General features: G+C 49.6%; 5 protein-coding genes and 3 long non-coding RNA genes across 18 annotated transcripts; 3 read left to right on the top strand and 5 right to left on the bottom strand.

Annotated features, from left to right (window-relative positions):
- Window positions 1-7500: 7500 nt before the first annotated feature.
- PRRC1 (proline rich coiled-coil 1) lies at window positions 7501-19277 on the bottom strand. Of its 5 annotated transcripts, none has more exons than XM_083417094.1 (9): window positions 18929-19277; window positions 17093-17215; window positions 15297-15701; window positions 13781-13947; window positions 12746-12848; window positions 11427-11590; window positions 10923-11026; window positions 10336-10438; window positions 7501-9086 (listed from the first exon to the last, which is right to left on the bottom strand). In XM_083417094.1, exons 2-9 carry the CDS (start codon window positions 17193-17195, stop codon window positions 8877-8879), a joined length of 1359 nt encoding a protein of 452 aa, XP_083273220.1. In that variant the 5' UTR covers window positions 17196-17215; window positions 18929-19277; the 3' UTR covers window positions 7501-8876. The 5 variants fall into 5 exon arrangements, with proteins under 5 accessions (XP_083273220.1, XP_083273217.1, XP_083273221.1 ...); XM_083417091.1 differs by having other exon boundaries at window positions 10923-11022; window positions 11423-11590; window positions 18929-19210; XM_083417095.1 differs by having other exon boundaries at window positions 18471-19209.
- Window positions 19278-23889: 4612 nt separating this feature from the next.
- On the bottom strand, window positions 23890-34237 carry LOC310666398. Its single transcript, XR_014505897.1, has 2 exons — window positions 34130-34237; window positions 23890-32919 (listed from the first exon to the last, which is right to left on the bottom strand). It is a non-coding gene; the product is annotated as an uncharacterized lncRNA (long non-coding RNA).
- An 11427-nt stretch (window positions 34238-45664) lies between these two features.
- FRMD8 (FERM domain containing 8) lies at window positions 45665-62463 on the bottom strand. Of its 2 annotated transcripts, none has more exons than XM_083417089.1 (11): window positions 62269-62463; window positions 61386-61467; window positions 59757-59924; window positions 57594-57695; window positions 57042-57100; window positions 55749-55915; window positions 53196-53420; window positions 52634-52757; window positions 51486-51629; window positions 50140-50344; window positions 45665-47417 (listed from the first exon to the last, which is right to left on the bottom strand). In XM_083417089.1, the coding sequence occupies exons 2-11, from the start codon at window positions 61465-61467 to the stop codon at window positions 47299-47301; spliced, it is 1395 nt and encodes a 464-aa protein (XP_083273215.1). In that variant the 5' UTR covers window positions 62269-62463; the 3' UTR covers window positions 45665-47298. The 2 variants fall into 2 exon arrangements, with proteins under 2 accessions (XP_083273215.1, XP_083273216.1); XM_083417090.1 differs by having other exon boundaries at window positions 62252-62313.
- Window positions 62464-62523: 60 nt separating this feature from the next.
- Window positions 62524-75853, top strand: SLC25A45 (solute carrier family 25 member 45). 3 transcript variants are annotated; one of them, XM_083417116.1, is made up of 7 exons: window positions 62524-62543; window positions 65127-65220; window positions 66284-66327; window positions 67109-67180; window positions 70196-70381; window positions 72704-72971; window positions 74424-75853. In XM_083417116.1, the coding sequence occupies exons 2-7, from the start codon at window positions 65184-65186 to the stop codon at window positions 74690-74692; spliced, it is 876 nt and encodes a 291-aa protein (XP_083273242.1). In that variant the 5' UTR covers window positions 62524-62543; window positions 65127-65183; the 3' UTR covers window positions 74693-75853. The 3 variants fall into 3 exon arrangements, with proteins under 3 accessions (XP_083273242.1, XP_083273241.1, XP_083273240.1); XM_083417114.1 differs by lacking the exon at window positions 62524-62543 and adding an exon at window positions 62587-63856; XM_083417115.1 differs by lacking the exons at window positions 62524-62543; window positions 66284-66327 and adding an exon at window positions 62586-63856.
- Window positions 75854-103397: 27544 nt separating this feature from the next.
- Window positions 103398-448794, bottom strand: NRXN2 (neurexin 2). 4 transcript variants are annotated; one of them, XM_083417037.1, is made up of 24 exons: window positions 448410-448794; window positions 395848-397038; window positions 379635-379652; window positions 345186-345215; window positions 331535-331603; window positions 301075-301376; window positions 297654-297677; window positions 277581-277742; window positions 275719-276157; window positions 274108-274491; window positions 272560-272763; window positions 266777-266803; window positions 261753-261872; window positions 260643-261024; window positions 258988-259178; window positions 258147-258320; window positions 255415-255534; window positions 188799-188980; window positions 159586-159757; window positions 149577-149666; window positions 140232-140554; window positions 131821-131899; window positions 106002-112040; window positions 103398-105856 (listed from the first exon to the last, which is right to left on the bottom strand). In XM_083417037.1, exons 2-23 carry the CDS (start codon window positions 396557-396559, stop codon window positions 111145-111147), a joined length of 5100 nt encoding a protein of 1699 aa, XP_083273163.1. In that variant the 5' UTR covers window positions 396560-397038; window positions 448410-448794; the 3' UTR covers window positions 103398-105856; window positions 106002-111144. The 4 variants fall into 4 exon arrangements, with proteins under 4 accessions (XP_083273163.1, XP_083273165.1, XP_083273164.1 ...); XM_083417039.1 differs by lacking the exons at window positions 255415-255534; window positions 258147-258320; window positions 258988-259178; ... (12 more) ...; window positions 395848-397038; window positions 448410-448794 and adding an exon at window positions 231647-232442 and having other exon boundaries at window positions 106002-111449; XM_083417038.1 differs by lacking the exons at window positions 255415-255534; window positions 258147-258320; window positions 258988-259178; ... (12 more) ...; window positions 395848-397038; window positions 448410-448794 and adding an exon at window positions 231647-232421.
- LOC310666400 lies at window positions 147073-150694 on the top strand. Its single transcript, XR_014505899.1, has 3 exons — window positions 147073-147341; window positions 149105-149295; window positions 150398-150694. It is a non-coding gene; the product is annotated as an uncharacterized lncRNA (long non-coding RNA).
- On the top strand, window positions 252541-253781 carry LOC310666397. The gene is made up of 3 exons (XR_014505896.1): window positions 252541-252658; window positions 252983-253064; window positions 253099-253781. It is a non-coding gene; the product is annotated as an uncharacterized lncRNA (long non-coding RNA).
- Window positions 448795-492904: 44110 nt separating the features above from the next.
- Window positions 492905-535577, bottom strand: RASGRP2 (RAS guanyl releasing protein 2). The gene is made up of 17 exons (XM_083417071.1): window positions 535205-535577; window positions 527735-527890; window positions 525427-525529; window positions 524174-524236; window positions 523386-523517; window positions 522745-522895; window positions 521255-521428; window positions 518492-518608; window positions 517360-517641; window positions 514939-515016; window positions 507493-507615; window positions 506429-506544; window positions 502069-502210; window positions 501158-501194; window positions 500271-500432; window positions 494261-494361; window positions 492905-493211 (listed from the first exon to the last, which is right to left on the bottom strand). Exons 2-16 carry the CDS (start codon window positions 527805-527807, stop codon window positions 494303-494305), a joined length of 1812 nt encoding a protein of 603 aa, XP_083273197.1. The 5' UTR covers window positions 527808-527890; window positions 535205-535577; the 3' UTR covers window positions 492905-493211; window positions 494261-494302.
- Window positions 535578-541561: the final 5984 nt, after the last annotated feature.

Genomic DNA, 541561 nt, shown 5'->3' with positions numbered 1-541561 from the left:
TAGAGAGAGGCCTTTCCATCTGAAGAAAGGGTTAGGCTTTTGTTGCTGAAGGTAGAAAAACGAAGACTTGGAAGAGAGGAAGGAAGGAAGGAGCCGTAGAAGATAGAAGGGTAGAAGGCAACTTAGAAGAGGATCCAGGAAGAGAGAAAAGGGAGGGAAGAAAAAGGAGCAAAATCTGTAACAACTGTGTCTGAAAAGGATAGCAAAGAGGAAGGAGGAGATGAAAAGGACAGAGATTTGTAATTGTTTGCAGCCATTTTGTGGCGGCTTCTCATCAAGGACTTTGTGAAAGATGTTCTTTTTCAAAGGGATGCAGTGGGAAGGATTTCCTTAAAAGATAAGGTGTCAAGGACTAAAATAAGCATCTGATACACCAGCCTTAAAATGGGTTGGCATCTGACACCTAATTCTGAAGTTAGGAAGAGTCGTTCCAGCAGCCAGTGCAAATTGGTGAAGCTAGAAAAGATACCGAAAGCATTGAGAAAAAAAGCAAGAAAACTCCTGAGGGAAGAGCCTTACTTAGCTTTAGATCAAGAAGGAAGGAGCAAATATGCGGTGAAGACAGTGAACTTCTCGGTAGTTGGTAACCTAATGGGAAGGCTCTGTAATCATAGTTTTCCTTGTCAAGGGCTGTTTTGTGGGGTGCGGGGAGCAGGGGTGTTGGTGTTGTAGGTTTCTCTCTTTGCAGGCATAATTGCGCCCGTTGTCTGTTGCCGAGAAGCTATTGCTGAGAAGCTAACAGGCAGTCTGCACGTGCTTCGTTTTCCGTCCCACCGGTTCCTGAGGTTAGCGTTTTTTCCATCCAGCCCAGAGAATGGTTAGCTAGCATCTGCAGCCCTCCCCAGAATGCGCGAGTCGAGAACCTGGTGGACAGACAGAACACTGCAGGTAGCAGCAGCAAAAGCACCCACAGAAAAAGGGGGGAGAGAAACCAGCCTGTTGGACTCCTGTTGCGGGCCTCCCGTCGAGGGAGGAGGGTAGGCACCCCAATCTTGTTTAGTTTTTGTCCCTTCAGGTATGTTTGTGAATGTAGATCTAGAGGATTCCCAATGTTCCAGTCTTGATAATTAACTTAAAGCAAAAAAAGGAAGCCTGTTGAGAATGATTCCAGTGTGGGGGAAAACAGGAGCCTTTTTGAGGAACATCCTGCTGATGGCAGCGCTTAGAAAAAGAGGTGGCCACCTCTTGGCACCTGGGAAGGAGCAGCAGCCACTGGAAAGGAGCTTTTGCTTAGAGCAATGTCCAGTCGAGGATCCTGCCGGGGTCAAATTGCATGTTTTCTCTTTGGAAAGTGCTAAGTATACAACCTTCTTGACAATCAATCATGCTAGCCTTGATGGGGGGAGTGGGGAATGCACTGGGGAGAGGGATAAACACCCGCTTCATTCTAGCCTCTTTGCAGGTACTGTAGCGTCCCCAGGTGGCTTGGTTTAGAACTGTAGTCCTGCAGTATTGTGGCAAGGTCACCACCCCAGAGGCTGGAGCTCTCTTTGCCTAGGAAGAAAGGACAGTGCTTAAAGTTGGCGTTTGTGCTGGAGCCCTGGTCGTTCGGCCACTCCTTTCGGAAGAGCTGGGAACTTGAAAGCTAAGTTTTCCTTAGGGGGCTAAAAAGCAGAGAATTCTCCAGCGTCAGTGTGTCATGTGGAAGGGGCTGTCTGGTTGGGCGGGGCGGGTTTTAGGGAGGGCATGGGGGATGATAACTTGTTCTCGGATTCTTTTCCCAGGATAATCGTAACGTTAGGCCTGGAAAAAAATATGATTATTAAGCTTCTAGACTGGCAAGTACTTCTTGAAATATTCAGAAAAGACTTTCCTTCCAAGTAACGGCCAATACTCATGGAAAGGTCTCTGTGAATCCCTTGGGTCCAAAATGAACAGAGCTGCTTCTCTTGCATTCCCTCTAAAGGGCAGGAGAAGAAAACACTTGCAGATATGGAGGGTCTTTGCGGGGGAGACCTGCTTAGCTAAGAGTTGGCAGGGGTGGGGTTGAACTCTTCATGCCTTTAGTGGTTTGTGGTTTTCTTTTGGCATTTTTTGCAGGTGCTTAATATGTCTTAATGCCACTGTAGAGGCTTCAGGGAGAAAGGAGGAGCTTAATGATCCTGGTGTGGGATTCCTTCTGATGGTAGCTTGTATAATTTTTCCAAGTAAGATTCTGCTTTTGATTGCTTTGTCTTGTGTATGAGTTCCAAGTCTAGGAATTATTTGCATTGATGAACATTCTTGCGTAATGAATTCTGTAACATACTGAAAACAATTCAACGTTAACAATGACAAGACTTAAACAGCTCATGTAAGCAGATTAATGATTAAGTCATACCATTAAAACGGAAAGAAAGATTGTCTGATGCTCATAGTTCGATATGTGTCTTTGTCTTCTACGGGCGGTGGGGGGGGGCTTGGTAGGGAAACATTTCTTGTCTAGCCCTTTTTCAGATCCGTCTTCAGAATACTAGCCTCAAGGAGCCTGAGAAATACAATGCCTCATAAGCAGAGGGAGCAGCTTCTTGGTGGAGGATAAGTAAAGGCAGAACCATCCTATGCTATTACTTCTTTGATTGATGGAAAAAGTCCCAGATGTTAAACAAGTGAAAGTCCAGTGCCAACCAAGGGGGGAAAACCCACAAGGTCATAAGCAATGAAGCAGGCAGATTGGAAGTGTGTGGATTGAGTGTGAAATGCCATGATGATATTCTGTGAAATTCCCAAAATCAATGCAATGAGGAGGAGGAGGAGTTGGCATTAAAGCAGTGAGAGAGATCCCATTTCTTCAGTGTGGGAGCAAAATTGAAAGAGAATCTTCAGGGGAGCGGCAAATAAGCTTTCTACCAAAAAGTGTGATGCCCATTATTTGATACGCAATATTGCTAAATCTTAATGGAATTGGAAGAGAGAATAATGCGATGTTGAAATATTCCTAAATCTAAATGGAAACGAAGAGAGAATAATGCAAAGCCACGCTAGTGTTGGATCAAACGTGTGTTGGAGAGGAGAGGAGGCGCCTTGTGCTGTTGTCCTTCTTTACCTCAGACAGGTGCTCAGCACTCCTAAGGAGAGGAAATGTGCTTCGTTCCATCGGGGAGCTGTATAAGCGAGCAGGCATCTGTAACAGATAAGTTTTACCTATTCTGCCAGAATTGCATGTCAGAAAGGTGGGTGGCTTAATCTTTCCAAGTTGTGGTAGGTGCCGGAGTCATTTGGATCAGCCCTACTGGCTGCTTGCTAACCACGCTTCTTGCTGGGTTGCCTATGGCCCCCAGTTGCCCTCAAAGGGGGAGCTACAGCTCTACTAATCTGATGATCATGCTTTCTGTTATTTCCTGGGTGTCTGGGCCTCGCCTTGCCCACTTGATAGGAGCAGACCACTATAGGTGGCGCATCCCTGCCCTTTAGAGGGTGTATTCAATGCCAGTCCAATCGCAGAAGCATGCAGCAGAGAGCAAAGTAATGGTAGCATTCAAAGCACTTGTGCAAGACCTCCTAGAGGTGGCACATTAATACACTTGCAATAAAATGACCAAAGTACTCCAAGAATAGGAAGTTGTCGTCTTTGTTCTTAAATAAACCATGCTGCTGTTGATGTTGCTGTTGTTTGTGAATCGCTCTCGGGTTTTTTGGTGGGGGTAGGGGGGCATTCTTGTTGTTCTTTCAGACTCTTTCTCCGTGAACACCCCCGTCTTTATTGGACAAGCACAGAAATTGAACGGAAGACTGGTTCTCTAAATCAGGCAGGAAATCTTTGCAGCCTATTTTTCCTCCTTTCCCCATTCCACTGAGGCAGATGGTAGATCCAGGCACTTGGCATACAGAGGTCTTGTAACTAAGGAATATGATCTGACCAAGGGAGGAGTTCTAAAATGCTTAAAACTAGACCAGTGGGGGAAAACACTTAGCGGTTTGGGGTAAGTAAATGCCTAAGTTCACATCTTGCAGCTGAAGAAGCTGTGTTCTTCCCAGAACTTGAGCCTTGGCAATTTTACCAGGCAAAAATCCAGACACAGGAGGAGGACAGAATTAGTACAAGTGTGTACGTCTGTGTACTTTAAACCAAAGATTAACACTTGTTGGTCTTGCCTAGCCTTGCCTATGTAGAAACTTGCATGCCCCTTTGATATGCTTGCCATCCATCTCCTGTAGTGCTAGCGCTCTCATCTCTTTCCAGTTAACAACATGCAGGGCTGGGCTGAGGGGGGTGATATGGGGGCAACTGTTTCAGTGTCTTGTTTCAGAGGCTTCATCTCATAATGCCTAGACCCTAACGCACCATTTGTGAAGCTGCTCAGGATGATGACTCTCTCCTGTTGCCACATTCTCTGTGCGCATGTGAAGGCCTTTGCAGTGAGTTGACTGACGCTCGTACACTTAACAGCTGTTCTGACTTGATCACCTTGGGGGTGGCGGGAGGGGCTCACATTGTCCCAGCTCTTCTTTTTTGCAGACTTCACAGAGAGAAGCGTGTCTGAAGCAGATCTGTTCAGTTGGCAAGTAATAAATGATGGCAGTGTGCTTGATCTGCTTGCATAGAGAATATGAATCTGCCTCCTTTCCCTTGTGTGGAGTAGTGATTGTTGAAGGAGAAATAAATCGCTGAGTGACAAAATGCCTGTGGTTTGAAAGGAGCTCTTGAATCCGATGTCCAGTAAAAACCCTGCCGTGTAAACGCTCGTTGTATGACTGAGAGACACGTGCATTTTGACTGTGCTGCTTTAGGTAACCTGCTGTTTTGTTCTTCTTTGGCTGCTGGGGGAGGGGGCGAGGGTACTGAAGCCTTTAAGTCTCTTCCAGATGCATCTTCACATCTCACAGACACCAGAAATAAAACCCTTCCAACCCAACAAACCATCAAGAAGCGAACATCACATTCCACCAGTTAGTGGTCGTATTTTCTGTGCAATGCTCTTGTGTGGGTCTCTCCTTTTTCAGTTTCCTCACAGTTTTGAGCAACAGCACACAACACCCCAATAAAGCCAGCTCTCCTCGAGGAGCCACAGAAGTCATGGCAGTAAGAAACAGTTGTGGTCAAAGCACTTTTGTATGGGATGAGTGGGAGGGGGCTGGTGACAAACCAGTGTCTCTAGATTGCTTTTCACAGACCAGTAGAAGGAACTGCCAGACACAAGAATTCACACTTCAATGGACAAAAGAACAGGTGAACCCCATTTTCTCTCTTTTCACAGCAGGAATCATGAAGCCAGAATGTTAAGAGACTGGGAAGTTTTTAATGCATCTTCCCGTTCTGCCTCTGTAGGTTCAGCTTCATGCTGAAACCCCAATCACAATGGGAGTAAATACTGTATGTAAATTCCATCCTTAACGGATGCTTGAGGCAATGGTGGGTTGAGGCCCGCTAAGCTTTAACAGCTGAAAGGGATCCCCACTGAAAGAGGAGCTTCATGCTCCAAAGCCTCTCCAGACACCTTGTAATGCATAGTTGGGAGTGGAGGCAGAACTAATGGCAAAGAATTGAAGAACCTCCTGAGAAGACTGGCTTGCCCAGTGTCATTGGCAGGATGGGGCCCTTTGTGACAACTCTGCAATGGGCTGGCAGAATTGCCACCTGACTATAAGGTGTCTGTGGCCATGGTGGTGCTAACACTGAATCATGGCCATCTTTGAGTTTTTTAAGTCACTGACTTGACAAGTGCTTTAAGAGGTTTTGTGGGGGGGTGGGATTATGCCGCAACCCGCTTTTCTGCTAAGAATCTTCCAGGAACAGCTATTGCGCACATAACTCAGCCAACACAAAGCGTTGACTCCATACTAAAGCTTGGATCCTCTCCACTACTTCTGTTCTCAAGGTAATCCATTAAAATACCAATTTCAAAACCAGAGCTAGCAATCGGCTTGTTTGGCCAGTAACCTCTCACTACAAAGCTAACATCGCAGTTGAAGGAAGGTAACTACTGAAACCCTTGACGTTATCCGAAAGCAAAATACTGATGATATGACAGGCACAGACTCTGAACAAGTAAACATCTAAATGCCGTATGATAAAAGCAGTAACCAGCGGTTGTACGTGTTGTGATTGTGGGACATAATGGGTGGGTACCATGTGCTTGGCTAGGCAGCAGATTTCCAGTTGTGATCCACAGAGTGGCATTGGGGAGGGTGTTGCAACTCTTGTGCTAAGACTCTTTCAGGTCGCAATAAGGGAGTAGTCAGAAGCGGAAGCTTTATGAAGCAGATTCCTTCAAATCTCCAAATCTCTCTTAAGGTTTTTCTTTTCCTGAGAGAACAATCTTGTGTTTTCTCAGGTTTTGCTTTTCACCTTGCTGCATTACAAAAAAAAAAGCAAAAGACACTGGTGGTTGGCACTCCTGGTTTCCAGGATGGGGTTCAAGTCCCTGCGGTGTCCTTGCTTGCTGCCAATGCAACTCCTATATGTTTCATCTCTTTCTGTCCTTTCTGTGCTTTTGTGATTTAGCAAAGGTTATAGGATTGGCTTTTACTGATAGCTTTCCTATAAGAACATTGCATATGATTTAAACACAATAAGAATTATATTAGGCAATTGCTCCCATTTCATTAACTCACTATTTGTGTGTGTGGTGCTGGCAAAATGTCATGCTCACTTCTGTAGGTTTTTGATAATAGGTAGGATGTTTTGATAATAGGTATATGCATGGTAGGAGATGCTGCCTGCTTGAGTTGTGATTCTGCGGTCTGAAACATGTATAATAAACCAAGCTTTCTTTCTTAACGTGTCTTCAAGAGTCTCCACCCCCATCATTCTGGCCGGACGCTGGGGTCGAGTGCCGAGAGCCTTCTGGAGGTTCCCACCCTGCGAGAAGCAAACTTACAGGGAACCAGGCAGAGGTCCTTCTCGGTAGTGGTGCCTGCCCTGTGGAACACCCTCCCATCAGATGTCAAGGAAATAAACAACTATCTGACTTTTAGAAGACATCTGAAGGCAGTCCTTTTAGGGAAGCTTTTAATATTTGATGAATTATTGTATTTTACTATTTTGCTGGAAGCCGCCCAGAGTGGCGGGATATAAATAATAAATTGTTGTTGTTGTTAATTTGTTCGCCTCTAAACACTACTGGCTTGCCTGCCTGGCATTTAAAAGGTCTTTAGGATCGCCAGCCCCGAATAAAATAAAGTATCGGGTGTCAGGAGTTTTATTTAGGCAAGAATAGGGGCAAACACATTCATGAACTTACACATATTATAACCCTAGCAAAAGACCCCAAACCCTCTGTTGGTGTGTGCATATGTATGAATACACATTGGACACGTATGTGGGTTTAGACACATACTGTTACAGTTCCATTTCAAGTCCAGAGAAGAGCCATCCAATGGTGTTATTTTCCTTTATTGAGCTTTTATTAATGCCCTTGAATTTTCTGATGTATGGGAAGCCAGGCTATAAAGTCTGTAAACATTAAAAATGTGGGGAGGATCAAGATGATGATGGATAGGAAAGAGAAAACAAATTCAAGTGCCAGTTTGGCCAATGGACAGAGATAATGTAAACCTAAAGAAAAATCTCAGACTTGATTGAACATGAAACATTTAATGCTTTTATACATCCCTCATAAGATTTTCCAAGAGGGTACATAAGGAATGGAACTTTTGGTGCTTGTGAAGAAAAAGATGTACTCATTCTCTCTCTAGTTGAGTTTTCCCTGTTGCATTGATAACACAAAATAAATATAGCAAGATTTTCTCTCCCTATATACCCACGTAACTCACCAAAAACACTTTGTTCTGTCAGAATCAAACCATGGCCATACTCGTGCTTTTGGAAAGGACCAGTGATGAATGAAGTATTAAAACCTTTTGAAGAAGAATAATTAAAATCCTACGGGAGCAACATCTAATTCTGATTTTACATGGCAAGCCAAAATATATTAACTAGAAAAACTACAGATTTTTCACTGGATAAAAATATAATAAACTAGCTAACTAGTCTATATAAAACTGTCTTTTGAAAGCATCTACAAAAGATAAAGACTAAGTAGAAATTGAGAAACTTTTATTTTAAGGCAGAAAGAGGTTTTTTTTAAAAAAAAAGTTATCAAAATACTCTGTGCAGTATATAAATATGCACAATTTTGAGCATACAACCTGGGGCAGCATTTGCGATGGAGGTAAACAAATTGCTCAGTAATGGCCCATAGCTTAAGATGCATTGTAAAAGTTAACCGATTGCAGCCTTGTACCTATTTATGCAGCAAAAGGCACTTAGCTAGGTGATTTCTGATATTTTTCTTTGCTGTGAAATATAACCAAGAAAATAGGTTTCATTTGTCTGCTTCTTGACCCCCTGGTGTTAAGGAGGATGACTGCAAAGAGGAACTTTACAAACAGCTTCCTCTTTGAAACCCTAACCAAACCTGACCACACCTGCAACACATATGCCAGTGACTCTGGCCTTGGATTCCAAACCTATCCTAGGTGCTGTGAATGACTAACATGCCTCTTAAATAAAATCCAAAATGTCTGTCAAACACCCATTTGGTTCAAGGGTGGGGGACATGTTGGAGAGGGGCCTCCGGTTGTTTCTGGACTGCAACTCCCATCATCCCTGACTACTGGCCATGCTGTCTGCCGGGGCTGATGGGAGTTTGGAGTCCAACAGCATCAGGATTCCCATCCCTGATTTAGTGTTTGAAATGAAATACATTTTAATGCTTTCTGACCTTGCTCTATAAATATGCCTACTAGTTTTGGGAGCCATTTTATTAGGTGACTAAATTAAGAATTGCTCATTTCCATTATCCAAAGAGTACCTTCACTTTTAAAACAAAATTACATTTTATATGTAGATTACAAAACCGAGGGGCGTCAACAGAGGGCCATGGAACAGATGCAACCATTTCTTTTCAACACCAGTTTTTAAGGAATGTGTCGCGTTCAGAGTCCGTTTCCTCTCAAATGCTCCTGGGTGGTAAACGCTGCTTGTACATCCCTGCAATAGCTTTGGCTGTGCTGTAGATCATCTGTCGGCGGGACATGCCGGTGAACGCAGAGTGCCAATCCGTTCTGCTGACGTGCAGTAATTGCTTCTCTATCACCTCCCCCACTGTCACCAACAAACCTGACCATCTTAGGTTATAATCCTGAGGAGTTAGACTTTGAGCCTGTGAAATAATTTAAATCGGGAGTGAGTACGGGGAAAAGGGGAAGCACCCAAGCAAGTTCAACCTCCTCCAGAGCTATATCGCCATAGTTCAAAGTTCATTCAAAAGCATAAATAATACTGCTGTTAGCATTTGACTTAACAAGTGTAACAAAGTTTTATAGCAGCTATAAGTTCTATAGAAATTCTATAGAATTTAAAGTGCTGCTAGTGAAATTTGTTGTGAAAAGAACCTCTGGTTTAACAGGCTAAGGGATGACAGGAACACTTATTTTCTCCTTTTCAGGAATAAATCAGCCAAACTTTCACTCAGTTGCAGCAGATTATAGGCATTTTTTCACAGCACCATCAGTGCCCATGACTAGGTTCTCTGAGATGAGGTTGAAAGAGCTGGGTACGTTTAGCATGGGGCATAGACGGCTAGAAGGCTCTCGCATTTGCTTTCTGTTGCTCCAGAGGGTGGAAGTGGAACCAATGGGCCCAAATCAGAAGGGGAATCTCACTAAATATGAGCCTGCGATAGCTCGGTTGGTAGAGAATGAGACTCTTAATCTCAGAGCTGCGAGTTTGAGCCCCCCATTGGGCAGAAAGATTGCTGCATTGCAGGGGGCTGGACTAGATGGTCCTTGGGGTCCCTTCCAACTCTACAATTCTGTGATTCTGAGCCTCCTGGCAGTGCAGGATGTTCAAAGGTGCCTCAGAATGAATGAGGCTGACTCGCTGTGGTTTTTAAGCCCTCCAGCCTACAGACCATCTTAAGGAACATCCCCCAATGCTTACTGCCAGCTCACTCACAAATGTTCAATATATTAAGAGGTATAGATATCAATCAATCAAATGTAATCCACATTATTTTTTAAAATATATGCAATGAAAGAGACACTAAAGGTAATAGAATTTAATGGCAATCATTTTTAGAAGTGTGTCAAGGTGCAAGTAGATAAATAGGTAGATAAATACCTCCGGCGAGAAGGTAAACGGCGTTTCCGTGCCGTGCGCTGCACTGGTTTGTCAGAAACAGCTTAGTCATGCTCGCCACATGACCCGGAAGCTGTACGCTGGCTCCCTCAGCCAATAAAGCAACCCCAGAGTCGTCCGCAACTGGACCTAATGGTCAGGGGTCCCTTTACCTTTACCCTTTTCTACTCCTAGAGTGATCTTCGGGGGTTCTTGGCTACCATCCCTTAGAAGAGGCTTTACCAACCTGCTGCGTTGGAAAAGGATTCAGCCCCTTAGAGATTAAAGCTTACCTGTTGTACATATTCCAAAGGCACTGGCGTTGCTTGTGTAAATGTTTCAAGGTGAATGCCATGGATGGGATCCTCAACAATTAGGCAGCCAATATCAAACCACCTGTTACAGTGACAAAAATGTTATTATCAAATCATATTAAATTGGAATTCCATGTATCAACTGTCTGGAGAGCTTAGTAGTTTTGAAAGGCAGGCAGCCAAGGCACCTCCACTAACACTTTCCCTTTGGAAACAATTTTTAGTTTTCCCAGCCCAAAGCTAACAATCAAGGAAGAACGTTGTTCCAGAATTTATAGTCATGTTCCAAACTCTAAGGAAGTTAATTACAAAATGTCAGAGGTCTGTTCCGGCAGGGTTTTGCTTGCTACATTTCAGGATCTGGCCACGCTTGAAAGTGAATTATTTAATTATGGGTTATGCAAACTATGCCCAGTTTTAAGCACTAGGGACAAGAGGGTGAATTATACCAAGCAACTGCAACAGGCAGACAACTCTTATTTCAGCTCCGGTTTAGAGTATCAACAAGTCCTGTGGATATGATACTAATTGACTTTTATCTTGAGCAACATGTTAAATGGCCTTACTTGTCAGGAAGCAATTCCGCAATGAAATTTTCCACAGACACGGCAGGCTGCTTCTCATGAATGACTCCTGTCCTGCGCAAGCTGTCAATCCTTTCCTGAGCTCCCTAAAGGACAAGGAAAAGAAGCAGTCAATACAGTCAATACAGCTCTCATTCAGCACTTACTGCTTGCGATGAACCTTAGCCAAAAGCAAAATCAAGGATCTGAAGTAAACCAACTACAAATATTCAAATTTACAGAAGGGAAATGGGACACTCAACTGCAATCTCAGTGTGTCTTTGGTTCCTTAGTGACCAGGTCCTTATTTTGTGCTTTTATAAAAATGGATTATGCTTTGTTTCATTTTTGTAGGTTATAAAATGTAGTCGTGTGAAAAAGAAAACATTGCCAAAGAGTTATTAGGTGCTACATTGTTGTGTATGAAACAAGTGAAGACACATTTTAAATGATTTTTAAAAATATCACAAAAGTGATACAAATCTCCAGGAAACGACGGCAACTCGCCTTCAATCCAGCTGCGTAGCCAACTGGCTGTGGCGCAATGTTGGACTGCCCAGCTTCTCCTGTAACTGTGGCCATCCCAAAAACTTCCTGAAAAGCTTCTCTTACAGCAGCAACCTTGACTTCTTTAGTAGAAGTGACAACAATGTCCAGTTCTCCCCCAGATTCTATAATAAAAAAACATTAAAACATAAACCTATACAGGCAGATACATTCAGACCGTGGGGTGGGGTGGGGTGGGAGAGAACTTGTGTTTGCCAGTCAGGATCCCTCCCTTTCCTTGGCAAAGCAATTATCTGGAGATGGACCAGGGTGCATATTTATTGTCACCTTTCACACACGTGTCTCAAGGCAAAGCACTATATATATTTAAAATGGCACAGAAAACAGCAGAAACTAGCTTTTAAAAAACTATACAATGCAGACACTCATGGCAGACACACACACACACACCAGTCTAGGTGTTGACCGAACAAAAATGTCTTCAATTCTTTTCTGGAAGGTGCAGATAGCAGGCACATATCAGGACAGCTGCAGCCATGCTAAAAGCCCTGCATGATGCTCTGCTATGGTTTAGTGAGATGTGAATGAGTGGCTTCCATATGGGGTTACCCACTCCCCCACCTCCTGCATGGCCAAGAGTCTGGAAGCTTCCACAATGCTGTTTGTCAGGTCATCTAGACCAATTGTTAATCCTCGTTATAGTTACCTCCAAACAAAGCAACTTCAAAGCATGGCTTCAGGAAGCCAACTTGTTTAAACTAACCATAGTTAAGACTGATGACTGTTCGAAGTCTGAATGACATGCCAAGCTGTGGTTAACTGAAAGTGGAAGCAAAATATCCCCGCCCCCCTTCTTCTCCCGACCATGTGTGAGAAAGATGGGGGAGTGGGGAACACATAAGGCTGGGAGGAGGCCAGCTAGACTCTTTCACTTCTCACAGAACCAAATGCAGCCATTGGCTGCTACAACTACTTGTCCCGCCACTAGATACCCAATACTATCAAATTAGCAGCCGTTGTAACTTCCTTTATGAGTTCACTCTTCGAAACACACCGGTAGCAACATCAGTGAAGCTTGTATTGCTATGAAGATGCACTTGGGAAATCTGCAAAATGCCTCCACTGGCTGTGTGGCCTGATGTTTGCAGGAGGAGCCGAGTTTGTGATCCATCAATTAGAAACAGAAAGAGACAATGTCTCATCAACCAACAACCCCAAAAGAGAGGCTTTGCTGCAGCCTGGGTCTGTGAGGGCCCTGAGTAGGCCGAGTTGCATGCTCCCCCCCCCCCCCCAAGGCCCATCAGGCTTTCTTCACTTACTGATATAGGGAGCCATGCCAGGATCCAGAGTCGTGATCATTGTCTCCATTGAGTGCTTGGTTTTATCCAACACGGACTTCACCACAGGATTCCCTGCCACACCCTGCAGGGAAAAGGCACAACTCATTCAGCTCATTTTGCTCTCAAAGCTATACCCAATTCAGCCATTTGCTTCAGGCAGATGTTGTATTTCAGACCCTCCAAGTGTCCCTAATTTCCAGGGACAGTCCCAGATTTACAGAAGCTGTCCCAGTTTCTGATTTGATCCAGAAATGTCCTGCTTTTCCTTAGGACACCCCTACTTTCATCGGAGAAATGTTAAGAGGGGACATCTCTAATTTCATCAGAGAAATGTTGGAGAGTGCAGCATTTTTTACTTTGAGGGTGGCCCTGGGATTGCTACTGAGGTGAAGAGCGGCTTGTCAATATCTTATACAAGTAAATATACTACACCAGCTCAGGGAATGCAAAACACAAGCAGAGAGAGTGAGGGCACGCATGCTGGCCCCACTCTCAATATCTCTGTGTGCCCCGACCCCATGTGCTCAAACTCAGAGCAGTCTAAAAACTACAGTGGTACCTTGGTTTGCATATGTCTTGGTTTGCATATGTTTTGGATTACAAACCCGGCAAACCCGGAAGTGCATGTCCTGGTTTGCAAGCTTTTTTTGGATTACAACCCATTTTTTTTTTGGATTACAAATAAATTTTTTGGGGGAGGCCCCATTGGCGAAAGCGCGTCTTGGGTTACAACCTGTTTTGATTTACAAACGGACCTCTGGAACGGATTATGGTTGTAAACCAAGGTACCACTCTATTCTCATGGCTACAACACCAGCCTAATTTTTTTTTCCACTCCCCGCTCCCCTCCTGATCTGTGTAGCATCTTCCCTGATAAAAGGATCTGGAGAACTCAAAAACCTGCCTCACTTCTGTAATATATGCTTGGTCACAAAGAAACTATTGTCTGACTGTGTGGTTTGGAGGCTTTTCTTATGGACCAGCAGCACAGCTACCTTTGCTTTTCAGCCTTACTTTGATAAAGCCCCACAGTCCTCCTCCAGCAGATGCATCACTCTGCACGACAGCTCCCCGGGGGTCTTCGTGTTCCTCTGGGAAAGTAATTGAAGAGCCTGCTCCAAAGCCAGGTGCCAGTGGGGGTGGCCCACAGGGCTGCTGTGATGCCGGGCCAGTGAAGACACCTGAAAACCAACAGCAAGGAAACATTTTGCGTAACCCACCATGGTTCGCAACTGCTGTAGCCTGCCATTTCTTATTCAACAATTAAAACAATACTGAACATCTTCAGTTTTCCAGAAAAAAACCTGTTTATGTCAAAAGACCTTTACCAGTTTAAAGACACAATTTGAGTTTGGAGGTAACTGTACAATGGAAGAGACTGCCACATTCTGACCACGTAAAACTAGTGGCGGTTTCAACCCTCACACAGGCCTCTTTCCAACCTCCATCTTGGCAAGCAAGAGGCATTATCACAGTTCAATAACACCTTCCTTTTTTATTATAATATTTATTAAGTTTTCCAATTTAATAATCCAATAAAAACCACATTAAAACATTCCAAATTACAATACAATAAAAAAGCAAAATATAAATGCCGAATTTTATATCTTTGGGTGACTTCCCATGCTGTGAATTTCACAAAGTGCTGATCATCTAATATCACACTGCTTTTCTTAATTAATCAACAAGCCATTCCGATGTTATCAATAACACCTTCCAGCCTGGCTAAAGTACCTGAGGAGAGCTGGTGTGAGAGGAGGGAGAGGGAAATGTGGGCTGGGGAACGTCCTAAGGGCTGTATATATCCCACAGCCTAGAAGTCAACCTCACACTTGCAATACAGTGTTTGTGGGTTTAAAAAGTGGCTAAAAACAGCTTGGGACCAGGTTAGATCTGTAAGACCAGGTAAGACACTGGTCTTACAGATGGGGCCATTCTGACCATACCATGACCCACATAGCTCCATCTGATGTGCGTGCGGAGAGGGAGTGTTCTCTGTTGTGGAACCTGTAATGTGGAACACTCTGCCCAATGAGAACAGATGAGCAACAACTGTTGGGTGTTTTCACAGTCAAGTAAAGACACAGGCTTGCTTTGACCCTTACTACTGGTCTCTGGTGTTTTATTGTGTTTTAAATATTCTGTTGGGTATAAATTATTATTATTATTATTATTATTAAATATAAATCAGTGATGATTTTACTCATGTAAATTGTTTTTCTTGGACTTTATTAAGTTTTATCATTTTAGTTTTCCATAATTGAAAAGCAGCGTAGAGAACATTTAATAAGTAGCATTTAAAAATAAAAGGGAGGAGGGAAGGCAACCCACGTGAGCATGGCCTACATAGATATGCATTTCCTGGTCAAGGTCCACGCATGGTGGGGCAAGGGTGCAGGAGCCAGCCCCAAGCCATTTGGAACCAGCCAGCATTTCCTGGGAGAGAATCAGTACTGGTTTCCTTGGTAACACAACAACCAATATAGATAAACTCTTGTTTTAAAAAGCCAAGCAAAAACACTATGGTTACCGGTGACTGAAGGTGCAGAAAACGAGGGCATCAGGGGCGTCTGTGGTGCTCGTCCCGCATGGCCTTTGGTGATGTCGTGGGTCGATGCCATAGAAAACCCTGATATGGGAGGACCAGTGGGAGGGGCAGAAAGCACAGGGCCAGGAGTTGAACTCAGGGGTGGAGGGGATGAGAACTGGGGGCGGGGGCTGCTGAAAGGGGACGAGGCGACTGGCGGTGTCATCATGGGAGGCCTCGAGGTCCCAAGGGAGGCACCCGCTGAAAGGGCCATGGGAGGCACCAAAGGCAAAGGCACCGGGGATGTCGTCATGGATGGAAGAGAGGAGCCTGCAGATGGCAAAGGTGAGGAAAATGGTGCTTGGGAAGGAGGAAAAGAGGAGGGAGGAGGGAGGGAAGGAGTTAAGGCTGAGGGCGAGAGAGAGGAAAAGGAGAAGGCAAGTTTTAGTTGAGGGGCTTTTTAAAACTTTTAGAATGATACAAACAAAAGAACTGCAGCAGAATAATAGAGCTAAAACATCTTATATTTGTAGCAGATTAGCAAATAACTTACAGTAAGGAAACAGTCCAACAGGTAAGAAGTCAAAGATTAACCATGTGACACAATGCATAGCCAGCTCTTCCTGTGCAAGCAAAGGTTTATTACTGAGCTGCAAATATTAAGCATTTTCAACCAATGAAGTTATAATTTAGAGATCAAACGGCATATGTTTTAAAATGCAACTGAAGCAGGTCATTGGATTGAAATGTTAACATGAATTTAAGTGACACTTTAAGCTCAAATGAAAACCCTCCCCAATTAATTAGTGTGGCTGGCAGCAAGCAAAGGCTCCAGACCCTTGAAGTTAGAAGAGCTCCTCCTTTCCTTCTGAAATACCTTTTCTAAGCTCAATCCACTTTTTGAACTAAACTACCACTCTGACTTTGATCTGGCAAGACATGGCATGTAAGATAGCACTCGGCTGAGAGCAGCATCTCATGCGTGCACTTTCCCAAATGCAGATGTATCTTGAATTCTGCTTTCTAGCCATGGGTGGGTGTGTATCAGTGGTTCCATTCCTGTCAATGGTGTATGCTGGGTTCATATGCACATGTGGGCATGCATGTGGGTTCAGATATGCACCTCATAACGCAAGGTGCTTTGATGTCCCAACATCGGCCCATAAACCAGCTATTCCCCCCGTATCCTAAAACGAATGTCTGATACCCCAGCACAATTTCATAAGCAAGAAATGTAATTCTTAGCATCTGCTCAAACTCTTTGTGTCAGCTAAGGAGCTGTTGGGAGGGGCAAATAATAAAGTATAAAGCTGTCTGCCACCTACACATGTATTTATATAGTCACAGCTTTCTTGACTTCTTATCGTATTCCTCCCTGGGACCAGCTAGCGAAAGGTGAGTTAGAAATAAGCAACAAATTAAATACTTAAAAAATAGTGTGGAAAGGTTTATTGGGCTGGGTCCAGATTTCTCCTGAGCAGAGTTCCCCTCATGGGATGCTCACCTGGAAGTGGAAGGACAGATTACTTCTGCCAGTCTCTTCTTCTCTTGCAGCCCCCTAAAATGCTGCTCTGAATGTTTGCAAGATGCTCCAGAAAAGACTGAAAGGTAGGACTACAAAAGGGGCTAGCAAAAAAACCCTCCACCCCCACGTCCAGCAGGACCCTCCACTGAATCCACTTCTTTCGTCAAACAGAAGGAACTGCAACCTTTCCTTTTACTGACTCAGAACTACTAAATTTAAAAGGAAAAACCCCCATGTGAACAAACAAGACTAGTCACTGATGAAACACTTATACCTAATGAGACTGGGGCAGTAGTGGTGGGTACAGGCCCTGCCCCCGCTGTGCTCAGTGGGGGCGTTCCAGGTGGAGTCGTCTCTATCCCGCTCTCTTCCATCATTTTCCTTCAGCAACACAGAGCTGGAAAGAAAGAGAAAATGGATTGAAATGAAACAAACAGCTGCTGCATTGTGTACATCTAGTACTGGCTGCTTAAAACTGCCAATTTGCAGGACCAGCAATAGGCCAAACCTCTGTCAGTACTTAAAATATGTCAGTACTCAAAGTCTGACTCAGAGGTGTCTGAACTTCCAGTGTGTTCAGACACACAGAAGAACAACAGCTGGTGCAATTTTTCCAACCTGGTGCCTGATAATTAGGATTTAAAGTGTGGGTGCATGGACAACAATAAAAGTTATAATACACATAGTCAAGAAGCTTCTCAGCAAAATTCTGAAGGGGTTATTCTGAAGATAAGTTTGTGTGACCCTCGAGCCAAGGAGATAAGTAATTATACAACCTTTAGAAGACATCTGAAGGCAGTCCCGTATAAGGACATTGTTTAATGTTTTATTATGTTTTTATGTATGTTGGAAGCCGCCCAGAGTGACTGGGGCAACCCAGTCAGAGGGGTAGACCATTATTATTATTATTATTATTATTATTATTATTATTATTATTATTATTATTATTTAAAGGTAAAGGGACCCCTGACCATTAGGTCCAGTCGTGGCTGACTCTGGGGTTGCAGCGCTCATCTCGCTTTATTGGCCGAGGAAGCCGGCGTACAGCTTCCAGGTCATGTGGCCAGCATGACGAAGCCGCTTCTGGCGAACCAGAGCAGCACACGGAAACGCTGTTTACCTTCCCACCGGAGCGGTACCTATTTATCTACTTCAACTTTGACATGCTTTCGAACTGCTAGGTTGGCAGGAGCAGGGACCGAGCAACGGGAACTCACCCCATAGCGGGGATTCGAACCGCCGACCTTCTGATCGGCAAGCCCTAGGCTCTGTGGTTTAACCCACAGCGCCACCCGTGTCCCAATTATTATTATTTAGGATGTCCCTATTTTCATCAGAGAAATGTTGGAGGGTATGGTGTTTGGGGGAAGGAGAGAGGAATATTTAGTCCAAGCATCCTTCATCAGCCTAGTTATCACAGAGCTGTTGTGATAACCTGGGGCAAAATTCACCTTCTCTTAGCCTAATTTACCTCACAGGGCTGTTGTGAGGATGGAATTGGGAGGATGGGGTGCCCACCTTGAGCACCCAACCACCCATTTGGGTCAGGTATGAATTCTGGGCCTTCTGCTGTCTAGCAACCAACCAACACAGCTGGCGGGGTGGGGTGAGCCAGCAAGGAAGTGAGAAGCAATCTCCCCCACCCTTCCCACCTTGGCTCCCTTTGTACAAGGGCGGGGAAGTGGAGGCTCCTGGCGTTGAGACTACCAACTCCCATCATCCTCATCATCAGCGACAACTGTCCAAGCTGGAGACGATGGGAGTTGCAATTCAACAGCAGGGTCCGTCTGTCCCCCACCCCACCACCCTTGGTCCTTTGTATACTGCTGAAGGAGGCCGGGGGGGGGGAGAGTTAAGATCGCGTTTAAAGAACTACACTTCCCGCCATGCACCGGGGACCGCTTGCCTTGCGCACGCGCGCACCGGCATCTGTTCTGCCACGTCTTTGCGCCCCGCTCCCTAACTGAGAAGCTCTTCTTCTCCGTTCTACAACCCCCATCTCTTCCCTCGTCCCGTCGCCCTTGCTCGCGTGGCCGTTACGGGCAACGGCCGCAGCAGCCGTGTCACTAATAGTAGTAGTAACAGAAGCAAAAACAAAAACAAAACCCACCTAAGAGTAAAAGCACCTCAGTCCCTCACGCGTACGCTTCCGCCCGCCAGCCCCTTTTTCCTCGCCTCACTGAAGCGGTGGCGGGTAGGGAGGAAAGGGGTCGCCGCCGCGGCCTCCCACAGCCCGCCCGAGGGGGAAGCTCTTCTTCGCTCTCCCGGCTCCGGAGACTCAAAATGGCGGGAGGCGGGACCGGGGAGGCGGCGGCTTCAGCGGCAGCCGCAACAGCAACCACCTCCCCTCTCCTCCTCCTCTTCCTCCTGGGGACCTGCCACGTTCGCTGCGGCAGCGGGGAGGAGCAGCCGCGGGGCGGGAAAGGCTCGCGCCGCCTCCGCTTCTCTCCGCCGCGGCGAACCTTGCTGGAGGCTTGGTTCCCTTCATCGCACCTGCTGGTTTCACGGGCTTTTTTTTTTTCAATTAGTTGGTATTATTATTATTAGCCAATTTTCCAAATTCAATTATCTCCTTTAATAATTCTAATATACCGAATCTATAGGGTTTTTCCAGGGTTAAGACAGTATCATCCAACAAAAGCTTTTGTTTTATAATTTCGTTTGCCCACTTTTCTTCCCCTATTTTTGTCATTTAGTGGTTTAGGGGGGAATGTCATGAGACAGAGACCCAAACTTTGTACCCTGCTCAGTTATAAGAAATATTAAAATCATTGCTTTTGAGTTTGTGGAAGGGGGGGGGCAGTAAGCCTTATGGTGAGATAGTTTTTAATTACTGGCCTAGCCAGTCTTGCTTAGGGTTGCCCTATTTCAAAAAGTAAAATATTCCTAGTGCGCACAAATTTCTTGACCTTTTTTTTTTTTTTTTTTTTTTTTGAAACCACCAAAATTGTTTTGGGGAAGCCTAACCCAAAAACAGTGCTTTAAAGCTTTTAGAGCTGTTTCCCCTGTTTTTTCCATCGTGTTGCCATACATCTGGGTTTCCCCCAGACTTTTCATAGAATCATAGAATCATAGAGTTGGAAGAGACCACAAGGGTCATCGAGTCCAACCCCCTGCCAAGCAGGAAACACCATCAGAGCACTCCTGACATATGGTTGTCAAGCCTCTGCTTAAAGACCTCCAAAGAAGGAGACTCCACCACACTCCCTGGCAGCAAATTCCACTGTCGAACAGCTCTTACTGTCAGGAAGTTCTTCCTAATGTTTAGGTGGAATCTTCTTTCTTGTAGTTTGGATCCATTGCTCCGTGTCCGCTTCTCTGGAGCAGCAGAAAACAACCTTTCTCCCTCCTCTATGTGACATCCTTTTATATATTTGAACATGGCTATCATATCACCCCTTAACCTCCTCTTCTCCAGGCTAAACATGCCCAGCTCCCTTAGCCGTTCCTCATAAGGCATCGTTTCCAGGCCTTTGACCATTTTGGTTGCCCTCCGCTGGACACGTTCTAGTTTGTCAGTGTCCTTCTTGAACTGTGGTGCCCAGAACTGGACACAATACTCCAGGTGAGGTCTGACCAGAGCAGAATACAGTGGCACTATAACTTCCCTTGATCTAGATGCTATACTCCTATTGATGCAGCCCAGAATTGCATTGGCTTTTTTAGCTGCCGCGTCACACTGTTGGCTCATGTCAAGTTTGTGGTCAACCAAGACTCCTAGATCCTTTTCACATGTACTGCTCTCAAGCCAGGTGTCACCCATCTTGTATTTGTGCCTCTCATTTTTTTTTTTGCCCAAGTGCAATACTTTACATTTCTCCCTGTTAAAATTCATCTTGTTTGTTTTGGCCCAGTTCTCTAATCTGTCAAGGTCGTTTTTTAAAGTGATTTCCGCCCAGACACTGTTTCCAACGGCCGATTGCTGGCTATGTCCTGGAAATTCCAGACTTATGGCAACCTTAGACTTGTCTGCAGAATACAGAAGGGTGTTTCTGGCAGATGGCATAAATCCCTGTTTAAAAAGAACACTACACTAAAATGTGGACTAGAATAAATAGCACTTTATGCACTTAACTGGAGACTAAGGCCCATTTAACTCAGTGAACTTGTTTTTAGTTGGTATGTATAGGATGGCACTGTTAAAATCCTTCAAAAGGCCGGCAAAAAGGCTTTAGTGCTGCCTTCTAAATGGGCCTTGAAGCCCCATTTGTTTCGAGTTTGTTTTACTTAACTACAGTGTACTAAAGCTTCCTCCAGCTTGGTGCCTCCAGATCTTTTGGACTACAGCTTGCATCAACATAGCATGCTGGTTGGGGCAGGAGAAAATTGTAGTCTAAATATCTGAAGCACACCAGGTTGGGAAAGGCTGGTATATTCATTCACAAGCTTCTCCCAAAAAATCATAGGAATTGTAGTTTCTTAAGGGTGCTGGGAATTGTAGCTCTGTGAGCAGCAAACAAAAGCTCCTAGGGCACTTTGAAGGAAGTTGTGTGCTTTAAATATACAGTGTGCACACAGCTGCTGTGGTAAGTTCCACCGACTGAGTTCATTGGTGCTTACCCCCCGTAACTGAGTAATGGGATCACATTGTATTTTTTTATTTATGATATTTAATGTATGTTGTTCAATAATGCAAGTTCTGTTACCATTTTACAATAAGTGTTTAAAAGCATTTGCATTGTTCTGCATTATTGAGAGCATAAACATGAAATCTTTTAAAAAAACAAGAATAAAATGAGGAACAGGAGATAACAGCAAGACTCATGGCAACACCAAAACAGTTTCCAGATCTGCAAGAGTCCCCCAAAATCCAATACAGTGGTACCTCGGTTCTTTAATGTAATCTCTGTTCCAGAAGACTTCAAGTTCCAAAATGTTTGAAAACTGAGGCGCAAAGGGCTGTCAGCAAATTCAAATGAGAAAATGGAAAAACACGCAGCAGAAGCCATTCGACTTTTGAGGTGCATTCGAAAATGGAAGCATTTACTTCCGGGTTTTCAGTGTTCGGGTTCCAAAACATTCATCAACAGAGACGTTCAGAAACCAAGGTACCGCTGTATTTTATGTAAATCTGGGGGAGAGGGAGCCTAAAATTCTGCAACAGAGGCACCAGCAGAGCCTTCTCTGGAGATCTGTGTTTAACTTCTCAACCTACCTCACAGGGTTGTTGGGATTAAATGAGGGGGAGAACCATATAAGCCACTTAGAGCTCCATAGAGAAAGTGGGATATAAATTCAATAATCACAATCATGTTAGATTGGAGCCCTTGAAGCTGCTTGAGTAAATAAATAAAAAAGACTGACCCCTCTGGACAGCATGGGGGGGGCAGGAATTGGGGCATGAAGGAAGGGCAGGCCAGCACGCAAGTGGGCAGACAGGTAGCTGGCTGTTCATGCAAGCATTCCCAGCATAATCTTGCTTATTCACATGTGCTCTCTGGGATGCTGCTGACTTGCCTGCGCTGTTCTACTGAGTGTTGTAGCTGTGGGGACTGGCCCAAATATGGTCAGTGGATGGGTTGGCTGGTTGCCAGCAGGACTGCAGATACTGACTCCTTACTCAGATGCTAAGCATGCATGCAGACAGCTGGTATCTAATAACCCAAGCAGGATCCCAGAATGTTGGAAGCAATTGATGCCAGTTAATTGGTTTAGTTTTATTACTCACTTGCTTCATAGGGTCTGAATGACTTATTTTTCAAAAAACCAAAAAGTTAGGCACCAGGTGAAAATGTTTCTCTTCCACCAGGCCTTGGGCTGATCAACATTATATGGCCTTCTAAATATGGCTTCGAGAACAGGGTTATTGGTTTGTTTTGCTTCCATTTTTGTTTTAGTATGCATTTTGTGTTTTCATGTTATATTTTTGTTATGAACCACCCAGTGATCTTCAGATGAATGGCAGTTAACAAATTAAAGAAAAAAAGAAAAAGAAAAAAAATGTATTACTATAAAAACCACACAAAAACCCACAGAATGTGCTTGCACTGCCTGAATATTTTTCAGATGCCCTAAATGTTTCCCACCTCAGAAAAAGACATTTATTGAACTGAGCCAATACATTTAGGACATAATAAATTCTATTTTTGTAGGTTATGACTAAAATGTTGTGATGTTCTTTGGTGGTTACATGGTTATGTTGACCTAAGCATTAATAAAAACATTTAAAATAGAAAAGATTTATGGGATAGATTTAACTTGGTTTAGGACTACTCACAAGCAATAGATAGGGCATGGTTGGCAACCAGCCTATAAAAGGTGTGGGTAGGGGCCAACAGTTGCTCCACCTTCCTCACATCTCACATCTGGTGGGCCTAAATCAGTGCTTCCCAATCTTTTCCCTCACAGACTGCTTGAAAATTGCTGGGGGTCTTGGCCAACCATGTAAATGTTTGCTTGCCTGTTGCAGTTGTGGTGTACCAGATCTGCATGGTTTTAAACTATTTCAATTGTCTCTTTTTATTTCTTCTAAATCTTATTTTATTGCATTACTGTTCAAATGCCATAGAAGCCAAACTCTTGCTACAACTAAGTGAAATAAAAGCTATTTTAAAATTAATGCATTTACTGTGATGGATGTGCTCTCCCCTGCCTCCCCTGCATCTTCAATCTCACAACTTCAAACATGCCACAGAGCACCTGAATGAGCTAGAGTTCAGGAACCCATGGGCCTAAAAGGGTTTATGCTACTTAGCCTACTTCCCATTTTCTATACTTATTAAGAGTTGATTATGGGTTTGATCTCAAGACTTTTTGGTCTGGCTGTTGGACTCTTCCCAGCAAAGGAAGGTAGGGAGGTTTGGGATGGTGATGTGGGAAGAACAATTAGCATTTTTGTTGGCAACGTGCGAATACTCTATCCCACTCCAAAACATGAAATCTAAACAGTACAATTTCTAGAGGGAACCATGCTGGCCAAGGCTCTTCTAAATCATGGGGATATGGAGCTGGAACTATTCAGAGTCCCAAACAGAACATAGGACTGAACAGAACACATGAATCAATTAATTAAAAGGAAAATTTGTTGTATAACACTAGGTGATGCATTTCATCACAAAAATGACAAGACGATTTTAAGAATTTATTCCAATTTTATTTCAAAGCGGTAACACACATTATGTCACAGGCATGTACACACAAGGCACATTTCAAATGTGTGGTGAAAACTAAAGGACAGCCTGAAGCAGATACTTGGACACCAACCCCCAATTTTCATCTGGCCCACTGTAACCAAAGCAACCAAAGACACTAAATTTTCCTCCCACACCAAACAATGCAAAGACATTAACAGGTCTGCATAGCACAGTTGGTTAGAGCATAGTACTAATAATGATAAGGTTGAAAGTTTGATCCCTGTATGGGACAGCTGCATATTCCTGCATGGGGGGTGCGAGTTGGACTAGATGATCCTCAGGGTTGCTTCCAACTCTAGCATTCATTTTGTCTGCTGTAAGGCCACTCATCTTATTTGTCATTTGCAGCTGGAACAGCCATGCTGGCCTGTTAGAATAAATGAGTTAGCAGTTACTCTGGAAGCCTATGTTCATGGCTATTCCTCAATAACCTTATGCCACCTTATCCTCTCTGCAAGCTAAACATCCCCAACTCCCATAAGGTTTGGTTTCAAGATCATCTTGGTCACCCTCCTCTGCACGTTCCAGCTTGCCAATATTGATCTTAAACTGTGGTATCCAGAACTGGACACAAGACTCCAGGTAGGGTCTGACTAAGGTAGAATAGAATCCCTTGATCTAGACACTACGTTTGTTGATGCAGTCAAGAACTGCATTAGCTTTTTGTTGCTACATCACACTGTTGACTCGTGTTAAGCACATGGTCTATTAAGACACAGATCATTTTCATGTGTACTCCCTGTCAAGCCAGTTGTATCCCATACTGTATTCCAGCCTAATTATAGAACCCTAAAATTTTGTAATTACTGAAATTATTTCAGTTGAAATTGTTTATGTTAAGTTTTGGTCCTGTTGCTCAATCTGTTATGAATCAGGATTCAATTTTCTCTTATCTTTTGAGATATTAGCTACCCCTACTTTGGTGTCATCTTCAAATTTGATAGGCATCCCCTATATTGCTTCATCCAAGTCATTTATAAAGATGTTGAACATCAGCTCACAAAAGAACCCTGCAGCACCCTACTTGTCATTTTCTTCCAGGATAACAAGGAACCATTTGGTGAGCACACAAAACCACCTAACAGTAACATTTTCTAGCCCACGTTACCAGTTTCTCCGCAAGAATATTGTGGGGGACTGGTAAACCATTATTCAGGCACTGTTAGAACCAGTGTTTTTTTCTGGGGGTACTCAAGGGTATACTGTACTGGCACCTCCTTTTTCTAGAGAAGTACTGTTTAAAACTGTGGCATATAACAACTTCATGGCGAGTACAGACACTTTTTCTTAAAGAAAAGCACAGGTTAGAACTGCATACCAATCTCTGCATAAATTTCCCATTTAAGGAAACTTTGCTGTTACCTCTACAGAAAAATTGCCACTCCCCCTACCAGATGCTCCCAGTAGCATCTGGAATTCAAATAGACCAAATGCATGTAGAATCTTCTTAAACAGAATCAGTCTTCATCTTACCAGTGGATGGAAAGTTAGGTTGAGAATGGTCCACATGATACAGCCTACCAAGACATTAGGGAAGCAGCTTCACAGCAAAAGCCAAGCTGCATCAGTTGTTAGGTTTCAAATCCTAGTTATCACTGATCAAACCTCAGTAAAATCATACAACATTTAGGCTTTAGAGGATGGAATGCAATTAAGGCAGTGAAGGAAAAGAAAGAGATGAAACATAGGAGTTGCATTGGAAGCAAGCAAGGACACCGCAGGGACTTGAACCCCATCCTGGAAACCAGGAGTGCCAACCACCAGTGTCTTTTGCTTTTTTTTTTTTTGTAATGCAGCAAGGTGAAAAGCAAAACCTGAGAAAACACAAGATTGTTCTCTCAGGAAAAGAAAAACCTTAAGAGAGATTTGGAGATTTGAAGGAATCTGCTTCATAAAGCTTCCGCTTCTGACTACTCCCTTATTGCGACCTGAAAGAGTCTTAGCACAAGAGTTGCAACACCCTCCCCAATGCCACTCTGTGGATCACAACTGGAAATCTGCTGCCTAGCCAAGCACATGGTACCCACCCATTATGTCCCACAATCACAACACGTACAACCACTGGTTACTGCTTTTATCATACGGCATTTAGATGTTTACTTGTTCGGAGTCTGTGCCTGTCATATCATCAGTATTTTGCTCTCGGATAACGTCAAGGGTTTCAAGTAGTTACCTTCCTTCAACTGCGATGTTAGCTTTGTAGTGAGAGGTTACTGGCCAAACAAGCCGATTGCTAGCTCTGGTTTTGAAATTGGTATTTTAATGATTTTAATGGATTACCTTGAGAACAGAAGTACTGGAGAGGATCCAAGCTTTAGTATGGAGTCAACGCTTTGTGTTGGCTGAGTTATGTGCGCAATAGCTGTTCCTGGAAGATTCTTAGCAGAAAAGCGGGTTGCGGCATAATCCCACCCCCCACAAAACCTCTTAAAGCACTTGTCAAGTCAGTGACTTAAAAAACTCAAAGATGGCCATGATTCAGTGTTAGCACCACCATGGCCACAGACACCTTATAGTCTGGTGGCAATTCTGCCAGCCCATTGCAGACTTATCACAAAGGGCCCCATCCTGCCAATGACACTGGGCAAGCCAGTCTTCTCAGGAGGTTCTTCAATTCTTTGCCATTAGTTCTGCCTCCACTCCCAACTATGCATTACAAGGTGTCTGGAGAGGCTTTGGAGCATGAAGCTCCTCTTTCAGTGGGGATCCCTTTCGGCTGTTAAAGCTTATCGGGTCTCAACCCACCATTGCCTCAAGTATCCATTAAGGATGGAATTTACCCACAGTATTTACTCCCATTGTGATTGGGGTTTCAGCATGAAGCTGAACCTACAGAGGCAGAACGGGAAGATGCATTAAAAACTTCCCAGTCTCTTAACATTCTGGCTTCATGATTCCTGCTGTGAAAAGAGAGAAAATGGGGTTCACCTGTTCTTTTGTCCATTGAAGTGTGAATTCTTGTGTCTGGCAGTTCCTTCTACTGGTCTGTGAAAAGCAATCTAGAGACACTGGTTTGTCACCAGCCCCCTCCCACTCATCCCATACAAAAATGCTTTGACCACAACTGTTTCTTACTGCCATGACTTCTGTGGCTCCTCGAGGAGAGCTGGCTTTATTGGGGTGTTGTGTGCTGTTGCTCAAAACTGTGAGGAAACTGAAAAAGGAGAGACCCACACAAAAGCATTGCACAGAAAATACGACCACTAACTGGTGGAATGTGATGTTCGCTTCTTGATGGTTTGTTGGGTTGGAAGGGTTTTATTTCTGTGTCTGTGAGATGTGAAGATGCATCTGGAAGAGACTTAAAGGCTTCAGTACCCTTGCCCCCTCCCCCAGCAGCCAAAGAAGAACAAAACAGCAGGTTACCTAAAGCAGCACAGTCAAAATGCACGTGTCTCTCAGTCATACAACGAGCGTTTACACGGCAGGGTTTTTACTGGACATCGGATTCAAGAGCTCCTTTCAAACCACAGGCATTTTGTCACTCAGCGATTTATTTCTCCTTCAACAATCACTACTCCACACAAGGGAAAGGAGGCAGATTCATATTCTCTATGCAAGCAGATCAAGCACACTGCCATCATTTATTACTTGCCAACTGAACAGATCTGCTTCAGACACGCTTCTCTCTGTGAAGTCTGCAAAAAAGAAGAGCTGGGACAATGTGAGCCCCTCCCGCCACCCCCAAGGTGATCAAGTCAGAACAGCTGTTAAGTGTACGAGCGTCAGTCAACTCACTGCAAAGGCCTTCACATGCGCACAGAGAATGTGGCAACAGGAGAGAGTCATCATCCTGAGCAGCTTCACAAATGGTGCGTTAGGGTCTAGGCATTATGAGATGAAGCCTCTGAAACAAGACACTGAAACAGTTGCCCCCATATCACCCCCCTCAGCCCAGCCCTGCATGTTGTTAACTGGAAAGAGATGAGAGCGCTAGCACTACAGGAGATGGATGGCAAGCATATCAAAGGGGCATGCAAGTTTCTACATAGGCAATGCTAGGCAAGACCAACAAGTGTTAATCTTTGGTTTAAAGTACACAGACGTACACACTTGTACTAATTCTGTCCTCCTCCTGTGTCTGGAATTTTGCCTGGTAAAATTGCCAAGGCTCAAGTTCTGGGAAGAACACAGCTTCTTCAGCTGCAAGATGTGAACTTAGGCATTTACTTACCCCAAACCGCTAAGTGTTTTCCCCCACTGGTCTAGTTTTAAGCATTTTAGAACTCCTCCCTTGGTCAGATCATATTCCTTAGTTACAAGACCTCTGTATGCCAAGTGCCTGGATCTACCATCTGCCTCAGTGGAATGGGGAAAGGAGGAAAAATAGGCTGCAAAGATTTCCTGCCTGATTTAGAGAACCAGTCTTCCGTTCAATTTCTGTGCTTGTCCAATAAAGACGGGGGTGTTCACGGAGAAAGTGTCTGAAAGAACAACAAGAATGCCCCCCTACCCCCACCAAACAACCCGAGAGCGATTCACAAACAACAGCAACATCAACAGCAGCATGGTTTATTTAAGAACAAAGACGACAACTTCCTATTCTTGGAGTACTTTGGTCATTTTATTGCAAGTGTATTAATGTGCCACCTCTAGGAGGTCTTGCACAAGTGCTTTGAATGCTACCATTACTTTGCTCACTGCTGCATGCTTCTGCGATTGGACTGGCATTGATTACACCCTCTAAAGGGCAGGGATGCGCCACCTATAGTGGTCTGCTCCTATCAAGTGGGCAAGGTGAGGCCCAGACACCCAGGAAATAACAGAAAGCATGATCATCAGATTAGTAGAGCTGTAGCTCCCCCTTTGAGGGCAACTGGGGCCATAGGCAACCCAGCAAGAAGCGTGGTTAGCAAGCAGCCAGTAGGGCTGATCCAAATGACTCCGGCACCTACAACAACTTGGAAAGATTAAGCCACCCACCTTTCTGACATGCAATTCTGGCAGAATAGGTAAAACTTATCTGTAACAGATGCCTGCTCGCTTATACAGCTCCCCGATGGAACGAAGCACATTTCCTCTCCTTAGGAGTGCTGAGCACCTGTCTGAGGTAAAGAAGGACAACAGCACAAGGCGCCTCCTCTCCTCTCCAACACACGTTTGATCCAACACTAGCGTGGCTTTGCATTATTCTCTCTTCGTTTCCATTTAGATTTAGGAATATTTCAACATCGCATTATTCTCTCTTCCAATTCCATTAAGATTTAGCAATATTGCGTATCAAATAATGGGCATCACATTTTGGTAGAAAGCTTATTTGCCGCTCCCCTGAAGATTCTTTTTCAATTTTGCTCCCACACTGAAGAAATGGGATCTCTCTCACTGCTTTAATGCCAACTCCTCCTCCTCATTGCATTGATTTTGGGAATTTCACAGAATATCATCATGGCATTTCACACTCAATCCACACACTTCCAATCTGCCTGCTTCATTGCTTATGACCTTGTGGGTTTTCCCCCCTTGGTTGGCACTGGACTTTCACTTGTTTAACATCTGGGACTTTTTCCATCAATCAAAGAAGTAATAGCATAGGATGGTTCTGCCTTTACTTATCCTCCACCAAGAAGCTGCTCCCTCTGCTTATGAGGCATTGTATTTCTCAGGCTCCTTGAGGCTAGTATTCTGAAGACGGATCTGAAAAAGGGCTAGACAAGAAATGTTTCCCTACCAAGCCCCCCCACCGCCCGTAGAAGACAAAGACACATATCGAACTATGAGCATCAGACAATCTTTCTTTCCGTTTTAATGGTATGACTTAATCATTAATCTGCTTACATGAGCTGTTTAAGTCTTGTCATTGTTAACGTTGAATTGTTTTCAGTATGTTACAGAATTCATTACGCAAGAATGTTCATCAATGCAAATAATTCCTAGACTTGGAACTCATACACAAGACAAAGCAATCAAAAGCAGAATCTTACTTGGAAAAATTATACAAGCTACCATCAGAAGGAATCCCACACCAGGATCATTAAGCTCCTCCTTTCTCCCTGAAGCCTCTACAGTGGCATTAAGACATATTAAGCACCTGCAAAAAATGCCAAAAGAAAACCACAAACCACTAAAGGCATGAAGAGTTCAACCCCACCCCTGCCAACTCTTAGCTAAGCAGGTCTCCCCCTGCAAGTTGTTTTCTTCTCCTGCCCTTTAGAGGGAATGCAAGAGAAGCAGCTCTGTTCATTTTGGACCCAAGGGATTCACAGAGACCTTTCCATGAGTATTGGCCGTTACTTGGAAGGAAAGTCTTTTCTGAATATTTCAAGAAGTACTTGCCAGTCTAGAAGCTTAATAATCATTTTATTTTTTTCCAGGCCTAACGTTACGATTATCCTGGGAAAAGAATCCGAGAACAAGTTATCATCCCCCATGCCCTCCCTAAAACCCGCCCCGCCCCCGTCCAACCAGACAGCCCCTTCCACATGACACACTGACGCTGGAGAATTCTCTGCTTTTTAGCCCCCTAAGGAAAACTTAGCTTTCAAGTTCCCAGCTCTTCCGAAAGGAGTGGCTGAACGACCAGGGCTCCAGCACAAACGCCAACTTTAAGCACTGTCCTTTCTTCCTAGGCAAAGAGAGCTCCAGCCTCTGGGGTGGTGACCTTGCCACAATACTGCAGGACTACAGTTCTAAACCAAGCCACCTGGGGACGCTACAGTACCTGCAAAGAGGCTAGAATGAAGCGGGTGTTTATCCCTCTCCCCAGTGCATTCCCCACTCCCCCCATCAAGGCTAGCATGATTGATTGTCAAGAAGGTTGTATACTTAGCACTTTCCAAAGAGAAAACATGCAATTTGACCCCGGCAGGATCCTCGACTGGACATTGCTCTAAGCAAAAGCTCCTCTCCAGTGGCTGCTGCTCCTTCCCAGGTGCCAAGAGGTGGCCACCTCTTTTTCTAAGCGCTGCCATCAGCAGGATGTTCCTCAAAAAGGCTCCTGTTTTCCCCCACACTGGAATCATTTTCAACAGGCTTCCTTCCTTTTTTTGCTTTAAGTTAATTATAAAGACTGGAACATTGGGAATCCTCTAGATCTACATTCACAAACACACCTGAAGGGACAAAAACTAAACAAGATTTGGGTGCCTACCCTCCTCCCTCGACGGGAGGCCCGCAACAGGAGTCCAACAGGCTGGTTTCTCTCACCCCCTTTTCTGTGGGTGCTTTTGCTGCTGCTACCTGCAGTGTTCTGTCTGTCCACCAGGTTCTCGACTCGCTCATTCTGGGGAGGGTTGCAGATGCTAGCTAACCATTCTCAGGGCTGGATGGAAAAAACGCTAACCTCAGGAACCGGTGGGACGGAAACGAAGCACGTGCAGACTGCCTGTTAGCTTCTCAGCAATAGCTTCTCGGCAACAGACAACGGGCGCAATTATGCCTGCAAAGAGAGAAACCTACAACACCAACACCCCTGCTCCCCACACCCCACAAAACAGCCCTTGACAAGGAAAACTAAGATTACAGAGCCTTCCCATTAGGTTACCAACTACCGAGAAGTTCACCGTCTTCACCGCATATTTGCTCCTTCATTCTTGATCTAAAGCTAAGTAAGGCTCTTCCCTCAGGAGTTTTCTTGCTTTTTTTCCTCAATGCTTTCGGTATCTTTTCTAGCTTCACCAATTTCCACTGGCTGCTGGAACGACTCTTCCTAACTTCAGAATTAGGTGTCAGATGCCAACCCATTTTAAGGATGGTGTATCGGATGCTTATTTTAGTCCTTGACACCTTATCTTTTAAGGAAATCCTTCCCACTGCATCCCTTTGAAAAAGAACATCTTTCACAAAGTCCTTGAGGAGAAGCCGCCACAAAATGGCTGCAAACAATTACAAATCTCTGTCCTTTTCATCTCCTCCTTCCTCTTTGCTATCCTTTTCAGACACAGTTGTTACAGATTTTGCTCCTTTTCCTTCCCTCCCTTTTCTCTCTTCCTGGATCCTCTTCTAAGTTGCCTTCTACCCTTCTATCTTCTACGGCTCCTTCCTTCCTTCCTCTCTTCCAAGTCTTCGTTTTTCTACCTTCAGCAACAAAAGCCTAACCCTTTCTTCAGATGGAAAGGCCTCTCTCTAGTTGCCTTTTAAAACAAAAGCCTGCCATCTTCTCTTCATTTTGCACTCTGCTTGAAGCAGACTTCAGAGGCATCTACTTTTACATTCAAAACTAGTCCTCAATTAGTTTGAAATGTAAATATAGCTCCCCCCTCTATCTTCTTTTATTTCTATCTTCAAATATTTTCTTTTTCTTGATTTTCTTTAAAATCTTCATCTTTATATTTTTCTTAGTTTTCAGTTAAGTTTTGTTTACCTGCCTTTTCTTTTGGGACTTTTAAAAGCCCATAATCTGCCAATAATTAACCGTTTCCCCTGTTTTTTAAAGGTTTAGTTCTTCTTCAGTCTTCTGTTTGCTTTCCATTCTCTTTTTAATTAAATTATTGCCTGTCCTAATGATTTTTAGGATCAGATGCCTTATTAACTCCAATCTTTTTAATAAAAAATATAAACTATAGTTAATATTTTAGTAGCATAAAAATCTCATTTTACTATGAAAAATATTAGTTATAGTTTAAAAATCAACTCATCTATGTTATTATTTTCCTTTTTAAACCCATTTTCTCTTCTCCTCCCAATCACCAGAATAAGTCCTATCTGCCTGGCACTCCCTACACCTCTGACAAGAGAGGGGCGGAGACCTCTATTTATAGCCAGGGACAGTCTCACTCACTTGTGTTGGCTGCTCCTTCCGCTGGCCAACAGTCATAATAAGCACAAAACATAGTTCCTGGCACCATTAAACAGAATGGATATAATGTGCTCGTTTTAAATGTGTGTTCTCTGCAAAGCTGTGATGTTAAATTAGCATTTCCTTGCAAAATTAATACTTTCCAGAAATAATTAATTACACTTCTTACTGCTCCTTTCTTCATCCTTTTGTTAAGGTGGCCTTCCTGTCAGTGCCAGCTCAACCCAGGTGATTCTGTAAATTAAGAAACTAGGGTTGCCCAAGTTGGCCTGTTCCCATGTACGTACAGTAATTGTATACTGGAGTGAGAAGCAGTCCCATTGCCTTTCTGCATTCATCCCTAACCTAGCTACAAAATGCCAAATTGACTTCCTCTCTGCAACAAGTTTGCAAGACTATATTAACCTTTTTGAATTAGTTTTCACAACCTAGCTTTGCTGGGTTTTGTCTATCTAGCCTTTGTTTCCTTTGTTTCAAGAGCACAAGTCAGGCTGCAAGGCCACCTCCATGTTTCGAGACCCAAAACAACCCTGTGGAGCTGGGCCAAGCGGCAGTGTTGGTTTTGTGGAGTGGTGATTTGAACCCAGGTCTCCCTGAGTCGTAGACTGGTGATCACAACCACTGCATCACTAAAGTGCCTAACGCAAAGATGTAATGAGATCTTAAAAATATATATAATAAATGAGTATTAGAGATACAGGATCAACAGGAAAGGCAGGATGCCCACATATACAGGCCTCCACCACCAGAGAACTTTCCATTGTATGCACAACATATGGAGGGCAGACTTTAAAAGTCTCCTCCTCTTGGCATTTGACGCCTCATGAATCCTAAGTGTGTTTACTCAGCAGTAAGTGCAACTGCCTTCTATGGGGCAGAGGCCCATGGCAAATAAGGACAACGGAAGAGCCTGTTGGATTGGGCTAAGGGCCGATCTGAACATAAATGTGCATAAAATGGAGAGGCTTTGTTGTACAGTGGTTAGAGTGTCAGGGAGACCTGGTTCAAATCTGCATTTGGCCATGAGAAAGTCCATAATGTCAAGTTTTAATCTACCTCACAGGGTTGCTGTGAGGAAAATGGAGAGGGGGAGAAGCATTTTTCTCTTTTTAATGTAAATTTAAAAGTCAGCGTGGTGTGGTGTGGTTATACAGTGTCATCAGCCAAGTCCTGGGAGACCAGGGTTCATATACATGCTTTGGCCATGAAGCTCCGTGTGTGTGATCCTTGGCGCCAGTCACTCTCAGCCTCACCTACCTCACAGGGTTGTTGTGAGGATAAAATAGGCTTGGAGGTGAGATGATAAAAGTCAAAACAAAGACATAAAAAGGGAAGAACCGCATACACCTTGCTTTGCTCCTAATAAACGTGCTTAATGCGTGTGGCCACACCAGCAGGTTTTATCTCTCAGCTGCTGTTACAGATTTATAGAATGATTTTAAACCTCAGTTCACTAAGAGGAGGGTGTAAAAGGTGGGCTGAGGGCATCAAAGCAGGGAAGAGTCGACATGGTTGTTTCGGCTCCATATTGCTGTAATGAGGATTCAGTATCAGTGTCGACGAGGAGCAAGAAAACAAACGAAAAATAACGACGAGCAACGTTATCACGCCCTCAAAATGGCCGCCGTGTTGACATTCAGCTTCGCTGAGGCGAATTCAGAGGAGTGGGGGCGGGGCAGGGACACACGCAGCGCGGAGGGATACCAAACGTGAGGCAACGAGGCGGTGGAAAAACACCGTCCGGCTGTGTCGCAGCAACCTCCGCTCTTACTGTCGATGGGAGGGGGAGTTTCGCAGGCCGGCTCCATCTGGTTCAAACCGGTTTCAGGCGGTCTACGTGACGTCTGCTGTGTGCCGCAGTGACTCACTGCGCGTGTGCAAAGCTGAGGCGCCCTTCTCCCCCCTCCCCTTTCCGTCTTTTTCCTTTTTCTGGTTTTCCAAACTTGCAGAAATGACAGTGAGATTGGGGGATTTGTTTGTTAAAGAGATTATCATTCAGTCAGGAACACTAGTTAGTGGGGTGCATTTCTTATTCGTTTATATCCCACTTCCTCAGCTTTATCCTTTCTCTGCCTAAACTACCTCAGGGTTGTTTTGAACCTGACGTCTCCCTCTGGTCCTACAAAATCCCACATCAACGGGAAAATATTCCATCACCCATCCTGTACAATATACACATTGACTACCTCAATGAGAAGAACAGAGGCAATGTGAAATAGTGGTTAGAGCGTTGGGCTAGGCTGGGTTCAAAATCTGCACTCAGCTATGAAACTCTGTAGGTGACCAGTCACCTTTCGATCTACAACAACCATGAGAGGTAGTTTTAAGTAAAAAGCAGATGATGGGGATACCACCTAGCTGGCATATTGAACTCCTAAGACAAAAGGGAGTAACCACATTAATATCCAGGTACATGCAATATGCAGTCACCAAAACAAGTTTTAAGATCAACACCCAAACACATAAGGAAGAGGGCAGAACTAGCATTATAAGGCACTGTTGTTGATTCAAAGGGAATCTAGACACACACACCCCAACTGTCCTGGAAAGTAGCATTGGAAGGCTGAGGTGAATTTTGCTGCAGTGTTTCATAAAACTGAGCGGAGATTTGAATCTGGGCCTCTCCTGTTTCAACACACTAACCATTGCCCTATACTGCCTCTCGAGTAAGAAGGATCAAATAAAACATGAGAGCTGCCTTCCACCAGGTCAAGGTATAGCCCATCTAGCTCAGTGCTCCTCTTGACTGGTATCAGTTCTCCAGGGTTTTAGGCAGAGCTGATCCTTTTAACCAGAAAGGGCCAGGGATTGAGCCTGGAGCCCTCTGCCTGCAAAGTGGGCTCTGAGGCCTAACTCTGAGGCTTTTTGTATAAAATACTCAATATCTTTTTACTTGCCTTCATGGAAAGGTTTTCCGTTTTTACTGTAGGCTTGTTGGATCATTTTCACTGCATTGCAGCAGGAAATGAAACAAAAGGGCTGTGTCATCTGCCACCTTAGTAGTTTTTTTTTAACCTTTAGGCTGGAAGTTCTCTGCTAGGTTTAAAAACCAAAACCAAAACAACTAATATATTGTGTTCCGGGTTGTTGTTTTTTAACAACTTCTATTATTTTATAAGGAAGGAAACTACAGTTATGCCTTCTGATACCAAACGCACGATTCAGTTCCTGACAGTTTGGAAACAAAAGAGGCCGACACAAAAATGGGCAATGGTTTCTGCATACTCAGCGGAGTTCCTTAATAATTCAGGAGAGTAGTGGCTTGTAATTTTGAATACAAAGAAATAAGTGTGTGTGAGGGGGTACTCTCAACATGACCCAAAGACTCGTGAACTTCGGACCAGCCTTTGCTTCTGGTAAGGACAGCAAAGATTGATACACTTGGATGTGCATCCACGAAGGGACCCTCTCCAGCCCCCTGGCCCACTGTTGTCCTTCCTGATTCAAGTTGTGCCTTATGCCAGTTTCATACCCCAATTGAGCTATAACAATAACACATCTCAAAAGTAACATGTGGGATCTTTAGCTTGAGTCTTTTGAATACAGAGCTGGAGGGACCTGGATTTCACGTTGCAACTCTTCCTAAGACCCAGGATTTCTAACCTAGCAACAATTGCCCTTTGCTATGGATACTTCTGTAACTGAGTAAACTTTACACAGTTACCTATGATATCAGTTGGAGCAAGTATATAAAAAAGGAACAATTATACTGTATTAAAAAGGAACAATATTTTCCTGAATCAAATGTTTGGAAATGATACTAATAAAATAACATAAAAATATGTTAATAAACCTAACCTTAGTTAAGTAACCTTTTATTGATTTATTTCATGGATTTATGAAATTCCTGCCTGAAACCTGGAGAGCCTTTGCCAGTCAGGGTAGACAGTATGTACTGATTTAGATGGACTAATGGTCTGACTCAGGACAAGGCAACTTTATTTGTTTCTATGTTTCCAAAATGGTGGCAACTGCAAATGTCTGTAGCAACATTTTTTTGTGGAGGGCGGGGAGCATTGCTTCAGGCTGCTCTAACTGAAAACCAAAACCTGACAAGAGTGTTATTGTTGTTTCTGTTCTCTGAGCCAGAATGGGGGTGTTGGTTTTACAAGGCCCAAGCTGAATGGCTGCCTGCCTTCAACAGAGCAGTTGCATCAAGTTATGCAACCTTATTTGGAGCTTCTCTTGGCCCCATCCTGCTTCTTCCTTATTGCAGTCAGCACAAAGCTCCCTTTGGAAGGGCAGGGAGAATGACACCGCCTCCCTCCTCCACCACTTTCTTCCTCCAGAGCTCAGTGGAATTTTCCCAGAGCAGAGCTGGGAGGGGGGCGGATGCCACTCTTTTGTTCTCTTTTCGGTTTGTTTTTTTCCTGACTCATTCCTCTTTGGATTGGATCAGACCCTGTGCATGTTGCCATGCCAACCAGCTGCTGCCAGGATTGGCCAGCACTCTGTTGCAAGGCCAATAAATGTACTTTCCTCCCCTCATTTTATTCTTGGCGATGGTGTGTCATGGTGCTGGCTGCCAGGGGGATCTGCGCATAGCAGGAAGTTATGCAACTTCTTGCCTTTTTTCGCTTCTAGAAAGGCCTCTTCATGCAGAGTTTCCAGGTGGGGAGCCGAGCTCGTCTCTTTCACCAAAGGAGCTTTGTGACGCCTTTATGATGGCACATGGGTAGTCTGCGAAAGCTGATGCCGCAAGCAGTTTGCTCGTCCTGAATTTGCCACATGCTGGCTTTTATAAACATACATGGGTATTGCCTCAATCCAGGGATACCACATGTTTGCAAATGGGAAGAAAACTGTTGTGGGCATGCACACCACAAACACAAACATGCACTCATTGTCCTGTCCCCTGACCAGCAATAAGACTTGAAAAAAAGGTTTTCGCTTATCAAAGCTTTGACCCCGCTGCAAATTGCCCTTTCATTGCAATCTTATTGCTCCACCCCACCTCCACAAAAATTGCCACCTGCACTGCAAGTAAGTCTGGCCATCTTTCAAGGCTAATTTCATCAAGGCTCCAGGACCCTTTGAGTATCAGATAAGACCTTTGTAATCCCATGTGCATCCATGAGCTGCAGAAATAGTCCTCTCCCTTCTGGTTGTATGTGTTGCAAAGGGACTGGAGGCATGTTCAAAATTCTTTGTGGCATGGCAAACCACCATCCTGGTTGGGGGCAATGACAGCCTTGGAAAAGAGAGAAAAACAGCAGCAAGAACCCACTCTCTAGCCCCTCAACTTAATATCCCACTAACAAATGCAAAAAATAATAATAAAAAATTAGAAGAGATTGATAGCAAACAGGCCGAGGAGAAATAACCAAGGACAACATAAAGGAAGAAAATAAAACCCTTTTCTACCACGCAGGCTATGAGGCAGGGCTCAAAATGCAGCCATACTTTTCAGTAATGCTGCCTGCACAGGCTGTTTGCAAAGGGACTAAGGAGGGTGACATCTAGTGGTTGGATTGCATTGCTGTTTCAAGAAGGCAGCATCCCAAGGCTGAGGGACTGTGGTTGTCAACAGGCGTGACAAAGAGGTCAATGCAAGAGGAAGAGGAACAGGACACTTCTCAATCTCATGCCAAAGGAGGAAGAGGAAGGCACTTCCAGCAGTGAAGTGCTTGAAAGATGAGTCACTGTGCCTAAAATGGTTCCTCCTCTTCCTCAGGAGAAAAACTTGCTCTTCCGGCAGTGAGTCAGATGCCTGCCCAGGGACAGGAAGAGAGCCTGTTTTGTTAGATGACTCAGGCAATCCAAGTTTACCAACAGATCTTTACTTTGAGGAGGAAGAATATTCATATTTTCAATCTTGCAGATAGCCATGTTTAAGGCAGTGGTGGCCAGCCTTTTGGGGATTCAAGGCCACACTCCCTTTGGAGAAAGAGGCAGAGGGTGATGATGGGTGGGGGGCAAAGCAAAAAGCGTATGAGACTCCCCTTTTCTCTCTCTCCCGCCCCTTCATTCATCACTCCTTCATCTAGCACCCTTTCATATTATCTCTCTCATGCTGATATGCCCATTCACACAAACACCTATCCTCTCTCCCCTTCAGCTACTATTGATTTATTTCCTCTTTCCCTCTCTGGGCCAAATGAAAGACGGCAGTTGGTCACATGGGGTGCTCCAGGCTGCAGGTTGCCCGTCTGTGGTAGAAGGGGTATTTTTGTTCAGTTCATTACATTTCTAATCCCACCTTCCCTCCATAAAGCTGAAGGCGGCATACATAGCGCTCTCCCCTCACAAAAACCTTGTGAGGTAGGTTAGACTCAGAGACTATGCTTGAGCCAAAGTCACCCAGGGAATTTCATGGCTGAGGAGGGATTGGAACCCTAGTTGCAGGGGTCCTAATACAGCACTCTTAACCGCTACACGACACTGACCGCCTCCAGAGTAGCTGTGAGCCTTGTAATCTCAGCATCAATTTATGCAACAATTATTATCACTATTAATTCCACCTTAATCCCGATCTTGCTCCCAGGGAGTTCAAGGCAGTGTACATGAGGCAGTGTTCTATGAGCAGAGCTACAATTCCCAGAGTTCCCTGGGGAGGAGGATTGAATGTTAAAACGCTCTGGGAATTGTAGATCTGTGAGTGAATTAGGGGCCTCCTAACAACTCTCAGCAAAGGACGCGGGTGGCGCTGTGAGTTAAACCACAGAGCCTAGGGCTTGCCGATCAGAAGGTCGGCGGTTCGAATCCCCGTGACAGGGTGAGCTCCCGTTGCTCGGTCCCTGCTCCTCCTGTTCGAAAGCACATCAAAGTGTAAGTAGATAAATAGGTACCACTCCAGCAGGAAGGTAAACGGCATTTCCGTGTGCCGCTCTGGTTAGCCAGAAGTGGCTTAGTCATGCTGGCCACATGACCCGGAAGCTGGACGCCGGCTCCCTCGGCCAATAAAGTGAGATGAGCGCCGCAACCCCAGTCGGCCACGACTGGACCTAATGGTCAGGGGTCCCTTTACCTTTTAACAACTCTCAGCACCCTGAACAAACTGTACTACCTAGGATTATTTGGGAAAAGTGGTATGACACTGCTTTAAACGTATAGTGTGGACTAGCTTGGCCCACCAAGCCCTACCCTGTTGGCACACCCCATGGTGGGGATATTTTCATCCCAATTTCTGGATCACAAATTGCATTTGTATACTGTATATGCTTATAGAATAGTGGCTTTTACTGTTAAGTTTTATGGAAAGTGATTCATACAAGAAATTAAGAGAAGAGAAAAAGCTCAGAGTAAGTATTGGGAGCAAGAGCCACTGCTGAGTTTTTCTTTCATTAAAATCAAACTAAATGGCCATAAAACTAAATGTGTCTACCTTCATATAAATTAGCCAATGCTTATTTGAGCCATGGGCCTGCGCTTGCAGGAAATGCCTCCTGGGGCGGGTATGGGGGAGAGGAACAGCTTGAGATCTGACATCTGCTTCCTCTCCCCATAAGCCAGGAGGTCACATGTGGAGAGGTGAGGCTGTGGGCCATCATTAGCAGAGAGGCAAAGTGTCCAAATGAGGCACTTCCCACTGAGACATCCTTGTGAGACTGTCGTCAGGGAGGTAATGGAGGGCTGTCTGCTCTTGTCATCCTGATGATTCAGCACAGCAGTGTCTGCAGGAAGACAGAAGGAGAGCATCATCCCTCCCCAAGCAAAGACTATTTGCTGCAGCCAAGTGAGCTAATAGCAGCCAATGACACCAACCTCAGAAGACAAGCAGGAAGAAAACCAAGTTGTGAGGAGATGCACAGCTTACAAAATAAAAGACAATGCAACTTGCGATTTGGCTCTTTCCTCTTGTGTGCTTGTTTTAGCTAGCTAGACAGGAATATAACCGAAACAAAGCATGTACAGTATGTATGTAACAAATGAACATCAGTGTATTTAACAGACAAAAGCGGGTATTTGCATTTTGCCAATTAATATCTCTTCAAGCATTTCAGTGTCTTTAATGAGATGTTGAGTTGGAGGATATCTTTAGGCAAGCAAATCTCTCTATAAGTTCCAATGCGTTTGGGTGGCTTTCTCATCCAGTCTTCACGGCACATGAAGGAAGTGAATAGATGCCAAAAACATATAAAAAAATGGTGGATTATTGTTTCTGGCCACTTTTACTTGGCAGGTTAGTTTTTCAGCTAAGCCACTGACCACACTTCAACATACCAGGAGTTGATTGACAATCTTGTGGCTGTTTACCAGTGCCTGGAATTTTCCATTCGTGTTGCCACTAACAATAACAAAACCAATTACCGGTATTTATGACATATCTGGCTATTCACTCCTCAGTAATGCTAATTAAAGGGATTACTCAATTGTTATATTACATATTTTTCCTATTTCCTTGAAAGGTGTTCTTGTTTCTTAAAGGTATGAAAGCATTGGCTTATGGAGGAAGAAAAGGGACAGGCAGTTTTCCAACCAAAGGGGCTTAACTCTTTGCACCACCAACTCCTTCATGCAAACTGGCAACCTCCTCTTACAAACTTGAGCAGAGGAGACCAGTGCCAGGAGCATGCACAGTGTACCTGCCTCACCAGTGAAGAACCTCTGTATTTGACAAGGTGCTATTTAATAAGGTGTTCTCTGGCCAGTGAAACATGTTTGTGAGTGTGGGCAGCTGCCCACCGAGTCCCTAATCCCTAGAATGGCAGGAATCGAAACCAAGAGGGATGTTCCTACAGTCTTCCCTTTCACCCACTTTCTCTTCCCCCTGAAGGGCTCCTGTGCTTTTAATAGGAAGAAGTTGCACGGGTGCAGCCTTCAACATTCCTTAATCCCCATGCTAGGAAAAGCTTCACCTGCTGACTTTATGGCTGTCACACAGCTGCCAAGAGCAATGATAGATGATGACGTGGTAAATGAGAAATAGTTTCTGCAATGCTAAGAGCTCCCATTGCAGATCAACAGAAGTCTGACAGTAATTTGTAGAAGTGCCCAGTAAGATGTGGAAGGGAATATTTCGGTATTTTTTCCACACAAACGGTGTATATTGTACACCCTGAACCTTCGTAAGGGCAGAGCTATTACACAATTGGCACAATTCTCTCCCACGGCATTTGGGTGAAGTCAGACATAGCATGAAACAATCTGCTATTTTAATAGCTTGCAAGTAGCTCCTGGTCCAGTCATTTTATTATTATCAGAAGCAGAGTTATTGCAAGACCTTTGAAGGTTGACCTTTCAGACACAAGTACTACTTTTGCCAAGGGGAAAGGCTGTGGCTCAGTGGGAGAGCATTGGCTTTGCATGCAGAAGGCCTCAAGTTCAATCCCTGGCATCTGCAGGTGGGACTGGAAAAGAACCCTGTCTGAAATCCTGGAGAGCTGCTGCCGGTCAGTGTAGGTAATACTTAGCTAGATGAACCAATGGTCTAACTTATTGTGATCGTATTGGTGAAAACCACAGCACTGCCCACTCACTCCCAATCCATGGCTTATGCGAAATGATTCTGCCAACTCTTCTTTTCTCACCCGCCTCCTGGGCCATTTCCTTCTCTATAGCTCAATGAATCTCAGACACCCAAATAGAACAAGAAGATTCTGAGACATACAGGGATGTCACAAGTGCATTTATGATTCATGAAGCAGGCCATGGGCTAAATATACCCCACACAGTTTATTTATGTCTTGAAAGCATTTATTAGCCAGCTGTCAGCAAAAGATTTCAAGGTGGTGTACAAAGGTGTTAACAAAATAACTTGCAGCATAAAAATAGAACGTGAAAACCAACAAGCAAGAATATGGTGAATTAAATAGTCAGGCTAGAAACACGTCTGGGCAGATAGGAAGGTGCTTCTTTGGGGTGGGGCAAAGCTGGGGTGCCACCACAGGAAATGCCTATTCATTAAGCATACTTCTGCTAAAGAGGGTATTTGGAGAAGGGACTCTACAGAACATCTAAAAAGACACAGGCAAGCTGATATTGGGAATAGGGCCCCCCTCAGGTATTTGGGTCCCAAGCCTTTCAAAGTAAGCACCAGCATTTTAAGTTGTTTTCGGAAAGCTATCCAAGCCTACTGGAATCGTTAAATATAACAGCAACCCATTTGACACCAGAGCTCTGTTTTTTCAATTGGGAGATTAATTAATTTAATTAAGTAATTAATTAATTAATTACATTAATTAATTTTTTATAATGTTTTTATAATGTTGCACTATTTTAGTGTTGTTAGCCGCCCTGAGCCCGGCTTCGGCTGGGGAGGGCGGGATATAAATAAATTTATTATTATTATTATTATTACAGTATTATTATTATTAGATTCTCACTTGCCACTGCAGCAACTGCCCTTGATTTATTGATAGTGATCTGTGGGGTTACATCTTAGCAGTCTGAAAAATATATTTTATGCTTGATGACACAGTGCTATATGAAATCCCCACACTGCTTTAAGAAGTAGCTCCCATAACCATCTGGATTATAACCAACATTCAAATATACCTTGAGCACCACTATGTTTGATTCACTTTAAAAAGTCCTCTAAAATCAGGAATGAAAAAAACTTATTCAGTCAATGTTCCACTTTTAATTTTATTGTAGAAATAAATAAAGGTTGAGAAAAATGTTCTTTTTAAAAGACAGAATATTTATATACAGTATAAATAACAAGATTAGATAACAAGTAGATTTTTGCTGTGGTAAAGATTTTTACTTGGAATGGTTAACGCCATAAAATATACTCTATGGTGCAGGTGCCACCATTTATTGGCTGATCAGGGCAGTGTACTAGGCTCCTCCCTTTCGTCCTCACAACAATCCTGTGAGGTAGGTTGGGGGGCCAGAGAGAGAGGCTGGTCCAGCACCACCGAAAGAGCTGCAATTGTTGGGGTGTGGGTTTGAGCTCATAGCAACTCTGTGAGGTAGGCTAGGCTGAGAGTGTTTGGGCCAAAGTTCTCATAAGAATGTATGCACATGAGAAAAGCCTGCTGGACCAGACCAATGGCCCACCTAGTCCAACATCCTCTTTTCAGAGTGGCCAACCAGATGCCTCTTCTGGGAAACCCGCAAGCAGAATTCCAGTGCAAGATCCCTCCCCCCTCCTGCAGTTTCCAGCGGCTGGTATTCAGAAGCATCACTGCCACCAACCGTGGAGGCAGAGCTGCAGGGCCGAGTGGAGATTTGAGCCTCTTCCTCCCTCTAAAATCGCTGCATCGCTCATTTCTCCAGAATGTGTCCTGTGCACACCGCGGCCTTGACAAGAATTCTTGCCAAACTTAATGCAGTTGTCATTTGTCCATCACGTCTCTCCTGCTAACCAACACACACACACAGACACACCCTTGCCTCTGTGCAAGGTCAACATCTAAGCTCTGCATTGCATACGCAGTGGGGTGTGGCGAGGGGGCTGAGCAAAGGCCAGCCTGAGATTTTCCATCGCCTCTTCCCAAGCAGCAGACCAGCAGGGCAAACGACACCCAGTAATTAACTCATGCGCTGACTAGGAATTCTTTCAAAGGTGCTGAAGTGTATCTAATAATAACAAAAACAGATTTCTTAGATGGGGTGAACTAATCAGAGCTCTTTCCCCCTAATTTTATGCTCCCCCATCATTTTATACCTAGAATCATAGAGTTGAGACTCCAGGGGGCATCTAATCCTGCAATGCAGGAATCTCAACTAACACATCCATGTCAGGTGGCTATCCAACCTACTTGCAATCTGTTGTATTTGGAAAAAAACCAATAAAATACGTTTAACGTACAGTGGTACCTCAGGTTAAGTACTTAATTCATTCCGGAGGTCCGTTCTTAACCTGAAACTGTTCTTAACCTGAAGCACCACTTTAGCTAATGGGGCCTCCCGCTGCCGCTGTGCCGCCGGAGCACGATTTCTGTTCTCATCCTGAAGCAAAGTTCTTAACCCGAGGCACTATTTCTGGGTGAGCGGAGTCTGTAACCTGAAGTGTATGTAACCAGAGGTACCACTGTAATAATAATTGTAGTTAATAATAATAATGCTGTTGCTGAGGATATTAGTGGTTAGGATGCTAGACTAGGAGCTGGGAGAGACTAAGGTTCAAATCCTCACTCAGCTATGAAGCTCACTTGGGCCAGTCTAACCTACATCGTAGGGTTACGGTTGCGGGAATTAAATGAGGAGGGAGAGCAATGTGTGCCACCTTGAGTTCCTTGGGAGAGGAATGTGGGAGACAACTGTAAGCGTAAGAAACTCTGGTGGAGCAGAAGAGGGGAAAGTCTTCGTTCGAATCCCTTCACCCTCATCAGGGATGCCTGTGCTCAAATGCACACACACAAGACAGACACTTGCACCTCGCCCCCTGTTCAGTTGCCCCCCACTTCCTCTGGCCTCAGTATTAGGAAAATGGTTACGAAAAGGAAATACAAGGAGCTTCCTAGGTTTAAAGTAGGCCTGGCACTAAATGCTTAAATATAAACCTTTGCTCGAATGCCAGGCAGGCGACGTGAGCCCCATGTAGGGCAAGAAAGGAGAAGGCAAGAAAAATGTGGGAACCCTGAGAATAGCCTGGGCTGGAGAGTTATTTTAGAGGGCGTACAACTTCTAGGAAGAACATGGAGGATAGGAATGTGCAGCTGTTGGGAATGCGGAGCAGTGGCGGCCCCTGGCGGGGCTGGAACATGAGCAGTAAATTATAGAAATGGCATTCCTGGCCAAGCGTTTGGGAGCATGCTGAGCACGCCCAGTAGGAGCAACTGAAGCCTCGCTTCTGCCCTCTCTTGGAGTAGTTTTCCTCCCCTCCCTACCCCACCATGTGGACAAGGGAGAAGCAGATTATTTAGGGGATGAGAGGCTTGCAGAATCATGCAAAGTTTGTTGTCACATGTGGATGCTTGAAACGCATAGAGAGAAAAAGGCCAGAGCATCTTTTATTGTGATATGTTTGATGCAAGCACTGCAACACTGCAGTTTTAGCAGGAATAGAGCATGCTCAGCCTATCCCCTGATACTTTGGACATTCTCAGAATAATAAAAAAGTGACGTTTTAAAACAATGCAGCCCATACTCAGATCCACCATCTTTATTGCAACAAACAAATGATCCTTTATACAAAGTTAGTGAGTTAACACACACTGAAAATAAAGATTAGTGTAAAACACGTTGCATAGTATTTCTTTGGAAGTTAAAAAAAGGCACTTTCCCCAAACTTTGTTTGCAAGATGAGGTTTCTCCTACCGTGCTTTCTGTGGCTAGGTCAATGCCCAGGTCCCTACGAGCAAGTTACAAAGAGAAGCGGTGGCCTTAGAGGCACAGCATGGGGAGAGATGCTGGCAGAGGGGGGAGCAATCACTGGACAGAGCTGCAAAGACATCCCTCATGGATGCTCTGCAGGCTTAGGGAGAAGGAAAATGGTGAGGAGCTCCCATCAGCACTGACCACTGGCTCAACATCTGCAGGGCCACAAGTTTCCCAGTCCCTGAACTGGCAAAGCTAGGGCTTTTCTAGATGTAATGACACCTACCCTCTGCCCACCACACACAAAGTTCTTTGGGTTCAGAGTTGCTTGCAGCAGTTCAACATAGTTTTTTTCTCCCAAGTGCAGAAGTGAATGTACAACCTCAAACGGGGTACGTATGTTTAAAGTTAATAGATGCACTAAACACCACTCATTTCTCGCCCAATTCTGGGAGGCTTCCAGACGTGTCGATGGGGTATGTGTACACACATCCCGATCCAGCTGTGCCCTATTTGCAAACGTAATTGTGGTTTTCTAAACACCCAAATATAAAATGGAAATATGGCACATTTCTCCCCTAGAGTTCACATCTCTCAGAGCACACCATTGTTTTGTATATTCCCAGCCTGCTAAGGCAAAATGCTTAATAACATTCCCTGTTGCAATTCTGGAGTGAAATTAAAATTTCTGCAAAACGCAAAAAGAAATAAAATGTGTGGAGCCCTCGTGTTGCATAAATCCTTCCTTCCTGCAGTACCAACATATGGCTATGTTCAGGCTACTTCAAGTGAATTGGAATTAATTTTTTTGTGGGGGGGTGGCATTTACGATGAATGCAGAAGTTGTTCAGATGTGCAGACAAAAATCCCCTTTAGAATGCCAACACTGGGGGCTGTAGCTGGATGTGGGGAGATGCAGCTAGGACAGAGCTCACTCACCAGAGCTGCATCTCAGGCAGACAAACTGTTCTGCAAATAAACATGCTCTGACTTGCATCTGAAACGGTGTCTCCCAGCCCTGCTTCCTTCAAATGTTTTCCCCCTATAGCTCCCCAGTCACCAGGCTCTCTGTAAGGAGCAGGAGAAATGTAGTGGGGCTTGAAATAAATGAATGAAACAAGTATCTTGTCTGCAAAAAAGAGTGTTTCTGAAGATGCAACTGCTGGAATAAGAGGCAGATCAAGGCAAGCAGACATCTGATGCAAGATTAGAGCTCAGCTTTCCCTCTGACAGTGGTCCCCAATGTTCTTCCTCCTTGCCCTGAACCTCATATGCTCAGCAGAACCAAGCTGGACACTGAGAACAAACTCAGAAATGGGGAGAAAGGTTACTTGAGATGTATTGTGGGTGTGGGATTTTGGAGGGGGGAGGGTTTGGCTCCAATCCCAGAAGGTGGTTAGAATGCCGACAGCTCAGCTGCCCCCCAAGTCGATTGGTCCCAATAATGCCACCCTCTGAAGACAGTCAGCCCTGCTCCAGGTTCTCTGCCCCCCGGACAGCCGAGTAGGAGGTGGGGGCGTTGGACAACTGGCGGCCAAAGAATGAGGTAGTCCGGCGGGGTTTCACCCTCTTGATTTCTTTCCCTGGGGAGAGAAGCAAAAACTGTTCAACAGCAGTAAGGCAGTCCAGTCCAGGTCCAGCAGTGCAGAGATAACAATGGTTCCTACCCCAAGAGGAACCTGGGGGTGGGGGAACGATCGTTTAAAATATATACAGTGGTGCCCCGCAAGACGAATGCCTCGCAAGACGGAAAACCCGCTAGACGAAAGGGTTTTCCGTTTTGGAGGTGCTTCGCAGGACGAATTTGCTATGGGCTTGCTTCGCAAGATGAAAATGTCTTGCGATTCCTGGGTTGTTTTTTTGGCTCCCCACCCCCTTTTTCTAAGGCACTAAGCTGCTAATAGCCTTTTAGCAGCTAATCCGCTAATCCCTTAAGCCTTTAATAGCCGCTAATAGCCGCTAAACCGCTAATAGCGCTAATCTGCTAATGGGCTTGCTTCGCTAGACGAAGAGACTCACGGAACGGATTCTTTTCGTCTTGCGAGGCACCACTGTATGTCCCTTCAGTCCAGCATCACGTTTTCCTCAAGCAGAGCAGTGAGGTGACAACCCTCTTCAGTGTTCCTTAACCCAAGGACTCAGCAATCTGAGATAGACTGTCCCTATGCTTGGAGGCTCTGTTTCTCTGGTATGGCCAACAGTCATCAAAACAGGGGCTTAATCTGACAATTGAATAGATCAGGGGTGGGGAACTGGTACACCTAGCCCAGCACCCTGACCCTGGGAAGCCCAAGAAGCAGGACATGAGTCCAACAGGCCCCCTCTCCTGCTCTTTGCAATTCGAAGCCACTGGCACCTGGGGGGGGGGGGCCTTCTGGTCCTGGAGGCTGTCTACAGCTCCATAAATTTGCCTCATCCCCGTTTAAAGCCATCCAAGTTGGTGGGCTGTCGCTGCTTCTTGTGGGAGTGAGTTCCATAGTTTAACAATGCACTTTGGTTTTTATTTTATTTATTTCCATGCCATATTGCTTTACAAACTATGAACTTTGTGTAGAAGTGCTGGGTCCCTGGGTACAGGCAAAGTCTCCTACCCCTCCCTTACTTTTCACAGTACTCTAATAGAATGGGAAAGAAGAAGAAAAACCCTCTCTAGTCGCCTCTTCCATATCATGCATGGTTTTAAACACCTCTTATCATGTTCCCACCTGACTTATTTTCTAAGCTAATGAAAAAAAGTGCCTAGTGGTGTAGTGCCTAGTCTGTCAAACTAGGACCTGGAAGTCCAGAGCTCAGATCTCCACTTGGTCATACAGCTTACAGGGTGTCCCTGCCTCTATCAGTTTAGTCTACCTTACTGGGTTGTGGTGGGGATTAGATGAGGAGCGGAGAACCCTCTGTGCCACCTTGAGCTTCTTGCAGACTAAGGTGGGATATAAATGCAACAAAATAAAATTGCAACAGCAGCTGCTCCAGCTGCTCAATCAATTTTGTCACCCCTTTCCCCCTCAGTTCTTTGTGATGAGACAACCGGAACTCCACACAGAGCTCCAAAAGGGTCACAACAGAGGCTTGTCTGTAAGCATTGTGATACAGTGGTACCTCGGGTTAAGTAATTAATTTGTTCCGGAGGTCCGTTCTTAACCTGAAACTGTTCTTAACCTGAGGTACCACTTTAGCTAATGGGGTCTCCTGCTGCTGGAGCACGATTTCTGCTCTCATCCTGAAGCAAAGTTCTTAACCCGAGGTACTATTTCTGGGTTAGCGGAGTCTGTACCCTGAAGCGTATGTAACCTGAGGTACCACTGTATTTGCCAGTTTCGTTTTTCCGATCCTTTTCGTAACGCTGTTGTCGGGCTTCAACTCCCAGCACCCCCAGTCAGTGGGGCAATCAGTGAGGGATGCGGGAAGCTGTGGTTCTGCAACATCTACCCCCTGAGATATACAGTGGTGCCCCGCAAGACGAATGCCTCGCAAGACGGAAAACCCGCTAGATGAAAGGGTTTTCCGTTTTGGAGGTGCTTCGCAGGACAAATTTCTCTATGAGCTTGCTTCGCAAGACGAAAATGTCTTGCGATTCCTGGGGGGTTTTTTTCGCTCCCCACCCCCTTTTTCTAAGGCACTAAGCTGCTAATAGCCTTTTAGCAGCTAATCTGCTAATCCCTTAAGCCTTTAATAGCTGCTAATAGCCGCTAAACCGCTAATAGCGCTAATCCGCTAATGGGCTTGCTTCGCAAGACGAAAAAAACCGCTAGACGAAGAGACTTACGGAACGGATTCTTTTCGTCTTGCGAGGCACCACTGTGAGACGCCTGGGGAGGGGGCTTTTTCGGGGAGTCAAAAGACGGCAACAAAATAACGTAGTACAGTTGTACTGTGGAAGTCGAAAGGAATCCATTCCAGAAGTCTGTTCGACTTCCAAAACCAAATTATGTCTTCTGATTGGCTGCAGGAAGCTCCTGCAGCCAATCAGAAGCTGCAGAAGCCCCATCGGACATTTGAGTTCCAAAAGAACGTTTGCAAACAGGAACAATCACTTCCAGGTTTGCGGCGTTTGGGAGCTAAAATGTCTGAGTTCCAGGGCGTTCGACAACCAAGGTATGTCTGTACCTGGAAGGCCACAGGCTCTCTCTGCACCTGTTTCCCACAGTGGTCAACCACAATCTACCTCTGGGAAGCCAAAAGACCCCACAAAAAATAACTTAACATCCCCCCACCTCAACATAGGCTGCATTGCCTCCCACCCTCTCCACCACACAACCTTCCGCATCTGGCACCCACCCCGCCTCCCCGCTTTTGCCAACTTACCATCCTCAACATAGTCTATGGTCGAAAGATGCTGGATCCGGCTGCAGAGGACGCTGTTCTGCCGCTGGAGCTTGGGGTGCCGCCTGTCAGTCGGGGGGCTCTGGGACGCAGAGGAGGAGGACGCAGCGCTGGGGTCCAGAGCTCCCCCCTCGGCAGCCGTGTTCAGCTCAATGCAATACTCTATCAGGCCGCTCATAAGTTCAGCCTGGAGGGAAGGAAGGAGCAGCAGCTAACTGCAGTGGTTAAGAGTGCTAGGCTAAGGCCTGGGAGACCTGAGTACAAATCCCCACTTGGTCATTATTGTTAGCATTGAATTATATAGTGCCATCAACGTGCATGGCTCTGCACACAATTAAAACAAGAGGTCCTACCCGCAAAGCTCACATGAAGCTCACTGGATGACTTTGGGCCAGTCACTATTTGAAGTTAATAATATTACATAATTACTTTATATTTCCTCTTGGCTTTATCTTCCTCGCAGGGTTGTTGTGAGGAGGACAAGCTGGGGGCTATGCCACCTTGAACTCCTTGGAGGAAAGGCAGAATAAAAAGTAAAAAAGGTAAAGGTAAAGGGACCCCTGACCATTAGGTCCAGTCGTGACCGATTCTGGGGTTGCGGCGCTCATCTCACTTTATTGGCCGAGGGAGCCGGCGTACAGCTTCCGGGTCATGTGGTCAGCACGACTAAGCCGCTTCTGGCGAACTAGAGCAGCACATGGAAACGCTGTTTACCTTCCCACCAGAGTGGTACCTATTTATCTACTTGCACTTTGATGTGCTTTCGAACTGCTAGGTTGGCAGCAGCAGGGACTGAGCAATGGGAGTTCACGGGGATTCGAACTGCCGACCTTCTGATCGGCAAGTCCTAGGCTCTGTGGTTTAACCCACAGCATCACCCAATACATTTAAAAACACACCTGATTTTCTTATGACAGTCTTGGGGCACCTTATAGTCTTACAAGCTGGCCCCAAGACGAGGCATCTCTTAGCCTGGAAGAGATGGGCTGAGTTCTCCATGCAAAGTGAGAATTGTTTCTGTGGCCAGACATTTTGTGGAGCATCATTGCCGGACAGCCAGCACGTCATTTATTTTGTTTTGTGTTAAATGCTACAAAGATTTTAAAAAGTGTTGCTCTTCCAAATAAGGATTTGGTGCTTGCCAGTTATTCATGCACACATGAGCACAGCAATGCTTCTGAATACCAGCTGCTGGGAAACACAGGAGGGGAGAGGGCTTGTGTTCGAATCCTGATTGCAGGTATCCCAGAAGAGGCATCTGATTGGCCACTGTGAGAAGAGGATGTGAGCCACTGGCCTGGTCCTGCAGGCCCTTCTTAGGTTCTTACCTGCTTGGAGTAGACCTTCAGGAGTTTGTTGACGGGCGTGCCCTCGTTCTCCCCATCAAACTCCAGCCACAGGATGTGCTCTTCCTCGTTGGGGAAAGTGTGGTCCCAGGACAGCTCCTGGAAGGCCAGGCCAAGCAAGATGTGCTGCCGGGAAACAGGGGGTGGGTGAACAGAAAAGACGGTTAGTGTGCAAGGGGTGCAAGAATGTGTGTGTGTGTGTGTGTGTCCCTGTGGAACACCCTCCCTTCAGATGTCAAGCAGATAAAGAATTACACAACTTTTAGAAGACATCTGAAGGCCGCCCCGTATTGGGAGGTTTTTTAATGCATGGTGTTTTCATTATCTTTTTAGACATGCTATAAGGCACCCAGACTGCTTGGGGACACCCAGCCAGATGGGTGGGGTATAAATAATAAAATTAGTATTATTATTCACTCATAAGCACACACTGCTCCAAGACTGGGCCCCTGGACTCTTTCAGAACTGGAAAAGGGCCCCCCAACATACCGCTTATTGAAAAGGTATTTCTTTAAATTGAAAGTATCTAAAGTATTTTATTTTCTTATACAAATATTGAGGCACCTCACATCTGCTCAGTGATACCAGCATATGCAAACATCTGGTACCTTTAAGATTATGCAGAACCCTTTCTTTCAATGATGATGGAACTCACAGGATAGAGAATACTTAAAAAAAAGGAACTTTTGTATGAGTTAATACTATATGATTCCTTTGGGAAGAAGTGCTGGACCTTTGTGCTTTTGACCTTCCAGGCTGTGGTGCTTCATGGTTTAGATCTCCAAATTTTTGCTTTATTTCTTTTCATTCATTGGAAGGGAAGGGCCCCAAGACACCACTTCTTCCTCTGCCGACAAGTCCCTCACCCCATCTCCATATTGCAAATTCTGCAAAACAGCCCAGGCCACGAGGCAGGAAGGGGCTCTGGGGCCTGGAGACCTGCAGAGGGCTTAACCCACAAAGTCAGCCCAGGTCATGAGAGAAAGAGCGCAGGCCCCAGTGAGAGGAGGGCTGGCTCACCCCTAGAATCATAGAGCTAAAGTTCACAGAATCATAGAGCTGGAAGAGACCCCCCCCCTCAAGGGTCATCTAGCCGAACCTACTGCAATGCAGGAATCTTTTGAGTTTACCTTCTCCTTGCTGTCGATGATGGAGACGCCCTCCAGGCTGATGGCAACCACTACCGCCTTGCGCCCTCCCCGATGCAGCAGGCCCTGGGCGGGCTTGTCAATCTCCCCATAGAAAAAGGCACACCTGGAAGGGAGGGAAAGAAAGAAACACAAAGAGAGAATTGCAAGTGGGGAATCTCAAGCGCAGACAGGAGGGCTGATGTGATCAGGTCTTGCTTGCTCAAGAACTTCCCATTGGGTCAGCCACTGTGGGAATGGGATGCTAGACTAGACAGGCCTCCCTTGACCTGACCCAGCAGCCAGGCTCTTCTTACGTCCTCGTGGAACCTCCAGGTCCAAAGGCAGTCTATCTGGATTCATTGGTTCTTAGGGGTATTTGGCTTCTGCAAGAACAGGATGCTGTTCAGCAGGCAGAGAGCGCGCAGACAGCCCATGAACATGGCAGCCAGTGAGGCTAGGGCACCTTGACAGAAACCACCCTGTGGTTTGCCATGCTGGCATCCAGGTTGCCCTTTCTGCATCCCCACTCCCGTTCCCACAACCACCAAGCCACCCAACTCACCCGTAATGAGGCAGTTCGTGGCACTTCTGCAGGTAGGAGTGGTAAAGCTTGCGCAGGGCAGCCCGGTCCTCGCAGGCCTCCTCCTCTTCGGGCAACTCCCGGAAAGCTCGCAGCAGGCCCTGTTCGTCCGCAGGCGAGTGGGCACTGCCTCGCTTCCACAGGGCCGAGAGGAGTCTGTGGCCTCTTCGGCAAAGGTGGGAAGGCAGGAAAGAGTCCAGCCTCTCTCTGAGCGGGGAGGAAAAAGCTCATTCAGCACAGGGTAAGGTACAGCTCCCTCTGCCCCCCACAAAGCTCTGTGGGATGCAGGTTACAGAACCTACAGGGTTTTTCTCATGAGGGGCCACTCTAAACCAGTGGTTCTATAAACTCATTCCCAGTGCCCCCCACCCCATATAATTAATTAATTAAATTAATAAATAATAATAATATTTGTACCCAAGCCACTCTGGGCTGATTCCAACACATATAAAAACATAACAAAACATCAAGCATTAAAACCCTTTTTGATACAGGGCTGCCTATAAAAAGCATTGTTCACAATAGCAGTTTGCATGACCCACTAAGGAAGATAATCACACAATAAATTTCAAAAGAGTTAACCTTTATTCACAATTCCTTTTTAGCCTATTGTTATAACAATCCCCATGTCTATCTGTGGGAAGCACCGCTAATGTACCCTTGCCCTGGGCAACATTGCAGCCACAAATCTGCCCGCCACGATTCAAACGTTAAAGAGGCCTCCAGCTCAGCCCCCCCCCGCCCCCCGCGGGCATACTGAAGACCAGTCTGCAAAGCTCCCCCTTCCTCTACTCATCCCCCAAGACAAACAAACAAACAAACCCCAAAATGGTGTGTGACAGAGTAATTGGTAAATAAGAGTTTATTGCGCTCCAAGGATAGGGAGCTGAGATCATCCATCACTGGCCTCCTCTTAAAACAGTAAGGTGAGAGAATGCACAACAAGGACTTTTGAGTAGGGGAAGAGAGCATGACGCCCTGCAGATGATGCCGGACTATAACTCCCATCAGTCCCAAACAGCATGGCCAGTGATGATGGGAGTTGTAGTCCATGGGGAACGGAGGGCACTTCACCAGCTACCCCTGTTCTAGACTGCCGGGTCAACAAGGATGGTCCGCATAGCTTTGCTATGAAATTACAAGCAAGCAGCTACTTCAAAAGGTGGTGGAGAAAGTCACATTTTCTTCAGACAGACATACATGCTAAGATTTTTGGTCATGTTAGGTGACAGACAAAGAAGGGTTCCTGCCTCCCAAAGGATTTGTGTATGAATCTGCCAACGGGGGACGCAATTCATTAGGCAATGAAAATGTCCCTTAAATGATGGGCCGGAGGCAAAAATTCTTGAGACACGTTTCTTTTGAATTAACAGCCTGTTCTGATCAAGAAATCACCGGCTTCTTAATTAGATTTTTACCCTTTTGGGACCTACAGAACAGAGTGAAAAAACTGGAAAGGATCAGAGCAAGTCAGCAGAGGGGACTTCTAAGCAGACAACAGATCTTTTTAGACAAGTATAATTAGAGATTTTAATTAAAAATGGATTAAATTTTTAATTATGATTATTTTGTTCTCAATTGCAACTTGCGTAATGAAGATTATATAGTGGAATAGTTTCACCTGGAAGTGGTCAAGGCTAGGTCACTAAAGTTGACCTCTTCTTCTCAGAAAAGTGTGACTGCATACACAACATATATTTAAGCCACATGACTCCCCCCAAAGAATCCTGGGAATTGTAGTTTGTTAAGCATGCTGAGAACTGAAGCTCTGAGCGGGGCAAACTACAGTTCCCATTCTTCTCCTCTTTTGGGGGGAGGGGGGAATGTGCATTAAATGTGCTTTCAACATATGGTGTACATGCAGTCTTTTACGTACTCTTGGATCCTTAACTGGCCCCCTTTCACCTACTCCCAGCCCACCGGCTTGATCTCCCTCCACTTGGGGACAGGGTGTGAGCTGTCTTCCTTCAACTTGCATTTGGTTCCATCTAACTCCAGGTTTCCATTGATGTGGTTGGAAAGTCTCCCCACACCTTTCCCCTTCCCTCCACACCAGCTCACTGGTGATTGCCACCTCCTCCCTTTTCTCACCAAACCGTTTTTATTGATTCTCCAAATTCTACCAGATCAGCCACAAATTAAGACAAATTTAATATCCCCTCCCCCCAAAAATTGTTTTACAATTCTTGATGTGCCCAAAGTTTCCTCTAGTTGCTGCTGTGTTTTTTTCTAGCAGTTCACATTCCATTCCTTACAATTAACCTTCTATTACAATAGTTTTGTTGTTGTTGTTTTGAAACTTATTATCCTTAACCATCAGTTATCCACTTGCCAATTCATGCACATACAACATTTTAGCATTTCCAAATATTACCACCTCCTTCTATATCTGGGCCATTTTTGATGCCTCAAGAGCCTTCAGAGACCCTCTTATTTGCCTTTCCCAGCCCCACCTTGCACAGGCACCCAATCCCCCCCCCACCACTAAGGGCTGAGCACCCCACAGATCTCAGCCCCACAGCTGTGTCCACTTACTTCAAGAAACTGGCTGTGTGCTGCTCCGGATCGTAGCGCCCCAAGTTCACCCGGCAAACCAAGGCTCCCAGCACCTCGCAGTCCGCCAGGTCACAGGGGTACCGCCCTTCCAGGATGTTGTACTTGGCTTCTTCGTACAAGAGCCGCAGGACATCTTCATCCTGGATCTTGGGACGAGGAGATGAGAAATGAGGATGGGCACACAGACAGCAAGCAGATTCAAAAGCCAAACAGGGGAAGGGGCAGAGAATGTAAGAAGAGGCTGCCGGATCAGGCCAATGGCCCATCTGGGCCAACATCCTGTTCTCACAGTGGCCAAGCAAATGCCTCAAAGGGGAAATCCTCAAGGAGGACACGAGAACACTGAGCAACACTCTCCCCTCCTGGGGTTTCTAGCAACTGGTATTCACTGTTGAGGATTCCATTCCACCTTTTTGCTGCAGACATGGGATTGTTGCGTGTCGCGTGTCTGTTTACATTCCAGCACAGACTGCCGACGTAAGCGGAACTTCTGCTCTGTGTAGCTGTTGTTTGTTCTCTCTCTCCGAGAAGACGGCAAGGAAAGACAACATGTTTCTTTGTCCTGATTTATGTTTAATAAATGCATAGCTTAGTACAGTGGTGCCTCGCAAGACGAAAAGAATCCATTCCGTGAGTCTCTTCATTTAGCGGTTTTTTCGTCTTGCAAAGCAAGCCCATTAGCGGATTAGCACTATTAGCGGCTATTAGCGGCTATTAAAGGCTTAAGGGATTAGCGGATTAGCTGCTAAAAGGCTATTAGCAGCTTAGTGCCTTAGAAAAAGGGGGTGGGGAGCGGAAAAAAACCCCAGGAATCGCAAGACATTTTCGTCTTGCGAAGCAAGCCCGTAGAGAAATTCGTCCTGCAAAGCACCTCCAAAACGGAAAACCCTTTCGTCTAGCGGGTTTTCCGTCTTGCGAGGCATTCGTCTTGCGGGGCACCACTGTATGTATCTACAGCCTCACACCTCTTCTGTTGCGCAGTATACACTGCTGAGCAAAGTGTGCTCAAGTCTGCAAGCTGATGTATGTCGGAGCAGAGGTTGATGAATCTTCGCAGTGGCAAGGCTGAGAGGGAGACGTTGCAGCTGGGGCCGAGCCAGCTGGCCTTTCAACCCCTAGATGCTAACATTCAGAAGCATTGCTGCTTCCAATTGCAGAGGCCATAACAGAGTCAACAGACCTCTCCTTCGTGAATCTGTCGTACTGTGCAATGGCACTACCTAGAGAGTAAAGAAAACTATGCAATTAGAGGATACCACTGGGAGAACTCACCTGGGCCTCCTTCCTCTTTGGGAAAAAGATGTTCCTTCGGAATTGCAGTGATGGCTCATCTGATGAGGAGAAAGAGAACCTAAGAACTGTCCTGCTGGATGAGGCCAGTGGCAACAGCAGCAACTCTCCCCCTCCCATGGTTTCCAACAACCTGGGATTCAAAAGCACTGCTGCCTCCAGCTGTAGAAGGCAGAGCATAATCCTGCCCTCCACGAATTTGTCTAATAAAAAGAAGCAGGGGACCAGTTGCAGCTCAAGAACTTGGCTATATGGGGCATGTCAAAAGCAAAACAGCCTCTCCTGCAGGCACAACCAGCAGCCCCAGAAAGCTGTGAGTCGCGAGAACCCTGCAGGCAGCCTCAGAAGGGACCCCAACAGCTCCATAACTACTGTGCAGATTGGTGCCGGCTTGCGCACTAGGCATCTCTCCCCCTCTAGAAAGGGAGGCTGCAACCAGCAGGCCCCCAAACTCTCTGCCCGGTTGCAGCAGAAGGGTAAGAGGAGGCCAGTAGCTTGGGGGGCCGGAGGAGGGAACTTAGCTCACATCCACACCTTCGAAGATCTCATCCTTGGAGCAGCTGGTGAAGCGGAAGAGGAGGTCCTGCCACTGGCGGCAGACCTTGTAGGGCTGGTGTTTGGGCTTCAGCTGCAGTTCTGCCAAGATGAGAGAGAGAGAGATGGCAGAGAGTGAGGGCTCTCAGCAGCCTCCTGACTTCTCCAGCCAAATGGAAGGCTAAAGGCTAAAGCATTAATTTCCAAAGCCCTGAACAACTTCGGTTCAGGGTGCCTCAGCGACTGCTTGGAGCCATCAATCTCAGCTCACTGAGATCATTTGCAAGCACAGCACTGGATCGCTCCCAGAGCTGGCAAAGCTCACCCGATAACAAGAGGAAACGCAGTGTCATCAGCCCATTCCACATTCCATTACCCACATTTGGATAAAGTGTTTCATGCGCTTCCTATTTTGTCTCAGTGTGTTGGGCCCAATTCTGTGGAACTCCCTGCCACTAGAAATCAAGCAGGCACCATCCCTGCTAAGTTTAAGACGCCTGGCTAAGAACATTCCAGCAAGCCTTTTGCACCGTATATGCTGCTCAGTTGTTTTCATCTCTTAATTTGAGTTCTAAATTTTGTATATTATGTGTTTTTATTTTGTAAACTATTTTGAGGCACCAATGCAGTTAGCTGTGACTCCTACACTGCAGGGAACTGCAGAAACTCAGCTATATAATCTAATCACCAAATGGTTACACCAATGGAAAGTTTAGACGCCATTTCCACCTTGGTGGAGCTTATGATGATGATGGGTGATTTTCTTTTCATTTCGATACCGCTTTATATTTTAAACAATGAATCTCAAAGCAGTTGCAACACATTAAAACATCAAATAAAACAATCCAAAATAAAACAAATGCAAGCTCCAAGGAAAATATTTTAGATCCTTCTCTAAGTGACATTTGCTTTCCCAGTTGCCAGCCTGGCATCTACAGAGATCCATTTGCTCGCAATTGGACCCGCACCTGTTGCAAGAATGCGCCTGGTGCCTGGCTAATTTCTAACACTGGGGGTTGGATTGGATGACCCTTTGGGGTCCCTTCCAACTCTGCAATTCTATGATTCTAGGAACAGGAGGGCTATATTTTTTTAGAAAAATAATCAAACATGAGAAGAGCCCTTCTGCAGCTAGATCAGGCTGAAGGGGGCCCATCTAGTCCAGCATCCTGTTATCACAGTGGACAACCAGATGCCCCAATAAAGGTAAAGGTACCCCTGCCCATACGGGCCAGTCTTGACAGACTCTAGGGTTGTGCGCTCATCTCACTCTAAAGGCCGGGAGCCAGCGCTGTCCGCAGACACTTCCGGGTCACGTGGCCAGCGTGACAAGCTGCATCTGGCGAGCCAGCGCAGCACACGGAACGCCGTTTACCTTCCCGCTAGTAAGCAGTCCCTATTTATCTACTTGCACCCAGGGGTGCTTTCGAACTGCTAGGTTGGCAGGCGCTGGGACCGAACGACGGGAGCGCACCCCGCCGCAGGGATTCGAACCGCCGACCTTTCGATCGGCAAGTCCTAGGCACTGAGGCTTTTACCCACAGCGCCCCCTGGGCCCTAAGATGCCCCAATAGGGAGCCCCAAAGCAGGACCTGGAATTTGATTTGTATGGTGATCATTACCCTAGCAACACATTTTACACAGCAATGCATCTGAAACAAGGGAAAGGGTGTGTGGGTTTTTGGAGGGAAGTTCCAAAGAAAAATATGCATCAATGGTTGCCACATCGCTGAAGTTAGGTCAGCCAGTTCATCACAAGTCCAGATGTGGGCTTAGGCGGAGAGAATGGTAGATTGCTCAAAGCAACCTCGGGGGCTCCTGCCACAAGCAACTTTCAAACCTGGGACTTGCTTGACTCACACCTTAGTCATCCACTCAGGTTGCTGCATGAGCTCTCAAAAGCAGATTTGCAGCTTGCATCCCACAATCAGTTTGTGAAGTGCCAGAAATCAGCAGATCACCCATGGGAAAGGCACTCTGCACATGCTCAGGTGCACCTTCTTCTGGGGTTAAGGAACATGAGAAGGTGGGTGCGAGAGGAAGGCACTTTGCACATGCTCAGGCACCCCTCGCCTCTAGCTGGCATAACAACAGATTCTCCAGTGGTGCTAGGAGCAGCGACGAAGTTAAGGGCTCATTTAGAAAGGAGCCTCAGAGCCTTACCAAGAAACGGGGAGACCAGCCACAGAGAAAATAGCTCCAGGGCCCCCTCAGGCAACCTCAGGCTTTCCAAGACAATCCGATGGAGCTCGTGGGCCGTGATTGACGGCAGGTTGTCCACTGTTAGCCGGACCACCGTGTCATCGATCAGGTACACCAGGACGTCCAGGTCTGGGACAAGAGAAGGAGGAGGATTGGGACACCAGCACATTTCTTGCAACTGAGCAGAGGTCACGGGAGATCCAGATTCCTGCTAAACTCCCACCCCGTTTTGCGTGCAAATGACGCAGGGGCCCCTAAAACCAACAATCTCCTTCACTTTTCAGATGAAGGAACCAGACGCAGTCAGGTCTCAAAGCATTCTGTGCTGGCATCTAAACCAGACTGCTTTACCACACTTGGTCGCTTTGATTTGTCACGAAATACCTGCTCTGTATTTGTTAACAGATATTTTAGTGTGGCAGCACCTGAACTTTGGAACTCCCTGCCGAATGACATCATTGTATTCTTTTCGGCACCTGCTGAGAACATTTTAAGTAAATGAGGAGAGCCTGCTGGATCAGGCCAAAGGGGGCCCATCTAGTACAACATCCGCTTCTTACAGCGGCAAACCAGGTGCTCCAATGGGAAACCGGCAAGCAGGACTTGAGTGCAGGGGCCCCCTCCCCAGCAACTGCTTTTCAGAAGCATTACTATCTCCATTTTAATTTTTTTTAGGCAAACCTACCCAGGTATGTAGAAGGTTGACATGTAATGTTTTTAGCTTATTGCCAATTTTAATTACGGTATTATTTGAATGTTTCAAATAGCTGTCTTTTAAAATGTCAGGCAATGCTAAATAATAAAAAATAATAAACAATACTGGCAAGTACTTGCCAATCATTTTTAATGATTTCCATGCAATTTTACACACATTGTAACTACCAAGCAAAACTAAATTATATTACTTTAACCAAAATATCTTTTGAATTCCCAAGTCAAAGTGTTGTTGCTGACCTTTAAAGCCCTAAACGGCCTCGGTCCAGTATACCTGAAGGAGCGTCTCCACCCCCATCATTCTGCCCAGACACTGAGGTCCAGTGCTGTGGGCCTTCTGCCGGTTCCCTCGCTGCGAGAAGCCAAGTTACAGGGAACCAGGCAGAGGGCCTTCTTGGTAGTGGCACCTGCCCTGTGGAACGCCCTCCCACCAGATGTCAAAGAGAGAAACAACTACCAGACTTTTAGAAGACATCTGAAGGCAGCCCTGTTTAGGGAAGCTTTTAATGTTTAATAGGTTATTGTATTTTAATCTGTTGGCAGCCGCCCAGAGTGGCTGGGGAAACCCAGCCAGAAGGGTGGGGTATAAATAATAAATTATTATAAGTCATGTTACTACTTTTTAGGTCGCCTCATTTTTGGAATTTGAAAGCTGAAGAATTCAACATGCCCTACTCCCTACCACCCACGGAACAATGTGGCCTGTCAAGCAAAAGGCAGGACATTGAAGATCTCGAGGGCTTATCCCAGAACCACAAACCCCAACTCTGCTCAGGCCTGTTCCCTTCCAGCATCTGGTGTAAGAAGGTCGAGAACCCCGCTGAGGTGCCCCCCCCTTCCAGGCCCTTTCTTCGGCCTCTCCCCCTTCTCACTCACTTCGGGGTCCCGCGGAAGAGATGCTGCTCCGCTGGGAGTGGTCCTCTGTGCTTTGGGGTACGCCGAGCCGGTCCCCCTCCATCTGCAGAGACAAAGCAGGTGCACATGTGAAATGTGAGGAATTGGTTGTGGGTTCAAATCCCAGCTGCAGGATATACTTGAAGAGAGGAAGTTGACTCGTAGTGGGTTGAAGGTGCCTTACACCGTGTCTAGTAAACCACCCAGCAAGTTCGCAGTTGCTATGCTACACTGTCTGGCTTCGGGGGGGGGGGGACGGGGACGGGACATCACCTGTGCCTTATACTGGTCCATCTAGCTCAATGCTGTTTGCACTGACAGGCAGCAGTGGCTCTCCAGCGTTTCAGGCTGGAATTGGCGCAGTTAAAAAGACACGGCCCCTCCCCGATTTTGGATGCAGCGCAGGTTTTGATGCCCTGCGGCCTCTCAGGATGGTCCTGCTACCTGTGCAACGGGGAGGTCAGAAGGCTGCACGTCCCCCCCCCCCCAGTTTTTTCTAGTGCTACTGCTAAACACTTTCCCTCCTCCCCGTCCCCAGCTTCGCGCCCTTTCCCTTTGTTTCCCCACCCCACCCCATCCCGACCAACTTTCTCCCGCCTCCAGCAAGTGAGATTGCACTCCTCTCGGGGCAGGGTCCTAGGAAATTCCCCGCCCTGCTCCGCTGGACCCAGAGGGCGGAGGGGCGTGGCTAGGCGCTGCGCTACCCAGGTGAGACGGGGAGGGGGTGCTGGAGCCTTGCCCAGGTGGGTGGGGGTCAAGTGAGATGGGGAGGGGGCGCACTCAGAACAGAGGGGGGAGAGAAAGTCCCTAGGAAGCGGCAGCCGGGGCGGGGGAAGCGCGCTGCCTACCTGGCCGCCAGTTTCACCTGTGTCCTCCTTTTCCTTCCTGCTTTCGTTGCAAGGAGGAAAGTTCTGCAGTTCTAACAGGGGACCCACCCCCGTTGCGTGTGGCGTCACTCCTTCCGAGCTCGCCTATTGGCTGCTCCTGCCAGCCCAGGAATTTCACGGGGCGGGGAGGAGGAGAGGGAAACTGCGCACGCGCAAGCGCGCGCGGCGGGGTTTCCCCACCCCCATTGTGGGGACGTCACGGCGGGAGGCTGGCTCGGGTGATTTGTACCGCGCTTGTAATCAGGGGATTACGGTAGGTAACTGGGGAACGGGCAGCCGCTTGGGCGCCGCGTGGAGAGAAGAGCTTTCCAAGACGGGGCTCCAGCTGCAGCAGCATTTGCCTTCTCTTTAAGAGTCTCTGCCCATCGAGCTCAACGGATTTTTTTCGTTCCTTGGCTTCCACGCACCCCGCCCGTTTATCATTGAACGTGTGAAGCGAGGAACACTTGCGATTTTGCGCGTGTGTGTATCTCCTGCTTCAGATATTCCATAAGGCTCTTCCCTAGAATGGAGCACGTGGGCAAGCAGGATTCGAACACAATCCCCTCCTGTGATTTCCAGCAGAGCATAGCCACTCCATGAATTTGACCAGTCCTCTTTTAAAGCCATATAAGTTGGTGGCCATCACTGTCTCATGCGGGAGCGAGTTCCACACTTCAACTATGTGCTACATAAATAAGTCATTTCTTTTATCTATCCTGATCTTTCCAACATTCAGCTGCGTTGGATTCCCATGAATTCCAGTGTTATGAGAGAGGCGGCAAAACTTCTCTGTACAGTATCCACTTTCCGCAGCCTATGCATGATATTATAAACTTCTATCTCTTTACTCGCCTTGTCTCTGAACTAAAAATGCCCAAACGCTGCATCCTTTCTTCATGGGGGTTATTCCATCCCCTCGATCACTTTGGTTTCCCTTTCCTGGGCCTTTTCCAACTCTACAAAATCCTTTTTGAGGTGAGGTGACCAGGACTGGACACAGGATTCAAAATTTGGGTCACACCAGAGATTTGTATAATCACATCTTTATGTCTGCAGTTTTATTTTCCGTTCCTATCTATCCTCATGATTGGATTGAACTGACCTTCAAAACACACTGAGTGCACAGTTAATTTTTATTTTTCCTAAAAAAAAGAAATAATTTCAATTCAACTTCTCTTGGCTACCGGCAAAACTTTCAGACGTTTTTACTGCCTGTAAAATTAACACAGCGTAGCCTTTTCTCAAAAGCTCAATTTACTGAATGTAAGTCAAGCGCGCTAGATCAGATCTTTCGTCGATCTCGGGGCAAAGGTGTGTTCCTCGTTATGACAGTGCTTGGAAGATTGGAAGCATCCAGCGAAAAGAGTAGCAGACTTAGCAAGTCGTGTCCGATCCTGGTCTAAAGGTTAACAGCAGTGAATATTTAATCCTGGGAAGGGAGAGAAGCCACAAGGAGACAAGGGATTATTTCTTTGCTGGGGTGGGGGGTGGGTTTTCAGCCTCTGCAAGGGGGATCCGGCCTTTGGAGCTGAAAGCAGCAACTGCGGGGGCGGGGCGGGGCGGGGCCAGGATCCCAGCGCCCAGGTGAGTCAAAGGACAGAAGGTGTAGACGGAAAAGAATAACGATTCCTGGAGAATGCAGGAGGGGGGGGGCTCTTGTACTCAGGTCCTACTTGCAGGTTTCCCCACAAGCATTTATTTGGCCACTGTGAGAACAGGATTGGTGGGTCATTGGCCCTGATCCAGCAGGCTCTTCTTGTGTCCTCGAGCTAAGAGCTAATGAGAAACCTACTGAGTAACATGCCAGAGTTAATAAGGCAACTGGTTTATTTATCAGGATTCTTACTCTTCAGTTTTTATCCTATCCTTCCTCCATAGAGATTCCCCTCCCCAAAAATGATTTAAAAAATAACAATGCAACAACCCTGTAAGGTAGTTAGGCTACAAGACAGGAGTTTCCAGCAACTGGTATCTGGAAGTACAGTGGTACCTCAGGTTAAGTACCACTTAATTCATTCCGGAGGTCCGTTCTTAACCTGAAACTGTTCTTAACCTGAAGCACCACTTTAGCTAATGGAGCCTCCTGCTGCCGCCGCGCCGCCGGAGCACGATTTCTGTTCTCATCCTGAAGTAAAGTTCTTAACCTGAGGTACTATTTCTGGGTTAGCAGAGTCTGTAACCTGAAGCGTCTGTAACCCGAGGTACCACTGTATTTCTGCCTTCAACTGCAGAGGCTGAGCATAGCCATGGTGGCTAGGAGCCCTCTCCTCCTCCATGAATTGTCCCATCTTTGAAGTGGCCATCTTGTGGGAGTGAGTTCCACAGATTAACTACGCTCTGTGTGAAGGAAGGCTCTATTTTATCTGTCCCCGAACCTCCCAACATTCATTGGATGCCCACAAGTTCCAGTGTTATGAGAAAGGGAGAAAACCTTTTCTCTGTCCCCTTTTCTACATGCTGTGAATCATGATCGTGCCATCTCCTGCTTGCCTTTTCCCCAAACAAGAGTCCCAAATGCTGCAGCCTTATCTCATAGGGGAATGGCTCTACCCCCTTGATGGTTTAGGCTGCCTTTTTCTGATCTTCCCCCCCCCCCCAGCTCTACGATATCCTTCTTGGGGTGGGGTGACCGAAAGAGTGTTAAGAGGTTGTCCTCCCCACTTCTGTTGCTGCTGTGGGGCTGCTGCAGGAGCCATGCCTCTGGGTCCCAGCACAGCACCCTGGTCAGTTCAGCCCAGATTGCCTGGTTAATGGTCCATCTCAAGTGGGTGGGTGGGTGGGAGAACGTGTCTCCCTGTGGTGTGCATTTGGTTAAAGATTAAGGCAACTCAACCAGTGCATTCCCTTTGACCAGATTTTGGCCCCCACCCCATCCCTCTGCGATGCGCCCAGACTTCCAGAAGCTTTTCCGATGTCCGGTGCAGAATTTGCTGCAGGATGGATTTCTGGTAAGATCTGAACTCCTTCTTCCCTTTACACACACACACACACACACACACGTGGGGGGCTTTGTTGTAGGGACACATCCCTATTCCAGCATGGAAGACCCTATGATCCAGCAGGGCAGGGTGTGTGTGTGTAGAAGAATAGAATCATAGAGTTAATAGGGTTGGAAGGGTTCCTATGGGTCTAGTCTAACCCGCTGCAATGCCAGAATATGCGGGTGGCCCATATGGGGATCGAACCCGTGACCTTGGCGTTATCAGCTCCACGCTTTAACCTACGGAGCTGTTGCAGAAGTGTCTCGAATATCAGACGAAGGACCCAGGGGAGGCAGCATCGATCCAACCCCACAACGCTCCCCAGCTGGCCTTGATCCAGTCCCCCTCTCAGCCTGAGCCGCCTCACGGGGTTGCTAGGAGGATAAAAAGGAGGGGAACCCTGCCCCTCATATACACATGTTGCCCTAAACTCACTTAGAAAAAGAGTGGGGTAAAAATGCAATGACTTAAGTGAAAGAAATCCTGCCAACCTAGCAGTTCAAAAGCATGTAAAAGTGCAAGTAGATAAATAGGTACCGCTCTGGCAGGAAGGTAAATGGCATTTCCGTGCGCTGCTCTGGTTCGCCAGAAGCGGCTTAGTCATACTGGCCACATGACCTGGCAGCTGTACGCCGGCTTCCTCGGCCAATAAAGCAAGATGAGCGCCACAACCCCAGAGTCGGCCACGACTGGACCTAATGGTCAGGGGTCCCTTTACCTTTAAGTGAAAGAAAATAGGATCGGGTTTGGGGGAGGACAAGATAAGTTGTCTTTTGCTGCTCCCAGCTTCTCACAACTCGGCCCTTGTTTCCTCACAACAACCCTTTGGAGCAGGGCGTTTTTCATTTCTGGTTTACAGACAAGGGAAATGAAACCGAGACCAACTTTGCTTTCCGCGGCTGCTCAGAGATGCTTTTTTTCAGAAGCAACACGTCAACCCTGCCCTCTCTCTCCCCAAGCCAGCCTAGAGCCTCTTCACCCTAACAGCGACCCCACTAATTCCTCCTTTTTAATTTTTCTTTTGCTACAGGGGCAGCAGGGCTGGTTCTGGGGCACCCAGTCGACACGGTGAAGGTGATTTCTTTGGGGGGAGGCGGCTGGAAATGCTTAAGGCAGGGGAGGGGTGGGGAGGACTTCCAGCCCTGGGGGAGGCCTGAAGGAGATGGGTCTCAGGTGGGAGGGAGGGAGATGGTAGCCAGAAGTGTTGGGGAGGTGCATGCCCAAAGAGGTTGGCTGCTTTTGAGGCTCTGTGCTAGCTGCAACTGTGGCATAGCATGCAACGGGCACTGAATCCACACAGAGCAGCATGCTGGGTTGCGGCAGCGAAACTCATCCCCAACAAAGTTCTTTTCTCCCCAGAGGGATTGGTGGCCAGTGGAGTTTTGTGGGGAAGCAGAAACTGGCGTGTTCACTGGGGTTGTGGCACCCTGGCTTAGTTGTCGAGTCCACGTGTCGGATGGACAAGGTCCCAGACTCAGCCTCTCCAGTTACCAGTGGATGGGAAATAGCCTTCCAGGGCTGCCTTATACTGACCCAGACCATTGGTTCCTCTAGTTCAGTATTGGCTACTTTATGGGCTAATTTTAAAATGAGGATGCTTTTTAAAATTGCATTTTAACCTGTATTTTAAATTGGTTCCCCCCACCCATTATTTTTTACTGTAATTTTACTGATGTTAGCCACCCTGAGACCGGCTCTGGCCGGGGAGGGCGAGGTATAAATAAAATTTATTATTATTATTATTGCCTGCACTGACTGGCAGCAGTGGCTGCCTAGGGTTTCAGGTAGTGGACATTCCCAGAGACTCTGGGGCTGCTAATTTGGCCCTGAGTCGGGGGCTTTTCTTCCGTTCCAGGTGCGGTTGCAGACACAGGCCAGATACCAGAACGTTTTGGACTGTGTGGTCAGGACGTACCGTGAGGAAACGGTGAGCCTCTTTCTGTTGTGTGTGCAGTGCAGACTTCACCTCTGAGCTTTCACCTCCTTTTAAAACCCAGCCTAATCTTAAACCGCTAGATTTAGACCAAGGTCTTTTGTAACAGCATAATTTTAGAATGCAAATTTAACCCCCCAAAATCACTTATTACGAAGAAGGAAATATGATTTGCCCAGTTCTGTGGAACTCTCTGCCACTAGAGATTTAGCAGGCGCCTTCCGTGCCAACTTTTAAATGTGTGCTGAAAACATTTCTATTCCTCCAGTCCTACCCAGGCAATTAAGAACACATTATTCTACAATGATTATTTGATGTATCTTTTTAACTTTTTAATGCTTTTTTCTTGCATGGTTTTATGTTTGTATTGCTGTAAACTGCTTTGATATATTTTTATGACACAGAGGCATATGACTATTTTTATAGACAAGTACATATAACTATTTTGCTTTTTAATATTAATATTCAATATTTCCCCCAAATGCCCAATTTGGGAATAATCTCCACTCCCCACCCCAGAAATAAATTCCTAAGCTTGTCTATTTCTTTGCAGTTCTAGTGCTGCCTCTTGACTCTACAGCCCCATTCCTGACCCTTGCCTATCTAATTTCTTGGGAGAGTTGACATCATCACAGGGGCCTGCCCCACAGATCGCTTGGGAGGGGTGACTTTGCCAGAAGAGAGGGTGGAAGGCAAGGCATCACCGGAAGAGAAAGACAAGAGAGGACACAGGCTTTTACAAAATTTGCAGCTGCTAATTGATATGTATAGATGCAGATTGAGAAATAATTGCTATAATTTTGAATACAAGTGCAGCATATCTCACCATAATGGAGGGGAATCTGCTGGCACCAGGAGACCTCCGTGCCTGGAAACTTTGCCCTTGAAACTGGTTTGGACTGGACGACCTTTGCATTACAAGAAAAGGAAAGTAGGGCATAAGTGATTGTACTCAGCTAAATTCCAATGCTAGCAGACCCATGGAAATCACTGCACCTGTGTTAGTGATGCCCATTCATTTATGTAAGTCTAGTCTTGTGTGTGACTAACATTAGGTGCAACCTCTAGGTACCCAAAACATTGCTACTCCCCATGAGTTGCAGGCAGCGGCTGAGGAAGGGGTGTGGTGGGTGCGGGCTGCCCCAGGTGTCACCACTGAGGGTGGTGACAAAATGCTGGGCAGCACTCACCACGGAGCCTGCAGCGCGTCTGAGCCACGCATCTCTCCCAGGAGACACGCGGTGGCTTGGGCGCGTGCAGGCTCCGCATTGCCCAAACGGCCTGCCTGCTGCCTCCCCCCCAGCTGTAGGGCGGCCAAATGGGAAGAGGAAGGCAAACTCCAGAGGCCCTGTGGGTTCGTCCCGCTCCTGGGTGTGCTGCCCCAGGTGCCCCAGCGGCTTCCTCCACCACTGGTTGCAGGCTCCCTTTAGGGTGTTCATACCCTACAAAATGTCCCTGATGAAAATAGGGATGTCCTACCATACCATCCGTAGGGATGCGGGTGGCACTGTGGGTAAAAGCCTCAGTGCCTAGGGCTTGCCGATCGAAAGGTCGGCGGTTCAAATCCCCGCGGCGGGGTGCGCTCCCGTTGCTCGGTCCCAGCGCCTGCCAACCTAGCAGTTCGAAAGCACCCCCGGGGGCAAGTAGATAAATAGGGACCGCTTACTAGGTAAGCGGCGTTCCGTGTGCGGCTCTGGCTCGCCAGAGCAGCGATGTCACGCTGGCCACGTGACCCGGAAGTATCTCCGGACAGCGCTGGCCCCCGGCCTCTTGAGTGAGATGGGCGCACAACCCTAGAGTCTGTCAAGACTGGCCCGTACGGGCAGGGGTACCTTTACCTTTACCATACCATCCAATGTTTCTCTTATGAAAAATGGGGCGTCCATCTCCTAAGGAGAAGCAGGACATTCCGGTATGAAATCAGAAGCTACAAGGGCTTCTGTAAATCCAGGACTGTCACTGGAGGGTCTGGGTGTTGGAGATTTGGAGGAGAACCTGACAGTGTATCCTGACTCACTTTGACCAAAGGCTCAAGCTGGGACTGACTGCTGACCTCCTCCTCCAGTGAGAGCCCCTCCAACCAGGGCTAGTTGGATCCCAGTTACCATAAGCTACTCAGCCCTTGCTGATAAATTCACCCAAAAGGGGAGAGGTTTGATTGGGGAGTGGGGAGTCAGAAGGAACCACTGTGCAGGGCTTTTTACCCCCTGCTCTCTGGCTCTCTGGGGATGCGGGTGGCACTGTGGGTTAAACCACAGAGCCTAGGGCTTGCCGATCAGAAGGTCAGTGGTTCGAATCCCCGCGGCCAGAAGCAGCTTAGTCATGCTGGCCACATGACCTGGAAGCTGTACGCCGGCTCCCTCAGCCAATAAAGCGAGATGAGCGCCGCAACCCCAGAGTCAGTCACGACTGGACCTAATGGTCAGGGGTCCCTTTAAAGGTAAAGGTACCCCTGCCCGTACGGGCCAGTCTTGACAGACTCTAGGGTTGTGTGCCCATCTCACTCAAGAGGCCGGGGGCCAGTGCTGTCCGAAGACACTTCCGGGTCACGTGGCCAGCGTGACATCGCTGCTCTGGCGAGCCAGAGCCGCACACGGAAACACCGTTTACCTTCCCGCTAGTAAGCGGTCCCTATTTATCTACTTGCACCCAGGGGTGCTTTCGAACTGCTAGGTTGGCAGGCGCTGGGACCGAACAATGGGAGCGCACCCCGCCGTGGGGATTCGAACCGCCGACCTTTCGATCGGCAAGCCCTAGGCACTGAGGCTTTAACCCACAGCGCCACCCGCGTCCCTGGGGTCCCTTTACCTCTGGCTAAATCCCCAGTTTATTTATCTGTAGCCCACCTTTTTCTCTTCAAGGTGGCATACATGGTCCCCCGCAGCCAGCCTCTGGAGCCACCCCCAGCTCATAGAAGCATAGGGCTGTGGGGTTGGAAGGGACCCTAAGCATCATCTAGACCCCCCCCCCCCCCCCCGCAGGGCTCACCTGCCCGCTTCTCCCTTGCAGATCCTTGGCTTCTTCAAAGGCATGAGCTTCCCGCTGCTCAGCGTGGCCATGGTGAACTCTGTTGCGTTTGGGGCCTACAGCAACTTCCTGCTCTACCTGTGCGGCACCCACCACCGCGATCGCAGCGCCAACCCCCCCAGCTACACCCATGTCTACGCGGCTGGATGCTTCTCAGGACTGGTGCAGGTAAGGAGCAGGTAGCCCCACCTGACTTGAGCATATGAGCGTGTCTGTGACTCTGCTCAGTTTGCATGGTTTTGGGATCTGCATGACTTCATGCCCAAGTCCCAATCAAGGGAGGTCATAGCACCGCTCTGTTCTGCCTTGGTCAGACCCCACCTGGAGCCCTGTGTCCAGTTCTGGGCACCACAGTTTTAAGAAGGATATTGGCAAGCTGGAAGGTGTGCAGCAAAAATCATCCAGGGTCTGCAAACCAAGCCTTATGAGGAACAGTGGAGGGAGTTGAAGATCTTTAGCCTGGAGAAGAGGAGATTGAGAAGAGATTTTATTTCCATCTTGAAATATCACACAGAAGGTGGGTTCAAATTGCAAGAAAGGAGAACCTGACGAAATATCAGGGAGAGCTTTCAGACAGCAAAAGCCGTTCGAGAGTGGAATGGACTCCATCGGAAGGTGGTATAGATGCAAATTGGGAAATAACTGCTATAATTTTGAATACAAGTGCAACATATCTCACCATAATGGGGTGGGGGGCAGATCTACTGCCACCAGGAGACCTCTGTGCCTGGAAACTTTGCCCATGAAACTGATTTGGACTGGAAAACCTTTGCATTAGAAGGAAAGGAAAGTAGGGCATATCAGCTAAATTCTACTACTAGTAGACCCATGGAAATCACTGGACCTGTGTTAGTGATGCCCATTCATTTAAGTGGGTCTACTCTTGAGTGCTACTAACATCAGGACACTCCTTTATTGGAGGTTTTTAAACAGAGGTTGGATGGTCTTCTGTCAGCTATTCTTTAGCTGGGATTCCTGCTTTTCAGGGGGCTGGACTAAATGCCCCCTTAGGGTTCCAGCTCTACAGGCCTATGATTCTAAAACATCCTCCTTCCATGTTTTTCCCTGTTCAGCTCTTGAAACAGCCGCACAATTTCCCCATTACGATGCTCTTCAGTTGGTTATGAGCTGTATCAATTGCTCAAGCCATTTCCATCTCTGGAGGCTGCCCTTCCTCTCTAGGAATTAATCTTTTTTTCTTTTTTTCATTCTAATTTTACACATTTTATTTGATGCATGTATCAAGCCATATGAAAGCTGAAGCATATGGTCCACATAAAAGCCACCTTTCTGTAAGATAAAATACGTTGTGCGATAGGCAGAATATTAACCTCCTTGTGGGAATTTACTCTTCAAATTGGTCATAACCCAAGACAAAGAGTTCTTTCTCAAAACGACTCCTGGGCTCCATGTCTAACTGACATGCTCAGGTGCATTTAAAGTTTTAGAGAAGGTCATAAATATAAGAGATAAAATAGCACCCCATAATTTCCCCAGACATTCTTGTTCGCTGAGGTATCTGCTTACAGGTCCAGTGACAAGCCCAAACTGGATCCATCTGGCAATCTGGGGCTACAAAACCATATCGGAGACTAAATCTGGAACAGAATTAAAAAGACAAGGGTTCTTGGGGTTTGGAGAACTGTTTCCCAAAATGCTTGAGCTCTGTATCACATCTGCCACCAACTCTCTGCCATTTTTGGCACAGGATCAGCAGTTACTATTTCTGACTTCATAGATCTTATCTAATTTCAGAGGTGTTAAAGAGGCCACTGCAGTGCTGTTTTTATACAATTCTCTTTAAGCACTTCCAAATCCAAAAGAGAAAGGACAAACTTCTGGAGAAACTTGTCTTTGTAGATCCTTGATAATATTTTGCACCTTGCGGTGTCACACAACTATGTGTATTAAGATATTTTTTTTTACACACTCCCACATGCCATTTTTGTCAGTTGGTTAATTTTGCTTCCTTTTCTCATTATACATATTTAATTTTAATACCAATCAAAGAATTTTAACAACACATTCATATAACAATAGGATCTTAGAATGGTAGAGTTGGAAGGGACTCCAAGGGCCATCCAGTCCAAACCCCTGCAATGCTGGAATCTCAACGTGTTGTCCCCCATCCAATTTGAAGTCATACCGGACCCTGCTTAGCTTTGCAAACGTACTAGCAGTTGTATTGCTGCACCATGATAATGAGCCTTTCATAGTTTCCCGTGGGATGTATGGATGGGGGTGGAAGTGTGTGCCTTGGACCAGCCTTGGACTAAATTTTGTGGAAAGTGGCCCCCCCTTCCTGTTCCACTGCAGCCCATTTCCTTTCTCCCTCCTGTTCATTCATTCATAATTTTATTTGTATGCCACCTTTCCGTAGCTCAAGCCATGCCCAAATGTAAAAAATACACATAATTGCAAACATAACAAAAGTAGTGATAGACAGCAAATAAACTGTTCTCTCCCCCTCCATTCCCTGTGTTGACGCAGGCTGTGGTCCTGGCCCCCGTGGATCTCGTCAAAGTCCGGCTGCAGAACCAGACCCACCCGTACGGACGCAGAGACCGGCCAGGGGGTCCCCAGCCACAGTACAGGGGTCCAGTGCACTGCGCTGCCAGCTTACTGCGGGAGGAAGGCCCCCGTGGCCTGTTCCGTGGGGTTACGGCGCTGGTGCTTCGCGACACCCCCACCATGGGCATGTACTTCCTGATTTACGCAATGTTCTGCAGGGCGTTGACTGCAGAAGCACAGGAGCCAGGTGAGATACAAAGAGCGCTGGAGGGACCTGGTGGGTGGGCCACCTCTGCACATCCCCTAAGGCTCTCAGGGAACCTGTTCCTCTGGAATATCGGAGAAAGCTGGAGCTCGGAGGGGAACAAGGAGTGTTTGTGTTTTAGTCTGGCGAAAAGCCAAGTAAAAGGCGCCATGACTGTTGGGATGTGTCCAAGGGAACGGGGGCGATTCACAGGCCCCCAGCTGGCTCTAGCCCACCGGCCGGCGGCCAGGCGAACTACGGTCCTTTGGAACAGCATCAAACAGCGACTCACAGCTTCAGAAGCCTTCAGAAACTTGAGCACACCTTAACCAGCAGAGTGAATAACACGCAACAGAAGTGGCGGACAGAGGCATATGTAAAGCATATTTACAAGCAGTTTATTCAGCATAGTTCAGGACAAAGAAAACATGTCTGCTCTCTTTCATGTCCAAGAGCAGGAAGCTTAAGGCAAAAGCTATACACAAACGGAAGTTCCCAGCAAACTGTGCTGGAACGTAAACAGACATGTGACATACAACAGTCATGTCTGTTCCTTTTAAGGTGGAATGGAACCTCAATATCCTAACAATGATAGAAAAGTATAAACATATGTATGGCATGGAGAAAGCTGGGAGAGAAAACTTTCCCTCCCTCTCTCATAACAACCGGGAACATCCAGCAAAGCTGAATGTTGGACAGTTCAGGACGGGATGAAAGGGACAACGTCTTCACGCAGCGCATAATTGAACTACGGAACTCCCTGCCACAGGAGGCAGTGATGGCTACCAACTTCGGTGGCTTCATAGGAGGATTAGAAAGAAATCATGGAGGAAGGGGAGGCTATCGATGGCTACTAGCTGGGATGGCTATACTCTGCCGCCACAGTCGGAGGCAGAAATGCTTCTGAATACCAGTTGCTGGAAGCCTCAGGGAGGGAGGGAGAGGGCTCTTGTGCCCAGGTCTTGCTTGGGGCATTCCCATTGGGGCATCTGGCTGGCTGCTTTGAGACCAGCACGCTGGACTAGATGGACCCAGCATCCAGGCTTTTCTTATGTTCTTATGGAACCTCCAGGTTCACAGGCAGTTGATCTAGATTCCTAGATTATTATTATAGATTCCTAGATTCTCAGGGGTATTTGGCCCACTGTGGACTAGAGGGGCTAGCAGGTTTGTCTTATGTGTGTGAGGACTGTGAGCTCAGTTCAGCTCCAGGGCTCCACACAAACTGCTGGGCTCTCCAATCCCTTAATTTCAAGTCCGCATCTTGACCGCCTGGCTACACGCAGTGAATCTTGGGATTTTCGTACAAAACAAAATAGTTCCTTCCAGCCTGACATCTGCTGCCCTCCCTGTTTTAGTGAGCATTATCCCTCCCTCCTGCTTCCTCCTCCACAAGAGAGGCCCCCAACCCATGCTGTGCTCTTTGCCTGCCTCCCCCCACCCCACCCCTTGCAGGCTCTGCCACGGTTCTGCTTGCCGGTGGCTGCGCCGGGACGGTTTCCTGGGCTTTGGCGACCCCAATGGATGTGGTGAAGGCTCGTTTGCAAATGGACGGGGTGAAGCGAGTGGCGTATCGAGGCATCCTGGACTGCATCCTCACCAGTGCCCGGCAGGAAGGCCCGCGGGTGTTCCTAAAGGGGCTGGCCCTGAACAGCCTCCGCGCTTTCCCAGTCAACGCCATCACCTTCCTGAGCTACGAGACTCTCCTGAAGGTTCTCGGCTGAACCCCCTTTGCATCCTCAGGAGGGGCTGGCGTTGCCGTCCTTCCTCATCTTATTCAGGGCTTTCGCACCAGCATCTTGCAGCCCAGAAACTCGGGGCAGAGGTGGCGCCTAGCAGGCTGGGTGGGTCCTGGTCCCAAAGAAAGCTCAAAGACATTGACCACCTCTGGGCAAACCAATTAGCAATTTAGACTCTTGGGCACATCTGGCACATTTGAGCAAGTGCTGTGGGCACCGCTGCCTCTGCTCACTGCTATTCCCCCTCCTCTGGAAAAACAGAAAGAGAGGAAGTGGGTGCACTCGGAGTCATAGAATGGTAGAGTTGGAAGGGACCTCCAAGGGGCATCTAGTCCACCCCCCCCGCAATGCACTAATCGCAGCTAAAGAAGGCCATCCAACCTCTGTTTAAAAAACCTCCAGCGAAGGAGAGTCCACCACCTTCTGAGGGAGTCTTTCCCGTTTTCGGGCGGCTCTTCCAGTCAGAAAGTTCTTCCTGATGTTTAGATGGAATCTCCTTTCTTGTCGTTTTGAATCCATTGGTTCGGACCCCACCCTCTGGAGCGACATAAAACAGTCTTGCCCCATCTTCCATGGGACAGCCCTTTAGATAGTCGAGATGGTTCTCATACCATCTCTCAGTCTCCTCCTGGCTTAGCATCCTCAACTCCCTCAACGTAGGAGCCTGTAGCACCACTCTTGAACCTTGAAAAGCACATAGAGCTGAGAGGGGAAGTGGGAAGGAGAGCCACTCTTCCCCACTTCCTCCTTCAACTCTATGTACATTTCAGGGAGAAAAACGCACGAGGGTGGGGGCTCAGTCTCAACCTTGCCAACCCACTGCCCCCTCAAATCTGTTGCACTAGGTTATTAATGGGCGGTCTACCTACCTGGTTTTTTTTTTAAAAGATGGCAGCAATCATGTAGCCAGCAGCCTTATCCAGTATGGTGTAGAGGTTCAGACTAGGCCCTGGGAGACGAGGGTTCAAATCCCCGCTCGGCCACAAAGCTCACTGGGTGCTGACCTTGAGCCAGTCACTGCCTCTTGGCCTAACCTACCTCGCAGGGTGGTTGTTGTCGTTGAGGAGAAGAACCATGTATGCCACCTTGAGCTCCTTGGAGAAACTGGTAGGATATAAATGCAATGAAATAAACAAATAAAATATCCCAGAGTGGCCCGTTCTGCCTTGCTAAAACACAGGAATTCCTTCATCACTGGAAAAGAGGACACAGCTTTGCCATAACATTTGGATAGATGTGAATGAATGAATGAATGAATGTATAAACAAACAAACAAAAATAAATAAGCACTCTAAATTAAGATGGAAAGACAACCCATCTCACCAATAGTGGGCAACAAAACTTGGCGGTCAGGTAGCCTGGGGTTGCCTCTGTTTGGTCTGTTTATATTGACTGGCAGTGGCTTTGTAGGATTTTGGACAGCATTTCATAGGAAACCACAGGCTGGGTAAGGGTTTGAGCTGATGCCACGCCTGCCCCACTTCCCAAACCTGGATGCGGAGTGGGAAGGAGGGTGTGGATGCAGCTAGTGATTATCTGCCGCCTCCAGCTTCCTATTGAAACCGGGAGGAAGCTCAGTGGGAGCGGAAGGACAATGAGGGCTACTGGACTGAGGGCAAAGGTCCGATGCCATAAATTTGAACACAATGCACCTCCTCAAATCGTTCTTAAATCCCACCAGGCACCTCGTTGCTGCATCATCAGAGGTATTTGAAAGCTTAGGAAATGCTGAGCAGAGCAAAAAGCCTGTGGAAAAGAAGCCAATTTTCTTTACAGGGGGAAAAAAAGTTTTTTTAGGCTACATTCAGATGGGCAGCTATAGCTACAAATCATTTCTCTTCTGCTGTCAGCCACAAGTTGAATTGCAATTGATTTCCCACACTATTGGGGTCTACTCTATACTTTTTCCTGGGGTACATCCTTGCCATGTTTCTTCCATCCTTACCAGTGGACATGATAAGGAAGCATGTTGGCTCAGAGGCAGAGCATCTCTGCCTTGCATGCAGAAGCCTCCAGGTTCAAACCCTGCTGGCATCTTCAGATAAGGCTGAGAGAGACCCTGTCTGAAATCCCAGAAAGCAGCTGCCAGTCAGTGCAGACAGTACTGAGCTAGATGGACCAAGGGCCCAATTCTGTCTCAGGCAGCTTAGCAGCTGTGGGCTAGGAAGGAGACAATCCAGTTTACCTGAGCAGCAGCTGTTAAAAACAAAAAACCTCAGCAACCCTTTTTAGAAAATTCAATTATTTAATTAGCAGTAATGCACTTGTTTTAAGTTTGATTGCTCAATTACCACTCCTGAAATGATGTGGGGAGAGGGGGAAAGTGTGAACATTTGCTTTTGTACTGAAAGTGTAGATCAGAAGCATTTAATGAGGCAGTGAAAATCCACAGTGTTAAAATGGCGGTGACTGGAAAGGCAGCAGGGCTGTGTTTTTGCAAAACAACTTTTAAGTAGTGTTACAGTGCTATAACACTCATTTAGGAATTATTTTGCTACTTGAAAACAACAACACATCTCCGAAAATTGTTTCTTAGTACAAATTAAAAGATTGTGGGTTTTTTATGGGCATGATAAAATTGGCCCCCACCAACAAGGTGTGCTGACCCCCCCCACCCCGTCCCTCAGAAACAGTATTTCTGTCTTGTCGAGATTCAACCTCAAACTGTTAGCCAGCCATCCTCCAACCACCTCCAGAAATTCACACAGGACATTCACTGCCTTCACTGGTTCAGATTTAAATGAGAGGTGGAGCTGGGTATCATCTGCAAACTGGTGAGCACCTGTGTTAACAGGTGTGTGTATCCAGAAGTTTCTTTGCTAACCTTGTAGGATCAGTTGCCATCTCCACCACACTGATCAATGAGTTTGAAAGACTCTGGTTCTCAGAAATGACATGCTTAGCAACTGGTTTCTGCTCTCCTTTGGTCAAATTTTCAGGTTTGTGGTTTCTAAAACATGCTTAGGTCAGTTGTAGTTTTAGCTATGTATTGGATACAACTTTTTGGATATAGCTTGCATGGTGAAATGCTGTAGCAGGAGGCTTGCTGACAGCAAATTTGGTTTTTAAGGGTAATTAAAGGTTTTCGTAACATAGATGGACATATGACAAGCTGCTTTTAATGTTCAGAATGTTATTAAAATGTGACACCAGAGGGCTCTGCAAAGCAGCCAGAAACCAGCGGTAGGGAGACAGCCGTTTTAATGGAAAAAAACAGCCAGAAACCAGCAGTAGGGAGACAGCCTACTGGAAAAAAACAGAGGTAAGAAGTGCTTTTTTAAAAAATACAAGTACTGTATGTCCTGTGATGTTTTAGAACGATATATCTAATATTGTTCTAATACAGGGGTCAGCAAACTTACCACGCCTTGGGCTGGCGTCTCCAGCGCCAATCACGCGGCTGGCCGGAGGAGCGCATGCCCATACTTGTGCGCACACGCTATTTCCGGTGCACTTCTGTGTCGGAGGAGCACCGGAAATAGCTTGTGCGCATGGGCCTCCTCCGACCCGGATGTGCACCGGAAATAACGCACATGTGCAAATAATGCATGTGCACAAGCTATTTCTGGTGCTCCTCTGACCCGGAAGTGGGCAGCCGTGCAGGGCCGGTAAGAGCGGGTGGCAGCAGCAGGCGGCGGGGGTTGCCACGGGTCGGATAAACGAGTCCCTCGGGCCTTATCCGGCCTGCGGTCCTTAGTTTGGGGACCCCTGTTCTAATAGCATTAAACAGCTCAGTGTAGAGCCAGCCATGGAGTGTCTTGCTAAAGGTAACAATGGGTCACTTTCTTCGACTGCCCGGTGAAAGTTAGGAGATGCTGGGTGGAAGTCTACCACAAATGGAAAATGCCTGTCCTTTGTTTATTGATGCCTTGATGACGGAGGTTTTATCTAGGTGGGGTGGAAGCCCAGTGGATGTTGCAATCGATGCGATGTGCTGGATGTCCTCTGTGAGGTGCTCTTTAAGTGCAGAGATTTTTCTTTGTTGTTCCAAGTATGATTGATTCTGAGAGCCAAGCTGTAGGAAGCTCGTATTTAAGGTCCCAATTACAGTCTCCGAGGTAATCCCCCACACAGGCTGAGATCTTGAGAGATGGGCTGCTCGGAAATCCCAGGGTGCCTTCGGTGTGCGCAATCAGTGAAAGCAGACAAGACGCACATCAATTCAGCTGCTGGAAGCAAAACAGCCCAGTTGCGCTCAGGTGAGGAGTGCATGGAAACAGGGGTGCAATTATAGGGGACACCTGCTGGAACAGGTGCGCACGTGACAAACTGCCCCCCACTCCAAATGTGCTTCCACATCAAGGGGGACTGTTAATGGATACAGCGGGTTGTTTTTACTTCCTGGACTCCCTGTAGTCAGAGGAAATGCAGACTAAATGTAAACCAAGTACATATGAATCGCCTCACCATGAATGTTGTAGGGTTGGAAAAGGTTCAGAAAAAGGGCACTCAGAATGATCAAGGGGGATGGAGCAATTCTCTTATATGGTTGCAGCGTTTGGAACTTCATCGTGTAGAGAAAAGGCAAGTAAACGATAATAGAAGTTTTATAACATTTTGCATGGCAGGGAAAGGTTTTTCTTGTAATGCTAGAACTCGTGATCCAATGAAGCTGAATGCTGGAAGATTCAGGACAGGTATGTGCTTCTTCACACAGCGCATAGTTAACCTCTTGAACTCACCCCCACAGGAAGCGGCAATGGCCACCAACTCAGATTGCTTTAAAAGAGGATTGGACAAATTCATGGCTACTACTAGGCACGATGGCTCTGTTCTGCCTCTACTGTGGGAGGCAGCAATGCTTCTGAACAACCAGTTTCAGGAACCCGCAGAACCGGAGAGGGCTCTTGGGCTTGATTCCTGCTATCCAGCCTATGCCAAAGTGTTGTACTATTTCACGCCACAAATGTCTCTTGTCCCCTCCCAAGGCAAAGAGTGAAAGTTGCATTAGTTCTGGTGTTTGAGCAATAGTTTGCTCAGTTATGATTTTAATCTCCTGTGTCAGGTGTTTTTGTTTTTTTTTTAACTTTTGAAAGTTGGGAACCCTGTGACATCATTCAGTTTGGCCTTATGGTATCACTGTGCCGCACCTCTTGGGTCTTAGGCACAAGAATGCAGGGGCACAGATGCCTTCACTGTGGGTGTGAAGATTCAAAAAAAGGTTCTGCTTTCATTTCCACTACTGGAGTGTTGCTGCTGATTCCCTCGGGCACTGCCCAGTACTGAAGGAAAGCTTCCCTGCAAGAGAGCAAGGTGTGTGTTTGTGTTTGTGTGTGTGTGTGTGGGTGGGTGGGTGTTTGTTTGGGGTGCCTTTCATTTCCTTGGCTCTTACACACAGGCATTTGCCAATCTCTCAAGATTTCTGCGAGGAGTGTGTCTGGGTGAGAAATTAGTTTTTCTGTTTACACAGGCCCTTGGCGGTGCCCTGGAAAGCACAACGGACAGGCGTTCAAAATGAAATGAGAAAGCATCTCTGTGCTAAACACGTTTTTGTTTTTTTAAATGTCCTTAAACCAGATTAACCTTTACTCCTATTGATGCGGTTCCAAGGCCAGACTTTGAAAAGAAGGAAATAATTTCACCCTCGCCTCTCTGCCTATGCCTACCTGCTTACAACAGAGAAGGATTACCAGAGCCCAGGAGATCCAATTTTGAACAGCACCTCCCCACTACACAAACCTCCCAACAAATTTCTTCTTTGCCAGGAGGCACCAATCATTTGGAGGACAAAAGAAAAACAAACAAAACCCACCCCAAACCCTCCCTGGTGTTCAATTTGCCTTTAGTCTGCCCCTCACCTAGTTTCTCAGGCTGGGAGCAAACTTACACTGCAATTCTCTACTCAGCAGTAAACTCACTGTTACTTGTAGGAGGTGGACCAGTTAACACTTTGGGTTCTTTCCTACTCTACAATCCTATGATTTTAAGTGTGCATAAGATTGCCGCCTTAGAATGGTATTTTTTTTTTTAAGGCTGCAGGTGGCTGCTCTTGTGAAGTGTACCATTGCTATTACTGTATTGGCCTGAACATAAGCCTCACTCCCCCCCCCCCAAATTCTGACCATGAAAAGTTTAAAATGCAGCTTATATTTGTGACTTTACGGTATGCAGCCAGGAGCGTGGAACAACCAGCGCCATGAGCGCGGCAGAGCGGCATGCATGGCTCCCCCTCGCCCAGTATGCAGCCAGGAGCAGCGATGAATGGAGTGGCTTATATTTGGTATTTTCTCTCTCCCCCCCCCCCCCCAGTTGTAAAGGTGCGGCTTATATTCAGGCCAATACAGTATTACCCCAGTACTGCGCAGAGTACTGCCCAGCATTAAGTTCACAAAAAGTATATACTGTAGACAGAACTTCAGGGTAGTTTGCAAAAAATAAAACAGATATAAAAATTCCAATAAAAGCCAGATTTTGAAAGGGGTAGGGAACAAACCCAATAATTAAAATGTGCAATAAAGTAAAACTCCATGTTGACTCCTAGATGTAATGTTTTAAGCAGATCAAAATGAGTACCGTGAAGACACCTGACTGATGTCTTTCTTGAAGGTGTTGAATGAATGTTATGTGGTCAAGTGGGCACATATGGAGTAAGGTCATCCCACAAGTAAACTGGTCCCAAGCTGTTCGGGCCTTTGTATACTAATAGTAGCATTTTGAACTTTGCCCATTAACAGATCAGCAACCGGGGCAGCCGTGCTAACACGAAAGATCACCTAGTTCAAGCCCCCAACAATGTGGGAAAACCACCACTGTCAGCCCAACCTTGGCTTATAAATCTCTCATGGAAGAGGGCCCACTCATTCCATGGTTCAAACTGCTCAGACCCCAATCCCTTTTTTAATAATTTGGACCCCTTGGTAGCATCTGGAGCAGCAGGAAACAAATTTGCTCCATGATCTCTCTGCAACAGCTGTGCAAATCTTTTTTGGATCAGAACATTTTGGAAAGAATCCCACAGTTTAGCTGTATGCTGTGTGAACAAGGCCTTGTTTTATTTCAGATCCAAGATTCGATCAATGTCTCTTTGACTGAGGGAGAAAACCACCCCCCTTTCCACTTTCTCTGTACCAGGCAGAACCACCTCTCGCCTTTACTCTAAGCCACGAAGCAAAGAACTGAAGAAGAGCCCTGCTGGATCCGTCCAAGTCCTGCCTCCTGTTTTTGCAGTGGCCACCCAGAAGCTGATGAGAAGTCCACAAGCAGAACCTGAGCGTGCTCTCTCCCCAATTAAAAATCCCAGCAAAAGGCATTCAAAAGCACCCTTTCTCCAACACTGCAGACAGAACACAGCCACCCTGACCAGCAGCCAGTGATAGCTTTTTCCTCCATGAATTTGTCTAAACCAGGGGTCAGCAACCTTTTCCAAACGTGGGCCAGTCCACCGTCCCTCAGACCATGTGGGGGGCCGGACTATATTTTTGGGGAAAAAAGTGAACAAATTCCTATGCCCCACAAATAACCCAGAGATGCATTTTAAATAAAAGGACACATTCTACTCATATAAAAACATGCTGATTCCCAGACCGTCCAGGGCGGTAGCTCAGTGTCTGCTTTTGCATGCAGAAGGTCCCAGGTTCAATGGCATTTCCAGGTAGGTCTGGGGATCTCCTGAAGAGCTGCTGCCAGCCCATAATACAATAGTGAGCCAGGTGGACTCTTAGTATAAGGCAGCTTCCTGCATCAACACTGAGGTTCATTGGGCAGCTTGTCCGGATGTGCTTCTTGCAGCTCTGACGACGCTGTGGACCCCAAACTACTTGCTGGACATGTCTTGCTTTGAATGGAATAGGCAAAACGCTTTGGGATTTAGTGGCTCCAATGAAGCATCCTGTGGGCTGTTGTGCCTGCATCTTCCCCATCAGATGGCGCTAGAGGACTGCTGCTGGAACTGTTTATGGGCTAAACCCCAGCTTTGCAGGGGCTGCTGGGAGTTGTAGTCCAACAACCTCTGAGGGGAACCAGGTTGGGGAAGCCTGCTCTAGTCTAGGGTCTCTGCCTTTCCCCACATCTGCCACCAGGAGGTGCTTTCAGGTGCAAAGCAGGTGCTCTGCTGCTGAGCACTGGCCCCTCCTCCCAACCGTGTTAGAAGCTGCCTTAGTTCATGCCATTCTCATTGTTCTCCCTAAAGCTTAGTACTGTCTACTCTGACTGGCAGCAGCAACTCTCCAGGGTCTCAGGCCGACTCCTTATCCACCAAATTCCAAAAAGGAGGGCTGCTAAAAAGCTGTAACATGGCTTGGGAATTCAAAATATATTTTGATTAAATTGATATATAGTGGTACCTCTAGTTACGAACTTAATTCGTTCCGGAGGTCTGTTCTGCAATTCAGTTTTGCTTGGTAGGTAAGATGTTTGTAAAAACTGCATGGAAATAATTAAATATGATTGCCAAGTACTTGCAGTTATGTTATAGATTATATATTATTTTTCCTTTTTATTATTTAGCATTAACCAACATTGTCAGAAGTTAAAACTAAAATTATTTGGTTTTCCGAAAGCAGTTTTATGTGCTTATTCATCAAACGTAGACTTACCAAGCTAAACGTTGTTCAGTCACAAAAATAATGGCAGGTTTGAATTCCTCACACCCAAAAGCATATTTCTAAGACTCCTCACTGAATTTTTTTTTCAAAAATTAAGTTTCACCGCCTAAACTGACATGCAAAGTGAGTGCTTAACCCCTCAGCCACCACAAACCTGTGTCCTTATTCCCACATTATTCCCAATTCTGGCAAATGCAGAAGACCCACCTCTTTATCCTGGGTGCTGACACCTGAGGTATATATATTTTTTAGGACTCACCTTATTTTTGTAAGTTGCTTGAAACTGTTTTTTATATTGTGTTTTAATATTGATGTTGTGCTTTAACTATAAGGACCTTGGGCTGAAGGGTGGATAATAAATTGTAATCATCATCATCATCATCTTGGGAGGGACTTCTGAGCCAGCTCCCCATCCCCTAAGGCGCCAAGGCTTCCACATGAGGGGGGCGGTGGCAATTCTACGCTTTTACAAAGAAACAAGACCTGCCTGTGAAATATTATTTCACTTCCATTTTACCCAGCCCTTCATTTCAAGGTGGATCTAAAAGGCTTCAGGCAGTGGTGCAGTGAGGGAATCAGAGTTACAGAGTTGGAAGGGGTCCGAGGGTCATCTAGTCCAACCCCCTGAAGTTCTGGCTCTCGACTTAATGGTCTTACTCTCTGGGTCCAGGGTGGGCGGAGCTCTTTAGAGTGTGACCTGTGTAGTGCTTCAGTGACCTTAAAATGTGGCAAAACCAGCCCTGTGCTGCCCTTGCTGCCTTTGGGGAGGCCTCCTGCTCATTCTTCTGATCTCCAACCTTTGCCTGAAAGTCCTGCCTTGATGGTACCTCTGGCTTCAGAGGCTCCCCTCTTCCAAGTCCAGAATTTGCTGGTAAGAATTGGCAGGTAAGGCGATAATCTTAAGACTTTTTGTCCACTTCAAGGCTTCTCCCCACAGCTGCTTCTGACCTGCCCTCCAACATTTCTCTGATGAAAATAGGGACATCCTATTCAACAACAACAACAATTTTACTATTTATACCCCACCAATCTGAATGGGGTGCCCCAGCCACTCTGGGCAGCTTCCAACATATATAAAAACATAATAAAACGTATACAAGGCTGTCTTCAGATGGCTCAGTGGTCGGATAACTCCACACCCTCTAGCATTTGCCTGATAAAAATAGGGGCATCCTATTTTTCTGGGATCAAATGAGAAACCAGGATGGCTTCTGTAAATCCAGGACTGTCCGTGGAAAATAGGGGCGCTTGGAGGATCTGTTCCGAGAGGCTAAGCCGCTGCCTGACAGTCCTTCAACCCACAAGGCAAGATTATGCAGCGGGTTCAGAGTGCCCTTTATGGAGAGCTCAGGAAGTTCTTCTGAGCTGAAATCTCCCCTATTCAAGGAGAGGGGGGGGGGCTGGGGGGCTTTGCAAGATGAGGGCCATCTTGGGAGACCAGGAGAGAAAGATGCAGTCAAAGCCTCAGTGGCTCCAGGATCCAAGTCAGGGCCTCAACTACTTCCACTTCCGTTCTGACTGAAGGTAAAAATGCATCCAAGTTCCTTCAAGAGAGAAAGTGGGTCAAATGCTGGAGTGCTGCAGTGAGAGAGAAGCCGTTCAGTTCAGCTGAATTCCCCACAACTCTCTCTTGGCTGCGCAAGAAGGAAAACCCGAGAGGCAGCCCCCTCCCCTCACTAATACCCTTCCGATGGAACCATGGAATCGGGGAGTTGCAAGGGACCCCGATATGTGTTTTGACGCTGCTTTAATCTGATCGCTTTTCAACTATAATATTTTAATGTGTTTTTTAGCTGTTTTATCTTCTATTGTGTTTTAATTTTTCTGAGCCACCTGGAGCCCCGGTTCTGTGGGTGGGAATAAATAAACAATACATAAATTAAAATGCCTCGTCTGGCTGCAGTCGGGCTCTCCTGGTGGGCTTCTTGTCTAGTCCGGCCCAAGGCATTTTGCCGCCTGAGGTGGAGCAGCAAATGCCCCCAGTCTAGAAGATCCCAGGCTCAATCTCCAGCAGCATCTCCAGGCAGGCCTGGGAAAGGCCCCTGAGCCTGAAATCCCAGAGAGCTGCTGCCAGTCAGTGTAGACAATACTGAGCTAGAAGGAGCAATGGCTTGACTTGGTATAAGGCAGCCCCATGTGTCCTTAAGCAAGAGGATGGGTCCCAGGGTGGGTCCAATTGTTTTGCACCTGCGGCAGAAAATCCCTCAGCTTGCCCTCACTAACAACCTGTTGTCCATTAAAGATGTGCAGAACCAGCTGCCTAAGGCGGTTTCCCCACTTGGTCCAATGGTAGGGCTGGCTCTGATCGATTGGCAGTGCCTCTGCAGTGGAGAGAAGGGTCATTTCCTGCCACCTGCAACTATCCAACCTTTTAAAGTGGTGATGCCCTCCAGGATGGCACTTGAGGCCTTCCGCACTCAAAGCAGGTGTCCTGTGTCAGAGCTGGTCCCCCTCCCTTTGAGACACAGGTTGTTTGGCAGTGAGCCAAAGCAGAGCTCCCACAAACTGTTGCCACACTGAAAGATTAGCCACTGCTGCAGCTGCTTGTCTGAATAGATCTTGAAGTAGTGAAGCAGGTGTATGCTTTTTGCCCAGCTGCCACGACAGGCACAGGCTGGCAGCTCCAGAGAAAGGCCTTGGATGGGCATGGCTGTGGCATCTCCATGGCGGTGGATTACAAACAGCCCCTCTGCCATGCCTGCCTTCCTCCCCCCACCCCAACTTCATGACGGAGGCTGCCGAGTGCCTGTCAGCCATTTAATTATAAACCTCCCCTCGGATCTGTTGCATGAGGGTGTTGTTTAAACACTGTTGACAGCTTGGCAGATCTTTTACTTCTGAAGCTCAAGAGGGGGAAGGGAGGGAGTGGGGAAGCAGGCATCAAAGGGGAATCTCAAAAACGCCTTGAGACACATTATTGCTCCCCCAGCCAAGAGGATCCCTCTGCAATGGAAACAGAAGAAGATCAAATGGTTCCCTTCCTTCAGATTCAAGCCCCATTCCTGCTGAAGGGGAAACTGAGGCACATGGAAGAAGAAGATGGCGTTTGAGGTGGGGGGGGCACACACCTGACACAGCATGTCACCAGTTAATTTGCTACCAGGTCTCTGAACTCTCCTTTGCAAACAAGCCCCCCAACTCCCACAGATGCCTCTCCCCCCCCCCCCTTGAAGAATCACATTCAATCACTACACGGCAAGAGAAGCAAACAGACATCGCTGCCTGGAGAATTGTTATTTGCAAAGGGGTGGGGTGGGGTGCACTCAAATGCTCTGACAGCTCACGAAAGCTGAGCCTCCAGAAGACACGGCCTACTTGAAAAGCTTCCTGCTCAGTCCTGAGGTCTAGAAACTTACTTGGCTTGGTTCTCAGTGAAAGATGAGGGCCTTTGGAGTCTGCAAAAGGAGAGGGTAAAAAAGCCACCCTGGAGACAGCCTACTTCCTCAGCCATCATCCAGCTGTTTTGGACTGCAACTCCCAACGGCCCTGGCCAGCTGTAGTCCAAAACATCTGGAGAGCACTGGGTTGGGGGGAGAGTGGAGACCATGGGGTTGGACTAGATGATACTCAGGGTCCCTTCCAACTCTACAGTTCTATTATTCCAGACCCTCCAAGTGTCCCTATTTTCCAGGGACGTCCCTGATTTAGAGAAGCTGTCCCGATTTCTGATTTGATCCCGAAATGTCCCACTTTTCCTTAGGTATCGAGTTATCTGGCCCTCAAGCTGTCTGAAGGCAGTTCATAGGGAAGTTTAAACAAAAAAGTTTAATGGTTTATTACGTTTTTTATATATGTTGGAAGCTGCCTAGTGTGAATGGGGCAACCCAGTAAGATGTGTGGGGTATAAATAAATAAAATAATCATTATAGAACGGGATGTCCCTATTTTCATCAGAGAAATGTTGGAGGGTATGTGATTCTACGATTCTGTCCTGGGACAGATGGGCTTTTGGTCTGACTCACCCAGGGGCTCCCCTCTGTAGCACAAAAATGTCATTTCCCTCAGCCTAGAATTATTCCTGCTCTTCCTCAACAGGCCACTTTCCATCTGGATTGATTACAGATCCTGCCACCCACAAGGGTGATCTCATGTGATTTCATGCCAAGATCTTGCCCTGAAAAAACTGCTTCTCCCCTTGAAAAAGAGCTTTTTCGGGGACACAATCTTGCTCGGTGCCCCAAAACACACATCTTTGGGCGCTGTGCGAACACAGCCCTGAAAAAGTGCATTTTTGGGGCCCCATGATCTTGTGCAGGTTATGTGACTCATGCAGGAGCACAGCGAGAAGTTGCTTATCCCGGTTTGGGGACACAAGATGTTGGAGGGCATGAGATGGGCCACTGGCCTGTTCTTAGTCCAACCCAGCTCTCCAACCATGATGCCACGTTGGCACTCTGCTGGGCACTGAGTCTTTCTGTGGGCACTCATTCTTGCAAGCTGCGTGCTAACCGGTCCTACCTTCCTTTGTCTCTCGCCACCACGCCTCAGATCCCGCTCAGCATTGATCCTCAGCCAGGCGCCTCACGAGTCCTGGCGCCCGGCCTTGGCCCCTGCTGCTCAATCGCAGAATGGCACCTCCTCGCGCTCCAAGCGCCTTCATCCCAGAGCCGTCCCCTCTGCCAAGGAGCAGCCGCCAAGACCAGGGAGCTGCATTTCACACTCTTTATTAGGCCAAGTGCTCGTTCAGCCGCATCATTCCACAGGCCTGGCGCAGACGAAGGCATGGACGCCATTTGCCACTCATCCCAGTGCACCAGGGGCCTTGCAGAGCCTTGGCCGTGGGGCTGAGCACCGTCCTTTGCCAAGCTCAGGGTCATGACAGCTGGTGGGAGAGTAAGCGGGAGTCTTGGGGCTCAAGCCCAAGGGTTAGTGCGTTGGACTATGACCTGGGAGAGCAGGGTTTGAATCGCCACTCAGTCATGGGGCTGGGCCAGTCACTGCCTCTCAGCCTAGCCTACCTTGCAGGGTTCTTGTTGTGGCTATTAAATGAGCAGGGGGAAAACTATGTATGCCACCTGGAGGGTCCTTGGAGAAAAAGGTGGGCTTTAAATGTAAGGCGCTGTGGGTTAAACCACAGAGCCTAGGATTTGCCGATCAGAAGGTCGGCTGTTCGAATCCCCGCTATGGGGTGAGCTCCCGTTGCTCGGTCCCTGCTCCTGCCAACCTAGCAGTTCGAAAGCACGTCAAAGTGCAAGTAGATAAATAGGTACCACTCCAGCGGGAAGGTAAACGGTGTTTCCTTGCGCTGCTCTGGTTCACCAGAAGCGGCTTAGTCATGCTGGCCACATGACCCAGAAGCTGTATGCCGGCTCCCTCGGCCAATAAAGTGAGATGAGCGCCGCAACCCCAGAGTCGGCCATGACTGGACCTAATGGTCAGGGGTCCCTTTACCTTTATTATCTGGCTGAAGGCTGAGGGGTGGGTGGGTGACAGATGGCAGACCCCAGCTCCAGCTATGTCCCAGCCCTGCCCTCTCAGGTAGAGACAGTGGCAGCTCTAACTCTGGTCTCTTCCTCCAGGACTAAGGCTGGCACCCAACCTTCGTGGGCCGCTGCCAGGGCCCCACTGCCCCACCAGGCCGCCTCTGGGCCCTCCTGTGAAGGGATGGTGTTTTTTTCTGGCCCATGGCGCTTGGCCACTGCTTTCATTTCCCACAATGCCTCAGGCTGACGCTGCATCGTGAAGTTTTAAATGGCGAGGAAACCTGACTGCTCAGGTCACAAAATTATCCCTGCAGGGAAAGAGGGAAACCACAAAGGGGCACTTTGCCCTGGCAACCCTTCCCGCCCCAGGGGAAAAAATCATTTAATTTAATAAAATTTATATACCATTTGATTGTAGACCTCAAAGAGGTTTGCAAAAAGAAAATGAAATCGGCAGCTCCTTCACTTGCCCCCCACACCGCGTAGAGCCCTGCGCCTTCTCGATGTTTTAATTTTCACAACAACCCTGTGAGGCAGGTCACCATGAGCTTCATGCCCTAGTGGGGATTAGAACTCAGGTCTTCCCTAGGCCAGCACAGACTCCTATCGCAGTGTGGTGTAGTGGTTAAGAGCGGTGGACTCATAATCTGGTGAACCAGGTTCACTTCCCCGCTCCTCCACATGCAGCTGTTGGGTGACCTTGGGCTAGTCACACTTCTCTGAAGTCTCTCAGCCTCACGTATCTCACAGGGAGGAAGGGAAAGGAGATTGTTAGCCGCTTTGAGACTCCTTAGGGTAGTGATAAAGTGGGATATCAAATCCAAACACTTCTTCTTCCCCACAGAAGTGTGTCTGGCACCTTCACTATACATTGAATGCTGAAGCTGTCCTTCACCCCAGCCTTTGACCCCTGAGACGTATGTTTTCAGGACCCACTTCATTCCTGGAGCTGCAGTTGGTTTAAACTGTGTTTAATTCGGAATTTCATATAGTTGTAAGCTGGCTTGGGAGCTCCTGGTGAAGGGCAGGCAATAAATTTAACAATAATAAATAATGCTCCAACCGCTTCACCGTACTGCCCCACATTGGGTGGTGGTGCCACAGTCTAGCATCCATTCAGCTTCATGCTGGAGACAGATCTGAACACCCCCTCACTATGAGTTGATTTGCATGCTAATGGCTTCCTGGTTGTCTGCTTTTAATTCCCCCCTCACCTCAGAGTATTTTTGGGTGGGCTGATGACTGCATTTTCAAGGACCAACCCCCCCCCCCAGCCAGTCCGATAGATTTCTCTAAATGCTGCTGTCTGGTCTCAGATTACCCTCCCCAGCACTGCCCCCCCCTTGCTGCAGTTTCCCCCGTCTCCATGAATACCTAATGCTGGTGGAATTCTATGCAAAGCACCAGAATAAATAGAAAATTAATTTACATAATAAATCCTGCTCCCTTTTTTAATTTTATTTTATTCTCTTCTTTTGGCCTACTCCTGACTGAGAGGCCCCCCCCCCCCGAAGATGGATGCATGTTTATTTTGTTTGGGGAGGAGGCAAATGGGGATGCTTTTTATTTTTGTTTTGCTGAGACATGCAGAAGATCTCCCCCCCCCAAAAAAAAAAATTGCACTGCAGAAAGGAAGCACACATACCATGGCAATGTGCAGAAGGGAAGCAGCCCAGACAACTGGGTTAAAATTGGCTTCCTGAGATCACAGCTGGGGCTGCACAAACATCTCTTACCTGAGGGCAGAAGGGAGGGGGCAGGAGGAGAGAGAGGGAAGAGGCCAAGCCTGGCTCTGAGGACTCCCCCTGCCCCCCCCCCCACCCCAGAAGGATGCTCACCTGACCCTTTTAGGTCTCATGGGAGCCTGCCTTTTCTATCTGGATATTTTCCTCTGCGTGTCTGTAAAAGCAGCTCTGTCTGTGTGTGATTTTCAGCAGAAAAAATACTACAGAATCATAGAAGTGTAGCATTGGAATAGACCCCCCAAGGGTCATCTAGGCCAACCCCCCTGCACTGCAAGAACCACAACTAAAGAATCCCTGACAGATGGCCGTCCAACCTCTGTTTAAGGAGAGTCCTCCACCTTCCCTAAGGGGAAGAATTAAAAAGCCAGTCTTTCTCTTCAAACTGCAGCTACCGTGGCTACATTTTCAAACCTAAGCACCTCGGAAGCTGCCTTATGCTGTGTGAGACTCTTGGTCTCAGCATAAGGCAGTGAAGACAACTCAGTGTTGTCTACACTGACTGGCAGCAGCTCTCTGGGACGTTTCAAGTCAGGGTTTGGGGATTGAATCTGGGACTTTCGGGACACTGTAGCCCTCCTGTTAAAAACAAGAACGGCTTTCTCTGAAAAAGGATCTTGGAACACGTTAATCCTCACCCTGGCCTCAGAATTTGCATTTAGTGTGATTCTGAGTCGCAGGTGTGCTTTTGAGCATGTGAAGAGTGTTCCCCCTCCTGCCTTTAAGGAATCTAATCTCCCCACTCAGAAAGCGAGGTTTCAATGCAGGCTTGAGTGGCCCTGCCATTTCCGCATAGAAGGCACCCAGGAGATTTGCCAACCACCCTCCCACCCCCCCAGTGCCAGGGGAGAGTGTGAGTAAGGAGGAACCCAGGAGTCCGGGCTCCCTCTCCTCCCCCTCCGAGGTCTCAGCCAAGCTGGAGGCAGAATCCCTGGAAATCAGGCAGGATTTACAACTGGCCCCATCAGATGTCAGGAAGATGATGGCATGTTGACAGCTTCCGTCACCATCTTGCCTGATTGACAGCAGATGGCAGCTTCTCAGTCAGCTGTATTTACACATGGAGGTCGCTTTGTGCAACCCGAACATCTGGGCTCCCGACTGCCCCAGCCCCCACTGCTTTGCAGGTCATTAAGGCGCAGAGATGTTTGAGCCCTGTGTTTTCGCAAGGCGCCCCGGTTGCCCCCTCCCTGATGCAACGGGGACAGCTGCCAGTCCCCAATGGCTGATCTGGGGGGCCCTGAACAAACACCCAGCTTGTGGGGCACGTGTGTCTGCCTTCCCTTCATTTGAGGTTTCCAAGGAAAGGCAGGATGTCTGCCACCTGTCAGGGATGCTCTTAAACAGCAGCATGTCTGTGTGGGGTAGATTTATTATTAAGTATTATTATTAAACCCCCTTTTCCCCTCCACCTCTGAGCTCCTATGATTTTACTCCTGTGCAGCAGCTCCAAAGGGTCAGGGGAAAATGCAACCCGCCCTTAACAGCTACTTCCCGGCCCCCGCCAGACTGCTGGGTGCTTTGCCACCTTCCCTCATTCTGCGCACATCTAAATTAATTAATGTTTGCAAATGAGCAGAGGCTGTTTTGTCTCTTTTCAAGGGGGTTGGGGGAAAGCACACCAAGGCCCTGTTAACCCAGCTGGGCAAATGGATTCCAGCTTTTAAGGAAAGAGTTGAGAGGCAGAAGGGGAGGGCTGCTATCATACGGGGGCCAACCCCTGTTTCTCCCCCATTTCAGAGGAGTGACATTTTATTAATGTGCCTTGCTGCAGATGGAAGTGCAGCATTTAGCACCCCCTGCTGGCGGTGCAAGGGAATAATAATAATAATAATAATAATAATAATAATAATAATATCACCATCATATTCATTGTATTTCTAGCCCACCCTTCCCTCCAAGGAGCTCCAGGTGGCATACATGGTTCTCTTTCTTCCCATTTAAACCCCACAACAACCCTGTGAGGTAGGACAGGCTCAAGGTCACCCAGTGAGTTTCATGGCCAAGTGGGGGATTTGAACCCTAGTCTCCCAGGTCCTAGGCTGGCACTTTAACCAAACTACACTACCACTGGCTTTCACAATGCGCCTTAAAACTTGAGCAGCCTCGCTCTTGGTGATGTGTAATTGCCCCCCCACCCCGGCCAGGGGGATTGTGTTTTTTTGTCTCATTAATTGCATGGAACAGACCATTGCATGGAAATGGGTGGAGGTCAATCACACCTTTCTGCCCCAATTTTAAAGGCCCCCTCATTGGCCTAGCAAATTCCTACCCCCTTATGGCCTCTTTGTAATAAAAAGGCTTTTGAGCCCAGCACAACCCTTCTCCGGTGACACAGAGACAGAGGGACCCTCAGACCACCAATCTGTCCAGCTCAGTTGTCACACTCTTAGGTTTCGGACAGCACCTTCCTTAGAGATGCTGAACCTGTGAATGCAAAGCAGTTGCTCTGCCTAGGAACTACAGTCCCTTCTCTCATTCGCAAGAGGTGCTCTTTGCACATGGTCAGTCCCTCCATTGCCATGCCACATCTATGGCTGAAAAAGGCGATGTGGGCCTTGGGGTTGGGTAACTGATTTCCCCCTGCACACTCCTTCCTCGTCTGGTATTTCTTCCCACCACCAGCAACTTGCCCATCTCTCTCTCTAAGCACAAGCCGCCAGGCCCAGAAACCTCTCCTGGGGAAATTAGAATTCCAGGCTGCCGGAGCCCTTGTTAATTCTGGTGTCGCACTTGGATCCAGACAGCTGGTTCCAGGAGAGCTTATTCTTCAGCCGGCCCTGAATTGCCTGCGTGCCGTTATCTGAAGCGCCTTCTGGGGCTTCTGCATGCACCAGCGTCGTTGCTCTCTTCCCGCGGGAGCCCCCAAGAGCTGCAGGGAAAAAACTTGGGGGAGAAACCTGGAGCGGAAGGAGCCCAATGCCCCACCCAAAAGAACTTGCCTGGGGTGGACTCCTCTGTTCTGGTGCAGCCAGGCAGGAGACATGCCCCACTGCTGTGGGTCAGCTCCATCTTAAATCTGCCCAGGTGAGAAGAAGCCATTTTGCATGGAAAGGCAGCAGCGCAGTGGCAGAGCACAGGATTGGCACTCAGAAGGCGTAAGGATCTGTCTCTGGTCCGGGAAAGATCCTACAACTGTTCTCTATTGAGAACTGCCAAGACTGGGATAACATTTAGGGGGAGGGCTCAGCTGAGCAGTAGAGTCCAGGCCAACAGTCCTGAGTTCAATCCCCAACAACATCTCCACACAGGACTGAAAGAGGCTCAGGCGCTGTTTCCAACTTTGTTGGCTCTCCCATACTCTCCAACAGTTCTCCAGTGAAAATAGGAATGTCCTACTCCATAATGATAATTTTACTAGTTATACTCCACACATCATACTGGGTTGCCCCAGCCACTCTGGGCAGCTCCCAAAATATATGAAAACATAATAAAACATTAAAAAACCTTCCCTATACAGGATTGCCTTCTGACGGCTTTGGGGGGGGGGGGTCGAATAACTCCATATCCTCCAACATTTCTCCAATGAAAATAGAAGAGTTTGGATTTGATATCCCGCCTTTCACTCCCCTTCAGGAGTCTCAAAGCGGCTAACATTCTCCTTTCCCTTCCTCCCCCACAACAAACACTCTGTGAGGTGAGTGGGGCTGAGAGACTTCAAAGAAGTGTGACTGGCCCAAGGTCACCCAGCAGCTGCATGTGGAGGAGCGGAGACGCGAACCCGGTTCACCAGATTACGAGTCTACCGCTCTTAACCACTACACCACACTGGCTTCCTTAGCGACATCCTAAGGAAAAGCAGGACATTCCAGGATCAAATCAGAAACCGGGACGGCTTCTCTAAATCAGGGATGTCCCTGGAAAATAGGGAGACTTGGAGGGGATCAAAATAATACTGATTTGATCTTGAAAGAAATTACATAAACATATTAGGAAATAATTTGAGAGGACCCCCTTCCAAGATTTTGACTGCCTAGGGGCCTCCACAGGGCTTAACCCGGCACTGCTGATAGCTTCCAGGACCCCACCTCATTCTGAGCTTGAGAAGCCCCCTGCTAGAAAATCAGGTGCAGCAGCAGCAGGAGTCCAACTGCATGAGCATGTTTCTGTCTCCTGTCCATACCAGCTGGAAGCCCCAGGTGAGCAGGAGGGCCAGGAAGACACCCCCACCCCTGGCCTCCAGTTAAGTTCTGCCAAAGGCTGCCACCCAGGGGTCACCAGCTTCTGGGCTCCCCTTGGTCTAGTGAGACCTCCACCTCCTGGCTGGGAAAGGGCCTCCAGAGAGAGGAAGAAGAGGCCTTTGCGTTCCTTCACTGGAGCTGACTTGGGGGTGCAGGGGGGGGGGATGCAGAGGCCTGGGCGATAGAGGCACCACCACCAGGTGCATAATCACTTCATTACATTGTCAGATGTTTGCAGCTACTCACGTCTTTCTTCTTAGGGAAAAAATTAATGCATTTCAAAACAATCAAATTACTCCCATTAGGAAATTAAAAAGCAGGGAGTGGGGAGAGGAAGGCAGGAGTGTTTTAAAGGTAAAGGAAGAGAACGTAATCAAACGAGACTCAGCAAAGACGGAGCTTAGAGAAGTTTTCCCTCCACAAGTGAGCGGCTTCCAAGCTGCCTTTATCCGCTGCGCCTCTTTGATGTGGGAATTAATGACCATTGTTTCTGCGGTGTGCGGATGTATGCTTGCTCTCTCTCTCTCTTTCTCTGTGTGCACACTGCTGCCTGAGCATTGCATCCTGTTAACTGGAAATGTTTTAACCCTTTCTGGTGGAAAAAATAGTCACGGTGGGAGACCCATTCTTTTTGGAGTGTTACATCCTGCAAAGGTGCCAAAACCAAGAAGCACTTCAGAGCTAAGCCCTGGGACTGTTTCCACCGTCAGATGTCGGCTCCGGGATTTATGATGCAATTGCAGTACCTCTGAGCATCATCATCATGACCAAGGCCACCCAGTGAGTCCCATGGCTGGGTGGGGAATTGAGCCATCTCAGCCTCACAACTCCTGGCACTTAGTCTGTTTCTATGGCACTCCAAGAACCAAGGTTGAAGAGTGGCTCATAAATGTTTATTGAATAAATAAAATGAACCATTAAGTCGAATCCACCCTGAGGTTTGGGCCCCCCTCCCCATGGACCCATTTCTTAAGGCAACATATTTTTCCGCTGACAAGCTCTTTTCCTGGAGGGTCTCTTCATGGCCTCGTTCCACTGGTGGGTCCTTCGTTGACACCTGAAACATAACTGTGGCGTAAGCTGCCTTGCTGGTGCCTCTTCTTCTTCCCCATCCAGTAACATCTCCCCAGCAATGCAGCCTTGAGCCTTGCTTTTTTGCTTGGAGAAGAGTCCTGTGTTAGTCAAAAGCTTGCTTCCTTCTTTTCAAGTGATGAGACGCCAAAGAAAAACAAGGCTGAATGCCAGCAAGTGCTGTTTCCCCCACCTCTGGCAGGACAAGTTGCAGCGCCTGCTTTTGCCTGCACTTGTGCAACATCTGGGCAGATGGAGGCCGCTTGTGTCTTGTTCTGTGGGGTCAGCACAGCTCCTGCAAGGGCCTGGCAATCTTGGGCACAACCCGTTGCTGTTACTGTATTTCTACACAGAAGCACAACTGCACCCGGTGATCCAGATGAGCTGCCCAGCCGTTGCTCTTTCAGGAGGAGCAATTAGCTCTCCGCAATGTTGGGAATATCGAGCGTCTCCTGCGTCTTCCTCCTGGCAGATGCTCTACACAACATCAGGTGTGTTGTAGCTGCTGGGGAGGGGAACCATTTGAAGCTCAAGACAGCTGCACACAGCCCCCCTCGCTCTGGTGGTGTGTGGATCCAGAGGGAAACAACAGGAGCATTTTCTGTGGGGACGGGGCCAGAGGCAGAGAGCTCTCCTGCATGCTCTCCTCCGGCATAATACTGGAGCTTCTTCCAGAGGGGAGGCTCTGAGCACTAAGACATCCTGGTTCTCCCACTGGAAGCTCCAAGCAGAATTGTGGATGCCTTTTCCTGCATGTTCATCCTGCTCTTCCATCCACACCAGTGCAAGACGAAAGGAAGTGTTTTAATTAGTGGGAGAAATCACGTTGCTGAAATGGGGTTGTTGGAAAGGTTTCCCCACCAATCGAAATTTTCAAAATGGCATTATAGCATTGTAGCCTGGCACCAATCTTTCTTTTAAGCAGCAGTATTTTTTTTTAAAAAAAAGCATAGCTGTAAAAGAGTTTTATCATTAATTAAAATATTATTTTTAAAATAATAATAATGAAGGCATCCAAAAAATGCTGCCCACTATAAAGTTAAAGTGATTCTGCGCTGAGGCTGCAATAGGTTTAGTTGCTGGATAGTAGAGATGGGCGAGGAAGTCAATTCAGTTGAAGCTGAATTGATCAAATCTGCACTTTCTGAAGCTATACGAGAACTGGAGAGAGTCAACCCTTGACATTCACACTTAACCAAATTCTGCAATGAAGTTTCTCCAAGTAATTGTTACAAAAATGCCTGTATCAGGTAAACAGTGTGCATTCAAATGAATATATTGGTGAAAATAGCATACAAAAAACCATTGATGGACTCTCTTTCATTGGAGGTTTCTAAACAGAGGTTGGATGGCCACCTGTCAGGGATTCTGTAGCTGTGATTATTGCATTGCAGGGGGGGCTGGACTAGATGGCCCTTGGAGGTCCCTTCCAACTCTACACTTGTCTGATTCTATGACTGTAGTAGGAGAAAGTGCTTGCAAACATGTGTCTATTATTCACTGTATTAATTAGGATAAATTTGCTCTAAAACACTAAAGAATTTAAACAAGAAATTCCCTAAATGGCTGCAGAAATGTGGAGAACTGAATTTAAGACTGGAAAACTGAAACACTGAGGGAAGCAAAATTGCCGGGTCTTCCCACCCTGACTCGCTAGTTCACTGCTCATCTCAAAGCCCCCTCCCCTTTTGAAAGGACACAGAACAGTCATGCGAAGGCCTTCAGCCCCTGTGGAAAACCCATATTTCTGAAAGAAAAAAGCAGGCAGAATAAAAGATGTTCTAGACACCCTGGGGAAACACTGGAAGGTTACAGGTGGGTGACAAAGCTGCAAGAGCACCGCCCCCCCCCCCCCGGGTAAAATATGAGTGAATGAGGCCTGGTGGTTCCACTCTGAACCTCTTTTGTGAAGACAAGGCAGAGGAAACGAAGTTAAACATGGAGCAAAATGAAAGGAAATTAAGCACAGTGCCAAAGTGCAAGGTTGCTTGGGGGTGTGCCTTTAGGCTGGATCAGGCCCACCTCCCTTACTGTGGTCCAATTGGCCTCAAGGCCAAAGTTTGGAATCAACTGTCTCCCATGAAAATCAGCGGGCTCATTTGACTGTCCCTTGTGCTATGTGTTTTAATGGGTGCAGGGGGTCTTTGGGAGGTACCCCTCCCCAGCTAGAGCAGCTCCCTCCTTGCCCATCATTCTCCCGCTTTGTCTTCAGCAATGGCTTATGCTCTGCCGTCACAGTTAGAGGCAGCAATGCTGGAAACCACAGGAGGGGAGAGGACTGCTCTTGTGCTCAAATCCTGCTATCCTGCTTGAATATTGCTTCAGCAGGATGCCGGACTAGAGGGGCCATTGCCTTCATTCAGCAGGCTCTTCTGATCATCCTTTGAATCACCCTCCCTCCCCGATTTCAGAAAGCGGCAGGGATTATGAGGTCTGCTGCCATCTAAAGATGGCCTTCAGCATCAGTGGCCACAGGTGGGCCTGAGAATGGCAGTCCAACCATTGACCCTTTCCTTACATCCCCTTGCCTTGCTGAGGGAACCTGGCAGAGAAGTCCATAGAGCGGGGCAACCTGTAGGGTAAACCTAGATCAGGCATCCCCTACCTGTGGCCCTCCAGATATCTTGCCTACAACTCCCATGATCCCTAGCTAACAGGACCAGTGATCAGGGATTATGGGAATTGTAGTCCAAAACATCTGGAAGGCCAAAGGTTGGGGATGCCTGACCCAGATGTTCTGGCAAGTGGGGATGGGGTGATTGGCAGCTGGAGGGAGGGGGAAGTGTCTCTTTGACTCGCTCTTGTTCATCACAACAACCCCCAAACTGCCCCCCTCTGTCTTCCTTTAGAGAGGCCTGTCCTATTTTAAGGCACCCTCTCTTTGAAGACGAAACACAGGTAAGGCTGGGAGAATGAGCAGCACCTGACAGCCAGCTGACTGAGCAGATGCGCAGAGCCCACCTTTAGAGTGAGATGTCTTGGATTGCTATTTATAGCCCCGCAGTTATTTATACATTTGCATCTATGCATATAAATGAGCAGATATACATTTTTCAATTGCAGCTCTGTGCTCCCTTTGTCCTCCTTTTTCTGGGCGGGGGAGGAAGGAGGGAGCTTTCCTGAATAAGCCCCCCCCCCCAGCTCTGACACTGGAAGAGAGCTGGCTGGCGGGGAGGGTGGGGCAACAGAGGGGGAGCTTCCCTCCCATTCTCCAATTCCTGATAAAAAGGGGCCTTCCCGCTGCTTGCCTTTCTAGCCTAACTCACAGGCCTGTGTGTAATGGGGACCATGACATGGTGACAGCTGAAGAATACACTTCCATCAGCAAATCACAAAGCCCCTGGTTTGAATCTTGCCTCTACCATGAACTCACAAGATGGCCTTTAGGCAAGGCCCTAGCCTCTCGGTCTCAGTCACCCCATCTGCAATTGGGGGATAATATTCCTGACTTTTAGTGATGTATGGAAGTGAGAGCTGGACCATAAAAGAAGGCTGATCGCCGAAGAATTGATGCTTTTGAATTATGGTGCTGGAGGAGACTCTTGAGAGTCCCATGGACTGCAAGAAGATCAAACCTATCCATTCTGAAGGAAATCAGCCCTGAGTGCTCACTGGAAGGACAGATCCTGAAGCTGAGGCTCCAATACTTTGGCCACCTCATGAGAAGAGAAGACTCCCTGGAAAAGACCCTGATGTTGGCACAAGGAGAAGGGGATTACAGAGGACGAGATGGTTGGACAAAGCTAACAGCATGAGTTTGACTAAACTGCGGGAGTCAGTGGAAGACAGGAGTGCCTGGCGTGCTCTGGTCCATGGGATCACGAAGAGTCGGACATGACTAAACGACTAAACAACAACAATTCCTGACTTTACCCTCAGAGCTGTTTATTATTACTATTTATTACATTTGTACTGCACCCTTCTTCCTCCAAAGAGCTCACGGCAGTATTCATAGTTCTCCTCCTCTCCATATTATCCTCACAACAACCCTGAGAGGTAGGTGAGGCTGAGAGTGAGTGACTGGCTCAAGGTCACCCAGTGAGAGCTTCTCTGCCAACAGGGTCCTGATCCAAATTGCTACACTTTTCCTTTTTGTAAAAAACAACCAAAAACCCACCCAGACGGTTGCTAATCGTTCATTTGATCTCCAGGCCACCTTTGGCCAGTAGGGACCCTGTCACTCAAACACCCCTCTCCCACTTCTTCTGCAGCTGCCCTTTAAAATGAAGGACCGGCCACCCATCAGTTGCCCTGCAGGGACTTCTCCTTGTGGATGCTGCCCGTCTGAACGATGGCGAGCGGGCTGGGCTGTTCTAGCTTCCAGCATCATCTGGGATCTCAACTTTGCCCAGGGAAGAAGAGGTGGGGGGGGGGGCTCCTTGGATGCAGGAGGTGCTCATCTGGTGTCCCCCCCCCCCCCCAGTTGCCATCTGGATGGAAGCCGTTCTGATCAGAAACCTGGAAAGGACTGAGGCTGACATCAGATATTTGCGGCTCAAAATAATTCAGGCTGAAAGGCTCAGGAGGAGCTGCTCCAGTTTGATTTAATCAGAAGGACAGCAGGAAGGAGTACAGCCGCAGTAGAGGCCTCTGGCTCCAAGCATCTCTCTCTTTCTCTCTTCTTCCATTTTGATCCCACCCTTGCTCTCGCAGAGATGCATGCAGGGTTCTCCCCATACCTATTTTATCCTCACAATAACCCCGCAAAGACACCTCTGTGCCCTCTGTGTGTGTATGGCGAACAGGGCTAGAAAAATCCAAGGCACCTCTTTGTACAATTCAGGGCCAATGCCAGATTTGAGGTGGCCAAGTGCCCTGGGGGCAGTGCCCTCTGGTGCCCCCTCAGGGGGTTTCCTCCCTCCTCTGTCACAATTGAGGGCGTGGGGCATGTATGCTAATTGCTGCCACCTGGGGCAATTGTCAGTTTGCCACATGGAAGTGCCAGCCCCAAATGCAACCCCATAGACCCCCCTGCACTCTATAGGACACTCTATAGGGGGCCGGTCCACTGTCCCTCAGACCTTGTGGGGGGTCAGACTATATTTTGGGGGGGGGGAATGAACCAATTCCTATGCCCCACAAAACCCCAGAGATGCATTTTAAATAAAAGCACACATTCTACTCATGTAAAAACATGCTGATTCCCAGACTGTCCGCAGGCTGGATTTAAAGGTGATTGGGCCAGATTTGGCCCCCGGGCCTTAGTTTGCCTACCCATACTATAGGACTTCCTTCTAGGGATGGGCAAATCTATCAGTCTTGGCCAATGTTATTTTATTATTTTTCTAATCTGAAATTCAGTTATCCATATTTCCACGTCAGTTTGCGATTAAAAAAAAGAATAGTGAACATTCACCAGAATTTTAGTGTGAATTTATCCCAATATACATTTTTTTGCCTGCAATTCTGCCAAATAATACACATTGTTATTATTATTTTTATTTTGCAAAGCATATGTTCCCTAATATATTTTCCTTGATATAATGCATTTTTGTATGGGATTTTCACTAATATATGCATTTCTTTGCAGGCTTTACACACCCTATTGCGCAAGACTTGGCTGAAGAACTGCATGGCAATTCGGAGAAGAGCCCATTTTGAGGGGGGGCTGCTGCACTTCACTTTACATATGGCTTCAGAAAGTGCAGATTGGGTAGATTCAACTTTCAGTGCTGACTGAATCAAATTCTTCCCCCTGCCTTCAGTTACTTCTGAGTACACACCTGCATCAGGTTGCCATGTGAAGCAGTATTAAGCCCTCCATGAAGGAGGGGTAGGAACGCGGAGCCTGGCAGGGCATCGATGGGCGCTGCCACCCAGTTGACCTCCTCTTTCCACTCACCATCCTCTCCCTGTCTTTTCCCGACAGTAAATAGATAATGGCTAGAACAGTACAATCTCAACAGGTGCCGATGGCCTTCAGGGTTCGCTTCCATTTTCTTAAAGAGGCATAGTGATGACTGGTAGATTGAGCCTTAATGCCAACACATCTCCTTCAGCAGACTCTCAGTGCCATTTCACCAGCAAGATTATTTTTAAATATCAGTTCCATATTCTCATCAATGTTTTATGTCTTTTAATTTTTTTAAAACCATTGCTTTTAATAACCTCTTTGTGCAACAGAGCTAAAAAAGAAAAGGAAGTAATTAAGGACAAATGTAAACATTGAAAAAACGAACCCAACTGTGGTCTTTCCTGGTGGGTGCCATTTTAGCAACTGTCTTTGTTTCCCCTGATCTTTCATAATAACACTTTTAATATCGCGGAGGTAATTGTGCAAGAGGGATGTGGGTGGCGCTGTGGTCTAAACCACTGAGCCTTGGGCTTGCTGATCAAAAGGTCAGCGGTTCGAATCCTCACGATGGGGTAAGCGCCCATTGCTTGGTCCCAGCTCCTGCCAACCTAGCAGTTTGAAAGCATGCCAAAAAATAGTGCAAGTAGATTAATAGGTACCACTCTGGCGGGAAGGTAAATGGCATTTCCGTGCGCTGCTCTGGTTTGCCAGAAGCGGCTTAGTCATGCTCGCCACATGACCCGGAAAAACAGTCTGCGGAGCGGACAACGCCGGCTCCCTCGGCCTGTAAAGCGAGATGAGCGCTGCAACCCTAGAGTCGTTCGTGACTGGACTTAACTGTCAGGGGTTCCTTTACCTTTTAATTGTGCAAGAGCGCTTAGCTTGGATGTGCGCTATAGTGCAAAGTATTTATGCTTCAGTCCTAAGGTGCGGGAGTTCCCAAGGCAGCTGAACTGCGTCATCCAAAGCCTTATTGGGCTCTATCGTTTTTTTGACGGCGTAGATCATGGAGCATTGTGGGAGCCACACGGACACACCAAGCGCCCCATTCCAAGTGTGGAAAGCCCATTGGAATTCTACACATGGCTTTCAACAGGAGAGCAATGACATCTGGATAATGCTATGCATTTAGAAAGACTCATTAGACCCATAAATCTAGAGAGAGATGGGTGTGGTGTCCCAAAGATGCTCATCCGGCTCTTCTGGAGTAAAGAGCTTGCGTGGAAACCCCCTGGCATTTATTCTGCCCCTTCAGTAGTCAAATACAACCAAGTTCTGGAAAAGATGGGGACACTGAATGCAAACAACATTCAAAACATTTTCTCCAGTTAAACATTTACCATAGTACAGTGGTGCCCCGCAAGACGAATGCCTCGCAAGACGAAAAACCCGCAAGACGAAAGGGTTTTCCGTTTGCAGAGGCGCTTCGCAAGACGAATTTCCCTATGGGCTTGCTTCGCAAGACGAAAATTGACGAAAAATTTTGAGTTTTTTTTTTTGCTCCAAAACCCCTTATTCTGAATCGCTAAGCTGCTAAAAGCATTTTAGCAGCAAAACCGCTAATCCCCCAAGCCTTAAAAAGCCGTTTTTAGCCCTTAAAGTGCCAATAGCGCTAATCCGTCAATGGGCTTGCTTTGCAAGACGAAAAAACCGCAAGACGAAAAGACTCTCGGAACGGATTCTTTTCGTCTTGCGAGGCACCGCTGTATAGGGATAGTTACACAGCACGAACAGGAGTCTGTGTGACGTCTATCTGGTGGTGGAACCATTTTGGGAAGTCAGTGCTTGACACAGAGGTAGGAAATAGGCATACACCCAATTATTTTAATGGTTTGTCTCCTGGGAAACTCTGATAAACTTCAATCTGAGGGGAAGTCCAGAGCCCTCTCATGCAACACAGTCCCCAGCCGTACAAAAGAAAGACTAGAACAAAGTATACGAAGTATAGAATCAACTGTATTCCCCTTTGTGCTAAATGTACATGGGTTGGACTTTTTCGTTTGTTTGTTCATAATCATCTTTTATCAGTAACACTTTACAATAACATTGAAGAATACAGGAATTTTACAGGGTAAATATGCAGAATCACAGTTTATCCCCCCCAACCCCACCCCAGAAAAACCAAACAAACAGGAAAGGTAATTTTTTTCCCCTTTGTCGTTTAAAAAAAGTCATCAATTACAAAATAAATCAAGTCAAATTAAAACTGATTTCCACCCCAAATGGAATGCCATTAAAAAAATGGGAAAAAAATGTCAGGAATTTCATTGTCAAAAGGAACTGATCTCCCCCACCCCACCCCAAATTCTTTTTATTATCACCATTATTAGTATTTTTTATTTATTTAAAAAAGAGGGTTTTGGATCTGAGGGTGTTTTTGCCTATGGAGTTTCTGACCTTCTGCATGTTCCCCTCCCCAGATAAAAATAAAATATTAATAATGTACAAATAAATTTACATTTGGTAATAATGCTCATTACACTCTCGTAGAAGTGGGCAGGTGGGCCCCGCCTGAGAAACAGCTGAGGATTGTGGGGAGGGAAAAAATTAAAAATAAAACAAAAACAAATGGCTGATTCTTCCCCCCCCCGACACACAGAACCCCCCCCCCGCCAATCCCCAGATGGGTTCAGTTGGCTTTGGATTGGGGGTGGGGTCCAGAGATGGCCACCTAGAATAACCACAAAAGGAACACAACTCCCCTCCCAATCAGTCGGAAGCAATTCAAATGGACAGATGGAGGCCAGTGTCTCCCCCACAACCTGCAGGAGCCCAAAGGTATATTAGGATCAAGGAGTGGCAAACACCGCTCAAGAACTGTGAGTGGGCACATGTCCGTGTGTGGCTGGGGCGCCCCCAGTTTCTGACTGAGCAGGCAAGCGCTGAACCAAGAGAGCAGCTGGGGAGGGGGCCGTTTTGCTTTGCCTTGCTGGCCCTACAGAGCAACTAAAAAGTTGCCCTATTATCTGGACCCACTAAAAAGACCGGATGCAAGCTTTTTTTTTTTTTTGCGTTACACAGAATTCTTCCTCAGATTCTGGACATACAGGTGGCAGCTTCACCGACTCCACAAATGAAGATAAGATGCTGCATGCAATGCACCCATACACAGTGGCAGATTTATGGTCCACAGGACCCTTTTGGAGGGCCCTACATTTTGCCTTAATCAATGTGACTGTGCCTGAAAATATGACAGAGCTACATGCATAAGAACGAGCTTGCAAACAATGAAATAAACATTAAAGAATCAACAAGGCTGGTCACAGGAAGCTGGGTGTAGAGCTTTGTTACTGTAGTGTAGCCTTTAAGGAAACAGTTCTGAGCATGCTCTGAGCAGAAAGAGCTCTGAGCTCTGGGACAACTAGGCTGGGCTGCTATCAGGACAAGAGGGATGAAGGGGAAACTACACAAGCAGGTCTCAGAGCCAGTAGCGCCACTGACACACATTTAATATCAATTTGTTTTTCTGCCTGGAGACAGATGGGTGGGACTTCTTTGCCACAGTGCTACTTTTGGACTGAGATTGTCTGAGTGGTGCAGAGAACTGTTTGGCCGGAGAAGAAATGATATTTGGGTGAAATATTTTCTGAAAAATGCTTGATATTTCGTGTGGTCAGGCTAAGACCTGGTTGTCCTAATGGACCAGCCAACACTGACATTAATAGGGAGTAGAAACAGCACAACAAACTAAAATACTAGAGTCACTGACGTCACATTTCAAAGGTTTTCCCTCAGTTAACAACATCGACTGATAACTTGGGGAGTCCCCTCAGCCTCGTGGAGCCCTAATTCTGCGCATACCTATAAATCTGCCACTGGTTATACATTTGTCATATTCAAGAGCAGACCCATTGAAATTAATGGACATGATTAACAGAGGTCCATGAATTTAAGCTGGTTGACTCTTGGACTTTAGTGGGATACAGCCCATAAAGAGGTGAGAACTCCAGGTTTTGTCCCAGGAAGCTGTGTTCCCCACCCTCTTCTCACACGAGGAAGAGTTCTGTATAGTTCAAAAGTTTCCATCCTGGGTTATTTGACAAAATTAGAAGTTGCTTTGCATGTGGCACACTCTCTGTAGTCATGGAAACATCCAGCCTAGAAGCGCTGAGCCACCCCTGGAAGCTTTGCAAAGGCCTCCATTTTTTTTAAGGGACCCCCCCCCAGTGCTACCGTCTCTCTCTCTAAGCCTCTCCCACCATTCTCTCTTCCTCACCCTCTCAGCTTCACTGACGGAAAGGCACCTCTAGAGCCTGCATCTTCTAAGCTGGACACATGTATGGCGTTTGTGGTCCCTGGCCCAACAGTTGGCGGTTGTGACTCACCAGCTGAATGTTGGATGGCCATCTGTCAGGGATCCTTTAGCTGCAATTCCTGCATTGCAGGGGGGTTGGACTAGATCAGTGTTCCCCAACCTTGGGCCTCCAGCTGTTTTTGGACTACAATTCCCATCATCCTTGACCACTGGTCTTGCTAGCGAGGGATGATGGGAGTTGTAGTCCAAAAATAGCTGGAGGCCCAAGGTTGGGGAACACTGGACTAGATAACCCTTGGGAACCATTCCAACTCTACAATTATACGGCCAATAGCCTCTCCCCAAATTATCCCTCACTTTCCTTAAACACTCTTCATACCGTCTGCAAAGGGGAGACCTCAGGGCTCTGTCCTAACACACTTGCCTGCCTGAGGATGTCCCCTGCCACCCCAACGTTCGGAACCTGACCAGATCTGACTCCCAGCGTTGGCAATGCGGTCACACTCTCTTCCATGGCGCCAGAGGGCATCAGGCTACCTTAGCAGGTGCAGGCCAGGCCTCATGGTTCACAGGCAGCTCCACCCTCTGGCACAGAACAAGGTTTCTGCTGCCCCCCTGATGTAGCCCAGCAGAAAACTCTGTATGGGGAAGCGGGAAAGGTCCGGCCACTACAGGACTGGGTTCAATTTGGCTAATAAGCTACATTCAAGGATAGGATCGCTGAACAATTTTTATAGCACCAAGAGACCGCCAGGCACTGGACACTCACCCACTCTCTCACAAACACACACACACACACACACACACACCAAGGAGAGGATCTGCTGCCTTAGGAAGTTGTCCCTCCCCCCCCCCCCCACAAGTAAGGGCAGGAGCTGAGAGTTGAAGGGATGTTGCTCCAGCCTGTGGAAGCTCACTAGCCCAGGGCCAGCCCAAGTTGCTCCCTCCCCACCGTTACCTACAGAGGTCAACTGGACCGGCAGCTGAATTTTCCTTCAACACTGGCAATGGGGCAATGCCCTCCATGACACCAGAGTAGTTTTAGGGGTGCCAAACTAGTTGTGTGAGGCGCAGAGAGTTCTGACCTCTGACGGGGTGGGGTGTTGCCCCTTTGCCAGCATCAGCTGCCTGAGTGTCCAGAGCCCCAGTGCCCTGACCTGGGTGGCGCTGAGTGCCTGGCATTGCTGATTGTCCCAAAGGGAAAGGCCTTCGCTTGGTGCCAGTTGTAAGAGGCTGAGGTATCCTTTCCAGCATTAACTAGCCCGGCCAACACTCATAAAGCAGCAGCTCTTCCGGTGCCTTTCCTTTGCAGGTTAAGGGGCCCGCATTTAACGATGCCTGTAAACTCATTGAAAGCAAGTTATGTCATAACTAGGCCTCAAATGAATGCGGAAGGGGTGGGAAATCCTCAGAGTTGAATTTGCTTGCAACGTTTTTAATTAACAGCCTCTGCGTTTATTTCCTCAGCTCCAACCACAGGTGACATGGCATTGAGGGTTTTTAAAGCATCACTGGGAAGAGCAAACTTTTTAACCCACTTGCATTAAAATCCATCGGCAAGATGGAGACGTTTGAAAAGCATCCTACCGAGCTGGACTTGGAAAAGTGACATTTCAAAGTATTTTAAAACGTTAAGATTAATCCGGATCTAAAATGCTGCCAAATTGTTTGAGATTAATGCAGGTTCTCCTTTCGAATCTCAGCATCTCTTTTTATACACACCAGAGGTTAAAGCACAACTATTCCCAGTTACTTACAGTACAAGCCTGCGCATGCCTACTCAGAATTAAGTTCCATTGAGTTCAATGGGCTTACTCCCAGTTAAGTGAGTATAGTATTGCAGCTGTAACAAAACCTCCTGGATACCATACAGGGCAGGTCTCCTTGACCCTCAATGGGAGAGCTGCCTCCAAGCCCCCCCCCCCCGACCTCCTGCTGTTGCAGTGGTGCAAAACTGCATTGCAAAATGGCAAAGATCTGCATTGGTGGAAAATCCTCCCTTCCATCCATCCCAGGCCCCAATTAAGTTCTGCAAAGTCATGCCTAACAGTTGTTTAAAGGCTGTTAAAGCCTCCATCCCAAATACTTTTCACTGAGCTGGGCTGTCACCTAAGCCCGGATGGTGACAAAACAATTGTACAAAGGGAGGGGGCAAACCAATCCATTTTAGTGCTTCTCACTTCCTCATTTTTCCATTATTAAATCCAGTCCTCCACATTTCAACGCCAGTTTGCGATTTCCCCCCAAGTCCTCACAAAAACCCACCATTTCAGTGTGGATTTCCCCTACCTTTTCATCTGCAATTCCCCCTAATAAACATTTTGCGAAGAAATTCCCATATGTGTTTTTGTGTGCTATTTCCACCAATATATCCATTTTCTTCACACATCGCCTGGCTAGAGAACTCAATTGCAAAGTTCGGAGAAGTGAGAATTTCGAAGGAGGGCTGCTGTCTATTGGTTCAGATTCTTTCAGAAAAGTGCAAACTGAGGAAGGGCTCGCCTTTAAATGCAAACTCTGTAGAACTTCTCCCTTATCCCAAATTTCAGGGGGCCGGCTGTGGTGGCAGGCCAGGAAGAGGCGTGAGGAGCAAGCTGATGGTTCTGCTCTGATCAGGCTGCATTGGGGGCCCTGGGTCCAGTTCTGGGTCCATTTTAAGGAGGGCACTGACCAACTGGAGGGGGGCCAGGACCACAAGTGGCCTGGAAACCTGAGCCCTGTGAGATAACAGGTGGACATAACTGACCCCTTCCACAGACCCTTCTCCGACTTGCATTACTCCGGATTCAATTTTGGGAGCAGTTTGAGCTTGGAGCTCCTTTATCAGGGACAGAGAGTCTCAGTTGCTATGTAGGGCAGCAGGGAGGCAAATGTCACAATAAGTCCTGGCTCTTCCTGCAAAGGTAAATCACTGAAGATTCATGCAAAACTTGTTACAAACTTTTAATGCTTTGGGCTGGGGGAGGGACTGCCCTTTCTGGTGTTGAAAGAAAGGCTTGGGAGAAGAGGATGTATTTGAAAGAGGCAATGCTTCCTGCAGCTGGGGCAGCAACAAGGCCACTTATCTGTTTCCATGCCCTGGGCCGCAGCAGAGAGCCCAGTCTGTGAGCTGGGCCACAGACAAGGAGGCGTAGAGTCAACTCAAGTCTAGTTTTGCCCTCCTCTCCCTCTTCCCTGCTATGTCCCTACAAGGGCAACACTGAGACTTAAGAGGAGGAAGCAGCTGACAGCCAGGACCACCCCATACAGACTGGTTGCTGTAATGAAGAAGGCAGGTGGGGAGGCTGCCCCACTCACCCTAATGGACCTTGCCCTGGGCCATCCTCCTGGGAAAGCAGATGGGTGGTGAGGACACTGTTGAGGTGTCCCCTCCACCCCCCTGGAGCTGACCTGGCTTGCCTCTCTGCCCCTTAAACGCCCTCAATGGTCACCCCAAACTCTCCCTCTCAAAGGGCCACTCAGCACCCAACACATCCAGAGGAAAGACCAAGGGGCTATTCTTGCTGTCTTGGATTTGCCATCATTCCTCATCTATACCCTCAAAACTCACCTGGGGAGGAAAGGTCCATCCCCACAACGCCCCTAGGATCTGAACGGTGGAGCTCCCCAGCCCCGACCTTGGGCAAATGTAGGAACTGGCCATTTGCTGCCATCGCAGACCCTTCCATCTGACTCCTGGAGCCAAGAGCCTTTCCCTGACCCTTCCTTCAAACGGCCGCCTTTAAACTCTCCATATATTATGTATACTTTTTATATCTTATATATCTCTATATATATCTTTATATATATATATCTTTGTGTATTTATAGATAGACAGATAGATCGAACTCTGCAAAGAGTTATCTATGGCTTCCTCTTGACTTGTCTCCCTCCCCTTTTTTTTTTTGGAAGAACTGGGAAGGCAGCCGGAGGGCGGGGAGGGAAGAGACACTGGAGCCCCAGCTGCGCCCATGCGCTCTGCACGCGCTCACCACTTGCACCACACACGGACACGTCCTCGCCCTCCTCCCACAGGCCATTGCGCCCTTTGGAGAAACTGCCAGGGTCTGCTTGCGGCTTTGATGCAACGGGATGTCCTTGCTGCTGTTGCTGCTGCATCTGGCTCCACACACAATTTCTTTTCTCGACACCCGGCCCCGACAAACGACATAAAACTAAAAGTCAGCCCAAGTTTCACATGCTTGTAACACAGTTTAAAGAAAGACCACAATATAGTAGCACCTTGATCCAAGGGAGAGTGAAAAGGGGCGGGGAAGGGATGGAAGGTATTGAAGGTTGGTTCATTTGGACCCCTGCAAAACAAAACCCCCGGGAGATACTTGATCCACCCCCCCTCCACACGCAAACACACACACACACAATGCAGCAGCACCCCAAAGCTGCGCTCCACTGCATTGATTTATGGGTGTCAAACACCACCTCAATTTTACTCCCTCTTTTTATTACAAGACAGGCTAGGTGTTGGCTGTTGGGGAAGGAGGGAGTCCTCAGCCCAACAGCGCAAGCAAAATCCACGTCACCTGCTTCTTTTATTATAATTAGTAGTTTTTCTTTTTAAAAATCTTTTTGTTTTATTCCACACATTTCCAAGACTCTGACACATTAACGAAGAGAGAGAGAGAGAGAGAGAGAGAGAAATGATAGAAAGGACAGACCCCTTTGCTTGAGATAATTCCAAGAGAGAGAGGAGGAGGTGGAGTAGGGGTTGTTTTTGGCCGCTGTGGGTCCTCTCTGCCCCCCAGTTCAGTTATAGGGTTCTGTAGAGTTGTGAGCTCCAGCTAGGCATCTCTGTTTCAGAGCGTGGTGCTGGGGTGGGCTGGGGTGAGGAAAGACGGGTGGACCCCAGTTTTTTGTTATCCACACCAAAAGCCCCTCAACAAAGAGAGGGGCAAAGACTCTCTTGCAGACAGATCACAAAGCAGTATTGTGGCTCCAACCTCACCTGGGAAGCTTGAAATCCTCCTCCCCCCCCCTTTAATTTTCCTCCTTCCCAGCGTCCCTCTCTTCAGGCCAACGCTGCCTCCCTTCACCTCGGCCACTGTGGCTTCCCTTCCCCCTCCGTTTGCCTAAGGGGAAAAAACAGCAACCCTGCAGGGTTGGGTGGCCAGGGTGGAAAAGGAGGTGGGGAGGGAGGGAGACCCTGCAACCTTCTTGCTGTGGTTCCTTTGTGTGTTTTGTGTTTTTGTGAGGAGGGAAGGGCTTAAAGTAAACGAGGGATGAGCAAACCCAAGAGGAGCGGGTGGAGGTGGCCACTGGAGGGCGCCATCAGCTGGCCTCTCGGATGCGGAAGAAGGGGAAGGATGCGCTCGGGTGGTCTCCTCTCCAGAAAGTTTGGGTGCGTGTAGGTCTGGGTGGCTCCACCGCGTGCGCCGGCTGGGTGTCGGTCTCTCTGGCGCACGCAGGGGCTGGGGGGGCTGGGAGGGGGGGCTCAGACATAATATTCCTTGTCTTTGTTCTTCTTGCTCTTGCTGGGCGTTTTGGCAGCAGCGGCTGGCTTCTCCTTGACCACCGTGCCGTTGCTCTGGGCCGAGTTACTGATGTAGTTCCGGCTTTGGTCCACCTGGTAGGAGCCTTCGTCCCGGTTGCGGTATTTGTACATGGCGTAGAGGAGGATGAGGATGCAGAGGGCCGCGGCCGCCACGATCCCGACCACCATGCCGGTGGTGCTGCTGGACTCCCGGATGACCTCCACGGCACCGGGGGGCCCCCTCTCCCCGGGGCCGGTGGGGTTAGCTGTGGGCAGATTGTGGAAATTGGGGGAAGAGGTTATACCTGGGTACTTAAGCCTGTTTAGCTTGTCGGGCTCAAAGGAGGTGGAGAGTGGGGGGTACTGTTTTGGCTGGGGGTTGAGGGGCTCCCGGTTGTTCATTTTGCCGGCGGGAATGTTACGGACCAGATTGGGAGAGGTTGTGGAGGTCAGGAGGTCGGGGACGGAGGGCGAAGCCGGCAGTCCTGTCCTAAGGTTGGGGCGGTATCCTTGGGCCTTTTTGGAAGCTCCTTCCGGCCGGCTTATTAGGGTCCTATCCGTGACCAGGGGGAAGGTGGTATAAAAATCTTCGTCGTCAGTAGGGGGCAGGCTGGAGTCGAAAACCTCGCCCGAGGCATAGCCGGAGGCCTCGATCCCTTCTTCGCAGTCGCTGTCGTCTTGGTCGGCCAGACAGGGGGGCCTTGGATGGGATGGCGGGGAAAGGGTGTCTTTGGTGGTCTCGACTACGGTTAGGAAGGGGCCAAAGGTGGGAGGCGGGGGGATGAATGGAGACCGGGTGGCAATTGGAGGGGTGTCTAGGGAGTCTTCTGTTATTATGGGCAATACTAATTCACCTCCTAGAACAGAGAGAAAAGGGGGAGAGACAGAAGAGGGGAGAGCGGGTTAGTGACCTCGCAGGCACCCTGCCCCCTTGACACAAGACAACTCAAGCCACGAGAGTTATAGCTAGCCAAACCCCTCCGTCTCCATCCCTGGCCACTAAACTGTCCTCTTTCTTTCCTCCTCTCTCTCTCCTTTGCAACACATTAGTCTAGAGAAATCATAATCAAAGGAAGAAGGAAAAAAAAAAGAATTAAAAAAGTCATTTAATGCGCAAAAAATTAAACAGATAAAACAGCAGAATTAAGAGCAATAAAACCCTCGGCTGTCTGGCTGGCTTCCCATCCTCTCCTGCTAAAACACTAATATTGCCTTTTCTTGCCTCTTCCTCTTTTCCCTTTCTGTTTGTTTTTAAAAATAAGAGAGCAAACCACGGAATTCAGTCAACTTACATCAACAAATAGGCCGTGTGATATTAGCATGAAGAAAAAAAATTACAAAAAAGAAAACTAGGTAAGAATGTTTTTTGGAGAAAAAACAACTTTTTTTCTTTTCTTTTCTTTAAACATCTTTCTCTGCATCTTGCTTTTTTTTTTTTTTAATGTCTCTTGCTCGCTAGATTCATTTCTGTTCTTTTCTTTCCATGACTGCATCATTTCAAATCTTCCCTTCCCCACCCACATCCCCATCCCGAAACAGTCGCCCCTTTGCCCCTTTCTTGGGGTGTCCCAATTGCCCCCCTCCCCACCAGCAGTACTCAGAACCAATGGTCCATTCTGAATCCACCAGGGAGCCTGAAACTCTAGCTCCTCGGCCCTTTCCAAATTGGGAGTGCAGAGAGGGTACCTATTTAGTCATAAATCAAAATGGCTTGTGGTATCAAGCAGAAGGGAGTTTTCTGCCACTGGGATTGGGTAAGAGACAAATCTCTGAATAGGCATCCTTCAAAGCCCCAGGAATCCTGTCTGCCTGTCCCCCCCAATCACTGTTTTTACTCTGCTCCCCTCTCAGAACTGATCCCCAACCCCCCTCTCCCAGGCCTGACTTGAATGAGGGCACCACCTGTCTGGAATGCTTGGGAGACAAAAGCACCTCTCATCATGTGCAAAATATGTCAGCTGGGGAGGAGGGAGAAAGGGTGACAAAAAGAAGTATCTGAACACCCAGGACCCTGATGCATGGGGAGACGGTTTCTCAGGTGAGCTGGGGGAAAGAGAAGAGTCCAGGGTTGGGGAGCATTGCCCCTGCACAAGTACTGAGTGCCCTAGGCAGGGAAAGGTTGGCAGCATGGATGGAGGGTGTGCAGAAGGAGCTTCTTCAAAGATGCAGGTTAAAAACACAAAAACCACCCCCACACCCCTGAATGAAATTGTGGGAGATACATGCAGTGTCAACTTTGTCTGTGTGTGTGTGTGTGAAAGAGAGAGAGAGAGAGAGAGAGAGAGAGAGAGAGAGAGAGAGAGAGAAAGAGGAGCAACTCAGGCAGACATGACTCTAGCAGGTAGAGATTTGGTCCCCCCACCCCTTTCCATCTGCACACAGGAACACTGCCTTATTGGGGTGCAATAACACTGCATTGGGGTGGTTATATGCAATTCTGCTTTCAATACTGCTCATGTCTGAGAAAGTTTTGGAGTAGGCTCACTGCTTCGTTTCCACGGCCCCTCCAGGATGGGCTGTGTGTGTGTGTGTGTGTGTGTGTTCTGCAACATCGACACGATAATAGTGCATTAGCAGTGGGTTCATACAGGACCATCCACATATTGTTCTGCTTTATTAGTTGTTCTGTGATGTTTCCCCAGTGTTTTCGCTTTATTGCTGTCTGGAGGGGGAACCCTGGTGCTAAAGCTAAACAGCAGCAGCAAAACCCAGAACATTTCGTAGTGTGACTAGTTGCAGGATTTCAGCAGGACAGTTCAAGATGTGCATCCATTGCGAACAAAGCAGGATGACCAAAAACGTTCACATTTTGGGTAGGTACAAAGTGCCGAAACGGTTGTGAGAATATGCTTTGAGAAGGTTGTGAGAATATCCCAGGGGATTTTATGTGTTTTGGGGAGAAGGAGCTTGTGACTGAATCCCAGGTTTGGTCACGACTGACTTTTAATTCCTCGTCTGCAAAATGGGTCTATTAAGGAGTTTCTTCACATGGTTGCTGGAAGAAGACCAAGGTATGGCAGGCCAGAGGTCAACATGAAAGCGTTGAACAGCAGATTGGTTTCAGGAAACCCCTCTTTTTTTCGTGTGCGTGTGCTATCATGATTTTTCAATGCAATATTTTTCTCTCCACCCCCCCAACCTCAAATTACTCATATGGAATTCCAATTACGTGGCCATCCTTTGCATACTTAGCTGAGATTGAGCCCCACCAAACTCAGTGGGGCTTACATGTGAGTAAATGTGCATGAGATTGCACTAACGTAAGGCAGCTTTTCAATACAAAAATGAAATACCCCGCCCTGCTTTGGTAAGGAGGGACCTGCTTGGGCTTGGAAGGGGAGAGCAGGGAAACTCTTTTGGCAAGCAAGTGAGCTATTAATTCTATCCTCTTCCTCCTCCTGGCCTACGGCGGTGCCCCCCTGCGCAGGAGAAATGGGAAACTGAGGAGGTGAGCTGGGGATGCCAGGCAGGTGGGGGGCAGTGGTAATCTGTAGGAAGGGGAGGGTTGCCAAGGACCCCAGAGAGTGAGAGGGGGCAGAGGCTGAGTGAGGAAGAAAGGCAGGCTAAGCTGGGTGGCTGCGTTAATAGCTGCTGGCGATGGAGAAGCATGTCGGGAAGGGCAGGGATGTGCTCCTGGGAGATAAACCTGGCTATCTAAATGCTAATTCCACCAGGAGACAGCAGAGCTGCTCTGGCTGAGGATGGAGGGATGTTCCCAGCCTACCAAAAGGATGCTGTTGCACTATAGGCTGATCAGGCCAGCATGGGCTGGGGAGAAAGAGAGAGGAAAAGGGGCTCCACGCAGTTCTCTTGTGCTCACTCACTGGAGGTTTCTCCATGCAGGAGGCACCCGAGACCCCAAAGGGCACCTGGTTCAAAGCATGGGGGGCTCATCCCATCATGCCGCCTATTGTAGGATCTATGCTGCCAATGCAAACACCCCCACCTTTCTGCACCACTAACAATCCGGGCTGGCACGGGCCGAGGTGAAGGGAGCAGAACTGGAATGAACAAATGAATGGCGGGTATGCAAAATAAAGCAAAGGAAAATACATGGGAGCCCCATTGGGAGGGAGGGGCCAGATGAAAGGTATCTCTGGCCCCACAGCTCCTTCCCTTTGCCCTGCTCCAGTGTAGCCAGAGGCACCTGAGCTGCTCCCTGTCAACAGTATAGCACAATTTCTTGGTGTGATTCTAGATGGAGATGAATAATAAAATTATACAAGTGTGGAGTTGGAAGGGAAGACCCTGAGGATCATCTAGTCCAACCCCCTGCAATGCAGGAACATGCAGCTGTCTCATACAGGGATCGAACCTGCAACCTTGGTTTTATCAGCAACACGCTCTACCAAACTGAGCTATCCAAGATGACACTTTCAACAGAGAAAATGAAGGCCGATGGCTGGCTATGATGGTCTACAGAGGGCATCTTATGGAGGATCTGTTCTGGGTTGACAGTGGTGAGGTGGACTGTGCCCAGTATGGTACATGGCTTCCTTGCTGATGCCACCCCTCTCACAGGACCTTCTGCCTGAGAAGGCTGGCCTGGGGCCAACACAGCTGTCTTTTCAGCCCTTTCAGAGGCCTTTTCAGTTGCTTCTTCTTTTAATAGCACTTCTAATCTTGAAATAAAATTGGTTTTATGCTGCTTTAATGTCCCATTATGAACTGTGCAGTTTGTACCCAACTGGGGTGAGCTGTCCTGTAAAATCTTTTATTTGAAGGGTGGGCATAGACACTGTAGTGTAGCCTTGTCTCTGAGTAGGAGAGGTTCTGTTTAGTGTGCCTGCCTGCCCATTCCATTCCCTTCTCTTCTCCCCATTTTTAAATTTCCAACCAAGTGCCATAAATTCTGTGGCTACTAAGCAAACTCAGTCCTTACTCAGGTGCTTATTGGGTTTTTCCCAGTTTTTATTTATTTTATTTGCACTTTGGCAAATCTCAGGCCTCCCCTGAAAATGCTGATACGCCTCCCTTTTGTCCGGGTGGCCCCAGTTTGGCTCCAATCCTATTGGCACTCACCCACCTGAGTTTGTTACTGGAAGAAGGGATAAATATGCAGAGATGAAGGGATGCCAGGCTGTACATACACGTATTTCTGAGCTCATGCCACCTTTTTCTGGTTACTGGCCTTCCAGAAGGCTAAAGAAACTTCTCTAATTCCACCGACACAGAAGAGGAGTGTTAGGTACAAAGTAGACATTATGTTAATTGTGTGTCTACTATTAATGTGCACATTAAAAATAACAATTAAATAGCCAGCATGGTGAAGGAGGATGGGAGGTGGTGGTATAACCTGCCCTTTTGAAATAAGCCCACAAAGGTTACTAGCCTGCATTCCCCCTAGTAGGCCAGATTTCCATGCTGGCCACAGAGGAGACAAAGCCCCATTACAGAAATAGAGATGACTAGATTCTTCTATGCTCTCGCCTGTGTGGAATTCCTGGTCACCTCTGGCAACCAAGTGAGTTGTTAACTACAGAGCTGATCAACACTCCCAGAGCACAGGGAGGAGGGTTGAAGCTTTTCTACATGGGCACATGCTATGCGCTATGCAACAGCAGCAAAAGCCTCTTGCAGAGATGCCTCCTCCTTAGGCATAGTTGGGAGAGTCAAGCCATGCACTGTTGCTTTTTTGGGATGCTTGGGTGGAAGGATACCTGCAAGGGGCAGAGAAGAAGTTGTTGGACTTCATGCCCTGCTCTTGAGCTTCCAAAAATGGGCTGCTGCACAGATGAGCTCTTGCAAGCTTCCAGACCTCCATGGTTGGGCACAGAGACAAGATGGTTGGTTTCAAGAGGCCTTTATTCTAACCTAGAACATTTTGCGGGCTCTGTAGTGATTTTCTGGAAAGCTTAGCAGCCCAAGCTCAGGAAGGAGGAGTAAATGGGCAATTTTCAACACGTAGCAATACAAAGGGGGAAAGGTGCTGTGGCACTCACAAAATGGGGGCTTTGGTCAGATCCAGCTGCAGCCAGAAGCTTCTGATCTTATCTAGTGGGCCATTGAGGTAAGCTCTGTCTTGCCCACCCTGACTGCCAGGACTTCACCAGGGCTTCAGACATGACCCTTTCCCACCTGGTAGAAGCCAGGGATTGAACCTGGGGCTGTTTGCATTTAAAGCAGACACTCAGCCCCTAAGCTGTGATCATTCCACCCAAAACAAAGTAGAAATTCAGTCTGTGGTTTTGAATAAAGGGCTGATTCAAACAGGAATGTAGGAGTTAAGCCCTGAGGTGGTCAGAACTGATTGGGACAGGAAGGCGACCTTTGGGTTCCCTCTCAGCTCAGCATCCAACAGCTATGATTTTTAAAAGTGTTGGAGGCACTGGGTGGCAGAGGTGGCAGCCCTAGTGGTGGCACCCTGCTGATGGGAGGTGCTCCCGACCCAGGGAGGCCCACCTGGCGCTGGTATCAATGCCCCTTTTGACCTTGCTGTTTCAAAACATAGAGGAATCTGCCTGTGATTACTTCCTCCCAGGAAGCAGTTCTCTAGGGCTTCAGGCAGGAGCCTGCACAAGTCCTACCTGAAGAAGCTGCCAGGACTGAAGCTGGGACTTCTGCATGCCAAGCAGGGGCTCTTCCCCTGAGCTGTAGCCCTTCCCCAAGTCATCTCGTTTTATTGTGTTTTAACATGTTACAAGCCATCCAAGGAGTTTTATGGAACAGGATACAGAGACAGAGCCTTGTTGGCTGAGGCACATAAAATCTGGAGCATTCTCCCAAGGGACTTCTGCCTGCTCCCATTGTGGTTTAGGTTTAGAAAGGCAGCGAGGACCTTGGCAAGTTTTTGTGGAGCCTTAAACCTTCATCTGTTTGTAGGTTTTTGTTGACTTTTAGATATCCAAGTTGCCATGCAGTTCTCTGTGATATTGCTGGTATCATTTGGCTGCGGTTGCTGCTGCTTATGAATAATATTTTATCTTCCTTGAAAGCTGCATTAGATATTTTAAAGAAAGATGGGGCATAAATCTCAATAAACCAACAAGCATTTACAGAGCAGCAGAGAGAATCCCTCTTTTTGCTACCAAATGATTAAAATGGGTCAACAGGGACAAAAGCACTCATGGGCCCAACTGCGCATTTTAGGAAGGCTTTTCTGCCCTGGCACTTGGAGCTCTGAGAGGGCTGCCTGCTTAGCATAAGAACAGAAGAAGAGCCCTGCAGTAGCAGCATGATCAGGATCAGGCCAAAGGGGCCTGTCTAGTCCAGTATCCTGTTCTCACAATGGCCACCCAGTTGCTTGCAGGAAATCTGCAAGCAGGACCTGAGTGCGGCATGTGGTCTTCTCTCAGAGATGGCACCCCCATAGTCAACTGTGGCAGTATTTGGACTTGGCCACCAAAAGTGCTAAAAAGCTGTGGTGTGTGTGTGTGTATGGGGGGGGGGGGCTGCTGGATTTCACACAGAGAGTACTCAACTAGGCAGTCCTAAAGCAGTGGCCTTGTCACTTCAGAAGGCTGCAGGGCTTCACCCAGGCCCCGAGTGGCATTGGCACGAGGGGATGGCATAGCTGGGAAAAAGAAATGTGCCTCTCTGTGGGAAAGTGGGACATGTGGAACAGCACCAGCCTCCCCAATCCTGCAGAAGAGGAGGAAGTGGGAGTGGTCTCTGTCCTCCCTTTCCCCTCCGTTCTACCACTGCATCCTCCTCCTCCATTAATTAAAACCCCATCCAAATATGCTTTTTAATGAGTGGATTCTATCTTGCTTTGCCGGCTCCTTGGGTGGGACCCCCCCTCTCCCCAAGCCTTTAGAAACAGTTGGCACCCGCTCACAAAGGAGCCTGTCTCTGCTTTTGATCATCCAGAAGGGAGGGGAGGAGGCACCAGCAAGGCTCCCATCAAAGAGGAGCCGTTTTTTGGGGGGTGGGGAGACAGGAGGCTGCAGCGGCTGCTCAGCAATTCCCCAGGGAGGGATTGGGGGGGGGGGAGAGGAGGCTGTGGGTGGGGGGGTGGAGGGAGGGCAGCCTAAAAATGATTATGCTCCTTTGGCTCAGGGGAGAGGAAAGTGCAGCAGTATGGGTGCCTTCCTGTTGGCAGAAGCCATGCTTGTGCCAGAGATGGGTTGGCCTGGCCCCTTCTGTGGCTCAGACATGCCTGGGAGTTCCACCGTTCCCCACCCACGCTACTCCTGTAAGCTGAGCAAAGGCACTCTGTATGTGTGCAGAGGCACTCTTGACTTCAACATGGCTTTTGGGGCTTAGAGGCTTGAGGTTAAGGGCCATGGCCTGGGTGACTCCCCAGAGGTGAGTGGAGGTCACCCTGCCCAGGTAAGGAGAGCAGGTGTGCAGGACAAGTGAGGCAACCTTTTTCACTTGAGTCTTTTTTCCTGACTGATTAATTACCTACCCTTTAACCAGACAGAATTTCTTTGTGTCTTGCTAAAATCTCGATATACCTGCTAAGGGTGCTGAACAAAGTGTAAGATAATTTATAGTTCAGTAAAGGAAGGCGACTGGCGCTGCTTGTTGTTCAAAACGAAAGCAAACCCGCCTTGAAAATGGTCTTCATATCTCATTGCAGTGATACATGACATGGACAAAATGGCCTCAGGAAATTAAAACTGTCCGGGACTCCAATCTCATGTCTGCCTCCATGGGCCCAAATCTGCCCCTCCACCAGCCCCAACTGACAAGATGGCTTAGAGGCTGTCATGTGCAGGATACTGGCATGAAGTTCACCACCCACAGATGGCCTGGGGGTGGACAGGCAGCCACCCCAGGAGATAAGCAAGTCCCAGGGCAGCCCCATTTTGCACCCAGGAGTGCAAGCTCCTTGAGGGCTGCCCTTCATGGGGGCCTAAGCCCAGAGGGAGAACATGAAGGCAGGTGGTGGGGGTCATGAGGATGCAGGGCTGGGTTGAACTGGGGCCTGCTGCTCCCCCAGGGCTACTGTAGAGGTCTGTGGAAGAGGTTCAACTTTGCACGGGAAGGTCCCAGGCTCAATCTCTGACTTCTCCAGGCACTGCTGAAAAAGACAGGTTTCAATGGTATCCCTGTTGTTGTTGTTTAGTCGTTTAGTCGTGTCCGACTCTTCGTGACCCCATGGACCAGAGCACGCCAGGCACTCCTGTCTTCCACTGCCTCCCGCAGTTTGGTCAGACTCATGTTTGTAGCTTGGAGAACACTGTCCAACCATCTCGTCCTCTGTTGTCCCCTTCTCCTTGTGCCCTCCATCTTTCCCAGGATCAGGGTCTTTTCCAGGGAGTCTTCTCTTCTCATGAGGTGGCCAAAGTATTGGAGTCTCAGCTTCACGATCTGTCCTTCCGGTGAGCACTCAGGGCTGATTTCCTTCAGAATGGATGCGTTTGATCTTCTTGCAGTCCATGGGACTCTCAAGAGTCTCCTCCATGGTATCCCTAGGAAGTCTCTTTCCCAGGAGTCATAAAAACCTGAACCCTAACCATAACCCTGCCCTCTACAGGAGGCAGTGAGTGGCCTGTGTCTCGCTAGTTGTTATGTTTCCCCAAACTGTGCAAATGTGACTTATCTGAGAAGTTAATTTCTGGTATAGAGAGCTGAGCTGTTTGCCAAATGGACTGCTTCCAATGAAACTGTCAGTTTGGGGGGGGGGGGGGAATGCCCTGCTAATCAATGGCCCTGCTGAGTTATTTTGAATTAAGCTTTTGCTGGTTAATCAACTGACTTTAAGATATGTGACCTAATTATAATGGGTGGTGAACTGATTCCTGGGTAGACAGGAACATCTGTCCATTCATCTTCAGAATATTTTGGGTCTGGTGTGTGTGTGGGAAACCACCCACAGAACTGGCAAGCTTAGGGGTGTGTTTTATTCTCAGAAGCATTCATGCCATATTCTTGTTGATGAGGCTACTCTGAAGCCACCTGTCCTCTCCTCAAGGCTCCAGTGCCATCTTGGGTGGAGGAGTTCCCAATGGGAAGACGGGAGAGCCCTAGTGCCCAGCGTCCGTTAAGCAAGGGCAGGCCTGTATTCTGCATCACGAGATGCCCTTGGAGCGAGTGACTCTGGCTACCTGCCTTTTGTGCTACAAAGCCTGTTCCCCACTCCACTTCCCTTTTAGGTGGGCCAGTCTGTGCTGGGCAGATCCTCTGTCCAGCACATCTATGGTCAGAAGCAGGGAGAAATCTGGACAAAACTTGGCAAGGCAAGCATGGCTAGATCAGCGCTGAGCTCAAGACTACCAGAGAACCATAGGGAGCAGCCACGACAGAAGTAAAGCAATTACTTTTGAGTGGGTCTTTGGCTGTGGAAGGTTATCAAGTAGTCGCATGTGGGAAGGGGCTACCTCCCATTGCATGTGACCCATGGGCTGCCCACATGAACTCTAGAGCTGGTGAGCATGTTGGGTCAACAGGGGTGCTACACTGGGGCTAGGGGTAGCCAGATAAGGGGCCCACAAGTGGGGACAGGGTTGCCCTGTGGGTTAGACCCCAACAGCAAGAGTCACAGGTGTTGCTTGCAAAAGGCGCATGCCACCACTAGTGAAACAAGGCAGCGAAAAAGCTCTGAGTAACACAGGCAGCTGCCCTCCCCCTGAGCCACTGTCTGTTGCTCAAAGCTAACCAGGACAGCGCTGGCTCTGGGATTTTTGTCTGTGTGTGTGTGTGTGTTTGGGGAAAGATACCACAATGCTGCTCTCCAGAGGAACCAGCCTTAAACAGAGCTTTTAAGATTGCAAAATGGGCCAGGGAAGGAACGGAGGGGTCAAGAAGACTTGGAGCCTATAACCTCTGAAGTGAAGGCAGAGTTCAGTTCCTAGCGGGAGAGTTCAGGAGCAGAAAAATCTCAGCTTTCATTTTTAATTGTGGGGGAACGACATTGCAAGTGCCCAACCCTTATGTCTTCAGAGCTATTCTATAAATCAATGTGGCCAAATGCAGGAGGGAATCACAGCTTCAGTGCTCCCCCCTCCCAATTCCCCCCCCCTTCCTGAAAGCCACAACAATTCCCTCCTCTCCTCTCCCTTCCTCTCTCTTTCGTCCTCCATCTAATCACCAGAATGCTTAAATTATTTGAAAACCTTGAAAGGGAGCTAAATTGATGAAATGGTGCAGAAGTCCCTTTTGTTCCTCACAGCCACAGAGCAGCTTGGCCATTTCAACATCCTCCGGTGATGAATTCTGCAGGTTGTCTGGGGAGGAAAATCTTTCTTTTGCTTGGGCCACTCCAGTGACCCTCTCAACAACAGGACAAGGCTCTGTTGCTCAGTGGCATAAGGCAGCTCCTTCTGCCCCAATTTAAATCAGCCCTATGTTCAGAACCGGAAATGAGGACTGGAAACTTGTTTTGGTTTTACAGGAAGGGCCAGAGTTCAGTGGGAGGGCAGCTGATTGCCTAGCTCAATGTCTGGCATTTCTAGGTAGGGCAGAGAGAATTCCCTGTCTGAAACCTTGATGAGCCACTGCTGATCCGTGCAGGTAATACTAGCAAGACAGACCAGCGGTCTGACTTTGTATAAGGCAGCTTCTTATGCCCCTATTTAAAGGCTTCCAGGATCCATATCTGGGATTTCCAGGTACGGCTGAGAAAGAGCTGTATGAGGCCTTGGAAAGCGGCTGTCAGCTGGCTTGGCAATGCTAAGATGGATGGATTTCAGTGTCAGCCAGCCTCCTCCCAGCCTGAGGTCTTTCAGATGAGCATGTGGTCTTCAGCATACAAGGCATGCGGTTCTCCTTAATTGCTCAGGGCTGTTTCGACGGACTAATTCCAGGTTTGAATGCTTGGAAATAATCTCTCTCTCTCTCTGGTTTCATAAGCCTCTCTTGCAGGCAGGCATAGCCCAAAGTTCTCCAGGCAGGCTCAAGGAAAAAGGCCCTGCAGAGGCGGAGGCGGCTGAGCTGCTGCAGAGGCCGGCGTGGAGCAGCAGCGCTGAGCTGTGGATGTGATGCAGGCAGGCAGGCTGCAGGCAGAGGGGGCTCTCGCAACAGAGAGCGAGGCAGACCAACGCACACACATTGCACACAGCCCAGATGAGCCCCTGGTGGGATGGGCAGGCAACGCTGTGCCCCAGAGGCGGGAGAGAGGGCTATTGATGGCTACTAGCCAGGATGGCTCTGCTCTGCTGCCAAAGTTGGAGGCAGCGATGCTTCTGAATACTAGTTGCTGGAAGCCACAGGAGAGAGGACTTTTGTGCTCAAGCCCTGCCTCCGATTTGCCCTGTGAGAACAGGATGCTGGACTAGAAGGGCAACTGGCCTGATCCAGCAGGCTCTTCTGATGTTCTTATGTTATAGGAGAGATATTATCAGGGGTTTTGGCCTCTGTGCCCAGCCTGGATCACAGATCTGGGCTTCTTCCCCTGTTGTGTCTCCACCCTCTCCTTTTGTTGGTGTTTGTGTGGAGTTTACAAAGGCGGCTTGGCAAGCAAATGAGAGGAAGCCCCACTGGGATGGCCACGGGACTCCCCTCTGCAGGAAGGCCAGCACCACCAGCTCCCTCCCTCCTGTCATTCCAAGAGAGGGAGAAATGGGCAGCAGGTCCTTTCCATCAGTTCAGCCAATAAATCACCAACTTCTGGGTCCTTGGATGCTGCCTCTTCCAGAACACTGTAAATAAGAACTAGTGCCTGAGTTTGCTTTCTCCTCTCCTGCTCCTCTTCCATCCCCATTCCTTTTCCTTTTGTGTTGTGTCTTCTTAGTCTGAGGGCATGGACTGCCTTACAGCTGTGACTATCCTGCGAGCCTTTCCTTTTCTGGTTGAAGAGGACAGAAATGCTTCAAATAAACCAAAGAAAGCATCTCCTTGCCTTGTGGATGGCGCGAGGGGTGCCTCTGCAGGTGGCCTTTGGTAGGTCTCCCCACTTAAAGAAAGTTTACAGCTCATGATGGGTGTTTGGAAGGTCTGCTCCATGGGGTAGGAAGTGGGGTGGAAAACAATGCCCCCCTCCAATATATTCTGAGGGGATGGGATGCCTGGGATCCTTGCAAGCTGAGAGGCATCCTGGTAAGGTCAAGGAAGGGGAGGCAGATGCCTGCCAGGGCAGAGGAATTGCCCCTTTGAGTGCAGACCCTGTGGGTGAAATGAGAGTTGGCATGCATTGTGTCAATGCAATTGATGTGCACCTTTTAAAAAAAAATGTAAATAACAGTTGCCAGCAAGGGGGGCAGTAAGAGACGGATGATAGTTTAACCCTTTGCTTCCTGCCATGGTCCTGATGGAAACTAACCCCCAGAAGCTTCTATTTGCCTCTTCCATTGGGGTCACCAAACAGCACCTTCAGTGGTGTGGTTTTTGTCGGGACCATGGCTAGTTGCCCAATTAACACCACTTCTATAGTTTGGTCCTATAGTTTGTTGCAAGACGTTGGGATGTGTGTCAATTCTAATCAGGGATGCTTCTGTCGCTCTAGTTTCATTCAGTGGATAAGAGACATTCTTCACATCCTTAAAGGCAGTTTTCCATAATGCCAAGTTAGGAAGGTTCCATAGAAGAAATATAGTTGGAGCAACAATGCAATCTGTTGAACAGGATCAAGCCATTCTGGAACCTGGTGGCCCCCAGCTTCCATCCTCCTTGGCCAGGGTGATGCCAGCTGGGCTGATTGATGGGAGTTGTAGTCCAAAAGGTCTAGAGGGCATCAGGCTGCAGAAGGCCAATCTACTCTAACTGGCAGACACTCTCTGGGGTTTCAGGGAGAGAATAACCTTTCCCATTGGTGCCAAGGATTGGAACTGTGAGAGGCAAAGCTCGTACTCCATTAGGCAAATCCATGGAGGAAGATGCTAGCCACAATAACTATGCTCTACCTCTATGATTGGAGGCAGCAATGCTCCCGAATACCAGAGGAGAGTGTATTCTTGTGCTTGAATCCTGCTTGTGGGTTTCCCATTACAGCATCTGGTTGGCCACTGCAAGAACAGGATGCGGGACTAGATAGGCCACTGGCCTGATCCTGCAGGCTCTTCTTAGGTTCTCCACCACTGAGCTCTCCTCTTCCTCTGAAAAGCTAAGTACGCTCCCAGCCCTCCTGCTTCTGTACTAAGGGATGATTTAAACACAGACAAGCATTGAGAAGGGCCTTACACAGAAGCAAGCTCGGCATCACCTATGTTAACTGGCAGTGGCTCCCTGGTGTTCCAGAAGCCCAGACATGCCACTGGGGATCAAACTTGCGTCCTTCTGCATGCAGAGCAGGTCCTCTGCCCCAGGCGCGAGCCAGCAACAGATACCAAGGGAGAGATATTCAGGCTTGAGATGCGTTGAAATGCTTCTAGATGTTTCTGTCTTGGCTGTTTAAAGCAGCAGATCAGATAGCAGCCCCCCCCCCCCAACATTTCAGCACTAAACTGGAAATATTGGAAGCCAGAGCTGCAGAACTAAAAGAGGAGCTGAGCCTTGCGCACACGCTGCATTCATTTCTCTGGGCTGCATAAACTGGCTCTTTTGAGGCGCTTGGATCTGCAGGGGGTCCAGCGCATTTGCTGTGTGGCTGGCACGGCCTGTGGAATGCAAGTCCGCACCATGACGTGTCACCAACAGCCACAGCTCTCAACCATGGCGGTACTGCAAGAAGTGGAGGTAAAGGGGCTGGTTTGGTCTGACTTCCCTGCCTCTCTCTCCTACCAGTTTCTCCATGACAGGCCAGCCATTGCCCACAAAGCAGGCCTCAGCATAAAGCCCCTGCGCCTATCAGGCGACATGCTCTCTTTCTCTCTCCTTGCCGTCGCCACCTTCTTCCTCCCTTCCCGCCTTCTGCAAGCTGCCTCCTGTCTCATCCATGACAGGGCAGCCCCTGCTTAGCTGGTGGGAATGGCAGCTTCTGATTCGAGGCGCTTTTTCCTCCTCTCACTAATCCCAGAAGCCACCAAGTGCTAAGATCTGAGGAGATCACAGCCAGAGCTGATATTGCTGCAGGCACAAAACAGATAGCAAGGAGAGAAGCGGAAGGGAGGGAGGCTGTGTCAGGCGTCTTCTGAAGAAAAGGACCTTCTCAGCCGCCGTGATCTTTGGGGCATGGAGGTGCGAGGAAGAGCACTTTGGCCTCCTGAGGAGGGAAACTGGGCAGTGGAACCTGCCTTTGAAGTGAGCCAGGCCCGGCACTGTCTGAGGCACCCCCAGCCCACAAGTGCCTCCACTTCACAAAGCAAGCTGGAACAGGCCCAGTGGTGTGTGTGTGTGTGTGTCCCTGCCTGCGGGTAATTCCTTGGGGGACTGGCTCTTGGCTGTGTCTCCCACTGCTTGGGGAATGCCTGAAGGTGCTAGTCAGGAACCAGGGGGACGAGGAGGCTCATTTCCAAGCACAGAGCTGGGGGTGGGTATGCCCAACCCAGCGATTGAGAAGCACCTGGAAGAGATTGCCTCCAACCTCAGGTAGAACAGAAAGAGAGAGGAGGAGGAAGTGGGGTTTCATTCCAGGCTCCTCTGCTGATGCTGCTAGATGGGTGCACCCATTTCCCATTCTGCTCAGATTTGAGAGTAACCCCCCCCCCCCCATATTTAATGACTATAGAGTGAAAAGGCTCATGCTTTGTGTTGCTGATGGGACCAGATGGCAGAGCGGATCCCCTGGTGGAATGCCAAGAGCTTCTCCCTTGGAATCTGGGGGAAGTCCCCTGGCACAGGGGTGAGTGGGTCCAGGTGGGCCTGTCAGTTAGTAGGTCATCCCCCCATATTCCTACGTGGCGTGTCCTGCACTGCTCATTCCCCTTCCCTATAAACATCAGAAGTGCATTAAGAGCTGTTTGACAGTGGAACAGACTCCCGTGGAAGGTGGCGGACTCTCCTGCACTGGAGGTTTTTAAGCAGAGGTTGGATGGCCATCTGTCACAGATGCTTTAGTTGAGATTCCTGCATTGCAGGGGGTTGGATAAGATGACCACCGGTATCCCTTCTAGCTCTGCAGTTCTATGGTCCTAGGACTGCTGGATCCTTCCTCCTCCATGAAGACAAGGAGAAATTCAGTGACCAGGCATAGAGGATATAGAAGATGCCTCACCTTGCATGCCTCCCCTGCCAATAACAGCCCTGCTGGATCAGGCCCAAGGGGGACAAATAGTCTAGCATCCTGATCTCACAGTGGCGCACCAGATGCTCATTAGGGGAAGTCCACAAGCAGGACCTGAGCGCAAACGCAGCAACTTTCCTCTCCTGCAGTTTCCAGCAACTGGTATTCAGAGGTACTTAATGCTTCTGAGTGTGAAGGTAGAAGAGTCATCCTGGCCAGTAGCCCCCAAACTATCTGCAGCCTATAATAATATCAACAATAATTTTATTATTTATACCCTGCCCAATTGGCTGGGTTTCCCCAGCCATTCTGGGTGGCTATGGAGCCTCCCCCAACCTGTGGGTCAGTGATGCTTTACAGAAAACGGGGTTATGTCCCTCCTAGTTGGTCTCATTGAACAGCTGTTCTCAGCCCTACCTAGAGATGCTGGGGATTTTGTTGGGGCCTTCTGCATGCCAAGCAGCTGCTCTGCCACTGAGTCACGGCTCCTCCCTGATTCACACCCATGGTATTGTAATATTTACCAGACGTGGGCTGTGTGAAGAAGGCAAACTGAAGACGCCCTGGGCTCATGGAGAAAGATGATTCCTTGGGGGGGGGGGGGAAGCACTTTCTCTTGTAAAGCCATGACCCCCATGGTTGGGCTTTCCACTGTGCTGCCTTAGCTCCAGACTATCCTACTCCCTCTCACCACCACCACTGCCTAATTCAAACCCAGGGAATGGGGAGAAGTTTGTCCTTTTGCCAGGAAACAAACTAGTCTAGAAGCCTCACACCCTCTGCCTTGGACCTCTGGGCATCTGGCCTGCCTCTGCCCTGTTCCCAGGTGTCCGGAGCTCCTTCCCAATCTTATCCTCACTACAACCAAGGCAGGCCCGGCTGAGAAAGGGTGACCAATCCAAGGCCACCCAGAGAGCTTCATAGCTGAGTGGGGATTTAAACTTGGGGCCCTCCCAGCCTAACCCTGGCAGGCTCATCTGTCTGGGTGCAGGTGTGGAAGATGTGTGGCAGGACGTTTGTGTTTCTGTGCTGGCCTTTGCAAGGCCAGGGGGCGGGGGGAGGTTGAGGCCCATGTCAGAACCACTTCACTTGAAGAGAGAGAGAGAGCCTGTCATGGGGAGAGGCCGGCATTTGTCCAGGGTGATCTGAGCTGACAGCTGGGGCCAGCAGGACCCTCAACACTGAGGGAACAGGGAGCAAGATCAGCCCAACTGAATCACAGATGTCCACCGAGATCAAGACAGCAGCTGAAGGACTTGGAGAGCAGAGGCCACAGCTACATCTTCAAGTCGCTAAGACTGGACAAGCGTATTCAGAACTGCAACATGCCTTCCACACGGTGGTAGGAAGGTGGCTCTGGCAGCATCAAGGGGAGAGGATATCGCATGGGGGCTTGTCCCCTGATCTGCTGCCAGACTGCTATCATCAGCGAAGGGCTGCAGTGCAGGTGGCTGCCAGGTTCAGCCTTGCTGGCATCTCCAAAAGGGGCTAGGAAAGTCTCTTGCTGGAGACTCAAGAGCCACAGAAACAATGGTCCAGATTAACAGGTGGTGGGATTCAGAGCAAGTAAGCTTCCAGCAACACCTTTCTGCAGACCTTATTTTTTTTGGGGGGTGGAGGGGTGGGGACATGCTGATCAAAGCTGTGGGTTCTCAGGCTGGTCAATGGGTCCACACCACAGCAGCCGCCAGGTGGCTTTCTCTTCCCCTTCAGTTAACACCTGATCTTGTGAAGTCTCCCCACTGACCTTGACCTGCTTCTTCTCCTCTGCCACCAAGCATGTTCACCTCCCAAACCCCAAACTGGACCCCGTCTGGGAGCAGCAGCTCTGAGAGGGGACCCTGAGCTGAAGGGGCCTCTTTCCTCCCTCATTCTCTCTTCCTGCCTCCCCATTGTGGGCAGTGAGCTTGGGGCAATATCACACGAATAGGCAGCCCTTTTGTAACAAGCTCTAGGAGTCTGTTTTCTGGGGCATTGCAGAAAGATCGCTCAAACTTCAGAAGCTTTTAGGGTTTGCGTTTGATGTTGTTCTTATCACTGCTGAGGGTTGCTCTGTTCCTCCCATCCTACCCTGCAGGAGTGGGAAGATTATCTCTTTCCCTTTTACACTGAGAGGTGTGATTTAGCTGCAACCAGAAAAAAATATGCAAACTTGGCTGACCTGCAGAACTCCCTGTTATTTTGCATATATGACTGGGGTTATATTTATGTATTTATTTATGTCACAAAATTTATACACCACTTGATAGTAAAAAATATCTCAAAGCGGTTTACAAGAAGTCTTCCTCCTTGGCATATTTTGTTCTGGTTTCTCAGTAGTCATGGGGAGCTGCATAAGACAGCCCCCTCTCACACACTTCCAAGCACATCTTCACAGCCACAAGGCTAGGAACTTGCTTTGCAAAACAGCAGCTGACAGCAAAGATTCTCACAAAGCTAAGGAAGGCACCAAGAACCGTCCTGATTTGATTCACCAGAATCGTGGCATACCCACGACACTGCTGCTCAGTTCCATCAAGCTCTATGAGCAAGAAAACACCTCTCCCAATGGCTTGATGCTGTAGACAAAGCAGATGCCACAAGGGGAGCTTAAAGGTGCAGATACCCAGAAGCCCTAACCCCAGTGGGGGCATGCTGGAAGAAAGGCCCATTCAGCCACCCCCAACCTGGGGCCCTCCTGGCATTTTAGACTGCAGCCTTCCACCAGCCAACTCCAACCAACTCTGTAGGGCTTGGGGTGGTTGACGTTTTGATACAAAACTTCCAGAAGGCTCCAGGTTGTGGAAGGATGGGCCAGTTCAAATTGCATTAAGTTCTATGACTGTTATATTGTTTTAACATTGTGATGTAAAACCACTTTGGGAGACTGCAAACCTGAAAGCAGTTTTGGAATTCTTACAACAAATACATATATACAAATATGTTCCTGGCCACATTTTTTGGGGGGTGGGGGTGGGGTGGTCCACACAGGGCACATGCAAAGTGCTGGATATGCCTGTCACCTAACTGCTGCTCTGCCCTGCACCCCAATCACATCTGGCCATGGTTTGCAGCAGCAGCAGCAGCAGCAGCAGCCGCAGCAGCAGCGGCTTCATTTGGATAGTATGTGTGTCAAGGATGGCTTTGTCTATCTGTCCACACATGGCGGCGGGGGGACGTGACACACAGGTGCAGTGATGTCATGTGTGTTTGTGTGTGTGTGTGGGGGGTCTGCTTCCGTTGTGGGTTAGTCCAGACAAGGCAATGCATGGAAGGTTCCAAATGAGCACCAAGAACAATCTCCGACCCAAATCCGATGTGCAAAGTAAAGGTGCCTTACCCCAAACCCGCCCATCTGCCCATCTGGTTTGGCACAGTCTCCCACGCCATGAGCTCTCCAGGGCTTCAGGCAGGAATCTTTCCCCAGCCCTCCCTGGGGATGCTGAAGACTTTCCATGGTTAGCTTTTGGAAGTTTTGGCACAGCAGTCCAAAGGAGGCATGCCAGGGGACAAGCCCGATTGCCACTGGTGGGTGGGTGTAAAGCCCATATTTTTAGCACCTGGGCAGGTCTTGGCAACCATGGCTGGGTTTTTACACTGCTCCTGAATGAATGTGTTGCAAGGGTAGAGTTCAGTGGTCCATTTTGAATCTTGCCACTGACGTGAAACTATGTAGTAGCCTTAGGCAAGCTGCTCCCTCTCTGCTCCCTCTCAACCCCGGTCTTTCCCCCCATAACAATATTCTGCTTTCTTGTAAAGGTCATATATGTGAAGCTCCATTCCTTGGCCCTTCTGTCTGCAACCGGAGAATAAGACTGCCCTTTTTCCCCCAGGAAGGTAAAGACAAGGTGTGTAAGGTGCAGCCACCCTATGAGCAAACTCAGTTGGTGCAGAGTGCCAACAGGAAGGGGAGCTAAAGCAAGGCCACAGAGGAAGCAGGAAGCAGGCACTGTTATGCCTTGGGGACTCCCGCTCCCTGCCACAGATTTGCACAAGTACAGAAGGTGTTTTTTTAAAAAAACACACTCAGGGGGCAAATCCCCTCCTCCCAACAAGCTGAATGAGGACTGAGCACTCCTACTTTAATTGGCAGGTACTTGGGGGAGGGGCTCCACAAGTGCAAAATTCTCTCCCTGGGGAAAGTCTCTCAAGCACTCTCCATTTTTAGGTGCCAGTTGAAAAGGCCTTTTATGACTGATAGTTTCCTCTTCTTTTCCTTATTTCGGGGAGTGTTTTTAAACGCTGCTGTGTATTCTCAGTGCTTTGCTTGACTTTTAATTTTGCATTCTGCCGTTTTTAAGCGGCTATGGAAAATCACCTTGGAAATCAGGGTATAAAGACACAAACACTGGTATTTTGAGGATGCCAAGGGCCTCGCTTGCGCAATGCCGTCGCGGAAGCACAGAAGCACCCAGCTCTGAGGAGGCTCCTGTGTGCAGAGCAGAGAATGGAGAAGGCAGCATATGTGTGTGTGTGTGTGTGTGTGTGTGTGAGAGAGAGAGAGAGAGAGAGAGAGAGAGAGAAAGAGAAGAGATTGGATGATGTCTTGCTACTGTGTTGTGTTGGTTTCAGCAAGTCAGTTGCTCAAGGACCCCTGGATCAATCCCCCTGTCACGAGGGCACTACCTGTGCATGATGCACGGAGGTGGGCCCCTGAATGAGAACCTGTGCGCTCCCCTCCCCCTCCTGGCCGTGGGTGTGCCCCGGGGCTGAGAGGATGGAAAAGGACCCACCAGTACTAGGCTCGCACTCCTCCAGGTCTTCGTCGTCGCTGGGGCACTCGGCCGAAGCCACCAAGAGGTCATCTGTGTTCTGCAGAGAGAGGAAGACGAGAGGCAGGGGGTCAGCGGAGGAAAGGCCTTCGCGTCGCAACCACTCCCAGTGGAGTAACCCCCTTCCCCTCATTGCCGCCTCTGGTTCCTGCTTCAGGAATATCTGGGCAGACTTGCCAATTGCAACTGCTGCCACTCCTCTCATCGTTATAGGTTTAGAAATGCCTCCATGTGGTTTTAAGGCAGGCCCCTGCACTCCAGGGACTGAGCTCCTGTTTTGCAGGAAGGTTTAAAACCGCAGCCTGTGAGTGCAAGATGAACTGACACAGCGGAAGGCAGCTTCTGTATGTGGTTTTCTGGGATGAGAGAAGGGGATGTTTGTGGGGTCCATGCCAGCCTGGAGTGGCAGAGGGTGTTTAACTGAAAATCCCAGTTGTGCCACTGGCTGCACTCACCCCAACTTCCCTACCTCCAAGGGCAATGTGGTGGGCCACACAGGAGAGCTCCTTTGAGGAAGGGGAGGATATAAATTTCAGAAGAGGAGGGGCATCCTTGCTCTCCCCCCACCCTCCGCCATCAATATTCCGGAGCCAGCGCCACCATCCCTATCAACCTCCTTGTGTCAGAATTAGCATAACAAAGGCTTGGACAGGAACCTGGGGCACAGAATCAATCAGCAGGACCCTGTTCTTACAGGGGAATATAAATGAGGCGCTTTTGGAGACAAACGATGGCAGGAGAGATGCCCCTGCCTCTTCGCCTCCTCCTGCCGTAGCACCCGCCTGCTCTTGGGAGGCGCATCCTGCTCCTGCCTGGTGCCAAGAGACGAGGGAAAGCAGCAGAAATCTGTTCCCGCTTCTGCACTCCTTCACTGCCACGCAGGCAGCTGGAGGAGGGCTTGGTCTTGCAGGAGGTTTCCTTTGCTACAACCCCCCCCCCAACAACTCGATTCTGCTGCATCCAGGTCTTAAGCTCAGTTGTGGCTCACCTGAACCAAGCCCGTTCTCCACCCTGGATCACACAGAATAACAGGAATAAAGACGTGGCTATAAGCATGTGCAGAGTGCTTTCCTTTCACTACGGTGTCACCAACCCTCACATACCAGGGTTTCCAACCAGAGGATGCTGATGGTATCCAAGCAGCCCTGAGTACCTTGCCCTGGGCTTTTTTCAGAAGGTAGAAGTCTTGGAAGGGTATGCCAGAATCCCAGGGGTGTGGAGCCCAACTGTGGTCAGTGGGGGTGAAAAATGCACTCTGCACATGCTCCATTTTCCCAGGGGGAGCTCTTTTTTTATAATTTCTCTTTTCAAAGTCCTTAGGATCTGGCGCTATCCTTGAGCTCCACGCTCAGGCTTAAGCCCCCCTCAACTCCACATGAGGTGCCCATCTCCAAGCTGAATTCCTCGCTGCCTGAAACTGAGCATTCATTGGGGGTATGGGAGGCCAGGACTGCCCCCTTGGCATGCTACGTTCCCTCTCTTGCGAATGTGTCTGGAAATTGGTGCCTTTAAAAAAAAAAAGAGGACAAATCCTTCTGTTGGGAACCCAGATTCTGTTCCCGGAATAAGTGAAATGCAGCAGGCCAGGAATGGATGGTTTCTCACGGGGGGATAAACCCCTTTATGAGGCAAACTCATGATGAAGACGCTTACTGGAAGCCAGGCAGTTGCACAGCACAGGGAAAGGGGAGAGACAAATGGCCAGGCCCACCAGGGTCCTTGGCCTGCTCCCTCCCTCCACTCACTCATCCGGCTGGCTGTTGTGCCAAGTGGCCAACGGGGATGACAGAGGGTGGCTGGAGTATCATGGAGGGCCCTTGGGAAGCGAAGAAGTGCTCTCACTGGAGAGGCCCTTGAGGTGGATGGCTAGGGGAAAGAGAGAGACAGAGAGAGCAGATCACCAGAGCATTTTGCTGCCCTGTTCTTCCCAGGAGATGCTCTGGAAAAAGAGCAGAGAGACCTGTAAGCAGCAGAGGAAGCTGGTTTTGGAGAAGTGAGCCTTTTTTGGGGGGGTGGGGGGATGGTAGACCTCAGGGAGGCCCCTCCCAGACAACACAGCCTCCTCATGCTATTCAGTCATTGCTATGAGTGGACCTTGTTTCTATGCTCTTAAGAGATAGTGTGCTTTTTCTGCTGACACCCTGCCATGTTCCATCTTCTCAGGTGAGCGCAACATCGCTGCATCAGAGCAGAGGGGACGATTCGCCTGAACAGCCATTTGTAAACAATTTGAAATTGGTCCTTAAAAATAAAAAAATCAATTACGCTAAAGAGCTTATTTATTTAAGTGATTACTTTCAGGATTGTGATAGCACCTACTCATTTAAATTTTGCAGTGCAAATGTTTTAATTTAAAAAAATCCATCCGAAAAGTGTTTTAGTGCTCATCAAAAGCGGGATTAAAAATAAAACAAAATGATAAAATGCTGCTGACCAGGAAGGCAATAGTAAAGGTGTGCTGAGTGGAGGAAAGTTCAAAAGCACTGCTTTTTGGAAAAGGCAGAAAAGGAATGCAAAGGAGATCTAAATTTACAAAAATAGAAACCGTTCCTCCATTCCCCAACACCATCGCCAAAAAAGATCTGCCTTCTTTGTGGTCTGAAAAAAGATGGAAGGAAATGGAAAAAGATAGGAGGAGGATTCTGTGACGGGGTCATGTAGCCCCTCTGGGGTCCCTGAGACATTCTCCCCCTGGGAAAATGGAGGGTGATTTTCTGCCACATTTCTGAGGGATATAAATTTCTCCAAAATTTTCAGGAGGGGATTGCCACTCCCTGTCCTCTGGTACTGTGGCTGGCTAGTGGGAAGCTTTGGAAAGAGCCTCTTGAGGTTTCTTGCTGGCCATGCTCTGGGATGTCATTTGGGGACATTGCTCTCAAGGCATTCTGGGAAGCGCGGCTGGCTGAAAACAAAGGAATGAGCCTTGTGCAGCTGAGTGGTACAGGACTCCCCCTTTTTAGTCTAATAACCAACCCCCACCTACAAAAGCATAGGCTACCTTATAAGGGTCAGCAAGGTGAGCTGCAAACCGATGAAAATACAGTGGTGCCCTGCAAGACGAATGCCTCGCAAGACGGAAAACCCAGAAGACGAAAGGGTTTTCCGTTTGCAGAGGCGCTTCGCAGGACGAATTTCCCTATGGGCTTGCTTCGCAAGACGAAAAATGACAAAAAAAAATTGAATTTTTTTTTTTTGGCTCCAAAACCCCTTATTTTGAATCGCTAAGCTGCTAAAAGCATTTTAGCAGCAAAACCGCTAATCCCCCACCCCTTAAAAAGCCGTTTTTAGCCCTTAAATCGCCAATAGCGCTAATAGCGCTACTCCATCAATGGGCTTGCTTCGCAAGACGAAAAAACCGCAAGACGAAAAGACCCGCGGAACGGATTCTTTTCGTCTTGCGAGGCACCACTGTACCGGGGGCGGGGGGAATTCCCTCCCCACGATCTTTCAAGAGAGCTTTATTTCATTCTCTACCCGCAACACCTGGTTGGAAAAGGAATTTTTGGCAGAGCTCTACTAAAAATGGTGGCAGCTCCACCTTGCATGCCTGTTGTGGAAGGACCCTGGAAATTCTGGGTTTGCTGCTCAACTCGGTCCCCACTAAGGAGGCCATGCTCATCTGTCTCCAAACATCCAAATGCCTTCTGCGTGCTTCTCCCATGGCAGTGTGTGTGTTTTCAGGATCAGGTAACATCCCCACCAACACCTATCCATTGATCTCCCCTCTGCCCCCCACCCACTGAGCTTCTGGAAATAGTAGGGGAAGAGGGTGATGGTGGCTCTGAGCTGAATTGTTCCTTGCAAGGGCTGCGCTGGAGCAGAGGTGGGGATTCCAGATGAATTAACGCACAGTTGCAAGGGGATGATTTCAGCACCAAAACTGCCCCCCTGCTGCTGTCCCCAGTGCAAATTCCTCTGTATCTTCACACCACCTGCCTCTTTCCTGTGTCCCCCCCACCCCACACTTTCAAGGCACGAGAAACCAGGCCAACCTAATTACTGCCACAGTTGCCATAGCAACCGGAAGACTTTGTCAGCGGTTTTTTTTTTTTTAAAGGAACATCATCTGTGCCATCAGAGGCAGAAAGGCCCAAGCGCGGCTGAGGGAGATAGGTGGAGGGGGGAGACATTCATGAGGGCTCCTTTTTTGCATGTATTGCAAAGTGTGGTGGAAGGGGGGAGGAGTATTGATAACCAGCCCTTTCCCACAGCTCTGCGGCTCCCAAAATAAGACTGAGCCCAGGAGGAGGAGGAGGAGAATGACCACCATCCTTGTTCACCCACCCCAGAATAAGTGGCCCTTATGAAAGGGGCACCCATGTGCCTTCCACACAGGTGGTCTTGGGTTCAATCGCCAACTCCCTCCGGGAGCAAAAAGGTGCCTTTCTGAAACCCTCAGGCAATACTGATGCCCCAAATGGTCTGAGGCAGTTGGTGATGCTCTTCTTTAAAGCGGTGCTGGAATACAGTGAGGGGAGGTGTGGGGAAGTCTGGAAAATAAGTAAATGCAAGGAATATTACGAAAATGGAATTGTTTTATATTTGTTTTTTCTGTGTTGTTGTTTTTGTCTTTTTGTCTTTCTCTTTTGTTTTTTCTTTTTATGTAAAAACCTTAACAAAAATATTATTAAAAAAAAAAAGCGGTGCTTTGCTCAACCAAGATTGGCATCACCAGCAGGACGGGGTGCTAAGTTCCATCTCTGGCATCTCCAGTCAGGAAAGGCCCCAGAGGCTCAAATTCCAGAAAGCTGCTGCCGCACAGTGCAGACAGCACTGGGCTGGGTGGATCAACTCTCTGAATCAGAGTAAGAAGGTGGCTCCTGACACTCCTATCAAAGTCACCCTTTAATGGCAACCATGATGACTAAGAAAAGGGTTATAAAGCGGGGGTGGAGCCTGGGGTCAATCTCTGGGAACAACCCCTCTGGGAAGCCCCGGAGAGTTGCTGCCGGTCAGTGCAAACGATACAGAGCTAGATTGACCAAGAGATTGACTTGGCAAAAGGCAGCTTCCTGTGTTTGTAAGATGCTCCTGTGAGACTTCCAAACCAAAATGTGCTCTTTGAAAGTGGGCGCCACAAATCTCTACGTGTAGTTTATTATCACTTGGCAGCAGAGTAGGAAAGCTGTGGTTCTTGCATTGCAGGAGGGGTTGGACATGACCCTTTGGGTCCTTTCCAACTCTACAATTTTATGATTCTATGAAAGATGGGATCCCAGGAGCCAAGCACATCTGTTCTTAGAGGAGGGAGAGTGCCAGCACCAGGGACAAAGGAAAGGCATGCGTTGGGCAGGGGCTGAAGAGCTGGTCTTATGAGAGCACGGGACTGAAGCTGCGGGCAAGCTCCTCTCAGATTAGATAGGACTAAAAGCTGCCAACCTCGCAGGGACGTTATGTGGACAAGTATGCTGCAAGTTTTAAAATGGCTTAATACAGTTGCTCTCTAACAAGAGCTGAGAAAACAGGTGTTGTGGCTTTGAAGTTGCTTCCACCTACAAAGGCCTGAATGCCAAGGTAACTTACAAAGTCCATCTCTGCATGTATCTGGCTGCCTTACCCTAACGTTCTCCTTTGCTGATGGCAAGTGGAGATAAGGAAAGAGGGCAGACAACCAGAAGTAAAGGGATCAAGGCATGGAGGTGTGTGTAAAATTAGGAATAGGCGATACCGTATTTTTCGCTCTATAAGATGCACCAGACCACAAGACGCACCTAGTTTTTGGAGGAGGAAAACAAGAAAAAAAATATTCTGAATCTCAGAAGCCAGAACAGCAAGAGGGATCGCTGCGCAGTGAAAGCAGCAATCTCTCTTGCTGTTCTGGCTTCTGGGATAGCTGTGCAGCCTGCATTCGCTCCATAAGACGCACACACACATTTCCCCTGACTTTTTAGGAGGGAAAAAGTGAGTCTTATAGAGCAAAAAATACGGTACTTCAACACTGGCATGGAGGTCCTCTTCATTCCTGGACCAGCCTGCCATGCTGAAGGGGAGGGCAAGTGTTTGAGTCTCACACAACTCTTCATATGGAGATGCCAGACTCCTGATGAAGAAGCCTGTGTCAGACATGGTTGTCAATAACTGGAAACCAGCAATCTCCTTTATCCACCGGAGGTTTCTGGGTGATCCGCTCCCCGCCTGCCCTTTGCATGTGTGTGGTTTTCTCGTTTGGGCTTTTTATTTCCAACCTTTTAAGGCGTTCTAATATTTTAATGTGATTTCATTACCTTTTATGATATTGCGTTTGTGGCCTGACTGCTAATGGCATTTTTATGTTGCTTTACGATGCTTTGCCCCAATCGGTGCAAGGTGTGTGTGAGGAGAGGGGGTGCTTACATCAATACACCTGGGGTCTGAACCCAAGCTAAGTCCAAAGAGCTGAGCCCTCCTTGTCTCTTCCTCCTCTCCCCCCACTGCTGCCCATCAGGTCTCCTCTAGCAAGAAAAGCAAGGAGCTGAAGCAGGGGTGGAGGGAGTTCAGCACAATTCGGCAGGAACAGAAACAAGCCTCACTCAGGGGCTGACTTCAGGCTTTCCTGCCAAGCCAGCGGCATGTGTTAGGATACAGGATTTTGTTTTGTTAAATGCACCCAGGGTTTGGGCTTCGGCCCCAAACCCTCAGCCGGATTTTGAGCATAGACACACAGAATTGCAGAATTGGAAGAGAGCACATGGGTCATCTAGTCCAACCCCTGCAATGCAGGAATCTTTTGGTGATGTGGGACTCGAACCCACAACCCTGAGATGAAGAATCTCATGCCAGTTGCAGGAAGTTTTGAGGGGAGCCTAAACAGAAGCAGATCTTCCAGCAGGAGCAGACAGTCAAGGCAGGTTGAAGGGAAGGAAAGGGACATGATAGTTGTGATTCCTGCATTGCAGGGGGCTGGACTAGATGACCCTTGGAGTCCCTTCCAGCTCTACAGTTCTATGATTCAATGACGTTGGGCCTTACCAGAGCCTTGCTCATTTCCAGGTGCAGCCTGGTGTGTGTGGGTGTGCATCCAACAGCTAGGCTATTAGTAAGTGGGGACTTGAGATGCAAAATGTGGGATACGTAAGAGTGGCCTGATTATTTTTACAGGCATTTAAAAATAAATTGCTGCTTCTAAGACTGAGGTTTCCATAGGGGGAGAGGGACTTCTCAGCATAAAATTACTCCATCAAGCTCCTTTGATGATTGTGAGAGGCACAATTTTTAGCTGGAAAATGGCATTATGGGAAGGGGTTAAGAAATCTCCTTCCTCCTGCCCCCCCCCCATTACTTTCTTCCTTCAAATTGCAGCCTCAGTGGTTGGATTTTGAAAAATAAAAATCTATCCCTAAAAGGAACTGCAGGACACCATGAATATGGTGTTCCACCTCAAGAACGGCAGGGCTGGAAGGAAGTCAACACCAAACAGACTGGGATGGGAAGTTTCCAGGCTTGCTTTCTTGAAAAGCAAAGGCAGCACAGGGAGAGAGAGGAAAGGAAGCAGGGCTTGTTCTGACTTGCTGACCCTTCCTCCCTTGTCCATCTGCTTCTGCAGACATGCAGAAATGGGTTTCGATGCTGGAATGCTGGAGCCAGTCTCCTCGAGTGCTTGCTTCTAAGCTCTCAAATCAGCTGTCCAACATGCCTAGCTCTGATTTCTCAAAGACAGATGTGCTATAACCAGGGAAGCGCATTGGCTCATTACGTGCCAATATAGACCATTTTTGAAGATGCTCTGATTTTTAAGAGCAGATAAGTCTAGTGCCAAAACCAACCCCTACTCCCCGCTTCTCCCGTTTTGCTTCACCATTCAGGGATGGAGAAATGGGAGGCTGCTAACATTTTGTGGGGGGGGGGGGATTCAAGGCTTGGCAAAACTTAGCTGCTGGTAACCACAGCCCCTTGTAACAGCTGCCATTCAATATCTATCCCTCCCTGCCCCGCTTGAAGGCTCTGAGAATGATGATGTATTGTTGTTCTTGACGAGGGCTTCTGAAGAAAAGAATGATGGTGACAGTGGGGGCACCGCCCCTTTCAAGCCCTTGTCAAAAAGACGCCGGGATCATCAGGCTCTATTGTTTTGGGGCGGGGGGGGGGGATGTTGACCACCAGCTGACAACCGATGAACTCAGGCAGTGGTGGATAATCTCAGGGGCTGCAAACGTCTCTCCTTGGTTAGGTGGTCCCATCCCCCAAGCAAAATATGAGCGAAAACATTTTTCGGGGGGGGGGGGGGACTTTGGCTCAACACAAACCCCCAACCACCCCTGAGGCCCACTCCCAGGTTGCCCTCCTGTAGCCGGGCTCCTCCTCTGCCCATCGCCTCCGCCCAGTTAGCCCCTCCTTGGCTAGACCTCTCCCTCCCTGCCCTCCCTGCCTCTGAGGCCCTCCTCCCTCCCACTGACCTGGGTGATGCTGTCCCGCATGGTGGGAGAGCGGCCACGCCGCGTTGTGGTGGTAGCCATGGTGGTGGTGGTTTCCATGATGGTGGTGGACATGTCTGCCAGCAAGGTGGTGGCTGTGGTCTCCGTGGTCATGACGGAGGGCACCTCGCCCACCAGCCGCAGGTTCCCCTCCACCTTCACATTGGGGTCGCTCTCGGCTGCCAAGGAGAGGACCTTGAGCCCGTTGTAGTACAGCCCCGAAATCTGGCCCTGGAAGGGGCGGCCTTGGTCCCGGCCTCCAATCTTGATGGCGGCCTGGCTGTTAAATATCGTCAGCTGGCGACCTGGCGGGGGAGAGGGAGGGGGGCAGGGAGCCACGGGGGGAGGAGAGGGCAGGCGGAAAGAGAAGGTGGACAATATATGAACTGGGGGTTCGGCAGTTGGGTGGTGGGGCTCAGCAGCACACAGTACACAAGAGCTGTCAAAGCAGGCTGGCTGGAACTTCAGGAAGGGCAGCCCAAGCACTTCTCCCTTCACCCTCTGAGGAGGCCTGCATTTTCCTCTTCTGGTCTTTCAATGGTTCTCTGCACCACCTTGAGACCTTCTGCTCCCACCACCAACCCTGTGGAGCAGCTCTGTCCTCATGCGTCCCTCATCTGCTCATTTATCCATCTGCCTGTTCATCTATCCATCTATCTCTACCCACCCACCTTGCTCTTCCAAGCCTTCTTGAGTTTGATTAGTCTATACCCCTGGGAACCATCCATCTTCGCCTCCTATGTTGGTGAGAGGGGGCCTTTGTGGCTTGTGCTGTCCTGCCTCCCTCCCTGCCCAAGACAGACACTTCTTGGTTGGGCAGGCGGGGAAAGCGGGGGGTCAGGCAGGTGCAGGAGACCAAAGGCTGGAATTTGCCCACCCACTCACTGCCGCTGGGGCTCCCCTGACTGACCCACAAAGTCTGACTCAATCAAATGCAATCGAGCCACTCTACATTCCTCTCTAATCTATTTTCTTCGTCCTTATGGCAGTCGGATAGCAGAGTGTGTGGAATAAGAGACAGATAGGAGAGAGACCTTTCTTATCTCATCTGTCTTTCTTGACTCTTATTCCCTCTTTACGCATCTGCCTCTCCATCCATCCATCATGGAAACGGGTTCATTTTCTAGCTTCTTGCCCTGGCCATCCTTCAGCTCTGTGCTTTGTGTTGCCCCTCCCTGAACCTTCTGTGGGATGTACTCCGATCCCTCCCCTGCCCACCCCTCATAAGCTTTCCAACCAGCTCCCCTGCACCCTGGCTTGCACTTCAGGCCCCCTAAGCAGGACAAAGAGTGAGCGAGAACGGAGGGGGCCCAGTCAGCCGCTGGAACCCCGGTGGAGATTGGGGAAGTGAGGCTGACAAGCAGAAGGACTTGTGGGGGCGCAGGAGGGCAAGTGTGGGCACCTTGGCTTCACCCTCCCGCCTTACCCTTCCTGGATGGGGCGAGTCCTTCAACCTCCCTGGGCCTGGGTCATGGGAAACACCTATTCTATGCTCCAGTCCTTATGTGAGGGGTGGGCATGGCTGCCTCCTGTAAATCAGCCCACTGGCATCACAAGCAGTCTTGCCCCAGCCCAACTCCCCTCAGGCCCCTGGGGGTCTTCTACTTGCTTTGGTGGAGCAGCCTCTACCCGCTTTAGAGGAAGTGGGCCCAGAGGGGAAGGACCCTTCATGGCACCTAACAGATTGAGGTGGGGGGGGGGTAAGCGGAAAAATAGCCACTGACAGTCTTTTGGGGGGAGAGTCTGTGATGGGTGGCATCAGTGTCGGGAACAGGGGAAGCAGGAAAAAATGCCCTCTGGAGCAATTTGCATGGGGGGGGGGCACGGCACACATTGTCAAGTGGGGCAGGGTGTGCATGAATGGAAACTGAAGTTGGGGGCCAGCTTGACGGGGGTCAGAAGGTGAGCGAGATCCAGGCAGGGGTTAGGGAAAGCTTTGGCAGAAGAGGGACCACGTTAGGTGGAATTGATGAAAGGGTCCCAATGGCTCTATGTGTGTGGGGGAAATACAAGGGAAAAATTGGTGCTTGTTCAGTTAAGCCAGCAGAATTGCAGAGTGAGCCGTTTTGTGTAAGGGCCAAAATAGATGCATGTGTATACAGCACGACCACATTTTGTCTGTGTGTGTTGGTAGGGGAGGTGTTTTATGTTTTTTGGGATGGTGCATATATGGAAAAAAATGTGTGTACTCAAACTACCCCCTTGGAACTGCCCCCCATGTGAGCAATCTTACCTTCTGGAACTGGTGCACCAAGCGGGCCCTCCAAGCAAGGTGGGGAACTTGAAAGGTCTTTCTGCACCAGGAAAACCAGGTGCAAAAAAAGCTTTGAAGCTCTCCGCCTTGCGTGCAGTTAATTTGTGCAATTTCAACCAGACATCTTTCAACCGAGCAAGATGAGTGTTGATTGTGAGCAAGGATGTGATCCTGCTGTATAGGCATCTATTATGTAAATGAATAGCAGTCGTGTGGGGGTGAGTGGGGTTGGCCCTTCCCTCCCATTTCCCCCACTGAAAATGGCTCCCTTCAAAGCAGCAGGGGGTGGGTGGGGGGGTGAAACAGGGTGTCTAGGGGCTGATACAGAGGTTTCCACCCAGTCTGTGGCGTCAGTGGCATTCTGCTCCTGGGTACCAGTAATGGGGAGCTCTCAAACTCCTTCCCAGTTGGGCACTGGAGGAAAGAGGAGCCACCCAGCAAGGGTCTTCTCATGTATTGAGGACTCAACAGCAAGGTGGGCAGGACCTCAGGAATGTGGTTCATGGGATTCAGGTCCCTTGGCTTGTTTGGGTGGAGAGATCTGCGCTGATCTCCTTATGGCTGGAATATAGCCTAATGCCTAAAGGTAGGTCACACCCACCTGCTTTTTGCTTTTGCCTGCACCCACCACCGTCAGCCCAGCCCCCAAGGCTGCCCACGAAAGAAGGTCCCTTCCCTCTGCTCTAGGGAATCTCACTACTTTTCGCTACTGCCCAGCTGAGGTGGTGGTGGGTCTCTTCGGTCAAATTGGGGGAAAGGGGCAGTCAGCTTTGGACATGTGGAAGGCCCCCTGACAAGAAAGAAGAGCATTTGAAGAGGGAAACGCATGCACCTGAATGAGCTAGTGCAGAGGGACTTTGGAAAAGCTGCCTGCCAAGGGCTGAGAATACAGAGCAGCTCCCCCTCCCCGTGCCCACCCCCGCCACCCGCTCATTAGCTGATGCCCCTGCCAGCTGCAGAGCTTCAAACTCCAGCCTGGCTGGGAGAGTCCCTCCCCCCTCGCTCACTCTTCGTTCAAACGGTTTTTGTGGGGGTTTTTTTGTGTGCAGGGGGGAAAAAAGATGGGGAAATGTTAAAGGGACCGTCTGTTGCAACCTAAAAAAGCATCTCCAGATGGAGCCGACTGAACTTTCCTAATCTGTTATGGAAAAAAATAATAATTATAAAAAAACCAAAAACCCCAAACAAAACCCTGACTTTAAAATAAACAGCTCTTGCTTTTTGTTCCCCCTGGAGAAGTTTGCAAGTGGATATTTTTAACCCTCTGAGTCCCGTTTTGCCCCCCTTCATTTTAGAAACAAGATTATTGTCAGTATTATTGTTATTTTTAATGTTTGGTTTTTGTTCAGGGTTAGAATCAGGCTCAAAATAAATGGATTCCTGACAATGTTCTCCACCCTACGTACCCCCACCCACCTGCTTATTGGTTTAGTGCCTTAATTAGTTTTGGTTTTCAGGAACCACTCCCCCCATTTAATGCTATTTCCTGTTTATTCCCCACCTGGCTTTTCTTTTTTCTTGTGTGAAAATGCGCCTGCACGTCTGCCCAGAGGCACCTGTGGGCCCTGGTGTGCCTCTTGCGCTGGGCCTGCCCAAACTCCCTGGCCCAGAGGCATTGATGCTATATGGACATAAATGCTTGTGAGCAAAAGCCAGGAAAGCATCAAGCCTGTTTTGCTGAAATCCTGCAGCTCAACAGCAAACAAAAGAGGTGTGTGTGTGTGCGTGAGAGAGAGAGAGAGAGAGAGAGAGAGAGAGAGAGAGAGACGGTGGTGGGGAGGAAACAGGACTAGCGCCAAATGAAACATCTGTGGAAGCCAAGACGGCTTAGCAACCTCCAGGGAGGCATAATTCAGAAGTAAATCCGCCTGAGTAGCCGATATTCCCTGCGTGTACTTCTCTCCCTCCGCCATCATTGCTGAAGCCTGCTAGAGCAGGCAGAAACTCTCATCTCCAGACCCAGGATTCTTCCTGCTCCACGGCCAGTCCTGCAAGGTTGGGCAGTGAGCCACGAGGAAGCAGAATCTGGAGGCAGTGGGGTGCAGGGAAGGTTTCCAGCCCTCCATAGTTCAAGGGGAGGTGCTGAGGGCTAGGGAGGAACTGCATGAGGAAGGAAGGAAGGAAGGAAAAGAAAGAGGCGGGGGAACAGATGAGGGCTTAGAGTGTGTTTTCAAAGTCCAGGGTGCAGCCCCAAGTGTGTGCAATAGAGAGTGCCTCTGGCTACGTACAGAATGCCCAGGTCTGGGTCCCTAATTCTGGCACCCACACCAGGGAGAAAGGGTGCCTCCGCAGGCTCTGCCTTTTCCTTGACTCTGCTCTTATTTTCCAGAAGTGTAAAAGCTGCCAGGAAGCACTTCGAAGCAGAGGAGGCTGCCATGGCTCAGCTGCAGACCTTGCATTCCCTAGCCCTGAAAAGCAGGAGGGAGGGAGGGAGGGAGGAAGGGAGTGGGGGCTCACTTGAGCCTCTTGGCCCCTGCCCAGGACCGGCTTCTCTCAGCACCAGCAAGCTGGCTGGGCAGGTGCCAACAGGCCAGGCTTGCAATCTGGCTTGGGTGCCCATGAAAAACAGCCCCTGCCCATCAAGAGACACAGTGGGCTGTAAACGGAAATAATTAAGGGAGTAAATAATAACACAAGTTCAAATGAGGCTCTGGGCTGTTATCTTAAGCCAAGCTGGGTGACAGGCTTTCCCATTTATTTATTTTGGAGAGGCAAATTTACAACCCAGTAGTTTTGTGTGTGTTTTTTTGGATGGGTGGAAATTGAAAACATTTTTTTCCTGGTGGATTTTGTTTGTTTGTCTAGTATCAAAAGTGAGCTTATATTTTATTTTATTTTAAGTAGAAATGTGTCAGGCACATCTCAGGATGCCCCCCCTCCAGTCATTGCCAGGCTAAGGGGAAATTTGCAAGTCTAATGGTGCCGCTCCTGGAGGCATTCAGAGGCTGCCCCCCCCCAAAATCTGGCCAAGAAGGAACTGCTGGAATCAAAATTTTGCAGCAACTAAAGAGCAGCCCCTTCCTCTGCCATTTCATGTTAAAAACCCGAGATGCCAACTAACCTTAGCAGACAATCCCCCTAATAGAGATTTTATTCTGAAATCAGGCAGTGCAGACGAGTGCGTGAGTGTGTGTGTAACAGACGTATCTGTCCAAATGTTCCCTTTCCTTGAGGGGTGCCAATAAGCTCCACTCTCCCCGGTCTTTTCCTGCTTTAAGAGCTGCTTCCCAAAATGAAGGAGGACTGATGCCAGGGGCTGGCCCTGTGGGGCTATTCAGCAACTACCTTCCACAATTCTGAACCCCAACAAGACACTCAAAGCCATCCTGAGCTCTCGCTCAAAATGGGAGGGTATGGCTTTGGGTTTTCGGGGTTCTCCAGTCACAGGAACTATACATATCAGCTCAAAGTAAAACAAACAAACAGCAGAACTCAACTTTTTGAATTATTTTTTATCCCTTCTGGAATGCCTTTTAAGATTTGGGGGTGGGGAATAATCAACTAATGACAAATCAACTCATCAGATTTTGGGGATTAGTGGGGCCTGTTTCGCTCCTCAGTCCAGAGGGTGTGTGCATCAATGCACAACACAATGGGTGTGTGTGTGTGTTTCTGGAGATGGTCTACTGCAAATTCAGCTCAGCCAGACAGAATCCAGCCACTGCAGTTGCACAAAAGCAGCTTGGTACCCCACCCAATCTCTCCCTTCCCCACCCACTGGGGTTGGAAGGGGTGTCCAGAGAAATGCCTTGGGAGTCCTTTTGACCCACCCCCCAATGCAATTCAAAAACCCCATCCCCAAAATTCTCTAGGAAGTGGTGTGTGAGAAATGACACAAAGCAGTTCAAGTGGTTGAAATGTGGAGGGCAACTGCACTCTGGAGCTTGCTCGCGGCTGTGCCATCATAGATCTTCTGAATGGGGGTTGACAAGTAAGGTAAAGCCCAAACGGAGGGAAGGGAGGGGCTTTAGGGCTGGAAAGCAAAGCCTGCGGAGTCCCTTCTTGGGGCTGCAACGTGGACTCTCCTGCTCCCAACAGAAGAGCTGTGTATATAGCCTAAGAACTTGATACCCACAAAGGAGGGTCCAAAGCTCTAGTTCCTATAGCTAAAAGATGCAGGGCACACCTCAGCCTGGCTTGTGAGAGTATGTGTTCAGGTACGTGTGTGAGAGATGAAAGAGAAGAGGAGAAGGAAGAGAGAAATAGTGTGTGCAGGAAAGTATTGTGGATTTAAAGACACTCCACTGTTACTCACATGGATTTATCCCAATGTCGCATTTCCAGTGCTCTTCATCAAGCCAGTCCTTCAAACTCGCCCTGCACCCAAAGGCTTAAAGTGGGATGGTCTCTCGCCCACGTTTACTGCTTCCCCCCTGCTAACCCTCTGAGTTTCTCCTGTTTTTTTCTTCTTTTAAAAAAACCTCATTAAACGTCCCTTTAACTTCCTTTGTTTGTTTGTTTTGGGTGATTTTGTGGCTGTTTGTTTAAACCATCATGTTATAGACATTAAAAGATACATTTAGATGCTTAATCCCCCTTTAGAAATGCAACGCCAGCGAAGACGGTTATTAAGACATTTGGAATTTATCGGTTAAAAAAACTGTTTAGCACTTGGTTTGAGTTAAAAGCATGTTAGTGTTATTAGCTGGTTAATAAATTAAGATTTAAAGCGACCTCGTCCTTTCCTTTCTTTTTGGTCTTGTTGCTGCTACACTTCTTCCTTCCCCACGGAGTTTAAAGTGTTAAAGGTGCAGCTCTCGGTTTGGCACAGAGCAGGGGTCACTCCTTGCCCAACACACTTCCCGGGACCTTCACAAGCAGAGGCCGTGGCAAAGCTGGTGAGAAGAAGCAGACCTGAAACTGGCGTGTGTGTATGGGGGGGGGGTCCTGATTCCAGCTGTGGAGCAGATCAAATGCACTGACCCCCAAAAGTGGGGATGGGTAGACAGATATGGCATCCACCAGGGGCTTTCAAGCAGGGCTGGCAACAGCTGTGCCAGGGCTAGCGAACAACATACCAAGAGGCCCAAAGAGACAGCAGATGCTGTGGCCCTCCAGATGCTGCCAGACCACAAATCCCATCACCCCTTTAGGGGAAGAGCCACAGTTCAGTGGCAGAATACCCACCCTGCATGCAGAAGGCACCAAGTTCAGTCCCCGCTGGCAGCATCCCCAGGCAAGGATCCTGCAGCTGCCAGTCAGTGTAGGCAGTACTGAACTAGATAGACCAATGATCTGACTCAGTATAAGGCAGCTGCCTATGTACCTGGTCCTCATTAACCCTTCCCTGTAAGGCGTCTGCTCCTCCTCCTCTGCACATGCTTATTGACTTTGCACATTTTAAGGCCACAGGACTTCTCATGCTCCCTTTCAAGGCAGAAAAGGCAGCCCTAGAAACTGCTAGGCACTGGAGCGGCTGCTGCAGAGCATCTAAAAGGATCCTGGGAACCCTCTCCCAGCCCCTTACAAGCACAACCGTGTGAATATAGGGAAAGTTGGCAGGAAGCCCAGATGAGTTTTTGGTCTTAACTCAGGGAGAATGCTTTGTCTCTCAAGCCCAGGAGAGGACTCTCCATTTCCTGTTCTCCCAAGTCAGATCCTTGGTCCATCAAGTAGTGCCCCCTGATGTTGGACTACAATTCCCATCAGCCCCTGCCATCATGGTCAATGATCAGGTATGATGGAGGTTAAGAGTGCATTGACACCGGTCACTGCTGCTATCCCTTTACACGACCTAGGTATTGAATCTGAGGCCTTCTGCAGGCATAGCAGGTGCTCTACCACAGAGTTACGGTCCTGAAGATGGGGAGGGAGGAGATGTAGGGACACCAAAACCTTGGGGCTTAAAGGCAGAACATGACGAGAGGTAGGGCTGCTTGCTGTTGCCCCACCATTTCTCTCTTGCCCCACCCCATTCCCCTGGGACAACGCAGTGACAACATCCTGCCTTGCATCCTCCAGACTCCTCTGGCAGCAACCTCAGGTGGGGCAATGATGTCACAGCACAATGATGTCACAGATTGGACAGTCATACTCAACGGGGTGAGGAAGAGAGGGGCGCCAACGTTGACATCTCATGGAATGTCTCCAATTCATCCCCAAGCTAGGCTCAGACTGAGCCCCAACCCTTTGGCTGGGAGGGTTCAGCCCCTGAACATGCAATGGGAACGAAGACGGTGTCCCTGAGCACGTGCAGAGTGCCATCCAGAAGCACCACTCCTGGCACATTGGGGATTCAAGGGAAAGGGTCCCAAAGCGGGCTACACCTTCTCAGAGGCCTTCTAAGGACAGTTATGCCCCACCCCTCATCTTACTCCCTTCCACCTTTAGAAGATCCATCCTCACCACTCATCACAGCTCTCTGACCTTGTCACATCAGAAGAGCATGGCTGTAACTGGGTCAGGCCAAAGGGGCCTGCTCCTTCTAGCACTCTGTTCTTCTCAGATGGCCCGATGGGAAGTCTTTAAGCAAGCAGGGCACCAGCAAGACTCCTCTGCCTGACTGCACACAGACATGCCCCATCTCCAACAGGGGAGGTAGAACATCATCACATCATGCCCCCCCCCATCTTACTATCCTTCATGTCTTCATTTTGCACAGCTCCCCACCCTCCCTAGTGCTGGAGTATCACCAAGACGATGCATAAGAGCTGTGGCACTTCTCTTGGTGCGTAGCACCACCCAGAAATATATGCAAGAGCTACGTGCAGCTAGAGACAATCTATCTACTGCCCATGGAGTCTCTTTCCGGATGTGGCAATGCGCAACAGGAAGCCTGTGCCTTGGAATAAGGTGTGTGTTTGGGGAGAGGGACGGAGGGGTCCCACCCTGTGCAGTGAGCCCCAATTCCTTCTGAGAAATGCTACCCCGCCCCTATCTTCAGTCACCAGCCTTGAGCCATGGCCCTGCATGAAATATTCTGCTGGGGTGGGGGGCAGGAAGAGGAAGGGAGGAAGGAGAGTGAAGGACGGGTCAAGGGGCTGAAAGGGGAGAGGACTGCACCTTTAAACCTTTATTTTTTGTGTTTTGCTTGCTTGCTTGTTAATTAACCGGAATTAATTATTGTTAATTACCTTTGTCGAGTAGCCACTCATCTACTACTCGACCGAGCCGATACGGAATTCTCTGTCTAGCAATCGCCAGCCGCTCATTATCACTGTTCCCTTCAAAGAGTTTAGAGAGAGATTTGCAGATGGTTAAAAGAAAAAGAAGGAAAAAAAGAGTAGAGAGAGAGACATAACACGCCATCTGGAAGGTCAAAGGTCAGAGGTTAGCACGTTTAGAGAGGTCAGACTAAGCTCAGGCAAACAGCAGGTTAAGCGCTGGCTCGAAATTAGCTGTTAGTTTTCCATTAGTTAGTTTGCTTTTTTGTTTTTGTTTTGAGGGGAAGCGGGGGGTCAGTGGGGGTTTGGTTGGAGGTTTAGCGGTTTTAGCCAGCAACGGAGAAAGCTCTAGTTACACGGTTTAGTCAGGTTTAAGTGTTAGGATGAGTAGATGGAGGTTAGAAGGATTTATGCTGCACCAGGGAGGGAGAAAAGCCTCCCTGGGTGCATTATTTTTGTTTATTAAATTCACTTTATTAGCAGACTTTAATCCCTAGTCACAAAATGGGAAGGGAGGGGAGGAAAGCATCACACAGTCAAACTCTCTTTAAAAAGTCCCTTTCCCAAACTCTCAGCCATCGTTCCCCCACCCCCACCTTATTTCTTCAGCCGCCACCCCCCACCCTGCCATTCCCTTCAAACCACTCCCTCCCTCCCTCCCTCCCCCCAGACCCAACAGCCCACAAATCTGCCCTGCATTTGTATCTGGACAAAGGCAAAGAAGTTCAGCCATCTGCATCGCAGAAGAATTTGGGTCAGGACCAACCCTCTTTTTTCCTTTTCTTTCGCAGGACACTGATCAATGACTAATCAAGCCATATTGGATCCCACGATGTCACCTAGAAGGTGTGACACACCAATGGGACTCTGCTGAGGAGGCACTTGGGCCTGGTCCTTGGAGCGTTTCCTCTGCTCCCGAACACCCTTTGCTGTATTTTTAGCAACACAAGGTTGGAATCACACACAATGCGCCATTGAAATGCAAGTGGGGAACCTCCCTCAGCCGGGCAATATGGACACCCCCTTTTCAAATGCCCGCCCTCCATTTGCTGTCTTCCCATCATGAAATGACACTGGCAAATCTTCCACTTCGGGCCAAAAGGTGCCTGGCAGGTTTAAGCCAATCAAAGATTTAGGGCTGGAGACAGGGATGCCCCTAATACCTGTTGCTGGGAATCACAGGTGCGGAGAGCTCTGTTGCTCTGTCACTCAGGTCCTTTTGTTTAAAGGGGCTTCCCTTTGGGGTACTTGGTTGGCCATTCTGAGAACATGATTCTGAGCTAGATGGACCCCTTTGGCCTGATCCAGCAGGCTCTTCTGAAGTTCTTGTGCAACCTCCAGCCCCAGAGGCAGTCAAGCTTCCTAGCTACTTAGGGTTGTTTGGCCACTGTGAAAACAGAGTGATGGGCTAAATAGGCCCCCTTTGGCCCAGTCCAGCCGCAGGGCTCTTACATGTCACCATTGCTAAACCAAAGGGGATTTGGGAACTAGAGTGTCCAAGTTCTGTGAAAGAGAACACGAAGCCCCAACCTGAATGGCAGAGGCAAGGCTCTTAGCCTGACCTACCTGCCGGGGTGGGAGCCTTTGCACTACTCTGAGTATGAGGAAAGGAATGCTAAAGGAGATGACAGCTTCTGGAAGAACTGGATGCTTGGCATGTGTTCTGGGGCCTGGCAACCGTTAAGTCTGCGGACCAGGGACACCCCAAAAGCTGGAAGCAAACTGCGGCAATTGTGATGGGTGTCACCTGCAACATCATCAGCCAACAGGATTCCTTTCCCAAAGAAGAAAAGTGGAGACAATCTGACTGAGAAAGTCCAAGAAACAAGGTTGGATCCAGGGCCCGGGCCTCACTCAAGCCAGGGCCCAGGAAATTCTTCTCCAGCATTTGGAACCCTAGATGCAATCATAATGCAGGGAACGCCTGAGCATGCACAGAGCGCCTTTCACTCAGCAGCACTGTGATAAACACAGCTGGTCTCCAGATGTCAGGGGCCACAGATGCCCGGGGAGTGAGGCTGGCTCCTTTCCTTAAACTGAGTGTCATCAAGCCAGCCTTTTGTCACTGTGCACAGATGCAGAGGAAAGTGGCTGTTGCAAGGAGGCAGGTGGCATCTCTCAGCGCCAGGTGGGAAATTGATCAACCATCAACTAGCATGGCAAAGGTAGCAGGGTCAAGGCAGCCATGTGGAGGCAGGCAACGTTCAGTGGGAACGGGGAGCAGGACGACTCTCGCAGAGGATCATCTGGCGGGTGCTGGCTCTGCAACTTCTCGGCCTTGGTAAAAAGGGGCCAGCAAGACTGGTTCTCCTCTGTCTCTCAGTTTTCCAGATGGCAGAAAGTGCTCCCCACTGAGGCTACAACAGACTGCGCCCTTTGGGTGGGCCCAGGAGGATGCACAGAGGAAAGGACAAGGTGTACAAGCTCCGGGACGGGGAGGGATCCTTTTGTTTCACTTCAGGGCTTCGGCCAAAATGTTGAAGCGGAACAGTAGGAGAATGGAGGAACTGTTCAAGCAGGTAGCTTTAAGAAGTGGTTTGTTTGTTTTTTAAAGGGAAACAGCGTTTTGGGAAAAAAAGCGGAGGGGAAAAGATCCGCCCCCCAAAACTGTGCCCTCCATTTGGGGAGCTTGACTCAAGCTCCCCCAAACAAAAACTGGCACGCTCAGTTCACCACCTGCAAGCAGGATGTCCCACCCTCAACTTCTTTCGGGGGACTCCCGCTGTTGTGAAATGTGGCAAGGTGAGAGTCCCCCCCCCCATTCAGTACCAGTGGCCGAGCATTTGACCCTGTTCCTCATCTTCATTTTGTAATTCAAAGTGTATACGAACACACTTTGCAGGGGGTTGGAGTAGATGACCCTTGGGGTCCCTTCCAACTCCACAATTCTATGATGTAAAACCACTGAAGAATCTAAATAACTGAAGGGTGTTAGTAAACAAACGAAACTCCTTGGAACCATTTCAGAATGGGGGATTTTTAAGCCTCTGTGAATGCAAGGCTGGTTTTCCAAGGAGTGGGTGGATTTGCAATTGCCGGGTGTGTGTGTGGGGGGGGGGTGCTGCTCCACTGGGGCAGCGGCCCCTCCCCATTTTTGCTCCTCATTCCATTCTGCAATTCAGCCCCTAATTAGAGGCGGTCAGGGACTTTTCATGCTCTCATTAGCTTCTGTATTAACGAGGCGATTAACATCTTTTAATTAAAAATACGCCATCCTCAGAAAGTGACCCGAGTCTCTAATCAGGATCCGGCTTGGGAGGGATTCCTGCTGCACAACCCTCGCTCCGTGAGCTGGACTGTGCGCTAAACACACGTCAAAGCCCCCTTGCCACCTCCCACTGTATACCCATGGGAAGAGCAGAAGGGGGAAAAGCAACAACAAAATGCGCACACACCAAGAGGCTCTGCTGTAAGGAAGGGTGGTGTTGGTGAAAACGAAGCTGCAGACCAGGCAACAAAGACCCTTCAGTGCATTGTGGGTTATTTAAATGCTTGGCATGGCGTAATTCTGCACATTTGCTAGATGGAAGGTAAATGACCAGGCGCCAGCTTGCAACGCAAGGGGCCAGAAGCTAGCCAGTCTTGTCCCCCCCACCCCACATCCGGTATCCCAGCAAAAGCTTTGAACAGGGGCAGATCGCTTCAGCAGCTGGATCTTAGGATGTCAGGAGCAGGAGCTCCACCTCTGTCAAGGTGCTGGGTCTTGAGGAGGGATCTGCGGAAATGGTGAGTTGCAGCACCGGGCATGGAGCAGGGGAGGGGAATAGAGGAACTGGACAATAACACCCCCCCCACCCACACCGGACACTTGGGTGTTTTAAGGGGAGAAGGCACACTGAGACTAAGCACTGCAGCTGGTTTGAAATGGATTCAATTGGCAGGGCCAGACCCTGTGTGTTGGCAGTGCTCTAATCTGGGGGGGTGGGGGGGCAGATCTAAAAGCCAGTGGTGGTGCAGGGGATAGAGTGTCAGGCAAGGACCTGGGAGGGAGCAGGGTTCAAATCCCAACTTGGCCACAAAGCTCAGTGGGTGACCTTGAGCTCACCACTCATTTTCAGCTTGTTGGGGTGAATAAAGGAAAGGAAGAACCATGTGTGCCACACCTTGAGCTCCTTGGGAGAAAAAGGTGGGATAGAAAGGAAATGAAATAAACAAATCTCTGGCTGATGTGCAGTAGAGGCACAAGGGCTCCTGACTGTTTTAACAGAAAAGGCTCCTGCTCTCCCACCACCCACCCCAATTACGCTGCTGAAATGAAAATTTGGAGTGGGGAATGACGGCATCCAGGAGCAGATTTTTGTGAAAAGGGACTGTAAGCTCCGTTCTGATGCTGAAAATAAATTCTTAGGATGAAGACCTGCCCAGTTTCTGAATTTAAAGTAATTGGCTCCCCCTACCCTGGGTTACTACATTGCACCAGGCTCCTGCTGGTAGATCTTTTGGTTCTATTTAAAAAGCAAATCAGATCCCAGAAGACTGACGTCTGCTTTCCTCTGCTCTAATGCCAGATGTGTGAAGACTGGTTGTAGTTACTCAAAAGGTAAATGCACTCTGCAGGTACTCAGAGGCTGACATAAAAATCAGCGTTCAGGATTGAGCCCCGTGGGTCACTCTTCTGCAGCTGTCGAGTGGGGCTGAATTTCACAGAAACGTTAAACCGCAGATCAGAAATTCAGATTTCTGACTAGCATGCAGCATCTTCTGCATGAAAAGGGAGCGCAGAATCAACAGGAATATTTGGTGCCATCGCTTGATTTTGGAGCTCCTGAGCGCCACAGGATTTTCCTCCCAACGCTTTTAAGCGAATTGCCTCGGTGGTATTTTGTCAAGAGGGATTATTAGCTTCGTTTAAAAAGAGTCTCAAAATACCACCTGGATTTTGATAACAGTAATATTTATTTTAATTGGTTAATTAACCAATCAATCGTTTAAGGGCAAGGCAGTTAATCGACTGAGAGCCTTAAAAGCCATCCCCGGCCTTGGATGAGCTGTCTGTCATTAGGAGAGCGCAGGCAAAGTGGGTTTCTTTTATGCACAAGGAAGGAAGGAAAAAGCCAAACCACTGAAGAGGAGGAAAACTCTGGTGGCAGAGGAGAGAGGCAGCCAGGAGGAACAGGCAAAGAAAAAGGAGATACTGCTGCCACCTCCAGCTAATTTGGGGCAATAAAATAAAGAAAGCAAATGGCACACATATGTGCCCTCGCCCTGGGGACTTCTGGAATGTGGCTAGAGGGTTCTGCCCTCCACTTAAGCCTACCTCTGTTTGGTTATGAACTCGTGGGCCTCAGTTTCTGTAAAATGGGGACAATATTTGAGGACAACAGCTTTATATATGTATCTGAGTTCCTTTTGAGGGGAAAGCAGGAATGAATGTAGCTATCCCTTGCCCTCTCCACACTGTCTGGCATGACAATCTCCCTGGTCTCCTTTTGGAGGTTGCGCTGGAGTTTTCAAAGGTCCTGAAAAACCTGGGGAGCCTCTGTGATTGGAGGAGGGCCCCTCACTGAGGACAGCTGCCCCTTAACTCATGGGCCCAAGCGTCCTTGCTCCCTTTTCCTGGATCAAGAAGCACCTGCGGAAGGTTAGGTGTACTCTTCCTAATGAAGATGAGAAGGCCAACTCCCAGGTGGGTGGGTGTATTTTGTTTTTAGGAGACTCTCACAAGAAACAGAAGGTTGAAACCTGATTCATGGAGAGTCCAAGGTACCCTGCTTAAACTTTTGAAATCAAGGTTAATTTAAATAATGGTTTATACGTTACATACACACACCTGGATCAAAACAGACAGAAAGAAAACCTGCAGCTTTTAAAAATGAATTTTCCCACCTGACCCTTTGCTTATTTTCCAAGAAAAGGATTTATCAGACACATGGAAATGCCCACTGAATATGTTGTTTACAGCAAAATAGGGCCTCCATGCCAGATTTAGTACTTTTTTCTCCCTCAGAAGGCTGAACCTCATTCACTGGTTTGATTATTACTTGGTTTTTCACAAAACTGCAAAAGATTCCCCCAAGGAAACCTCAGAGATTGATCCTGATTGTGTCCCTGAGTGGGGATTCTGTAACTCAACTGCTGGTTATTAAAGCCTGGGCTTCCTTTTCCTGTTTGCATCCCAAGACATGGGCCCCAGATCCTCCCTCCTCCTATTGCACCCTACTTGCAACCAGAAATTCAAAGCTTTGGGACCCTCTCTTTTTAGATAATCCAAAGGACCCCACAGCAAACACTCCATATGTAAAGCGCTATTAATTTTTTTAAACGGGTACATTATCTTCAGCTGAGGTTCTTTACTGTTTAAAAAACAGGTTGCCTTTTCAACACTCTTCATTCTGAAGCCATCAAGAAACTAGAATGGTAAAGCATTTGGGACATGGGGAAAAAGTTCCAAAAGGAGAGAGAGCTGTACTTCTATATTTAATTGGGGGAGGGAGAGTCATACAGCCCACCCACTTCAGAGCCCATGGATGCCTAGCAGCTGCCACTCCTTCTTTTCTTTCAGACAATGGCGGCAAAAGAGACCTGTGCCCGCTGCTTGGCACCCTCCAAGGTAACACAAGGCATGCCTGTGGAGAGCAAGTCCTGGGGAGAGAGAGCACAGGGCTTCTCCCCATTTGCAGCATCCCTTCCTTCCTCTGAAGGCAGGGGGTGGGACCCTTCCTCCTCCATAAAGGGCTTCCAAGATGGGGTTTGGGTTGTCTCTCTGGCTGGGTCAGAGTGAGCGGCAGAGATTGCTGTCAGGCTCCTTGGCAGCCTTAAACTGTTGTGTTGGGTTTCTTAATGGCCTAGAGAGCCAAGTTGTCAGTCAGCGTGTCCACTGGCACAGGCAGATGAAGGTGTGCTTCTTGGGAGGACTGGCACCTCTCACTTGGGTCTCACAAGTCTGCAGACTAACCAAAGTGGCCCATGGAAGCTGCAATCCTCTGGCAGAACAAAGAATTCCATCAGGCCCAAAGTTCTGTAAGTTTCACCACCTCCCTTACTACTTCTGAGGGCTGACTTGCATGACGCCTTCTCATGCCCACAGGTTCGGATTCCTGAATGACGATATAAATGTTTTGCAAAGCAAGAGCCTCATGTGTCCTTTCCCCTTCAGAAAAAGCTGGTCTTCTGGGCTTGATTCAAAAACGCAGGATGGCCACTTTGAAATGCAGCCTTGCAGAATCTACACGACAGTGCAAGAGGGCAGCTCCCAGGTTTTCACAGGGGAACAGCGAAGACAGTCCAGTAGCATTGCATGGCCTCCAGGCTGAGTTAGCACCGGGCAAAAGGTGCCCTCCATGCCAGAGAGTGTGACCCTGAGCACCCAAGGGTGGAAAGCCAAAGCAGCTTAATAAGGGGTATTGCAGGAAGTGGCCCCAGATGGAAAGGAGGCCCCTAAAAAGCAGTGAGGCATGATGATCTGCCCAAAGTCCAACTGCAGCTTGTCTCGGGGTCCCTGTGGAGCCCAAGAAAGGTGTGGGTGCCAGCAACGTCTGAGCTGCAGAGCTCCCTGCAATGGGTGCCAAAGCACAGGTGTGGGGGCAGTGCAAAGACGCACAAAGTGTGTGCCTTGCTGCTTTCTCAAGACCTGTAACTGCTTCATGGCTACTTGTGCAGCGGGCAGAGGATCCACAGCACAGTGGGGAGGAAGGGCCAGGGCTCAGCGGTCGAGAATCTGTTTTCCATGCAAAAGATCCAGGGTTCAGTCTCCAGCGGCATCTCCAGGTGTGGTTGGGAAAGCTTTCCCATCTGAAACCCGAGATTCAGCTGCCAGTCAGTGCTAGATGGACCCTTGGCCTGACTCAGTAGAACATAGCTTCCACCTCCGTAAGGCTGGTGTGCGGCCCCTGGTGTGCAGTTTGGTGCATGCCTGAGCTGTGGCAGCAGCTCCTGGCTAGCAGAGGCTGCGCTCCACTCACTGCAGCAGCGCTGGGCATCAAAGAGACTGCACAATCAGGCCAGCGGGACGACAGGCTGGGGAGAGGCTCTTTGTCGAGGGGGGGCAATGGAGGGGAGCTGGATCAAAGTGGCTGGCAAATCCCAGGCGGGCAGGAGCTCTCCCTGCCTTGCCTGCCTGCGGCACTAATGACCTTGATTAGGTTTCGCCCTCCCCTCACTCCCCCCGCCCCGCTGCTCTATGGTTCCTGCTGGCTCCTGGCGGGAAGGGAGAAGCCGCCGCGCTTGTGTGTGATTCAGCCACCAAACGATGGGAGGAAATGGATCCTGAACGAAGGCCCTTCCAGGCTGGTTGCACTGCCAGGCACAAATGCAGCCATGAAAACCCCAGCTTCCCCTGGTCTCCCAGGCACCCCACCCCACACTTTGAGACACCCCCACCCTGGCTCAATGGAGGTCGGAACCCGCCTGCATCTCTGCTCACGCTCCAAGATCCAGTCTGCTCATGCTGCCCCTCCCAGCCTCGGAGGCAGAGCACCGGGCTGCTGTGGCTGTGACAGGCAAGAAAGGAGGCTCATCATGGGAAGGTGGGTGTCTGCTGGGGCTCCCCTTTCTGCCCCTCGCGCTCTCCACAGCTCTCCCCTCTAGTCTTCACCCTGTTGCTGCCCCCCCCCCCGTTATTGACTCCCCCCTCCCTGCTCCGGTGTCCTCTTTCATTTCCTGGCATCTACATTGTGTGCAAAGGACCCGGACCTTTTCTGCAATTGCCAACCTTTTCAAAGAATAAAGGAGATTAGAATGAGATACGCTCAAAGCACTTCTCTCTTGCTGAAAAGGGCTGTAAAAATTATTTGATAGCAGAAAAATGCCAGCGGCTAACAGAATGTCAAGGGCCCAGGGGGTGGGTAGAAGGGTGTTTTTTTTGAAAAAATAAATAAGGGGGGAAATTATAGACTTAGGATCCAGTTTCAAATCCTAGTCCAACTCCGAGACATCGCTCTTTCACCCAACCCCCCTGCCTCAGTTTTCCACCTGCAAAAATACGAGTGAGCGGCCCACCTCCCAGGCTTTAGAACAAAGGAGACAGCACAAATGAAAGAAAATGGCTGCTGTACTGACAGCCAGACAGGGCAGCTGGGCTGGGGCCTAGACTGCTACAAACAGTGAAAGAGAAGATGGAGGAAGAAGCACAAGGGGACTTCCACCCTGGCTCTTGGCTGAAACCCCTTCTTGATTTTCTCAAGCTCTCTCTCCACCCCTCTTCAGTTGTGCCCAGAGGAAGCTGGCTGACTGCCTATGTGGCAGACTGGCAAGGACAGCTGGACCCTGGCAGAGAACTGGGCATCACCAGCCTTTTCTTCCACATGTGGAGAAAGGGCTCCAGAGCTCAACTGATGTTTAGATTTTTCTGCTTGCCTTTTGAAAATAAGCAAACTTGCGACAAATTCCCCTATTTATCCCCTCCTGGCACACACCTCTTCATTCCTGCAGGGACCCACCCGTTTTCCTGGCTACTTTTCCTCACGACCCCCGTGAATGGCTACCCCCACTTGTCCCAAGAGCATCTAGGGCTTGCTAGTCCAGGGGAAAAAGTCTTACTTAAGGTGTGAGGGGCCCTGGGTTCAAATTCTGAACAAGTCCTGGGCAAAGGAAAGCCTGTACCTGAGAGACTTCCCTGTGGGGAGGGACCCCGGCTGAGTGGCAGGGAACCTCCTTTGAAGGCAAAAGTCCCACAGCGGCAGCATATCCAATTAAGCAGAGCAAGCAACAAGTGATGGAAGGGAGTGCGTTCTGCTTCAGCTCCTGGGGAGACACTGCTGGGCCAGATGAACAGACAGCCTGACTTGGCAGTAGCTTTGTAAGAACCCCAGCCCTGACATTCTTTTCTTCTTGGGGACAGAGACTTCTCCTGATCCTGGGTAAGTGCTAATGGAAATGGCCAAAGACCCTGCTGACCAGGGGCTGGCAAAAAGGATCCCGCCCCAAATCCGCCCACCTCACTGCTTGGTGGAAATGCTCAGAGGGCCAGGGTGGTTCCGACCTCCATGGTGTGGGGGAGACAGGATGAGGGGCACGGCAGGCATTGCCTCCCAGTCCCTACCTGCGGGGTATCGCTCATTGATAGGCCAATTGTCCACCTGCAGCGTTGCGTTGCCACCGCTCCGGGTGAAGCGCACCACGTGGTACTTGCCGTCGTTCACCATGGCGTTGCTCTCCTCGATGGTGATGTCGTCCGTGCCCACGTTGAAAATGACCCCAACTGTTCCCTGGTCCTGTGAGGAGGCAACAGAAGGGAGAGAAGGAGAACGGAGTCAGAGCAGGGGTCAGAGGGGCAAATTCCAGCAGAGGCTGGGGAGGCAGGAGCAGGGGTCAAGGGGACTTTGTTGCAGCCAGGCATCTACGGTGAAGAGCAAATCTCTGGCCCACTGGCCCTGGCTCCCACCATTTTTAAAAAGGTAAGACTCCCGAGACACATGAAGCCTGCAAAGTAAGAACTGTGCCTATAGCAGCTGACAGCCACGTCTCCTGTGCCTTATCTCAGTTTTCCCCACAGTTAACAAGGCTGTGCCACTGACAGCAGCTAGACAAGCCCTGCTGAGAAAGAGAAACCCAACTCTTTTCACTCCTGTTGAGTTTGCAATGGACATGTTAATAATCAGTGTTACTAGGAAAGGGGAGCAGTTCCCTGTAGCACAGGTCTCCCCATTTGGCCTGTTGGTGGTGGGAAATAGGAGGTCTGATGTGGTTTACCCAGTTGGGGTGTTTGAGGTTCAAAAAGGAACAAGTTAGGGCATTCTAAAATGCAATCTTGGGTTGTGGGTGCTCTGCCAGCCCAGGAACCCAGTGGTGAACCATCTCTTGAGAGGAGCCTGCCTGCCACTTTATGAATCTGTGGAGGGGCCCCCACCCAACTACAGTGAGGCAGGTGGTGACTGGGAGAGAGACTTCTCGGTGGGGTTCCCAATTTGCAGAATGCACTCCCCAGGGACATTTGCTGTCTCTTTTGCACAATGAAATACTGCTTTATTTCCACAAGATTGAATCTATAATGGAAATTGTTCAAGTTCTGATGTTTTATTATATTTTTTCACTAGTCTTCCTTAAAATTTTTATTTATTTATTTTTGTATTTGTGCCAAATAAAGAAGTTACAAAGATACACGCAACACAGGATGTATTTTTAAAAAGTTAAGAAATAAATTGTCAACTTGTGTAATTTATAAACAATTTAAAAAACACAAAATGATCCGTGAAAAATAATAAACAGGAATGCTTTAGTGACCAAGCGGCCATCATTTGGCCCAAGGAAGGAGAAAAGCAGCAGAAGCGAAGTCACTGCATCACCAATGGGAAGAGGCTTTCATTTTATATTGGAGAAGACGCTGGCTGCTACCTGTCACTGGGAAGCCTGAGAGTGTGTTTTAGTGTATTAGCATGATATAAGTGGACTATAAGAGAATACAGTGTAGGAAAACATAGTATTCCCTGACCATTCTCTTCCTGTGGGATGCTTTTGTCTATCTCATCTCCCTTGCTTTTGTTTTGAAATTTATGCTGTAAGCCACCTTGGAAATATTTTTGCACGCTGAAGGGTAGGGTAGAACCCAATTAGAAACCAACCAACAAATCTTGACCTGGGTTTCTCCTAATCCTGCTTGGCAGCCAAGAGAGAGTAAGAAACCAGGCCTCAGGGCCAAGCGGATGGAGTCCTGTCCTTGCGCTCCTGACTACTTCTTTTTAAAACCATAGAGCTCTTGTAGTGTGGGAGTGGGGAATGCTGGGCCAGGGGGGTCATGGGGCTGGGAGGGTTTTTAAAAAGCATTTGCCCTCCCCCACCAATCTGCCATGGCCACAATTGGAGACATCCCTCCAACACATTCACCCCTATTGACTGCTATTCACAAGGGGAGGAAAAAGCCTACTGGTGTCCCATTGTGACTAACTGGGGAGAGCAGAGTCCTGTTTTGCACAGGGGGTGCCAGATGCTGAACGTTGAACCTTCCGGATATGCTCTCCCACAGAGCTGTGGCCTCTTCCCCAAGCAGAGAGGCGCCATCAGGAACCAAGAACACCCTTGGGCTGAGTGGCTTTTCTCCCGAGAGTCCTCCAGAGGGTGTTTCGAAGTGGCAGAAGCCTTTTCTGAGTCGCAGAGAGCCCCATCCGCTTCCTTCATGGGAAGTGGTCCAACTGGTAGGGCCAAAGCATCCCCTCACTCCTTTGGCACCCACTCCACTCATTTCCTCCCTCTTTATGGAGCTGGGGGGGGGGGCAGTGACTTCAACCCGGCTTTCTGCAGGGGTCAGCCAAGTTGTCTGTGGGTTACCCACGCTGGCTCCCAAACACCCTACAACCAGCTGGCTGTCAGGTGCTTAGGACTAAGCAGGATGTGGCTGGCAAACAGGGCCACCTCTCCATGAGATGGTAGCAGCAGCGGAAAGACTGTCTTTCCCGCACGATCTTCCTGCTAGATTTCTGTTGTCCTGGCTTGGAGGTCTGCTTCCGGGTTTGGTGCAAAATGGGCCAACTCTTGCAGGCGATTCTAGACCAGGGGAGGGGGTGGAAGATGGATGTTGCCCCAGAGGGTCCCGAGAAGGCTCACTCCACTGCCTCCCCCCTCCTCTGTGATGCTTTCAGGTATCCCTGCTTCAGCTTGGGGCCCCCACCTCTCGCCCTCCTTGCTCCGCTCTCACCAGCTCGCTTGCTGCAGCTCTGAGTAATCAGAGCTCCCTTAATCCAGTTCCTGGTGCAGCCCGGATTGACAGCGCGCTGCCTAATCTCGTTTGCCTCATCAATAAGCTAACGATCAGGGCTGCTTAATTTCATTTGCAGCAGAGCGGTAATTAATCCACTTCTGCAGCCGCCTCTCTGGAAAGGAGCAGAAGAGCTGCAGGGCGAGAAGCAACCTGTGTAGGAGTTGGGCTGTGGAGTAGAATTTTTGTGTGTGTGTGGGGTGGGGTGGCGTGGCAGAGGGCTGTGTGTGTGTGTGTGAGAGAGAGAGAGAGAGAGAGAGAGAGAGAGCTACACCTCTCCCTTTCCCACATTCACAGTTGCCAGACACAGCCTAACATGCCAGAGAGTCACAGGAATACAGGAAGCTGCCTTGAGCCAGACATTTGATCCCTCTAGATCAGTACTGCCTGCCCTGATGGACAATGGCTCTCCAGAGTTTCAGGCAGAGGACAATTACCAACCCTACCTGCAGATGCCAACACAGATCAAGCCTGGGACCTTCTTCATGCAAAACAGAAACTCTACCACCGCATTCTCCAGTTTCAGGTACCAAAGGTGCTGTCCTTTGCCTGGCTACAGAGAAGTACAGCCCCATTGACTTTGATGGGCTTTGCTTCGGATTGCAGCCCAAATCCCTTCCCTATTATCTCAAGAGCACTTGTCCCCCACATGCCCCCGCCTCTCAGAGTCTAGTTTAATAACCTGGCAATGCGAGAGCCGAAGAAAGCACACACTTCGTATGCAAGACAAGCTCAGTGGCCTGTTCAGAGAAAAGCCATTCAGCGGAAACCTTGGAACTGGGGTCCACTTTGGTCCAGCTGTATGCATCCCTCCTGCCTATGCATAATATGCACGAGCTTCCTCTTTGGGAGCATTTTTTCATCAGTCCATAACTCATCGTGGGCTGTTCCTTCTGAGCAAGGGTGCTTATGTGGTTATAAAGAGCTCGAGATGAGTTATGGGCGCCCAGAGCACACACGGTCACAATTCAAGCTGGCTGTCACCCTAAGTAACAACCGGCTCCCAGTGGAGCAACTGAGTACTGGCAGAGGTTCTTTCCCTTAGCCAGTCAGGGGAATTCACACCACCCATCCCTGTCCCCACCTTAACTAGCGGCTGTCTACACCAGAAATTTTTAGATTTTTCCAGTTTCCTGCCACAGGGCCCAGGTGGTGCTTCATGTCCAATCATTTCTACACAAAACCTATTTCCCAAAGTCAATCTTCATATTCAGAATACAAACATTACAGTGACACAGAGCATGTGCAGACTGCCTTTCTTGCATCACTTAGTGAATGTCAGCCAGCCTCCACACATGTGGCCTTGGGGAATCTGGCTTCCCAGGAACAGCTTCCAAACAGACCCCAGCACCTCACTCTTTTAACTAAAAGAAATCTTGGCTGATTAATTCTTAGGAATGTTAATTAATGCCGCATTAATCAATTAAATAGGCACAAATCTCTATATGAATATTAATTCTGAAGATAAAGAGTGAATGCTTTGTTTCAAATTAAGTACACCCAACACATCACATGGGTACATCATTCCAAATCTAAGGGAAATGTTATGGCTTTGTAAGAAGAAGCATCTTGGCTGTGGGAGACAACTGGGGGTGGGGGCAGGGGGGAAGCCCTTTGCTAAGGTGTCACAAACCACCTGAATACGGTGTAGGTGTACACAGAGCAGCTGTATTAAAAACAATGTAAAACATTTCAAACCTGTTGCCCAATGAATCAGGGAAACCTTTTAAAACAAATCAGTCTAACCAATTCATCACCTAAGTATGGCTGCCCTGTTTTTATAGAAATTAGCAAGAAATATTCCTGATAGAATCTGGACTTTTCACTCTACATTCTGACAACACACTCCTACCTTCCTCCAAAAGCCAGCTCCTTGCACCTTGCACCGTGCCATGAACAGAGCCAGCCAACCCATAAGGCAGGTGAGGCTTCTGCTTCAGGCGGCAGAAGTGCTCCAGGCGGCACACTGATGGATGCCTTGCTGCCTCTGTCATCAGCAGAAAAGTGTTGCTGCCATCGACATTGATTTTGGGCAGTGTTGCAGCAGTTTAGGGGGTGAAATCATCCAAGATTGGCCCGATCTTACCCAAAATTGGCCCTGATGGCACTGCCGCTTCTCCGCTAGAGGCAGATGGGGCAAGGCTCAACAGTAGCAGTGGCAGGAGTCGCAGCAGCGGCAGGGCATTGGCTGCTCCTGGCCTTGGAGGGCCTCCCAAAGGGATGTGCTGCTCCTTCCTGCCCCCCCTTGGCTGCTCCTTTCCTCTCTTATTCACAACCCAGGATATCTTAGCAGAACATCTGAAAGGATATTTTTATGGGGCCAGTTTTGCCAGTGTAGGAGTGCGCCATGTTTTTTAGTATCACAGAACAGAGTCCCACAGCCAGCAGGATAAAAGATGCTCTTCTATTATGGGCATCCTAACCTTCTAGCATCAGCACAGCACCTACCATTTACTGAAAATCCCAGAAATGCAGTGTATTTCTTTGCAGCTGGGAGGTGGGGAAAAGTGGAAGGGGGGACACACACACAAACATTATTAAGGGCTTATTATGCTAAGCAGTGATTAATACCACGCGGTGGGAGCGGCTGGCTGGCTGGCTGGCTGTGTGTGCTCACGCTGCTTATTAGAGCCATGCATGTAATTATTGCATTAAGCCCAGATTATTAGAGCACTGGGGCATGTGCGTTTTATTAATGCCCACCCTCAACCCCTGTAGTTCAAGGAGGGGAAGGCTGGTGAGCCCTACCTGGAGAGGTGAGCAATATGTAGCAGTCCTCATCACAGAGAGAGCCATGTGCTGGCACTGCTGACTCATCGGGATGGGGGCTCGACAACTTCTACCACCACCTTGGCTGCAGGGCTCCTGGGTGCCGGAAAACCCACAGGCAGCAAATGGCGTCTCAGGCCGTTAAAAATGGCCTGTGAGCCACTGGCAAGACACCCACTTTCATTTCAGATCAAAGCAAAGCTCCTAATCTGCATTTCCCGGCGATGTCATGACACACAGGAGCATCCCACTGAACTGCAGAGGCTTCCCAATGCAAGCAGGAAATGTTGGGGTGGAAGGAGGAAATGAGACAGGATTGAGGTACTTCCAAGATGCTACACTGACTACTTAGACGAGCTGTTGTCTGAAGGCTGGGCGGTGTTGGGATGCAATAGTGCTGTTGAATCATTTTAGACTCTGGCCTTAAAGGTGCCATATGCACACAACCCACACACTCCAGATGGTCACGTCTGTGTACTTTAGCCAAGTAAAAATGTGGTATATGCAAGCCCTGCTGTGTTGGAGAGCCTTCCTGCTCACTCTGATGAGTGGGGCACCTGGATGTCTGCCCCCAAAACTGGGCTGGTTCACACAACTGCGGAGCTCTATGATGATGAGACCAGACCAGGTTCTTGAAAGGTCCAAGTGCAGAATGCTTTCAGGGAAAAAAGTTGAGTAAGGAGCCCATGCCTTGGGGCAGGAGGAGGGGTGCCCAGGGATGGCAGCAACAGCAGCTGCCTTCAAGGGTGGCCTTGGGTCACCAGCCACCACCTTCTGCTCTCTGCTGGGCAACGATTCCAGAGCAATCCATCTCCACCAGGTCACAGCTGCTGAAGGGGCCAGGCCACTTGAGGTGACAAGTTGCTGCAGCTCCTGGCACCTCCTAAAAAAAATAACCATCACCCAGCCCTCTGCCGACCCTTTGTTCAACGACAGATCCTTGCTGCCTTCCAGGGACATGAATTCCAGCAGCCAATTCCACCTCTGTCAGAAAGAAAGAAATATCTTCTGAGGCTGGGTCCTCAGTGCCACCCTACCTCACCTGTTCTGCTTGCCACCAAGGCACTTTCCTGTGGCCACTGTCAGGGGTTGCAGAGGACCACTCCCCTACAGAACCCCAGAGCCTCCTTGCTCTCCTCTTTTCAGTCTCTGCTTGCTTACTTGCCCCCCACTTCCAGACATACAAGCAGGGAAAGAGGAGGGGGAAGGAGAAGGAGCAGCAGCCCCCACAAGCCCCACACTCTCCCCTCTGGCCAACAGAGGTGGGCATACTCAGAGGGGGGCATCCCTGGAGCAGATGCTGTGGGGGTGGCCCTTGCAGTTTTCTGCTCCTATATGGCTTTGTTTGGGGGGTGGGCTCACACACCCCACTGCAGATCAGGCAATTTTGGGGAGGGCGACAAAGAATCCAAGCAAGCATGGCAAGTGACAGGAAGCAGGGGAGCTAGGTGGAACAATTTAGGCGCGACTGACTTCTCCCAGTTTCACAGACACACACTATGGGAAGTGGAAAGAGGAGAGACAAAGCGATGGCAGAAAGCAGTGTCTTAAGATGGGTGGCACAGCATGACATGGAAGGCTGAGACCAGAGGGGGAGAAAGAGAGACTGCCTCCACCCCCTGCTTGACTTGATGCCTTCACTGGCATGAGGTGGCTGCTGCCTTGTAGCTCTCGCTAAGCCCTGTCGAGGCCTGCTGGCACGCCGGAGTTACTTAAGGGAGAGATTTATGTCACTCACAGAGGCTGGAAATTAAAAGAGAAGGGGGGGGGAGGGAGGAGGAGGAAGCGAAGGAGAAATGGATTTACGAGGCTAGAAGTAAGCCCAGGCCCCAGGATACAGGGAGGCAGCGGTGGCAGCAGCCGCAGCAGCAGCACGCGGGCCTTGGCGGCTGGCTGGCACAATAACTCCTGTATGCGAGTGAGCGAGAGAGCAGCCACGGCTGGCTGGCCTGAGGGCCCCCACAGCCAAGTGCTTAATGGACCGTGCAAGGCCAGAGAGAGAGAGAGAGAGAAAGGCAGGCCTCTTGTCTGCTCCAAGATGGCTGCCAAGGCACCAAAATGGCTGCCACCTCCAATGGCTTGCAAGTCCTGCCCTTTGCATCCCAGCACCCTGGAAAATGGTTTCAGGCTGCCCAACTTCCAAACCAGGCCCTGCAGCTGATGCTCTGAACGGGTTTTTTGCAGTGCATCGATCACCAGGTTTAGCTTCACTTGCGATATTTCTCGAATCTCAAAAGCAGAGAAGCAGGTCTGCCTGCAGGTTTTTGTTTTTTTATCTCCTGGGGAAGGGACCAGGACTAGTCACTTGGGAACCCCAAACCCAACAGCAATAAGACTCTGAGCAATTAGCTTGTCTCAAGATGGCTGCCGTCTTCTGTGGGCAGCAGCAAGGCAACAAAATGGCCCCTCACTCGACAAGGTTTTCTTCCGCCCTCCTGTGTGACAATGAAAGGCCAGAGATGGTGAATGCTGTGACAGCCTTTCCTCAGCTAAGTGACTTGTGCCTGTACTGACACCCCAACAGTTGGAGTGCAAGGGTGGGGAGAAGGGATGCTACCTCAGCACAGCGAGGGAACTTTATTTCCTGCCTGCCTTGCCTGTCCTGTGTCAGAAAACTTGTCAAGTCTAATGTCCTCACTTCCTAAGCAGAGAAATGGGAGTGACAACCAGCAGGCCTCAACCTGTGTTAAACAGCCCAACAAAATAGCTGCAGTTTTGTTGAGGGCCAATTCATGCAACTCCTGCTTTTCTGACTCAAGACTACAAGCAATGTGATATCATGATGCCTCCCAGGGATAAGGAGGATTTTCAGCTTGGGGCTAGATTTCTAGCTCCAAGGCAACATTTCCATCCAGAAATCTCCTCAGCCACAGAAAGGCCTCCAGTAGGGTTGGCAGCAGTTTCTTTAGGGTCATTTATGAGGAGAGAGAGGCATCCCTTCAGGCTTCCCAAAAGCATCCCCTGTCAGCCATACCCACAACACTCACAACGTGTTATTTTCACTGTGGAAAGGTGGGATATAAATACTTTTTGCTAAAACAGATGTTACAAAACCACCCCCAGTTTACGTGTGGAAGAAGACAGACATCTTCCCTGCCTGTCAATGGCCAAGCTGGGAATCCAGTCGTGGATCTTCCAGATCTGTTTTTAAATTTTTACATACATTCTGTCATTTCCGAAGAAAGAGCAGTTAGCGTTTATGCCTACTTGAAAACCACAAGCGGCAGAAGTGGAACTCTGAACCTAGATTGTCTGGGACACATTTTAGTTCCTACATAGTAAGGAAAATGCACTCGGCACATGGTCTGATTCCCCCTCCCTCAAATATAGCCTTCTAAGACTGAGCCTGGCAGACCACTGGCTACTCTCTGTCTTCAGTGTTAGATAACAGTCAGAATTAATGGTCATTAATTCTAATAATATGAACACACCAAGAGAAAAGGCAGAACTTTTTAATGGCATTTCTTGGGTTTCCACTCTACAATCCTGTGAGGTGGACTGCTATTACAGGGGCCAACCTAGACAAGATGTTAATTGTGTGAATGCAATTAGCACACACTTTTTTGTTACGTAAGTAGCACCATAGAAAGGTGGGGAGGGAGTTTAACTCTTTATCCCCCTGTCCCACAAAACCCCCTGGTCCACAGCTTTGATTTGCATTTCAAGGGAAAGCCTCATTAGTTCCAAACAGTGCCTTCCCTTGAAATGCAAATTGGCATTTCAGAGAGGGGATTTTCATCAGCCCATGGCTGGGAAGACAAGAGTTAAAAACCCTATGAGGCTGTTCAACCTTCCCCACCAGCTGATATTTACACAGGGGAAAAAAGTAGGTGTTAATTTTATTCACACAATTAATGTCATCACTTCCAAGCTGGCCCTGCAGCTGAGAGTGAGAACCCACAGGAAGAGAACCTGGCCCGCCCCACTCCCACCCAGTGGGAAGGGTGCAGGGGACGGCTTGAGGTGCTCAGGTGAAAAGCCCACATGCAGCTGCCAAACCTCTCCCCATGTGACTCTCTCTCATGCCCATTGCTTGGGGGTTCTCTCCTGAAGCCCCACCACCGCTCAGAGTGACCAGGGCAGCAAACAACCATGAAACCTCAGTCACCCAGTTGACATTTGTTGGCTTTTCTGTTTCACTCACAGCAACCCAAATGAAGTGGATGGTTATTTGTAGCTACCACAGGGATTGGGATGACATCTGCCCCACCCCAGTGACAATGTGCTTGCTTCCAGGGGGTGCTAGCCCAGCCGCCAATACCAGGAGCTCCCCACCACCCACCCATATACACCAGGGACTTGAGAAGGGAAGATCTTGCAGGCTTTAGTGTGTTCCCTGCCCCCATAACCTCAAGATCTACAAAAGACATCTAGTTAAAGAACAGAGATCCTCCCTTGCAAATTATAGGCTGTAGTTAATGACTGCAGGAGGCAAATGCCCTCTGCACATGCTTAGGCACAGCAGCTTCTCTTCTCCCACATTCCAGGCTTGCATCCTGGTGCTGAAAGTCAGCTCTGGTGGGCAGGTGCCACAGGCTGCAGGGCACTGCAGTGTGTCCTGCATAAATCCAAGCAGGCTGGTGGAGCGTCAGGTGAAGCTCTTTGGCACAACAGAATTCACCCTAGGCTGGCAAAACAAAATGCGCACACTGCAGCCAGGTGACCTTAAAAGGGAGAAAAGGCTGATTAAGCCCTTCTTCAAAAGGGAGATGCAACTGATTCCATGGGGTGGGACTCAGAACCTATTCATAATTGGACCAATGCAGTAGCATGGGAAGGATAAGTTTGCTGAAAAACTCTCTCACACACATGCAAGTGTGCGCGGGCGCGCACACACACACACTCTGTTGGGATGTGGATGGCCACAAGCGGGGAGGTCTGCCATCCCAGGGTCTCAGCCTCTGCCAGCCTCTGCAGTCCGCTCCATCTCTCCTGACAACTCTGCCTGCCGCTCTTGGTTACCTGGCAACGGGGCGGGATCAATCTCATGGCGGAGCCCTTCCATCCACCTGTCAGCCTGCATCAACACCTCATCACTCACCCCAGGGCTGCTGAGGATGCTCCGGTAATAGAGATATATGCAACGGGCCATGGAGCGTCATGGGGCAGACCTGCCAGGGGAGAGAATGCACCAGAAAAGCACTCTAGCCCCTCCCCCCCCAAATCCAGAGCTTTGCAGAGCACCTACAGAAACCTCTCTAGTCTCCAGGGGTCCTGCAATGCTTTGAACCAGGAGGGATAAGACCCCTGCACAGGGCCAGTTCGGGAGTGGCAGTGCGTTGCTACAATCGTGTATTCAAGAGATCAAAAGGGAGGGAGGCATTTGCAGAGGCCGATGCAGAATGTGTTCCCCAAATGGAAATAGGTCACCCACAGAGCTTTCTCTGAGCTAGCTGGCCTCAGGCCTGCAACCCTGCCTGAATGCCAGGGGTAGTAGAGACAAGCCAAGGGCAAAACACAGGGACTAGCCCCAGGACTTATTTTTAAGCTGCTGCTGGATTTTGAATTGCGCAGTAAGAAACCAGAAAGCTGCAAAGCATGTTCGGAGTTCATTTTGCTAACCACATCTGTAGCTAGCAAATAGGGCTTACTTCTGAGTAGACACACATAAGACTGCACAGTGAAACAGCAACAGGCTTTCTATAGGTAGAAGGGCCTATGTCCAGTACAGTCCCTTGGCAGTCCTCAGTGACAGTCAGGATCACATGGTCAGTTGCAATCCTCAGGAGAGCCCTATGGCTGCAACTGGATCAGCCCAGAGAAAGCCCCTGAGTCTAGCATTCAAATCTCACGGTGGCCAACCACTATAGGAAGTCCCCAAGCGGGAAAGGAGCCCCCTTTCCACACTCAATCCTGTTCCCCAGATGCCATTAGACTCCAGAGACACCTCGCCAGTCCAGAGGCATCTCCACAAAGCACCGCTGACCACCTTTCCCCTTCCCTTATCCTACCTGAGCCCTTGCTAAGAAGACACACCTTGATGCTCCGAAAACTCATCCAATATGTGCACCAAGTGGGTGTGTGCATGTCTGACAATGTAGGGTTGCCACCCTTTTATGAAGTCTCCAGAGGGTGGGTAAAGGATAAGTGCAACCCTCAACCAAAAATAATAAAAGGTTTGTGCCCCATCCCCAGTAGTTTTCTGATGCTTCAAAGGAAGCTGAGATAAGGGTGTGGGGGAAGAAAAAGGCAAGGGAGGGACCTCTCTAAAACACCATCTCCTCCCACCCCAAATCCTGTTCTATGCAAATATCTTTCCACAGTTCAAAAAACCACTCCTCTCCAGAAACAGAAAATGCTCTTCCAAGAGGCTGAAACTAGTGGTAGAGTCCTGTCTCTTGGCGCTAAGAGACAGATTACAATAAGGAGTTTGTGTGTGTGTGTGTGTAGGACCATTCCTTCCACCATTCCCCCCCCCCTTGCCGCCGTCCCGCTCCATGTCTAAAAATATGAGCCCGTCGGCGTTGGCGAACAGGTCAGTGCCGGAGGAGAAACCAATTACGCGCCTTGCGCAGCCTTTATCTGCCTTTTGGGCGCCGGGGCCTCTCAAAGACGGGGAGAGCCGCAGGTTCGCTTTTAAAGTGGAACATAATTATGACAGTCAGTGTCATCTCCGTTGCTGCCTGTCCTGGGTAACAATTGAATTACATTTGCCACTTGACTAAGCAAGGCGGTTTGTCTTTTTCTGGCGCTAATTCCCTTATTGGGGGGTGGGGGAGAAGGAGAAAAACATTGCAGATGGATATGGAGATGTGCGGGGTAGGAGGAGGAGGAGGAAGGCAGCTTAGGGCATTCTCCCCCCCCCGCCACTCCCCCCTTGCCACTGTGTGTGTGTGTGTGTGTGCGCGCACACACACACACGCGCGCATACACTCACACAGGCAGGCAGATAGGAAAGGTAAAACAGAAGAGGGATAAATAGCGGGGAGAAGGGTGGATGGATGGATGAAGAGTGGACAGGAGGTGGATCTCAGATGGAAAGGATAAAAGATCGATGGAAAACAGATGGAGGCCAGATAAGCTCAACGAAGAACAGGCAGAGATTAGACAGATGAAGAACGATTAGAAAGTGATAGGAAAGCAGGGGCAGAACAAGGAGGGCAGCAAAGATGGCTGGCAGGTGGGACAGTGGGGTGGGGGCACTAAAAGGGTGAATACAAGGTCCTGGCTCCCCTTTCCTAGAGATCCAATCCAGAGGGGAGCTTTTACCAGAGGCTGCAGGTTCCAAGGCTCTCCTAGGTAAAGAGGAATATTTGGGGGGGGGGGGTGGTCAGGAGGAAAATAGGGATTGCGGAACCTGCAGTGAGTCCATGGGAGAGGCTGAGATCTTGACCCCCACTTGGCCATTTGCCCCAGTGTTTGGGCAGAATCACTCAGAGATGCTCCTGTCTGCAGACACTCCTTGGCGCCCAGGAGCAAATCTGGACCAGGGAGGCCAAACTTGATGGGATGCTAAATGCATCTTTGCATTAAATGCACATTGTTTGTTTGTTTTTTTAAACGTCAGGCACTGCTGCTGCTGGTTACTCTCAGGATTGCAGGAGGGAGGAAAGTGTTTCACTCTTTTCTTCTCTGCATTGGTGTTGAATAAAATCCCTTAATGCTACTTTGCCTTGGGAGGAATCCCTCCACGGGGAGCCGCCCTCCATAGATGGAGGCTCCCCCTCCTTACTGGCTGCAAGCTAAGCCTGCTATTTCCCTTTTAAAAACAGGTTCACATTCAAGGCAAAGGCCCATTCAACAGCTGCCCCCTAGTCTGGGTCTTGATTATTCCAGGACATTCTGTCAAAAAAGAGGTTAAAATCCTATATGCAATCAGCTGCCTTCCCAGTCAAGAGCATTTCTCCTGGGTCTGGGTTAAATTTTCAGGTGTTAGTTCACATCCGGTCAGTCCACTTCTCATTTCAAGATTCTGGCTAAGGATGTTTACTGGCTTGAAGATGAGAAGAGCAGGAAGAGCTGTGGGCCACTAACGTCCTGGATGCGCAACCCCTTCTGCATACAGAACACCCTCTGATTTGTTCTCTCTCTCTCTCTCTCTCTCTCTCTCTCTCTCTCTCTCACACACACACACACACACACACACACACTCACACTCTGCAGACCAAAGCAGTCACACTTCAGAAGGGGAGCTGTTGCCATGCCTGCTTCCTCCCTCCCCAGCACGGTCCTGACCTTACAAGGCAGCCACCAGCTTCAAGCCGCCCCCCACTCACGGTTTGACCATGTATCCCCCTTCCCCTCCACTCCACCCTCCCCCTGCATCTGGAACAGGTCGGCCAATGGAAAAGAGGACCTTGGCCGGGGGAGGGAAGAAGTGGGGCTGGTGCACCTAGTCACGTGAGCTGCATCCTACTGAAATTCCACCTTCCACATAACTATTAAAGGCACTGGAGCCACAGACAAAGTCATCTTTTTGTATCTGCTACCCTAGACAGAGATGCGGTAGCATCTGGGAGTGGGGGGCGGGGAGGAACCGGAGTGGGATCACTTTACGCTAGGAGCACCAAATGTGCGGCAGCCGACTTGTGGCAGCAGCAGCTCCACAGTGAGGTCCCTCTGCACATGCTTCCAAAGCACTGCACATGTCTGAAGCACTAAAAACATTGGGGCTGGAGCACTAAAAACAACCTCCTAGAGGAGGGATGGGGCACATATGTCTAGCCCACCAGGTGTTTCTGGTCTAATATTCCCATCATCAACCCTGACCACTGGAACTGCTGGCTGGTGCTGATAGAAGAGTTGGGAATCCAGCCACATCTGGAGGGCCCCGCAGACATGCCCCATCCATGGGAGTAGCCAGGATTTTTTTTGGGGGGGGGGGTCAGGCCTTATGTTGGGGGGCAGAACCAACTTATCTGCAATACAGTTGGTCAGCTAGTTAAGTCTATTTATTTATTTATTTACTTGATTGGGAGGGGACCCCCATGGTCCCATCCCTGATCTAGAGTTCAGGGCTACTGAAGGGTAGCTCAAAACATCGATGTGTCTTCCCTGCCACATCTTTGGTTTTTACTCTCTGTTCTACTGATATTCCAGTGTATTATATTGTGATATTACCCACCTGAAGCAAAAATTTGGCAGGTACTGATCTATGCAAGTAGTGAGGGGCAAATGTTCTGTGCATGCTCAGAGACACAGTGACAGCTCCTCCTCCTGGGATCTGGGGCTACCATTGTGGCTCAATCAGAGACCCTGCTGGGGTGTGTGTGTGTTGCGCTCTCTGGCTGACATGTCCCCCGCCTCCGCAGAGCGCGTCAGCATGCTGCTCACGGCTGCTGCTGCTGCCGCCTAACGTTGTCGAGATCCTCCTCTTCTGGCTGTCTTTGTTGGGGCGCCTGTGGCAGCGCGCCAAGGTGGGTGTTAGCACTGCCGGCGAGTGACATCCAGCTGAGTTCTTGCCTTGATGCAACAGCCCTTTGCAAAGGGGGGGGGGGGGAGAAGGAAGCCTGCAGTGCCAGCCCCACCCCACCCCAGACAGGCAAACAGCAGCTTTGTTTTGCTCCAAGCCTGGGAGGAAAAGGCAAGCCCTAGAAGCTCCTCAGGAATGCCTTAGCAGAGCCCCTGGGATATACAATGCAATGATAAAGAGGGCAGCAACTATCGAGCACGCACAAAATTCAGTTCCTTTGCCCCTCCTTAGCGTCCCAGCAGGCAGCAAAAAAGGAACTGCATGACAACACCCTACGTTAGATATATGAAGATTACCCTTCCTCCAGCAGAGCCTGGGACAACCCAGTCATTGCAGATGACACCGAACCGGGAGGGGGAGCTCACACATCCGGCAGATATCTGACGTGTCAGCACTACATGCGGAACGAACCATGGGACTGTAGCTGATTGCAGGATAAGCATGAGTCAGCCATGTGATGCAGCTGCAAACAAGGCCAATGCAATTCTAAACTGAATTAATAGACCCATGGTTTCTAAGCTATGAGAAGCAATAGTCAGGCCCTCCTGGTGTTGCTGATGTGAGTGCTAGTTCAAAACGCCTGGAGGGCAGCAGGTTGGCAAAGGCCAAGTGATGCTTTATTCAGCTTCATCTGCCGCACTTTTAAGAAGGATGCAGACCAGCAGTTTGGCACCTCCTGCCCTTGAGACTAATCAGTATCGCCAGGCCTTTGCTCTTGGCCTACAAGGCCACCTGGGCCGGGCACGTCTGTCAGATCTTGTCGACAAGCTGTGTCAAGTTTAAAGTGCTGTACATCAGGAGGAATACTGACAAATTAGAAGAGGTTCAGAGGAGGGCAAGGAAGACGAGCGGCAAAATGGAAAAGCCTGTCTGATGAGGACAGGCTGAAGTAGCTGTGCCCTGAGTAAAGGGGATTGCAGAGATGGGGTGGGGGGGAGACCTAACAGCCTTTTTCAAACACCTGAGGGGCTGCCAAGTGGAAGGAGGAAAGGGAGGGCAGGAAGGCAGGAGAAAATTTAATGGGCTTGTTGCAGAAGGAGAGATTGCAACCCATTTCCTCTTTGTCTGCAAACAGCACCTTCCAAGAAGCAGCTTTCATCGGGACCACACTTTGGGGAAAAACAGGTAGCCCCCCTCCCTTCCCACCTGCTGTGATCCTGGTAATTTTCAGTCCTCCCTCCTTCCCTTGCACCTGAAGCTATTTGCATCTAAAAAAACCCACCCCTGGGCACGGAATGCAAATGGCACATTGAATGCCTTGCACAGCCAATCTGGGAATCCTGCACAACAGGTATTTTGAACTACAAATCCCATCAGCTGCGTGGGCTGGTGGGAGATAAAGAGTCCAAAACAGACATGCTGAAAGGCACATTTCAATTTTCCTTCCTCCTTCCAGTTTATTCTAAAGCAGCAGAACTCCAGTACTGAGGAGGTGCATCCATCCCCAACAGACCTAGCAATCTGGGCAGAGTCCAAGCTGAAGGCTGGCCATCCTGCACACCCTCCTTTAGGATCTGGAAGAACGGGAGCTCAGGGTGGCTTTGCACGGAACCCCCACCCTCCACTCAAAGCCAGCAGGCTACAAAGGCCTGACCCCCCAGCATGAATCCTCTGGAAACCCCCGGCTTAGCTTCAGAAGAAGAGCGCCTCTGAGTGCCTGCAGAGTGCCTTTCTCCACGAGATGGCGAAGAAGGGCTCCCTCAGAAGGACCCGCTTCCTGGGCAAGTTTCCAAGGCACCTGTTGGGTGGCTCTCTTTTCGGGGATTAAGCTCTGCCAAGCAGAGGCACTTTAGTCAGCTGCCCACCGCAGCGTGGCCAGGCAAACAGAGGTGTCGGTGGCACGGATGGATTAGCAGGTGAGAGACCGCCAGCCAGCCCTGCATGGCAGCCCACGCTCCCGCCACTGACAGCTGGGGGAGGAGCTTTGCAAGCACTGTTCTCTGCCACCGTCCTTCGCTCCAGGGGCCAAGTAAAGCAGGGAGAGGGGGCTAAGCTGCTTACGCGCCACAGTGAGTGCACGGATTGGGCATGGATGGGCTACCCCTGCCACCTTCTGCAAGGCAGAGGAAGCTCTTCTGTGAGGGGGATGGGACATCTGGGGATACCAGGGCAAATGCCATTTTAGCTCCCTTCCCCTGGAGTTCTGCTTGCAACCGACCTCCCTTCCAGCCCTCAATCTGGAACCTCTGCTTCGGGGAGAGGAAGAAGAGCAAAATTCACAGAGGAAACTGAGGCACAGAGTAGGAGGAGGGCTCCATTTTCAGAGACAAAGGAGTCTCTGAAACACCCACCAGCCCAGCATTCTGATATCGCAGGGGCCGAACAGATGCCTTAAAAGGGAAGCTCAGAAGCAGGGGACGACTTCCAAGGTCTCATTCCTGGTCAGCCACTGTCAGTATAGACCCCATAAGCATACAGTGATACCTCTGGATGCAAACGGGATCCGTTCCGGAGCCCTGTTCGCATCCTGAAGCGAACGCAACCCGTGTCCGCACGTCTGCGGGTCATGATTCGCCGCTTCCGCGCATGTGCGTGACGTCATTTTGAGCGTCTGTGCATGCGGCAAAACCCGGAAGTAACGTGCTCCGAAAATATTCATCCTGAAGCTACTTCAACCCAAGGTATGACTGTATATGTGAAATATTCCCCCCCCCCCGCCCCAACTTTACACTTGTTCACACTGAATTGCTTTTGCCATTTTACCACCCACTCGTTCGGTTTGGAGAGGTCCTTTCAGAGGTCTTCATAATCAATTTTTGTTGTGATGACCCAGAATGTTTTTGTATCATCAGCAAGCTTGGCCATCTCACTGCTCACCCCTAACGCTAGATTGTTTATGAACAAGTTGAGGATCAAAGGCTGCCCCCCCCCCCCCAAATCTGCCTCTGGAGCCAGTGACTCCTTGCAAGGCTGGGGTGGACACTGCAGCACAATTCTTTGGAGCCTCCATAACTGTTGGAACCCCTGGAAGTTTCTCACGAGATGTCACAATCCAGAATCTCTCTAAATAAAACTAAAAACCCACGTTTTGCAGTTATGATTGATAGTGAGCTGGTAAGCACCACTAATGAATCAAAAGCTGCTCCCATTGTTTGTTGGACATAAGAAGGATCCCAAATGCAGGCCCTGAGCAAGATATGTTTTGCAGCAAAATAAAACCACCGTTTGCAAAAGCTGAGGGTTTTTTTTTTGTAAAAAAAGGTACGAGTGAAGTGTTAAGCGCATTCATTCTTAGAACAAAGAGGGGGAAATATTCTAATAGAAATACATGCCCCCCCCTTAACCAACACTCCTCTTCCCGCAACAAAAGAGAGAATGTCACTCAGTTGCCAGTTATTAATTCCTAATGCCACAATTACTTCATTACGTGGCAGCTGCAGGAATGAATAGTTGGAGGTTTGCAAAGGCAAAGAATTATCTGAGTCAAAATTAATTTACTAAGTGGAGCAATTCCACCTCATCTTCCCCCCACCCGCCTCCTGTGGAAGTGTCAATTTGTTCTTTTATGAACTTTCAAGCCTTCTATGACCAGGTTTGTGGTGAGAATCAGGATTAGTGCGTGCCATCACACACACACACACACACGGAATAAACAACACTGAGGAAGACATGCAGGATTTGCCCAGAGCGGAGGACCCACAAAACCCCCTACACTTTAGTCCTACAAGCAGGATTAAAAGGTTTTAATTTGCACCCAGGACAAATTCATACATGCTTACTTGCAAGGAAGTCCCACAGAGTTCTACAGGTTTTCTGCAAGGTAAGTCTGAACAGGCAGCTTCCAGGGCTAGCTGCTCAGATTAAAGTGCTTCTTGTAAGTAATATTTTAGAGGATACAATATGAAGTCCCTGGAGTCTTGCCTAACTTCTTAATCCACCATTTATTTTAAATCAGGGCTCAGTTGACCTGGAACTAGTTTTCATTGTCAGGATGAGGGAGGTTGGGGAATTCTACCAAAAAGAGAAACAAGATGGAAATAGCAGTGTTTGCTTAACCATCCCATGTGCAGAATGGAAATGGATCTTGCGAATATGATCACTGTTGCTTCAGTCCACAAATTATATGTACATGATGCTGATGCTGATTAATTTACCCAGCCTTTACCCTAAGGTGCTAAGGAGGGTTATGACATTAAAAAGCAGTTTAAAATAATTTACAATCACAGAAATCAGGTATGTCCTAAAATACACATCTCCGGTGTTAAAGGCCAGTAGAGTAAAGAGAAGCGTCTTCAGCATTTGTAGAAAGCTGTGTAGTGAAAATGCAAGGCCCACCTCTGTGGGGAAGAAGTTCCGCAATGTAGCCCCACTCTGCAAATTTGCATGCTGTTTCATTTGCATTGCAATGAATGGGGTGGAATAACATAATGATAACGTGAACTATACAACTAGTTCTGTAAGTTACTTAATTTTACCACAGCAGACAGCGAGACAAATATTGTAGTTTTTGGTGGAAGACAAACTGCAGCAGAATAGAAACAGCACTGCATGTGACAAGCGCAGGGTGGAAAATGAGGCCACCTTACCTGCCTAGTCTGGACTAACTGCTCCAATATGAAGGCAAATTAAAGAAAGGGTGGAATCCTTGTCTTTTCCTCACCATGGATGCTACTCTAATTTTCTGCCCCGCCCCCGAAGATCCAGGGACTTGGCAGAGAGAGCTGCAGAACGGACCCCTGACCCCAACACTGGCACTACTTCAATCCATCCCTGAGCCCAGGGCTGGTGGAGAGGAGGTGAGGGTCCTCGACAGGATTCCCTTCTTTGTGACCAAGAAGAGAAAGGAGTTGCCTTTGGGGTGAAGGTGTCGTGGTCCCACATTGCCTCGTCTTCAGCCCACAAACCCTTGTGGTGGTCGGGAGGGAGGCATTGCTAAACCTCACTTGGGGCAAGCTCTGCATTGCAAGGAGGAGGAGACGCCATGATGAGCCCAGAAGCCCAACCACCGGCTGCCCATCAGCGGGCATGATAAACGGTCTGCCTCTGCGCATGACAAGGGTCTGTGGATGTTGTCGCTGCTGCGCTCGCGCGATGGACTGTTCTCCTTCCTCTTGGTGACCCCCATCCATCTCCCTGGCGTGCAAGGCTAGGCTCCGCCGTCCTGGACACGGCTGGGCTCCCTCGCTAGGAATTGACGTAGAGGAAGGAGTGAAAGAAGGCTTGTTGGGAGGTGGGGGCGGCTGAAGAAAGCCAATGCAAGGGGTGGAGGCTTTAATGGACAGCTGCCGGGGGTAAGTTATAGAACTGGGAGGGCTCCAAAGGGTCATTTAGTCCAACCCCCTGCAATGCAGGAATCATAGATAGCAGAAGATCACAAAGGCTCCATCTGCTGCTGCTCTGATTAGGGAAAGGATGCACACATCCCTCCTACCCAGGATCTCAGTTTACACCTGGCTTGATGGAGGCAGGGCATGTGTTTACTGTAATATGAGAAGCAAAAAGGAGTACTCTGAGCATGTGTTAACTGCCAGAGGCTGGAAGGATCCATGCAATAGGACAAGGATGTCCAACCAGTAGATCACAATCTACTGGTAGATCGCCAGCTGATCCTTGTACATCACGGGATCCTTATCGCGTACAAAAAGTTGCGGGGGGGGGGGGAGCTAAAACTCTGTGCAATCCTCCCCCCAAAAAGCTTAACAACTCTGGGCAATCCAACCACCCCACGCACGCTCCCTCCAATGACAATGGGTAGATCACTGCCAGTTGTTTTTTTATACAGGGAGTAGATCGCAGTCTCTTGGGAGTTGGACATGCCTGCAATAGGAGATCCAGAATGTGTGTGTGAGAGAGATGCACTAAACCTCTACAGTAGCTCCCTATTTTCTCGGTCTCTTCTGTCCCTGAATACTTTGACTCCGTCTGGATGGGGCACAGCTACTGAAGAGCTTTATGGGTTAAAAGGGCTCCTAGGAGAGCCTGGCAGCATCCATGCTTCCATCCACATGCTCAAGAGATGGCCTATGAACAGAGCCTCTCTCCACATCCCCCCCCCACTGCACTACAGACCAAGGCGCTCGATGCTCACTTAAGCTGTAATCATTGCCCAGAACTTTATGCTCTGCATGTGGTCAGAGGCTCTACTGTCACTGCTGAGCTTTAGGATCCAAAACAGGTGCTGGGGCTAAGTGTGGGCACAAATGACACCTTCCCCACCCACACTGCCAAAGGGCCTGCTGTGCTGTTGACTGCGCCCAGGGCAGGACAGTGGATCCAGTTAAGCCAGGAGTTCAGGAGCCTGTGGATGGGCTGATAAGCTGAAGCAATTTGCGGCAGAACCTCCCTTGGCGCTTCGGAGTAATGAGATGACAGATATAATCACAATGATCACAGGCACCAAAGGGCTGGTTCCTGACCCCCCGCCCAGCTGGGAACCTACCCCCTGCCGGGCTTCTTGCTGTGCAAGGGGGCGGGCAAGCGGGGTGGGGGCTGCCAATCGCTGCCAGGAGCAAATGAAGCTCTCCTCGCACCTGTCAGGCATGGCAAACTGGTAGGAGCTGTGCTTTTGGCTTTGATGGGTGGGGGGGGGGTCAAAGAGGCTGGCAGTTAAAAAGAGAAGGGTCCAGTCTCCTGTCTGTGGGGCAGGGCAGGCAGCACAGAGGGCAGAAGGTGGGCCTCATAGGGGATGCTCAATGAAGCTCCTGACCCTGAGGGTCTGCAGCACAGGAGTCCTAACATTTTCAACAGGACAATGTTCAGTTTCTGCACAGATGTACAAAAGTGTGTTCGCACCCCCACAGCTGGAGGGAAGAGGCCGGCACACACACAGACACAGCAGCAGCAGCATTAACGCACCACATCCCATTAACACATCACACCTCATGTCCTCCTTATTCGTTAAAATACAGGCAGGATTAGACCCTGAAAAAGCGAGAAAAGCAGAGAAGTTGCAAAGGAGGGCAGATTAGGGGAGGGCCATTCAGCTCAGTGGAAAGAGTGCCTGTCTTGCATGAAGAAGGCCCCAGGCCCAATCCCTCCAGGTAGGGTTGGGGAAAAGACTCCCTGCCCAAAACCCCAGAGAGCTGCTGCCAGCCAGAGTAGACAATACTAAGCTTGATGGTACAGTGGTCTGGCTCAGCAAAAGGCAGCTTCCTGCGTCCCCTGACGCTTGTAATTCCCTCTCCCCCTCCCGAACCGTGTTAAAAGAATTAACTCTGTGCACCATATACAGATAGCGCCACAATGCTCTTCTCTTTGTGTGCAGAACAAAACAGGTGCATGCCAACTCCGGCACGCTGTATGTGTTACCATGCGCTGGAGAGGCAGAAATGCTGCTCTGGTGGCTGATGACACAGATGGACATTCACATGCAGACACACACACAAACACGCACACACCCATGGGCTCAGCGCCCCCTGCCAATCAGCCGCACTGGCTGTCTCCCCTCCAAAGCCGCAGAGGGGTGCCTTGGCAGCCGCCATTGTGCAAGTGTCACGGCTCAAGCGCATCGCCCAGGCTCTGAGGGCTCCTGCAGAGAGGGGCTTTGTCTGCTGTGGCAGCTGCAAGCAGCTCAGAGAGAGGAATGGGGGAGGAAGAGAAGGAGGGACATCCTTGCCTCTCCCTGCCTCCCTGCGAGAATCCCAAATATGCAGGCGGTGACTTGGCACCCGGGCTGAAGTGGCACCTCTGTCTGAAAGTCCCCACCCTTCCCTCCAAGGACCCTAAGAAGTGGGGTTACTTAGCGGTGGGAAGGGAAGCCGAAGGGCGATGTTTGCAGCTCAATATTCTGCCCATCCCAGAGGCAGACCTGGCATGCAGGGACAGATTCCCACCTATAGGGCGCAATCCAGCCCTACAAACCCCCTGCCCAAGAACCCACTGAAATGAACTGGGGCTGTGTGAGAGAAAAAGAGGGCCAGAGGAATTCAGGAAGAAGACTCCTCTCCAGCAGAGTAACCAAATGAAGCCTCCATAGAGGGAGGGAAGGTAGACCTTGGAACACCAGACCCTGGAAACAGAACAAGGCTTGGTGGTCCCCACAAAAGACCCCTCACAGGGAAGGCCGTGCAAGAGAAACGTGGCTGAAGACCCCCCCCCCGCCCAAAGGCATCCCCTTGCTCACACCTGCACCATTCCTCAGATGGACTGCTCTCTGCCTGGCAGAGGGTGTGTGTGTGTGTGTGTGTGTGTAGCTGGAGGACAGGGGAGGGGCAGAGACTAATGCAATGTGAGTTAGGAGGAGGAGTGGGAGGGAAGCCCCAAGGAAGGAAGGAAGGGAGAGAGAGACAGAATGAAATCCTGATCACAGGAGGTGTAACAGGCGATCCTAGGATCATAGAATTGTAGAGATGGAAGGGACCCTGAGGGTCATTTAGCCCAACCCCCTGCAATGCAGTAATGTCAATGCGTGGTCCCCCTCCTAATTTGAAACCATACCGGACCCTGCTTAGCTTTGTAAATGTAATGGCAGTTTTATGGCTACACCTGGGAGGATAGACAGGCCTCTCTCTCTCTCTGTCTGTGTGTGTGTGTGAGAGAGAGAGAGAGAGAGCGTGAAGGGGGGAGAGAACGGGAAAAGGAGAGGGAGAGGAGAGAAGACATGATCGTTCCAATCCAGGTCCATCTTAGAATACTCTGAGCTTGCTTCTCTTTGGACAGATAATACATGGAGATCATCATCCCAAATACGCACATCCAGACCTCTTTGTAGGGGAACAGCAACAGGGAATGACAACTGGCTAATTAACAGGGAACCCAGCTTCCCAGTGCCCCTGGGCTTTGGAACACTCTATAGATTCCAAATTATCTGATCAAGCCTGGGGGAAAACCCCAGGAGTCCTGGCTCCCTTCCTCTAGAACACCAGTAAGTGCCACTTCCCTCTGAGTCCTGCCTCAGAGTACCCACTTTCTCGCTCTCACCCATGGGGGATAAAGCTATCAATGGCTGCTATCCAAAGCGGCTGTGCTCTCCCGCCAGCATGAGAGGCGGCGAACCTCTGAAGACCAGTTGCTGGGTATTACAGGTGGGGAGAGCCTGTAGGCATCTGGTTGGCCGACAAGACTCAATGGGCCCCCCTTTGGCCAGATCCAGCTGCAGGGCTCTTGCTGCCACCCCTTTCCCAGCTGCCTGGCTACCCACTGGGCACCCCCTGGGAGGACCTTAGACCCGAGGAGCCTGGCAGTGTGAGGAACAGACACCAGCATGTCTGCACCAGTAGGTTACGCTGTCAGCCCACGTTAGCTTGGCGAGGCCGTGACGAAGATGAGGATGTGAGGCGAAGGCGCCGGAGTGTAGCGGAGGCCGCCCCAGGGGCCTGCTTGACACGTTGGGCACTCTCTGCGCCAGCCTGCCTGCTCTCCTGCCAGACAGGATTAGTGGCAGCACCCTCGCTTGGCACATGCCACAGGGCAGCTGGGAAGATGTGGGTGCCCTTGCGAGGGCACCAACCTGTAGGCCACCTTGATGCTACATGCCCTGCTTCCCTGACTGGATAAAGGGCCAAAACGCTCGTCCTGGCCACATCTTGGAGGACCCAGGAGTCCTAGTGCCTCTCTCCCTCCCCCTGCAGCTCTCAGTCCTTAGTGCTGCCCAGCAGAGAAAGGGTTGGACCCAAAGCTGGCCCCCAGGCAAGTCCTACTTGACAGCTGCAGCTCAGCAGAGTGGCCTAGTGGTTAGAGCAGTGGACAAAATGGGGGAGGCGCAGGTTCAAATCTCTACCCAGCCATGAAACTCACTTTCTGACTCTGTACCAGCCCCTCTCTCTGTATTTCTGCCTACCAAACATGGGAGGACGAGGAGGGGATAACACCTCAGGAAAGAGGAATACAGTCATACCGTTCTTTCAGGATACGTCCCACGGCGACCCAGAAGTAATGGAATGGGTTACTTCCGGGTTTCACCGCTCGTGCATGTGCAGATGCTCAAAATGATGTCATGTGCATGCGCAGAAGCGGCGAATTGCAACCCGTGCACGCACAGATGTGGGTTGCGTTCTGCTCATGTTGATAACGGGGCTCCGGAATGGATCCCGTTCGCAACCAGAAGTACCACTGTACAATTCAAAAATCACCTGGACAACTTGGAAAGCTGGGGTGAAATTCATAGCATGAAATCCAGCCGGGCCAAATCCAAAGTTCTACATTTAAGCAGAAACAGCTACGAACAAATAAAATGCAAAGAGTCTTATGGCATCTTGAGGACCAACCATATTACTTAGGCAGGTTTCATGAGTTCATAATAAATGTGTTGTGCCAAAAGGCTTTTCACTGCTTTTGCTGAAGGAGACTTAACACCTCCACACCCCCAGAGAAAGGCACAGGATGACAGATCTCAGTGAAAAGCATCTTGGGACTGTAACTGGTCTGAAGCTGAAGACAAGTCAGCCGTGTGACGCAGCCACAAACAAGGCTAATGCAATCTTAGGCTGAACTAACAGAGCTGTAACTTCTAAGTAAGCCATGAGAAGTAACAGGTACAGTTTATTCTGCACAGAGTGCTGGCTCTGCTTCTGGGTGTAACACTAATAATGGGGAATGTCAGGCCCAATTTGGCTTGCTCCTGAATTTGGCCCACAAGGAGTTGCAGACAGTGGGGTGGGGTGGCACTGCTTACTGACCTGTGGCTGGCCACGTCTCTGCCGGGTAGTAGAAGAGGGAGCAGGTGGCAAGACCAGCATGGTGCAAATGCACCAGCAGAGTCAGCATGGAGTTCCTGGCCAATGAGCTTGCACTGCACTGACCAACCAACCAAACAAACAGAGGAGCAGCATCACCCCACCATGCTGCTGCCTGCAAGGCTGTCTGGCCAAGCCATACCCACCTACCTGTCACCTGACACTAGGCAAAGGGCAGGTTTAGTCCTGGCTGCTGAGGCTTGAGAATGTGCTGAGCCTGATTGCTCTCCTGAAGCCATGGCTTCAATTTGGTGCTGCGGGAATATGGTGCCTGTTCCCGTGAAAAGCAGTGTAGCGGGAAAAGGCACTGCATTCCAGCAGTGCCAACTTACAGCCCCAGCTGGAAAGGAACCGTAATGAGCCCACTCTAAGCCTTGGCATCCATAGCTTCACCTGTTCCATGCCTGGTGTCAGGTGACTGACAGGTGGGAAGGGCCAATACAGAAGGGATTCAGCCCAAGCAATTGCCTCTGGCTAAGGCAGGCATGCAAAAGAAATGCAATCAGGGCTTTTTTTTCAGCCAAACTCACCAGAATTCAGTTCCGGCACCTCTCAGGTGGGCGCCATTGCCATTCTAAGAGAACAAGGGAGGCCCCGCCTCACGGCTCTCTTTAAATGTTCCAATAAGCCAGGGTTTCTGGCTTATCGTGGTTTACACTGCTCAGTTGCTCCCATTTCTCTCTTTCTGATGCAGAGAAACAAGCTTGGAAGCTGCCATTCAGCTTGCCCAAACTCACAATGCCCAAACTCTAGCCAGGCTTCAGCTATGACAGATTTGTAACTTGTTGAGGTTGTCGCAAACAACGCCCTGGATTTGGATACCATGGGTAGCTAAGCTTCATGGCAGCTTTGTTCTTCCTGGCTGAGCCAAGGGGGGGGGTGAAGGAGAGCTGATGGGGCAGCCCCCACCCAAATGCTGCTTGTTCCCCCCCCCAAAAAAAACACATACCAGCCCTGGCTCATGGTTACCTGCAGCCAAAGCCTTACATAAAAGGGAAGTGTGTGTTTGTGAGGAGGAGGCCGCCAATTGGCTGCGTCTCAGGCCATCGGCTTGAATTTTCCCAAATCCAGGATCTGTGCAGAATGCCTGTCCTGCTGAAACAAAATGCAGACTTCATCCAGTCTCCTCGAGGGGGGGGGGAATGAACCCCCACTCCACAGGAGAAAAGAGAGGCTGCCACCATATACCTGAAGACATACCCAAACCTCATCAACGAAACGTCGATTTGCATCCATGGCAGCTCAGAGAAGGAGCAAGAGAGATGACTCTGCACTCCGCCATCCAGGGCGCCCGACCACAGCCATGCACACGAGGGAGAAATTAGCCTCCTGCATCCTGCTCCCCCCTCCGGGCAATGAGTATTTCATTAAGTAACGAGCTCTCTTCCTCCTCCTCCTCTCCCAATATCATGCGCAGCCATTAATGCATAAATATTAATAGGAACGACACAGAGATGGACTGGGTGCCTGCGGCCTGTTTTGAGACGCTGCGTTCACACAGGGCAAGGAATTAATCAGTTTGCCCTGCTTGGAGAGATCGGGAGAGGCAGAAGGGAAAAGCGGAAGGGGTCCAGCCTCCATCACCCGGGAGCAGAAGAGGGAGGGAGGCAGGCCACCCCCGCTGCAACGTGCAGGCCCACTCAAATACACCCCATCAACGTCTCCCCATTATTATTGTTAAAGAATAATATATTTTAAACAGCAGCAGCAACACATAACATGGGGGTGGGAATCCTGTCCTAACAGCCCCTCTTTGTTTCTTGCCCAAAGTCAGGGACTTGAAAGGAATGCTCGGTGTCAAAAGCAAAGATGGTATCTGAGTGTATGCAGAGTGATGGTGTGGGGCAGCTCCCTGCAGGGCCTGTTTGTCCAGTGTGCAAATTGGACCGGTCTTGTTTCGAGCCAAGCCCAGGGCTGCAGAAGTGGCAGGAGAGGATGCTGTGTCTGAGCACATGCAGAGTTCCAGGCAGGACCACAGCAAGCGCCCACATCTCTGGGGCAGAAACGAAACAGGGCAGGCTTTGACTCCTCTTTTTAAGAGCCAGGGGTCTGTTGTGCCCCACTCTGGTGATGAGGGAAAGGCACATCGATAGTCAGCACACAACCCCAGAACACAGGAAAAAACTGGGACTGAAGGGGTGAGCTCTGAGGGAGCTCATGCAAAGGCTGGTTTGGATACAGGTCTGGACAGAAACAATCAAGGGCTGAACCTGTGGGGGGGGGGGGTAATGTATGCACAAACACCAGCCATCGTCTGTTGACAGAGAACAACTTGGAAGGGCCCAAATGGTCTCTCCTTGAATTGTTCCATCCCACGGGTGTCCAATGTGCAAGGCAACACATTTCAGCAACTGAAGTTCCAAGTCCGCCACTCGCTGCTGCCAAAGCGAAGGTGGCAAGAGCAACATGGTCCACACTTTCAGATACCATCTAGAACTGCCTATCAAGAAGGTGAAAGTTGAAGATGTATAATGGGGCAGCGGGGGTGGGGTGGGGTAATTTTCACAAACCCCAGAAGTGGCAAGCCACCCTCAGGCCTCGGCCCCTGCCAAATCTCGTCCTGAAATAGGCCCATCTGGGTGAGGAAAGGGGTGTATTTAAACAGCTAGTGGCCTACAAATCAAACCTCTCAACTAGAAGAAGACCTGCTAAATAATCAAAAAGTAATGTCTAAAATGCTATCAGAATGGCAAACAAAGGATGAATCATCAATGATTCTGGGCTATGGATATAGGACATAATATTGAAATGGCAGCATTGGAAAGATTGTGGAATGTGGACTTGAGATTTACAGTGTGCTATGCGATAAAAGAAAATCATATGGAAATGATGTATAAGTGGTATCTGATTTCTAGTAAATTAGCAAAAATTTATAAGTCAGAACCAGATATCTGTTGGAAATGTAAAGAGAAGGAGGGTACATTTTTCCATATGTGATGGTCACATAAGGTAGCAGAATCTTTCTGGGAAATGATTTATAATGAGTTGGGGAAAAAATGTTGTAGATAACTTTTGTAAAAAATCAGAAGCTTTTCTTTTAGGTATAACTGGTGGAGAGGTACCCAAAGAACAGAAAAAAATATATATGTACACTCCTGTGGCTGCCCAAATGATTTATGCCCAGAGATGGAAAGAAGAAATAGTTCCAACCAAGGAGGACTAGCAATTAAAATTGATGGAATATGCAGAAATGGTGAAACTTACCGGAAGAATAAGAAACCAAGAAGAGAGACTTTTTAAAACAGAATGGGGAAAATTTATTGACTATTTGAAGATGTATTGTAAACAACTTAAAACATTAGCAGAATTGACATAAACACGTGCAGAAAGAAATAACAAAAAGGGAAAATTAGAAAATAGGCTTGAATTGGATATGCAGTAACAAGAGACATAAAATAAGTAACCGCAGAAAGGAAGGGAGGAAAGTCGAGGGAAATGCAGATTGATTACGTAAAGATTATGGTTTTTTTGTTAAAGTATTTGTAAAATGAGAAAATTATATATATATTTTGCCAGCAGCCATTCAGGAGCTGGTGGGGTGGGCGTGGTGAGATGTGTTCTGTTTGGTCCCCTGTGAGTGTCTGGGAAAAGGTACGTCTGAAACTGGACACCCCCCCCCACATCACAACCCAGTTCCCCAGGATTTGTGTCATTTGCACCAGTTTTGAACCCAGAGCTTATTTGAAAAATCAGGCCCCCCCCCCACCTGGATCCCCTCCCCATCAACCCCCTCCCTCCCTCCCCCAGCCCAGCCCCTCTGCCATCCTTACTATGTGGAGTTGCAGGTAGTCCCCGAGGCCAGAGGCACTGTCCACCCGCACCAGGATGGCGTTCTTCTGGTGCGTGCTGAAACCCACGGCCAGGCGGTCAGCCCGTGTGCTGGGGCGGTCATTGGGAGGCCACGTGTAGGTGATCAGCGCCCCGCCCTTCCCAAAAATGTATGTTGTCCCAGCTGGAAAGAGGAAGAAAGAGAAAAGTCAGAGAGGAAGGTCCAGTGCAGCCTCTAGGATCCTCCACCTGCCAGTGGAGGACGAAACTTCAGGGATGAAACTTGAGGTCTCTCGGACCGCTCACAAGCTGCTCTGGGCAGGGCTCAACTTGGCTCGCTTTCACCAGAGCACAGCTGCTTAACACGTAGTACAAAAGGAATGGCGATGAGTGTGCTGGAACATGTGCAGAGTGCTTCTGCTATCATCCAGCTCTCTCACACCTGGGAGTGAAGGATCTTTATTGGCTTTTAACCCAGGGGGGCACCTTTGATGGCAGTCTGGAGGGACATAGACATCAATTTGGAATATAGGGAGCCATCCATGCTCAGGAACTCCATCTGTCATATTTTGGGTCTTATCTGCCCTCTCTGTTGAAGTTATTAATATCTGGGGAATGGAAATCTCAGGACCATATGGGGAGAAGCATAGCTCAGACCTTCAGCACCTAACTGCTGGGGATAGACCTTGGAAGCCCCCATTCTGGCACCCTCCTGTAACCTCCACCTCAACCTGCAATGCCCAAGTGCCCTACCAGGATAGCACCTTCATGTCCCCTGCCCGTCTCTGCCGCAAAAACAAGGTTGGGGGTGGGAGGGAGCGGGTTAGGGATGATGGACACAGAGGGATAAGGACTGAGACAGGCCCATTCGTTTCCCGGCCACCCAGCCCTCTCCTCAGCCCTCCTTGAGGCATGGGCTCCAGCAGGGCCATCCATCACCCCTCAAGCCTGGCTCCTCCTCACATACAAATGCTCAGGCTGCCTTTCTGGTTCTCCTGGCCAGGAACCCCCAACGCCTCTCCATCAAGCTGACACCTTTGTCTGTTCTGGAATAACAGCTGCCTTTACCAACATCCCTGAGTGTCTCATGGGGAGGAAGGAGCGAGCCCCCAAAGCAGGCCGTGGGAACCTGGGAAGCCCCCCAGATGCTGGTGGATGAACTCCCAACTCCCAGTAGTCAGTCTGGCCCATGTTCAAGGATGATGGTGGGAGCTGGAAGGCCTCAACAGGCTCCTCAGAGCTGCCTGAAGATGCACCAGGCACACGCCTCTGCCATTCCAGGAATCCTGCCAAGCTAACGAAATGGCTGGCTTCCACTGGCCTCCTCAGCACCTCACATCCTCTGGAACAAGAGGTGACAGAGGTGAATTGTTTGACCAGGCAGGCAGAAGGATTACAACAAGAGAGTTGGGTGGTGGGGTCTGAAGCTAAAAACCTAAACAGATGGTGGGACCCCACTTCAACTAGCCAGCCTCATTTGGTCCTCAGAGCAGCTCAGGAGATGGCCTTGACAGCCATCATGTGGTAACCTCTAGCCTGGCAGACCAGTGTAGACTGGAAGCTTGCCCCACTGCCTCGGCTTCCAACAACCAGCTGGTCAGGCAACAGAAGCAGGAACTGTGTTTATGTGTGGTGTTCCTCCCTAAAGAAGTGGCTCAAGGCTATCATGCTCCCAGGATTGGGGGAGAGAGAGAATGGGGGCTACTTCTCAGGATGCCAAAGATAGGCCTGGGAGGGTAGGCCCTAGGGATCCAAATTTTGGTACCCAGAGATGTGGCAGATGAGGTGGCGGGTGGCAAATGTAAAACCCTCCCCCCCCCCATCATCTGATCATTATCTTAGCATCATGGCTTAGATTGTTTGTAACCAATGTGCTTTAGGTTTTTGCTGGAAATACTGAAAACAAACTGCATGCAGCAGGGCTGCTTCCAGCCCCGTGATTATGCGCATATCAACCGTGCATTCACAATGGCTTCTGAAAGAGGTTTGTGATCAACAGCCACCTACAGCAGCCTTCACCAACACGGTGCCCTCCTGATGTTTCAGACTACAGCGCCTATCAGTCCCGGCCAACCCGTGAGCTAAAGTCACATTCAAGCAATGCAAGTAGAGCAGCAGCAGCTAAAGCATGGGTAGGCAAACTAAGGCCTGGGGGCCGGATCCAGCCCAATTGCCTTCTAAATCCAGCCCGTGGATGGTCCGGGAATCAGTGTGTTTTTACATGAGTAGAATGTGTCCTTTTATTTAAAAATGCATCTCTGGATTATTTGTGGGGCATAGGAATTCATTCATCCCCCCCCCCAAATAATATAGTCCAGCCCCCACAAGATCTGAGGGACAGTGGACCGGCCCCTGCTGAAAAAGTTTGGTGACCCCTGAGCTAAAGCAAACATGCGGACACCTCAGCTTAGAGAGCCAGGTCTTTGGAGGGGAGGGGCTTTCCAGAGGAGCACAGCCGATGGCACATGGGTGAGGTGTAAGGGAAATTCCTCAGGTGGCAGGTGTGTTTTGCTACTGGTGCATATCTAATTGTGTGGAGAGCTCTGGATGCCAAGTTGACAACCTGGGTGGCCCCTCCTGCTTTCTTAAGCAGGCAAGCAGAAGAGCTTATTTATTGCATTTATATCCCAATTTTTCTCCAAGGAATATATGGCTACCCTCCCCCCCCCGTTAATCCCCCTACAACAATCCTGTGAGGTAGATTAAGAGGCTGTGACTAGTCACCCAGCGAGCTTCATGGCTGGACAGGGATTTTAACCCAGGTCCTAGTCCGACACTCTAACCACTACACCACACTATCTTCCTAGATTACTTCTGCTATGGGGCAGTTCTAGAAATTAAGTGGGTAAATAAATATGGGGAAAGCAAATGTCACTTAGAGAAGGATCTGAAATATTTCCTTTGAAGGCTGAATTTGTTTTATTCTGGATTGCTTTATTTGATGTTTTAATTTATTATAAATCACATTGAGGGTTTTTTCTTTAAAATATAAACCAGTATATACCGTATTTTTCGTCCTATAGGGCGCACCGGCCCATAGGACGCACCTCGTTTTTTTGGGGGGGGGAAATGAATAAAAAAAATTTATTCCCCCCCCCAGCTGCGGCTGCCGCCCCAAGCCTCGCGCGCTGGGCGGGACCTCCCGTCGGGCGCGCAAGGCTTGCGGACACTCGCCTGAAGCACGGGGAGTCCTCCGGAGGACTCCCCGTGCTTCGGGCGGGAGGCTGCCGCCCCAAGCCTCGCGCGCTGGGCGGGACCTCCCGTCGGGCGCGCAAGGCTTGCGGACACGCCCCCGAAGCACGGGGAGTCCTCCGGAGGGCTCCCCGTGCTTCGGGCGGGAGGCTGCCGCCCCAAGCCTCGCGCGCTCGGCGGGACCTCCCGTCGGGCGCGCCAGGCTTGGGGACACTCGCCCGAAGCACGGGGAGTCCTCCGGAGGGTTCCCCGTGCTTCGGGCGGCAGGCTGCTGCCCGCAAGCCTTGTGAGCCTGTGGGAACTCCCACAGGGCTTGCAAGGCTTGCGGATAGCTTCCTGAAGCCTGGAGAGCGAGAGGGGTCGGTGTGCACCGATGCCTCTCGCTCTCCCGGCTTCAGCGAAAGCCTGCATTCGCCCCATAGGACGCACACACATTTCCCCTTCATTTTTGGAGGGGAAAAAGTGCGTCCTATGGGGCGAAAAATACGGTAAATGAAATGAAGAAGAAGAATATCGCACCACAAAAAGGTGCCTAGACATTCCATTGTGTTGACCATAACCCAAATTTAAGGTGCCATTTGGCAAGTAGCTTATATATCTGAGTTTCTAACATTGGGCAACACTGTGAAGTCCTCCCCCCATTGCCCTAGTCCAGCTGCCCTTGAAGAAAAGATTCCAGGGAGACCTTGCCCAGTTGGGCCCTGAATAACTTTCTCTTTTCCTGTAAGAGGACCTGGCAGATGCGTGCAATTTCTGGGGAAATTATGAAATTAGTCTTAAATTGCACAGGGCAATCTGCACCAGAAAATTCCCTGGTGCCCTGGAGAGTGATCTAATCTTGCAAGTTTGTTTCACTTGTATTTAGTAAACAAAGCTAAAGAAAACACCTTGAAAATGCCAAGATTTCCTAACATTGTATTTGCGGCTGGCATCCTATTGGAATGGGCTTACAGAGCTGGAAATCTTCCACAGAGGAAAAAAAAGCACCGGAAGAGATTTGGACCTCCATTGCTGCACCTGGGATTGAGTCCAGCCTTGTACTTCCTAACTTGCACAAAGCCACAGGTGACCAGGCCTTCCACCTTGCTTCCTGCTCTCCCTCCTCCTCCAGCCCATACCAGTTGCAGAGCCAAGGAAGTCCCTCCCTCCATGACTAGCCTGGAAACCATGCAGGTCAGTGGAGGCGAGGCAAGTCACTCTGCCTGACCTCTGTCAGTCCATTGTGATCCTCGACCGTGGGGCCTTGGGAGTGGGAATCATCAGTAGCCAATTGGGGGGTTCTAGCTGCCAGGACACAGCCCTGCCACCATCAACGCTCCTGCATTGGCCTCCATATTTCCGCCTCACAGGCATCAAGGACCATAAAGTCTGGCAACGTCCCATCCGCAGTCCATCCAGGTCCTCAGAGGAGACGGCGCCAACCCCATCACAGGCCTGGCCAGTTGGCTCCTGCTGCCTGCAAGAGCGGAATCTTTTTCCTGCCAGCAGGGCTCACGGGAGCTCTCCAAGGTCCTGATTTCCTCTGCACTCTGCATAAGACAGCTTCTATGACCTCAATCCTGAGCTGACTTCCCTTGAAACAACGTGCTTCCTCCAATAGCCTCAAGTGCCCACAGAACAGGAAAGAGAGGAGAGCTTTCAGTTTATTGTTTAACATGCCTGCAAAGAGGCAAGTTTAACATGCCTGCAAAGAGGCAAACAACAAAAAGACTAAAAATGTTCAAAAACCAAAGTCCTGACAGTTCACCCAATTCCCAACTGAAGTGAAATTTCAGAGTCTGCTGCAAGGAGATGGAGGCAGGAAGAGGTGCAAGGCCTTCCCCTTTTCTGGGCCTGCAGGAGGTTAGGAAGAGGCCTGGCAAGGTGGGGGCAACAGAGGGCTGCTTTTGAGCACCACTGAAGTCAACAACAGCTGCAAAACTCTCTCTGTGTATGCCCGAGGTTCATTAAGACTGTTAGGGAAAGGACCCTTCTTGAGAAACCTACTCCACACATACCAGTCACTGTGCCCTCCCATGAGCTGGCAGGAGAAGGGCATTGTGCAGGGGCAATGCCCTGCCAGCCTCTCCACTGAGCTGTTCCTCTCAGCAAGAAAGGCGGCCTTCAAGGCCATCTGTCCCCCTTTGCTTCGCCACCCATCCATCTCTGTCAGCTTCCTTGATTGGCTCAGAAATTGTCAGCAAACAAACCTGGAGGGGAAGAAGGCGGCGCACTGGGAGGGGCAACCGAGATGCCAGCGGGCAGGGAAGGGTGGAGGTGGCGAGGGCTCATCTCCGCATTGCCCTCCCCAAACCAAACAGCACCTATCCCTTTCCATGCTGGGGGGCCTTGGCACCAGCCTCCCCTTTCTAAAGGGCTGGATGAGTTCCTGAGGTCTCAAGGGATGCCAGTCCTGGCACCTTCCCCATCCCTGAGAACCCAGGAACCTGTTAGTTCTCACCCCACCTCTGCCAGCTACCTCCTCTGCTGTTTCCTCTGCTAATGGGCTGACTCATGCAGCAGGTGAGGTGGCAGCATGTGTGAATTGGCTATCTTACAGGGCCAAACACTGCTCCTCTGGCTGTTCACACAGCTGCTTTGGCCCTGCAAAGGCAGCTATACGAGCGACGGAACTCAGTGGGACTGGCCGACCAGTAAACACATGCAGGGGGGCACCATCAACTCATGCCATACAAGGAGAAGGCAGAAGTGGTAGAAGGTACCACTTCAGAGTTTAGATGAGGTATACCCATTTTGAAAGTACCCCTGTCTGGGGGCTTCTAGACAGGGGTGGCTCCTGGCAGCACAATCCAACTTTTGCTACAGGCCATAAGTTGAGCTGCAGGAACACAACTGACAGCACTGCGCTCTCCCTGCCTGCACATCCTGCCATGTTTTGTATGCACAAGTGAGCATTTCCTCTCAGCTAATCTTCTTTTTATAAATCCATTGTTAAATTTCATATGGTGCTTATTTGTGATTCCCTGATTGTGCTCCTGCTTCTTTTATGTTCAAAGAATGGAGATTCGATTTCTGTATAAAAAGGCCAATTTGTTGTCTGCCCCCTCTTACTCTGACCACATTGGTGCAATTGACCACACAAGCTCCGTTCCATATCTTCATGTGCCATTTATCAATCTTGGGTGGGTTTTTAATCTTTCTCCACCTCCAACCAATCCAGCTGCTGTTAATAAATGCATGACCTGGAGTATTTAATTATTTATATTTAAAGCTATTTATATACCGCTTAATTACTATAGTTTTAAAGCAGTGTACATAAAAACTTAAAAGCATGCAATGGAGAAGATCAATTAGGATGAATAATAAAAACAGAATCATAGAATCAGAGTTGGAAGAGACCACAAGGGTCATCGAGTCCAACCCCCTGAAAGCGTCCTTAAAATGCCTGCTGAAATAGGAAAGGTCCTGTGGCCAAGGGCCTTCCAATCACAGGCTGTGGGCTTGTCTCCTCTCAGCCAGGAGTTCCACAGAATCAGGCCTGCAACACTGAGCACCTGGGTCCTCTTGGGTGCGAGACATGCGTCTGAGCTGCAGGGGACCCCATGAACAAAGACTCCCCCTGAAGATCTCAGATATTTTGTCCATTACATATCCATTATATAGAAGGCTGACGAATAGATCTATGGGCAACTTGTAGCCACAGATTTTTTTTCTAATGTCACTTGCTGTAGAGATCCAATAAATTTGTGAGGTCTGGACAAGTCCAAAAGGCATAAGAAAATGCTAGGATGATGACCAGAGCTGCATCTGTAGCACTGCTATACCATTATATGATTATATCCGACTTGCTCTTCAGGAAGTAAAATACCACCCAAGTATTAGTTTATAACGCATCCCTTTAAAATTCAAACATACTGGAAATGAGGAACAGGTAGTCAGTGATGTAAGTTTGGAAATGGATTTCTGCCCTTTGCAAATGAGGATAATTTACACAGGGTAAATTGCATCAGAAAGTTTCTTAGCTTGCTTTGGAAAACTTTCTGCTGCCATAACAGAACAATCTAATGCAGCATTTTCGTTTTACCTGTGTTTAGTAAACAAAGCTAAAAAATTTGAAATTGCCAAGCTTGTATTTGCAACTGAGATCCATTCACAGTGCTGTTTATGAACTTTTGAAACGGAAGATTTTCTGTGAAAAAATGAAGCACTGGGAAATGTTCTGTTTCGGAAGATTTTCTGTGGAAGGTTTCGCACTCGACATCACTGCTGGCGCCCTCCAAACACTGTCAGACTCCTGGCAGCCAGCAGGCCCAACAACCGTGATGATGGTGATGCTGATGGGAGTCTAACAACATCACCGGTCCCCACAGGCTGGCTACGCCCGAGGGAAGCTGCTATTTCCAAGTCCAAATTTATTGTGGAATAGTCTTTCTTCAAAGTCATCAATCCATTTGATCTGAAAGAAATGTTTCCTGGCATCTCGATTGGCTTTAAAAAAAAATGCTAGCTGAAAATTTTATAGATTTGATACATAATTCATTTCGCTAACTTACTTGACACCTCAAGTTCTGCAACGGACTCTGTGAGGTGGACCTTCCTGCTGTTTTATGTTTGACTTGCAGAGACTGGAAGCCTCCTTTTCAGCTTTTGATTAGCTCACATTTTACCTGCCTTTCCCCCCTCAGATCACTTATGTCTTCTGGCTCTCTCTGATAGCAGACGGTTGCAAGAGGTGACTGCGCAGAACAGCTTGCTTTTAAAAATACTTTTTGCCATTTTGAGCAAATATGAAGAGTAACATAACAGAGCTCTGGGTGAATTTTTTAAACAAGAAGTACTTCAATCCGGGGAGGAGGCCAATTGCTAAAATGCTATGTGATCGGAAAAAGGCAAGATTTTTTCTTTAAAAATTCGCATTAGTACCATGCCACCCTTTCATTTTAAGCGTTATTACGTGCATATTTTTTTTTAAATATATAAATGGCTGTTTTAGAAAGCACTTTAGCACAAATTAAAAGATCAATAAAAATAAATGGGGCGATAAAACGCTGCCAACCAGTAAAGGTAACAGAGAAGGGGCTCCAAGGAATTAGCAGTTCCCCTTCCCAACATGGCTCTGAACACTTCTGGGAAAAGGGGGACAGGGAGGCACTTCAGAGCAACCACACCTGGCGAAGAGGGTACGACTGTCCCCTTCTATGCAACAACAGCAACAATTATTTTATTTACAAAAATATTTATATACCGCAATTCAGGAAAAATATCAGATTTGTTTACAACCAAATACAGTGGTACCTAGGGTTACAGATGCTTCAGGTTACAGACTCTGCTAACCCAGAAATAGTACCTCGGGTTAAGAACTTTGCTTCAGGATGAAAACAGAAATCGTGCTCCGGCGGCGCAGCAGCAGCAGGAGGCCCCATTAGCTAAAGTGGTGCCTCAGGTTAAGAACAGTTTCAGGTTAAGAACGGACCTCCTGAACGAATTAAGTTCTTAACCCAAGGTACCACTGTATATAATAAAAACATACAAAATAAAATCAAAATGTCAGGGTGTTTTTTCCAGACAAACAAAAGGTGGAGGGAGCTTGGAAGAAACGTGGGACAATGCCATTCTATAGATGCTCCAAAGAAAGTGTGGCCATCCCAAAATGAACACCTACCATGGAAGTGGAAAGTGAGAGTATCAGGGAGAATTGCCCTGATCCGGCCCTATCCATGCTGTGCTGGATTTCAACTTGTTGAACGTTTTTTTAAATAGGAAGGGGGACAACTCCTCAAATGACTGCCTCCCCCCACAGACCTGAAGAGAGGCATTTTGCAGCTTGGAAAATGGCACAGCCCCTTCCTTGCTGCCACCCCCCCCCAACTCAACAATTTTGCCGTACCATTCAGGCATGAATTCCTGCCTTCTCCGCTCCTAGGGCCAGCTCCTGGGCCTGACCGTTTGCACCCTCAAGGAGTGCCCTCTGTCCCCCCACCCAATTCTGCAGCAGGCACAGAACAGGCCCCAGCTAGGAGAGAAGACAAAACGTGCCATGCACGGAGCAGGCCGCTTGGCTGGGGCGGGGGAGATTCATGCATATTTCATGCCTGTGCAGCTCTGCAGACGGCTCCTGGCAGCTGCCCGCCTAAGCCTGCCCAGCCAATCTCCCCCCCCCCATCACAGCCCACTTGTTCCAAGTATTGATCAGTGGACAGAGCCCTGACCCCTTCCAGAGAAGCCTGGCATGGCTTAGAATTGGAGAGAGCCTCCTTGAAGACCCCTCGCCTCCTCCTGTCATGCTGGGTTCCTCTGTTCTCATAGCTGGAGACAAAAACCCACGAGTCCAGGCTCCCAGAGGCCCTTCCTTCGCCCCAGCTCAGACACAACCTACCTGATGAATCCTAAGCAAAGTTGCATGACATGTAGGCAGGCAGGCCTTAACAGACTACAGGCAATGCACCGTCCTTGCCTCCCTCAGTCAGCAGCCAACCCACAGACATGCTGGCTTCCTCCTTCAGAAACTCTCACTAGCCTCCCCCCTTTATTGCACCTCAAAAGGTACCTGAACATCCCCCCCAATCACCACCCTTCCTCCTCATCTCTCAGACAACCAGCTTCTCCAACTCAGCACCCTCCAATGTTTTTGACTGCGGTCTCAGTTGGCATGGCTGGCCAACGGTCAGGGCTGGTGGATGGGGGTTGCAACCCGAAACACTAGACTGGGGACGGCTGAGATAGGCTGCAAGCCCTATGGAGGCAGAGGCCACCCATTTTGTTCCTGCATTCCACAAAGCACCCACAGCACAGCTAGCACATAATGCCCACCCCCGCTCCATTTAAGGGGACAGGAAGAAACTGGGCTCCCTTTGTTTAACACCCCATCTGTCTTCTTTACCCCCGCATTTTGGCATGGCTGGAGTTGGTCCCTGCCTGGTTTCCAGTTCCTTCCTCCTTGGAAAGCCAGTGTGTTGGTGTGGATAGAGTAGTGCTTCGTGAGCATGGGTGTCCAGCTGTTTTTGGACTACGATTCCCATCATCCCTTACCAGTAGTCTTGCTAGCTAGGGATGATGGGAGTTGTAGTCCAAAAGCAGTTGGCTTCACATCATGGAGGTCCTGCAAGGGAGGCTCTAACCATGTGCCCGGCCCAAATATATGTGCCTCATGATGTGCTCTTAAGCTGTGGGGTATTGAACATCATCCAGTCTCTAGGCCAACTGGAGAAGATGCAGGGGTACCTTGAAGGTGGCAGTGGGGGGGATGGGGACAGGCCCCCAGTGGGAGGTATGAGCTACTGTAGCAGCACCGACATTTCAGGTCTTTGCTCAGGCTCCTTTTTCACTAGGACCTAGGAAGCAAGGGCCAGTGGCAGCCCTGTCCTTCTTCGGAGGCGCAGCCGTTCACCCCCGGGGCCTTCTTCCCCAGCACAATGTTGCACAGGGAGTGGCTGGGTGGGCCTGAAGTGAATTCCCCAATCTCTCCCCCCCCCCCCCCGCCTTGGTTGCTCACCCTCTGTAAAGGGAGAGTTGGAGAGAGATGCAGAAAGAAAATCAAAATGTAGGTCATCGCTGAGATGCGAAGATCCTACCCCCCCCCCTTTCCCAGAGAGACTTTGCGGGAAAAGGGGCAGCAATGAATAATTCATCACCCATTAAGGCCTGGGAAAATGGGGGTGAACTGGAAGCGGGAGGGAACCAGAGCATGGCAAGAACAAGAAGAGGGATTGGTCATCAAGGGACTTGTCACTTCACCATGTGGGACAGGAAGCTGGATGGGGTCCAACTGCCAACAGCAAAATCTTGTCCTCCCAGGACTGCTCAGGGGCATCTGTAAAGTGATCGTCTGAGCATGTGCAGACTGCCAGCCACACCATACTCCTCTGGGATCAAGAGGGGAACTTGTAGGGTGGAAGGTGATTCCCCCCCCCAGACCCCTTTGCAGATAAACCATACAGCCCCACAACCCTGCAGCCACAAAGGGGAGAGGCTGGCAGGCATCTTTGCCGGGGGTTCAAAGGGGAATTCTTAAACTGCCAGGGGAGGGAGTCAGCTCTCAAGGGCACTCAGCTATTAAGGGAGCTCTTAGCTGCAAAGAGGCACTTTGCTTCCTCCGCTGTTTGCAGAGGGGCCTGAAGACCTGCCAGCTGGACCGGAGGCGTCCTCTCCACACCCCTGCGGCATGAGAAACCACAATGAGCATGTGGAGAGTACCTTTGCCTATCAAAGGGTGCAAATGGCAAATGACTAGAGAGGGAACGTAGCTGAGCAGAAGCCCCCCTGTTCAGCAGGCAAGGCCCCAGGATGACTTTGAATCGGGAGTAGAAACGGAGCAGGAGCCAGATAGGTTGTCTCTGAACTGGCTGGTCCAGTCAGTCATATTTTGGGCTCACAGGCATTTCCGAGCGGTATTCAAAAGCAGTCCTGTGATATTGCAGGAGCAGGTTTCATGCACTAGGTGACCTCTGATTCTAACCTAGTCTGGAGGTTAACTGAGAAGTGAGAACCAATGCCAAGCGACCCCTGCTCAGGAGGAGGTCGCCAATGGCACAACAGCTGCCAAGTGGTGAACAGCATGGTCAATGCTACGGGTGCTCTTTGGCACTCCAGTGCCAAAGCTGGATCTACAAACACACCCATGGGAAAGGCAACCCTTTGGGGAGAGAGCAGACCCTCTCACTTGGCACCATCTCTCTGAACAAACAATCCACAACCACCCAGAGTCAGTGTTGAGATGTGGTAAAGAGTGTTGGGCTATGACTTGGGGGATCAGGGTTTGAATCCCCAATAGACCACAAAGCTCGTTGGGTGATCTCGGGCCAGTCACTGCCTCCCAGCCCAACCCTACCTCCCAAGGTTGTTGTGGGGATTAAATGAGGAGGGAGAGAAGGATATAAATCCAATAAGTAAAGTTAAATAAAACCAGTCATTTGGCCCTCTGTCAATGCATGACTGCCTCTAACCACCACCTCAGTGCTTCCTCTGCCTCACCTAAATCTGCTGAATAGGAGAGGCAGAGACCCTAAGTGAAGTGACAGCATTTGACTTCTAATCTTGGTGTGGGTATTTCACGAAGACCAGAGGTGGGGAAACTCTGACCTGCAGGGCAAGGGCAGTCCCCAGGGGCTTCCCCCTCTAGTCCACCAGGTTCTCTGCAGCTGTGTGTAAGAGAGAGATCACAAGGAAGGAAGGTTGAACCATCGCAGACATTGAACCTCCCAAGAGACAAGACTGACCCCAGAAGAGTTCCATAGGATCAGAGCCTCCAGGCCAGGCAATAAATGAGTAGTGTGCAGTGTCCACAACGTCAGAAGTGGGAAACCCGGGTCTAAATCGCCACTTAAATTAGGAAGCTGCACTCTCTTTGCCAAGCCTACCTCATAGGGTTACTACAGAAAAAACTGAAGGTGAGGGAAAACCACGCAAGTACCTTGAGCAGCGGGTAAAAAGGTAATAAATAAACAACAATGATGGTGAAATGCAGCCCCATCCCCTGCAGATGCCTTTGCTGCTGCTCAAAGCCCAGTGGAAAAGCTCAGGAAAAATCCCAAATGGCCAGTTACCCAGGCAACCAAGGTTGGTCGCTGGAAATTAGGGATACCACAAAAGCTGGAGTTTTCTGGATTTTGGTGAGGGGTTTTCAAGTCCTGGGCATGCAGGCATTTTGGGGAGATTCCTGAGAGGAATTTTATTGGACTCCAGTGAACCTCCACCAAATATTTAGAAAGCCCCTCACCCAGTAACACACTGGGCCTGGTTAAGCCTGGCCCCTAAGCACAAGCCTACTGACCTACACTGCAGGCTCTGCAGGAAAGATTCGGCTCAGAAATTATCAGAACTGACTAGGTTGTGTCCAGCGGCCTGGTGGACACCAGGCAAAACCACACAGGAGGCCCAGATCATTTCCAGGTCAGTGGTCTGCCCCTCTCTGACTTGTACAAGGTGGGCTGCTGGACCGACGGCTCCTGCGGTCCACAAGTTTTGAAAAGGGTTTTGTGGCCTGTATGTAGTAAACAGGAAGCTTCCTTGTACTGACAACTGAATCTGCCTAGCCCAGAACTGTCAGCACTGACTGGCAGTGGCTCTCTGGGGTTTCAGAAGGGAAACATTCCCAGCCTTCCCTGGAGATGTTACCAGCAGGGAATGGACCTCGTGGGGCCTTCTGCATGCAATGCAAAGTTTCTAAACACTGGAGCTCCCCATGAAACAACTGAGCCGAAAGACAAAGACAAATAATATAGATTAATATGGCATAGTTCCAATATTTTTTTCTATACTCTTCAAACTAGAAGGAAGGAGAGATGGCTCTGATCCACCAGCTGACAGCTGCTGATAGTGACAGAAAGGGCTGTAGTTCAGTGCTAGAGTTTCTTCTTTGCAGGCACAAGTCCCAGGTTCAATCCCTGATCTCCAGGTAGGCTGGGGAGACCCCGCCCCCTCCGCCAGAAATGCTGGGGAGGTTCTGCCAGTCAGTGTGGACAATACTGAACCAGGTGGACCTGAATAGGTCTGGTGGGGGGGGGAGGAGCCTCCTGTGTTCCTAGAATAAGTGCAGATGAAGGTATCCAAAGGTGACCAAGGCTGCCCCCATCCTCACCCCAAAGCGTCAGGGTGTCACAGGGTGTAGCACATGAAGCTCCAACAAACCTCTGCACAGAACTGGAAACTGATGGGTATTTTAAGAAGATTCAGGTTTTGAAAAGGCCACCAGCTAGCCGTGCAGTGCAATTCTTTGTGTACCTACTCAGAAATAAGCTCCATCAAGTTTGGCGCAGCTTACTCCTAGGTCAGTAAGTGCCTATAGGATTGTAGCCTAAACCTTACATCTTGCTGATAGAAAAATTAAGTGAGGGTTATGCTGACATGCTAACGTGTGGAATCTAGCTAATGTGTGGAATCTACATGCTGCTTTTGCTCAGAAACTTCCAACCAACCTAAATCACGGTGATCATTGTTGAATCCTCATCACACGTTTTGAGTTCTTGGAATTGGAGGGTGCGCTTGACATCCAGCCCTCCCCTCCTCCCCAGTGCATTTCAACAAGCCGCAAGAAAAGAGACGGGCCCAGGATCCTCAGAGCAACGAGTGTGCACCAAGCATGGTGCCACCTAGGCCCACTGCCTTCCACAAGTGCCCATCTCCATGGCAGAAGAGGGTAAGCTGACCTGGCAAGCTGGTAATGGGTGCTGCTTCCCCCAAAAGCTGCCACTTGGGTGGACTAACAGCCCTTAGTCAAGCAGTCAAGGTGTGAAGGCAGACAGGCGTGTTGCTAGGTAGTGGCAGATGGAGAGAGACTGAGCAGGGAGTTGGGCAAGGAACAAGGGGGCTGAGGTGAAAAGGCAGACAGCCTATAGCCTTCCATCTACAAGAACTAAGAAGAGGAGGAGGAGGAGGATGAGAGTCTCCACTAAAGTGGCCATCACCAGAAGAGCACAGGGGTCTGGCTAAATGAAGGGGAGGAATGCAGAAGGGCTGTCCTCCTGCTAGCTCATGCTGGTGTTCCACTGAGGCCAGCGTGGTTTTTTCTAGGATCCTTCCTATCCCCTAGAGATACTGCCAGGTACTTAACCTGAGACCTTCCGCATGCCAAGCACCTGCTCTCTCACAGTGCACCAGCCCCAAGGCAGCGAGAGGGGGAGGAAGTCCTCAACTTGCAGTCCCAGGTACCTGGGATTCCCAAAGGCTGCTTTCAGCTCTAGGAGCTGCCCAGGTAAACACTGGGATTTGACTCCGTGTCGAGGAACCTCCACTCTGGCTGCCCCCGATGCAGAGGCAGGAAACTGGGCAGCTTGTGCCAATCTCCCCAGCCAGCAAGGAGGTTCTGACACCTGACACAGGAGCTCTGTGGATCCCTGGAGGGCTCTCCCCTTTCCACTGCGGCAGCCCAAAAAGCAGCAAGGCAGCTGCCTCCAAGGTTGGATCTGCCAGAGAGAGAGTCGGGCTGTCTCTGTCACTTCTTCTTCTCCCCCTGTCCCCCCCACCCACCCACTTCGCACTCGCCCCCATTCAGGTGTACTAATAACGAATGCCACAACGCCATTCTCATCCCATTAATTCCCTGCTTTTATAAAATAAATATTGATACCGGCACTGGCGCACCATGAATGGCACTGTTATGGCATGAATAATGGGATCTAATGGGGGTTTATTTTTAAACCAAGGAAACTGACAAAGATCATTAGAAACTTAATAGAAATTTCATCATTAGCATAAGTATCCAAGATTAAAGGCAGAGATTTCTCTATTTCTCCTGCAAGCCTTTCCCCACTTCCTTCTGACAGCATCAACAGGGAAGAGGGAAGACAGCGCTGGGGGTGGCGGCTGCTCTGGCTCCCCCCTCCCGTTGCAGCACCTGAGGCACTTCCGCCTTCAAGGCAACAGGGGCTGAGCGTGGGGGCTTCAATCAGCCCCTGGCTTTCAGGGGGGTGCAGAGGGCTACAAGAGGAGACCCCAGGCACTGAGCCCCCACTCCAGCTGCCAGTCACGGGAGGCTGCTCTATTCAAGACTCCCTCCTTAATCTACAATTCCAAGGGGCGGGGAGTCTCTGCGGTGGCAGGCTGCCATTCCCCTCATTGCTCCACCCGCTGCCCTGCCCAAGCCACCAAGGAGAGGAAAAGCCAGAACCGGGTTTGCTTTGTGTGTGAAGCTACTCCAGAGTCTCAGCAAGAGCTGGAATCTTTGACGCTGGGCAGCTGTGGAGGGAGACCCCTTCCCTTCCAAGGCAACTCCAACAGCTTTCTCCAACCCGGTGCCCTGCCAGATGTTTTAACCAGGGATGGAGAGCCCATCCTCACTCAGTAACACTGGTTAGAATGTGGTGCTGATAATTCCGAGGTTGCAGGTTTGATCCCCATAAGGGATGGCTTGCAGGGGGTTGGACTAGATGATTCTCAGGGCCTCATCCAACTCCACAATTCTATGACTACCAACTCCCATTATCATCAGGATCCTGACTACACTGGTAATCCAACATCATTTTTGGCAGCCCGTTTGATGCTTTAAGCACCTGCCTCATCCTTAGGCAGTAGGGTCACAGAGTTATCAGGTCAGACAGAAGTGATGGCTACACAGATGACTGAGCCCCAGCACCTCTTTTTTTTAGAAAAGCAAATCTAGGTTTGGGTTTTTGGTTTTTAAATAGGCTTCTTTAACTATCGCACAGTGAACACTGTAGTAATATTTCATTGTATACAACTAACATAAACATAAGCGGCATTAGACCAGCTGTTTTGACTTTCACTGAAAATCATTCCCCAAAAAGGCAAGATTTTGAAAGGCTTCCTCCCTTCCCGGAATCTGACAAGCAAAGTTGGATCCTGGACAAGGTATTCTGCAAATCGGTCCAGGGTCATTCTCTTGCTTTTCCATCTGTACCACGATTCAGTTCTTGGAAGTTCAACAAGAGGGCTATCCACCTACCTCAACACTTGCTACGGAAGTGATGGCTACGCAGATGACTGAGCCCCAGCACCTCTTTTTTAGAAAAGCAAATCTAGGTTTGACCAGCAGTGGTTCTCCAGAGTCTCAGAGCAGAGACACCCTAGTCCAGGGGTGAGCAACCTTTTTCAGCCATGGGCCGGTCCAGCGTCCCTCAGACCATGTGGTGGGCTGGACTATATTTTGCGGGGGGAAATGAACGAATTCTTATGCCCCACAAATAACCCAGAGATGCATTTTAAATAAAAGGACACATTTTAAATAAAAGGACACATTACTCATGTAAAAACACGCTGATTCCCAAACCATCTGTGGGCTGGACTGAGGCGGCGATTGGGGCGCATCCGGCCCACAGGCCTTAGGTTGCCTACCCCTGCCCTAGTCCTACCTGAAGACACCAGCAGGTATTGAACCTGGGACCTTTGGCATGCAAAGTGGGTGCTCTGTCACTGAGCACATGGCACCTCAAAAACAATACACGCATTTCAGCAACAGAGAGAGATTCCAGCGAAAACCACACCTGGATTTGGCTGTGGACAATCCAGCCCTCCCAGAGAGCAGCTGCATTAAGAGCACTAGAGCAAAGCTCTGTATCCAAAGGAGGGTCTCCTCCAGGAAGGCAGAGCCACGCTGCCCCCTCCTCAAACTGATGGATCTGGGCCTCTTTCCTCTTCCTCCTCCCCCTGCCAGGGAGCAACCCAGCTCACTTCTCAGCCTGTCAGCTGCAATTATCTCTCCACATCATCGCGATGGATGATCTCACTCCGTGCCCCGCGGCGGAGGCAGCGGCGAGCTGCCCGTGGCAGGCCAGGCCAGCGTGCCTGCAAATTAGCGCCACGCGCACGAGGCCGCTGTGGCTGCAGCCATCTGCTTGGCTGCCGCTCTTCACACGCAGGCGGCCCAGAGCTGCAGGCTGGCAAAGGCGGGAGCCGTCACTCTGAGAAGGCACCACGGCTGTGTCAGGTCAAGGGGGCGGGGGCTGAGTAATAGCGCCACCCCTGCTGGGCAGGAGAAGGGATGGGTGGTGTGTGCCTCAGCTCAGAAGAAGAGCTGGCCTAGGGTTAGAGCTCAGGGGGGAGCCCTGTACCGTTCACCCCACACAGTGGAGGCCTGGCTCTGACAGAGCGGGAGTGAGAAAGAGACAGGCAGAGACCTCTGCTCCTGCTGGTTGCTTGGCCTGTGCCAAAACTTTGCTCTGGCACTGAACGTGAGCTCTGGAATTAAAGACAGGCTGGTACAGCGGACCGAGTGTCAGAGACAGACTGAAGAGACCTCCCTGAGCAGTCTGAGATTCAGAGTGCTTGGTCAGCCACTCCCTCTCAAACCAATTTACCTCGCAGGGTTCTTGGGGATAAAACACTCCACATGCCACCTGGAGCTCCTCGGGGAAAGGTGGGGTATATTTGCACTAAATTTATGAAGTCATGGTGGGTTGCCTTCCCTCGATCCTCCAGTTTCAACCATTAGGACCCCTTCCACCTTTGTGGATCTTCGCATGCTGCCCTTGGGCACTAGGGCTGGGGTGGAGGTTGCGGGGGACAACGGAAAAGCATTCCATTTGAATGCGGCAAGAATCATAACCTGCCACACCCAGGGTGGGGAACCTCTGACACATGGGCCAACCCAGAGGCCCACTTCCCCCAAACCACACCCACCTAACCCTAGCCCAGGCTTAATCCCTAATATCTACAGGTAGAGGTTGTGGAGATCCCTGCCTGCAAAACCAGAATGCTACTGCTAGTTAACCTGGGCAACACTGATCCAGATGGACCGAAGTTATGAGGCAGTATTTAGCATGTTCCCAAGTGGTTTTTCAGAAGAGACAGCTTATCCCGTCAAGTTTTGTGGTGACTGGGTGTACGGAAAACAACAGCCCTCTGAAAATCTCCTCTTGTGCATAGAAAGCTGCCTTCCAGAGAGATCAGTACTGCTTACACTGACTGGCAGCCACTCCAGAGTTCTTCCTCAGACCTACCTGGAGATGCCAGAGGAGACTGAACCTGGGGCTTCTGGCATGCAAGGCAGGCTCTACTCTGCCAGTGAGCTACGTGGCCTTTCCTCAGGGCCACCCAAATTCTGTGGCCCACCATCTGCATCAGGAAGGAATTAGCAGGGGCCTTTTCTCTTTACATGCCATCCCCTTCTGACTTAGGGAAGAAGCAAAACCAAACAAAACCGCAAGTGTGGGAAGCCACCACCTGAACTCTTGACTCTAGTCAAGACAGCAGTTGCTGTGCTACTCCAAGGAATATGATAGATAAAAAAAGCTGGGCCTCATTCTGCACAAGTGCAGAAGAGGGAAGGCACTCTGGGGTTGTGGGATCCCATAAATAGTGAAATCCCAGAGATTCACTCACAGGAGACTGCGGGGGGGGGGGGAGGGGATAGTGGCCTAGCAGGCAGTTGGATCCTAACATGTCAGCCGAAGAATTTATTTTCATTACTGAAACCAAGCTCACAGTCCATTCGCACACAAAAAGACCGCTCCTTGTCCCCTGTATTTTCTTCCATTTTAGCATAATGGGGGGAAGAGGAGAGGCTCTTTTGTTATTGCCAAGGTTAAACCAATTGGGAGTCAGAAGCTCTTGTGGATCTACTGCAAAACCACCCAGAGACCTATCTGTAACAGCTGGAGGGAACTCCTGAGAACTCCTGCTATAGAGGGGTCTCAGAGGAGATTCCAGGTTGGCGCAGAGTTTACTTTTCATGTAATACAAAAATGTGTAGAACCCAAAAACAAACAGAAGCAGAAGGGTCACTAACAAATGCTGCCTCATCCCTATCCCCAGGTTCTCTTTCCTCTCCAGCTCTCTGCAGATGGACCCCAGCCAATGACAGCAACTTAATGGCAAGCTAGGAAGGTTCCATTAAACAATTAGCAGGTAAAATAGCTACTGCCATGCCATCATTAATGAATGCTTTTGGGGGAAAGCTTCACGTCACAAAGGCTGGTGCCGTGGCAAGGAGTCCCCCCTGAATGCTTTAGCTGAACTCTGAGATGCATGAAGCCGTGATAAAAAAAAAAGAGTGCCTTTGGGCGTAACCCTTTCAGTCCCAAGAACAATGGGGCCACAGCTTCCAGGTCAGAAGGTGAGCTTCGGCCCCAGCACCTGAAACTAAAAAGCACTGAGGAAATAAATGCCAGGCTGGAAGATCCATTTCTACTCCCAGACCCCCATCCCCAGCTGAAAAATGCATCCATAAAACCCAGGCACAGGGGCTCACACGCCAAAGCAGCTGCCCAATCCTATCCCAGCTCCCCACACCCCTCACCGCCACAGACATGAAGGCACAGAGTCTCTTGGAAGCCAGGCTCCTCTCATATGCCATAGATTTTGTTCCCTTTCCGCGCTGACAGAAAGAGCCCCTGTAAAGTCTAAAGCTGGCATCCTCCTACACCTACCAAATTTAACTCAAGAAGAAAACATTTTTTCAAAAACAACCCTCATGCGCCTTCCCTGTCTATGCCAAGACATGTCTCTCGATGTGATGCACAGAATGCCAGTGGTGGGGGAAAGGGTTCTGGGAACCAGGCGGAAGCCATTGAAAGCTCAGAGCACAACACGCCTCCCCCCTGCCTGACAGGAGCCCCCCCCAGCGGAGCCCCTGCAGAAAGGGGGTGAAGGGAAGAGCCTGAAACAAACAGCCTGCCCTGGATCACGACCACCACCTCTTTCCTTGCCGCCCCCCCCCCCAAATCTCTCCCTATTATTCATTTGTTTATCGCATTGTTACAATGTAGGGACTCAGTATGAACATCACAACGCAAAAACACGATAAATAATAAATAAATCCATTACAGCAATGTCAGCATTAAAAGTGCTCATTCGCATCAATCAATTAAGAAGGGAAAATCTCCTTCCCCACCCGACCACAAGATGAACATCAAATGTCATCATGCCCAGGACAACCAGATCACATCAAACCCCAAATGCCCGAGAGAACAGGAATGCCTTTGCTTGGCGCTGAGCAAATGGCAAACGTGGTACCAGGCAAACCTCCCCACAGAGGGCATTCCATTGGGTGGGGGGAAACCAGGGGAAACAGGCCTTTTCAGTGGTACACCCCCTCTCCACTTGCAGAAAGCTCTCTTCAGGAAAGTTCTCCTGCCTCCAATATTCTCATCTTTTCAGCACCAGGCATTCTTGTTCTCCTGGACAGAGCTCTGGCTACTCCCAGGTCAACGAGGAAGCCCCGATCCTTGGTCTGTTCATGATGAGAGCACTACAGGGCCAGGACAATCACGTGGCACAATCTTTGGCTGATTGGCAGAGCATCTGCCTCATATGCAGCGTTAGCAGCAGAAAACAAAGGCATCTGTCCACACATCTGCTAACCTTGCTAAGGATTAACCCCCAACTTGCAGGGGCCAAATAAATCTTTGAAAAAAAACAATGCAGGCAGCTCAAGTGAGTGAGCCACAATGAGAAAAAAATATGCATGTAGTTCAAAAGGTCCCATCCTTTGGCAGATACACCAAAGGGTTGTATAGTTTGACCCCAAACTCACTAGTAAAATCCTCCCCCAAAGCCACAACACTCTGTTCTGCTTGTTTATAATTGACAGCTCTGGGTGTTCTACTCTGTTCCTGTTACCATTTTTAATCTCTTAGACTACAGACCATTAACACATTCCGGCAGCAGTGAGTCCCAAAGATGGGTTGAATGACTGGGGCATTACCTGTCACACATGTTGATGCGTCCAGAGCTCACATCCTAACATTCCATTGCAGAGAGGGGACAAATGTGTCAGGGAGGCTGTAACCTTCCCTTCCTGTTCTTGTACCACACCTGCTCAGGATGCTTTTGGCTGCTAGGGGGGGCAAGGAGTCAGACTATGCAACCCTTTGGCGTTTCTACCAAAGGATGGGAGCTTTGTAGAAATGCAGGAATCATTGGTGGGCACTGAGACCCATCTGTTGGAATCAGGGCAAGGGGTGAAAATGGCCACAAATCCCACAACACAAGCAAGAGGGAGAGGGAGGAGACTTTGTCCTGGGAATATGGAGGCACAGTCTGTTTTTCTCCCCGCCCCCCTCCTTCAGTATGGCTAGTCCCTCCTGTCTGGGCTTGGCTGAGCTCAGCACTTTCCAGAGAGCTGTCAGGGTGGGTGGGGGCAAATCATTACTGTCTGAGCGAAGAGCAGCAACGCTGCACCCAGCCAGGAGCAGCTGGCTTGGCCTGGAAGTGGGCGAGGGGGCGGAGAGTCCGTGTGACTTCCTGCATTAAGGACTTGGCTGGCCGAAGTGGTTGAGGGGAGAGCAGGAAGACAGGCCACCGTCCCCGCTCCAGAAAGGAAGTAGTTCCCCGAAGTGCTTTCTTCAAACCCATTTGTGGGACACGCCAACCCACAGAAAGAAGATTTGGTGCACAGCATAAGGCGGGGGGCAGGGCTGTGGCCGGAAACACTCCCCCCACTGGACCAGCCTTGGAGCCTCTTCCTGTCACAGCTTCATTAACCATTCCGGAGCAGCTGCCTGTTTACGGGAAGGAGGCCCCGTGCAAAGAGAAAAGTTCTACACTGGCCATGGTGCAAGATGTGGCCCAGAGCAGCTGCCCACTGCAAAATACGAACTGGGACAAGCAGGGGAACTTGATGCCAGTCTCTGGCAGGGACTGGGGCTCCTTTTCTAGATAAGCAGCCCAGCATCATCTGAGTGAGACAGGTCCTGACCCAAGGAAGCCACACCCAAGGTGGGTGCATGGTGCCTCTGCTGGATCAGGCCACAAACAGCCGCCCCATGAACTGCCTGACGCCAGAGTCCCTTTGGAATATGGGGAGCTGCTTCCTACCAGGTGAGGCTACCTGCCCACCTACCTGCAATACTGCCCACTCTGGCAGAGGCTGTGCAGGGGGCAGGTCTACTCTTTGAGATCCTTTTCATTTGAAGCACCTCCAGCAGGGATTGAACCGGGGACCTTCTTGCATGCAAAGCAGGGGCTCTGCCAGACTCCAGATGAGCTATGGTCTCTCCTGAGGGGCATTTGCTTTCTTGCTTTGGTTCAGGAAGAGAAAATGGAAGCAGTCTGTTGCACTGTCAGGCTCAGCAGAGTGGGCTGGGCGGTGGCAGGGGGGCATTTAATGGTCATCAGTGTGTGTGCGTGTGTGTGCATGCGTGTGCAAGCAAGACACACACAGTAGCACATATAGATCTGCCAGATATCACCCACAGCTGGAGTCCAGAAGGCAGGATCTGGTTGGACCAGGGGTCCCTTTTCCCAAGCAAGATGAAAGTTGTGATGAAGCAGAAGCAAGGTCAGCGCATGATGGATTTGCCGGGGGAGCAAGAAAAGGGTGGCAGGACCCATATCATCCCCTCTCCAGGAATTTGAGAGCCACAGATACAGCCACCGCCTGGCATGTCTCTTTAAATCGAAACCAAAAGAAGGGATTAAGGAGGGGAGAATCCGCCAAGGCGGTCCTGCAGATCTCTTAATCTGCTGGATTCTGCTAAGGAGCTTAAATTCCCTTCAGTGTCTGACCCTGAATATCATCCATCTCAGGGGCTGGGCCAAAGGAGCTCCTCCTTGTAGCAGGAGGAAAGCCAGGAAGGGAAAACAAGCCGGAGAGGTTCACGTCCACACACAGAATGGCAGAAGATTCCACTCCAGTTATTATTCTCAAGTTTGTATTTATACATATAAATTAGCGCATGCAAATCTGTACCCTTTCTGTTGGTGATGGATGAGCAGCCACCCTAACAAACATACATCTCTCCACCCGTTAAGAGCTTCCTTCAGGCCAGCCAGCCCAAAGTTTCAAGGCAACATTAGATGGGGAGGGACGGACTTTTGGCTTGAGGGGCGGTGGTGGTGGGGGCCCTGCTTTTTGACAAAACTTTGGCCACAGGATGTTTCAGCCTCAGAACCCATTTTAGGAATATAGGAAGCTGCTTATGGAATCAAGATCACTGGTCCATCCTGGCCAATGCCAAAATGACTGGCATCAACTCTCCAGGATTTCAGACAGGAGACCTAGAGACTGAATCTGGGACCTTCTGCATGCAACTCTGATACTTTTATCACAGCATACTTTGGGAAGGGCGGGGGCGTGGAAGAGGTTGAGTGAAATGAGATGGGATGATGGGATGGGGAGCCAAAGACAGCTGGTGTAGAAAAAACAGGGCGGGGACAACCTTCGTTGTACGCAGTTATGTGGAGCAACTCAAAAATACAAGTTAGCAAACTTTCAAGTCCTCCAGAGCTCTTCATCAGGAAGGATGTTGCACTGCTTTGATTAGAAATGCTGGATAACTCAAATGTTTGCCATGTTTTGCTGAATTTTGGGTTGGTCCTAATAAAGGGATTAATCAGCCACATATGGAAGGTTATACTTGCAAAGTCATATCCATGAACATAAACCAAAAGGCCGATCTCCTCAGCATTGCTTATTCTCAATCCAAGCGTGGATGGCAGGTTTGTCCAATTCTCAGTGCAATTATCAGTTTCCCAGGGACATTTCCTTTTCAACATTGCTAACTTAACAATTTTCAACCTAGTTTACAATCTATATTTGAAGGGTTGGCTGATGTTGCTGCTGTCTCAGTTTGCTGCTTTAATTTGCTGCTTTATAGGGAATTAATTAATTATATTGATTTTGGTTTTGTTTCTTACTACTCTTTCTTTAACAGGAAGAGGAATGCATGCCGAAGTCGTGGAATGTCCATTTGCAAAGCTACCAACATCTACCTGGAGAGGTTTTTCCCAGGCCTATCTGGAGATTCCAGAGACTAAACCAAGCAGGGACGGTCTTCTGCCTGCAAAGCAGAGGCCTCCCCACTCAGTCAGGGCCCAATCAAGCTCAGACCAAAGTTCCTCTTTGTTCTTGCTTCATTATTACAGTCCACCTTAGCACATTGCTAGGTCAGTTCAGGTGCCACAGTTCTGCCCACCCCCTCAGAAATTACCTTTTGGCCCATGCCTGCTCCCGTTTCCATCATGATCTCCAATATTAGCTGAAACAGCTACAGAGACACCTATCACACCACAGCATGGGTCAGCAAACTAAGGTCTGCAGGCCGGATCAGGCCCAATTACCTTCTAAATCCGGCCCGTGGGCAGTCTGGGAATCGCTGCATGGATCATCAGCTCACATGTTCTTTCCCTCTCCCTCCCTCGGCAGTGGCTCCTCCCTCCCTCCCCCTGGCTTCTCCCCGCCCTGCCTAGAGGAGGAAGGGTGCTGGGCTCTTTTGGTGCCAGCCCCTCTCTGGAGCCTTTTGTGCGCCGCTCATCGTCCCTCTGCAGCCGCCAGCCCCTGCTGCTCTCAAGACACAGGAGCCGTGGTTGGCTGAGCGCCCTCTTGAGCAGCCACCATTTAAAGCAGCCCCTCTCCGGAGCCCTCATCATCCCTCGTTCATCCCCCCCCCAAAAAATAGTCCTGCCCCCCACAAATTCTGAGGGACAGTGGACCACAGTTGAACCCTGCTGAAAAAGTTTGTGGACCCCTGCACTACAGACATGGAGGGCGGGGAGCAGGGGAGTGTCCTAAGAGCTGTGGAACACTGCAGGCTATGTGGGTGGGTGCTAAGCATTTTGGGGGGGAAACTGTAAAACCTTTTAATGCAGACACTAAATTTTACGGGAGTCCAGCGTTAGAAAATGAGAGAGAGAGAGAGAAGGGAGAGAGAAGACAGAAAGGGGGGGGGAATGATGGCTCTAGAATCTTATTTTTTAAACTATGGACTGACTGCGATTGATCTGATAACTAATAGAATTCAAGATGTGAAAACAGTCCAGATCCATTGATCCCTAGGCAAGCACCTCCAGATGGTGGAGATGTCAGGCGTCATCCTGGAGCATGCATCTTTCACTTGGTCACAAGTGGCAGACAATCAGGTGGAAAATGTACCAGGCTAATTTTGAACACTGTTAAAGGGACAAGCAAATATTGGTTGGGAGATAATCTTAGAATGAGAAGACTGGTCTGTTTTCACTGGAATTGAGGTTTCAAATATAACTACGTGTGCTGTGCTCTTTGCAGAATGAGGGTAAAGGGAAAGAATACTCATTGAGTATTTTCTAATCCCAAATGTGCAAAGAGGGTTGGTTGGGCCCGTTTGCTGATGAGAAGGATACAGGAGTTCTAGACTTAGGCTGGCACTGGACTGGGATGGGCGTGTGCGAAACTAGGAGAGCCCAAGTGCCAATAATCCTGTCATCTGTCATCTGTACTTTTCATTCGAGATGGGAGACCCCAGAAAAATACACACAAAGAGAAGAACCTTTTTTCAAATCTGCCCAGTAGGAAAAAATGGAAATTTTGGCAAACTTTGAAGAACTTGGGGTCAGAATGGATAGCTCAATGAGATCAACCCAGTATGCAGCAGCTGTGAAAAAGACAAATTCCATGGTACAGATCATTAGGAAAGGAACTGAAAATAAAACTGCTGATATTATACTGTCATTATACAAATCTATGGTGCGACCACATTTGGAATACTGTGTACCCTTCTGGTCGTCTCACCTCAAAAAAAGGATATTCTAGAGCTGGAAAAGGTTCAGTAAAGGGCAACGCAAATGACCAAGAGGATGGAACGACTCTTCTATGAAGAAAGGTTTGGGACTTTTTAGTTTAGAGAAAAGGCAAATAAGAGGGGACATGATGGAAGTTTATAAAATGATGCATGGAGAGCGGAATGCAGGTAAAGAAAAGCTGTTCTCCCTCTTTCATAACACAAAAACTCACTGACATCTAACAAAGCTGATTGTTGGAAGATTCAGGACAGATAATACGAAGTACAGTGGTACCTCGGCTTACATACGCTTCAGGTTGCATACGCTTCAGGTTACAGACTCCGCTAACCCAGAAATAGTGCTTCAGGTTAAGAACTTTGCTTCAGGTTGAGAACAGAAATCGTGCTCCAGCGGCGCGGCGGCAGCGGGAGGCCCCATTAGCTAAAGTGGTGCTTCAGGTTAAGAACAGTTTCAGGTTAAGTACAGACCTCCGGAACGAATTAAGTACTTAACCCGAGGTACCACTGTACTTCTTTATGCAGTGCATAGTTTAACTCTGAAACTCTTTCCCACAGGAAGCAGGGATGGTCAGCCACCTAGAGAGCTTTAAAGAGGACTAGACAAATTCATGGAAGAAAGGGCTATCAACAGCTAGACAGGTCCTGCTTGCAAGCTTCCTTTCAGGGCCCCTGGCTGGCCACTATGAGAACAGGATGTTGGATCGGGGTTCAAAATTCCCCAGGTGCCAGGCGTGTTTTGCTCCTTGAGCAGGTCCAATTGTGACTACGTGGAGATTTCGGGGCGCAGGGTTGGCAACCACAGTTTCAAAAACCTCTGCCTTAGTCCATTGTTAATACCATTCCCATTTCCCCGTGCGTTTTCCCTTCTTGCGTACTGGGACAAGTGAACTGTTGTAAGAGCAAACTACAGTCAAGCAATGCACCTGAAATCACAAGGTCATAGAACTGTAGCCTTGGAAGGGATCCCAGGGATCATCTAGTCCAACCCCCTGGTGAATAGACATTCCGTTGTGGCGACTGTAACCTAGGTTTAAGGTGCCATTGGGCGCCCAGCTTATATATCTTGGCTTCTAACAGTGCTGATGATGTTCTTTAAAAGAAAGAACAGCTTTCCTATTAACCCTTTCTCTCACTTCTTGAATCAGTGAAATGCTTTTTAAGGCAGGGTTCTACACACTCAAAATGTGCAGAAGATTTTTATGCAAGACAATCTACAGCATTAAGAGAATTATAATTCCTGTTTCTACTGGATGAATTTCTGCACCAAGAGGGTGTTGCCACCTACAGGAGAGGAGCAGAGAGAAGTTTAGTGACTTGTGAATTGTTGCTTGTCTTCTCCCGAGGACCTATAGCCCAGCTGGAAGAGTCTAGAAGTCAGTATCCTTCACCACTCTCCTGCTGTCCTTCTAAACTGGTCCACGTTTCCCTTGAAGTCAACCTTTTCCTCTCCCCACCAACAGAGAGTGACACAGACACCCTGCCTCAAAACCAACAGTGCAGCCCTATGAATGTCTGCTCAGATGGTCCTATCAGCTTCAATGAGACACCCAGGTTAAGTGTGATGGGGCTGCACTTTTGAGGCTGCACAACCCTCTGTGTGCTTACCTGGGAGTAAGGCTCCAATCACCAATGTATTTATTTCTGAGCAGATTTGCATTGAGATTGCCCTGTGAATTTTGTAAATATGCCAAACAGTTCAATTTGATATTCTAAACTAATCCAGAAATTATGCATTTTATGTCATTAATGCAGCAACAAAGGCTTAATAAGAAATTAAATATTGCATACATATTTCTATTTCCCCTAAGATTTCTGGTTCTCCACCCCATGAAGCCCTTTCATGGCTTCAAAATCTCCAGAAAATTTAGATCTGATGCCGCTGCAGCAACAATCAGTAAAATGTCACCCAGTCAGTGCTGGTGAAGGAAGCAGCAGTGGCCACAACCTGAGCTGATGCATATGCCAGGCCCTCCAATCAGTTCTCTTGGCGAGCTTTGAAGGGTTTTTTTGTTCTAGAGCAGCACTGGGGGGATGGCACAGGTAGGGGCCCTTCAGACATTGTTGGGTGCCATCTCCCACCATCACCTTAGACCATCAGCCATGCTGGCTAGTTGCTGGAGTTGGCTTCCAACTCTACAACTCTATGATTCTAAGTGACTTCTGGAACACCCCAGATGTCCCCCATCCCCGAGATAAACCAAAACACCCAATCACCACCAAGTGACAAAGACTAAAATGCAGTCCTTAGAGAGGGGTGTGTGAAGCTTGGAGGAGACACATCTACCTATCCCTGAGTTGTTCTGTCAGTTTGGCACCATTGTACAGTCTTGCCTGTACAGTGGTACCTCGGGTTTAGAACTTAGCGTATTTTTTGCTCTATAAGACTCACTTTTTCCCTCCTAAAAAGTAAGGGGAAATGTGTGTGCGTCTTATGGAGCGAATGCAGGCTGCACAGCTATCCCAGAAACCAGAACAGCAAGAGGGATTGCTGTGCAGCGATCCCTCTTGCTGTTCTGGCTTCTGAGATTCAGAATATTTTTTTGTTTGTTTTCCTCCTCCAAAAACTAGGTGTGTCTTATGGTCTGGTGCGTCTTATAGAGCGAAAAATACGTACTTTGTTCCGGAGGTCCCTTCTTAACCTGAACCTGTTCTTAACCTGAGGTACCACTTTAGCTAATGGGGCCTCCCGCTGCCGCCGCACGATTTCTGTTCTCATCCTGAAGCAAAGTTCTTAGCCTGAAGTACTACTTCCGGGTTAGGGGAGTCTGTAACCTGAAGCGTATGTAACCCGAGGTACCACTGTATAGATTTAGGATGGGGTTGGGGCAGATAAGACAGTTACTTTCCCCCTTCTGGGCAAGGCTTTCGTCTGAACCACAGCTCAGGCCCAGAGTTTGCTTTCAGTACAAAGGCTCAACCACAGAAGGTAAGCAAAGGTAAGAGTTCCTCTGAGCACATCCAGAAAGGCCCTCTCACACTGCCAAGTAGCCACCATCAGCTATTGTGTATCACAGACTGGGCTGTGTTTGAAATATACCACATCCTGTAAAATTCTGTTATATTTTATCTTCACAATCAAGAGTGAATTTCAAGAACCAAAATATTTTTTCTGTGCAGTTGGAGCAGGAGCAGTGAACTACCTCACTCACAGTTGTGATGAATATTATTACGTTATGAATGGTCTGTGTCACCATTAAAAAAAAAGAGGTAGGGATTGGCCAATATATATGTGGACTGTCCCTTGATCAAGCGACTTTTCTTCTTTAAGTTCTCAAAGTTCTTAATCTAGCTCAAAGTTGTAATCTGAACTAGAGTCAGATGTTTAACTGATAATCAATCACAGTCAGCCCATCATTTTAAAAATAAGATTCTAGAGCTGTCTTGCCCCCAAAAGGCAACTAGACATATTCCGTTTTGGTTACTGCAACCTTGGTTTAAGGCCATTTATCACTTAGCTTCTATATCTGAATTTCTATCACTGAGACTAGGAAATGGACTTCCAAGGTCCAATGCCTAGAGTCCCAGACCAGCGGTGGGGTACAGCCAGAGTGCTGGCTAAATCTGCCCTCCGCAGCCCCTCAAACTACCCCCACTCTAACCATCTCTGCAGGCCACACCTCTCCTGCCTAGGCCACACCCCTTCTTTATACCAACTATTTTCTCCCCCATAAGACTCCGATGTCTCTGCTGTGTGGGGCCTCTGGGAGATGACGGAGGGTTCAAGCAAGTGTATTTAAACAAAAGTAAGACCATCCATAAAAAGGACCACTTCAGGCTGTGGCCCTGCCCACTTGGAATATGCACCCCAACAGGCTTCTACATCCCTGTCCTATATTATTATTAATATTTATTATACTTTTAGAGTGCCCTTCAACCTAAACTCTCCAGGCAGCATACAGAGAATACCATAAAATGCATTCAGCGTATGTTCACACACATTAGAACCAGCAGTTTGCCCTGACAGCAGCCCAGTGGTCAGCACTGTCTGAACCTTAAGTTTCCAAAGGCCTGTCTGAACAGGAAGGTCTTAGCCTGTTGGGGCCACTGCCTTTGCTAGAAAGCTGGCAGAATCTCTGCATGCTCAGAGGGACACTCCAACAGCCTGTTCTAGAGCAGATCAATAGGACTGCCCTCGCTCTCAGCTTAAGTGGCTCACCCACCATGCCCACCCAGCTGTCAGCCACCAGCACAGGCAAACACTAAGATGGCTCCATGTGGCTCAGAAACATCCATTTGGGCAGGCAAGGGATCTCCAGGGTCTCTGGGAGAAGGCAGTCCTGCTGCCTTTTGAGGGGAGATACCCATGATTCAAATTCTGCATGCAACCAGTGGCCTTGCCTTCAATCCCTACGAAATTGGCTACAGTGGTACCTCGGGTTACAGGCGCTTCAGGTTACAGACTCCTCTAACCCAGAAATAGTACCTCGGGTTAAGAACTTTGCTTCAGGATGAGAACAGAAATCATGTGGTGGCGGTGGCGCGACAGCAGCGGGAGGCCCCATTAGCTAAAGTGGTACCTCAGGTTAAGAACAGTTTCAGGTTAAGAACGGACCTCCAGAATGAATTAAGTTCTTAAGGTACCTGTATTCACCTTATAAATAGTTGCCCTCCGTCAACTTGCGACAAACCGCCTCCTTGCCCCAGCTGGGCAGTTGAGGATAGTTCTAGGCTGAAAGTCTCCGGAGATGGGATTCCCAGGTGTGTAGGGGAGGAGATGATGCCGGCGGCCTCCACAGTTGCACCTGTGAAACTGTGAAGCCAAGCAGGTGCCCCAACTGTGCACTAGAGGAAGTCTGTGCGGGGGGTGGGGGGCTGCACCGAACACAAAGGGAGAGGAAAGGGGGAAGGAGAAGCCATGAGATGGGGAGGAGGGAGATTCTGGTGCTGTGTGCTGCAATGTATAGAAATTGCAGGGACTACTCAGAAACCACACCCTCTCATCTTTTTTCCCTTCTTTAAAATATCTGCTATCGCTAATGTTAGTGTTCCATGACATTAGCCTTTTATTAATTTATTACCTATAGTGCTGTCTGCCACCCTGCAATCTGCTTTGATGAAGGGCAATACAGAAATGTTTTTAAATCGATCCATTTGATTACACTCAGCGTCAGTGTACGTTGGGAGTGGGACAGAAAGGGAGGGTGATCGAAGCCCCCCCCCCATGCATCACAAGTTCTGGGAAACAGCTCTGTCGAAGGAGAGAGTGCATGTAAGTCTGTCAACACCGGCCCAATTTCTGGGAGGCGTCCAAAAATGGGAACCAAAAAGTCTCCAAAGGTCACTGCAAAGCAACTGCTCAAACAGGGAGTCTCCTGGCAAAGCACAATTCCAAATTCCTGCAACAAACTCACTCCTCCCTCCCCACAGGCCCCTTGGCCAGCTGACCTACCACTTTCCGTTTTGCCAGATGCCTCATTGAAGGAAAGAAGGCCCTAGGGTCACTTGGGGATAGATGGGGCAGGTAAAGGAGACTTCCAGCAAAAATAGCAGCAGCAGCAGAGGAAGAACAGCTGGATGAAGAGATCCCACCACCTTCCTCATTTAAGAGCCCCCCTCCACATCCCCCCCCCTTCTGCTCCCCACAATCCACAAGTCCCTACCCACCCCCACCTGACTACCAGTGGACAAGACCCTGATGACTGACACTTTCGGTATTTTTATTGCAGTTTCTACTAAGACATTTCATGCAAAGGTATTTCCACGAATATTCCCTGCACGATGCTTTGGAAGGAGCAGAATCCTGCAAAAGGCAGGCTTTAACTAGCTGGAATAAATAAAGGTCTGGGACACATTGGTCCTTTTGTTGTGGTTTAATGGAAAACTGGAAACGAAATCTGTCACAGGTTGGATTCTGCGCTCAGGGTTCAGCTGCTCCCGCAGGCAAATGTGTGCAGGCACACACACACAAAACACCAACATCCACACCTGGGGAAGGAGCCTCTCCTCCCCCCCCCCCCACCAGGCTTCTGTGACCATCTCCTGCAGGGAGGCTGCCTCTCCCTGCCTTGGAAGCCGGGGTGATGGATAGAGGCAGAAGGGGGGGGCAGGCACAGTAGTTAATGAGCCCCTGAGCTCCCATCTCTGCAGCTCTCCTGAATCTCAGCTGTTTCCACGGCAACGCAGACCTGAAGCCCTCCCTCTTCTCCTTCCCCAGCCAAGCCACTCAGAGACCCAATGGGAGGGAAGGAGAGAAGGGAGGAGAAGACGCTTAACTCCTCCAGTGCCATCCAGAGTGGGGGGGGGGGGGGGGGAGAGAATTCTCCCCAGGGCACAAAAAGTCTTTCATTGACTGATCATGATGTAGGAGGAGAGCAGCCCCCCTGCCTCATTGCCCTCCCCCCACACATACCAAAACATTCAAACAACAAACAATTATGCAAATAGGGCTGCTTGTCCCTCCACCTGGCACCCCAGGAGTGAGGCAGAATCAGTACCTCCCCAGAAAGAAAGGCCTTCTCCAAAATCCCAGGGTTAGGCAAGAGGCCCCACCCTTCCTGTTCACCTGCCGCCCACACCAGACCTTCAAGAAAAGCAAGAGTACCTCTGGGCACATAGGAACATAGAGTTGGAAGGGACCCTGAGGATCATCTAGTCCAACCCCCTGCAATGCAGGAATATACAGCTGTCCCATATGGGGATCAAACCTGCAACCTTGGTGTTATCAGCACCATGCTCTAACCAACTGAGCTATCCATATGCATGCAAACGCATTTTCTATCCTGCACACCTGGATTTAAGAAGTAGTGATTCTAGGGCACAAAGCATGGACCCTTGAATCCTAATTCCTCTGTCTTTTAAAAAGAAATTGGCTACACTTACACGAGGGAAGCTCAAATTCTGGCCCCTGATGCCAGAGCACCATCACCTCCAAAGTAAAGGAGGCCAGGGTGTCTAAACATAGCCTGCCCACCACATCCAGAGTTTCCAGGTGAGACAAACTGGCTGCCATAGAAGCTTCAATGCAGAGAAGCCTCTCTTTAAGAAAGCAAATTAACCACTGTTTATTTCCCTACAGAAATCCCCTCTGTGGGTGGATCCCAGCACAAACAGAAACACACACACACAAATTTCTACTCCTGCAGGAATTCCTTCACCAGAGAAAACATGGCTGTCTCCAGCAAGTAAGCTCTTTACAATGAACCATATTTCCTCCGCAGAAAGCCAGAAACTGCTCCTGAATAAAGGCGTATTATGCATATTCCAGCCAGGCTGGTCACTTCTCGCCCCCACAAAGAAAAGAGGATTGCAACACTCCCTCCTTTCCCCCATGAGGCCAGTCTTGAATTCAAAAGTGCCAGGCGTAGGATATCCCTTCCCTGCACAGCACACAGCCCCCAACCCACTTTTCACTGTTCGGGGCTGCCCTCCCTCCCAAACTTGGGGTTCCAAGTATGTGAGCAAAAGTATTGGAGGCAGTGTTAGAAACTTAGATATATATAAGCTGGGCTCCTTAAACCAGCGTTGCAGTCGCTGAAACAGAATGCCTAGTTGCAATTTTGGGGCCAGATGGCTTGAAAGTCATATTTTTCAACATGAATTTTGCTCCTGAAATTCATTCTGATTGTACAGATTAAATAGAATTCTACAGATGTGTTGCAAATCTGTGAAAACAGTCCAGATCCAAGGATCCCCAAGCATGCACCTCCAGATGGTGGAGCTGTCTGGCACCATCCTGGCGCCCAGGCACTTCACTTGGTCGCAAATAGCCAATAGCTTAGCTGCAAAATGCGCCTGGTGGAAACAATCCTGGGGGGTAATTTAGGCAGAGAGAGAAAGAGAAACTAGCCCAACCTCACTGAGTGTCAAGGACTTCTTGAACCTGGCCTGACATCCCAGTGATAACATCCTAGCACTGGCTCTCTCACCTGGCTAGATGGAGGGAGGGGGCTATCCAACCCTTCAGCCTCCTCCTAAATCATGCCAACCAACTGAGGCTGCTGCAACCTCCCCACCTGCCAAACCCAGGAGGGAATCAAGCGCTCCTGTACCACTCGGCTCAATGGCCAGTTGTGTTCTCTTAGCCTGACCTACTTGACAGGGTTTGTGTGACTATTTTTAAAGCGGGGCAGGGCAGACCCATATATGCTACCTGAAGCTCCTTGGAGAAAAAGCAGGATGCAATTGTCATAAGTCAATGGAGCAATGATGACTCTACCCCTGCCCTCCCGCTTTCTCGTGTTTTTTTGTTTGTTTCTTTTGGTGGGGAATTTTTTTTGGGGGGGGGCTCTAAGGGGACTCTCTGGTTCTTTGGCCACTGAGCATGCTCAGTCCTCATTCAGTTTTTTCCAGTTCTTCCCATCACAATGAAAACCACACAGGCCGCCCGAAATGTTTTTCAGCACACCAGCAAATCTTACCCCGCAACACACCAAATGATCTCTTCCCGTCTTGGCCGTGGGGTGTGTGTGCTAATTTGACCCCGTAAGGATTGGTTGGATAGGAATAAGATGGGGAGAGTGAAATGGGTGGTCAGGGTGACACCCCCCCCCCCACTCCACCCAAGGCACCAACAAAAGCCATCTAGGGCTCAGGCGGCATCTTCAGCTGCAGAATCCATGTATCATGCCACCCTCACACACTTGTAGGCAAGACCCTACGTAACCCCAAAGGGCCACCACAGCATGACACTTTTGTTAACACTCAGTGTCCATTGCTAGGCACTCCTTCTCCAGAAGTTCCCAAGGACGCTGGATGGGAACCATTCAGGAAGGCCTGAGCAGCTGGATTCTGGGAAAGAGGCGTAGCTCCGCAACAGCTTTCATTCTCTGCATGCTAAAGTCCCAGGTTCAGTCCCTGCTGGCAGCATCTCCAGCTGGTCCTGAGAGCATGCCCTGCCTGAGACCATGGAGAGCTGCTGCTGCTGCCAGTCAGTGTTGAACTGCAAGAGAGCTTCCTGTCTTCCCAGAGGGTAGGAATGAGGAGCTGGGCTGGGAGCTTTGTCCAGGCTGTGCGTCGCTCAGCAGTGACTTTTCTGGTGGTGGTGGCAGGCAAGGGGCAGCAGCTTTAGCCCCAGACATTAACCCCTCCCTGCTTGGAGAACGGCTGCTGTGGGGAGCAGTAATTAATTAACAAAGCCATCTGTGTGCGAGACTCATAATTCCCGGGCCTGCAGTAACCCGGAGCAGGACACCCCATAAATAGTGGCAGCGTAATAAACGTGGGGCCCAAACAGGGGTTGCCTCGATTACCATATTAAACTGCAGGCGGGAGTAATAATTAATGGCTGGGTAATGCCATAAATTGAAGGAGGGAGGAACTAATGGAGGGATGAGAGTGAGGAACTCCTCAAATCCAGAGATGCTGTTTTTGAAGAGCCAGATCTCCCAGGCAGGAGGCTCACCCCTAAACTACCCCTCTCCTGACAAGCTGGATGTCCGCCTGACTTCCCAGGTGGGTCAAGATCAGAACTCTGAAGTGTGCACAAACACACACACTTCAAGCCTGCCCTTGTTGTCCTAGCATCTGCAACACACACACACAGGCCTACAGATCCTGCCATTTCAGCACATACCTGCTCACTGCAGGGCGGACGGAGCTACAGGCAGCAAATGACAGATGGTTGGGCAGACCAGGGATGGGGGTGGGCCTTTCTCTGCAGGGGGGCTGGGAGGGGCAGAGAGTGCAATGGAATGGGTGGTGGGTGGTTAAGTTGTGGGGAGGGGAGGGGAGATGGGTGGGCAAAGGCAGTCGGGGAAGCAGAAGGTTGTTGTTAGAGTGGCCTAATTCCTTGTTCTCTCCCCCCCCCTCCGGTTTTTGGGGCATTTGGTGCCTCATGAATAATCAACAGCTCAGGATGAATCATCAGCTCGCAGGGCCACACTTGTGAGCACAGCAAGAAGAACATCGACTCTCTCCTGCTTCCCCCTCTCTATCACACACAGACAGCCACTTCCCACCACAAAAGCTGGCAGGAACTGGAAGGTCTCGGCACAATCTGCCCACTCCCCAAGCACGCGTTAAGCTGAGCAGCCAACTGGTATGAACCAGGAGCAGGGTGGAGCAGGAGAGGCCACCCCCAACCCAAAAAGAAAGCCCACCAACATCTCCTTCCCTGCTCTCTCAAATACACACACACACACACCCTGAATACCTGCAAAGGCTGGAAGACCCAGCTGTAAGGCTCAACCACAGTGAGCCCACAGTGAACCTCAGTTTCTCCCCTTCCCAAAATGCAAGTGTGGACAGCCTGCTGGGTAGGGTGGCTGTGAGGGCGAAGCTTACAGCTCCAGCTCTGACATGGTACTAGAGAAGGGAACAGACAGCACCATGGACAGCACCTGTCTGCAGTGCTGAGAACAGCTCCTCCAGCCTGTTGGGCTGCCTTGCTCAGGTTTCCCTGATGTGTCAGGACCTCTACTTAGCTGGAGGGGCTTTCCTGGCTCAAGACAGAGCTGCAGGCAAGGCCTCTAGCAAGGAAATGAGTCAGGAGATGCTGTCCTCCCCTCTGTAGAAAACCTAGCAGGCACAAAGAGCAGGAAATGTGGTGTCTGGATTAAGAAGCCCCAGCTGGAAGAGGACCCCAAACCTACAGAGCAGCTGCCAAGATGTGCCACCCTGCCAGCCCATTCGTGTGTTTGTGGTTTTGCTTCCACATACTCTCCAAAGAACCCAAGAAAGAAAATACTTCCGGGAATTTTGCAGAATGTTTGGTGCATGTTATGATCTTTATCTTGCCCACCCCATTACACCCATTTTACAGATGGGGGAACTGAGGTTAAGAGACTACACCCTGGCTGATTTCCATTCTGAGCCCACTCTATTGTTCTGAACTGTGAGTGAGTTGGTGGAATCTCAAAGCAGCCCATTAAAGAAACACAGAAAAGATGAAGTTCAAAAAAGAAAAGAAAAAATGCAGCTGCAATATGTAGTGAAATTTTAGGCTGGCAAAAGCTTACGAAAAGAAGCTGCCTTATACCAGGGTCAATCCATGAGTGTCTGTTTGCTCCTGTTTTGTAGATGAAGTTATCTGTACAGTGGACGCGTGGGTTGCGAACGTCTGTGCACTTGCGGGTAGCGATTCAGGGCTTCTGCACATAGCACAATTTTAGCGCTTCTGCGCATGCGAGACCACCAAAACCCGGAAGTATCCCATTCCAGCACTTCTGGCTTTCGGCAGTCCGTAACACACAAAAAAACGCAACCTGAAGTGGCTTTAACCTGAGGTATGACTGTATTTGCTCCCTTTTCTTTGAAACAAATTTTATTTCTAGAGCTCTGTACTGCCCACTCTGTTTGACAGCAGCAGCTCTCCAGGCTTTCGGACAGAGAGTAGGTTTTCCTATCATCAGCTATCCAATTCTTCTAACAGAAGTTGCTCATGGATATTAAACCCAGGGCTGTCTGTGTGCAAAACAATTTCCTAGGATCCCTCCCCAAAACCCAACTGAACAGGTGGCCAAGGGCCAAACTCAGACACTGAGTGTGTGCTTAACTCTCCCATTGAAAGGAAGCAGGCCCCAGGAAGGTTTGACTCTGGCTAGATCATGAACACAGGTACCTGATGGATTCCAAAGTTCATCCCAGCCCACTGTTGATAGGTGCTTGAGGAGGCAAGGCAAAAGAGAGACAGCAGAACTCAACCCTCCCTTGAAGTCAGTGTTAGAAACTTAGGTATATAAGCTAAGTGTCAAATGGCACCCTAAACCTAGGTTATAGTATCCACCTCTACATAGCTCCACCTTTATTTCAGACATCATGATATATCAATATTTCACAATGTTTAGCTGGTGATATACAGTGGTACCTCGGGTTACAAACTTGATTTGTTCTGGAGATCCGTTCTTAACCTGAAACTGTTCTTAACCTGAAGCACCACTTCAGCTAATGGGGCCTCCTGCGGCTGCTGCTGCACCGCCACTGCACAATTTCTGTTCTCATCCTGAAGCAAAGTTCTTAACCTGAGGTACTATTTCTGGGTTAGTGGAGTCTGTAACCTGAAGCGTCTCTGTAACCCGAGGTACCACTGTATTGCAATATTGAAAACCAGTTATCGCCCAGTCCTAGTCGCCACAATGGAATGTCTATTCACTAGATGACCCTAGAGTTCCTTCTGTGATCTCAAGTACACTGCTTGACTGTAGCTTATTCTTACAACAATTCACTTTTTCCAGTATGCAAGAAGGAGAAACACACACGGGGGGAAGGGAAATGGCTTTAACGAGAGACTAAGGCATAAACATTCAAACTGTGGTTGCCAACCTGGCACCCAGAAATCTTCACATAGTCGCAACTGGACCACGTAAAGTAAAACGTGCCTGGCTAGTTTTGACCACTGCTTGGTCAAGTCCCTACTTGGCAGCCAGGCAGAATAATCAATGCAGGGCCCAAAGGTGCTACTACTAGAAACCCTGGTGGGGAAGCAGGTTCTGCTCTCCAGAACCCCAAGCTCCAGGCCGCTGGAGCCTTTGCAGCAACTCTAAAGGAGCACCTTGCCTCAATCCCAGAAGGCAGGGAGCCTGTACAAGGGCTGTTGGTGGGAACCTGCTCCAAGGGCTTCAGCTCCATCAGGATAAGTGACCCTGCCAAGGTTGGTGGCTAGAGTGAAACTGCCACAAGGACTCTCTCTGTAAAAATGTTTTAAAATGGTTCTGTGGGATTAGAACAGAGGCTCATCCAGCCCAGAATCCTGCCTCTGACGGTGGACAGCCTGATGCCTCTGGAAGCTGAGCTGACCGACAGGGAAGAAAAACAAAGGCCTTCCTATGCCTGGCACCTGGGGTTCAGAGGAGACTATGCCCAAACAGGGTGTCTCACCTCTGTCTCAAATGGATCTGCTCCCCCAGAAACTCATGTGGCCCTTCTAAAAGCTGCACCGGCCATCACAACCCCTCAGTTACCTCCTAAACTTTCCCCTCCTGAAATCCACAAGCTAGACAGAAGTGCTAGTTCATGGGAAATATCTTAGACATGGGGAGCAATATACAGCATTGGACACGGGAAGGTGGCCCAATACTAGCCCCCCACAACCCTTAACTCCCATCCACTCTAATCAGTGTGGCCATCTTTGCTGAGGCTGATAGCTGAAGGCCAAGCTGACCTGGAGGGCGCCATGTTGGAGAAGGCTGAGATCCAACTAATAAAAATCTCCACCCTTTCACAGAATTGAATGTAAGACCAAATAAAAGGGTCCCCAAGAGCCCCTAGCCCCATGCTGTCCTCAAGCCTGATTTCTAACACAGTAGGCTCAGATGTGCTGGGGCAATGAAGCCTCTTCCCATGAACTCATGTGTCTGGGCTCCTTGCTGCAGCCTACATGGACCAGTGTTGTGCTTTGCACACTTGACAAGAACACATCAGGGATTAATGCAAGACAAAGGTCAGAGGCAAAACTAATTTTTCTATGCCAGGGCTCAATCCTAGAAGGCGCAAAGAAAAATGAATTATTCACTTTTTTTTTTGCAACAGCAACTCAAAGCGACTTAGACTATTTTAAGGCAAAAAGCAGAGAACCCCCACTAAAGACCCGTCCTCATGTTGCCACCCTCTGGACCTCCCATGGAGGGGGCACAAGAATGAGGATCTCAGATGAGGATCACAGGTCGGTTCATATGGGGAGAGGTGGTCCTTGAGGTGTTTGGGTCCTGAGGTGCATAAGGCTTTATAGATAAAGACCAGCACTTTGAATTGTGTCTGGGAACTAAAACGTGCAAATTCTCCACTCAGTCATGAAGCTGACTTGGTGAACTTAGGCCAGTGATTCTCATAGGATTTGTTGTGAGGATAAAATGCCAAGGTATGGCAGGGCCACTGAAGGATGCCTTCAGTTTCTTGGAGACAGGAAATTGGCCGGATGTAGCAGGCTCCTCTGATGTACTTAAAGGGTAAAGCAATAATAATAATAAATTCACCAGCCAGCTCTTACATATCCAAAATGAAAAGGCACCGGATGTATTTCCAGGAAAATTTGAGCCCTGACCATTCACTTTTCAGAAGTTAAAAAAATTGAAATGTCACTGATAAACTGATGGTCTGCAAGATCTTTTGATCTATCCCACTGCCACCCGCCCTTCCCCTTCATGTCAACTTGGAAGAGAAGCCAACAGTCCACACCAACAAGACCTGGCAACTCTTGATTATACCTTGACCTAACATGAAAGCCAATCCGTAGCCCACCACCCACCTGCCAGCCCAGTCACATCCTGCAACATCAGTGGCACAAAACGGCTCTCAAGCAATGCACAACACAAACACACAGCAATCTGCTTTCCTGCACACACCCAACAAAATACAACACATGTCACGCGCATCATGACAACCTGATGTACCCCAAACTTCGTACATTGTGTCTAGTTACAAACACAAATGTTGGTGCCCAACATCAACCACACACCATCACCCACAAAGCAAAATCCGGGTGGAAATTCACATTAATGAAATTGCAATTTTGACTGGGATATTTCTAAGCAAGAGGCCACATCGTGGCACAATTCCCAGTTATTGACAAGCAGGGCCACAAAATCTCAGCAGCCGTGTGAGGTTTTTATTATTAAGTTCTGCCCCCCCCCCCCAAGAAAGCCATTCTTGGCAGGTTCTGCTATCAGTGACTCTAAAGCAGCAAATGTTCCCAGGAAGAGAACATCCCCATGTTTGGAACAGCTGCCTTTGACTTTTCTGTGCTTTTGGAGTTATTTGTAAAGGATTCCAAAATTCTGATGGGAGCTGAAATAATTTGGGAGGAGCGTGGGTGGCGGGGAGAATACAGAGGTATAAAATCCATAGGGGTAGTGGTCTTAAATCTGCTGCACAAAGAGCAACAGGGAGTTTTATGGCTCAATAAGGCAGGCTGTTGTTTTTGTCAAACTACCATCCAAGCATCATGAAATCAAGAGACAACCCCACTCCATCTCTTCAGCATGATAAATTCAGGGCAAACAGGTCTGCACCACATCCCCAGATTCCACCAGTACCAGGTCTAAAAGTTCAAGACTCTGGGCCAGTGGCTGGTGAGGATGCCTCAAGAGTTGCAAATGTCGCTTGTGGCGCCACAAGGATCCTCAGTTTGGAAAGTTCACCCACATCACAGCCAGTCACTTCCTGCTGCCTGGAATTCCTTTGAAAGGCTGAGGGATGAGACATGGCTTACAGCATGTCAGAAAGTCTGGACCCCGTTTCCCTGGACCCAGGATCACCTTTTACTATTTAGCCTTCTCACACTATTTTATGTGAACAGGAAGCCTCTTGTTCCCAGTGTTTGTGAACAATATGTGAACGCTTATAATACGTGAGCAAAGAACCACACCAAGATGTTTCACATACCTGCACAACACAACCAGCGGCAGAAACCCACTACAGACATGCCCTGCTAAGAACACACACAAAGGCCAGCACCTGAATGAGGCACACAAGTGGCAGGCGACACGCTTAACCTTCTGCTGTGAGCAGGCATGCCAAGTTGGACATGCAACGCCATCCCCCCAGCTGGTGCAGGGATCACAGGACTGGATGCTTTATGCCAACGTACGTGGACAACGTCCTCTTTGTAGACCCTCACATGCCATTAGCATGCCAGGCACAAAGAATGCATCCTGGCAAGCCCCTTGGGTGTCCCACAAGCTGCCCAAGGGGGCATCTGGGTGCCCCCACAGGTGACTGAACCTCTCCCCTCCCATGCATACAGAGAGCACTTAAGGCCAAATACCCACAGAGGACCAACATCCTGTTCACCTACCACCCCATTTGCCTCCCCACAGAAATTCAGCCCCAGGCTTCCTTTGCCACCCTTTAAACACAGAATCCACCCCTGCCCCTACAAGGAGGCCCTTGATGTTCACACCAGAGCTGAGGAGAGATGGGTTATAAACTGGAGAGAAGCTGACCCAGGTGAGTCAACACTAAAGGGGGGGCAACCTTTCCCCCCCCCAATAGTGTCTTTGTGTATTTGTTGTGAGGGGAGCAACTGAGCACCAATCAGGTTGCTGTGGCGGCCTGGCTATTACATAATGCCAGGGAGGGAGGGGAGAGTTACCTACTTCAGCCCAGGTAGGGAGAGAGAGGAAGCCAAGCACAGCTACATCCTCCCCTTCAACATACACATTTTAAAACAGATAAATAAATATATACTGTATATGTATATAGAGAGAGAGAAGTGAGGGAGTTCAAGCTTGCTTGGAAACCTTACTCCAGATCTCAGATGCAAAAAGGGGATGGGGAAGAGTGCAAGCTGGACAAACAGCCCAAGTCAAAGGGAAAAGCACTCAGCACATGCCTCTGAACTACCTCTTCCTGCCAGCCGGCATCTGCCTGGGCTGTCATATTTCACCTGCACTATCTGGGGCTGAGCTTTGAAGGGAGGTTCTGGGTTGTGCCTGGATACAGATCAAGTCCGGCCACCAGGTGAGCAGAGTTGTGCACCCCCTCCCTCCCCCAGCAAGGAGGCAAGAAGGAAGCAGGCGAAGAAACCAAAGCCTTAGCCCGAGAGAGAAGGCTTCTGCTCCAATAATCCCCACGCCCTGTCCCAGCAGAAACGGGCCCCTTCGCAGCCCTTCAACCCACCCAGCCCACTTGGAGCTGGCTGCCAGATTGCTGGGGTCCGGAGGCCTCCTGGGTCCCAATCCTCGGGCTTGAATCGCATTTCCTCGACGGAATGAGAAGCAGAGCCCCGGTGAGAGGGCGAGGCGCTTGGCCACCATCGCGGCGAGGGAGGGATGGAACAAGCCTTTGGCCACTGATCGCCCGCCCCGTCTGGAAAGCAAATGGGCCCAGGATCGCGCGCGCGGAAAGGCCCCCGGGGGCGCCTCCCCGGGTGTCCATCGGCCGCCCCATTTCCCCTGCCTCAACTTGGCTGCACCTAGGCTGCGAGCGAACCTCCCCCCGCTTCCCCGGGGACTTACCGTGCCCGCCGCGGGTGAGGAAGGGCGTGCGGTTGATGGCGATGGGCACGGTGCCGTGCTTGTTGTGGAAGTGGTGCACGTGGTGCGTGGTGCTCAGGCTGGAGGAGACGCGCGCCGCCCCCGCGGGCCCGGCCACGGCCGCCAGCACCAGCAGCAGCGCGGCGCCGGACGCCACCACGTCGGAGCCCCTCCGCGGCCCGGGGGGCGCCATCCGGCCCACCGCCGCCGCCGCCCCGACTAGGGCGCTCCGCTTAAATCCTCGGTGCGGCGGCGGCGGCAGCAGCGGGAGCGGCGTCCATGCCACCCCGCCGACGGTCCCCGCCCGCCCCGACGACAGAGCGGGAGGCAGGGAGGGGTCGGGATCCGGGCGGGGGGCAAACAGCACAAGGAAATTCCGCGGGGCGTGCGGCGGTGGGGGGGGATGAACCCCCCAAGTCGGCGAAGGGAAACTCCGCGCTCCCACAACGGGGGCGAGGGCGGCTCCAGGCAGCTCCGGCTGTCGGCGGCGGCGAGCAATTCCAGAGACGAAGAAGGCCGGGCTGGGCTCCCTCGACGGGGCGGGACGCCCCCTCCTCCCCTGCTCACGGCCGCCCCCCCGGCCCGGCAGCCATCAGGAGGTGCAGCGGCGGCATCCCGGCGGGGGCAGCGAAGGGCCGGGGGCCCCCCCGGGAGGAAAAGGAGGCGGAAGAGGAGGCGCCGCTGGCGGGAAAAGAGGCACCATCCAGGGCGGGGGAGGGGGAGAGAGATTTACCGGGGGGAGGGAAAAGAAAGCGGGTGGGGGGAACAGGCAGGAGGGAAAGCGGGGCTACGGGTCGGGGGCGGGCATCGTGGCGCGGGGGGTGGAAAAGCGAGGAAAAATGAACCCAGGAAGGAGGGGGGGGGCGGCTAGGCAGGCGGCAGCGGCAAAACCCAGCAATCCGGGGCGGGAGGGCTGTAATCCTTGCGGGGGGGTCTCCGAGCGGCGCCTCAACCGAAGCGATGCGATCCGTCCCTTCCCTGGCTCCAAAAAACACCAAGCCCCCCAAGCCCCCGTTCCTCGGCTCCGCGGCGCGTCTCTGCTGCAGAGCGGAGGGAAGGCTGGGAGGGGGGAGGGAGGGAGGGAGGGGCGGAGGAAGCGCCCAATCGCCGGCCAGGGAGCCCCCGCCCCGAAAGGGAAACAAATGCGCGCGCGCGCCCCCTCCCTCCTCTCGGCGTGCATATTTCGGCACCGGCGCCCCCCCCCCTCCCCAGATATAAAGGACGGGGGAGGGGGGAGAGAAAGGAAAAGATCGTCGGCTAGCTGCTCCCTCCCCCTGCAGGCAGGGGCGGCGGCGCCCCCCCCCCCCGCCAAACCCGCACAAAAACAGCAACACGAGTTCTTCCCTCCACTGCTCCCCACCCTGTCGGCGGCCACCTTTGGAGGCGCCCGACCTCCTCGCCCCAGCGAGTCGAAGCGCTCCGGCACAGGATAGCGCGCAGGGCGCGCAGCGAGGATGGATCGGAAGGTTCGCACCGGGAAGCGGCGGCAGTAGCGCTGTTAACCTCTTCCCTGCCGGTGGTCGGAAGAGGCGACCCTTCCGCGAATAATTTAGCCCAGATAGTCTTTTAAATGGTATAAGAGGGTGGAGGGGGACCCCCGAGTGGGGAAAAGCTAAGCTGAGCCACGCACGCGAGACCCCAGCCACCCACCCCGCTACTTTGCAGCCCAGAGCTGTCCCCTACTTTGCAGCCCAGAGCTGTCCCCACACACTCTGTGCGGTGGGGGGAGGCTGCCCTGCTAGAGCCCCCACGCCCCGCCAGGCCATCGCCGGCTTAGAAACTCGCGTGCCCGGCTGCCAAATGTGTCCGGGAATTGTCTCCGTTTCCAAGCCAGCCGGCGGGGAAGCTTGGGAGACCCGGAAGGGAGCGGGAGGCGGTATAATTGGCCCCAGGCGCGGAAGAATGAATGCCCCTCCTGACCAAAACCTGCGTGGAAGCTGGTGGCCGGGTGGAAAAGCCCTGCTTCCTTGGTCTCAGGCGTATATCTCAGGAAGAAGCCACTCTGCACATGCTCATGTAACTCTTGCGTTTGGGAAAGGGCACTTCGCCTATGATTCCAGCGGGGTTGTACCCTAAAGAAAGGGCTGGGCAGGGGTCAGCTGACTGACAGTAACCCTTGCCAACCAGAGCAACTCTTGCATCCCTATGGGTGGCTTAGTCTGTCTACACACTCCACACCTGGCTTTCACTACCTCTGACCTGCCAAGTATGGTCACATAAGGTGGCCTAGCAGGGTCCTTATTAACCTGGTTTTTGTTCCTGCTCAGCACTCGGGGGGACGGGGATGCATGATAGTTGCCAAGACCCTGGCAAACTTCAGCATCTTGTTCTCACAGTAGTGGGACTCAGCCAAGTGCCCATTACTGAAAGCCAGCAAACTGGATAGGTCAGTTGGCTAGAGCATGGTGCTGATAATGCCAAGGTTGCAGGTTTGATGGACTGCTCCATGTTCCTGCATTGCAGAGGGTTGGGCTGGATGATGCTCAGGGTCCCTTCCAACCCTTCTATGTCAGCCTTCTAAGCAGGTCCTGAGTGCCCGTGCAGCACTGACTCTTCCTGGGATTCTGAGCAACATGCATTGAGAGCCCAGGCTCCTTCCTTACAGACCCTCTCAGGTGCAAGATTAGCAAAAGGGGGTTTCTTGAGAACTCCACCACCCTCTGAAGTTTGCCAGGTGGCAGCCTGTGAAAGGACATACTCTGGGCACCAGGTTGTGAAATTCCTTCATTGTGTAGTTTCCGTCATGGACTGAAGATAAACCTCTTAACCCAGGCCCTTGAAATGGATATACCATACTTTTCCGTGTATAATACTAGGTTTTTTTTTATTACTTTAAACTAAGGTTAAAAATCTGGGGGAGTCTTATACACGGATAGTGCATATGCCAACTTTCTAAATTTGGGGTCCCCAAAAGTAGGGGGCATACATGGGGGCGTCTTATACATGGAAAAATACGGTATTGTGGTACTTACTCAGCTTTACTGTTTTAAACTGCTGTATGTGTATGTATGTGATCTGGAGGTAAAGGGTTGGTAAGCAATAAATGACTAACAACAATTGTTGCTAGCAGAGCCCTTGTGCTATATAGGGTTGGAATACACATCTCGGATGAGGCCAGGGAAGAATCCCAGCTCCCACCCACATAAACTGCTGTTCTTAACTTCAACCCTGCCTGCCTGGAAAATTGCTCTCCCTGCTTCTGAACCTGTGGGGTCACTCTGTGATGAAGAAAAGACATTCTGCAAATGCCCAGAGGCATTTTTAAAGCACATTTCAGCCTTACACACAAATTGGGCTATGCCTTAGTTCATATTCAGGCCTGCCCACATTAGGGAGAAAGTTCCAGCAACTCCTGGCATGCAGAGAATAGAAAGTCTACACAGAGGAGAGGAAATCTAGGGTTGGGATGAAAAAGATGGAGCAGGGAAAGAGCAGGGTCAGGGAACAAGAAAAGGGAAGGAAGAAGTGTAATTTCTAGGAATGACACCCCTAGAACAACTTCTAATTGCCTCAACTGTTTCTGGTCAATGAACTTTTGGGAACTGGGGGGGGGGGGAGGATAAATATGGGGAAATAAATTTAAGAGGAAGTAAGAGTACCACTATGGGACGCGGGTGGCGCTGTGGGTAAAAGCCTCAGTGCCTAGGGCTTGCCGATCGAAAGGTCGGCGGTTCGAATCCCCGCGGTGGGGTGCGCTCCCGTTGTTCGGTCCCAGCGCCTGCCAACCTAGCAGTTCGAAAGCACTCCCGGGTGCAAGTAGATAAATAGGGACCGCTTACTAGCGGGAAGGTAAACGGCGTTTCCGTGTGTGGCTCTGGCTTGCCAGAGCAGCGATGTCACGCTGGCCACGTGACCCGGAAGTGTCTCCAGACAGCGCTGGCCCCCGGCCTCTTGAGTGAGATGGGCGCACAACCCTAGAGTCTGTCAAGACTGGCCCGTATGGGCAGGGGTACCTTTACCTTTAAGAGTACCACTATGGGAAGTAATAGAACCATTCTATTCTGCCTTGGTCAGACCATACCTGGAATACTGTGTCCAGTTCTGGGTGCAACCATTTAAGAAAGATATTGACAAGTTGGAATGTGTGCAGAGGAGGGCCAAGATGATCAAGGGTCTGGAAAGCAAGCCTTATGAGGAACAGCTGAGGGAGCTCGGTATGTCTGGCCTGGGGAAAAGGAGACTGAGAGGAGATATGACAGCCATCTTCAAATGTCTAAAGGATTGTCACATGGAAGAGGGAGCAAGTTTCCTTTCTCCTGCTCTGGAGCGTGGGGCTTGATCCAATGGCTTCAAGCTACAAGAAAGGAGATTCTGACTCAACATCAGGATGAACTTTCTGACAGGTAAGAGCTGTTTGACAGTAGAACAGACTCCCTCGGGAGGTGATGGACTCTCCTTCACTTGAAGTTTTTAAGCAGAGGTTGGATGTCCATCTGTCATGGATGGACAAGTTAAGATTCTTGCATTGAAGGGGGTTGGTATTAGATGGCCCTCGGGGTCCCTTCCAACTCTACAATTCTATTACTTCCTTTAGAGATGATTTGGGGTTGGGGTCATGACTGGGGTAATTGAAAACGAGATGAATGGATCTGGAGCAGAATCTCTTTGGAAATTAACAGGAAAGGGGGAGTAAACAAATAAAAGAGGAACTGATTTTGGAGTGATCGGGGGTATGTGCGTGTGTGTGCAAAGTAACTGAAAAATTCATCTGTGGATATTTGGATGGCAAATGAGTTGGTGTGCCTACTGTAACCTTTACATTCTACATTTGCATCTATACATATAAATTAGCATAAGCAATGCATTGGGCCCAATGCATTGAATCTTTTGAATATCTAACAAGGCCTCTGTAGGGAAGGCCTGTCATACAGCACTACCACCACCATTCTGTTCTGGCACCGATTTGATTTTTGCACCAGAAATGATGTACCTGAAGCCACTTTGAGCCGCCACTAAACTGCAAAACCGTTGCATCTCTGAGCTCAGGAGGGGCAATGCTTGTTTTGCTGTGATGTCTCTCATGCACACCTGCCAGGCCTTGCATGAATACAGAGCATTCACCCCACAACCCATGGCTGGCACAACTGGGTGTGGGGAGGCTGGAAGTTGCAACTGGCAGCCTGTATCTGCTGAGACACCTCTGCCCCACCTCAAAGGGCCACCCTCTGAGGACAGTGATGCAGCAGGACTGAATCTGAAAAATTACTGGTGTGCTCTTGCCTCTGTTTGCTTCTGTAGGCAGGGGGAGAGGCTTGGGAAAGCCCCCTGGAGCAGCAGTTACAGCTTGGTGGATCTGCTCAGGTCCTGGGAGCGAAGCCATTGCTGTGACTGGCCATTGTACCAACCCAAACAGATCTGCACAAAAGAGGCAAAGTTCAGATGAAGTGGGTCTTGGATTTCCCAGGGAGTGGCAGGTAGGGGCAGCCATTTCCCCTGCTCACAGCCACCTGTGGAGCCTTCCCTGGAGTAACCCTGGTCTCTTTTCACAGCCTAGCCTTGGGATTTCTGCCCCCTCTTCATTCAGCAAAATCCAGAAGTGGAGGGGGGCTGGGGAAAGGGATGCCTGGCAGTTCTGGGATGGACATTCTCCCTAATGGATCTGCCTCTGAGCTCACTTTCCCTTGGGGCTGTAAATCTCCCTCCATGAGCTCATACAGTATGATGTCATTGGCACAAGTGCGCAGGGAAGGGAGCCAAAGGGAGAGAGGGTCTCCGTATGAGGGTCGTGGCCATAAAGCACCATTTCCCATCCTGCCTTACACACCAGGATGCTGAGCAAGTCCTGTATGTCTCTGAGCGCATGCAAAACCTCTCATCGCTGCTAGCCAGAGCTTGCTCTCCAGAACTTAGGGATCAGAGGTCAAGCTTTTCAGACCTGGCAGAAAAAGCCTTTCAGCTTAAGCACCTCCTTCATTTCTTCCTCCTGAGAACTAAGAGCCCAAGTCAGGATCCCTTGGTTCTTGGCAGTTTGGGGAATGAATCAGGATTTGGAAGGGGGAAGGCGGGGGCGGGGGCTCTTTCCTATCTCTCCCTGATGCCTTCCTCTCTCTCAAGCACACACTCACCCTCCCAATACCATGCAATGTTTGGAAGATGCAGCACCAAAGCCTGGATTGCAACCTGTTTGTGAGCTATAAATACAAGCGGGTGGGAGACGGATGGAATGACAGACTGGGTGGGTGTCTGTGTGGGGGCGAGGAAGGAGCTAAAGTGGAAACCAGCTAAAAGGAGAAAACCACCTCCTAGCAGCAGCCAAAGCTCAGGCGGCAATGGCAAAGAGGACTAATTTTGGCACAGGCCTCTTTTCTGCCAAAGATCTCTGGGCAGGTGTGTGTGTGGGGGGGTGTCCTAACACATCACCTTTTGCGAGCCCTGGCCCACGGGTGGATCTCCTGGGGAGGGTGTTCCTGCCATAATTCTGAGCATAGAATTGCAGTCAGGTTTCAGGTTCAATCCCTGGTACTTCCACCAGTATTTTTTTTAAACCCCCAAAACAGGTGATAGAAAAGACCTTTCTCTGCCTGAGACCCTGCCTGGAGAGCAGATGTCAGCGGCAATGCTGGTCTAGGTAAAGGTAAAGGTACCCCTGACCATTAGGTCCAGTTGTGGCCGACTCTGGGGTTGCAGCGCTCATCTCGCTTTATTGGCCAAGGGAGCCGGCGTACAGCTTCCGGGTCATTTGGCCAGCATGACTAAGCCACTTCTGGTGAACCAGAGCAGCACACGGAAACACTGTTTACCTTCCCGCCAGAGCGGTACCTATTTATCTACTTGCACTTTGATGTGCTTTCGAACTGCTAGGTTGGCAGGAGCAGGGACTGAGAAACGGGAGCTCACCCCGTCGCGGGGATTCAAACCGCCGACCTTCTGATCGGCAAGTCCTTGGCTCTGTGGTTTAACCCACAGCGCCACCTGCGTCCCTTAATGCTGGTCTAGACTGGCACAAAACCTTTTTTAAAAAAAATTCCTGCCACATTTTGTTGGGGGTCACAGGTCAGTGGTGGGCAGTTTGCCCCCTTTTCTTTCCCCACTCCCTCCTTTCCCTCCTAAGCACTCATACAAACTACCCCCGAGCCATTGGATGCCTCTCCTCCTGCACAGATGAATAAAGAGATTGAGCTAGTTGGAAGCAGCTTCTTATATTCCAGGTTACTGATCAGTGTGGAAAGGTTGTGCTCCTGGGCACGTGGAGGAGGACCCATATGAGCTGACCTCCAACCCCTTCATGCAAATCCCTGAGTGCTTCTTGCCCATCTCTCCTTCATTTGAACAGTTTAGGTTGCTTTCCTCCTTTTTCCTCCTCCCTCCCCCAAATCTCTCTTTGTGTTTGAGGGGTTGGGGGTGGATCTCTACTAGTTTAGGAATATGTTACAGCTGCCCTTGATGAGACTCAGCTACCCTTCATGAACAGGTCACTCACTGTCTCCTGGCTTCAGTTCTACTGTCTGCAAAACTGGGTAGGAACACCTTTTCTCTCTTGGTGTAGTTGCCAAACCATCAAAATACTCTGTACATTTGAAAGGTTAAGGCCCCTGTCCTCAAACTACACTTAAAGAGGTATAATACCACTTTGAACAGTCATGGCTTCCCTTAAAGGTTCCTAGGAAATGTAGATTGTTACAGGTGTTGAGAAATGCTAGGAGACCCCTGCTCCCCCTTCCAGAGTGGTTTAACAATGCATTCCTCTTCTCAGGGAATTCTGGGAATTGTAGTCCTGTGAGGGGAATAGGGGTCTCCTAGCAATCTGTTCTGCCTCCATGGACCATGGAGGATATACTCTGCCCCTGTGGTCAGAGGCAGCAATGCTTCTGAATGCCAGTTGCTGGAAACTGCTGGAGGGGAGAATGTGCTTGTGCCCGGGTCCTGCTTGTAGGTTTCCCATAGTGGGCATCTGGTCGGCCACTGCAAGAACAGGATGATGGGCCCCTTTGGCCTGGACCAGCCTCGGGTCACTTCTTCTAATATTCTTCTATTCTAATAGCCCTGTGTGAATTCAGGAGCTGCTGTTTGTAGGAGCACAAAAACACAGGAGTGTGAGTTAAAAGGTAAAAGGCAAAGGGACCCCTGACCATTAGGTCCAGTCGTGGCCGACTCTGGGGTTGCGGTGCTCATCTCGCTTTATTGGCCGAGGGAGTCGGTGTACAGCTTCTGGGTCATGTGGCCAGCATGACTAAGCCGCTTCTGGCGAACCAGAGCAGCGCACAGAAACGCCGTTTACCTTACTGCTGGAGCGGCACCTATTTCTCTACTTGCACTTTGACATGCTTTTGAACTGCTAGGTTGGCAGGAGCAGGGACTGAGCAACGGGAGCTCACCCCGTCAAGGGATTCAAACCGCCGACCTTCTGATCGGCAAGCCCTAGGCTCTGTGGTTTAACCCACAGTGCCACCCGCGTCCCTATGGAGTGTGAGTTACTCCCTGACAAAGTAGCTCCTCCTCCCTGCATTGCCTGCCTGTGACTGGGTTTGTTTTTACCCATGGCTGCTCAAAGAGCTCAGAGTCAGGTCACTTTCAGGCTTGGGCAGGGTGTCTTCTTTGTTTTTTAATAGAACCCCCAGATCCACCAAAAGTAGCCAGGTGTGAAATAATGTCTTGGGAATGGGAATACTTAAAATTCCACATGGTTCGGCTGGGCACAGCTCAACTAAGCATTTCTTCTCAGCACCACAACTGAGTTCACAATGCTTCAACACAAAAACCCATTCCTAACCACTACCACCCAGTTTTGCTTCAGCAGCCTGATTTTTGTGGGGTGTTTTCGTTAAACAATTGAGAGTCAGAAGCTGCCTTATGCAGAGTCTCAGAACGATGGTCCATCTAGCTCAATACTGACTACACTGACGGGCAGCAGCTCTCCAGGGTTTCATATAGGGGATATTCCCAGTCCTACCTGGAGATTCCAATGCAGACTGAACCTGGGTGCTTCACCCATAAGCTATGGCTCTTCTACTCCACCCCCTCCATGCAAAAAAAAAAAAGAAAAAAAGAAGAAAAAAAAGAGATAATTCAGACATCTGCCTTCTCCCATTGTTGATCTAGATCTCTCTGAAATGTGTTCAGCAGTATATGAGGACAAGGTGGAAGAAGTTGTGGCGGGCGATGAAAAAGGTGATGGGAAGTGTATGGGCAGAGTTCTTTGGGGGAAATGGCTGTGCTGGGAGAAGAGGCTACAGTGGTACCTCAGGTTAAGTACTTAATTCGTTCTGGAGGTCCGTACTTAACCTGAAACTGTTCTTAACCTGAAGCACCACTTTAGCTAATGGGGCCTCCTGCTGCTGCCGCGCCGCCAGAGCCCAATTTCTGTTCTCATCCTGAAAGTTCTTAACCTGAATTTCTGGGTTAGCGGAGTCTGTAACCTGAAGCGTATGTAACCTGAAGCGTATGTAACCCGAGGTACCACTGTGCATCTCAGAACCTCTGCTGTGCTGTTGTGGAAGAGGATGAGGAAGGCAACTACAACAGAAGGGGGTGAAAGGGTTTTGGTTTTTTTAATGCTGAGCTGAAATTAGAAGAACAGAGTTGTCAACTAGCAGGGGGGCGGGGCGGGGGGGGGGGGTGAAACGACCAAAACACTCAGCCTCTCCCGTTCCTTGAACAGTTGAACAGCAGAGATCAGCAAGCAAAGCTTCTCACCATATGGAGATCAGCAAGCGATTAGCCACTAACATCTGATGCGTGGCACGGCTGTGGTGGCTTCTAACAGTTAACAACCCCGAGTGAGAACCCACCTGCCCCCAACCCCATCCAGCCTCTTCACAGACCCACTAACTGGGGCACTCAGGGCTCCTGCCCCCGCCCCACCGGCCTTACCCACAGCTAGAGCCCTTCTGCAGAGATAGAGAAGGTTTAGATGCCAGGGGCTGCCCTTTGGATAAAACAAGACAAAGACGTCCAGCCCCTTATTGTGATTCAACACTCACCCCCCACCTCCAGGCTCAGTTTGAACTACAAAAGGATTGTCCTGAATACTAGGACTTGGCCCTGGATCAAGAATAAATAACATAAGAGGCATTCTGAGCATGTGAAGTGTGCATCTACACAGACAACCCTCCCCACAGCACTGAGGAAGGGGCAGAGGGTGGGCCATCCAAGCAGGTCTAAAACAACCTACGGCCCAGTGCAATTAACAAGGTGATGGTGGGGAACCTCCAACTTGCACCCCAGCCTCATGTCTGGAAGGGGCAAAGCAGGCCCACAGCAGAATCCAAGGAGCCCTTTCAGAAGAGACTCTCTCTCACCATCTCACTTTTGCTGTGATCCTCTGAAGGAAGAACCGAAAGGAGAGAGAGGAAGAGAGAAGCAAGAAACAAAAGCCTCACAGGGAAGTTCAAGGGCCCAGGCAAGAGAGTCCCAGAAGGCAGAGGGCCCTGTCTGAGACAGCAGGGGGGGGGGGAGCTCTGGAACAGGGGTTGTGGGAATGGAAAGGACAGGCACCACCCTGGCAATGGAACCAGGGCCAGGAGGTGGGTGTCAGATGTCAGCCCCCCACCCTCACCCCACTGCACTGTTCTGCCAGTAAGAGATGGAAGAGGAGCCTTGGCTAGCAGGCAGGGCATCTGGGTTGCCTCCCTATCAGTGCTGTGTTCAAGATACGAAGTACTGACAGTGCTCTGGAACATGTGCAGAGTTCTTTCCCCTCATCACTGAAATATAACTACAGGGAGAAGAGGGGGGGGGGGATTCTTTGTTCATGTTTAGAACCTAAGTTTTTGGTTTTTTAGTGTCAAGACTTAACATCCAGCACACGCAAATTATCGACACATGCCAGAGTTTTCTTGAGCATATGCAGAGTGCCTTTCCTTTGCTATCACTAAGGTGCGGAACTGCCTCTCAAATCTGGGTTATCTTCTCTCCAGGTCATGGGGGTCACTTGTGCCCTAGAAACTTCATTCCATATATTAAGCCCTGCCCGCCCCCCAGCTTTGAGAGGGGAGTGGGGGCCAACATACCCAGGAGGGCAGGAGGTGGCGATGCCAGGAGTGCCCTTCCCTGGCTAAGGCAAAGCTGCCTTCCGCTAACTCCTTTGCCACTCAAACAAATCTTTCCAGTTTATTAGGCTCGTGAAAGCTTTCTATGGACGTGGCTGCATCCGTTTATTGGGGGGGGGGGGGCACGAAGAAGCAGCTACATGAAGTGACATTTCATTAGAATACAAACCAGGACGAGGAGCCCTCAAGCCAGTGCCCCCCCCTCCCCCAGACGCCCATATCAGCCAAGAAAACCCAGTGCTTAATGAAATTCTAATATCCCCTAATGGGTTCCTAATCTCCAACCCCAGTGCCCCCCCTTCCGTGTCCCATCCCTGCGCCTGACATTTCTCTGGCCTGGCGTGGGAAGATAATAGAGAGACGGAGCTGGCAGGCGGATGGCAGCGGTGATGGGGCGTGTGTGCGTTTGTGAGCATCCAAGTGTGGGCACCACGCTGCTCTTGCCCAGAGTCTGGGGCTGGCTGCGGGGCCCTGCCAAGACTGGGGTTGCCCAGCTGCCAGAATTCTGTCTCCAGGGAAACCTGCACGGAGGCTGGTTCTTGCCATGTCACTCCGCGCATGGGCAGGTGCTCTTTTTTTTCCTTCCCCGCCCCACCCGCATTGTGCAAATCGGCCATTGGCCCGTGTGCCACTCGGGCAGACAAGCATCATGGGTTGGTCCCCAATGAGGACTAGTTTTGGGGACTTGCTCGCTCATGCAGGATTGAAAGCAGGGAGAACGATACTGCTGCTGCTGCTGCTGCTGCTGCCCCCACTCTAGGGGGGTCCCTTCCTACCATGTCTTTGGTCTTGGATGCACCAAGATTGCAAACCATGTCCAGGTGCCATGTGTGCACCCTACTGCTGCCGCCTCCAAAGGCAGCACCCGCAATTTTGTCAGCGGGGACCTGCAAAGCGACTGTCACACCAGCACCTCCGCAGGGAGACTCACTCCACCAGCCGCACTCCTGTGCCACACAGAAGGAGAGTGAGAGCAACACCTCACCCACAGACTGTGCAGAGTGCCAGGCAGATCTGAGAGCAGGCCGCTGTCGAGGGAGGAGGGACACCCGAAGGGTCCAGTGGAGATGGGGGGGAGGGACACACAAGGGAATACAGAAGGAGTCATAACTACTGGGATCTGTCATTGTCTGAAGGAGCTGGTAGGGGGTAAAGCTGCTCTCCCCCCTCCCCACGACAAAATCTGCAGACCCCCTCCCCTCTTCCTTTCTCCCTGCATGTGGCCAGCATATAAAGCGAGCAGCCAAAGCCATTCAGCGGGTACCAGCTGCTTCCTGCCAGATGTTATCACAGCCCCCTCCGGTGCCCATCTTGAGCCCTGCGTTCTGCTGGGGCAAGAGGAGGCAAGGGGCGGACACCCCCCCCCCGCCGTGTGGCTCCATGAATCGAGTACTGAGCTTGGATCTGGGCTTGCTGTGTTACCTTCAAACCTCAGTTCCCCACCTGTAAAACAGGAGCAGTGGCTGTGTCATCCAGAAGGTGAGCACAGTGAAAATGTAAAGAAGATGAGTCACTTTTTTTCTGCAAGTGTACATGGAAATTGCTATCTGTCCTAACTAACTGAGAACTAGAATCAAAGCTCTTTCACCCACAGAACTTGTTGCAGGAGGGAAAATGTAGGCCAGAGGCTTTGACATCCAGAGGGGGCTCCTTCACACTTCTGTTTGCCCCACTGCTTTCCCCCAGAAAAACCCGCGGTTTAATGCTGAATCGTAACAAATGGCAATCGGGTTTTCTGCAGATTGCCATTTGTTCCAATTCAGTCCTAAAAAGTGGGTTTTGCTGGGGGAAAGCAGTGGGGTGAATGGAAGTGTGGACAAGCCCCCTCCTTAGATTCTCCCAGATGTCAAGGCTTGTGGCCTACATTTTCCCTCTTGCAACCAGTTCTGCGGGTGAAAGAACATCAGGGCAAAGGCAAAACGGCTCAGACAATTGCCTAGAAAGTACAGGATAAGCGGCAAACATAAACACCAGGAAGATCCAACAGTGAGGAAATATTGGTTAAAACAGTGGCAATAAAACAGCCGTAAACGCTCTTAGCGCAACTGTGTGCCTTAGACTAAAGCTTCTGGGATTTTTTTTTGTTTTGTTATCTTGCCTCAAAGAGGGCATCACAGAGCAGGAGAAGATCCAAAAACTAGGGCAACTCAGTGGGACCGTCACAGTAGGTGTTTGGGGCAGGAGGTGCCTAAGACTCCCTCAAGAGAACAAGCAGAAGGGGGCCCCAAAGGCAGCAAGGCTGGCTTGGCACGTTTTGAAATAAATGAATCAAAAAAGTCATCATTGCCTAAAAAAAACCCTTCCCACGTAAGATCACTAAGTCCAGAGTCCAAAATGACCTAAGAGCACCACCCCTAAGGTAACTGAGCACAATGGAATGGGAGAGGAATGACACAAGAGGTTTTCTAGAGTATGGGCAGCATATTTCCCCCCTTCCAAACACTAGAACTTGGGGTTAATTGGCTAAGCAGGTTTGGTGGTCAGTTTAGGGGAGAAATAAAGAAGTATTCCATGTGGCACGTGACTTGACTTGGGGACTTGAAACGGGTTTGGACTACTAACTCAAAATGGTTAAAAAAAAGTCCACTGGGGAAGTTCCCAGAGAATGGCTCCCCAAGAAGGAGAAGGGAATGCCCTTGCTGGCACAGCAGCTGCTTGGTTTGCAGAAGCCCTCATTCCTCCCACAATCCCCAGCAGCATCTCTCAGAAGTGCTGGAGGTTTCCTATGTGAAACCCTGGAGAGCCAGGCCCAAGGATTGAGCCGGCTTGCTTGTAACATAAACCACAAGCAAAATGGGTCCCATTTGACTACCGCCTGTCAGTAAGAGAGTGCTGGGGTAGATGGATCTGTGGGACACAGGGACTCTTATGCTCTGTTGAAATGTTTGCCCAGTGACCTCTGCAGACTCCCACATGCCCCCAGCAGAAAGACTAGATGGCGCCTGCAGTAGGCGTTGATCCATTTGGGCGGATGGGGCACTGTCCCACTGACCTCAGCCTGCCTGGTAGAGCATGAGACTCTTAATCTCAGGGTTGTGGGTTCAAGCCCCACATTGGACAAAAAGATTCCTGCATTGCAGGAGGTTGGACATGGTCTCTTCCGACTCTACAATTCTACGAGCCACTTCAGGGGGGTGGCACTGCCTTCCTCCTCCATGCCACCTTTGTAGAGTTCAAAGTGGGGCAGCTAGAAGGAGTTGGCTCCGCCTTTCATTGGCTCTGGCCCCACCACCTGTTTGGGCTCCCTGCCTTTTCCCACATAAGCCTCTGTCACCACTGGGTGCTGGGTTCAAGGAATGTCACGCTTCTTTTGCCATGGCACCCAACACCCACAAGATCTTTGTGTTTCTGCTCATGCGATCAAACTGGGAGCAGCGTCCTCATCCCGGCCGTCCAGCCTTCAAGACGGCTTATTTTGAGAATGTGTCCTTGCAGACGACGGGGTGGTCCTTGTCTGGCTTGTGCAGTGAGGGTGAAGGGGAGGGCAGAGCTGGACTTCCCCTTGTACCCGCATCCTCAACGCAACACACAGAGGAATGCAGGGAAGGTGAGCGTAATTAAGGGTGACACCTTTACTATTTCGCTTTGTTTTCCATCTCCCAGCTCCTGTACACAATTTCATTATGCCAACGTAATTTTAATTTTATGTCAGATTTTAATATTGCCTGCAAAATGTTTTTCCCCTTAACCCCCCCCCCCATTCTCTCTGCTTCCTTGCTTGCTTTCAGACCCCACCCCCTGCCCGCTTTTCTGCTGGAATCTGCCAGGCCAGGCAAAGGCCTTAATAACAGCCTCAAGACACTTTAATTTGCAGCTTTTAAAAGCCATGTCATCTCTCCTTTAATTTTAGCACCAGGGGTTGCAAATCAACTACTCTGTCCTGCCTGATTCCCACCCACAGTCTCAGCCCCCTCCCCCCACCCACATAAGTAGAGGCGCACGCACGCGCGCGCACACACACGCACACGCACACACACACACACACACACTCTCTACCCCAACCCCAGGCCCCTTTGCAGAACGAGCTCCATGTGCACCAAATCTAGAGAACTTTCCATCTTGCAAGTCACACCTTTTTTCAATCTGAGGGCCACATTCTCAAGGGCAACCTTCTGGGGGGCACATGGTGAAGTGGAACCAGAAGCAAAAATGGGCGGAGCAAGAGACTCTTTGCTTTGTCCATTCCAGCCACGCAAAAATCAAGTTTCTTCACACACACACACACCCTCTTTGTCCTTCCTCCACCCAGGGAAGCAAGCTGCATTATCACAGTTCAAGGACACCAGGCAGGCAGGCAAAAGCACTGGAGGATGGGGCAGAGCAGGGTGTCCAGCTTGGAGGAGTCCTGAGAGCCAGACTGAGCGGGCTTCAGCACCTCAATGTAGTTGCTGGACATGAGCAGGTTCCCCACCCTTGAATTATATTCCCACCCCTATAAAATTAAAACTCACTCGTGTTGTCTGGTAACACCGAGGCTCAACCCTGGAACCTGACAAAGGAGAGTTCCTCTGAGCATGTACCGAGTGCCTGTATGAGATAAAAGGGTTCATCTATGGGGCTTCCTCCCTTTAGAAACAAACCACAAACACATTGTTCGTGCAGGTTGCGTTGGCACCCACCTCTCCCTGAATCAGAGAAAAGAAAGCCTGGTTCATTAAGTGGGCTGTGATTGCTATGCAGAGAGCCTTCCAACCTGCCTTGATTATTCAGGCTGAAGGGGTGTCAGAAGGTTTCCCCTGAAGTGAGTCACACCCAGCGCTGCACGGGGGCGGGGAAGGTGAGCCTAGTGGGCTGAGAGGCACGTTCTGGAAGGGGGGGGGGAGCACCCCAAAGAACCCTGAGGTTGCTTGCCTTTGATCCTGCCTTTGGCCCAGCCCTGCTAGGCTGGCTGCTACACACACACACACACACACACACACACACACACACACTTGTCATTCCTCCAGACTGACAAGGACACTGGAGGTCTCCAGTGCAATGTTTCTGTTCAAAAGGGAAAGGACTCCTGCAAAAGCCACCCTTTGCTTTTCACACAAGCGCACCATAGATTCATGAGAAAGGAGCCAGAGAAAAGAGCCCCATTTTCAAATGCCAAGGGCAGGCTGGAAAGGTTGACGGTAAACAAAGAGGAGGGGATGTGCAGTGCATGTTTAGGTAGAAAGGGGGGGGGGCTCAGTTTGTGCATGCGCGTACGCACACGCGCACACCCACCCACACCCCAGGCCTCTTTGGAAAGGAGGGAGACCATCATGCACCCTAGAGATGGGAACCGCCCCCTGCATGCTGCAGCCGCCCTGCTCACAGCAGTCTCTACCCACTCGGACGCCCTGCAGGGACCTGCTCCTGCTCCGGCCCCAGCTAATGGCTCTGAAGCACAAGGCAGGCGCATCACCGATGCTGAAGTTGTGCGCTTCGGGTGCCCCCTTTTACTGAGGGGCCAGAACCCTGCCTGGCCTCTCTAATCAGAAGACCATTAACAATCTGACTAATGGGAGGAAGAAGCCACCCCCCATGTCCTAATTGGCCTGGACACACAACCTCACAAGACCAAACACGCACACACACGTTCTTCCACTTCCTATCAACCTTTTTAATCAGGGCTTTGGAGAACACATTCTCTCATGCTCCTCAGCCAAGTGTTGAATCCCTCCTCCTCCTCCAAATTGGATAGCTCAGTTGGTTAGAGCATGGTGCTGATAACGCCAAGGTTGCAGGTTCGATCCCCACATGGGAGTGCTGCATACTCCTGTGTTGCAGGGATTTGGGCTAGATGAACCTCAGCGTCCCTTCCAACTCTACAATTCTATCATTCTATGACTGGGAGTGGGCTGAGAGTGAGAAAGGAAGTCACATTTGCACTAAGGCAGCCATTTGCACATCATCCCCAAAGAAGGGAGATGCATCATCAGCAGAAATATTTAGCTTGCACCACAGAGGTGCGGGAGGAGAGGCTTTGGTGCCCCCTGTATGCTCAGTTGCTGCTACCCTGGTCTCACAGGCAATTTCAAGCCCCCCCCCCGGGTTGTCTTTCAACCAGACTTGGAATGGACAGTCCTTCAAACAGAAGGCTGCCCTCTGTAAAGCGGGGCGCTTGGCCACCCTGGCAAGTGGGGAAGCTCATCCTGAAATTGCCAGCCACAAAGCATGCTGAAGGGTCTTGGGCCAGTCATTTTCACACACACACTTTCTCTCTGCATCTTACTTACCTCTCAGGACCATGGAGAGGATGACTAAGCCACTCCTTGTCTTTCTGCCTACCCTACCTTACAGGGTCATTGTGAGTATGTAAAAGGGGGAAAAGAGAGCCCTGTATGCTGCCTTGAGCTCCTAGGAGGAAAAGTGGACTAGAGATGTAATACATGGCAATAGAACAAAACTAATACCATGCACTTTAGTATTTACCACAAGGGTGGCCAACTCCCAGCTTGTGGGGCTGATGGTCTGGTCCTCCAAGCCAATTTTTCTCCTCACCCCCCCCAAACCAAAAATCTAGAGCAACACCAAGAGCACAGGGGGTTGATAGAGAGGTCAAAGCCCCCTCCCCCAAACCCAGGGTCCTACGGGAGGGGGGAGGATTGGCCAAAGCTGGGTGCTGCACTCAGGTCAGGTAACAAGAGCCACCCCCAACTGACAGCCATGTTCCTATTTAGAACAAACTTGCCCAACTTTGCTTGGACAGAATCCAGCTTTTTAGCTGGGCTTTGACAGATGGCCAGGAACAAGGGGCTGGGGAAGCAGTTCAGGGACTGGAGAAGGGGATGCTCTTTGAAGCAAATGAGGCATCTAGACTGGGGGGACTCAGAGAGTCCCCCGCCCCCAGACTCAGAGAGGCTGACCAGGGCCGGCTGCAGCCACTGGCATGTTTGGGCCAGAGGCACACCCAGAGGCACATGGCCAGAGGCTCACCCATGTCCTGTTCTAGGCCAGAAAACAGGTTGCAGACACTGGGCACCGCTGCCTCCAGTTAAATCCTCCTTTTCACATTCTGAAGCCTAGTGGGAGAAGCCCAGTTTGGAGACATGAGCCACCTCTGGGGGGCCGTTGGAGAAGGGAAGGACGCTGGGACTATAATGACTGATTCACAGTCAGCCAAGAAAGGAGGAGGAGGAGGAGAGGCTTCTGCTGCAAGCAGGCGGTCTGCAAATAGTCTGCCTTAACTTGTGAACAGGGTTTCTTGCCGCGTTGGGCCATATTTCTCAGCTCGCTGTGTAAATCTACCAGCCCTGGCTATTTATGGCCTCCCTTCTGATTTATAATAAGACTGGCCTTCATGTTGCGACAGCCAGGAGCTTAGCAAACGGAAGAGGGAAGCAGGAAGAGGGAAGAAGTGGGGTGTGTGTGCGCGTGCTGCTGGACACCGGTGCCAGGTTTGGAAAGAAATGGCTCTTCTAATATCAGGGTGCCCAAGGTGCCCTGCTTTAGAAAGGGCAGTCCTCGCTCGGCCCAAGTCTAGTTTAAAGAGAAATAACCTTGTGGGGGGAGCGTGAATGCCTATCAATGCTGATCACCACCTGTACAGAGGGAAAGCACACAGCTCACCTGGCCGTTGTTTGCCCCATTGTGATGAGATGGAGTCATCTTTCCATTTCAAACGCAGCAATCATTCCTGTATTTGCATCCTGGTTCAGTTCCGTGGGGCAGATGTGGCCCTCTGGGCCTCTGCCCCCCCCCCCAAGCACTCCTCAAGTGCCTTTTTCATGGATAGAATGATGTTCTGAAACTGGGACAAGGCCTTTGACCAGAGGGGTGTGTGTATGCCATAGATGGGCAGGGTCAGGGCAGCTTCCTGGCTCTCTAGCTCATCAGTACAGAACTGTCATCCTGCACGTGCTCAGAGACACTTCAGATGACCCCCTGGTGTTGTAACCAGGAAAAAGTATTCTGGACACTTACTATCCAGCCACAGGGCCCTGAACCCATCACAGCAACTTCTTTAAATACAGGGCAACAGTGTTTTGTGGTGGGGGGGGGGGGAGAGGAGAATGACCCTTGTCCCCTTCCTCTCTGGCACGCTTCAGGGGACTGGCTTAATAGAGCCTTGTTAGAGACTCCTTGGACCTCGTTAGCCAGCCCCTTGCCTCATTAAAATGGATTGGGCTGTCAGCCCCAATATGCAAGTGGTTTCATCAACTGCAGGGCGCAGAGGTGGTGGGTGGGGGGAAGGAGGGCTCAGCGGGGAGGGGGAACAGAAACACGCACCCAAGGGACTCCTGAGATAGTAAGGAAAAAACCCCAACCTTGCTTCCTGGGATTTGGAGAGAGTGTCCTCCACACCCATTACCTCTTGATTTATCCCAGTCCATGTTTGCAATGAGACCTCTTCTGGGGCTCAGGCAGGGTCCCCAAAACTGAAATGCAGCCTCCTCTGGGGAAGTGCACATGGAGCAGAACACCCCTGGCCCCCCAGAGAGGAGCATGTAGCGCCTTTCTCTTGACAGGTGCTCTGTGCTTCAGCAGGAAGACATTCAAAAGTTAAAGTGTTGGCTAGCAATGGGGGAACATCGCAACTGGGGGTGTGTTCCTGTTGAACGTCTGGTTGCCAAATTGGGTGTGAGAAATGCAGAACCTCTGCCCATGAGTAGTAACAGAACAGAGCTCATCTCACCCCTTTCCCGCCTCTGACCAGTTTGGAAAACTGAGCAGGCAGCTCAAGTAGGAGCTTCAGAGGTGGGGGAATGAACAGAGAAAGGCTGACCCCAAGATAAGAAGACTCAGTGGGTTGGGGGGCTCTGGACTCTGAGCAACATCAGTACCACCTGCAAACTTTCTCTGGCCTCTTCCTCCCTTCTGAAGTGCAGCAGAGAAGAAAGCCTTTCCTGTGGTGGCTCCTTGCATTCTGGAATGCCTTCCCCTTAGAAGGCCCGCCTGGAGCCCTCCTTACTTTAACATTTAGGCACCAGGCCAAGGCATTTCTACTTTCCCAGTCTTTTTAAAGAACTGCTAATACAGTATGAGTTTGACTTTACCGCCTCTTTAAACTAGCCATTACATCTTTCAATTGGCTGCTTTGATTTGATGTACTGTATTAGTTTGTATGCTTTTAAAAGTACTATTATAGTTTTATATTGTGCTTTTGCTTCTTACCATTGTGTTAGCCAGCCTGGGAAAAGACCACCTATACTAAAGGTGCAAGATGTATATTTCAGATGTGGATAAGGGAAGATAGGTCACTATTCCCACCTCATATTCACAGAATCTAACCAAAAGCAACAAAAAATTCCTTCCATTTCCAATGTTCAGGCTGTCGCGCTGTTCCTTGTGTGTGCACATGTGTGCGTTTGTGTATCACAAGTCTCAAGGGAACCCAAATCTCTCCAGTGAGGACTGAGCATGTTCTCTGCCCACAGAATGCTAAGTAGATGTTGTGGTGTGTGCGCGGCTTTTTGTGGGTAGAGAAGTTGAGGGCCCTGTCAAAAATGCCAAGGTGGGAAGACCTCCTACCTGGGGCCTGGGAGGGAAATGTGTTGCATGGTGCTTAGAGTGATTGGACTAAGACTGAGTAGATTCAACTCCCCACTCAGCCATGAAGCTTACTGGGTGACATTTGGCCAATGACCGGCTCTCAGTTTCTAATGTATTACACCTTGAGCTCCTTGGACAGAAGATGCATATATTCTCCACCCTATTTTCTGGCAGAGGGATTTTGCAGCTTGTTCTCAGAGTTATTGTGGTGGTGAATTTCTCCTAATCATTTCTTGGGAGGGGCTGGCAAGTAGCAGCGGCAACAGCACAACTTTTGTTTTGCGAATCCAGAAGCCATTTTGCATCCCCCACGATGCCCAGGACCAGGGCATCGTGGGAGATGCAAAATCCCAACCACCAGGCCTGCATGCACAAATAAGGTGGGAAATATCCTGGTGAATATTAGACTAAATCACCCTTTTCCTTCAGGCAGGGAGGAGAGGCAGAGGCTTGCCAAAGAATATTCTCAGAGCATTTAACTAAAATGGGTCTCCTGACAAATTGCAGCCCAGCTCTAGCCTGGGAAGTTTCGCGGGTGACCAAGGTGAGGTTGTTTGCCAGGTGGCTTGAATGCATTTAACAAGGACCACAGGATGCCCCCCACATCTACCAGCACATCCTCTCTGGCACCAGTAATAGTGTATGCTAGGCTGGGGGGTGGTGTGGGGAGCTGGGTGCCAGACTCCAGGTGGGCAATGGTATGACCTTGGGGTGCTCAGCCCAGTCTTGGCAGGTGACAAGAGGTTGGCAGCTGATTTTTTATGCTGTTTGCAATGCTACTCTTGTTAGTTCTAGACTTTTAAAAAAATCTCTGATTGTGTGTGACTTCAGCAATGGGACTTAAGATGATGTTCTTGTTTTACTGCAGCCTTCCTCAACCTGGTGCCTTCCAGATGTTTTGGATGACAACTCCCATCAGCCCCAGTCACTACCGAGAAATAGACCAAAATGTCTGGGGCACCAGGCTGTAGCGCTCAGCAGCAGCAGCAGCGAAGGAAAGGCACTCTGCACATACAAGGCATTCTGGTTCCTGGAGAGATGCACCTAGCACAGACAACAGGTTCCAGATTAAGCCTTGGCCGGATGTGCTCTGGCTCTGTTGAATTCACCAAGAGTTCTTCAGGCAGCAGCCCCTGGCCTCCCCCCCCCCCCCGGGAAGCTCTGAGAAGGGCCAGGAGAGGTTCCCATAAACCAACACACAACCCTCCTTCCCCATCTTTCACTTCCATGGCATGGCACGGAGGCAATTGTTTGTTAAAAACTGAGCAAGGGAACTGTCAAGATGAAAACTCTGCAGAAGAAATATGGTTCTCTCGGTGCTGGAGAGGGAGCTGTTCCCTTGCCCTTCCTTCCCAGCCACTCCTCAGAGAGTCTCCCTTAAGGCCTGCACTGCTGCAGAGATACCAGCCAAGTTAAATACCTTCCACTGCAAGCACCACCACGAGGAAAACCCCCAGCGTAGAACTGGAAAGGACCCCAGCCAGCAGGGCAGTTACTCCCCAAGGCCTCCTTGCCAGGTACCCACCAGAAAAGCCCCCCCCCTCACCCCCCCCTCAGAGAGACAAACCCCCTCCCACTACTCAGCAGCTCTCTTGAGTACAGATACTCCCCTGCCCCAGATTGAAACCTCTCATTCTCCTGTCATCTCAGCCCTTTTGGCTGCTCTGCCTTCCGCAGAACAGGGTGGGGGCTGGGTAGGATGATCTGCCCTAGACTACCAGCACCTTGTTTTTTATAGCAAATTTTTCAAAGATGAAAATCTGCCGTGCATCACATACGGAGATAATGTAACAAAGTGAGATTAATTATAGTGCATGGTGACTGCCAAGCGGCAGAAGGGTTTGCAGAGGGGCTACTCTGAGAAGGGGGGAGGGGGAGAAGAGACGCCATGCTCCCACCAGGGGACCCACCCTCCCTCAACCTGGGAGGGCCCTTACTTTGCCCTGCCCACCCAGACCCCTTTTCTTCCCACCTTTGGATTCCAAGCTCAAACCTTAGTCCTCCATGAACTTTTGTGCCATATGCTCCTTGCTCCTGGCAGATATGATAACTTGGGACACCCACTCGCCCTCCCATTTCCCCTACGTATCCCACTCTGAGACACTGCCTTTCTGGAGCATCTGGTTGCAGACTCCACCCTCATAAGCCAAAGGCAAACCTGCGACAGGCAGCAGCAAAAGAGATCAATCTCACCTACGGATATTGGTGCAAATTCCCAGGCGGACGAGACATTCCACCCAACCCAATACAAGACCAGCCGCAATTGTTTGAGAAGCTCAGCAATGAAACGTGCCAGGGTGTGTGTATGTGGCTTGTGCAATTCAGTCGTAGTGGTGCAGAGTTCACCTTCTGGCTGCCATCTGTTCAGTGGGGCAGAGGGGGCTTCATCGAGTGGGGTGTAGGCATTGCCATCTTCACACAGTTCTCAATGCTGAATCCCCCTTTCCCTCATAGTCCCCTTTGCCGCTTGGAAGGTTCTTGCAGCAAGGAAGACCCTGGACCCCCCAATTCCCCCATTTGCCCTTCTGACAGCTCCCCTGCCCCACAGGTGCCCTAGTGCTGCCCTCTGCTGCGGCAAGAGGTATAGTCTCCCTCTGCTGTGGGGCAGTGAAGGTTGTTCCAACTCCTTCCCACTTTTCTGAAGGGGTTTGTGTTTGTGTTTTCAGGGAGGGTTGTTCTCTACTGTGTACCATGAGACTTTCTCCTTCCTGCCCCGCCTTTCAGATTATCTATAAAGTGTGAACTTTAACTCTGGAGACAAAGAGATGACTCGTTTTCCACTGATACGCATTTGTGGAACGCACAATGCAACAGCCTTTTAATAATAACCTGACAGTGTCGCTCCTAATAGTGAACCTCATGCGGTTTCGCCAACCGCATGCTTGCTTTTATTCCTTCGTTTTGTTCGGTCTCATCTAGCCATGGTTACCGTGGACCTTGAGAAGCTTCCTGGGTGCTCCCGGGTGACAAGACCGCCAATAGACACACAAACACCCCCCCCCCGTTGCTCCCCTGGGGACTTGACTGCCCTCTGTTCGCTATCCCACACAGCAAAAGGTCTTGAGGAAGCAGGCTGCCAGAGGGAGGGAAGGCGGGCAACACTGGGCCCACTCCCCAAAGGGAGGAGGAAGGCCCCAGTCTGCAAAACGCCAGCTCCAGTCCAAGCGGCGCTACTAGTTCATTGCCTTGCTCAGTGTCCAGGGTGTGTTCCCCCCTTGGGGCTGATAAGCTCCACCTTTTGCCCCTTCCCTCCCTCCCTCCCTCCCTCCCTGCCACTCCCATCTCCCCCCTCCTACTCACGGTCATTGCACACGGGGCCACCATATGAGGTCATGGTGCAATCGCAGGTGTAGCCGTCCCATTGCTGAAGGCAGACGCCCTGGTTGGCGCAGGAGTCCTCCGTGCAGGTGGTGCTGGGACCTAGCGGGAGGGGCCAAAGAGAGAGAAAGCAAGAGGGGGAGACTTCAGGGCTTTCAGGGGTTCCCTAGTCCTGCCTTGTCTTGTCTGCCTCTGGCTACCACGTGGCAGGCCCTGGAAAGCATCATCGCTATCATCACAGCTTGTCTAATCAGCTGCACCTCTTCCTTGATTGGCTCACAGTTGTTACATGGGCTGCTGGCCTCCTCTCCGTGTGGGGCTGCCCTTGAAGATGGCTCAGGTAGCAGCTGAGGCACAATTCTGCAGCCCCATGGCTGACTGGGGGTTCCTTCAGACTGGGTGGGGGGTTTTTTTGTGGGGTGGGGATATATTCTGCATTAGCAGAATACTGGGCCTTCCACACACTTTTCCACTATTAGTTGTTGTGAACTGCTTGCCTATTCATTAACTTAGAGGCATTTATAAACAGCTTAGTATTTTTAAAAGATCTATATGGCAAACAATTTTATTTTGTTAAAAACAAAAAGAAAACCAATACCATTAAAAACCGAGAAAAGCAGCAGAATAGAAACATGTGAGAGCTTACAAAAGGCAATAAAGCAGAACTCCATGGGGTTCAAACTAATGCAAGAGGGCTCCAGCCTTGTGGGTCAGGAAAAGCCAGGAGGTAAAGCTGTGTCTTTATAAGTCTCCCGAAGCCAGTGGAAGGGAGGCTGCTTCCCGCAGGGCAGAGAGCATCATGGCATCATGCCAGGTGCGGGGGCAATGGCAGGAAAGGTCACTACCCTGTGATGTTCTCCAGACAATCTAAGTGATCTAACAGGTCTGTCCAGAGACAGGCAGCCTTTCGGGTAATCTAGTCTCTAGATGCTCAGGGCTCCAGCTGTTAACAACAAGGCCTTAAATGCTGGTCTGGTAGCTGATCGGCTCCGTCGGCACAGGTGTTAATAGGTGCACACCCAGGTGCTCCACTCAGCAGCCTGGCCACAGCAGCAGCCTGCACTAGCAAACAGGAGTCCACTGGTGCAGCTGCCAAGGCAGGGCTCTTGTCTACATTCCTTCCTCTGTGTTCTGCTGCTGCACGATTGCCGTATGGAAGGGCACCTTTTGCACTGCAGTGCAACGAAAGCAGGACCAAAAACAAACCAGAGCCTGGGTGGTGTAAGAAGTTATGGGATTTCAGCAGGACTTTCTGGGACATGCACTTGTCAGAAACAAAGCAGCCTCCCCCCCCCCCCAAATAATTGCAGGCAGGTATCACAATAAATTGCCCCAGGACCATCATGAGCACAAATCATCCTGAATGCACAAGGGGAAAGGACGTCTGGAGGAGCCTGAAGACAAATGAGGAAAGGTTACACTGTCTGGGGTATTTTAGTTTAGGAGAGAGGTGAATGAGGGGTTGTGAACATGGGAGGCAGTTTATTATTAAGTACGGCATGGGGAAAGTGGCTAGATAAAAGCTTCTCTCCCTCTTGCCTAACACTAGAATAGGCAAACTCGGCCCTCCAGATGTTTTGGGACTACAACTCCCATCATCCCTAGCTAACAGGACCAGTGGTCAGGGATGATGGGAACTGTAGTCTCAAAACATCTGGAGGGCTGAGTTTGCCTATGCCTGCACTAGAACTTGGGGACATGCAATGAAGCTGAACGTCAGAAGAGTCAGGACAGACAGAATAAAGTCCTTCCTCACACAGCTCAGAGCTAAAATATGGAACTCCCTACTGCAAGATAGACACTAAAAGAGGATTAGACAATTTCATGGAGGGTGAGGCTATCCGTGGCTACTAGCCATGATCGCTATGTTCTAGCTTCTAAGAACACAAGAGGAGTTCTGGTGGACCAGTTCTCTGTCCTAGAGTGCTAGCTGGTATCCTGAGTGGGAAGAGCTCTGCTGCTGTCCTGCTCATGTCCTGCTTGTGAACTTCCTTCTGGCTTGCCACTGTGAGAAACGTAAAGTGGGATTGCATGGACTCCCTTTCATCTGATCCAGGAGGACTCTGGGGAATGTCAACAGCCACCTCTCAGCTCTGGTGCACCAAAGGCCAGTTCAAGGTGAATGTGATTCTCTTCAAAGCTCTTAGCAACACAAGGATGTTCCAGCTAAACATATTTAGAAAGGAGGAAATGCTGCATTGGTGCATTCTTGCTTTACTGCAAAAATGAAATGAGGGTGATGTGTATTTTTTAATGCAAAGCCCCAGCTTGAGGGTGGGTGGGAGCAGAGGCAAGGGACCACAGAGCAAGGCCTCACAAGAGCAGCCCACTAGGAATGCAAATAAGGCTTTGCTGCCTCCCAGACACTATCCCCTGCCTCGTGGCCTTGTCGCCAGTCTGCACAGGGCTGGCCAGCGCTGCAATTACATTCAAAGTCAGAAAAATTGCTACTCAAGCCTTGAAAATTTGGGAGGACAAGAAGGGAGCGCCATTGCTTGGCAGAGCCACTGGATGACAAAGTTAATGGAAGAATGCAAATTCCAGAGGAAACAGCCTCTTGACTTACGGGAAATGAGCACATTTTTTAAGAAAGAAAAGTGGGTCAGGTTTGAGGGGAAGAGATTTGGAAGAGAGAAGCAGCAGAGGAGGGGAATGTGTGCTTAACCCGTTCCCTGCTCCAAATCAGACCTGGCCCACCCTGCACCCCCCCTTACCATCACAGCCCCTCTCAACGTGCCCGATCCGGTGCAGGGCGTCGGCGATGAGGTCCGGGAGTCGGCCATTGAGGTCCACGGAGGCCAGGCAGCCCTGGAAGCCGTCCCGCGAGGCCACTAGCTTGGGCAGGTTGTTGAACATGTTTTTGCTCAGGCCTCCAATGTACAGCTCCCCTGCAAGGTGGAACGAACACATGAGGGGCCCTGAGACCCCAGGCTGCACCTCCCGATTCACCCCCCGCCCCACAGCAAATGCCCAAAGGCCTGTGGGGCTGTGTGGGTTTTGGTGGTGGGGAGGTATGACCATGGTTGTGGTTGGAGAAAAGGGAAGCTGCTCAGATCCAGTCAACTTAAGAACTATCAAATCAACTCTTGAGCATAAAAAGATGTCACTGCCACAATGCAAAACAAGCCCACCAAGTCTAAAGAAAGATGAGAGACAGCAGCAAATCTGCACAGGCCAAGGGAGGGGAAGGTGTGCCTGCTGGACTGTCCTGGGGGGCAGATGCTCTTGGCTTGGGGCATTCCTGCTGCTGTTTTTATTTCATTCCTGAGCAGCCACCCACATAAAATCAGACCAACAAAACAGGGCACCTGCCTAAAACAACAATAATGGGATGCTATAAATGTAGGCAGATTAAAACTGTCCCCCACCCAACTTGGCAGCACAGTGCCCCCTAGTGTCACATAGAGGAGCTGCAAAGCGTGTTTCCATTTCAACAGGGCAGAGGGGACTGGACCTCCACTCCAAACGCACCAGCGCATTCCCATAAACTGCAAGGAGGCTGCCCTCTAGTGCCAAGAGAGGGTATTGCAACCCAGGCTGGCCTGGTAAGCTCACCCTTGAGGTCCAGGTTGCGGGCACCGTTGGAGTGCTGTGTGACAGTGCGAGAGTCGATCTTGAGCGTATGCACGTTGTTTGTGTCGCGGGACACGATGACGTTGTGCCACTGGTTGTCGTTCACCGGCTTGTCTGAGTTCCCCTTCATGAGCGAGGGCCCGTTGCCCAGGTCAAAGACATAGTGGATGTACCTGCAGGAAAGAGCGGGATGGGGGCGTGGAAGGCAGGGGATCAAAAGGGTTGTCCAGCCTGACCTAACACCCCCCGGCAGGCAGGAGAGCCTTCCCAGCACCAGCCACACATGACAAGCCCAGAGTCAAGCCCAGACCACCAAGCACATGGGGTCGTCCACCAATGGCTCCTGCATTTCCTGAATGCCTGGGTTTGAATAAAGGAGCCTCTCCCCAAACACACAGCAACGAGGTTGTTGGTTTTTCAAGATTCCCGGGGTGTGTGGGTGTGTGTGCATTAAGCTGTTCCCAGCTTAAGTGGCACAGCTCCCCCTTCAGCCCCTGCTGCCCCCCTCTGGCAAATGAGCAGCAGACATGGTTGTAGGCAGACTGCAAAATAATAAAGAAGCGGCAGCCTCTTTTCTCTCTATGCTGGCTGGGAGGGGCTCTCTAGAGTCTCACCTCCTATCTGGTCCTTCTAACTGCAGGCAGCAGGGACTGAATCCGGGACCTTCTGTATACAAAGCATCTGTCCCTCCCCCCAAATATTCAGATTGGCTTGTAACTGGAACTTTGCCAGTCCCAGGAGACCCCAAATATGAGGGTCCAGTCAGGGCCTGGAGAAAATGAAAGCAACTAGTGTGCTGTGACGGTAGAGAGTGTTGGACCAGAGGCCCCTGACCATTAGGTCCAGTTGTGGCTGACTCTGGGGTTGCAGCGCTCATCTCGCTTTATTGACCAAGGGAGCCAGCATACAGCTTCCGGGTCATGTGGCCAGCATGACCAAGCTACTTCTGGCGAACCAGAGCAGCGCACGGAAACATCATTTACCTTCCTGCTGGAGCGGTACCTATTTATCTACTTGCACTTTGATGTGCTTTCGAACTGCTAGGTTGGCAGGAGCTGGGACTGAGCAACGGGAGCTCACCCCGTTGCGGGGATTCGAACCGCCAACCTTCTGATTGGCAAGCCCTAGGCTCTGTGGTTTAACCCACAGCGCCACCCGTGTCTCTATCCGTGACGGCAGAGAGTGTCGGACCAGGACTAGGGTTCAAATTCCCCGTTCGGCCAGTCACTACCTCTTTCATCCTAGCCACCTCGCAGGTTGTTGAGGGGATAAAGTGGGGAGAGGGAGAACCCTGTATGCAGCCTGGAGCGGCTCAGAGGAAAAGTGGGCTAGAAACGTAAGTAATCCATCAGCGAAGTGGGTGAGGCAGGGAAGGAGATCTTGAGGCATCAGGCAGGGCCTTTATGCAGGCATCTTGGCTGTGCTGCCTGAGGCAGCAGGCGAGAGGGGGCAGCACTCTGGCTGACAGGTGGGATTTGTGGGGAAGGTATACATAGATCGTGCTCATGTCGCTGGGGTGTGTGTGGGGCTTCTGGGCCAGGAGGCAAGGCTTACAGGTATGTGTAGGGGAGGTCATTCTGGCTGGGTCTGGCAGGATGTGGACGGGGGCCCCCAGCGCCCCCTTGTGGACCCCTCACCCCTTGACAAGCTCCACCACGATGAAGTCGTTCCCGTTGCCACTGTTGAAGAGGATGAGCCCGTCGGTGGCCGTGGTCTTGAACTGGAAGAAGAGGTGCATCGAGGCGTAGGCCTGCAGCATGGCCAGCGCCAGGTAGCTGGCTTTGCTTTTGAACGTGACGGGGTCGGCGATGATGCTGCGCAGGCCGAAGCGGGCGTTCAGCTCACAGTAGCTGATGTCCCCGTTCTTGCAGAGGTCCATGTAGGGCATCCCATTGAAGACGAGGCTGCTGAGGTGGCCGATGAAGTTGGAGGGCACCACCGAGATGAAGCGGCGCTCAGTCATGATGCCCGTCTCGATGTTGTGGAACTCCAGGCGGGTGTGGGCGCCGGCCATTTGCCCTGCTTGGGCCAAGCACAGTAGGAGGGGGAGCACACTGTTAAAATGGAGCCAGGAGGGGGTGCTGGGCAATAGGCGGGGGGACAGGACACACGGTTGCCACAAGATCTCAGGCCAAAACGGGAGAGAACCCCCCCGATCAGGCTGGGCAGCGCTCCTTTCTGCTCACTGTCTCTCTTGAAGGCAGGAAGAGCCACTCCTTTCCTATTGGCAAGTGGTGAGAACTGGACCAAGGAGAGAAGGGAAGCAAATGGACAGCATTTGCTCCCCACCGAACACTCAGTGGCTCTCTGCCCCCCCAAGGAGATACTTAGCCTGGCCTGGAATCCTGCCCCTTTGCAGGCTGGCAAGGTTTCTGCTCCTTGCTATGGATTCCCCACAGCCCCTCCATACATTCCCAGTCCAGACCTGCCCACTCAGATACGGCTAGCAGTCCCTCTCTCTGTGTCAACATTGGCAGCCCCTAATCTGGATCACCTGCCCAATGTGCCCCCTAGTGGTCAAACTCAGGCATGGTCCCTCCTAGCCAGCTAAGTCACTCAGTGCCACCTGGTGGCGGAAATGGAGAACCGACAGCAACAATTCAGGAAAAGCGGCTTGGAGTGTGCGGGAGAACACACCCGCCTGCAATGATGCCAGGATGTTGGCTCTTTGCGGTCCCAAGGACTACCTTCTTTCTCCCCGAGTGCTGAAGCCCCTTAGCTCGGGCCGGCGGCCTTCCTCGGCTTACCTTCCACAGTGACGTTGTCCACAGAGAGCTGCAGGTTCTTTCCGCGCCGGACTACGCGGACCGTGTGCCACTCATTGTCGTTGAGTTTGTGACCGGCAAAAAGGGTCTCGGGGCCTTTACCTGCAATGGGGCAGGCAGGGTGGCAGAGTCAGGGCAGGTCCGCTGCGTGAGTAACAGCCCCACCCCTGCAGAGGTGAACCCCTCAAAGCCTCGCACAGGGACCCAGCCCAAGAATTAAAGACCCCCCCCGCCAGTTCACCGTATCTTTTCACCCTTGCAGGCACATGCACGCTCCCAGCACACAAGCCCAGCCATCTGCGTGGCTGCCACTTTCCTGTCTCACACACTCGGTCGCCACTCCTGAAACGTACACCCCACAGGGCCTCCATCCTATCCCAGGTAGAGGGAAGAAGAGAGGGTCAGAAGGCAGCCGGACCCATAGAACAGGGCCCATCTTCACTGTCTTGGGTGCCCTTCTTGGAATCCATGGGCACTATGTGAGCTCCAGGTGTGTAGGAGGGGAATAATCACACCCAGGTGTCTTTTGGCATGAGAGCCTGAGCAAAGGACCATGGCTCAATCCTAAAGTTCAACCCTGCTGGCATCACCAGGTAGAGCAGGGAAAGAGCCCTGAATGCGAAACTCTGGAGAGCCACTGCTGCTGTGAGTGCACACAATGCTGAGCAAGATGGACCTGCTCACTTTTAAGGCAGTTTCCTCCATCCCTTTATTCTGAACGATGAGGACCGGAATCTTTATTTTAAGCGGAGGTGACACAGCTCCACAGTAGATTACCTGCTCTGCACACAAAGGATCTGGGGTTCAATAACTGGCACCTCTAGATGCAGCTAGGGAAGACCACAGTCTGAAACCTGGACGGCTGCTGCCAGCTTGCAAAACAGGGAGGAGATGTCAGGCTTGCTGGATCTACCTTGTTTTTCACTTGAACCCCAAGTCCTTCCAACCAGGCCAAGGCACACACAGGAAACAGTCAGAAGCCAGGGGCTTCTCTGATCCGGGAGATTCGTTTTCCAAACCAGAACTGAATCGGTGGAGTGTGAGGTTTTTTTTGTTGGTCCTGCTGTTGTAAAATATTTTGGAGTCAGAAGCCCTTGGTGACCTGTTGTAAATCATCCAGAAGTCTGCCAGAAGATCCTGTTCTGCCTTCTGCCCATCCCAGCTGCGTTGGCATGTTGACCAACAGCAGAAGGCCACTTCCTGCCATGAGAAGGCCAAAGGAGTGATTCTGGGACAAGGAGAGAGGGCTGAATCCCAGGACCTCCTGACCGCCAAGCTTAGGCTACAGGAACTCATTCAGGGGCACAACGTCCACCCTCTAAGGCAAGCATGCCGCCCTGGCAAACAGTAGCTGTGCACCTTTCATGGTTGTCCCAGCCTGCATTGTTCCTCCTCAAACTGAGAAGGCTGCCCTTTACGATAACATTGATAAATGCTGCTCTGCGAGCCATTATTAATTGCAGAGAGGCAGAAGCAAACTCCCTCCACCCAAAAGCTTAAGAACAAACACAAACAGTGGAGTCTTGCAAGACCCCCAGGGGCTGCCTCTTTCCACTGCTTCTCTCTGTTTTACCTGGGCATGAACACCACCTGTTGGCCAAAGTGAGCACTGCTAGCGGGTGCTGCCACCTGGTGGCTAATCCAGCTACAGCAGCAGCAGCAGCAGCTTCTAAAAGCTCATGCTGCCATCAAGTGGAAGAAGATGAGCACTGCAGCGACCAGGGAAGGCCTGTGAAGCTCTCAGGTACTGAAAGGAAACCAGACCCTTCTTGGGTGCTGCCACCTCTTGGAGGGATTCAGGAACAACACCTCCAACCCACCCCAACTGCTTCTTCCCCTCCAGACTGCAGTTGACTCTGGCGTTTTTATTCTGCATATGTTTATACATGCGGATACTTTTGCAGCATGTTATGTTAATACATGCAAATAACATTCCAGGCTCCGAACCTTTAAGGCACGGAGCAGTGGGCCAAGCGGACCCCCCCCCCAACCCCACCTGCTCCAAGACAATTCCGTGCTGGCTATGAAACGGGGGTCATCTTAGCTCTCCTGACCCCAAATATACCAGTTCCTGGGAGCTCTCCTGCTAAGGAGACCCTCTCCCAACCCCCAGGATTGAAGTCTTTTCTGGGTGCAGTTAATTAACCCTTTCCTCCCCGCTGCACAGAGTGTACTCGCACCTCTTCTTCTCCAAGCCATAAACCCCAAGGCAATACAACATTTTCCTGCCCCTCAGGCCACTAGATAGACCAGCCCTTGTGAATGCTGCAGGCAGCCAGGATCCTCGACTTCTCTCCTCAGCTCTCAGAAGGAACCAGAACCTTCTGGACCGAAGGGGGTGTGTGTGTGTGGTTCTGTGGTGCTTGACTCCAGCGAGGAATCAAGGAGCTTAGGCCTGTGGTCTGTTCCCATGCCAGAGCTTGAGGCTGTGTGAAGGAGCAATTAATGAGAACCCCTCTGGACATGAGCAGTGGTTTTTACCACCATCAGCCCCCTCCCCCAATTCTGGCTCATCCATAGTTCCAGTGTGTTTGTTCTGGGCACAAAGATGAAAGCCTCGTCTCCAAATGGAGAGGGCAGAAGCAGAGGTTCAGGATGCCTGGGTTCTCTCCCCAGCTTTTTTTTTTTAAAAAAACACTTTTTAAAAAAGCATTTTGATTCTGCTTATGTAGACAACACAAATGTAGATGCATTGCTGTTGGCACCTGCAGATGGACCCATTTCAAAAAAATAAACATGAGGATCATCTGCCCTCTTACTGAACCCTTCTCCCCACTTCCGTATGCCTCAGTTTCCTTTCCCTCTCTCATTTCCAGCCCTCCTTTGCAAACTGGAAGCCTGGGTTGATTTACGTGGTAGCCCTGAGAATCTGCAGGGCCAGAAACTTGCCTGCCTCTGAGTCACGATCCTGGAAGTTGTCAGAGGAAGCAAGAGAAGGAGCCAGTGTGGTATGAGAGCCAGTGTGCCATAGCGGGTAGAGCATTGGGCTTGGGCCTGGAAGAACAGAGTTCAAATCCCCACTCAGCTATGAAACACACTGGTTGTTGTGAGCGGGAAAAAAATATTCTGCAAATTTCCACTGCCCTGCAACATCCAGCCCCTCACAAGTCCCAGAGCTTGGAATTTGGTTGTTGTGAATCCCAGGACCTCCTGCATTAAGGCCTGCACCGACTTTGGCATCCCCCAGTTGTCCCAGCACAGCTCTTGACTATCAAAGTGCATTTAAATGTGTGTGCTTCGTGAAGATTATGATTAGACTGAACAAGATGACAAGTGACACAGAGCAGATATGGAGGAACTGATTTTGCCCCTTTCATTTGGATGCCCACTAGAGCCTCTTGCCCAGTTCCAGGGGGCTGCTGATTTGTGACACCCTTTTGCCCCAATGACCCATCTCCCCTCCTCCAATGCTGCACAAAATGTAGAATGGAGGGAGATTTCCAAGTTGTAAAATCATCGTTCTGCACCGTGAGCAGTTAAAGTGTTTGGAAACAAGAGTTGCACAAACAGCAGGTGAGTGCCCATGCCTGTCTTTCCTCAGCTGCCTGTGTGGAGCGCTGGGGGTGCAAAGGGAATCCCCCCCCCCGGCCTGACCCCTTCCCCAGACCTGATCGCTGGTCAGATTGAGACACACCCCTTTAGCACCACCACATCGCTGTCATGAACCAGGCTAGAAAAAGCTGGTTTGCTAAACTGGGAGTGCCTGGGGGCTTCTTCCCATTACCTGAAGTGTGCAGGAGATATTACTCTGGGGGTCCCTGCATGCCTCCTTTTCCAGCAGCAACTTATCGACTCCGCTTTTGTTTCTGTAAATTTTCACTGCTCTGCAAAGTCCCCGCCTCCCCCTCAGCCATGCTGAACTCTTTCTCCTCTCTTTTAAACAAGTCCTCAAATTACGGGAGAAAGAGGGGAGAATTAATGAAATCCACAAGTTCCCACCATTTGATGATTGCCTTCGGTTTTAGGAAAATCACACAACCCTGTAGGTAAGCAGAGACATCAAAAAATGGAACGCCCCCTCCCCCCTCCTCCATGTAATATGAGTACTGCCCAAAATCCCAGGTACATTTCTTCCATAGGAAATTCTCTCAAAAGTTCCAGGAATGGCATTAGGGGAAAAACTCACCCTTCCACAAAAACTCAGTGCCACTCACCTCAAAAGGTGTGGTTAAGAGAACCCAGGCATCCTGGCTGTCAGCAGATCCTCTGATACTCATCAGAGGGGTAAAAGGTAAAGGTACCCCTGACCATTAGGTCCAGTCGCGGATGACTCTGGGGTTGCGTGCTCATCTCACTCTATAGACTGAGGGAGCCGGCGTTTGTCCGCAGACAGCTTCTGGGTCATGTGGCCAGCATGACCAAGCCACTTCTGGAGAACCAGAGCAGCACACAGAAATGCCGTTTACCTTCCCGCCGGAGTGGTACCTATTTATCTACTTGCACTTGACGTGCTTTTGAACTGCTAGGTTGCCAGGAGCAGGGACCGAGCAACGGGAGCTCACTCCGTCGCAAGGATTCGAACTGCTGACGTTCTGATCGGCAAGACCTAGGCTCTGTGGTTTAGACCACAGCGCCACCCGCATCAGAGGGGAGAAAGGGGCTACTGTTGCATGTTAGAGAGGGGAGAAGGTATTGGGGTAGGTGGGCTCATCTCTATGTGAAGCAACCGTGGAGGAAGAGGAACATGAGCCCATTTGGCTTCTGCTACTGACCAACTCCTACAGGCTTTAGCAGATGCTCATCCTGAGCGTCTACAAGAAGGAAGACGTTTCATGGGCTTGTTCTGTCCTGGGGACTGAGGAGAGAACCCTTTGGAGCACCCCTGTGTCCTGTTCACTAACACACACACACACACACACACACACACAGACACACACAGCGCCTACCACCACGACCACCTTTTTCCTTTAGAAAAGCAAAATAAAACAGAAACTGCAGGATTAAAAAGAATGAGTCGAAGAAGAAAAAAAGGGAAAAAAGAAATATATATATATATGGCAACTTACTGGGGTTACAGCCTATCCTGACACAGTCTGAGACGGGGGGCCGGGGTGGGGGTGGGGAGAGAGAAGAGAACGAGACAGTTTTATATCCTTCAAGGTAACGTCTGCAACCAAACACCCAAAAAAGAAAACCAATTCAGCCCACCATCTGGGGACAAACGCACGACAAGGAGGACACTTGCCTCTGCACTGGGGAGGGGTCTGGGTGGGTCTGCCTGTCCTCCTGATCCGGCCCAATGCTGCCTCCCTATTTCACACACCCCACCACAATCTCCTCCACCTGCACCAACAGGATGCAGTTGCAAATATGCCTGGGTCTTTCTGTCTATGCACAAACCAGCCGCTGGTCGTTCTCCTGGGGGTGGCTTTTCTGAGTGGGAGGCCTGGGTTGGTGGCCCTGGCTCCCACTCCCTACAATGCCTTGATCCACAGGAGAGGAGGGGAACCTCAGAGCTGGTCCTCCAGGCCTTTCTCCTCAGCCCTCTGGGCTCCTCCAGGCCACTGCCTGCTTCAAAGTGCTTTTGCGTGGCTGTGATCCTGCCTCCTGCTTGCAAAGAGGGAGAACCCTCCCCTGTTTGCACAGCTGAAATATAACCTACTCCACCAAGGTAAGAGTCACATCTGTGGCCCTGCCCACTTTTTTTGCCTCTGGCCCCCCACTGGGATGCGGCCCCCGGGATGTCAAGCACAAGGGAATGTGGCCCTCGGGCTAGATAAGTTCTCTACCTGTGATCTGGGAGGTCTCCCCCCCCCCCTTTTTCAGTTGACAGTTCTGTAGCTCAGGTGAGGGTGATCTACAAATCACCTGAGCCTCTTTTAAGTTTTTATTATCTGCAGTTCTCCTGCACCTGGCTGGTGTGCGCATGTTAAATACGAGTCTGGCCCCTCCTCTTTCATTCTGTGGTCTGCACCCCACCCCCAGGTCTGCTACTGAGTCACATTTGGGCTTCAAACCACAGAGCCTGCCTGCCGCTTGGTCTGATGGCCACCCAACCCGTCTTTGCAACATTTGCTTCATTTCTCAAGGCAGAAGACTGCCTTGTATTAGAACCACTTTAGGGTTTTAAAAAAATCTTGTTTAAAATCTTAGAACCAAACAATATGGGATCCAGGAGATCTGTGAACAATCCCTTTTATTTATCTATTTTCATTTATTTTTAAGATGCTGCTGTCTTCAGTCAGGGACCACTGCTAACTTCCATGTAGAAACAGGATCTAATGGGTGTTTGTTTTGTTTTTTTAAGTCGCCTGTATAATGAGATATAATTATTTTGGTTAAAAAATAAAACCTGAAACTGAACCCTAGAATTGTAGAGTTGGAAGGGACCCAAAAGGTCAACAAGTCCAATCCCTGCAGTGCAGGAAACGTGTGTTTTTTCTACACTCAAGTGGTATATAAATTTTATGAACTAACTCAGGCTTCCTCAACCTCCGCCCTCCAGATGTTTTGAGACTACAATTCCCATCATCCCTGACCACTGGCCCTGCTAGCTAAGGATCATGGGAGTTGTAGGCCAAAAACATCTGGAGGGCCGAGGTTGAGGAAGACTGAACTAACTAAATAAAAAATTACGTATTTCACTTTTTTGGGTAAGCCACCCTGTGGGCTCTTGATGAGTGGTATATAAATTTGATCAATAATCAATCATCATCATCATAGCTAATGAACCACAGACTTCTCGGGTATATATTATATACCGTATTTTTCGCCCTATAGGACGCACCGTCCCATAAGGCGCACCTAGTTTTTTGGGGGGGAAATAAAGGAAAAAAAATATTTCCCCCCCAGGCGCGGGGTTGGGGAAGCCCGAGCTTCCCCCGACCCCAGCCCCCAAACAGGCAGCTCTCTGCAAGCCGTGGGAGCCCAGTGCTGGCTCCCGCTGCTAGCGGAGAGGTCCGCGAAGCCTGGACGCGCTGAGCTCAGCGCGCGCAGGCTTCAGCATGCAGGCACCTCTCCGCCAGCAGCGGGAGCGCTCCCGCTGCTGGCGGAGAGGTCCGCGAAGCCTGGACGCGCTGAGCTCAGCACGCGCAGGCTTCAGCATGCAGGCACCTCTCCGCCAGCAGCGGGAGCGCTCCCGCTGCTGGCGGAGAGGTCCGCGAAGCCTGGACGCGCTGAGCTCAGCGCGCGCAGGCTTCAGCATGCAGGTACCTCTCCGCAAGCAGCGGGAGCGCTCCTGCTGTTTGCGGAGAGGTCCGCGAAGCCTGCATTCGCCCCATAGGACGCACCCAGATTTCCCCTTCATTTTTGGAGGGGAAAAAGTGCGTCCTATAGGGCGAAAAATACGGTACATCTTAGTGGGGAGGAATGGGGCAATGGCACTAGCAGCCAGATTTGTCTGACTGAAACCACATCAGCAACCTGAAGCTGCTATGAAAAGGAGGCCAGGATCCACATCACAGGGCCGTTTGGCCCCCTGGGACTGTATTGTCTGTATCAGACAATTGTGAGCAAGAGGAGACGGGGGTTATCTCTGAGTTTCTGGACACAAGGTGGTATTCAAGGTGGTTTTACTCAGAGCAATGAACGTAACTAAGCTGAACAGAACTGAGCTGAATATCACCGCCCACTATTTGTGGCCTGGGACTGATGACATTCACTGAATTGTGGACCTTTATCCATAGGCCTGGTCCTGGGGCTTCCCCACCAACAGACATTAACAAACAACCTCCCCAGCATGCAGCTGGCGTCCTGGCCCCCACCCACACTGCCCTCAGTGCCTTTTGCTACCCACGGCGCTCAGAAAGGGGAAAGGGCTGGTTTGTGCGTAGACCCTTGTGCTTCCATTTTTTGCTTCTCAGTTGCCCGTCCTGTCCATAGGGCTCCTTCCCAGCCTCCCCTGCTTGCCCTTTGGGATTCCTCCTCAGTGCTGGCAAGTGGCTACCTTGTGAAGACCAGCTGTGCAGTAGGAAGTGGGGCAGCCCTTCCTTCCTCTCAAGCCTGAAGCTGTTGACTGAAAGGGAGGGGAAGGGCTGACCCCACAGCGGCCCTCCTCCTCTCTCCTCTCCCCAAAGGTACTTCCCAGCACAACGACACCCAGACAGGTCTTGCCCCCGGCACCATAGCCAGCTCCTCTCCGAGACAGACCATCTCGGGACCTCCAGAAACAGGAAGAGCAGGTCCCACAGTCGTTCTGACTGGGGGAAGGATGTGCCTGGCAATTCCTGGACAGCAGGGTCGTGGCGCAGGCGCTGCCCCGCTCTCAGTGCTGAGGGCGGGGCTAGCAGCACTGCCCTCCTCCCCAAGAATCGCCGGAGCACCCTTCATGGTTTAGTGCCTCAGGGAGAGGTAGGTGGGGGAGCCCTGTGAGGGGGAGCGTCCTTTTGGCTGGGGCCGAGGGTCACCCTTGTGCTCCTGAGTCCTCTGCAGACTTCAGGGCGTGTCTGCCAGTGGGGGGAGGCGGGCTCTCCTCCTGGGGGGGGGGCATGTGGGTGGGGAATCCCCATTCCCACAGGCTGCACAGCTGGGCTTGGCGTGCGTCGTCAACCGCAACAGAACAGTGGATGCAAACAGTCACAGGACCAAAAGCCCCTCTCATGGGCGGTGGGTAAATTTCATGGAACAAAAGCAACCCCCCCACACACCCCAGGCAGGAGGAGGGATAAAGGGAAGGGAGGCCCAGGGAACAGAGAGGAGTGGGCACCAGGTAAGCGGTTGGGGGCGCGCATGGAAAGTGGGAAGAGGGTCATGTTGGAGGGGAAGGGGGCCATTTGTGGGGCCTTTGGTCACCATGGCTGTTTGCTCTGGGCTGGCCATTTATGTCTCAATGAAGGGTTGAAAACCAAGGTGGGCAGGGAGGAGAAAATCACTGTGCTTGGGTCTTTAGAAAGATGAATGGGGCTTTCTTCAACCCATTTCTCGCCTGGACACCGAAGAGGACAAAGTGGGGCAGGCAGGAGGGAGGGAGGAAAGCTCCTGCCCCTCTCAGTCTCCATGGCTGGCTAAGTCAGGCAGGGAAAGCAGGTCCTGGTTTTAACAAAGAGGACCAGCCTCACCACCATCTCTGGTCCTCCAAGGCTGCTCCAGGGAAAAGGAGGGGGCCCATCTTCCTCTTCTCCCCAGGCTGGGAAGGGGCATCTTTCCAAAGACCCAGCAACAAAAGGGGAGAAACAGAGAAAAAGCCCCAGGCCTGGCTTCCATGTAATGTCCCCACCTTCGCCTCACCCTCTGTGGAGAAATAAGCTGCAGGTGAAAAAACCCCTGTGTTTTGGAAAGCAAAATCCACACAATTGTGTGTGAGAAATCTGCATGCAGAACTTGATAGCGCTGCAGCTGAGCGCCCGTGAGGATGAGCTAATGTACAGTGATACCTTGGTTGCCCAATGGCTTGGCTCCCGAACAAATCGGCTCCCGAACATCGCAAACCCGGAAGTACCGCATTTTTCACTCTATAAAGACACACCTAGTTTTAGAGGAGAACAAAAAAAAAAAAAACTCTTCCTCTCTGCGCAGTGCCTCTCCAGCGAAGCGAAGTCAGAACAGCAAGAGGGATATCGCTGCACAGCAAAAGCAGCAATCCCTCTTGCTGTTCTGGCTTCTGGAATAGCTGCGCAGCCTGCATTCGCTCCGTAAGACGCACACACATTTCCCCTTTACTTTTTGGAGGGAAAAAGTGTGGCTTATAGAGAGAAAAATATGGTAAGTGTTCTGGTTTGCTAACTTTTTTTCGAAGCCGAACGTCCGACACAGCTTCCAGAACCGTACAAAAACCAAGGTGCAGTTTCCGATTGACTGCATGAAGCTGCTGCAGCCAATCGGAAACTGTACCTTGGTTTTTGTACGGTTCTGGGAGTCAAATGGACTCCCGGAACGGATTAAGTTCGACAACCAAGGTTCCACTGTATTTCATTTCTGGCTACCAATTCTACATTTAAAGCTGCAGTTGTATGCCTATGGAGACAGGCACGCAGGTAGCCCCAGTGAAGAAAGTAAAGCCCACCAGGGTTGGTATGGCTGCTCCTCAGTAAAGCTGCACAGTTTTATAGTCCATGAGGCCCATCAAACGCTGGACAGCCTTGAAACACACCCTTCCAAATAATCTTTGCTGTGCAGCCCAGACAAAATCCATGATGGGCAGCCTTGTTTTCACAGGCATCACCCACGATATCGTGGACATCCCCATCAAGTATAGCACAACCTCCCTCTGCCACGTTCATCCTCAGGAAGAGGTTGGGTGAATGGGCAAAGCCACTCTTTGGGACGGGTTCTGCTAGTACCTCCATGGGAACCCAGCCTTCCCCAACTTTCTGCCCTCTGATGTTTCAGACTATAACTCCCATGAGACCCAGCCAGCAGGACAGGGGTTGATGGAAGTCGTAGAGCAGAACTTCTAGAGGACACCTGGTTGGTGAAGTCCAGGCTAGCCTGCCCAGCACAGATTGGTCAGAGGGAGGCTTTTGAGAAATCCCTCTTTCGCCACAGAGGGATAACTATACAAATTTACTCAGGTGTAGCTCAGCCGACTACCCCTGGTGTGCGTTTTGTCTGTGTGAAAGGCATATGAACGATGAGAAATTGGTAGCCAAATGAAACAGTTTCGCATTTTGCTCCAGCACCATGTGAGAGTTCCCAAAAGCCATGTGGATTTTGCATTTCAATTGCACGAAGATTCCTCCCTGAGAAGGACCCCCTGCGGAAACACGTGTAATGGAGCCTGCCCGCCCCCCAGAGTGCCATTGATGCGTCTGACCACCCTCTAAAGTGTTGCCTGCACCCCAGCACTGCCTCAAGGGGCTCTCTGGGTAGATGGAGAGGAACAGATCCTGCCGGGTTCTGACCAGCTGGTTACCTAGGTTGACTGTGAGCTTCATCTGGCCCCCATCGAGCTCCAGGCGGAGAGTGTCGGCCGACTCCTTGGAGGTGGTGGCCATCATGAAGCCGTAGGCTCGCTGCGACATGAAGCGGAGGGAGACGTCTTCAGCCTCGGTGTGCATGACCGTTGGCAGCATGATCTTCATGTACATGCTCCCGTCATAGCTCAGCACTGTGGCCTCTGTTGGTGGGGAGGGGAGATGCAGAAAGAGAATGGAGGGAACAGAGGAGCCAAGAAAGGGAAGAGTGATTAGGAACAGGCCAGGCTACATGTCTACTTCACCCACTCCAGGGGGAGCTGACATGGGGTCCTCCAGAGACTCTCAGACTACAACTCCCAGCAGCCTCTGCAGCCAGCACGGCCAATGGCCAGAGATGATGGTTATGTAGCCCATAGAAGGTGCCACCCGGGCTACCGCCTGGTCTGGAGGAGACTCTGCTGAAGAGCCCGCCCACTCCCGTCACCTGATCACCCCTGATTCTTTCACAATGGGAGATTCAGCCAGAGATTGAACCAAGAGCTCTTTGCCTGCAAAGCAAGGGCTGCACAAGGGGAAGCAGGCTTGGAGGAACCCCAAGAAGAAGAAAATAAAATCTTTGGGGAGGGAAGGAAATATTCAGAGCCCTCAAAATAGCCCAGCGAGGACAGTGCATGCTCTGTGTGCAGAGCATGCTGAATTGCAATTCATGGGGCAGGAGCCTAGAAAACCAAAGGTGGCATGGGGGGCAGTTTGGAATATTATGGAAGAGAGCATAGCTGGCTGGCTGGAAGCCTGAAGAGGGGCACACGCTCCTCTGCAATGCAACATTTTCTCGCAGGTCCCCCTGCAGAGCAGTCGTTTTTCATGTGGGTAGTTCTTTTAAAAAGGCAGATGGCAAGAAGGAGCATCCCCTGAAAAGATGCACCACGATTTCTCTGGCACATATGGAGGAAAGTGCCCTTTTCATATCATGCAAGAGCCAAGTGTGAAGCATCAAGAATGCTGCTTGTTTCAGAATGGCAGCATTAAATAACAACAACAACAACAACAACAACAACAACAACAACAACAACAACACAACCCACTGGTTAAGAATTCTTTACAAGCCCCCCAGCCACTCAGAGACCTTTCCAGTTTTGCAGTTTGATGAGTGGTTTGCACATGGACCAATTCAGGTTGCACCATGAAAGTGGAGGGGGCAGACCCCTCGGGCAACAAAACCAAGAGGAATGTTGCAGTATGAAAAGTGGTAAGGTAATGACCTGGATGTCAGGGGATGACTTCAGGCAACATTATGTAACCTCTCTTCAAACAGGATGAATGCTCAATGAACGGGTTGTCTGAAAGAGGCTCCGGGTACTGCTTGGGCCAGGCTTTGCCCATCTGGTGCCCTCTGGGTGCTTTGGCCAACTTTGGGCAAGCATGGCCTCCCTTCACCCCTCTTGCACAGGGTCAAAGATTTGGCTCGTGCTGAAGCTCAGCAAAAGGAAGCTCAGCTGGTTCTGGCACTCCTTCTGCCTCCTCTGGGCCCTGGGCCCCCTCACCTCTCTCGCACAGCCGGCCCAGGTAGCCAGTGCCCACGCAGTCGCAGATGAAGCGGTTCCAGCCCTCCCGGCACAGGCCTCCGTTGCGGCATGGGGAGCTGCTGCACTGCTTGAGGGTCTCTCGGGAGCAGAAGCTGGAGACGCCAGCTACGCTCTGCACCTCGGCCAAGCGCCGCACATCACGGCTCTTCCCGTCAATGAAGAGGTCCCTCACACAGCCCACGTAGCCATAGTTCAAGAAGGCTGTCCACACCTCAGGGGGCAGGATGAGGTCCAGGCGGTTCTCAGGAAGCCCCCCGAGGTACATCTCGCTGTCCAGGTCCAGGATCTCACTCTCCCCGCTGGCCAGGAAGGGCGTGCTGCGGCTGTTCACGGAGATGGAGCCTGCAAGGAGGGAAAGCAGGAGAGGTCACCCCACAAAGTCTGGCTCACTGACTGCCCCCCCAACTGACACTGGCATCCCTCTTCCTCTGGGGCTGCATGGCCCAACAGTTTACTCCAGTCAGAAAAACTATGGGGACAGCCCTCTCATTATGCTATGAAAAGCAGCAGGTTGGGGCACCTCTACCAAGCCTGCCTGCTGCCCACCGACACCTCCCCCCACCACGCCAATGCATCAAGGAATGGATTAGAAATCCAGCCTAAATAAGAGGGACCAGCAGGAAGCATCCCATGGTGGCTTTAGTGCCCCAAGACCCCTCTTCTTCCTTGAGAGGAGGCTTGGGGAGTCCCTTGCAAAATCCATTAGGCCCTCCTCTCTCGTTGAAGGGAGCACACCCCACTTTCTCCCAGTGCCCCCCATAGTTTTTCCTTCCTTGCTTCCCACTGGCTTCTCTCTTCCTTTTTGTCAAATTTTTATTAAATTTTTAAATCTCTACATATATATTTGATTCCAAATTTGTCAGACATTTCTCTTTAAACTTTGACTTCCCATCTTTCCCTCTCTGCTGTTCTTAATCCCATGCCATTTACATACTGCATTCTAATAAACATTTCACCTAAGACACATTCTTCCGTTTCATATATTATCAATTTTCCACCACTGCTCATATTTGGAATCCTGCTCACGATTTCATCTAATTTTTTTTCAGATATTCCAAAAGGGGTGTCTCTCTTCCTACAAGATTCTCTTTCTTGTAGGTTCCCAGCAATAAGAAGGCATCCCTGACAATCACTGTGCTGCAGCAAAGGGAAGTGCTGCCCCCAACCCTCTGGGGAATGCTGCTTTCTCTGACCCTGTGCATAACTCCCCTCCCACTTTATATGCCAGTGAGAGAAGGGCGTTTGTTGCTGGCAAGCACCCACCGCTGTGTGACACCCCAGTGGCCAAGGAGTCACAGGCAGCCTATGCGGTCAGAGGCGGCAAGGTGCCTTGGTAGACCAGCCACTGCTAGTAATGGGGCGCTATGGCTCTCAGGTCCTCCTTGGGGGCTTCCCAGAAGCACCTGGGCAGCTGGTGTGAGAAGAGGGTGTTGGATCAGATGCCCCCCCCCTTGCTCTCATCTGGCAGCCAGGCCCTTCTGATGACCCCACCCGGCTCCAAATTCAACAGGACCAAGATAAGGCACCAGCACGTCCCCGGCACCTGAGGTGGCAACAGAGCCCACTCACCCTTGCGCCCGTCGCGCTGGAAGTCCACATGGCACCACTCGCCGTCATTCACCTTCTTGCTGCTGGCCCGCATCTTGATGCCCCCAGAGCCCATGTCCAGCAGCAGGTAGAGGTAGCCGTCGAGGAGCTCCATGGCAAAGTAGTCAGCCTTGTGCAGGCGCTCGGAGCGGCCCTCCTTGGGCGGCTGCAGCCGGCCGTGGCTGAAGAGCAGCAGCCCGTTTGGCTCTGTGGTGCGGAAGTCAAAGGAGATGGAGCCCGTCTTCTTGGTGTTCCACTTGGGCAGTGAGATGTAGGCCTCGGGGGACTCAAAGGTGACCGGGTCGAGGGCCGCCACATTCTCGCAGCGGAAGACCAGGTCCCCATTGATCTTCATCTTGGGGTCCCCTTCCTTGGCCAAGCGAGACAGTTCCAGCTTGAAGTCATTGTTCTTATAGACAACCTGCAAAGGGATCGGAGAAGCAGGCAGAGTCAACAGGACACGGTGAGCTTCGTCACACCTTGACGTGAGCCAGCTCTCCACCATCTTGGGATTTGACAGAGAGAGAGAGGTGAGGAGGGAAGGAAGATGGGGAGCAACCAGGGAATGTTGCCTGTGGATTTGTTTGACATGACCTGTGGAGTCCTGTGGTTCCGTAATGCCAAAGGTTCTTTGTGTGCCCCTCAAATTTGACCATGAATATATTTTTTTAACCCTAATGTTAAACAATGGGGAATTTAACAATGAATGGTCACACATACTTTAGAACAATGAAGAACAGCTGATGGCAACCTAGAGGGCTGTAGTTTTCCTCCCCCTGCTCTCAGAAGGGTTGATCAGAGGATCACTTTGACCCTTGGTGCAGGGTCAGGCTGGGGGAAACCCAGCGGGGCTCAGGTCCCCATGCAGACACAAAGCACTGGGTTTTACCTTGGGCCGGTGATTCTTCCTCTCAGCCTAAGCTACCTCTCAGGGTTGGTGTGTACACAGAAGTGGGGAGAGAGGATTCACATCCTTGAGACATCTTGTGGAGTGAGTGAAGCCATAATGCAGTCCCACAGTTTCTGAAGAGAAGGAAGACCCTCTCCACTGAGAATATGAGGGGTGGTCCACACTTACCTTTCCAGACACAAGTCTGCACTCCATGTTTGAGCGCCCTTTTTAAAATTATTCCTCTGGAGCTTTCCCTGCACAAATCTGCTCTTTACCATTGCATCAGAGCAAATGGGAATCCATGGAAAACCCAAATGGCTGTTTATTGTGCTTCAGCTTTAAAGAGCAGGTTTTGTGGGGGAAGCTCTGAGGCTAAATAAGGAGCACTTGGACACGGAGCTTCAAAGTATGGACCTGTGCCTGGAAAGCGCGGGGCAAAAGGTAAATGTGAATAAGCCCTGAGTACACACACTGAGGATGATTGAAATCACCCAAGTTAAATATGCGTAAGATGTGACTGCACAGTATTTCATTTGCAGCCCCAGGAGATGCTCTGTTCCATAGGCCAGCGGTGGGAAACCTAAAGGGGCCGTCCTGGTGCTGTTGGATTCCAGTTCCCATCTGTCCTGGCCATGTGGCCAATGGCCAGGGATGCTGCTGCCGCTGCTAGGAGCTGGAGTCCACCAATGTTTAAGGGCCAAAGGCTCCCTTCTGTTCTACACCATCAACTTTGCACCTGTGTAAGAGACCAAGGGACACACAGAGCCCTTCAATCCTTTCCCCCTCTTCCCAAGGTCCCCACCACATCCTCTCTGAGGGTCCCCAAGATGGAAAGGCAGCTTGTGTCAGTTCCCAGCAAGGAGGCTCATAATCTACATACGCTCAATGGGGATTAACCCTCCAACCCTGAGCCACCCCAACCCACCAGTCCCAACCCCACCCCACGACTCACATCCTTGAGACATCCCATGAAATTGTTGCTGACGGGGGACCCGGGCAGGTCGGCCGTATTGGGGCTCCCCCCAATGTAGAAAAAGTCGTCCGAGCCCAGCATGGTGTAGTCTTCCTGGGTGTAGCCGGTGGTGGTGAGGATCCCATCCACAGAGATGGTCACCTGTCCGTCGTGAGCGCAGGGGTTGGGGGGAGGGGTCGGGGTTGGGGAGACAAGGAGACAACAGAGTGTTAACCAACGAGGGATCTGGCGGGGAGAAGAGGGGAGACTTGGCGGGGCAGGGGAGAGGAGGAGCTGCTGACTCATTTTTATGTCTGATTGTCTTTCTGGAGAAATACCGCACTTTCGTTCTGATGGAGGGTTGGAGGAGAGAGAGGGAGGAGGAGGAGGAGTGAGGCAGGCAGAAGGGTGAAAGGGGAGAAGAATCTGCACAAGGTTTGATGGTCCAGTTGGGGACAGGGCAGGGGCAGTCTTGCAGCCGCTGCTGCTTTGCCCCCTGTTGAGTCAATTGATGGCAGCTTCTGAGTCCATGTTTTGGCTGCATAGTCCCTCCCCCTCTTGCCCCATCATCCTGCCACCACCCAGTGCCATGGCGGTTCTGCCAACCAAGGAGCACCCGTTTCAGCTGGCTGTTCAGGAAAGGACTCCAGTTACCTGGGAGAAGAAAAGAATTACATGGGGCATTTTTTGAAAGAAGAGAGTGTGAAGCAGGTTGCAATTTAAACTAGTTTTGAAGGTCGATTGAGCGGCTCTCCTTGAGGAACTGTTGCTTTGAATTCTGCCAAGAATGAGCTGCTACAGATTTCTGGGTCTTTCTTGGTTCCTCACAGCCTCTTGCTTGGAGAAGTGGCTCCAAAACCGATTTGGAAGTGCAGCCTGAAGCTGGACTAAAGCTGGACTGAGGTTTTCAACCTTTTTGAGTCCATGGCTCCCTTGACCAACTACATACTGCGGCACCCCTGTGGGGCTTAGGAGCCCAGTTATGTCACCCTTGTCTGCAGAGCTGGCAGCTTCTCGCCCTTTTTGAACACCCTCCCTTGAGGAGAGTTCCATCAGCCTTATTTCCTCTCCCCTCTCCTTCGGAGTCCTCCAGGAAGCTGCTGTTGCCACCCTTGGTCTCTGAGCTGCCCCCCTGCACCCCACAGGGGCCCGAGAAGCACCCCCTGCCCAGCCCCAGAGGCATCATTCGCCTGGGGAGCTTGTAGCCAGGGCTGCTGCAACAAACAGCCATGCAAGCCTTTGGGAGGCAGAGACGCAAGAGGGCATCAGAGGGAGGGAGGAAAGGAAAGAAGGACAGAAGCCAGTGTTGCCCGAGGCACCCTTGACTATCACTCCAGGCACCCCAGGGTGGCAGGGCACACTGGTTGAAAACCACTGGTTTAGGGGGTTCCTCGGTCACAGGCATGGCAACATCTGCCTATACCCTCCCATCGCACCCTGAACTGCTCCCAAGACTGTTGTGTGTGTCCTGCTGAGCCTGGCCATGAACAAGGAGCAAGGACCTTCGTCCCCAACAACAGCCACAGCACTATGCAGCTGCAGCCACAGCTGGTGTGGTGTCAGGGTTGCAGCTTTGGACTAGGACCTGCAAGGCCAGGGTGCAAATCCCTACTTGGTCATGAAGCTCACTGGGTCACCTTGGACCAGCCACCATCTCTCAGCCCAAGCTACCTCACAGGGTTGTTGTGAGGGTAAAACAGGGTGGGGGAGAACTATGTGCACCACTTCCAGCTCCTTAAAGAAATGACAGAATACCTATATATAATAAATCATACATTAAAAACACCCCAGTGGCTCATGGGAATCCCACCTGCTGTTGAACAGACATTCAGGGCCAATGGAAAAGTTCAAGGGTCTTCCTTATGCAGGATGCTACCTTATTCTCTGTCAGACCCGTGGTTCATCTAGCTCAGCATTGTCTATACACCACAATGGCAGCAATGATTCTCCAAGGTTGCAGGCAGGTAGTCTTTCTTGCCAGCCTTACCTGCACCTGCTGCTGGGACTTGAACCTGGGACCTTCTGCGTGCCAAGCAGATGCTCTGTGGGCCCCTCCAGAAGTCCTTTTTTGTGTGTGCATTCCTCATTTGTGTTTGTGATAGAATCAGGGTGATGATACATGATCCTGCTTTCAATACCATTTGCGCCTGCAAAAGTTTCGGAGTGGCCACAATGCCTCATCTTCCCATCAAAACATATCCTGTAACTTTCTGCGAAAATCCTCCAACTTGTTATATCAAACGTATCCTGTGGTTTGTGGGTGTGTCCCATTATTGTGGCACTTGTAGTAAACTGCCTTGAGGTTTTGTTTTGTTTTACAATCAAGCTGGTTGTAAAATTTATACACTTTTTGTGCATAAATAAATTGGAACAACAACAACAACCCTGAAAGCACCAGTTTACTGAATTGAGGAATTGAATGGAGTGCCCTGGAAGAAGGTCTTGGTGGGCTAGCTGGGACCCTCAACAGGAGCATTGTAATGTTTTGTTGCAGCCCCCTACTGGTTGCCTTGAACAAAAGCTGACCTAAACAAAGGGCTGGAACTGCTCCAAACCCTGCCCTAACTCAGGTTTCAAAGAGGCATTTCCTCCAGGAGTGTATTCACTTTGTTAGCTTCCTTTGGAGCACAGAACTGGCGGCTTCTTTGCATGGGGATAGAACATTCCTGGCAGCCACTGACATTTTTTTCCACACTGGAAGAAGATTTCAGTTTAGCCATTTATTCCATTCCTCTTAAGAACTACAGATTTTGAAGCAGCTCCATTAAGGAAGTCTCTGCTGAAGGCTTGCAGAGCTGGGCAGCTGGAATTTGTAAACTGGGAATGAATGTTGCAGCAGCAGCAGCAGCTCAGGCTGCTTTGGGTACCTTTTCTAATAGCTTCTAAAAGAGGCAAATATCTCCAAAATAACTCAGCTGCTTATCTTACAAGACAGGGTGTCAGGGTTCCCCTCAGAGGAGGAGCAAAGGAAGCAGGACCTTACAGACAAATTCCACACTGCCAAAGAACTTTTAAAAGTTTTTGGGTCTGGACATCCCAGACCCAAGACTGAAGGTGGCCTCACCAGTGACCTAGGTTCCTGGTCAGTTCTCAAGCCACTACTCCCATCTCCCCCAGGGTCCCAGGAGCAGAGGAGATGGTGAACCAGGAAGGAGCTTCAGAGCAGCTGTCAAGTGCTCCATTAGCTTCCTGTGAGGAGACTTGGAAGGAGAAGCATGGAAGCACCTGCCCAGATCTAAGCCTGGCTGGGATCCTCCAGTTCCTATGCAAGTCCCCCTTCTGGGCTGCTTCATTGCTGAAGCTCCAGCCTTCCAGACTTGAGGAAATTGACACCAGGAAGGTGCAGGGATTGGGGTTTTCTGTAGGCACCTTTAGCATCCTTGGCCATGCAGGACTTCCCGTGTTCGCTTGAACACATAAAGAACAATGACCCTAGGTGTCCTACCTTGCAATTGGCATTGATAAACATACTGCCTCCAACAGTGGAAGCAGAACAGGGTTAGTAGCCACCAATAGCCTCATTCTCCACGAATCAATCTGTCCAATCCCCTTTTAAAGCCAAGTTGGTGGCCATCACTGCCTCTTGTGAGAGGACATCCCATAGTTTAACTACATGCTACGTGAAGGACTTCCTTTTACCTGTCCAGAATCTTCCAACATTCAGCTTCATTGAGTCCATGAATTCTAGTGCTACGTGAGAAAGGAAGAAAAAACATTTCTCTGTCCCTTTCTCCACACCATGCACAATTTCGTACACTTCTATCATGTCTCCTCTCACTTGCTCTACCCGTAAACTAAAAAGCTCCAAATACTACAGTCTTTCCTCATCAGCTCCCTTCATAATTTTAGTTGCCCTTTTCTGAACATTTTTTTCCCACAACTCAACAATATCCTTTCTGAGGAGCGGTGACCAGAATTGTCACAGTACTCCAGATGTGGCTGCACCATAATTTGTGTAACAGCATGATGACATCGGCAGTTTTATTTTCAGTTCCATCCCTAATGATCCCTAGCATGGAATTTGCCTTTTTCACAGCTGCCTCACACTGGGTTGACATCTCCATTGAACTATCCACTACAACCTCAACAGTCTTGTTCCCGGACAGTCACAGCCAATTCAGACCCCATGAGTGTGCATGTGAAATTAAGATTTTTTGCCCTGACATGCATCACTTTACACTGCATTTGGAGTTATTCACAATCTTTTTTTGTTTCAACGACCCTGAACAATTTACTATAATCAAAAAGCTTGTCCACCTTACAGCTCACCCTTAACTCCTGATTTATGAATAAAAGCATATGTATTCCCTATATCTCTCCATTTGGAGAATTGTCCATATATTCCAGTAACAATTTCCTGTTACTTAACCAGTTCTTGATCCACAAGAGGCTCTCTCTTCTTGCTCCATGACTGCTAAGCTTTCTCAGAAGTCTTTGGTAAGCTGCTTTGTTGAAAGCCTTTTGAAAGTCCAGGTACACTATGTCAACTGCATAGCCTCTATCAGTATGGTAGTTGACACTCTCAAATAACTCCGATAGGTTAGTGAGACAGGGCTTGTCCTTGCATATGCCATGCTGGTTTTGCTTCAGCAAGGCTTGTCCTTCTACCAGTATTACCAGACCAGATGTCAAGTTAAGCGGCTTGTAATTCCCATGGACTGAAGAGGGCTACAGTCAGGTGCTCAGCTAAGGCCTCTCCCACCCTAAGCTTCTTGCAGGAGGGTCTTAAAGGGGCAATCCTCCAGCCTGGAGCCTAGGGTTCCATTGCCGTTCCACTGACTCCTGCCTTTTACATTGCCTGGAGTAGCACACAGGCAATGGGAAGAATGATGCCCTGGTATAAAGGAGGCTGATAACTCAGGGCAATGTGACTCAGGGGCTGCTGCTGCTTCCAAGGGTCCCAGTTTGGAGGTCTCTAGCTCAAGGAGCTCCTGGCTTAAAGGTGCCGAGGCTCAATATCTGTGCTGGGCCCAGGCTCAGCACCTCCGCAGCACGTATCCCTGAGTCCTACTCATTACTCACGAGAACAGGCCCAAAGGCAAATCAATGCCACAAGCCTGTTATTTATTTACTCACTGCTAAAGCTAAGCAGGTTTAGTTGCAACAAAGCGCCTGGGAATCAGAAGCAGCTTTTGAGTCCTTCCCAGGAAGAGCAACTTATAAATGCAACAAATAAAAGCAGCCACTCTTAGGAGCCTAAATCCCAGTTAGACTCATTTGCAAGCCCCTTTTGTTCTGGGGAAATTTTCAGACAAGAGGCCCTCTGAAAACAGCTGAGAGATAACTTGCCTCTTGTTTGTTATGTGGCAATTGTTGCCTTTTTATTTATAGTAACGAGATTGGCTTTATTCCTTTGGCTGCAGACCACAAACCATTTAGGAGCTTTGCTGAAATTCCACGGAAATACACAGCAATGTTAATGGATTGTGGGTTGCAGCCTCCTCCTCCTCCTCCTCAGAGGGCTCAGCTGCAGGTAGCTTCCTCTCCTGTGTTTCATTATTATTTGCTTGGTTTTGAAGAAACTGAGAACATTACTGGGTGGGTTCCCAAGTGATTTCCCCCCACTAATGCATTTGCCCTACGGACCCTCTAAGCCTTAATGAACCCCCAAAGAAACTTTGAAAGCATCAGCCAATTTCATTCCGCTGGGGAGGGGAAGTGGGCAGGCTGGTTATTACAAGAAGTAAGCCTTGCCTCTTCATTCTGGATCTAGCCCAAGGTCCATCTCACTCAGAGTGTATCTGATAAAGCAGCCTTCGCCAGATGTTGTTGGTCTACAGCTCCCATCACTTCCAGTCAGTTGGTGAAGGCTGTGACAAAGCCTGAAAGACTGCTGGATTCGGCTAGTGAAGAGTTGATACTGTGGCTGGGGTGAGGGGGATATAGGACTATGGATGCTATAAGGGTCTAAACACTGCCTGCCTGCCTGCCTGTTTGCTATTCCACCTCCGTAATACCTGCTCCACCCACATACTTGTAAATCAATAGATTATTGGCGTCTCCAGCGCTTTCTTCTGCAAAGCAAAGGTTGCGTTCAACCTTCCACAACTTGTGGAAGCTGTAAGCAAGAAGCATCTAAACCTTCTGCCTGAGTACATCTGATGAGGATTAACAGAAGTTCTGTTCATTTGGTTCTTCTGCGATGAGGGACTTGGAAAGATAGAGGCCACATTCACATGTCACAAAATGCCAAAATGGCTTATCATGGGTTGTTGTGGATGCTGCCTGGTGACTCTGACCCCAGAAACAGACTGATTAACCTTGGTTTCTCATGATGCCCAAACCTGGAGTCACCATGGCTTGTTGCTCCCTAAGAAGCCGAACTGCAAGCCATCCTTAAACCATGGCTGGTTGCTGGCCTGCAAGTTCTGGTTTGTAAGGGAGAAGCCAGCATCTCCAGAGTTCAGATACCATGGGCAGCCAGGATGAACTACAATGTCCTGCCTTGTTCCTCTGGCTGAGACCAGTGAAGAGTCGGAGTGTGGGCAACCAGGCAAAATACACCAGCACCATTATTGTGAAGTGTGAACCCAGCCGCTGCCTCTTGATTCTTTCTTACAGAAAGCACTGGTTTGCAACATGGATCAATCCCTAATGATGCTCTGCTATTGATTAGGTAAATGTAAAGGGACCCCTGACCGTTAGGTCCAGTTGTGACCGACTCTGGGGTTGCGGCGCTCATCTCGCTTTATTGGCCGAGGGAGCCGGCGTACAGCTTCTGGGTCATGTGGCCAGCATGACTAAGCCACTTCTGGCAAACCAGAGCAGCGCACGGAAACATAGTTTACCTTACCGCCTATTTATCTACTTGCACTCTGACATGCTTTCGAACTGCTAGGTTGGCAGGAGCAGGGACCGAGCAACGGGAGCTCACCCCGTGACGGGGATTCGAACCACCGACCTTCTGATCGGCAAGTCCTAGGCTCTGTGGTTTAACCCACAGCGCCACCCGTGTCCCTGCTATTGATTACCTGGGCCAAATTTTCAAGAAGGCTATTGCTAATATCCAACAGGGCTGAGTGTCACAAGTAAGAGCACTTGCAGAAATGGTTAGCACATGAATGGACCATTTGTTTCTTGTGTGTCTGCACAAAGCAAAGGGCACATGGGCTGGTGGTAGCACTCCTAGGCCAGGAAAGGCAATGGCCCATGGTGCAGGTTTCAGCAGGTGCAAATGTATTGGCTGAGTGGTCCATGATGTATGGAGCAGGGCAGAAGGGGCTGGCCAAACTGTAAGCCACATTAAAGGTTATTAAGGCAGTGCAGAATAAAGACCTGCAGGCAGCCTCTTACCCACAGGGCAGTGGGAGAGCGCCTGCTCTGTATGGAGAAGGTCCCAGGTCCAAGCAGGATCAAGCAGGAAAAACTCTTCTGTGTCTGAGATTCTGGAGAACAGAGAGACAATACTGGGCCAGATAGACCTGGCAGGAGAGCAGCTTTCTATATTCCGCCTGAACTGGTGAGATATGAACTTGCTTAGATTTCCAGACTCGCCATCTCTCTGGTAACAGCAGCTTAGATTAAAAAAAATGTGGAACCTGATGAATTGAAAGAGAGAAGAAGAAACAGCTCACCCTAACGGCTGCAGTCTTAATGTCCCTCCACAATACCCTGGTCTGCTAGGAATGCTTTTGGAGCTACATAACTTGATTAGGAGGTAATCTTTGTGTTTAGAAGGATTACAACCACATCAGAAAAGCCATGCAGCAGCTGGATCAGGCCAAAGGGGGCCCATCTAGCCCTGCACTCTTGCCACACAGGGACCAACCAGATGCCCATTATGGGAAGCCACACGTGAGCAGGACACAAGTGCAACAGCACCATGCTCTGTCCCATGGCACAGCTTCCCTGGGGCTGAATGACATCAGTGGCTGGACATTCTGACTTGTAGAAGCTCCCACATAAAAACTAGCAAGTCAACTTAGCTCAATCCTTCAGCAGCCCCTGTTCAGGTGAGCTTCAGCCAGCCCAAAAAAAGCCTCATGCCCCAAGTGAACTCCTCTGAGGCTTTTATCAGCCGAGGAAAAATGTCACACTGCTCTCCCAAAACCCAGATCCCTTGAGGGTCTGTGAGAAGGAACAGCAGAGGGGCACCAATTTCCGTTACAAAAATCTGACTAGCGCTCAGGTCAACTCTTCAACCCTTAAACTCTCCCAAACTTCAGGCCAATTATGATGAATCCGAACAGCATTTAGCTAGAAGAACTGACAGCTGCAGAGAAGGAAGAGCCAGGCAGCAAGGCTAAACAGGGAAAGAAAAGCCAAGGTCCTATCACTCCTTGGCTGGACATATGAACCAACGGTGCCATCCAGCCCACTAGTAGTGGTGTGAATTATGGAGATAAGTGGGGGTCCTCATCTGTACCAGGATCCTGATGGGGACTTTGCCCATTTGCCCTCTGCTGTGGTCCCAACCAAGATCAGGCCCTGCACCCAAATGCCTATTTGCCCTGGTGCAAAAAGGACCTTCCTATCCAACACACACCATAGGCACAGAGCTCCACAATTTAGGCTCCAGGTGCAAAGTTCTCCCAAATAATGGCGCAAATGGTGTGCTCTGGGCTGACTGGGGGGCGATGGGAGCTTGCATTCTAAAACATCTGAAGGGGCACCAGGTGTCTGTGCTGCTTTAAGGTGCCACAGTTCTTTTCTGCTTTTGATGGACTGGCTCCCTTTCTAGCAGAGTCAGACATCTGGTGAGGTGGATTTGACTGAAAAGAGCTTGTCCTGAAAAGCTGGAAAAGAGCAGGAAACTGAAAGCTCAGGCAGTGAGGAGGCGAGCAAAGAGTTTAATTGAGGGGGACGGGGTCAGTGCTTAACCACTTAAAACAATAACTCCTCCTGCTGCTGACACTTAAAACAACCAGGCAAGAAGCATTTACAGGCAGTTCCAGGAGCACTAAGGCCCTCTAGATGGAGGCAGGGAGACTGCCTGGGGCTGAGCTAATGAGGTGTTAATGACTCCAGAGGAGGTCTAAATGGATGCCAAAGGGGGCACTTGAAAAGGCAAAGGAGAGGGGCAAAGGCAGATCCCTCTTTCAATCAGGACAAGGCAGCTGCTGCAGCCTTTTCTCCAGTCTTCTAAGACTGACCTGAATCATGGATGTCATGCACACTCTCTCACAGAATGCTGTGTTATGTGGGAGGTAAAAGGTGGCCCAGATGAAAGTGGCTGCAAAAGTTTCTGCCATAATAAATTTGTCAGACTTTTAGGTGCAACAGGACTCATTATTTTGCAGGAAGTTGGATAGTATATTAATGATATAATAACAACACACCTCATAATGCACCTCCAACATCCTTCTCACTAGTGACCATCTCCAGTTGCCAGTTGCCAAGGGCTACCAACAGGGAATAGTTTCCACTTTGCACCCCGCTTGAGGGCTTCCCAGATGTATATCTGGATTTCCCATTGCTAGAGACAGGATACTGGAGTAGAACTTTGTGGTCTGATCCACCAAGGCACTCCCTTGAACATTTAGGTCTGTAAGAAAGCTTTCCACTTAAACAGTTCCACAACCTTAATGCCACAGAGCATTAAGCACTATCTACAATCTGCAGAATGTTTTTAAAATTTCAGCACTGGATGGGTTGATGGGGGCTTTTGTTTGGAGACGACTCTTCTCTTCATCTCCATAGAAACTGACTATGCTTGTTGCTGTTTAAAGGGAAACTGTCTTGTTCAAATGCCATTTCTACAAGGGTTCAAACAGGGCAAAAGTCAAAGTGGAGCAGGCAGAAAAGCTGTGGGCCACCCTTGTGACAGAGGCTCATGTGGAACTCTTGACTGATCAATGTGGACCAGTGTGAAATGTAGCTGTTTCTTCTGTCTGGAGCACTGAGGTGATCTCAGGGCTAAATTGCACTTGACCCTGAGTGTGTCTTTGCATCTCAAGTGCATGTACTTAAAATGCAAAGGGTTATCAGCAGGGTGGGGAGCTGTAAACCCCAGAATATGTGCAGAGGAAGGCAACCAAAATGATGAAGGGTCTGGAAACCAAGCATTATGAAGAACAGCTGAGGGAGTTGGGGATGCTTAGCCTGGAGAAGAGAAGACTGACAAGGTGATAGGATAGCCATATTCAGATATCTGAAGGGCTGCCACATAGAAGATGGAGCAAGCTTTTTTTCTGCTACTCCAGAGGGAAAGACCTGAGCCAATGGAACCAAATGACACAAAAGCCTATTCTGACTAAACATTACTCGGCTATGAGTGATCGCCAAAGAAGAAAGAAAAAGAACACTAGGTAAGAGCTAGAGGTAAGTAGAATGGACTCCCTCAGAAGGTGGGAGACTCTCCTTCATTGGAGATTTTTGAACAGAGGTTCGATGGTCATCGGTCAGGGATTTTGTAGCTATGATTCTTGCACTGCAGGAGGTTGCTCTAGATGTCCCTTTGGGTCCCTTTCAACTCCACAATTCTATGTTTCTGATAATCCAGAATACTATGCCAAGGGCAAAGCACAGGATTACATAGAACAGCCTATCCACGCCCACTGAGGCTGAGGGGAATGGTAGTCCAAAACATCTGGAGAGCACAAAGCTGCGGGAAGCCAGAGCCTGGAAGCGGATTCAAGCTGCGTCTTATATCCACTTTCTTGCAAAATTTGCAAGTTCCATAATTTCCACAATTTTTTAATTGGGTGCTTTGGTAATTGTTTTAAAATTGCCACTGCCCTTTAGTTTTCATGTATTTTGTTTTATATTTGTTGTAAACCATCTACAAGTCTCTATAATGATTGATAGCTTAATATTCAAATCAACTCACCTCCAGAGTTCAAGTCAATTCATCTCTGTGGTCTTTAAGTAACTTAATTGACCAATTGTTGATTAAATTAAAATAAATCTACATATTGCAAAACATAAAGTTTCAAGGAAAAGAACAGTTCTTCTTGAGAAATTGCACAAAAAGTTTTTATCATATGTGGTGATTTAGTCATTTACAAAAAAGCAAATTATATAAAAGAAAGCTGGAAAACAAAATAATTTATTTTGAGATGTTGTATTTTCTTTGTTGATCTATATGTTGGTGCTTCTTGCTTGTTTGTTTCAAGTATAATTGTGCTAAATGTAATTTTATTTCTCAGAAAGAAATGAAGGAAGAGGATTGCAGTCTTTGAAATAAGTATGCTGAGATGTAGGCAGGGGGACTGCAGCATTAAGCCATCCTGGCTATGAAGTCTGAGTTCCATCCAACAGAAAAAGCGTGAGGCTGAGAGGCAGTTCCCCATCGTGTCTGCCTTTATGGAGCGCATGTTTTCCAAAACACCAAACCTCACAGTATCGGCAGAACATAGAATACAGGCAGCACATAGAATACAGGCGTACCAAAAGAACGTAAGGTGTGAATGGTCCTCAGTCACCAGCTGTCAAAGGGTTGCACATGCCGCTTGCCTGCAGTGACAACCTGACCCTGCAGAGGGCAATGCCGAGCAACAAATACCTCCCCTGAACTGTAATCCAGGAGGAGTGACAGGCCTACAGGCAAAAACAGCAAACTGCTTCTGATGAAAAAACCAAATACCTGGATGTAGTACAGCTGGGAGGGACATCTGACTGCCCACCGGGTCCTTCGGCTCCAGATTGGCACCAGAATTGCAACCCCAGCAGATAAGGCGGCTCCCTGGGGTCCAGTGCTGATGGAACCTCAGAGCCCAGTCCAGCCCCTGTTGCAATACGCCCAACTGAACTGGACTGAGGCTGAGTGGGTGCATGCAGCTGGTGGAGGGGGCAATGGGCTCCCCTTCATCCTTTTATGATTCCACTTGAACCATCAAGCCTTGTGTAGTAGAAAGGGCAAGAGTTAGAGGAGGCTGAGCTGGAGAGGCCGCAGAGATGTCTCTTGGCAAGCTCAGGAGCATGTGTGTGCATGTGGTAGAGGGTTGCATTTGGGGAGGGGTGGGTGAGCGTGAGCATCAAGGGCGGCCAGTCTGGAGACCCCCTTCCCGCAAAGGACATTTCTCCTTCCCAGTGAGACAAGTGAGGAAGAGAGAGGGGAGAGGGTGGAGCAGGGAGGGGAGAGGGGAGGAGGAGCTCATTAGTAATTAGTCAGTACAACAACATGCAAACGAGGTTAGAATGTGGACGGGGTGGGGGAGAAGGGAGCGACTGGGTGGCGGCTGGATCAGATGCAAACTCCCCCCTTTCTTGAAACAGGCAAAGCCCATAGCCCTGTCAAACTCCCACAAACTCTGTAAGTAAGACCTCCACCCAGCGCTGGCCTCCCCCCGAAACAAGCCCAAGATGCCAGTGCTGTAGCTCCTCCAAGCTCTCTACCTTCCTTCACTGCACACTAAAAACACAGGAAGGCTAAAGAATTGGGGCCTGATGGGCGCCTGTGCACAATTATGAGAGAGGCAGGCATGAGAGCTGGAGGCCTCCTTTGTGTCTGACACATTCTCTACACAGATGCAGGACTGAGAATCACCACCCCCACCATCATGTGTGAAAGACCACACACATACATGTTCGTGGAAGCAGGCTCCCCCTGTGTGGACACTGCAACCCATCTTGAGCAAGAAGGGCCAATCAGTTCTGGCCTTTCCAAGGATCCCCAAGGTCAGCCTCACTGAGCAGGATCTTCCTAGGCAAGTCAAGGGTCAGGCACAGGGCCCAGCAGCACTTTTGAGGCCCCGGAGGGATAGGATCTGCCCCAGCGAACAGCCTCTGGGTTGGTTGGGCCTAGGATAAGTACCAGAAGGAAGGTTGTGCTCTGGATGAGCTGAGCTTTGGAGGGTGCCTCCTTCTGGGAAGCAGGCGATGTTTCTGTCTGAGCAGGATCATGTCTTGAGGGAGCCGAATGTCCAAGTGGGAGGATTTTGGGGTGTGCAGAGTGCTCTTGTACACCCCAGAGACAAACTACAACCCTACCCCAGGGTCTTTTGGCTGTCTATGATGCCTCGAACCTTTTCTGTTTTCAGAAAAGTAAACCTGGTCACTGCAATCTGTGCCCTCTTCTGCCTTCCTTGCCCACAAACGCCTACAAAGCTGGGCATAGAAGACCCATGAGCCCTGGTTCCCACACATGGGGCCTAACCCACTCTCATCTGAAGCAAATACATTTCACACTCCTTCGCCTTCCTGAGCAAGTGCCACCCCCAGAAAGAGAGATGATTTGATGCAAAGTTCTCACTTGCCTGTTTTGTGAGCCCCAGTTAAGAGCCTGTTACCTGCATCTCACCCACCTCCCCTTTTAGCAGAGCAACCCTGGAGAGAACAAGGGAAGCCTAACCAGGGTGGGATGGGGTGGGGGTGGGAGGCAGCAAAGGTGGGGGGGGGAAGAGGGGAGGATGTTCGAGTAAAAAAATTTGGGGCAGTCTCCTCGGACAAACTTAAAAGTTCAGACACAAAAATGGCAGTTAGTAGGAACAATCAACACAGTCTTTAATTAGTACACTATTAGTACAACAGGAGTTAATTATCAGCTAGCATTAATCATGACTCTCAATTAATTAATTAATTAATCATCAGAAAGAGAGAGAAAGAGAAGAGAAGAGAGAGATTGGCTGAGAAGAGACTCAGATGGAGACAGAAGCCATGCAAAGCAGGGATCAGGCCCCAAAGCGGCCTCCATGCGTGTTAGATGGGGTGGGTGGGCAGGTGGGAGAGCGGCGGCGGATGATGGAGACAGAGAGAGGAGAAGCAGGCAAAAGCCGGCATGCAAGAGAGAGAAGAGAAAGAATGGAGGAGGCCAGGTAGAGGAATCAGAGCGACAGAGAGAGCAGGATGAGGCCTGCTTGGCCATTTCTAACAAGAGCACCTGGCACGGCCCCCAGCACGCACTGAAAGCACACTTAAGGAGAGTCGGACATGGGCGCCCACCCTGAATGGATGCCAGGCCCAGCAATTAGAGGAGGTTTTCCGGGGAGAAGGGTTTCGCCATTTCATACCCAGGTGCAATCACCTCGAAAAGAGGGCCTTCCACCCATCTGTCCTCCACACTATTATAGGCCCACATGCACAAAGTTCTCCCAAGGCCCTGCCCTGTGTGGCTTCCCAAGGCAGGGAGGCTTCAGAAAGGCAGCAGGCTGACACCAGGAATGGATGATCCAGCCACACAGAGAAAAAAGTGGCATGATGCTTACCCCCCACCCACACAGGACCAATCTCTGTCCCAGATGACTCACATGTTCCAGATAACTGAATCTTCCACATACAGACATACAGACACACACACACACACACACACTCCTGCCATACTCAAAACTGTGCCCAGGGTAGGTTCTAAATGGAAGAGAATTCTCAATGGGCAGTGTGTGACTTCCTGCCTTCTGCACAGAGAAGATTTTTGATTTGATTGGTTTGCCTCTTTATTAATTGTTCCATTTCTATGCCACCTTCCTGCCAAGGCAGTTCACAATTTAAAATAGTAGAACAAACAAACAATACAAAAATATTCACAGGATCTTCCTGGGCTCCTCAGATTCTTCTTGTTGGCTCCCACCTTCCCTCAGGACACAAAAGGCCACTTTAAAGTAGTCCCAGGAAATGGGGGGCTGCCCCCCGGCTCTCTCTTTGATTACTGCTGCCCATAAGGGCAAGATACTTTTTTCGTATGCATTCCTACTCTCACAGGGTGCATCAATGGATTGCATTCAAAATGGGACTTTACACACACAGGCCTTTGTCTCTTTATCACTCAGACCCTCCTGCAGCCCCACACTGGCCTTTGCTGAAACAAGGGGTGGGGGGCTAGTACAATGAAAGAGCACCTGCCTTGCATGCAGAAGTTGCCAGGTCCAATCCCAGCTAGCTTCTCCAGTTTAAAAAGAGCCAGGGCAGACCTACTGCTGCTTGAGAGCCACTGAAGCTGCCAGGCAAAAATTAGAATCATGTTCAGAGCTGAAGGCAGGCAACTCCTCTGCATCAGCCTTGGGGCAGGGTCCTGGGAATGTCAGTGGAGAGCTTCTCACCAGCAGAGTCCTTGGAAAGAGAGTGACGGTGGGGGGAAATTATAGGGGTCTCTAAGCAGAAACTGGCCAGGGGGTGCTCCAGCTCTGGGCTCCCCACATCAAGCAGGGAGTGCTGGACTTGATGGCTTCCAATTCTATGATATGTTAGCAATGTTTGGAACTGGGAGTTGAGAACATGAGACCATAAGAAGGATCCCGAAGCAGCAGGATCAGGCCAAAGGGAGTTTCTCTAGTCCACCATCCTTTTTCCCACAGCGCCCAAGCAGATGCCCTCATGGGGAGGCGCCCACAGTGACAACATGAGCACCGCAGGCTTCTCATGCTCTTCCTTCCCCAGCAAAAGGAAGTTAGGGAGGTGCTACCTCTCCTACTGGAGGTGATATACAGCCATCATGACTACTAGGCAATGTTCTTAGATGGCGACCCTAGAGGAGGCTAGTGATGGGGACGGTTGGGACTAGTGTGTAAAAAATCTTGTGCAAGGTGAATCAGCTGAAACTGGGAATGTGCAAAGCAAGGGATTGCTGAAAGAATGCACATAGTCACCCACACAGAGGAAATACATCTCTGCGCAGAGACAACTCCTCCAGTTTCTCATGCCCACCTGGTCTGACTCCGCAAGCTCGCTTCTGGAAGAAATCCATGCAGATTTATAAAGCCAGAGGCAACCTTTCTTTCCACCAAAGTCCCATGGACAGAAAGAGGACAGACGAGGGATTCTCCCAGACTCTGAGGCAACCATGTTCTATTTCCCACGGGGCAACTCTGCCTGCCTCATGTGAGGCAGGATGGGAGAACTGTGTTTGTGTGTGTGTTCCCAGCGCCAGCTTTGGCGGCACAGATCAGTCATGGGAAGGGCACGTCAGAGAAACAGCAGGCAGAGCAACCACCTCTGGGGTCTTCAGGCACCACTTCTCATTTTTTCAGTTTGGCACCAAAGAAAGTGCAGGTGAGGGAAAACCTCTTGTCTTGCCACTCATCTAATTTGTGCCTCCCAGCAAACCAAGATGTTCACTGCAGGAAGGTAAGGGATGTTGTCAGCCAGGAGGGGTTCCAGAGCTCCATCGTGGCAGCCTCAGGATTTAGGTCCCAGATGTAGCCCTGAGCATGCAATGGCACCTAAAGTAGTTCCCACGCTTCCCAGTGTCTCTAGATGCACCAGGATGACAGGAACCATGGGAGCTACATTTCTCATATGCCCCAAATTCTCTCTAACCCAGAGCTAGGCTAGCTGATTAGGGCCTGATTAGCACTTGAACTAATACATGACCCAGATTGTTGTGCCAAGTGCCTAGCGGGCATTTTGGCATAATCTTCCCCTCTCCTAAAGCTGAAATTTGTACTGCGATGAAAGCCTCCATAGGCATCAGTCAACATGTTCCTCCTGACACAAACAGCAACTTCATGGTACTGATGGTGGCAGTGTTGATTTTTCACCGGTCCAAAGCAGGAGGGAAACTTCCCCCATCCCAACACTACCACCAGCCAGCTGCTATTTGCATTTTTAAAACATGCATGTTAATTGCATTGAGACCTTCACACCTTGCAGGAGTATGCAACTTCCAAGTATTGCTGGATTCCAATTCCCATCAGCCTCGGACAGCATGGCCTGGGATGATGGGAGTTGTAGTCCAGGAACATGTGGAGGGCCACAAGATCCATCCATGCCTGCACTAAGGCTTATTCCCCTCAGCCCTACTGAGCCACCCTGAACAAAATATTCAACCTACACACTATCATTCTCTCCCATCAGCAGGACCCAAAGAAGAGCCTGCAATTCTCACATATGACATACACATGTCCTTACTACAAACACAGATGATTTTCAAATGGCTTTAACCAGCTTCGCTTCAAACATCCTTAGATGCTGCATTTCTGTAGGAGTGCTTGGACAGATGGACTAAGGGATCGAAGATCCCTTCACAGACCCACAACTTCTTTTAGTCATCAATGAGCTGGACTACTCCAAAAAATGTGACAGTGGTATACAATTTGTAGTGCTTGGGTACACGCACACAAAAACACAGAGAGAAACATCCTCAGGGCCATGTTCACAGGAATTGCACTCCTAAGACCTTCTGATGTGTGAAATACCAAAAGCACATGAGAGCGCAATAACAAGTGCCTGGCTGGTCCAGCATTTGGTGTGCGCATCTTCCCAGCTGAACAGGCCTGAAGTTATATCCATCTGTAAATTATACAGAGAGCAGACTCGCTGGAATTAATGGATCTCAGTCACTGGCCATTGTTTTCAATGGGTCTACTCTGGGTAGAACAATCACTGGATACAACCTTTCTTCAGAAGTACCTTTTACACAGCCACAGGTCTACAGAGTGGGATATTGGTGGACTACAATTCGCATCAGCCTCTGCAGCCAGCATGGCCAATGCTCAGGAATGATGGGAAATGTAGTCTAGCAACATCTGGAGGGGCCTCTTGCTCATAGGATTCCGCACAGGATAAATTGTGCGGCCTTTTCTCCATCTCCAACTTCAAAATGCTTTTGTGCCAGGACATTTTTTTTTCAAGGGGGGGAGGGGCGGGAATGTGTGAGGTGAGAGAACTTCCACATTTAAAGACAGTCTACACCTCAGTGCCAGTAGCTGGGAAGCAACAGCAGGAGCGGGTTATGAACTTCAAGCTCTACTTGTGGACACCCCCAGAGGCACCTAGTTGCCACTGAAGCAGGATGCTGGACTAGTAAGGCCTTTGGTCTGATCCAGCAGCAGAATAAGTTGCTCTGATGTCTTTAAGCCTGCATCCAGGATTCAAGACAAACTGGGTGGGGCAGGGGGGCAGTTAATGCCTAAACTGTGGGGCTGATGCACACAAGACTCACACACCCTAAACACTAAGCAGGAAGAGACTGTCTCAGATGCCTGCCTGCTCATAGTCCCTCTCGCCATGCACACACATGTCCACACCTATTCGCCTGGATTCAGCACAGCTTCTCCCCCAGCAACCCCATTGTCACCTTACAGTGCTCCTGTTTGAAATGGCCAAGTTGTGAAGTTGGCACGCCATGCAGGGCAGAAAGAGGGGTGGGACTGGTAGAGTGTGGGAGAAGGGCAGGAGGAGGTGGAGGAGGAGGAGGAGGAGGGGGAGGGGGAAGGGTAAAGGAAAGGGGTGGACGGACAGTGTGCGACACAGAGTGTTAGTTTCAGCCCCAGAGAAATGCTCTGAAAATAAAAACTGGACACAGAAGCTACATGCCCAAAGCAATCCTAGCATGCCATGCAGTATGGAGGGCCGGCAGCGGGACCCCAGGGGAGGGGAACAAGATCCAGGGCAGCCAGTGTGGTCAAGCACTACCTTGACAGGCTCAAGCCCATCACAGGGCAAACCCTTTCAAGCCACCCAAAGGGAGGGCACTCAAAGGGGGAAGCAATTGTAGTCCAATCACCCACGGGCAGGGTTATCCTAACTCAGGAGGGGAACTTCAGCCCTCCAACCTCTGCCCCCGTGCCACGCCACAGCACAAGGGAAACTCCTTTTGTATTTCCCTATAAGCTCACCTTCCTGTTCCTCCACCCCATATCAAAGTGTCCCTCCCCTCCAATACTCCCACCTCCACCCTGCTGGCTGCCCGTTGCTGTCCTTCCCTGGGGGGCAGCTGGGGTCACAGCGCAGGTGTAACAGCGCACAGAAGTTGCTTCATGGGATGGTGTTTTCCATGGATTTTTTTTTGGGGGGTGGGGATAGGGAGGGGAAGGGTAAAAAGTAAAGTCATAAAATAAAATGTTTTTAAAGTGCTCACAATTTTTTTTTTGTTCATTTGTTTTGAGTTGGTCATGGTGGAGAGGGGGGGTGTTAAGAGAGCAAGTTTCTTGTACATCTGCAAATTTGAGGAGTGGGAGGAATGCTCAAAGTACTTACAGAGGAGGAAGGCTGGAGAGAGACATCTAGCCCTCCATGAAGACGCCAATCTGGGGGGTGGACCTGGTGGCCTCCACTTGCTGTTTTGTTGGGCTGCAACTCACAGCAGCCCCGGGAGCTGGCATGGAAGTTGGAGCCTAGTAACATCTGGATCCCACCCAGGTTGGGGAAGAGCGCTGCTCGAGGCCTGTACTTATACCCCAGATGGTGCTGCTCGAGGCCTGTAGTTATACCCCTGACATCATTGACATTGACTGGGGGCGTTTTCCCTGCCTTCTCAGAGGCTCTGAGGTTTTTTTCCCAGTGGGGAAGTGGAACTTTCCTTCTCTTGCTAGCCAGTGGCTTTGTACACACCCCACCCCACTCTAGAAGTTTTCTTTTATGCCTATCTTGCACTACCCTGTCTGGCAGTGGTGGTGACAGGCAAGCAGGAACTGTTTGTAAATCAGTGAGTGGCAAAGGGCTCTCTGGCTGGCAGAGCAGGTGGAGGGGGGGGGAGCAGAGGAGCATCTTCTTATCCCGCTCCTTCGTGCCCAGAACAGAGAGCAAGCAGGCTGGGAAATGCCTGACACCCTCCCCTGCCAGTCCCCAGCAGACTAGTTAACAGAAAGGGAGGCTAGTAACTTTTACAGGCATATTTGCAAGGCAGGTTGATTGACTGTGCTCTGAGACAGGGCAGGGCTTCTCTCAAACAAGGCTTTCTGACAATTCAGTTTGGATATGTTAAGAGTGTTGAACAAGTGCCAATGAAACCCAAATTCCAATCCCTTTTTTTAAAAATAAAAATCTTGCCATGAAGCAAGATTATCTATCAGCCTAACCTACTTTACAGGCATCTTGTGAGGATAAAATGTGGGTTGGAGGGCCATGTACAGTGCCTTAACCTGCTCGGAGGAAAGGCAGCATGTATTAGAAAATGGGATAAATAAATAATTTTGATTGCAGGCAATTTGAAGCTTCTTTTGGCCACCTAGCATTATGTGCCAACCTTTGGGCCTGAAGCGACTTCCAGACTCCAAGTCAACCAGTGGCTCTTTGGTTGCTTGTTAAATTCATATCAATGCAAGTCACCTTCTTTGGGGGAAATAATTTCTAAAATTAAAGTCTCTCTGTGTGTGCATGTTCTAGTGTGTTTTAATTTTTTCTCTCCAAAACAACAATAATTTTCAAAACCCAATTAATGAATTAAAAAAATAAGGAAGGGAGGGAGAGAGGTAAAACCCACGGCAAACCAAATGATTAGACAATTAGACTGATATCTACCAGGTAATGCAGTTTGTTTACCATAGCGTGTCCAATTCCTGCGTGCTGTATGCATTAAAAAAAACAACAACGAAAAAACGAAAAACCAAAACAACGAGAGGGGGAGGGGGATAAACAGGGAAAAAAATGACCAACCATGAAACTTCAAGGGAGATTTTTTTTTTAATAAAAAAAGAGAAATAAATCCCCCCCAGTTCCTGTGACCAACAAAATAAAAGACACTAAACCACACAACCCTTCCCCGCCGCTCGAGAGCACCAGCCTCACCACCCCACACTCACCCCCAAACCCCCAGAACTTCCTAGGCCTTGGTTAGTAAGGAAAGAACAGAACAAAATGAAAGACTGGAAAAGGAAAAGAAACAACCGACATTCCGTGGATGGCACAAAGGTTAGTTCTGGTTTCTCCGGCTGAGAAGTCGAATCTCCCCCCACCCCGCTCTGTCCCGCCACCCCAGAAGCGTGTTAGTAACACACAACAACGAAAGTTGCCAAGGCAATCTCTAACAAGGTGGTTTGGGGGGTGGGAGGGTGAGGGTGAGGGGGAGTGGAAGGATGGAGGAACACAGCACGGCCCATGTTAGCAGTATTAGTAGTTCCTAGGCGGCCAGTTTGGAGAGGGGAGAAGGGGCAGGAGGGGAAGAAGAGGGCGGTGGGCCCAGCTGGGCGTGACCCACTCGTGATGGCCTGTGTGTCTGTGGTGTGGTGGTGATGGGGGCGTCTGGGGGGGCCTAAGGGTCCAAGTGCTTCTTAGGAAAGAGAGCAGCCAGAGATGCCATGGGGATGACAGAATGCCCTTCCCCAGGCATAAACCAAGGCTGAGTCGATGCTTTCTTTGCAAAAAAAAGGAGACAAGAAATCCATCAAGAGGATTAGCAGACAGATAGAAAGACAGAGAGAGCAGGAGCTGTCAAAGAATGAGGGAGGGGTCCCTGTTCTGTGAATCCAAAGACAGCAAAGGGGGCAGATTCAAAGCCCTCCCGTAGCCCCTGTGCTCTGGCTTATTGCTCCAAAGCCAGGAACCCCATGGACAACCTTCGACCAGCTGGGAAGCAGGCATGCCCTCTCAGGCAGCCTACAGAGCAGTGGAAAGGCCCCTACCCCTATTCAGAAGCTCTCTTCTTCTCCCCCCTGCTCAGACAGGACACCCCCGGCTTTCAGGTTGCTTTAACAGCTCCAGCAAAGAAAAGCCCCCTCCCCTCCCACCCCATTAGGTCTCCACTGCCACCACCATCCAGTCTCTCCCACATCTTGCTTTCCACAGCCTGGCTTGAGCTGGAGTTCACTCTGTTTTCCAGCACCACCACTCTGGAACATGTGAAATGATTGTGTTTCTGAGCCCACTACAGGGTGTCCTTCACTCACCACTGAGTGGCCATAATACATGTTGAAATGAGGTGGGTGTTTTTGTGTGTGTTTGCAACTTGGACATTTGCATGAGTATTGCATTCACTGCTCCCCCAGTTTCAGAAATCAAAGTAGTCCGCTTGTACTCACATCCAGACACACCGTGTCCCCTTCCACCGTTTCTCCACATTCATCCAAATCCCAACATTTCTTTTTCAGCTGCTACCTTGTCCCCGCCTCTTCCCACCCTTCTCCAGGCTGAAGGGTGGAGAACAAGAGGCAGGAACAGGACCCCTTATAACTTGTTGCCCCTTAGGATTCACAGAACAAGACTCCGCTTTCTCCTTCCCGCACCAGTCTTCCAGCCCAAAAAAGAACCCTCCATATTCAACATACTGTCCAGTCATGGGAAACACCCAAAATCCAGCCAGCAAAGCAACACCCTGTAAATAGAACAATGCCAAGATGGGGAATGGGAACACCACCCTATGGTCCAGACACCAAGCAGAGGAGGGGGCGGGGGGAGAAGCATATTCATTTTTGCCCTTTCATAAATCAGCTCTGCAGCGCAAGCAAACAGGGCTCAACTAGACTGACTTGTTCTCCCCTTAAGGTACTGCACAGCCACCAACTTGTTATAACAGGGCTGGGGATCTTCAGGCCCAAGGGTCAAATGTGGCCCTCCAAATCTCATAATCTGGACCTCAAGATTCTCTCCAGGCCACACCCCTCATTGCCCTAGCTCACCTTCCCTGAGTGCTTTTGCCTGGTTGAAATATTTCCTTTGATATTGCCTCTTGCTTGACTGGGTGGAGGAAAGGAGGGAATAAAGGAGGGCTCTGACTTTTTCATGGCTGGAACATGGCCTAATGTACAAAGGTAAAGGTCACCATCTCTTGCTCTACCCTTTTTTGCTTCTGGGGGCCACATGCCAGTGGTGGGCATGGTGCAGTCCTTGGCCTGAAACTGGTTCCCTGTCCATGCATTAGAGTGTTTTAAATCAAGAACATGTTGTCACCTACCAGCTATGGCTCCATGCAAAGGAACCCATTGCTGGCAGGAGAGAGCTGAATGGGAGGTGTGGTTTGGATCCACTCAAGACAGCTCATAACAGAGGCACAGGGCAAGGCTTTCCTCATATCCCTTTGGGGTCAACTATGCCACAGCAGCAGGCACCACATTGCTCCAGAGGTGAAAAAGGTAGTGAGTTGCCGGACTGAGTGTAGGTCGTAGCCGTGGCAATGGAGGGAAGGCACCAAATTTTCCCCTTCACCCGCCAGAAGATCCTTGCTGCAAAGGAAGGTGGCCAGAAGAGGGAACAGCTGTGCAGAGAGGGGGCAAGATGGAAGAAGAGGAGTGGTTTTGGGAAGGACAACCTCCTAAAAATGAGAGGTGTCTTTGGTACTCCAGCTCTGGTATGTGTAGAGGAACAAGAATGGCTTTTGAACCAAAACAGTGTGCTCAGCCTCATACAGAACTGGGTGAGGGGGCTATTTGGTCCATTTGGTCCTTTAGGAAGGGCCCAGTTCAGCCCATCCCCCCTGGCTCCAAGATACTCACTCAGCTTCATCCTAAGCCTTGCCCCTGCAGAGCTGAAGGGCACTACCCTCTGCCATCAGCCAAGGGGCTGGTCTCCCCACCTTCCCGGAAGAACATCATGGAACGGAGGAGGCCAAGCTAGCCCCAGAGAGCAGCCAGAGAAGCTCTGTAAACTAAGAAACAGTGCCTGAATTTGCTCCCTACCCTTCCAGACCCCTTTCCTTCCATGTCGATATCTTTTAAATTGTAAGCCTGATGGGAGGAGTTGTCTTTATTATTATTGTTAATCTGTGAAGCACCCTTGTGAGCCCCTCCTCTGCACAATTCCCACTTCCTCCCCAAAAGACAGGATAACTCAATCTCTTGCGGAAAGGAGGGATTAGACTCCAGACCCGTCCTCTTGGTGGTGTCTGGCTTATGGTGTCTTGGCTAGAACAACCCAAAGTGCTGTTCTCCCCCAGAGTGTGCTGCATCTTAGAGCCCAGGGCCTCTATCCCACGCACACACCTGCCCACCTCCCTCAGCATGAAGCCACACAGGTAGCAGCAGCAGCTCACCTGGCGCAGGTTCCTGGTTACGCGGATGTCGTGCCAATTGTTGTCGTTGAACTTGCCATTGACGGGCTCCACCAGTGCCTCGAACGCCCCCGAGCCCAGGTTGATGACCAGCCAGACAGCGCCGCTCTTGAGCGACAGGTTGACGTAGTCCGCCGACTTGCCAGTGTGGAGCATCAGGCCGTTGCGCTGCAGGGTGCGGAAGGAGAGGGTGATCTCGTCGGTGCTGCTCTGGATGGGGTTGTGGGACAGGTCGTAGCAGAAGAACTCGTTCCCCTTGAACGTCGCCACAAACTCTTCTTTCCCTGCAGGGGAGGAGGAGGAGAGACCGAGAGAGAGGGTGCCAGGGGCAGAGAGTGAGTGGCACTGTGCACACGACGGATGCGAGAACAGCCTCCCGCAGCTCACCCTCAGGGCTTCCTGCTATAGCAACAGCTCCTCTCCTTGCACATGCAACCCTTTCAGTGCACTGCACAGAATGCAACAGTGAAACTGCTGGGCCACTGGCATTAGGAGACTGATGGACAGCGGGAGGCCTGTGCAGACGACGCTTGCAGATTAAAAAACCCGGCAGATGCTGTGGCATTTCCTGCATACTTCAAGCCTGAGCGTCATTTATTCTTAAAATTCTGTTGGAAAAGCTGATGGTTAGCAGCAAACCCAAATGCTTTTAGGATCATGCAAGTTACTCCTGGTGCATTTACATCCCATCTTTCCTCCAATGAGCTGAAAGTGGCATATACATGGTTCTTTCCTTGCCCCCATTTTATTCGCAGAACAACCCTGAGAGGTAGGCTGGGCTGAGGGAATGAGTGACTGGGCCAAGGTCACCCAATGAGCTTTATGGATGAGTGAGGACTTACGCTCTGGTCCTACTCCTAATTGCCATTACTGATAACCATTACACCACGTGTGTGTGTGTGTGTGTGTGTGTGTGGTTTAAATAAAATAAAGTCGTAGGAGAGCCCCACCACCACCTTTTGTGCTGAGACCACAGAAAGGGCATTGGAATAACTTCCCTCTCCCCCCTGCAGCACCCACAACTTCAAAAACAAAAACAACACAACAATTTTCTTCTTGGTAATGTTCGTCTGGACTTTCCCAAGGGCTCTCTCCCTGCTCCCGACCAAATATTTTGATTTAGGGTAGCTACTTACATACCCACCACCATAAAGGATGACACATATTCGGATATGCTAATCTATAGGCATAGATGCAAATGTAGAAATAATTGCGGTAAATTTAAACAGAAATGCAATCTGTGTCATTGTAGTGGGGAACAAGATTTAGTGAGGGGGCCTTTCTAGCCTCCGTCACTCTCTCTAAGGGCTCGTTATCTTTAGCCTGGGTGGAGACAGTCCTTCAAAAAGGGGGTGCCTTCAAATGTTCCCACTTTAGCCACAGGGCATCCAACAGCAACCATAATAAAAACCGGGTGAGGATGACAGTAGCAGGTATAACTGAGTTACCAGAGTTTTACAGAGCTCCCTGCTCCCATGCTAAAAATAAACCCTTCTTTGCATCTTTGGAGAGTCAAGCAGCCCCTGCCCCACCCTTCCTGAAGCCAGCTGTGCCCACAGCTAAGCCTTGCGCTCCGGACGCCTCTTCTCTCTCTCCCCCCCCCCCCCAAACACTTACTCAGTTCCGACTGGGGCGTGCGCATGAGAAAGCTGCGATTTCACTGCCTTCCAACTGAAATTAGTAACACCCCCCACTTCATGCTTTCTCACCCCCACCCCATATGCACAGAGTAAATGTCCCTCTTCTCCCCATGACACCTGCCAATTAACTTGCCATCCTTTGGCGCCTGGGAAACAATTTCTGCTGTCTTTCCCGCTCCCTTCAGCCCCACAATCATTGTGTCACTGAAAGTCATTTGCTCCTGAAGCCCGGTGGGTTTATTTAAGAAGGAAGAAGGGAAAGAGAAAATGGAGGGGTGGAGGGGGGGGGGTGGAGAGAGAGACAGGAGATGGGTGTGTGTCAGGGTTTCTCTTTTTTTATCTTATCCCTCAAATTGTTACTGCATTAAAAATGGCCCAAGCTGCGAGCCTGCAGCACTTGAGGGCTGTGGCTGAAACAAGGAAGGACAGCTGAGCCCTTGGTGGGTTGGACATGAAGAGAAAGAAATAAAAAGAGAGAATGAGAGAGAGAACGGGTACATATATGAGTGTACAAACACCAATGTGGGGTCCAAGGCACTGCTTTGCCACCTTTACTGAGTACATGGATCTCAGTAGCAATATTTCGAACCGGGGGATTAATACTCCAAATAAGGAAATACACCCATGTAACTAGTATCTACCATTTTGTGTTACTCTAAGAGAAGCCAGATAGCTCAGTCGGTAGAGGATGAGACTCTTAATCTCAGAATCGAGGGTTCGAGCCCCATGTGGGGCAAAGAAGTCCTGCATTGCAGGGGGTTGGACTAGATAACCCTCAGGACCCCTTCCAACTCTACAATTCTATGATTCTATGGTGACTGAGGAGTCACAAAGCCTGGGTTGGCATGCACTTTGGGGGCACATTCATATCCCCCTCCCCCACAGCAAAGTTTCAAGCCAGTGTGGTTCACATCAGCGAGGGGGCAGGGATGTCTCCACCCAACATGCATGGCCTTTTTAGTTGCCCTGCTAGTGCAGACACACACAAACACCAAACTCCTAGTCATGAAGCTGTTATCAGCACATGCACGCTCTTCTGCGCATGTGTGGCAGCTGGCTCGAATGCTCACACCATACTTGAGTATGAAATGAATGCGGCTTGATTTATCTAGTCAGATGGAAGCTGGTTTGAGAAAAATGCATCAATATGTAGTATTTGACAAGAAATGACAGGATCAAAATGGATTGTGGCTCAGATGGTGTGAATGTAGGTTCAAAAGCTAGCAGTGGGAGGGCACAGGTGGTGATGTGAATGGATCCTGGGAAACCTGCCTTCCAGGCTTGCTTCCAGTGTTGCGATTTTGCATGAGGGATTCAATTGCTTGCCAGCAAATTTCAGTATGTGTGATTACAGCACATCAAAAGTGCTCTGGAACAACAAATCCACTTTTTTAAAAAGGAAAAAGTGCCTTTTTACAGTAAGGGAAGTGACAGGGAAATGCTCTAGAAGCACAGGGTAACGATTGATGTTGACACTGAGTTGCATAACCTCCACACAAACAAATCAGGACAGGTGCTCAATAAGCAGGTCCCCTGAAGCACCCCAGGTCTTCGGTTTCTCTTTTGTCTGTATGCCAGATCTAACCTGCAAAGGGACAATGTCTTCCCACTCATTGCTGAAACTCTCCTGGGTACCTTTCACTCTTAAGTAATTGCATTTCCTTTACATTCAACTCCACAGCTCCTCATTTCATCCCCCTCCCTGTAACACACACACACACACACACACACACACACACACACACAAAACCTCCAACATGTCAAAATAGCAGGAGCCTTCTGTGTCAACTTTTAAATGCCTGCTGAGAACTTTTCTATTCCACCAGGCCTATTGCAGGCAATTAAGAGTACATCCCCCACAATGGTCTACTGGCGTTAGTTTTAAATTTTCCTATTGTTGTAAATATATTTTTATGATACTTAGTAGACAAAGACATATAGACATACATACATACATACATACATACGTTGTACTATACTTCAAGGTTGTCATACACTACTCTCCCTCCCTGTAGCAAAATGTGTATAACAACCCTGCAGGCTGGTGTAACCCATTCTCTCTAAGCCACGGTCTTCCCCCAGAAGTATAATAGTGATTGGCTTTATCTGTATTATTGGCATTAGCAAAGTAATTTTTAGAACGCTTACAAAAGATCCAAGTTAGGAAGGTCATGAGCTCCCGCTTTTGCTTTTCAACTGACACATGACTCTGCAATCACAGCTACACAGAAATAAATGGTGGACACCTGCATTTTTCCTTCTGTGGGGCAACAGCAATTAGCCATCACTTTTCCACCAGGAAAGAGCAGTAGAAAATGGCTTCTAAAGAAACCAACACTACCCAAGAGATCTCTAGATAATGGGTATTTCACTCTAGCCTTCTCATTCTCTCACTGTAGCCTTCCTCCAGCAGCCTGCTCACTCACCTGGAGGAATTCCTGCTCAGCAAGCGAGTGCTTAAATACAAAGCTGGGATGCATAGTGCCAAAATTCTGTGGGAGGCCCTACTTGTCAAGAGGAGAGAGAGAGATAGAGAGAGATGGCCTCACAGTCAAAGCGCCATCTTTTCCTTGAGTTCTGCCTTCTGGACTCAGATGGAATCTCTGCTCCATCCCTTTGCACTAGCAGAGTTTGAAGAGGTGCTGGTATGCCAGAAATCTGCCAGGTAGGCCAGTGTGCTATAATGGCCACACTGGCATGACGTCAAAGGCCAAATAGGGCAGAGCTGGGGTGTGCCAGGGGAGGAACAGGATCTTTATTGACACTCTACGCTCATTCGGGTTGGTCCTGCCCCCAGATGGTGGCACAATATTAGGTCTGCAATAATAATAATAATAAGAAGAAGAAGAAGAAGAAGAAGAAGAAGTATGGAATAAGAGCAGTGTTGGGTTAAAGACTCTAGCTGAAATCAGCAAAGATTCCCAAATGACAAGCCTCTTCACCCTCTCTGCCTCCACAGTCATCCTGGGGAGGGGAATTCTGTCAAAAGCCCTGTGCGGACAAACACCCTCACCTAAAGTTGCCACACGTTGGGAATTTCCCAGGGAAATCAGCAAAATGTCCGGGGAAACCCAGGGAGCCTGCACTGAATTTTACTCCTGTCTGAGTGAGGTGCACAAATTCCAGGTGGCCAGGTATAAATATAATAATAATATTAATAATAATAATAATAATAATAATAATAATGTGGGGATGCAAAAAACCGGAGCAAGTTGCTTTGGGGGATTTGAGGCTGGGGCAAGCCAGTGGTCTTATTTTTGCTAATAAGAGTGAACAGGGATGCCAGACAAAAACCAGGGGCTGGGAAGGGCAGGCAGCTTAGCTTGATGCTTTTGCTATTCAGTCCCTCACAGTGCAGCCAAGCAGTCTGCAAGGTTGGAATTGGCAAGTGTTTGCTTAGCCTGACCTCTGACTAGGAAGACTTGCAGATCAGAATAAAAGAAAGAAGCTAGGAATCTCTGGATGGGACTCCTAGCTCAGGCTAGCAGCTCAACACTTCAAAGGAACAGAGCAAGCATTCTGAAAGGGTAATTTGCTCTTTGTAAGATCATTGAGCAGCAGCTTGTCATTAAGCTGCATTACAGCTGGTGGAAAAACTTTTCATAAGCAAATGTTCAATGAGTTTTACAACCTGATGATCTTATGCACACTCATTCAGAAGTCAGTCCCATCGAATTGAGCAAGGTTTACTCCCATGTAAATGCATACACAGGACTGCAATATTAGAAGAGGTGATGAAGGATCAATATTCAAGTTTGTAAAATAGATGGAAGTCAGAAACCATTTTAATTAGATCACAGATTCCCACCCCATTTCACATCTTAATAGAGACTATTACTCATTCCAAAAAATGTAAATGAAGGATCTTATACACCAAAAATCTAGTTTCTCATCATGCATCCAAAATATTAATTAAAAAAACCCATAATATAGCTTTACCAAAATTTATGGACAGAGAGGTTCATTAGAAAACACTGAGAAGTAGGCTGTAGCTTATGAAATCTATGCCACAAAAGCACTGCCATGGGAAGTTGACACAGGAATTCTCAGGTGGGTGGGGGGACTCTAATATCTTCTTCAATTTTGTAAGAAACATTTTTGGACAAGGAGGTACAATAGAGGACAGGTTAGCCCCTGCCCCACATCAGCTTTCCCCACATTTTGAATACTGAACTAGAATAACAGAATCATAGAATCATAGAATTTAAAGGGATTCCAAGTGTCATCTAGTCCAATCCCCTGCAATGCAGGAAAATGTAAGAAAACTAGAAAATTGTTTAAGAGATCAGCCTTAAAAATGTTAAGGGAGGAAATGGACAACAGCCATGAGATGAATCACCGATTAAAACTTTAAATAAACAACAACCAATGTGTTCTTTTAACTAGATAAAACCTGATTTATTGATACACAAACTTCATCTGCATCATTACTGCTGTTTTTCAGTCTGGTGAAACAGAAATCCGTTTTTAAAATTCAAATAATACTCTTGCAGCAGAATCATGGTGGTGTTGGATTTCACAGATTAGTTTCCAAATCGAATCAAGTTTATAATGCTTAGCCAAAGGGCTTGGACAGGCATTCAGCAGTACCATAAAAATCAAGTGGAACGTATTCCCTGGAATTCTTAAAACATCACCTATAGCTGACTAATAGAAAAGAAAAGTTGGCTACCAAGGTCTGCCACAGTTTGTGGGCACATCCACAGACCAAAGCACACGAACAAAAAGCAGCCTTGAACTTTCTGAGTTAGCACATTCTTTTCTTTTAAATGTCTTTCTTTTCTTAATACCTTTAACACGGCAGCATTTATCTATTACTACCCATAATCATGCTTCTACATTAGTGTTATTGCAGCAACAGTAAAATACAACAAAGTTTTGCAGATTGTTAACTGCTACCTGTAAAATTCTGCAGGGACTCAGGAAAACGCAGAGAAGTGGTCGCTGCAGAGGATGGTTTTATCACAACAACTTTAGTATGAAAGAAGTACTCAAGCGGAGGGCTGCCAGACCCTTTCAAGGCTGCCAGAGCACGTCCGGCTTGTGCGGAGCTTTGAGAGAGGGAGAGAGAGGTATCGCTTGAGCCGCAAATAAAACCTGGGTCAGAACTGCTGCAGATTCTAGCACAGCCTTCACCAACCTGATGCTCTCCATATGTTTTGCACTACAATTCCCATCAGTGCTGGCTGGAGTTGTAGCCTAAGACATCTTGAGGGCAACAGGTTGATGAATGAAGGCTGTTCTACTAAGTATGCTAAATACATACTCAGAAAATGAGTGCTGTTCTCAGTATTGCATGACAAACTGCAGAACAGCAAAATTTAGCAATGAACTCCGTATCACATAATTTGCCCCTACTTGACCCGTTTAATCCCTGTAAGAAAGTCAAAATGAATTTAGCTTTATGTATGATGCATAAAATAGAAATACAGTGGTACCTCTAGTTGCGGACATGATCCGTTCCGGGGTGCCGTTCGCATCCTGAAAAGTCCGCAACTAGAGAGGCGCTTTTGCACATGTGCGGAGCGCGCAGAATGCTTCTGCGCATGTGCGGAGTGTGCAGAATGCTTCTGTGCATGCACGAAGTGCGCAGAACGCTTCTGTGCGTGCATGCATGGCAAAACCCGTAAATATACAATTCCGGGTTTGCCACGTTCGCAAGCCGAAAAGACGCAACATGAACCTAACGCAACACGAGGTACGACTGTATAGGAAGCGATCTTATACTGAGTTGGATCATTGGTCCATCTAGCTCAGCACTGTCTACACTGACTGGCAGCAACTCTCCAGGGTTTCAAGTAGGGAACAACTCCCAGTCCTACCTGGAGATGCCAGCAGGGATTGAACCTGGGACCTTCAGCATGCAAAGCAAATGCTCTACCTACTGAGCTACAGCCCTTCGCCTTAACCTTTGTATAGTCTATGCATAGGGGGAGGAAGTTTTGAACTGGGCTGCACTTGGGAAACAGAAAAAAATATGCAGGGACTTAGCATTATATCTGTAAGATCTACTCTGTGGCCTGTGTTGAAGAAGCAGGGGTGGTCAAGAGAAGCTGTTATGCTTACATGGTCTAAATAGCCACTCTGCCTTTGATCCTACAGACCAGGGTGCTCCTCATTCCCAGATGCAATATCTTTGGTCATGGCTCTTTTGTGGAGAGAGGGAGGATATTGGTATATTCCCAGAGGCATTCTCCTCTTTAAAGTAGGGCTCCGACACCCTGTTAAATGCCCCTTTGTCTCTATCCCACAACTGCCTTGAGTTCTTTGTGGTGGGGTGGCCTTTCAGAAGCCCCTTCCAATAAAAAAGGGCCCCTGAACAGAGGGGTCCTGCCAGTCCCTTTGGTGCATCAGAAGAGGAAACAGCTCCCTGCCCTTCCCTTCTCTCCTCCCCAATAGAGGAGATTCAAAACTGCTGGGTCAGGGGGGCTGTCCTGGCGTGAGATAAACTGTCCCCAGGTCCGTTCCAGCCCGGCTGGAGTTGGGGATGCTATTAATTTGCTGCTAACCCGAGGCGGCAGCCCTTACTCCGGCTGGCTCCCAACTCGCTACCGTAAGCACTTTTCTCTTCCCCAACTCAGTGACCTTGGGTTGCCGCCATCCCTCTAAATCCCATCCGCGCCCCAAACGCTGACCTTCCTGGCTCAATTCAAAAGACACAGACACACAAACCCCAGGACGGGCTGCAGGAGGAGGAGGAGAAGGAGGGAAGCAACAGACAGGAGGAAAAAACAAGATGGGCTGGGGAGGAAGACAGCAGAGGCAGCAGAGCTGGGTGTGTAACAATGAATGGCCTAATGACTGGTTTAAGAGGGACAACCTGAGATCTCCCACAATGAGGGGCTGGGGGCATGCAGCTTTGTTTGTTTGTTTGTTTACTTACTTACTTAAGTTACTTATGAAGATTGAAGTTTTTTTTGTGACACAAAACAAACAAATAAGCAAGGAAAGGTATATATAGTGTCTCCTCTTTCAATTCATAGAGTCTTTTTCACAGTTTGTGTACATTTGGTATGAGACACTATTGGGGGATTGCACCTCCCACACAAGCTCCGCTCCACTGCAAAGCACCTCGATTTGTGAGGCTAATCTCTCTGATCCTATACTATGCAGGATTTGTGCCCTCTGAAAGTATTTGCTATGGGTGTTGTTTGTACAGGTGAGTTGGACATTAAGGAAAGAGAAGATTGCAGAAGAAATCTGGAAGGCACGGAGAAGGCCAAGGTGAGGTCTACTTGGAAGTAAACACCATAGAAAAAGACAGTACCTCTGAACATATGCAGAGTACAATCTGTCTCCACAGTTTCACAATGAGGGATGATGCATGCAGGCTTTAGCCCTGGGGTCTCTTGCTACGAAATGAAACTTTGCCAAGATCTTAATTTTAGCTCAGAACCTGATGTGGCATTATTTGTATTGACTGGGGGTCATCCCACTTGTGCCATGCCTAGAAAGTGTAGGTCAGAGCAGATTTCTCCTTGCCCTGCTCCTTTCCAAGGGAAAGCCTGCTCTTCAGCAAAACAAAATGGTAATCTGGGGAAAACCTGAATTGTCCGATTAAGCGCCAAAGAATCGTGTGTTTTTTTAAGGAGGGAAGCAGAATTAGTGGGACAAGATGAAGTGAGGATAAGTCCTTATTGAGTAGCCTGGTTTGTAGCCTCTTACATCCCAATAATTCAGATTGGGAAGTGGGTGTGTCACAGCAGTGTGAAAGAGATCCTTCCATCTACCAAGCAGGGAAGGAGCAAGGAAGGCAGAACCTGGGCCTGTCAGTAAATTAATATTCATAGATTCAAAGATGGGTTTATTGGGGGAAGTCTGAGCAGCCTTGGAGCTATGGGGGGCGAGTTTAACTTTTTCTCTTCCTGTCATCATTGCTCGGACAAAAGAATTCCTCTCTGAAGTTGCTACTTGCTTTTCAAGACAAGCCTCTGCAGGTGACAGAGGGAACTTCTTTTGAAACTCAAGTAGCAGCTTCAGAGAGGATTTGGGAGGGGCAAGGATGTTCTCCCCAGAGAGCTCCACCTTCTGCCAACATTAACATCGTTTCTGCAACATACGAAGATGGACTTCTTCTCTTAGTCATTAAAGGGAATATGACAATCAAATATTTTACTTCTGTTTTTGTGTTCTATTTATTGGGTGGGGGGAGCGGTATTTGTTGCTGTTTATGTGTTCTACCTACCTGCCTGGGACATCCCTTTCAATGCCCCACAAGAGAGGGGAAGAGGACAAAGAGTTAGGGGGGAGGAGCAGGTGTCAACTTTCTGAGAGAACATAAATGGTCCATTGCCCTTTGACATATACAGTAGTAATTAATTCTCAAGTCATTAGTTTGGAATAAGGGTAGCATTCAGGACTTACTCTGAGCCAAGGTTCATGAACTGTGTGACATAATGATCACGAAGGTGCCTCTGAGCATCCTCTCCCTCACTGAATAACTACAGTTCATCCATCCACATACATTTGGGGAATTTCCACAGGTAAGATCTTAAGGGGTTGGGGGTGTTTTTAAAAGGCAGCCCTGCTGTAAAAAGGGGAAGGAAAGGATTCATAGGTGCCTGTTGATTATCTGGCTAACCTCTAAAGATGTGCTCCCTGCCTCAAACCCTGGAGAGCCATTGACAGCCAGTGAGGGCAATACTGGGCTGAATGGACCAGTGGCCTGGCTCTTGGTATACAGGACAGCTTCCTATGATCCAAGCACAGGCCAAATGTCCCTCTCTCTCTTTCTCTCTTCCTGACACGGATGCCTGGCAGCTCCAAACACGTTTCCTGCTCTGAGCTTCATGCTTTTACTGTAAGAATATGTTTTTGTCTCTGCAGAGCAATGCAAACTGTCTCTGGCCCAGGCACGAGTCTTGTACCTCAAGGCGGACGTGTGGAGCAGAACATTTTAAATGGAACAAATTTGCTGTTTCTCTCTCCCTCTCCTCAGTGCCTGCAGCAGTGAATGAGCAAAATATTCAGCCCAGCCATCAATTCCGCCCTCTTCTTCCCTGCTTTCCTCCAACCAGCCCTGCGAGCAAGAAAGCCGCTCCACCAGAGCAAGAAGCACTGTCCTCAAGTTGGCTGGGGGTTCACAAGACGGCCTCCCCACACCTACTGGCAGGTCTGTGCAGCAGAGCCCTGTCCAATACAGGCTCTCTGGGGCCTGAACTGACCTCCTGCAACTCCCGGCAGCCCCACCACCCACCCAGTGCACAGGCAAGCCCAGCTAGGGTGGTGGGCACTCAGGCTCTGCTGGCAGCCCCAGGCAAAGGGCTGCCTGCCTCCAGGTTCCCCCTTTGCCTCTGGGCATCGCTTCGGAGGAAAAGGCCTTCCCTTAATTATTCATTGCAACATTATGAGATCATCCTTACTCAACTATTCCAGTGCAATTTACAAAATAACAACAATAATGCAATATTATTAAGCAAGAAACACACTTAAACAAGACTACAGTACCAGTAAGAACAGCAATAGGAAAAGTCACAAGGGCTTTTCAAAACCACCATTTAAAAATGGTGAGAGATATTGAGAGATACTTAAAAGGCCTGGGGGAAAGCTTGATTTCTAAAGGGACAGCAGAGCAGGCATGGGGTGGGCTTTGCTTGGTGCCAAGGAAAGCATAGATAGAAGACCTCTAATCAAGTCAAGAAACTCCAAGAGGAAAAGGAGATGCAGGGAACTTCTGCCCTCCAGGTACAACCAAGTCAAGTGGATCTTGAAACCAGACCACCTAATGATGCTAGTAGCCACACACACACACCACCATTAAGTTAAAACAAAAAACACACACCCTGCAGTTAAAGAAATCCATATGGTTGACATGACCCCAGAGCCTAGCCGTGACCAGGCAAGAGTCCAGAAAGCTACATGTCTGCCATTGAAGGAGCCAGACTGAGCTCCTGACTCTGAGCCAGATGCAGTTTGTTGGGCAGGTGCCCACCAAGCCCTGAGGCTAGTAGGTAAGCAGGAAGGATGCCAGAGTGGTAGGGTTTGGAGAACCAGAGCCGGGACCACCGTCATGGGTGCCTTCTTCCTCTGAGACTCAGAAGGGAAGCCTGCCAAACTACATGGGATGGAGCTGTCATTTTCACTAAACTCAATAGAACCTACTTTTGGATAAAGCATGCACAACTGAAGTCAGATAGGTTGGCTTGTGCCCACACGACTGACCCCCTAATGTCAAGCAGGATGATTTAGGGTGTCATGAAAGGGCAGCAAATTGCTAATTTAATGTATATTTATTGCTGGAGGGGAAGATCGTGGGATTTTCTGCCTCAGGTACCAAAATGTCCTTGCCTGATGGCAGGGGGAAGAAAACATTTATTGTTCTTACCTCAGGCAGCAAAATAACTTGGGATGGACCTGATTACCCGTTGGATTGTTTGACCTTAAAACAATGCCCACAGAAGACATCCCCTGGTGTGAAATGTCCCCACAACATTTCTTCCGTGTTTCTCTCACCATTTTCAATAACCCCATCAGGCCATCTGCTCCACAACTGAGATTAGCCAGAGAGCCTGATGGTATGACAAAACATCCATGAAAGTGTTGGGTGCTCACACCCCACCTTTGGGTGCATAGAGCAGTTTCTGCCTTATGCAGACCATGGGGTAGAAGTGTGTGGAATCCTCTGCGGGTCCCCTCCAAAACAACTGTGACAGCCGCTCCTGAATCCATTTTGAAATTGACAGTTGCCTCACATATAGCTGCTCTCTGGGGAAGGTCAGAGTCTTTTACAGAACATGAAGTCTAAGGGAAAAAAACTGGCTGAATTGGCTATCTAATGCTGGGGTCACTTTTTGCACCTTCAGGGCATGACATGCAACAGCAAAATGCCCTGGGTATTTTTTTGTTTTTTCCTTCTTTTAAATAGTCCTTGCATTGGGTCCCCCCAGGTGGTCAAATTCTTCAGATGCCAGAAATGTTCCCAGGTCTTCTGCAGGCAGTCTGACAGAGTAGCTGCTTCAGAAATAAATGTCCTGACCTCTCCTTCCATGCTGCTCTTGCAGAGACAGGAGGACTGAACTTCCCCTTTCCAAAATGGCTGCTGCAACAGCTTCTGGGGTTTTGCGCAGTAGAGGTTGCATCTTCTAAGTCCAAAGTTGTCCCTGTTCTGGGTTTTGATCAGTTCAGGTGGCATTGTATCATCTCTGTAGCACTGCAGTTAAAGTCACCTGTTAGCGTCATTCCCCCCAAAAGCCCCTGGTCGAGAATTACAAGCACCCATCTACTCCTAAAGTAATTCTCCCGGTTTTTATCAGCATCCTCACAGTATACAGCCTGTTCACTCAAGGCGCTAGCAGATGACTGAACAATTTCTCCAGGCTTCTGAGTACTTTGACAGAAGCAGCCCCGCTCACAAGAAACCACGTTCCTCTTGGGGATGAAACAGGCATCATCCTTCGCAAGGAGAGTTTCATACTTGCCTTTCTGGTCCTCTTCAGCAAAGGCCAGGCTGGATTTACCTGCTGAGTTGTTTTCCTTCTTCCTTGTGCTGCATTTTTGTTGTTGTTTTTTGTGGCCAGGTGAAAGCAAGCAAACTTTTCTTTTCTCTGGCACATGCTTAGACTACTGAAACTGCTTGGCAGCCTAGGAATTTACCTCCACAAGGTCTATCTGGGGATCCCTCACCCAATTCCACAGCTGTGCAGGAATTCAAAGGAGGAAGAACAAGTGGCACTCCTGGCATATGGGCTGAGAGTGGGCATTTAGTGGCCACACTATGGGAAACACACAGCCTCATAACTGCCTCTGCTGCGGGGTTTTTCATCAAGTGGTGAAAAAAGGCAGATCTGCTATGAGGAGAGAAAGGGAGCAGCCAAACTGGGAGCAGACTAACAAGGGGGAATGAATGGCCACCAAATTCTTAAAAAGCAGCTGTTTTCCGGCAAGGTCAACAAGCGCAGGAGAGGAAATGGCGTCCTCGCCAAAGGCCCACCAGGCATGCTCTTCCCCTCATTCGCACCACAGCACGCCAACAAAATGGGGAGAGAACCAGGCCATCTTGACTAGCAGCCCATTTAACTAGGCCAGCAGAAAGGCAAGCAACCAAACCACTTGAGGAAGGATTAACTGGTTTACGGAGATGGACCCGGGGCAACAAAGAGGGCCGAACCATTAGGCCTAAGGCCCAAGATGTGTGCAGAGTGGGAGGGCAGGACTGCTACAAAATGGCGCTCCTGACTAGCCGGTCTGTCGGCAGGACATGCCAACGCTGTCTCATTCCCACTGAGGAAAAGCGGGGGGGGGGGGAACGCTGGCCAAAGAACCACGGGGGGGGGACGGGGGACGTTAATCTTCCCCTCCAGTGCCCAATACATACATACACAGGGAGGAAAGAGATAAGGCACTGAGGAGGAAAAACTGAAGGAGAAACCACAAAGAAGAAAGAGCGGGAAAGTACAGAAGACACTCGAAAACTTCCCAGTACAGTGGTACCTCAGGTTACATACGCTTCAGGTTACAGACTCCGCTAACCCAGAAATAGTGCTTCAGGTTAAGAACTTTGCTTCAGGATGAGAACAGAAATTGTGCTCTGGCGGCGCACCAGCAGCAGGAGGCCCCATTAGCTAAAGTGGTGCTTCAGGTTAAGAACAGTTTCAGGTTAAGAACGGACCTCTGGAACGAATTAAATACTTAACCCTAGGTACCACTGTACTTAGGAAGAAACAAATTAACCAGGAAGGAGAAGGAAGCAAACACCCCAAAGGCCACACCCTCAAGCCTGAGGCAAACTATGGAAACAAAAAGCAGCCAGGGAGAGAAGACTCAGAGGAATGTCTTCAGGACTGATCCAGCAAACAGTGCAGAGTTGATATTTCCCTACTAGACTTCCCCACCCGCTTTCTTGTAGGATGTGGACACTTCTAGCAGCTTCCCCTCAGGTGCATTAAGGAGGCAGCTGCTAATTTTTGGCATTCCACCCCCCCCCCCCCCGCAAAAGCTTGATGCCAGGTAATCTTAAGGGCCACTGGGCAAAGGTGTCCAAGCCTCTTCCCAGGGGAAGTCTGCCAAGCTCCCTCTCTTCCCATTTCTTCCTTCAGGCATTTTCTGATAGTGTTTTGTTTTTGTTTTTTTAACTGTCTTTTATGGCCGCCTCCTTTGCTTTCCAACACCCCACTGTGTTTTGGTCTTTGATTTGATTTATTTTTAATCTGCATTGTATCATTGTGATACTGGCGATTCCTCCCCCCCCCCCCCTTTGTAAGCTGCTTCAGGGAGTAATTATTCTTAAAAGCGGGTCATAAAGAATGAAAGCTAAAATAAACACACAGAGGCAACATCCCATTCATAATTCTCCACATGCACTTTGAGTGGGTCTAGGTTTGGGGGATGACACATCCACAGTCTTCCAGAGAGAAGCCATGAGTCTCACGGGGCTGACTCATCCAGTGCTGGGGGGTGGGGTGGGGGGGTGTTTCTTGGGAGTGGGAGCTAAGAGGGTCACCTGGACTTGAACTGCTAAAGGGCCCTTATTTAAGGAAAGAAATATACATTTTTTCCCCTATCTGTAACAGAGGGGAGGGAGGAAATGGTATGGGAGGATGCCATACATAGCTAATCTTGAAATACCAAAACAACGAAGGGCTTTCACTTTGGCCTGTTGTCAGGCCCTCCCTTCAGCAATCCAGGAAGGCCGTTATAGGAAGATACCATATGACGAGAGGAAATGTCCATGTGGCTCTGGGCAGCAGGAAACAACGGAGCATGCCCTTGTTCACTGCCAGTATTACACAGACCTTCAAGCCAGGTTTATCCAACCTATCCTATATAAGTTCTCTGGGCATTCAGAACAACACTACATCTCCCTATTACTACAGGACGAAAGCCCAGAAGTCACATATTTAGTCTCCAGATTTTGTGCTGCCATGATAGATATTTGACGAGGGATGATCTATGCTACAAAATCAGTCCTAAATTGAAGGGCCATATTGTTAGATCCGCACTTTTGAAGCCCCACCCCATATAGCTGTTTTTAACTGATCTCTTTTAATTTCTCTTATCAGTTTTTACTCATCCATTACCTATGTTTAATCAAGTATTCTGTGTATATGTTTTAATCTACGTTTGGTTCTTGCTCCCATGTATTTTAATAACCGTCCGCTTGGAGATACTGTTATGCTATTTATTTAGATGTTTTGCTTATGCTGGTCTGTGACCGTAATAAAGTAAATTCAATTTGGTATGGGAGGGGGGAACATAGAGCCAGTGACTGACCTCCAGACGCAACTGCTTATTTACAATTATCAAAATTCTGTTTTCGACAGGAATTCCCCTAGGCAGGAAAGCAGGAGGTCCCTTTCACATCCTGTCACTTTAACCGCTTGTTCCAGGTCTGCAAGGTGTAATCGAAGGTGATGTTTGCAAGCGAAAAGTTCTCGTGCATGTACCAGACAGATCTTGTTTCCATTATCACCTGCCTCAGGTTCAACCACGGAGCCTCCTTTCGGTGCCACAACTTTGCAAAACATTTGAGTACTTCTGAACATGAGCAGAGTGCCGCTCGCTCTCATCTGGGATGGGGGAGCAGGGCTTCTATCATGTCCACATAGCTGGCATCTTCAAAAAGTCAGGGAGCAGGTGGCAGGGAAGACCCTTCTTTCTAACTGAAACCCTGTTAGGACAGGCATTACTGGGCTCAGATGGACAAACAGTCTGAGTAAGCCTGAGAAAGGGACCGTAGCTCAGCGGGCAGAGCCCCTGCTTTGCATGCATTACTTATCTTAATAATTTATATACTACTTAGTACCACAGTTTCTAAGCAGAGTACAAGAGGATTGCAGTATATATCACAAAACCCATTAAAATGAACTGTAAAATCAGAAGAGCTCACTTAAAATGCCTGTTGAAATAAAAAATAATAATCTGGAAATTCAGAGGGGGGGGGGACTGTCTTATCTCAGCTGGGAGGGAGTTCCACAGAACTGGCCCACGATACTGGTGGATAGGACCTACCTGCCTGAGTCATGGGGAACCACTAATATAGAGAGTACTCAAAGATGTCAGTGAGAGTACTCAAAGATGTCAGGGATTGTATAAAAGTATCAGGTATGCCTTCTCGGGACGCGGGTGGCGCTGTGGGTTAAAGCCTCAGTGCCTAGGGCTTGCCGATCGAAAGGTCGGCGGTTCGAATCCCCGCGGCGGGGTGCGCTCCTGTTGTTCGGTCCCAGCGCCTGCCAACCTAGCAGTTCGAAAGCACCTCCGGGTGCAAGTAGATAAATAGGGACCGCTTACTAGCGGGAAGGTAAACGGCGTTTCCGTGTGCGGCTCTGGCTCGCCAGAGCAGCGATGTCACGCTGGCCACGTGACCCGGAAGTGTCTCCGGACAGCGCTGGCCCCTGGCCTCTTGAGTGAGATGGGCGCACAACCCTAGAGTCTGTCAAGACTGGCCCGTACGGGCAGGGGTACCTTTACCTTTTATCAGGTATGCCTTAAGAATGGGTCAGCAAACTAAAGCCCTGGGGCTGAATCTGGCCCAATTGCCTTCTGGATCCGGCCCACAGACAGTCTGGGAATTGCCACGTGGATCTGATTCTGATCATTCGGGCTGCGCCATTCCCCCCCCCAACCCGGTGGCGCCTCCTCTCTCCCTCCCTCCTCCTGGCTTCTCCCCGCCCTGCCTAGAGGAGGAAGGGGGCTGGGCTTTGCTGGTGCCAGCCCCTTCCCATAGCCCTTTCGCATGCTGCTCACTGTCCCGCCACCCCCACCACCAGCCCCTGCCACTCGCAAGACACAGGAGATTTGCTGACCCCTGTCTTAAAGTATCAGGATGCAGAGAGGCTTGTAATTTAAATCAGTCCAGGTAATGGTTCCTCTCCAGTCCTGGTGGTGAGTGAGGCAAACGTCTACTTTGAAATGATGTGAAATAACATGGATTGGATCTGAGTGTCGTACTCAGGACTGGAGGGGTTGCAGTGGTGAGAGAAAGGGAAAGGAGTAAGGTAAGACCCCCATAAACCTCTGAGGGTATTTACAGCAGCTGGCCTGCAGTATTAGGTTGCTATTGTGATATAAGTTTATTTTGTACTGAATTATATTTTAAATGCTTGTATCTTGTATCTTGTATTGTGTGTGTGTGTGTGTTTTACTTATTTATTAAATGTGCATCCCATACCTCCCCCAAAGGAGCCCAGGGCAGCCAACAAGTGATAAAACGATGAAAAAACATCTTCAAAACAATTCCCACACAGATGCAGATTGGGAAAGATCTCCAGTTAAAAGGCTTGTTGAAAGAGGAAAGTCTTCAGCAGGTGCCAGAAAGCCAACAGAGATGGCACCTGTCTAATGTTCAAACAATATTCAATTTGTCACAAGGCTCTCTCTGTATTTCTGTTCTGGCTGCTTTCCAGAACAGACAACTGCCCCCTTAAATTCCCCACCACAAAATTTCTTGCAATAAGCTCAAAGCCGTGCCTGGCCCCCCACCCTCCAAGCTTCCTTAACCCTCTGAAGGCACTAAAAGCTGTCAGGCTAGAGGCAGCTTCTAGGAGCTTATAAGGAAAGGATTTCTTCACAGAATCCCCCTGGACTCTGTTCCTTACCATCACAAGCTGCAGCCCACCCAGACTGCAGGCACACTATTCTCTTCCCCATTTCCCAGTCACTATTGGGTTATTTTGCAAAAGTGACCTATTTAACACATATTTACATGTTTATATGGCAATGTTTCGAATACTATACTTACTGTACCTTAAACTCTCTGTTTTGTTAATCACAGCTACATGTCCTGTATTATTTTAGTAATTAACCAAATCCTAAAAGGGGCTCCAGAGGAAGCTTGCTGTTTGGTGCTTTTACAACCATCTATTTTTAATTTTTTTTTAAAAAAAAAGCACAAGGAGAGGCAGAAGAGTGATAATTTGCCTCCCTGCTCCCTTGAAGAGGGAATGGGGGCATCCTTGCTTATTTTTAGTCCAGAGAGTTGGCAATGTCAGGTCAACTTCCCCTTGAAAAATGCAAGCCAAGTGAAGGCTCTGTTTGAGAGAGAATGTCTATGTTTCTTGTGGGGCAAGGGGGCAATCTTGATCACAATCCTTACAACTGCTATCTTTTTTTCCTATTTTGCTCAAAGTGGCAAACACACACACACAAATGCACGTTCCCATCTGGGTCTGCCAGAGACAATGTGCCAGGCCTTGGGGCACCCTCTGCCTTCTGTCCCCCCATCACCCCTGAGGCCTTCGCAAGCTGACACAGCCACCTCCATGATCAACATTGCCTAGCCTCTGGCATTCTGCCTCCCCACCCCATTACACTGTCCTTCGGTCTTCGGTTCTGGGGCGGGGGGACGGGGACAGGACATGTTGCTAGCTGGAGGGGGCGGGGGCTGATGAAGTTGAGATAAGTGCAGAGAAATACCATACTGGCTGTGGCACAATCAGGGCCAGAGGACAGGCATAGAACACAAATGGCAGGGAGGGGGCCCTTTAGAGAAAAGGCAAGCAAGAGGCAACATGATAGAGCTTTATAAAATTATGCATGGCACGTGAAAGCAGAGAGAGAGAGGTTTTCTTCTCTTGTAACATTAGAACACATGGAAACCCCATGAAGCTGAATGAGTCAAGGCAGATTAAAGAAAGTACTTCTTCAGGCAGCACATAGTTTAACTATGGAACTCACTCCGACAGGAAGCAGCATTGGCCACCAACGTAGATGGCTTTTAAAGAGGATTGGACCAATTCATAGATGAAAGGGCTATCATTGGCTACCAGCCATGATGGCTTATGCTCTGCCTCCAGCAATGCTTCTGAAACCCAGTTTCTGGAAACCACAGGAGGGGAGAGGGCTCTTCTGTTTGGGTGCTGCTTGTAGGCTTCCTATTGGGGCATCTGGCCAGCGACTGAGAGAACAAGATGCTAGACTAGATCTGTGGGACTGATCCAGCAGCAGCAGGCAGGCTCTCAGGATGAGGGCTATACTCTGCATATGCTTGGCAGTTCTTCTAATGCAGGGGTCTGCAACCTTTAAGACAAAAAGAGCCACTTGGACCCGTTTCCGAAGAAAAAAAATCTGGGAGCCGCAAAACTCGTCATTATAAAAATAACTTTTTTTGTCACTTTTTTATTATTTCTTTGTTTGACCCCTCAGAATTAGTCCTCCTCATAGAAATAAATGTTAAATTAACAAGTTACCTTTTTGTGTGTGTGTGTTCTTCACTCCCCTTCAAAACAGTGACCAGCGTACATGCCCCCTTTCAATGCAGTGACCAGAGTACATGCCCCTTACAATGTAGCGGGCGGGCGGGCAGGAAGGTGACGTCGGGACGGTGCGTGACTAACACACGCACCGCCCCCATGCGACGTCACAGCCAGTACAGCGCCCGCCACAGTGGGGAGTGTCGGGGCGCACAATGCGCCTCCTCCCCTCGCTAGTATCCGCCCCGGAGCCACAGCAAAGGTGTAAAAGAGCCACATGCGGCTCCGGGGCCGCGGGTTGCAGACCCCTGTTCTAATGCCTTGCATGTTGTAGAGCTGAGAGTCCCCTTTTTGGCTCAAGCTGACACAGTCGTTCTAGCCCCCAAACTCCCTACATTATCAGAATTCGGCACAGTCAAGATGGGAGCTGTAGTCCAAAACGTCAGGCAGGCACCAGTTTGGGAAAGGCTGATCTACATTTGCTGTTTAGTTTTATTTATTTTAAAAGAAAAGAACTCAGATATGAAATTGCACTAGTAGTTCATGCTTTTCCGTAAACAAGAATTCATAATCTTCATCCCACCATATTCCAGAGGGTATATAAGACTTATTTATCCGTCTTCCCTGTCCAACATGTAAATATTCCTTGTGAAAGGGGCCCAAGAGACTCTATCCAGCAGCTCTTGAATTTCAGAGTACACACCACTTGAAGCCTTAGGTGGAATAAAGATGCATCCTGTGATGCCTGGAAGCTTGCCACTTCAATCATAAGTGCTGGTGAGTTTTGCTTTGCTTTTTTTTCTTTAAGTGACTACTGTATTCAGAACCATTTTGGATTTGCAGAAAGACTGGCTCACATGCAGGCAGGGCTCTTTGCATCAAACAAGTGCAAGGCTCTCTCCTCCCTCTGGCCGCCCACAATTAAGTTGTTTGGGTTATGGGATGGGGTGTAGCAAACATGGGTGCTCCTCAGACAAGTGAAGGGAGGCCCCCTGCTCCTCTGCCACCCCCGGCACTTCGCCCATTGTTGCTCAGGCTTCCTTGCCAACCCTATCATTCCCACACACCTCCATGTCAATCACAGCATCCATGAAGCCACCCACTTCTGTCATTGTGTCCCATTGCTGCTGCTGCGTGGGAACTTGAGGTGGGGGTGTTGCAGCACAACTCCCTGCTGGATCCTAACAAGGGGGGGGGCTGGTGGGTGACTTGGCTGATCTGGAATGTGGGTGCTTGCCTGCTCTGGATGGGGTTGCATCTCCGCCAGGAATCAAGTCTCTGCAGTTTGAGGGGGGGAGCCCAAGCGGCTTCCTGCAGCTTCAGGCTGGTATAGTAATGCCAGCTACTCCTGTCCACAGTGATCCTTGCTCTGGGAACCTCTAGATTAGACTACTGTGATGTGCTGTAAGTGGTGCTTCCCTTGAAGACTGTGCAAATTTCCTGCAATTCAGAGCAAATGGGACCAGCAAAAAAACACTGCCGTGTGGGTAGCTTCCTGTTCAAGACTTCAGTCACTCCATCCCTCTCCCTCAACAGTCAGTCTGCATTGCCACCCTGGATGCTTGGCAGTGGTGAGGGTGGAGCAGAGTGGAAGAGATGGGGGGGGGGGAAGGTTGCCAAAGCCAGGAAGGACAGCCCTGGGGGAAAGGGGCAAAGGCTATTCATGCTCTGGCCTGCCTCCCTGCACTTTCTGGAGCAGCCTCCTTTACTCCTGCTCACAGTCTCACTCCCCATTCCGCCCCCACTTGGGATCCCAGGCCCGGGGGTAGCCCAGGGGCTGCTTTCCTCCTGAGCTGGTTCCCTTCCCTTGAAAGGCTCCCAGCCAGCCTCATCCATTTCCGAAAAGCCGGCTTTCCTCTTTAAAGCTGCCTTTCAAAAATAGCCCTTTGAAAACTACCCCGCCCCCCAAATCTCTGTCAACCAACAGGAGCCGGTTTTTTCCAAGTCGGGGAACAGAACAGAGCCACATCTCTCTCTGAAGAAAAGGCTTCTCCCCTCCTGGGCTGCAAGCGGGTCTCCAGGCATAGAAATCATAGAATTGTAGGGTTGGAAGGAACCCCAAGGAACACCTAGTCCAACCCCTTTGCAATGCAGGAATCCTGCCCACAGCCGTCGCTGGGTCTACCAGAGGGTCTGAGCTGAGCTATGCGGGGAGGAAGGCAGTTTGCTTGAGACCCTCCCCTCCCCGGAGAGCCAGCTGCTTTTTAAAAAGACTCAGAAAGGTGTAGGGAGGAGGTGGTTAAGGACCAAGGAGAGCTGGAGAGCAGAGCAGCTGTCTGGCTTGCAGAATAGCTGCCTGGCTATTGGGGATGGTGTAGCACTGAAGAGTAATGGACCTGGGCCCCATCTGCACTCAGCATTTGAAGCAGTATCATCCCACTTTGAGCTTCCCCAAAAGAAGGCTGGGAAGTATAGTTGGTTCAGGGTGCTGAGAGCTGTTAAGAGACCCCCTATTCCCCTACAATTCCAAGAGTTCCCTGAGAACAGAGGTTGACTACTCTGAGAATTGCAGCTCTGGGAGGGGAATAGGGAGCCTCAGAACTAACAGCTCTCAGCAACCCCACAAACTACACTTCCCAAGATCCTTTGAGGGAAGTCATGTCTGCTTATGAAGTGCTATGATACGGCTGCAAATGCAGAGTGCAGATGAGGCCAGGGAGACCTCAGTTAGCACCGCGGTGCAGCCATGAAGCTTACGAGGTATGCCGTGCAGGGTTGTTTTTTAAAAACAAGAATCTTTACTCCAACCTTCCTTAAGCAGCGCAGAGAGACATCACCTGTAGTTTCCATTATGATGGGGAAGGGGGGGGGAGCAAATATGGATTTATTTATTTTTTAAGACCTAAAAAAGGTGTAGGGACGCGGGTGGCGCTGTGGGTAAAAGGCTCAGCGCCTAGGGCTTGCCGATCGAAAGGTCGGTGGTTCGAATCCCCGCGGCGGGGTGCGCTCCCGTCGTTCGGTCCCAGCGCCTGCCAACCTAGCAGTTCGAAAGCACTCCTGGGTGCAAGTAGATAAATAGGGATTGCTTACTAGCGGGAAGGTAAACGGCGTTTCCGTGTGCGGCTCTGGCTTGCCAGAGCAGCGATGTCACGCTGGCCACGTGACCTGGAAGTGTATCTGGGCAGCGCTGGCCCCCGGCCTCTTGAGTGAGATGGGCGCACAACCCTAGAGTCTGTCAAGACTGGCCTGTATGGGCAAGGGTACCTTTACCTTTACCTTAAAAAGGTGTAATGAATACAGAATGCCAACCCATCCCTTGCACCAGCTCGCGCACCGACAAGCCTCCTTGCACACTCAGAGTCACATCCATGGCCCCCCTTCAGAGCTCCAGAGCCCACCCAAGCAGTGAGCAGGCCTCTAACAGGCAGCTGGATGAGCTCAACATCTGAACCCATCGCTCGCTTGCAGAAACGCCCCCCCACTCTGTGCCATGAGCGTTCACAACTGCCAGCATGGGAGGGGCCCGTCCTTCGCCCCCGCAAAACGAGGCCGTGACTGAGCCAAAAGCGTCCTGTGTTGGCGGCGGCAGGCCACAGCGCCGACTCTGAAGCCGCCCCTCCAGCGCACAGCCAGCTTCAGTCATTAGCTCATCAACTCAAGACTTCGGGACAATTAATCCTATTCCCCTTCCCTTGGGACGCAGCACGCCAACATCCCAGTGCACGGTCGGCATAGCAACCAAGCCAGCAGCCTGATCCAGGGATGTTTATGTCCTCTTGCTGCAATGGAGGAGGGGGATGGATGGGGAGGGGCTGCTGCTGCTGCTGCTGCAAGGGATGAAAGGCAAACAGGTAGATGCTGAATAAGAGGCTCAGTCAGGCTCTTTATAGTCTGCTTGTTCTCCTCGGAAGGGCTGCTCACCAAGGCACTGCAGAGGATTCGGGCCCTGCCAGTAAACTGGGAATCCCCAACACACCTGCTGTCCTCCTCCCCCCCCCCCGCCCACCCTTCCAGGCAAATAAGCATCACAAATGGCACCTTGAGGTTACATCACAGACATTGCCCAAATTCTTCCTTGGGTACCAAGGAAGAGAAAGTAGGACTATCATACAGCTCTGGGGTCCTCTCCCACCTGAGTCCACAGGCCAGGCATCCACAGCCACAAGCAGCCCAGAGCACATTCGGGAAAAGGATTTGGCAGCCTGAGAATGACAGTGCCCATTAAAAGAAAATAAAGATGCTAGTCCTCAGGGCTGCTAAGGCAAGTGTTCAAACAAAAGCACAGTTATGCACAGTGCCTGGCAATTTCAGAGTGGGCCTGAGTGCTGCAGTCAAAGAAGGGCTTCGGTCCCCCCACCACCACACATGTCCTCTGCAGCAAAGCACACAAATGCATGCTGGGATAGCTCAGTTGGCAGAGCATGAGGCTCTTAATCTCATGGTTGTGGGTTCGAACCCCACATTGGGCAAGTTTCTTGGATTGCAGAGGGTTGGGCTACATGACCCTCGCGGTCCCTTCCAATTCTACGATTCTACGATTCCTGTGATTCTATGCAAATGTGCCCAATCACACAGCAGGGCTCGTCTTGCCAGGTATCCTCTTTAGCACATCTGATTCCTGCTGTGCTGGAGTACAGAACACTTTGGCCTGCAGTCTCCTGCATTCTTAACTGGACCACCTGCCAGCAGAAAGGGCACATGCCCCCTCCTGGCTCAGAGAAGGGCCATAGCTAAGTGGTAGAGCACCCCCTCTGCATGCAGAAGGCCCCAGGTTCAAGCCCTAGGATCTCCTGCCAAATCCCTGGGATTTAAAAGTGGGGCAACTCCATGCAATCAAGGGGGAAAGGCCTGCGTCTTCTAAAACAAAACTAGGGAGAGGCTACTTCTCAGTGGTGGGATACGATACGATACAATACAATACAATACAATATGATATGATAATCTTTATTGTCATTGTCCCATACAGAACAACGAAATTGAAAAAATCTACATCAGACATTCAAAAACCAGCAAGCCTGCTATCCCAGCTATCACAGCCTGGTTAACCCCCTAAAAACTCTGGTACCCCATAATTAAATACAATATACTCCCACAGAGCCTACCTCACACTGCGTTTAAAACCAAAATCGCATTTGGCTAGAAACTGTTTCTCATGCAGCTAGTCCTATTTATAACCCTGCTTTGCATGCAAAAGGTCCCGGGTTCAAGACATAGTATAATGCATGGCTGTTTGTGATAGCCATCCTGTCCCCAAGCTGATTTTTAAGGAGGGAACTGGGAGGTCATGGCTGGGCTGAACTGGAGGTAGGTGGGTTAAGAGTGATGCTTAGTAAGTCCCCACCTCAGAAGATTCAGGGCAGATAAAAGGAAGCATTTCTTCATGCAGCACATGGTTAAACTGTGGAACTCACTCCTGCAGGTGTTAGTGATGGCTTTAAAAGAGGACTGGACCAATTCCTGGAGAAGGACAAGTTTATTAATGGCTAACAGCCACCGTGGCTGTGCTCTGCTCCTACATAGCCGGAGGCAGTGATGCTTCTGAATGCTGGAGACTGCAGAAATGTCAGGCGTCTTATCCAGCCCCCCCCCCCCCCATCTACTACTCTGATGGGCAGAAACTCTGCAGGGTAACAAAGAAAGGTCTTCCCTGCCATCTGCTACCTGGGTCTCTAAAAGAAAACCCCAAAGGAAGCTAAGGGGTGAACTTGGGACCCTCTGGATGCAAAGCAGATGCTCTGGCCCTGATCTATGGGCCTTGCCTAAGAACTGAACTGCTCCAGGTATGAAGATGCAGATTCCGGAGAGTCAGAAAATGTGAAACCCTGTGCTGAAGGAGTGGCCTCCTTAGGGCTGCACTGAATTCCTCCCAAGGACTTTAAAAACACAGAGGGAAAAGTGACCAGCAGAGATCTATTGGCCTCATCCTGAACTAAAAACCCCAGAAAGAAACTGATCTCTGTGATGTGCACCAGCTGACATCAACCCACCTATCCCCTGATAAGAATCAGGCTCAGTGGACAGGCAACACCTGTTGGCTGGATGGTGCCCCAGGCAGCTCTTTGGCCTTTCCCAGGAAGTGTGGCGGGGTCTTCTGCCCTTGCCCAGCAGTTCCCCGCTCTCCCATAAAAGCTGCCCTTTCCTTGGTCTCCTCTCCAGAACACCCTGATTAAAATCAATCACAGCCTTTTCTATATTAATGGCATCTTATTTGTATTGAATGCATCATTAATGTTAACGATCCCTGGGAGTCTTCCCCCACCCTCCCTGGACGGAGTGTATTAATTGCTCACTTTGTAATTAAATATTAAGGCTGGGAGTTTTCACGCTTCACACAGCTGGCATGTTTTTTGGGGGGGCGTGTGCCTGAGCGAGAGACGGGGCTGGCGGGCGTCAGCCTCTCCAAAGATGCGGGGAGAGGCAAGGTGGTTCTGCAAGGATGCAAACGCCCCCATGCAATATCGGACACCGCTTCCGCAAGATGCACACACATGCTCAAAATATCTCGGCCAAAGAGGCGGGCCACGGGGTAGGCCTGTGCCATAAAGAGAGAGGACAGCCCTCTCTTTGAAGGGCAATCGCATGGCTGGCACTGGCCTCTATTGGAAATGGGGGTGCAGCCCAAAGGAGGAGGAGTGGGGGCCCCCTCAAGAGTTAGCAGTGCATGGACAGCAAGCACACACAGGTCACCTTCTGGCACTTCCAGACAGGGGCTGAATATTTCAAATGGGTTGCTGAAAATGGGCTGTCAGCAGCTGGGTCGGCACATGCCGTGTGTGTGGTTTTTTAAAAAACCACACTGGAATTTTTCAAAAGGACACATCTGGATTAAATGGGGGGAAGTCAATGACGTCATCAGGTGGATACTATGAAAAGCTTAGCATGATCAGCATCCCACAATCACGGTCCTTCTACTAGGATGAGATGCACTGGAATTCCATTTAAATCACAACGATTTTTCCTAAATTTGCACATGAATGAGCATGCCCTGTTTTTCTTGCAACGTACAAGCGGCAACCTGAGTGTGCAAACACATAACAAAGAGGTGGACACTGAGCCCAAGACTTGCGCCACCACCCCCAGTTCTGAAGGAGAGGCAAAGGGGGTGGACACCCGCAAAGTGCCAGGCTCAGAGCCCCAAGACACCTACATGGACAAACCTGATGACCGGAGACAATCACAGGGCAGGAGCCTACCTTTGCCTGGTTCCATATATCTAAGGACATTTAACAGACCACTGTATTTTAATATTTTGTTGGAAGCCGCCTCGAGTGGATGGGGAAAACCACCAAATATCCAGGTTAAGAAGCACACCAGAGGCACCTAGAGGTCACAGGCAAGCATGCTCAAGGAAGCTGAGTTTCAACACTTCCTGGAAAAGCCATGGTCTGCTTTCTCTGCCCAAACTCCCTTCAGATTTGCATTTCTAAAGTAAGCAAATAAGGCACCAGGCTCCTTCTGGAAGGGTTCGGCCAAGATATGATCACTGAAAATGTCAGTCCTTCCTCTGCATTCGCCCCAGGCCAGATCAGGTGTCTCTTTCTTGGAGAGACCTCCAGCCCACCCTCTAGTCATGCTTCGAAAGTTTCCAATTGCATTTCTCAGAGATGGGCCCTAAAACCTCCCTCTTCTTGACCAGTCATGAGAGCAGATGTGCCCTGTGCTTGCTAAACTGGAGGCATTTTACTTGCAGTTTTTACTGCTGCTGAAGCTGGAAACCAATGCAAGACTATTGAGTAGGTTAAATCATATTTCCAGTCTGTTGTCTGATTTCTTCGTTAAGCGGGATAAGAACGGGGGAAGCCAGTTTAATTCGTAGCTGGACTTAATTAAAAGAAGGCTTCATGGCCTGTTCCTACACGCTTCAATTTTGCTGCTAAGGGACTTTTAAAACTCTGTACAGCTCACACACACCGAGGGATAAAATACAATTAATATATACTCCCCTACCTATTAAAACCCATCCCACACTCCGTCTTCCCCTTCTTTGTCTGACACATGTGACCCTCGTCGGTATCCAGTTTCCCTCTGACACCCCCTTTGTCTCTTCAGCCAAACCAATACCAACCTCTCTTCCTCTTCTTCCCTTGAACCGGTCTCACTGCATATGCTGGTTTTCCTCTGTGTTCCCAGATAGACTTTCGAGAATATATTTAGCTCAAAAACCCAATACAGCTCTTTCAAACATAGCCTATCGTTAGCACGCTGGTTATTGATTTTGTTTAACGCCTTTGGTAAATATGCTGATTCCCTTTTTTTTGCTACAACAAAATTGATTCTGGGTCTATCTCCGAGGGCCTTGTTAACCCTTGGGGTGCCAAACGATAGAGTGCACCCAGGTCTCAACATCAAAAGATCCTCCCCAAAAGGGGTGACAGGACTGCACGTGAGAACAGGCAACTGCAAACCTTGTTAACACCCACCACAAGTCCTCCACCCCTCTCCCCTGGCACACACAGTTGTCCACAGTTCCACTAGAGGCACTTGGCATCTGTACCCAGAGGAGGCCCCAGCAAAAAGATGCACCATACACAAACAGAGACTGTCCCTTGTCTACAGGGTTGTGGTTGCACTGTTCTGCTGCGAGGGGGAGGGAGAAAGTTGTCCACGGTGTTTGGTGTGCGCATCACACAAAAACGGGAAACGCTATTCTGGGCCACAGAGGGGAAACGCATGAGCCAAAGTTTCATGCTCCTGCGAATGTTTCGAAATCAAGCAACCCAACAGCAAAATGACAAAATGTTCACCACTCCAGTGAACTGTTCCCTCTTCCTGGACATCCCATGACACACACACACACAGACACAGATTAAGGCTTTTGAAGCACACAAGGGTCCTTTCCTCGCAGGGCACTTTTGCAGATAGCAGTTTGCAATTGTACACACCTTCACCCAATGACATCACCTAAAGCAGCAGCTATATCCAAATGATTCATACACACAGGTGGGCATTAGTCAAATTAGTGTGTAACAGTGCTCTCCCCCGCCCTAACTTAGAGGTTCCACAGACCATATTTATACACACACACAATCTAATGTATCTGTCTTTCTATCTATCAATATATCTAGTCTTTCAGAAGAGAGGGGCTAGAAATTGGTGTGTTAACACACCAATAAACAAGGGCATACAGAAGAACTGCTTCCACCTTTAGCCCATCTAGAAACATGGCACGGGTGAGTGGCACAGCCATGTAGGTCTGCCCCAATCGGAGGTGACCTGCGGAAGCACTATCTCTCTCTCTCTCTCTCTCTCTGTATACACATGTAGGCAGCAAGCTTTTAGGAAGGGCATACGTGGCACAAAGTGGATTATAACCACTCTTGCAGAATGTGCCTTAGAGTCACAAACAGCATGGGACGGGGAAGTCATGGGGATGGCATCGCATGTACAGCACCTGCCTCCAGCACTGAATGCACATTATCACTACGGACCCTAAGTTAGCATGCCATGACCACTGAGCATGCTCAGTTGTCATTGGGCTTTAAAAAAAAAAAAAAAGTTATAATACACACTTAGTATTTTTTTTGTAAGACTTCTGCAAACCCCAGGAGTTCCCTCAAGCGGTGGGCCCTTCTCTGGTCACATTAGCAGTGGCGAATTTTAAAGAACTGCATCAATCAACATCAGATTTAATAATAATAATATTAATAATAGGCACCTATAGCAAATTATTCAGTGCTTGAAATTCTCCCCTCCCAGACTTTTGTAGGAAAGAGTGCCGAAGCATAAGGCTGCAGTCCTGGGTGCAATTTCCTTGGAATAGGCTCCAGTGCACACAGTGGGATTTACTTTCATTCTGATTGCCACCCACCATTTCGCAGATCCAGCTAAAGGGGATCAGCACCACAATGTCACTTCATGGGCGACTTGGGCTGCGGGACTTGGGTGGTGTCAAACAAGCAATGTGGAAACCGAAAGTCCCGATCGTCATGAAGCACATACAATGGCTCCAACACTGCAGCTTTCTCCCACCTGGTGCCCCTCCAGATGTTATGGGTCACTGATGGGGGTGGTAGTCCAAAACATCTGGAGGGGCAGCACACTGGCAAAGGCTTTAGCAGACAGTGGTGGATGCCTAGGTGCCAAAGGGCAGGCAGCAACAGAGCTGCTGAATGTGGGACAACTTAAGTGGCTGTGGGCAAAAGCAAGCTTCTAGGTTTCACCAAACTCTTCAGTCATGTTAAGGTAAATGTAAAGGGACCCCTGACCATTAGGTCCAGTCATGACCGACTCTGGGGTTGCGGCACTCATCTGGTTTTATTGGCCGAGAGAGATGGCGTACAGCTTCCCGGTCATGTGGCCAGCATGACGAAGCCGCTTCTGGCGAACCAGAGCAGCACACGTAAACTCCGTTTACCTTCCCGCCGGAGTGGTACCTATTTATCTATTTGAACTTTTACGTGCTTTTGAACTGCTAGGTTGGCAGAAGCAGGGACCGAGCAACGGGAGCTCACCCCGTCGCGGGGATTCGAACCGCCGACCTTCTGATCGGCAAGCCCACGTTACTAGGAAGCAAAGCCGCAATTAGCAATATTGGCCTTAAGGGAACAAGAAGTGCCACTGTTTCCCAGTCACTTCCACTTATGCGGATGCCCAAAAGCCTGCATACTCTATGGCAACGTAAATAAGGTAAGCCAAGCAAAGAGGACCCATTTAACCTAATTTGCACTCCTAATTCAGCTGCAGGCACACAGAGGCTTTGGGGTTGGGGAAAGGAGGAAAGGGAGGGTTTACACTGACCTTTTGATGTCTGGTGCACCTCACTGGCTCCTCTCCCAGCCCCCCCTTCCGAGTACAGTAGGGACCCTACTGGAGAAGCAGAACCACAGCATTAGGGAAGATAGGCCAGAAGCCCCCCAACCCACCCCAGGCACAGCGCATCAGCCCCACATGTGGCTGACACCAATGACCAGCTGAACCTCCCAGAGTGCAACAGAAGAACGATCCGTTCCAAAATTGGACTTCTGGGATAAGATGGTTGCAGGTAAACACACACTCACTCCCCCCCCCCCAAATGTTTCAAATGGCTTAGTAGTAGGAGCAGGAAAAGAAGAGGCAGCCACCTGTCAGGGATGCTGTGCTGACATCCTGCACAGCAGACTCTACATTGACCAAGCAGCTGAACCAAATGACCTCCAAGGTCACACCCAACTCTTTGTTCTATTATTTCGGCAGCAGTTAAGAACTCCCTGGTGGTAAGAGCCGCTCAGTGGTGGAATGGGCTACCTTAGGAGGTAGTGGAGGCTTTCCAACGGTGGTTGTCTGGGATTTATTTTGCTGTGATTCTTGCATTGCAGGGGGCTGGGCTAGATGATCCTTGAGGGTACCTCCAACTCTACAGTTCTATGATTCGGTGACTTCTCCCCACCACCACCACTCTCACACACACTTTGCATTTTGAGAATATGAATGCTTGCCGCAAGTCGCTTTGGGCACAGCACACTCACCCTGGAAAGGGCCCATACAAATAAACACAATCAATATGCTTATATGCGCCCAGAGCTCAAACTGGCTCTACTGGGGAAACCGCCTGAGACCTTGCTTCCCCACCCTGCCCTCCATTTCAGAGCCAATTCTGGTTATCGTTAAGTCGTCCTGACTACGGTTTGCCCAACTCGCCCTTTGCAAACCCGTTTAGGACCGGGGTTGCAAACCAGTTTGCGCTAACTGTGGCTATAGAAAATGCTGGCTCAGATGGAATGCAAGCTATAAATAGTGTTATGAGCTGGGATGCATGCAGGCATCCCTCAAAGTACTGGGTACCAGATTCCCCCCCCCCCAATAATTTCTAGAGTTAGTGAATGTAGGCAATTACTAAATGCCTGAAAGTCTTCACCTGGGTGTGAGACAGCTCAGCAGTGTAAAAATGCAGGCTGAATCAGTCTCCTAGGAAGAAGAACCATAATGTAGTTCAAAGGAAGGGAATGGTTGACTGACACAAGCAGTTACCCTGTGCCAGGCAACAGAGGAGTGTGAGCCCTTCCTCCCATGAGGGGATGGTGAACAGAGACAAAGACCAGGTATAAGATTTTAGTGTAAGCTGGGAGGGGGAAGTTCCAAGTGGACAGTGGGTGGTGATGTAAACCGAAGGAAAGCTGTGGTGTTTTTAAAGAGAGGTTTGAAAATGGGGGCAGGGAGAGGCTGGGCGGGCTGGGAGAGGCTGCGCACAGAGACCGGGGAGCATGGCTGGCTTCTGCTCTGGACCCAGGTTTGCTGAAGCTATCAGGAGAGCAACAAGAGATGCTCCTGGGGTGTAATATTCTGCAATCCCTCCACCAAAACTCAGGTGTAAATATGTGTAAATAAACCACAGACTCCACTGTGCCTAGGGTTGCCACCTTGGCTCTGGCAAAATACAGGACGGGGCTGGGCGGTTGGTGGACAATTTCACTTTCACACACACACACACACACACACACACGCAATCTGGTGCTGAAGTGACTTCAAAGCAATCCATTAAAATCTTCTGCAGCCTGACAGGATGGCCCCTCTGAAATTTGTCACACATGCATGTGCATGCAGACATACACAAGAGTTTGCAAATCTGTCTGTGCTTGGCTACCCAGAGGTTAAATACATGCCCTTTCACGCACATGCATTTGGAGAGGACCCCTAACTTGGCAGAGACAGAGAGAGAGAGAAAGGTCTGAAATAGAGGACAAAACTGCTATCAGTACAGGACGTGGCGTTTTACATTGAAATACGGGGCAATCTTGTATTGTACAGGGCAGCTGGCAACCCTAAAGGAACACAAACCCCATGAATCTTGGCACATTGCTCGGCAGAGATTGGGGTGGCTCATGACAATCTCAGAGCAGCCTGTGTAGTGGAGCCACAGAGCTGCCCTCTCAACACTGGCACTACCAGCTTACCTGGGTGAAGCTGAGGCAGCGAGGCAGAGACACCAGATTGGCTCTGCCAGGCCCCTGACACTACCCCCAATGTGGCACTGCCCTGCCCCACTCAGGTAAGCTGTGGTGGCATCTGGTGCTGCAAGTTGGCTTCACCCTCCCCCCTTCTACAAACAACAAGCTACAATAGTTCTTATAATTATTTATAATATATGTAACCAAAGGGATAGAGATTTAAAATCTCCCAAATGTTTGAAGCCATGGGGTGGGGGGGGGGGAGGACTGTTGTTTCCCCACCAGGCGTTTTCAGGGGGGGAAACTGGGATTTGGGGGGATTAAAAAATAATACATAATAATAATCAGTACCATTTTCTAGCACTCTCTAAATATCAACAGTCACTAAGTTCACATAAACCACATTGTGCATAACTTGGTTTACCACAGAAGGACCATGTCTGGTTTATCAAAAGTGCTGTACAGTTTCTACAGACAATAATTACAAACTGAATTTGTAAGTTTTTGTTGTAAATGGAGCAACAAGCTACTGTACCATAAAGGAACTTCTTCGGCATCTCTTTGGTTTTGCCAGTTTATGAGGAGCCAGCAAAAAACAGTAAAAGCAGAATCTGTCCACATTCTCACATTCTAGTAAAACAAACTATGGAATATTCTGACAATTATTGTCTCCTTCAGTCCTCCACAGTGTCAAGTAGACATAAAGCACTCTCATTTTCCCACAATTTATGGTGTTTTAAACTGGGGGCTATTGTTTTGTTTGGTACTATGATATGTATTTTTGTGTTATTATACTGTAAACCGCCCTGTGATTCTCGAATGAAGGGTAGTATGGAAAGTTAACTAATAAGTAAATAAATAAACAGAGCTGGGAAAAAGAGAGGAGAGGGAACAAAATTCTGTGAACTCTACAGGAAATTTATTCCGTCTCTTTCTCTTAGCTATCACCCACTCTCTATTTTAGTTACTTCATATTTGTCACCATCACATTCTCCATGGGCTTCTCAAAACGGAAGGTTTGCCCAGACTGAAACAAGCTTCTATCCTTTCGCATGCCAGCTTATTTATTCCTGCGGTTGTATGTTGTTTTCAACATTTTTATCGTTGTGTTTTAATAGTTGTAACCAGCTCTGGAACATTAGGGTGAAGGGCGAGTAAATTATAATTTACTTGATTTGTTATATTTCCAAACTTGGACCAGCTTCTTTCAACATGACGCAGAAGATGGAGGAATCTGAAGTAGGCAAGAAGCAAAAGGAGATAGAGGCTGTGTTGTTGTGGAAAGGCTTGGCCCTCATGTTGCAAGAGGGATATGTTTGGCAGAATCCCAGACTGCCTTCCTCAGCCTGAAGATATTCTGCTCTCTGCAACACTGGAATGTATCTGTCCAATATCAAGCCCAAAGTGTGCTGCTTGTTTTGTTATCGGGTCAGTGCTATCATCACGGACAATCCTTGCCTTTGAATCTTGGGTCCAACAGAATCTGCAGCAGCATGAATTGGGTGGCAACAATTGTGTTGCGCTGTGCCTTTCTGCCACCCTCAGACATTTGAGGCCTAGTCAAGAGGGCAGAAAGAGATCCACCAACCATGTTTACAAGAGGAAGGCCAAAACCAGAGAAGGCACTGGGTCCTTCTTCCTCCCCTTGCGACAATGGTCAAGAGGCAGAAATACATCTTGCATTTGGGAGCTGAATGCTCAGCTACAAGCTTGCATGAATTGTAATGAGCTGATACTGTACACAGTCTTACGTGAAAGTCTTTCCGTTAAAACAATTTTAGAAATCATTTGGGGGGAACTAAATAGATGAACATCTCATCTTAAAGGTTTTGTTCATCATTCTAAAAGAAAATATTTCACCATCCATCCCCCCCCCCCCCAGTTTTTCAGGAAAAAGCAAACAAAATGCTTTTTGGTGGGGAGGATGGAGAAAAACACCCCCCCCCCAAAAAAAAATAATAATTCAGGGCCTTCACATCTCTAGAAAGGGATGGAGAATGCAAGTATTTCTTTATTTATTATTTAATCACCTGCCACACATTCTCAAAGCAATGTACAAAATAGGTTAAAAACACAGAAAATAACAGCAGGTAAACACTGCAAAGTAGAAACCCGTGGCAGAGACCCTCCCCAACCAGCTGTGAAAGCTTGTTGGAACAAGAACATTTTCAATTGTTTCTGGAAAGTGCAGGTCGTGGGCGCCTGTCATATCTCAGCAGGGATGCTCTTACCCAGAACAGGGGCAGCCACACTAGAAGCCCTGCTCCAAGTCACTGGGGAATGGGCTTCTGATCTTCTGGGGATTTGAAGGAGAAGCTCCCCAGCAGAAGGCAATGACTCACTGCGTGTATAAGGGGAAAGGTGGAACTTCCAGTAACCTGGTCCTAAGCTGTATTGAACCTTATATGTTACTACCAACCCCTTGAACTTGGCCCTCCAGCAGATTGGCAGCAAGTGCAAATCTCACAAGCAGGGTGTTGTATGCAAGTGATAATTTGCCCCCCAAATCAACCTAGCTGTTGTGTTCCACACCAGCTGCACCCTCCTCAACCGTAGCCCCAAACAGAGAAAACGGCAGCAATCCAACCTGCATAGGTCAAGCTATTGTCCAGACCCTGAGACTGATGAAAGTTTCTCCAAGAAGAAGCACTTTACTGGGGTCACAGGGAAGCAACTTTATTTGACAGGGAGTGGAAGTTAATGCCCCCCTGGAGACCATAATGCCATGGGATGTCAGTGGTTCCTCACAGGACCCCCCCAGCGATGCTGCACCTCTGTCAAAGGTGCAATGGACACACTGTACTTCCTTGGCAGGCAGAGGCCGCCTCTCCCTACCTGGGAGAAGGAACCAAGCACTATGATGTTCTCTGGATCCAGACCTGCTGGGCTCCAGCAAAAGGCAGGGTTGGCAGGGGCCGCCATAGAAACTCGCAGCCTGTGCATCTTAATTGTTGGTGTCAGAGCTCAGGGCGGGAGGCAGCAAGCCTTACAAAGGAACATAGAAAGCCGCCTTATGCTGAGTTAGACCATGAGGTCCCTCTAACTCAATATCATCTACACTGGCTGGCAGCAGCTCTCCAGCGTTTCAAGCAGGGTTGGGTTGTGGGTTTGAGCCCCATGTTGGGCAAACACTGCCTGCATTGCAGGGAGTTGGACTAGATGACCCTTGTGGTACCTTACAATTCTATGATTCTAGAGTGACCTTGGATAGCTGAAACATGGCGTCAAATGCAGATCTCTTTATACCCAAGTGCAGGCATAGGCAAACTCGGCCCTCCAGATGTTTTGGGTTCCCATCATCCCTGACCACTGGTCCTGTTAGCTAGGGATCATGGGAGTTGTAGTCCCAAAACATCTGAAGGGCCGAGTTTGCCTATGCCTGCCCAAGTGGATAGTGCAGTTGGTTAGAGCATGGTGCTGATAATGCCAAGGTTGTAGGTTCGATCCCCGTATGGGACAGCTGCATATTCCTGCATTGCAGAGGATTGGACTAGAATTCAGCAGTTCTCAACCTGTGGGTCCCCAGATGTTGTTGGACTACAACTCCCATCATCCCTGAGTTCTGGCCTTGGTAGCTAGGGATGATGGGAGTTGTAGTCCAACAAGATCTGGGGACCCACAGGTTGAGAACCGCTGGACTAGATTATCCTCAGGATTATCCTTCCAACTCTATGATTCTCTGCCAGTCCTACTTGAGAGATGCCAGCAGGGATTAAACGTGGGACCTTCCACATGCAAAGGAGATGCTCTACCTCTGAGCTACGGCCCCTCCCCCAGCCAGGCCTCAGGGTAGCTGAGCTGTTCCCTTGCTGGGGTAGCAGGAGGGTCACTGGCCCTGGCCCTGCTCTGGGCTGGCAGAAACAGACAGCAAGGGAGGAGCATGTGATTCCTACACTGCAGGGGGTTGGACTCAATGAATCTTTGGTCCCCCTTCCAACTCTACAATTCTATGATCAGTGGGTTTTCTTGCTAAAGCACTGATATGCTGCCTTTGGGTTTCCCCAAAGGGGAAAGGTGGCTCTCCGGCTATTGCTGGACTACAAGTCCCAGCATCCCTGACCATTGGCCATGTGGTGAGAATGTGGTAGCCCACATACACCCTGATGATATAGGCAACACCACCAATCAGAACTGAACACAAACAATGGCAGAAATGCAACCGATCCTTCTGAAAGGCAGATCAGCCCCAAACACCCAACATTAGACCACAACGTCAATATATCTGGGTTCTCCTGTCTGAGGCAAATCCTTAACAAAATGCCTGAAAGAGGTGTTTAAAAGATCAGTAGCACAGCTGTGTAATGAGAGGATAGTACACTCTGGGGGCAACCGTGTTGGTGAATTTTATGTTTCCCTCCCTGAGGTTTTGACAGCTGGGATAGATCAGTTGGTAGAGCACTCTTAATGTCAAGGTTGTGGGTTCAAGCCCCACATTGGGCAAAGGAGTCCCACACTGCAGGGGGTTGGACTAGATGACCTTGTGCCCCCATCTAATTCTATGATTCTATAAGTGTGCCCTTCTGCATACCAGGCAGGTGACCTGTCATGGAACTCCATCCCTCACCTGCTGGATCCAGCACCGGGGCTAGAATACTGAAATGCTTTTCAACGGCTCCTGACACCTGTCTATCATTGTGGAGAATGGGCTGGGCTTGGGAGACCTGGATTCAAAATCTCAGTTGGCCACAAAGGTCACATTGAGCTCTGGGGGAGTGGGGCACAAATGCATTCAAATAAATCTGGAGGAGGGTGGCTGCTACTCTTTCTTTGTGAAACCAGCAACCACCATTCCTTCCTTCACAACCTTCAAGTTAGACTGCTGCAAAGCAAGCATTCACGGGGCTGCCCTTGATGACAACCTGAGCTATCCAGATAGGAAAAGAGCAGGGATGGACAATGTTTTTTCTCTTGAGAGCCACATCCCCTCCAGAAGAGTCTGTTGAGGGCCTCTTGGCAGCAGTGGGCAGGGCTGCAGCCCCCCTTTTCTGCCATCCCTCTCCCAGTTCAGCAAACTGCAGGAAGAGGAACAGATCGATCTCGCCAGATGTCTGAACTCATGGCTTACAGGGGATTTTCTGAATTGGGCCCAAGGGCTGCTGCATCATATGGCCCATCCCTGGAGTGGAAGAACATAGTGACACATGCACCCTCAGCAATCCAGGAACAGCTCGCAAATTCCCTGCCCCAGGAAATTCATTTGGCTTCCATTCTGGCAGTGTTTCAAAAGCAGCAAAAATAAATACATAGCTCTGAAGGTCTGGTTAACTACCTGATCTGGTGTTTCGCTTTTTTATTATTATTTTTGGCCCTGCTCCTCTTCTTTGGGAACTTTTCATTGGCTGTGTTGTTGTTTGCGTTTTTAAATACATTGTCTGTTTCTAATTATTACTATTATCATTATTAATACCTAATTAAACCCTAAACACCAATCATTAGTATCGATTGTGAAGAGCATCCCCGACAAAATCAGGACCTGCTCCCGTCGGACTGTCCCTCCTTCTCCATTTTAAATGTTATTTATCATTTGCTGTGGTACTTTAAAACTGTAAACCATACTGGGTGGTTTTGCGGGAAGGCAGTATATAAATGCAATGGGGGGGGGGGAATGAATAATATCTTCCTGCAAAGAATCCTGGGAGTTGTTGTTTCCCAGAGTTCCCTGTGAAGAGGGATTGACTGTTAAACCACTCTGGGAATTGGAGCTCTGTGAGGGAAATGAAGGGGGACTCCTAACAATTATCAGCGCTCATAACAAACTACAGTTCCCATGATTCTTTGGGGGAAGAAGCCATTACTATTTATAGCGGTATCATAGTGTTTTAAACACCTGGTGGTGGATGTGACCCTGACACCCTGTACATGGAAGTGGCTCTTTCCCCCTCTGTAATCTCTCCATGCCAACCCTACAGCTCTGAACCTGGTTTACTGTCGCTTCCAAGGTCAAAGAGGGAACAAGTACCCCTAGCAAAAGACTATCCAACTCCAGGGGCCAAGAATTTCGAGGATCCTTGTGGGGTGGGGTAGGGACCTGCTGGAGCCCCAGCCCCCTAGCAGGGCTCCCACAGGACAGCCTCTTGCCCTGGGCCTCCCCTGCAACGCTGGTTGGACAAGTTTGGGCAGCTGCCATTTTAAATTTCCCACAATGCCCTTGAGCGACACTGGGGCATGGAGCAAAACTTTAAATGGCGGCTCCTTGGCCGCTTGACGCTGCTGCCCGGGGAAGGCCCACCAGCAGAGGAAGCCCCAAGCCCTCCTGCAGCTGGTGCCCCTGGAAAACCATGACACTTAGAGGGGAGCCTCTGCCTTTGTTACACGACAAAAGAGGACCCCATTTATGTGATTTCCGTCATGAGAGATATCCCAGGGCCACTGACGTATTTGGAAAACAAACAAGGAAACAATTAAACATAAAACTAAAGTTAATCCATCTAAAACAATTGCAACCATCTGCTAAGTCACATGTGCCAGGATGGCAGCTCACTACTGAGGCCCCGATCCTTCAGGATCTCACAGATATCCTTCATTTATAGCTCCCTGGCTATGCAGGCTGAGGTTGAGAGTAGCTGGAGCCAGAACAACACCTGACCAAGGGGATTCTCCTCCCCTGTCCTGGAGAGTCACCCAAAGCCACACCTGGTTATTATCCAGAGAAATACTATGTTTCCGCCAGTAGGGCTGACTTCCTGCATCAAGGGTGCTATCCAGAACTCGGCTCAATGTGGATGGTGAGCCCCTTGTGCCTCTTTTAATTTCTCCATGTCTGTGTGGGGTTCCCCTCCAACTGCTGCTGTCCCACACTTTCTCTCCCCTAATTCTGGAGAGTCCCTGTGCCATTGTTTCCCAAACTTACAATAATCACGTACCCCTTCTCGGTAAAAGATAATTTGGGGGTAGTTTTAATAATACTGTTTTATCTTTGAATTGTTTTCTGCAGGTAAATGTAAGTATGGTGAAGTAAAATATATATACAGTATCTTTAATGCCAACGGGACGCCGGTGGCGCTGTGGGTTAAAGCCTCAGTGCCTAGGGCTTGCCGATCGAAAGGTCGGCGGTTCGAATCCCCGCGGCGGGGTGCGCTCCCGCTGTTCGGTCCCAGCGCCTGCCAACCTAGCAGTTCGAAAGCACCCTCGGGTGCAAGTAGATAAATAGGGACCGCTTACTAGCGGGAAGGTAAATGGCGTTTCCGTGTGCGGCTCTGGCTCGCCAGAGCAGCAATGTCACGCTGGCCACGTGACCCGGAAGTGTCTTCAGACAGCGCTGGGCCTTGGCCTCTTTGAGTGAGATGGGTGCACAACCCTAGAGTCTGTCAAGACTGGCCCGTACGGGCAGGGGTACCTTTACCTTTACCTTTATTTTTAATGCCGTGTAGCCTTTGAAACCTACACTTTGGATAACAGTGCCTATGCAATTGATGTAGCTCTCCAATTTGGATTTCCAGAGCAAAGGCGACCTCCAGCTTTAGGGAGGAAAATATGTGGGGCACCAGTAGCTGGAGCAGACCACTACATGGATGAGGGGAAATTAAAAGGGGCACTAGGGGGGCACCATCCACATTAAGCCAAGATATGGATGGGCATGGCACCTGGTATCCTACTTGTGGCAGAGGCCTTTGACCTTGCACCTTTGACCTGGTAGCACCAAGATGACCAGTGAGGCCGTACACACCATCCCATCTTCAGACTTAGGATTCTGCACCGAGTCTCAGTGGTATGTTTTCTGGCAGCCTCAGTGCAGCCTTGTGTGTTTGTATGCATGTATGCATGCATGCATGCATGCATGTGGCATCTATCATCTATCTATCTATCTATCTATCTATCTATCTATCTATCTATCTATCCTACTACTACTAATAATAATTTATTATTTATACCCCGCCCATCTGTCTGGTTTTCCCCAGCCACTCTGGGCGGCTTCCAACAAAATATTAAAATACAATAGTCCATCAAACATTAAAAGCTTCCCTAAACAGGGCTACCTTCTGATGTCTTCTAAAAGTCTGGTAGTTGTTTTTCTATTTGACATCTGGTCGGAGGGCGTTCCACAGGGCAGGTGCCACTACTGAGAAGGCGCTCTGCCTGGTTCCCTGTAACTTGGCTTCTCACAGCGAGGGAACCGCCAGAAGGCCCTCGGCGCTGGACCTCAGTGTCCAGGCAAAATGATGTAGGTGGAGGCGCTCCTTCAGGTATACTGGACCGAGGCCGTTTAGGACTTTAAAGGTCAGCACCAACATTTTGAATTGTGCTCGGAAACCTACTGGGAGCCAATGTAGGTCTTTCAAGACCGGTGTTATGTGGTCTCAGCAGCCGCTCCCAGTCACCAGTCTAGCTGCTGCATTCTGGATTAGTTGTGGTTTCTGGTAGCCCCACACAGAGCACATTGCAGTAGTCCAAACAAGAGATAACTAGAGCATGCACCACTCTGGTGAGACTTTCCGCAGGCAGATAGGGTCTCAGCCCGCGTACCAGATGGAGATGGTAAACAGCTGTCCTGGACACAGAATTGACCTGCGCCTCCATGGACAGCTGCGAGTCCAAAATGACTCCTAGGCTGCGCACCTGGTCCTTCAGGGGCACAGTTACCCCATTCAGGACCAGGGAGTCCTCCACACTTGCCTGCCTCCTGTCCCCCAAAAACAGTACTTCTGTCTTGTCCGTCTGCCTGCCTGCCTATCTATCTATCTATCTATCTATCTATGGGCACTTAGCCTGAACTAGAAACTGGGAATCAATTACTAGCTGAAGTGAGGCAGGCACACAGCATGACAAAGTTTAGGCATCTACTGAAGACATTTTTGTTCAGGAAGGCTTTCCCTGTGGTATGACCTGATCATTTATGGAAGATCAATTTTATATTTGATTAAATGCTTTTGTTGTTTTAAGAGCTTGTTGAATTGATTCTACTGCTTTCAGAGCTTGTGTTTCAGTGTTTTATTCTGTTTTTACCCTGTACACCACTGTGATGGCTTTATGCTTTGAAGCTGTCTATAAATTTAATTAAAAAAAAAACCAAACAAACAACAACAAAAAACTTGATACCTCCCCACAAAATGGGTCATATCAAAGTCACAAAATACAATAAATCAGGATTGCTGGTTTATCATGGATTATGGGGCATCTGAAGCATCATTCGGTGCAGGCGCCCCAACCCCTCACTTGCTGGTGTAAGAACAAGAGCAAATTCAGGGAGCCATTGTGAAACTTGGCTTGAGACAGCATCCACACCTGGGATCCTGGTCTGTTTCTCTTCCAAGAAACCAGAATATCTTGCCAGCCTGAAACATGGTTTGCTGCTGGCTGCTGGATCCTGGCTCACTGGGAAGAAACAAGCCCTGATCCTGAATTGGGGCACCACAGGAAACCATGCTTAACTGACCCTCCCTAGCTTGTTCCTCCAGTTCAAACCCTGGGAGGGGAGGAACAGGAGAGATCCAGCCATGTGCACAGCTCATTCCCAAGCCACCATGACAAGCCAGCAACTCTGGCTTTGCCTAAGGATGCCAGTGTCCGGGTGGCCCTGAGGTTGTTGAATCGCCTTCTCTAGGGACCTGGCCCAAGCCATGGTGCTTTCAGACTTTACTCCTGGGGCTCGGTTTCTATTTATTTTAAACATTTACCAAAAGGAAAGGGGGTATGGGCTGTCCCTTGTTCCTAGTACACCTGCGTTATGGTTTATTGATATTATGGTTAACGTTTCGGAATGTGAAGCCCATCCTGAAGCTTAACAACGTGGCTGGCTTTGATTCGGAGACTCCCTGACTCCAAACCACACTGGGTCAACGTGAGAAGCAGAGCAAGAGATCAAGGACAAAGCTGGCATCGTGCCAGATTGGGAAAGAACAGAGTCTGAGAACTGAGAGGTCATCTCACAAAAATGTGGCACCTCCTGGGTGGACTGCAACTTGTCTCCTCATCAGTGCTACCCTCGTGTCTCTTTAAGAAGCCTAACCTCCTCAGACCGACAGGATTTTCCACAGCCAGCAAAGAGTGCTTTAATGCAAGCACTATGGCTGGTTGACTGCTCAGTTGCACCTCTCTGGTATTCAACCTTGGGTCCCTAGATAGTCCAAACCACATTTCCCATTAGCTAAGCTGGCTGTGCATGATGGGAATTGTAGTTCAACACCATCTAAAGTAGTCCAACACTGTTTAAGAGCGATAAATGTGGCTCTCCAGACATTGCTGGAATCCAACTCCCATCAACCCCACAAACCAGCATGGGTCAGGGGTGATGATGGGAGTTGGGCTCCAGCCACATCTGGAGGGCAACTGTGGGTTTCTCACTTCCCATCCCTTTAGAGCATGATGGTCACACAACAGCCTTGAGCTACTATTGACCACCACTGATAAAAAAAAATTGGGAGTGAGGATGACAACTTCTGGGTAGAGAGTTGCCTCTCCTCTAGAAAGAAAAGGAGTTGGCCTTTTTGAAACCAGCCTCCTCCATGCACCCCTTCTGCATGGGGATATGAGCGTGGTTTTCTCATCAGAGAGGGGCAAACAAAGAGAGAAGCCTCCTGGTCTCCACAAATGCAGCAAATGACAAGCAAAGCACTTCCCTGCTGGACTCCATCAGGCAGCCAACAAAGTTTAGGAGGTGCCAAGCCCGATTGGCACCTTTCAACTGAGCAGAAGGAAGCCTCCTCTCTTTCAAACCAGGGTGACCCAACAAGGGGCTCCTCTCAGGCTCCCCCCCCCAATTATTTTTCCAAGGGAAGCCCACCCCAGTGGCAGAGGAAGCCTCTCTGGCACCCAAGGTGGGGCGAACCGCCTGACTGCGCATGAGTGGCACTCATACGGATACCACACACGCGGCAGCCCATACCCTCAGCTGCTCTACAGCTGGGGGGGAGGCAGTGGGCCATCTTGTCACCTCCCCCCCAGGGCGGAACGCCCCCTACTCCACCCTTCATACACCCCTGGCCCACCCCCCTCACCAGGCGGTTTCCAATGCACTTGTTCAGATAGCAGGGCGGAAGGGGTGGGGAGGTAAGGGCTGCAGCAAATTCCTGCCACACTTTAGCAGGCCCATCCCAGACCCACTGCGCCTTGGGTGAGGGATGCCAGTTTGTGCCCCCCAGCAGATGAATCCCCAAGCAGGCATCAGAAGCAATCAATGAAGCAAGCCCCACATGGGGCTTGTAATAATCAGATCACCAGCGTAAGTCACACAGTTCATCAAAGCTCTGTAGCAGCGACGCAAGATTAAAGGCAGTTTATTTGGCTTCCTCCCTGAAACATGTTTTTTGCTTTTCTTTTCTAATAAACATTCATGTATAAAACACAACCAAAACATTTTCTTTTCTTTTCCCAGCTGCATAAGCGAGAAATCGAGGCAATGTCAGAAACCAACACGGGATGATGAGATGGTTCAAGCAGATGATCGGAGGAGAAAAACCAGAGAGTGAGCGAGAAAGAGAGAGAAAGGAGGGAGATGGAGAAAGAGATGGCAAAGGAGAGAGAGATGGAGAGAGGAAGAGGAGGAGGAAATCAAAAACTCATTTGTGGAAAGAAACTTAAGACCATACCTTGGCTGTTTAGCGTCAGGTGAGCTGGACCTTGAAGGGGAAGGAAAGAAAAAAAGAAAGAAAGAAAAAGACGAGTCATATAAACGCACGGAAAAAAGGAGGGTTTTCCCCTCTTTGCCACAATTTAAAAGCATTTTTTAACTTGTGACAGACATCCAGGCCCCCGGGAGATAGAGAAGGGGGAAGGTTTGAGGGTCGGATGCCGAAACAAACAGAAAGGAGAGAGGAGAAGAAACTCAAAATCCCGGACAGAGCCAGACAAAACCAAAGCAATAATAATAATCATAACAAGAGGGGAACAGGGGAAGAAAATAAAAGAAGTTTGGTTTCTTTGAGGATTAAAAAAAAAAGCATTTCGGGCAAACAGTCACATCGCCCAATGAGAGAAAATGCTTTTTTTTTCCTGGTTAAAAACAAGAAAAATGTGGGGGTGGGAGTGGGAGGGGGGGGAGAACCACGCAAACCAAGGCAGCCTTGAGGGGGGCGTGTGGCGTTTGCGGCCGGCAAGAATCAGGCGTGAGCGAAAACTGCTCCAGGAAGGAAAAGGGTTAGTGAAGCAAAACCATGAGTCAACGGCTGGCCTCTCCTCCAACCGACCAGATTCCCAAAGCAGGTCAGTGGGTATGAGTGGGTGCCTGGGGGCCCAACAGGAATACCCACCCCCTACTTTCCCATTGTCCCAGGTGTCAATGAGACTGGGAGGAATTTCCCTTCAATAAAAAACTTGCCCCACCATCTTGAAATTGCAACACATTTGATTGAGAGGAACTCTGCATGGAAACCACCAAGACCAGCACCCAGCCCAGAGGAAGACAGAAGACAGGCCTAGGAATATTTGGGTGGAAATCTGTCGAGGAAGAACCACCAAAGCATGGGAAGCTCCTCCGAAGGGAGCCAGGTCACTCGTCCATGTACCTCAATATTACCTACTCTGACTGGCAGCATCGGCCCCCTAGGTCTTCAAGCTTGGGACATTCCCAGCCCTACCTGGAGATGCTTCTGTTGTGGACTGAACCCTTGAGACCTTCCGCATTGCAAAGCACACACTCTGCCACAGAGCTATGATGCTCCTCCCCAATCAGAGCAGAGCAGAATCCATACTTTACTGCCCTGGGAACACTCCCAGTGGTCGAAGGTGTGGGATGCACATTTGTTCAATAAATAAGTAAGGCGTGCACTGAGGAGCTGAGAATGTTTCCCGACTGTAAGTTAGACGGAAAGGCTAAGGCAGGCCTGTCAACAGCCACTCATCTGGTTGCTTGTGGTGATTAAGCAATTGCCTCCAGGCGATCAGGCAGGGAAGTTTGCAGCAGCTTAGCACTGGTCTGTGCGCACAGGCAGGCTGCGCAGAATGACTGAAGTCCAGTAGCTGCTGAGGACTCCTTTGCAATGCTGGGCTAAAGGAGGCTCTTAGGGGCAAACTCGTCAGCTGCGAGCAATTGTGAAAAGGCCCCCTTCTGCCCACAGGCACGCATCCAGTGCAGATCAGAGTGCTGAACCCAGTGTGCATTGACTTTGCATGCAAGCAACCACCGCTGTCACCTTTGTGTGACAGATCAGAGTTACGCACACACACACACGGCTGAGCGACCCAGAACTGACAACGAAGAAAGCAGAGTGGCGGAATCCAGCCCTGGGGCTTTCTCTTGCAATGACCCAAAGAACTTCCTGGTCCCTAGGACTGGCCCCTCATGTCCCCTGGGTCAAAGGACACAGCCCCACCTCTCTCCCTGGCCCTAGGCTGCAAACAGAGCTCCCTTGATGTCAGAGTTCCCTTGTTCCACAGGGCATGGGCAAGGACACAGACATACACACCAGCACCTATTCAGCAAGGCAAAGCAAGTATTCCCCCCCCCCCAATGGCGTGAGCAACAAGGCCCCAACATGCAGAGTGACAAGGAGAAGGCAGGGCCGCTGCATGCCTTTCCCCGCATGGCCGAAGGCTGCAGGTGGCATCAGAGTGAGGCAGCATTCCTATTCCTCCCATGCCACCCCTCTGCCGCCATTCATCACCACGTCAGCTCCAGACCCTGCGCTGGCAGCTGCTTCCGGAAAAAGCTCCCAATTTCATGCAAATGAGGAGTTCTCGCTCCCACCTCCAATGCAGACACACATCTGAGTCCTAATCAATCTGTCAAGCAGCTACAGGCCTAAAGTGGCTGGCACATTTGCCCCTTCCAGCATCTCAAAGGCAAACATACAGGCAAGGATACAGGCAGTAGCAAAAACGTAGGTCCATCTAACTCAGTACCACCTGCACTGACAAGCAGGGTCTCTCCAGGGTTTCAGACAGCCCCAGAATCACAGAGGTGGAAGGAATCCCAAAAGTCATCTAGTCCAACCCCGCTGCAATGCCAGAATCACAGCTCATCTGATCACTGTTTAAAACCCTCCCATGAGTCGGCCACCTTCCAAGGGAGTCCATTCCACTGCTGAACAGCTCTTACTGTCAGAAAGCTCAATCGGAATCTCCTTTCTTGATGTTTGAATCCACTGGTTCGGGTCCTACCATCTGAAGCAGCAGAAAGCACAGGCTGGAGGTTTTACCAGCTATGGCTAGTATGCCAACTATGACCATTCCTCACTATGGTGGTTCAAGCCCTGGTAACCTCAGTTATTTCAATGTGCTCCATGTGGAGCTGCCCTTGCCCCAAACTCCAGTTGGGGCAAGCTGCTGCAGCCAGACTGCCGATGGGGACAGACCTCTCACCACAACGTGTCTCTGAGGCTGCTTAAAAGCTTGCCCTGCCTGCCCAGATGCAACCAGGACACATTTAAGGGTCCAGTATTCATTGAGAAGGCCTTTGTGAACTTGGTTCCACTGGATCCCTTTATGCTGCAGCCCGATCACTGAGGTCTTGCGGGGAGTCCATGTTTATAAAAACAACAACAACACCAAATTGGTTTACAAGAAAAGTACACAAAGCCACATGATAAATGCCACATACAAAGTTTAAAAAAAGACATCCATTAACCACTGTGGAAATAAGTATTCTTCTTTGCATGCATAGGAATGGAAAAGCTTTCAGCAGGTGTTCAAAGTTTGGCACCCAAGGGTCCTGTTGAGGCTGTCTCTCTTTGGGTGTCGCCACGGTTCAGACACACAGCTCACATCTGCCAGGAGCCGTGCCTTCAGTACTGTGAACCTATTTCTGTGGAACTCCCTCCCACTTCTAATAACACTCCCCTGTTGGACTTCAGGCTCTTGATGAAGTTTGAATAAAAAATAATCCATAAAGCGCTTTAAGTAAGTTCTCCCCAGATTTTATTGTTAGTTTCAACTGAATACATGTTGGGCCCCTCTTGGACACCACTTAGAACCACTATTCAGCAAATAATCAAACTACAAAAATTAGAATTAAAAACAGTCCTCCGCCTGCTCTCTCGGGAGTCAGGCACGCTGGCTCAAAAGCTCCTCTGCCCTCCTGCAGAGTTGGGGAACTGGTGTCTCTCCAGATCTTAAGGGACTCCAACTTCCATCAGCCACAGTCAGCATGACCAATGGACAGTGCCTGTGGAAGTTGTGGTTCGACAATATCTGAAGGGCCCCACAGGTTCTTCCACGCCCTAACCCACTCCTTGGACTAGAAGTGTCTGGGCCTGAAACCAGATGTGCAGAGGGTGGCAGTGGTTGTGGGGGAACACTCTGTTCAGAAGCAGTGTTTTGCACTTTCTGACATTAAAAGTGCTATGTGTGTTAAACGATAACTGGATGATGAAGATGATCTGAATTGTAGTCTAATAGTATCTGGAGGACCACAGCTCACCCCCCTCATGGGCCTCCAAATTTACTTACTGTATTCCTTATTTAAATTATACTCAGTCATTCCTCCCAAAAGAGCCCAGAGTGGGAAACAACAAGCAATAAAACAGCAAAGCCATAAAAAAATCCAATACCAACACAGACTGGGACCAAAATTACCAGGATGTTGGGAGACGCAGCCCAGAGACACCTGGGGGCACCTCCCAGATCCCTCACCTCTGATCTAAACTATTTGACCACACCTCCAAAGGGTATACATAGGACCCAAGCTTCCTGGGAGTTCCCTGACCATCTCTACCCATCCATAGACTGGACTCAGGAGTCTTGAATCCTTCTCTCGGGTCCCTGAGAACCTTCAAAAGCTGGGGCTCAAGCACCAAGTCTGAAGGCCTCTGAGCAGTGAACTCTCACAAGAACATAAGCATATAAGATGAGCCTGCTATATCCAGCCAATGGCCCATCCTGTCCAGCATTCTGTTCTCCCAGGGGCCAACCAGATGCCTCAGTGGGCAACCCTCAAGGAGGATTCAAGCACCGTGACAATACAATGGGAAGAGCCACCCACAGAGGAAAAGCCTTCTGATTTGATGTTATGGTTTTATTATATTACTATTATTATTATTTATTTAATTTATATACCGCCCTATACCCAGGGGTCTCAGAGCAGTTCACAGAATAAAATCAAGATATAAAACCCCAAAATACCTAATAAAAATCAAAACAGAAACCCAATACCCCCCCCCCAAAAAAAACACACATTTTAAAAGGGCATAGGATGTAAATTGGATCAAACAAATGCCTGGTTAAAGAGGAACATTTTTGCCTGGCGCCTAAAGATGTATAATGAAGGTGCCAGGCAAACTTCCCTGGGGAGAGCATTCAACAGATGAGGAGCCACTGCAGAGAAGGCCCTTTCTTGTGTTGCCACCCTCCGAACCTTGCGAGGAGGACGCACATGAAGGAGGGCCTCAGAAGATGAACTCAGGGTCCAGGTAGGTTCATATGGAAAGAGGCGGTCCTTGAGGTATTGGGCCCAGAAACTAATTGGTAGCCAGTGCAGTCATACCAGGATCAGTGTAATATGCTCAAACTTTCTTATTCCGGTGAGCAACCTGGCCACTGAATTCTGCACCAGCTGAAATTTCTGAACCGTCTTCAGAGGCAGCCCTATGTATAACGCATTGCCTGGCCTGCCTGCCTACGTATAACGCATCTAACCTTGAGGTTACCAGAGCGTAGACAACAGTAGTTAGGCTATCCCTGTCCAGATAGGGGCATAGCTGTGTTGGAAGCTGCCCAGACAGAGTGGCTGAAGCAATAATAAAATTATTATGAATCCTTGTCTGATCCTTGTTTATAGTCATCCAAGTTGGTGGCCATCACTGTGGGAGAGAGTTCCACTGTTTAACTCTCTGGTGGGCTTGGGGAGGGGGTGTCTCATGCAAGTCCAGAAAACCCACTCAGGCCATTTTTTAAGAGCTTAGCTGCCAAGATCTATTAGTCATCATTTGCAGCCTAAATGAGGAGAGGCAAATTTTGTGTGCCATTCCCTGGCAGTGGGTAGATGCTTCTCCAGTCACAAGCAACTAGTCCTGGGTTTGGGGGAAAGAGAAAGGATTGGGTTCGTTCTCTCCCTCCCCACTTTCGTGTGCACAAGGAAGGAAAGGGTGCAAATGCAATATCCAGGCTAGTGGTTCAGGCTACATCATTCCCACATCCTTCTTTCCACATCCGAAGGTGGAAGATGTCATACTCCAGACAAGATAGGAGGAGGAGAGCTTCCTTCCTGCTTACTCCCACCAACCCATTGGCGGCTGGCGCCACCTCCACACCATGACCTGAGCGCACAGGCATCCAGAATGGCGCTGGACCAGCAGAGGACCTGGCACAGGTGGTCCCACAGGGTGAGGTGGGGGGCAAGGAGAAGGCAGGAACTGGTGCTTCGAAGGTGCAGCAAGGGTTATAAACTGTGGGCACTAGCCGGGCAGGGGGAGTGTTGTGCCATGTGGATGGACTCCACTTCAGGCAGCCAAGCACAGATTAACTCCAGATTAATCTGGAGGGCACAAGGGCAAGTAAAGATGTATACAAGCAGAAACATGACTGCAGAAGGCATCACTTGCTGAACTCCCTGCCTGGCCTGCCTCCCCAAAGCAGAGGGTGGCTAGATGAACTTGTGAGCATTTTGATGGGTGAGTGGCTAGTTTAGGGAGGCGGCAGTATTCCTAGCTCTTGCTAGAGGAGGTTTGGAAGGCAGGTTTGCCTTATCTAGAGTTGGGGGGCACTGGGTGAGGCCCTGGCCTTTTCCCTTCTTCTGCTTCTTCTTCTCCTCCTCCCAAGCCCTGTCAAGCGCCTGAGAGCTGCAAAGAGAAGGGGAGAAGGAGGCTAGGCACATTAGGATGCTGCTCTCTCCTCCCGTTGCCATGGAGACCACTCCAATGATCCCTCAGGCATGACGGAGGCAGCCATATTGTTCTGACTGCTGCAGCCCCCCCCCCCCCACTTCTTTCCTGGATCCCATTAACAAACTAGAATAGTCTCTGGGCAGTTTGTCGGAAGGAGGTGGGGTCCTTGTAGCTGGATAAGAATGGAAGAGGGGTGCTCTCCGATTCAGCTGGCAGTAGAGGATACATGAATGCATGCACCTGTTCTCTCACCTTTCTCTCCCCATCCTCCCTTCCTTCCTCCCTCCCTCCCTCCCACACACACTGCTAGTGTTGCACTACCTGCCCCACAGGCCCTACACAATCTTCCCTTCTTTCCCCACACACATATCTTTGAGCAATGCACAATCACCTGTGCATACCCACCTACATGTGGGTGGGAAGACTAAATCCCAGAGGGAAAGCTGTGAAGTCTGGCAGGCATACCTCATCCTATTCCTCCAAGCCGGGGAAAGAGAGGAGACAACCCAGGAAGACAAACAGTCTAGTTCAGGGGTAGGCAACCTAAGGCCCGTGGGCCGGATCCGGCCCAATTGCCTTCTCAATAACGCCCGCGGACGGTCCGGGAATCAGTGTGTTTTTACATGAGTAGAATGTGTCCTTTTATTTAAAATGCATCTCTGGGTTATTTGTGGGGCATAGGAATTTGTTCATTCCCCCCCCCCTTCAAAATATAGTCCACATGGTCTGAGGGACAGTGGACCAGCCCACGGCTGAAAAAGGTTGCTGACCCCTGGTCTAGCTCCCTTGAGCAGAGACACCCCTGCACACACAAGGCACCTTTTGGGTGCTCATGGTCCATCCTTCGCTAGGCCCTTCAGCACACACAAGGATGCAAAGCAGGAGAAGGTGCACAGCACACAGTGCAAACCTTTCCCTGGCACACCTGCCGTGCAATATTTCAGGACAGAAACCCATCGCATGCATGCACATGCGTATCTTTCCTAACGGCAATCCCTGCCTTGCACACCCAGCCCATGTACCAGCTTTGATACAGCCCTGCTTGCACAGCGTGCTTCACTCTAGTCCGATGAGGAAGGTGTACACCCACACCCCACGTGAAATACCTTTCTCAAGGTGTGACGTTTCACACAGGTGTGCATAATAATTGACACATCATAAGCACGGGGAACCTTGTGGGCAGGTGCCGGGTCACAACCAACACAGAGGGGATTTGGACTCACAGGGTGGGGGCTCCCTCCTTTTCTTCCTAAAATGTAGTAAACCAGCTCTGCTACACGGGGGGCGGGGGTGGGATTCGGCTGTGTAGTACCCCAGATGCCTTAAATGCACCCCCCCCCCCAATGCTGGACTGCAAACCATCTCTACCCCTGCCTTCTCCAGACACCGCTAGGGTACTCAAAAACTCTGCCGCAGTTCCAACAACACAGATTCTCTGGCTCTTCCTTAGTTTCAAAGTCACTGTTGCTCAAGCTATGGCATAGACTTCTACAGAGCACACAATTCCAGGGCGAGGCAGGATCCTAAAGCAGGTTCCGCCTTCCCCTTCAGTCGCTACAAACTGAATACCTCCACTCCGGCACAGGAGCTCACAAAAGAGGTTTTATGGAGGATGCATGGGTGTAGCAAGGGGGCAGACAGCTGCCCTCCCCATCAAGTAAATAAATAAAAATACTTAACTGACAAACCAATCATGTTGCAGATAGCTCGGTTCTGCCCTCCAACATAAACACCCATGTGGGGGTGACTATATTCCTGCCACCTTATTCCTGCAAACTTTCCTAAACAAACCCTGCACACCTGGTTTAAATTTTAAAAACCCACCATGGCAAAAAAAAGCCACCCCAAATCACAAGAGTAATGAATATGCTGCTCAGCTGGCCCAAGGTGCACCCCCAATACCCCTTGCAGTGCTGCCTTATCTGCGGGTGTTGCCATAAGGACAGGGTCTCAAACAGGAGGCAGCCCCTGCCCAGGTGACACTGGACACATGTAAATCACATCCCAGAGAACTCTCACCATTGGCTGCAGTCTGCCTCTATCTGCTTATCACTGACCCATTGGCTACGATGCACAGGATAGTGCCCTTTATTTGCATACTAATGTTTCCTTGGACTGGAGGCAACACTGGGGTTATGAGTGGGGGAGAAAGCAGGATGTGTGGATGTGGACTTATGCCCCGCACTCAGCATCAAACCTATCTAACCAGTTCCTTAACCACAAACCCATTAACCTGGCTTAGCATTCCAAATACACTGAAAAGGAGAGAGCGGAAACACCACAAAGGCCAGCTGCCCAGGACAAAGTCACACCCATCTGATGCATGGTTTTCTGCAATAACAGCCTCCTAATTGCACAATCCTCACCGTTGCTGTCTGGACTCCATCTCTTCATATGCACCTAGAAACATGCACTGAAGCAGGGACATGGGGGCCCGGGAATAATCAACTTGTGCTCCTCAGCAGGGCTGCTCTGAATTAAGGCAGATTTTCCAATGACACCAATTCTCCATCAGACACCCTACACTGAAAAATAAGGCAGAAGAACACAAAGGGTGCTTTGCTCCTTGCTTACACCCCATATCTGTGGCAGTTGCTCCCCAGAAAACTTTGTCTATTATACAGGGCCTGGCAGGACAATCCAGAGGCCCATGCAAATCCAACTCAGTGACTCTTATACCAGTGCCACCATGATTATCCTGGAAGCTCCCTTTCTATTCCAGCTGCCTTGTTAAGACTTGCACTCTCAGAACTGGTACCTCTCGAACCCAGCCCTGCAGGGCAGTCTGCAGGGCAGACTTTCAGGACTGACAGCTGTTAACTCCGAGTGAAAACAGGACAACTGAATGGAATTATTGCTTGGGTGCTTCTGGGCTTAGGGGGGCGGGGCCTACACTCTCCACACCCCAATTCTTCACTAAATATTAGGACGAACTTATTGATGGTAGGAGCTGTCCAACTGTGGAATAGACATTCTTGTCCTTACCAGCAACAAACTCCAAAAACTGCCTCTGGAGGCTGCAGCCCTCCTCTGCCCCTGAGCGTTGTCTTCTTGCTCAGCCCTTCAGTTCTGCTCAGACCTTGCAGGAACGGTGATTCACTGCTTGTTCTCTCTCAGTTTACAAAAACATCAGCACACAGGCCCCAACTCCCTTCTTCAGGGCCTGCAGCTTCCTCTTCACCCTTGCGTCTCCAAATAGTCTTCCTTCAGCTTGTAGCAGCTGCAGCACAAGTTCGGAGAGACCCCCCAAAACCGACAAGGTCCAACAGACTGAACTAGTTAGGCTAAAGAGGCACCCGAGGCATCCAAACAAACCAGAGGGCAGCGAGATATAAGATTGTGCCCCAAATCTATTCAGATATTGCTAGGCCTACTGAAATCTCAATATTATTTTTTATCAATTGAACAGATTTATAGGCTGTTTCATTGGCGTAGCCACTGAAGCAGCGTAGGGGGTAAAAACAGAACAAAATGCAGAAGTGCTGAGGACAACAAAATTGATTTAACCATCTCTAAAGCAAGAAAGTCATCAACACAAACTCTAAAAAAAATGGGGGGGGGGAAATGAAAGCATATAATCAGATAAAAAAAGTTTCTACATTGCAGGGGGTTGGACTAGATGACCCTTGTGGTCCTTCCCAACTCTACAATTCTATGATGCTATGAAAAGTGATATTCTGCAAATGACTGGGTTACATCCCAGGGAAAGCCTTCCTAAACCAAAGTGTCTTCTGTAGATGCCCAAACATCATCACACCTGGCACCTATCTGACTTTGGCTGGCAGACGGAACACTAAAAACACTAAAAACCCTGTTTCCAGTACAGGTTAAGCATACCTCTGGGGCATATGCTACTCTCAGCCATGCCCCTTCTGTGGAGTGCATTTGCCAGGAAGGGATATACAGTGGGCAAGGCACTGCCTTAGATAACCTGGTCGCAATTTGCCTGGAACTTTCAATGCTAAAAGTAGAACCTTAAACAGCTCTTGCAGCAGATGTGTTATATGGAGTTGATGGGGTACAGTCAACCTAGCTGCTGCATTCTGCACCAACTGCGGCTTCTGGGCGAAGCCCTACATAGAGCACACTGCAGTAATCCAGACATGAGGTTACCAATGACCAAGATCACTGTGGCCAAGCTATCTCAGCCTATGTATGGCCATAGCTGCCTCACCAACGGAAGCTGGGGAAAGGCACTGCTAGCCCCCCCCCCCAGGACACCTGTGCCTCAAGTGACAAAGGTGGATTGAGAGCATCCCCCAGGCTATGTACCAGTTCCTTCGGAGGGAGCGCAACCCCATTCGGAACAGGTAACTGACCGATCTCTGGGACACAAGAACCACTCACCCGCAGGGCCTCCGTCTTGCCAGGGTTTACCAATTCAGAAGCTATGGAGAAACAGAGGTACCTGTCACCAGCATACTGATGACATGTTGCTCCACATGGCCTGATGACCACTCTAATGGCTTGATATAGATGCTAAATAGATATTCGTAACCCCCGCTGCGAGGTTTGTTTTACAATCAAGCTATGTATACATTTTATGAGGACTAGGAAGATCTGCTGAAAAGTATGTTCATCCACTGCCCTGCCTGGAAAATAGTATAGAATGAGACAAAGCTACTGGCCTTCGGCCTTATGTGGTTAAAAAATGAATAAATAAATCCACAGCAAAGCAGCAATAAACTCTGCACAAGCTGCTCCTTCAGCTGGGCAACTCAGTGGATTCAAAGCAGAGCCAGGCTCAGATTGGCAGGTGTGTTCATTGCTATAGTGTCAAACTGGAGATGTGTACTTGAAAGCGATTGTGTGTCTGCTGGAATCAGCAGGATGGCCTGCTCCGTTCCCTCTGCCACAGGATTCTGTGGTGTCTGCAGAATCAAGCTGCCAACCCTTTTTTAAAAGAGAGTTTCTCGGTGGTTTCTCTCTGACTCAGGGTTTGTCCATGCTTCTGCTTGTCCTGTACCTAGAAAGCATCAGTCAGAGCGGCTTTGTCTTTGCCCTGTTGCTTTCCCCTGGAAAACCTGCGGTATAGCGTTAAATCAGAACAAACAGTAATCTGCAGAAAACCCAAATGCCACTTGTTCCAATTCAGTGATAAACCACAGGTTTCTGGGAAGCCGGGAAATGGTGGGGCAAGTGGAAGTGAGGCTGAGCCTTCAGTCCAGGCGTAAGGATTGGAGTGGTCAATCGGAAAGGCCTGACTAGGAGAGATGGAGGAGTTTAGTGAGCACCAAAAGGAATCAATAAATTAGTTGTAGTTCTCTGGACCGGGCTCACTAACTGGATCCTCTCATACCCGGCTGAAGTTCTCTCTCTGCAGCTCACAGGTAGGCAAGGGGGCAGAGGGGTCTGGGGGAGAAGGAAAATGGCGAGTGTGGCACTCTTCCAAGAAAGCAAAAAAATTAAAACAGACCTGTTTTCATTGGTGAAAGATTGGACTCTGTGTTGAGAGTGTGCGCACCACAGCATCAAGGAACAAGGTCAAATTGTTCACAGAGGCGCCAAATTAAAAGAACACTCCTACCACCCTCGCTTCTAAGCCCTAAAATGCCAGTGTCGAGAGGCTCATGAGTGCAATTGTAGTGCTCAGAAGTAAAAGCTGAACCAGTCTGTCTGTGGAGACAGAGAACTGCAACGTTTGCATCCATTGTCATGTGCCACCACTGCCTGGGTGGCACTCCGGAGGCTGGAGAAGGAGGAATCGGGGAGGGGGCAGAGACAGAATCATAGAAGGGTAGAGCTGGAAAAGACCCCGAGAGTCATCTAGTCCCAACCCGCTGCAATGCAGAAATCTCAACTAAAGCATCCAGATAGGCCTGAGGCCCCAAAACAGAAGCACTTTAAAGGTTATTTGCCCAGATGCGATACAGCATTACCTGTACAAAGATGACCGTGGAAGAAACTGAGGCCTTTTGCCCTTCATTAAGCATTTAAGTGCTTAATGAACATACACACCTTAATGCCACTCATTCCCCTGTCCCATTTTTGCAAGTGCACAACTTCCCCCACTAAAGCACACGCGCGCACACACACACCCTGCTCTTCAACCAATTTGTCTGTGGGTATCAAATGGTTGGTCAGAACAGTTAAGGAAATCGTTAATCTGCTGCACTGGATGCTCTTGAGGATATAATCCAATTGTAAGCATAACCAGATGGCCCAGACATATTGCTGGGGCTCCCAAATTGGCTATTATTATTATTATTTTATGAATTGTCTTTTACATACAGCTCAAGCGCATAATTTTGAAAACACCTAAAAATAGTTATTGAAACAATGAGAGATAGGTGTAACCATCTGCATATCCAAGTAAGCCTGGGGGGGGGGGGGGATGCTGCCTGAAGCCCCAGAGGACAAATTACTTCTGCCAGTCCATGCTGTGTCAGATGATGGATTGATGGCCAGGCTGCGGCTAAGGCAGCTTCTTGCGTTTCCTAACGTGGAATCACCACGAATGACCACCCCAGACCTTGGAGAGACCTTTCTGGAGTGAGAACCCTACTGAAGACCCAGAGGCGGCCTGGAAAGGAGCCTGCACCTTGGGGAGCCAGTCACGGGCACCCTGCCAGGAGCTGCAAGAGGTCCAGTGGGCACTTTCTTCCTGGTCGGCTTGGAGGAAGCTTTGCTGGAGGAGGGGGGGGGGGGTAAGTGCAAATACCCGGTCCCCTTCCACAGTGGATTACCAGCTACTCACTTCTGTGAAGGTGGTGGTGGTGGAGGGGAGTTGTCATAATTTTTGCGCAGGCGGGGTTTGCTCAGGATAGTGCTTCTCATACTTTATAAGCTTGGGTCTTTCCCAAATCTATTTGTGGCATTGTGGCAGCAGGAATACAGTTATCCCAAAAAACAGGGGAGGGGGATAATTAGAAGGGACCCCAGGGATCATCTAATCCAGTGTTTCCAAACTTGGGTCTCCAGCTGTTGTTGGACTACAACTCCCATCATACCTATCAGTGTTCAGGGATGATGGGAATTGTAGTTCAAAAACAGCTGGAGACCCAAGTTTGGGAAACACTGATTCTAGTCCAATCCCCAATTCCTTATTTGATTTTAAATTGTACTCTTTATTTCTTTGCTGCTTGGCACCCTGAATTCTCTGGAAGGAAAGGTGGGATTCACACTTTATTCTGACAACTTTTTGCCCGTTTTCCTGGTCCCGAGCTCTTCCTTGATCCCTAGCTCTCCCTCATTGTACTTGAGGCTTCAGGAGCAAGGGTGGCAGAAAGTGAGATGCAAAGCCCAGAGCGGGACCCACTGGGTTTCCCAGGCAGTTCTTTCTCCAAGGTCTACTCAGGAGAAAGGGAATCAGGTAGAGGAGGAGCTGGCAGTGACTATATAAGAACTCTCAAGTCTCCTCTGTAGAGTCAAACATCAGCGATGGACAATAATAACAACTGGGTCCCAGTGATAGTCCACATGTGGGTATGGCTATGGGGTGGGCCCCCTATGCAGATCCAGCACTGGATCTGGCTCAGGCTGACAATGGGAACTCCATTTCTGCTTCCATCTTCCACGGGGCAGCAGCTCCTGGGCCTGGACATTTGATATACCACCCAACAGCCTGGGTGGAGATGATTTATACCAATCCTAGTAAGCCTGAGACTCAGAACATTTTTATTTGAGAAGAGGCACTAGACAAGGTTCTCCTTTATCACCCCCATCATTTGCCTTCTCCACAGAGCCCTGGCTGAGGCCATTAGATCTTGGGAAGCACGAGAAATGGTTAAGACAGAGAGAGGAGGATGTAAAATTTACTTGACAATACGCTGACAATGTAGCCATCCTTTTACAAGACCCAATGAAGTCTGATGGGCAGCTTTTAAATCTGATATATGAATGCAACTGCATCTCAGCATACAGATTACATAGGATTGAGACACGTTTAATGGCCTATAATCACAACAAAGGCCCAAGTGAGAGAAGATCTAACTTGATGTACAAGTTAAAAAATGCCATGGATGCCCTACAATTGACAATTCTCCCTAAAATTTTATTTCTGTTTCTGAATGTACCACTGAGAGTGCTACCAAATATATCTGAAGAGTGGCAAATATGTTTCTAAATTTTGCATGGAACGGAAATAAAAGTTTTTAGCTGTATTATTAGGATATTAACTTTCAACACATGGCAGGGAGGGGGAGCTATTGTAGTCTGCCTTGGACACCCTGTTATGTGGGGAAAGGTGAGATATAAAACCCACAAATAATTTTAATAGTGTTTTAAAATTTTGTATTTTAATAATAGTTGCCTACCTTTTCATAGAGTGCTGTGTTTGCAGAGCTTGATTCACTGGAGAACTGCTTCGGGGTGAGCAGCAATTTTAACATTCTAATGTTGGGGGCAACTTCCTGATCTGTGAATGTTTTGGGGAAAACTTGGGGAGTCCCACCCTGAGAGTTCACTGCTCAATGCAGATGCAAACTGTTATGAAGCATAATATTGCCTCCTTGAATGACACCCTCTGGTTCCCACCCACTGCCTCAGGCTCCCACTGGCTCCCCCTTGCAGCAAAGTCAAAGGCCAGAGGAAGAAGAGGACGGGGGGGGGGGGCTCCAAACCTCCACCAGGCTGAACTACTGCAGCTGGCTTAAGGTAAAGGTACCCCTGCCCGTACGGGCCAGTCTTGCCAGACTCTAGGGTTGTGCTCTATAGGCCAGGAGCCAGCGCTGTCCACAGACACTTCCGGGTCATGTGGCCAGCGTGACGAAGCTGCATCTGGCGAGCCAGCGCAGCACACGGAACGCCGTTTACCTTCCCGCTGGTAAGCGGTCCCTATTTATCTACTTGCACCCAGGAGTGCTTTCGAACTGCTAGGTTGGCAGGCGCTGGGACCGAACGACAGAAGCGCACCCCGCCGCGGGGATTCGAACCGCCGACCATGCGATCGGCAAGTCCTAGGCGCCGAGGTTTTACCCGCAGCGCCACCCGCGTCCTTAGTCTGCCCAAACTCTGCCTGTCCGTCTAGGGGTGGAAGCTGAAGGACACAAGTGGCAGATCAGAAATACGGCAGAGGCCTTGCACTCAGCATTCGTCTCTCAAGAGATTCTCAGTGCACATTCACACGTGGAGCCCCCCCAGGAGGAGGAGGAATGTGCCTGAAAGCCCACCCACCCCCAATTCCAGCCCCTACTCTTTGCACACAATACACCAGGGGGCAGAAGTCAGAATCAGTAGCCAGGCATGGACTACTCCATCCATCCATCCATGCGCACACATGCAGCCACACAAATGCGCATCCACATTGCTTATTGCAAGCAAATAGGCAGACTGCATTTCCTCTAAGGGGGGGGCACCCTCTTTCCATCTCAGGGGACAGGAAAGCTGAGCAGCTGGTCAAACTCCTCCTGGCTCTCTCCTTCTCCCCCCGCCCCACAGGCCCACCTTATACCCCTTTTCCTTTTTCCTCTACTTTTGTTCCAGGAAGTCACGACGTCAAGAGCAAGTCAAAGTCACCGCAGTGCCAGGCACCAAATCTTATCTTCCTGGTGCAGACGCTGCCTCTTGTCGCACGCAGAAGTGCTGGAAGGCACAGGGACAGCCAGCCAAGCACACGTACACACACACACACACACACTTGCACTTCAGCTGGCAACACACCCCACAAGGAGGACTCAGTGGCAAAAGCACACACACACACCCCAAAAAACAACACCCCCCCAGCCTGCCTCATTGGTGCACGGATTAAATCAGTCAGCAGCATGATCCCAAGGGAATGGAGTGATCAGAACTGTCACCTGGAAGAAGTTTGGGGTACAGTGCTTAATTTCTACTGCCAAGAGGTAGCATGCCCACCCCCACTGCAAAAGCCCTTTCAAGCAAGAGTGGAGTCTAAGTGCCATCAGAGGCAATGGCAAGTAGGATGTGTGTGTGTGGGGGGGGGGGGGTAATCCAGCTCAGCTCAAGTTGAATGATTCATTTTGGCATGTAAAACATAACGAATCATGCACATTTAGTAAGCCAGAAAACAACAGGCAGGAATAACAAGAGTGCCTCTAAGCATGTACAGAGTGCGGTTCCCCTTTCCCTTCATACAGACGAGAAGCAATTACGGTCTTCAGGCAGAGAGAAGCGACCCCTAGGAGTTGGCCCACTGGAGGTATGGCAGCTGAATAAACAGGGTGGGGGAACGTGTGCAGAGGAGGCCGGGAAATTAAGCCTTTTGGAGAACATCAAGGGAATTGGAGATATTTAGCTTGGAGAAGAAGAATAGAATGGAGTCCTAGAATTGTAGAGTTGGAAGACAGCCAGGGGCTTATCTAGTCCAGTGTTTCCCATGCTGGGGCCATATGGCTCCCCTGGGGGAACCCAGGCTATTCCAAGAGTGCCACAGGTGAAAATCACGTAAATGGGGGGGGGGGGGCAGAACGAGGCCAGGGGGCTACAGAGGGAAGTGAGAAGTGAAAGGAAAACAAGTCATTTTAAAAATTATGATCAGCTGGCTATCTGCTTGGCCAATCACAAGCGGGTAAGGGAGCGGCCTAGTGCTCCTTGTTGTCACATGCCTTTTCTTGGAGCTGTCCTGGTTTATTTCCAGCAAGAGAGGGTGATTGCTGAGGCTCCCGTTTTAACCAGTAGTGCTGGGCCTGGTGGCAGCCTGGGCCTGACTCTGCAAGGACGGGGTGAAATCTACCCCAGCGCCTAGCCAAGCAGGGACATCTGGTGCTACTGACTCTCATCTAGTAAATAACTAAGAGTCTACTCAGAAGAAAGCCACACTAAGTTCAGTGGGCTTTATTCCCAGGTGAGGGTGTGTGGATCTGTAGTGTTTTATCTAGGCAGCTAAGGCTCCTCCAGATGACAAGAACTTTTCGCACCAGGTCAGTGAGGACCACTTGCTTTTTAAAATTCTCCCACTCCCTGTGCACCTTTTGGATTGTTTCAGTAGGTTTCCCTCTCTGTGTCAAATAACTGGGGTCAAATAAGTGTTTACTTTTTATAATACAGTGGTACCTCGGGTTAAGTACTTAATTCGTTCCGGAGGTCCGTACTTAACCTGAAACTGTTCTTAACCTGAAGCACCACTTTAGCTAATGGGGCCTCCTGCTGTTGCTGCGCCGCCAGAGCACGATTTCTGTTCTCATCCTGAAGCAAAGTTCTTAACCTGAAGCACTATTTCTGGGTTAGCGGAGTCTGTAACCTGAAGCGTATGTAACCTGAAGCGTATGTAACCTGAGGTACCACTGTACATGGAAGATGGTTCTCCCTCGGGGCATTCTGGACTCTCCTTCCTTGGAGATTTCTACAGAGACTGGATGGCCATCTGTCATGGATGCTTTAGCTGAGTTTCCTACATTGCAAGGGGTTGCACTAGAAAGAGGGCCCTTGGGGTCCCTTCCAGCTCTGTGATTCTATGTTTTTCTGCTTCCACAATATTTCAATATGTTCCTATCATTTTATGTAATTGTATTTTGTATAATGTATAAAAATTATAAATAAAGCATGTTCTGTTTACACACAAAACATTTAAATAGCTACCTTTCTACTGGTAGCACAGGGAGGGGGGCATGGGCATAGCCAGGATTTTTGTTGGGGGGCAGGCTTTTGTTAAGGGGGGCAGATTTGTAAAAAAATTTGGTTGATTTTTACTTATTGGGGGAGCAGCTGCCTGTCTTGGCTACACCCATGGGGGGCCACAGGAAGGAAACAAGGTCAGAAGGGGGCCACAGTCAGAAAAGGCTGGGAAGCACTGATCTAGTCCAACCCCCCTCAAAGCAAGAATTTCAACACTAGTCCACCATCCTATTTGAAACCATCCTGGACCCTGCTTAGCTTTGCAAACGTGCCGGCAGTTTTATTGCTGCACCACTAGAAGTGGTCAGACCCTACCTGGAGTCCTGTGTCCAGTTCTGGGCACCGCAGCTAAAGGAGGATATTGACTAGCCAGAAGGTGTGCAGCGAAGGCCAACCAAGATGATCAAGGGCTCCGAAACCAGGCTTTATGAGGAACGGTTGAGGGAGCTAGGGATGTTTGGCCTGGAGAAGAGGAGACTGAGAGGTGACATGAGAGCCATCTTCAAATATCTGAAGGGCTGTCGCATGGCCTCGGCCTAGTATACCTGAAGGAGCGTCTCCACACCCCGCATTCTGCCCAGACGCTGAGATCCAGTGCTGAGGGCCTTCTGGCGGTTCCCTCAACACGAGAAGCAAAGCTACAGGGAACCAGGCAGAGGGCCTTCTCGGTAGTGGCGCCTGTCCTGTGGAATGCCTTCCCACCAGATGTCAAATAGATAAACAACTACCTGACATTTAGAAAACATCTGAAGGCAGCCCTGTTCAGGGAAGTTTTTAATGTGTGACATTTTGATGTATTTTTAAGCAAAAAGCCGCCCAGAGTGACTGGGGAAACCAGCCAGATGGGCTGGGTACAAATAAATTATTATTATTATTATTATTATTATTATTATTATTATTGAAGCCGGAGCAAGTCTGCTTACTGCTGCTCCAGAGGGGAGGAACCACCGAACCAATGGATTCAAATGACAAGGAAGGATATTCCGGCTAAACATTACAAAGAGCCTTCTGACCGTAAGAGCCATTCGACAGTGAAGAGGACACTCTCAGAAGGGGGTAGACTCTCCTTCACTGGAGGCTTTCAAACAGACGTTGGATGGCCATTTGTCAGAGATTCACAGCTAGATTCCTGGATTGGAGAGGGTTGGACTAGATGACCATGGGGGTCCCTTCCAACTCTACGATTCTATGACCCATCGTGCCCACCGCTGCCATGGCTGGGCCCAGCTCCTGATTAAAAATTGCTCTGTCTGGGTGAACAAGGGAGCCGGCAGGTTCCTTGGCGAGAGGAGTCAAGATGCCACCCCCAAGACAAGGGAGGAAGGCGCAGTCTAGGAGATAAGCGGCGGGTGATGGAGTGCCAGACGCCGCCGTCGGCGGGTTTAATCTCAGGTCCCCTGCTCCAGGCAGCACGGAGGGTCATTTTTCTTGGAGATGGATGCTGGGCGCTGGCAGCAGCAATCTCCGCTCGGAGAGGCAAACAGGAGGCCTTTGCTGGAAGCCATGTGAAACCAGCAGCCTCTGGCCTCTCCAGAAAGGCTCCCACTAGCCACGAGGCCCCATTGCCCTTCCAGAGCTGTGGAGAGAACACAGGACTGCTGGTCTGCAAAGCTGAAACCAGGTTATGGGGCATCCTTCCAAAAGCTGCAGAGGCAGGGCAGCCCAGCAAAGAGGCAAAGTGAAGCAGCTGCCTCAGGGTGGGAGACTCAAGACAGATGAAGGGGCAGTGGATCTGACCCCTGAGGAACATGCCACTTGCTGCCTCCTCCACTGCCTGCCTGCTCCTCTCCAGCCGCCTTTTACACACACCTGGGCTGGCACATGACAGAGGGTGTGCACACAGCACAGGTGGAGGCAGAGGAGGAAGCAGCATTTTCTGCCTTGCCTCTGGCGTCAAAACGTCCTGGGCAGGCAGGTATCTGGCATCCCCACCTTGCGCCAAACTCCTGAGAAACACCCACCTCTTCCACTCTTACCTGCCAGGCTACAAATGACAAGTTTCTCCCCGGCCCAACTGTTTGGGAGCAGGGGCAGAAACCAAGACTGTGGTTGTGAGACACATGAGGACGGGTGGATAGGAGAACGGGGCACCTTTTCTTTTATTTGGGGAAGAATCTGCTGTGCTCTGCATGCAGAAAGTCCCTGGATCAGTCCTCAGTAGCATCTCCAGGTGGAGCTAAGAAAGAGCACAGAGTGTGGCTGCCTATGGACCACTTGTTCTCAAGCAGACTTCTGTGGTCATTCTGAGTGCCAGCCCAGAAGGGGATGATGCAATACAGAGGACCCTTCTGGAAGTGGCTGCTTTCCTGGAGGGCAGGGGGCTCCTCTCCAGAAATGGGGAGCAGGTGTCATCCCAAAGACTGCCTCTAAATCACCCCATCCCTGTGAGCGGATGAAGAGGAGCGGGGAGTGTCCTATAGTGAGCTGAAACCAGCTGTCAGTGCTAGAGTCAGACGCAGGTCAGCAACTCAGGGAGCAGGTATCTGTTGTCAATGAAGTTAACTCTCTTTATTCAAGGAAACAAACATACAACTCGGCCTAGCGGTCTCTGCAACACTCCCCAATGGGTCTTTCCCCTACGCAGCACTTGCCAGGACTGAATGTCCCTGCCTTCCACCGTTCCTAAGGCTCCTCCTCTCCCAGATGTTTCCCAACCAGTCTCAAATTGTGTGCACCTCTGAACTCTGTTCTGCTGTTCTCATTACTCTGTGAGTTTTCGGAGAAGTGGGTGGAAGGGAGGTTGTTGCAACAGGAGAGGGAGAGTCTCCAGATTCTTGAGCAGTCTCTTGACACCCCCATCCTCTGCTTCAGCCTCAGAGTCTGGGCTGCTCCCTGTCACCAGCTCTTCCTGCTCACTAAAGCCTGTTGCCCCTTTGGCACCCAGCCCCTGCTCCCAAACTTCTCCCTCTGATCTCTCCTTGGTGTCCCACCACCAATCCCCTGGCTCTGACTCTTCCTCCTCTGGGGTTTCCCTTAGGGGTTCCCCGGCTGGTGTCCAGCCAGACCCTGGCACCAGCACCCTGATGGAGCAGAGGACTCAGGAGAAGTTAACCCTTTTCTATGTGTGCATAGTGCAGAGAGAGATGTTGTACCACTTACACACATCGCCATAAGGAAGGAAACACATCAATAAAGAAGAGGAGGAGGTGACAGATTTGCACAAAGTTTACATGTGCTAATGTAGAGTTATAGATGCGATTTTGGAAATAAAGACTATAATTTAAATTGTAATACAGGGCATCTCACTGTAGTGGAGGAATTTAAAACTGTGACCAGGTGAGTGCTGTGCCCAGGTGGTCCTTTCAAGTATTTAGATTTAGACAGTCCTTCAAAAAGAGGACATTCCTCTGTAAAGCAGGACTGAAAGGAAAAGCAGTCAAGGAGCACTTCTAGACCAGTTTACCGAGCATTTTTTCAACACATAATGAAACCTGATAGATTGTTTCTGATAAAGTCAAGAAGGTTTGTGGCAAATACTTAGGGCATGTGGGAGCTGCAACAAAATGTTGAAGTGTGAAGTTCTCCAGCCATCCGCCCCACCCCATACCACTGCCACCTTTCCTACCCCCTCAGCAATCAGTCCGAATTTTTATATTTTTTAGGCCATCAAATGGCCAATATAAAGCAAAACACTCAAAACATGGTTAAAATGTAATGACCACCTGTCACAATTCCACAGCATTGCAAAATACTGAATAATAATTAACATTTTTATGATATTATGTAACATGTAATAAAAGAGGCAAACCCCTACCCTGTATAATTCAGCCCCCACCCCTGTCACCGCCCCCTTATTATCTGGCACATTCTTCCTCCGCTTTCATTGCTCCAGATCCAGATAGCTGCCAGCCAGGTGGGACTCAGCCCTTCCCTTTATGCACAAGAAGATTCCCACACCCCAAGGGGCAGCTCAGCCACCCAGACAACAGCAACTGTACTCTGCAATTCTATGATTCCATCATATCCACAGAAATCGTTTCGACAATTTGTAAAAGTGGTTTTATTGGTTTTACAGTCCGTTGAGATTACCTGTTTTTAGAACAGGCCTTTTTTTCTTTTTCCGGACCTGTTTTAATCTTGTGCAATGCTTTGATGGCTTCATGTTATGAAGCGACTGACCTAGAAGTTTGTGAAACCATGAGAGAAACTAGCATCAAACGTGGTTCCTCTGGGTTTGCCTTGCCAGCCAAAAGGCCAACACACACCCACACCAGGCCTCCAGATACTCTGCTACATGTTTCTGCTGAGGGACATCCAACTCAGAGTAGACCCCATGCGTCTACTCAATTTATCCAACAATCAATTTATCCCACAGACATGCCCTACCAATCAAGTCCAAAGCAGCCTTCGGATCAAGAAATGCACGCTTTCGTACTCTTAATACCCTTATGAAACAACTGAGAAATTGCAAAACATTTATCAACTGTTGGATCTCTTTCCTGAAATCCTGTTTGCTCCTGGGATGGTATATTTGTCTCCTCATCCCAATCCCCCAAATCTCTGCAGCAGATGTTCCACATACAACTTGCTTACAATTTCTTCTTCATTCCAACCCTTGGACAATTATCTCTTCAGACCACCATCTCAGAAGCTTCAGAAACTCTGGAGGGATTCCCTGCACCAGGGGTGGGTTGTCTTATTTCACCACCTGAGGTGAAATGGGAAGGTGCTTGCCTTGTGTGCTGCATGCCGCCTGCCCCCCCCCCGCAGCCCCCCCCCCTGAAGCTTCACCCACTGGGATTGTGCAGCTACAGCTTCTTGGTTCCAGTGAGGTCTTGTGAGAGCCCCGCAATTAGCCAAACGTTTTGGAAACTCCCTACCTCCCTTGCTGCATGCGTCAGATCTGCCCTATACTGTGCATCAGACAGGTTTACATTTCCCTGCTGCAATTATTTATACTTATTTATGTAGCAAAGTTTAGATACCGTTTACCAGAACAAAAGACCTCTAAACCTTTTAACAAGAGTTTATATCCTGTCCTTATTTCTGGGAAGTTTTCCCACATCTTGAGAGAAAATAACCCCTTCCTTTCTTCCTCAAAACACTCCCAACCTTCTCGATTAAACCACGGCTTGTTCCATTTTCTCCTTCCTGGAAACCCTGACTTACTCACCTGCCTCCATCTTAATAATTCAGTAATTTTTTGTTCAAAGCAGAATATTTCCAAGATCTGTGCATGTCACAACTGTGGGTACTTACAGCCAACAATTACTTCCGGGTTAAAGAAAATCCCCAAATCTAATTCAACCCTCCTCTGTGACACCGCTCCTATGTTTCTCCCAAGATGGATACCTGGGCATCGGCCGGGTCCCTATATCCGCTGCACGCACACACACACTCCACAATTTTAAAGAGAAAGGTTGATGGTCAATTTCTGGTACCGGGAGGACTTGAAGTGGCCACACGATCCAGCATACCTGCTTCTTCTCTGGTAAAAATAAATTAAAAAAGCAAAATCTCCCCTCCCCATGCCCCTCATACAACAAATTAATATAAAGCAAGGGTCAGCAAACTAAGGCCCGGGGGCTCAATGCGGCCCCCCAGCCTCGTAAATCCGGCCCACGCTGAGAAGCCAGAACCCACAACGAAGCCAAGACTCCTGGCGATGGGAGGAAGAGGCCAAGGGGCGGCGGCTCTGCCAATCAAACACCGTGCCTGGTTTACCTCAGCACGGTGTGGGGACATCTCTGCCAATCAAACACCGTGCCTGGTTTGATTGGCAGAGCTGTCGCCGCTCAGCCTCTTCCTCCCGCTGCCACCACCACCATCCTGGTGCTCCTGTGGGCCAGAGAGAGGAGTGGACGAGCTTGCTCTGCTACCCGCTTCACAAGAAGCTGCAGCAGCGGTGGTGGTGGTGGTGGCAGCAGCCCCTGGGGAGGCAAGTGAAGCACCTTCTTTCTCTGGACAGGGAGAAAGCCCATTTCGCGCCACTGCCGCCAGCCCTTCGGCGAATGAGGCAGGCGGCAAACCGAGAAGGCGGCTGGGGCTGGGGTGTATGTGCTGATATAAAGACATCAGAAGAGCTTGCTGGATCAGGCTGAAGGGGACCATGCAGTCCAGCATCTTGTTCTCACAATGGCCAATCAGATGCCTGTGCAAAACCGGCCAACAGGACCCAAGCACAAGAGCCCTCTCCCCTGCTGTGGTTTGCAGGCATTTAGAAGCGTTGCTGCCTCTGGCTGTGGAGGCAGAGCCTATCTTTCCTGGCTAGTAGCCATTGACAACCCTCTCCTCCATGAATTTGTCCAATCCTCTTTGACAGCTATTTAAGTTGGGTGGCCATCACTGCCTCCTGCAAGAGCAAGCTCCACGGTTAACTATACCTGAAGGAGCGTCTCCACCCCCATCGTTCTACCCGGACGCTGAGGTCCAGTGCCGAGGGCCTTCTGGCGGTTCCCTCGCTGTGAGAAGCCATGTTACAGGGAACCAGGCAGAGGGCCTTCTCTGTTGTGGCACCCGCCCTGTGGAATGCCCTCCCACCAGATGTCAAAGAGAAAAAACAACTACCAGACTTTTAGAAGACATCTGAAGGCAGCCCTGTTTAGGGAAGCTTTTAATGTTTAATAGACTATTGTATTTTAATATTCTGTTGGAAGCCACCCAGCGTGGCTGGGGAAACCCAGCCAGATGGGCGGCGTATAAATAATAAATTATTACTGTATTATTATTATTATTTAGTTACAATATGTACAAATTTGCTTTACTTAATAAACCCATCAGAGCTTCACCAGCATCTGAAGTTCCTGCAAATATTCTGCCCCTCACTGAGAGGGTCCCTCCCTCTCTTTCTCTCCCAATTCTTGCATGGGAATCTCCTGCAGGTAACACTGGACCCAACTGGTCCAAAAAATAAATAAATCTCAACTTTGGGCCTTGTGGTCAACGGAGAGTGATGAAGTCGGATGTACAATAAAACTGTAATTTCATAGAATCATAGAGTTGGAAGAGACCCTGAGGATCAACTAATCCAACCCTCTGCAATGCAGGAATATGCAGCTGTCCCATATGGGGATCAAACCGGCAACCTTGGCATTATCACCACCATACTCTAAACAAATGCGGCCTTAACTGTCCAAAGGACATATTGCTATCCACTTTCCAAACCTGCAATATTTTTGCCCTTATTGATGTTGAAACTTAGTAGGTCTAATCCACCACTGGGGTCTCTTGTTTTTCCTTGATGCTGCTGGCACCAAAAAAAAGTAATATATCCAGGAAAATCAATATTATCTAGAGCCCAAGTTTCTTGCAATAGGATCAGTTCAAACTCCCTTAGGAACTTCCCCTATCACTTCATCCACCCAGCTCTGCTCCGTGACGCAGGCTCTTAATCTTATCCTCACTTAACCTCCCCTGTGATAAGGAAAACTCATCCACCCCCAAAGGCATCCGCTCCAACCCATCCATGCTATGAGCAATGGCCCCACTCGACTCCTCGCAATTCTTTCGTTCTGTTCTTTAGCTTATTTCTGCTTACACCTGCTCAGCATCAGTCACTATAAAAGGGGACTCTACACACCTGATCCAGAATGGGCATTTCTACTTTAACTCTATTCATCATTTCTGTTCTTGACAAGGAAGTGATCCAAGAGAGCCTAGTTCATTAGGAGCTTAGCTACCTGAAGATCTGCCATTCCTCAGGGCTTGGCTGTTTTCCTATTAACAAAGTAGGTGGAAGTTCCCTGGATACAGAATCATTGGGCATCCCCCAAGTCTATTACTACCCTAACAGAGATTGACCTACCTCTTGATATTGAACACTGGATGATTGACTTGATGGGTGCCTTTGCGAGGGCAGCTACCAAAACTAGGAGTTTATTCTCTAGTGTTGATAATCTAAACAAGAGTGTTTTTAGTTCAAAAATGTGGAAGAAGTAGGCATAATACATCAATAGCTTCTCCTCCAAGGGCTCCAGGGCCTTGGACATTATATATCTGAGAGGTAGTGTGGTGTAGTGGGTAGAGTGTTGGACTAGGACCTGGGAGACGGGTTCAAATCCCCACTTGGCCATGAAGCTCACTGGGTGACCCTGCCTTTGCAGCCTAACCTACCTCCCAGGGTTGTTGTGGGATTAAATTAGGAGGGAGAGAACCATGTCCACCACCTTGAGCTCCTTGGAGAAAAGAGATGGGATGTAAATGCAATTAATAATAATATACGTGTTTGTGTGCTTTGGACTTACCCTTTTCTCTTGACTGCAGTTTGTTTTAACTGATTTTAATATATTTTCAAATCATTGTAACCTGCCCTGTTGTGACCTCATGGGGGTGGCCAAGTAAGAAACCCAGTAAATATAGCAACCAGAAGCATCTGAACCTTAGCCTAACCTGAAACAGAACCTACGATAGACTTTGGAGAGCCCAGAGAACAGCTGGAATATCCCAGCAGATTTAATCCTCTGGGAGCTCACTCTCTGTGTGGATAACTCTGGCTTTTCTCAGAGTTGGTCCCCAAAGAGAAGAATCCCTTCACATTTCAAAAAGGGCTCTTTATAGAATCATCCAATACTCAAGACGGAATAGGCCCTTATTTATATAATGTGTGTCTTCCCTCTAAGAAACAGAACTTTGATGTTTGAAAGGATAAATAACATCTCTTTGCCAGAGCTCTGCCTTGCAAACTCTATTTCCGTAAGATTTATTTTACTTTTGAGTATACCAAGAAGGTCACTTAGATGCTAAGCAGCCAACCACCTTGAGCCCCAATGGGGAATTCCCTTAAAAGCAATGGGGCTGCTAGGCCAATGAGTGGTCACGGGCCAGGGGGCAGCTAAGTTGTTCTAGTTTTCTCCCCATCTCCCTCCTTGCAAAGCTTCTGTGGACACTTAAGCACTGCAATTTTATGAAGAGCATGCAACTACTGTACACTGAGAAGAGTCTTTTTCTTTGTATAAACAGCATACTTTATCTTATAACCCCCAGAGTGGGGCCTGCTGGATCAGGCTGAAGCCCCGTCTAAGCCAGCATCCTGTTCTCCCCAACCAACCAAAGACGCCTACAGTATTTTTAAACCTAAACAAAAAAAACAGGAAGGCAAAACCTCTCTCCTGCTCTCAAACATAGACACACATATCCTACAGTTCCAATAATACACAAGTGTTGAAGCTTGAAATGAATACAGAAGCCACCCGCTGTTTATTCTCCCAATTCCCCCCCCCCTCTGTTCACAAAAATAACTGCAAATGATCAAGTTAAAAATAGATACTGTAGAAATATACTCACACACTCTGTCCACCATTGCTCTCTATGAATGAATGAATGAATAAATAAATAACTCCAGCTGCTCAAACCAGCAACCACGCCCACCCGGGGCCAGCGAGAAAGAATGCGCATGGAGGAGTGGGCGTGGCTTTCAAGGAAGCAAGCTCTGAGCATGCCCAGAGTACATTTCAAGGCAGCCTCTTTGCCTTGGATTAAGCGAAGCTGAGAGGGGCAGAGACCCGACTGGCCCGAAAACAGGAAAGGGACAGAAAGTTTTTACCAGCTTCTCTGTGTTCAAACAGAAGTATAAGATGTCATAGGAAAGAGTGTGTGGCTTTGACATTTTTGTTTTGTTTTGGCCGGAGCCCACTCAGTAGGCAGTAACCCTAAACCACTCTGGGAGCTCTCAGTTAACTGCCCCCACCTGCTAAGGCTTCTCAAACTCATGCAACTACTTGTCATCTATTACAATTTTAATTTCTTTTCTTTGGCTGGTTTCAATGTCTCATGTTGATGCATTTAGGATTGTGTCCAATTCTATCTACTACTCACATGACGCTGATGGACATGAATGAACTTCGGTTCATTAATTTCAATGGCCCAACTCTTGAGTAGAACCAGTGCTTTTTTTCTTTAAAAACCCATTTAGGGTAAGGTTACCAGATATTTTCCAATGAATCCGAGGCCACTTTTCAACTTCAATGGATTTTGTATGGGGACTGATTTGTAAATGCAGGGACTGTCCCCAGGAAATGGGGACGTCTGGTAGCCTTCGTTTAGGGGTACTCTCATTTTCCTACTCATATTGAAATACTGCCCCCAATGAGGCTAAGCTTAGATTCACAAAATGTTTAGGGGTATGCATGACCCTGCATCCCCCCCCAGAAAAAAGCCCTGAGTAGAACTGAATTGGTTACAGCCTCTAGTTTGTATTGTTTTATTCAGATAGTTTCAACAAGGCAACCAAGTTATTAAGCTTATCCTCTTTCCGAGTTAATTTGCAGTGAATCTACTGGGCAGTTCTAGCAGTTAATAAAGTTCTGAAAAGAGGGAACCCCCTGACCGTGCCGTCTCAAGTGAAGAATTTGAGGTCAATATATGACACAGAGAGGGAGGAAACATCAGCAGAACACAGAAAGTCAACACTGATTACTTGTGGAAATATGACATGAGTCTACCTGTGGTGTAACAGTGAAAAAAGCAACTATCATTTTCAACTATAATGAAGATGGCAGTCTTCTGGACTGTGGACAGGTTTAGATTAAGAGCATGAGAAGCATCTGCCACACGGTTAGTTAGAATGAAATTGCATAAAATGAACTGAAAATATCAACTGGTAAAACACATTAGAATACAGTTGGGGAGAGGAAAACCTATTAAAACAGAATTATTACATTTTTCTGATAACCTATGGGACCCCAACCCAACCCCAACCCAACCCCTCATAACACTTTGACTATTGGGATTATGGAACGCCAGTCACTAGCTGGGACCCACCCTGAGTGAACACATGGTTTCAACTCACAGAGCAGCTGGATACTCCAGCAGGTAGAGGTTACTTGCCCAGTCCCCCAGACACATTCTGAGCCCACTGAGCATGATCTGTTCTGTTTGTGCTATTTCTGCAGAGTCCTCCCCCACCTCTGCCAGCTTAGGTTTTTGTTCTATTTTCTTGTTCATACTTTTGCAGACCATTGGCTTCCTCCAGCACTTGTGTGCCTCACTGGTACCATTCTGGGTACCTGGACTTTGGAAATAGAGGGAATTGTCAGAGGCAAATTTAGGAGAGTGCAACTGGTTTCCCCGCACTGGGCACTGAGCCGAGAGACCGCCACAGGGGGGACCACAACAGTGATGCAGAATGCAAGGCGAGAGGGCTGGGGGGGGGTACCAAAATTTGGCACTGCACAGGGCGCCGCTGAAATTTGAAAGCCCAAGGTCTGTCACTGGTATTGTTCCAGTATGCCTATGTTACAGATCTGCAACCACTCTGAAATGGGTTGACATTTGCAGCGCAACAGGGTTGGACAGACCATTTATCTGCCTGGGGATGGCTGTCCTGACACCTCTGTGCCTCTGCTCGTCTAGTGTGTCTTATGTCCCGTCCCCCCGCCCCCGCCTGCCCCAAAACATACCACTTCTACATCAAATGTGCCATTGCTTCTGCAAAAGAGGCTCTTGATCTGTCTCATAGTGAGCATAAAGGCTACCAACTTGCACATTAGAAAAGGGCTGCATTCAAATGAGCAGACCCATTTTCTGCCTCCAAGGAAAAACAAGCCTCAGCCCTGCAGGGCTTAGGTTAAGATCTCAGCTTCACAAAAGGGACGACACAGTCCCAGCTTCTTCATCATCATCATTATCTTCTTGGTCTTCATAATCTTCTTTTGGAGTTGGCAGGTGGTGGGCTCTGTGGAAGTTACGTTGCTTTAGCACTGCTGCCCACATGTGATGCAGCCAGATAAAAAGAATCTGGACTGAAGGAAAGTGTAATTGCCCTCCAGCATGCTTCAAGGATAAAATTATGTGGCAGAACAGAATAAAGGAACCAGAGCAAAGAAAACCCAATTGAGAACTTTCCTTTTGAACAATCTTCGCACAACCAAGACATGGTGGGAAGCAGACAGACAAGCGCTTTGACCAGCGAGAGCCTGTCCGAGTTTGGGCATTGCACTACCAAGTGAGCACTGTGTGCTTCTGCAGGATTTCTGGGCATTGCTCTACAAAGGGGGCACCGTGTGCTGTTGCAGATTTTTTAGCAATGCGCCTGACTTGCTGGTTCTCACTTCTTCCCATGATCACCGAACCTTCCAGCTATCCATGTGGCAAATGCCAGATCTGATGACCAGCTTCACTCCTCAGAGAGTCATTTAGCCAAAGCGGTGAGCCTCTTTACGGCATGGGATTGCATTGTATCGGTTTCTGATTGTCTAGCCGCTCTCGGCCAGGGGAGAGGAGGTGGTGGTGGTGATGCTAATAATGGCGGACTGAGATACGGAGGAGATTTGTCTGTTTTGGTACAGGGGGCGTCAGAAGTGGGAAGTGCCATTTCTCAGAACAGAAGGCAGCCCTGTGAGCAGCGCCCGAATCAACCAGCCTGGGTGCTATTTTTGGAATTCCTGCCCCGAGGCTCATGTGAACGTCTTCCTGCACATCGGTGCCACTGGAGGGTTCCCTCTGGATGCAAATAGCAGCTTTGAAGGGAGAGAAGGAGGGGGGCAATTTTCTTTGGGACCTTGACAGGGTGGAAAGGATTCATATCCCCCCCCCCCCCTGACTTGCTCCCCTGTGTTCCTGACACATTTAGTTTGGCCCATAGTGAGTGAATTTAATTTACTGGCAGCCAAGCACAAACTCTCTTTTGCGGGAACGTATCAAATCTCCCAGACTCTTGGGGTGAGACTTTCCACACATCTCCTTCCCTAAGAATCACCCGAAAAGCATTTGCACCACACATGGAGTCTCCCACACACAGGGGGTTACAAAAGAGGCAGCTTTGGAGGTCAAGAGCAGCACTTCTAAATGGCTCTGGAAAGAAATTAGCCCATGCCTTCTTGTCCTTGTTAACAATCTAGCCACCACATTCTGTCAAAGTTTCTAAGCCACCTTCAAGGGCAGTCCCAGAAACAACGCCTTGCCGTAATCTAACCTGAATGCTACCAGAGTGCAGACAACCAAAGCAAGGTTATCATCCAGCTAGGGTTGCAAATGAGCTACTAGCTGAAGCTGCCAGAAGGCCCTCCATGCCACAGAAACCACTTGCGCCTTCAGTGAAAGTGCTGGATCCGAGAGTGCCGCACACCTGCTCCATCAAGGGGAGTCCAGAGCAGGATGCATCACACTCATCCGTACGGAGGGGCCACCCACTAAAAGTGTCTCCATCTTATCTGGACTGAGCTTCAGTTTGTTGGCTCACATCCAGTCCATTACCAGGCACTGATCGAGCACATTCAGCGCCACACCTGCTTGAGCTGCAAAGGAGAAGCAGAGCTGCATGTCAACAGCATATTGATGATAGCACACTCCAGAGCTCCTTTCTCCGTGGGTTTATGTAAATGTCAGGCAGCATGGGGAATAAGATCAAACCCTGAGGAACCCTACTCTGAGACCCCACGGGGCCAAATCATGTCTCCCAAGCACCCACTTCTGGAGACAACCGTGCAAATACAATTGGAACCAAAAGGTGAATGCCACATCTAAGATTAACCACACATGCTGTGCAAGTCTATGCAAGTCTACTCTGAATCAAGCCACAGCGAAACTTTTTTTGGGGGCAGAACCCCCTGTGTCCCCTGTTGCCCAACACGACAACTTCGTGGGAAGGCAAACGCTACACATGAACATGCATCATAACAGCCTGACTTCTGGATCCAGCCAAATGAGGCCCATCTCGTCAAATCTCCTGTTCTCACTGTGACCAACTGGATGCCCCAATGGAAAGCCCAGCACAGCACGACAGCAACACTCTTGCCACTTGTGATTCCCAACAACTGCTATTTAGAGTATGCTGAGTACTGACTCCACATGGAATTCTCCTTTTTCACACACTGGGTCAGCATCTTTGTCAAATCATCCACTGTGACCTCACAGTCTCATTCCTGGTTAGTCACTGCTAGTGCAGATCCCATGAGCATCTTGTTGGTGGCAAGGGAAAAAACAGGCATAAAAAGAAGAATTCCCTGGATGCCAAGATCCAGGTTTGGGGCAAGTACTCTTTGGTGAGAGAACACCAGCAGAGATATAAAATCACAAAATATGCAGCAAAGGAAAGCGTGGAAATATAGGGTGTTAGATCTTTAAAATATGCCTTTCATCAAACAGTAGAAGAAGAGTTTGGATTTGATATCCCACTTTATCACTATCATAAGGAGTCTCAAAGCGGCTAACAATCTCCTTTCCCATCGTCCCCTAAAAACAAACACTCTGTGAGGTGAGTGAGGCTGAGAGACTTCAGAGAAGTGTGACTGGCCCAAAGTCACCCAGCAGCAGCATGTGGAGGAGCGGGGAAGCGAACCCAGTTCACCAGATTACGAGTCCACCGCTCTTAACCACTACACCATGCTGGCTCTAGAGTTGGAAGGGACCTCAGGCTCATCTAGTCCAACCCCCTGCAATTCAGGATTCTCAACTAAATCATCCATGACAGATGGCCATCCAGTCTCTGCTTAAAAACCTCCAAGGAAGAAGAGTCTACAATTTCTTGTGGGCGTCTGCTCCACTGTCAAAAAGCTCTTACTGTCAAAAAGTTCTTCCTGGTGTTTAGCTGGAATCTCCTTTCTTGCAACTTAAAGCTGTTCATTCAAGTTCTACCCTCCAGAGCAGGAGAAAACAAGCTTGCTCCATCTTTCATGTGACAGCCCTTTAGATATTTGAAGATGACTAGCATATCTCCTCTCAGTCACCTCTTTTCCAAGCTAAACATACCCAGCTCCCTCAACTATTCCTAATAAGGCTTGGTTTCCAGACATTTGATCATCTTGGTCACCCTTGTGAGTTCCAAAACTTCCCTCTTCCCTTAGAATAGAAAGAGACCACACATTTGGTAAATTAAAAATGGTTCACTAACAAACTCTCCAAATGTCAGATTCATATGTTTTCCCAGGCAGCATTCAGAAAAAAGGTGCACAGGCAGTAAAACGTGGCTAAGTTACAGTGGTGAAAGTTCCTAAATTATTGGTATAGGAAAGAGAGCCAGTCACTTTCTTGATTGTCAGGGATAATGGGGGCGATGTGATATAGTTACTGGCTCACATGAGTGTGCATGGAAGAGTTACCTGTGTCCTGAGCTCAAGTTACCATTGATGGGATTTAGCAGGCTTATAGCAGCATTTGCTTCCTCCCTCTTTCTCTGCTTCCTACAAGAAACTGCAGCCAAGCATGGCTCCCAAGTGCAAGGGAAACCACATGAATAGAAAATCTTTCTAAAATGAGATTTTTACAAAGACTGTGTGATTCTTTTATAAAGAAACCAAGTTCTTTCTTTTAAAGTCATTTGAGAACTTTTTTATTCTTTATTTCACTGCCAACAGCAGAGACTTATCTGCTGTAATTTCTGAAACTCTGTGAGTAAAATCTTCATTTATTTGCAAAGCTGAGTTTCTGTGATTTATTCCTGCCGAAGTATTTTTGCAGGGAACATTTGTATAAAGGCGGATGAGGGCAGATGTAAATCAAACAAGTTTTAATGGGCTTGGAGCAATCATCATTGTGCTAAACCTACTATGGGAAAGTAAGAATCTCTCTTCCAAACCTCTGTCTCCAACAGGGGAAACCCAGCAGGTCTCCTGATACCTTTGGACTAACCTATCCCATCATCAATGGCCATCAGCTAGGTTGACTGGGGATTGTGGGAGCTGGAATTCAACAACGCCTCGAGGGCCCCACAGATGTTCCCCTGTCCCTGCTCTATGGAGTTGGAAATTAAATATGAACATCACAAGGAGGGTTTGCCCCAGCTGGAGTAGAGGGCATATTTCTGCACTTGTCAGCCCAGCCCACGACCTCGGGTTGCGAATGTTGTATGGAGCATCATAAGTGTGCATGGTGTTTTCAGAGAGTACCAATCTCTGTCCCACAAGGAACTTGCAAATTTGACAAAAAGGAGACAAGAGGGGAGAGGAGGCAGGTGGGGGAGAGAAACAATGGATCCAGGTGCTTCGGTTGCATGAGCTTAAGCCAACCTCCCCCCCCCCAACCTGCTGCCATTCCAGCTGCTTTGGACTGCAACTCCCATCAAGCCTTGCAGACAACACAGCAGTGCTCCCAGCATCATACAGCTAGCTGTGCTGCTTGGTGCTGATGGGAGTTGCGGTCGAAAACAGCCAGCTTTAACTAAGTTACAGGCTGAGTTGCAGCCTGGGAATCATTCTTTTAGCACGATGCAATGCAACACACCCCGATTTTGGCACATCTAATTCAGATCAGAGGTGGGGGGGTTGGAGACTGACATTCCCAGAGCTCCCACTTTAGTTTCTTAGCACACAACAGAAAGGGCTGGAAATGTTATCAAAGGGTAGAGGAGTACCATGTTTCTGGAAGCTGAATGCACACACCCAACAAGGAGGAGAACAGCTGGGATGTGCACAGTTGCCGTTTGAAATTCAAGGATAGAAATCGCCTAAGTGGAACTTCCATATCAAGAGAAAATGAGACCATGTAGACTCACGGTGTCCCAAAGAAAAGCACCTCTCCTACCCCAGCTCTGCCAAATGCCTTCACACAGATGCCTCCCCCAACCTACAAAAAAGCCTCTGCTGCCTCAGAGCAGGTCTCCCCTCCCAAATACTAGGAACAAAAAGAAAATGGTCTGTGTAACTTCCCCCACACCCCCAGCCAGCAACCCCATACAAGGAGAGCCCTGCCCTTTGCACTTTATGGAGCACAGATCAGATCCTAACAGGATTGCCAAACAGTACCCACCCCAACGCCACAAAACAAACACTTGTTTGGATCTCACAGCAACCATCTGATCAACACACAGCAATCCCCCTTCTCACCCCACCCCAAAACCCCTTTCCAAGCAGAACATTAGGTATCAGAATGGCAAGGAAAGGCGCCTCTACTCACCTTCCAACGTTAGCTCTTCTGTGGGGATCCAGCAAGGCAGGCAGAGAGTTGGGGAAGGAAAAAGGAGAGAGAGAGAGTCAGGAGCAAGCAAGGAAAAGACCCAGCAACAGAAGGACAGGCCAGCATCTCACGTAGACCTAGACTCAGGCTGGAATCCTGGAGAGCCACACCTGCCAGTCAGCGAAGGCAATACTGAGCCATATACTGTTTGTCAATGTTTATGAATGCTCATTTACTGCTATTTGTTCACTTCTTGTGAGATAAAGAGATCCTGCTGCATTCCTTCGCTCCAGAGGAATAGCCAGCCTCATCAAAGAATCACAAAGCATCCTACCCAGCCAAGTCATATTCTAAAGCGTTGTTGTGCTTTTATTTTTGTTTGCATTTTCTGAATTTTAGGGGGTTTTACTACAATGTTGTATTATTGACATGTTTTGCTTCCATTGTTAGCATTTGTTGCCTTGAGAAGAGTTTGTCAAGAAAGGCAGCCTATAATTAGTAGAAAGAAAGAAAGAGGATGAGGTTTTGAATTCCCTGCTTGGAATTCTGCAGAAAGGAGTCGTGTTTTAGGTGAGAGGACGGAAGCCTCACCCCCAATGCACTGGTAAGAGACACCAGGTCCAAAAAGCATACCCAGAAGGCTGTTGCGAGAAGGAGATGAAACAGTTCTCTTATGAAGAAGCCGACCAACAAATTCACAGAGGACAACAGCTAGCAATGGCTGACTAGTCATGGTGACCAATTTCAGGATAAGAGGCATAGGAACTGAGGAACCAGTCTTCAAGTGAGTCAGGCTATTGGTCATCAAGCTCAGTACTGTCTACACAGATGGACAATGGTTCTCTGAAGGGTCTCAGGCAAGAGATATTCCTCATTCTCCCAGCGGATGCTGTCAGGGATTGAACCTAAGACTTTCAGCATACAGAGGTTGGGCTCCACTACTGATCTCCCCCACCCAGCTGCCCCAAGTCCCAGCTGGAGGTCTCTTGTGCTCATGGCCTCCTTGTGGGCTTCCTGGAGGCATCTGGCTGGATCCTAAAAGGGATGGGAATCCTGGAACAGAGAGGCCCCCTTTGCCTGGCAAGACCCTCCAGCCAACTGCCCTACCAGTCCGGGTCTCTTTTTTTCCTCTCCTGCAAGCCGCTGTGCCCCCTCCCTCCCCTCTGCCGCTCCTATTCTGCATACAAAGCCTGAGTTCCACCACTCAGCTACAGCACACAGCCCCGCAATGGATTTTAATTATTTATTATGGGGGTTGATATCCCACCCATCAAATAGATTTCCCCAAGGCAGTTTGCAATAAATCAAAGTCCAATTGCTAAAAGCATTTAAAAGCATACAAAAAAAACAACCAACTACAGAGGAAAACCAGCAGCCACCGTAAGTGTTTTTTCATATATATATATATATATATATGCTTTCGAAGATTTTCACGGGTACAGGAATGCAGGTTTTGGTGTCCTCGGGTGTCTTCCCGTGTAAAAGTTGGGGTGTCTAGGCGACGTTTCGACGAGGTCTCACTCGTCATCTTCAGGCTGGTGCTTTCGGCTTCTTGTTACTGTTCCAGTAACAAGAAGCCGAAAGCACCAGCCTGAAGATGACGAGTGAGACCTCGTCGAAACGTCGCCTAGACACCCCAACTTTTACACGGGAAGACACCCGAGGACACCAAAACCTGCATATATATATATATATATATATATACCTTACAGTGATAAAACAATGTAGATTATAAAGTCTGGCCAGATAACAAAGGCTTTTGCCTGGCATTGCCACCATGAGAGCGTCAAGGCATTGCTCAAGTAGGAGCCACAGTGAAGAAGACTCTTTTTCCAGGTTAACCAGGGGAGAGAAGAAGGCCTCTGATGAAGACCTGAATAGCAGGGATGGGGGACCTCTGGCCCTCCAGATATTGCTGGACTGGATCTCCCAGCATGCCTAGACACTGGCTCTGCTGGCTGAGGCTGACGTAAGAATATAAGAAGAGCTCTGTTGCTGGATCAGGCCATTGGCCGATCTAGTCCAGCATCCTGTTGTCCTCACAGTGGCAACCCAGATGCTTCATTGGAAAACCAGCAAGCAAGATTTGAGCACAACAGCCTTCTCCCCTCCTTTGTTTTTCCAACTACTGACATTCAGAGAAGAATAACCATCCTGACTAATAGCCACCAATAGCCCTCCACTCCATGAATGATAAAAACCTAAGAAGAGCTGGCTGGATGAGGCCAATGACCCACCTAGTCCAGCATCAGCCACCATCTTAGGTACATAGCAAAGAGGACAGGCTTAAGAACATAAGGGCAAGAGAACAGCTTGCTAGATCAGGCCAAAGGGGGCCCATGCAGCCCAGCATCCTGTTCTCCTTGTGGCCACCCAGATGCCAGTGGAAAACTAGCAAGCAGGATCCAAGCACAAGAGCTCCTCCTGCGGTTTGCAGCAACAGGCATGAATAACATTTCTGCCTCTGACCAGTGGCAGAGCATAGCCATCATGGCTAGTAGCCATCAATGGTCCTCTCCTCCATAACAATATTTGAGTCCAACAAACAACAGAGGGCCCCATCCCTGTCACAAAGGGTTAGGGTAACAAGGATGACCATTGGACAGCATTTTGACCAAGGCTCCGAGGGTCAGTGAACAGGATGGATCTATTTGCCAAAACCAAGATGCATTTGGAGGACCACAGGTTCCCCATCATTGTCTTAAGAGCATGGACACACACCTGCGGAGACTGGTGATCACAGAATCACAGAATTTCAGGCATGGGTGGGACCCCAGGGTCAACTAGTCCAACCCCCCCCCATTCAATTTATCAAGCCATGAAGGGCCCTAAATGACCAAGCTAGTATTCTGAACTGGTCCCAGGAACCAGAAGAGAAGGCGACGCAGGTGGTGAAGCACCAGTGTGATATGATCCTGACACAGAGTCCTAGTTAGCAATTGCAGCTGCCAAACCATCTTCAAAGGCAGCCCTGTCTACAATGAATGGCAGTAGTCTAATCTGGTGGTTACCAAAACATAGATAATGGCGATTAGGCTAAACCACTCCTGTGCCAGACTTAAAACCTGGGAAGCTGCTATGTGGAAAGAGACTCAAGCTTCCGCCTAACCGCTGTTGGTTCTGTCTCTGCGCATATGCGCAAGGTACCCAGAGCACTAGGACAGCTGCTGGATGGGGCACTTTGAGAGATAGGCAAGAAGTTTCACTCTACCCAGGCTGCACTTGCATGGAAAAGGGGCCATACCCTGCCACCAGTTTTGGGGAAGCAGCAGATTGCACCAGAATGGCAATACAGGCATTTCCACCAGGGGTGGGGGATGGGGGGTGGAATTCCAAAATCAGCAAAAGGAAACTCAAAGAGGCAGAGAGGAAACTCCATCCGTCCCCACCCCCTACGCTACACTGGTGACAAAATAAACCCCCAAAATAATAAATGTGAATGCAAGACAACAAACAATGTGGCAGTAATTAGCACAGATCTGGGTGAAAACTCTGAGCTCTTGCCATCTGCAGAGAAATATACCCACCCACCCAACAACAGGCTCATGCGTCAGGCCCAGGCAGAGACTCAGCAAGGGGCAGGGGACCAGAGAAAGGGCCTGCCTCCCTGCCCAGCTGGGACATCAGGAGCAGCCAGTGTTAGAGGCAGGACGCTCAGAGGCCTGGATCCAAGCCTGGGTTAAGCTCCCCTTTCTTTCTAGGTGTGGTGGGTTCTGCTTACCCTTTTGGGGGGAGAGGGACACTACTCAGTGGTTGGGTTTTTGTTTTTGTTTTAAAGTTATAATCAAGTAATTCATAAAAACATGCCGTATTTTTCGCCCCATAGGGCGCACCGGCCCATAGGACGCACCTAGTTTTTTGGGGGGAAATAAAGGGGGGGGGAATTATTTTCCCCCCAGGCGTGGGGCTGGCTCGGGGGAAGCCAGAGCTTCCCCCGACCCCAGCCCCCAGAACAGGCAGCTCTCGGCAAGCTGTGGGAGCCCAGTGCGAAGTCGCACCCTTTAAGGAGCACGCGGCTCCTGTGGGCTTTTCTACAAGGAGGGAGAAGGGACTGACTGGCCGTGTCAGTCCCTTATCCCTCCTGAGGAAAAGCCACAAGAGCCGCGCAGAGCTTGTGTGTGGCTTTTGGGAGCTTTTCCTGCCTGCATTCGCCCCATAGGACGCACACACATTTCCCCTTCATTTTTGGAGGGGGAAAAGTGCATCCTATAGGGCGAAAAATACAGTAAGAAGGGTCTGCTGGATCAGGCCAATGGCCCAACTAGTCCAGCATCCTGTTCTCCCAGTGGCCAACCAGATGCCTGTAGGAAACCCACTAGCAGGTGCAAGAGGCCCCTCCCCCACTGCCATTTCCAGAAACTGGTATTCGGAAGCATAGCTGCCTCCAACTGTGGTCAAGCATAGCCATCAGGGTTAGTAGCCATCAGTAGCCCTCCACTCCCTCTGCACGAATTTGCCTCATCCTCTTTTACAGCCATCCAAGTTGGTGCCTCTTGTGGAAGGGAGTTCCATAGTTTAACCATACACTGTGTGAAGAAGGATGTTCTTTTTCCCCCCTCTCCTGAATCTTCCAACATTCAGCTTTGTTAAAAGTCCACAAGTTCCAGTGTTATGGGAGAGGGAGGAAAACCTTTCTCTTCCCGCTTTCTTCATGCATGGTTCAACTAGGTTATGCTCAAAGTAGGCCCACTGAAATCAATGGACCTGTCTTAGTCATTTTCATTCATTTCAACGGGGCTACTCTGAGTAGGAGTAACGCTGGATACAACCGCCAGTCTGCTTTTAAATTCACCCAAAAACAAACGGAACAGATTTCTAAGGCAACATCGTTTTGGTTTTTCAAATAGCCTTTCTTTAATTAGCGCTGTCACACGCTTTCATTTAAACACCATTGCGCGGAGATATAAAATATAGCCTAGAAAGTGTTCAGCGCTAATTAAAAGATTGACTAAAAGAAGGAAACAGAAAATGATGCCCAGAGGAGAAGACGCAGCAAAGGCGTCCTGAAGAACAACAACAGGTCCACCTGCCCCAGACGTCACAGGACAAGTCTGAACTCTTTGGAAAGAAGAGCAAATTGCCCAGAGAGCCATTCACACTTGCAGGCTTACAGGGGTGGGGGAAATGACCGATTTTCTGCAGATTGGTATGGTGGAAGAGCCACAGGGAAACGGAAGAGAGCAATACAATGGCAGTCATGTGGATGAGCCACAACAATGAAGCAAAAGAACATCAGAAGAGACTTGCTGGATCAAGCCAATGACCCCCATCTAGTCCAGCATCCTGTTCTCACAGTGGCTAACCAGATGCCCCAATGGGAAGCCAGTAAGAGCACAAGAGCCCTTGCGCCTCCTGTGGTTTCCACAAATGGCATTAGAAGCATGGCTGCCTCGAGCTGTGGAGGCACAGTATAGCCATCATGGCTAGTAGCCATCGACAGCCCACTCCTCCATGAACCATGGCATTTTCCCCAACCACAACTGCCTTTATTTTGCACAATTTACTCCTGGTGCAGAATTAGACCTTTCCTGCGTGGCAGACTTTGGGGTTTCCCTCCTCACTTCCACCACAGAGTCTCCCCCCCCCCCAGCACAGACAATGCCCCGGTCACACCTCGGGGGCAATCAGAGGAGACATAGAGATGCCATGTGGCCCCTTTGAGAGGGCAGCTTCCAAAGGCCGCCTTGGTTCGTGGGCAGACACACACACACACACACACACACACAAGCTTTGCATGCAGAAGATCCTCCCAAGTTCTATCCTGGCATGGGGAAGGGCACCTGTTTTACATGCAGAAAGTTCCAGTTTCAATTGTAACAGCAACTCCAGGTAGAGCTGGGAGATAGCTTTGTCTGAAATCCTGGACAGCCACTGCCAATCAGTCTAGACCAGTGTTTCTCAACCTGTGGGTCCCCAGATGTTGTTGGACTACAACTCCCATCATTCCCAGCCATCATGATCAGTGGTCAGGGATGATGGGAGTTGTAGTCCAACAACATCTGGGGACCCACAGGTTGAGAACCGCTGGTCTAGACAATAGTGAGCTGGATGGACCCAATGGCCAGACTCACTATAAGGCAGCATCCTACGGTCCTATCTCCAGGTAGTGCTGAGAAAGACCAGTCTGAAACTGAGAAACGGCTGCCAGTCCACATATGTAGACAATACAGAGTGAGATGGTCTGACTCTGAACAAGGGACCTTCCTATGTCCCAGTGTGCAAAGCCTGGACTGAATGAGTGTGTGTTTGTGTGTGTAACCACCACCACCCGCCCCAAGCACAGAGGCTGTGGGTTCTGCCCTCTCCTTTTCAGAAACAGTTGTGAACTGGTTCTGAACACAGCCGAACTCTCCAGCACATGCCAGGGGAGTCCTCCTGATGCCAGCTGGTGGTGCCCGACGGGCACAGTAGCAGCAAGGAAGAGTCTGGAGCTGTGCCCAAGGAGATGATCCACAGGGAAGGGAAGCAGGAGGAAGAAGATGAAGAAGAGGGATGAGGAGGAAGGGTTATCTCCCCACCCCATGCACATTCCCTCTCCTGACAGCCTACTTGTCAGGCGACCTTGGGCTGACCTTGCAGGGAACAGCCAGGCTGCCTGGCCCCAGAGTGCCCTCTGCAATGATGGAAACAGCTCAGCCCCAAAGCAGCACCCATCACAGAGGATGCAGCTAATGGGAGGGGGCAGGCAGGTGGGCACTGCTCAGGCCTTGCCCATGGGCAGGGGGAGGGAGGGAGAGAGAGACTGGTGCAAAAACACAAAGAGGGAGAAAAAGAAACAGAGGGAGTGAGGAACACACAGGCAGGTGCTGAAGCTGAGTTGGCCTGAACTGATGGAGCCCAGGTCAGGGAATACCTGACCCAGTTCTCAAGATGCTTGAGAAAAGGGGCAAAAGGCTCAGGTTTATTTATTTGATTCCTATCCCGTCTTTCCTCTCAGGAGCTCAAAGCAGCAAACATGGTGTTGTTCCCCACACCCTGCCCGGCACACGCACACGCACAAACACACACACGTTATCTCACAACAACCATTTAAAGTAGGTAAAGCCAAACCAGTGGCCAACCCAAGGTCACCCTGAGACTCTCAAGTGTTTTTAAACAATGCAGTTTCCCCCCATTCTTAGAAAGTGGCTTGGAGAGGCCCATGGACAGGTTGGATTGCTGCAGCTCCCACCCCTTCTTTCCACATGCTGAATTATTGTATTACATGGGGAGGGATTCGGATAGGCAGGCAACCCAGCAGGATTTCTGGCTTGTTCATCCTTTACGGGAACCCCGTTCACACCTCAGTATGTCACAAGATGTTGGGATGAAGCGATGGGGCCCCCAACTAGCAAGAGATGAGTCCCCCTGACACCCTCCTAGCTATCTTACTAGAGCATGATGCCTACACAACCGTCCTTGACGAAGGCTTCTTCGTGGGCAAGGATGCAAATGACCTGACCCAAGGCTGTTGGTTTAAATATAGGCAGTGCCAGGGGAGCATCCGGCTGCCACTTGGAAAAACAGGAGAGAGACAGGCCGAAGGAGCCCTCGGAGGCAGGCCCAGTAGCTTCTGAAACATCCTCCCCTGTTTGCCACATGGCATGGGATGGGGGGGCCTGGGGAGGAGATAGCGGGAGGGTGGGGGGAGTCACAAAAGACCTACTTGGCAAGTTGCTCATATGGACCGGAGACACATGTGGCATAGTGGGTGAAGTGTCAGACTAAGAGCAGAGTAATCAGGGCTCAAATCCCGCCTTGACCACTAAAGTCACCTTGAGCCAGTCACATACCCTCAGCTTGACCTACCTCACAAGGTTGTTGTGAGGATAATATGGAGAGGGAAGAACAAACCGCTATATGCTCCCTATTGTCATAGAATCAGCATTGCAGAATTAGAAGGGCCCCAAAGAATCATCTAGTCCTACTCCCTGCAATGCTAAAGAATTCCTGGCAGATGGCTGTCGAACCTCTGTTTAAAAACCTCCAGCTTACGGAGTCCACCAGCCCCTTAGTTAACATCAGCCAGACACCAAAAGCAGATCAAAGCACATGTCAGCATTCCACATGTCTAGGTAGTCTTGTCTAAGCAAAAATGCAGAGAGAAGGGTTCAGGCAATAAGTCCCAAAGAGGCTCAAGAAATTTCCTGCTCATGAAGCCTACCTGGGAACAGCAAAAAAATGTTGTTCTACTTTTATTAAAATATTCATACTCTTCCCTAGTGGGACCTTAAAGGTGGCAAAAGGCCATAATTTAAAACATGGCAAATAAAACTGCATTTTAAAAGCACCAAGGAAACACTAAAACGAAGATAAGAAAACAGCAGCAATATAATATCAGCAAATGAGAAAAGGGCGGGCGGAGGGACAGAAGGAATAACGGAGCCAGAACCAACTTCAAGCAGCGCTGATCATAGAATTGGAAGGTAACCCTAAGGGTCATCCAAACCAACCCCTGCAATGCAAGAGTCACAGTTAAAGAATCCCTGAGAGATGGCCATCTAACTTCTGTTTAAAAACCTCCAATGGAGGAGAGTCCAACACCTTCCAGGGGAGTCTGTTCCACTGTCAAAGAGCTCTTAGCATTGGAAAGGTCTTCCAAATGTTTATTCCAGATCTCCTTTCTTGCCATTTGAGTCCATTGGTGTGGGTCCTACCCTCTGGAGCAGGAGAAAAGCTTGCTCCATCTTTAATGGAATAGTCCTTCACATATGTGATTCTATCATCTCTCAGTCTTCTCCTAGCTAAACATGCTCCTATAACCGTTCTTCATCCGGCTGGGTTTCCAGACCTTTTATCATCTTGGTCGCCCTTCTCTGCACACCTTCCAGCTTGTCAATAAATTGTGATCAGATGGATTTCAAAAGAGAAACCATTTTTAACCGGGCAAAGCAGAAGGTAGAGGAAGCTAGGGGAGTCTCCAGGGACCTCATCTAGGCCAGCCCTCCAGCTGCTTTGGATTACAGCTCCCATCGGACCCAGGACATACAGCTGCACTGACGAGCCAATAGGGAAGGGAGGCTAGCCAATGCACTATCACAAAGATGCCCCAAACTGGAGCCCCCACCTGCTGTGTGCCAGGCCTGCAATCAGGAACTTCTCACTGGGTAGACTTAGAATGTATGAAACGCCCTGCAGAAAGGGCCTTGTCTAGGCCAGCATCCTGTTTTCACAGTAGCTAGATGCCGCTAAGAACCTAGGAACCCAGGCAGACTGCCTTTGGACCGGGAGGTTCCATAAGGACCTAAGACAAGCCCTCCAGCTGGATAAGGCCCATTGGGGGCCCCATCTATTCCAGCATCCTGTTCCCACATGCCCACTGGGGGAAGCTTGCAAGCAGGACCACTCTACCCACTTGCAATTCCCAGAGACAGGTACTCAGAAGGCAGAACACGGACAACGTTGTGGCTGGCAGCCCTTGACAGCCCCAACCTCTTCCTTCAATTAGTCTATTCCTCTTTTTGAGCCATCCAAGTTGGTGGTGTTCCCGTGCCTGAGGATTCCTGCCTGAGGAAGCCTGGGAGGGACTGCAAAATGCTCACAGATAGTTTGTGTCTCTGCACAGTTGGAGGCAGGGTCCGCCCCACAGTAGAAGCCCTTCTGAACATGTGCAGAGTGCCTTTCCCCTACAAGAGAAAAACAATAACCAACTCCTTGCATGATCTGGAATTAGGGAAACAATTGTCCTGGCTCATAAAACAGACTCGCAGTTGGGCTTGCAGGAGGGCCCAAGGTGCCCTCCATTCCAGTGATTAACCTTTGACCTTCAAAACTACCTTTCCTCCCCTCACGCAAAGGCCTCTCTGCCTGCTGCCCCCCAGCAACACACACCCTTCCTGCTCGCACACTTTGAGAGGCTTCAAATCCATCTCCTTCCAAATCCATCAGCCAGCCTGGGCCAGCGTTTCCACGGCAACCGGCCTAGGCAACAGCCGCCCAGCCTGCCCGTCACGACAGCCTCCTTTGCGAGGGCCGACAACAGCCGTGGCGGCGGCGGCAGGAGTCAGGCGGCCCTGGTGTCTCCTCCGGCTGCACGAGAGGCTCCCCTGCCAAGCCCATCTCCACGGCAACCGGCCAAGTCGGTTGCCGCCACCGCCATCTGCTAGCCAGCCTCCCTCTCCAGACAACAGGCTTCCGGAGAGCAGGCGAGTGGGCGGGTGGGCTGAGCCCGAGTGCCGGCGGCATGTGGGTGTTGTGTTGTGTGTCTGCATGTAGAAGAGAAGCGGGAGAGTATTCTTGACGTAAGCAAGCACTATTTGGTGCCTTGTGCGAGACGAGGGGTTATGTAAACTCCCGTCGTCTGGTTGCGATGCAAGAGTCTGAAATTGTTGTCCTTGGCCCTGAGCTGGGAAGGGAAAAAGGGGGAATGGGAAACTTAGGGTGGCGCCTGGCCAGGCGGGCACGTGCAAGGTTCTGAATTAGCAAGCTGTCAGGAACCCAAATGCCCATGAAGACTCAGAGCAGGAACTCAAATTTCTTCCAGGTCTTGGGACCTCATAGTACCGCTTGGTCAGACCCCACCTGGAGTCCTGTGTCCAGTTCTGGGTGCCACAGTTTAAGAAGGATATTTTGCAAGATAGGTGTGCAGAGGAAGGTGGTCAAGATGATGAAAGGCCTGGAAACCCAGCCTTATGAGGAATGGATGAGGCACTGGGGATGTTCAGTGTGGAGAAGAGGGGATGGAGAGGAGAGTCATATGTGAAGGGCTGCCCCATGGAAGATGGAGCAAGCTTGTTTTGTGCTGCTCCAGAGGGCAGGACCCAAACCAACAGATTCAAATGACAAGAAAGGTGATCCCAAATAAACATTCAGAAGAACTTTCTGAGGGTAAGAGCTGTTTTGACAGTGGAACAGACTCCCTCAGAAGATGGCAAACTCTTATTCATTGGAGGTTTTTAAATAGAGGTTGGATGGCCATTTGTCAGGGATCATTTAGCTGTGATTCCTGCATTGCAGGGGGTTGGACTAGTTGGCCCTTAGAGGTCCCTTCCAACTCCATAATTCTGTGATTCTATGACTTCAGTTGCAGAGGGATGGAGGTAAAGCTAGTCTCCAGCTCCTATCAAGCCCAGCCAGCATGGCTAGCGGTTAGGGCTGCTGAAAATAGGAGCTGGACAACACCTGGAGGATGTTTCAGGTGCAGCAGCATCGCCTGCTGCTCCCTGACGGTTTCGCCTGGAGGTGCCAATGGGATTGTACCCAGGGCCTTCTGCATGCAAAGCAGCTGTCCTATGGTCCTTCCCCTCTACACACCTCTGGGCAAATCACACTAATGAAACATACCAGAAGGGTGCTGGGGGAGGGCCAGAGAAAAGACCCAGGATGATGTGACCTTGGAGTTACTGGCAGGTGGTGGGCCCCTGTGTGAAACAGCATCCCTCTCCAGATATGACAGGCGCCCGCTATCTGCACTTCCCGGAAAAAACGGAATGCATTTTTGTTCCAACAAGCTTCCCCTGCTGGATGGTTGGATCTTGGCCAGGAATGTATATTTGGTATCACATTATGTTTGTTTTGGGTTTTTTTGAAGCATTTGTGCTTTTTAACTGTGTCTTGCAGTTTTTATTGCGCATCGCCTTGAGAAGATTGTGCAGAATGCGATTAATAAATTAATAATCGCAATAATAATTAGCTGTGATCACTTGGGCCTTAAGCAGGAAGACAGTCCAGCCCACCCCCGACCCGAACCTGCCCTCTGAATGGAATCCCCCCCCCAAGAAGTTCACCTCTGAGCCACCTCCCACCAGTGTCCCGTTTAAGTTCCTTCGGGGTGCCCCAAAGGGAACAAAGGGGAAACTGAGACCCGAATCCTCCCTGACCCTGCCCAGTGGGCCTTGCTTACAAGGTGGGCTGAACATACCATATGCACCACTCTTCCCACAGCCTGCCACAGGGTAAGAGGCCATGTTCGCAGAGCAAAGGTGCAAAAGGGTTTCCCGCTTTTTTATTCAATTATGAGACGGATTTCTCTCAGGGTGTCCTATTACTCATTGCCAGAAACTTAAACAAAAAACAAGGGCACAGATTTGCAAAAAAAAAAAAATAGTACATATGCTAATTTACAAGTAATTTACATGCACATTTAGAAATAATTACTATAATTTAAATTGAAGGACAATGCATATCCTCATAGTGGGGAGCAAGACTATAACCAGGTGACTTGGGATCTTTCCTGCTCACTCTGCTGTCTTGGTGCTGCTGAGTGTAGAATGGGCAGCTTCAAATCCCTCCCCCCCCCCCGCTCTCCCCTTTTCTGTTTTTTTTATCTCTAAACTAGAATTGGACTAGGTAGCCCTTCAAACAGAGGACTGCCTTCTCTAAAGTGGGACAGTGGCCTCCCTAACTTCACTAAACCGTATCCAGCACCGTCTGCTCTTAACCTTCAGTGGGGGGCTCTCACATTCCACCCCAGACCTCACCAGGGATTGATCCAGGTGCCTTCTGCATGCCAAGCAAGTGCTCTGCCACCACTGAGATAGGGAGGTGCCTCTCAGCTCTGGGGGAGGACAAAAGGCCCCAAATCACTGAGTCGGGGAGGAAGAAAGGAAGGGAGCCCGCTTGCCTTCCTTGCCCACCTGCACAGGAGGGGAAATGAGCTCAGCACCCAGCAATAATATACAGAAAAGGATCGCTTCTGGGCATGCACAGAATGCAGCACGGAATAGCCACAGGAATCAGGGCCCCTCACCCCGAAGGGGGAACAGCTTCCAGATGCAGGACCTCTCTCCCCCCACTTTTTTGTAAGGGGCTGCAGCACTGGAGTCTGCCCAGGGAGGTGAAGGCCCCCCTGGACTTTCCTTCCCAGATCAGCTGCCCCAGAACTGGCTCCCTCGGCAGCCCATCCTGGCTGCTCGCCAGAGCAGCAGGCAGGGCCATAAACAGATAAGTAATAGCTGGATAAATTGCAATAGCTGGGGACCAGGTTTCCTCTGACGCACAAGCAGGGCTGGCCCAAGACATGTTGGCACCTGAAGCAAATGGCAAAATGGCTCCCCGCCCCCCGGCTAGGGAAGAAAGGGTGAGTGAAGATCTATATCAGGAACAAGGGAGAGGGGAATCAAATCAACCTTAGCCGATGGTTGAAGTGGGGCTCAAAGGCCATTGCTGGATGGCTGGGGACTGAGAATCATGCCAGGCAGGCGCAGAGCCCAGGAGACCCCAGAGAGCTATTTTGTCCCTGAAGAAGGGCAGGTGGGGTTGCCAGGCCAGTTGCACCCCAGACCCAAGACCATGGGACAGCCCCTGGTGATGCCCTAGAGGGCAAGACCCCTGTGCTGTCAGAAACCACAGACTCTGACAGCAGGTCATTCACATAAAAACACAAAGTCTAGCAAATGGTTGGAAACAGAGACAGAAACCTTAGCTCAAGGGGGTATTCTCAAATCATTCTTTCTCACCTGCTCTGGGCACCCTGAGCCAACCTGGAGATTCAAGTCCTCCCCTCGTGATGCAGGGGGGTGGAGCTCAGGTGAACCTGAAGACTTCAGGTCAGCCCTGGAGGCCTGGCAACCCCCAGCGCAGGAAAGGCTGAGGCCTATGGGGTCTGGGAAGCCTCAATTCAGGAGGGAAGGAGTCCAAGGAAGGTCTGGTCCCATGCAAACGGGGGGCCCTGGTGGCTGCAGGGAGCAGCGTGCTGAGATTTAATTTCCCACAAGACAGGATGCTCTGCCAGGAGTTTCATGGGAAATCAAGATGGCCGCCGGGCCCAGCCAGCCAGTGCTGCTTAAGAATGCTTGGGCCCAGGGCCTGTGTCAGCAGCAGGCTGGCCTGAGGTTGATACCTGAGCATGTTCCCTCACCCCTGCAAACAACAGCCAAACATTCCCATCAATGAAAGGGTGTGGAGCCCCAAACCAAACCAGGGCCAAGTTACGGACTTAGGTCCCACAGCTCTCTTTTTTTCCTGTAAAAGGAAAGTGGCCAATTAAAAGCGGGCTTTTCAAAAAGTAGCATGGCTATCCTAAGCGGAAAGTGTGAAAGGCACAGAGGGGGAAATACAGCGTGACCCACAAACAAGACCTGCAGGATATTGCACAGACCCACAAGGTAATGGTGGGTGAGGGGCAAATGGCCATGACTCTGTTCTCTAATTCTAAGCTGCGCTTCGCACCCCATAGCAGCCATTTTGTGACTGGTGGCCTTGGCAGCAGTCTGAATTTTTAATTCTTTGAAGCTCAAATAAAATTATCTATAAAACGGTATGCATTTTGATTTTTATTATGTATTTTTTATATTTTATTAGCTTTTTAAAAAGTTCATGTATTCAGTAGAGAAGGGGGGAGGGAGCACAGGAAGAGGAGAGGGGTTAGGAGAGGTATTTTACAATTTATCAAGATAAAGAGTCCTGACACCTCAGTTTTTACCGAAAAAAGGCTCAGCAAGGGAAGAAGGTGGATCATGGAGATATCTGATCCGGCCATGATGATACATGCCTTAGTTACATCCCGTTCAGATTACTGTAATGCTCTCTGCATGGGATTGCCTTTGGAAAGCGTTTGGAAATTTCAGGGGGTCCAAAGTGCTGCAGCCAGATTGCTAACCAGAGCCAGCTACAGGGAGAACAGAAACGCCTTTTTACAGCAACTCCATCGGTCCATTTCCAGGCACAATGCAAAGTGCTGGTTATGACCTACAAAGCCCTATACAGGTTGGGGGGTCAGACTATATATGAGCCTGGCTGGGCTCTGAGATTTTCTGGGGAGGCCTTTCTCTCAGCCAGCCGCCCTCACAGGCACATTTGGGGAGGACACACAAGAGGGCCTTCTCAGGGGCTGCTCCTAGACTGTGGAACTCCCTCCCATGGGAGGCTAGCCTAGCCCCTGCTCTGCTTTCCTTTCTCATGCCAACATAGACTTTCTCTGGTTCTGACAGGCCTATGACCACTAACTGGCTGTTGTGACAAGGTATTCTGAGGTGGGAACAGATTTTATTGTACTGTGTGTGTGTGTGTGTGTGTGTGTGTACGCATTTAAATTATTTTGAGTGTTTTCAGTGCTGTTTTAATGGAGTTGCTTGTTTTTCATATTTACATTTATTGTGTGTTTCTCGTATGTGTTTTAATTTATGCTGTCAGCTGCCTGGGGTCCTGCACTGGGAGAAAGGAAGAACATGAACAGAACGGAATAAAATACAGAAAGAAGTGGAGGCAAAACTTAAGGATACTAGAAGGGACCCCCCCCCTCGCCCTTCACAGAGACCACCAGCAGACCTCAACATATCTGAGAGTTAACAAATCACACCATCTTTCATTTATTTACTATTCTCATCATCACAAAGGGGCTCAACAAAATGATGATCTACTAATAAGATACAGAGATTTTCTTAAATCCTGAAACTGTTCACATACTTTACTTTTAGCCATCATTACAACAGCCCTGCAGGATCCTAGAACTATAGAACTGGAAGGGACTCAAAAGGTCATCAATTTTCTGCAATGCAGAGAAAGGACCAGATTGCATTTGGCTCACAAGACTACTGTTTCCTTTGCCTGAATCAACTATTAGGACCCTTTCCACCATGCGACACTCTCCCTGATGTGCCAGGTGCTGTACAGGCCACGGAAGCATTCACACTCCCCACTCGCAAGCCCCATGCAGTATTAGAAACTCAGATATATAAGTTGGTGCCAAATGGCTCCTTAAACCAGGGTTACAGTCGCCAAAATGGAATGCCTAGTTGCCATTTTGGGACCAGAAGGCTTGAAAGTCATATTTTTCAATGCAGCCGTACCTCGGAAGTTGAATGGAATCCGTTCTGGAAGTTCATTCAACTTCCAAAACGTTCAGAAACCAAGGCACAGCTTCTGATTGGCTGCAGGAAGCTCCTGCAGCCAATCTGAAGCCGCGGAACCCATGTCGGATGTTCGGGTTCCAAAGAACGTTTGCAAACCGGAACACTCCTGGGTTTGCAGCATTCGGGAGCCAAAACGTTCAACTCACAATGTGTTCGACTTCCGAGGTACGACTGTACAACTATTTGATTCCTGAAATTGGTTCTGATGATGCAGATGAGCTATAACGGATAGAATTCTACAGGGTATGTGAAAACAGACAAGATCCAAGGATCCCCAGGCATGCACCGCAAGATGGTGGAGACTTCAAGTATCCTGGTGCTCAGCCATCACCACTTGGTTGCAAAGTGGTCAACAGCCAGATGCAAAATGCGCCTGGCAAATTTTAAACGCTGGCCTGGTCCCACAGGAACCCGCAGCTCCCAGCTCCCCGCCAGCCTCTTACCTTCACTGCAGAATTTGCCCTGGAATCCGGTCAGGCTGCAGTCGCACTGGACCTCGCTGTTGACCACGGTGCAGATCCCTCCGTTGACGCAGGGGTTCTGCTTGGTGCACAGGTATTCCGTGTCACTGCGGATGCCCTGGCTGCCCAGGAGGGCGGGGGGCGTGTCGCCCACTTTGAGATTGGCCACCATGCCGCGGAAGGGCATCTCGTACTTGACGGTGCTGAGGGTGAGGGCCGAGAGCCGGACGTCTGGCGGGATGCCCCCCACGAAGAGGTCGCTCTCCACCGTCATGTCGCGCCGCTTGGACTTGACCTCGGCCACGCGGGCCTCTCCGTCGACCACCAGCATGGTCTCGCGGTAGTTGCGCGTCAGCAGCAGCATGTGCCAGCGGTCGTCGTTGACGGGCGTCTCCAGGTGCAGGCTGGCCGGCTCGGCGCAGGAGATCGTGAAGCGCAGGCGGAAGCGCCCCTCCAGGATCAGCAGCTCCAGGAAGTCGCAGTTCCCGCCGTCGTCCAGGTACAGCACCAGGGCCCGCGAGACATTGGTCTTGAGGCTGAAGCTCAGCTCCCCCGAGGAGCTGGCATCCCACCGGGCATAGCGAGCCCACTGGCCTGTTGCGCCCCCAAACTCCAAGGCCGCGCCGCCTGCCCCGGGGCCCAGCGCTGAGGCCACCAGCAACGCCAAGGGCAGCAGGCGCAACGCTTTCGCCATGGCCGCCCCGCTCTGCACACCTCGAGGCGAGTGGCGCCCCCCCTCCTGCTGCACACCTTCAGATCCACATGAGACTGACCGGCGCCTCCTGCAGGCAGAACAGGCCACAACCTGGCCGGGCAGAGAGAACCTCCTCTTGCTCTTCCTCAAAGAGCCGCAGGGGCTCTCGCGCAGGAAGGGGCCACGATGCACGTCTTCCCTGAAGGTCCTTGGGGCTCCCCTGTCCCCCCCTCCCCAAGAGCCAAGGCGACTCGGAAGCAGCCCTGCCTACAGCATATTCATCCTCTCATCGGCAGGGGCAGCAGAATCGCCCTCAGAACGAGGGGGGGTGGGGGGCGGGGCACGGGCAGGATGCTCCCAGGGGCCAACAACCCGTCCGTATCTGCCGCAGTCGGAAGCTTGGTCCTTCCTTCCCTCGATGGGCTCCCTCCGAATCCGTTCTGCGTTCAGTCTGGAGTGCGCATTGTAGAAAGCTCAGCCTGGAGTGGAGCAGGAAGGGGGGTGGGGGAGAGGAAGAGAGGAGAAAAGGGAAAGTAATCAGCCACTGTGCTGGTTTTCCTTTTTAAAAGTCCCATTCCTGACCCTGTAAACAGACCCTTCCCCACATTTGGAGTCCCAATTTCCAACCCACCTGCATCACAATCCCTAGCTGGGTTCACAGCGACTGCAAGTCACACTTTGCACACAACCCAAACCGATACAGATACATAGCTATATACAGTGCTGTTTTAATATAAAAAGAGGTGCCGGAACTCACCATGAACACCTCCCTTGTTTTCTTATTATGGCAATGGTGCTCACTTGAGAGGTGCCAGAACTGAGTTTCATTGAGTTCTGGCAGGGGGCGGGGAAGCCTTAGATATATAAATATATATGTAGGGGTGTGTGGGTGGGTGTGCGCACGCATATCTATATGGAACTCCCGTCATAACACCTCTTCTGCCTTGTCCCAAGCAAAGCTCAGACATACCCAATGAACGGTACCACCTACCCAGAAGAAAAAAAAATCTGAATCCCCTCGTGTTTTATTTTTGTCTTTGTATGCACTCTGGAGTCCAGAACTATTTTTTCTCTCCCAGCCCACCTGCACCACACAGGCAGGATCCTCATGTGGTCTCTTTTCCTGAGGTCTCCAATGTGGCAGTCATGTAGACATCATGACACCTTGAGGTGTTCCTGTTGGCACCTGCCAAGAGCCCCCGCCCTCCCTCGTCTTTTAAAATTCAGGGCTTTAAAAAAAAAATTTATCCCCACCTTGGGTGGGGCTGGACTGGCTGGCAGATGAAGGACAGGCATCATCCAGACCCCTCATCCACCCTCTTGCCATGCTTCCCCAGACTCTCTCTGGGCCCCACATGTGGGGGGGGGGTAGTAGCATACTATTTTGTGTGATAGATGTATCACCTGGGGGTTTTTTGGTTTGGTTTTGCATGCTTTGGCTGTTTGTTTGGTTGCAGCATAGGCTTGTCTGCTTTTATGTTTGGCTGTTAGGAGATCTCCTGCTTACTTTTTCAAAATATTTCATTAGAAAGTGCTGGTGCTTTTTGTCTGTGTTTTATTTATCGGGGGGTGGGGGTTGTGAATGTGTTTTGCCTACTATTTTGGGTGGGGGATTCTAAACATTGCCAGTTCTGCAGCTGTCCACAACACTTCATTAGATTTTCAAATGTGCCTCCCGAGCCCCAAAATGTTCCCCCTCCTACCCATTTTCTGTATGCAGAATGCCTTTAAAAACAGAGGGAGGGGGAATGAGAAGAGCAGCAAAATTCAAGAAAGTTGGACTTTGTTACTGGCATATATTAATACACAAGCTATCTATATATATCATAGGTGTCCATATTGCATGTGGGTCCTGTAGGCGAGTCATGCCTGTGGATGTGGGGGCACTGAAGACCTGTCCCCCACAAGGAATCTTAATTGACTGTCCTTCTGGTTTAGGAGATGTTAACAGGCACTGCTCATGCAGTTTCAAGCTGACCTGTTGAGCTATGTAAGCTAGAAATTTGGGTATTTTAAAAGGAAAGGTTACAAACATGAGCAGGTAGCCTTTCAGGGATCTGGATTCCAAGCTTCATGTCCTATCCTGGGCTCTTTGCTGGAACAAAATAACAGGATTCTACCCTTCTTGGCTCAGAGCAGAAAGCATACCTTCCGAGGTTTGAAAATAGGGACATCCTATTCCGTTATTATTATAACTGTATTATTATTAATAACCCAACCATCTGACTGGGTTGCCCCAGCCACTTTAGGTGGCTTCCAACATACATAAAAACATAATAAAACATTAAACATTAATAAACTTTCCTATACAGGGCTGCCTTCAGATGGCTATGGGTCATATAACTCCATACCCTCCAACATTTCGGGACGTCCTAAAGAAAAGCGAGACATTCCGGGATCAAATCAGAAACCAGGACGGCTTCTGTAAATCTGGGACTATTCTTGAAAAATAGAGACACTTGGAAGGTCTGAGAAAGTCTCGGTTGTACACCACATGGAGGGAGGGGCCATATGTGCAGGAGCATCTCTGTGTGTCCCCCAGGTGGCAGCACTCAAAGAAGTGCCCCTCTCTCTTCTCCTAACTTCATCCAAGCTCAACAAAACAAATTTGTGGCCCCACATCCAGCTGCGCCCCACAAGCCAGCTGCCTGCCCCCCCCCCCCCGCTGCCATTTTTGTGCTCTTTCCCCTAGGCAGGAAGAATCACATCTCCTCCCCACTCCATGCAGGATCAGGGCCCTGTGTCACTCAGCCAGCTAATGCAATGCAAATTTCATTCCCATCAAATTGCCTTTTTGGAATGATTACCCTTGTAACTGACTGTCAGAGAAGCAATTTATCCCCCCCCCCCCCGCCTGCCGCTGCTGCTCAGGGTGGAGGGTGTATTTGCATCTTGTTACTGCATAAGAGCATGATTATTTATAGCGGGGGGGGGATGTAGGAGAGGAAATGGGAATAGGATGAGGGGGGAGCATAGATGGAAAGAAAGTGGAGGGGAAGAGGGACTGGAGGGGGGGGCGCTGGTGGGCTGGCAGTCCAGGAGGCCAGGATTTCCAGCCAATTCTCCGCCACCCAGGGGGAAACATTCTTCCTCCTTCTCCAGGCTCCTTGTGGGCACAGACTCGAACTCAGAGCCCCCCATTTTTCCAACAGGGTTTTTCCTCCCTTAAAATTCCTGTCTCATCTTTTAAGTGAAAAGGACCCTCAAAGCAACTTAGAAATGATCATTAAACAAAACACAATAAATCCGAAACAAACCCACTTAAAAAAAAAGAAAAATGAATGCGTTTCTGCCTAACCACTCTTCGCAACTGGCATCTAATGGGAGACCAGATGCAAAAGTAGAGATGGGTTCTCAACCCAGAGACAGCAGAGTACTCATTAAAACACACGTGCACCCCCCCATTCTAGCACCTCTTGCACACCACGGAGCACAACTTAAATAAGCTGGGAGGGGGCACCACCACCACCAACGCGCTCTGGATGTTGGGGAGGGGGCTGGTCTCCATGGCAATGGGAGGGATACGCCATCATGCAAATGAGCCGCGCGGCGGGGTTATTTATAAATTCTCCCTCGTCTGCAGCACCTCATTGGGTAATGGGCATAATTAACATTCGGCTTCTAATTAGCCAATCAAATTAAATTCCGCACCTGCAATGGGTGCTTGATTGAAGCTTCAGCGCGCTGCAGCCTCCCGTCTTCCCCCTCCTCCCGCCCCCCCCCCCAGCTTTGAAGGGCTGCAGAGGAGCCCGAGCTGAAGACAAGCCCCCACCATTTAAAAGAGATAGAGATTTCCCACCCTCCTATCTGCCTCACACAAGTGTTGCTCAGCTTAAATGTTTAATGCACCCCCAAAATGTGAATTGTGGGCCTGCAGGACTGCAAAGGCGGCAGGGAGCAGTTTCTGGGGTCCACACCTCTCTCCCCCAGGAGAGGCTGAGTATTTCTACGGATGTTATTCCCAGTGGCGTAGCGTGGGTTGTCAGCACCGGGGGCAAGGCAAGTAATTTGCGCCCCCTAACCCGTGGATTTGCGCCCCCTAACCCTAACCCCCAGATGTTGCGCCCGGTGCGGCCGGCCCCGCCTGGACCCCCCACGCTACGCCACTGGTTATTCCTACTACTACATCCAAAGGTTTTCAGTTCCCAGCCTAGCAATGGAGCCAAGGGTGCAGCAGGTGACCAGACTCACCCAGCCAAATAAAAATAAAAATGTGGGGGCAACGAAGGGGCAAAGTATATTTCTAGTTGGGCAAGAAAGAAAAAAGAACAGCATGTGTTAATGACAGGTGTTCAGAAGTGAGGAGTGAGCTTCTTGTTTGGGGGGGGGGGCGCTGCTTGCCCCCTTTTCCTCCTTTGTCCCCACCTTAGGTCTCACCATCTGCAGAAGAGGCAGGATTTTACCTTTTCTTGCCTGAGGCAAATGGCAAGACGGCCCTCCCCAACCCAGTTCTGGCCCTTAAATCTGACTTCAGCACTGGGCGGCAGAAGGAAACAGAAGAGCCCCCTCCATCCATTACCCGAAAGGCTACAACAGCAGCAGCAGTTTCACTTGGGGGGGGGGGGTGTCACGTGGCACTAAGCTGCAAAGGAAGCCCCCTCAGCTCACCACCTCTCGGGAGGAGGCAGACTTCCATCCTTCCCAAGAGCTTCCTTGATTGGTTGATTGCATTTATATTGCATTTTCTTCTCCAAGGAGCTCCAGGTGGGGTATGTGGCGTGCCTCTCCCTCCTTTATCCCCCCCCCCAAACAACAACAACCCTGTGAGGAAGGTCAGGCTGAGACAGAGAGTGGCTGGCCCAAGGTCACCCCCCAGTGAGCTTCATGGCCGAGTGGGGACACTCTAACCATTACACACACCCTCTGGCTAATGCCGGTTGGCTTGAGGAAAGGGTGAAGGCTGGCTTGCAGGAGGTGGGTGGGTGTTTGCGCACATGTGCAGGATTGGCTGTGGGCTCTCCCTGCTTCTCAGAATCTGAGTGAAGGTCACATGCTGGGATGGGACCAGGACAGAAACGTGGAGCCGTAAGGGAAGGCTGCGAAGTGCATGCCACTCTGTTGACACATGTGTCCTCCTCATACTTGATACGATACAATACGATAATCTTTATTGTCATTGTCCCATACAGAACAACGAAATTGAAAAGATCTACATCAGACATTCAAAACCAACAAGCCTGCTATCCCAGCCTGGTTAACCCCCTAAAAACTCTGATACCCCATAATTAAATACAATATACTCCCATAGAAACTACCTTAAAAGGTAAAGGGACCCCTGACCATGAGGTCCAGTCGTGGCCGACTCTGGGGTTGCGGTGCTGATCTCGCTCTATAGGCCGAGGGAGCCGGCGTACAGCTTCCGGGTCATGTGGCCAGCATGACTAAGCCGCTTCTGGCGAACCAGAGCAGTACACGGAAACGCCGTTTACCTTCCCGCATGAGCGGTACCTATTTATCTACTTGCACTTTGACGTGCTTTCGAACTGCTAGGTTGGCAGGAGCAGGGTCCGAGCAACGGGAGCTCACCCCGTCACGGAGATTCAAACCGCCAACCTTCTGATCGGCAAGTCCTAGGCTCCGTGGTTTAACCCACAGCGCCACACACTGCGTTTAAAACCAAAATCGCATTTGGATAGAAACTGTTTCTCAGGCAGCTAGTCCTAGTCTTTATAACCCTGTACCTTCTTCCAGAAGGCAGAAGCTGAAATAGATCATTTCCGGGGTGCGCACTATCCTGTACTATCTCTGCAGCTTTCTTATGACACCTGGATACTTGATACTTGAGAAGCTCCTGGGAGAAAAGACCCTGAGGAGGAGGTCTGATTGGGATGACAGCAAGGCAGAGCCCCTTAGTAAAGAGTAGCCTCCCTCAAATGACCAGTTGCTGGAAAAACCATAGGAGGGGAGAGGGCCCTTGCGCAAATCCCGCTTGCTGGCTTCCCAGAAGATCATCTGGTTGGCCACTTGGGGACTAGGATGCTGGGCCAGAAGAGCTCTTTGGGGCCTGATCCTGCAGGGCTCTTCTTAGGTTCCTGTGAGCAGCTTGACCCAACCCTTTTGCCTTTCTAGGGGACCTCTGAGGGTTGCCCTATGTTTGAGAAACCACAAATACGGCCTGCTGTGTGACCTGTCCTTCCAAGCATGCCCCTTGTCTGTCCTGCCGCAGAGAGTTGCACAGGTGAGCAGCGTCTGGTTCTTGGCACGAACAGCGCAGCAGGCTGCCTCTGGGAGCTGTGTGGTGGCAGCGCTGGCTGCCTTTTTGCCAGCTGCCATCGCACCCTCCGCAGCAGCAGCGCGGTTTCCCTCCTGCTCCTGTGGCTGCAGCCCACCATGTCAGCCCCGGGTGTCGCATCACATTAAGAGTGTCTGCAAGCATGTGAAGACAAGTGTGAACAGCTAGCCTCCCCCCCCCTCCTTCCTTCCTTGCACTGCTCTGCTCTGCTCTGCTCCTCTCCCCCACTCCCTGCATCCTGCATGCCAGAGAGCGAGTGATGGAAGTTCTGGTATATATACCTCCTTCCTTGGCGAAAGTGGGAAGGGGGCCCCCGCTGCAATCCTCTCCACTTCACTCCACAAGGGCTCCCGTTGCCACAGGGAAGGATAAGCAATGAAGCGCATGGGCAGCAGGAGAGTTGCCCACGGCCCTGGAGCAACGAGCCAACGCAACTGTGCAAGGGGCCCCCAGACTCACTGCACCGGAAGATGAGTGCAGCTTCTGCCTCTCTGCTTGCCACGGGCAATCAGGAATCCCATGCAGGGGAGGGAATGGTTAGGGTTGCCATACGCACAGAATTTCCCAGGCATAGCCAGCAATCGGCCCTCGGAAACTGTCCGGGCGGGAATTGCCTAACCGTCCCAGGAAATCTGGACTACCCATGGCAACCCATGTCGCAATTTCCTTTAAAAATAGCTCCGTTTTTAAAAGAGGATGAGACAAATTCACGGAGGAGAGGTCGGACAATGGCTACAATCTGCCTCCCTGGAGGCAGAAATGCTTCTGAATACCAGTTGCTCGAAACCACAGGAGGGGAGAGTTGCTCTTGTGCTCAGGTCCTGCTTTCAGATTTCCTATAATGGGCATCTGGTCAGCCACTGCAAGAAAAGGATGCTGGGCTAGATGGGCCATTGGCGTGACTCTCCATCCTCCTCCTCGGCCAGAATGGCTGGTTTCTGTGCCAGCTTTGGGGTGGGGGGTGAGGTAATCTCTTCCTCCTTTACCAGCACAGACTCACAGCAGCCTGGCAAATGGGCAGGCAGTGCAGGGTGGCAGATCATGCAGCTTGGTAGGAGACAAGTCTCTTTACCAGCCTGCTAAGAGTCACGCTAAGGTCATGGAGCAGAGGGGAGCCCCCTCCTTCCTCCAGGCCACTTGCACCTGTGACCCTATCTACAACACACCATCCTCAGCACCATAACAGCAGCAGTAGTAATAATAGTAATGATTTTCAGAGAACACTTGGAACGCTGCTTGGAACGTAATTATGTCGTTTCGAGTCACCAGCTGTTTCCCCTTTTCTTTTCTCAGCTGTCGAAGAAGTGTCTGCACCTCTTCCCAAAGGGTGTCCCTGCTTACGGGTTCCAAAACTGGGTTTTTGCCTTAGTCAAATTAGCACCTCGTTGGGAGAGAACAAACTTCCCTGCACTAAGCAAAGGTTTCCATTTATTTGCTGAGCCTTCCTTTTCACCCCATGGGCTCCCTCTCCTTCTGAGGAATTGTCTGAACACACATTTCGTATTTTAATCCTCCCCCCCCCCCCGATTGATTTCAAATCGACTAATCTCATTATTTTATATATTGACTTCCCACCCCCACTCCCCAGTGTTCTTGTGCAAACTCTTTTCTACTGCATTATATATCAAACTCTTACCTATTACAAAAACCCCTCTGATACAATTACTTTATCATTTTTCTCCCACTGCTCCTATCTTGAATCCTGCCCATGATTTCATCTGACTATGAGACTTTTCCAAATAGTCCAAAAAAGGCCTCCATTCTTCTATAAAAAAAACTTTATCATTTCGATATCTTAATGTCGTTGTCAGCTTCTGAGTACACAATTCAGAGGCATCAGGCCAACCCAGCCCAAGGCCTGGAGGGACATAAGAACCCACTAAGAGCTTGCTGGATCAGGCCACTGGCCCACCTAATCCAGCATCCTATTCTCACAGTGAGCAGCCAGATGCTTCAATGGGAAACCTGCAAGCAGGACTCAAACACAAGAGCCCTCTTCCTCTCTTGTTGTTTCCAGCAACTTGCATTCAGAAGCACTGCTGCCTCCAACAGTGGAGGTAGAGCGTAAGCCAGGGGTCAGCAAACTTTTCCAGCAGGGGGCTGGTCCACTGTCCCTCAGACCTTGTGGGGAGCCAGACTATATTTTTTTTTGGGGGGGGGGGAATGAACAAATTCCTATGCCCCACAAATAACCCAGAGATGCATTTTCAACAAAAGGACACATCCTACTCATGTAAAAACATGCTGATTCCCGGACTGTCTGTGGGCCAGATTTAGAAGGCGATTGGGCCGGATCTGGCCCCCGGGCCTTAGTTTGCCTACCCACGGCATAAGCCATTGCAGCCTTCAATAGCCCTCTTCTCCATGAGACAGGAGACAGTCAATTAAATATCCACAAGTAAATGATTAGGATAGCAATTCCAAATATGCAAGCGTGCAATGCTTCTTTGCTACACCTTGAGCAGGTCCTCAGGCTCCCATTTTACAGCTGTGGAACCAAGGCTGAAAGAAACGATCAATTTCATGCACATGTAAGGGGCAAGCTACAGATGTGCATATGATCAGACTCTTTTTCTGCTGCTGAGGAATAAATGTGGACATCGGAAGAGGCTAGATGCAGCTGGGTCAGGCCAAAGGGAAGCCATCTAGCTCAGCCTCCTCTTCTCACAGTGAATCATAGCACTGTGGAGTTGCAAGGGACCACCAGCGTCATCTATTTCAACCCCCTGCCAAGCAGAAATCTCAGCTAAAGCATCCCTGACAGGTGGCCATCCAGCCCCTGCTTAAAAACCTCCAAAGATGGAGAATCCAGCACCTTCCAAAAGAAAGAAAACCTCAGAAAGTTCTTCCAAAGGTTTAGTCCTCTCTCATCGCTTGTATCCGTCGCTTCGGGTCTTATATTATTAATATTATCATTAATTAAATGTACACCCCACCATTCATCAAGAGACCACAGGGCAGGCTTCCCCTCTGGAGCATCAGAAAGCAAATTCTGGCCACCCTTCAGATACTTGAAGACGGCTATCTGTCCTTCGCTGATTTCCCCCGCTGCCTGTCTCCACAAGGCGATGCCCTTTCAAACCAATTACCGCAGCGCCCGGCATCCATCCCTGCCCTCCCCTCGGTGACCCCGTAGCACACTGATCTTGACCTGCTGTGTGTTTTCCAGCCGGCAGACCTGGGCACCGAGCGAGAGGCTCGCAGGAAGGAGGAGGGCAGGACCCTGGCCGCCGGCGCCTCGTGCCACCCTGTGCCCTGCGCAGGAAGCTCCCTCCCTGCACCGAAACACACAGCCCGGGGCCGGAGGAGGGCTGCGATAGCAACTCAGAGCGTTCCTGCAACCTGAGCAGCAGGAGCAGAGAGCGCCAGCAAAGCTCTCTCCACCCACAACGCGCCGGCAGCTGGCCTGCAGCAGCCGCTGCTATTAATAAAGGCTTCCGTCATGCCCGGGCAGTGCTGGGACTGCCAGTGGCATCAGTGGAGCAAACAAGCTCACAGCAGCCTGGCAGAGGGAGGGAGGGAGAGGGAGAGAGGGAGGGATGTGTTGAGCAGTGCCCCACAGCCTCAGCCCTGCCCCACTGCCCAAACTCGACAGGACGCTGCCGGTGGCCACTTGGGCACCTTTGAGCAGAAGGCGGAAGAGGACAAGGCGTTAGCATGGTGTTTGCATATGCACAGGCACAGAGGCAAATGGATAAATGGTTGTGGTTTGGACAGGAATCCAAGGCACCTCGTGGCAGCAAGGAAGACTAGGTGGTCTGCATGCCCCTGCCTGCTCAGCCTGGTTTCCTGGGGCATCTTTGAATCCTGCTGCTCCCCTGTCTGAGATATTTTCTCCAAAATAGTCTTGGTCCATAGAGTACTGTGCCCTGCACTGTGAAGGAGGCATGGCTGCCCGGGAACCAGAATATGTCTTAATTGTGATCATGTCTGTTCTGTGTAGTTCCCCAATCCTAAACCACTAGGCACTACTTCCCTCCCAGTGCTTGGGGGGGGGGAATTCAGGCTTCCAGATCCTTGGCTACGATACCTGGGAGTCATCCCCTACCCCCTCTCTTTTATATGCCTCTCCTATGGCCTCAGCTTTGACCACATCAAGTTCTGCATTGCAAGGGTTGGACCCTTGTGATCCCTTCCAACTCTACAATTCTATGATTCAAAGTCATCTAATCCCCTAAAAAAGATCCAGCAGTCCTGCCTCCAAGGGCCTCCTCCCTCTTTGCCTAGATGCAGGGGGCAAAAACTCCAAAGCAGCCATAGTGTGTGGGTCAGAGGACCACAAGCAACCCTCCACCATCCTGCTCTCTCATCTTCCCAGCTTTCTTGCAGCCTCCCTACTGCACAGCTTCACATTTAAGGAGTGAGGAAACTCAGGCTCCTCCTCAGTCGAGCAGAGCATGACAGGTGGTCCAGGTAGGGAGCAAGGGGAGGGGGGCTTAGCAAATCTTTAGTGCTTTAAAAATAATAAACCAAAATATATGTGTTGGGGGGTTGTCCCTCTTTTATCTTAGGGCTGTGCACACACGAGCACAAACACACACACACACACACACAGAGAGAGAGAGAGAGAGAGAGAGAGAGAGAGAGAGAGAGAGAGAGATTTTGGCCCAAGACCATCCTGGCAAAATTTGCCTTCTGTCTCCCTGCCCCAGTCAACATATTAGATGGTCCTACAGGACAGAGGCCTGTCTCTTAGTTTATGGTGCTCTATAAAGCCCTAGGCTGCCTCTGGCAAGTCGCAACGCATAAATAAGCAACACAAACAGCAGTTCTGTGTTATTATTTATTTACTGCATTTATTTCCATCCATTCCTCCAAAAAGCTTGAGGCAACATACATTATTTTCTACACACTCTCTCTCTCTCTTACACACACACACATTTTATCCTCACAACTAGCCTGCGAGGCAGGCCAAGCAGAGATTGTAACTGAACCAAGTGAGCTTTCTGGTTGCATGGGGATTTGAGCCATTTTCCCCACAACAACTCTGTGTAGCAGAACCAGAGCTTGATTTGGGACATCGGAAGTGCTGAAATCAAATCTCGCTGGGCTTTGGGCTGCCTGACTGCCAGACTTTGTCCTCCAATCGTGGACATGAGCAGGACAGGAGGGGGGATTATGCAACGGTCGGGCAAGAGGGGTGATGCACCCCCAGCACACCCAGCATGGTCTGTCTGGGGCTGATGGGAAGTGTGGCCCCAAACATCTGGAGGGCCTCAGCCTGGGGATACCTGGTGGCTCATGATCTGTAGGCAGGAGAAGTACAAGGTCATGGATAAAAGCCAGAGAGCCGGTCCTGATATTGGCATGGGGGGTGGGGAGAAAAGAGAGCACATTGCAACCTTTCTAGTACCTCTTCCTGTGGTTAGGAGTAGAAGAAGTTTGCCAAGCTTTGCGCCAGGGTGCCTGGGTTCCTCCTAGGAGGCAGTGTGAACAAGTTGGAGGCTTCAGGCTTTTAAAAAATAATCAAATAATCTGATCTTTCCCAGAAATTTAAAACATTTTTTAATGTCCTCTCTCTCTCTCTCTCTCTCTCTCTCTCTCTCTGTGTGTGTGTGTGTGTGTGTGTCTGGTTCCCCCGCCCAGCTTCAAAAAGCTGCAATCCAAGGCCGGGTACAGAAACGGAGGAGGCCGACCCAGCAGCCACGAAGGGGACGTGACCACGATGGAAAGTGCAGAGACAGGAGCAAAAAATAACTCATTAATACAATAAACAAAGTGATTAGGCAGCCGCACAATCGATCGACGTGCTCATTACCGCCACCCTGACAGCTCCTTAAGGGCAGAGCTGAAGGTTAAGCAAAAAGAGGGGGGCGGCAACAGGACTCTGGAGACGGCCAAGGCGGCGGGGGGCGGAGAAGAAGAGAGGAACAGAATCCTAGAATTGCAGAGCTGGACCAGGAGCAGGGGGTCCTAAAGGACATCTAGTCCAACCCCAGGGAATCCAGGGCCAGAGTGGGTGGCAGCACCGCCCCTGCTTCTTGACACCCAGCCAGGAGGAGAGTGTGACCCACCTCTCATGGTTTCTGTTGTCCTCCTGTGTCTCTTAAACCCATGAGATCTAGCCCTGCCTTCCTGGGCGGCGGCAGCAGAATTCAAGCCATGGTTCTCTTCTGCATGAGGAGGAGGAAGGGGAAGGGGAAGTGAGCCTCCTGGGATTTGTTTATTTCTTTGCTTAATTGCATTTATATCCCACTGTTTCTCCTCCAAGGAGCTCAAGGTGGTGTACATGTTTCTACCCCCCCCCTCGTTTAATCACCACCACAACAACCCTGCGAGGCGGGTTAGCATGACAGGCAGTGACTGGCCCAAGGTCACCCCAGGAAACCTCTAGGCCAAGTGGGAATTTGAACCCTCGCCTGCTGCATCCCACAACCTACAGCACCCCCTCTTTTACATCCAGGGGGTATGGCAGGGTAAGGGCTTGCCATTATTTTGGGGCCCATGGGCAGGTTTGCAAATCGGGGACTATCGTGGGCACTACTTGTGGGCCTCAACATCCCCCTTTCCAGCTATAACCCCCCTTGTTTTCTGCTGTTCCGGAGGGTTGGACCCGAACCAATTAATTTAAAAGATGAGATTTGGACAAAACCTTAAGAACATCCTGACAGTAAGAGCCATTTGACAGTGGTACAAAATCCCTTGGAAGGTGGTGGACTTTGTAAAAAGCTGTTAGATGGCCATCTGTCAGGGATTCTTTAGCTGTGGCTCCTGCCTTGCAGGGGGTTGGACTAGATGACACTTGGGGTCCCTTCGAACTTTACAGTTCCATTATTGCATGACTTCTGCGCTTAGGAAAAATGTTTGCTGCAATTAGCATGGAGTTACTCTGTTTGAGGAAAGAGGGAGCAGGATGGAGGAGCGAAGACCTGCCCTTCTTAAATACAGTTGTGATTACGCTGTCAGTCTACATGGTACATTTCAAAGAATGAGACAACAAGTCTCTGCCCTGATAGGCCTACAGTCTAGAAATCAACCCAAGGAAGGGGCAGCAGTGCTGGTGGGGACTCAACCTGGGACATTCTGCATGCAAAGCAGGGCTAGAGCCCCCACCCTGTGGCCCCCAGCCCTTGGCTTTGCATCCCCACAAAATGACCTTAATAGCCAGTGTTGCAGCGATGCTCTGAAGAGCCTTTCTCCATGGAGGCTACAAGCACTCCCAGCCCCTTACCCCTTCCTGATCTCCCACTCTTGAGCAAGAAGGTCTGGAGGGAGATTCTGAGCAGTTTGCTGTGTGACCCCAAATACAAGGGCAGGCAGGAAGGGAAACAGGTCTAAGCTGGGTATGTTTGCAAAGCCCTTCCACAGATTGAGGACAAGAACCCTTGAAGGGGACTCAGCTCTCATTGTCGTCTATAATGCAGCTTGATTACCATTTATAATACTCGGTTGCATTTTGATTTCTATCGGTATTTGATTGAAGAGATTGGTCTAAAAATGTTAAGGGGTATAGAAATCATCTCAACAAATAAGCACCCGGCTTCCGTTCCTGCTGTTCGGCTGAGGCTCCCCTGGAGAGGAAGACAAGAGGAAAAGCCCAATGGGACGACGTCACCTCTGAGAAACCCCCAGAGCCTCCTTCGCCAAATCTGGGGCCCTCCAGGTGTTCTGGACTAGGCTGGCGATGGGAGTTGTAGACTAATCCAACACATCTGGAGAGGCACAAGGCTGGCAGAGCACCTCTGTACAGTAAACCAGGAGAATATCACCTGCACAGATGGGAAGCCCAGGTTTCAAATGTTGCCTTGAGCAGTCACTCTGTGCCATTCCTGCAACTCCCTTCACCCTTTGTGCAAAGCTCAGGCAGATACATGCCTACTTGGAAGTCAGCCTCATTGAGCTCGGTGGATCTGGGGGCTGCAGCCTCCTTTTTCAATTTTCTTCTTCTTTTCCTTTTTCTTCCTCTTCCTCCTCTTCTAGGCACCAGAACCAATGCCTCGGTTGAGCCAAGGCTCGTGCACAGAGCTTGTTTTCCAGTACCGGAGGTGTGTGAAATTACTATGACGATCCAGAGAGTTCATCAAGGGTTCATTCCTCACTCATCTTCCCGGGTGAGATATAAACGCCACCACCTGCTCCGAGCCGGGCCTGCCTGCCACTTTCCGCGCAGGACAAACAGGCCTGAAGAATGAAATGGACACCTTTCTGCCACCCAGGACGGTTGAAAAACCAGTGCTAGTGGGGGTGGGGGGGCAGTTTTCACCCTTCCAAGACTCTCTGCAACTGACTTTAGGTACCTACACTCGGGGGCAGGGGGAGAGAAAATCGAAAGGGAGATTGCAGTGTGATATGACTGAACTACAATTTGTCAAGAGTTTCAATTCTATGTTGGGAAGAGGGGTTAATAAGCTGACCCAAGCCAGGATGTTTGTGCTGTCACCAGCACTGTTTGGGTCACTGTTAATAACAAAGTTGTCAACATCCACAGACAATGCCTTCCTCTCCCATTCCTTGTTTACAACCCCCCCCCCCAACGCTATATTCCACAGACTCAGCTATTCAGCTCCAAACATAACGTTTTAAGTGTGCTTTAAGTGCATTATACAAATGTAACACTAGATGGCGCTGCTGAGCTAATGGGAAATTCCATATATATTTTACGTCTGGTTTTTTTAAAAGCATTTTCGCAGCCTCTTTTAATATCTGTGTAGATTCAGCCCGTGTTTGCATGTATGTGCAAACTCCTTGGTGCAGAAGCCTGTGCTGTTAGCTTACTGTAACACCATCAACCTCTGTCGCGCTTTACATAACTAGAAAACTTTTCATTTTTATGGTTCTGATATATGTATTTTATTAGTATTTTATACCTTGCCCTTTGGGAGCCCTTTGGGGTAATAGGGAGCTTAGAAATGCAATAGATATCTAAATACATAAAATTATGCATAGCATGATGAAAGTGAGCAGGTGTCATGTCTCTGTGTGTGTGTGTCGTAACACCAACTTGGGGACGTCCAATGAAACTGAATATCGGAAGATTCAGAAAGACAGATAAAAGAGAATACTTATTAATGCAGTGCATGGCTAAACTACAGAACTCATTCCCACACGAGGCAGTGATGGCCTTTATTATTTATACCCCACCCATCTGACTGGGTTGCCACAGCCACTCTGGGCAGCTTCCACCATATATATAAACATAATAAAACATGAAACATTTTTTAAAAAGCTGCCTTCAGATGTCTTCTAATGGTTGTACAGTGGTACCTCGTTCTTAACCTGAAACTGTTCTTAACCTGAAACACCACTTTAGCTAATGGGGCCTGCTGCTGCTGCCGCGCCGCCGGAGCACGATTTCTGTTCTCATCCTGAAGCAAGGTTCTTAACCCGAGATAATATTTCTGGGTGAGCGGAGTCTGTAACCTGAAGCGTCTGTAACCCGAGGTACCACTGTAGAGTTACTTATCTCTTTGGCTTGGGGCTGGAGGTTTCACAGATCTCCATACCCTCCAACGTTTCTCAGATGAAAATAGGGAGGTCCAAAGGAAAAGCGGGACATTCTGGGATCAAATCAGAAACTGGAACAGCTTCTGTAAATCCAGGGCTGCCCCTAGAAAACAGGGGCACAGGAGGGGATTTCTGCTCAAATCTTGCACACCGATTTCTCATTAGGGCTTCTGTTTGTCCACTATGAGAACAGGATGCTGGACTTAGATGGGCCATTGGCCTTATCCAGTAGGCTTTTCTTAGGTTCTTACATCTCAGCAGCTCAGAGGACCAGCATGACATAGTGGTTCAGAGTGTCGGACGTGGGCCTGGGAGACCAGGGTTCAAGTCCCCACTCAGCAATGAAGCCCACTTGACTCTTAGCCTAGCTCATCTCCCCAAGGTTGTTTTGAAGATAAAATGGGCCCGGGGAAGACCTGTGTGTAGACCACCTTGTGCTCCTCACAGGAAAGGTAGGATATAAATTTAAGAATGATTGCATAACTAAAGCACTTCCTGCCTCTGGGGGAATGGTCTGTGGTCTGCGGAAGCTTCCGCCCTCCTCCATTTGCTCATCTTCAAGGCGGCACAAGGCTCTTTGCTTGCTTTCGCCGCAAGAGACAAAGCTGGCTGATGCTTCTCCCCACTCTGGAAGCCGTCCAAATAGTGTGGAGATGTAGGCACGCACACACAGAGAGAGACACCCTCTCTCTCAACACACACACACATTTTCCCACTCCCCACGCATTGAGTTAGTTTGGGGATGCTCCAACCCCTCCCTCTGTCATTAATCATCATTTCCCACTCTATGTCAGGCACTGCAGTGCAAAGGAGCTGAGCAGCGGGCAGAGGGAGGAAGGGAAAGAAAGCAAGGAGGGAGAGGAGAGGAGGAAATCGGGAAGGGGGGAAGAGAGACATAGACCCCCAGGTTGCATCACTGATGGAGCAAAGGCCCTGGAGCAGAAAAGCTTCCCGTTTTTTGTTTTGTTTTGGGTCTCCTGAACGCAGCAGATTCCCGCTAGGAAAATTGCTCCAGATTCCTAGGTGTGAAGCGTTGAGACAAAAAAGCCATGCTGTTTGGAAGAAAAGGTTTGATTTGAGCCCGGGGTGTTGCTGCCCAAAGGGGGACTTAAGGGCAGGCATCCAGGCATCCGTTCTCTTGGGAGAATGTGGAGGAGGCTCCCAACACAGCAGGGTGGCTGGCTGGGTTTGAAGGCCAACACAGGCACTGCCTGCCAAGGCCTCCCTGCCCCCTCACTCACCCACTGCAAGGAGGTCAGGACCAGGGGTCAGCAACCTTTTCCAGCCGTGGACCGGTCCACCGTGCCATCCCTCAGAACACGGGGTGGGCTGGACTATATTTTTTTGGGGGGGAGGGGAAATGAACGAATTCCTATGCCCCACAAATAACCCAGAGATGCATTTTAAATAAAAGGACACATTCCACTCATGTAAAAACACACTGATTCCTGGACCATCCATAGGCCAGATTGAGAAGGCGATTGGGCTGCATCCGGCCCACGGGCCTTAGCTTGCCTACCCCTAGTCTGGACCCACTGAAGCAGAATTGGGAGGAGAGAATGAGCTGGTGGAGGGGCAGAGAAAGGGAAGCAGCAGTAGGGGTCAGCCGAAGAAGAGGAGGAGGAAGAGGAGGAGGAAGGCCATCAGACTCTTCTCCCTCTCTATTGGGATGTCATGGGAACCTTATTTATTTATTTATTTATTTATTTAGTCTTTGTGGGACGCGGGTGGCGCTGTGGGTTAAAGCCTCAGCGCCTAGGACTTGCCGATCGAAAGGTCGGCGGTTCGAATCCCCGCGGCGGGGTGCGCTCCCGTCGTTCGGTCCCAGCGCCTGCCAACCTAGCAGTTCGAAAGCACTCCCGGGTGCAAGTAGATAAATAGGGACTGCTTACCAGCGGGAAGGTAAATGGCGTTTCCGTGTGCTGCGCTGGCTCGCCAGATGCAGCTTGTCACGCTGGCCACGTGACCTGGAAGTGTCTGCGGACAGCGCTGGCTCCCGGCCTATAGAGTGAGATGAGCGCACAACCCTAGAGTCTGGCAAGACTGGCCCGTACGGGCAGGGGTACCTTTACCTTTACCTACTGCATCTTTAGCCCACCTTTCCTCCAAGGAGCTCATGACGGTATATACCTAGTTCTCCCCCTCCCTATTTTATCCTCACAACAGAATAAGCAGCTGGGGTAGCTTGGCTGGTAGAGCATGAGACTCTTAATCTCAGGGTTGTGGGTTCGAGCCCCACGTTGCAGAAAACGATTCCTGCATTGCAGGGGATTGGACTAGATGACCGTCGGGGTCCCTTCAAACCCTGTGAGGTAGATGAGGCTGGGAGGCAGTGGCTGGCCGAAGGTCACCCAGTGAGCTTCATGGCCAAGTAGAAGGGATTTGAACCCAGGTCTCCCAGGTCCTAGTCGGATACTCTACCCATTACACCGCCACTGGCTCTCCAAACCTTATCTTGGATGCCCTTCCCAACAGGCCCAACAGACGGTGGAGTGGCTGGGGAGCAGCTCTGCAGATCTCCTTCCCACCACTCGTGTGGCTGAAGCACACCCCTCCTCACACGGAGGCATGTTCAGCTGATGACCACATTCTCAGCTGCCTTCATACCCTACCCATTTTAATTTGATAGTAGTGGTAGGGGTGGAGAGTGCCTTGTAAAAGCCCTGAAGCTCCATGCCTTGGCTCTGTGTTTTTGTTCCATGGGGTGGGACCAGGCAAGTGCTGAATTTTTACAGTGTAATCCACGAATCCAAGGCACAAGTCTTCATGGTTTTCACAAGGCTTTCCTCACACCCTACCAAGGCATTCCCCATCTGATTAAAGCTGACATGGTTTGTGCTGTAAGAACGATCACCTGCCCAGCATTTACCAGTGCCCCCACCCAACCGTGGCACAAAAACACGGGTCCTCGTGATTTCTGCAAGGCACAGCCTCCAAACCACTGTCAAATTAGAACTAACATCCGTGTCCAAGGGTTACACTGCAAAAGCCACCTCCACAGCACTTAACTTGGACAGACCAACCACAAACATTAAGGAACAGAAGAGAAGCATCAACAAAAACACCCATAGGAAGAGAAAGAAGACTGGAGAAGAGAGGGAGAGGGGACCAGGTGGGGGAGCTCAACTCTATTCTTTGTAGGATGCCTTCTGACCCAACTGGCATGAGTGGCAGGGTTGCAGAGGCAGTGGTGCTCAGTCCTGCCCTGCTGCCACCTGCCTGGCCAGGGTTAGGATTGCTTCTGCCTGAGGAAGAGTGGATGGGTCGCATCCTGCCCTTACTGCAAATGCATGCAATAGAGAAAGCCTCCATCCACTGAGAGCCTGCCATTCCATGCATCAGGAGGTCCCAGGGTCTGGTCCGTGCCTGGATGGGAGGTGGCCAATGGGAGCCCTCCCTCGAAAACCACTTTGGGTTCCATGATTGGAGAAAAGTGAGATATAACATCAGAAGCATAAAATAAGACCAACAGCACAAGCAGAAGCATCAGTGTATTTTGAACTGTGGCAACGTATATTCAGGCAATCATGATTTCCTAACCAATCTCCTATTGAAAGAACAAACACTGCCTTGGGTTGGAGAGATGGTGGGAGACAGATGATGGCAGAGGACACGGATGCCACGCTCAGCAGGCAAAAGTGGCGTTCTCAGCAATGCCCAAAGAACCCTCTTCTCCACTGGGAGCCTGCCCGTGTGTGGAGATGCAAGAATGCAGAATTCTGGAGCCCTTGGCACAAAGACCAAACCCCTGCCATGCACCCCTGAGAAGATGGGCACCCCTCTGCTGCTTCAATGCCTCCAGGGAGGAATGTGCCCTCCCTCCCAAGGGATTCTGTTCTGCAACGCTCAACCCTTAGAGCCTCTCCTCGTGTTCAGCTGAAATCTGCTTCCCTGCAGCTCCCACCCACTGGAGCAACAGGGACTGAGTCTGCTCTGCCTACTGTATGACGGACAGTCCTTCAGATATTTGAAGAACACAGCTGTGAACCGGGTATCATAAGGAGAGGCTGCTGGATCAGGCCAACCAGATACCCCCCATGGGAAACTTGGAAGCAGGACCTGAGCAGAAGAACCCCAATAGTGTTCATCAGAGCCATGGAGGATGCAGTGGAAGAAGTTCAGCTAGAAGTTCAGCAGAAGTGTCTGCCGTTCCTGGACTGATGCATTTATAAACATTTTAAATTTCTTCATAGGAGCCGGTCCAGGAATGTGTATGGATACTATGCAAAGATATATTTATTAGATATTATCCTTCCTTCTTCATGTTTTTGAATTCAGCAGAGTGCATCCCTTTGCAGTTTAAAAGCGAAGGTTAGGTAGGCAGCTTAGCAGGTCTGCTTCCATGTCCAAAGACAAGAGCTTTGCAGATCCCTCTGCCCATGGAAGCAACCACACAGATTCCTCCTGGAATATTCTACAGTTCATATGTGCCTTTGCCCAAGTGTCGCCTGTTCTCACGAACACAAACTCCCCTTCCGTGGCACTGAGCTGCGACCACTTTATGCCCGACTCTTAAGATTGTCATCGTAAATTGATGCTCCAGCAGAAAGTGATGTCCAGCTTTTTGCGCATCCCAGTGGGCATCCCAGCTGGCGAGGGCACCCCAGTCCCGTTGGGCACTGGCGTTGGCTGGCCCCCTGGAATAGACTGGCTAGATTTGACCTCCAAGGGAGAAGGAGTGAAAGGGGCCAAAGCTCAGTGGTGCAGCATCCGTTCTGCATGCAGAAGGTCTCAGGTTCAGCCCCTGTCAACATCTCTGGGTAGGGCTAGGAAGGACCTCATCTGAGACCCCAGAGAGCTGCTGCCACTGGGTTGCTGGTTCCGCTGTCAAATCGTTCTTACCCGCAAGAGTTTTCTTCTGCTGTTCAGCTGAAATCTTCCCTCCTGTAGCTCAAGCCCAGGAGGCCTCATCCTGCCTTCTGAAGCAGCCTTGGCCCTTTTCTGAGTGACAGCCCTCCATTGATCTGAAGAGGGCTATCATGTCCTTCATCAGACTTCTCCAGTTCTTTCAACCTCTCCTTGGATGACTTCTTTCCCAGCCCTCTGAGTACCATATTTGTGGTGCTCCTCTGAACCCCTTTCCAACCTGGCCTCCCTCGTAGGGAGATAGGATTGGGGAGAGGCTGTTGGGACCCAGGGGGTACCAGTCAGCAAGGCAGCAGGACTGCAGACATCTCCCTCCTGAACTGGATAGAGGCAGGTTCAGTTCAAGGCACCCAGGAGCAAGGAACATGCTTTAGCAATCTCCTGGAGTTTCCAGCTCTGGCCCTTCAGAGAAACGCTTTGGGGGCTCAAAGGAGGAATCTCTCCACCTACCCACCCCCACACACTTGGAGGTGGTGTTGTCACAGGGAGCTATTCTTGTCAGGACATTCTTCCACTGTGGGTTGGACATTCTCTCTGATAATTTGGTAGAAATGCTTAGGAAAGAGAAACGCGGTGCCCATTTCTTTCCCATGGTGCACTGCTTCCCTTGTTCCTAAGAGTTTTAGATATTTCTGCTGCTGCCTGATTAAACTGAAGAGCTTCGCTAAGTGTCAAGGGGGGTGGAGAGATCCAATTTAAACAGACATCTTTAGTTAGACTCAGCTGCAACACTCACCTTTTCCTCTGCTAATAGTTCTCTCTTCCGTCTCCATCTCTCTCTCTCTCTGAAGCCTAAGTTTTTATATTTTATGCAAACCACTTAGAGGTTTTGATGAGTCAGCGGTGTACAAATTCTGCTAAATAAATGTATTAATTAAATGAGCTGCAGCGGGTGGGGAGTTCTGCAGCAGGCAGGGCTGCTGCCTCCCTGTCTGGCTTTGGGGCTTACTGGGGGCTGACTTGTGGGTGGCTGACTCTAGGGGAAAAGGTAGTGGGGCTTGGTGGGCCTTTGGTCTGGTCCAGCAGAGCTTTGCTGTGTTCTTTTAAGGGCTACATCCACCCCACAGTAGCCTCTGGCGACTGAGTGGGGACCAGAAGAGGGTGTGGGATTGGGAGCAGGCTGGAGGGCTCTTGGTTTGAGATGTGGGGTTCTGCCAGCCAGCTGCCGGGTCTGTCCGCCATCTTCATCTAAGTCAGTGGTTCCCAAACGTTTGGGGGGCCACCGCCCCCTTGGTTCCACCAACTCATCCCCAGTGCTCTCTACCCTATAGAAAACATTCTTCATAACAGCAGTTTGCACAACCCACTAAGGAAGATAATAGCACAATAAAATTCAAAACAGTAACAATTAATGGCACATTTACTCAAAATCCAATTAAAACCCTGTAGTTTAATAAATTAAATGAAACTGATGCAAAATTGATGTCAGTTTTTCCAAGTCGGATAGTCATTCCCACCTCCAGCACCACCCCTCGCCACCCACTTGCCTCTTTGTGCTCTTCTAGGTAATTCCACTGACCCCCCCCGGGGGGGTTGTACCACCCACTTTGGGAACCACTGGGACTTTTATATTTTATGTTTTGCTGCTCCTGCTTTCACAGCTGTAAAGCAAAAAGAGAAGCTCCACCAGGCTTGCTTCTCACTCCCACCTAGCTATTAAAGAGAAAAGGCACTCTGTGCATGCACAAGGGAATTCTTCTCCTATATTGCTACTTCAGCTCTTGCTGGCAGTGTTCAAAATTAGCCAGGCGCATTTTCCACCTGGCTATTGGCCACTTGCAACCAAGCGAAGATGCCTGGGTGCCAGGATGGTGCCTGACGTCTCCACCTTCTGGAGGTGCACGCCTGGGGATCATTGGATCTGGACTGTTTTCACACACCAATACCACATCCTGTAGAATTCTATCAATTACACTTTATCTGCACAATCAGAATAAATTCCAGGAACCAAAATGCCTTTTCTGTGCAGCCTGAGCAGGAAGCAGTAGTAGTAGCAGTAGTAATTATTTTATTAATTATACTCCGCCCATCTGGCTGGGTTCCCCCCACCACTCTGAGCGGTTTACAGCATACAGTGGTGCCTCAGGTTACATTCGCTTCAGGTTACAGACGCTTCAGGTTACAGACTCCACTAACCCTGAAATAGTGCTTCAGGTTAAGAACTTTGCTTCAGGATGAGAACAGAAATTGTGCTCCGGCGGTGAAGCGGCAGCAGGAGGCCCCATTAGCTAAAGTGGTACCTCAGGTTAAGAACAGTTTCAGGTTAAGTACAGACCTCCGGAACGAATTAAGTACTTAACCTGAGGTACCACTGTATATAAAACATAGCAAAACATCAAACATTTAAAACTTCCAATAATAATAATTGTGAAGAATATTTTAACACTATGAACGGTCCGTGTCAACATTACAAAAAAGAGGTCAGAATAGGCCAATACGTATGTGAACTGTCCCTAGATCAAGTGACTTTTATTCTTTAAGTTCTCAAAGCTCTTGACCTGTCATCTGAACTAGCCAGGTGTTTAGCTGATAACCAATCACAGCCCATCAATCCCTTGAAAAAATAAGACTTTAGAGCCATCTTGCCCCAAAATGGCAGCTAGACGTTCTGTTTTGGTGACTCTAACCTTGGTTTGGGGAGCTGTTTGGCACCTGGCTGATATATCTGAGTTTCTAACACTGATTCCAGGGCTGAGATCCCTTTGCAGGGCCTCCCCACAGCCTTTTGGCTCCCTCTTCCAAAATGTGTCGGCCACACAGGCGGGTGCTGGCCCATCTCCCTCCCTCCCTCCTTCCTACGCGAACACCCACCTCTCTTTCCCTTTGCTTTGCTGTGGTCTGTTCTCAATAATTCAAGCAGAAGTCTGTTCCGATTAGATCTGAGCTTGTCCTGACGGGATCGGGGATAAATAAAATATCGCCTGTTATTACCCGCCAACAGAAGCACAAAAGGGGGGGGGGGTTGGAGAGATAATAATAAGGAAAGGGAAGCAGTTTTAATAAAATGCTCCCGAGCTACGTGGGCAGCGGAAGTTGCTCCACACCCAAACAAGATTGCTGCGCTCCAAGGGACTGTCGCCTGCCAGCCTTGGACAGGCACTCTCCTGGGCTCTCCTTTGTTGAATCTGGCAGGGTGATAAGGAAAGCAAGGTGCAGAACTCACAGATTTGTCGTTGCACCCCTAATGCTGCCCCAGTCACAGCCAGAGAGAGGGGGGCTGGGGGGCGGGAATGGCCAGCAGGCTTGGGGGCTTCTTGGGGGCTGCTCCAGAAGGAGGTTACTCCTTTACACCAGAGAGAAATGAGGGAGTCTAACACGGACAGCCACTGGCCCAAGAGAAATATGCCAGGGCTCTGCATGTAACCGTTAGGTAAGCCATCTGCACTCCATCTTATTAATTAAATTCATATTACACCCCTCCTCCAAAAGGAGTCCAGGCCAGCAAACAACAAGTGCTAAAGCAATAAATAGCTTGGTCAGAAAAGCATGAGACTTTTTACCTCAGGTTTGTGGGTTCGAGCCCCACGGTAGGCTAAAAGATTCCTGCACTGCAGGGGGTTGGATCAGGTGACAACTCTTGGTTCCTTTCAAATCTAGGATTCTGTGATTCTATTCTATGCAAGAAACAAATCCCAGTACAGTGGTACCTTGGTTCTACAGCGGCTTAGTTGTCAAACAGATCGGCTCCTGAACGCCACAAACCTGGAAGTAAGTGTTCCGGTTGGCGAACATTTTTCGGAAGCCAAACATCCAACGTGGCTTGAGTGCAGGAAGCTCCAGCAGCCAATTGGAAGCCATGCCTTGGTTTTCGAACAGTTTTGGGAGTCAAATGGACTCCTGGAACTGATTGTTCAAGAACCAAGGTACCATTGTACTATGGCAGACTGGGACAAAGTTCTCCACTCAAAAGGCTCACTGGAAGAGAAAGGTCTCCAGGAGCTGCCAAAAAGACAACAGAGACAGTGCTTGTTTAATATTCTAGGGGAGGGCATTCCAGAGGGCAGAGGGGCTACCACACTAAAGGCCCAATTCCTACATCGTATGGAAAGGACGTCCTGATAAGTTAGTATCTGCAAGAGGGCTTCAGCCGCAGAGCATATAAGGGGTGGGATGATCTTTCAGATCTCCTGGACCCAAGCTGGGTAGGGCTTCATATACCAGAACCAGAACCTTGACCTGAGCCCGAGTGCTCATTAGCTTCCACCTTTCTACTTATTTTGATTCCTTTATTTAATTGTTTATTTAGTTGTTAAATTCATTGTTCACACAATGCCAGAGTGAGGAACAACTTCAGACTACAAGCCGTGTCCTAAGGACAGGCGTCAGCCAAGGAAGAAACGCCACTTTCGCCAAATGCTTCAGGGTGAAGATTCATGCTGGGAGCTTGAATTCTGCCCTCCCTGCTCTGGGTGCCGCTTTCTGCTGCCCCTGCGAGGTGGGAAGGGGGCCCTTCCAGAATTTGGGGGCCACGTGTGCAGGTTGAACCCAGCTGCGTTGTTCTCAGAGTAGTCCCACTGATATCAGGGGAGCTATGTTAGCCATGCCTACTAACTGTAACGGGTCTATATTCGGGTAGAATTAATGTTGACCAAAACCCCAAGTTTGGTGGACGAGTCAGTACCGAAATCAGCTAACATCCAAGTCTGCATAAAATATCAAAACCAGTGCTTTTTTTCTATAAAAAAAGGTTTAGGGGTACTCTCTTTTTGACTCAAGAAAATCACCATTTTATAGCTCCAATCAGGGAAAATAAAAACAGTAAATACAATGAAACTGACCAGTCACCATGCTAGATTCCAACTCCTACTTCACACATTAAATGCTTGCTTCCGTCTGAGACTCAGGAAGCACCGTGACACGTAATGAGGCTACCATCGGGGGTAGCAATGGAAATGACGATTCACCGTCTTAGAGAAGAAACTAATTTTTTTTAAAAAAAAAAAATAGTTTCTTCTCCTATTAGATTCACAAAATGTTTGGTGGTATGCGTACCCCTGCATCCCCCCAGAAAAAAAGCACTGATCAAAACTGTCCTCACCTAGCAGAGTGGAGGGTGTGTGGAAATGGACCTCCCACTGGAAAGAGCCACGTAAGTGAGGAACAGCTTCTCATATGCCTGAATTTGCTCGTGCAACATCCCAAAGGTTTCCTACAAGGACTTTGAAGGTCACGAGGTTATTCAACTGCTCCCAGGAAGTCCAGACTTCCCTTCATGCTCCCTGCAAAAACAACCTGCTTCTGCTGCCAACAGAGTTCTAGAGATCAGGGGGTCTCTCCTTTGATTGACGTGGCTGCCTTTTTATCTGCGAAGGCTCAACAGGAGGGAGACACTCCCCACCTCTCTCCCTCTTACTGCTGCTGCTGCCTCTGGCTGCAGAAGTGCAGGAAGACTCTCTGTGCCACAGACTGCCCACTTCCTAGGGCAGGGGTCAGCAACCTAAGGCCCCTGGGCCGGAAGTGGCCCGCAGAGGTCATTTGACTGGCCCACAAGCCGCCCCTGAACGGAGCCACCCACTCACACTCTGCGCTAAAGCGGCGCAGTGTGGTGTGGCATGGGGACTTGCTTCCGTGGTGCTGAAAATCACCTCTGTGCAGACACCGAAAATTGCGCGTGTGCACATGCGTATGCACCTGCAATCTGGCCCACAAAGTTTTCTCCACGGGACTGATCCAGCCCAGGCAAGATAAACCTTGCTGACCCCTGTCCTAGTGCATAAGTTAGCATTTGGTCAGAGGCCATCTGTGGGATACACCCACTGGCAAACACCAGAAGCTCCCAAATCCTGCTTATCAACATTGGAACGCTCATTTTTGGGGGTCCTGAGCTCTCGCAAGAGCAAGTTGACTTCCACCAAAGCGCCAGACCAAAAAAAGGGACATTCTGGGATCCAATCAGAAGCCCAAATGGCTTCTGTAATTCTTGGATGTCCTGCTCAAATCAGGGGTGTGAAATCCGGCAGAGCAACCTTTCCCCCTTCTGCCACTGCCACCCCACTTGGCAGGGTACTATGGGTGGCAAAAGGCAGGGGAGCTGGGAAGCGAGTACCTTCTCCCAGGCACCCTTCAACTGTCCAGGAAAAGCCAGGCCTGTCTACTCTGTCTGGCAGTTGCTCTCCACCCAACAGAGAAGGCTCTTCCCCATCATCTGATCTCTAAACTGTAGACACCAGGGACTGAAGCCAATATTGTCTGCACGCAAAGTGGGCCCTCTGCTAACTAAGCCAGCTGTGGGGAATCTTTGGCCTTCTGGATGTGGCTGAACTACAACTCCTGCCATGAGCCCTGACCATTGGCCACGTTGCCAGGGGTGCTGGGAGTTGTAGTTCCTCACGGCTGGAACTTCCTCCCTCCATGCTCTTTCAGCGCTTGCATTTAGGAGGGCATTTTAAACTTTGCTCTTTCTCTTTAGGATCATAGACTTGGAAGGGGCCTTCTTTAGCCAGTCCTTTGAACATTAATGGCATTCGCTCTCTACACCACCTTAGGAGCAGAGGCTCCACAGCACCATCCCTTGAGGGAAAGGGGAGCTGCACCCAGAAGGAATCAGGTGACCCAGGGAACCAATAAGGGCACTCCTGGCCTTATACAGTGGTACCTTGGGTTAAGTACTTAATTCGTTCCGGAGGTCTGTACTTAACCTGGAACTGTTATTAACCTGAAGCACCACTTTAGCTAATGGGGCCTCCTGCTGCTGGCGTGTCGCCAGAGCACAATTTCTGTTCTCATCCTGAAGCAAAGTTCTTAACCCGAGGTAATATTTCTGGGTTAGCGGAGTCTGTAACCTGAAGCGTATGTAACCCTAGGTACCACCGTATAAGATACACACTCTCTCTCAGGGCTCAGTTCCCTAGCCTGAGCTGCTCTTCTACGAGCAAATATCCTGTCTCGCCCAGCTCCTTTTGGCCTTTGGTTTGCTCCATGGACGTCTCCAGGCCCACGGCTTCCCCACAACTTTCTACCCTTGCCTCCTCTCTCGTAAGGGGAAGCAGCTCATTGAGAATCCAGGCACTGCTACTGCCCTGCACGGCTGCAATTGTGCCTCACTTGGCACTTTTGTCAGCCTCAAATTTATCTGCCATGTTACTGCTCAGCCGTTTCATTTGCTTGCTGAAACCCCCCCTTTTTTTTGGAGGGTGGGGGCTGGCTCTTTGGCAGATTTTGCTACCTTGGATGGCTTTGCATCCTCGGCACATTTTGTACCCTCGGGCTGCATTCGTACGGAGCATTCTTATTTTTTTTAAGCAAGGAAATGTGGCAATTTTTTGCCATTAACTGTTTTGCTTCCATCTTCTCTGCATTTATGTGTGTGTGTGTGTGTGTGTGTGTGTGTGGTTAATATAACAAGCTTGGCCAACCTGGTGTCCTCTACATGCTGTGGACCGCAATTCACATCTGCCCTTGCAGGCAGCACGTCCGTACGATGCTGGGTCTGGTGGTGAGAGCAAGGGCTGCAAGGGCTGATGGGAGTTGCATCCCATAACATCTGGAGGGCACCAGGTGGAGGGAAGGAAGGGGGTGTGGCTGCCTGCGTGTGCGTTGGGGGCACGCACACAGTTCAGTACTGAATCTCACCTGCAGGTGTTTGCACCTGTTGTTGCAAGCAGCAAAAGTGTTTGGCTCGCATTGGGAAAGGGTTCTCGTTTTCTTTCTCAAGAATCCCCTGCCTCTCCCATTTTGCACACTGCTGCCCCTGCTGCTTCCTGGGTTCCTCTTTGCTTTGCCTCCTTCCCAGAAGCCTTTGCAACAGAGGAGGACAAAGGACACGGCTTTCTAAAAAGGTATTTTCTGGGCAACTCTTCTGCCTCGGAAGACAGAAGGAGGCGCATCTCGAACTCAGAACCACCCTCACTGTCCCAGGGGAGGGAGAGGCAGTGCAAAGCTCCCAGCACTAGTTCAGCACCCAGGCAAATCTAGCCTCAGTTCTAGCAGTCAACCAGTGGCACCTTGGCCTGAGACCAGGGTAGTTTTGTGCTGGCCCCCAAATCTCCTGCCGGATCTTGTGGCCTTGAAACTCCCCTCCCCATTGCAGGCCTGTTTCAAGTGCAGAGGCTGCAGCGGAGGCTGGTCCATTTGGACTGAAGACTCCCTCTGACCTCAGCCTACCCTAACCTACCTGGCTCTGCCTGGTCTTGGCGCTGGCTCCATGGGCTGTTTGGGTTTCCTGCCTTCTGCCCTAGCAGTCCCAATGGGCCCCAGCCGCCCTGGAGGGGCTGGTCTGGGCAGGATTGCCAAGCATGTAAAATCCCCAGTGCTTTCCCCTGGCAGGATGCTAGGCAATTCTAGGCTGCATCAACAAAAGTCTAGTGTCTAGGTGAAAGGAAGTCATAGCAACACACTATTCTGTCTCGGTGAGACCCCACCTGTGTCCAGTCCTGTGTCCAGTTCCGGACACCACAGTTTAAGAAGGATATTGGCAAGCTGGAAGGTGTGCAGAGGAGGGAGACCAAGATGATAAAAGGTCTGGAAACCAAGCCTTACCAAGAACAGTTCAGGGAGTTGGGTATGTTTAACCTAGAGAAGACTGAGAGGTGACACAAAAGCAGTCTTAAAATATGTGAAGGGCTGTCACATGAAACATGGAATTTGTTTTGTGCTACCCCAGAGGGGAGGACCCAAACCAATGGATTCAAATTTCAAGAAAGGAGAAGAACATAACATAAGGAAGAACTTCCTGATGGTAACAGCTGCTCAGCCGTGAAAAAGACTCTCTCAGGAGGTGGCAGACTCTCCTTTGTTGCGGGTTATCAAGCACAGCTTGGATGGCCACCAGTCAGGGGCTCTTTTGTTGCGATTCCTGCACTGCAAGGGGTTGGACTAGATGACCCTTGGAGGTCCCTGTCCAACTCTAGTGTTGAATCTAGGTGTGATTCAAGCACAGGGCCTGTGTGCCACTCACTGCCTTCAGTTGCTCAGAGGCCTGCATATGAGTGCCTAGCAATGCCGCTGCAATAAGCCAAATGACAGAAGGGAACATGCAAGGTGTAGGGGGAGGATGATGTCCTCATTTCCCCAATGGTTTAATGCCAATGCGCCCTCCTTTGATGAGGCAGGAAGGCTGCAACCCTTCAGTCCTGCCTGTAGGGGCATGGGGTGGGATAGTGCTTTTCTGTCAAGGCCCAAAGCAGGGGGCCATAGAGCCGCCCTGCCACATGCAGAACAGAGCGATTCTAATAACCCACTGAAGCATTAATGAATATTTAAGGGAAGTGCTTCTGAATTGCCTTCGCAAGGGGCCACAAGGCAATCGAAAGGCATCACAAACAGGAACGCCAATTTAGAAAACACCAAGGAAAACAGAAGAAAACCAGAGAGGAGGATTTTAAAAACTGTCAAAAGCCAAATTGTCATTGTGAGGGCAGTTCCCTGCTCACTTGTGCAGCTTCTTCAAATGAAACATTTGAGATACACACACACACACACAGAGTGCTTTTTTCTAAAAAATAAAATAAAATTTAGGGGTACTCTCTTTTTCCTACTCATATTCAATTACTGCCACTCAATGAGGCCAAACTTAGATTCACAAAATGTTTAGGGGTATGCATACCCCTGCATCCCCCCCAGAAAAAAGCACTGTGCATACATATGTTATTATATTGTTATGCCACTTCAAAGAGCTTGGGGCTCACCCCCTTTTGCCTTCACAACACCCCTGTCAGGTAAGCTAGAAGGCGAGGTAGCTCAGGCTCATGTAACCCGGGCTCTCCAACCCTAGTCTGACACCCTCATCTTGATGCCTGGGGCACCTTTGGCCAGGGATGACAGGCCTTTTGGGCCAGGAGCATCTGTGGAGCACACGCACCCCCCCCCCTGCCACAATCAGTTCTCCAGGCCTGCCTTAGCCTGCTGCCTGCCCTGTCACACAAGCTCTGTGTTTTATCCGCTCACTTCCTATCATCCTAAATGGGGCAGAGGAGAATCCATGCCGGCTGGCTGGCCAGGGAGGTGGGGTTGCGGGGCGGCGGCGGGAGGGGGTGGGGGGGCAAAGATTCTGCTGGGCTTCTCTGCAATTTGCGTACGGATCCCGTCCAACCTCGGTGACCAAACTGCTGTTTCATTTTATCAATTTGCTCCCGACGCTGCTCCTCCTGACATTATTTGAGACAGCTCTGCAGATTTATCAGCTGAAATTAATGGCTCGGGGGTGCGGGAGGGGGGCGAGGATGAGCGTGGTTGGAAACTTCTCCTGCATGCTGTGCCCTTGAAGAAGCCATTGGACTCTTTTGCAGGTCAACGCACCCCCAAGGTTAGAAGAAGAAGAAGAGGACGAAGACCCCAAGGGCAGAATCCACCACCCCCCCCCCCGCCTAAAAAAACCCAACCCCCACAGACAGGGATCAAAACCCTGCAGGAATCAAATTTTCTGCTCACAGATTCAAATTCATGCCGACCTCTGCTGTCGAAATGGACATTTAGGCTGCAGTCAATGGCATGTCTCCCTGGAAGCAAGCCTCATTTAAAGGCAGTGGGACTTACTCGTGAGTAAACATGTACAGGATCCTTGCAGGGATGACTTCTTTTAAATCCGGGACTGTCCCTGGAAAATAGGGACCACTTGGAGGGTGTCTTGGGGGTGGGGTATATTTTTACACCTTGCTAGGCCCCCCAGATGTTCCTTGCCTGAATCCCAGATGATATTCCACGGAAGGAGGAAGAGGCAGATCAACACGAAGTGGATTGGTTCGGATTCAACAGTCTTCCAGGCCAAAGGAAAGAGAGGCGGCTGGCCCCTCCTCCTCCATCGGGATGAAGCGATGTCCTTTGCCCTGGCTCTGGTGTGGGCCATTAAGGAGCCATCAAAAGCCAGTGTGAAAAAGGGAGTTTAGAAATATCTCACCACCACCACAAAAAAAAAAAGGAAGGGGGGGGTGGAGGTCATTCAAGCGCCTAATGGCCCAGCAATCTGGAGACCCCCTGGGTGGAGAAGCACAAAGCAGAAAGCTTTGCTATAATCTTTCCCGGAGCAAGTAAGTGCCTGAGGAAGCCTTTGAGTGCCTGAAAAGGCAGGGAGAGATTTGTGAAAGCTCTAAAGTTTGGAAGCCGCCGCCGCCGCCGCCTTCACAAGCCAGAGAGGCTCCGCTTTTGTTGCTGTGCTGGAGACACGACGGTCGTGATAACAAGGAGGAGAGCAAGGAAGAGAAGCAGCAGCAGCAGCAGCCGCCCACATCTCTCTGCCGTCTCTCTGCCTCTGCAATATATATTCTTGCTCCCTGTGCCCACCACTCCTGGATTTCCAAAGCTTTGTTTACTCCAGGGCGCGTTTGGAGTTGGCTTGAAAGGCTGGGGCTCTCCCTAAAGAACAGGAAATCAGAAGCCTTGCAACTCCTTTCGAAACCAGGTGTTGTTTCTGGGGTTCAGGCCTGCCTGCAAAGCACCCTCCTCTGGGACCCCGAAGCTGCTAGAAACCCTGATCCGGCTTCAGTCTGAGACCCAGTGTTACAGAAATTACGGGGGGCGGCACATCTTTAAAGTTGTTGAATCTTACAAATATTATGCCTGAATGTATTCCTTTCAGCTTGACAGCTCAGGGAAGTTACCTAGCTTTAACAATCATATAAAATCAACTCCTTTGCCAGTTTCCTCCATTCCTAAGCTATTTTGCCCTTCAGAAAAGGACTCCAGGAAGTGCCTAGAGGTGACAATTGCTGAGCTGATTGTTGGCCAAGGAAAGCCTAATCCCATCACCAGACTTGCCAAGGGGCCAGACATGCAAAGGAAGTTCTATTGTACTTTGGGTGGTGGGACTTCAGAGGTGTTTGTCTATTTTATACCTGGGTCTTGACCCCTGACATGTCTGCTTATGCTAATCTTGTACAAAGGACTTGTCTGGACATGTTTGCCAAGGTTGAACTAGTGTAACCCCTGTCTACCCCTCCCCTTTTGTGACGTGTAATGAGGCATCAATGATGCTGTGCGAACTGTATCCTGAGATGTGGTGGGAAGTTTTAAAAGTTCTTGTCGCCCTGTTCTCAGGGTTCAAACTTTCTTCTTTGAACCTGTTGCGCAATAAACTTTGGTCTATAGCTATTTGCTCTGCTTGGTGGCTGGACTCCTTCCTTTATTCTGCAGGGACCCGCAGGTGAGCTCGGTGAATGAGCAGCCTTGCACCTAGATTTTTCCATAACACCAGACAGGGAGAGTGCTGGGAGTAGATGGCAAGTGGAAAACGCTCAGCACTTTCTCAGGGACACTGTTATTTGCCTGCATAGCCCAGGACCATTTTTATGTACTGTGGCACCAACAAAAATGGCATACAGTGGTGCCCCGCAAGACGAAATTAATTCATTCTGCGAGTTTTTTCGTTCTACGAGTTTTTTCGTCTTGCGAAGCACCAATGTGTATTGATGGTTTCCCATAGGAATGCATTGGCGGTTTAAAAAAAAAAGGTGCAATACGTTTTGTCTTGAGAAGCAAGCCCATAGGGAAATCCGTCTTGCGAAGCAACTCGGAAAACGGAAAACTCTTTCATCTTGCGAGTTTTTCGTCTTCCGAGGCATTCGTCTTGCGGGGCACCACTGTATTTTTCTTGTAAACCACTTTGCAGGTTGGTTGGTTTCTTGTTTTACAATCAAGCAGGCAGCAGCATGCACAAGCCTGCAGGAGCCTGAGCCATCACATCACGCCCAGGAGAGACGCATGGCTCCGGTGCACTGCAGGCCCTGCAGGAAGTGCTGCCCCCCACAGTGTGGCACCTAGTGTGTCCCCGCCCCCCTTAGTTATGCTTCTTCAAGCAGGATATAAATTAGATGAGAAGAATATGAAATAAATAAATAAATACAGCATGCATACCCTCCAACATTTCTCTGATGAAAATAGGGATGTCCTATTCCACAACAATAAAAAAAAATATTACTTATACCCAACGCATCCAGGTGGGTTGTCCCAGCCACTCTGGGTAGCTTCCAACATATATAAAAACATAAGAAAACTATACAGGGATGCCTTTAGACGTCTTCCAAAGGTTGTAAGGTTACTTATCTCCTTGGCTCAGGAGGTCACATACAGTAATTCCATACCCTCTAATATTTCGCTGGTGAAAACAGGAACGTCCTAAGGAGAAGCAGGATGTTCCAGCATCAAATCAGAAATGTCAGAAACAGCTGTAAATCCAGGACTATCTCTGGAAAATAGGGACACTTGGGAGGGTCTGCAGTGGCTGCAATCAAGACAAAATGAGGCACCATGGAGTTCAATCCATGCTTGCTTCTCCTGCCAAGATCAAATTCGATGTCAATGTGTATAGCTTTGGATCAACTGCACCCCTTCTTATTAAAAACAAAAAAGGAAGAAAAGTTACTAGTTCACATGACAGCAAACAAGGACTAAAAAAAACATGAAGGCTAGTGCCCACTTCTGCAAATTATCCTGTCCTGAAAAGACCCCTCTGCAGAAAATGGGGAGGCTTGCCTAATGATAATTGGATTGATCAAAGCACCATGGAGTTTTACTCAAAATAGCCAAAGTTGTTTAATAAAGGGGGAGGGGAGTCATTACTAAATGTCATTATAAAACAAGCAGCACCCAGTATGAACATCAGTAATAAAACATAAAGCAGACACAAACTTTCAGGCGCTCCAGGAATTTAGATATGCAGAGCTCAGGTGAAATTCAAAGAACATCACATAAATTCCACTCAAGGCACTTTTCAAAGGTGGGGTGGCAGCTTTGGAGCAATATTTGAGGAAGATAATCCTATCAGGACCAGGAGACTCTCCTCCAAGACAGTCCTGCTGTGCCCATTCCCCTCACATCCCTCTCTCTCCTGCTGCTCTTAAACAGCTGGGTTGAGGGTGCTGATGCCTGAAACATGCCCGTAGAGGGACAGCCAAAGCAAAGGTGCATCACACAACCAAAGAGGCACCCTCAGGATCTTTTGCAATTGGGACGGCAATCCAGACATATTTTAAATAAAGTAAATCAATCAATCAATCAATCAATCTATGAGGAGTTTGGGAGTCTTTGGTGAGGTATTGATCAAAAGCTTTTTGAAAGTCTGAGTACACAATGTCAAGCAGATCCCCTCTTTCTTGTGGACACTCTCAAAAAACTCTACTTGCTCTTGCAGAAGCCATGCTGGTTCTGCTTCAGCAAGGCTTGTTCTTCTACATGCTTGGTTATCTTAACTATAAGAACCCTTCCTGTCAATTTCTCATTAAGCTAATCTCCCCTGGATCCCTTTTTAAAAATTAGTACTACACTGGCTACTTTCCAGTCCTCAAGCACAGACGCTGACCTTAGGGACATTTTTGTTAGAAGATCAGCACAGAGATATGTCCTATCCCTATTGCTGTGGTGCAAAGAACCCAACCAACTTCTCTGCCATCTCTTCCTCCTCCTTTAGCACACCTTTGACTCCTTTGTCATTCAAAGGTCCAACCACCTCCCTAGCCAGTCTCCTGCTGCTGCTGCTGCTACAACTACTAACAAATTTAAATAAAAAAGGTAAAGGACCCCTGACTGTTAGGTCCAGTTGCAAACGACTCTGGGGTTGCAGCGCTCATCTCGCTTTACTGGCCGAGGGAGCTGGTGTACAGCTTCCGGGTCATGTGGCCAGCATGACTAGGCCACTCAGCACACAAAAACCCTGTTTACCTTCCCGCTGGAGCGGTACCTATTTATCTACTCTCACTTCATGCTTTCGAACTGCTAGGTTGGCAGGAGCAGGGACCGAGCAATGGGAGCTTGCGGGGATTCGAACCGCCGACCTTCTGATCGGCAAGCCCTAGGCTCTGTGATTTAACCCACAGCGCCACCCACACATTTAAATAGTTCTCCTCAAATTCTTTTTTAAAGTATCCAAGCCAAATTTGGCCAAGCCAAATACTTCAGAGGAAATCAAAGCCAAACATTGGAAGGTGGCTGGGGCAACCCAGTCAGATAAGCAGGGTACAAATAATAGAACTGTTGTTGTAATTCTACAAGAACAACAGGTCCACACCATACATTTAAAGTGACTCCCGCCCAAGTATCCTGTTGTTTTCCCATCCGATTCCCAGCACCCTTCACAAACTACAGTTCCCAGAATTCTTTGGAGGGTGTCAGGTGCTTTGAATGTGTGTTAGGTGTTGGTGTGGATGTGCAACTTCTGCTCGCTTCACACCTGTTCTCCACCAGCCTCAATTGCTGATCCGCACAGGCTCATTCGCTACATTGCATTCCGTGCAAACTCAGCCACGCTTCTGACCAGCTGATTGTCCCAGCCAGGCACTGCTTGGCTGCAATTGGAGGGGTCTCTGTAGGTGTCCAGGGACGCGGGTGGTGCTGTGGGTTAAGCCATAGGACTTGCCGATCAAAAGGTCGGCGGTTTGAATCCCCGTGATGGGGTGAGCTCCTGTTGCTCGATCCCTGCTCCTGCCAACCTAGCAGTTCAAAAGCACGTCAAGTGCAAGTAGATAAATAGGTACCGCTCCGGTGGGAAGGTAAACAACGTTTCCATGTGCTGCTCTGGTTTGCCAGAAGCAGTTTAGTCATGCTGGCCACATGAGCCGGAAGCTGTACACCGGCTCCCTCGGCCAATAAAGCAAGATGAGCGCCGCAACCCCAGAGTTGGCCACGACTGGACCTAATGGTCAGGGGTCCCTTTACCTTTACTGTGGGTGTTCAGTTTGCTCTCAAGCTCTTTGGAAGAGAAGTCCCACTTGCAGGCAAAGGCATCTCACCATCTTTGAATGCAAAGCTCCTGAGCTCTTTCATTGTGGAAGTCCTTTCAGAACACTTGGGGTTTTTTACAAGGCTCTTTGGCCATCCAGCACAGTGGCTTTCAAAACTCCCCTGCCCAGTGTCCACCGTGGGAGCCTCAGTGGACCACTTGATAATCTTTAAAATGTGCTGTGCCCACCCATCCACCTCCATAGCACCATATGGATTATTGGTTGGGGGTTGTGAGTGGGTGTGGTCTTTTCCCACTGCTTGAATTATGCTTTTTTATCTGCAGTCACCTGCTCTGGGACCTTCTGTTGAAAAGAGAGCCAGGAAGACAATAAATCACAATGGCGATAAGTGTACTGTCAAATGAACATAATATTTTTTCCATACTGCATTAAATGAGAAGAAAAATAAAACAGCCTGCTCGTCAAAGCCAGCACCGCATTGAGAAAATCACTTTCTTTAGTCCAGAGAAAAGGCCTTTCAGTGGGTAAGTTTTCAGAGGAGGAATTGTAGATTGTACCAAGGCTGTGTGATACAAAAGCCACAGGCTGAGGACAGAACCTTCCCAACCTGTTTGATAATCCAACCCTGATGAAAACAGTCTCAGTTTCCATTGTTAGGGAAATAGATCAAACAAACACAAGGCCAAGCACGGATATTATCTAGTCTTCCACAGCCTTCCACCAGACCACATGAATGGAACTTGGGGGCCACCGGTGGTCCATCATGCGTGGTGCTATGAGAATTTTAAGGTGTATATATATATATATATATATGTATATGGTATATATATATAGAGAGAGAGAGAGAGAGTAAATGTTCATAACTGCATATATAAACCACATGTCTGAAACCCCACAGAGAAAGTTCTGTAACCATTTTGTCCCTCCCAAATTGACCTCAAATATTTCTCTGCAAGGTCAAAGGAAAATGGAAAAGCCTCCCCATTGTCTTTTTGTTCACAAATTCTGTCTTAAGGGTATGTCTGTGTATGAATAGGATGAGCCTGTGACCTGGCTCAGGAACTAAGTATTTATCATTACAAAAGACTGGCCAGGCTCCCCAGGCAATCCAATCAAGTGACCATTAGACAGGTGACCTGCCAAACAGGAGATAAACAATGCACTCAGATTTCTATTGTAGACCACCTTTTCTATGATATAGGTATGATGTATCTGGGGGGTGGTCTTGGGCTACACCCCTTCTGTGATGTATGTATGATGTTTCTGGGGGTGGTCTTGGACTCCAGGATGGGCTTTATATGGGATCTTGGATACCCCATAAGGGAAGAAGGGCAGATTTTATTTACAACATTGGACATAAGAGCAGAAAGAGCCTTCTGGGACACAAGAACTACCCACTCTGGAAGAATGGCAGATGAAGGTGAGGACTATATGGAATTGGTGGAAATGACCGGCAGAATCCGAGACCAGGGAGAAGAGTTGGTGGAAGAAGATTGGAAGAAATTTAAAGACTATCTACAGAAATATTGCAAAATTAATGAATGTTAGAATGATGTTGGATTGAGGTTAAGGGGCTTTTAGTAATAATGCTATGAAGGAATATGCAAAAATGGAATGTTAACAGGTGAAAATTTAAAGTTATAATATATTAAGATCAAGATAAGGATAAAGGTAAAGAGGGAAAGGATTTGCTGAATAAATTGAACTGGAATACAAAGAGGGGAGGTGTGGGGAGGTCCGGGAAACAAGCAAATGCAAGATATGTTATGAAAGATTGAACTGTTTTTAATTGCTTTTTATTTTTGTATTTTTCTTTTTTCTCTTTTTCTTTTTGTAAAGTTTTAGAAAATCTTAATAAAATATTATTATTTTAAAAAAAGAGCCTTCTGGATTAGGCCAAAGGTGGCCCATCGAGGCCAGCATCCGATTCTCAAAATAGCCAACTGGATGCTCCAATGGGAAACTCGCATGCAGGATCCAAGCACAAGAGCATTCTCCCCTCCTGTGGCCTCCAGAAACTGGAATTCAGAAGCATTGCTGCCTCCAACTGCTTGAAAAATGTCTCTAGTCCACTCTGACTGAGAGCAGCTAGCCAGTGTCCTTCCTAATGGAAGATGACAGGGATCTTCTGCATGCACCCCATGCGCAAGAAGAACATAGCTGCACTAGCTCTGTACTTGGGAGCCAACCATAGCTCAGTGGTAGAGCATCATACTCTCCAACATTTCTCTGATGAATATAGGGACATCCATAATAATAATAATAATAATGATAATAATACCCCACCCATCTGTCTGGGCTGTCCCGGCCACTCTGGGTGGCTTCCAACATATATAAAAACATAATAAAACAGTAAACATTTAAAAACTTCCCTATAAAGGGCTACCTTCAGGTGTCTTCTAAAGGTTGTAGAGTTACTTATCTCCTTGGCTCAGGGGTTGCAAAACTCCACAGCCTCCAATATTTATCCAATTAAAATTCTAAGGAAAAGCAGGACATTCTGGGATCAAATCAGAAACCAGGAAGGCTTCTGTAAATCTGGGGCTGTCCCTGGAAAATAGGGGCACTTGGAGAGCGCTCTGCCTGCAGAAGGGTCAGTTCTTGGCACCTTCTCCAGGTAGGGCTGGGAGAGACCTCCCCACCTGAGACCCCCAGTCAGTGCAGACAATACTGAGGTCGATGGACCAAGGATTTGACAGCTTCCTATACGCTGAGATCTGTCTCACTCTGCTGCCCTGAAATGACATTCAAAATCTGCCCCTGAGGCTGCCACTCGACTTAATCAGGCAGCTGGCGGGTTGGGGAGTTGTCTCAATCGAGAGCCTCTTCTTTTACAGTAAGAACTGGCCCCCACCAGTCTGTGCACACAGCAGCCAGAGCCGACAAAACCCAGATCCCTGTCTGTTCCCACACCCCACACACTGCAGAGAAGGACAGCAGAGCCTCTGCTCCTGGCAGGACTACAAGGTAGGTCAAAATTCAACAGGTATGGCCTTTTCAAGTAGGGAAACTCCATGGGGCTGGGAAGCAAAACCTCTTTGAATTTCTGCCTGTTAACATATATCATCTTAGAATCATAGAATTGTAGAGTTGGATGAGGCCACAAGTGTCATCTGGTCCAAACCCTCTGCAATGCAGGGATCTTTTGCCCAACATGAGACTCAAACCCACAATCCTGAGATTTAAGAGTCTCGTGTTCTACCGACTGATGATTTATTTCTCCAATTTGTAGACCACCCTTCACCCCATCAGTGTGATCCCAAGATATTATTGTTTCCAACAATAAGCACATATACAAAATTAATACATCAAATGTAACAGTTATTAATAACAGCCCAATTAATAAAAAAAGCAATAGAATAACAGCATGAAATCAATAAAGCTGAAGTGGTTGCACATTTCCCCTTTTCAAACGCCTACTCGTTGGAATTTGAGTGAGCCACAGAGTTTGAGCCCCAGCGGCTCCTGTTTCTCCAAAAAGGAAGCCCTGATTTTGTTGGCTACATTGGCATCAGAGGAAAGAGAGCCAGGGATATGTACTTGGAACAACCTAGCAAGGGAGCTCCGCACCCAACCTTGCTCCATGTGCCAGAGGGGAGCCCCAGCTGAGGCCGCATCTCAGCCCCACTGATGGACACAGCAAATGAGTTCAGCAGCCGAGTGAGTTCAACAGCAGGGCCAGGAAGCCAGGACAGACTGCTCTTCCCTTCCCCTCTTTGCTCTAACACGTAGGTAAACTAATCTGATGAATTACAGATAATAGATATGCAGGTAGATCGCCAGCAGAGGTGGGGAGGGTTTCCAGTGTAATATTGCACAGAACACGTACAGCTATCTGCCTGCTGGACAGAATTTATGGCTGGCTGGGTGTGCCCCAAGTTGCAGTGAGCTACTGGCCCTTGGGGGATGTGCGTGTTTCTTTGGGGCCAAGGTGGCTGACCTGCAGCAGATGGGAGACAAGAGGCTGATGATGGGGACATGATCTCTGTTTTCTGCTCCCCAGACGAGAGAGTGTGCTTGGAGAAGGAGGGTCTCAGGGGAAAAGAGGGGTTCAGGCTGCGGAAGAGGGAACTGCTCCCTTAGAAGAAATACCATATTTTTTGCTCTATAAGACTCACTTTTTCCCTCCTAAAAAGTAAGGGGAAATGTGTGTGCGTCTTATGGAGCGAATACAGGCAGCACAGCTATCCCAGAAGCCAGAACAGCAAGAGGGATTGCTGCTTTCACTGCATAGCAATCCCTCTTGCTGTTCTGGCTTCCGAGATTCAGAATATTTTTTTTCTTGCTTTCCTCCTCCAAAAACTAGGTGCGTCTTGTGGTCTGGTGCGTCTTATAGAGCGAAAAATACGGTACATTCCTTGGGGAATGAGCAGTTATCCTCCAGGTCGCAGGGAAAATCTGGTGGTGGGTGATTCAATCATAGAGAGATAGATAAGATGGGTGTGTTATGGCCACAAGGTGCCTTGCTTGCTTGGTGCAAAAGTTACAGGTGTTGCCTGTCACCTAAGTAGCCTGGAAGTTAGTCCTGGGGAGGAGTCAGTGGTTGTGGTGCATGTTGACATCAATGACAGGGGGAAATGTAGTCGCAAGGTTCTGGAAGCCAAAGTTAGGTAGGATGCTGAAAGCCAGGACCTCCTAGATGGGTTTCTCTGAAATGCTGCCAGTTCCACATGCATGTCCAGGCAGGTAGATGCAGCTCTGTGGTCTCAATGCCTGCATGAAGCCATGGTGTCAGGCAGAGGAGTTTGGATTTGTGAGGCACTAGGGAACATTGTGGGGCAAACTGGTCCTGTACAAAAGGGATGGGCTCCACTTGAACTGGGATGGAACTAGACTGTTGGAGCTTAATATACAAAGGTGGCAGAGAAGCTTTCAAAACACGGGTAGGCAAACTAAGACCCAGGGGCTGGATCTGGCCCAATAGCCTTCTCAATCCGGCCCGTGGATTTTTACATGAGTAGATTGTGTGCTTTTATTTAAAATGCATCTCAGAGTTATTTGTGGGGCATAGGAGTTGTTCATTATTATTTTTTCAAAATATAGTCCGCCATCTCCCCACAAGGTCTGAGGGACAGTGGACCGGCCCCCTGCTGAAAAAGTTTGCTGACCCCTTGTTTTAAAATGATTGACAGGGGGAAGCCAACAGGAGATGAGGATGGTCCAGTTGGGAACAAATCTCCCCCTCGTCCCTGCCTGGCTGGGGAAAAAATGATGAAAATTTAAGCGGTGAAATTTAAGCCTAGCGTTGTGAGTGCAGGGGCTCAAAGTGGCAGTTTAGAGAAGCCAAAACATTGCAGGCCAAAGCACAAGTGCCACTTGAAGAGAGAGATGGTAGCCAAGTGTTTATATGCTAAGGCTAGAGGCCACCAGACCAAGATGGTCAGAGTGCTTGAGGACAGCATCATTACAATGGGCATGGTGGAAACCTGGTGGAATGGAGAGAACCAGTGGATCACAGCTATCTCTAGATATAAACTGTATATGAAGGACAGGGAGGACATGCCAGAGGTGGTGTCACCCTGCACAAGAAAGCACTAAGTCCAGCAAGCTAGAAGTCCCGAAAGGGGCGAAGAATTACCAATGAAAGAGGAATGGCAGATGAAATGAATGGACTATGCAGAATTAGACAAGATGAGAGGAAGGATTCGAAACCTGCGGGATCAGAGATTCTCAGAGGACTGGATACGTGAATACGTATACGTGAACTATCTGAAAAGCAATTGTAATCAACAGATTACACTAGTAGGATTGCAAGAAGTTTTGTAAGGAGGACTATGTGAAATATTGCAGAGAAAAGTATGAAGAGAACTATTAGTGAACGACTATTAAAAGTAATAGAGAAATTAATGAAATGGAGATTAAAAATCTTCAGATGTGGTTGATGGAAGTCCAAAACACTGAATAAGATGAGAAAATATATTATTATTTTTTTAAAAAAATTTCATATATATGTATAGGGGCAGACTTCTCCGCAGAATTGTTGTGGGGAGCAATACTGGGCCCCAAGAGTAATTTGGTACCGGGGTTGTTCTATTGTTCTCTGACCACAATGCCCAGTGTGATCTTGAGATGAAGAATGAAGGAAGCATCCAAGAGAGATGTTGTAGTAGAGGGTGAATTCAATCACCCTCACATCAACTGGCTATATAAGTGTTACAATCACGACAAAGAGGTGAAATTTCATGATACCCCAAATGACTGTGCCCTAGAACGGTTAGTCATAGGGCAGAGGGGTTGCTGGGGGGTATGGCCCTGGAATTAAATTTAAGTGGCACCCAGAATCTGGTGTGAGATGCAAGGGATTGGGAACAGTGGCCACAGTGCCAAGAAAATGCAAAACATTCACATTTGACTTCAAAAGAGGAAGCTTCTCAAAAATGAAAGGATTGGTTAAAACAATGTTGAAGGGCAAAGTCTGGAGGATCAAATGTTTCCAGAACGCTTTGGGGGTTGTTCAAAACCACAATAACAGAAGCTCAGCGAGAATGTATAATGCATATCAAGGAAGGTACTGCCAAGGCCAAGAGGGTGTCAGAGGAGCAGAGTCAAAGAAGCTATTAGTGGCAAGAAGGCTCCTTCAGAAAATGGAAGTCTTGTTCAAATGAGGACAACGAAAAGGAACATAAACTTTGGCAAAGAAATGCAAGCAGACAATAAGGGTTGCTTACATCGTGAATTTGATGAAAATATTGCTCAAAGCATCAAGACAAGCAACGGCAAAGGATTAGTAGCAAGAGACTAGTTAGAGAGGCATTTGGACCTTTGGTTGACAAGAGAGAACATGGTGTGCTAAAGGAAGACAAGGAGATTACACCTAGAAGCTGAATGAATGCTTTGCATCTGTCTTGCCTGAGGAAGATACAGGGCAGATTTCTGTGCCAGAACTAACTTCCTAGGGAAGGAAGTTTGAGGGACTGGGGCAAATAATGGTGACGAGAGATGAAACTCTAGGCCTCATTGTCAAATTAAAAACTGACAGATTAATCAAGTCTGGATGGCATCAACCTGAGAGTTCTTAACAAACTCAAATGTGGCACTGTTGATTTTTTCAGAAACATATGTAAGTTCTCCCTAGGAACAGCCTCTGTATCTGGGGACTGGAAAGTAGCTGATATATAATAACATTAAAAAAAAAAAAAGCCCCAGGAAGGATCCTGGAAATTACAGACTGGTAAGCTTAATGTCTGTTTTGGGGAAATTGCACCAATTTCCCCAAAACAGACATTAAGCTTACCAGTACCATTAAAGCTAGGGATGCGAGTGGCGCTGTGGGTAAAAGCCTCAGCGCCTAGGGCTTGCCAATCGAAAGGTCGGCGGTTCGAATCCCCGCGGCGGGGTGCGCTCCCGTTGCTCGGTCCCAGCGCCTGCCAACCTAGCAGTTCGAAAGCACTCTCGGGTGCAAGTAGATAAATAGGGACCGCTTATTAGCGGGAAGGTAAATGGCGTTTCTGTGTGCTGCGCTGGCTCGCCAGATGCGGCTTTGTCACGCTGGCCACGTGACCCGGAAGTGTCTCTGGACAGCACAGGCCCCCGGCCTCTTGAGTGAGATGGGCGCACAACCCTAGAGTCTGTCAAGACTGGCCCGAACGGGCAGGGGTACCTTTACCTTTTTACTGTTAAAGCTAGAATTACCTAGGTATAAAGAACAAGTTTGGTGCAGCATGGCTTCTGCAAGTCTCCCTAACCTATTAAGAGTTCTTTGAGAGTATATAGAGATGATCCAGTTGACACTGTGTACTCAGAGACTTCCCAAATACTTTTCACAAAGTACCCCATGAAAGACTCTTGAATAAGAGGTGATGTTGTCTTTATGGAGCAGGAACTGGAAAAGTAACAGGAAGCAGAGAGTAGGAAAAATGGACAGTTCTCCCAAGGGAGGGATGTAAAAAGTGGACTCCCCCAAATATCAGTATTTGGACCCGTGCTTTTTCACTTGTTCATGAACAACCTAGAGTTAGTGGGGAGTAGTGAGGGAACCAAATCCACTTATGATACCAGGATGGTTGAAACAAAGCAAAAAAAAAGAGGTTCTGAGGAGCTCCAAAATTCTGCTCATTCTCTTCAGACTGCGTGGATGGGTAGTGAAATGGCAAATGCAATTCAATGCAAGCAATTGTAAAGTGATGCACAGTGGAGCAAAAACATTCCTCGCTTCCCATATGCGCTCATGGGGTCTGAGCTGGCAGTGACTGACCAGGAACAAGACCTTGGGGTCATAGTGGATAGCTGGATGGAGCTGTCAACCCAGTGTGCAGCAGCTGTGAAAAATGTGAATATCATCATGCTCGGGTTTAGGAAAAGGGATTGAAAATAAAGCTGCCAAGATCATGAGGTCATTATGCAGATCTATATGGTGCAACCACATTTGGAATAAAGCATTCAGTTCTGGTTGCCTCACCTCAAAAAGGATATTGCAGAGCTGGGTATAGTTTAGCGAAAAGGTGACTAAGAGAGGACATGGTAAGAGGTGCATAAAATTATAGATGGTGTGAAGAAAGTGGATAGAGAAACCTTCTCTCTCTCTCTCATAATCCTAGAATTTGGGGACATCTGATGAAATGGAACGTTGGACGATTCAGGACAGACAAAGTACATTCTTCACACAGTGCATAGTTAAACTATGGAACTCCCTCCCACAAGAGGTAGTGAGGGCCACAAATTTAGATGGCTTTAAAAGAGGATTGGACAAATTTATGGAGGAAAAGGCTATTGGTGGTGGCTTGCCATGACTATGTTCTGCCTCCATTGGTGGAAGCAGTAGGCTCTTGTTATATGAATTCTAAGCTGTCATAAACAAAATGCACATGTGTAAGTGTGCAAGGTAAACAGACATATATATGTGTGTATAAACCACATGTCTGAAATAGTAGAGAGCAATACAGCATCCATGTTTCGCCCCTAGTCAAGCTCAGAATCCCCCTCAAGTCACTAGCAGCAAATTCCTGATAGGTCGCCCCACTGCAAACCATTTGAGACGTGTATGTGTTGAATGGCCTAGCTGACCTGTCAAAAGAGCAAATATCTATGCAGGAATGAAAAAGGCCCTTGACAATGAATTCTGGAGTCTAGGTATTCACCATTTCAAAAGGATGCTTCAGACAGGCCAGGAGCAGCCATAATCAGGTGTTGTCAGGCATACAGATTGGCAGGCTTGTAAATAAATATGTTGGAGTAGCATGAAATCTGAGCATGATCTGATTCACACATGCAACCCATTTTGTTTGGGGTTTTTGTTTGGGGGGTGTCTTTCCATTTCAGAGGTGGTCACTGTCTGAGGGTTTAAAAATTGTAACACGCTTTTGTTCTCTGCTCCTCACCTCCTTGCAAGGGGAAGAAGGAGACTCTGTTGCAACAGAGGAATAAAGATCAAAAGCATCAGCTTGCCTTGCTTCCTTGGAAATCTCTGTTTGCATCTCTGACTGATAGAGGACCTGAGAGACACAACATCTCTCAATGGGGAGTTGGGCTGTAAAAGCCAACCCCAATTTTCTTACACGCTCTGAATACCAGTTGCTGGGAAATGCACGAGGGGAGGGTGTAGCTGCTGTGCTGGTCCTGCTTCCAGGGTTTCCACTGTGGCATCTGGTTGGCCACTGTGAGAACAGGATGGGTCCCCTTCATCCTGATTCAGCAGGGCTCTTCTAGTGTCCTTGCTCCAAATGCCTGGGAGAACAGAATAGCTTTTACTTGCCAGTGGAAAACCCATCAGGGTCTCTGCCATCTAAGCCTCTGGAGGAAGGGCATTCCAGAGTTGGTGGGGCCACCACAGAGAAGGCCCTCTCACACTTCACCTCACAGCAGGCTAAGTCCACCCAGGGGATGGTGGGAAGGTCACAGGAGACCCAGAGAAAGAAAGAAAGAAATGATGGTGACCCAAGGTCCAATTGGTAGGTCAGCGGACACAGGGTTGCACCAGGAATTATGGGGTGCATTGTGTGCCTTCAGGCAAGTAATTCTCTGCCAGCCTCAGTCCTTCTGTATGTGAGATGGGAATAGCTCTAAATGCTAGCAAGAAGATTCCTCAGAGGGATGTTCTGTGAATAGGCAAAGTAAAAGATATCAAGCTTCTCTCACATTAAAAATGCTATATACAAGGAATAAAGAGGATTGCTCTCTTAATAGATTTACAAGGCCCTTTCGCCTGGTGGACACAGAAATATAAATTTAATCTTTGAGGCTGCAGAAAGACCCTCAGCTCTGCTCTTGGCACAGCCCAGAAGGCCTCTCTCTCTCTCTCTCTCACTCTCTCATGACAAGATCAGCTTTTAAAGCCAGTTTGCAAGATTAGGTTCAAATCCACACCAGCAAAACACACACCCCAACCCTCCTCCAGCACAAATCACATTTCAGGTACCCAGGAAAAAAAAAATTCAATTATAGCCAGCCGAAGGGCTTGTTTTGTGTATTTTCTTGCTGCAGGGAGAGAAATTATTCATGTAAAATTTATCTGGGCCAACACTTTAAACCATTCGGTAAGAGGACAAAGCAGCCTGAGCCCACAGAATGACATGCCTTGGAGTGGGGGGGGGGGGTAGGCAGTGGCTGCCCCATCCTGAGGTATCCATTTGTCACAGTGGAGGTTTTGTTTTATCATTGGGTGGGTGGGTAGGGAGAGAAGGGGCAAGGCAGGCTGCGAAGGAGGAAAAAGCAACATAGGGTGGGGAGTCCTTTTTTTATATAGGAAAAACCAGCATCTGCACACACACACACACACACACACACAAATCTGGAATGAATTAAAGGAAGTTGAACTCTAATGTGAACATTGCAAGTGGATGATAAGGAACTCCAGCAGAAAGAGGAATTCTCAAGAGCTTTGTGCTGCCGTTTCTTTTATAAAAAAAAAACCTGAAGTGATAACGCCTTCCTCCAGCGAAATATTCCAAAGGGAAGCTCTGTAAACTATACAGCAGAAAAGTGTGTGTGTGTTTGGAGAGAGAGTAAGAGCACACAAGAAAGAACCTTTTCAGAGAGATAGCTCCTCTGCCTGAACCCAAATTTTGCAAGTGGAATTGGCACACATTCTCAGGCTGGCTTGGGACATCCTGGTGTTCTGTGCAGGGACTCAACCACCCATTCATTAACACGGGGCCTGATCCGTCACAAACGTCTTCTGCATGCGCCTAAGTGAAGCCAAGCGTGAACTTGTGGGGCTTCCATTTATTGCTAAGGGGGCTTTGCAAGAGAACTCCTCATGCTTGGTGCCTGTTTGACCACTCTTAAGAGAGCCCAGAATGTGCTGCCTGGCCTTGCCCACACCCCAATAATCATTTCAGTCCATTTCCCTCATTGGTGGGGAGATGAAGGGGCCTGCCTTGTAATTCTATGCAGTCACATGCAGCTAACGCCATTTCTTTAGCAGCAATTTAATGCCCACCATCTGTAATTGGAATAACATGCAGAGTCCATCCAGGGCTTTGGGGCAGAGGATCAGGGCTCCACTCAGCAGAAGGAGAATGACACTTCCACTCCATACAGCAGGCATGGCTGACCACATTTTGGAAAACTAACCTGCACATTGCTATCTAAAGTGGAGGGATGTCAGAGCATTAAGTCCTGATTCAAAAATTACTTTGCTCGACCATTGCAATGGACTAGATGGGCCATTGGCCTGATCCTGTAGGCTCTTCTTATGTTCTTATGATTCCTGCATTGCAGGGGGAGTGGGTTGGACTAGAGACCCTTGGCGCCTCTTCCAACTCTGCAATTCTATCTCTTTGGAGACAGGCCACTGACACTCCCTTTTTCCCATGGAAGAAACAAAGCAAACATGCCTAGGAGTTATATGAAAGTTCTTCTGATGGTCCAGGCTTGGGTAGAATAATCCCCTGGTCCAATTTCAGGGTGTCAAGCCCTGAGCAATGACTCCACATCCCTGGCCAAATTAATGTTGAATTGACTTAGTGCAAGAAGGCCCAATCCTGGCATAAGACATGGGAAGATGCCTTTGGCCAAGTCAGGCCAGTGGGCCATCAAGCTCATGAGGAGGCAAGTTTGTTGGACATCAACTCCCATCAGCTCCTGCAGCCAGCATGGCCAAGGGATGATGGGAACTGTAGTCCAGTGACATCCAGAGGCCCAAGCCTCTGGATCAAGTTTAATACTCTCTACAGTCAGTGGCTGGCATTGACTCTTACGCAGGGGTATTTCCCAGCCCTGCCTGGAGATGCCAAGGACTGAGGCTTGTCTCTTCTGCTTGCAGGACATGTGCCCCATCACAGGTCTCCTCACCCCCAGGCAGCTGAGGATACCTTTTCAGTGCACTCCTTGAGAGCAGGTACTGGGCCTGTGAATAACACATAAAGTGGACTGATCTGAGGCATTTGTGTCCTGCTGCCTCTCCAGGTGGAGCTGCAGAGAGAAACATGGCGGGCACCAAACTCCCTTTGGAAGGCAGGCAGGCAGTCACCATCCCATAGCAGGCTGACATTCAGAAATAGCTCTCCTCTTCCTAGTGCATCACAAATTCCAAGAGGCTCTTGAAGAACGTGGTTGGATGAGCCTTCTGGCCACATGCAGAAGATCCCACCAAGCTTAACACCTACCTGATAGCAACTAACAGCGTCAGCTTGGCTACCTTCTCCCACTCCATAATGCCTGCTGTGTGTCTTTGTGTGCTGCCCACACAAAAGCAGGTGGTATGCAGAGGGATAACTGTGCAGACCTCCAACAGGTTGCCGCCTCTCAATTCCTCTGTTCCACAAAGTGGGGATAATAATCACTTCCTTCAAAGCCCAGCAAATTCTAAATCATAGACCAGGAGCCAGTGGCTTGCATGCTTTCTGTAGGGTGGGAATGGGGTATATCAGAGACCTGAGCAGCCTTAAGCAAGTCCTTCTGTCTGTCACTGAATAGTAGTGTGAGAAGGGAACCGAAGGGCCATCTAGTCCAACCCGCTCTCTCAGCCACCCCCATAAAGATTCAAGGCTATGATACAAGAATCGGAGAGCACCCTGTTATGCCGAAAACATTATTTGGGATGTTAAAGGATATTATTGACTGATCTGACCACTACGATGCTTGGCCGGCAGAGGGTCCCTTAGGCATGGTTGGTCCTAACAGGGTGCCCCAATTTCTCACAGCAACAGGAGATCCCCCTAAGCCAGGAGCAGTCCCCTCCCAGTGTGAACAAAGCGAGCCTGTCACACGGGAGGGAGGAAGCCCACCCTTTCTCTTTTTCAAGCCCAGTGGCATTGCACCCAGCAATGCATCCAAGGCTGTTCCCTCCCCTCCAGAAAGGCTCCTGCCCTGGAGTCCCCCCTCCCTGCTGCCCAGCCACCACCTCCCCTCCCCGGTGCTTGAGCCTGGCCTCCATCCCTGGGGCCAAAGCGCTGAGGCTGCAGCATCAGGTGTGCTCGAAGGAGAGCCCCACACCTGAGCCGCTGTAAGTACCTGCCCTCCGCCCTCCTCCTCCTCCTCCTGGTTGTGTCATTTTTCTTCCTGGTGCTCCTCTGGAAAACATATTTGTCATGCTTCTCTCCTCTCTGACTGCAAGCTGGTGCAGCTCAAAGATTTTTCTTGGGCTAACAAATATCCCTTTGGTTTCTTAATAAAAATTAATTAGCACCATTGAATATGATGGCTTTCCCCTTTGGAGGGAGCTGATTTTCCCAGAGAGAGAATCATGTGGCGGTTTTATTTATTTGCAAGGAGGGAGGTGGGGATTTCTGAGCTTCTCCTTCTTCTTTTAATCCTAAAGAAAAGACCCTTGTGAATAAAAGCAAATCGCCAGCAGATTTTATAAAAAAAAATGTGTGTAGATGTGTGTGTGTTTATTCAAGGCAACTGTGACCCTCTTTGCCAATCTCTCTCTCCTGAAATGTCCTCCCCCTTAAATTCGGACATGATATTGCCATTGATGTTGTGGTAGGATCTGATTGGGGGGCAGCAGCACACAAGAGAGAGGTAATCCACAATACCAAATTAATAATATAAATGTCTGCAACACGCCAAGGGAGAAGGACCAGCCAGACAATCCTCCTTTGGCGGGGGCTAAGGCAGGACCTGTTCTCAAAGCCCCCGCTTCTCTCCCAACCCCAGCCCTTCCCAAAGGAGCCAATGACACCCCCCTTCTTTGCAAGCAGCCCCCTTTCCCTCAAAACCCCCCTCGCCATAAGAGAGGGAGGGAGCTTCACGCCGCATGACAAAGGCTTGTGCAGGGGCTGTTTTGCAGGGATCCATTTCTGTGTGTGTTGGGGGAAAGGATGGTTTCTGCACACAACGCCTCCTTTTAGCTTCCCACCCCACCGCCACGCAAGCCCCCCACCAACATTGCCTCGCGCACACCCCGATAGAAGACCACTCCTGCAAAGCACAGATAGAGAGGGTGCCAGACATACGTGGAGCTGGGAATGGGGGTGGAAAGAGGGTTGTAAGCAGAGCAATCGGAGGGTGTTGAGATCCTTCCACACACAACACAACCCCAGCGCCTTGAAGCCGGGGGATACTTCGGCAAGCACCACGAGAAGACCATTTTTCATTGATCCTCGGAGCCTTCCCTACCCCCCCACCCGCTAGACAGCACATTACACTCGTTTAGCAAGGCTCCTCTGCACACACACAACACGGTGGTGTCAGAAAGGGAGCCTTGTCGCCCTGCAGGGGAAAAGCGCCCACAAAATGCCTCTCGGCATCCTTTCCAAAGCAAAAGAAACGCCAAGATGCCAGCTCCCTCTGCCCCGGGGCGGGGGGCAAAGCTGATTTTCAACACCAAATATTAATACTTGCTAACAAAGGCTCTCCGGGCTGAGGCAGGCTCAGCTCACTGGCGGCGAGTAAATAATGAAGCAGAGCTAAACGGGGATTGCAGATTTGCTGCTGCCATCGAATAATACCGCCGCCGCCGCCGCCGCTGCCCAGATCTCAGAATTCGGAGTTTCGGTGGGAGGAGGAGGAAGAGGAGGAGGCATGCTGACAGTGCCCAAACCAACCTCCAGGCATCCGAGAGCTGAGAATATTTTATTTGCACCAACAGGATACAGCCCCAGACTTTGGAAGTGGAAAACCCGAATATCTGGGTGGAATCGGAGGGTGGGGAGAGGAGCGGCTTGCAGAGGAAGGACCGTCCAAAGGGCATCATCACCATACAACAAAAACAACAACAACAACAACAAAAACCCCACCGGGGCATCTCAGATGTCAAGCCCCGCAAACTGGCGGCAGCCGACAGATAACCTCAACCTTGGGAGATAAGGAGGCGGCGTGATGGACAACAAGCACTCTTCCTCCCCACCTCCCAGGCAGCCGCCCTCCCCGGGGTTATCTATGGCGAGAGACGCGCGTCGAGGCGAGGTTTGGGGAAAGGGCGACACTCCGCGACCAGCGCCCCCTCCCCGCGGCCGCCCCAATGTCCCCGGCTCGCCTCCTCTTCCCCTTCAACCCTCGTCTTAGCAAGATCATCCCCCCCCCGCACATACACGCAGCCCCACACCTCCAGTCCAAAGAGAAAGCTGGGCGAGGACCCCCCCCCATTGAGCTGGTACCGCAGCCCCACTCCCTTCCCCCAGACTTGGCACCAACGAGGTGTGTGTGTTTCTGGGGGGGGGGGTATCCTGGACGCCGCCTTGGCCCCAGCCCACACCCTGTCCAAAGAGGGGGGCCCCTCTCCCTCCCCTCCCCACAGCGCCATAGGCTGCGAGGGAACCCCACCCCGCTTCTCCCTCCCTCCTCCCCCCACCGCAAGGGCGCAGCCTCGGGGTACCTGCTGGCGGGAGGGAGGGCGGGAGGCGATGCGGCGGCGGCGGCCAAAGACAATGGCCGGGGCTGGTCCTGCCTTCGCCCGCCTCCTCCTGGGGCCGAGGGATGCTCAGGAGGAGATGCCCGAGGAGGATGGAGAAGATGCAGGAGAAGATGCAGGAGAAGATGCGCGAGGCGGGGATGCAGGAGGGTCCGGGAGCGGCGGCGGCAGCGGCAGCAGCAGCAGCGGAGGCTCCGCCACCTCCTCCCGCCTCCGCCTCCGCCTCCTCCAAGCGCCGCCCCGGCTCGGCCCCTCCCTCGCGCCCTCCCTCTCTGCCAACCAAGCGGGGGACCAGGCCGGGGCCCCGGGTCTCCTGCACCCCACCCGGGAGGGACACCCGCGCAATTCAGCCTCCTCCTCTTCCTCCCCCGCCCACAGGGCTCCGCCTTTCAGATGGGGGGGGGGGGCGGGAGGCGAAGGTGAACAATGAATGCAGCAGCCACCGAGGCTGCTGCTCCTTGGAAGGGGGGGGGGGACGCTGGGTGGCTGGCTGAGAGCGAGACTGTTTTGGCTTCCCTGCCCAAGCTCTAGGGGTTCTCAAGTCCTGGCTGGGGGTCACGACCTTTCCCCCCCTAGAAGCCCCAGTGCGGGCGGGGGGACTCGACAGAAATAGGTCCATTTGTTTACTGAGTAGACTTTCGGACCCCTCCCTTTTCATCAGCCACAAAGCAGGTTCCAACATACCAATGCCATTATCGTCTGAAATTTAAAAGCATAAAGCACAACATCTGCTCAGAGGCATCCTTTGTTCGTTGTCAAAAACTCTTATTATTTATTTTGCCAATTTATCATACTGGTCACCTTATTCCTAGGAGCAGCATGGGCAGCATACATGGTTTCTCCCCTCTCCCTGCCACCACCTACACACACACACACACACACACACACACACACACACACACACACCAATTTCATCTTCCCAAGAAGCCTGCAAGGTAGGCCAGAGAGACAGAGAAGGGAGCAGGAAGCTGCATTTTTTTACTTCACAAGGTTAGTCGCACAGCTCAGTAATGCCCCCACCAACAGGCTGAGGTTCAGGGTGAGCGCTGGATTTGAGGAGTCCCTAGCTAGGCAGTGTGTCCTCTGGTGGGGTCCCCTCCTCCCCCGGCTTGCTGGTTCTGCTCCAAGTGATGTCACCCAGCTGAGTCTCTCCTGATCGCCTAGAAGACACTGTAACTCGCCTCCGGTGACTAGGCCAAGCATAGGAACTTGCTATCTTTAGAGTCAAGGCATTGTTCTGCCTAGCTCAGTAGGGTGATGAGCAGGGGGCATTTTCTGTCCTTCCTGGAAATGCCAGCAGGGATTGTACCTGGGGCAAGTGCTCCTCCACTGAGCAAGGGCTCTTCCTTTTTAAAGAGGGACTGGCCCAAGGTCACCCACGGCCACATGAACCTGGATCTCGCTGGTCCCAGCCCAACATGCTGACGAACACACTGCACTGACTTTCTTCCTGCCGTTTCCTTTTGGAACCGATCCCTTGGCACAGATTAAACATTGGCTTCTCCATTTCCAGCCTGACAAGCTCTCTTGCAGTGGGATTTCCACAGAACAGGAGATCTTCACAGGCGCAGCTCATAAATGTTTATTTGGCAGGACCAACCTCAGCCTGCCCTTAGCCATCCCCCACCTGCCTGCCTTCTTTCATACAACCAGCTCAAGGGGTGGGAAACCCAGCTAGCTGCTTCCTCCTCCTCCTCCTCCTCCTCCTCCTCCTCCTCCTCCTCCTCCTTGTCATAGAATCATAAAGTTGGAAGGGGCTCCAAGGATCATCTAGTTCAACCCCTTGCAATGCAGGAAAATCAATTAAATCATACATGACAAATGCTCATCCAACCTCTGCACAGTCTTAGTATTGTCCTTGCAGAACTCAGCAAGAGGGGAGGAGGAGGAGGACAAAACTATAATGAGCTGGATCTGTCTGTCATTGCCTCTGGCTCCTCCCACAGGAAGGACCAAAGCATCCTTGGCTAATCCACACGAGTCAAAGCTGCAATGATAAAGCTGCTGAGCACCCCAAAAGGGACAGGAGGACACCTCAGTCAGGAAAGGAGGAAGCTGCCTTAGACAGATTCATGGAGGACTCCCAGTTATGATGGTTGTGCTCTGCCTGCATGGTCGGAGTCAGCAATACTTCTGAAGATCACTTGCTGGGGGAGGGGAGAGGGCTCTTGTGCTTGGGTCCTGCCTGGGGGCTTACCATTGAGACAACTGGTTGGCCACTGGAGAACAAGATGATGGGCCACTGACCGGATCCATCAGGGCTCTCCTTGTGTCCACATCCTGGTCCCTATAGTTCATTGCATTGTCTACAATGACTGTCTTTTTCCCCCCAGGCAGGGGACGTTCTCAGCCATTCTCGGAGATTCCAGGGTTTGAACCTGGGACCTTCTGCATGTGAAGCAGGTGTTCTGCCTCTGAGCAGCAGCCCCCTTCCCCAAGAATCAGTGCAAAATGTTGAGCCCCAGCTAGCCCCTTCACCAATACCCAAGGTGGCATTTGTCTCTTCTCTGACGAAAACTCAAGGGAGGGCGGGGGTGTTCTTTTCCATTTACACCACCTCTCTTCCTCCTCCTTCCTCCAAGGGTAGACATCTCATACCCCCTTTTACTAGCTTCTGTCCCCTCCATTTCCCTACTTTCCTGGGGAAACTTTGCCTGGTCCCTTCCAGAACAGAACCCTGGTACCTGGGAGGATGAAGGAAATTTCTCTGTTATGTAAGTTCCTGCAACTGATTTCAAGTTCTATTTCAAGTGAAGGGGATTAGTTAGACAATACCACTTTATCTTTCATTTCAAAGCAAACTCATATTTATCTCCTTCATTTTACTCTTGAGTTATTGAATAAATACCTCAAATTAGAAAGCTGGATTTGAGCACCAAGCTTTAGCTGCCTGGTGGATCTTACCCATGCCAGCTGTTTAACAAAACTTAGATGCTGGAAGGATCCTTGGCTTAGGTCTGTCTCTTTCCCATTTAAAATGTCCTAAATCTGAATGCCCATCATTGAATCATAGAGTTGGAAGAACCCCAAAGGTCCTCTTGCCCAACCCCCGGCAACGCAGGAATCTCAGCTAAAGCATCCCTGACTGATGGCCACCCAGCCTCTCCTTAAAAACCTCCAAGGAAGGAGAATTCACTATCTTCCAAGGTCGTCCATTGCAGCAAGGTATAAAAATGTGGGCTGGGGTGTGCTATGGGGTGGGGGGTGCATAAATAAAGGACACGTTTTAAAAATACCTCCGGGAGGCAAAAGACAGAGTTTATTTATTCATTATGAGCCAGCAGCCAGCGTGGTGTACTGGTTAGAGCATGGGTAGGCAAACTAAGGCCTGGGGGCCGGATCCAGCCCAATCGCCTTCTCAATCTGGCCCGTGCACGGTCCGGGAATCAGCGTGTTTTTACATGAGTAGAATGTGTCCTTTTATTTAAAATGCATCTCTGGGTTATTTTTTGGGCATAGGAATTCGTTCATATATTTCCCCAAAAAAATATAGTCCGGCCCCCCACAAGGTCTGAGGGACAGTGGAAACTGCTGAAAACGTTTGCTGATCCCTGGGTTAGAGTGTCAGACTAAACAAGGGGCCTCTTTTCATCTCCTCCAGTCTTGGGTTCATACCATAAGAACCACTGTTCCCCAAGGCAAGTTCCTTCTGCCTCTGGCCCAGCCCACGACTGGCATATAACACACGACACAGAACCTAAGAAGAGCCCAGATGAATCAGGCCACAGGAGGCCCCATCTAGTCCAGCATCCTAGATGCATGCTCAACCCGAGCACGAGAGCAACTCTCCCATCTTCTAGCTTCCAGCAACTGGGACTCAGAAGTATTGCTGCCTCTGACGATGGAGGATGAACCTCAGGAGAGCCTTAAATTCGGATCAGGGCAGTGGCTCATCTAGACCGGCACCCTGTTCTCACAGGGCCCATCAGATGCCCCAGGGGGAAGCCTACACACAAGCAGGATTCGAGCACAAGAGCCCTCTCCCCTGCGTCAGTTTCCAGCAAGTGTTATTCAGAAGCACTGAAGGCAGAGAATGGCCATCATGGCTACTAACCATCGATAGCCCTCTTCTCCACATTGCTCTTGCCTTGCTGCCTTGGTGCCCCCTCCCTAAAATCTCACCACAATCTGCCGCCTGCCTGGACAGGCTGACCAGCTCAGTTGTCATTTGCATGAATGCAGCATGGAGGGCTAATGCAATATTGATCCCTGGGAGCCCAGCCAACAGCTGACAGTGGCAGGAGATGATTGGAAAGGGGGGAGGGGGAGCCGGTACAGGACTGAAAGGGAAAGGACAATGGGAACTGGAAGAAATTGCTTGTGTGTGCGTGTGCGTGTGTGTTTAGAAGCTTGCTCTGTGCCAGGCTGATATAGCGGCATCTTTGAAGCAAGAAGCTGCCCCAGACCAGTTAAGTTCTCCCATCCTGCCACAGCCAAATCAAGGTTTGAGTAGCTTCCCCAGGTGGCATATCTTAAAAGACTCGCTGAGCCCCTTGTCCAAATGGCAGGGCTGGCCACCTGTCCATCAGCTGCTCATCACACATCCTCAGCCAACAGGTGAGCCTCAGAATGGGGCCAGCAATATTGCAGGTGGCTCAAGGAAGTGAGCCAAGCCACTTGTTGCCAATGATGGTGTGGTGGGGTTATGGGGGGTGGCTTTTGAGCTTTGTGTGTTGCGAGCCTGATTGCCAGCCAAACATCCCAACCCAAAAGGAAGCTTTACTGGGTGTCAGTCTACACCAGCAAATTTCCTGTCTCAAGCTGCAAGAACGGCCCATGACACCCCTCCAAATGGGTGGGAAGAAGAGATGTGGGTGTCATCTGGATGTTTTGGACTACAATTCCCATCAGCCCCAGCCAGCACTTCCAGAACCTTAATAGAATAGAATAGAATAGAATAGAATAGAATAGAACAGAATAGAACAGAATAGAATAGAATCATAGAGTTGTTAAGGGACCCTGAGGTCCAACCCTTTGCACTGCAGAAGTATGCAGCTGTCCCTTATGGGAATTGAACCTTGCAACCTTGGCATTAGCAGCACCATGCTCTAACCAACTGAGCTATCCAGCAAAGACTCTGTTGAGACCCTCAGCCACAGGATATCTTGCACCTTCATAGATGTATCCCAATTCTGCCTTGAAATTGGGGCGAGGGGTCTTTGCTCTGGGTAATGTTTCTCAGAGTACAGCCCCTGGTCCTATATCAAATGCTAGAATGGAGTTTTATTTCTTCCTAAGGATGGAGAGTGATATGTGTTTATTAAAATGAGACTGGCAAAAGCCCAGTTGCTCAGTCATCCCAAGATCGAGAATACTCTCACGTTATCCCAAGAGTTCCTTGCACACCTCTCTGAGGCTGCTCCAATCAAACATGCTTCAGAATTGGGAATCTTAAATATTTAAACATTTCCTGGATTTGTATGATGGTGAGGGTGATGTCACCGTGAACCAACTACATGTCCAAAGCTTCCAGGACTTTCCTGCCAGAAAAATCCACCACATTTTCTGCTCCCCTGTCGCTGCAGGACTAGAAAGATCTCGCCTAGAAGATGACATTTCACACCCAGACCAGGCACGAGGCCACCTGCACAATTAGCAATTGCAAAGACGGTGCTTGTTTTAAAAGTAAATGGCAGATTCAGAGCCCTCAATTTGGATCAAGTCCCTGACATGGGGTGAGTGGGGGCTTTAATCTTTGGCTTCTGCTGTGGATTCCTCAGTGTCTGTCATTTGCTTTGAGAGGAGAATTCCTGTTGAGGGCAAAGGAAGATTTCCTTCTGATGCAAATGAGAAGCATGAGGGGAATTCAGATTGGAGCCATAGCAGTAGCCATCTCTGCCACCCTAGCTATGGTCCTGATCCCCTTGCTCCACCTATTTACTTTTTAGAAATCCATTTTCGCTCAATGGCTAATTGTTTAAGCTACCCCCTGAACTGCACACACCTCAACAGACCATGCAAGCAAACCATCCATTCTCCCCAAGGCAATCTTTATCTAATTAAAATCTTTTATTTTGTTCATTTCCATTTTTTTATCATCTGGTTTTCAGGAGCAGAAAAACAGTTCTCAGAGCAGAAAACAATAAAATGATGATAAAAAACAAACCATCCTGAACACAATAAACAGGAAGGACACACAATTTATCCTGTAATCCAATCTGGACAGGAGCAGAAATGAGATATGTAATCCAGAGACTCTTCAAATGATTAAAGATCAAAGGCTCGACTAACCCAAAGGTTTGCCCTCCCCCACATCATTGAATCAAGAACTGAAGAGTTGGAAGGGACCACAAGGGTCATTCAATTCAACCCCCTGCGGTGCAGGAATCACAGTTCGAGAATTGCTGACAGATCGCCATCTAACCTCTGCTTTGCAACTTTCAATGGAGGAGAGTTCACCACCTTCCGATGGAGTCTGTTCCAGCGTTGAACAACTCTTACCACCAGATGTTTAGTTACAATCCCCTTGCTTGATATTTGAATCTATTGGTTCGAGTCCTACCCTCTGGAGCAGAAGAAAACAAGCTTGCTCCATCTTCCATGTGTCAGCCCTTTAGATACTAGAAGATGGCTATCATATCTCCTCTCAGTCTCCTTACCAGGCTGAACATCCCCAACGCCTCAACCATTCCTCATAAGGCTTGGTTTCCAGACCCTTGATCATCTTGGTCACCCCCTTCTGCACACCTCCCAGCTTGTCATTACCCTCCTTAAACTGCTGCACCCAGATCTGGACACAGGACTCCAGGTGGGGGTCTGAGCAAGGCAGAATAGAGCAGCGCTATGACTTCCCTTGATCTGAACAGCAGGCGTCTCTTGATGCAGTCCAGAATTGCAGGAGCTTTTCTTGGACCAAGCTTCCATCCTCTTCCGTTCTCTTTGCCTCCTTCAGGCCCCTTTGGGTGGTTTTCCTGGAGGGGTCGAGCTGGCCAGTTCTGCAAACGGGAGACTGTGCCACTAGGAGGGCACCGCTGGGTCCAACTCCAGCAAGGCTCTGGTCCTCATAGGACAGCTCCGTGGAGAGCAGAGGGGAGATCCTACTCTGCATGCCCCAGGCAAGGAGTTATCAGGAAAGGCAAGATATAAATATATGTACAACCATAAAGTGGGCTGCTGATATTCAAAACCATGCTGGTGGGGGACAGAATAGATCCTGCAGGGCTCAGCTCCGCAGCAGCACCACCGCCAGAGAGGAGCAGCAGGGATCCAGCGGCACCGTCCGTAGCTGTCCAGGGTCCTGACCTGACCGCAAGCCAAGGCACAATGGTGGGTGTCTGAGAGCGGCTGAATCAGTTCGTTGGCAGAAAGACCGCTCAGGACGGAGGTACAGGACCCTGGAGAGCGCCAGAGGCGACTCGCTCCCAGCAAGATCTGCCGTCTCTCTCTGGACAGGATTCCACTGCCGGGGTCCGGGTTCTTACGAAGGAGGAGCCTGAAATAAATGAGGATGACTTTCCGCTCTTGTATTTCAGTTGCTGGTTCTAAATGTAAGCTGCATTTTAATTATTGTTTTTAACAAGCTCGTTTTTACCTCCTTCGTATTTTATAATGTTGTTTTTAAATGCGGCAAGACGTCTTGAATCCCAAAGGTGGTATATACATCATCATCACCATTATTCTGAGCGGCTATTTGTGCCCAGCAAAAAAACGTGGATAGAAGTTTTTTGTTTTTATCCTGTCCGTTCCCTAAACGGGGAATCAAGGCGGCACACAGAAATGGAAAGAAACATGAATAAAACCCAGAAAGCTAAAAAAAAAAAAGAACATAAAAGACAGTAGTTAAAAAGTAAGCTATAATAGAAGTAAAACAATATTAAAAACAAATCTATTAAAATGAAGGTAGTAAAAACATTGCAGCAATATTAAGCGCCAGATGGGCCTGGGAGGGTGGCATTCAGGGAGTGAAATTCTAAGAATGTTTGGGAAGGCAAACGAAATCTTATCCACCCCCAAAAATTCACTTCAAGCAGCTGCTTGACCACTTCTGTTCTGCGCGCACCAATTCCCAATGAAGAAATGGGAGCACATTCCTAATTTTGCCTTTCCAGATTCTGCTTTTTTGAATTTGGCACCTTTCCCTGCCACCCAGCAAAGCAGGAAAAAAAAGGGGGGGTGCCAAGTTTGACAAGGGTGCCTAATCCAAACAGGCAAGGAAGCACCAGGAGCCCCCTCAGAGTGCTCTGCTGTAGAGTCGAATCACCTGGTGCCAGATGGTGTCAGATGGCTGGCAGGTGGGTGGTCCTACAAACCTGCCAAAGTGGACCTTGGAGGGCAGGTCAGTTCTGGACCCCAGCCTGGTCCAGCTGCAAGGCTCTGCCATGAAACGATTGTCTTTTTCTGAAGACAGGGAGGGATAGGCACGGTTTTCCATTGCAAGGGCCACATTCCCTCATCATGCACAATCCTAGGAGCCACAGGTGTGGCAAAAATATGTGTGATCAGACAGACACACACCTTTCTCCATCCTCCATCCATCACCAAAGTTCAAGGACACATCCTGGTCAGGTAAAAAAGCACAGGAGGAGGAGGAGGAAGATGAGGAGGAGGAAGAGGAGGAGGAGGAAGAAGAACAGGGCCAAGGAGCGACCTAGCCCGTGCCAGATTCTGCCAGGGTCCAGGGAAAGAGACCTGGAGGGCCACCTGAGGTTCTTCTAAGACCAGCTGCCTTGGAGTGTGTAAAAGTGGCTTTGCTGCTTTTATCACTGCACCCCAAAATGCGGAGCTCTTCCCGGGGGGGGGGTTGAGGCTTTTCCCAACCTGCCTACAGGGTGCCCTTTCTTGGCTCAGAGGTGGCGTCTCTTTCTGTTGTGAGTGTGTGCCCTGAAGGGTGCTGTCGTTCTCAAGCTTTTCTTTTGGGGTCCCAATGAGTGCTGTGTGCATCCCATCTAGACAAAAGTGGGGCTTTTACTTAGACATTTTAGCTGTGTTCATATAGAGTGGCTTGTGTGGAGTTTGGCTGGAAAGTGCAGCCAGGAGGAGCTCAGTTTGGGCTGTGAGATTGATGTGGGCAAAAGGTGTGTTGTGGCGGGGTCCCTTAACTTGGGCTGCCAAATAGATGGCTCCATGTGGGTGTAATGTGGGCGTGATGGGCACTGGATATTGTTGGCTGACCTCTTGGTATGTGTCATGCTCACTGAAGCTTCTGATGTGCTTTCAATGAATTGAAATGTTTGAAATGTCAATAGCAGATTATTGCAGTTCATTATACTTATCCATAATGGCTGCTCTGCTTCAGCTGTCTGTCCTGTGAGCACAATATTAAAAACAATGTAAAACAACTTACAGTCATAAAAAATAAGGTGAGTCCTAAAAAGACACACCTCATGTCAAAAGCTCAGGTAAAGAGGTAGGGTTTCAGAATTCTCTGGATGTTGTATAATGAAGGTGCCAGATGCACCACACACACACACACACACACACACACACACACACCGTAGTTTTCACTCTATAAGATGCACCAGACCATAAGATGCACCTAGTTTTTGGAGGAGGAAAACAAGAAAAAAAATATTCTGAATCCCAGAAGCCAGAACAGCAAGAGGGATCACTGTTCTGGCTTCTGGGATAGCCGCGTGAAGCCTCTTCAGGGCAGTGGGATGAAGGCTCCCCCTGCCCTGAAGAGGCTTCGTGCAGCTATCCCAGAAGCTAGAACAGCGAGAGGGAGCGCTGCACAGCGATCCCTCTCGCTGTTCTGGCTTCTGGGATAGCTGCGCAGCCTGCATTCGCTCCATAAGACGCACACACATTTCCCCTTACTTTTTAGGAGGGGAAAAGTGTGTCTAATAGAGCGAAAAATATGCTATGTGTATGTGTGTGTGTGTGTGTGTGTGTGTGTGTATAGTTGTTATATAGTTATATATAGTTATACTGTATATATATTACACATACATACAACAAACAATTCAAAAGCCAAATACTGAGATTACTCTGAATCTCCTGACTTCCCCCATCCCTTCCATGGGTCCTAATGAAAATAATTACAACTGCATATAAATATTTATCCTTCTGAATTGTCCATAGTTTCCGTTACATTACAAGTGTGATTAAAACCCTGCCAATGTTTTAAACTGCTTGCAGTGGTCCCGTATATAAATTATAAACTTTTCCCATTCTTGTCTTCTTGGATTCTGAGCTTCCCAGTTAATTTTGCCATTTCAGCATAGTCCATCATCTTGATTTGCCATTCTTCTCTGGTTGGGGTTGGCTCTTCCTTCCATCTCTGGGCCATTAGAATCCGTGTGGCTGTTGTCGCTTACATAAATAATCTCAGCACCCAAATCTGTTGGTTCCATCAGGCTGATGTCACAGGTCATCTTATCTTCTTGGGATAGCTGAAGGGGTTGGGAACAGGTGTGCACCCTTTGGCAGGGGTCCCACTGTATGTCTTGACCCTGATCCTGAATTGCCAGGATGTGAGCTTCTAACGTGGAAGGTAGAAGAACTGGTGGGATCTGGAGGGTCAGCAGTGCAAGCCAGGGAGGCGCTGGACTCAGACCCAGGCCCAGTAACTGAGCTGGACCCAAATTCATTAAGCCAGGTCTCCTTTGCGTTAACTCAGAGGCCGCCAAACTAGAGGACCCCAGAGGCAGCATCCCTTGAGCCGGATTTCCCAAGGAACCAACCTGCCATATCCTGGGAGGCTCACACACTCCGCACAAAAGCTGCACACAGACACAGTCTCAGGGGAAAACCCTGACGAGGAGGAGACATAGGCAGCTGTGGGGAGGCAGGGACCTTCAATCTCAGCTTCATGGGGGCAAGACCTACCAGAAATGAGTTGCTGTGCTCAATAGGCCTGCCGAGTCTGTGCAGATTGTGTGTTTGCTAATAAAGGGTTAACGCCAACTTGCACAGTGTGATTTACTGCTGGCTTACTCCTGACATGGTAACACAGAGGTGGGCTTTTTCACTGGTGGGGCCAGTGCTGTGGAATGCCCTCCCTGCTGAAATACCAGAGGCCCCATCAGAGGCATTCTGACACCAGTTCCTGAAGAAATGCTCCTTCAGGCAAGCATTCCTCTGAACTGGTGGTCTTATTGCTTCTGCTGCTTTTGAACTGTTATAATTGCTGTGCTTTGTAACTGTTTGCTTTCTTGTATATTTTCATTAAGCATGTTTTAACGTTATTGTGTATTTTAATTATGGATTGATGTTATCGTTTTAAACCACTTAGCAGCTGTTTTGGCACATAAGCAGTATATAAGTTAAAATAGTAATAATAACACAGTGTCGCGGTCCAAGTTAGGACACTGGCTAGAGATTCCCCACCACTAATATCGGCAGTCAGATGCACTGCTAGGCATCGTAGCCTCTGCATTCTGCACTCGCTGCAGCTTCCAAACAAACCTTAAGAGCACATTGCAGTAATCCAGTAAGGAGATATTTTTTCCCTTAAAAGCACTTTTGAAAATGTTTATTAAAATGCATTTAGGGATTGCCTTTCTGCCCACAGAAAGAATTAAGAACAAATTGTTAATTATAGGAAACACCAATTAATAACAGACTAGAACCGTTAATAACAGAATAAAACCAGGACAGCAGGCAGGGGACACAGAGATGCTTTCACTGCCCACCTAAAGCTTGGCAGAAGTGGGACAAGTTTAACTGCCCCTAGGAAGAGTTTGCTCTTGCTGGGAGGTGAGGCTGGAGGGCAACCAGGGGAGATTTCCTGCCAACACACCCTGGTCATTCTTAGACAGAAAACCAGGGCCAACCAAGGAGACATGCCATAGAAGACACAGTAAGTCTGTGGTAGAGACGCCTCTTTGAACCAGGTCACCTTTCCATCCACATCATAGATCCAATTTCCCCCATTCAGGTTAGAGAGCGCCCCCTGGTGAGCTGTGGGGTGGATGTTGCGTATTTACTTTTAGCAAACTGCCCTGGCAGCTACCTTGATAAAGGGTGGCATATAGCGATATGGCAAATAAACGAAATAAACATATAGCTTTCTCCTGCCGCCCAAACACAATTATCTCTTCTTTTTCTGCTGATGCCCCAAGTCAGACACATTCCTCTGTATACCCTCACTTTGTAATATTTCCACACCAACAAGCAGCCTTAAAAACCTGAGTTTCAGTTTCAAAAGCAGCCGAAGGCTTTTGAGCTGGCGAGTTCATAAATAAAAAGGCACAGGTAATGCATTACCCAGCTGCAGCCCAGAGGGACAGAACAGGGTCCTGAGTCTGAAATCTGAGCAGTAACCCTGCTCTCCAAGTCTGGGAAAGAAGCAAGGGGCAAACATCTCTCTCTCTGGCTGCTCTCGCTCAGGCCTGGGGGTGGTCACCTTTCTCCAGTCTTCAGTTCTTCACATTTCTGCATCTGCATTTTTATTTTAAGCTCTCGTGAATTTATTTATTTTTTAAAAAAAATTATCATGAAAAATTATCTGCATTTTGTGTGCATTTTCCTTAAGATACACACATCTGCGCGCAATTCCCTCTCAGTTCAAATGTATTTGCAAATGTCATTTCCACCATTCTGTACATTTTCGTAGACATTGGTTGGTGAACTGCACTCCAACATTTGGAGAAGTGCAGATTTCAAAAGGATAGCTATTTCAATCCTTGGGGAAGTTAAGATGCAAACCAAACAAAGCCGCTTTGACTGGACCCTCCTGTAGCCACGAGGTGCCAGCCCTGACTGTATAGGGCTGTATAGGGGAACAGGGTGTGTGTGTTTTATTAAAGATTTTCTTGTTTTACAGAAGTATGTGTAATGTCTCTTGTATTTTTTCCACGTAACATTTTTACAAATCAGTTTCATTTGTTGAGACATTAGGGGGGGGAAGGGGTGGAGGGGGGAAGATGGGGGGTGGGGTCGGGTGGCGATGTTTCTATTTTGCTTAATGTATGTAGGGTTTGGTGTCAGCGTTGCTCGTGTGGGTTCTCTGCTGTTCATTTGTGTTCTTTTGGTGGTGAGAGAGGTTGGAGTTGGCCTAGGGTGTGGTTGTTTGTTTGTGATTGGCTATGGTGATCTTTGTTTTCGTGTGTGAGTGGGGTGGGTGGGTGTTTTGGATCAGGTTAGCCATATTGATTTGTATGCTGTTGGTGGATTATTGTCATTGTCTTGTTGGGCTGTGTATGTGATAAAGGGGAGCCATACCGGGGTGAAGGCGTCTTCTTCTGTTTGTCCCCGTATCAGTTTCAGTTTATTGGTTAATTTTTCTAGTAAGGCTGTTTCCCATACTATTTGGTACCATTGGTCCATGCTTACTCCTGACAGGTCTCTCCAGTGTCTGGTTATGGTGTTTCTGGCTGCTGAAAGTAGCTGTGTGTATGTGTGTGTTGATGCTTAAAACTGAACCCCTTAACAGAGAAGGTCAAGGCTCCCCATTTCAGTCTCTGGTGGGGTTGCCAATCAAGACAGGTCTACTCTGGCACAACAAGAAGAAAAAGTATTTTTACACATGAACTAAAGATCACTTTGATTTAGGACTTGGAGCCTCATCAGCCCTCCCCCCCCCATGCTTTTATTGCACCAGCAGAAGTTCCCTCACCACACTTTAAGGCTGATGCACAACCCATGGCTCAGATACCATAGCTTAGGTGGTAGAGCTTGAGGTTTTTCATCTCAGGGTTGTGGGTTCAAGCCCCGCATTGGGCACAAGATTCCTGCATTGCAGCAGGTCAGACCAGATGACCCTCATGGTCCCTTTCTAACTCTACATTTCTATGAGTCTGTGGTTCTATGAACTCTTTTGTTTCTGCCTCCCCTCCTCCCTGTGCAACTCAGCTCTGCTGGTTTCTAAACCGGCATGAGCAAACATCTCTTTGCCTGCCCTACCTTGCAGGATAATAATCAATAATAATTCATCCTACAGTGTCTGCAACTGAGCACTGGACTAATAAAGAAGAAGAAGGAGAAGCCCCCAAGTTTACAAATCCAGATCCGGCCTGCAGGCCAATAATTTGGAAGGAGCAAAACAGGCTTTTTCTGTCTAAGCCCATTGGCTGCTTTTGCATCCCCCAGAAATCCATTTGAGAGCATAAGAAGAGTCTCATACCTGGATCAGGTCAATGCCCATTTAGTCCAACATCCTGTTCTAACAGTGGTCAACTGGATGCCTCAAAGAGAAACCCGCAAACAGGATTCAAGCACCAGAGCCTTCTCCTGTCTGGTGGCTTCCAGCAACTGCTGTCCAACATTTGTCCAATTTCATCATTACTAAATGACTGTTGAGGGATGCGGGTGGCGCTGTGGGTAAAACCTCAGTGCCTAGGACTTGCCAATCACATGGTCGGCAGTTCGAATCCCCACGGCGGGGTGCGCTCCCGTCGTTCGGTCCCAGCGCCTGCCAACCTAGCAGTTCGAAAGCACCCCTGGGTGCAAGTAGATAAATAGGGACCGCTTACTAGCGGGAAGGTAAACGGCGTTCTGTGTTCTGCGCTGGCTCGCCAGATGCAGCTTCGTCACGCTGGCCACGTGACCCGGAAGTGTCTGTGGACAGCGCTGGCCCCCGGCCTATAGAGTGAGATGAGCGCACAACCCTAAAGTCTGGCAAGGCTGGCCCGTACGGGCAGGGGTACCTTTACCTTTACCTTTAAATGACTGTTAAAAGAATCAGTTGACACAAAAATTCACCTCTAAGCACGTGTGTTTGTGAGGAGGTCCCAGGGGAGTCAGTGTAGACCAGTTATCCTCCTGAGTTGTCCATACCAGCCCCAAAGGGAGACTCAGCCCCCTTGTTGGACAGCTCCCGGCTCACCAGCATCTCCTGAACTCTGACTCACTGGACAGCTCCTGGAGAAGCCAAAATGAAGCAAGAGAATCCCGTTGGGTTTTGCAGGGGTCAGCAAACTTTTTCAGCAAGGGGCTGGCACACTGTCCCTCAGACCTTGTGGGGGGCCGGACTAGATTTTGAAAAAATAATAATAAAAATGAACGAATTCCTATGCCCCACAAATAACCCAGAGATGCATTTTAAATAAAAGGACACATTCTACTCATGTAAAAACACGCTGATTCCTGGACCATCCACAGGCTGGATTTAGAAGGCGATTGGGCCAGATCCGGCCCCCGGGACTTAGTTTGCTTACCCATAGTTTTGAACCTCTGCTATTTATTACTTGTTGCTTATTTTTATCCTTCTTGGAGCTGGAGTTTTTTTTAAATAAAAGTAAATCGTGAAGGGCGTGTCCTCCTCTGAGCCACTGCCCCTCATTTAGGCCAGAAAGAGGGCAGTTCCGTGGTAACCAAGGGCTCCTGAGACTCGTTGGTCTCTCAGGTGACTCTGAACAGGTGTGAGAGCCAGTCTCGGTGTCCTGGTGAGAGAGTGTCAGACTGAAGATGGAGGGGCCTTGGTCCTCTTCAGCTATGACGCTCACTTTGTGTCAGTCACTTCCTCTCAGTCTAACTTACTCCACAGAGTAGGATAAAATGGATACAGGCTGCCCCAAAAGGAAACTGGCCAACAGGATTTGAGTAAAAGAGCCTTCTCCCCTCCTGCGGTTTCCATCAACTGGTATCTGGAAGCATTTCTGCCTCCATCTGTGGTGTCAGAGCATAAACATCCTGGCTAGTAGCCATCAATAGCCTTTCCTCCATGAATTTGCCTAACCCCCTTTTCCAGCCATCTAGGTTGGTGGCCATTACTGCCTCCTGTGGCAGGCAGTTCCATAGTTTAACTACGTGCTGCGTGAATAAGTCCTTTCTTTTATCTTCCAGCCAGGGACGTCTTATCCATAGAGGCTAGTGGTGCAGGGCACCAGGGAAGAGGCGGAGGATGGACGCGGTGCCTCCTGGCATCAGCTCGCCCCCCTCGCCCGCCTCTGCCATGCCGTGCTGAAGCAGCGCTGTGCCTGGAGCCTCCACTGCCCATGGCCACCATGACACAAAGTGGCCAGCTGAGCCAGGAGCCGCTGCCTCCAGCCTTCACCTCTTCCCCGCCGGAGGAGCTGCCCTCCAGCCGCTGCCCGCCTCCGCCAGCCCCGCAAAGCCCATCGCCAGCAGCACCATCCTCCCTAAAAAAGGTTGGCAACCCCGGGAAACCGGGGGGGGGGGGGTGCCGGAGGGATCCTTGCACCACGGCACCGGATATGCTCAAGACGGCCCTTCTTCCAGCATTCAGCTTCATAGGATGTCCAAGTGTTCTAGTGCTATGAGAGAGAGGGGAAAAACATTTCTCTCCGCAGGCCATGAATAATTTTATAAAATTCTAGCGTGTCACTTTTTACTCGCCTCAGGGAGGAAACAGGAGGGGGGAGGAACCAGGCAAGGGCATCAATCAGCTTGGAGCAATGAGCATTGATGGGGTCCTGCTCTTAAGACCCTCTGCATATGCCCAGAGGGGCTCTTCTTTATTACTTGCTTCCTTCCCGTGTTCTCAGCCTGAACGCTCTCGCATCCTGGCAGAGGCGCCGGCATAGTCATGAGGTGGGACGTTGCCAACTGCAGGCCTCTGAAGGGAAATCCATAACATGATCTATAAAGGTCAGGCTGACCGTGGGGCCAGGATGCTTCTCCCTCCTCCCAGAGGCTGCCACTGCTGCAAAGGACTTCCGGCCACAGCAAAACCCTCCGTGGGGCTCTTTGGCAGGCAAACCACAAAGCCTGCAACACGCACTGGTGGGGGCAGGTGTGACGGGGAGGAAAAGGCAAAGATACTCACCTTCAGGCAATCCTCTGGAGCTCAGCCACTTCTCAACTTGGAGAGATCGCCCTGACCCAGATGAGATGTGCACATTGGACCCTTTGGCCTGCAGGCCTTGCCTTTTTACAAGGTCCGTATCATTTGCAGGGAGTCATCGAGAAACATCGAAAGAGCTCAGCCACAGCTGGATCAAGCCCCAGGAGCCCATCTGGTCAACCAGATTATTCATTATTGCTTATGGCCTTGGTCCACTATACCTGAAGGAGCGTCTCCACCCCCATTGTTTTACCCGGACACTGATATCCAGCAATGAGGGCCTTCTGGCGGTGCCCTCACTGCGAGAAGCCAAGTTACAGGGAACCAGGCAGAGGGCCTTCTCGGTAGTGGCGCCCTCCCTGTGGAACGCCCTCCCACCAGATGTCAAAGAGAACAGCAACTACCAGACTTTTAGAAGACATCTGAAGGCAGCCCTGTTTAGGGAAGCTTTTAATGTTTGATGTATTACAGTATTTTAATATTTTTTTGGGAAGCTCAGCCAGATGGGTGGGGTATAAATAATAAATTATTATTATTATTATTATTATTATTATTATTACTACTACTACTACTACTACTACTACTACTACTATTGCATTCATAGCCCACCTTCTTCCTCCAAGGAGCTCAAGGGGGCATACATGGGTCTCCAGCCTCCTCATTTAATCCCCACAACAACCCTGCAAGGTAGCTTAGACTGAGAGGCAGTGACTGGCCCAAAGTCACCCATCAAGGCTCATAGCAGTGAGTGTGGGAATGTTCAGGGAGGCAGGAGAGGATATATTGTTTAATAATATCCTTCCTAACTTCCCTTTTTAAACACACAGCGGGTAGCTGGTTGCAACCTTGTTTAAGCTTCTCAATATAGATTCCTGGTAAGATCCCTTTCCCCCCTCTTAAAAGAATAAACATGTCACAATCTTGTGTAAGGTATATAAAAGTAGTTTACTCACATTCTGTTCACAGTTGGATTCCAGAAGGTAGACTTAGTTACAAAGATAGTCACTGCAGTTCACACAACGAAAGGAAGATGGAGAAGAGAAGAAAGAGAGAGGTGGCTGCATGCCTTGTCCTTTTGTTACCTGGACAGGTAAGGTCATGCCCACCTCTAGTCACATGCAAGAGGAAGGATGCTCCAGCCCAGGAGGAAACAGGAAGTTATCGACTGGCTGGAACAAACATCCCCTTTGCATGTCCACTCTAGGCAAACTAGGAATATTTTATTTGATTGCTACTTGTGTATCACATCCCACAGTGAGGGGGTGGGGATTGAACCCTGGTCTCTCCCAGGTCCTAGTCCAACACTCTAACCACTACACCACACTGAGTGCAGCAGCAGCAGCAGCAGCAAGAGCAGCAGAGCTCTCTCTGCTTGAGATTCCCAACAACTGGCAATCTTTTATGGCTGAAACAATATGCTTCAGGACTAGGGGGTCAATACTGTGGGGGGGGGCATCTGCTTTGCATGCAGAAGATCCCCCCACCCCAGGGCTCCATCCCTGGGATCCAGTGGGGCAGGTGCGGATGATGGGAGCCTCTTTCTGCTGGAGATCACAGAAAACCATGGCCGGTCCAAATAAATAATATTGAGATGTGGACAAACCTGCCAAACATTTGTGTGTATTTAAGTCCATAAGTGTGTAATTTCACTATATGCATTTGTGGGTTAAAACAAAAAAAAGCCCTCTTGATTTCATCTACATTATGATAATTTTTATTATGTCTACTGTAAAGGTCTGGCTTTATTTCTATTCTTAATTAATATTTTATGCCATTTTATGTAAACCACTTAAGAGTATTTTATTATTACTATTAAGCCATATAAAAATTTTGCTCAGGAAATTCAGAAAATAGACAGATACTCTTCCTCCCTTTCTCTCTCGCTCATATATATATATATATATATATATATATATATGAAGAAACACATGCAATATAGATAAAATAAAAAAAAATTTAGAGTGCAGAAAATACATGTCACAGCTGGGCTGTTTTTGTCTGCTGGGAGAAGTTCCAAACAGTCTCTCCACAATGCATTCTCCAGGGCCAGGCAAAATGGACGCTTTTAGCAACATAAAGGATAAAGGAACATTGCCTGACCTGGTCCACGGCCGCTTCCTAATAGCTCAGTGGGGGAAGAGACAGTTTGCCTGCAGAAGGTCTTGTGGTGCTCAGTTCCATGCAACCTCCAACGTCCCTCTGGAAAACAACCTAGAAAAAGGAAAAGCTCTCAACCTTATTTTCTCAGGAAAATGCCTCGAAACCAATAGTTATGGACCCCCAAATTGCCTTACTCTCAATCTTTGCAGAAGAAGCACCGGGGACTTTAAAGATAAAGACCCAATAGTTCATCTGTTAACGGCAGCATGCCTGATGATGGAGATCTTCGGATGTAAATCTACTTATGCTACCACTCAGTGGATTTGTAACTGGCTGACTGACCGGACCCAAAGGGTGCTCATCAATGGTTCCTCTTCATCCTGGAGAAGAGTGACTAGTGGGGTGCCACAGGGTTCTGTCTTGGGCCCGGTCTTATTCAACATCTTTATCAACGACTTGGATGATGGACTCAAGGGCATCCTGATCAAATTTGCAGATGACACCAAACTGGGAGGGGTGGCTAACACCCCAGAAGACAGGATCACACTTCAAAACGACCTTGACAGATTAGAGAACTGGGCCAAAACAAACAAGATGAATTTTAACAGGGAGAAATGTAAAGTATTGCACTTGGGCAAAAAAAATGAGAGGCACAAATACAAGATGGGTGACACCTGGCTTGAGAGCAGTACATGTGAAAAGGATCTAGGAGTCTTGGTTGACCACAAACTTAACATGAGCCAGCAGTGTGACGCGGCAGCTAAAAAAGCCAATGCAATTCTGGGCTGCATCAATAGGAGTATAGCATCTAGATCAAGGGAAGTTATAGTGCCACTGTATTCTGCTCTGGTCAGACCTCACCTGGAGTACTGTGTCCAGTTCTGGGCACCACAGTTCAAGAAGGACACTGACAAACTAGAACGTGTCCAGAGGAGGGCAACCAAAATGATCAAAGGCCTGGAAACAATGCCTTATGAGGATCGGCTAAGGGAGCTGGGCATGTTTAGCCTGGAGAAGAGGAGGTTAAGGGATGATATGATAGCCATGTTCAAATATATAAAAGGATGTCACATAGAGGAGGGAGAAAGGTTGTTTTCTGCTGCTCCAGAGAAGCGGACACGGAGCAATGGATCCAAACTACAAGAAAGAAGATTCCACCTAAACATTAGGAAGAACTTCCTGACAGTAAGAGCTGTTCGACAGTGGAATTTGCTGCCAAGGAGTGTGGTGGAGTCTCCTTCTTTGGAGGTCTTTAAGCAGAGGCTTGACAACCATATGTCAGGAGTGCTCTGATGGTGTTTCCTGCTTGGCAGGGGGTTGGACTCGATGGCCCTTGTGGTCTCTTCCAACTCTATGATTCTATGATTCTATGATTCTATGATTCTATGATACTTGGAACCTAATTTTGATGGGGAAATGGACTCACAAAAAGTGCAAAGGAAGACAACTAAAAAAACTCCAACAGCTTTAACAACACCTGGTTTGCCTTTATCCTCATGCCTTACAGAAAAAGAACATGTATACAGACCACCTAAGACTCGTGGGAATCTACAGAACAATGTTTCTATGGGATTTGGAAGTGGCCATTGCTTTTTACATGTTCATAACCTTGGACGTTGTTCGGGGGATGGGGAGGGAGGGTACCAAAATGTTAATGTTTGTTTGATATATATACATAAAAGCAACAAACACATTAAAAAAAAAAGTCTCCTGAGAAAGTTCTGATCAGAACTAGCACTGATCTGGTCTCGCTATAAGTCAAGCAGAAATCACTGTGGCCACATCTGCTTTATCCAAGAGTGGGTGAAGCTACCTCACCACCTAAGAGGGGCAGAAGTTCTCTGGGCCTTGGCCACAGAACTGGACCCAGGAGGAGCACCCCTACCAGACTGCAAACTTGAGGCTGCAATGGAGGTGCAATCCTACCAGGCTGTGGGAAGCCATTCAGAGCGATATGCAACTTGCTGGGAACTGGGAGCGAGGAACAACGAGCAGCCTAGAACAGAGCACTAGACTGGAGAACAAGCCGCAAAAAGCAATCTCCGGTAGACTGTGCTGCTCAAGGGAGGTTATACTGAGACAGAAGGCCCTCTGGTTCTCCTTGCTGCCCAGGATCAGCCAGTCTGGGTGGATTCAGTCCGGGAGGTTGTGCCCTGAGAAGTTGTAGAGACATTGCTCGCTGCGTTGGGCAGTGGTCATAGTCCCAGACCAGTTGGCTTCTTTTCTCTCCAGTGATAAGGATACCTGTCACCCCTGAAACTGTTGGGGAAATATTAGGGTACAATACCCAATACCTTGTGGGTTCAACGTGGATGACCAATAAAATTCAGTCTTCAGTTGCAAGGCCAGTGGGGCATAACCTCAACCAGCAAATAGCTGAGAGGAAAACAGCACAAGCAATTAATATGGCCCTAGGATATGCTTAAGGGACGTGGGTGGCGCTGTGCCTAGGACTTGCCAATCAGATGGTCAGCGGTTCGAATCCCCGTGACGGGGTGAGCTCCCATTGCTCAGTCCCTGCTCCTGCCAACCTAGCAGTTCTAAGCATGTCAAAGTGAAAGTAGATAAATAGGTACCGCTCCGGCGGGAAGGTAAACGGCGTTTCCGTGCACTGCTCTGGTTCTCCAGAAGTGGCTTAGTCATGCTGGCCACGTGACCCGGAAGCTGTACGCCGGCTCCCTCGACCAATAAAGCGAGATGAGCGCTGCAACCCCAGAGTCGGCCACGACTGGACCTAATGGTCAGGGCTCCCTTTACCTTTACCTTAGGATATGGTTATGAGGATATGGTTGTATTTAGTATTGTTAGACTTTCAACCTACATATCAGGAAATGGAGAGATCAAGAACAAGCAAAGGGGCAGTTATGTCCCTATATAGCAGTACTTCCTTCTACAGGTTTCCACTGGTTTAATCAAGAGGCACCGCAACTTTCTTATCTTTTTCTCCTTAGCAGTTGTAGCAACAGTTTCTGCCCTTCTCCCGTGGTTCTCTTGCAAGCGCAGTTCATCCTTCATGTGCTCAGTCCTTCTCACACCCATTTCAACTTTTAATCTTTTTATGACCATAATCGCTGTAACAAAACTGCCAGTTCTCAATTGTTAATTGAGCAGTGCGGAAGTCCATTGAATGCTGTTGTGCAGCTGGTTCCCCGGGCTGACAGCAGGTGGCGATGGTGTTTTACTTGACTCTGGAGGGCTGGAGGCTGAGGCCGGAGGAATCCAGGGCTGGTATTTATTATATCCAGTACCCAGGAGGGAGCTAACAGTGCCTTCTTCCAGGAACAAGAGGTCTGTTAATTGGCAGTGACTTTTACCAGGCAAGCTACAAAAATCCCTCTGAAGCCAATAGGCTCACAGGCAGACTCAGGAGTGGCTATCCCCGCCCTGCCGTTGAGGTCACAGTTTCTATTAGCAGATTTTCCGCTCCTTTACCTTTATTGATAAGCTCTCCCATAATACTCTCAATATCCAATTAGAGAGAGTTCGCCTGGGGGTGGGGCTAGTGTCAAAAATTGGGGAACAGCAGCCTAGGGGCAAATGGCTCCACAAAGAATACCCCTCCCCAAATACCTGCCCTACAAGTGAATATTTCCCTCTGTTTTTGACATCCAGGGTGGGCATACTGCTCCACACATCTGGGCCCAAGAGGGAAGAACAACCAGGCTCAGAGAAACCTTGTCTTGCAGAGGTTTGTTGTTGTTGTTGTGGCTGCTGCTGCTGCTGTTTTAAAGCAGGGTGGGAGAGAACTTAAGCCAGCCTCTGCCAACTTGGTGCCCTCCAGTATAAGAAGGATATTGGCAAGCTGTGTGCAAAGGAGGGCAACTAAGATGATCAAGGGTCTGGAAACCAAGAAGAAGAAGAAGAGTTTGGATTTGATATCCTGCCTTTCACTCCCTTTAAGGAGTCTCAAAGCGGCTAACATTCTCCTTTCCCTTCCTCCCCCACAACAAACACTCTGTGAGGTGAGTGGGGCTGAGAGACTTCAGAGAAGTGTGACTGGCCCAAGGTCACCCAGCAGCTGCATGTGGAGGAGCGGAGACACGAACCCGGTTCCCCAGATTACGAGACTACCGCTCTTAACCACTACACCACACTGGCTCACTGCCTTATGAGGAACGGTTGAAGGAACTGGGTATAGACAGCCTGGAGAAGAGGAGACTGAGAGATGATAGAATAGCCATCTTCAAATATCTGGAGGGTCGTCACATACATGGAAGATGGAGCAAGTTTGTTTTGTTTTGCTCCAGAGGGGAGGACCCAAACCAATGTATTCAAATAACAAGAAGGGAGATTCTGACTAAGCATGAGGAAGAACTTCCCGAGGTTAGGTGAGGCTCCCATGGAAGGTGGTGGATTCTCCTTCATTGGAGGCTTTTAAACAGAGGCTGGATGGCCACCTGTCAGGGATTCTGTGGCTGGGATTTCTGCACTGCCACGGGTTAGACTCGATGACCCCTGGGGGTCCCTCCCACCTCTAAAACGCTATGATTCTATGATTCCCCTGATGTTTTGGACTACAAGTCCCATCAGCCCCCGGCAACACAGAAAACACCTGGAAGGCACCACGTTGGCAGAGGCCGTTCAAAATTTATTTATCAAAATTTATTTATCAAAACAGACCACTTTTTATTTTAAACCACCAGGTTGCTTACAGCATAAAATCAGCACAAAAGACAACAACCCACAATTGCTCAGCTATTCAAAATTTCTAATAGAATCAATATTTTTTAAAAACCAGTGCTCACAATCCACCCTTGGCAAATAGCCATTGCTTTAACCAGCTGGCAGAAAACCATTAACAGCAGGTGTACACTGGCTCTCTAAGGAAAGTTTTGGCAAGGGGAGGGGGTCACTGAGGAGAAGCCCCCACCCAAATTGCCGCTGGACTGGAAGGGCCAGTGAGACTAGCTTTTGGGCTTGGGGGCTCCAGACACATTGGGGTCAATCCTTCTGAGCAGTGGGGCAGTGAAGATGGACGTGAGACTGAGTGGGGCATCTCTGAGGGCACCACCCATCTTCTCTCCCTCTCATTCCAAGCCTAGCCTACCTCGCAGGGTCATTCCCAGACCACCCCTGTACCTTTAACCTCTATGCTGACCTCCCTGTGCTTTGAAGTTTAGACTGACAGGTTGCATCCTGTTTGCAGCTCCCTTCTCCTCACGCTTCCCTCTCTCCAACCTCAAGATGGGAGGTCATATTTAACCACTCAAGGAGCCAACAGGGCTGCCTTGGCCTTCTCTGCGCTAGTTAGGAGAGAGCTAGAAATTGTCTATTCAAGTAATGTATTTCCTGCAACAAACAACTTTTATGATTCGCTTACTTACAAGCATCTCTCTGCAAGTGTGACGGCAAACAGGAAAAGTCTTCTCTCCAACCAAGATGCTCTAGCTCAGCAGGTCTCAACCTGTGGGTCCCCAGATGTTATTGGACTATAACTCCCATCATCCCTGACCACTGGTCATGCTGGCTAGGAATGATGGGAGTTGTAGTCCAACAACATCTGAAGAAGAAGAAGAAGAGTTTGGATTTGATATCCCGCCTTTCACTCCCTTTCAGGAGTCTCAAAGCGGCTAACATTCTCCTTTCCCTTCCTCCCCCACAACAAACACTCTGTGAGGTGAGTGGGGCTGAGAGACTGTGACTGGCCCAAGGTCACCCAGCAGCTGCATGTGGAGGAGCGGAGACACGAACCCGGTTACCCAGATTACGTGACTACCGCTCTTAACCACTACACCACACTGGCTCTGGGGACCCACAGGTTCAGAAACACTGCTCTAGTTAAACCTTGCTCACTCTGCATACCAAAAAGAGGAAATTGAGCCTTGTTGGATCAAGCCCATGGCCCATCTAGCCCAGCATCCTATTGCCACAGTGAATGACCAGGTGCCCCATGGGGAAGCCCAAAAGCAGGATCCGAGCACGTTCCTGCTTCCATCCGTCGAAACATTGCAGTGGGGTTGGACTAGATGACCCTTGGTGTCCCTTCCAACTCTACAATTCTAGGATAAGCACAACATAGTCATTGTGGCTGGTCGCCATCAATAGCCCTCTCCTCCATTAACTTATCCAATCCTCCTGAAGCCAACTAGCTGGGTGGCCATCACTGCAGGAGGGAGTTCCATAGTTTAACTTATGAGATGATGCCCTGTCAGGTCTGGAGGTTGGCAGCAGCCTCCGATGTGACTCTCCCCCCCCCCCCCAGTTCCAGGGGTGAAAGGTGAATGGTCCCCTCGTGTCTCCCACATGACCCAAATCTGGGGGGCAGGAGGGAGGGGACTGATAACCCCCAGGGTGTCTTGCCCAACTCAGGAAAGCTTGCTCATGCCAGGTCCGGGACCCCAGAGCCCCCAACTCTGGGCCGGCAGCGCAAGGTCAGTTTGGGACCCTCTTTTGGACTCTACCATCAAGGGCGAGGAGCCAGAGCGATGGCCTGTCCCGAGCTACGTTCCAACTTCTCCAGTAGCAGCCAAACGAGGGCTAGATGGAGGCATTCCAGAAGAAGGTGGCAGCTGGCCCGCTGCACTGCCCAGAGGGGCACACGAAGGGGGGCATCCCTGGCAGGAGCGGAGGAGAAGGGGCACCACTCATGTGTGAGCTCAGAGAGAGCAGGGGAAAAGAGGGGCTATTGCCTGGCCTTCGAGGGCGTCCCTGTTCCCCCCACCCAGCTCTTTCACACACGCCGTGCAGTGGTGGTGGACGGGGCACAGCCGTGCCAGCCTCGCCCGCCTCCCCCCCCCCTCCGCGTTGCCTAGCAGCCTGGAAGCTGCCAGGGGAGCCCCCGCGGAGCAGGCAACGACCTTTCCTGCCCTTGACTGGCAGAAGCAATTAAAGTCAAGCACGGCGGGGAGGGGGGGTGCAAGCAGCGCTGCAAGGAGGCCAGCAGTGGGCAATGGGGGGGGGGAGGTTTAGCAGGGAGGGGGGGAGCAGGACTCGAGGGGGGAGAGACTGACCAGGCACATGCAGGGGAGGGCGGAGGCCAGCAGAGACCCCGCCCAACCTCGTGCCAAGTCCTGAGGAGGGAGGGAGGCAGGAGATGGACTAGCTGTAGCCCTCCCTCCCGGGCAGAGGGGGGTGGGGTCGGGATCTGCCGGAGCCCTCGAGGCTCCCCGTTGCTTCGACCCACGGAATTAGGCTACAAGGTGCCAACCCTGCATTGAGAGAGGGTCTTCCTCGTGTGAGCGGGCTTCTACAGGGCCTGAGGGTGGCTGCCGTCGAAGGGCGAGCCCAGAGCCCCCGCCCTCTCTATCCCTAACCCCCCGTCCGGCCTCGAGAGCCGTCCCACCCCCGAGGCTGGCTTGACAGCAGTCTGGACGAGCAGAGAGTCGTGACTTTGGCAAAGGTGCGTCTCTGAGCGTGTGCAGAAGATTTTCTCCTTCAGAACTGGGATGGAGTCGCAACCTCTCCTGTGGGAGAGGGGAACTGCAAGCAGACCCCCCCTCCGCTCCGTCGCACCTGCAGTTCCCCTCATTCTATGGGAGGGAGTCTCTCCATGCCAGTGGAACAGCGCCCCCCGTGGGCGAGATGTAAAGGGGGCGGACAGGCCCTCCCTCCCGCGGAACAGGGTGGGGGGACATCTCCCCTCCGGATGACGGATGGCCTGCCCTGGCTGGCCGCCTCCTTCACCGCCCGAGGCTGAGCCCAGCAGGGCGACTGGCTGGCCCTGGCAGGGCCATTTATCACTAGAAAGGTTGCGTCGTGCTGCTTGATCATAGAATGGTAGAGTTGGGAGGGACTTCCAAGGGTCATCTAGTCCAGCCCCCCGCAATGAAGGAATCACTGCTAAAGCTCCCGGAGGGACGAGCACCCTCTCGTGGTGTGCTTTTGCCAACCTAGTGCCCTGCAGAGGCCTCCTCTGTCCCAGCCAGCTGCACCAGCTGTTTTGGAGGAATATGCTACTGGGGACTGAGCTTGGAAGGACCACCTGGGGGGGGGGCGTGTCTTGGACTTCCACCAGAGGAGGAAATGCGGCCCCCTCCCAAGAGCAGGGCAGACTCTTCATCCAGCTAGCCAGGCTGGGCTCTTATCCTTTGCCTAGGAAGTCCTGCAGGGGCTCCCCACTGAAATGGATGGACAGGACTCACTGGGGTCCCTGAATTTTCATGGGTCTACCCTGAGTAGAATTTGGCTGGCAGTGTGGTGCAGTAGTTACAGCATTGGACCTGGGAGACCAGGGTTCAGTTCTCCATTCAGCCATGAAGCGGACTGGGTGACCTTGGCCCAGGCACAGTCTCTCGGCCTCACCTGTTGTGAGAATGAAAGGGGGAGAGCTATGTACAGCACCTTGAGAGAGAAAAGGGTGGGATATAAATGCAACAAACAAACAAACAAACAACCTTCCCTACCATGAGCTATAGTATGTTGTTGTTGTTGTTTAGTTGTTCAGTCGTGTCCGACTCTTCGTGACCCCATGGACCAGAGCACGCCAGGCACTTCTGTCTTCCACTGCCAACCACAGTTTGGTCAGATTCATGTTTGTAGCTTCGAGAACACTGTCTAACCATCTCGTCCTCTGTCGTCCCCTTCTCCTTGTGCCCTCAATCTTTCCCAACATCAGGGTCTTTTCCAGTGAGTCTTCTCTTCTCATGAGGTGGCCAAAGTATTGGAGCCTCAGCTTCACGATCTGTCCTTCCAGTGAGCGAGCTATAGTATATTTCTGCTTAAATCATAGCAATGACTTGAGCAAGGACTCTACATGTGCAAATCTGCCTCCTCCTTGGGCCTCTCTTGTGGCAGGGAGTCCATGTCCCTGCCTTGCCTTGAGCATCAGGCCCTTTTGCAGAGAAGAAGCTTCATACGCCATTTCCTTTGCCCCAGAAAAGACCCCAGATCAATTTGTTCTCCTCCTGCATACAATCCATGCAGCCCAAATGGCAAGCAGGAGGAGGCAGGCTGGGCTGTTGTTTGCTTGTGTGCAGAGACCCCTCACGCTACCTGCCAGCGAGGTCAGGGAGGTCACTGAGAAGACCTCGTTAGGAATCCAAACCCAGGCACTGCGGGGAGAGACCCTGGCCTGACCTTGCCCACTGCCTCCCCAGACATGGGAAGGAGAGAGAGAGAAGGAAAGAACTGGAATGGGGACGACACCCCACAACACACACCAAGGCCAGAGGGAGCCCCTGCACAAGACTGTGTGTGTGCGCGCATGCACGCGCACGCACACACGTGCATTTCAGGGCACCTCAGTGGGAGACAAACCACTCCAACTCATAGCCAGGGTCCAATCCAGCAGCAAATTATGCCCTGCAAAAGCTCCCTTCATTTCAACAAGGTTTGTGCAACAAAATCCCTGCTGGACTCAGGCACTGATTTTGGGTGGGGGGTGGGGATGGAGAAGCATCCTTTGGGTTTTCTGCCACTGGCTGCCTACACACAATGCAATGAAAGCAGATGACTCTTCCCCCCCACACACACACAGAGAATCCTGGGAATGGCCGTTTCCCCATCACAGCACTACAATTCCCAGCACCCTTAGCAAACTTCAGTTCCCAGGTTTCTTTGAGGGAGGCCATGTGCTTTCCATAGTGCGCATGCAGCCCAAGAAGCACGTTATATATAAATATATATTATAATAATCTCATTTTTATATTGCTCTTCATAACAATGTCACTGGACTGTTCACAAAATGAAATTCGAAATATCGCAGAACTAGACACAACATACCCAAATCATCAAAACCAACAGTGCCACGGGAATAGCTCTGATAGACAAGAGTTCATTCCCTCAGCGTCTTTACATCCTCCCAAGGTTCCTGAATGCCCAAGCAGACCCCTACAGGGCTTCGGAATGCAAATCTAAGAAAAGAAGAAGAAGAAGAGTTTGGATTTGATATCCCGCCTTTCACTCCCTTTAAGGAGTCTCAAAGCGGCTAACATTCTCCTTTCCCTTCCTCCCCCACAACAAACACTCTGTGAGGTGAGTGGGGCTGAGAGACTTCAGAGAAGTGTGACTGGCCCAAGGTCACCCAGCAGCTGCATGTGGAGGAGCAGGGAAGCGAACCCGGTTCACCAGATTACGAGTCCACCGCTCTTAATCACTACACCACACTGGCTCTCAATGAACTCAGCACAAATATGAGGTATAAGAACATATAAGAAGAGCCTGCTGGATCTGGCCAAGGGTGGACCATCTATCCCATCATCCTGTTCTCCCAGTGGCCATCCAGTTGCCTCAATGGGAAACTCACAAGTAAGACTGGTACACAAGAGCCCTCTCTCTTCCTGCAGTTCCCGGCAAGTGAGATTCAGAAGCCTTGCTGCCTCTGACTATGGAGACAGAACATAAGCCATCCAGGCTAGTAGCCATCAATAGCTTTCTCCTCCATGAATTTTTGCCTTGAATGTTTTCCTGCTTGACATTTTTTTTGGGGGGGGGGAGGGGAAAGGAACTGAAAAATCTTATGCCTCGAGAACATTTATACATGATATTATCTTTACTGTCACATGGCATATGCAGAAGCCATTAGATTTCCTCGCTCTGGTTGCGAGGAAACAAGATCTTAACAGCAAGATTAGGTGGGTGGGGAGGTGAATTCAAATTCAGACAGGAGTCCAAGAGACCAAGCAGGTGAGAAGCCTTTCCTCCTGACTCAGAGGAGGCAGAGATCCCAGGGTCCACCATTCTAGACATATCTACTCAGAAGCAACCCTCTGTCCTTTCAGTGGGGCTTAGCCCCAGGTAAGTGCTGGCAGGACAACATTATGAGAACTTGGTCTGCCCAAGAATTTGATCCCCTTTTGCTCCTCTTCTTCTCCTGCTGGCCTAAGACATCACCTTGCCAACAAGGGTCCATATAGTAAAAGCTATGGTTTTCCCAGTAGTGATGTATGGAAGTGAGAGCTGGACCATAAAGAAGGCTGATCGCCGAAGAATTGACGCTTTTGAATTATGGTGCTGGAGGAGACTCTTGAGAGTCCCATGGACTGCAAGAAGATCAAACGCATCCATTCTGAAGGAAATCCGCCCTGAGTGCTCACTGGAAGGACAGATCCTGAAGCTGAGGCTCCAATACTTTGGCCACCTCATGAGAAGAGAAGACTCCCTGGAAAAGACCCTGATGCTGGGAAAGATGGAGGGCACAAGAAGGGGACAACAGAGGAGGAGATGGTTAGACAGTGTTCTTGAAGCTACAAACATGAGTCTGACCAAACTGCGGGAGGCAGTGGAAGACAGGAGTGCCTGGCGTGCTCTGGTCCATGGGGTCACGAAGAGTCGGACACAACTGAACGACTAAACAACAAACCCTGTCGCAGCTTCAGGTCAGGAGGACTAAAGGAAAGGCAGCCCCAAGACAGCTGTGCCATCAGCATCGGGCCCTGCCAGCTTCCCAAGGATGCCAGCTGCTGCTCTGACGGGGACTGATTAGTTGGTCTCTCAGGAGGGGAGGAAAAACGAGTTTTTAATGAGGAATTAAAAGCTGTGCTGGTGAGCAGCAGGCCAGGCCTGGGGTGTGGGCAGGCCACAACAGAGCCGTGGGCAAGGGGTGGGTAAGGGCTCAGGGTCTTTTCCAGCTACAGGGGTGCAGATCTCCCTCTTTCCACTTTTTTTTTTCAAATGCATAAAGAAAACCTCCTCTTAGTGGCTGGGTGCCTTGCAAAGTGGTGAGACCCCAGCTAACAACTGAGCCTAAGAAGAGCCTGCTGGATCAGGCCAATGGTCCATCTAGTCCAGTATACTGTCCTCACAGCCCAAGAAGATGCCCCAAAGGGAAACCCACAAGCAGGATCCGAGCGTAAGAGCCCTCTTCCATCCTGCGGTTTCCAGCAACTGGAGTTCAGAAGCATTTCTTATGGCACTATTATAGCACTGTAGAGTTGGAAGGGACCCTGAGGATCATCTAGTCCAACCCCCTGCAATGCAGGAATATGCAGCTGGTCCATACAGGGATCGAACCTGCAACCTTGGCATTATCAGCACCATGGTCTAACCAACTGAGCTATTAGGTGAAGCTAGGCAGAACAGAGCCATCTTGGCCAACAGCCATCAATAGCCCTTTCCTCCATGCCCCCTGCCTTCATTTCTCAGAGGCTTCCACACGCAAAAAGTATCCTGTGCCATGGGGTGTTCTCTTTTTCCTCGGCTGCTCCTGTTCAGTCTGGGGACAAGAGCCTGGGCTTGGCCCCCTGAATGGGACCCTCAGTGCTGCCCCCTCTGCCTGCCTGCTTGCATACCCTCCAACATTCACCCCCCCAATGGAAATAGGGACGTTCTAAGGAAAAGTGGGACATCCTGGGATCAAAACAGAAACCGGGATGGCTTCTGTAAATCTGGGACTTCCTTGGACAATCGGGACACTTGGAGGGTCTGTGCCTGGCAACCATAACCCACCCCCTCTCCTGCTTCTAGACCTTTTGCATGGGGCCAGAAGAAAGGAGGAGAAAGGAGGGCCTGTAAGGTCACCATCATCCGGGGTTTCCCAGACATGTCCTCTTTTCAATGGCCAATATCTCCTTCTCGGTGGATTTTTACAGTTTACAAGAATTGTCCAGGGTTTTTTTGGGGGGGGGGGCATGCGTGCACTTGGGAGGCTCCCAAACCTCAGCTGAGCCAGCCATGTGTGTGTGTATCCTCTTTTTTGCTCTTCCAAATATGGCAGCCCTAAGGGCCTTCATTTCACAGGAATCAGTGGACATGGTTGGGCTCTTTGCCCACCTAGCTGGGTACCTGCCCTGGTTGGCAGCAGCAGCAGCAGGGGTTGCAGGCAAATGTCAGAAGGAGCTCTTCCTCCCATGCCAACTTGCCTTCATGTGAGGACCTTCCGGCGAGGACCTTCTCCAAGGACTGTCCGTTTGTGCCTCATGTATGCATAAGGAAAGTGTCTTTCCTTTGGTGCCTACCCCCTTCCCTTGACTTTGGAATACCCTATGAAAGTTTGATGGGCGCCAGCATTCCACCATTTCCATCAGCACCAGGTCAAAATGTTTTTATCTGCTTATCATCATCTTAAACACATCTGATGGCCTGTCTCCATCTCTCTCTCTCTCTCTGCTTTTCAGTATTATAAATCGTCCCCTCTCGGTCTTGCTTGAAGAATGTTGTTGTTGCCTTATTGCAGACTGACCTGGAATCCGTCAAGAGGAATATATACTGTATTTAGAGCGCGCTGTAATATAAATAATTGCAGGGTTCTTGGCGTACAACAACACTGAAATAACAGCAAACCACAAAAACAATAAATTAATGCAACACTGGAAACTCCAACAGCAGAGAGTAAGATCGACAGGGCCAAGCCTTTCAAACAGCCCAGAAGAAATACATCTGACTGGGATCTCATTCAGAAGACTAGGAGCTTAAACGTTTGAGCAGTTTTAAGTGGTTTTAAAAGGCCCAGGGGAAATATAAATGTCTTCATCAAACACCGGAAAGGTGGCAACAGGTGAGCCTCTCTGGGGAGAGCAGTTCATAAATTTGGGGCACCACCACCAAACATGCCCTCTCCCCAGTGGCCACCCATCACCCCACCCTCAGCAGGGGGCCCTCTTGAGTTGGGTCTCCCGTGATGATTTTCCAAGCCGTGAAAGATCAAAAGCAGCCTTTTGAATCGGGTTCAGAAGCCGACTGGAAGCCCATGCAGACAGCAAAGCAATGGAGGAACAGGATCAAAATGATTCAGTCCTGATTAATAATAATAATCCAGCCGCATTTTGGACTAACGGAAGTTTCTGCTGGAAGTGCTGAGATGCAGCTCAGCTTGTACTGAAGATTTGAGGGGGAACCTCCATGCTCCCTAGACTGTCTTTGACCTAACCTGGGCTGACCTTCCCTCACTTAGAATCATAGAATCATAGAGTTGGAAGAGACCACAAGGGCCATCGAGTCCAACCCCCTGCCAAGCAGGAAACACCATCAGAGCACTCCTGACATATGGTTGTCAAGCCTCTGCTTAAAGACCTCCAAAGAAGGAGACTCCACCACACTCCTTGGCAGCAAATTCCACTGTCGAACAGCTCTTACTGTCAGGAAGTTCTTCCTAATGTTTAGGTGGAATCTTCTTTCTTGTAGTTTGGATCCATTGCTCCGTGTCCGCTTCTCTGGAGCAGCAGAAAACAACCTTTCTCCCTCCTCTATGTGACATCCTTTTATATATTTGAACATGGCTATCATATCACCCCTTAACCTCCTCTTCTCCAGGCTAAACATGTCCAGCTCCCTTAGCCGTTCCTCATAAGGCATCGTTTCCAGGCCTTTGACCATTTTGGTTGCCCTCCTCTGGACACGTTCCAGTTTGTCAGTGTCCTTCTTGAACTGTGGTGCCCAGAACTGGACACGGTACTCCAGGTGAGGTCTGACCAGAGCAGAATACACTTGCTAGACTGATATGCTTTGCGTTGACCTCATTTTCTACTCCCTTCTCCATCCTTACCTTGGGAGAGGAGACATCCTTGTGTGTGTGTCCTGTGTGGGAATGTTGAGGGTGGCAGGAGAGGATCTATTGTTTATTAATATCCTTCCTAACTTGCGCTGGCAAGTTTGTTCACTTAGCAGAGTGCATTCCCCTTTACACAGCAGAAAACTAGTTGCAAACTTGTGTGAGTTTCTTAAGACAATAAGCAATTCAATCTGGCTTGTCCAGATTGAAATGTGTTTTAATATTTTCCTGATAAGACCCCTTGAATCCCTCCTAAAAAAATAAAGACATCACAGTCTTATTCATAAGCAATAAATGTAAAGTTTACTCATGATCAGGCAGAGCACAGTGTAATCCCTGAAGGCAGGCTTTAGGCTTAAAGTTACAAACATATACAAACAGGTTTACCCTATAAGGGAGGTGACCTGGCAGCCAGCAGTTCAGCCCAGGAAGTTTGCAGGAAGAAAGGAAGATGGAAAAGGGAGAGAGTGGCAGCATGCCTTGGCCTTTTACCAGGTCTGGAAATGTCACGCCCACCCACTAATCACATGCAAGGAAGGATGCTCCAGGCCAGGAGGAACAGGAAGTTCAACTGGCTGGACCAACATCCCCTTGCATGTTCACTCTAGGAAAACAAGGAATGTTGTCTTTGACTGCTCCCAGTGGATTACATCCCACATCCTGCAGAGATGAAAGGGGCCTCTCCACCTTAGTTAGACAGAGCCAGTATCTTTCCTCTCAAGCATAGTTAAACTATGAAGCTCACTTCCAAAGAGGCAGTGATGACCACCAACTTGGATGGCTTTAAAAGAGGGTTGAACAAACTCATGTTCTGATATTCTTCGTCAACATATAGCTTTCTTCCTTTCCTAACTCAGAGTCACGGTTGTGGTGACATCCATGTGCTCCTCCAACAGCGATTCAGTGCTCTGCTCAGCTTCCAAGCTGTTGTGCCACCTCCTAGCATCCCGCAGCTTCTGGACCATTTTCAGATGCTGCCCTCCTCAGCATCCTTCTAGCTCAGCTTTCACCAATCTGGTGCCCCCCAGATGTTTTGAACTTTGATGGGAGTCCAAAACAGTTGTGGGAGTTGGAGTTTCGAGTATCAGGAGGCTGCTGGGATGGCAAAAGCCTGGGTCCTGAGCCTGGGACCTTTCACAGGCACAGTAGGCCATTCTCCTGAGTGTTGAAGCCAGTGTGGTGTAGTGGTTAAGAGCGGTGGACTCGTAATCTGGTGAACCGGGTTCGCTTCCCTGCTCCTCCACATGCAGCTGCTGGGGGACCTTGGGCCAGTCACACTTCTCTGAAGTCTCTCAGCCTCACTCACCTCACAGAGTGTTTGTTGTGGGGGAGGAAGGGAAAGGAGAATGTTAGCCACTTTGAGACTCCTTCGGGTAGTGATAAAGTGGGATATCAAATCCAAACTCCTCCTCCTCCTCCTCCTCCTCCTCCTCCTCCTCCTCTTCTTCTTCTTCTTCTTCTTCTTCTTCTTCTTCTTCTTCTTCTCCCCTGAACCCCCAGAAGCTGCCTTTGACCAGGTCATCCCATTTCCCCAGCCAGCTTGGTATCATCCCCCCTGACTGGCAAGAGTTCCCCTGGGGGGGGGGGATTGAACCTGGGCCCCTTCTGTTTGCAAAGCTTGAGCTATCTCTGCCCACCCCCACATACCCTCCTCCTCCTGCCCCCACTTTCATTCCCTGTGGCCCTCTAGAGAAAGAGATTGCTGCTGTCCTTTGCAAACTATTCCTGGTTAGACCCTGCTGGACTCCTCCATCGTGCCCCAGACCAAGATGCAATGGGCACAGGTTGCGGGGTCTGCATTTCTGAAGTGGTCCTGCTCAGGTGGAAACTAAGGGGCAGCAGCAAGCCCAGTCCCAAGAGCCAGCCACGCCACTGCGGCTGGAGACGGATTCTCAAACGGAAAACCCAAGACACTGTAAAACAGCATGCCACCCCTCACCCCTGGCTGCCGCCAAAGTATCAGGAGAGGCACCAACCAATTCCCCATTAGCCACCCCAAGACCTCCGTCTTAATGGGCCCGAGAGCCTCCGAGAGGCCGTCAAATCACTCCAGGAACGAAGCCGCAGAGCACTCTCAGGCAGCCGCAGAAAAACCACTAATTAGACGCGGCCTCTGATGGCATCAGGAGGACTGAGCTGATCTCTCTTTTCAGGGGCATGGGGGGGGGAGGGGGCTCAGGCTTGGCCGTCTGCTGCTTACAGCCTTGCCAACAGGGCAGGACTTAGGGGCACAAGTCCAGCCCCCCTGCTCTTAGTGGGGTTGGCTGGCCCCATTTCCAAGGAATCCTCCGCAAGCTGACTTGGGAATAGGCTTCGTTTGGTTTTGTGGAAATTACATCTGACGATGCTCCTCAGATGATTGCGCTCTAGGTGCACTGAGGGCCAATATGGCATGTCATTGATGCACCTGTGCCTTTAATAGGTGGGGAGTGACATAAATTGCCCAGGTTAGGGAGCCTGATCCAGGCCAGGACACTAATGCATGGCAGGGAGGGGGCTTTAACCTTTTGCCTCTCACTACACTTCTCATCAGGACCACCACAGATTTGTGGTGGGTCTACACCAGCCTCCCTTGTTTCACCATTAAATAAGAGTATGAAACCGGGCCGGAATGGAGGAGAAGGAGGGGTCTGTCTAGGCAGGCAAAGCAGACTTTCTATACCAGAGCAGACCAACATTTGATTTCAATTCCTCTCTCCTTGACAAAGATGCAGCTTCATTAAGCCCGATTAGCAGCACGACATGGTGTCAGAAGTGCTGAGCGAATGAGGAAGGCTTTCAGCAGAAAATGTGCACCCACCTCCGAGAGACGGGCTTGCCATGGAGCCAGCCAGTGTGTGCAGTCAAAGGTGGAGGAGAACTCCCAAGGATCTTGGGGAAGAGCAGGGGTAGACCACAGACCCCAACCTAGCCTGAAGGATGTTGCAAAATAATAATAATAAATAAATTTGGCACATTTAGGCAAAGCTTTGCCTCCTGTTGATGGGTTCTTCAATCTATACACCTGATTGTGCTATGCAGGAGAAGGAGGGAAAGTGGCAGAATTAGAATTGTTATTTTGCTCCTTGTGGGTGTTTATTACATTTTACGCCACCTTTTCTTCCAAGGGTCTCAAGGCGGCATACGTTGTTCTCCCCCCCCCCCCCATTTCATCCTCACAACAGCCCTGTGAGGTAGGTTAGGCTGAGAGGCGGTGGTGCCTCTGGCCCAAGGTCACCCAGTGAGCTTCATGGCTGAGCAGGGATTCAAAGCCTGGTCTCCCAGTTCATACTCAAACCACTACACTATACTGCCAACTAAGTTCCGCTCAAGAGTAGACCCATGGAAGTTGAGGGGCCCAGGGGCATCTGGTTGGCCACTGTGATAACAAGAGGCTGGGCTAGATCCGGCAGGCTCTTCTCATGTTCCTATATAGCGGTTTCTGCAGTTTAAAAACGTGCCCCAATGATTGAGCCCTGTGTTCCTCGATCAGCCCAGGGTGGGGAGGAGGACAAGGTGCCAAATTACAAAACATAATCCCCCGGTTCTGCTGACACGTAGATTGTGCAGATTTAAGGAAGCGCCTGGTTTCTGTTCCACTACCAGTAACTTCATATTTTCTCCAGGTTAACAGGAAACCTTGCTATAGATACCAGGCATGGCGCCAGCACAGCAGGCATCCGTAAGCAGCTGCCCGGGTGCCAACAGGGCTCCCTGCCGCTGCCTTGCTCTGAGCCACCCCAGTAATTGGCATAATGGTTAGAAGCAGTAGTGGTTGTGGTATTTCTTAAATTTGTTCATTGTGTTGTTTTGTCCAGGACAATCCAAATCTTGCATCCAATCTGTCCAGGGCATTGTCTTGTGTGAGGAGCCCCTTGGCTCTATTACAGTGGTACCTCGGGTTACATACGCTTCAGGTTACATACGCTTCAGGTTACAGACTCCGCTAACCCAGAAATAGTGCTTCAGGTTAAGAACTTTGCTTCAGGACGAGAACAGAAATTGTGCTCTGGTGGCGCGGCGGCAGCAGGAGGCCCCATTAGCTAAAGTGGTGCTTCAGGTTAAGAACAGTTTCAGGTTAAGTACAGACCTCCGGAACGAAGTACTTAACCTGAGGTACCACTGTACTTTAATCGGTTGCAGAACCTGGTCAAATAAATAAACCCAACAGGTGCAGCTGCAAACATACACATGTGGAGAGACCTGCTGAATCTTTGCTTGCTGCTAAGTCGGAGCCATAAGAACAGCAGCGTTTGCTGGAAAGGGTCACGATCCGGCCACCCTCCGGCCAGGCCTCGTTAATGCCACCTTTTGGCACGGCTTAATTGCCTATCAAAGGCTCTTTGCCATCCCTCGAGGCCACGTGCAACAAGGTGGACTAGGAAGCCTATAAATAAGTAACTATGATCTGTATGTGATTTGATATTTTATTTATTTCGGTAGTTGAGGAAGGAAAAACAGTAATTCTGGATTGAGGTAGTTCCTGCATGATCGTTTGTAATTAGGAGGGAGGAAGCTGACAGGAACTCAAGAAGAATGTGAAATGAGATGGATTTTATTGTCTTGCGTTTGGTTTTTTTTTTTTATCTGCTGCTTGTTTTACGGGTAGGCTCTAATTATTTTAATTTGGTTACTGTCGACGTTTACGCCGTGTTATGCTTGTTTTTGGAAACTTGTGTTTAAAATGTTAGAGAATGCTTTGCAAACAAACAGTTTACAAGTCCTGTAACTAGATCAGGGGCCTGTCAAATCCAACATCCTGTTCTCAGAGTAAGCAAATGCCCCTGAGGATCTAGAAATCCAGATAGAGTACCTCTGGACCGGGAGGATCCACAAGAACCTATTAGCTATCACCTTCCGTATGAATTTGTCCAATCCTCTTTTAAAGCCATCCAAGTGGCAGGGAGTTCCATACTTAACTAGCTTCGCTGGGGAAATGGTTTTAAGCAACAGAAGACCGCTAAGCTGGAAAGTAAGATGCAAACATTATTCCTCCTTCTCCTCCTCTCTCATACGTTCCCAAACTCACTCATTTCCTTATATTATTCTAGCATTTGTTCAGTTTTAGACACCAATTGAAAATGTATCTTTTCCGCCCGGCTTTTTAATATAAGTGATGCTTGGACTATAGAAATTTGATATACTAGTATGATGTCTGGATTGTGTGTTTTTTTATTTTAGATTGGTTTTAATATTTTATTGTTGGCTTTTTTGGTACACTTTATTGCTGTAACCTGCCCTGAGAGGGGATAGAAGTTTTAAAAATAAACCGTTAAGTGAACAACAAGCTCTTGCACATGAGAAATTGGGGGGGGGGGTTATACATACATAACCCTCTTTAAAGAGAAGTCATCCACCTCCCTGTTCTTTGTTTTGTCACTACAGTGAGAAGATTGAAGTGCCTTCCGGTTAAAGAGAGGTTTTGCAAGAAGCCTTTGTTTTCCCCATCTGTGAAAAAGGCATAGCCATCCTGTGCTCTGTCCCCTGAGCTATTCAAAGCAGATAAGCAAGGGCAGCAGAGAGCTAGTGTCATGTAGTGGTTAGAATGCTGCATTAGGACATGGGAGAGACCAGGGTTCAAATCATTCATCCCTCCCTCTCGGCCTAACCTACCTCACAGGGTTGTTGTGCTGCTCAAATGAGGATGAGGACCTGGGAGGTTTGAATTCCCACTTGGACACAAAGGACTCAGCTACACTAGCCCATTAACGATGCTATAACTGCATTATAAACACGTAACACCAGGTGGTGCTGTAGAGCATAAAACTTTGTCTATGTGATTTGACATATAGCTTTTTTTCTTTTGTTATAACGATTTAATTTATGACTTATTTATAGAGTCCCGTCCCCTGTGTTTAGATCTAGCCAAAGCCCACCGAGTGGCCTTGGGCCAATCCCTGCGTCTCAGCTTAACCTACCTCTCAGGGTTGTTGTGGGGATTAAATGAGGAGGGCCAGAACCATGTGTGCCACACTTTGAGCTCCTTGGAGAAAAAGTTAGGAGATGGATGCAATCAAGAAATAACTCATGGGAGTTTTTCAGCCACACACCAGTTGAGAGGGCAGGGTAGAGGGGACTCCACCATCATTTGCAATACAGTGGTACCTTGGGTTAAGTACTTAATTCGTTCCGGAAACTGAAACTGTTCTTAACCTGAAGCACCACTTTAGCTAATGGGGCCTCCTGCTGCTGCCACACCGCTGGAGCACGATTTCTGCTCTCATCCTGAAGCAAAGTTCTTAACCTGAGGTACTATTTCTGGGTTAGCAGAGTCTGTAACCTGAAGCGTCTGTAACCTGAAGCATATGTAACCTGAGGTACCACTGTATAACCAAGTCTGTTGGGGGTCACAGGAGACACAACCCACAAAGGTTGCACAGCTGCCAAATGCCTCAGACTGGAACAGCCTGATGGACTCTGTTGAGAGTGCCACAAACCCAGACTGCAGTGCAATGCAAGTGCTTACACTGGAGTAAACATCCCTGGGAGGAGAGGCTTAAGATGCCTACCAAATTGGTGGCTTATTGAACAAGGAGTAGTAAAAGCCACTTAAGGTTGCATTTACATGATTAGCAGGAACTGTGGCAGTGACTTTTCTCTGGATTCCTTACTGAGGGTGGAGGGTAAGAGGGGGCCAGGAATTGCCCCCCCCCGAGCCTTTCCTCCTGTGCCCCTCTGTTCAAAGTGCCACAGCACCTCAAATGCCACCCATCGCCTGCAACCATGCAACCCGTCACCTAATGCACATGTTGTAGCCGATGGTTAAACCCTTATTTATTAATGCATAATTAATTTGCCACAAATGAATTATTCAGCATAACCCTTCGTCCTTTTTCTTTTCATTTCCACCCATCTCGTGGCATTTTGTGGGAGTGAAAACGCCAGTGATGCCAGGCCAGATGGGGGCAAACCTCCCATCTGCTCAGAAAGGTACAAAGTCAGAGTCTCTCTCTCTCTCTCTCTCTCTCTCACACACACACACACACACACACATACATAGCATGCCAATACAGTGGTACCTCAGGTTACATACGCTTCAGGTTACAGACTCCGCTAACCCAGAAATAGTACCTCGGGTTAAGAACAGATGAGAACAGAAATCGTGCTCTGGAGGCACAGCGGCAGAAGGAGGCCCCATTAGCTAAAGTGGTGCTTTAGGTTAAGAACAGTTTCAGGTTAAGAACGGACCTCCGGAACGAATTAAGTTCTTAATCCGAGGTACCACTGTAGTAGCCTCGAGGAAGAGTCTCCTACGAATGCACCCTTTAGATTGATTCCAGGGCTCAGGTCATTGGGGAGGGGGGAAGGCAACCCCTTAATTCAACTGGCATGACTGCAGGTGCCAAATCATACCTGTTCTGCCTCATTTAGTGTGGCAGCACCTGCACTTTGGAACTCCCTGCTTATTGATGTCAAGAAGGTGCTTTCACTGTATCCATTTCCTTGCCTGCTAAAAGCATTCTCACTTAGACAAGCCTACCAAGTCAACGTGAATTTCAATCTGTTTTAGATTTTCATTGCTGTATTATTTTCCCCCTTGATTTTCTTGTTTGGCCTTTTTGTAAACCGCTTTGGGCTTTTCATTTAGAACCAAGCAGTGTCTATAATTTATTCAATAAACAAATACATAAATTCACAACTGCTACAGGAGGAAGTCTGCTGGAACCATCAAGGGGGCACCAAATTTCCCACGTCCTTTACCCCCCACCCCGCCTGTGGGGGAGGGCAGAGTATTGATTTTGCTGCTATTTGTATGTCTCATATTGCTAGGCATTGTTTCTGACTTTATTAACCTGAGATGTTTATTTGTCCTGTCAATATTAGGGTGACTTTTAGTTTAAACTGTGTTGTTTCTGATCTTGAAATGTTGTTCTGTTTTATTCTGTACGTTGCTGTGAGTCGCTTTGAGCGTGGTTCCGAGGAAAAATAAAAATAAAAAATCACGAGGAGGAGGAGAAACTTCCACACCCTGAACCCACCCCACTCCTCACCTAATCTTGTCTCTACCTGTTGCCTTCTAGAAACAGAGGCTGAGGGAGCCATCTCAAAAGAGACCATGCTGAATCCTAACCCCGAACGGTATAGTTGCATCTGATGCTGTTGATCCTGCAATGCGTCTGAATACCAGGTGCTGGAAACCGGGGGGGGGGGGGCAGAGGGCTCTTGCGCTCAGGTGCTGCTTGTGGGCCCCCCTTTGGGGGACCTGGCTGGCCACTGTGAGGTAAGTCACGATGCTGGACTAGATTGTGTTAGTTTCTGTTTGCCACTGAGCAGTGCTTTGGAGTCACAAGACTCTGTTTACATTCCAGAGACAGACCAGGCTGTTGGAAGTCTCACGGGAGAGGAGACGGATGTGACATTACTGGTTTCCTGTTCCTTTGTTTCAGTTGCTCTCTGCTTTCATAGAGAGAGGATGTATTTTTCTTTGCTGTCTGCGTAGAAGATACTAAAACTCTTTAGCCATGTAGCTCATCCTATCTCATCCTTCCGCTTGCTGCTGGAAACTCTGCTTAATGGGAATGTGCCTGAGGCCTCATCAAAGGCTCAGGTCGTTAATTATTTGTCGGGAGGGCGATTCCAGAGGAATATGAGCTTTATCAGCATGGCCGAGTGGAGATCCCAACATTTTTTACCATTGGCCTCATCCAGCAGGGTTCTCCATATGGACGTCTACTGTGATAGCCAAGCCTCCATGGCCAGGGGCAGTCTAGCTGTGCATTCCAGATGTTGAGGAACACAGCTCTCATGTCCTAGGCCTCCCATTTCACTGGCTGGCCCCTGTGAGAGAGGGGCTAGCAAATCTCTCCACGTGGATGTCTATTGTGATAGCAGAGCCTCCTCTGGGACCGCCCTCAAATGTCCTGCAATGTCCCAGGGCATTGTGGGGAATGGCAGCTCATTGCCAGCTGCCCAGCACAAAGGCCCAAAGTGACCAAGACAAGCCGAGGGCATTTGGGGGGCACGGCTAGGACATGGCTGCTCCCCAAGTTTACCCAGTTGCCATACCAAAGTCTATGATGCCTGCATTGCAGGGGGTGGGAATAATGGCCTTTGGCGTCCCTCTTTCAGTTTGACAATTCTATGCCTACCAGCACAATCCTGACCCATCGCTAGTCTGAGGTGGCCACAGAAGCAAAGGGGAGGGGTCCAAGACCTAACAGGGGACCCCCCCCCCAACAATGCACAAAATTGTCTCCAAGTCCCTCCCTGCTCCCTTTGCTTGGGAAACAGCAACTTGCCTTGGGCTTGGGAGGGGGGCAAATCTTGAGGCACTCCAGCTGTTTTGGCTCAGAGCCGAGGTGCTGGGGGGGCGGCAAAGTTGCTGTCAGCAGAGGAGGTTCTTTCCTGAAAAGGTCACGTCTCCCCCTCCCCTTTAATCCGCTTAGCCAGAGGGGAGCTGAGAGCCAGGCCATGTTTACCGGCCTGCTTAAGGCTGCCTGGAGCTTATCGCTCCTGCCATCCATGCGCCAATCAATACTTTTCATAATTCATTTCCCACCCCCCCACCCCCACCCCGCTCTCCTGCTTAACTCTGAAAGGGGAGCAGAGCTCCTTCCCCTCCCCAAAGAATCTGTCTCTCTTCCACACAATCAGAAGCCTTGGAGGGATGCTGCCAGCCAGTGTGGGCAAAGCTGAATGGACTCATGGTCGGACTTAGTTTAAGGCAGGAGCCTCTGTTCCCAAGAGTGTTCCCTGCCGGACAAGAACAAAGGAGATCTGTGCTGCTCCACCTCTGCTTCCCCACACTGGGCAGCCACAAGCCACAAAATCATAGACTTGTGCAGGTAGAAGGGACACAAATCCAGGAATCACTGACAAAAGGGAGCCCCCTCCACTCCTGCTGTTTCCCCCAGCAACTGGTGTTCAGAGGTAGAGTGCCTCTGCAGGGGGAAGTTCCACCTCCTCTATCCCGGCTCCTCGTGGCTCTTAATAGACTTTCTCCTCTTGTAATTTGCCTTTGGGAAAGAAGAGCCCAGTCCCCCCCCCCCCAAAAGCAAGCTTGACCATTGGAACACGTGAAGTGATGACAGTGCCCTTAAGCATGGGCAGAGTGCCTTTTGCTTGCCACGGAAAGGAAATGCAACCTGCCTCCCCCACTTGGTATTTATACAGCGGTATAGAATATTTATTTTCAGCAGCCCCAAAGGAGTGAAAAGGGGGGCCCTTGAGAAAGGCAGCTGTGTGTGTGTGCGTCTGTGTGTGAGGGGCCCCTTAACCCTGCGTGTGAGCTTGTGGGGCAGAGGAAAATGTTGTTATATGGGGCAAGAGGCAGATTTGTGCAGCGTGTTAACACCTTGCCAGAAAATCCACGCCCCTGCGAAGGCAGTGTTGACATGAGCCATATGGAATGATAAACAGAAGCTGTCACCCCAGAGGAGACGCACGAGGGAGGGGGGCGGATAGGAATCAATACTGGGTTTTTTATTGTATTTTCTCTCTCTTTTCTTCCCCTGTCTGATTTGACAAGAAATGAAGGGGGAGATCATATCGATATTCATCCAATCAACTGTGCCCCCCTCCCTCCCCTCCCCAGGACTGTTCTACATAGAAGATGCCAGGCCCCCACCCCACCCTACCTCCGCCACCACCCGCCTCCCCAAAAGGCAGCTGCATGGCAATTCCTGTCCAGTGGGCTGGATTTCGGAGAATTTGCATCCACTCTGCACATGCAAAGGCGGCAGTTTGCAACTGATTCTAAATAGGTTAGGTGACATGGAGGTACAGAGGTGGTAGGGCAGCTTCACCTGTTGGATATCCACCTGCTGCTGAAGCACTGGGAGGCGGCCTGGTCAAAGGAAAGAAGAAGGAATGGGGCTTAGTGGGACCTGGAGGGGAAACCAGCCAAGCACACAGAAGAGAGAGTGGGGAGTCTCAGATAGCTCAGTTGGTTAGACCATGGTGCTGATAACACTCAAGGTTGCAGGTTCAGTCCCTGTATGGACCAGCTGCATATTCCTGCAGTGCAGGGGGTTGGACTAGATGATCCTCAGGGTCCCTTCCAACTCTACAGTGCTATGATTCTATGATTCTAAGAAAGAGAAAAAGGGAGGAGGAAAGAGAGAGACCCTCCTCAGGTCAACCTCGCAGGAGTAGGGCTGGGTGATATATCGATATATCATCCAAAACCAGTTTGAAATCTATATCATGATAACAGTTTCATACTTTTTGACCTCGCAATACATTGTGAATCATGGTGTGTGTGTGTTGTGCAAAAATCACAATGTGGGAAAAACCGTGAAGCCAGCCAATACATAGCTCCATCCTTATTTCAGACATTGTGATATGTCGGTATATCGCGATGTTTAACTGGTGATATATCGTGATGTTGAAAACCAGGTATCACCCAGCCCTACCCAAGGGGCATTTTGAGAATGGAAGAGATGGACAGGCAGGAAGTGTCAAATTTATTATAATAATTATTACATCTTTGAGTCCAGTTCTTGATACAAATATACACACGTTTTGGGAAGGCCTGCGATCGGAGGAAGAGGCCCCAGCACCCCCCAGAAGGCGTGTCCAAGGAGAAGGAGGGGCTCTGGACGAAACCTCAGTGGACCGCCTCTCTTCATATCTCAAGCCCACCCCATGAAAACACACAGAATCCCACATGAGCTGGGGGGAGGTCACTGGAAGGCCACGGCTGAGGGCGTGGTGGTGGTGGTGGTGGTGGGGGGTGTCCACAGAGGAGATGGTTCTGCAAAGACAAAGACATGGGTTGGAGGCAAATCGGCAGACCAATCCGTCCATCTATTTCACCGGTGTTCGTTCATGAGATGGTGCCAACCACTTTCGGCTTTCATTTGTGCACAAATTTGCATTTCGTCTTGGCGCAGACATTGCTTTTTGTTGCATTTTGTTGTACAGTGGTACCTTGGTTCTCAAATGCCTTGGAACTCAAACAACTTGGAACCCAAATACCGCAAACCTGGAAGTAAGTGCTCCGGTTTGTGAACTTTTTCTGGAAGCTGAACGTGCTCCGTTTTGAGTGCCACACTTCTGTTTTGAGTGTTACACTGAGGTCTGACTGTTTTTGCTATTTATTTTGCGTTTTTTTGGGGGGGGGGGTTGCTTTTGTGACTGATTGATTGTGTGGCTGCAGTACATTGTTTATTTATGGATCAGTGGTCTCGTTAGATAGTAAAATTCATGTTAAATTGCTGATTTAGGGGTTGTTTTTAAAAGTCTGGAACGGATTAATCCATTTTGCATTACTTTCTATGGGAAAACGTGCCTTGGTTTTGGAAAGCTTTGGTTTTAGAATGGACTTCTGGAACAGATTAAGTTCAAGAACCACGATACCACTGTACTTATTTAAAGAGGTGTGTGTGTGTGTGTGTGTGTGTGTTTTTGCAAACATCAAACATGCCATTGCCCCTGCCTTGCTTCTAAGTTGCCCCACTCCGAGGAGGGGAGAGACTGCCTTTGCTATTGGAGCGATGCCCAACTCGTTCGATGCCCCCCTGTTCTCATCATCACCAACTAGGATGGCCGATGTTGAAGGACCGTGCAAGGCCTATTGCCCAGAAATAGCTGGAAAGGGGGGGGTGCACGGTCCACATTCCTGGGCTCCACTTCCAAAGGTGGGCCGTGCAGAGGATGCTCTCCATGCAATAGCCACAGCTCAGAGTGAGGAAGAGCCAGGACAAAGCACTGCGGGGCCCTTTTCCTCCTTAGCAGCCCCTCCCCCGCCCCTTTCACCCCCAGGACCAGAATGGGAAGCCAGGAACCCTCAGCCATCCTCACCTGACACGCCAGCCCCACAGGCTGCCCCCTCTGGCATCGGCCTCATAGGTGGACGTCAAAGACCCCGTCCTCCACCGCTTGCGTGTCCTCTTCCTGGATTTCTGAAAGGAGACCCGAAGGAGCATGGGGGTTGAATTGAAAGGCACTTTCGCTAGGTTCCTTGAATTACAGCCCACAGCAATGAATGAAATTCATTATTTCAGTCACAGACCAGTTCCAGCCCACATACAATATCAAGGAAGTCATAGGGATACATTTGAATTTGCCTTCAATTTAATATCACAAGATAGGCTTTGGGGAAAACTAAGCGCCTCAAACATAGACAGACGTCTACTGTGTCTCATCCACAGTTTATATGAAAACACTCGGGTCCGGGTTAGGTGTGACTGACAGGGCCATTTATCCAAGGAAATCTGGTGTTAAACAAGGCTGCGTCCTTGTGCCTACTTTATTCAACTTCGATATTAACTCCTTAGTAGGAAACATGGAGAAAGCCAAACCCCCTAAATTGGCTGGTACACCCCTCCCTGTGTAGGCCTAGGAAAACTTCTAAGATCTCTCGCTGTTTAGTCATACCTCTGGTTGAAGTAGCTTCGGGATGAATATTTTCAGGTTGCGTTCGGTGGCGACCCAGAAGTAACGGAGCACATTACTTCCGGGTTTCGCCGCTCGCGCAGATGCTCAAAATGACGTCACGCACATGCGCGGAAGCGGCAAAACGCGACCCGCACATGCGCAGATGCCAGTTGCATGTTACATTCACTTCAGGATGCGAACGGGGCTCCGGAGCAGATCCCATTCGCATCCAGAGGTACCACTGTATTGTCATGCCAGACAATTAACAATTAACTATAGCAAATCCAAAGTTATGGTGCTCTCTAAAAAACGAATGAGACACAAATGGAGAATTGACAATCAACCTATTGAACACGTATCATCTTTTAAATTCCTGGGTATAACCTTCCAGGAAAAGGTCTCGTGGCATTATCAGGTTAAAAATACTATTGCAAATGCCCAAAGATCTACCAAAGTTAATACAGTGGTGCCTCGCAAGACGAAAAGAATCCGTTCCGTGAGTCTCTTCGTCTAGCGGTTTTTTCGTCTTGCGAAGCAACCCTATTAGCGGATTAGCGCTATTAGCGGTTTAGCGGCTATTAGCGGCTATTAAAGGCTTAAGGGATTAGCTGATTAGCTGCTAAAAGGCTATTAGCAGCTTAGTGCCTTAGAAAAAGGGGGTGGGGAGCGGAAAAAACCCCCCAGGAATCGCAAGACATTTTCGTCTTGCGAAGCAAGCCCATAGCAAATTCGTCCTGCGAAGCACCTCCAAAACGGAAAACCCTTTCGTCTAGCGGGTTTTCCATCTTGCGAGGCATTCGTCTTGCGGGGCACCACTGTATAAGGTTTTTCTATGGAAAAGGGGGCCAATATATTCTGGCAGCCTCCCAGGTCTTTGCTGCAAAAATATTAACCCCCCAGCAATGTATACCCCATATATGGACCCACTTGACTGCTTTAGTTTGCAGAACTGGCTCTATGACAGGTGCCACGTAATACGCGCTCCGCATTTGCAAGGCTTTTAATGTGGCAGCAGCACCCACACAATGGAACTCCCTGCTGCCATGGTTTGGCTGGATGCTGAGGAGCGCTGGGAGGCACCAGCTGGGGAACCCCCAGAGAAGGCTCAGAGCCCAGGGAGTGGCGGTGGGACCATGATGAGTGGTCAGAGGGGGAAGGCCAGGGGGACGAGGGGTCGGAAGCTGAAGAGGCAACAGGGTTTGGTGAGCAGGAAGAGAAGACTAGAAGCAGAGGCAGGAGAGGATTGCCGGGAGATGAGGCCGGCTGCTGAAGAATCTAGGGAGTCTCCCCCTCCTGCTGTGACCAGCTCCCCTCTCCACAGAACCTGCAGAGGTATGAAGAGGGCAGAGCAATGAGAGACAAGACAAAGGAGTCTGAGGCTGCTGGCGGAGGAACTGGGGGAGGAGTCTTAGAGAAGGCAGGGACCTTCAGTCCTCACAATGGCCTCATTGGGGCAAGAGCTACTGGGAAGAGTCGCTGTGATCACTAGGCCTGCACCGTTTCGGTTTATTTGACTAAAGAGCTAACTTCACTGGCATCTTGTGAGCTATTGCTGATTTTCTCCCGTCTCCAGCCTTGACACCTGCCTATTGATATCCCCATACTCTTTTGGGTGCCAGCTATAAACACTTTTCTTTAGACAAGCCCATCCAGATATTTAGAAAACCAATGCAAGTTTTAATCTGTTTTTAGTCTACTGTTGTTTTAACTTTCCAAAAGTCTCAAATTTTTAATTTTTCCTTTAGATAACTTAAGCAATTTTATTTTATGTAAACTGATTCAATGACTTATAAAAATATATATCAAGGGATATATATTCATCGGCTATGAATTCAGCACCTGCAGGAAGGGAAAGCCACCTTCCTCTTTCCCTTCTCCCCCTGGATCAACGCAGAGCAGCCACTGCCAAACTAATCTCAAACTCCTGGGTTGCGAAGCAGGCAGAGGACGCCAGGGGGAGATGCTCCTCCACAATCCAGCCACTGCAAGGTGCTACAGGGAGAAGCAGCTGATGTTTTGCAGGGTGGAAGGCGGTGATGGCAAGAGGAACAATGACACACAGAGAGGGGCTTCACACTCAGATATTGCAAAGGGGCTTTTTAACCCAACTCATGAGATTGACATATTTCCTTTATTTTATTTCTCACAATTCACATGCTGCTCGATGGTAATAAAACCCCGGAAGTGGTTTACAAAAACGTTTGCACTGCGGTTCCTCCCTGCCACTGTCACTCCACCCGAAAAGTGCTGCATTTCGCCACATCACACTGCTTCTATTTTCTACAGAAGTAGAAAATAGCAGCCCAGAGAACTGAAATCTCCCCTTCAGGGAAGTTTTTAATATGTGACATTTTAGTGTATTTTTCATCTTTGTTGGAAGCCACCCAGAGTGGCTGGGGAAACCCAGCCAGATGGGCGGGGTACAAATAATAAATTATTATTATTATTTATTTATTTATTATTATTATTATTATTATTATTATTATTATTATTATTATCCCTTGCACTGCACCGCAGCTGTTAGGAAGCAGCAGATGTAGGAAGCAGCTGTTTTGTATTGTAGTCAGGTCCATCTATCTCAGTACTGTCTACACTGACAGGCAGCTCCAGGGTCTCAGGTGAGAGCCTTTTCCCAGCTCTGACTGGAGATGCTGCCACTGGGATCTTCGGTGCACAAAGTGAGTGCTTTGCTACTGAGCCACAAAGTCCCCCGAACCCAGCCCTGACCTACAAAAGAAAGTCTTCCTTCATTCAGCGTGGAGCTAAACTATGGAACTCACTGCCACAGGAGGCAGTGATTACCACCAACATAAGACACCTTTAAAAGAGGATTAGGCAAACTGATGGGAGGACAAGGCTCTCAATGGCTACCGGCCATGACGGCTATGCCCTGTCTCCATGGTCGGAGGAAGCAATGCTTCTGAATACCAGTTGGAATAACAGAATCATAGAGTTGGAAGGGATCCCAAGGGTCATCCAGTCCAACCTTCTGCAATAGAGGTGTGATGGCCTGGGACCCGGAACCAGAGGAGACTCAGTCTGCACCAGATCTTTTGCCTCAGGCATCATCTGAACCAAGTCTGGGGCCTGATCCTGAAGAGGCCCAGACTGCACAGGTTCCCCGGCAACAAACACCAGCAGGGCTGAGTCAGGGGCCTGAGCCTGCCCTGGCTCCAGATGCAGGGATTACCTCATTGCCTTCAGCTGGGCCATCACTTACAGCTGCTCCATTACCGGAGCAGGGGAGATTGAGGTGGCCTCTGGGTCTAGTAACCCACCGACGTCTCCCGAGCTGCAGAGACTAAGGTCTGAGAGAAGGAGAGACCTGAGTACTCGCAGGAGGAATGCTAACCTTCGGGCGGAACAGAGAGGTGAGTCGCCGGGGGATCAGGACCGGCCGCTACCCCAACAAAGATAAAAGGCTGTTGGACCCCGTCCCAGGTTGTGGGAGCAACATTGCTGTATGCTAGATCCTGCCTGAGAACCTGTCCTTGCCTGGTTTCCTGCCTTGGCCCTGTCGGACTGACTCCCAGCGGAACCTGCGGATTCTGGACCAGTCCTGGACCGCATTTCACAGGTTACAAGAGGAATAAGTTGCTAGAAACCACAGGAGGGAGTAGGGCTCTTGTGCTGGAGTCCTGCTTATTGGTTTCCCGTTGGGGCACCTGGTTAGCATTTCTTGATAACAGGGTGCTGGACTCAGTGGGCCATTCGCTTGGTCCAGAAGGCTGCCCTTATGGTCTCATGATGATGGCCTCTTCCCAAAGTGAAAACACACAGAGTGAGAGAGGGGTGGATGTGACCCAGGCAGGAAGCCCGTCTGAGAGTTATTGTCAGCCAGAAGCGAACATGGCAGGAAGCCAGGCTGGGCTGAGCCGTTATCAGAGAGGGAAGTGGGTTTCCGGTCCAGGGCGAGGCTCAGCGGGTGGGGAAGGAAGGAGGGGCAAGTGGGCTTGCGAGAAAAAGAACGAGGGATGCAAAGAGAAAGAGAAAAATAAGAGGAGCTGGGGACAACAACAGATGCATGTTTCAGGGAGAGGAAGGAGGAAGGGCAAGTGGGTCCATCTAATGTGCTGACAATTGGAAACAAGCAGATTCAAGCTACAAACCCCTAGAAATAATAATAATAATAATAATAATAATAATAATAATAATAATAATAATAATAATAATAATAATTTATTATTAATGCCCATCTGGCTGGGTTTCCCCAGCCACTCTGGGCAGCTCCCAGCAGAATATTAAGAACACGATAAAACATCAAACATTAAAAACTTCCCTAAACAAGACTGCTTTCAAGTGTCTTCTAAAAGTCAGACAGTTGTTTATTTCCTTGTCATCAGATAGGAGGGCGTTCCACAGGGCGGGTGCCACTACCAAGAAGGCCCTCTGCCTGGTTCCCTGTAACCTTACTTCTCGCAGTGAGGGAACCACCAGAAGGCCCTCGGAGGTGGACTTCAGTGTCCAGGCTGAACAATGGGGGTGGAGATGCTCCTTCAGGTATACTGTCTAGCGAATGACTGCTCTGCATTTTAAGCTGCTGCCAGGCAGTGTGAAAACTATACTGAGCTACGTGGACCAGGTGTCTGACTTGGTTTTCTGCAATATCCCAAGCCCTTCTAGCTCAAAACAGTTGGCAGCCCACACTGGCCGGCAGCATCTCTCCTCCTCCATCTCAAACAAGTGTCTTTCCCAGCCTGGCTTGGAGGTGACAGAGACTGAACCTGGCTTGGACCTTCTGAAAGCAAAGCAGTCCCTCTGCTGTTGAGCTAGAGCCTCTCTCTGTCTCTCCCCTGCATCAGCCATGGCAGCCAAAGGAGCCTCCATGCTTCAAGAGAGTCTACCCCTGTGTGCCGGATGTTGGAGACAGGCCTCAGTTTTCTAAATGTATGAGCTTTCTCTGGACAAGACAGATCCTGCCCGATGCAATTTGCGCCATGGCACAGCAAGAGGATCTCCAAAAAGGAGGGTGGAAGGGTAATGTTCATTCGTAGCCGCCGCCGCCACCCCAACTGTGGAGGGGGGAGAGAGAGAAAGACTGTGCACAGGGGGCTCTCCCCTTAGGGACGCGGGTGGCGCTGTGGGTTAAACCACAGAGCTTAGGACTTGCCGATCGGAAGGTCGGCGGTTTGAATCCCCGAGACAGGGTGAGCTCCTGTTGCTCGGTCCCTGCTCCTGCCAACCTAGCAGTTTGAAAGCACGTCAAAGTGCAAGTAGATAAATAGGTACTGCTCCGGCGGGAAGGTAAATGGCGTTTCCATGTGCTGCTCTGGTTCACCAGAAGCGGCTTAATCATGCTAGCCACATGACCCAGAAGCTGTATGCTGGCCGCCTTGGCCAATAAAGCGAGATGAGCACCGCAACCCCAGAGTCGGTCATGACTGGACTTAATGGTCAGGGGTCCCTTTACCTTTACCTAGGGGGCTCTTCATACCTGTATGCCGCAGAGATGCTGCCCGCCCGGGCCGGGGTAAGGAGAAGCTGAAGGAGCGGGCAGGTAGAGAGGCAGGGCCGTCCAGGCTGACGCTTTTGGTGCGTTTGCGGCACTCGACAGAGAGGAGGTCCCGGCACTGCTTGTGGCAGCTCACTCCGCAGGCTGAAGGGCACACAAGGGAAGCCAGAGTGAGGGCACAGAACCCTCTTGCAAGGCAAAGACGGCAGCTGCCTCTCCTCCACAGACATCAATGGTCAGTGCTTGCAGCCCTGTCCAGATTATGGACATGCAAGGACTGGATTTCTGCAAAACAAGCTCTCCAGGTGGAGGCGAAGGGGAGTGGCCCATTCCCTTGGAGAAGTGGGCAGGGCCTAAGCAAAAAAGTGGGTGGGGCACCCCTTCTCTCCACCCCTTCTTCCATCCAGCAACACACACCTCTGGCTCTTACTCTCATGCAAACACTACTTTACCTTCATTCATTCCTCTCTGCCTTTCACTCATTCATGCCCCGTCCATCCAATTCCTCTGTCCCGCCTAGGGATGGTGACACACCTGGGGAGGCGAAGGGCCGCTTGTGGCCCTCGCCAAAAAAGGCCACTGGTTGCTAACCTGTCCTGCAAAGGTTCAGGCGACTAGAAAATATATTCTCAGGCAGGAAAGTTCTGGTTCCAATCCAGTGGAGAGCACTCTGTACGTGCTCAGAGCAAGATCATTTTTTTCCTACCTGCCATCGAAAACAAGCTCTAGTGCTAAGCCTTGACTGAAATTTGGCCCTGCTTCACAAAGGTCAAGGGAAACTCCCCACCCCAAGGATAGCCATGAAGTCTGTTAGCCCCCCCCCCCCAAGACTTTTCACCCATCTCTGAATCTCTCTTACTGCAACTTACCCCGACATTTTAGTCCTTGCTTGTACAGTCCAAGGATCTGGAGAGGGAGGAGGGAGAAAAAAATGCCCCGTTCAGGTCACTTAAGGTTCAGGTGGCCCAAAAGAAACCACCCACACAGTCCTCCAATTCATTCCTCCTCTCGCCTTTCAATTCCTTAGAAGATAGATTAAATTGAGTGGCTGGCCCTAAAGAAAGGAAATTAGACCCAAAGTGGTTCCTAGGGACTTTGCTTATGGTGCAAATGGTATTGGTAAAGGAATGCTGCAAGTTTCGGACTACACAGGTCACTTGGGCAGCAGTACAAGAGGTCTGTGCAATTCAAAAGCTTGCTAACATGCACGCCTGGGGGGAAAGAGAGAGAAGAAAACCCTGAAAGGTAGATGAAGGGCAGCAGAGCCTTTTGAACCCCAAGACGCTTCTTCTTCAGCCCTCAAACTAAAATATGCAGCCCATATTACAAATCTGCATCAAGATGGTGATAAAATCCTATCTCAGAACCTCAGATGCCTCAGAACAAGGCAATCACAGTAATAAAATGGCCACAACCTTTACAACGGGGAAGACTTAAAAACTGCCATGGCGTGATAAGCAAATCCTGTTTCGCTTTGAGAGAGCCAGTGGTGTAGTGGTTAAAGTGTCTGCCAAAGACCTGAGAGAGAGGAGGGTTCGAATCCCCACCTGGCCATGAGGTTCACTGGTTGATTTTGAGGTTGGTCCATGCCTCTCAGCCTAACCTCCCTTGCAGGGGGTTGCTGCTTGGGAGTGGGGGGTTAAATGAGGAAGGGGAGAAGCACAGGCACCACCTTGAGCTCTGTGGAGAATTCTTCAGCTGCGATTCCTGCACTCCAGGGGGCTGGACTAGACAACCTTTGGGGGTCCCTTTCTCCTGCAGAATCCTATGGTTAGCTCACCAGGCCTTTGCAGTGGCGGCATGCCACGGGGCGCAGGAACGTGGTCTCGTGGAAGCTGTGGATGAAACCCATCTTGCCGTTGAGATCTGTGCTGGACTTCATGAAGTAGGAGATCATCTCTTCCCGACTGATGCAGCCGTCCCTGTGGGAAGAGAAGAAAGCGCATTTGATTGGGGCCAAGGCTCGTCTGCAGGACCCAAGCCCTAGACCAAGAGGCGTCTCTGTGCTGGGGGGGGGGTGATGATGCAGGAATCTATGTATATGTTGGGGGGGGGGTTTCCCCTCCAGCAGATATGCACATGCAGCCCACTACCAAAATCAGCACAATCACTTTTGTGATTTGTCCCCATAAAACACTTCATCACAGTTTCTTCCTATCTGTTCAAAGGGCCCTTGCTGCACTATACCAAATGTAACAATTCACTGATAAATGGATCTATGTACTGGCTCACTGGGGAAACTTCAGAAATTCATATAGACATGTGAGCTCAGCTACTCAGCAGCTCCTCTGCCTGAGTGATAATTCCTGGCCTCCTGATACCTGATGAAGACAAAAGGGTGTGATTAACTTGGCTGGGAAACAGGGAAATGTAAATATCTCTTTTGTTACACTTGATGGGTGTTTGGTGGAGGGCAAGGAGAACCATGGGGCAGGGTCCAGGATGCTCAGATTACTGCCACCGGACCTCCCCTTTCATGATGTAACCCACGATGTATTAGTGATGTAGTTTGGGGGTGGAGGTGTAACATGGGGATTAGCAGCTAATAAAAGTTTGGGGGCTCTTTTGTTCGGGGCTTCCATCTTGTTCCACCTTGTGGCAGGTGGGAATCCTGTTGCGACAGTCTTCAATAAAGACCAAGCCTACTGGCTGCTGTTTTGCTCTGGTATTCCTGGCTGGTGTCCTTGTTTTTTGTCCAAGGGAGCCCTCAGATTTCTCCGTTAACAGTGAGATGCTACAAGCTGGCCAGCCGGCCCATTTCCAACACACCTGATCCAGCAGACTCTTCTTACACAATTTATTTTATTTCATAAAACCTATAAATGCCTCGATTGGTTGTAAACGCCTCAAAATCAAGGGGTGCTCCTGGATTCCAAATTATTCACAAGAATCTCAAATGACTCCAGTAGCCAAGATTGCTGAGTCTGGTTCACTAGCGATGGCTATTCCAGGACGGGGACATCCTGGCTTCACTTGCCAGAGAGAGAGAAGGTGTAGGGCAGAACAAAAGGTGGGAGGGCCCTAGGCACTTTGTAGTCTAGACCCCCACCCACCCCCACATACAAATTAATGTTGAGGGGATGCAGCCTTCAACAGAATAGAGGAGATCTCCACACCCTTAGATTAGGGCTCATCAACATTTCTGTTTGACCCATTGTTCCCCACCCCACCCCCGGGAAAACCTGTGCTTTAGTGCTAAATTGGAAGAAAGGAGTTTTTCACGGATTGCTGTTTGTTCCGATTTAGCACTAAAGAGCATGTTTTTCATGGGGAAAACTGAGCCAAAGGCAAAAATGCTCGGACCCTTGCTTGAAAAGTACTTTAGAAAGCAGGGTTAGAACTAGGAGGGAGGACCAAAGTTCAATTCCCCATTCCAGCCAGCGATTCACCTAGCAGCCCATAGAAGCCAGTCACATTCTTTCAGCCTCGCCTACCCCGTAGGGTTGTTGTGAGGACAAAAGGGAAGGGTGGGAGAGACCCACATGCTTTGTTTCGAAAGGGAGGCCACTAAGGCAGACAAATAAATGACCAAAGCGTTGCCCTGATTTAGCTCAGCTCTGTCACCGCCAGACCACCCTTAAACTACAGTGGTACCTCGGGTTAAGAACTTAATTCATTCTGGAGGTCCGTTCTTAACCTGAAACTGTTCTTAACCTGAGGTACCACTTTAGCTAATGGGGCCTTGCACTGCCACCACACGATTTCTGTTCTCACCCTGAAGCAAAGTTCTTAATCTGAGGTACTATTTCTGGGTTAGCGGAGTCTGTAAGCTGAAGCGTCTGTAACCAAAAGGTACCACTGTATTGTCTTAGCACAGGGAGTGGGGGGGGGAATTATTTTCCCTCCCCAACCCTGAGAGCAGCCACAGATCAGACCCACACCCCAGAAAGGGGGTGCCCCTCTCTGTTTGGAAAATAAGCCCCAGCTGCACAAGGGGGTAGGGTGGGTTCTCAGGTGGGGAAGTGGGGGAGGGTCATGTCTTTAGGTGTCCCTGAGGACAAATATGGGGCAGCCTTTGAACACAATGTTTTGTGAAGAGGCAGCCACTATCCCTGCCATGCCTCGCCCCTCCCAGTTCCCACACACCGAGAGGCAGGGTGGAGGCAGCCCCGGAAACCACAGAGATTCAGAGAGTGAGTGAGGAAAGGTCCCCCACGTCACCCGCTCCTCTGCACACACACACACAGAGAGAGAGAGAGAGAGAGAGAGAGAGAGAGAGAGAGTGTTTTGGGGTGGAGGTGGCTGTAGTGAAGCAGAGCAGGCAAGAGAGGCAGGTCACCAAATAAGGAGCGTTGTTGGTGTTTGGGGCCTGTAAGGAGGACTCTGGGGCTGTCGTAGTTTTGAGTCGTTCAGTCCCAGAGGAAGTTCGCAGGGTGGGCTGAAAGCCAGGGTGCCTTGGTCCTCTCCCAAGGAAGAGAAGCAAACTCCAACTCTGCCAGAAGGAACATGCAATTCACCCCCCATGTCTCTCTTCACTCCCTGCCCCGCAACACACACACACACACACACACACACACAAAATTCAAGTGGTATCAAGATTCGTTTTGCAAAGTTGACTCTGATCACAAAGCAGAAAAGTGTGTGTGTGTGTGTGTGTGTGTGGAGAGAGAAAGAGAGAGAGGTGTAAGAACACACTTCAGGAAAAAACAGCTCAAGCTTTCAAACAGCCCTCCTGCTTCTTCAAAACAATTTTGCAAGGATGAACTTCTGTGTTCATCCACGGCAGCAAAAACAAGAAAGAGGTTTGTGCAAAAGGCAAACAGGTTTATTTTGACAACCAGAGCTGAAGCGGGTTCCCAGTTCCTTATTTGCACAAAAGTTCAAGGCGCAACTTGGGTCAGAAAACTTTTTTTTTTTTTTTAAGAGAGCTAAAAGTTTATCTGCCCCTGAAACCTCAAAACCGGCTTCCTTCTATCCCTCTCTCTCTCCGTGACCGGGGGGGGGGGGGGACAATCTCCTGCAAGATCTACAGTCATTTTCTCCAATTAAAACTGTCACGTTTGCACAACTTGGAGAAAGGCGTGCGTGACCCAAACGGCAAAACCAAACCTGGAGTTCGAGATGTGCACCCCATAAGCAGCTTGGAGCCACCCCAATGATACACTGCACAGGGTTGGACTAAATGATCCTTGGTGTCCCTTTCAGCTGTATGATTCTATGATACACCCACACCCCAAAGCAGGTCTGGGTCAGGTGCCTTTTTACATAGGACACAAACCACAATAATTACGGCTACAAGCATATCTGATGGAGCAGACTGTGGTCCAACTGTGGTCCAACGGTCTGCCGCAGGCAACCTGTTAATTTTTAAAGGTGACACACAAGCCTCTTAACTTGGCTGCGTTCATCTCTTGCTCTCCTCAAAACTTCAAAGTGGCTCCTTCTCAAACTCCACAGGCAGGAAAGTGGCAGGACAAGGAAATACAACCACGACTTGAAATCACAGGAGAAATGGAAATGTGGGTGGACCATTGGAGGCCTGCATCCATTTTTGAAAACTATTGTTTCTCAAACTGAACTCAGGAACTCAAATGCCCAAGTTCTGAGTTTCAATGGTAATGCCATGGTTAAGCTTTTGTATTTTTGATGCAAGCCACTTTGGGTGCTTCTAAACGGAAACAAAAAGATGGGGTGAATAATAATTAAGACTAACGTAATTTATTAATTAGTAATGCAGGTGGCACTGTGGGTTAAACCACAGAGCCTAGGACTTGAGGATCAGAAGGTCACGGCTCGAATCCCCGCGACGGGGTGAGCTCCCGTTGCTCGGTCCCTGCTCCTGCCAACCTAGCAGTTCGAAAGCACGTCAAAGTACAAGTAGATAAATAGGTACCGCTCCAGCAGGAAGGTAAACAGTGTTTCCGTGCTTTGCTCTGGTTCGCCAGAAGCGGCTTAGTCATGCTGGCCACATGACCCGGAATCTGTACGCTGGCTCCCTCGGCCAGTAAAGCGAGATGAGTGCCGCAACCCCAGAGTCGGCCACGACTGGACCTAATGGTCAGGGGTCCCTTTACCTTTACCTAACCTAGTAATTAATATATAAGAAACGAACAAACAGGGCAGGTAAGGATGACATTTGGGGCCGGATGGAAGTTGTTCGAGCCTCAGGCTGGCTTGAACCTCCCTGAGGGGCAACTCACTGATTTTCATCCAGGTCTCCAAATTTGCACAGGTACGGGAAGTTATTCCGGATGATCTTGAACTCTTCCTGGGAAATGTGCCCGTCTCCATCCACATCAAAGTTCCTGAAGACGGACTGAAAGGAAGATGGGGTTAAGTTGGAAGCAAGACATCAGTGAAGTGTACCCAATATAATCACCCACACTGCCCCCTGTAAATCCCTGGCTATGTTTCTGCCCCTCACCCCTCACCCTTGGATGACAAGGGAGTCTAAGGAGTGCTAAAGGAGGAGAAGGAGTTTGCAGAGAAGCCACATGTATTATTTGCATCTGTCTTCACAATGGAAGATAAGAGGGCAAATCCCTGTGCCCAAAATTGAATTGAATTTTATTATTTCGGTCACAGACCAGTTCTAGCCCACATACAATATCAAGGGAGTCATTCCTATGTATCATAGGGATACATTTGAATTTGCAAGTAGGTAGAACAGGGACAATACAGATACAGCAACAGTTTAAAAATATATAAATTAAAACTTAGTCACTAACATGTAACCTAAAATTATCATTTAAAACCTTAATCATTATGATAGCACAGCTTGTTCCCTAAGTTTTATGTCCAAAATGATTTTCACAGGAAGGGAATGTGAAGAACCGAGGCAAATAACAATGGCATGAGACAAAGTTTGAGGCCTTGGGGACAAGATAAATAAAAATCGCTGGTTCTGGGTAGCATCCCCACACGAGTCCTCAAAGAACTCAAATGTGAAATTGCTCAACTTTTAACAAAAAAAAGTCACTTGTCCCTACGATGAGCCTCCAGACCTGAGGAGCCTCTAATGTATTATCTGGGAGTCAGCAAACAAAACGTTTTAAGTGTGCTATAAAGTGCATTATACAAATGTGACACTAGATGGCGATGGTGAGCTATGGCAAAATATCTTTTTTTTCAAAACTTTTTTTAAAAAAGCATTTTCACAATGCTTTTTTTATATGTGTCTAGATTCCTCCTGGATGTAACCATCACCGGGATCTTCCTCTGCACACCCCTCCCTCTGCTACTCCCCACCCACCCTATCTCTCACCTCAACCATCTTCTCAATGTGCTTCCGCACAATCGCCTGGTCCGGTTTGGGTTTGGGCACTGATGCCCACTCCTCAATGACCACGGGCTGGGGTGGGGGGGTGGAGGACGTGGGGCTGGAAGGCTGTGGGAGAAGGAGAAAGTGAAACTATTCATTCATTCAAAATATTTCTCTGCTTCCTTTTATTCTTCCAAGATAGCTGACATACTTTAAAAATAACAACACCACCACCCTACAATATCCCATTCTCCAGAAATTTAGCCGTTTTAAAAATAGCAGGTTCACAATCCAGAAACACACTTGTACAGAAGGAGTTTAGAAACAGAAGAGAAATGCCATTTGGAAAAAACAGCAGCAAGCAGATAAACCACGAAAACTCAGGAATGCAGCTCAGCACAAAAAGCAGAACAAAATAAAAAGAGCCCCATGGCTGGATCAGGTCAGTGCCCGTCTAAGCCCAACATCCTGTTCTCATAGTGGCCAACCAGATGACTCTTCTGGGAAACCCACAAGCAGAATCTGAGCATAAGGGCCCTCTGCCCTACTGGGGTTCAGAAGCACTGCTGCCTCCCAATGTGGCAGCAAAAGAATAGCCATCAAGGCTAGTAGCTGCAGATAGCCTCCTCGTCATCCACAAATCTGCCCAATCCTCTCTTAAAGCCATCCAAGTTGGTGGTCATCACTGCTTCCTGTGGCAGTGAGTTCCGCAGTTGAACTGTGTGCTCTGTGAAGAAGTCCTTTCTTTCCTCTCTCTCTCCCAAACCTTCTAATATTCAGCTTCATTGGAAGCCCGCGAGTTCTAGTATTAGGCGACAGGGAGAAATAACTTCTCTCTATCCACTTTCTTCCTGCCATGCATGATTTTATAAACTTCTATCGTGCCCACCTCTTACCTGCCTTTTCACTCAACTAAAATCTGCAAGGGCCACATGTGCTGAATTAAGAGGCAGCTGGTGCTGGGGTGGAGCGCAGAAGGGACACGAGTCCCCCATGTTTGCCTTCATTATATTTCGTCCAAGGAGTTAAGAGACCTGCTTTTATCCTCAATACACACCTGGAAGAAGGTGAGATGGAGACATGGAGGATGCTCATCCAACCACCCTCAGCCCACTTCAAGGAGCAGCCCTTGAACCCGGGTTCCCCACACCCTTCAGCAACTGCGCCACCCAGCTCCTTGGGTCCTAGCGCTCTGGCCAAGCGACACCCCCTTTGGGCAGCCCCCTGACCACCCCTTCTAGGCAGCACCCCTGGGGCTGCCCCACCACCAACAGGGCAGTTAGGGGGAGGGAGGGACAGAGCAATCTGTTTCTGGCCTGTGACAATTTCTCACATGCTCCCCTTGTTTTCCGTTTCTGCAGCATTCCATGATTTTTAGGGCACAAACTTTTGTACTAGCCTCATTTTTTCACAAAATTCACATATATTTTTTGCATTTCTCTCTCGAAATATTAACCATCTCCTGAAAGACCATAATTCGGATGAACTATAATATGCAGTTGATTAAGATATTTAAAGGATCCATGGAGATTAGGAGGGAAGTCCTAAGATTTGGAAAAATCTTGTTTCATTTCAAAATTTAACTGTGTTAATCGTGTGATTTATTTTGTAAAGCAATAAAAATCATTTCCAAAAAATGAAAAAAACCCACATTTCTTCTGCATTCTATCCTAAAATGCAGCACTTTGCGTCTTCTGAGCAAGAGCTATATTGCTCAATTTGGAAAAGCAAAGGGATAAACGGGTTCAAATCTGCATGTCAGTTCACAGGAAGTACAAAGCCAGGTTTGGTTTGCTTAAAAGTGCAGATGGGACAATTTTTTTCAAGAACTGTCAGTGGGAGTGGGGGGAGGTGGGGCCAGAAGGAGAAGCAGCAGCAGAGCTCGATCGCAAACATACAGTTGTATCCGGTGGCTTCTGTTCCCTGACCACAGGAAACGGGTCCCCAAGGGAGGAAGCCTGGGATAGGCTGGGAAGGATGGTTAAATTCAGGCCCCAACACCATCCCGGCATTAATGCACACACATATACACGTACACAAACACAAACACACACACACAATATACCCCAGGAGGCAGTGGTGGCCACCATAGAACTGCAGAGTTGGAAGGGACCACAAGAACCCATCTAGTCCAACCCCCGGCAATGCAGGAATATTTTACCCAACATGGGGCTCAAACTCACAACCCTGAGCTCAAGAGTCTCGTGCTCTACCAACTGAGCTTTCCCAGTTGCACTTGGGTGGCTTTAAAAACAGGATTAGATAAATTCATGGAAAGAGTTAATGATAGCTGCTAGCCATAATGGCTCTGCTTTGCCTTCATAGCTGGAGGCAATGATGCCAATTGCTGGAAACGGCAGGAGGGGAGAGGGCTCTTGTGCCCAAGTCCTACTTTGCCAGTTTCCCATTAGGGCATCTGGCTGGCTGCTGTGAGAACAGGCTGCTGGACTATGTGAGCCACTGGCCTCATCCAGCAGCACTCTTCTGATGTCCTGATGTTCTTACACTGCTCAGAACTGATCCTTATGGCCACTGGGTGGCCGGGTGTGTGTGTGTGGCATAAAGGTAAAGGGACTCCTGACCATTAGGTCCAGTTGTGGCCAACTCCGGGGTTGTGGCGCTCATCTCGCTTTATTGGCCGAGGGAGCCGGCGTACAGCTTCCGGGTCATGTGGCCAGCATGACTAAGCCGTTTACCTTCTCACCGGAGTGGTACCTATTTATCTATTTGCACTTGACGTGCTTTCAAACTGCTAGGTTGGAAGGAGCAGGGACCGAGCAACAGGAGCTCACCCCATCACGGGGATTCGAACCGCCAACCTTCTGATCGGCAAGTCCTAAGCTCTGTGGTTTAACCCACAGCGCCACCCGCGTCCCTGTGTGTGTGTGGCACATCTGTGGCTAAAAAGCTGCCCAGGATGAGCGCCAACATCTGAACATTATAAAGAGGGTAGAGGAATTCCTTCTGGGTTGCTATTGAGAAAGTGATGGATGGTTGATGAATGACCCTGTGCAAGAGGCAGGGAAGGGAACATCTCCCAGGATAGGAGGCTGGAAGAAGAAAGGGAAGCTGCCAGGTGAGCGCTGGGGGAGTCCACCCCTTTCTGTGAGAGACAAGAGTTAAGATCAACCTGAAAACACCAAGGTTAGATGATCCTCAAGGCCTCTTCTGACTCTACAATTCTATGGTTCTATGACTTTGCATTTTCTTTTCTTCTTTTTTCTCATTTAGATCAGTTTGGTTTTTTTATCATACTGTATTATGACAAAGCTTCAGTTTTTTAAAAAATGGGAAAAAGAGAGGGTAGAAGAATTCCTTTTGGGGTGGGTGGGGGGCAGAAGGACATAGTGGAAACCCAGGTTTTGAACCAGGGCTCAGTGACCCCAAACTTGCTTTCCAGGTCAAGCTGACATGTGCAGAGTCTGGCAACAGCCCTTGGGCCCCCAACCCCTTGCCACCCCAGAAGCAATCCTTTGCAAGACATTACCTGCCAGAGAAAGGAGGGCACAGATAGGATAGTCGCAAAAGCTTTACCTGAACGTAACAGTGGCTGGTCAGAGTTGGGCTTTGGGGAGAAATAATTTTAACAAGGCTGGAATGTTCAGCTGAGGTCTCTTAAGGGAAATTAAAGAGCAGGAATCTTGTGCAAAGTTAATTGTCTGGATGTGCTTAACATGCACAGGGTTTTGGTTTTTTAGGGGGCTGGATATGCAAATAGCAGCCTTGGGATTGAGGAGTTTAACTCTCTGAAGGTGTTAGTTGCATCTCAAGGGAAGATTCCCTGGGAGCTGCTGCAGCATCAGTTGGAAATGCAAAGGCAAGCTTTGGAGAGGCAGCTCTTGGCAGGGAGAGAACATGGTACCCACCCATCCCTGCAGCAAGGCTGCTCAGGTTTTCTTTTGCTTTTACACAGTAAAAAAGAAAAGAAAAGCAAAAAAGCAGGCACCTGAATTTTAATTAACATCACCCTAGTTGGGCCCTCCTAGAGTTTGGAAGGTGACTCCGTCAGCCCCTTCCCTGACCTTAGCAGGTAAAGAAGGTTGGGAGGAATTAAAGAAGGCCTTTTCTGCAAGCAGAAAAACAGAAGCAGACCACCTAGCTCAGGCCTCCTCAACCTGGGGTATTCCAGATGTTTTGGACTACAACTCCCATCAACCCTCCAGACAGCATGTTGTCTCGGTGGGCTGGTGGGACTTGTAGTCCAAAACATCTGGAAAGCCCCAGGTTGGGGAAGACTGGAAGTTTGATTGACAGCTGCCCAGCAGAGAACCCTCCTCTCTTGGGCTGCCTATCAGATGCCAATAATAAACAAGTGCCTTGTTGGATGAAGGAGAGCTGATGTGGGCAGTCACCCCCTAGAAGTGCTTAGTAGTAATAATAATAATTTATTATTTATACCCTGCCCATCTGGCTGGGTTTCCCCAGACACTCTGGGCAGCTCCCAACCGAATATTAAAAACATGTTACAGCATTAAACATTAAAAATGTCCCTAAATAGGGCTGCCTTCAGATGTCTTCTAAAAGTAAGATAGTAGCTTATTTCCTTGACATCTGATGGGAGGGCGTTCCGCAGGGCGGGCGCCACAACCAAGAGGGCCCTCTGCCTGCTTAGGCCATTTGTCTTCACTTGCCTCTTTGTCCATAAAGTATTGCAAAAAATGCCCTGACTCTCCAGGTAAAAGGCAAAAGTAAAGGGACCCCGGACTGTTAAACAAGTCGCAAACAACTCTGGAGTTGCGGTGCTCATCTCACTTTACTGGCCGAGGGAGCCGGTGTACAGCTTCCGGGTCATGTGGCCAGCATGACTAAGCCACTTCTGGTGAACCAAAGCAGCGCACAGAAACGCCCTTTACCTTCCCACCGCAGTGGTACCTATTTATCTACTTGCACTTTGATGTGCTTTCGAACTGCTAGGTTGGCAGGAGCAGGGACCGAGCAACGGGAGCTCCCCCTTCGTGGGGATTCGAACCTCCAACCTTCTGATCGGCAAGCCCTAGGCTCTGTGGTTTAACCCACAGCATCAGCCGCATCCCTGAGTCTCCAGGTGCCCCTCCTCAAAAAGAAAGCAGAACCCAAAAAGAAGAACTGACCCTGGACCTTCTTGCCGCACAGCAGGGGCATTGACCTGGAGTTCTTGCAGTGAGCCCCAGATCTCCTCACCCACCCACCCTTTTCAAAACTTCAAAAACTATTATTTGCTCATAGGAGACTGCAAAGCACAGTGTGGATGTGATGCTGCCCACTTCAGAGCCCCCACCCTGTTCATTTCTCAGTGGGTAGAGCATGTTAATCTCAGGGTCGTAGGTTCAAGCTCCAATTGGAGCAAAAGATCCCTGCATTGCAGGGGGTTGGACTAGATGACCCTCGTGGCCCCTTCCAACTCTACAATTCTATATAAATTAAACATAGGCACACTTGTGCCTGAGAGGGGATATGATAGCAGGCTTGAAATATCTGAAGAGCTGTCACTGGGAAGACAGAGCAAGTTTGTTTTCTGCTGCTCCAGAGGGAAAGACCCCAACCAACAGATTCAAATAACAAGAAAAGAAATTCCAACTGAATATCAGGAATAGTTTTCAGGGGGCAAGAGCTGTTTGACAGTGGAATGGACAACCTGAGAAGGGGGTGGACTCTCCTTCACTGGCGGTTTTTAAGCAGCAGTCAGATGGGCATCTCTTAAGGACTCCTTAGCTGTGATTCCTGCATTGAAGGGGGTTGGACTAGTCAGGGGTCAGCAAACCTTTTCAGCAGGGGGCCGGTCCACTGTCCCTCAGACCTTGTGGGGGGCCGGACTATATTTTTTTTGGAAGGGAGAACGAATTCCTATGCCCCACAAATAACCCAGAGAGGCATTTTAAATAAAAGGACACATTCTACTCATGTAAAAACACGCTGATTCCCGGACCGTCCGCGGGCCGGATTGAGAAGGCGATTGGGCTGGATTCGGCCCCTGGGCCTTAGTTTGCCTACCCACGGACTAAATGACTCTCGTGGTCCCGTCCAACTCTGCGATTCTATGATCCTGTGCCTTTAAGTGCTTTGTAACTCTCTCGCTGCCCCTGCTGCAGCAGTTTCTGCTCTTCCCCCTTCCTCTCTCCAGATGTCAAATCCATTTGCAATGCTCATGTCATGCTCACCTCCCAAGGAGGCCAGAGGGGGTCACTCAGGTTCATGCCAGGGATAGAAGGCGCTGCCTGTCTTGAACCATCTACCAATGACCTGCCCAGCCCAGCAATGACTCCCCTGCTCTTCCTCTTTTTCTGAACAGTCTTTATTTATGCATTCTCAGTAGTAAATACAGACTGATGGTCTAATTCAAAACAGCTCCCTCTTCCCCTCTGCCTCCTCCCCCCCATTCATTCCATATATACAGTGCTTTTTTCTGGGGAGACGCAGGGGTATGCATAGCCCTAAACATTTTGTGAATCTAAGTTTGGCCTCATTGAGGGGCAGTATTTCAATATGAGTATGAAATTGAGAGTACAGTGGTACCTCGGGTTACATACGCTTCAGGTTACAGACTCTGCTAACCCAGAAATAGTGCTTCAGGTTAAGAAGTTTGCTTCAGGATGAGAACAGAAATCGTGCTCCTGCAGTGCGGCAGCAGCAGGAGGCCCCATTAGCTAAAGTGGTGCTTCAGGTTAAGAACAGTTTCAGGTTAAGAACGGACCTCTGGAACGAATTAAGTACTTAACCTGAGATACCACTGTACCTCTAAACATTTTTGAAGAAAAAAAGCACTGCGTGCATGCATATGTGTATATATACACACACACACACACACACACACACACACACACCACAATGGTCTGCTGCTCTGATCAGCTGGGCTTCTGAGACCGAGGAGGCTCTTCCCAAGAATTTCTTCCCTGATCCTGAACTTGAGATCTTGGGGATTGAACCTGCGGCCACCTGAATGCAATGGCAGGGGCTCCGCTACAGAGATATATGAGGCCGAAGCCACAAGCGCTCAGACCCAAAAAAGGAAAGATTGTGGGGTTTCACAGGTTCTCGCCTGGGCACGATCCACACCTCTCTCTCACACACACACACCCGTCCCTGATTGATTGATTGATTGATTGATTGCAGTTATATACCACACCCTTTTCTCCAGGCAGCTGAAGGTAGCAGCATACATGGTTCTCCCCCCTCCTCATTTAATCCCCCAAACAACAACCCTGTGAGGTGGGGTTAGGCCAAGATGCAGGGACTGGCCCCCAAGGTCACCCAGTAAGCCTCATGGCCAAGTGGGGGATTTGAACCCTAGTCTCCCAGAGTCTGACACTCTAACCACTGCACTGCACTGTCTCTCAGCTGGCAGTTACAAGGTGGCAAGGGGATGAGGGAAAAACACACACACACTCCTCTTCCGCTGCCATTTCCCACACACACTCGGGCTGCTTTGATTCGGGCCCCCTCTCGATCCTGCCAGTATCATCAGGGGCTTACCGTGGATTTGTTCCGGGGCTCCCGCTGCAGAGAGAGCTGGTAGATCTCCTCTTCTGTCTGGTACTGATCCAGGGAGACCTGAGACACACACAAAGCAAAGTCCGAGCTTGAGACTTGCTGTTTCCAATATTAGGGTTTGTATAGAAAATGTTCTGCTTGCTGGCTGACCTCAGTTCAGTCCACAACTAGCCTTGAAAGTGCCACAAGAATTTCTGCTTCTCCCTTTCCTGCTAGATCTGTGGTAATCTTTCTCCAAAAACGTCTAACTGCAAGGATGGGATCCCCACTGCTCAATGGAGGGCCCCCCTCACTAAATGGGTATTTAAGTCCAGGGTGCTTCAGGGGCCACCTGAGTCCTTATACCCCAGCTCAGTCACTAAGATCATCTGCAGGAGTGTAATTGATCATTCCCTGAGTTGGTGAGGCTCATCAGACAACAACGAGAAAAAGAGCCTTTTGTACCACCAGCCCACACCAGTGGAACTCTCTGCCACTGGAGATTCAGCAGCTTCCTTCTGTTTCAACCTTTTAAATGCCAGCAGAAAACTTTTCTGGGCTTTTCTGGCCAGGTCCATGCAGGTAATTACTGTAAGAACATATCCTCCCACAATGGCTAACTGAAGTCTCTCTTTAACTTTCCTATGGTTTTATTGTATGGTCATCTAGCCCAACCCCCTGCAATGCAGGAATCTTTCACTCGACATGGGACTCGAACCCGTGACTCTAAGAGTCTCGTGCTCTACTGAGCTAAAATAAATAAACAAACTTTGTCGAGGAAGTTTTGTAGGCCCCCATCCTGTTGCCTCAAATGCAACTGGGCTGCGTTGCAAAGGGAGACCCAGAGGTCACCGCAAGCAATCTGCATCCCCCCAAAATTGTGGGATGTAACATCACAAAAGCAGGCAAATACAACATTTCCTGTTTGCCCAGAGTGGACACACGGGGGGATGTTGCTCCAGCCAGGTGGACTTCCTGTCACACCTGGTCTGGAGCATCCCCCCCCCCGTATGACCAGATAGATGGGCATGACCCTGGGAGACCCCATAAAAGGGCTGGTGACGCAGCCATCTTCCCTTCTCTCCTGATGCTCTCACTTTCTTGACTACCTTCCTTGATGCTTTTGCTGTGTGCTTGTTTCTCAGCCAGCAGCACATGGGCTCATTCCTCACAAAAGGATAAATCCACACCTTTCTCTGTAACTGTAACTAAAAGCTAAAGCCTGCCTTCAGGATCATTCTGTGAAGTGAATGTGCGTCAGGCTTCCTCAACCTCGGCCCTCCAGATGTTTTGAGAGTACAATCTCCATCACCCCTGACCACTGGTCCTCCTAGCTAGGGATCATGGGAGTTGTAGGCCAAAAACATCTGGAGAGCCAAGGTTGAGGAAGCCTGATGTAAGTAAACCTTATCATTACTTTTAAAGACTGTTGTGTCATTATTATTTTTAAGAGGGAACTAAATGGGATTTTAGGGACGCAGGTGGCGCTGTGGGTTAACCACAGAGCCTAGGGCTTGCCGATCAGAAGGTCAGCGGTTCGAATCCCCGCAACGGAGTGAGCTCCTGTTGCTCAGTCCCTGCTCCTGCCAACCTAGCAGTTCAAAAGCACGTCAAAGTGCAAGTAGATAAATAGGTATCACTTCGGTAGGAAGGTAAACGGCGTTTCCATGCACTGCTCTGGTTCACCAGAAGCGGCTTAGTCATGCTGGCCACATGACCCGGAAGCTGTACGCCGGCTCCCTCAACCAATAAAGCGAGATGAGCACCGCAACCCCAGAGTTGTCCACAACTGGACCTAATGGTCAGGGGTCCCTTTACCTTTACCTTAAAGGAGATTTACCAGGAACAATCCAATCTGGACAAGCCAGACTGGATTGCTTAACTCAAGAGATTCAAACAAATCTACCAATTAGCTTCCTGCTATGTATAAGAGAATGTGCCTTGCTACTAACTCACTAGCATGAGTGAGGAAGGATAATATTTAATCAATATATCCTCTCCTACGATCCTCAACATTCCCACAAAAATGACCAAGTGTCTTGAAATCTGAAGAAGAAGAAGAAGAAGAGTTTGGATTTGATATCCCGCCTTTCACTCCCTTTAAGGAGTCTCAAAGCGGCTAACATTCTCCTTTCCCTTCCTCCCCCACAACAAACACTCTGTGAGGTGAGTGGGGCTGAGAGACTGTGACTGGCCCAAGGTCACCCAGCAGCTGCATGTGGAGGAGCGGAGACGCGAACCCGGTTACCCAGATTACATGACTTAACCACTACACCACACTGGCTCTCTGAAATCTGAAATGGGGCAAGGAAGAGATTGATGGGAAGGAGCAACCTCTAAGCACTGGCATTCCAGGACCCCTCCAGGACTGGAAACTGGGGTGGGGGGGACACCCAAGCACACGGGGGAAGAAGCAGAGCTTACCATGAGCAGGTTGAGGAGGTCAGGGTTGGCCTCAAAGGGCGGACGGATGCTTTGGACCATGGCCAGCTCACTGAGGATGCTGAACAGCTGCTGCATCTTGTTCCCATTGAGGCACTTGTGCGCCCGGTCCAGCCAGTCAGGGAGGGCCACGTGGACGGCCACCAGGTCCTTGAGGTGGACCCCCAGGATGGGGAACTTAAAGCCCACGCACTCGGCAAAGCGCCGCCGGTAGCGGCTGTAGTTCCCCACGGACGTCAGCAATTCCGTCAGTGACTCCCAGACCTGAGCAGGACAGGGGGAAACAAAGAGTCGACAACAACAGCCCCTTGAAGGATGAGGAGGGGGCAGCCCTGCCTCCAGAGAGCCCAGCTCTTCCCATGAGGGCTAGCCACTTGCTTCTTCCAAATGGTTGCTATTCAACCAACATACGGGCAAATGCAGATAAGGCAAGTTAGAGGAAATGCCAGAGGTGTGGAGCTCTGAGGTTGTACTAGGGCAGGATCAGGTCCAACTTTTCCTACCAAGCGGACTGCAAGAGTACTTCAACATGGAACCCACACGCTGTGGGGGTGGAGTGAGGCCAAAATTTGATTCTCCACCCCCAGCTCTTGTGCTGCCCCCCAAAGCTGGCCAAGTGATGCTGTGGGCTTTGGGAAGGAGGCACCAGGCTCTGGCAGGGTCCTAGAGCCTTCCCACCTCCTCCTGAAAGCTGGGAAAGCACTAACTAGGCTTTGGGAAGGAGACAGGATGACTCTAGGACCCTGCCAGAGCCCTCACGCCTCCTTCCCAAAGGCCAGCAGCTGGCTGACCCAGCCCCATAAATGAAAGATAAGGGTGTCTTTGCACCAGAGGGGTGGGAGGCAGAGTAGCAGGTCTTTAGGCAGCCCCACCCACAGAGGATCTAAAACCCGAAGCATCAATCTGCTCCACACTCTCTCATCTCCCTTTAAGGATGGGGGGTGGAGACCCAGCCCAAGGAGGGGGGCGGGCAAGAGAATGAGCAGCAGCAAGAGAGGCAAGTGTGGAGCCTGCTGAGAGCCTCTGGCCAACAGATTCTGCAGCCCCTGTGAGCTCCTTACACAGCCTGCCTCTCCCCTCAATGCAAAAAAGACCCACCACCCCTACCACCTACCTTGGTGGTCTCCTGGCTCACGAAACTGTGGGTCTCCTTGAGGCGGGAGATGGAGCTGTGGCTGAGCCCCCCCACCACGGCCATCAGGGTGTTGAAATTCTGCAGCTGGAGGAGCCTCTGAGAGCAGAAGGAGAGGAGAAGTTGGGGGGGGGGATTGAAGGACAAGGCAGGAGAGGAAGAAATACAGTGGTACCTCAGGCTACAGACGCTTCAGGTTACAGACTCCACTAACCCAGAAACAGTACCTCAGGTGAAGAACTTTGCTTCAGGATGAGAACAGAAATCGTGCTCCAGCGGTGCGGCAGCAGCAGGAGGCCCCCTTAGCTAAAGGTGTTACTACTGAAGTTCTCACCCTGGGCCAGCAGGGGGATACTGTAGATAGTTATGCAAATGCAGGATCGAAAAGTGACGTTCAGTGATTGGATAGTTTTAGAAAATGGCAACTGTTGCCATTTTCTAAAACTATCCAGTCACTGAACGTCACTTTTCGATCCTTCATTTGCATACAAAACTATCCAATCACTGAACGTCACTTTTTGCTCCTTCATTTGCATAACTATCTACAGTATCCCCCTGCTGGCCCAGGGTGAGGACTTCAGTATGTAACAAAAGTGGTGCTTCAGGTTAAGAACAGTTTCAGGTTAAGAACGGATCTCCCGAATGAATCAGAGGGAGGAGCAGAGTCAACCCTCACCTCACAGTTTCAGTGGATGCAATCTGAAGAAAGACTTAACATTTCTAATCAAGGTTCTTCTTCTCAGCAGCTTCCGAAGAGCAAACACACATAGCCCACAGAGGCAAATTCCCCTTATAACAGGAGTAACTGGATAGGTCACAGTGGGGGATATTTTTGGGGAGGAGGGAGGTTCCCAGGAAAGGTGGGGAGAGCAGGACTCCCTGTCAGTTAGAGCAATTCAGGTCTTTTAGCTGGGGAATCTCATTTTTATTTAATCATCACTATTTTATTTTATTTTTATTATTTAAAGAAACAGCCTTGGAATGGGTGGGGAGAAATGTTTTAAAATAACATCCCCAGTGCCACAATTTGGATTTCAACCAGCCCCTGCCCCTATTGTTGCCTCTCATGTGAAAAAGGAAAAAAAATGAAAGATCTGCTGCTGATACCTTCAGGCATTCAGAATTGTGCAAAGTAATCATACCTGGCCACTCACTCTTTCTGTTGTTGTTGTTGTTATTGTTGTTATATCATCATCATCTGCATTTATATCCCAACCTCTCCTCCAAGGAACTCACGCTGGTTTACACAGTGCTTCTCCTCCTCCTCCCTCCTCATTTAACCCCCCACAACAACCCTGCGAGGTGGGTTGGGCTGAGAGGCAGAGACTGGCCCAAGTGGGGAATTTGAACCCTGGTCTCCCAGGTCCCAGCCTGACACTAACCACTACACCCTGCTGCCTCTCTTCTGGAGTGGGGAGTCCCTGCTTCACCCCTACCTGAGGAACCTGATTTCCCAGCGTCCTAAGACGTGCAGGAAGTCTCCCACTCGCCGCCATCCCTAATCTCCTTGGACCCAGACCCCCCAAATCAGGGGGAATCCATGTGCAAAGTGCAGTAGCCCAAAGGCCGCTTGAGGGGAGCCCCAGGTCCCCCGGCTGCTCTTTGATGCCGGCTATAATCTGGAGCAGGCGGTTTTGTGCTGCTCCTGGATCACCTCCCGCCCCCTTCCCAATCTCTGAATGTATAAATAGATATTTAGAGAGTCTCCCGTGTGTGCGCTTTCTCTCTCTCTCTCCTCTTCAAAGAAAAAACGACCTAGAAAAAAGGTTGCTCTGAACTTCACACTGTCCAGCAGGGAGAGGCAAAGGGCCAGCAGGTTTGATTAATTTAGCTGCCATCCCCACTAATTGAGGCTCCGGGCTCCAGGCGCTCACGCTTAGAAACCTTTGGGGAGGTTGCCGGGAGGCAAGCAGGCTGACAGGGCACTGCAGGAAAAACAGGGCAAGACCTGAATCACAGAACTGTAGAGCTGTAGAGTCCAGTCCAACCCCCCGCAATGGAGGAATCACAGCTGGGCTGATGTTTGTTTGTCTGTTTAAGGGGGAGCTCGGATTTGGAAATGGAAGAAACTTGGGTGGTAAATGCACCAGCTCGCGTTTGGTGTATAAAAATCAAGACGTCTGTCTTAATCTGGACTTGTCTGCAAAGTTCACAGTTTGGGTCCCCGCCTGGTTAGAGGGCTTTAGGAATCGGGGTTATAAAATACAGGATCCGGGCTCTAGAACCTCTTACATAGGATGCTCAGTGATACCGCAACACCTCAAGAAGAAGAAGAAGAGTTTGGATTTGATATCCCGCTTTATCACTACCCTAAGGAGTCTCAAAGCGGCTAACATTCTCCTTTCCCTTCATCCCCCACAACAAACACTCTGTGAGGTGAGTGGGGCTGAGAGACTTCAGAGAAGTGTGACTGGCCCAAGGTCACCCAGCAGCTGCATGTGGAGGAGCGGGGAAGCAAACCTGGTTCACCAGATTACGAGTCCACCGCTCTTAACCACTATACCAAGGACTGCCTCTCACCAAATAAAAAGTCCTGGACCCTGAGATCGTCCTCAGAAGCCCTTCTTTGTGTGCTTCCTCCATGTGAGGTCCAGAGGGTGGCAACACATGAATGGCAGTTGGCTACGTTCAGTGGCTTGTTTGTTTGTTTGTTTGATTGATTTGAGAGGCTCAAAATCAAAAGCAGGTGACAATCTCAAGAGGGTTGCAGATGGCAAGGACGTTCTGGGTGCTGCCCTTTCTCACCTGAGCCACCATGACGAAGCGAGTGATGACCTGGGCTCGCTGCTGGGCGGTGGGCTTGCTGAGCACCATGAGCTGCACCCACTGGGAGACGCTGTTGAAGAGGGTGATGAAGCGCTCCAGGATGGGGTTGTCCACCGTGCAGCCATGCATGACGAAACTGTGGTAGTCTTGGAACTGGGGGGGGGGGGGGAGAGGGGAAAGCAGATCAGTTGAGGCCGAGGGAGGCCAGCCATTTGAATGGTGCCCAGATAGGGCCCAGAAAACAGCACATCTGTTTTAAAAACACCAACACGAACCCAGTGAGGCAACTAAGATTTTGTACCTGAGCATGCATATTTCCTCCTCCCTCCCCAATCCATTTTCCTTTCATGTCGTGTCTATATATATATATATATATATATATATATATATATATGGACTCTCTTGTTTATACTGATTTCAAAGCCGCCCTAATGGGGTTGTATTTTATTAACAGCACAATAAAAAATATTTTCATTTAAATAATAAACACACAGTGATGCCTGGAATGTTGGCACTTAGAGGATAAGGCTCTCAGTGGCTACTAGCCCTAATGGCCGTGTTCCGCCTCCACTCCTGGAGGCAGGAAGCTTCTGCTGAGAGTTGCTGCTGTTGACTCTCAGCTCCTTCTCCAGGGCATTTGGTTGGCCATTCTGAAAAAAGGGGCTGGTCCTGCTCCCAGGGTGTTATGGGTGTGGGGTAAGGACACTCCTGGCTCTATGGAAATGCCAAGCCTGGTTTCAGAGACCTGGATGGTTGTTCCAGGGAAAGGGAGGTGGGGTGAGAAGCAGAACACAGCCAGGAGGCCGTGGTGGTCACCAGCCTCAATGGCAATAAAAGAAGATGAGACAGATTCATGGAGGAGAGGGTTACTGAAGGCCACTTGCCAGAGCAGCTATGCGCTGCCTCCACAGTCAGAGGCAGCAATGCTTGCGGTTGCCAGTTGCCGAAAACCACACAAGGAGAAAGGGCCCTTGCCATTACCATTCTAAGTGGTGTTTGTGGTGAGTTCCGGCACCTTTTTTTCTAGAAAAATAGCACTGGGTTTAGGTTGTTTTAAGAGTGCTCATATTGTGTTTGGTGATGTTTGTGTACCACTTTCTCTCCTAAAAAGCAGGGCATACATCAGTTAAATACAGTGGTACCTCGGGTTGCGAACGGGATCCATTCCGGAGGCCCGTTCGCAACATGAGCAAAACGCAACCCGCGTCTGCGCGTTTGCAGGTCGCGATTCGCCGCTTCTGCGCATGCGCGTGACATCATTTTGCGCATCTGCGCATCCACGAGCGGCGAAACCTGGAAGTAACTCTTTCCGGTACTTCTGGGTCGCCTCGGGACGCAACCAGAAAACGCGCAACCTGAAGCAAATGTAACATGAGGTATGACTGTACCCGTGGCCCCACCCAGCAACACCCACACGCGGAGGGTGGGGCGGGAAGGGACTCAGCCACTGCCACCTTCATGGATCTTACCAGGATCTTGCTGAAGGAGTGGTACTCCAGGTGGGTGAGGTGTTCAGCCAGCTCCCCCGACTCCAAGTGGTCGAAGAGAAGGGACGTCTTGCGCTTCTTCTGGGCCACCGGCTGGCGCTGTGTGACTTGCCTCTTCCACTTGTAGGTGGGGCTGGAAGGGGGACGCAAGAGTTCAGCCTCTACCTGGGATGTGCAAAAGCAGAGGTGGGGACCAGCTGGCTCCTAAAGGGTACTAAGGACCCGCCTGCCAGCTTGGCCCCAAATCCCTGGCGCTCGGGGAACTGCATGCCGCTGCCAAGTTTTTCAGATCTCAGCCTTAAAGTCCCACCATGAGGCCAGTCCTGCAGCTTGCAGAAAGTTTGCATACAGCAGAGCTAAATGCAAGGTGAGGTTTTCCTCAGCTTCTATGAATTCCATTCCAAACCCCACAGAGGGAGCCACCACCAAGGAGGCCCTGCACTTGCTCCCAACTTGCTGAGCTCAGGGTTCTGGGGCAGAACTCGGTGGATGCCGCACACCAGGAATGCAAGGCTCACAGCCTGAGGTTCGCACACCGGAATCAGATGCAACCTGCCAGAACTTAACCCAGGGAGGACAGGGGGCGGGGACTGTTGTGGGAGGGCCCCACGCTGTTTACCTACACGCTCTCTATGTCAATTAGGCTGCTGTGACGTTGGTTCCCTTCCCGGCCCAGAAGCTCCTTCAGTTCCTTGATCTGCTCAGCCAGCTCTGGGTTTAGGTCAAATTCCGCTGGGAATGCAGAGATCCAGTATCTGCCGGAACAAGGAGTGACATGGTCAGTGGCAAAGTGAGAAGGGGGCGGCAGATTGTCTCCAAGCAAGGAGGGCAGAAGATTTGCAGCCACCTCTCCACCACCCTGCCCCACACCCAGGCAGCCCCCAAAGTCCTGAAGTACCGCAGCGTCACATGATTTTCACTGTGAACACCTTGCTTTGGGATGGGCCCAGAGTGGCTAGGGAAACGCAGCCAGATGGGCAGGGTATAAATATATTATTATTATTATTATTATTATTATTATTATTATTATTCCCACAGAACATCCATCCCGTGGAACCACACCAGTATTGATAGGTTTTATTCATAAGGGAATGGAAAAGAAGAAGTAAATTTCAAAGTAAGTTTGCTGGTGAGTGCACTGTTTGGGTGCAATGTCATTTGCAGTGTGAATGGTTATTTTCTCAGTTACACTTCAACTGTGAGGAACTTTCAAAACAGGAAGTCTCCGGCCTGACGTCTAAACTAAGAATCCCACCTGCCCTTCCTGCCGGGTCCCAGGCCCACCAACGGCTTCCTAAACTGAAAAACTGTTACTTCCCCCCACTCCCCAAACTGTCCAGACCATCCCCTCATTTTCTCTCCATAGCAGCCTTCCCACAAACCACTCCACCCTCCCTGCTCCAGCACTTACCGGACCAAGTGGCAAGTCTTGACTTGCAGGGAGCTGTTTTCTGACCCGCGAGACTCCTGGTAAGTTCAGGGCAGAGTTAAGGAGCAAAAGGGAAAGAGGGAGGAACTGTGTGCATGTTGTGGGGTATTTGGGGGGTGGTCTGGGGGTGTTTTAAACTGCAAACTATCCAATAGGTAAAGTAGAGCAAATTTTTTGTGATGCAGTTGCATCCAAGCTATTAAAATTATGATCACACACACAAAAAAAATCACTTCCTACATGAAACTTGTACTTCATGTGAGGTTTCAGCCTTCATGCATGGAACTCGGTTTTGTCAGCAACCAGGCCCCAGGCTCTATTAAAACGAGGTCTCCCATCCCGCCACTGTTGTGGTTTATAAGTGTGAAGAAGAAAGCACAAAAAATAATACGAAGAAAAGGATCCAAGACATAAAGAGAACAACTATGCACAAAAAGAAGAAAAGCTGGTGCAACAAGGGCCTGGCAATGGGTAACTCTGGAGAGATTTGGGTAAGGCTATTAAGGGTGCCGGGAATTGTAGTTCTATGAGAGGAAAACTACAATTCCCAGAATTCTTCGCTGGGAATCTAAAGGCGCTTTAGATGTATGGTATGTACACAGTCCCAGCTCCACTGCAGAGAGCGCAACTAACTACTTTCTTCATCCTTGGGAGGATAGGAGCCAAAAGGCAGGTGCCCACTCATCCCACATTACCCTTGTCCCCTTCACCACCCAGCTGGAAGACATGGTGGAAAATAACAGCCTGGCTGTTATTTTCCAAGGAGCAGATATTGGCAGCTTCCAGAGAGGAGGCGCCAAACGCTCATAAATTATTCCTCTTCCACTGTGAGCTGCAAATGGAAGTGACTCTCCAAGCTTCAGGGGGCCGGTCACTTTTTCTGGGTGGTCATCATCCCACAATGATGCATCCACAACAGGGCAGTGGGAAGAGAGGGAGGAAAGGTCCAGTATTCTCAAGCTGCCTGGGGTTTTTTGGGCGGTGGGGATTCTGAGTGAACCATATGTCTTAAGTCATTTGCTACCCCTGCACTAAGTGTCTTCTGGACATTATGGAACTGCAGCACCCATCACCCCCCAGGAAGCAGGACTATGCTGCCTGGAGCAGATGGGAGATGCAGTTCAAAGCACCTGACGAGCACCAGGACGGGGAAACCTAGCGCAAGACATTTGCAGAAGGAAATGATGCTGCTGGCTGGGTGTGGGGATTGTGCCCGGCGGGCTAAGGAAGGATATATCTGAAGCAACTTGGCGGCCAGCTCTGAGGAAGGGATGTACCAGGGGTGCATCATGAGGAACATGCGGACCAGCTGGGGGTCTCGAACTTTGCCCTCATCGTCTGGAAAAAAGAAAAAGAAATGCAAGTCAGAGCAAGTCCCTCCTGGGAATTTAACAACAACAACAACATCCTTCATTGGAGGTTTTTAAGCAGTGGTTGGATGGGGATTCTTTAGCTGTGACTGCTGCCTTGCGGGGGGTTGGACTGGATGACCTTGGGGGGTCCCTTCCAACTCTACAATTCTACAATTCTGTGATTTCCCACTCTGCCTCTTGCTCCACAGGGCCCACAGCCACAAAGCCTGCCCACCCCTACTCTTCCCCCCCCCCTCCATCACAGCCTGCACACTGTCAGGATGGCCAACATGGCGACCTCCAAATCTTTCGGACTTCCAACTCCCAGCAGCCCCAAACAGTATGGTCAGCGTTGATGGGAGTTGTAGTCCAAAGTGTAAGAACTGAGGAGGAGGCTGCTGGAGCTGGGCATTGGCTCATCTAGTCCAGTTTCCTCGTCTCAGAGTGGCCAACCAGGCCCCCATCCCACCCCCCCACCCCCGTGGGAAACCCACAAGCAGGGGCACAACAACCACTGGGAAAGGCAATGCCTTTTGGGTACTTTGTGGGATGTTCCTCTGTCAAATGAGGTTTGCTGCCCCGCCGTCGCCCCCCCCCCCACTGCCGCTTTAAGGTTTCATGAGAAAAGTGAAAAGGCCTTTGCCTAAATATATATTCCCCTGCTCAATTTGAAAGCTTTTGAAAGCTTTTACTGCTGTCTCCCCCACCCCAAAGTAATTTTGTTAATGTGATGGCCTTTTTAGGAGTGTTTTTATCTTTTGTTGGTGATGCCTGCTGCCTTGGGTCCCTTTTGGAACAAAGGCAGCTTCTAATAATGTTTACAGTCCTAGATAAACACACACCCTTCAGTTCAGACCACTCAGGAGCTCAGAAGTGGGATCAAAGACCATCCAAAGAGCCCCGGAGCAGGAGCAGCAACAACAGCTGCATCAGGTCAAAGGAGGTCGTCTGGTCCAGCATCCTCTTTCCCAGGAAGTGGGGAGGACATGATGAGCACAGTTGCCCTTTCCTGCTCATCCTCTTCTGAGGCTCTGGTGCCGGAGGGCTTGTATAGCACTATCACATCTTACGCGCATATAACTTGAGCGATTCCAACCACACGCGTTGAGGGCTGGCTGGTTAAAACTACACAAAATAAATGAATGCACAGCAGAGAGCTTCAAAGCTCTTTTCTGCACCAGGTTTTCCCAGAGTGGAAAGTGCTTTTCATTTTCCAATACAATTTTTACCGAATTTCCAAATTTTTACAAACTAACTTCCAATCCAATAGTTCCATCGTTTCATGCATTGACTTCCCACCCCCACCCTCCACAGTGTTTTTACTCAAACTCCTTTATATTGTATTCTCAAATTCTCTTCTATTACCAAAACCCCTGTAATATTTTATCTTTTTTCTTCTGCCGCTCCTATCTTGTACCCTGCCCGCAATTTCATTTGTTTGCAGTGCTTGTCCAAATAGGCCAAAAAAGGGCCTCCGCTCTTCTATAAAAAGCGTGTCATTTTGATCTCTTAATATTGCTGCCAGCTTTGCCATTTATGCATAGGCCGTAACTTTTAAAAGCCATTCCTCTTTTTTCAACTCTGCCCTGCTTACCTGGCAAGGTCCACTCAGCACAGGGGCTCTGGGATACCCTCACGAGATCTCACGGGGCCATCTGAGTTCCCGCGAGATCTCACGGGGCCATCCCCATACAGTGGTACCTCAGGTTACATACGCTTCAGGTTACAGACTCCAATGACCCAGATATATTACCTCGGGTTAAGAACTTTGCTTCAGGATGAGAACAGAAATCGTGCTCCAGCGGCGCAGCAGCAGCAGCAGGAGGCCCCATTAGCTAAAGTGGTGCTTCAGGTTAAGAACAGTTTCAGGTTAAGAACAGACCTCCAGAATGAATTAAGTACTTAACCCGAGGTACCACTGTACTTCCAGAGTCAGCACACCAATGCAATGCAGGACAGGAACAGGTGCTTTAGCCAGTGGCGTAGCGTGGGGGGTGCAGGGGGGGCCGGCCGCACCGGGCGCAACATCTGGGGGTTAGGGTTAGGGGGTGCAAATTACTTGCCTTGCCCCGGGTGCTGACAACCCACGCTACGCCACTGGCTTTAGCATCGCCAGGCCAAGAAATCCACTGCCCCACCTGCTGAGACCTCAGTCATTTCTCCCTTCCCTGCCTCTCCTGCTCCTCCTCACCAAAGGCCTCGATGCAACCCTGCAGAAGCTCGTCCACTGTGCAGCCCTTTTCCAGGTCCAGAGTCTCAGACATTGCGGCTCCCGGATCCCCTTCGCTCACGAAAGACGCCACACGGCCACCAGCGGGTCGCTATCCCCAGGGAGCAGGGCAGAAACCTGAAAAGAGAGAAGGAAAGAGGTTTCAGACATCTCTGAGGTTACAAAGGAGCGTGTGCTCTCCTTCCCTCGGGGCTCGGCCTAGGGGAAGTGGGTGCAGGAGCCCAGAGGGGGGTTTCCCCCAGATTAATAGCATGCCAGGGACGCAGGTGGCGCTGTGGGTTAAAGCACAGAGCCTTAGGACTTGCCGATCAGAAGGTTGGCGGTTCGAATCCCTGCGACGGGGTGAGCTCCTGTTGCTCGGTCCCTGCTCCTGCCAACCTAGCAGTTTGAAAGCACGTCAAAGTGCAAGTAGATAAATAGGGACCGCTCTGGCGGGAAGGTAAACGGCGTTTCCGTGCGCTGCTCTAGTTCGCCAGAAGCGGCTTAGTCATGCTGGCCACATGATGCGGAAGCTGTACGCCGGCTGTCTCGGCCAATAAAGCAAGATGAGCACCGCAACCCCAGAGTAGGTCACGACTGGACCTAGTGGTCAGGGGTCCCTTTACCTTTACCTAATAGCATGCCGGGTTACTGGGTCACTATTAGCACATCAGCCAAACGGCTTGAGATCAGCTTGCCTGATGAGCAGCCTGCCCAAGGCTTACAACAAGCCGCAAGGAAGAAGCGGAGGCCCTGCTCCCAGATCTGACATAAAGACCCAGCCGACTGGCAGATATGATAGGCAGGGCCTTTCTAGTTCTGGCCCCTGTACGTAGAACCTTCTCCCCCAAGAAGTGCTAGGCTAGGTTTTGAACAAACCCTTAAAATGTTACTTTCTTCCAACTGCATTCTATTAAAAGGTGGCGTTTTAAACTGCCTTCGTCTCCAGCTCTTTCAGGGTCTGTTAGTTTTTGTAACCGAATTGCTTTATTTGTATTTTAATTTTCGTTTTATGGTTTCCGTTCTCCTTTACCACCTGCTTTGAGTACACTTTGCCCTGAAACGTGGGATCTCCCTACTTTCAGATTGACCAATGAATCAATAAAATGGCAGGCCAGCCGGTGTGATAAGAAGCGTAAGGGTGCAAAAAGAGGCACGCGGTCACCATCGTGGTTCGGTTGTGGGAATGTCAGCCAGCTGGGAATGGCACTTTCTGCCTTCGCTCTGGGATGCCAACATTTCCTTAGCTCCCAACCTACATTGTGTCTCCTAGTCATGGCATCTCTCTTTCTTTCTCCCAACCACCCAAATGCCGTGAGGACAGTCTTACTAGATCAGGCCGTGCCCACCTACCCCAGCATACTGCCTCCAACAGCGGAAAGCCTATTGCTCCAGAAAGCTCTGCAAGTTGGGCCCTGAAGGCAACACGGACCCTCCCCCCAAAGCATTCAAAACAGCCTCCTGAGGACTAGCTGCTTTGGGGACACACACACACACACCCAGGAAGTGCTCAGCGTCATCTCAGAACAGCAATGGGGGAAAGGAAGCAGCCTTTGAGGGCAGGCGAGAGGATGGAGAAAGCCGCTGGGTTGAGTCTCTTCCACCCACAGAAGATGTCAGAATCATACTCCACGACTTTTAAGTGGGGGCTGCTCTTGCCGGGGCAGATTATATAATAATTGTTTCTTTGAAGAAGGGAACTGGGCGACTTGTCATTTGCTGCATCCTCAGCCTTAACGATACACTGAACTCAAATGCTATCTCCGGCATGTTGCAGCGGCTGGCTGCTGAGCTTCCCCAGCCTCGGGGTACATATTTGGTTCTGCAACAGGGGTGGGGAACTGAGGCGGGGGCTGGGCTCCAGCTTTTGTGGTACTAGAACTCCTGTCACCCTATGTTGGCTTCTGGGCAAGGCTAGCTTAACAATTAAGCAAAATAAGCATGTGCTTAAAGTGGGCACGACGGAGAGTTTCCATTGCCAGACTTGCTACAGACCATATGGTGCAGCTGAACAAAAATAAACATTATTTCTACAAATATAGAAAAATAAACATTATTTTCCATCTTACGGTAGGTTTCATTTCATTTTGAAAAATGAAATTTCATTTGATGGTTTATTCTTGTTTAAAATTTGAATCAGATATACATGGGGGCACCAAAATCTTTTAGGGGCTTCGGACAGCGTTTCCCAAACTTGGGTCTCCAGTTGTTTTTGGACTACAATTCCCATCATCCCTGACCACTGGTTCTGCTAGCTAGGGATGATGGGAGTTGTAGTCCAGAAACAGCTGGAGACCCAAGTTTGGGAAACCCTGACTTAGGGCCTCTAAGGGTCTTAAAATCTGGCCCTGACGATGGGAGTTGGAGCCTGGAAGCATCCGGAAGACGGCAGGTTTCCAATCCTTGTTCTAGGGAGGATCTCCTCTTGACAGGCCACAAGCAATAAATTTGGGATTTAAACATTCCCCCTATGATGCCCTTCTTATTGCACATTTGTGCTCACAATGCTATCAGGGCAGTCACAGACCATCCCACTTTTGACACTTTGGGATGTGGGTGGCACTGTGGTCTAAACCACTGAGCCTCTTGGGCTTGCCGATCAGAAGGTCGGCGGTTCAAATCCCCACAACGGGGGAGCTCCCGTTGCTCTGCCCCAGCTCCTGCCAACCTAGCAGTCTGAAAGCACACCAGCGCAAGTAGATAAATAGGTACCGCTGCGGCGGGAAGATAAACAGTGTTTCTGTGCACTCTGGTTTCCGTCACAGTGTCCCATTGCATCAGAAGCGGTTTAGTCATGCTGGTCACATGACCCAGAAAGTACCGCAATCCCACAGTTGCCTTTGACTAGACTTAACTGTCCAGGGGTCCCTTACCCTTTTTTTACTTTTTACTTCTTACACCTGCAAAGGTTTTGGGGTGGTCGCACTGCCTCACTTCCAGGTGGTGCACACCCCAAACCTTCCTGCTGAAAGACCGTAACTTTTTACAACACAAACTGTTCTGCTTTATTTTTGTCCTACTTGTGTTGTGCTACACACACACATCTCCAACTCCAAGAGCAAAGAAAAAGATCCAGCACTCCTGGCTCCCAGCAGGGCCTCTCTGCCTCCTTTGGACATCTGAACCCAAGCCAAGCAATCTTCAGTCCCCTGGAGAAATGTTGGACCACAATCCCCTCTTGCTGCCGCCTCTCTATTCAGGAGGAAACAGGGCGATGCACAGCTGGGGTGGGGAATTCATTTCCTCAGCCCTCCTCTTTCTCTTGCTGCTGCAAATGGGCAGGAGCAGAAAATGACGGGGTCTCCTTGGGGGACGATGGTGCAAAGTCACTACTGCCCCCCTCCCCAAGCAGATTCTCTCGCCTGTCCATCCTGCCACCCTCCTCCTCGTCGTCGTCCCAAGCAAGGGAAAGAAGCAAGGAATGTTGGAAAGGCACACTGGGCTCCAGAGCTTCTGCCAAGGGATGACTCAGGGCTGGCAGCTGATTTTAGACAGGCCCCTCCGCTGCCTGGGAATTCCAACTGGCCTCTCTCAGCGGCTCTTGTCCCTGGAAACGCCAGGACTAAACAGAGAGTCTGCAGCTCATGGCTGCCCAGAGAAAAGAGCTCAATTGTAGGCTGCGAAACTTAAGAACCTAAAAAGAGCCTGATGGATTGGGCCAACGGCCTATCTAACCCAGCCTCCTGTTTTCACAGTGGACCACCAGATGCCTGTAGGGAGCCCGCAAGCACCAGACCACTCTCCCGCCCTGTGTTTTGCAGCAACTGGCAAACAGAAGCATCGCTGCCTCCAACTGCAGAGGGAGTGCATAGCCACTGACAGCCTGTCCCTCCATGAACCTGCCCGGTCCTCTTTTAAAGCCAAGTTGGTGCCCATCACTGCCTCTGGTGGCAGGGAGTTCCATTGTCTAAGAAGCTTCACTTGCCGCAGGCAACAGACCGTCACACCAACACATCCAAACACAACGCACTCATCCCTCTCAATGTGGTGTGGTGGTCAGAGTGTCCGGCTCAGGGCCCGGGAGACCAGGGTTCAAGGCCTCACTCGGCCATGAAATTCACGGGGTGATCTTGGGCCAATCGCTGTCTCCTACCCTAACCTATCTCGCAGGGCTGATTATAGAGGATAAAATGGAGAGAGGGAGAACCATGTCTTGAGTTCCTTAAAGGAAAATAAGGAGATGTGGGAATGTAATGAATAGATAAACATGGTTAATACAAGAAAAAATGAGACTTTTAAGTGTTTAAAACAGAGCCTGGATAGCTCAGCTGGTTAGAGTGTGGTGCTGATAACTAATGCCAAGGTTGCGGGGAGCTGACACAGCTGTACACACACACACCCCAAGACAAGAACTAGGAAACTTCCCTCGCCGTCTTAGCTCAGTTCTGTATCTATACGGACTGGCACAGTGGCGTAGCGTGGGTTGTCAGCACCCGGGGCAAGGCAAATAATTTGCGCCCCCTAACCCGTGGATTTGCGCCCCCTAACCCCCAGATGTTGCGCCCGGTGCGGCCGGCCCCCCCTGCACCCCCCTACGCTACGCCACTGGACTGGCAGCAGCTTAGACAAGGAGTCTCTCCCAGCCCTGCCTGAAGATGTCGGGACCTGAACCCGGGACCTTCCACACGCAGAACAGGTGCTCAGCCACTGAGCTACAGCCTGACTTTGGCTGTATTCTGAAAACACATGCTGCTCCCTTTCTCTCGCTAATCTATTGAGCTGTACCACTAAGGCCTTAGGAACACAGAAAGTTGCCCTATACTGAATCAGACCCCCCCCCACACACACACACACTATCCGTCTAGCTCAGTATGGTCCACACTGGCTGGCAGGAGCTCTCCAAGGTTTCAGGCAGATGCCTGCAGATGCCAGCAGAGACTGAACTCTGGCTGCAGGGATTTGTTGTTTTGAGTACCAGAACTGAAGTGTGCTCACACAAAATGTGCTCTCATTTCCACAAGTGATCTTCATTTCGGCAGGATAATTGAGGGCGGCATCGTTTTACTGTTGTTGCTTTGTTTAAACCACTGGGAGTCAGAAATACTTGCAAATCACAGAGAGCAGGCAATAGATCCAATAGATCTTTCTCCTTCTGACAACCCCTGGTGTAGAGTGTTTGGAAAGGGTGGAAGCCTGTTTAGCCTGGGTAAAGGAAATCTTTGGGGTGGGCGAGGGGACGCACAGAAGCCCCCTACAAATCCCAAAAGGGCTTTCCAGAAGGGCTTTCCTCATCCTCACCATGCGGAAGAGGGGGCTCCCAACAAAATATTTTTTTAAAAAAACAGTAAAACATCACCCATTAAAAACTTCCCTTAAGAGGGCTGCCTTCTAAAAGTCAAACAGTTGTTTATCTGTTTGACATCTGACGGGAGGATGTTCCACAGGGTGGGTGCCACTGCCAAGAAGGCCCTCTAGATTTCTGTTGAATGTTAGGGGACACTTCTCAGTGGAAAAAAGCAGTTCGGCAGTGGAACTAACAACCTTGGCGCAGAGAGAGGGACGGAAGGCGAGCTCTCCCACCCTGAGGATTTCAAGCTGCGTCTGCACAACCACCTGTCAGGAATGCTCAGACTCTGGATTACCTCCATGGACCAGCCAGAGGGCTGGCCTGGATGGCCTTGAAGACCCCCGTCTCCAAACTCTCTGCTTGCACGATGCTGTGAAACCCAGGTTCGAATCCCCACGCAGCCATGTCCCTCTCTGGGCTAGTCATTCTCTTTCGGCCCAGCCTACCCCGCAGGGTTGTTGTGCGTGGGGAAGAGGCCCCCAGGCCTGTGAGCTGGAAGGTGTTCAAGCAGAGAGGCGGGCAAGCATCTGCTGCTCCTTCCCCCAGCAGGGAGTTCTTCAGCGCAGCGCCCAGAATCCCGGCGTGGAGTAAGGAATGTCTTTATGTCGTAGAAGGAGATTATTATTAATCTTTTGAGACAGGCCTTTGTGCTCGGAAATGGTGGGTTGGCGTTTTTTGCTGGCGGAGTTATTTTTAGGCAAGTTTTGCTCAAAAGCCAGGCAGGAGCGCCAGGAGCTGAGAGATGGCAGGCCAGGTCGGTTGGCTACAGGAGAGGCGCCGCTTCAAGAGAGGCACAGCCCTTCAGACCCCACATCTCAGGGTCTCCCGTCCCCTCCTGATTCCTGCAAACTGATTTCATTTTCTCTTCCCATCCCGCACTCCCCCCCCCCATCCATTCACCGCACCTCCAACGCAATGCATACCCAAAGGCCTCCTTGCAAAATTGCATGTTGCAAAATGCCATTTCCCAACAGCCGCCCTCGAGAGCAGGGTAAATATATTGACAGCAGATTGTCTGAGTGGCACAAACATTTATCAACACGCGCAGCTGCTGCTGTTGCTGATTTTGCACACACACAAAAGGCGAATGGGGAGAGATAGACAGCGCAAGCCCCGGTGCTGCAGAGGGGGCGCGTACAAAGGCAACCTCCTCCCCCCCCCCCCGCGCGCGCGCTTTACAATCCAAAGCCTCCGCGCAGGGCGAGGGTGGGAGGTGGGGGTGAAATGCAAGTTTGCCCTCTGCACACAACCTGCGCATCACCTCCCACAGGGCTCCTGCCACCGCAAACCCGCACACACAAAGACACACACACACGCTGCCGAGACGCACAGGCGAGGCGCCACCGTTTCGCTGCTGCTTTGCATGCACGGCGGGCGCCCACGGCAGGTGCAGCCCCGCTGCCACGCAAGGGCCACACACCAGGCGACACCCCCCCCCCCAAATCGTGATGCACCGAGGGGCCACGGCGCCCATCCCCAAGCCCCGCTGAGCCCAAAGCACTGGTGGCTCCACATGTCCGGTCTTCTGCCCTCCCCATGGAAGGCTGAAGCGGGCTGCGACAGCCGCCTTGCAAGAGCAGGGGAAACGCTGCGCGGTGTCGGGGGGGGGGGCGTGCGGGGAGCGCAAAGCTGCACTTTGCACGGCCCTCAAATCGAGAAAGGCACCCAGGCGGCGGAATGGGCGCTGCAAGGCAGGTGATCTCCCTCTTTCATTTGGGCAACGGGATGGGAGGAGGCGACCCCAAACCTCTTCCCTCCCACCCCCTACTTCCATGCGGCAAGAGGGTCAGAGAGGCTTAACTTCTTTCTAAACCTGCCTACCTGGACACCGCCCCTTCTGGGAAGCGCAGGTGCTGCGGATGGGCTGCCAAGGGAAAGGCACTCTGCACGCAGGCAGAGGCACTCTCTCCGCCTGGGCAGGTGCCTCCTCGGGGCTCTCGCGTCCCACCCTTCCCAAGAATAGCGCTGGGGCAAAAGCAATGCCTTCCCCCGCCACCTTCCCAGGAGGCGCGCACTCGGTACATGCCCAGAGGTGCTCTCGCCGCGGGGCTGCAACGAAGGGTGCGCGCTGACCTCTAGCAGAACGGCCCGGGGAACGAATCCCTCGGCGGGAGCGACTCTCGCGCTCTCCCGGCCAGGCTGGCGGCGGCGGCGGCGGCACTCACCGTGGCTTCGGGGCGGCTCCAGCCCGCTGGCGCTGCGCTCCGACGGCCGCTCGGTCCGGCTGCGGCGGCGCTGCCTTTGCCTTTGCCTCGGCGTACGCAAAACGCAGCCGCGTCTCGCCACCGGAGGGAGGGCGGGGACGGAAGGAGGGAGGGAGGGGAGAGCGAGGCAGCGGGGAGAGGACCAGCCCAGCGCCCTCCCGCCTCGGACGCCCCCTCGCCCCGCTTGCCTCTCCCACCGAGAGCGCACGGAGGAAGGAGTCAGGTCTGCTCCGACAGAGACGGAGGAAAAGGGGGCTGGAGCGAGGAAGAGGACCCCCCGCAAGCTCCGCGCGCGCCCCCGCCCGGTGGTCGTCGTGACTTCTTGGACCCCCAATCTGCTTCTCACCTGCCCGGCTCAAGTCTGAAAGGCGGCAGGCCTTCGTCCCAGGTTGCCTCTGAGAATGAGCAGAGTATCTTTCCTCTTCGGGATGGCCCGCCTGAGAGAAGGTGAGGGAGCCGTCCTCTTTCAGCGCCAGAACTTTCCCCCCAGCCCTCAATCCAACAACGCACCGAGAGAAATCGGAAAGAACAGGGTGTCCCAGAGCACGTGCAGAGTGTGTTTCCCGAAACACACAGAGGCAAAGTAAGTAAAAGTGCCCCAGTGTTTCCGAATCAGTGAAAGGAAAAATGACAGAAGCATGTGTAGAGAACAGCTCTCAGAACATCGGAGAGCAAATAAGAGGACGCCTCAGAGCATGTGCAGAGTGCGCCCCCCCAAAGAACAGAGGGCATGAGCAGAGTCTTCTTTATAGGAGAGTGTATGTGAGAGAGGGGAGGGAGGGGCGCCGTCAGAGCTGATCCGGACTGATGGGTTAACTCCTGTAGTTCTGCAAAGAAGCGAGATTTGCTCAAAGCTTCGTTTTTTTAAAAAAATAAATTATTCTGCTTCTGCTGCAGAGCAGCATATAAAAGTAGCACACTGAAAAAGCAAAACAATTTCATTAACAATGCAATTATTAATTGGGGAGGGGGTAGCTTTCCCCTTCCCACCAGACACTAAGTCGTGCCCCCACCCAATTTACACAGGATAACTCCCCCCCCCTCCCCGGATTCTGCTCTATTTCAATATGTGGGGAATAAATTAAGAACCTTCCCACTGGGGGTGGGGGGGAGACTGTATTGAGGAGGGGGTTGTGTCATGGATGAAGTGTGTGCTTGTGTGCGTGTAGGCACTCCCCAGAAAGTGCTGCCACTACTGGGGTGCATTTTGGGGTGTCACGGAGGCAGGGGGGGGTGCAAAGAGGAGGCCTGAAGCGCCACTGCAGCCCTCCAGGGGTCCAGAGATTGCCTGCATTTTGGCAGCGCAGCATCCCCCGGTTGCCATAGCAACTGGCTCTGCAGGGCTCTGATTGAAGAGGGCTGGAGGGCCTGGCACTACTCGACTCCCCCTCCCCAGTCCACCTCCCCCCCCCAACCAGGTTGAGTGCACATGAGAAGCTGACTCAAGGAGGCATTGGCCTTTGTTTCCGCCTTGCCATATCCTAATGAGCAGTCAGCCCTCTGCACATGCCAGGAGGCACCCTTTCATTTCTTACAATAGACGCAGGCAGATTTTCTCAGAGGCATGCGCTCATCTCCCTGCACAAAGCTTGGCCCCTGACCATGAGCAACTGGTGCTCCCTCTGAGATGAAGAAGCAACAGAATGCCTCTGAGCACATACAGAGTTCCTTCCCCACACATCTTCAAAAAAGGGGCTTTTGAGAACGAGGTTGTGGCTTCGAACAGGTTCAAATCCAAGAGCCTTTCCTCTTGAGATATTAAGCATCGCTGCTGACCAGATCTGGTTTTAGCTTTATCTGTGCACAGCTCACCCACCCCCACCCCCCTACCCCCAAACATGAGCTGATGCTGGCCCTGGAAGCATTTAAAGAGTTATAGCCATTTTAATTTGTCTCCGTCTGTTTTATTGCCATTTTAATCTTCTGCATGTTTAAATCACGGCTGTAAAAATTTTAGCGATAATTTTATTGTTTTATCACTTTTATAAAACTACTTTGCATTTTTTCCTACAATCAAGCAGTATATAAATTTTATGAAATAAATAAAAGAAATAACAGAGGGCTGGTGTTTCACCCCTCGGCTGTAAACCATTCCATGTTCTTGCCTGAGAGGCTTTGGGAAGCGGGGGTGGGGGGTGGGGGGCGTAAGAGGCATGGCTTTTGGACTATCCTGAGAGGAGGTCCTCCTCTCCCACCTCCTGCCCAGCCAGGCTGAACGCAACCCATAGAATCAGGTCTGTAAAGTTGAAAGGGACCCCCAGTGTCATCTAGTCCAACCCCCTGTGGGGCAAGAATGACAGCTTAAGCATCCCTGACAGATGGCTGCCCAACCTGTGCTGCTGGAAGTGGTCCCTGCAGCTGAGCCTTTATGCCAGGAGCTTTCCCAGGTGGGAGTTTCCCACTGCAGCTGCCCTCCGCACATGGCTTAGGATGCCACATGGAGCACAGCAGAACTCGCTTCCAAATTCCAAGTAAGCCCGGTCAGAATCACGACTGTAAAACTCACGAGAAGCTAAGAACATGGGTAGGCAAACTAAGGCCTGGGGACCAGATCCAGCCCAATCGCCTTCTATTATTTATTTTTTTAGAAAGTTTATTTACAACATAATATAACCCCCCCACCTCCCCAATACAGAAATCCACCCTCATTAAACGTGAACATAGCATACAATAAGCATAACATACAACAATACAAACAACCAAATAAAAGACTTCCTTTATCCTGTATCTGGCCTCCTTATTTACTTCTTATAAGCTGTCTACTTTATGAATGATTATTAAGATTTTTCTAATTATAACTTAAATATCCGCAAAGTCTCCTGCAGATATTAATCAAAACAAGTAATAATAATAATAATAATAATAATTTATTATTTGTACCCCACCCATCTGGCTGGGTTTCCCCAGCCACTCTGGGCGGCTTCCAACAAAGATGAAAAATACACTAAAATGTCACATATTAAAAACTTCCCTGAACAGGGCTGCCTTCAGATGTCTTCTGAATGTCAGGTAGTTGTTTATCGCTTTGACATCTGATGGGAGGGCGTTCCACAGGGCGGGTGCCACTACCGAGAAGGCCCTCTGCCTGGTTCCCTGTAACTTGGCCTCTCGCAGTGAGGGAACCGCCAGAAGGCCCTCGGAGCTGGACCTCAGGTATGTATTTTAGGGCACTGTTTTGTGAAGTATTCTCTGCATTTCCCCCGTGCTTTTTGAAACTCTTGTCTAGTGTGATCTCTAATTGCCTCCCCCCAAAAAAACAATAAAGTCTGGCCCCACACAAGATCTGAGGGACAGTAGACCGGCCCCCTGCTGAAAAAGTTTGCTGACCCCTGGCCTAAGAAGCACCTGCAGGCAGTGGCATAGCGTGGGGGTTGCAGGGGGGGCCGGCCGCACCGGGTGCAACATCTGGGGGTTAGGGTTAGGGGGCGCAAATCCACGGGTTAGGGGGCGCAAATTACTTGCCTTGCCCCGGGTGCTGACAACCCACGCTACGCCACTGCCTGCAGTGTCAGGCTAACCTGTTCTCACAATGGCCAGCCTAAGGAAAACCCAGAAGCAGGATTCAAGCCCAAGAGCCCTTTCCCCACCTGTGGTTTCCAGTAACTGATATTTCCTGCCTCCAACTGTGGACACAGAACAGAGCCAACATGGTCAGTAGGCACTGATAGTCTTCTCTTCCAGGGGTTTGTCCCATCCTCTTTTCAAGCCGTGCAGATTGGTAGCCACCCCTGTGGCAGTGAGTTCCATAGTTTAACTATGAGCTGTGTCAATAAGAAACTTCCTTTTATGTGTCCTGTATCTTCCAAATCTCGCAGGGGAAACCTTCAGGGGGTCAGAGGTCAGGCCCACCCGGCTCACCCACCCAGGTCTCGGCAATACAGGCCAAGGCAACTCCTTCATTCCCTTTCAGTTCCAACACCTACAGCACCCTCTTTCAAGGATCAGGCAGCCTAAGGTCTCCCCACCCACAGGACAGCAGAGTGAAGACACAGTGGAAAAACAACAGCCAGGTGCTTCTCTTTCAATCACTGTTTTTCCAACCTGAGCTTTTGGGGAAGCCCAGAGTGGGAAGAACTGAGAGTTCTGGGCCAATTCATAGAGGGCCTAAGCTCCAGAACCCAGCACCGAGGCTAAAACCTGGAATACGCCTAGGACAGTATGAAAGAAAACACCTTTGAGCATGTACAGACTGCTCCTTTCCTCGCCCTCTTGAGACGTATCTTGGGTCCCACCCAACTGAGATTCAGCAGGCAGACCGAAAGACCCAAGCGGTTTCCTTTGGGTCTGATGGTGACTTTTAGCTGCGTTTTCATACTCGGCCATGAAGCTCTCACCTTGGGTGTCACCCAGATTTGTAGGGCACAGATCATCCTCTAGAACAAAATAGCTTACTAGGGAAATGCTTTTTGAGGCACAAGTCGCCTTTTGGGGCACTTCAGGGTCAATTTTTTATGGTAGCCCAAATCTCAGTTGTATGGGTGTATGCATATATCTCAATTTTAACTCATGAGCTATGGCTGCAATCTGCTCCAATTGAATATTTTATCTTTATGAACGCTGTTTTTATTGTGTTATGTTGTGTGAGCTGGTCTTTGACCATAAGAAATTATCTATCTATCTACCTTGGGTGCCATTCACCGCCTCTCGACCTAACCGACCTCACAGGGTTGCTGTGGGGATTAAATGAGGAGTGGGGGGAAACTATGTGAGTCACCTTGAGCTCCTTGGAGGCAACAGTGCGATGTAAATGCAAAAACGACGAATGCATTAAAAAAAAAAAAAACAAGGCTGATGTTTTGATTCATTATGATTGCTGGTTCTCAATTGTTTAATGAATTGCGACGGTGGTTGGACAGACCTTAGTTGATTCCTTTTGCTGCCTTGGGAGGATTTCACCCTTAAAGGTGGCTTTACATGTTTTTAATAACACAAAGTGAAGAGCAGGAGTTACAGGTTGTGGATCAGAACACTCAGATTGGCCAGGAAAAGGAGAGCTAATACATGAGGTTGCAGACCCTCCAAGTGTCCCTGTTTCCCAGGAATGGTGCCAGATTTACAGAAGTCATCCCAGTTTCTGATTTGATCCTGGAATGTCCTGCTTTTCCTTAAAAGGTAAAGGGACCCCTGACCGTTAGGTCCAGTCACGGACGACTCTGAGGTTGCGGCGCTCATCTCGCTTTATTGGCCGAGGGAGCCGGCGTACAGCTTCCGGGTCATGTGGCCAGCATGACTAAGCCACTTCTGGCGAACCAGACCAGCGCACGGAAACGCCATTTACCTTCCCGCTGGAGCGGTACCTATTTATCTACTTGCACTTTGATGTGCTTTCGAACTGCTAGGTTGGCAGGAGCAGGGACCGAGCAATGGGAGCTCACTCCGTCGCAGGGATTCGAACCACCGACCTTCTGATCGGCAAGCCCTAGGCTCTGTGCTTTAACCCACAGCGTCACCCACGTCCCTAAGGCTTTTCCTTAGGACGTTCCTATTTTCATTGGAGAAATGTTGGAGGGTATGGAGTTATGCGACCCCCCCAAGCCAAAAAGATAGGTAACTATACAACCTTTAGAATACATCTGAAGGCTGGGAAGGGGTTTTTTGTTTGTTTAATGTTTTATTATGTTTTTAATCTATGTTGGAAGCCACTCAGAGTGGCTGCAGCAACCGAGTTTGATGGGTGGGGTATAAATAAAATTTTTTTTTATTATTATTATTATTATTATTATTATTATTATTATTATCATCATGGAATAGGATGTCCCTGTTTTCATAGGAGAAAAGTTGGAGGGAATGAGGTCGTGACCATGGGGCAGGCCTCACCCCCCAGCTGCCTCCTCACCCACAGAAAAAGGACTTGAATAGGCACTCTCCTTTTCTGATGGGTTCAGTTCAAATATCCTTTCTCATCACCTTCCCTGGGAAGGATATGGAAGAACAGCATCACGCCATCCCTGTGGCCTCGTCTGTCGCAGCTCTAAAGCTGCCAGGTGCCAACTTTGCTCTGGGAGTTACACCTGGGTCCCCCTGAAGCAAGGAGCCACAGGTGCACCTGGCTGCAGAGTTGCCCACACTCTCTCCTCAGAGAGGGTGCTATTTTAAAGCAGCGTCCGGGAATAAAGAGGGAGTTTCAGGCTGGCGGTACTGGCAAAGCCCAGCGCATGATGCATTTCTTTATTTAAAGCGATTTTCTCCTGCTCGTCAGCTCCGGAGGCTCAGCTTACATACAATCAAGTAAAAACAAAAACAAGGCAGTCCATCCCATCAGCCTTAAAAACTCAAGACACAAAAGGAAAAAGGCATGGGGAGGGCAGAGGAAAAACA

The sequence above is a fragment of the Podarcis tiliguerta genome (assembly GCF_965153285.1).
Source record: "Podarcis tiliguerta genome assembly, chromosome: 16".
In the NCBI taxonomy this organism is placed as follows: Eukaryota; Metazoa; Chordata; class Lepidosauria; order Squamata; family Lacertidae; genus Podarcis; species Podarcis tiliguerta.
This window is presented reverse-complemented; position numbering and strand designations above follow the sequence as displayed.

Bases quoted from the DNA above. Each gene is read 5' to 3' on its own strand.
- PRRC1 (XM_083417094.1), bottom strand. From the start codon at position 17,195: ATGATGGAAGAGAGCGGGATAGAGACGACTCCACCTGGAACGCCCCCA. The intron at 12,849-13,780 runs GTAAGGCTGAAA...TTTTCCCTGCAG, and splicing joins GACTGTGGGGCTTTATCAAA to GGTGTGGCAGGGAATCCTGT. The intron at 11,027-11,426 runs GCGAGTTGCCGT...CTTGTCCTTTAG, and splicing joins GCTACGCAGCTGGATTGAAG to GGAGCTCAGGAAAGGATTGA.
- RASGRP2 (XM_083417071.1), bottom strand. From the start codon at position 527,807: ATGTCTGAGACTCTGGACCTGGAAAAGGGCTGCACAGTGGACGAGCTT. The intron at 523,518-524,173 runs GTAAGTGCTGGA...TTGTTCCGGCAG, and splicing joins AAGACTTGCCACTTGGTCCG to ATACTGGATCTCTGCATTCC. The intron at 494,362-500,270 runs GTATGAAGAGCC...GTCTCCTTTCAG, and splicing joins AGCATCTCTGCGGCATACAG to AAATCCAGGAAGAGGACACG.
- FRMD8 (XM_083417089.1), bottom strand. From the start codon at position 61,467: ATGGAGGGGGACCGGCTCGGCGTACCCCAAAGCACAGAGGACCACTCC. The intron at 57,696-59,756 runs GTAAGGCTCTGA...TCATCTTGGCAG, and splicing joins GCTGGTCTCCCCGTTTCTTG to AACTGCAGCTGAAGCCCAAA. The intron at 53,421-55,748 runs GTAAGTGGACAC...CTCCCCGCTCAG, and splicing joins CACACAGCCAGTTTCTTGAA to AGAGAGGCTGGACTCTTTCC.
- NRXN2 (XM_083417037.1), bottom strand. From the start codon at position 396,559: ATGGCGAAAGCGTTGCGCCTGCTGCCCTTGGCGTTGCTGGTGGCCTCA. The intron at 331,604-345,185 runs GTATGGTCTTAA...CTGCTTCTCCAG, and splicing joins CCTGACGCTAAACAGCCAAG to TAGGGTCCCTACTGTACTCG. The intron at 188,981-255,414 runs GTGAGTAGGAGG...TCCTCTTTCCAG, and splicing joins TGGCCCCGTGTGCAATGACC to CTGGGACAACATACATTTTT.
- SLC25A45 (XM_083417116.1), top strand. From the start codon at position 65,184: ATGTCCGGTGCAGAATTTGCTGCAGGATGGATTTCTG. The intron at 65,221-66,283 runs GTAAGATCTGAA...CTTTTGCTACAG, and splicing joins TGCTGCAGGATGGATTTCTG to GGGCAGCAGGGCTGGTTCTG. The intron at 70,382-72,703 runs GTAAGGAGCAGG...GTGTTGACGCAG, and splicing joins GCTTCTCAGGACTGGTGCAG to GCTGTGGTCCTGGCCCCCGT.